Raw genomic sequence first — 499,438 nt, 5'->3', positions numbered from 1 at the left:
TTGAAAAAATAATCATAAACGGACCATGAGTCATTTTCAGCAACCACAGCTTCAGAGCCAAACAGTAAATTCTGAGAAACCAATTTCCACTGTGGGCAGAGCCCAGCTCCTCGTGTCTGATCGGCTGGCAAGCACCAGACTGGAGAGCTGATGAGAAAGCAGCAGGTGCAGCTGGGCCACAGTTGGTCAGAGGCCTGCAGACCCGGGGGTGGGGTGGGGGGGGGGAGAGTGGGGCTGCCTGGGCCCCCGCCTGACAGTGCAGAGGAATCAAGATGGACCCTCTGCTCCACACTGACACTCCAGTTCCAGAAAACCAAGCAGGATCAAAGAAAAGATTGCTAAATCACATGAGGGGCAGGCACCGCAATAAAGGGCTATGATCCACGAGCAAAAGAGAGTCCGCAGTCAGTTCCTCATCAGCTTGTTCCTGCCTCCCGTTGAGTCTTTCTCCTCTAACCTCATAAGAAGACAGGAAGGCACAAGCTTCAGCTTACCTGTGTCCTTAAGCTTGGTCTTTTCTTCCCATCACAAGGGTCAGCACTTCCTAAGCCCTAGACACACCCTTTACAGTGAGGTCATATCTGACCGCCCCTGTCCCCAGAAATCTCACCGACTATTTCCTGTTATTATTGCTGTGTTATAAAAGGGGACCCTTCGGCCCACAGAGGTGCTAATCCATGCCACCTGTCTGCTGCACAGGGGTGGAGCAAGCGTGGAAGCCAAGTGTTCCAGCTCTAGAAGTCACATGGCCTCTGCCTGCGCTGCCTTCTAGGCGGAAGTGAAACTTGATCCTAAAACCAATACAGCTCTTTATGCGAACTTTGGAAAAGTAAAGCAAGGCATTAAAACAAAATTAAAAATCATCCATAATCCCATTTATGCTTTTGGGGAGTGTCTTTAAAGTACGGTGGTTTGGATGGGAATGGCCTCTATAGGCTCGTAGATTTCAATAACTGGTCCCCAGTTGGTGGAACTGTTTGGGAGGGATTAGCAGGTGTGGTCTTGTGGGAGAAGGGAAGTCATCAGGCAGTCAACTTTCAAAGGAGCCATACCATTCCTGGTGTGTGTGTGTGTGTGTGTGTGTGTGTGTGTGTGTGTGTGTGTGCTCTGTGGTTGTGGATCAAGATGTAAGCTCTCAGCTCTCATGCATTCTTTTGCTCCACCGTCATGGGTTCTAACCCTTGAAACCATAAGCCAAATTAAACACTTTCTTGTTATAAGTTGCCTTGGTCATGGTGTTTTATCGCAGCAATAAAAAAGTAACTAAGAGATAAAGTAAAAAGCGAAAATCCCTTGTTTTAACCTATGCTCTCAAAGGTATACACTGCCTTCCCCTATATTTTCCCTTTAATGCTTACACAAATAAAATGTAGGTATATTCTACCCATACACAAATAAAACAACACATTGTAAAACACGATTCTTTTTACCTCTCTTTTTATCACTTAATATTCAAAACTTTAAAAAATGATTATAGGTAATCTAGTGTCTGCTAAAATCATAATTTACTCAACTCTTACCATAGTAAAAATTGTATCCATGTCTCTATGTACCCGTGTTAGGACCTCTTTAAGATGCCACAAGTGGCTTGGAGAACATGCGCATCATCTTCCTAACTGAAGACGACCCTGTTCTAAGAAGGCACTGCTTTGTAAAGGCCCTTCTGGGGTTCACTTGTCACACCCTTCCTCTCCCCCAGGGATGCTGCTCCCATGAGCACCACTTCACATTGGGTGTCTCTCGTATTTGTGACTCTTGTACTATTTTCTGAAAAAATGTGTATTTTCCAACACTTGCACTTTTCTAGAACACCTCAGATCCCAAACCTTGGCTAAGTGCTCACATCACATAAATGCTCCCCCACTCCAGCCAGTAGATGCTCTGTCTGCTCAGCTGGCCCTGCTCCTCTGCTCCATCCCTTGTGACTCTGAGGGCTCTCTGTCCCCCTCGTCAGCCAAAGTGAGGGAATGACATTATTTTTTGTTCCCCAAGAAGAATGACTTCCAAAATGAGCCTCAGAGAAAACCATGCCTTCCCTGGTTACACTCCAACTTTTTCCTGAGTAATACCTCTCTTCCATGGAACGGCACTCCCTTAACCAGCTCACACTGTGCCCGTCTCCTGGGCAAGGGATGGGGGCTTGTCCTTCACCCTCTGCTGTCACACATAACCTTTGACCTTTATCTTATCAGCACTGTCATGTGTTAATGCTCTCCATGCCTGAGGGGTAGCGTTATGGGATGTCAAGCATAAGGGGACTTTTGGAATCAGAAAGCTTGGGGTACCAATCCCGACTCTTACTCCTGTTGGCTTCGTGGTTTTAACTAAAAGACATTTGGCCTCTCTTGCACTTCAAATTCCTCCACTATGAAATAGGAACTATGGGGGGGAAATGCCACCTCAGGACTGTTGACAGCACCCGGTGTGTAGTGTCTGGCTCACGAAGACATTATAATTGTAGCTATTCTTAATGCCACTCCACAGCCGATGTCTCAGATGAGATGCTATTGGTAATGTCATATACAGTTCTCTGGCTGTTTCGAATCTGAGAATTCTATCATTTCTATCATGAGCCCTGGAGGAGGGACTGACTCCCAAGCCTCATTAGCTTTAGACTAAATCTCCTCTGCCGGTGTGGCCCAGGATGAGTGGGACACTGATGCACGGTTGGAGGTGTTGTGACTAAACAGCCTCTTCAGAGAGGGTCACATCCCTGGGGACAGCCTGGATCTGCAGTCTCTAAACACTTGTGTAGTCCTGGAAGGTCACTCTGGCAGCCTCTTCCAGCCTCAACTAGGGATAGGAAAGTGACCCAGAGGACGCCGACCAGCTTATGTGAAGGCATCTTTGAGAGGTGTGTTTTCACTGAGGCCATGCAGGACGTCTTATCACACCAAAGTCCTCATCCTAGGGGTGTTAGGAAATGTGTGTGGCCTTTCAGATCATTACGATACCTGTGAGACAGGTTAACAGTAACAGTCCATGGGCAGAGAGCAGAGGACAAAGGCGTGGGAGTCCTCTAGAAATGCCAGTGCTCCTTCCCAGAACCACCAGAGGACTTGGACCTCAACAAGGCTTCGGCATCGTTTCCCGCCTTGGTGAACTGGGCTGGAGCATGGGTGAACCATGAGGACTCTCGACCCCTTAGAACGGACACATCTGCACACCGCATGCCTCCTTGCCTGGGCCCTGCTTCGGTTCTCACCTGGCTTCCAGGGCAGATAGGGTGGAAGGCAAATTGACATTGTCTGGTTTATAAAAAGCTTTGATTTCCAACCCCAGTATGGAATCCTCAAGCCCCTGAACCTTGCACCTTTCCAGAGAAATACAGTTTCCTAACACCATGGTCTAATAATGCTTTTGATTTTCCTCCAAGCCCTCACCCTGTTGCCAGGACTCAGAGTGGGCCCCCAAAGGAAAGTCTTTGCCAGGAGAAACTTCCAATCCAAAAAATAATTAGTGAGTCTTGCTATGTGCTAAGAATTTTGCATATGTTTTCTTAATACTGAGTGACATAAAGCAACATTAACATTATTTTTAAAAAAAAAAAAAAAAAAAGCAGTGCCGTAGATGCTTACCCAGAACCTGGGAACTGGCAGGTGAGTCTCCTTTCTGAGTATGGCTGGAGCTGTGTCCAGGGCCACTGCTTTCCCAGAATTCCTCCGGTATCTCAGCGGCTAGGGGAGAGAAAGCTATCATGTTCCCGAGTGTGCAGCCCACAGAGCGGAGATTTATCTCTCATAGGTCGTCTGCCATTAACAGAGATAAATCTAGGTATTGTCATTACAGTAATGGCCTCTGTGACTTAGAGAAGCTAAGAAGAAAGTCAACGAATGTCAAATACCTTGAAAAATCTATTCACCATGAAGTCACCTTCTAAGGGATTCTCAGCAAACAATAGCATTCGTTTTCACTCCAGACATCATTCTCTGTGGTTAATGCAATCACTAGGTGACTCTACTCTGTGAGTCCCCCAGATATTGTTTCTAATTGTTGTCGGAGGCACATCAGTTACGAGCAAAACCTCCAGGCAACCCTTCTTGTGACTCTGATTAGAAGCTTCTCCACTTGAGTTTCTTCCATCAGTCAGCGTTTCTCCGCCCTCAGTCTTAGCTGTGGGCCTGCTCCCTCACGCTCTCCACTCACGGTCAAGACAGCATCTTTACAGTGCAGCCCTGTGCCCTGCCTTCCTTCGGCAGCCCCTCAGCACCTGCCTGCCAAGGGCTCACCCATCCCTCCTGCTGACCCTGCTAGCTGACGAAGACTTCAATTGTACAGACATAGCTATCGTCATACTGGACAAGGTATTGTGATAGGCACATGGCCGACATTATGACATTGAACCCAGAGAACGAATCTCTGAAAGGAGTATAATTGTAATCTCTGCTCTCTGTCTGGGAAAAATGAGGCACAGGGAGGTTAAATAATTCCCCCCAGAGTCATATAATTAGCAAATGGAGAAACTTGCACTGCTCATATCTCAACTTCCATCCCCTAGAACCCTCGGGGGTCAGTCGGGCTTCCCAACCTCTGTTCTTCCTTACTTCTACATCATTCCCAACTACAGGCATCTAACAACCTTTCCTCCTCACCATCGATGACCTGAAGATGTTGGCTTAGTTGTCCTCACAATTCTTAACGTCTTCAACATCCATCTAGACTTCATGGGGTTGAACTCCAGGGGCCACTGACCATTTAAAATACAGCATAGAAGGTGGATCAGAGATACATGGGTCCTACAGAGGGATGCTCCTCATCTGCTGCTCCTCATCTAGGATGCTCCTCATCTATGGCTGCTCCTCATCTAGGATGCTCCTCATCTAGGGATGCTCCTCCCAGAGTGCTTACTAGGTCCCACCATGTGAGACCACCTGCTCTCCTCTGGTGAATTTAATTCTTCTGCTCTACTGGTCATGCCAAGTCCATTCCCGGCCAGTTGTCACCAGCTCCAAGTGCACATACAGCAATGCTTCACCCTCTCCCTCCCAGACTACTGCCTCCTCTTTTTTTCTGCTCTCACGATCTTCCAGTTCCTACAACTCTTAGAGCACACCAGGCCCTGCAAACACTGTTCCCGGCACCTTTTCATTGACCCCTCCCCTTCATCTCCCTTTTCTTGTTTCAATTCCACCTGGCCACGCTGAGTTACTGTACGCACCTTCAACTGCTTCAACCTTCAATCCCTTTATCCTTTTCAGCTGACAAAATCCCGAACCTCATTAAAGTCAGCACTTCTCCTCTCCATGAATCCACCAGAGCACTGAAGCAGGACAAAAGAATACAACCCCACAGGGTAGTCTCATTTTAAAGTCATTGTCACATTGATCAAACCCTTAGTGCTTCCCATAGGCCATCTGCTTCTCCCCATGCACCGTGTTCCCAGGACGGTTCACACCTTCCTCCCTCTCAAACCTTTACTACCTTCCTGTCAGCACGATCCTGAGCTCTGCTTCCTCCGTCCCTAAGGGATGGAGTGATGAGAATCTCCCATCTCACCATCACATCTCCTTATCCTTCCGCGCTCTGCATTGTGCAGGATGCATCCCACCCTGTTTCTGGAAATACCCATCCCTCACACAACCTGAAGGTACTGTTCTAGCACTGGTCCTTTGCCCTCTCTACTGAATCCATACACAAACACGATGCTGCTTCTCCAACTAAAACCACCACCAGCCGCGGCAGAAGTTGCCTTGACTCTTACATATAAATTAAATGACTGTATTCGTCTTCCAGTCACAATGTCTTAACACTATACAGAATACTGTGTATTTGCTTCTTGATTTATATGTGTGTAACTGCTCCCAAATCCTCGGCACCTAGGAGAGTATTGGGTTCCTGGTGGGCACTGTTTATAAACATATCCGGTATAAATCGCCAAGTTCTGGGTTTGAATCCTTGCAAGGTGACATTAATGTCCCTTTACTGGGAGCATGCATCAGCAGGGTAGAGGAGAGGGCATTTCTCATCACCAGAGCTGAGAATTTGAAGGTTTGGGGGATTCACCTAAGTAAGACCAAAGCCAGAAAAACAAAAGCTATTTATTATAAGTTTACTTTTTTTTTTTTCACCACACACATCCTGGGGTGTAACAATCAGAGCGGGGCGCTGAGAAACCCAGATTACAAGTCTGTGTTCCTGGGAGAGCAGAAAAGTGCTCCTGTCGCTGACAGGGTGCCATTTAATCTGATGTGTGGCCGCATCACAGGTCACAATGAGCTTCTTAGGAGTCCTTTTTCACCTACTGAATTCCACCCCAACTGCCATGTGCTCCTGACACCTGCTGCCCCCCCCCGCCTGAAACTCTTCCCCCCCCCCCCAACTTGTCCGAGCATACTTGTTCCCATCCATGCATCACGGGTACGTCTCTGTCTCTGCAGAGGGCTGAAACACACTGCTCAATGGACAAACAGTTCCAGGGCACAGTCATCAGCACACTGCCTCTGAGCAGAGCTGGATGGAGCAGACTGCTCATTGGTCTGTTGGAAGAGCACTAGGCTTTTCAGCCCCGTGTTCTCAAGAAAAAGCAAAAACCTAACCTTACATTCATTTTTTTTTCTTCCTTTACCTAGTCTATCATGCCAAGACTTGCATGAGAAAAAAAAAAGGATTATTTTTTCTGACCCCTGGAGTGAACAACTGATGCCTTCAAGCAGGAAAATGTGATTGCCCTGTCTGGGCTGTCTCTCTGGTTTCACCAATCACAAAATGATCCAAGCCGCTTTTAAAAGCCAGCTGCGGCCATTGACTCAGTGGCCTCCAGGGGTGGTGAATTCGGTATGAAAAATAATAATGATAAGATAACAACGGTTTTGGAAGCGATTTTGCTTTGGTGCTCAACCTTTGGGGGGCTGTGGGAAATAAGGCAAGCTGGCCAGACCTGAGGAGCTGGCGGTACACATTCTCCGCATCCAGAAGCTTCTCATAATTCCCACACCAGCAGTGACTTCCCAGTCTGGCTTTTTCCTCCCTGCTGATCCCCCATCAGCAAGAGCGCACTCAGGCGCAGGCTGATGAGCCGCTCGGAAACTTATCGAGTGTATCCTTCCTGCCTCCAACCTCGTCGCCTGTCATCCCTTATTGTCACCAGGCTCCTGTTCATTTGCTTGCCGCAGCTCACACTAATCTAGAAGACGATCAAAGAGGAAGGTTCACTGACTCACCCCTGCCTGGCCCAGCATAGCGAATGGTCAAGAGTGTGTGTTAAATATTACTAGATTTTCATGTATTCTTTTCACCCAGCTTGCTAGCTCACTTGCTCTCCTCTCTCTCTCTCTCTCTCTCTCTCTCTCTCTCTCTCTCTCTCTCTCTCTCTCTCTCTCTCTCTCTTCTCTCTTCTCTCAGTTTTTTTTTTTTTTCAAAAAAATAAATAAATGAGTTCTGGGTTGGCTGAGATTTCGGCAATGTGACTGCTGTTCAGATGCATCCCGCTGAAGCTGGGGCTGGCTCTCTGGGGAGTAGCATGAAATGCTGGTTTTCAAAACCTGAGCAGCGTGTAAATGGCAGCTAAAAAGGAAATGCAGATTGGTGCTGAGTGCTAATTGTCTCTTCCTCTCTTCTTCACACACTTCAGAGACCCGTGTGGTGGCAGCAAAGCAGGCCTGCCCCCTCGTGGGATGGGCTTTTTTCTTTCAAGCTGGACTGAGAGAATAACACCTAGAGTCCAAGTCAAAACATGGAATTTTTTTTCTTTTTTTCTATTTTTTTTTTCAAGTTCTCGTCTGATGAAAGTCAGGGAGGTGGCACGGAGCTTGTAATGAAAGTAAGAGTCTGCTGAGAATGAGTCGATGAGATGTGACACAGAAAGGAGAGGCAGGATGTCTTTGTTTTGAAATGACAGGCGATAAGCTATGGGGTGCCTGGTGAGATTTTAGTCCATAACTAGGTAGCAACCTGTCAAATGCAAGCCCCTTAAATGCATCACAAGAATTCTCACTTGAGTTGATTTCAATTCTAGCTCTGCGTGTGTGTGTGTGTGTGTGTGTGTGTGTGTGTGTGTGTGTGTGTGTGTATTCTCCTTAAACAGCACGCTCACATGCACACATATACAACAAAATATAATTGAATGCCACAAAGCATTGCCATGTCCTGTTAAAGGTGCCATCGTAATCACACAGGTTCAAAGAGCTCACCATACTCCCATCACCCTCCACGCCTAACTGGTGACAAGGTCGGGCTCCGGAGCACAGCCCAGCCTCGGAGCTATTTTTTTTTTTTTCATCCCTGAAGACTCTTGTTCTTTCTCCCAAGATGTTAATCAAGCAGAATCTTGATTGACTGTCATTCCTCTTTACGCGTTTTGTCTCGATGAACCGGGGTGATTTGAATTTGTACAGTTTCTTATAAGCTGGGCAAGAAAAGCGACTGGGAAAACTCTGCCTTGGCAGAGACAAACAGAATCTGGAATCTTGCTCTGAAAATCCTCAGTTCCCTGGGTCCCACCTGAGCCACTGTGCCCTGTACCCATGATGCCTTCTCCCTTTCTCTGCACACATCTGTGAGGAGACCATGGCCTCTGCTGCAGTCCCTGGAGGGCCGATTCCATTCTATCTTGCCTGTTGGAGAAAAAAAAAAAAAATGAGTGATCAGAAATGGGAACAAGGCACTGTCTGCATTCATGATTTCCTTTGTGATGGGAAGGTGAGCTGGGTCCCATCCTTTCAGTTGGTTAGTATAGCCAGGAGGAATAGGGTGGATATTTTCCGAAGAAGTGGCTTCCTATTGCTGTGATGGTGGCCCCCACCATCACACTCCCGCTTCTCTCAGCATCTTTTCTTGACTGAGAGGAGGGAGTACTCAACCTATAACGGGAAATGCCTGACCTGGATTGTGCAACCAGAACAAAATGGACTCATTGGGGCTGTGTGCAAAAAATAAGAGTGTCTCAAGGAACTGTCCAGAAAGGCAGCTGGGGAAGGAGATGGGTGGGGTAGGCCATCCCAGCTGTCCCTACCTCTGAAATGGGCTCAGATGGGGGGAAGAGCAGGATTGACTACTGACTCTGAGCCCCATTATCCAGACACCCCGGTGACAGTTCCATTCCCAAATCTATTCCTTCCCTCGGGGAGGAGGCCCACATGCAAGTCACTTGGCAGAGTCACCATAGAGTAATGGTGACTGACACATGAGAGTCAGGGTGGGGACTTCTGGAAGGGACTCTGATGTTGAGTAAAGGACTTCAGGGCATGATGGTCTTCCCTACTGGTGTGCAGAGGATTGGCTTAGACCTACTCTCCCCACAATGAAGCTGCTGTCTTACACAGTATCAACATCAACTTGATGCCAATGTGGCTGTGTGCCAGCCTCAGGCAAGGCCTCAGAACTGCTTAAATGTCGCTAGCTAGCCGCTGAAAGCAGACACTGCCTCTGTTCAGTGACGTCAGTTGGCTGAGCCGTCCATGAGCCTCATGTGTAGACTGGGTCCAGGCTGACTATGGCAACTGTTAGTTTGGATTTGAAATGTTCCTCCTCACAGGCTGAAGGCTTGGTCCCAGTCAGTGGTGCTATTGGGAGGTGAGAAAAACTTCAGGAGGCGAGAGGAAATGGGTCACGGCAATCAAGCCCTTGGAAGGGATACTGAGACTCCAGTCCCTTGCTCTCTCCCACTCTCTGGGAGTTGAATGACTTTGCTCTACCGTGCCCTCTCTGCCATGATATTCATTCTTCGTCACCTTGGACCTAAGCGCCATGGAGCTAGGTGATGGCAGACTGAACCCTCTAAAACCACGGACCAAAAGAAACCCTCCCTCCTTTAAATGTCTTCCTCGGGTGTCCCGACACAGTGACACACTTTTTACTAATACGGCAAATTTCGGAGCCTGGGGAGTGAAAGCTGGAGATGGTGCTCAGTGAAGAGTGCTTTGTTGCTCTTTGCTGTAGATATCACTCTGTATAAATAAGACGCTGATTGACTAGTAACCAGGCAGGAAGTAGAGGTGGGACAAGGAGAGAGGAGAATTCTGGGAAGTGGAAAGCTGAGTCAGAGAGACTTGGCCAGCCGCCACCATGAGTACCAACATGTAAGATACTGGTAAGCCACGAGCCATGTGGAAGGTCTAGATTTACAGGAATGGGTTAATTTAAGGTATAAGAACAGCTAGCAAGAAGCCTGAGCCATTAGGTCAAACAGTGTAAATAAGTGTCTGTGTGTTTATTTTATAAGTGGGCTGTCAGACTGCCTGGCCTTGGCGGGACCAGAGAGAAGCTCTCCAGCTACAGCTCTTCCAGAAGATTCAGTCTGGTTTCCAGTACCCAGTGGCTCACAACCTCCTGTAACTCCAGCTCCAGGAGAATCCAGTGCCTTCTTCTAGCATCTGAGGGTGCCTGTGTATGTAAGGCACACAGAGAGACACATACATGCATACATACATACACACACATGCATACATACAAGAGAAATATTTTATTAAAAAATGACACAGTAACTGCCCATCTAACCTCATCCACAGGCAACCCAGAGAGAACCATGGGAAAGTAACCCTACAAAACTGTAAGCTTGAGGTCAGAGCAGAAGTCTCCTGGCAGAATGGGAGATGAGAGGGCACTGCGATTGGCCACGAAATAACAGAAACATTTCTAGAGTGATAGAAATGATCTTGATCAAATGTGGGTTGCATAAGTGTCTGCATTTTGTCAAAACTCATCAAGTTATACACATAGTGTCTATGCACATCACTGTATGTGAATTATACTTTCACTTTTTTTGTAATAAGATGCTATTTCTCATGTAGGAGGTCTTGAGAGGGCGATTCCAGCCTTGCTCACTACCAGCCAACCTTTCTGATGCTAGCTGGGAAAGGACAGTCGCAAAGCTCCTTCCCAGGTGCCCTCTGTCCCCACTGTGTGAAGAAGCAGATTACACCAAAGCCTGCATCTGAAACCCTACCTGTCACCCCCCCCCCAAGCTCTTCAGAAAAGCTCTATTTACCAAGCCCAGACCTTCAGAAAAGCTCTTCTACCAAGCCCAGACTTCCAGAAAAGCTCTAACTACCAAGCCCAGACCTTCAGAAAGGCTCTATCTACCAAGCCCAGACCTCCAGAAAAACTCTATCTACCAAGCCCAGACCTCCAGAAAAGCTCTATCTACCAAGCCCAGACCTTCAGAAAGGCTCTATTTACCAAGCCCAGACCTTCAGAAAAGCTCTACCTACCAAGCCCAGACCTCCAGAAAAAAATTCTATCTACCAAGCCCAGACCTTCAGAAAGATCTCTGGCCTCTCTGAGGCTGTTTCTTCATTGATGAAGTGGAGACTTATGAGCCCTTATATACCCTAAAAGTTCACTGCAGGAAACAACAACAAAAATGTTTTAATAAACTGGATAGAGTCACAGAAATACAGCTTCTACACTATCTCAAAATGAATATAACTGTTTAGACACATGCCTGAAAGGGATGAGCTCCTTGGTGTAGTGTTAAAACTCTAATTAGAAAATCTGCTATGAGAATATCCATAAACAAGTTATTACTAAATAACCATAAGCAATGGTATGAATTTTACTCTACGGCACACAGGTATGAAATAATGCTGCATTTCTTTAATTATATAATCTATTCTAAGCCTAAGCCTCCCCTGGTCTGAAAGGTTGGGCTCTCAGATCAACTCTTAAGTGTAGCATTACCATCTCATAACCTCAGATTTATCATGGGTTAATCATGCTCTATGCAGCTACAAAATACAAATTCCCAATTTCCCCTCCTATGAGCCCTGGGACATGCAACGGTGATGAAGGCAATGGTGTGCGTATACATGTGTGTGGGGCACAGTCACTGCTGCCATATATGTCCACACATGCACAGATAAGTATTGTCATACAACTCATCTGTGTATGGATTTCTTTTAGACATTCCATGCTGTGAAAACAAACCTAAGCAAAAAAAAAAAAAAAAATCTTAAGGAAAGAAAGCTCACTTTTCTTACCGTTTCAGGGGATTCAGTCACGGTAGGGAGGTCATGGTGGAGGATTCCCCGCATGGCAGCCAGGAACAGAGAGCTAGAAGGCATATGCTGGAGACTCACCCTTTCCCACTTTGGTTCTGTCCTAGCTTCCACACTATGAGATGGTTCACCCACATTGGGAACAAGTCTTCTCCTCATGGATAAAAAGGCTTTCACAGGCACAGACATGTGCTTTATTAATTTTCTGGGCATTTGCAAATAAAATGGATTTGAAAATCAAAATTCATGAAGACTAATATATGACAAATGTACATATTTGTATATTAAAGGCAATGTGCAAACATTCCAGCAACATCTCCAGCCCCTAAAGATTCTCACTCATAAATTACAGTTCCACCAAGTAAGGAGAGTAGGCTTAATAGGTGTGGCTCATTCCAAAGGCCTTCTGAGAATGAGAAAACCATTGTCCTGAACTGTGGGCAATCCAATACTCTTGTGTTAAGAGAGGTGAGAAGCCTCAGAGTCATGACATGAACCACTCTTAATGTAACTTGAATTGAGAACTATCTTTGGTGTTGAAACAGCTGCCCGTGTGGAGGAAGAAGTACAACAGCCCATTGTTTGAAGGAAGAACCAAGATCAATAGACAGTCACAGAAAAGAGAGAACATAGAATTATGGAAGGCATTTCCAAAGTGAAAAAAAAAAAGAAGATATTTCCAACCTAATTGCCCTATAGAGGAATGGATTCTTTCCAAGAATGGTAGAAATTCTTCAGTACCTGTGAGACTGGCTGTGACAAGATAATGTAAATATTGGACTAGGAGTCTTCTACATTCAGTGCTAATTGCTCATCATTCTGACATCAAAGAATATATTAATTTGTCAGAATCTCCTCTTGGTGTTATCAGGTATAAATAAAAGTAAATTACCTTGAATCAGAGAAACAACTCCACACAGGAGCCCCACCGTGGGCCTGCAAAGACATAGATTCGTGTGAATGGACAAGGGGTCCATTCCCAGCACATAACCTTGAGAGGCTGTAGCTTCTTTGTGCCCAACATTATCTACTATCAATATACAAAGAGTCCAATCCGGTGATCTAAAGATCAGAAAATATGTCTATTCCTGATCTGAGATTCAAAATTCTTACAACCAAGAGCAGGGAGGCTAGTGTGAAGTCTAATCAGTAGTTTGCCAACTACTTTAGGTCCCATTTCCCTTTGGGAATCTCTAAAACTTACCAACACTTTGTGTAGAAAAATGTACACTTGCAGAAACATAGAATAACATGCTTATACTTGTAAGGGCTTTTTTGAGCCCCCATAATCCACTCAAGAACGATGTGCAAAGAACAGGAGACACCATCATCACTTGCCTCTGATGTTTTGGCTTTCTTAAAGCCCAATCTATTTTGATAAGTGAACATTGTTATTTCAATCCAGAAAACTCTGAAGTAGGAGGAAGTGATAAACTGTCTCTCAACTTGATACTGTTTTTACCTGAAGGAAGAGCAAGGTGAAGCAAAGATAAGGTTTAGATGACAACTTCCCTTTACTCCTAGAAGAGTCTAGACAGCATGTTGAACTCAGTGATTTGCCACTGCATTCTGAACCCAAGAACCATCCAAAAGAACAATATACATAGACTCTGTAGTAAAAAAGTATAATCATAGAGAGATTGATGATTCTTCCCCTAATCTCGCTCTCTCTTTAGGCTAGTCCATGTCTAATGCTCTCAGACAGGTCCAGTGAAATCACTTGCTCCTCTACTGCTTCTCTAAACATCTTTGTCTTACATCCACCCTAATTTAGTGTTCTTATCAAAGGAGCAGAAAATGTGGACTCCTCGATACCCACCTCTCCATATTAAATTCCCTAAAACTTAGGAGCTTAAATCAGCAGATGTTTATTACCTCAGTTTGTCTGTGCAGCATGATTTTGTGAAATGGTTTCACCCCATCTTCACCCACAAAGCCCTCCCAAGGTGCTGCCCGAGGCTGTGGTCTTATCTGAAAGCCCAAGTGGGTGAAGATGCACGTCTAAGCGCTTCATAGAGTTCTGTTCCCCACAGTCTTCTGGACCGAAGGCCCCACTTTCTGACTGTTAGCCGTGGCCTCCTTCAGTCACTCGCCACATGGGTCTTTCTATCACAGAGCTCCCAGCATGGACTCCAGCATCCCTGAGAGCAACAGAGCAGGAGAGTGAAAAACAGCAAAGAAGAAAGGAAGAAGTCACAGCTTTTCACACCTAATCTCCGAGCGTCTCCCTTGCAGCAGCCTGTTTGTTAAAGACAAATCTCTGTCACTCAGCTTCCACTTGGAGGGGGAGGATGACATAAGGGCTTGAAGAACAGGAGGAAGCACCATGCTGAGCCATTCTCGAAACTGCCTACCATACATTTCACTTTTTAGTATACATCCAAAATAACTGAACCAGAGAGTCAAAAAGATACTTACAAGTCAATGTTTATAGCTGCACTGTCTATAATAGCCAATGGTAGAAATGCTGTCAACAGAAAAAAAAAAAAGGTTAAGTCAATGTGTATACCTACACATACTACTATAGAATTATTAATACTAGAATATTATTCAACAATAGAGAAGAATGCTGTTGTGATATAAGCTACAGTATAAATGAACCTTGAGACATACTAAATATAATAAGGCAGACACAAAACAACAAATATTGTATTATCCTCCTTATGTGAAACATCTAGAACAGGCAAATTTAGAGACAGTACATTAGTAGGCACTGTTAACTTTGAGATAGGAAAACGAAGAATTGTTGCTGAGAGTGAGAGGCTGGCTTGGTCAGTCAAGTGCCTACCATGCAAGCATGTGCAAGCATGTGCAAGCATGTGCAAGCATGAACAGCCATGTTTGTATCCCTAACACCCATGCTAAAAAGACTAAGTGTGGTCATACACATCTATCTTCCTAGTGCAGGGGACAAAGTAGGAGAGCAGGGACAGGCAGATCCCTAGATTTCACTGACCAGACAGCCAAGCCCATCCATGAGTGTCAAGTTCAGTGAGAGACCCTGTCTTAAAAGATAAAGTGCAGCCGGGCGGTGGTGGCGCACGCCTTTAATCCCAGCACTCGGGAGGCAGAGCCGGGCGGATCTCTGTGAGTTCGAGGCCAGCCTGGGCTACCAAGTGAGCTCCAGGAAAGGCGCAAAGCTACGCAGAGAAACCCTGTCTCGAAAAAACAAAAAAAAAAAAAAAAAAGATAAAGTGCAGAGCAATCAAGGAAGGTATTTGATAGTGACCTCTGGCTCCCACATGCACCGGCATGCACCATGTACTTGCACTTTTGCACACACGCACTGTGCATGCACAAAAATATTTTCAAAATAAAAAGGATCATTGCTTAATGGAGACAGAATTTCTGTATCAGATGACGAAAGTGTTTTGGAAATAGCCATAGCCGCCTCCAGCCCAGTGAGTGCAATTAGTGCCACTGAATTATATGCTTAAGATGACTTATATGGCGCATTTTATGTTTCTCCACAATTTTCTAAAAGATAATGACTATAGTAGGTGCTTGACAATTAGCAGAAATAAGCACTTGACCATCAGCAGATTCACACAGGTGATAGTTTGTTTGCCTTGGACTATGGCTTTTCCATCTGGGGTGCTAACAAAATTGTGGATGGGAGGAAAGAGATCAAATTTGCTTCACTAACAGCTCCTTTCTTGGTTGCTAGTCTGGGGCATCACATTTCCTGCAAATTCTTCATGCTAATAGTCTGCCGAGGTTGAGCACATTCAGGAGGTCATAGGCTCAGTGCCAATAATCTAAAAGGGAGCTAGGGGTACTACTAACACTTCCTGTGACAGTCTGGGAGACACGTTTGGGATCATGAGTATAGCACACAAAAGCAAAATCCTCTTTCCATCTCAAGTCCCTCCAAGACTCAAAGCAATCTCACAAAGTATTCTGAAGTCCTGCATCTGTCCATCTCTCGTGGGTAATTTCCTGGTGTAGTCTAAACCACAGTTAAAGACTCAGATCTTGAAGCCAAGAATGCTGATCTTGAGAGCATGATCATGAGGTGTTATCCAACCTCTCTGTGCTTCAGTTCCTTCTTGGTGAAATTAGGAAAACAGTGCATGCTTGCAGGACCCTTTAAGTTATAACAAAATGATACATATAAAGGATTTCAAAAGGAACCTGGCACATACAAGGGTGTGCAGTAAGTGACCACTGATGTTATTTTAACACACTGTCACTTTTCTGCCAAAGCTCATGAACACAGTAGATCCATGTCTGGAACTTTAACTGAGGCAAGAATTGTTGCCTGATATCTGATGAGGAAACTGAATAATTCATTTCTATGTTCAGATGTTTAGACACTCCCTAGGAGAATGCCACTATACCATGATAAACTCTCAGATGTTTAGACACTTCCTAGGAGAATGCCCCTGTACCATGATAAACACTTACTCCATTCAGCTGATGAAGTGAGGGATCAGTAGGAAGGTGTGAGCTGGACAGTAGTCATAGCTGGAGCTATTGTCAGAGATAAATATTTCTAAAGTAATCAAAATCTTCCACATGGCCTCTAACATGCAGTTCACTTTATATTGATGAGTGGTTTGGAAAGGTAAGATGATGGTGTTAGCATCTTTCAATATAGCTGTCTGCACCCTGAGTAATGATGGTGTTAGCATCTTTCAGTATAGCTTTCTGCATCCTGAGTATGACTAATTATGAAGACCAGTACTATTCGAAACCTCCTCTGTAGGAAAATTCATACAAGATTCAGTTTCATACTACTAATGACTATTTGGTACTGAGTCAAAAAAGCAAAAGAACACCTGTTTGATTGTTCTTACTGTATGACACTTGGGCAAATGTTTTAGGAATTACCAAGCACTTTCTGTTCAGATTTAAAGCCCTCTAACAAGATGGAACTCATCTCCAGTACCATTAACTGAACCAAAACCAATGGCTGTTGTAGAGAACAATCTAATACTATTATTCTGCGAAATGGACATAGTCATAACTGCCTGCCCCCTACGTTCTTATGTCTATACCCATGTTAGTACCTCACTCAGCTTTCATCAGAGAAGCTTCTTATTGCAGAAGATGCTGATTAATACAGAGACTCACAACTAGTCAATGTGTTGAGATAAGAGACTGTGAGGTGCCCAGCTCTAAATGGGACATCTATATCACATCTCCTACCCCCCAGATCTCGGGGATCATTGTGGAGGAAGGGAATGAAAGATTCTAAGAGCCAGAGGTAGTGAGCAATGGCAGTAGAATAGTGTTTGCCAGACTTAACATGGCTGTGAATTCATGCATAAGACCTGCACACAATCAAGTCTGTCCAAATCCCAGCATGGGTGGCTGAGGAGCTCATGAAGTCTGGCCCCTGGCTGAAGAGCTGTTGGCAACTAATGGCTGCTGGGGGAAAGAGAGTCGGTTTTCTTCAAGGATGTGGCATTGAGAAGCTACCCATGCTCCAGTAGGTGGCTCTACATATCAGCATCACCAAGTAGACTCAGTGAGCTTGAAAAAGGGCACATGAAGTTGAACGGGAAAAGTGGTGGTGGTGGTGGGGATAGGGAAGGAATTTGAAGGGAGGGGTGGGGAGTGGCCAAAACACATTATATGCATCTATGTCAACTGATAAAAGTTTTAAAAAAATATTCTAATAACTTATTCATACCTACTCTCATAAAATCTTCTAAAGACATTAGAAAAGATTTACCCTAATTATTGAATTCTTATTCTTCAGAATGCTAAGTATACCTTTATATACTACAAAGAAAACTCTCTTTTGATTCATTTATATGGTGAATTCAATAAGTATTTGTTCATGAAACTCATAGTTACTATCTACCACATGCCAAGGAGATAATCAGTACTGTTTTCTCTTGCTAGTCTTCATAGTAATAGGAGGAATAACACACACAAAAATATATGGATGGCCACCAGTCTTCCACATGACGATCCCAGTGAAAGAACTCAGTATTGGGAAAGTTTGTTAGAAAGTTGTTTCATAGACTGAGCTAACTGTAGGCAAGGCTTAGTTCCAATATAACATCTGGTATAGGCTGCCCTGCCAGGCAAAAATCAGGGACACTGCCAAGGTAACCCCATTTCAAATACAGAAGAGAAACTCTTAGGCACAGAGATGAAATCCCTGTGGATCGTACTCCTGTCTTCAGCTGCTTCTCCACTCCCCCGAGACCCCTGAGTTACAATATAAATAAACTTTTCAATTCACACTTCATCTTTTGACTAAAAGATGTAGAAATGGAGCATCCCAGCCTTGTAAAGAAGCCAGTCCTGATGTTTTACACCAAGACACCAAGCTAATGACACTCAAATATAAGGATGAACGAGCTGAAGAAAATCCCCAGAACCGTACGTGTCTAGAGCTCAAATTCTGATGACTACTAGGTCTGGTGACACACACACTCAGGAGTCTGAGACAGGAAGATAAGGAGTTCCAGGCAAGCCTTGGCTACATAGAAAGATCCAGGCTAGCCTGGGTTGCAACAACAAGCAACAATCAAAATTAACAGCGAAGTGAGGTCTAAGGAGACTGAGGCTCCCACAGATGACAAGGATGAATTTTGCACATAGTGTGAACAGTGTAGTCTCGGAAGGTGCTGGAGAATAAAGCCAATCAGGAAAATTCCGGAGCGACATGGGAACTTTCAAAAAGGAACAAGCACATGGGAGGCTCTCTTATCTTTATATCATTTATCTTGAAGGTGAGCTTCAGTTAGTAAGATCTCAGAACAACCAAATGTCCAATAGTAAACTACGGACCATTTGGTCAGAAGAAGAGAGGAAAACAGCAGCCACTGGGAAACTGAGAAGTGAATCCAAAGAAAAAAAAGAAAGAAAGAAAGAAAGAAAGAAAGAAAGAAAGAAAGAAAGAAAAAAAAGAAAGAAGGAAGGAAGGAAGGAAGGAAGGAAGGAAGGAAGGAAGGAAGGAAGGAAGGAAGGAAGGAAGAAAAAAGAAAAGCCCACAGTCAGCAAGTGAGCCCCCAAGTTCTCTACTTAAATACCGTCCACATATCTGGTTGACTCCTAAATCCTATGGAGCCATCTCTGATAAGAGTCGAAAATCTGTGACCTTGATTTTAAGTTGCCACCTAAAGGATAAATTTGGTGTTTTGAATGCAGACAGGTCAGCTAACTAATAAACAGCTCCAACAAAATAAGTCTTTGAGAAAAGTATTTTAAAAATTGCACCTACCATTTATAATGTCCAGAGTGAAATGAAAAATTACTCATTGGAGAACTAAGAAAATGTGACTCATTCTCAAGACATAAAGGAGTCAATGGAGACCCTCAATGATGGACAAATAGTCATGTCACTATGCTTGATATGATAAAGGAAAATATGCTTGCAATGAATTAAGCAATAGGAAAACAGTAGAAAAGTAAAAGCTATGTTTTTAAAACTAAGAACAAATCCAATGACTGAAAAAAAGTTAGGTTAAAAAAAATCCACTACATGAAATGAGTGAGATGATAAATGAAAGAATTTTAAGGAAGGCTAAAAGAAATTATCCAAGCTGAAGAAGAAAGATGATATAATGGAAACTAAATAAGTAAAGATCCAGAGACATGTGAGACAAAAAAAAATATATGTATATATGGTCTAGCTTGCATATAATTGGAGACCTTAAAGGAAAGGTATAAAAATGAGAGCCTATAAATGTATCTTTAAAGTAATGGCCCAAACATCCCCAGTTTTGGGTGAAAAATACAACCTTAGACTATTAAACTATAAACAGAGTGAATATAAGAAAGAAAAGCCAGGCTCAGCAGTATCCTAGCCAAACTCTTAACTACCAGATACAGAGAGGGATTGCTTTAAAATTCTGAAAGAAAAAAAAAAACAGTAAAAATAGCCTTTAAAAAAGAGGGCAGGGCCTGCAGGATAGCTCAGTGGGAGAAGGCGCCTATTGTGTAAGCCTGATGTCCTGAATTCCACCCAAAAAAAAAATGACCCCAGATTCCCTGACCCATTTATTGTTCACCAAAAGACCAATAAAGGAGGGAAGTGACCCCACAGAGTTGTCCTCTGACCCCCACCCATGCATCCCGATGCACACGACCACCTACCTCTCCTCCCTAGCAGCAGACACACATACACAAAACAATAATAAATAGAATACATTTTAAAAAGAAAAGGCAGGGCCTAGGGATGTAGCTTAGTGACAGAACACTTGCCTAGCATGAGCGTAGTCCCCAGGACAGAAAACAAACAAAAACATTCCTGAAGACTGGTGATGTGGCATGTGCCTGAAGTCACAGTGCCCCTAGGGCTAATGTAGAAGAAACCTTGAGCCAAGAGTTTGAAACCAGCCTGGGAAACAAAAAGAAACATATTATAGAAAAAGAAGAGGGCTGGCAAGATGGCTCAGCAGATACAAGTCCCTGTGGTGGAAATCTGAGAGCCTGTGGTCAATGCCCCTGTCCCCTGGAGGGAAAGAGAGAACCAACTCCTGAAAGTTGTTCCTGGTCCCTACATGCCCAGTGCAACTCCAGCATACCTGCAGTCACAAACACATGACAATACAAAATAAAGTGTTGCCGGGCGGTGGTGGCACATGCTTGTAGTCCCAGCACTCGGGAGGCAGAGGCAGGCAGATCTCTGTGAGTCTGAGGCCAGCCTGGTCTACAGAGCGAGATCCAGGACAGGCACCAAAACTACACAGAGAAACCCTATCACAACCACCCCCTCCTAAAAAAAAGTATTTAAAAAGGGAGAACAACAGTAAGAAGTGAGCCAATTCTCTTTTTAATTACTAAGTGAATTTATTGCCAGCAGAGGTAAAATATGTGAAATTATCTACAACGTTCTTCTGGCTGAAGGAAAACTGAAGCAAATGGAAACCAGTTTTCCAGGAAGGAGTGAAGAGCATGATGTGGTAAATATAGAGGACCATCCACTCTTTATCTCTCCCGAACATATGAAACAGCTTAAAGCAAAGACTGACATTACCTCATCAGGGCTTACTTGTATGCAGAGGGGGCGTATCTTCCAACTCCATCATGAAGAAGGGGGCTGAGGATACATGTGCCCACACCTCAAAGTTTCCCACATTTCAGGTGAAGGGGGACAAGATTCCTAAGTAGACAGTGAAAAGTTACACCTATGTACTGTAAATGATATCTATATCTATATCTATATCTATATAGATATAGATATATATAGATATAGATATATAGATATTACATATATATGGTTTTTTGAGACAGGGTTTCTCTCTGTTGCCCTGGCTGTCCTGGATCTCGCTCTGTAGACCAGACTGGGCTTGAACTCACAAAGCTCTGCCTGCCTCTGCCTCCCAAGTGCTGGGATTAAAAGCATGTGCCACCACTGCCTGGCCACTACATAAATTATTAAAGAATTTAAAACAAAGCTGGTTAATTAATTTAAATGGATTTTTAAAATATAAATAACCCCTAGGAAAGATAGCAATCTAATAGAAAAAAATCTTTGAAGGAGAATCACCCCCTAAAAAAATAAATTCTTATTTTTTTGTAATAGTCAAGAAAGAACATTGTATCTGTGAAAGTAAAAATAATTTTCAAAAAGCAATATAAAAGGAGGAACTGTTTTGCAGAGAATTAAAACAAGCAAATCATTGTGGCAAGAATTAAAAATAATCACAAAATGAATGAGTTACAGAGCGCATGCTGCGAGAAACTGAAGAGCAAGCGTGAGAATACCACGTGCAGAAGAAAAAAGATGTGCCCAGTGAGCAGCGGGAGCCAGCGGAGAGGAAGTCTCTTCTGGGGACGGTGAGAGATCTGAGAACAGGAAGGCCGAGGGGCGAGAGGACTGAAACGCAATTCTCTGTCCCCATCACATGGAACAACTTAAGAAACAAAACCAAACCTGTCTTGGGGATGGAGAGGTAGCTCAACAGTGAAGGCTTCTCTTTCAGATGTTCCTTGGTTCAATTCCCAGCACCCAACCGCAGTCCCGAGAAACCTGGCTCCCTCTACTGGCCTCCTCGGGCACTGCAAGACCTGGTGCACAGCCGGTTACAGGCAAAATCTCATACACATTAAATGAAAATTAAAAGGAAAAAGAAAAACAATTGTGTCTACTCTTTAAAAAGTGTAATTTTTGCCCAAAAAATGATGATCAAAATAATTTGTGTATAAAATTTGATTTTCTCTATAAAATTTTAGTATTGGAGAGGAGACAGGAAGAAAATGAAATTTTTTTTTTACCCAGCACAAAGACCATCAATAATGTTCTTCTCTCTTTAAATGAAACTCCTTCAATACTTCTCCTTCTCTCTTTAAGTGAAACTATGAGGCATGTTTTTGAATCTGGTAAGAAAAACTAAAGAAAAGGAAGCATAAGCCAAACTCCAGAAAGCTGTAGTTTAGAACTAAGAATTATTCTGCTCCAAATTTTTTTCTTTGAGGCTGGAATGATGGTTCGAGCAAATGTTAAGAGGTTCAAGTGATTTCGTGAGAGTTTTTCAACTTACGCTGCTTAATGAGCAGAAGTTTACATTTGCAAGAAGTAATACTTCATCAACTGTCTGCAGCCAGCAGCCAAAAGAGGAGAATCAACACCGAGCGTCTTTTCACTTTATAAGAAAACTGTGGAGGAAATAAATAAGAAAGGTGCATCTATGGGAGGGAACACCTACTTTTTTGAAATGACATGATAATTTCAAAGGAGAACACAAAACTAAGGAGAGCAGGCGAGTGTGTTTAAGTCTGGTGATTGTGACGCCCTTGAGGGGAGAAAATGTGACGGGAGAAAATGTGACGCCAAAGTGTTCCTCTTCATCTCCCCCAGATATCTAAAGTTCTGCTTCATTATTTCAGAAATAACTGCTCTCTGTCACACCAGTTGCTCAGCTCCTACGGCGTCATTTACTTCATTTGCGGAACATGGCTTTCTCTGGGCACTTTTGGTTTTTTCTCGGAGCTTCTAAGTGCATTTCTTTGTTATTGCGACTGCTATTCTTTTCCATCCATCGAGTACTTTTTTACCTTCCTCTCGCCAGCAGTCTACTGTGTTTCCAGGTATAACGCTCAACGCGGAACATGTAAATGGGAAAAAAGCCCACGAAAGATGCTCAACTTTCATTAGAGAACAGCAAGAGAAAGCCACAAGCTGGCACCCTTAGCCATTAGCAGGACTAAAATAAAAAGTTCCGGCTGCACAAGCGACAGCCATGTGACATGGTGACAAGCCACAGGAAGAGCTGGGAGGACCTGGTGCTTCCTATACTGTGAGCAAGACAACCAGCACAGCTCCGGGGTGCCGCTTCAGCCTGTCACGTGACCCAGCCCTTTCTCTCCGACATCTTAACCCACGACGAAGGGCATGCGTACCCAAATGAAGACTGCTATGGCTGTGTTCATAACTGCTTTGCTTATGATCGACGAGCACTAGAAATGGATAGTGGGATCTTGCCCAGTGTCAAAAAGAGAAGTGAACTATGATTAAAGCATATTGCATGCATATATGAAAATATCATAATGAAACCCAGTTTAATTTATACAATTAAGACATACTAGTAAAAATGAATAGGTAAAAATGAACTGTTTATATAAGCAACGTATTTGTGTGCAAGTGTGAGCATGCATGAGCACATGCCCCCACTACACACATACACACACACACACACACACACACACACACAGTAACTAAGTTGGGGTGGTAGCACACAGCTGTAATGCCAGTAGTTGGCAGGTAGGGACAAGAGCTCAGTTCAGGCTACAGGAGACTCTGTCTCAAAAAACAAATGAAGAATAAGTAAATAACTAAGCTGAGTAAAAGCCCCCAAATAGAAAACCTAGTATATCATTTCAATAAAATTCTTAACAGCGCAAGCTAATCTGTAGCAGCAAAAAGCAGACTGGTGGTTGCCTGGATACTAAAGGGGGTTGTTGGGAGGGATTTCCAGTGAGTACAAGGAGGCTTCGGGGATGGTGCCAGCTTGACTGGAGTGACGTTTTCAAATGTGATCAACTTCTATCAAAAGTTATCAAATTTACCTTAAACACGTGCAGCTCATTGCATCATCTCCACATTTAGAAGTAATCTAGGGGACAGGCGGCAGAGTGGTTATGGTTAATGGCCTGCTAAGATGATCTAGGACACAGCCTGAGGGATGGTTTGCATCAGAGCCCCTGCCTCGGTCCTGCATATATATGGCTATGATCCCCTCCGACACAGCTTTTCTGCTCGAAATGGGCTCTAGTGCAACAGTCCAAAGCCAGTGGTTCAAAGGGAACCTCCCGCACTTTTGCTTAGGGTTTTGAAGCTGTATGGATGCTTCCTTCATTTGAATCAGACTGCTAAATCTTGAAGCTTAGAATCCCATCACCCATTCCCTCCAAACTCTTTCTCCCAGAAGCATTCTTAACCAAAAATCTCCCCAATTTCTACTTAGGTGAATTGGTGTTTCACACATGAATAAGATATTTTGCCGGGCGGTGGTGGCGCACGCCTTTAATCCCAGCACTCGGGAGGCAGAGCCAGGCGGGTCTCTGTGAGTTCGAGGCCAGCCTGGGCTACCAATTGAGCTCCAGGAAAGGCGCCACAAAACTATGCAGAGAAACCCTGTCTCAAAAAACCAAAAAAAAAAAGATATTTTATAATTTTAACTCTTTTGTGGGACCATAATATAAATGCTTTCAACTTGATCTGTTTCTGTTCTAATTGTACTATCTAATATTTTTGTATATTAGCTACCTCTCCCCAGTTTGAATTAACTTGAAACCCGAAAATAAAACTGACTATATTTCCAGCCACAATGCCAATATCTTCAAAAGTCAGGGTCTTATTGTCTCTGTTATCACATGAATAACAAAGGCTGCTTTGAATTTAGTGTCTTTGCCGAACTCATTCGGAAATAATTGGAATGTTGACAAAAATCATATACATTTTATTGACTATGTGATTATAAACATTTACCATTTTCTCATTTTGACATTCACATTTTTGCTAGGGCATGTCAGCAGTCTTGGATGTGGTGGTACTGCACAACATACGCTCAGCATCCCTTAATTAGACCAGGGATGAGCATACGTAACTTCCATGTTATGGAGAGTTCTGAAGGTGTCTCCCAATTACTGCAAATACGACAGAAAATAAATAAAAAATAACACACAGAAAATAATGTTCTCTCCCTTGAAATTTAGGCCCTTCATCTGCAGGAGAGGTTGCATTGGGGTTTAGAAGCAGATTTATAAGCTTGTCCACAGGCAGCCCCTCCCCCGTGGCTCACCCCACCTCTCTTCCATTTCTCTCTGTTCCCCCAGAAGGCCTCAAGCTCTTGACAAGCCTCTGGCTCAGCCTCAAGTGGTTCCTTTTGAGAGAAAATCACTGAGGAGTCGATTAGAGCTGATTGGAGATACCTGCCTGCGGGAATTTCCTAAGCATTGAGCAGACAAGCTTCCCCAAGTTGTCCTGCTTTCGGCATGGTTGGTGACGGGAAGTGGAACCGGCTGGGGATGTGAGTGGTAAATGACGAACTTCAAAGGAAATCTTGTTTTACTTAAGAGATTAAAAAAAAAAAATCTTTGCTTCAAGACGTCTGTCATTCGTGTTTCAGGAGGCAATGGTGGGAAAGACGCAGGTGAGATGGGAGTGTATACTTGCCTTTAAAGTAACAGAAGCAAGCGAGCCCACGCTCACCGCGTGGAAAACTGATGAGAGACTGTAGCGTGCTTTGGTGAGATCACTGGTCCTTAGAGATGCAGAGGAAAGAAAGGAGAGTAAAAGTGGATGCAGGGGTGCTGTGTAGGCATGACTTCTGAGACAGCTAGACCAGGAAAGTGCCAGTTGAGAAACAGGGGGAGGATGCCGCCTCTGACACATTGGTTCTGGAGGACTGCGAAGACCCTGTTGGCTGCTGCTCTTAGCATATCTAGAGTGTGCTAATCTCAACTCCAAGGGTGAGTAGAGATTGAAGACACTGATTTGACCATTGTTTTTCAATGTATTGCTTCCATTTGTGCGTGCGTGCGTGCGTGCGTGCGTGCGTGCGTGCGTGCGTGTGTGTGTGTGTGTGTGTAGGTCAGAAAACAACTGATGGGGGTTTCTCCTTCCACCATGTGGGTCCTGGGTCAAACTCATGTTGTCAGATTTGGCAAAAGTTACCTTTACCTGCTGAGCCATCTCATTGGTCCACTTCGGCCGTATTTCATGAACTGAAAATTAGAATGTTTTACCCGGCAAATGTGAATTTACTAATCGAATGGGATTTTTAAAATTATCTCGGACCAAAATATATAGTAGCAAAAGAATAGGGCACAAGGAAGTCTCTATTAAAAAAAAAAAAAAATGCCACTAGAATCTTCCATACATTCAAGCTACGTATGTGTGCTCAGTTATGCTAAAATTTCAATAAATTAAATTAATATGATATAATAACATATAATTATAATACATGTTATAATACTGTAAAATGTAATATTATTAATATAAAGATTTCTTCTAGACTTTACTAATATTCTATGATTTTGATGTGTGAAAGACTCTGAGTCCCATTATTGGATACATGTGAATACAGGCAGGTGCTCACCACCCCCAAACGTAAGTGACTCCCAGTACAGGACAGATAGCTACTCTTCACCTGTGCTGGTGAGATAAAGGCCAGTGTGGCTCCAGTGATGGCAAATCCCTCTGAGAAGGGGAAGGGAGTCACCCGGCCTGGCAAGCAGTGTTCTTTCTAGTGAGCAGCCTTGAGCCCGGATATACACGGCAAAAGCTTCGCTCACTTCCTCGCTCCCTTCTCACTCCAGAAGGCTATTGCTGTCCACAGTTGGGAATACAGCACAGTGCTTTCCCAAACCATGGTCTGGTTGTTTAGTTGTATTTAAAAAAAAAAAAAACATGGAGAGAAAGAAGGCCTTGTGTAACACAGCCTTGAAATCTATGCAGTGGAGGATGGCCTGTACTTATATTTCTCTTGCCTTCACCTTCCCAGTGTTGCGATTACAGACATGCACCGACATGCTGAATTTATACTGTGCTGGGGATTGAACTGAGGACCTTGAATACTGGCTAGGTAATCACCCTACCAATGGAGCCACATCTCCAGCCAGTCTTCTCTTTCTTAGTAAACTACCTCTATTTCCATTGTTATCCGTGTGCCCCTGACCCAGTTAGTACTGGTATGCAAGAGTCTGGAAATTCTAGTGGATGCCCTCTGAACTCCAATCCACAGTGACAACCCTGGAAAATGTGTCAACAAGTGGACTAATGGAGCATAAATGTCATTAGGGAATCCCAATTCTAGGCTTGGAAGCTCAATATCTGTCATTAAAAAAAAACAAAAACAAAAACAAACCAACTGTTATAGTTAGGGTTTCTATTGCTGTGAAGAGACACCATGACCACGGCAACACTTATGATGGAAAACATTTAATTGTGGTGGCTTGCTTACAGTTAAAAGGCTTAGCCCATTATCATCATGTGGGGAGCATGGCGGCGTACAGGCAGATGTGATGCTGGAGAAGGAGCTGCTACATGTTGATATGCAGGCAACAGGAAGTAGACTGTCTCACCAGGAGTAGCTTGAGCATATATGAGACCTCAAATCCTCCACCTCCACAGTGACACACTTCCTCCAATAAGACCACACCTACTCCAACAAGGCTGTACCTCCTAATAGTGCCACTCCCTTTGGGGGCCATTTTCTTTCATACCACCACACTAAGCAAACAAAAAAAGTCATTTGTGTGAGATAAGGGCTAGTGAGCCATTGAAGGAAAGTCTAACAACCAGAGAAAACAAGGTTGGAAAAAAATACATGATGGAAAAAATGGATTTGCAGGAGCTTAGAGACTAAAACATTCAGAATAAAACAAACAAAAATAAGTATCACCAAGACACTTGGACATTGTATTCATAAAGGGACAATGTATAAAAATAGAACTTTGACTCACCACCTGTGAGTCAAATATAACCCAGTCAAGGGCACCAATTCCTTGTCTATCGTAAGCAACCTAGAAAACCAACCCAGTGCAGCTCAGACTTGCAGGGAAGTGGAATGTTATCTCTACAGCAGCCCAGGCAGCTAAACAATGATTTGTAGGACATCACCCTCAAATGGCCAGGATGTTAATAATGGCGGTCTCCCTAAATGTTGTCCCCTCTTCTTCCTGTAAGGCAAATATTCACTTGCTGATTAAAAAAAAACAAAAAAAACAAAAAAAACCCCACACAGTTCTCATCTCAAAGGGCGTAAGACAGGTTTATTCTTAAGCCCCATGAGCAATGGTGGCCTGGAAACACAGATTCACACTGCTCCCAAAGCATGGGGTAAGATGGAAACAATTTCCTGAAGTTTTGTAGTTACAGAATAAAAAAAAAAGTGATGAATGAAGAAGACATTTCTAAAGGGCATCGGTAGAAGGTAGGTGGTTCACAGCAAAGCAGGTGAGTCTCTACAGTAGGTCTCAGACGTCATCTGAGGACATTCTTAGCTTTTAAATAGCAGAGGTTAGTGGTCTGTTAATACATCCCAAAAGGGTTTACTGTTAAGTTTTGAGGATGTTAAGTCAGACACAGAAGTAGGTAATAAGTGACTATTACAGAAGTTAAAAAAGGCTCAAGAGAATTTGGCTCTAGATCTGTAACATTCCAACCCTCTGTTATTCTCATAGAATCTTTAACATAGGTGTGGCCTTTTTTTTTTTTTCCTTCTGGAAACTTCAATCCATACACCCTTATTCAAATGCTTAACAAAATATTCTGCTTGTAGTTAGTGGCCTTATAGCTTCCTCACCCACCAGTCTGCAACCAGGGCACCCATCACACTTTCCCAGCCCCCACCATTCAGGTTCCTTCTTCTGTGTGCCATTGCATCTCACAAACCCATAGTGATGGTGCTGGCTCCCCTGTACCAGCAAGCTCGGAGAAATAGGCTTGATTTTCTTGCTTGCTTGCCCTCTGTTTATTTGCACAGAAAGCCTTACTTTTATTTGCAAACTCAACGCTCTCCTAAAGCTTGCAGCAGCATTTCAGAGAAGCCAGCGCACACTCGATACCCGAGTCCAATTCTGGCACTGTTTTGACAAGTCGCTTTCCCTCCTGCCCACAGCCAATCCATCAGCAAATCCCGTCAACTCTGCATCCACCTCATAACTCAAATGTATGTTCTCTCCAACTCCAGCAACACTGCTGGATGCCAAAGCAGGCCCCTGGCTTCTCCATCACTGTCTCGGCTTCCTCTCTCGCTCTTACTCTGACCGGTTCTCAGACAGCAGAGGGATTGGTGTAGGAAATGTACCAGCTCCAAAGGGCTTCCATCGCCCTTAGAATAAAAGGCAAACTCCTGTGTCATCTGGCTCTGTCGCCCTCCCACCTCACTTGCTCCGTTCTTCTGTCATCCACCATACTGGACAACATTAACCTTCTCAAATATGGCAGTGCTGGGGCCCACCTCAGGGCCTCTGCTACAGCTCTTCCCTCCCCTGCAAATGCTCTGCTCCCTGACCTCTGCATGGCTGGCTGCTTCTTGATTTTGCAATATGAGCTTAACCATCACCTCTTTGAAGGAAGCACCCAGTCCATCGTAGTCACTCATTTATTGTATCCACTGCCCAGACCCAGCTCCCTAGAGAACGTTCAGCTTGTGGTATTCATCTTCCTATGCCAGAGCAAAGGCCTCTCTGTTAGTTACGCTTAAGATGGTCCTTGCACAAAACCAATCCTCAAGAAGCATTTGCTGGATGTGAGAAAACCAACTGTCTCATACTTTGGACTATGAGGGGTGAAACCCTTTTCTCTTAAGTATTCTCCTTTAAAACTAATTTCCATGTACTGGGAGGCCCAAATCAAGTCCTTACTCTTCTACCAAGTCTTTCTTTCCTACTCAGATGGCAGACCTTCCCTTCTTCAGCCCATACATCTCTAAGCATGGGAAGGGTCATTTGTAGTGTCTGCCCTGGGGACCTTCCTCACATTGGTTGCCTAGATCTGTTCAGTTCCCTTAACGTGCACGGACATGTTCCGTCCATCGTGACACTTCTTTGTGCCTTCTGCAAAGCAATGCAATGAAGTGGGCAACTCAATAACTAATCTTGGAATAAATTTTAAATGCATATCAGGGGAAATTAGGGTAACATATTGCTAAGCTGAGCAGGACAGAGCCAACAACAACAGGAGCCTAGCAAACGGAACTCAGAACACTTCATCGGGTCCACATGGCTTTCCTCCTGGTGTTAACAGCCCCTGCTCCCCGTTGCCCATGCATTGGTTTGCACTGGACACAATCAACCAGTCTCTCTTTCTCTCCAGGGGGCGTCCTGTGCACTAAAGGTGATAACTCTGTGTGGGGTGGGAGGTTCTCTATGGGTAGGTTTAGGTGCCCTGTGGGCAGCCGGCCAGCAACTGCAGCTTGAATGCCATTTTTAACTTGGCAGGGTGTAGTTGCCGCAACCCCCCTACCCCACCCCAAGCATTCAAACACCAGTTTGCCCAGTCGGTGAAGGCTTCTTGCTACTTTATTGAAATTATATGGCTGAAAACTCATACAGTACTCGCTCCCCTGGTGTTTGGTTTGAGATAAATGGCTATTTCTAAAGTCTGCCGAAGAGCTAAAATTATGTTTTTATGAGTGGATTTTCAAAAGGGATCAGCAACTCCACAGGTTACCACGGCTTTTTTCCCCATCTGCTGTGACAGCAGGTGTGATTTCACAAGCCCACTCCCATCAATCACTCTCTCCAACCTGTCTCGGGTGCCTGACAAGGTGTTTATGCGCGTTCCACGGAAACCAGCACTAGGTCTCGCGAACAAACGAGGCTGCCTTTCAACAACACTCTGAAGAAAGGATTCCATGGAAACCCAGGTGCCAGGCTCAGGTGGGTGAGTGGTTTAACCAACCGCCCAGCCTCACCCTTTCCCAGGAAGGCGCAAACTCCAAGCTCCTCTGCAGGAGCATGCCGGGTATGACACAAGTGGGAAGCCTCCTTCCTCGTAGCAAGTAATAGACAGGTTCAACCACAGTGGATAGAGCACAGTGGCTAAAAACTGTTCCCATTTGCTTGCCATAAAAATGTGCTGGCTAAACACAGGTTTCCTACAGGCAGAATGTGGCCGCTGGTTTCTATTCTCTACATGTTATTAAGTCAGTATCTGAGCCTTGGGCCCAAGCAGTAATCCCTTCCAAAAGATCTTAGAATTCATCAAACTGGGGACAATTGTGGTTGGAAATAATCACCAAGTTTATTTACTCTAATTTCCTCGTTTTCAAGGGTGGAGACTGAGGCCGAGAAGACTGGCAAACGAAGTCAGAGTGCTAATCACACGGTTCAAGAGGAACGACTTTTCAAACGCCTGCCATGGCTCCTCTTCACGTGATGGAGGCTCGAGCTATTCATGCAGTTTTACACAAATATCCTCTATAAGGGCTTGTAACAGTGATATTAATAATAGTAAAGGTTCAAACAACAGAAACTAGATCAAAATGTTCCATCAACTTCAATGAGAATTGAGTCATTAAAGATGCCATGGGTAACCAAAAAAAAAAAATAAAAATAAATAAAAAAAAAAAAAATAAAAAATAAATAAAAAAATAAAGCCGGGCAGTGGTGGCACACGCCTTTAATCCCAGCACTCGGAAGGCAGAGGCAGGTGGATCTCTGTGAGTTCGAGGCCAGCCTGGGCTACCAAGTGAGTCCCAGGAAAGGCGCAAAGCTACACAGAGAAACCCTGTCTCGAAAAACCAAAAAAAAAAAAAAAAACCAAAAAAAAAAAAAAAGATAACCCGGATCATCGCTCCTTATCATTCAATTCAGTTAAAAAGAGACTTTTCTAATGGGATTTCTATATCACATATCCTCTTCCCAAGGCTCAGAGATCATTGAGGAAGAGGGGGCAGAAATACTGTAGGAGGCAGAGGTAGTAGATGACTACAGTGAAACTGTGTTTTCCAGATATAACAAGACAGATGTGTACGTGAACTCACAGGGACTGACAACATGCACAAGCTGAAGCCAGACAACATCCATCCTGGAGTAGAGGCGGGGTTTGAAGTCCCACACCTAGCTGAGGACTTGTTGGCAACTGATACCTGCTAGATAAGAGAGAGTCAGTTCTCTTTAGAGATGTGGCCCCTTGTAGGTCAACCACACTCCAGTGCCTGGCCCCACACACAGGAGTACATGGACAGCACAAATAGGACTCCATGAGTTATTTAAAAAATGATAAGGACGTGAAGTTAAAGGACATGGGAGGTGGGGGTGGATCTGAAAGAAGTTAAGGGGAGACAAAGGATAAGAATGGTGAAAATACATTGTATACAATTCTCAAAGAATTATTTAAAAAATTTTTTTTAAAACTAGAGGGTTTTCTTCTATTTGCCAAAGCCCCAGACAAAACTACACCTAGTTGTCCCTTTGCATTTTGGAAGGCACTATTGGATCCTTTATGGGGATGCTTAGAATATGCCATTCCTGTCTTTAAGACCCAGGTGGCAGAGCTATGTGAGATTCTGTAGTGGCCCATCTCCTCTGGGTGAACTAAAGTCCCCGGGAAAAAGACACATCATGCTACACAGACAGATTAGTACTGCTGTGATTGGGACTGGTGAGATGGTTTAGCGAGCAGAAGCACTTACCATCAAATCTGATGACCTGAGTCCAACCCTAAGAACTCACTCAGTGGAGAGAGAATCAGCCCCCATAGGTTGTCCTCTGATCTCCACACCAGTGCACACACACATACTGAATAACCAAATGTTAAAAAGTAAAAAATAAAAAGAACGTCAATGATTGTAGAGAGATTGGAATGTTGAAGGTCCAGGGGCTAATTTAACAAATGACTTTGGATTATCTTAACCATCTTGGATTATGTTGACTAGCCACTGTCCTTCTCTGTGGAGGCCCACAAAGGTTTTCTAGTGAGATCTGAGCTTGCTTTACCCAGCAGAGCTGCATTAGAGGATGGCTTGACCATGTGCATGGTTACCAGGTGTTTGGAAGGGTCTACACTTGGCCGTCTTTTGCTCCACCCCTTGGCATTCCTATAAATAGCCCTTTAGAAGAGACAGGGGGGCTGGTAGATAAGGATTCAGGCCCTCCCGAGGCTATCCTGTGTTTCTATCTGTTTCTCTGCCCTCTATCCTTCTATCTAAATCTCTTATCCCTCTCTCCTCAAGAGTACCCTGGGATAAAATGTGGGAGCCGGTCTCCCAGGAGGTCTCCCACACTTCTGAGTGTCACCTAACATCTGTGACTATTCAGTTAGTCCTTTGGAATGCAGGAACAGATCACCCTAGCTCCCACAACCTGAAAGCCAAAAATGCCATCGGATAGTGTCTGAGGCCTGTAACAGAGTTTTCCCACTTTGCTGTAACCTGTCTACCTAAGGTACCCACCGAAGTATTTGATAAATTTGTAGCTTTTTGATGTTCTGGGTTCTCTTACTATAATAACTTCATGAAATTGCTGCCTCATTAGAAGACAGCATTTGTGGTGGCCTGAATCTGCGTGTCCAATACCACTGGCACTCATGTTTGGTTCCAAGACAAACCATCTCTTTTTGTCTTTGAGGTGAGACCTGTCTTTTAGCATGGTTAAGGACTATGATGAAGATACATGTGAGGCATGGGTTTTTTGGGTTTTTTTTTTTTTTTTTTTTTTTTTTTTGTTTTGTTTTGTTTTTGCCTGAGCAGGCAATGGGGGCCTAGCAAGAGCTCTAATATGGCCAACCCTGATCAACATCAGCACCTCCTATGGCATCTTTTAAATAGAAGTAGGCCAGGAGTGATGGCACACACCTTTCATCCCAGTACTTGGGAGGCAGAGGCAAGAGAATCTCTGTGAGTTCCAGAAAAGCCAGACTAAAATAGAGAGAACCTATCTCAAATACAAAACAGAAGTAGGAGTTGGAACCAGTCTGAGAGCAGAAAAAAAGATCTTCTCTTACAATAACATGGCAGTGGCATGTGTCTTTAATACCAGTACTCAGGAAACAGGCCAGTAGATCTCAGTAGGTTCAAGGCCAGCAAAGGCTACATAGTAGGAATAAAGAAAACAGGTAGGAAGGTGAGGAAACAGACATATCAGAGAAGAATGATGCCATTCAAATAAATCTCAATTTTCTAAGTTCCTCCAAAATTTTAGTGACACCAAATTCCCTTCTTTGGATAGTCTTATGTGTCCTTTATCAAACCAACTGTTTGTTTGAATCTGTCATTTTTCTTTAGATGTGACCATATTTCTGTCCTAGTAGTGTGGTGGGATATCAGAACATCAAGACAATACTGCAAAGAGGCTTCAGTCTGGTCAAAGTCAGCATTGAATTCAAAATTATTGTCATTAACATACAAAGTGCTCTGAGTCCCATCCACTGGGAAAACTGAACTTTTGAGGATTAGGAAATGTAACCCCTGGAGAATGGGTTGCAGACATACTTTACACATGCTGAGAATCTTGAAAAACCAAATAGGAAGATAAAACAGCTCCTTTGTGCTCTCGGGCAGGGATCAAACCATTATGACAGTTCTTACCCAAGAGAGGCCTGGTGTGTGAACACGCAAATCCTAACTATGGAAAAGTAATAACAGTCAATTTCCAACCTTAGAGAACATTTCCTCCCCGGAAAGCCTAAAGTGCTTTAAATCTGTTTACTTGCAAACTAAACATATATTACCATATATATTTAGCCATTTGAAAAAAAAAAAAAAGAACAAACCCACACACACACATAACACCACCTATTTGATGATGGAATGTTGTCAGCTATGAAAAAGTTTATGTGAACAGGGGCTGTAATAGATTGCTTGCCTAATACATACAAGACCCTGGGGTTCTATTCCTAGCACCATAAAAGAAGAGAAAGAAGGAAGAAAGGGAATGAGGGAGAGAAGAAGGAAGGAAGGGAGGGAGGCGGAGGGAGGGAGGAAATATTCTACCACTCTTTATTCTTCTTAATACTCACCTGGGATGGGTAATTTTGACTGTCAACAGGATTGGATTAAGAAATGCCTAGGGCAATAGAAAAAAACGTCCACATGATTTTGTCTGTGAGGACATTCCCAGAAAGGATTACCTGAAGGAAGACCTTCACATGTGGTCCTAGACTAAATAATAGGGGGAAACAGAGAGCCGGTTGAGCGCCCTCATCCTCTTCCCTTTCCTCTGCTCCCTGATCTGTTGAGATGTGAGCCAACAGCCTCCCACTCCCACCGCTGCTCACAGAAGCCAGTCCGGCTGCCAAGCTTTAGCCCTAAACTGTGAGTCGAAATAAGCTTCTCTCTACTTAAGTGTCTTATGACAGTCTGTGACAGCGAGAAGAAAGAACTAGGAGTGTAGTCAGAAAGTTTCTCTGGTCCTGCCAAGCCCCTGACAGCCCCACAGCCTTTTCTCATTCTGCCTTGTCATCTTGCTTCCTTTGTGTCTGGCTGGCAACTCCTGACTCAGCCCTTCCTCTTCCCAGAATTCTCCTCATCTGCTTGCCCCGCCTATACTTCCTGTCTGGCTACTGGCCAATCATCATTTTATTTATCAACCAATCAGAGCAACACATATTCCCAGCATACAGAAAGACATCCCATAGCATAAGGAGAGTAAAACAATTGAAACAGAAGCACCTGAAACCCCAGACCCTGGCTTTCTCAGCCAACAGCGCTCCACTTCTAATACCCACCTCTCCATCTCTCATGGCTCCCACTGCCCCACCACCACCCTAGCTTGTTTGGTTTATCAGAGTGTGTGTTTCATGGAAAAGAAAGGACAATGGCCATAGGACAATCACCGTCTGCAGGAGCCAGAGTGCCTGTCTTCTAAGCAAGCTGGCATTGGTGTTCTGGTCACTGAGTGTCTCTATTTCTCATCAAGGAGCCAACAGAGAGGCACACAAAGCAAGTCCATGCAGTGGCTCATGCCCATATCGTCAGTACTTGGGAGACTGAGGCAGGAAGACTCCAAGTTTGAGGCCTGCATGGGCTCTATATCTGCCTCAAGCCTTTGTTGTCCATCCCTGCTTGTTGCAAGCTGTCCTCTCTCAGGCCTCAGTGACTTCTAGGGGACGGAAATGTCCAGAGTCCTTTTTCAAATGACCTCCATTCATTCTTCTTTTGAGAGGCAGACATTAAGAACTATGGCATTCAGAAGCAACTATGTATGTGGAGAAAATTAGAAAGTGACTGTAGACACTTGTCCTAATTAGCTTTAACTGTCAACTTGACACAGCCTAGAGAGTCACCTGAGAAGGGAGTCTCAGTGGAAGGATTACCCATGTCAGATCGGCCCATTTCTTGATTGTTAGTTGAAAGGGGCCCCAACCCACTGTAAGCTGCATATTCCAGGGCTACCTTCACATGCATGAGAAAGCTACCCACATGAGTCCGAGAGTAAGCCAGCAAACAGCATTTCTTTGTGGTTTCGGCTTGAGTGCCTGCTCTGACTTCCATCAATGGTAGACTGTGACCTGTAAGATGAAATGAACCCTCTTCTCCTCTAAATTGCTTTTGGTCAGAGTGTTTCATCACAGCAACAGAGATGAAACTGAAAAAAATAGCTGAGGACAGCCTCAAGTTAAGAAGACCCAAGAAGTCTGAAATGTGTGCTGCGATTTAATCCTGACACGGGTAGAATCTAACCATCATTATTTAAAAATAGTAGCATCCACCTGCAGGACCTCCACTGTGCAGCCTGCCTGATTTTCCCAGTTATTCAGAAAAACATGTTTCCCTCCCTTTCTTTATAGTTCTTTTTCTTTGTGACATTGGCCAAAGCTTTAGTGTGCTTTCCCTAATGCTCAGCTTTCTCAATCTTTCTCTGAATGCCCCACCCCCACCCCTCTTCCACCAAGCCACGCCCCTCTGTTCCACCAAGCCACTCCCCTCTGTTCCACCAAGCCATGCCCCTCTGTTCCACCAAGCCACTCCCCTCTGTTCCACCAAGCCACTCCTCTCTGTTCCACCAAGCCACTCTCTGTCCACCGCCACTCTCTGTTCCACCAAGCCACTCCCTCTGTTCCACCAAGCCACTCCCCTCTGTTCCACCAAGCCACTCCCTCTGTTCCACCAAGCCACTACTCTCTGTTCCACCAAGCCACTACTCTCTGTTCCACCAAGCCACTCCCCTCTGTTCCACCAAGCCACTCCCCTCTGTTCCACCAAGCCACGCCCCTCTGTTCCACCAAGCCACGCCCCTCTGTTCCACCAAGCCACTACTCTCTGTTCCACCAAGCCACTACTCTCTGTTCCACCAAGCCACGCCCTCTGTTCCACCAAGCCACTACTCAATGACCTCTGTTGATGTACCTCCCTGCTCTATTGGACCCTAATTTAAAAGCCCCGGCTCTCTCTGTCTTTCCTCACCACCCCCACCCCTGGCATCGACCGAGAGTTTTAGCTTGCCTGCATTGTTGTTTTTCTCACAAACTCAAATCAAATTGTCCTTGAACTTCAAAAAAATAATTTTTATGGGCTGGGGAGATGGCTCCGAGGTTAAGAGCACTGACTGCTCTTCCAGAGGTCCTGAGTTCAATTCCCAGCACCCACATGGTGGCTCATAACCATCTGTAATGAAATCTGGCGCCCTCTTCTGTGTGCATAATAAATAAATAAATGAATCTTAAAAAAAAAAAAGAAAACAGGTTAGTAGACAAGTTTTAAAAAATAATAATTAGCAACACTAGTGAAAACAGACAATGTGAGGAAAGAAGAAATTCTGATTTCCAGATTTATCACAGCATTTAATTTCAATTTCCAATATGAAATTATAAAATTTTCAATTTGATATTTGAAATTAACGCAAATTTTGAATATAAACATCTAAGATTAAAATAACTGCCAAGTAAGATGAACTCAAAGACACAAACAAGACATTATGATCAAACTGGGTTGGAGTGGTGGGGTTTTGATACTTATATTTGTCTGTTTGCTTGATTGTTTAGATAGTCTCAATTTGCTGACCTAGAACTTACTACATAGGCCATGCAGACCTAGAACTTACTACATAGACCATGCTGATCTAGAACTTACTACATAGGTCATGCTGATCTAGAACTTACTACATAGACCATGTTGATCTTGAACTTACAGGTAATCCTCCCACCTTTTGAGTGTTGAGATTGCAAGCAGGTACCACCACACCTAGCCTAATATTTATCATTTTATAAGAAAAGTATGAATTTATTGTTCCCCCTTTCAGTTGACATATAAGTATAAGATTTGTGGGATATAGTGTGATAATTTGTTACACTATAATTACCAATTCCATCTCCCTATGTATTTCTCATTTCTTAGTGTTTGGAGCCTTGGAACTCCTCTGTTTTAATTCTTTTATTTTGTTGTATACTATAGATTTGGGTGTATTGTGTTTCCCATTCTCATTTGTTTTAAGAGGTTTTTTTGTTGTTGTTGTTGTTTTGGGGTTTTTGGTTTTCTTTTGTTTTGTTTTGTTTTTGGCTTTTTGAGACAGGGTTTCTCTGTGCAGCTTTGGAGCCTTTCCTGGAACTCACTCTGCAGCCCAGGCTGGCCTCAAACTCACAGATATACGCCTGCCTCTGCCTCCTGAGTGCTGGGATTAAAGGTGTGCGCCACCACTACCTGGCCTTGCTTTAAGAGTTTTTGAAGCCAGGCGGTGGTGGCGCATGCCTTTAATCCCAGTACTTGGGAGGCAGAGGCAGGCTGATCTCTTTGTCTGTTGTGGTTATAGAAATTATATCATATGATTGAGTGCATGTTGCATGAATTCTAAACGGTCTTATTAAAAAAAGCAACAACAAAAACCCAAAGCCAGATATTGGGGTAAATGCTGAAAGATCAGACAGACAAAGGAACAAGCCAGGAGAGAAACTTCTCACCTCACCAACTCCTCAAATCCTTTGACTGAAAGCCTCTGAGTCCTCAGCCGAAAAGCCTCTAGTTCCTGTCTCCTCACGCCTTACATGCCTTTCTCCGCCCAACCATTTCATTTCCTATCTCAACCTTCCTAGTGCTGGGATTAATGGCATGTGTGCTTCCCAGTACTGGGCTTAAAGGTGTGTGCCATCACTGCCTGGCTGTATTTCTCTCCTGTACTGGAGCATTCTCATGTAGCCTCAATGAAGAATTATTTGGAGCAGGTTGACCTATGTGCATGTCTGTGGGGGACTGCCATAATTAAATTAATCAATATGAAAATACTCAGCCTACTGCAGGTGGCCCTATTCCCTAGGCAGGGGCGCTGAACTTTATAAGAAAAATGAAGCTGACCACAAGCAAATCAGTGAGCCAATCAAACTCGAATGTGTCCATCTCTTTCTGTCCTTGATTGTGGCTAGGATACGACTATCTCTTTAAGCTTCTGCCATTGTGATTTCTCTGCTGTGATGGATGGTAACCTAGATTTCTTGCCTTGCACATTTGTCTGTGTGAGGGTGGGTGTCGGATCCCCTGGTACTGAAATTACAGACAGTTGTGAGCTGCCATGTCAGTGCTAGGAATTGAACTCAGGTCCCCTAAAATAGCAGCCAGTGCTCTTAACCACTGAGCCATCTCTCCAGCCTGTCCCCTAGAATTTTGAGCTGAAATAAACTCTTGTCTCCTTAAGTGGGCTTTTGTCAGGGTATTTTATCACAGCAGCAGAAGTGAAACTAGAATATGCTCCATATGCCAATGAAGAAAATGTATATTCTGCAGTCACTGGGCAAAATGTTCTGGAAACGTCTGCCGAGTCCATTTGTTCTGCCATACAGCTTTACTCTCAGTCTCTTCACTAATGTTTTGTCTAGACGATCTGTCCAGGGATGAAACCCTCAACCAGTGTTCTGTTGAAAGATTTCTCTCCCCTAAGATCTAGTAATGCTTGGCTTACATAACTGGGCACTTCAGGATTGGGCTCACTCGTGCTTAGAGTTGGTATATCCTCTTGTTGAATGATCCCTTAATCATTATGTAGTGACTTTATTGTCTTTTTTCCAGCTTTTTACTTAAAGATGTTTTAGCTGATGTTAAGTATAGCTAGTGCTGCTCAACTTTACTCTCCATCTGCAGGGGCTATCTTTTGTCAGTCCTCGTTCTCTCTCTCTTTCTCTCTCTGTGTGTGTGTGTGTGTCTGTCTGTCTGTCTGCATATGTCCAGGAAGTGAGTTTCAGCTTTTATTTCACTGAATATGTATATATTATATATGTATATATAATCAGTTTACCTTTCTTTTTCTGAAAGACACAGAATTTAAGTATTTATGTTTTTAATGGTGTGTCACAAGTCTAAGAGAACTTTTTAAAAAAAATCTGACAGAGTTCTAGCCAAGCCTTGACTTAAAGTTCATAGATTCATCTGCTGCACGGGTTTTGCTGTGTAAGCTCTCAGCTTCCTTTGACTTTCTGAGTCTCTCAGTTCCAATATTTCTGTTTGAGCCTTCATTTTGGTCTGCCTCTTTGTTGAATTTCTCATTCAACTTGTGTTGATCAAGGTTTTCCAGAAACACATAACCACTAGTTATAGAAGAGACTTATTGGCTTGACTAACACAGTTGGAAGCTGGGTAGTTTGATAATGTCTGTTCACATGTAGGAGAGGCAGAGAGACCCTTAGCCATTCAGTCGAAGAACCTGGAATCCTCAGGACAAGGGGAGTGGATGGTGCAGTCCTAAGATGAACCTGAAGGTCTGGAAGCTCCTGAAGAGTCACTGGTGGGAAGTCTGTGTGGGAAGGCTAACAGTTCTGAAATCTGATGTTCCTAGGCCACACTAGACATGCTTGCTCAGGAAGAACACAACTTTCTCTTCCACTTTTATGCCATCTGGCTGCCCAGCTTATCAAATAGTGATGTTGACATCTAGGTCATCAGGGGAACCTCAGCTACTATCCCAGATGACAGTCCTCTCAGGAAATGTGCTCACAAACATGCTTTACCTATGACCCTAAGCATCGCTCAACGATCCAATCAAGTTGACAATTATGACTAGTCAATTTTCTTCTGTATTCTCTTATATCTCCCTAAATTTTCTCAAAACCATTACTTTGAATGATTTTTTAGGCATTTCATTACTTTTTCTTCTCCTTGTGTTCTATTGGTAGAAAATAATTGCGTCCCTCTGCAGGTGACCTGTTTCATTGTGCTTCCAATATCCCTTCGTTAACATCTGTACTTCTCGAAGATATAATGCCTCTACTAATGTCATAGAATAGCTTTGGTGATAATGTTTCTTAGAATGTTGGTTTGGTAGGCTATCTGGGCTTTGGTTTCAGTTGGGTGCAGTAGTGTATCTCCATCTGGTTTCTAAAGGTATAATTGATGGCTTTGAGTGGAGCATCCATGGAAAGAAAGGCAGCAAATCCACCAACACGCAAGCCACGTGGGATTCAAGACTACAGCACATGAAGTAGGAGCAGGCAGATTACCTATTGTGTCTGAGAGATGTTCACCTAACTGCAGGACATCATGAGCCTGATTAACTCGTAGAAGGTTATCCAATTGAGTTCCAGCACTGATAGTGGATGGATAGGGCCACCCAGACACTTCCTGGAGGCCTTGGTAGGCCACGCCTCTCAGTATAGGCTGTTGAACTTCTTATTATGGCCATAAAAATAGGTAGATGAGAACACCTGGGTGGTTCCCTAGGATCTTGGAGCACTGCAGCTCTCAGAAAGCATTCCTAGATGCCTTACAAGGCCAAGGGTAGGTGTCAGAGATGCCCTTTTGCTTCCTAGGGACATCTGATGGGTCTGATCACTCACCACAAACTGCCTGGCTATCTCTTGAAACTGGGAGTACCTGGGTAGTGTCACCTATCTGGTTCACAGGACTCTTGGTGACAGTCACCCACGAGCTCACAGAAGCCCTGCCAGGCAGATTTTTTTCTCAGGATGGTGTTAGGAGGTAGGAATCTAGCTAGAAGGTACAGCATGGGCTGGGTTCCTTCTTCGTCTGTCACAGCTCCTCCAACTGTGTTTGAGGACTGAAAGAGTCACAGATTTGGCCAAAAGTAATATTTTATGTGTACGTGGCTTCCTACATATGCTTTTTCTGATGTGCAAAGTCATTCTTGGTTCAGTGCTAATATCAACTAGAAAGATGATGTGGTTTATATTATATAAATAACTCCCTTCTTGTAGCCGGATGTTTCTCCAGTCCTGCCCAGCCCCGAGGTCCAAACGAATCTCTCCCACCCATGGTCCCACAGCCGCTTATAAATAATTACTCAGAGGCTTATATTATTTACACACTGTATGGCCTATGTCTCATGCTTCTTGCTAGCTAGCTCTTATAACTTAACTCAACCCATTTCTATTAATCTATGTGTTGCCATGTGGCCATGGCATTACCAGTCAGCTGACATCTTGTTGCTCCTTGGGCTGCAGGCTCTCTCTCTCTCTCTCTCTCTCTCTCTCTGAGTCTGCCCTTCTCTTGGTTTCTCTGCTTGTATTTCCCACCTGGCTGTAAGATTTCTTGCCATAGGCCAAAACAGCTTTATTCATTATCCAGTGGGAGCCACACGTATTCACAACATACAGACAGACATCCCGCAGCACCTTCTTGACATGGCCATCGTGAATCCCAGTGCCACACATCTCTACGATGTCTCTCCACTATGCTCCAGCACTGAACCCCAAACGCTCAGGGGAAGTAGTTGTTTGTTTCTATTTGGATCTTCTTTTGTTGAGAAAAAGGGCACCAGGCACTCGAATCAGACATCTGCAACCAACTTTCAAAGAAAGAGAGAATCCTGAAAACAGCAAGTGACTTGGCATATACAAGGGACCCTCTATACGATTAACAGCAAACTTTTCACCAGAAACTTAGGAGAGGAAAGACAATAAGCCAATACATTCACAGTACAAAAAGAAGAGAACTAGTAGCCAAGAACCCTATGTCTACCAAAACTGTCCCTCAAAAGTGAATGAGAAGCTAAGACATTGAAAGATAAACAACTCTTGAAAGAGGTTATCACCATTAGACCTGCCATGCAAATAATTACTGACAGTGATGTCCTGCATGGTACAGTGAACAGGCTCCAGACAGTAACCTAGAGCTGTATACAGAAATAAAATACCTTAATTAATGTAACTATAAGGGCAATTATAAAAGCTTATATCAGTGAAATACATTTATTAAGCCTTTTTGTCTCTATGATTTAGGAAATGATTATAATTTTCTAAAAACAATCATTAGCTTAACAGGTAGCATTACTGTGACTTTAGAACTCCACATTTGGTGTTCTACATAATTTTAAAGATTAATGCATTTAAAAAATGATTCATTTATGTTTGGGGGCATACATGCAAAGATGTAATTTAATGATGTCAACAATTGGAAGGGACAGGGTCAGAGCTATAAAGGAGGACAGTGTTTATATGTCATTTACGTTAGACTGCTGAGCACTGAAATTAGAGTTATGTAATTTGGGGATGTTAAATGTAATCCCCATGGTAACTGCAAAGAAAATAGCTGAAGATATACACAAAAGGAAATGGGAAAAAGTTTTAAACATTTCACTATATAAATCAACTAAACACCAAAGGAGATCATAATGTATAAACCAGGGATTAAAAGCCATGGCTTTTAAAGATAGAAAACACAGAGCAAAAATGACAGAAGGAAGTCTTTCCTTATCAGTAATTACTTTAAATGCAAATGGATTAAACTGTTCAATCATAAGACAGCGATTAACAGGCTGGTTTAAAAAAATAAGCCAACTATACACCATCTACAAAAGATTCATTTTAGACCCAAAGACACAAATAGGTTAAAAGTAAAAAGATGGAGAAATGTTTGATATAAATAGCAGCCCAAAGAAACCAAGGCTAACTCTAAGAATATCAGATAAAATAAACTTTAGAACTGTTTACAAGAGCCAAAGGACATTTTATGTTAATAAAAGGAAAATATAAAAATTATAAATACTCATAAACCCTATTGTCTCTTTGGTCATCTATTAACCATCAAAATACATGAAGTAAAAGCTGAAAGATTTGGGAAAAAGAGATGTAAGCAGTTGTACATTTTAGCTGGGAACTTCAAGATCCCACCCTTAGGAGTAGAACCAAGCAGAACCCAAGTAAAGGACTGATCATAATGAGCCAACTAGACTCAGCAGACAGAGACAGTATTCCTTCTGGTCACAATGGGATAGTTACCAGTCATTAACAGAATAAAACTGGAAAATTTACAAATTTATATATATATACAAAATACTCTTAGCTAACAAATAAAAAAAATCGCAAGGGAAATTGGAAAATATTTCAAGGCAAATGAAAATGGAAAAACAATATAACACATTTATGGGAAACAGTGGGAGCCAGGCTAAGAGAGAAAATTATAGTTATAAACACTTCCATTAAAAAACTAGAGAGGTTCCAAATCAATAAGCTAACTTTACAACATAAGGAATTTATAAAAATTAGATTGATTTTACTTGATGTGTGTGAATGTTTTGCCTGCACATGTGTTTGCACACCACACGTGTGTCTAGCATCCTCCAAGGTCAGGAGAGAGTGCTGAATCCCCTGGGATTGGAGCTACAGATGGCCATGAGGCATGACTGGTGCTGTGACTCAAACCCAAATCCTCTCAAAGAACAATCAGTGCTCTTAGTCACTGAGCCACCTCTATAGCCCCACATAAGAAAATCTTAAAAGAACAAGCTAAACCAAAAGCCAGCAGTAGAATGAAATGATAAACATCGAATCATATATAAATGAAGTACAGAATTGTTTTAAAGTTGAGGAAAAAAATCTATTTTTGTTGAAAAGATCAACTCTAGGAAATAGGTAAGTTTTATTTAATGCATATAACTTCGGTTTTACAGTAGTGATATTTGTGCATTATAAATTTATTTAATACCACTTAAGCTGTGCATTTTAAATGATTAAGATGGTGAATTTTGTGTTATATATATTGTAGAACAATAAAAATATTTTAAATAAAAGAAAATTATTGTCTGGTGCCTACAGATAGATATATTTTACAGGCTTGTTCTTCATATGGTTCCCTCTCCACATATAATGAATAGAAGGTCATTTTGTTAGAATGCAAATTCTGCATTCAGTAAATTTGGAGTAGAGATCAATATTCCCTGTTACTACCAACCTCCAAAGTGAAGTTGGTCTTGTTGGTCCTGGCTCATGGCCCATATTTTGAATAACAGGGTTTCTTAAAATGTATGAAGGTCAAACAGTCAGCATCTGAGATAAAAGCCATACACCCCAAAGATTAGCTGGCAGCTGTCTCAAAGTAAGACAAGATGCGGTAGAGTTTGAAATGTGTTCTGAGTGCCGAATGTCACTAGTTCTGCAAACAGTGGGTCTCAGGTTACCTGCCGTCTATTCCTACATAACCAAATTATTTGCTTAAAACATCATATATTTATTTTGCTCATGAACTTGAAATTTGAGCAAAACTTTACAGGGGTGTCATGTCTCTGTTCTGCACAGCACCAGTTTGGCACAGTTCAACTGGGAACCAAAATAGCCACTTTAAAAATGCTTTGTTTATTTATTTTTTTTTTATTTTAGCTTATGAGCTCAGCCAGGGCTATGGGACAGCAGTCTTAGGTCCTCTCCACACAGTCTTCCAAAGTTGCTTAAGCTTTCCCATGTCATAATGGCTGAGTTCCAAAAACATGCATCTGAAGAAAACAGATAAAAAACACATGATGTTTTTATGACCCGGGTTTGGATGTCACACAACATCACTCTGCCATGTTCTAGAAGTAGATAAGATTATAGAGGCTGCCCCTGCAAGAAGGGAAGCCTGGCTTTTCCTCTCTGCGGCAGGAAGTCTGGAAGAACATGATGGATGAGGTCATCTTTGGAAAATATGATCTGCTATACCTGTCAACTACAAATCAATTCGGATACAAAACGTGGGGGCTGGAGAGGTGGCTCAAAACTTAAGAGCATGTATTGCTCTTGCAGAGGCCCCCAATTCCGTTCCCAGCACTTACACTGGGCAGCTACCTGTAACCCTAGCTTCAGGGGATTTGATGACTCTGGCTTCCAGGGGCACCTGTCCTCACATGCATATAAAAACATATTTTAAAAATATGCAAAATTTAGGGCCAGGGAGATTTCTTAGTAGGTAGTATATTTAATTAACAAGGATGACAACTTGAGTTCCACACCTGGGACCCAGACAACAGTGGAAAGCGACAACTGACCCCACCCACAGTATTATCGTCTGACCCCCACACACACACACATGCTCCATGTCACATGGACACACATATGCATCACACACATACTTTCTCTCCTCATGCATTCACACACACACACACACACACACACACACACACACAAATAATAATTTTAATTGTAGGAAAAAGTACAAATTTCTCTGGTTCTGGCTTATTCTCATTCCCATTTCTGTGTGTGTGTGTTTTGAGGAAGAAGAGAGAGAAAATCAAGGGAATTAAATTGAAATAGAGCAGAAATTAAGGGACTGTTAGAAGAATCATAGATTACCTCATGGGAGTCAAGGGGAATGGGTTGAGAAAAATGGCAGAAGTAGAAGACAAAGGTGAGATTTAAGTACTCAGGAAGCTAGACGTTACTATAAGGACAAATGTCATCCATTCATTTCCTACTACTCCACTATTGTCTGCTCTATTTAAGGGTGAGGGGACATGAAGCCGCTTGACTAAGAAGACTCCATCTGCTGTTCGATGCCATTTTCTCACAGAAAAGAAGCAAGACTGTCATTCACTGCTGTACAGTAATAAATGAGCTGAATGAGGCGAGCCAGGTTTCTTCCAAGAACTGGAAGGAAGCATATAATAATTATAGTCACAATGAATCCCATTGTGAGACACAGAGTTTTCTTAGACAGTTCCTGTCTTAGGGTTTCTATTGCTGTGAAGAGACGCCATGACCTCTGTGACTCTTATAGAGTTCAGAGCTTTAGTCCGTTATCATCATGGTGGGTGGCAATGGAGGCGTGTAGGCAGACATGGTGCTGGAGAAGGAGCTGAGAGTTCTATATTTGATCTACAGGCAGAAGGAAGCAACTGTGTGTCACACTGAGCATAGCTTGAGCAAAGGAGACCTCAAAGCCAGCCTCCACAATGACCCACTTCCTCCAACAAGGCCACACCTCTGAATAGTGCTGCTCCCTATGAGGACCATTTTCTTTCAAACCACCACAGTTCCTATCTATCTCAAGGCCTCATCATAGAGGACAGGAGAGCTACAGTTGGGGAGAAGTAATTGTAGTGCCTGGATCACTACCTACTTTGGCCAATTTGTCTTCTTAAAACTTCTGAAGCACATGCCTGTATAATCCCAGAGTGTGGGAGGCATAGGCTAGAGTACTTTCTGCTCAAACCGTGTCTCAAAAAAAGCAAAGCAAACCAACTCAAACAATACAGACTGGACGGGATCCTGTGGTGATTTCCCTGAAAAACAAAGAGGTAGTCCTTCAGACTAGGTCTGTGCTCTTCCCCTTAAAGTCATTGTGAGGATCAAATCGGGTCCATGCTGAGAAATGCCACTTGTAATGAGATAGAGGTGCATGATGCCCTGTGTTCATGTAGGGTCCTCACACTGCCCCTGATTCAATTGGTCTCTACACTGTCTTGATGAGTGTAAGTTCTATGGAGGTTTAAAGATGGAGGGCTGGAGAGATGGCTCAGAGGTTAAGAGCACTGACTGTTCTTCCAGGGGTACCTGAGTTCAATTCCCAGCACCCACATGGTGGCTCACAACCATCTGTAATGAGATTTGGCGCCCTCTTCTGTATACTTAATAAATAAATAAATCTTTAAAAAAAAAAAAAAGATGGTAGGAAAGTCATGTTGGACTCAATGGTTGGTGCTCAGGGCAGTTTCTGCTGGATTGTGACCCTGGAGTAGCATTTCAAAGGCCCAAAGGGTATTGCATCCTAAGCCTTCCTCTATTTCTGTCGAAAGAACACCACTGCGTGTGCCCATTTAGCAGAAGCACCCTATGTCCTCACTCTGCTTTTGAACTCTCCGCTCCCAAAGTTCATGATAAAGCACCCATTCACCAGTTCATGAGAAAGTTGTAGTCATGCTATTTTGAAGGCTTCCTGGAAGAAAGATGAGAGAAATGAGCTTAGTTTTCCCTAATTTCTGCCCAGGCATATCTGTTCTGTGGGCGTTCTGGAGTTCTTCCCAGAAGGAAGATCTCAAAACCTTCAATGACAATCATGAATAAGAGTTTCATTTATTAAAAAGAAAGGAAGAAAAAGAAACCTGTTCAATGCCGTGATATGAATGAGAAGTACCAAGTAGGTAAAGACAGGCAATTGTTTGTCTTCACCTCCACTGAAGACCCGAGAGAAAGAACCACCTCATTCATTTCCTTCCCCTGAAAATTCCTACACCAATCCCTCTCATTCCCCAAGTCCTCAGTGCTGCTATCGAGAGTCAGCTGGCTTGAGACCGAGCTGCCAGCCTAGGACTACAACCTTGGGCACGTCAGGTAATGTCCCTGCCTTGTACATCTATACCGAAATAGAATGAGAATATCTATCCCTCTTTATCTTCTGTTCAATTTTACCAACGAAAGTCACTGTGAAAGTGATAAGGACCTTCCCTCCAAGTGAGGATATTCTGTGTTCTCAATGAAGGTCTCACAATGAGACCTTTCCTTCTACATTCACACATCACCAGGGCAACACCATCATTACGTCAAATATGTACAAATGTTAAGAATAAACCTAAGTGACTTAGTGACCTCTGGGGGAGTGCAAGCAGTGAGACAAGGTTTATCCAACCTTGACTATCCTGGAAATCAGTCTATAGCCCAAGCTGGCCCCGAACTCAGGCAATCCTCCTGCCTCAGCTTCCTAAGGGCTAACACTATAGATGTGAGCCGCCATGCCCGACTTAGTTTCCTTGCTGCTGGGACAGGATACCTGAAATAAATAAGGGAGAAAAGACTCACCTGGGCTCACAGGTCAAGGGACATAGTTCATTATTCTGACTAGGAATGATGGTGGAAGCTGCCAGGGGCTGGAGCAGCAAGAACCGGAATCAGCTGGCTACAGCCTGTCAGCAGTCAGGAAGGACAGAGGACTCTGGACTGAACCAGGGATAAGCAAGAGCTCATCAGTCCTGCCCATACCCACCTATCACCCCTACTAACTTCCCACCCCTACTAACCTGCTAACCTCTGCCCCTACTATCCTACTAATCTATCATCCCTACTAACCTGCTAACCTCCACCCCTACTATCCAACTAACCTCCCACCCCTACTAACCTACTAACCTCTGCCCCCACTATCCTACTAACCTCCACCCCTACTAACCTACTAACCTCCCACCCCTACTATCCTACTAACCTACCACCCCTACTAACCTACTAACCTCCACCCCTACTATCCTACTAACCTACCACCCGTACTAACCTACTAACCTCCCAACCCTACTATCCAGCTAACCTACCACACCTACTAACCTACTAACCTCCCAACCCTACTATCCAGCTAACCTACCACCCCTACTAACCTGCTAACCTCCGCCCCTACTATCCTACTAATCTACCAGCCCTACTAACCTACTAGCCTCCAACCCCTACTAACCTACCACCCCTACTAAACTACTAACCTCCCACCCCTACTAACCTACTAACCTCCCACCCCTACTAACTACTATCCTACCACCCCTACTAACCTACTAGCCTCCAACCCCTACTATCCTACTAACCTACCACCCCTACTAACCTACTAACCTCCTGCTCCTACTAACCTCCCCCCAATAACCTACTAACCCCCCCACCCCTACTCACCTCCTGCCCCTACTTTCCTACTTCTTGAAACAAGGCCCTACCTCTAAAAGCCTCATAGTCTCCCAAAACAGTGCCACAAGCTGGAACCAGTGCCGAAACACATGAGCCTATGGGGGATATTTCACATCCAAACCACAAAAGCAGGATACCAGAAGGCAAACCTACAATGGTAAAAATGAACAATACGAGACTCTAAGTTCTTAAAAATGTCTCTGCTTCATTCTGCTTGTGTGCTACCCTATTGAACCCTAGTTCCATACATCAGACAGGCCAAGTCTTGGCTGTACCCAGCTCTGGTCCCTTAACTTAAGGGAAGAAGAACCCAAGGTTGAGGGTTGCCGTGTCCAGGCATTTACAATCTAAGCATGTTACTTCAGTAATATTATGAGCAGCCTTGCACACAGCAGCTAACTCTCCTGACCTCTTACATGTTTGCTGTAGCCATGAGAGCAAAACTCCACAGACTAGGTGACTGAAGCAAGAGGAATTTATTTTCTGACAGTTTGGAGACTTGAAAGTCCAAAGCGACGTGTCATGGGGTTTGGTTCCTCCCGAGACTCTTTTCCTTGACTTCCAGACAGCCACCCTCGCTGTGTCTCATTCAGCCTTTCCTCTGTGCTCTCCTGATGTCATCTCCTCTTCTCATGAGGAAACCAATCCTGCTGGGGTGGAGCCTACACCAAAGACCTAACTTTAACTCAGTGAATAGTTTGAAAACTCTTCTGTTCAAATCCAGCCACATTCCGAGGGCTTTCATACACAAACGCAGAAGGCACAAATTAGCTCATAACAGAATCTGTAAAAATCGGTGTCATGTGGAGGAGGCAGACAAGAGCATCACTTAGACAATGTTTTCTAAATAAGCCACCATACAGAGATCATATTGTCAATATTGTGCTTGTTACTTTCCTGTTGCTATGATAAAAAAAAAAAAACCAAAAACTACTTATAGGAGATTTTATTTATGGTCCCAAAGAGGTAAGAGTCCATCGTGGCAGAGAAGAACAGCAAGAGGCAGGCACAGCAGCAGGAGAGGGAAGCTGAGGGATTACATATCAATCACAAGCAGAAAGTGGAATCGGCCCTGGTGGCTCCACACAGCGATTTTACAACGAGTGGCAATATGCGGTTGCCACTGAGAGAAAGCCGCAGTTATTTCTGAGGATGCCGTTAGTTACCCTTTTGTCTTAGTTAGGGTTAGTATGGCTGTGATGAAACACCATGACCAAAAGCAAGTTGGGGAGGAAAGGGTTAATTTGGCTTACTCTTCCAGGAAGTCAGGACAGGGCAGGTTACTGGCTTGCTCAGCCTGATTTCGGAGAGAACCCAGGACCACCAGCCTAGGTATAGCACCCAGGACCACCAGCCCAGGTATAGCACGACCCACGATGGACTGGGCGCTCCTGCATCAATCTCTAATTAAGAAAATGCCCTACAGGCTTGCCTACAGAGTGACCTTATGAGACATTTTCTTTGTGGGAGGTCCCCTCCCCTCAGATGACTTTAGCTTGTGTCAAGTTGACACAAAACTCTCCAGCAGAGCAAGTGAATTTGCAAGTCAGACATGAACTCTCAAAGCCCGCCTCGGGTGACATAATCCCTCCATCAAGGCCACACCTTCTAACCCTCCCCCAAATACCACCACCAACTGGAGCCTGGGTGTTCAAATATCCAAGCCTATGGGGACATTCCTCATTCAAAACAGCACAATCAGTATTACCGCCATTATAACTACTCTTTTTTTTTTCTGAGATATTGTCACTCACCTCAGAAAACTAAATTTTCATCTGTAGAAGAATTATACCTTAGTAGTTTAGATAATTACGATGTCTAAATCCAAATCCCAGCTCCATTTGTTAGCTGAGTGGCCTTCATAAATGACGTTAATTTTTGTGCGCCTCGATTTTTCAGTCTGTAATAAGGAAGGAAAAAGTAATATCTGCTCTGTAAGATGGCTGAAAGGATTAAAAGAAGCAATGAATTTAAATGACCAGTTATTAGTACATGCTCAATCAATGATGGTCATTGCCATTGACGGTGTATAGATTTGCCCCTGCTCCATCTCTGTCAGCCAGTAGAGGTCTCCACCATATCCAACAGGGGGTGGAAGGCGCTCAGCGCAGCTTCCAAGCTTAGTGGTAGGGAAACTAAGAGTCACAGCTCTGTCTGAAGGTAGAAGAGGCTGGAAATAAGAGAACAGGAAGTAGTAGGCTCCCATGGCAAAGAGTTACTTGAACAGGTGAACATGAATGAAGATTGTCGAAGATCTAGTATTGATGTCTACTGACACTAACCTTAGTTGTATCTCAATTAGCTCATGAATCTAGAGTTAAAAAATTAATGGTAAGAAAATGGGAAGGCAAAAAAACATATGTCATGGACAAGCAGAAAGAACGAATTGACAAGTGTTTGTAAACTTCTGTGGAAACAAGAAACCCTGCTAAATAAACATTTAATAATGCTCATATTAGCTGGCTTCTTCTTCATTGTGAGCGTGGATATATCCATGCCTGAGTGTAGTTTCTCCTGCAGTATATTTTCTTTACCCTCCTCTTCCCAGTCAGGCACACACCTCCAAATTTAATTATTCTGTCCATTGTGTTTTAAATTGTACTGATTTCCACGAACTGCTTGTGGTATCCATTTGTTGATCTGTTCCTCCTGAACCCTATCTTCACACCCACCAAAAGCTGGAGAGGCAATTAAACCGAGGACGGTGAGAGTTAGTCAAGAGGAGTCAAAGCATAAAGGTAAAGGGAGTGGTAACACTGGGGATTCAAAAGAGCACGGGGGGAAAGCACACACACACTAAAAAGTACATTAACCGAAGCAGGTAGAGCCACGGAGGGAAGAGAGGCGAGCCGGTAGAATCCAGCTTGCTCCTCTTCCCTCTCTCTCAGCACCAAGGACAGAGCCTCTGAGCCGCTAACCCAAACAACGTTCAGGGGGGTCCCTCCCAGCTCCTCTAGGGAACACTGGTGCCTTGGAAAAGCAGCTAAGAAACATGCAGTGAGGGCTGATAGGAAAAGCAGCAAGAGTAGCTTACAAGTAATTTCCACCTCAGAGGCAAACACCAGGTGATTTTCTTTCTGTATGGAAATGATTCCATAGTTGCCGTGTCCTGGGAAAGGCAAAGTTTGCTTTGCTTCGGCGTGTATGCCGTCAGTAAATGGCTTCAGGAACTGAGGTGCCCAGCTCCACAGTCTCCAGACACCAGAAGAAATTTTCAGGGTAAGTGGATTTTTCTTCTCATTCCTAATTTAGTGGAAGATTATTTGATTAGCTTGGAATTCTTTGGTTCTCTAAAAATATGCATTAAATCTCCGAGCTACTCTAGGTTTAAAACACGAAACCCCGAGGAAGCCGTGTTCATTTCATTAAGTGGTTGGCGCTGCTCTTTCTTACCCCACCCCCACCCCAACTGTGTCCTGATGGGCTCTAGAATCTATATCAAGGCATACATAAAAGACAGAAAATAAAAGCCTGTAATTATTCCTGGGAGTTGCAGAGAAGTTGACTGTATTCATCTTAAGGGTTTTACTTAATTGTCAGAGTCTGGTATTTTCAAATCCCCATTTCAGCACCCCGGTAATGCAGGGCCGAGGGTTTAGAGAGACACCGTTTCCAATCTATTTAAAGTCAAGCTGCTTCCAAGTCAGAATCCAATTATCCCAACAGAGATATGTAGAGCTTGAAAGCATGATTGTGTGTGTTTTCTCCAATGATTGTGTATGATTTTGAAGGTGCCGTTGTTTAACTGTGGGACTTCCACTGCTTACTGTGGCTTATTGGGTCAACAAAGTTCATGTAATTAAGCACTTGGGACACTTAACGCATCTAGTTGAATCTAATACCATCCCAATGCATGCACAAACAATAACGGAGCCAAGTGGAACTCGGGTTCTAGACAAGCTCTGCATGCCTGTTTGCACTTTAGAGGTAAAGCCCTTTGCTTACTGATACTGCAAGGTCAGCAAACTGTCTGCCTTTGGGCAAGAAGGAAAGACAGCCATTTGACCTGGCCTTGGGATCTTGTAGAGCCCCAAAGAAGGAGAGACAACGTGAGATTCCTACTCAGATACTTGTTTACTTATAGTTGAATATTTTCAAGGGTCTGCATGACTAATGGTGGACGAGGGTGTGGTGGCGAGTAAAGAAAATACTGATAATATTCAAGAAGGATAACATCCAGAAGGCTCCTTATAATTGAATAATCAATATGTCAAATATCAAATAGAGTCTAGCCTGTATTAAATTTAATTTCTAATGCACTGAAGTTTGCTATCAACTAATATTCACTTATTAGTTACTTGGTCTACTGTATTTCCCCATTTTATCTCTGTTTAGAATGACAACATGATCTGTTTTGGAAGATTGTTAAGGGAAGTAAGCATGCTTTATTGGTCAGGTTCAATGAGAAAAAAAAAGAACTGTATTATGTTAGCTAATGGATCTCAATAAAACCAACCATGGCTTTTCCTCTGTATACCTACCAACAATGTAAATATATCCAAATCTATAAATATGCCATATACTTCAATGCACTTGTGAATCTTCATTATGAAATGAATTCGAGAGCAATTTGCAAGAAGAAAGCACCATAGAAATGCTAAAGACTACCTCTAATAATAATGACAATATAACTCCCACCGGTTCTGTGAGCAGTGCACACCTGCCTTGACTTTAAAAAGCTGGGTAAGGAGATGTGCACACGCTACTAAACATGCACGATCTTCACATAATTCCCCACTCCAGGCTTGTCTACTTCCCCTCCATCGTGGAGGACTCAGGACAGAAGCTCTGGACTCAGGTCTTGGGTTGAATCAGCTCCACCATTCACTGGTTTATGGTCTCAGCTAGAAATTAATCTCTATGTGACCCGTTCTCTTCATCTACTAGAACTGGGATGAGAATAACACTATTTTCTTCATGTTGTCAGGGAATTTCAATGTGATAAAGCTTATGAATGTTAGCTGTTATAATTATGAATTTTATCAGGCAGTTGGGAAGTCTGAGTTGAAGCAAAGGCTGGAAAAACTGGACCCTGGTGATCAGCATATTTGTTAGTGAAAAGATGACAGATACCAGGGACCTGGGATGTGAAGGAAGGTATGTCATGGAAGCCACTAGTTCATTCTGCCTTAGAGAAACCCACCTCAACCTAGGAATGACTCCCAGCATCAGTTTTTACCACGTAGACATACTAAGTAAGTTGTGAGTTTTCAACTTGAGAAGCCCCAATCAAAGGTTGGCTCATGCTATACAACTGTGTAATTGTTTGCAGAGGAAGGAATCCGAACAAGAACTTGTTCTCTCCTAGTTTGGGAGGAATGACCCTCTTCTGTGTGTATACTCTTATGGCCTTTCCTCGGTACGTGGGGTGTGAAGGTGTTGGTCCATGGTCATTCCACCAATTGCGTGGGCCTGTGGTGAGAGGGTATCTCAGCAGAGAGGATGTGACAGAGTAGAGATGTCCATTCTGTGGAGACCAGACAGAGAGTCACACTATGTGAGCTTGAAAAAATTACTGAAACCCTCTGTGTCTCTGTTAATTCTTAAAGGGAAGATGTCCATATCTTCCCTCAAGAGATACTGTAAGCATTAACAAATGTCACATGGGAAATATTAGTGTCTGCCTAGCACCAGAAATATCCAGGAAGTGCTTGTCTTTGAAAGGGGGCTAAATACTCAAGGTGTTTTGGTTTTATTATGTTTGGGGTTTGATTAATTCAATGTCTTTAAGGAAAAGGAACAAATAGTTCAATTATGTAAATCATTTTTTAAATATTTATTTTTGAGATTATAATACAAATGCATCATGTCCCACTTCCCTTTACTCCTTCCAACCTCTCCCACCCCTTTCTCTCTCCAAAACTCGCAGCCTCTCTTTTCACAAGTTACTGTTCCATGCATCTATGTACATGGATTTACACAGATATTTCCATCCATCCATCACCTGCTCAGTCTGTATAATGTTACTTGTATGTGCGATTCCAGGTATTGTGTGACCTTTTGGTATTGGATAACCAGTCGGTGTGCTCTTGCCCGGGGAGACTGTTTCTCCAGCTCTCAGAACTCCTTGGTTGCCTCTAGCTCTTGGTGTGGTGCTGAGGCTTCCTGGTCCTTCCCTCCTTCACTTTAGTTTGTCTATTGTTGTCGTCCAGGCTCATGTTAAACAGTCATGCTGGTGAGACATTGTGGGTTGAATGTCCAGGTGCACTGAGGAACTGAATATGTCCCAGATAATGACAGCTTGTCCATTCTGGCTTTCTGGCTTTTAAATTGGATCACACAGCCATCCCTCAAAAAAAGGCTAGGACACACCAAAAAGACCAGGATGAATCAATACTTTATGTGAAATTCAACCTTCTTAAAATTCATGAGCAATGTTGTATGTAGTAAGTATATCTTAAGAGATCTGGGCTAGCAGTAATCTTCTACCCTTTGCCCCACCCCCATGGTATCTGTAATATATGTGCACACACGTGTGTCACGTGGTACAGAAATCAGAAGATGTCAGATGTCCTATTCTGTCACACTCTGCCTTATTCCCTGAGTCTCTCATTGGATTTGGAGCCGCACAGACTGACAGCCACCAGACCCTAGCATTCCGTCTTAGATCCCCACAGCACTGGGGAGACAGGCACTCATCCAGCCCTATACAACTTTTGACCTGGGTGTTAGAGATTTGAACTGAGATCCTCAAGCTTGCCCTGCAAATGCTCTTCCCCACGGAGCCAACTCCTTCGCCTCCCTTCTTTACAGTCTCTCTTCCATGCACTCTTAAAATATTCTTTGTGGCACTCACCAGCAATCTCCTAGTCACCAAGTTCACCAGATGACTGACAGTTGTAGCTTATTTCTCTCTTTACTTCTCACACCTCCCCATTAACAACAAAAGCCGCACGCTAGGTCTTACGCTGGAGCAACGCTTCTCCAGCAGGGAAGTTCTTTTGCACCCTCCTCCATTTGAGATTGAGCAGCGTCCAGTTTTTTGGTTATTACAACTAGTTGCTACACCAGGGACATTGTTGAACATCAACAATGCATAAGACATCCTGCAAAGCAAAGAGTTATCAGCCCAGTTGGTTCATAGTGCCACGGCTTTATGCATATGAAGTGGGCATGATTTATTCTCAGTCTGCTGATGAAACAACTGGTCTATCATTACGAATTATTTGGAGAGTGATTATTAGGTTAATAAATTCTTCAAACTCCCAGCTTCATCCTGAGACTAGTTCACTATCTGTTAGCACATCTATCAGAAGGATAAAGAGGGAGAAACAACCCAGCTCAGAGTTATATAAGAAATCCTCATTTAAAAAGGAAAAAAAAAAAGATTCAAGGAGAAAAATAAAGAGGGGGGGATGATTAGCCAGGAGGCAAGGAGCCCTGTAGCATATCACACTCATCTCTGCATCCTTTTATCTCTCATACCCAGAACTCTGGAACAACCATGGTCTACCCACCTGCTGCTAGGAAAAAAAAAAATCTAAGACCGGAAATAGTACAATGTGAAAACACAAACCAGAAATCCATGTAGTTGTGCTTCCAACACCAGGTCCAGAACTGATTTGGGGAAGTGAGGACTGCTCTTCTTACTATTAGCCCTTGACATTCCCTGTGCACTGTTAATAGCTGTCAGCCCTCTGGGCTGAGCACAAAGCCCGGCAACACAGTGACAAGAATCCCATGGCTTTATGCTTTCCTTCTTACTTGACAGGTGAGAAGAAGCTAGGGATCCATTAAGCAGGCGCACACTCCAGGAGGAGGAGAGGCTGGCCCCTGCCTTGAAGGTGGCCCCGCTGTGAAAGGAAAGGTATGCTGAGCCTGAGCCTCCAAAGGGGAAGAATATCCTTGAGCAATCAGAAAGCACTGTGTTTTCCCAAAGGCTCTTGGCAGCCACAATGCTGTCTCCAGGGTAGCGGCTGCCCTTCTCCTAATAATGAGGAAATTATAATTATTACCAAGGATTATTATTATGTGTTAAAAATATATCGACTGCAAACAATGTGCTGTGATAAAGAACGTTTTTAAAGTAATTCTCTGAATGCATTCCAAGTTGGTCACCCCTTTCTAACATTTCTTCGTTTTAATACTTGTTTCAGACAGAAACGTTTTAAAGTGAGGTGTAAAATGATAGCCATGATGAAGTCAACCGTTTGATTTTAGGAGAGCTGTAGGTGACAAGAACTGAAAGTAAACCCTGTAGTCGTAGTTTTCTCCCGTCCCGACCGGCCCCAGGGTCCCGCAGCCGTTTATAAAATAAGGCTTATATTAATTACAAACTGTAGGGCCTATAGCTCAGGCTTCTTCCTAGCTAGCTTTTATAACTTAACCCATTTCTATTAATCTATAAGTTGCCACATGGCCATGGCATTACCGGTCTGCTAGCATCTTGCTGCTCCTTTGGCAGTGACTGGCACCTCCCCTCAACTCTGCCTTTCTCTTTCCTGACTCTCTCCTTGGATTTCCCGCCTGCCTCTAAGCTGCCTTGCCATAGGCCAAAGCAGCTTATTTATTAACCAATGGGAACAACATATATTCATAGCGTACGAAAGACATCCCCCAGCAGCCACCAGCTTCCACTCCAACTTAAACTCCTACCTCTCAAAGCCATCACCACATGGGGAGTTAAGACTCAATAGATAGATTTTGGGGGCACACCAACATTCAGACTGTGGCCACAGAGACTGAAGTAGGAAACACTTTTACCTGGGTTTCAGGATCACAACTCTGGGTCTCTTTCTAGCATCTGGCCCTGATGCACTGGTACCCTCTGCACACAGGCCTTTTCTTCAGGAGTGAGGTCTTTAATGTCCCATGAACACATAAATATCTGGCGTTGAGAACCCAGAATCCTTCCTGTAGGACTGGTCCCCACAAACTGGTGTCATGTGAGAAGCTGGTAGACTCAGGTATCTTTGCCACTCCAAACTCAAACCTCCTTTATTTTTTTTTTTATTTTTATTTTTTTAGCAGAGTCTCACTATGTAACTTTGGCTGTCCTGGAATTCACAGAGATCCACATATGCTAGGATTAAAGGCATATGCCACACTCCTGGTTCAACCCTGCATGATTTGAGGGCTTATTTTCCCCAGTGGGATGGTAACAAGACAGTTGCTATGGCTTCCAAATGCTAAAAGGCAAAACTGAAAGAATTAGAAGATCATAGTAAGCATAGGACTTAAGATATGTTACTCATGGCTTCGGGGTTGATCTCCCTGTTTGAAAAGCAGGGGCATCAAGTTGGGTTAAGAGATTGAAAATCACTCATCAGTGGCCCATGGGTTTTGGTGGGTAGTAGGGGACTTTATAGAGATTAAACATTTTCAAATAGTAACTACTCCTTTAAGATTTGGAACTTTCAAATAAATTTCTGCATGTGGAATACCCATAAATACAAAAACCCCACTGTACTAAATTCAAATACTCCATATTGCCTTCTATAATCTAGTCTCCAAAACCCATCATTCCCGATGTAAGATATGAGAGAGAATGGGATACTGAAGAAAGTTACAAGAGACTAACAGAGATGGTGTGTGTGTGTGTGTGTGTGTGTGTGTGTGTGTAAATATATCTGTAGAGGACGGAGGAAAAAAAACAGAAAGTGAGGAGGAGAGATGACTTGGTGGGTATGAGCACTTACTGTACAAGCATTAAGACCTGAGTTCAGATTCCAGTATCCACAGAAGAAGCTGGATGTGGCCATATGTACTGTGAGGGGCAGAGACAAGAGGATCTCTGAGTTTCTGGCTGCATGCCTAGCTCCAGGTTGAGAGAGAGAGAGAGAGAGAGAGAGAGAGAGAGAGAGAGAGAGAGCCTATTTCAAAGGAATAAGGTGAAGAGGGATGAGGCAGGACGTTCACCGTCGTCCTCTGACTTCCACATGCACACATAGGTACATGCACTGACACACACACATGTTCAGACATCACACACACAAATATGTTTTTATTAAGAATTTGAAAAGAAAGGAAACTAAGATGAACAGTGAACAGGCTGGTAAGAAAGAAAAAAAAAAACCAACACAGTGCTTGCATAGTATTTGAGGTATAAAGCATGGCTTCCAAAGTCTAACACACAAAACAGTTCTTTCATAAGCCAATCATGGTGGCTCATGCCTGTGATCTCAGCATTTGGGAGTCTGAGGCAGTAGGATCACCTTGAGTTTAAAGCCAGCTCAGCCTACAGATAGAGACCCTGTCTCAAAACCCCCAAAATGAATAAATACACAAAATAATTCTGTTCTTTTTGTGTGGGGCTGGAGTCGAACCCAGGGCTGTGATTTGTGTACATTGCCACTGAGCTGTAATGACGCCCTGAGAATCATTTCCACTACGCCTGGAGTGGAAATCTTCGGAAATGCGCTCTATCATTCCTCCGTTTTATAGAGGAGAAAACTGGAGCTCAGAGAGATACCAGGCCTGTGGTCCCGGAGCCAGGAAATGTCCAGGAGAATTCTCACGCTGCAGCAGCTTCATCCCACACACAGTGCGAGCATGATTCTCTCAGTCACCCACACAAGCAGTCAAAGCTCGCATCCCTCCACCTCACGGCTGCCTCATTAGACTCCAGCTGTTCGGGCCTTCCTGCCACTCTCCCCACACCCCAGCTACTCTCCCCACACCCCAGCTACTCTCCCCACTCCCCAGCTACTCTCCCCACTCCCCAGCTACTCTCCCCACACCCCTGCCACTCTCCCCACACCCCAGCTACTCTCCCCACTCCCCAGCTACTCTGCCCACACCCCAGCTACTCTCCCCACTCCCCAGCTACCCTCCCCACACCCCAGCTACTCTCCCCACACCCCAGCTACTCTCCCCACATCCCAGCTACTCTCCCCACACCCCAGCCTCTTCAAGGCACCCCGCTCCTTCTGCTTGGACCACGCTCCACCAGGTATCTGTGATGGTGGTTTCTTTCCCTCTGCCAGCTTTGACTTGATTGCTAATAGACCCGTGCAAGGCTTCCTGACGACACCAGTTAGAAATTGTTTGCAAATGCTCACCCACATGCACACTGTCCTCAACCACTCCCCAACTCCCATTTCTGATTTACTTCTCTCCAAAATGCATACTATCACTGAACAGGAATTATTTTGATTATTATATCCCCCCCATAGACACTTCATAGAGGAGGAATCGTTTATCTACCTGTTTCGTTCCTAGCTGTATCTCTAGTTCTTACAGAACTGCCTGATATTATATAGGAAATGGTCCATGAACGTTTGTAGACACAGACATTTTAAACTGTATCTACATACCCTATCCCAGCCTCAAAGAGTCTGCTCTGATCCACATTGTTTTCTGTCTTTTCCTAGGAACATTTTGGAGTCACATTCCTCTGTCTGGGCTATGGCACCTCTGAGTCAAATAAGCAGCCACATCAACTCCACCTGTGGGGCAGAGAACTCCACGGGTGCCAGCCGGGCCCGCCCGCATGCCTACTATGCCCTGTCCTACTGCGCGCTCATCCTAGCCATCGTCTTCGGCAATGTCCTGGTATGTGCAGCTGTGCTGAGGGAGCGTGCCCTACAGACCACCACCAACTACCTAGTGGTGAGCCTGGCTGTTGCCGACCTGCTAGTGGCCACGTTGGTGATGCCGTGGGTGGTGTACCTGGAGGTAAGTGGGCTCGTGGTACATGGTGCTCCGGAGTGGGTAAAGATTCAGGATCCAGGCTGGAGAGATGGCTCAGGGGTTAAGAGCACTGGCTGCTCTTTCAGAGGTTCTGAGTTCAGTTCCCAGCAACCACATGGTGGCTCACAACTGTCTGTAATGAGATCTGGCGCCCTCTTCTGGCCTGCAAGCATGCATGTAGGCAGAACACACTGTATATGTAATAAATAAATCTTTAAAAAAAAAAAAAAAGATTCAGAATCCTCCTCATAGTGCTCAGGGTAGTGGGGAAGGAAGGAGAACTGCTGGCATTCTCCCTTTAGTGAAGGAGCTGATGCTTGAGGAAGCTCCTGAGAACCAGAGGCCTGGGGATGAGTCTGTGCCTGTGGGTCCGGGACTGGACTTGAGTGGTGGGGCCATACCTAAATATACTCTTTGAGCCAGTCATGTGGTAGTGGTGGAGGGGCATTCTGATGAGCATCTTCATCCAGGTTCAGTGTATCTGTGATGAGGGGTACAGGGCAAGGGGGAGAAAAACATTTCTAATGAATGAGAGGAATGTTAGAATAGTCAGTAAATAGGCCAGTTCCGTTTCCCTTCCTCCCTTCTCCCCCTCCCTCCTCCTCCCTTCCTTCATATCTGTTTCAGCTGTCCTTCATCTTGGCTCTTTCCTCCTGGGTCCTGGCTCTCCATAGATTCTGCTACCAAAGGCTCAGACTAAACCATTTAAATTTCCCATGCCTCCATTAATAGTACAAAGCCCTTGCCATTCCAATAATGCAGCAGACTCTGGAGAATTCATCTTGGGAGGAACATTTCTTAAATTTGGAAGTATTTTCATTTAAAGGTGCAAAAATAAAGTCAGAGGGTGATCAAGACAAAACATCCATTTGCTAACAAGGAAATCAGGGTACCTACATCTGTTCAAGCAACACGCATCCTTACCAGGAAAACATGCAATTATTGAAGAGATGTTTTAAACGCCTTAATATGCTATTAATATTTCTCCTCTGCACTGAGTGTCACTCTAAAGAGATATCCAATGAAGGATCAAAATGATGCTATGATTAAGAGAAATTAAGATTCATCAAATTAATATTTCAGTTAATATTAATAGTGAAGGTGACAGTTAATTAAGTATGACATATCACAGGAGAGTAAAAGCCTTGAACACAGTCTGCCTATGCTAGTACCCGTATTAAACAGTGACTGGATACTAAAATTAGACTTACAAGTGCAAGTGGGGGGCACATGAGAAAATAAATGAATAGGTAAAGAAAGAACAGAAAGAGAAGAAAAACAAGCAGGCTGATTGAGATAGTTCCAAGGGGGAAAATATGTATTTCTTCCTCCCAGTTAGGATAATCTTGATGGTGAGAGATCTTATAATTATCTTGACTTTTCTGTCAACCCATTATGCTAAGTCATCCTTCGTGTTGAGGCAATGTCTTGCTTTTCTCCTGGAATCATGCTACTTACTGTAAAGGAGAAGAACTATTTATTATTTGATAGCCAACAATAATGAAAAAGGAGTTCAAACACACACACTACTTCTGTCCAAAAAAGATGAGACATGTACCACGACCCCATGATTCGTCATACCAGCCACACCCTGCTAATCATTACAGTTCAGGGATTCTTTGGCCCACTCACAAGATGATTGCCAGAAAGAAATGGAGGCAGAGAAGTTTCACTCAAAAAGACATTTCCATTTATCTATCGCAAAATGAGGCATTTGATATCTATAATAAAGTGATGCTGACCAAAGAGAGGGACTCTTGGGCTGGCCATTTACGATTGCTTCCGGAAGTCTGGTTGGATCAAAGTGGAAAATTTCTGTACATACTTGTTTAAAAAACGGACATTGTGACTTTTCTATACTAAAAGGCCACAGCAATCCTCTTCTAACCATAGCTGCCAATATTAGTGATGTCCCCAATCTATGTTTGAACACAAGAGCAACTAGGTTTGTAGAAAACCATGAGAAACCTGGCCGAAGGCCTTAACAGACTCTCTAGGGTAGTGTCTATATGTTATCTCCCATGAAAAAAAGCTGCAATGGAGCTCTTGGCCATTCTCTTTTCCAAAAACTAAACAACGATGAAAAGCACCAGCAGGCTGTGCAGGGCAGTTTTCAGCAATATGGTCGATGAGATTTACATTCATCTAAATACATGGAGAAGCAGAGACATGTCCTCACTGGGAAATGGGTTGGCTCTGGAAGTCACTTTTTGGTCTTACCAACTTGCCTCAAGGCTCTAGTGACTAGAGTCTAGCCAATGCAATTCAATGTCTCAAAGAATTTCTCCAGTAGTCAAGGGTCTATCTTGCTGAAGCACAGGGTAAGACTTGAAGCAGCCAATATTCAATTGTGATATGATTGTGTCCCAGAGAAAAGCCAACTGCCGTGCTTATTAATGAGTCCTAAAGACAGTGCAGCTTGAGTGCTGTTCTAGTAATTACCATCCACACCTAAGAGGAAAGGGTGTGGTGTGGACCAAAGATGCTGCTCTTGGTTTAAGGACGAATTGGTGTGAGAGCCCTCGGAAGACAGGACACAAATAAGAAGGAAACTATCTGAAAGCCAGAAGACTCACACAGTCCATAGTCTGACTTGAATGTGTTCATCTTTTCTGAAGAAAAACGGACCGACTTTCTCATAGTAACATGTGCGAGTTGGAGAAGATGTTTGTGCTGTAAATCTCAGAAAGCTTGACTTGCTGTGATTCAGACAAGAAGGGTTATTTTTGTCACGGGCCAGGACTCTGGAGGAAGGTGGCTGTTGGTGTGACTCAGCTGCCCTGTGGTGTCATCAAGGCCCATGCTCTTTGATCTGTCCTCTTGGCTGTTTTGGCACATTACCCAGTTTTTCACACTATGACAGAGCAGCTGGCAAAGCCACAAGTGCCAAGTCAGTGTCCAAACACAAGATGGATGGGGCCGGTGGTGGGGGTCGGCGGGGTGGGGTCAAGGGGGGGTGGGGGATGGGAGGAGTTCTGAAACAGCTCAACTTGAATCATCTCCCCAAGGGGGTTCAGTATAACTGGTCAGGACTGAGTCATGAGCTGGACAAGGCCAGAAAAGAAAAAGTTAAAATTTAAGTTTTGTTTTTAAAACGAAAACACAGATGGTGAAGAACTGCTATGAAGAGGGTAATAAATTATCATCCAACACCACTTCTGTTGGAATTCCTACCGCCATTCCAACACAAGGTCAGTTTATGAGAGTGACTCAGAACAGGGCATCCAAAGATATGAAATTACATAAATTAAATGAGATTAGCAACGCTTTTTATGCTGGGCTGACATTAGTCTCAGCTGTTATCACCTAAGAGGATAGTGAAAAAGCATGATCTATAAGGACATCTATCCAGAGATTTTTAGTTTTAAGAAAGAAAACTCAACTACGCTCAGCTTAAATTCTAAGCACAAAGAATTGGCTCCCATTTTAAACAGACCTGTGGCAGTGTGGGCTTCAGGCATACTTTGACAAGGATTCCAACTCTATTTCTCTGCCATCCTTCCTGTTCTGCCTTCTTCCATATAGACCTCATGTAGAGGCAAAGTGAAAAGCATAAGCCTCACACACGCACACCATACCATCCACACAAGGAGGAGATCCATTCCCCAGAAATTCTGGAAATCTCAAGAGGTGTTCGGTTGGACTGGCTTACAACACAGGACTTTCTCTGAACTGATCACCAGTCAGAACTGGTTTAGCATGGTTTAGAACCCTTCCAAGGAACACATCAGTAGCTCAGGGTTCTCCTGCATTCCCAGTGGAACCAAGGGATGGCTGAAAAGAAGGCGCTGTCAATGTGAAGCACAGTCGAGCTGTCCTCAACTCCATCTTCCTCCCTACGACACACAGGAGTGTGCCCTTTGGAGGTGCATAACAGGAGACGCACAGGGGCCAGTTACAGACCTACCCCAGTGATCTCTGTCCTCTGTCTTGTAGAGATATTCAGGACAAAAAAGTACGTGAGTGACCTTACAGATTGCATTTCAGAGGGTCCCTAACTTAGCTGTTTCTTTAATTCAGTTTTCATCATTTTCTGGGACACTCTTTTCTATGAAGTGCTGTGGCATTCTATCTCAGATTAGCTCTCCAGTTTCCAATTTCCTGCTTTACGGTACTGCAGTCTGGAGCTCTCTCTTCAAGCACAAACATCCTCCTTGGTTCTACTTGGTTAAGCACCTTTTGTGATACTCAGTGCAGTTATATAAGGCTGGAGAGGGAAAGAAAGGACGCAGGAGAATATTTGAAATACAAACAGTTCTCACTACCGATGGTCCAACATAATTTTTTTCATCTTTATGGTGGTATGAAAGTAATGCATGTTCAATAGAAAGCACACTTCAAATTTTGAATTCTGATCTTTTCCTAAGCTAGCTACACATAGCACAATACCCCCAAGTGTGCCGAGAAGCATCAGGAATCACAGCTCCCATTCAGTCCCGTGACCCCAAGAGGAAACCATTACTGCATTGGCCGTGGGCTGCTAAGCTGTGCTTAACATTTTCAACTTCTAACACTTCCTGTTAGGTTTATTGAGAATTAAATCTCAGTTTTGGCAGGAGAAAAGAATCGAGGAATAAGAACTGTAGACAAGCAAGAAAAGTGACCCATCCCCTCTGAGGGGTTATAGATGGTTCATGATTATTGGGAGTGAGACATTTTCTTCAGTGGAATAGCCATTGGTGAAGTGCCCATGCACCTGTAAATAACCCCTCATCCACACTCTCGTAAGCAAATCTAATAAGGCTCATTGAGTCACACACACACACACACACACACACACACACACACACACACACACGCACGCACGCACGCACACATGCACGACTTGAGAGAAATATAGACAAGAAAATTAGAAGAGGATGGGTTCCGGCAGGGACATGCCACAGGGGAAAAAATAGCCTGAATTAGAGAGCAATAAAAGAAAAGAACAGGAATATGTAGGAAAGGAAAAGTCTTTGGACCTTGAAATGATATCAATTATTAAAAATAAAGCTTTCAAAGAAGAGTTGAACCTTAGTTCAAAAGCTGATAACAATTTAATACCTCCCACTGGAAAACAAAAATAGGGGATTCTCTCGAACCCTGGATTTGGTAAAAGTGATAGACTGTTAGAGAGGGATGAGCTTGGAGATGACCATCCTCTCTGCGGTGTGATAGAAGCACAGGAAATTCCTGGCCATATCTGAGTGATAGGCGGGCATTGGAGCCCACGTTCTAAACATACTCCTCCATGATGCTATATGCCACAGCTCTGAGCTGAGGTTTAGCTCCAAGCTAAACCTTTATTGCAGGGGCAACTTCATGCCAATGAAATTCGCTGTTGGGTTGAATGCAGCTCTGCCACGCAGGGATTTCCTGGAGGTCTCCACAAGTCTGTAGTCACTGAAATAAACTCTGTCCCCCGTGCCACCAACCCCAAGTGCAACCACTTGCCATCTCCCCAAACAACACCTGAGAATGAGAAATCGCTAATTTCCTGCATCACAGATGGTGAAAAGTATATCCAAAGATGGGAAAAGTCCTCATTTATAACCCCATTTTGTCCTCACAGCAAATCCACTTTGAAAAACCAAAGTGAGACTGGGAAATGGCCCATAGATTAATAGCACAGAGCACTGCTGCTCTTCCAGGGGACCTGAGTTTGGTTCCCAGCATCCACACTTGAGAGACTCACAACCCCCTGTAACTCTAGTTCCAGGAGATCTGATGCCCTCTTCTGAGTGCTGCAGGAATGGGCTCATTCTAAGGCACATACACACACACACACACACACACACACACACACACACACACACACACACAATTTTTTAAAGATTATAAATATGACAGTAGAAAGAAGTAATTTTCCTTTTGCTTCCTGGCTATTTCTCCCAAACAATTCAAAGCCTATCCCTCTAGAGCGGGCATTCCCATAACCCACTGTCTTAAGTCTCCCTGTATTCCAAAGGAAATTTAAAAATAAGGATCAGGGTAGGGAAGTGGATGTATTTGCAGTCTGCCCCAGGCCACTGGCAAAAAGAACCTGATTTCTTTCCAATGTTTGTGACAGTCTTACCGTTCCTACAATTCACACAAATCCATGAGACAGAAAACCTAGAAGATACAGATTCAGCAGTGAGACAGGTTAATTGGCCCTTTCCTGACACAAGGGGACTGAGTCCCAGATTGCATTGTCTCCAGTCCTCAGCAGGCTGCTTCCACTCTCGCTGTGAAGATCATACACATACATACATACATACATACATACATACATACATACATACATACATATGCTATGTTATTACAGCCCTCTCTCCATCTTTTTTCTCTGTCCATTCCTCATTCTTCAAGGAGTTGAGATGTTATGGCATCTATTATTGACTGTACAGATACCCAAAAATTTCCTGAAATACCCCTGTGCTTGAAAGAACTGTAGTGAGTGCAATGCTTGTAGAAGTCCAGCTAGTGTCAGGTAACCCCCATACAACCCCACCTCTTGGCTTTAGTTCTTTTGGAAAAGCTGGTATATGTGGTTCCAGTCTTTGTTGAGCTCTTCATTGCTCAGGCTGACTTTGTCTCTGGTCTTAGTCCATTTGGATTCTGACTGTTTCTTCCTGACTCTGCACAATTTTGGAAAACGTCACAGCTTAAAAATGCCTCACCAGGATGAGATTCGTTTCCTGACTAACCAGAAATGATCGACATCAGAAACTCAGAGATGAAGTGGCCGGCAGCATCCAGTGTCAAAGGCCCTTTTCTTGGCCAAACTCAAGCCCTGAGAGCTTAGGAAGGAAGGACTTTTAGAGCAAGCTTGTTCACAGTGTTTTCTTAAAATTTGAAAATTTTGAGTCTAGGGTGGAAAGAATCCTGTACACTGCACACTTAGCAGAGTTATCTGCAAGTTCATGTAAGTCTCTCCTTCGACAGATTGTGGGGTGGAGGCATTTCCTCAACCTTTTCTTTGAAGGTCGCCTTTCAGTTTGGCCTCCTGCGGTGCCTTGTCCAACACACTGGCTTTGCAGTGGAAAGAAGTTAGCTTTTGCCAGGGGTGGTGGCTCATGCCTTTAATCCCAGCCCTTGGGAAGCAGAGGCAGGCGAGTCTCTGCGTTCAAGGGTCATAATGGCATCAGTGAATATTAATCAGGCTTAGGTGGGCAGCCATTGGGACTTCCAGATTCTTGTATCCTGGAGCAAGGAATTGGACAGGAATATAAGGCTAGTTGTAGATGCAGAGATGGTATATTAAGAAAGAGTCCACTTTGGAGGGAGGAAGCAGACCAGAGCCCAGAAGGTTGGAAACTCATTGACAACTCTGTATGAAAGACTGTTCCAAAGCCTCGGGCTTTTACAGGTGATCTGCATACCGAGGGCTTTCTCGAACATTTGTGTAGCAGAAGTTTGTTTTCACAGGTTCTATTTGTACTACGTTGGCTTTGAGGTTGGTTTCTAGTGTTTCTTTCTGCCAACTGATTTCTTTCATATGTTAATTCATAGTTCTTGTGTAAAGCCTTTCTGACCCCATTATTTACCTGTTCTCCCTCAACACTATAACTAGCCAGGAACAGGAACATGCATAGGTCCCATAAAGGGTATCATTATTAACAATTAACAAGTTCAGCTCTGATGACATCAGCTTAATAAGGCATTTTTAGGCTTTACAGTCTAGAAAAATTGGATCCTAGAAGATCATAGATGTAAAAGGAAATAAATACGATATTTACACAGAATTCCTTGCTTTTGAAGCATATTTAAATCTTTATAAATTCTTCAGGCATCTTACAAGTCTTGAAAAATGTTATCAATAACTATAAATAAACTTATTGTCTGGTATACAAGTGAACCTCACACACACAGCAGCCATATTTATCCAGAGCTGTAAAATAGTTATTAAAATATGAATCTGACTCAATGAACAAGGAACATAGAACATCAAATCTGTATTTTTCAACACCCCTTTTGTAAAATTTACCAAACATAAGATATTCTAGGGAAATCCAGATGTTTCAGGTATACAGAACCAGAAAATTTTGTGAAGAACCATTCTGATATTGCTAACCAAGTTAGACACAGTTTCTTATCATATTCTTGAAAAGCCTCTAGCAACTGTGAAAAACTTTGTGTAATTCATCTGGGTTGTTGTGTATTAATACAATTCTTAGCTTTTTATTAGTGGATGATATTTCAGGAATCAGAAAGTGTGTGTGTGCCATCTGCATTCTTTAAACCATATGGTTTTACTTCTTAAGATATTTGGCTTGAGGTGAGGAAAAAAATAACCCACATAAAATTGGGCCTTTTTTTCTGGTGATGCAGATTGAGCCCTGAACCCCTAATTCCCAGGCAAGAATCTACCACCAAGCTACATCCCCAGCCCAAATCAGACATTTGAGGTTTAAGAAGTCTAATATTGTCTCAAACACTTAATTGTGAAGTACTTTGGAATGTTAGTTCATGTCTAAAGTTCATGGTGTGGTTTTCTTCATAGCTTCCTAAATATTGGTTATGTATATATGTTAATATATGTTTAGTTTATATCTACATTCCAGAAATACCATGAATGCCATTTGTAGCACAAGCATATTCACAAAAGGCACAATGTAATTGGGGTATAAACAATGTTTTTACCCCCAAATCTTTTTGCTGACTACTCTTTAAAAACAGGGATATTTTTGTCATACACAGAATTATGTGTGTTTGTATGCAAACATATCTGAAAAACATAAAAAGAATAATTTTTTTCTTTTTTCTTTCTTTCTCTTCTTTTTTTTTTTTTTTGTTTTTTCGAGACAGGGTTTCTCTGTGTAGCTTTGCGCCTTTCCTGGAACTCACTTGGTAGCCCAGGCTGGCCTCAAACTCACAAAGATCCACCTGCCTCTGCCTCCTGAGTGCTGGGATTAAAGGCATGCACCACCACCACCCAGCAAAAGAATAAATTTCTAATGATATTTCTATCATGTTGCAGCTATTAGAGACTCATGTGCATAGCATTACATTATAGGTAACAACTGTAATAGCTGTATATATAGCATTCCACTCATCGTAAGAACATTTTTGTTATTTACAACATAAAAATTGAGTCCTATCATGAAATGAACATAGAGACTAAATCTAATATTGCTTTTTGTAAACAATACCAGCTTTATCTTAATAATCTTATAATGTACATATCTATCAAATTGGATATTAAAGTAATTAATCTCATAACATTATTTATAACAAAATGCATTATATATTATCTATTAACAATGAATTAGTGTTGAGTATCAGCCTATCATGACGACAGTACAAACAGCCCATCTCAGCATTGGCTAAATATGCATATTTTATGGGCAGAAAGACCCAGAAACCATGCAAAAGGGTTTCTACACATAGTGCTAGTCCTTTGATTTTTGTTCTTTATCTCTGTTTTTCAAGTAATGGTACAGACAGGATTTAATAAGATTGTATGAACTTTATAGTCACTTTCAGTTCATGGGAAGTGGCACTGTTTTCCCATTTATGGTAATGAAATGAAATTTACTTTTTTGTTTTATTATTATTATTATTAGTAGTAGTAGTAGTACTATTATTATTAAGAGATTTTTCTATTCATTTTACATACCAACCACAGATTGCCCGCCACCTCCCTCCTCCCGCCCCCCAGCCTCTTCAACCCCACCCATTCCCACCTCCTCCAGGCAAGGTCTCCCATGGGGAGTCAGCAGAGCCTGGCACACTCAGCTGAGTCAGGTCCAAGCCCCTCCACCCTGCATCAAGGCTGTGCAAAGTGTCCCACTATAGGCACTAGGCTCCAAAAAGCTGGCTCATGTACCAGGGACAAGTCCCAATCCCACTGCCTGGGCAAGCCTTAAATAGTTCAAGCCAAATGACTGTCTCGCCTATCCAGAGGGCCTAGTCTAGTACCATGGGGGCTCTTCAGCTATTGGTCCACAGTTCATGCAGTTCCACTAGTTTGACTGGCCATCTCTGTACATTTTCCATCATGATCTTGATGTCCCTTGCTCATAGAATCCCTCTTCTCTCTCATCAATTGGACTCCTGGAGCTCGGCCTGGGGCCCAGCTGTGGATCTCTGCAATTACTTCCATCAGTCATTGGATGAAAGCTCTATGATGACAGTTAGGGTATTCAGCCATCTGATCACCAGAGATCACCAATTCAGGCACCCTCTCAACTATTGCCAATAGTCTAAGGTGCAGTCATCCTTGTAGATTCCTGGGAACCTCCCTAGCACCCTGTTTCTCCCCATTCCCATGATGTCTCCCTCTATCGTGGTATCTCTTTCCTTGCTTTCCCACTCCGTCCCTGTTCTAGCTCGAACCTCCCCTGTTCCCTTATGTTCTCATGCCCCATCCCTTGCCCTCCATTACCCCCTCACCCTCAGTTTGCTCATGTAGATTTCATCCATTTCTGCATTGCTGAGTGATCTATGCAAAGGTGGGTCCTAGGATCTTCCCTGCTAGCTAGCCTCCCTGGAGCTGTGGGTTGCAGTCTGGTTATCCTTTGCTTTACATCTTGTATCCACTTATGAGTGAGTACATACCATGTTTGTCCTTCTGAGTCTGGGTTACCTCACTCAGGATGATATTTTCTAGGTCCATCCATTTGCCTGCAATTTCATGACGTCATTGTTTTTCTCTGCTGAGTAGTATTCCATTGTGTGTATGTACCACATTTTCTTAATCCATTTTTCAGTTGAGGGGCATCTAGGTTGTTTCCAGGCTCTAGCTACTGTGAATAATGCTGCTATGAATATAGTTGAGCATGTGTCCTTGTGGTATGATTGAGCATTCCTTGGGTATGTGCCCAAGAGTCATGCCTTATCTCTTAAATTTATGTTTAAGATTGCTTAGCAAAACTCAGTTTAGAAATTTCTCTGAGTATTTAACAAAAACTGTATCTTAACAAGTTAATCCCTCTCTAAATGCAAGGCATTAGTTACCTCTGTGCCTGATATGAGGTAAGCACACGATAATTTTGCCTATTACATTCAGAGTAATAGAAAAGCTTTTCTGGAAACTGAGGGTCACTTTTCCTAGGGAGTGGCATCTTTGGTAGTCGCATCATGCAAAGCAAATTTAACAGAAAGATCTCTGAGAAACATATGTGACCGTGATTTTACATATACTTCATCCTTAACAAAATCTTACACTTAACCATTTTACATTTAAACATATCCTTAGAAAAAGAAACCCACAGCAATAATAAAATGAAAGTTTGTTTTTTTGTTTCTAATGTACCTCATTTAATGGACTCAGGCTTGGTCACCTCTGTTTATCAAGACAACATCATGGAGCAATTATATTTAGATATTTTACATGTTGATTCCCAAATGTATTTAAAACCATGCATTTTTATTAACATACAAAACCATTTTATGCTCTCTTGCCTTCTGTTCCTCTTGACTACTCAGGGGAAAATAACAAATGTAAAATTTAATTTTTTAAGAATCTCTTTTGGAAGAAAATTCTTATCAAAATCTCTGTAGTCAATACAAAATTGTGTAACTGAACAAAACTTTCATCTTAAGATTTAATGAATGCGATTTTTTACAAATATAAACTGTACTTTAAATATATTTACCATCCCTCTGAAGAACTTAGAAGACTAGATGTCTCTTTTTCCCCTTTAATTGAAAATAGATTTTTTTTTCCCTTACATAACATATCCTGATTACAGTTTCCTTTCCATCTACTCCTCCCAGTTCCTTCCCACTGCCCTCCCTTTCCACCCATATCCACTGTGGTTCTGTCTCTCATTAGAACATCAATGGGAATAATAATATAAAACAAAAACCAGTACATCGGAATAGGACAAACAAGCGAACAGGAGGAAAAGAACCCAAGAAAACTCACAAGAAACAAATATGGACACAGAGAAATAGTTTACACTCCTGGGGAAAATCCATAAAAACACTAACCTGGAAGCCATAATATATACTCAGAGGACCTGTAAAATAGAGTGTCTATATTAAAGTAAAAATTAAAATTAAGATAAAATTTTTTTAAAGAAAAGCCTTGACATGACATTGATGTGACGTAGGGGTCTTATCTAACCAGCTATAATTCTATCTAATAAAACCTCAAGAAACATGCTTTGGTCTCATTTAAGCTCTTTGGCAAAACTTGGGGGTGTAACTGCAGAAATTCGTTTCTGTGGCTCCATCAAGAATTCCAGCTTGATCTCAGCAGAGGACTCTGAAGATAGCTGAGGCCACTCCAGAAGCAACATGGAGCTGCAGCCCATCCTCAGATTCCCAGTGCACTGACACCCAAAGAGAGCAGAAGATGTAGCTCACTGGTGAAGCGCTTGCCTGGCATGTACAAGGCCTTGGGTTCAATCCCCACAAAAAAAAAAAAGAAAGAAAGAAAAAAGACGTGAAGAGCGCCATTAAACCAAAGACAGGACTGCAAGCATTTACCAGGACCTCCCAAAGCCCTTGCCTTTACCAGTCCCTCAATATACATTGATAGGTAGCCAATGCCCACACCAACGGAAAAGAGGGGAAAGACCCCAGCAGCTCAGAGTCCTCCACACTCCAGTTGTGTGGGGGTGAGCAGCAGGTTCTCTTCCTTGATGGCTGAACCCAAAACTGTTACCAGACACTCAAGTCCATAGCTCACCACTGCAGGTTCCCTCTATTCCACAGGAAATTGGAAAATAGAAATTGGTAAAGGAAAATGTATTGATTTACAGTTTGACCAAACCAGGCACAGAATGAACTAAATTTCTCTCCGCCGTGCCTCTAACAGTCTTGCAAAGGACGAGGTAAAATTGAGAAGACACGTAGATTTAGCTGTGATGTGCATTAATTGGTCTTTTCTGGCAAAAGGGTGACTGAGCCCCACATGGACTGTCTTGTCTCACAGCATGGATGGTCTGTTACATTTTAATAAGTTGCGTGTGCTTCTCTACCTGGGGATCCCATCAACATGAGTGAAAATTATATTATATTATAATAATATTATTATATTATTTTCATTAAGCTGATATTGAGCATCTTCCTTCATTTATGAATATCACCATCATTCCTTGGCATAGAAATCACAGATATTTACATTTCTAAATTACATCATGGTTGTTGCAGACATCTTGAAATACTAAGTGATAACATTTGTAATCCTTTGTACCTTTTATTTGGCGCATTTAAAAACATTCTGAGATGATCCCAGTCCTCGGAGGAGACCTTGATCTGGAGGAGATGGGAATGGTGGGTGGGCTGGGGGGAAGGGAAGGGGGTCAGGAAGGGAGAGAGCAAGGGAATCTGTGGCTATTATGTAGAACTGAATAGTATTGTAAAATAAAAAATAAAATAAAATATGATTAAAAAAAAACATTCTGAGAAAGAGAACATGAACCCAAAGAGATTTCTGGAATAAACAATGCCTAAAGAGCCAGGCCTGGTAGCTTATGCCTTTAATCCCAGCACTCAAGAAGCAGAGGATGGCAGATCTGTGTTGGAGAACAGCCTGGTTGGTCTACATAGTGAGTTCCAGGATAGCCAACATTACATAGTAAGATCCTGTCTCTAAAGATCAACCAATCAGGTGGGCGGCAGTGGCTCGTGCCTTTAATTCCAGCACTTAGGAGGCAGAGCCAGGTGGATCTCTGTGAGTTCAAGGCCAGCCTGGTCTACAGAGTGAGATCCAGGACAGGCACCAAACCACATGGAGAAACCCTGTCTTGAAAAAAAAAGAAAAAAAAAAAACCACCAATCAACCTAACTAGAGGTAAAATGGTCAGGACTATTTTGCATAAAGTTTATTAAAATATTGACTTCTTCATTTTTTGAGGAAAAGAAACAAAGAGTTACAACAGACCTGACTTGTAACCTTGAACAACATCCAAAACTTGGACTAAATAATAGCAGTAAACAAACTCTCCTTGTGAGGCAGAGAGCTCTAATTTGAATTTGAATATATAAGAAATTGAATTGATTTTCACAATCAGTAAATGAGGGATCCTATGATAGGTGTCTTTATTGCCTCCTGAACTGTGGCTTCAGAAGAAAAGGAGGCTTTTTTTTTCTCATGCAAAATTGATAAAAACAATTTTTTTTGCCATTTTCCCAATGTTCATTAATTCATTTTCCCAATATTCATCCTTAGCCTGGAGTGGTGGTGCATGCCTTTAATGCCAGCACTCAAGAAACATAAGCAAGGCAGATCTTTGTGAGTTTGAGGCCAGCCTGGTCTATGCAGTTCCAGGCCAGCCAGGGATACATAGTAAGGCAGTGTTAAGTGTTTGGTCAGTACATTTTTAAAACCCAAACTGCTTCCTTCATTCACCTACTGACCTTAGTTCTAAAAGTCTAAGTATCCGTTTCCTTGCTTTAGCATGCCAAATGGCCATCAGACAAATATACCTACTTTTATAAAAAAAAAAATCCAAAAAAAAAAAATCAAAACTAGTACATACCAAAACATAAACCTCAGAGAACTTAGTTGTTCTCATGTGATAGGCATAGATCAAATCCAAAGTATACCCATCAAGACTCCCAGGATCTTGTGTCCTGGAATAATTGGACCAGAGGCTCAAGGGTAGGGACAGAAATAGAGACTTTTTATTAAGAAAAAGAAAAAAACTCCCCAGAATGGGAGTGGGCCAAGGGACCAGGAAAGGCCCAAGGCTCAAAGGTCCCGGGCCAAAGAGAGTCTCCATCCTCTGTAGCACATTTATACAACCCCCAGTCTCTCTGGCAATTAGGAATGGCAGGGCTTTTCAAATGTACACTGTTTTGTTATGTGTAGAACACAGTTGGAGGCATTTCTAATCTTCACTTGTCCCTGGAACTTCCCATCCTCCTTCCTCACTTCCCCCTCATCTTCAGAACTTTGGTCCCTGTCTTAGTTAGGTTTTCATTGCTATGAAGAGACACCATGACCACAACAACTCTTATAAAGGAAAATATTGGTGAAATTAAGGCCACTCCATGTAGTTAAAAGAGAGGTTTATTTTGTGGGGTAACTTACAAGTGAAGGGATAGGTAACAGGGTCTGGGAAAGGTGTGGCGCAGTCCAGCGGTGTTCTCTGGAGAACTCTGCTCAGTCTACCTCCAGCGTCCAGGGTCCAGGAACCAAGAGAGCTGGCGCATCCAGATCTCGGGTCTTCAGGGTCCTCTCTCGGCCGCCTTGTAGACATGACAGTTACCAAAGCCTCAATGGGGGTTGGAACTTCCAGGTCAAAGCTGGAATGGCTACCCACTACAGGAAAACCTTTGTTTGGGGGCGGTTCACTTACATTTTCAGAGGTTCAGTCCATTATCATCATGGCGGGAGCATGGCGGCATGCAGGCAGACACGGTGCTGAAGCTGAGAGTGCTACATCTTGCAGCCAAGAGGCAGTTGACTGACTGACACACCAAGGGAAGCTTGAGCAAAAGAGACCTCAAAGCCCGTCCCCACAGTGACACACTTCCTCCAACGAGGCCACACCTACTAAGAGTGCCACTCCCTTTGGGGGCCATTTTCTTACAAACCACCACAGTCCCCAGACTCTTTTCTGAAGAGCTCAAGAATGATACCTATTTTCTGTAACTTCCATGCTAATGAGGGGTGTAATGCCTGCCAACGAGGAGCCGCAAAGTTCTCTTCCTATTTCATCTATTGGTTGGAAAGAAGGCTTTGGAGCTTTGTTGTAGGAGTTGGCTTGAATCCCTGTATCATAATGAGTTAAGTTTAAAACCGTCATATCCTAGGAGACACGAATTTTACTTATGCTTAAAAAAAATGCAAGAATTTGGGCTAGAAACAAACAAACAAACAAACAAACAAAAGAATAGTGAGACCATGTTTCAAAGAAACAAACAAACAGACAAAAAAGAACGCTGAAAGAAAACTGAGGATGTGACTCAGCAGTTCAGCACTTGTCTAGCCTTCATGGGGACCTGGGCTCATTCCCAACACCACAAAAAAGGAAATGAATAAACCGTGGTGTACACCTGTAACCCCAGCGCTAAGGAAGGTGAGGCAGGGAGGCCAGTCTGAACCACATGGGGAAATCCTGCCTTAAAAACTAATGTTTATAGAGCCCTGTCTTAGGGATAGCCCCGCGCCCCCAGACCAATCCTTCCAAACCTCCCAGGCCGTAAGAATCACTTGAGGGACTTATTATTTGGAGTGAGGCCTGTGAGTCATTTGTTCAATCTGGCTAGGTGATTGTTTAGGTGATTTGGGGACTGCCACTTATAATCAGTAAGTTTGGGAAATGCTGTCTTGGCCTGGGTCTGCTCGAAATCAATAGCCAACTTCAGTACCTGAAGACGCTGTCTTGTCTCTCCCCCCCCCCCCATATTGCTACGGGGAATTAGCTATGCCATTAACAAGTGAGAGTAACACCACCTGGCTGCCTATAATTCTGAAGTGAGTTATTCATCAGGATTTAGGGGGAAAAAATGTCTCTAAAGAGCCTTAAATCAATCAGATTTTTTAAAATTCTGCTTTAATTTCAAAAATTACTTCGCCTTTTATGACCTCTCAGCACTTTGTGTTTATCTCTCCGTCAGCACTTGCCACATTTCATCAGTTATTTTCTTAGGCTCTCTGGTTCAGGTGCTCAGTTCCTCCCCACACCCATTCACACATTACTCTCCTCCCAACTCACACAGGCACTGTCTTCAGAGACCCTGGGAACAAAACCAGGTTAAATCCATTTCAACACACCCATTCATGCCACGCATCAAGCATGTGAGCCGTTGATGAAACAGTGACTTTCTGGGTAAACAGATAGACCAAGGTCAAAACTCCTCCCTCTAATGCTAGTAGGGTGGAATTGAACTGTGTGCTCCTGGGAAATGCTGTGCCAAGGTGGGAGTCTTTGAGGATAGGAGTAGTCACAGTTGACAGAAGAGGTTAAAAATCTAGCTCTTTTCCATAGCTGGCTGTTCTTAAGTAAATAACCGCCAACCCCACCCCCTACCCCAAGTCTTCATTTCCCTACAGAGTATCATAGTTGCCTGACTGAGCTGTTCTGAAATGATGTGAGCTGGTTACTTATCATAGTATTAGCACTTCTGATTTTCATCCTTTACTGTTATTTACACAGTGTGGAAGACTGTATAAACAGTCACATATGATATATATATAGTGTGTGTGTGTGTGTGTGTGTCCTACCAGTTACAGACTTATTTTAATGAGTGAGCTCCCAGAAAAGTTAAGTGATGGCATCTTAGTGGGAATCACTTCAATCAGCTAATCAGGTTGTTTTCTTCTTGGCACTCGGCTGAGATCAAGGAGAGAATGGGATTTCTGATGGCAGGTTCTGGAAAAGGGAAACATGGAGGAGAAGGGGGGTCTTGTGAGTTCGACAAGAAGGCACTGAGTCCTCCTTGCACTCAGGGCTCCACACAGCAGCCCGCGGTGTCTTTTCCATTGCTGTCTGGCAATCCTGGGACAGAGGCCATCAGAACGGTGCCTGATCCCCAGACAAGAGCCTTCCCTGATTTTCCTTTTCCTTTTCCTTTGTGTCCACTCACTTCTTTCCTTTCCACGAGCTGCTCCTCCCCGTGGGGTTTCTATAGCATCTAACGTCCCATCTGCCTCTGCCAACCTTGAGACCTCCGACAGCAGGCTTGACCTCTCTCGGATTGCTTCCTGTGTAATGAAGTTATTAATAGTCCCCTCAGTGCCAAAGCAACAACTCGACTTTAAAGAAAATAATAAAAGTCCTTTGTTCTGAGACAAATGTGAGTGGCCTCGTGGATTTGGTTTGTGCCGTAGAAAGAGTAGTGTGAACTTTTCTAGCCAGAGAAGAGACAAAGTCAAAAACACAACAGGGGAGAGAGAACTTTGATCGGGACGCGAGCTAGGTGAGCTGCGGAGGAGGAAGATCTCTTCCATAGTTTCAGATGTGAAGTTATAACATTTTAAGCTCGAGGGTTGTGGACGCTGGATGTCTGCTGATGTGAACAATACATTCCAAGAGGTTTATCCAATAGTCTTGAGAACTTTCGGCCAGAGACAATGGTTAAAAGTAAAAGCAAGGGTATGTGTGTGTGGAAAGAGAGAGAGAGAGAGAAATACTCAGCAGTTAAGAGCACTGACTGCTCTTCCAAAGGATCCGGGTTCAGTTCTCAGCACCCACATGGTGGCTCACAACCATCTGTAACTACAGTTCCAGAGGATCCAGTGCCCTCTTCTGGCTTCCATTGGCATCACAAATATGTAGTGCACATATATACAAGCAAGCAAACACTCAGATACATAATTTTTTTTTTTCTGAGAGCAGGGTTTCTCTGTGTAGCTTTGCGCCTTTCCTGGAACTTGCTCTGTAGCCCAGACTGGCCTCAAACTCACAGAGATCCACCTGGTTCTGCCTCTTGAGTGCTGGGATTAAAGGCATGCTCCACCACCACCCGGCTTTTTTAAGAAATAAGGTAAATGGGTATTTTTCTACAGGCACTAAGCCTAGATACCTCTCCACCTGTGACATTCCATCCCTCAATAATCCCAATCTTCTACTCAACCAAGGTCAAACAACAGAATAGAGGTCAAAGCTCGTGGGACCTTTAAGATAGATCTGGCTTCTGCAGACACCTCCAGCCTCACAGGGGATTATATCAGCACTAAGAGGCCATGCATGTCTGCAAAGTGCTTTGCAGGACACCAGGCACTTAGCAAGCATTCAATAAATGGCTTTTAGGATGTCAGAGACCACTCAATCTTGACGGAGGTATTTGCATGCCTAACCCCTGCTCTAGGAGCCCCAGAGCAGCAGTGAGCAAGTAAATGTCTCTGCCATTATCGAGTTGGTTAAGTAACAGTCATTTAATCTCCTATCAAATTATACACTCCTCAAAAAAAAAAAAGCTGTAATAGTACATATAGTAAAAAAAAACAAAGTTTTTCAGTTTTTGAAATCTGAAATTTCAAAGGTGTAGAAATTCCTGGAATGGGTCATGTGGGTAGATGATACAAGTAGGAGAAATTTTCAATAAATGTTAGTTTGTATTAACTGTACTAGGCACTCATACTGATCTCTCATTAGTATATATGGTGAGATGGCTCATTAGGTAAAGGTGGTTGCCCCATAAGCCTGGCAACCCAAGTTCAATGCCTGGAACCCACGTAAAAGTGAAGGGAGAGAAACTGACTCTGTTAAGTTTTCTTCTGATTTCTACACTCATGCCATGGCACGCATGCCCATGTACATCATGCTCACATACTCACATATGATAGTAATAGTAATAATGATAATAATAATAATAATAATAATAATAATAATAAAGAATGCCTTCTTTCCCCAGTTATCACATAAGTCTTCAAGGATTCACCCTGTAATACATTTTGCAAAGCCTGTTAACATACATACTGTGCCTTCCTTCTGTAGACTATTACAGCTTCACAAGTGCTTGTTTGGTAAATACATGAATGAAAGAATGAATGAATGAGCCACCAGGAAGCGCTCAGGTCGACTGCAGTCCTAACTATTCTCTCTTCTTTAAACTTCCCACAACACACAGACACACAGACTCACTCACAGTTATATGAAAAAAAAAATAGGTTTTCCCCAAATCAAAACTCCGGTTGCATGGTAGATCTATGTTGAATGAAATTAGGAACACAAAATTCAGTTGAGGGGGGGGAAGCTTTCATACCATGCAATTGTCCTGTGTAATCAAAATCATCTATCACTGCTGACTCTCTAGAGTCACTGTGTGATGACTGTGTAGATCAGAATCCATAAACCCCCCTTCTAAGAAGATGTCTGTTCTCAGCATCCCTATAAACTGATGTTAGGCCTTTATTTATACAGAGCCAAGTGATCTAACTAAAAGAAAGTAAATCCAGAACCAAGTGAACAAATATGATTATTTCATTTGCTTTAGCTTTTCATGCTTGCTTTTAAACAAAGCGTCTTTGGTCAAAATAACCTGAAGATGATTATATAGAGATTAAATGGGAGGCTGAGAGGGAAATGAACTCCAGGAGAAGTTATTGGAGAGGAAGGATGGACCCTTCAGGTCTTACTTTACTGACATTGACACAGGAAGTCTCAAAAGGGTCTCAGATGAGGACCAGACAAAACAGCACCTCCTTTACTCACATTGCCCAACATCTGCTGGGTCTGTTTCCCTTCCTTCTCTTAGATAGACACCAAGCCTGCTCCAAAAAGACACTTAAAACCACATCAACAGCCAGTGACACCAACTCTCATTGCGAGCCGTGATCCCCCAGAATGGCAGCCCACATGCCTCAGAGCCTGGAAGTGGCAGTGTATGGATTTTCAAAAAGTAGCATTGTTCCTGATACAGCTTGCTTATTTAACTAGGTTATAGAAACCTGCAAAAATAAAACAGCAATATGCTCCCATATAAATCAATTCACCTAAATCCCCGGTGCTTTCTGTGTTCCTCACAGGAAGCTATGACGGTTGATTTCTTGTGCACAGGCTGCAGGTCACAGCTAGCCTCATCTAGGTGAGGGCCATGCCTGCTTTCCTGTGACCCTCTGGGCCCAGCCTGCTCCCACCTCTTAGAGGTTTGGGACACAGCATTGGTGGTCAAAGGCAGTCACACTAATTAGTCTTGTTTTCATAGATGTCTTATGATGTTTCCAAGCTTTACAACCTGAAGCCACAGAGATTTTTGCTTTGGAGTCATGTTTAATGTAAAATGTGTTCTTAGCTTATTTCCTGAGCACATGGTGAGCTCTCTACTGGGCAGAGGGCTTCAGAGAGGCAATTTTGGCACAAGGCACACATTGGGCAGCTACCCAAACTCTTTTTACTAACAGCTGTGCATCTATGGGCTAAGATGTATCTATGCACATACCACTTATCTACAAGGAGCACCTCTGAGATTGAACCTCAAGTTTGATTGCCAAACCTTGGTACAACTAGGGTGTGCTTATTTTAAGACGAATGTCCATGAGCTCAGATCCTGGGACTCTGAGTCACTAGATCTATGGGGTATTCAGAAATTTACGTCTTTAATGAATATCCCACTGTGAACCACTCTGAGAATCCCTTCACTAATTAATCTTGAAGATCTCTCCTAGCACTAGCACTCTACTATTCTGTCCCTTCCTTAGCAATCAATCCCAGACATCCTGGCACACCCTCTGTGCCTGTCAGCCCTCTGGTACTGATGGCACCCACCACGGGGAGCCAAGAAGGTGCATTGGCATCCGTGAGGAGCAGCTTAGGGGAGGCAAGAGAGCTGACTGGGTTATTGTCCCTTCCTGGGAAAACACTAACACCCTTCTTGTCTCCAATGCCCAGGTGACAGGTGGAGTCTGGAATTTCAGCCGCATTTGCTGTGATGTTTTTGTCACCCTGGATGTCATGATGTGTACAGCCAGCATCCTGAACCTCTGTGCCATCAGCATAGACAGGTAGGGCTGGGAGTCCCCTTCCAGGCTTAGGAGTCAGATGGCCCTAAAGGGGTACAGAAGACACTCACTTGAGATATTGGGGTCACTTCCAAGGGAACTCACCACTGCCACGTTTTCTTTTATTGTTTTTTCTTTTAAAATATGGTTTGCACATGAGGAAAAAAAAAACTTGTGACAGGAAATAATTGCCCTATACAGTTTATTAGACTTTTCTCTCTTCCAGTCAATCTACTCTTGCCCCCCCCCCCCATGATCTTGGGTTTGCTTTCCTGTTATCCTTATGGGCTTTTGTGATTCCTAACTGGAAGAAAAGGGGAGAGAATGGAAAAAGACATACAGTAGGTTGATGAGTTGGTAAGAAATCCTATAGTTGGTTTTATTGCTGATAAAAACTGAGGAGGTCTCAGAGAGAGACAGAGCGGATTGAGATCTCTAGCCAATGTTTCCAAATTCTTGTTACCTTCAGAGAAAGAATTCAGAAGAAACAAATGAAGGAATTGGGAGGTAGTTTTATTTCAGGGCAAAAGCAGACAATCAAGATGAAGTGTTGCACCTACTACATTGTATAATTAATTTGCAATAATGGTTGGGGGGGGGAGTGTGGACTTTTCAAGAGAATCATGCTGCCTGGGGTCTAGGATAGCATCTTATGGGAAAACTCTAAAGGGGGGCAGGGAGATATTATGGAGTCAAAGTTGGCAAACAGGTTTGTCCCAAATTGTTTGGTTCCATTTTCTGTTCTTATGTGAGGCTTTGAGATATGTTGAGATATCAGATGCATGATGGGAACTGGAGACTTTGTAGGGTTAATGATATGGAGGTATTATCATAACAAAGCTAAGTTAAGCGGTCTCAGTTGGCCATGTTGGTCTCAGACAGTTATGAAGTATCTTGTTCTACACTGTTTGCAGAATCCTGTGTGGTCCTGCATCAACCTCCAGCTACTAAGCATTTGGCCTCTTCTTTCGTTTTCACTGTTATCCTCGCCTACCTCACTCTGTTTTTGTTTGTTTTGTTGGTTGGTTGGTTGATTGGCTGGCTGGCTGGCTGGCTGGTTGGTTGGTTGGTTGGTTTTGATAAGGAGAGGGAAGGGAGAAAGGAAGAGGGGAAGGAGACAAGCATAGATGTATTTCCAAGGAGAGAGAGAAGATGGATGAAGAAGAAAAGCAAGTTTAGAAAGCACGTAATCTGTACCTGTCCCTTACAGAGTCTTCAAAAAGCAAGTAGGGACTAGAGATATGGCTCAGTTGGTAAGAGCGCTCCCTGCCCTTTCAGAAGACAGGAGTTCAGTTCCCAGCACCTACACTGGGTAGATCACAGAGTCTGTAATTCCAGGTTCAGGGAAAGTCTGATGCCCTCTTCTGGTTCACACACAAACACACACACACACACACACACACACACACACACACACACACACACACACGAATTTTTGTTGAAAGGATAAGGAAGTAAATTATATTTTCTAAATTTGCTTTTTGGCTGTTGGAATGGATTTCTGCAATTCTGGCCTTACTCTGTATGTGTTCCGCCCAGGCCACATGCCCTGTTCTGGGGCCCTCTGTTCCTCAGTCCTCTTTTTCCCCTCTTCTTACTCTCTCTTCTTCCCCACCACCAGAGTTTTGGGCTTGCAACAAGACATTCTGAGCTGAGGGGGGTCCCTGCGGGTGTCACAGCAGTCAGGGACATGAACCACAAAGAGGTGAAAAGGAAAACTCAGTTCAGCTTGACATCATCAAACTTTAGAGAGTCTGATGCCAGGCAGTTTATTGCCAGCATATTTAAACACAATTGTAACGCAATCCCCAGTGCACAAGAAAGCATAATTACATCAAAACTCAACTCAGGGCATGTGCCATTTCTTCCAAGAAGACAGGCCCTGGAGATATGTTACTTGTACTAGATTAAGGGCCTAGGGAAGGGTCTGGCCTGGTCTCTGTCATACAGATAGCATAGAGGTCATTTGGGCTATTAGCCACCTCTGGTCCTGGTTGCGGAAGCTTGGGGAAGTCCTTGGCTATATAGATAATCTAAGGGTCATTCAGACTGCCGTTTACTGAGAATTTACAGTGTTGAGCTAAGTTTGGCTCTGCATTAATTCATTTCATCTTAACAACTCCAAGAAGCTGTTATTACCTTCACTTCCTCATACCTAGGTAACCTGTTAGAGTCCTACAGCTAGAATGAGGCAGTGATTCACGTCTACATGACTCAAAATGAACCCCCTTAGGCTTAGTTGTGAACCTCACCAGGCCTCCAGCTGTACCCCTCTTTCCTTCCTTAATTCTCTCTCTCTTCTCTCTCTCTCTCTCTCTCTCTCTCTCTCTCTCTCTCTCTCTCTTTTTTTGAGACAGAGTTTCTCTGTGTAACAACCCTAACTTTCCTGGAACTCACTCTGTAGACCAGGCTGGTCCCGAACTCACAGCAATCTGACTGTCTCTGCCTCCCAAGTGCTGGGATTAAAGGCATGCATGCACCACCACCACCACCACCACCACCACCACCACCACCCAGCTCCTCCCTTAATTCTAAACAGCAAAGCATCTTCACTAATAATCTCTCTCTGGTGCCATCTCTATTCTTAAATCCTGGATTTTCTTAGACGTGGGTCTTCTACCTACCACCTTCAACCAATATACACTTACCAACTCAATTTTCATGATTTTTTTTCCCGATTTGCCTCCATTCTTCCTTTCTTGAGATTCCCATGACCTCTCACTCATCTTCCACAACTATCTGCCTGGCCCTTCAAACCCTCTGAAGAACTCCCCAGAAGTATAGCTCCAATTTCACCGCCCAACTCAATACCACCTGCCGGTGTCTCCTTGGTCTATACAAGGATTCACTAAGGCCACACTCACTCTCAAATAATCTGCAGTTCACTTTTTTCTTTTCTTATTTTTCTTTATTTATTTTTAATCTATTTTTTATGTGACTGTGGCTTTGCCTGCATGGGTATCTGTGTGCCATGTTCATGCAGTGTCCCAGGAGGCCAAAAGAGGGCACCAAAACCCTTGGGACTGGGGTTACAAATGGCTGTGAGCCACCATGTGGGAGCTTTGAATTGAACACTGGTTCTCTGGAAGAATAGCCAGCGCTCTTAACCACTGAATCAGCTCTCTGGCCCTTTTTTTCTTTGCTTTGCTTTCTTTCTTCTTCTTTTTTAAACTAATTTTTGTTTATTCTCAGAAATGTTCACACATGTATAAAACATATCCCTCACTCCCACCTCCAGTTCCCCCAGGATATGCCTCTCACATCTTCCCAACTTTGTGTCATCCTTTGACAATTATTTTAACTCACTGGGTCCAGTCAGTGCTACCCATATGCCCGTGGACACGAGGTAATCCACTGGGTTATGGAGAACTCACCAGTGGGCACGTTCCTAAAGCCAAATTACTTCCCCTCTCTCAATTGCCAGTAAGCGTGGGGCCTCAGAAGGCCCTTCTCCCTCCACGCTGGAATTTTTAACTGACTTGTGTTAGAAATTGCCCTGATCCTAGAGTGGTTAGTACTCTGCATTGTGGCCATAGTAACCTTGGTTGGAATCCGAGTCACGACACCAGTGTCATAATTTAAAAAACGGCGGGCTGGGGCAGACAGATACACCATGCGACAGGGCTCACCTGGAGGTTTATTGGAAGAGTGGGGGAGAAGACGGGGGGGGGGGGCGGGGAGAAAGGGGGTGCAGAGCGGCCTTTGGAGATAAGAGGTAGTGGAAGAGGGAAAGAGGGTGGGAAAGAGAGAGAGAGAAAGCCGTCAGGGGCTGGGAAGAGGGAAGGTGGGCAGCCCACCTTATATGAGGGGACACAGCGCATGTGCACAGAGACCATGTAGCATTGAGCACATGACATTGTCAGGACCCTGAGCAGGCCAAAGTAATGCCTGCGCACTGGCCAGCGCATGCGCCACAGGGGTGACGCAGCCTGTCAGGTCCCCAAGGACCGGCAAGTGTAATGCCTGAATGTTAACAACTAGATCATAAGCAAATCTTGTGGGGTAAATGATACACCTTTGAGTTCCTGTGTGCAACAGCTACACCAGGTCCAGGGGAAAGCCTTTCCCAGCACGCCTCAAGTCCTCCAGCTCTTACATTCTCTCTGCCTCCTCCTCTCCAATGTTCTCTGAGCCTTGGGGTAGGAAAGGGGGTTACTATAGACGTCCCATCTACAGCTACACACTCATAGTCATTTATTACCAGCACTTTACACAGGAATGGGTCTCTGCATTAACCACTACTTCTCTGACCAAGGTTGGAAGCAGCACCAATCTATGGATACAAACATACATCTTTAGAAGGTAGTTTGACAACATGGCCATTTAGAAGAACAACATTAAGGTGGGCTTAGTGATACATGCCTTTAATCCCAGCACTTGGGAGGGAGAGGCCAGCTTGGCCTTCATAGTGAAGATGCCTATCTGTGGGAGGAACACTGGCTACTTGAAATCAGGGACCATTGCGTTCAGCTTAGTATCCTTGCTGGTATTCAAGAGGCATGATAGGGAAAACCAGAGGTCATGGTACCGAGGTCCAATATAAATGTTCAGGCTAGGCTGGTAAAGATAGTAGTAAGGCAAACCCAATAGTATCAATATTTGTATCAATAGTCTCTACAACAAGAACTAAATGCCCAGAAATCAGGCAGCAGACTTGAATGTTAGAGCTAAAAATATTATAAAAACTATCACTTTATTTTTTAACATTTCTATGGAAAAAGAATCCACATAGTGTGCAATTAATCCACTTAAAGTATACCAAAAAGTATTAAATTGTATACAAATCATAGGTTTGCCTTACTAAGATGAACTCAAAGGTCCCTGGCTCGGGGTAGTCAGTGTTCTGCCCACAAATGGGCATCTTCATGGACATGAGAGGGGGGGAGAGGGGGTTAGCTTCAGAGTAAGACAAGACAGAAAGAAAGATGGGAAATTAAGGGGACACAGAGAGTGTCCCCCTCATTCTTGAATCTGGTTGAAGTCTCAGCAGCTCTGAGTCAAGAATTTGGCACAACTTTGCCATGAAGATTGCCTACTTAGAACAACACCATGAACACTGCTCAATCAGGGTTTCTATCATCATCATAAGACACCAGGACCAAAAGCAACTTGGAGAGAAAAGGCTACACTTCCAGGTAACAGTTCATCACTGGGGGAAGTCAGAGCAGTAACTCAAACAAGGCAGGGGTCATGGGGCAGGAACTGAAGCAGAGCCATAGAGGATGCTGCTGCTGGTCCACTCCTGGACTGCTCAGCCTGCTTTCTTTTTTTCTTTTCCTTTCTTTAAAAAATGCTTTTGGGGGGCTGGAAAGATGGCTTAGTGGTTAAGGGCACTGACTGCTCTCCCTAACGGACCTGGGTTCAAATCCCAGCACCCACATGGCAGCTAACAACCGTAACTCAAAGATCTGACCTGCAGGCAAAACACCAATGCACATAAAATAAAAAAAGTAAATGAATTTTTAAAAAATTGGTGTATAAGAGAAAAAATATTTTTGTTTATTAAATTATTTTTACAATTTTATTAATTAATTCACTTGTTGTGTGTGTGTGTGTGTGTGTGTGTGTGTGTGTGTGACTCAAGTGGAGAGCAGTTGGTTGTCTCTTTCCTCCATGTGAGTCCTGAAGAATGAACTCAGGTTGTTAGTCTTGGCAGCAAGTCCCTTTACCCACAGAGCCATCTTGCCAGCCCCCTCCGCCCCCCCCCCTTTTTTTTGGTTTTTTGAGACAGGGTTTCTCTGTGTAGCTTTGGTGCCTGTCCTGGATCTCCCTATGTAGACCAGGCTGGCCTCGAACTCACAGAGATCTGCCTGGCTGTGCCTTCCAAGTGCTGGAATTAAAGGCGTGCGCCACCACCGCCTGGCACCAGCCCTCTTTTTAAAAACAGGCTTTTAGATTTTTTTTTAAAGCATATGGGTGTCTTGCCTGAATGTTTGTCTATTCACCGTATATATGAAGTGCCCTCGAAGGCCAAAAAGGGAGTCAGACCTATCAGAACTGGAGTTATAGACACTTGGGAATGGCTATGCGGATGCTAGGAATTGAGCCCAAGTTCTATAAAAGAGCTCTCAGCATTCTCAACCACTAAGCCACCTCACCAGCCTTCCAAACCTGCTTTCTGACAGCACCCAGGAGCACCAGCCCAGGGTGGCAACACCCACAATGTGCCTGGGCCTCTCTCATCAACCACCCTGTAAGACAATCACCCCACAGATTTGCCTACAAGCCAATCTCAGGAAAGCATTTTTTCAATTAAGATTCCCTCTTCCCAGATATGTCTAAGTTTGTGTCAAGTTGACAAAAACCAGCCAGCACACCTCCATAGAGATAATAATATTCCTTTTTTATGGTACTATGTCAAATAAGAATGCTAAAGTAATGATAAACTATGCTTAAACCCAAAGCCTATGGGACCTTTGAGATTAACCTTATTCTCTTCGCAGGATAACTGAGAATCTATAAACAAGATCATAAATCTGTTTGCACTCAAGATGCATTTCTTAACTCCCTTGTAACTTATTATATAAGAATCCCTTTCACCCTCCTAACCTATTGTATTAGTTACTTCTCTTGTTGCTATAGCAAAGTACCAGACAAGAACAGCTTAAGGAAGGGTTTGTTTTTGGTTCCCAATCTGCAGGTACAGTCTATCATGTCAGAGAAGGCACCACAGCAGGAGCATGAGGTGACTAGTCACACTGCTCACACAATTAGGAAGTAAAAAGAGATGAATGCTGGCCCTCCACTCATTTCCTCTTATTCCCCATTTTATTCACTCCAGTACCCCAGGTCATAGAGATAGTGCAACCCATACTCAACATAAGTCTTCTCTCTTCAGTTAAACCTCTCTGGAAACACCTTCACACACATATCCAAGGGTGTGTCTCCTAAGTGATTCTTAAACCATCTCCATTGACCATTGTCTTCTTTAGGGTTTCCATGGCTGTTAAGGAGCACCAAGACCATGGCAACTCTTATAAAGGAAAGCATCTAACTGGAGCTGGCTTACAGTTCAGAGGTTTAGCCCATTTTCATCATGGCGGGAAGCATGGAGATATGCAGATAGACATGGTGCTGGAGAAGGAGCTGAGAATTCTACATCCAGATCAGCAGGCAGCAGGAGAGAGAGGGACACTGGGCCTGGCTTGAGCTTCTGAAACCTCAAAGCCTGCTCCCAGTGACACACTTCCTCCAACAAGGCCACACCTACTCCAACTAGGCCACTCCTATGAGGCTATGGGGAGTGTTTTTCATTCAAACCATCACAACCATGACTATTTGAATCAGTGTTTTTGTTTTTTCAGAACTTCTTACAATATATTTTGATCATATTCACTCCTACTCCTCCACCCACTTTCTCCCAGATCCATTCCCCACCTCCTCACCCCTTCCCAACTTCATATCCTATCCCTCCCTTTTCTTTTTAATAACGCTGTGAGTCTAGTTTGTGCTGTTTATACTAATTGGTGTGGGGTCATCCACTGAAGTGTGGGCAACCTACCAGAGGCCATATCCTTTAAGAAAACTCTCCCTCCTTGGAAGCCATCAACTGCCAACTGCTCCTCAGTTAGGGGTGGGGTCTCATGAGCCCTTCCCTTCCATGCTAGAACATTGGCTGACTTGATCTTGTGCAGGTCTTGTGCAGACAACCGTAGCTGCTGTGAGTTCATGAGTCATAGTCTCTTCATGTTCAGAAAACACGGTTTCACTCCAGTCCTCTCTGACCTCTGACCTCTTATGATCTTTCTGCCCTTTCTTCTGTTGAGAGGATCTAGAGGTCCCATTTGTCCTCACTTTTATTTGCTGTCCTTTGGCCAAATGTGAGTTTCTGAATTAACTATATCCACTGCACAATGAAACTTCTCTGGTGAGTTGTAAAGACTGCACTAATCTGTGAGCACAGAGGTATGAATTTAGAGGGCAGTTTGATACTATGTCTATTTAACAGAATAATAGTAGTAGGTTTACCCCTAGGGCCTATGAGCTTCCCCACTGTGGGTCAGATTTATAGTACCAAGTATCCATTTCTTCCTGTGGAGCAGGTCTTAAATCTAATTAGAAAGCATTGGTTACCTCCATAACACAAATACCACTATTGTATCTATAGGCATATCTTGGCCATATCTGTCATTATTGTACTTCACAAAGTTAACAGCTAGGTAAGGATGTTGATGACTCCCCACTTCCACCCCCAGAAGCCCACATAGCATCTCTCTCTGTATTCTGAAAGATAGCCATCAGGAAGAAAGTTTCCTGGTCACTACCAACTTGATTTCCCCATGTTCTATGACCAAAAATACATAGTGTCTTCAGCAATAGGGTCTTACCACCAAGGGCACCAGGACACCCTTGATCAACAACTCAAGGGAGTCACACACCTTTGACTTCTGAGATAAACATTAGCCTCTATGTAGGACAACTCCAATTAAACCTTTTTATATGAGCCGGGCATCGGTGGTACACACCTTTAAGCCCAGCACTTGGGAGGCAGAGCCAGGTGGATCTCTGTGAGTTCAAGGCCAACCTGGTCTACAGAGAGAGATCTAGGACAGGCACCAAAACTACTCAGAGAAACCTTGTCAAAAATAAAAAAGCAAAAACACCTTTTTATATGTGAGTATGTATATGTAGATACATAAGTATGTATGTATATGAAGCTTGTATAATAATAGGTTTCCATATAGATTTTTGTATTAGTCAGGGTCCTCTACAGTAGCAGAACTTATAGATGAATCTCAAGATATATATAGAAAGGGAATTTGTTAGAATGATTTATAGGCTGTGGCCCAGCTAATCCAACAATAGCTAGCTATGAACACAAAGTCCAAGAATCCAGAAGTTAGTTGCTCAGTCCATGAGGCTGGCTGTCTTGGCTGGTCATCAGTAAATGCTGGAATCCCAAAGAAGTAGGCTCTACCGCCAATGAAGAAATGGACTTGCTAGCAAAGTGAGAGCAAGCAGGCAATGAGCAAAAGCTTCCTTCTTCCTTGTCCTTATATAGGCTTCTGGCAGAAGGTGTGGCCCAGGTTAAAGGTGTGCCTTCCTGCTTCAAGATCCAGATTAGAAGTGGATCTTCCCTCTTCAAATTAAGTAAAAATCATTCACAGGCATGCCTTCCATTTTTGGAATTTATTTCATCCCAAACACAGTCAAATTGGTAAGCAAGAATTGATATTACACTTTTCAAGCTTCCTTAGTGTTAGTGATCCTTCTTCACACCCCCTTCTCTGCGCTACCCTCTCTTCCTCTCTCCCTACTTAAATTTCCCTCCCCATTATTCCCCTTTTCTCCTTCATACCACCTGTGTTGCTAGCTATGGTGATACATGCTGGTAAGATATGCTGAAGAGAGAGAGGCAGATGGATCAAGAGTTTGAGGCTAGCCTGGATGGTGAATATTAACCACATCTATGGTTTTTTATTTATTATGTATACAGTGTTCTGTCTGCTTGCAGGCCAGAAGAAGGCCCCAAATCTCTTTATAGATGGTTGTGAGCCACCATGTGGTGCTGGGAATTGAACTCAGGACCTCTGGAAGAGCAGCCAATGCTCTTAACCTCTGAGCCATCTCTCCAGCCTCCACATCTATGGTTTTATCTTACTGTCTTGTACTCCTCTCTAGTGTAGCCCAGAAACCACTCTATGATTTCCTTATCAAAAGAGGAAAAGGGGGAAGGGGTTGCTTTTAAAACCTTTAAACAACGTAACTTCAGAAGCCATCCCAACCATAGAAAGGCATTTACATGTGACTCCTGAGAAGTCCATCTCCATGTCTTGGGTGTATACTGCTCTTTCCCTAAATCTCTCCCCTCCCCTCTTACCACTTTTTTTTTCCTGATAGACTTCTACTCTGCTTCATACTGACTCCTCAAGCTCTTTTCAGCAGCAAAGTCCAGAACCCAGGCTGCACCTGGGAGGAGGTCTCTGAGAGAGCCTCTCAGGTTGCTGCAGGCTGCAGGGTGGAGCTGAATCGCCTACTACCATCCACAAAATGAAGAAGAGTGTACAGAGTTCTAGAGAGGGTCTGGAACAGCCCTCCTCCTTCCCCAGCTCCTGACCCTCCTCTCTGCCCCCATGAGAGTATGCCTATCCCTTCAACACACACGCATTCACACACAGAGGCTGGTGAGTGACCTACCTGTTCACACACACACACACACACACACACACACACACACACACACACACACACACGATGAGTGAAGCCAAGAAGCTTGGGCCTTGAAGAAGGCAGTATGGGAACAGAATGCAGCTAGTGCTTTATTGGACTGAGTCGGCCAGAAGAGGGGGTCTTTTTTGCAATTTGCCTATCAGGCAGGCCCACCGTTCTCTAATTTGCCGAAGGGCATCATTTTGCTGGCTACCGCCATATTAACACACACTTCACCTCTCACCACTTAAAACCCAAGCAATGAGAATGAACTTTGAATCGTCTTCTGTCTCATATAAGAAAGCTCCCAGAAGGCACAGCACTCCCCTAAAAGCTGAAGGAAGAGCTGTGCCTCCAATCTCAATGGGGCAGGGGCTTACATTTCATAATGGACTGTCGTCCCCAGCAAACCTCAAAACAGAGCTCCCCACCCCCACTCCAGGAATGAAAACGGGCTTCAGAAAAGCTGTCTCCATTCTCCTTCGCAGCAGTGTGCAATACGCAGCATTAAAATCTGTTCATGAGATGCCAGATAGCTGGTCAATTCATTAGAAATGCAGTTATTCACACAGACCTCTGGGCTTCACACAATGCCAGTCATCAGCCTGACAAACTTGACCAAATGGATTCAGTACTTTTTTGGTCATGAAGCCCTGGTCCATAATAGCAGGGTGGTAAGAGACAGGGGGAAAAAAAAGAGAAAATGATAAAAGGGATTTTGAAAGCAAGTAATAAATACTATTGTCATTAGATTCTTAGGCTTGGCTCTGGATGCTTGGATTAAAGCCGCCTTTTTCCTTTTTAAAAATCAGAGTGGGGAGTCCTCAGAGCACAAGCCCCCACCCGACGGCTCCCGCGTCTTCCCAGCAGGTCAGTCCCCTCCCACCGTATCCCGGGTCAGTGCTAACTTAAGGAGGCCGCTGAGAACATGTCAGAAAAGGAGGACACAACCAAAGCGGTGAAAATTAGAGTCCTCCGAGAGGAGCCTCGGAATAATGCAACCAAATTCATTCACCAGAGAGTTCTTTAAGTGCCTCTCAAACGGCACCCATCACACAGGCTAGCCTCCGCGCCTTTGCTGGGAGCACAATAGGTACCAGATGAGTCACAGGCACCTTGGATTTTTAGTTTGCATCTAAATAAGCACTTTATATTTGCAAAAGGGCTTCCCAGTCATTTGCAAAAAAGCTTTCTCCTTCAACAACTCCACCAGGGGAGTCCACGGAACTAAAGATTTATTGAGCCCCCTGTCTGCCCGAATGAAAGGTGGTGAAGAACAGCCCTCGGAGCTCCGCGCTCATTAAACCCAGGCAGGGAGTGAGAGTCCGGCCCTCCCACCCAGGCCAGGCGTCTCTTGGCTCCAGCAGTCACTGTGAGGCACCCTCATCAGTTCCACCTGCACCCCCGCTTGAGCATCGAGATAGCTTTCAGGGCGACCGCCATGATATCAAGACCTCGATAAACAATCATCCATATCGGCTGAGAATCAGAAGGTGCTCCACGTATGCAGAAATGTCCTGCTCCGCTCATCAGGGGTCCCAACCTAGACCCTGTTCTCCCCGCTTCCCCAGAGTACTATCGAAAACGGAAAAAAAAAAAAAAAAAAAAAAAAATAGGCCCCGTTGTTAACACAAGGTAGGAAAGGGCACCTAGGTCAGGCCAGCAGCTCCCTCTAAAAGTGTAATTTCCTATGTTCTCAATGCCCTGGTTATCCTATTTGCGTGGGTCTAGAGGCAACAAAAAACAGAATTAGCAACCGTTTATAACAGTCCAGCAAAGTAGGGACATTGTCCCATCACACATGCGTGCATGTGTGTGTGCATAGGTGTGTATACACACACACACACACACACACAGAGAGAGAGAGAGAGAGAGAGAGAGAGAGAGAGAGAGAGAGAGAGAGACTAGAATCACAAAGTCGTCAGGTAATAGATGAATGAGAACAAAAAATTTAATTTGGCATCTTCTTTTCCCAGCACTGGGAACGGAACCCACCGCTCTGAACAAGCCGGGCTTGCTCTCTACCACAGAGCATCACCTCCAAGTCTCACCTCCAAGTCTCTGAAATACCTAGCAAAGGCTACCGTCAAGTTCGGCCTTCTCCGCCTCTCCCTTAACCCCCTGAATGCTGACTTTACAGGCTTGTGGCACCAAGCCTGTCCAGTTCATTTCTCCCACAGCAAACGGCCTTGGAGCCTTACTCTGGGCCCCCAGCTTGAAGTCCGTAACTGAGCGACCTTAGTCACCCAGGCTGTTCCGGTTCTCTTTATCTGTTTGATTGGAGACATCAGCAAACCAAGTCAGCACTTCAACAGTGGCCCACCCAAGAACTAAATGCTCCACACTTGTCTGATAGATAAATAAATTTAATATGCCCTGCCTGACAATCAGGAGAAAGAGAATGACGATCATAAAACTTAATCCACACAGACATGAACAATCTCGGATCTCTTAGGCTAGCATAATAATGATGGCAATAACGATAAGAACCGCCTTTCGAATTTTAAATTGTACTTTAAAAAAAAAAACAAAAAAAAACTTCACAAATGTGATCTCATTTGGTAACTGTGAACAGTCCTATTGGTCAGGTAAACCCTTTCTGTACGGATGAGAAAATTGAGACGGGTAACTCCAGCCACTGGCCGCTGTCAAGCTGCAGAGCTGGATGGATTTCAGACCCCGGTCCCCCTGCCCTGCCGTGAGCCTCAGGGCTTTACCGCGGTGCACACTGCCTGCCTTCGGGTCAGCTGAGTAGCCCACAGGAGAAAGGGCCCGGAGAGGTAGATTCTGAAACACAAAGGAGGGAGGGGACGGGGATATCCCCGGGGGAGGTGGCCCTGGTCAGACTTCTCCCACCATCCAAGCCAGGCCATGCTTTTGCTTTGGCCTCCGCTTGCCTGCGGTTGGCCTTCAAGAATGGCTCTGAGGGAAAACCAGAGGCTAAGCAGTCTCCCTGGGTGGGAATGCAGGGTCCTCGCAGGGCTCCAGGAATGAAGGGGGAGCGGTTTTCCCCGCTCTGCCTTCCCACAGAGCCTGGAGAGCCCCCAGGTGAGCCGTGAACTTCTCACCCCGGCGGAGCTGGCGAAGTTCTTGCTGCATTTTGGCGCCCTCCAATGGTGGATTCTGGAACAGAATCCTCGAGCTCTCAGCCACCCACCTACGACATGCTGGGGGGCCTCATTTATTCTAACGGCTTAATCGTTTAAAAAGAAGGGAAAGGGTGTAATGTGACAGTGGAATATTGTAGTCTTGTCTCTCATTTCTTACCCAAGTGAACAAGAAGCTTTGACAGAATTCTCCCTAATGCAGAGTTTCTCAGACTTGTCTAATAAGATACATTAGATGTTAAAAAATACATGTTTCTGGGTTGCACTTTTAGAAGTACCTGAGCGAAGCCACTAGGGGCATAGCCTAGGAACGTGCATTTTAACAGCACCCCCCCACACACACACACACATACACACACACACTCCCCACAACCCTTCACTTTCTCCACACCCCGATACACTGACAATTAGCGGAATCAAACTACTTGGGGGAAATTCTGTTTCTGGGCATCCAATCTGCTCTCCATGTGTGAACCAGTCTGACTTTCATACCCCAAACCCTTGCTTCCCGCAGGACATGTGCCCTTGAGAGGGAATGAGGCCCTTATTAAAGACACTGGCCCGGGAGATATGAGATCCGGCTGGTCAAGGACCTCTCCATTGCAAAACTTTGGGCCATCCTGACTTCCCAGAAGCTACGATCCGGCTCGTATAAACAGAGCCATGTTCCGTATACTCTCTGGCTCACGGAAATAATGGAGCCCCCGCATCTGATGAGCATGAAAGCATGATTAAGACAGCATGCAGCCCCTAGTAGTGTGCCACAACCACGCCGGTGAGAACTGATTGGCAGTGTGCTGGGAATTTTTTCAGTTGGTTATCGAACCTTTGATTGGTGGCTTGGCATGGACAGTGATGGGAGCATTTACACCCCAGAAATGGATGAATGTTACAAATTGTGTGTGTGTGTGTGTGTGTGTGTGTGTGTGTGTGTGTGTGTGTAGAGAGAGAGAGCCAGTTATTAGCTGTCTGTTAGCTCATCACTGAATATATAGCATGACTGGGTTATTTTACATCTAAGGATTTGGGCTGGCTAATTTTGGTGTGTGATGTTTTTGTTTATTTGCATTTTTTAATAATAAAATGTATGAAATAAAAAAAATAAGTATGACCAAAAGGAAGACTGCAAGTCTGAGCCCAAGACAGTGGTCATGTCTTCCGCTCCCCAGCCTTCCGTCAGCTGTAGCTGTCTGTCCACGACAGCAGCAGGACTCAGCCTCTCCTCCAAGGGTCACCACTAAGTAAGGCCCTAGTGACCACATCTGACATGGAGCCCCAGCAGAAAAGAAGTTCCCCAGGATTGAAAGGCCTGGAGGACCACCAGGGGAAACATGTGGTGTCCCTGCACAGCCAGGCAGGAGCTCACGGGAGGGTTTGTAATGTGTGCTCCAGAAGAAAGGAACGGACCCCCAAGGCCTCCCTTGGAATTTATAGGGACTTTTAACAGGGCTTTATGAAATCAAGAACTCTATTTCTCCATCTTCAGAAGGAAGCCACCTTTGACACTGTGATGATCCAAAGTCAGAGTTAGCTTTCATTTCAAAACTCAAGCGATCTTTACACTGTTCTGTCAGGAACACAGATGTTGACTCTCAAACGCTAGCTGCATATGAGGCAGAGCAGGAGCACGGGAAATGGACACACGGGAGGCACAGGGACCATCATCCAACCCCTTCTCACCCAGCATGCATCTTGCTCTTCCTCAGCCCAAGCTTTGAGATGCCCAAGACAGACGAAGGAGGCTCCTGCCCTAAATCCTTGTTCCCTGGAAACTGAAAAGACAAAAATTGTTGATCTACATTGAGACCCATATCTAAAAATCACATGAGGCTGGCTAGGATTAAGTAATTCTTAGAAGAGAAGGAAACCTTTCATGGCCACTGAGACAGACAATAACTTCTCACTTGCTTTGTGCATGGACCTATCGGGAATACTGAGCTATAAGATGCTTTGAGCCATTCAGTATCTTAAACCAAGTGGCCATCTTTCTCCAGGTCAATGATGAGTCAAGACAGCTACACTCAGGATGTCAATGCCATTGGTTGTTTATTTGCATGTAAGTTCAGTGCTGGAAGTGTCTAGCTGGAGAGGCCCAGGGAGGTTCCTCAAGAGCTAGCTGGGATGCTAGGAAGGCAAGACTGAACTCCCAGGGAGAAGGAGGGATAATGGACCGGACAAAGACTGTGGGAAAGTTTCCACCACCAGGCCAATTTGGCTGGAACCATGAGTTCATCCCAGGAACCAATAAAAGATCATGTTCGCAAAGGAAGTCAGGCTCACGCTGAGGAAAATCGGTTTTGGCATGTGTATACAAGAGAAGCCAGTGACAGTATATTCATTCTCCACTGCGGTGGAACAAATTATCGCAAGTTTAGAAATATAAACCACAACCACTTTAACCTCACAATTTCTGGAAGTCAGAACACTTGCGCATGTAGTCAGGGTCTTGATTCACAAGACAGAACCCACGCTGTGGGCGGGGTTGTGAAAGTCCTCCGACATGTTCAGGTTGTCAGTGGGGTTCAGTTTCTTAGAGCTGTAGCAGTGTGGTTCTTACCATCTTGCAGGATGTCAGCCAGGGCTTCTCTGGGCATTTTACCATTCCCTGCCGGAGAACCAACCAGAGCAGTGTTATCTTCGAGGGAGGATAATTTCTCATGCTTTGAAGCGCTTTGAATTCAGGAACAACTCAGTTCCTTTAAGGTTCACCTGATTAGGGCAGACTCTCCCAGAACAATTTCCCTTTTGATTAAGCCAGAGTCTGCTGATTAGTAGATTAATCACGGAAGGATGTTACATTATACCCACAGGCCTATCCCACATGCAATGGGCAGTGATTAGACATGGCAGAAATCCTGGAGTTCTTCTGTCTCATGGTTTTTAGTTATGGAGGTAGGGATGACGTCATGAAATTGGTGTAAGCAGTCTGGCAGCAGCAGACCACCTAGACAGCAGATCATGGAAGGGCTTAGGCTAAGCAGAGAAATGATCACAGTGGATGGTTTATAGCATCTGTTGCTTTTCCCTTGGATACCATGCGCTTGTGTGGGTTCCCCTGACTGATACCTCCTTGGTTATTCTCCACATCCAACACATTTCCTTAGTGGTATTTTCCATTTTATGTTAACATGTTTGTTTGCATTTGTATTGCTCATCCCTTCTCTGAACTCTAAGCCCAATGAGGATAGAATCAGTGTCACTTTCATGGGTCTCTATGCATCCAGAATGGTGCCTAACATACAGAAGACTGTGTATTATAGAGAGCGTGCAGCAAGGGCTGGAGAAACACCCAATGAAAAGCAAATTGAGGGAGTAAGCAGGTGACATGGAAAGGTCCAAGTTCAGTCAAAAGGCCTGCGTGTTGTGTCTGGACTTCTTGAAGAGAGCAAGAACCAGAACCAGATGAAAGAATTCGGCAAGTCCGACAAGCAGCGGAAATGTGTGTGCGGAGTGACTGAAAAAAAAAAAAAAAAAAACACACTAGCCAATGAAAATAAGGGATAAGATTTTGATGGTGGGGGATGGTCAGTCTTCATTATCAGTTTGATTGGACTGGGAACTGCCTTTGAGGTTAGGAATCAGTCCCCTGGGTGTATCTGTGAGTGCATTCTGAGATGCTTAGATCTTAAAGGATCTGGGTTGGTCACTAGGGCGATCCACTGATGGACTAAAAATACAAATTGACTATTGAAAGGTGATGGGACTGTGGAAGGCAAAGCCTTCTTGGAGGAAGTAGGTCATCAAGAATATGCTCTGGAGGGTATATGCTGGCCCTGGCTCCTGCCTGGGTCTCCACTCTGCTTTGCTGGCTGCTTGAGATGAACAGCCTGTTCTCCCACACACTCATTCCACCATAGTGGTCAGCCTTACTCAACTCCCAAGGTAATGGAGCCAATCAACCTCTAAAACTGTGAGCCAAAAAGTCCTTCTGCTTTTTTTTTTTTAATTTTATTTATTTTATTTTACAATACCATTCAGTTCTACATATCAGCACGGGTTCCCCTATTCTCCCCCTCCACCCTCTCCCCTTACCCCAGCCCACCCCCCATTCCCACCTCCTCCAGGGCAAATCCTCCCCAAGACTGCCATCAACCTGGTAGACTCAGTCCAGGCTGGTCCAGTCCCTTCCTCCCAGACTGAGCCAAGCGTCCCTGCATAAGCCCAGTTTCAAACAGCCAACTCATGCAATGAGCACAGGACTTGGTCCCACTGCCTAGTTGCCTCCCAAACTGATCAAACCAAGTCCTTCTGCTTTTTAAGGTCTCTCTCTCAGATGGTTGTCATGGCCATGAAAAAGACTAACATACCATGTGCATGAAAACTGGATTCCAAAGTAAGCCTCCACAAGATAGTAGCTCTCTTTCCCAAACCTCTCGTAGTTGGAATGTTTCTCATTCTGTGAGTGGAATGCATATTCGCAGACAAGCAGGCAGTAAGCATCTCAGTTGGGCACACACTGTTGTCTGGAAAACAGTGGGAGAGTTTGAAGATGCACATACCCACACCCAGTGTCTTTAGTGTGCAGGTCCTGTGAGCAGAAGGCGGGTTATAGGCTGTGCTGGGGATCAAGGAGAAGTCCGCTCACCACTTGGTGTGGCACTGTTGACTCTCTTGTCTCTCTCCCTCTCTCTGTGGGTCCTCAAACGAGTTCATCCCTCTCAGCCTTTCCACTCTTGTCACGCGACATCGTTTCCTTCTTTAAAATACCTTCTGTTTATCCTTTGGCAATGTCACACATGAATGCATTGTATCTTGATCATACCCACCCTCAGCTCACGCCTCCCACTGACCTCCACACCCCGACACATCCTTTCATGACGTCTCTCTTTCCTTTCCCTCTCTCCTTTCTTTGTAACTCACTGAGGGTGCTGTCTGTCTGTCTGTCTGTCGTCTGTCTCTCCTCTCCTCCCCTCTGCCATCTCCACTCTCCCCTCTTTGTACCCACTGAACCCAGTGCTTCCTGCCGGAATGTTGACATATTTGTTGGTCTTGTCTATGCAGCAACCATAGCGGCAGTAAGTTAATGAACGCCGTGGCCACATCACATGCAGATGGCAGCATTCCATAGCACTCCTTCCCATCATCCAGCTCTTAACATTCTTTCTGCTCCTTCTCCTGGGATCAAACACTTTTCTTCACTCTCTTCAACTAAGTAACTTTTCTCTCGTCATATGCTTCAGTATGAGTTGCCCTCTAGAAACCACTTTGAACTGGTGTTCCCATCCTGCCTCACACCCGTCCTCACTCTTTTACAGGTACACAGCGGTGGTCATGCCAGTTCACTATCAGCATGGCACCGGGCAGAGCTCCTGTCGGCGTGTGGCACTCATGATTACAGCTGTGTGGGTGCTGGCCTTTGCTGTGTCCTGCCCTCTGCTCTTTGGTTTCAACACAACAGGTAAAACTTCCTGAGCTCATGAGGGTCACGTCCTACCCGAGTGGTTGTGAGTGGTACCCACCCCAGGATTCCCATCCCTATTCAGTGTAATCGAGTGGGGATGCTGTAGTCTGCAAAGTGTTGGCCTTTGTTGGGTATAGAGTAAGCACAGAGCAAAATCTCACCGATTATTGTCATGAACATATAGTTTTGGCCCACCTCATGAAAAGTCTGTCTCATCCCTATTTCAAAAGAAATGTCATTGCATTCATTGGAAAAAAATGTAAATAAAACGCAAAGCTATGTTAATATTCAAGTGGGATTTGCTAATAAAATGATTAACTATTCATAACCAACCTACAATGCAATCATAAAAGCCTGGAATAAATTATATATTTCTAACTTTTTCTCCAATAAGAATCATTTCTGACATTTGAAAACTAATTCTGAAATATATATTTTTATTTTTAATATGCAAAATTGTGGCTATGATAGTTAGCATGTGGCTCATCTCCTGGATGGATGGATGATGGATGGATGGATGGATGGATGGATGGATAATGATAATGTCTATATTTTTTTTTTGTTTTTTGAGACAGGGTTTCTCTATGTAGCTTTGCGCCTTTCCTGGAACTCACTTGGTAGCCCAGGCTGACCTTGAACTCACAGAGATCCGCCTGGCTCTGCCTCCCGAGTGCTGGGATTAAAGGCGTGCGCCACCACCGCCCGGCGATAATGTCTATATTTGAGATGATTTGTATTTTAACCATAAGACATCAATCCACATTTGCACCTCACATGATCTTTCTTTGGGGCTCAAGAAATCCATATGTTGAACGAAAACTGTTGAAAATGTATGATGACAGGACAGGGAAGGGAGAAGTGATATACTTATATTAAAAAGAAAATGTATCATGAGAGGAAAAGAAAGGGGGAAATTTTGTAATTATAATCTCAAAATTAAAGAAATAATTTTTTAAAATTAAAAAGAAAATGTATAATGAATGAGCATGTCTGCTAAGAAAAAAACCTGAATGAGCAGTGTTCCAGAATCATGTAGAATTCTTATTTTGTCCATCTGAATGGTCTTATTCAATTCCTGCTAGATTCCAGACTTGTGAATTCCTGATCTATATGGACTTACGAGTCACAAAGCCATATGTTTATGTACATTCAAATATTATTGAGACGATGTCATATGTAAATCCAGGAAAATTCCAGCACATAAACAATCTTCCAGGCATCATGTCATGGACAAGGATTTTAGAAGTCAGAATACGCTGAGGAAGGCAGACAGAGGCTGTGCAATCAGAAAACCCTAGGTGAATTCCAGCTGCCCTGTCTACCAGCTGTGCCTCCTTGAACAAGCTTCCGGACCTTGCTGAGCTCAACTTCCTCGCGGATGAATTCAAGACAGTAATAGAGTGGTGCATAGAGGAACAACTTCAAATGTATATTCAGTCAGCATATCTAGTTACAAAGTTTTCTATATTTACTTTTTATAAATGGCTCCCTACATTTAAAAAAAGCCCAAAGATTTCATCTCTGAAGCTACATGTTCATGTGAGCTTTATAATATCTGACATAGTAACATATGTATCCTTCTTATTCCTGTTCAGAGTTATAACAAAACTGCATGTATCTTTATATGTGCTGTAGGGGATTTTTTTTCAAGGCAAATTTTAGAGCATAGTAGAAATTGAATGAAGCAATTCAAATAGACAAAATAAGAAATCTAGACTTAATTATGTTTAGTAAATAATTTTTTAATTTTATGTATGTGAGTGTTTTGCCTGCCTATATGCCTGGACTTTGAACCATGTATGTGCCTAATGCCCACAGAGGCTAGAAGAGGGCACAGGACACTCTGGAACTGGAGTTAAAGACAGTTGTGAGCACCATGTGGGCTGTGGGAAAGGAATCAAGTTCCTCGGGAGGAGCTGAACCGTCTCTCCAGCCCACAGATACTTCTTACCGTGTACATTTAATGCTAGGCTCTTATCCTACATGTTATGTAACTCCCTTATAGAGGCCTCTGTATTCAACAGGAATTAAGTTGAGATAAGATGTATAGATGTGTCAAACACATACTACCTTCTCAGGGTCAGTCTTCTTTCTCCAATACACTAAAAGTTAAGAAACCAAGCTATCAACAAACAAACTCTCCCAGTTGACACAGAATGTTCATAACAACTGGTCTGTGAGGTAGTTAGTTTGAATGTAATTGGCCCCCATAATCTCATAAGGAAGTGGCATTATTAGGAGGTGTGCCTTTGTTGAAGTAGGTATGGCCTTGTTGGAGGAAGTGTGTCACTGTAGGGGTGGACTTTGAGGTCTCTTTTGCTCAAGCTTTGCTCAGTGTGACCCTCAGACCATTTCCTGTTGCCTGCAAGACATAGGACTCTCAGCTACATGGTGGTGGGGAATCAGAACCATCTCTGCCTGCTTGCTACCATGCTCCCCACCATGATGATAATGGACTGAACCTCTGAGCTGTAAGCCAGCCACCTCAATTAAATGTTTTCCATCATAAGTGTTGCCGTGGTCATGGTGTCTCTTCACATAGAAACCCTAACTAAGACAGTCTGCTACCATCTTATTCTTCATTACTCATTACTTTGATTTTGTTTTATTTTGTTTTGTTTGTTTGCTTTTATTTTGTTTTTAACAAAATGACATTTTATACCCTGGAGCACATGTACACACCACAAAGCATGGTCCATTGAAATGGTTATGGGAACTACGTGAAGGCAAAATGTCTTTTGTGGTCAGTGTTAAATGGGTTAGTCAGATAGCCAAGTCACTGCCCTACCTTGTTTCCGTGTGCAAATGCCCTGTGTGTGGGACTCTCATATGGGAAGTGTGTACCACTGCTTGACCTAGGCACTGCTTATCTTCTGGCCCCCAGCACACGTCACCCTTTGCTGGGATGAGTGCAGTTCCTCAGGCTGAGCCCGGTTCCCTTACATATTCTGGGATGCTGGTGGAGGAGGTCCTATTCCCTCTTACGGGCACACACACACACACACACACATCCTGAGAATAGCTGAAACCGTCCCCAGATCTGACAGTAGACAGAGTTCCCAGCTAATGTCACCGTGGCAAGGGAAGGATGATGAGCTAATTGCAGCGTGTTGGCACCAATGACTTCATTATTGTTCTAGAAACAAAACCCAGGAAAATCGTCCCAGGATTTTCAAATTGAGAATCAAAAAAAAAAGACTTGTGACCTGGTGTGTGTGGTGTAAGCCCGCTGCTTCTCCCGGGGTCTCTGGGCTTTACGTTTTTATGCGCTTGATGGTTGGTTTGGTTTACATTTGGAGGTCATTTTGTTTGTCCTTGCTTTTGAGACAGCAGCTCACGAAGTTGCCCAGGAAAGCCTTGAATTTATAATCCATCTGCCTTAGCCTCCTGAGCAGCTAAGATTATATGCTTCTGCCACCAAGTCAGGCTTCCTCTTATGTTTAAGTTTCTTAGCAACACTGTACTAAACCCTCCAATTATTCTCATATTGTGTCAAATGCAAGGTCCATTATAATAGCCAGAAGGTATTAGCTGGTGTCAGTGTTAGGATTATGTAACAGAAAGTTTTCTGTGCCTTACACTGCAACTTAACAGCTGCTCCAAGGAAGATATAAACAATGGTGATTCTCTGGTGGTCACAGCGAAGACCAGCTGCCGCTTCCTAGAACACAATTCAGGGAATTCATGAGCAGAGCTCAAGCATAAAGAATCCAGCCTTAGCCGGGCTGTAGTGGCACATGCCTTTAATCCCAGCACTCAGGAGGCAGAGCCAGGCAGATCTCTGTGAGTTCGAGGCCAGCCTGGGCTAACAAGTGAGTTCCAGGAAAGGTGCAAAGCTACACAGGGAAACCCTGTCTCAGAAAACAAAACAAACAAACAAACAAAAAAGAATCCAGCCTTGGTCTCTGACACAATCTGACCCTCATGATGTTCCTTCCTTATCCTGATAGAAGTGACCTGTCTTGGTCAGTGTTCTACTGCTGTGAGGAGACACCATGACCATGGCAACTATTCTAAAAGGAAGCATTTAACTGGGGCTGCCTTACAATTTCAGAGCTTTAGTCCATTATCACCGTGGCAGGAAGCTCAGCACCAGGCAGGTGTGGTGCTGGAGAAGTAGCTGAGCGCCACATCCTGGTCTACAGGCAGGGAGTAAGACACTGGGTCTAGCATGGGCATTGGAAACCTCAAAGCCCACCCCCAGGGACTCCTCACTCCCTCCAACAAGGCCACACCTCCTAATCTTTTCAAATAGCACCACTTCCGGTTAACCAAGCATTCAAGTATGAGCCTATGGTGGTCTTTCTCACTCAAACCAACAGGGCCCCTCCAGCAACTTCCCCATCGACCAAGTTCATTCAAGAGCCCAATACAAATGACTCTTTTCTACTCCTTCTCTGACAAGCAGAGGTGGAAAGGGCCTCTGGTGTTGCCAATTCCACCTGATTTGGAGCATAGCTTGACTTCAAGAAATGTAACAAGAGCTTTTCATTTGAGGCTATGGCCTGCCACTTGTGATACTGAAGTAAAGACCACGGAGGCAAGCCGAACTTCAGCCGCTTTGAACTTAGAGTTGCTTCTGTTCTTTGGAAAAGGGCAGCAGGAGGCAGAATCTTGGATGGGAGAGAGAGTTCCAGAGCTGTAAGGCCTGGCTGAATGGTATTGCCCCAGCTCCACCAGGGGCCCAGAAGTTCAGTCAACCATCAAATCAACAGCCTCTAATGATGCAGAGGAAGATGTATGCTGGAGCAAGAGGGCAACTCTGAAGATCTCCGAAAGAGCTCAAACCTTTCTTTTCACAGATAAGAAAAAAAAGTATTTGAATTTCTGTTAAATCAGACACCATTGTGTGGTTTTTAAAAGAGAGGACTAGAATGAATAAGCAGTAGCTGGTGATCAGGTTTAGGAATTCTTCTGGGTAGAGGGACTTAAAGTTAAGAAAATCTTATCGGCTGGATGGATTTTCCTTTAGGAAACGAAAATGGTTATTTATTTGATTTCAGCAATGGAAATGTCATCCAGCTCTCAGAACACTGGAGACGGAACGGAACGTGGCTGCTCAAAAGTTAAAAAGAAGAATAAAAGCACACTGTTTGAAGGGTAGTGACTCATCCTAAATCAGACTCATCAGCATCTGCTGTCTTTGGAATTGAAGTGAGGTCAAATGCTTCAACAAGTCTAAAGTTCATCAGTCTTTCACGTCAACCTTCCCTCAACTTTGCTGTTCACATCACTATGGAGCTCAAGTTCTCCGCCTAACTCACAGAAACCTCCAAGGCTCTTCTTGTTTCAGCTATTTGTCGTCTCTTCTTTCTTCTTTGTGTATGTGAGCTGTGTGTTTGTGTGTGGTGTAGTGTGTGTGTGGTATGTGTATATGTGGTGTGTGTGGTGTGTGTGATGTGGTGTGTGTGTGTGTGGTGTGTGGTATGTGTGTGTGTGTGTGTGTGTGTGTGTGTGGTGTATGTGTATGTGTGGTGTGGTGTGTGTGTGGTGTGTGGTGTGTGTGTGTGTGGGTGTGTGTGTGTGTGTGTGTGGTGTGTGTGGTATGTGTAGTGTGGTGTGTGTGTGGTGTGTGTGGTGTGTGTGTGTGTGTGTGTATGTGTGGTGTGCATGGTGTGTGTGGTGTGTGTGTGTGTGGTATGGTGTGTGTGTGATGTGGTGTATGGTGTGTGGGTATTTGTATGTGTGTATGTGGTGTGTGTGTGTGTGTATGTGTGTGTGTGGTGTGTGTGTCTGCCCTCTGCCATGCCTACCCCCACTCCCACCCCAAGTACTGAGGTTCCAGGCATACCTGACTTTGAACATGCACACTGGGGATCCAGATTCACATCCTTGGGCGTCCACAACAAGCACCTTCCCCACAGGACCATCTTCCTGGGGCTGTCTAGCCTAGAACTCTGAACCTAGCATGTCCTCCTTAAAGCTGAGTAAGGAGATGTGTCTTTGCCCTCGCCCCTGCCCCTTCTCTTTCTCGAATTTTAGGAAGTGATATTAGAGCCCCCGCCTACCTGGCCTTCCCCAGCATCCTGCAGCCAGTGAGGGCTTGTGTGCCTAGACAAAAATGCTCATCTGTGCATTTTCCTACGTGTTCTCCTCATTCACATATCCACTCAGTAACTACCAGCTCCCACACAGTGCTGATTTAGATCAATCATCAGACAGAGGCACTGTGTCTCCCGAGGGAGCCTCAGCTGCCCAAACCACCTCTGGAGGACTCACCAGAGACTGCTGTTGCATGAAGCCTCCCGCCGCCCTGATGACTGGATGCCCACCCCCAGCACTCATCAGCCCCTGACTCCAGTGTGAGACCCCCTAGCACAGCGGGAGGGATTCTGGAGGAGGCGTCAAGGCTTGATCAGAGTGTGGACAGCAGCTGACTGCAGTGGAGAAGGAGGAAGGGACGACAAGGCACGTCCAGCGATTGAAGACGAGGCCCATCGTGGTCAATGACCCTGAAACAGCTACTGTCTCCAGCTCTGTTCTCTCTCTCCTTCATCCACACAGTTGCAATATTTTTAATGGAAAAATAAATGCTTGCACACGATAAAACATTCATAAGGTGTAATGAGATACACACAGACTTCTATCTGTGTCAGTCTGCCTCCCACCCCAGATTGCCAGGGCCCGAGTGTGTGCGTGCGTGTGTGTGTGTGTGTGTGTGTGTGTGTGTGTGTGTGTGAGAGAGAGAGAGAGAGAGAGAGAGAGAGAGAGAGAGAGAGAGAGAGAGAGAGAGAGAGACATACTATACCTACTCTTGACTCTGTTATTTTCAGAACTAGTTCATTTATGGAAGTCAGCCTCCCAGTTGCAAGGAGGGCAGAGAAAGGGAGAGATGGTGTGCACAGAGACAAATGAGGAACACTCAGCTCACCAAGGCCAGCAGCGAGCTAAATCTTGGGCCCTCTTACTAACTAATCTCTGGCCCTTCTTACTAACAGCACACATGCTGAGACTCCTCCTCACCACAGGTGGCACTGAGATCTGGGCCAGCCGGTGACAGCAGGCGAGCTGACTTCCATAATGGCAGGGCTGATCATGACTCCATGGCTCCCTAGAGACAGAGAAGGCCCACCAGCTGCCACCCCACGCCTGCCCCCAAACTCATTGTCCCCAGAACAGAAGAAGATGTTGGCTGGGTGATCACTACTCAGGGCCGTCTGTGCTGTTTGTGAGGGATGCTGATGCAAAGTCTGGTGAGATGGCGTCAATTTCATCCCATCTCTAACAGAATGAGAGGATCTGGGAGCAGCCTGGAAGGATGCTGGGCTATGCTGTCACTGAAATGCCTCCCTGGGTGCTGGACACGCTCCCTCTATTCATTTTAGTTCTTAAATGTCTCTCTTCCCGTCCCCGCAAATATTGTTCTCTTGTGAGTCTTTCTCCAAACTTTTATTTCAATTGATACTTCCTGTCTTAGGTCCAAAAAAACCCAGAAGGGGTAAACAACAATGATATAACAAATAAAAAAAATAAATGATAATAATCATAGCAATCATTCATCCTCATTATTTCTCATTGCTGTTATACAAGAAATATTGTTATCCTTTTGTGGAAAGTGAAACTAAAGCTGGGTACCTCACGTGACAATGCCAAGAGGAAACAGCTGATAAGCAGCAGGTCCATGGCTCGCACCCAGGGCTGTCTGTCCTCAACCCATTTCAGGGGCCCAAGAAGCAGAACTAGAGCACAGGGTGGCCACGGTCCTCTCCGCCACCTCACATCTCAGGCCACATCTCCCGAGGTCAGATTTGGGGCTGAGCTGCCACTCTTCTGGGCAGACTGGAGCAGGTGTGCCAACAGCGATTGCCGATATTGTGGCATGAGCACAGACGTGCCCTGTCCCGGGAGTAGAAGAAGAGCGGCAAAGTTGAAATTACAGAAGGAAGATCGGTTTGGGGTCAGACTGGCTAGAGAAAAGTATCTTTCAGGCAGTGTTGCCTTGGGCCACTTAGTAAACCTTTCTGAACTCAGCCTGTGCATCTAAGGATAGGAACAGTAATGTCCCCTCCCGTTACGATTTGGTAAGATCATGTGTATGAAGCCTTTGGCCTGGCAGATGTTGGCTTGCCTCCCTTCTCCGGTTCAAGATGGAGCAGGTCTCTGGCCTTGTGTTGGGTACTGGATGACTCTCCACATCTTCTAGTGAAGAAGGCAAAACCACAGGGCTTTCCAAAGAGAGGTTAAAGTGGTGCTGTGGGCCATACATTAGGGGCAAGAGCCCTTCACTTTTTAAACATTTCTTTATTTTTATCTTTATGTGTATGTGTGAGTGAGCACCAGCATGTATGTATGTGCGAAGTGTCTGGTACCCACAGAGGCCAGAAAAAAAAAAGCATTGGATCCTCTGGAACTGGAGTTACAGGTGGTTGAGAGCTGCCATGTGGGTGCTGGAAGATGAACCTGAGTCCTTTGCAAAAGCAGCCATGCTCCTGACCACCATGCCATCTCCCCAGCTCAGGGGATAAGGACCCCTTTGAGTTCCCAGTCTCCTACCCAGCTCTCTTTCCATCCTAACCAGTGCTGGGATTCCCTGGTTGCTGTTTTCTAGCCCATCACCACCCGCCTCTCACCCCACGGATTCAGAAGAAGCCTTTTCCTTTTATTGCATTCAGCCAGCTCTTCTTGCCTCCACACCAGCAGGCCCTTTCCTAGGTATGCCATCCTCCCAGAAGCCTCTGCGCTCCTGTTCTGTGGCCCTCCTTAGCCTCCCAGACTACACATCCCTCTGGGTTACAACTGACCATTTGCACGGAAGAGAGCATCTGTCTAGCTAGACTGTTGGCTCCTTCAAGGGCAGACACTGTGTCTCACTCATCTTCACAGCCTCCGTTCAGATCAGTGTCTGGAATGCAATCATTGGGAGATTTGCTTTTGAAGCCAACAACCACAAGAGGTGCGAAGATGAATTAGCTTTCTTCCTTCAGAGCACTGGGTGCCTGAAAGCACATGTTCCATCCACACCCCCACCTCAGGTCATGTGAACTCATGCTCAGCGCTGCACACCAAGGATGAACGCTCGGATAATTGTGTTTACCTTCTCCCCGTCTCTCGCCCACAGGGGACCCCAACATCTGCTCCATTTCCAACCCTGACTTTGTCATCTACTCGTCAGTGGTGTCCTTCTACGTTCCCTTCGGGGTGACTGTCCTGGTCTATGCCAGGATCTACATGGTGCTGAGACAAAGGAGACGAAAACGGATCCTCACTCGCCAGAACAGCCAGTGTATCAGCATCCGACCTGGATTCCCGCAGCAGGTAAGTGCCTGGCAGGAAATAGAGGAAGGCACAGCAGCCCCCTGTCTCCAGTCACGTGGCCATCAGTGCAGGTGGTGCCAGTACCAGCACTCAGGAGGCAGATTTCCCATCGCCTTCTACTCAGCTGATGTTGTCTGTGCTGAGTTTACTGGGTCTCCCTAGATCTCACCTTACTTGATAAGCTGATAGCATACTTTCCACTTCTCTTCAGAGCCTTCCACCACCAGCAGCTCAGACATCCCACAAGGTTTGATTTTATTGAACTGGGATGGGAGCAGGGTAGTATTCCACTGTACTGTACCATGCACTGCTTTCCCAGTGCTTTTTTTTTTTTTTTTCTTGTCTTCTCAAACTACTCATTCCAAGAATCATCCACTGACGCCTGTCTTCTTGATCTGTCCCTGTGTCGAGGCACTGACCAGCTGGTGGGTCTTCCTAGGCTCTACAAAGGATGTTTGGAGCCTCCGCCCTGATCTTTCAGTTCCTTGAGCTTTAGATTTTGCTCACATTACTGCCTGGCATATGGTGGCTTCCCTGCCATGAACACCGATCACTTCCAACAAACTAGCGTAAGGACCATTATATCAAACAACCACTGTCATCATGGAGCTTGGAATCTGGACATGAAAATAAACCTCACCTCCACTCAAAAAGCAATGAAAAACTCGAAACTTCCCAAGATGTTTGCCAAATGTGAAGTGAAAGAATGAGGTACCCAAATATAAAATGCAACAGAAGTTAAGAGGATGACCAATGTTCAGAACAGGGCTTCCTGGGGAGAGAAAGAACTGAGTTTAGTCTTAAAGACAGAACCAGTTTGGGGGGTCTAGACCAATCTCTGATGACCTGTGATCAGACTCTCAAAGTCAAAGTTCTAGGACTTCCATAAAAAAAAAGTATTGGTCCCCATGAAATGGGATACTGTGACCTAAGGCTTAAGATATGAACATAGTGCCTTCCAAGTACTGTCATGCTACATAATTACATAAGACATGGTTCAGCTTTGTAGAGATTATCCCACAACTGATTGTTTCTCCTTCAAATACCCCAGCCTTCCTGTCTGCGGCTGCATCCCATTCGGCAGTTTTCAATAAGGGCCAGGTTTCTGTCAGATGCCACGGGACAAATGGTAAGTAGGCCACGTCTTGGATCAAGGGGAAAGAGTGAGAGGTCTTTTCCCCAAGATGTTGTTTTGTCTTGATTTCATTCCTACGGCAACATGGAATTCCTCACTGATCCCACACATGTATTTGTAATATAAGCCAAGATCCCAGAGTCTGCATGATTGAAGTCTCGGAATGGGTTTCATCCAATGACTTTTGGAAATTATGGGACTAGTGGGATAGATCTCAATGACTGCAGTCAATGACTTTCACATGTGGTGTGAGGATGCCATCTAGAGCTACCTGCAGTAGGGGAAATAGGATGTCAATGAAATGGACACATAAGAAGAGCCAGAGAAAGAACAGTTTCAAGTGTCCTGTTTGTTATTGTGTACAAAACGATGTCATGACAATTTCATGGTCCCCCTAAGCCTTGCCTTCCCAATTCAAGCCAGCCCTTGGCATGCCTTGCTGGCATAGTGCAGGAAAGAGCCTAAAGATGTCAAATACAAGACCAGGGTTCCTCTTCTTGAACTCACATTAGAAATTAAACTTCAAAAATGAATAGTGAGCAAGAGTTGAGTCTTGTTCAGTCTCTCTATAATTCATTAACAACCCTATCCACAGACCTGATGTCGCAGTTAGAGACTCTGGCTGTGAATGAGAACAGATAGCTAAGCCGTGCAAAACCAACATAACAGATCTGTGGTCTGAGGAGAAGCCAAGGCTGAAGGAGGAGTGTTGACTTCACAGGAAGGATTGGAGAGCCACAGGGCCGCATTGCCAGGAGGGTGGGGAGTTAGGATCTGTCCTACCATCTGGGAATTGGAGTCTCTCTGCCAGCCAGCCAGCTATGGAGGAATTGGTGTTGCCCGTGTCAGCTATGGAGATAGGGCTAAGGATTTACAGAGCAAACTGAGAAACACCGTCACCAGCTTGGAGTCTTGGAAGAGTCATTTTCTTCCTGTAGGAGAGACTATTCACATTGGTGACATGGAAGCTGGATGTTCTTCAGTTCTGTAGACACTCCCAAGAACTAATCCCCAACCCCAACTAAACTCCAACAAGTAACCTTCAGAAGTAACCCACTAGAAGTTAAATGTTGTGATTTTCAGATCATAGGTGCCAGCTTAATCATAAATATTGTCTTGATTATAGATTGGCTTAACATAATATAGTTATACTAATTAGGAAGTTAATTAGGAAGTCACATCAAACCAAAAACCAACAGTTCTGAAATCTCCAACCCAAAGATTCCTATGTGACTCTCCCCTTGTCTGGGTGTGGCTCAGGTGCCAAAGCTGCTGGTTTACCTGGAGAGACTGGACAGAGGAAGGTTAAAGAAGGAAGAGCTGGCCTTTATGACTTTGGTAGTAGGAACTGCAGAATCCTACTACTTCCTACTCAAGATTGACACCAGTGTCTAATCTTTTGAATGTAGAAAGTTCAAATGTCAAACATATATATTGATTCCCTTCCCCAAACAAAAATACCAGATAAAAAAATCACATTCTATCTTTCTTAGTTATTTTTCTGTCTTACAATCAAAGTTTAGAGACAGTTAGAACTTCCTGAAGGGTAGCACCTACTAAGTAGGAAAGTTATGATGCAAATCTTAGGGTTTTTTTTATCCCCCCCCCTTTTAAATATTGATATTTAAAATTTCAAAAATAAAAGTGTGGTACATACCTATAACTCAGGTATTTGGGAGGTGGAGGCAGGAGAATTATAAACTTCGTGGCAAATTTAAGGCCAGCCTGGGCTATATGACACCCAATCTCAAAACACAGTGAAATTAAATATAAATTTTTTAAATGAAAAGACAAAACAAATCCAGAGTCACCATCAGCTAGCTTCAGCAGTTATCAGTTTGTGACCAATCTTATTTCATCTATGCTCCAACCTACAAATGCACACACACACACACACACACACACACACACACACACACACACACACGAGTCAAATCCCTGGGCTGGAGAGATGGCTCAGCGGTTAAGAGCATCGGTTGCTCTTCCAGAGGACCCTGGTTCACTTCTCACATGGCAGCTCACAACTGTCTGTAACTCCAGTTCCAAGGGATCCGACATTCTCAGAGTATGTACCAAGCAAAAGCATTTCTCATGTCGAGTTTCCCACATTCCAGATTTTGCCGACTGCATCCCAGTGATGGCATTTAATATGTTAATTGCTTTAACCAGGTCTTTCCAACTCAGAAAGGCCAGACTATAATGCCAGGGTCTCTTCCTCGTGGTTTGCTGTGAAGATGGAATGTTCTATGGGGTAGCTACTTTTCAGTTGTAAAGTCAGAAGCGGGTTTCATTTCTGTAACTTCCCATGGTCCCACCACGCCCCTGTAGGTCGTACTCAAGGAGGGTTTCCTCCTTTTCCTTTTCATTATCTTTCCCATTCAGGAGCACATAGAAGACAAACAATACCCCCAGAAGTGCCAGGACCCTCTCTTGTCACACCTGCAGCCCCTCTCTCCTGGGCAGACTCACGGGGAGCTGAAGCGTTACTACAGCATCTGCCAAGATGCGGCCCTGAGGGACCCAGGCTTCCAAGAAGGAGGAGGAGGGATGCGTGGGGCAGAGAGGACTCGGAACTCCTTGAGCCCCACCCTGGCGCCCAAGCTCAGCTTAGAGGTTCGAAAACTCAGCAATGGCAGGTTATCCACATCCCTGAAGCTGGGGCCCCTGCAGCCCAGGGGAGTGCCACTTCGAGAGAAGAAGGCCACCCAGATGGTGGTCATTGTGCTTGGTAAGTCTGATAATCTGCTAATTTGGCTTGGGTTAGATGGTTAGTTGAAGCTGGTGCTGGATGCCACGGTGGGGGGCTATCATAGCCGCACTTAAAGAAGATTGGAAATTCAATTACAAAATCTCTAAAACACAACTAAAAAGGTTTCTAGATGAATATTAGCTCTTAGGAAAACTCGAAAGACCTAAATGAAATTCATAAAGCCACTTAATTTAGGTGATCATATAGAGTGATAATGTATAAATCAAATGATAATGAATCAATGAAAGTATCTGTCACACATTGGGTGTTTAATAAATATTTACCTATTTTAAAATATAAGTGAGAAAATAAGAAGGTAAAACTCTACTGTCATATGATATGATGATACCTAGATCATTTTAAATAAGAAAAAAAAAACGAAATAAACTTATCAAGATGTCAAAAGTGATTATCTTTGAGCAGTGGTGGTTCTTCGTATCTTTCTGTGTTCCTGTATGTATCAAGTTTTCTACTATGTGTATGGCCAATTTTCAATTTTATAGTTAAAAAAAACAAACCTGAATGACATTGAATTAATTAAAGTTTGGTAAATCACAGATATCACATAGCATTAACGAAAGAAAAGGCAAATTAATGAGTGGACGCCAAGCTAAGCAAACAGAAAGGAAACGCCATGTGAAACTCGCAACCTGGAGCCCAGGATAGCAATGACGTATGCGTTGTTTTCATCTATAAGGTGAGCAAACTCCTTACCCACATTCTCTCTTTCTTTGCATCCCAGGAGCCTTCATTGTCTGCTGGCTGCCCTTCTTCCTGACTCACGTTCTTAATACTCACTGCCAGGCATGCCATGTATCCCCAGAGCTCTACAGAGCCACAACATGGCTAGGCTATGTGAACAGTGCCCTTAACCCTGTGATCTACACCACCTTCAATGTGGAGTTCCGCAAAGCCTTCCTCAAGATCCTGTCCTGCTGAAGGAAGAGAAGAGGCCACGCTCCCTTTACCAACTTCAAGATGCCAGGCAGTTTGGATCCCTGCTCACCAGGGTCTGCTTTGGATGCCTACACTGTGTTCTGGCATGTGTGGTATGGAGACTCATGAAGCAGGACAACCCTGGTTAGGAATACCCAACTGTTTGTTCCACAGTAGGATGGTCTACCTCCCCAGCTTACATCTGACTTCATTCTGCCAGTCTTCACATTGCTAAGTGCTAAGTAACAACTCAGAGAGAAGTTGATAAAAAAAGTGTATGGGACACACACAGAGAATTGTCACTGGAGACACATGCACTGGAGTGAAAGAAAAATGAACAGGTCTCTGCAGTCTCACCCTGCCAGGGGTCCTTGAAATCACAGCCAGGAAGCAGTCTTGTAGACAGTCAGCTCCTCTTCTTTCAGGCCTGTAATTAACTGTCAGTACAGTTAACCATGAGCATCCATGGGGCCCAATTGCTTGTTTTCTTTCACTCTATCCTAAAACATGAAAGACAAGGCCAATGTTTATATCTTTCTGTGGAATGGAATCAGCTGCATTTGGTGAGGGTCTGCTCACCCCAGAGCAGACACTGTCCCACATTGGGACTTGGGTTTTATTTCTACCCTTACATGTTAGCTCTGGCTGGGGGATGCAGGGGAGGCCCTTTGCTTTATTACCTGACTTTCTCAAGACAATTCTAGTGTTTTGATTTCCAGAACCATTCAAGACAAGACAGTTAAGTGAAGAAGGTAAGGCAGTTTCCTCTGCACTGTCATGGCTGACTTTGGGTTGAGAACATGCCTTCCAAATGCTAGCCATCATTTGAAGGGTTTCCTAGCCAGGAACTTTCATCTACTTAACAGAAGCCCAAAACTTTCAGGCCTTGGTATCCACCGAGTGCTCGGAAAGTGCTAGTCGCCTCCCAGGTTCTGAATAGATAACAATGTCCTCAAAGACTTACGTTTGCCTATGTGGATGGTAGTGGCTTGCCCGGTCTTGCAAAGGGCCTCAGAACTGAAGGTATTGGAGGATGACCGCTCCAAGTCACCACATGATAAATCTTCATAAAACCCTGGTCAGATCCTAAACAGCACCACTCTAACAACTGTGCTCAGAGCCTAACAAAAACTGGGTGTGGTGACTCAAGGAAAAAAAAAACAAAACACCAGAAATAATCTGTAAATGTCATTCAAAATTGCATTTAGAAGGAGCTAGAACATGCACATCATTTACCTTCTCACCTACAGAAGCTATTTTTTTTATTGATTTCAGAATCAAAGTCAAATGTATGGATAATTTATGAAATGCTGTCAGCCTGCACTTCAATCAGTTTATCTTTAAGAGCATTGGTATACATCATGACAGCTAGCGGCTAGCATGCTGTTCAAACTTTAAAGAGTCCAAGAACGTCACAAGGAATCCAGGTCTCACCCGCCCCATTCTTACTCATCTGACCCTAATGGGTTAGTTGTCTGATAGTCCTGAACGCTTTGGTTCCAGCACTTACAAGTGCTATTATCTATAATGATTAGTATTGTAACACAGGGTGGAAACCCAAATCCTCTCTGCCCACTGCCTCTTCCATTTAGTGCCATAAAATATAACAGGCTTGCCAGGTGGTGGTGACACCTTTAATCCCAGAGCTTGGAAGGCTGAGCCAGATCTCTGTGAGTTCAAGGCCAGCCTGGTCTACAGAGCGAGATCAAGGACAGGCACCAAAACAACACTGAGAAACCCTGTCTCATATATATATATACATATATGTGTGTATACATATATATATATACATATATGTATATATGTATATATATATATATGTATATATATATTGTTACAAGCGAAATTGAGTCCTGGACACTTAAATCCACAAAAGTAAAGGTTTATGATTTCTAGGCTTCCCCATTCAAAATAAATAAAAACAGATGAGCCTGTGGGGTAACGTATTATAGAATTCTATGTAAAAACAATCAGAATCTAGAGGCAGAAATATAAGCATTGGTATCAATGCCTTTGTGAGGAAGGATGACAGCAGATAATTTTTCATTTCATTTCTTTTCATTTTATGCATATGAGAGTTTTGCCTGCTTGTATGTATGTGCACCACATGCATGCCTGATGTCTGCAGAAGTCTGAGAGGTCCTTGGATCACCTCGAACTGGAGCTGCCATGTTGGAACCAGGAACCACACCCAGGTCTTCTGGAAGAGGGACCAGTGCTCTTAATCCCCAAGCCATCCCTCCAGTCCCTTTGTATCTTTTCTTAGTATCAAGTAGCCAACCTTTATAACAACCTTGGTAAGATGACTTTATTTTATAGATGAAGACAGTGAGACAGAGGGAGGCTAAACACTTCCCTGCAGGCCAAACACTGTCAGTCAGTGCCAAGGGATTGACTGTGCATGCACCTGATCCCCATGCTGGCACATGGCTTCCTCCCAAAGTGGAGAGGTGGCCAAGATCCTAAGATGAACTTAACCCTACCCCGCCAACCATCTACTATATCCAAATAACTTTCCTACATTTTTCAATTATGCCTCAACTCTGACAGTATTTGTCCATGCAGCTATCTCAAAGCTGGATTTGGGGCTACTAAACACTATGAATCCAATTTTTTTTTTTAAATAGACAACAAGCAGGTAAGCACTGTGCTCATAAATTGTCTCCCAAGTGGACATAGAGCTTTTACCCAACTACCTAAACTTCCTGGAATCCAGTCTAAGATATTGGTCTCATTCTCCTGCCATGTTCAGATCTTAAGCAGTAATAAAGGATATCCACTTTCATATCTCTAGAGAGTGGTTGGTTCTGCATTCTCCTTCACCTACATAAAAGAGAACCAAGGCTTGTTACTGTGCCCCCCCCATGGTTAATGAAAGCCAGTTGTACTGAATCCTAGCTCGTTGTTCATTCCACTCTGCTACATTCCCCCCAGGACTTGTAAAAACTTTTAGCTCCATATAGATACAATGTAAAGTTACATCTACCATTGAACTGTAAAGCTCCTATTGGCTCCACAGTGTCAATTAGTCTGTACAACGTCTACTTCCCAGATTTTTTGGGTCTGGTCCAAGAAGAACTTTCAAGGGAAATCCCAAATCTGCCTCTAAAGTTCTCACTGCATCCTCTTCATCCTAAGAGTCTCCTGTCACCCCTTTCTTCCTCCCCAGTTCCCACCAGGAGCCAGCGCCTTCAGTCACAGGGCTCATTATCTTCATTGCCAATATAACCACAAGTCTCAGAAGACATGTTGGACTGAATAAATCAGGGTTTAGTTCTTGGGGAAACCTCTTCCAGACCCCAAAGAAATATCAAATTTTCCCTCACTGAGTAAACTGCAAATAACACAGAAATTTTAATATAGTCCAATCAATATTCAACTCACGGCCATAAGCAAACATTTCCCTCTTCCTTCACTACTTGTTTTCTTAAATCAACCACTTATTCAATAAATACAAGTTTATCAGCTTCTTATGTGTCAGGCACTGTGCTGGGCACCGAGAAGCACTGTCCAGGAAGATGGGGTCCTTTCCCCACCCTCCTGAAGAAGCCCATAGTCAAGTAAGAAGGTGATCTATGTACATAACGCTTACCTGCTTGTTTTCTATTTGAAAACTATAGGATTCTAGGTGTTTAGTAGCTACAAATTCAATTTTGAGATGGCTTCCTGGACAAATACTATCAGAGTTGAGATGATTTTAAAATGTAGAAAAGGTGTTTCAGGGGGACTGGAGAGATGGCTCAATGGTTAAGAGCACTAGCTGTTCTTCCAGAGGTCCTGAGTTCAATTCCCAGCAACCACATGGTGGCTCACAACCATCTGTAATGAGATCTGGCTCCCTCTTCTGGCCTGCATGTATACATGCAGACAGAACACTGTATACATAATAAATAAATCTTTTAAAAAAGAAGAAAAGAAAAGGTGTTTTAGAAAGGTTAGTCCCCCAAAATGCTAAAATCAGAACAAGCAAAGACCATGGAAGCAAGCACAAATAATTACACCTGACTATATTAATGACACTGAAGGATGTTTCCATCCATCATTTCTCAAGATCTCTTGTAGCTCTGACTCAGGTGGCAGCCAAGCCAAGGGTACCACTTGTCACATAATACATCCAGAATTTGGACCCGAGCCCCCCATGTGTGCTACACACACTGTGGAGTGTCCACCACCGACTTATGTACCTATTCTTTCCGTGCTACCCTGGGTTTCAACAAACACAGGCTTTAATCTGAGTTCTTTTATCCTCACTCTGAAGAAGACGGAATGCCTAGTTGAATGGATTTGATATCGGAAACGGTTACCATTGGGCAACTCGGAGACTTTGGGTCAGAAAGCAAGGGAGGTCAGTCAAAGAGATTTGTTTTTTGTGAATGCTTGGGTCAGAAACACACAGGGAGGCAGAGAGGTCAAGAGTACCATTTACAAATGGTTATTTGCTGGAGATCCTGGCTCCTAGGTCTGTGCTCTTCATTTGGTATCCGCTGACATTAGACGGCTGGAAAGGCTTCATTCGAATCAATACACAGAGAGCAGAGAAGAGACGACAGGCAATTAACCCGATTCCTCCATTCTGCCTAATTGTCTACTCATCAGCTGAGGAAGCAAGTGAGTTGCCATGACTACCTCCTGACACAAAGACTCAGTGCAGGTGACGCCATTGTCAGCTCATCTCGGTGGCACATGTTGGCAGAGGCAGAACCTGAGAGTCCAGGCCAAGCACACGACCTGGGACCACTCGCTTCCTCAGCCCTCACCTCAATTAATCATCTGTCTCCACCACTGTGCGATGAGTTCCCGCTTTGTGTAGAGTCTGGTCTCTGGGAGGAGAAGCTGCAGACTTCTAAGGATGTCCAGACCCTCAGGTGGAAGCAGGGATGACTCCATGTTGGCTCTGACCCTCTTTATGGGAAACAAGGTGTTCAGACATGAGTCAGGGGCTTGAAGTTCTAATGCTAGCGTGGACAAGTGGCTTTAGGCACTCTAAGCTTCAGTTTACTCATGAGAAAAAATGGAGACCTAAAATCCTACTCTTTTTTTATGAGGCCATTTGAAGATTAGATAAAATCACCAGCTAGTGGTTCTCTTTGTTTGTTCCTGTTGCTATAGCAAAAGACTGCAGAGTGGATCATTTACAAGTGATAGAAATTTATTCTCCCACAGTTCTTAAGGTTGAAATATCTAAGACCAAGGCACCAGCAAATTTGTTGTCTGGGTGGGCTCAATGTCTGTGTCTAAGACAGTGTCTTCTTGTGTCATCCGACTAAAGGGACAAATGCTGTGTCCTTACACTGCAAAGGTGTGGTGGGAGAAAGGCCACTCTGGTTCCCTCTGACCCTTTTTAAGATATTAATTCCATTTTTAGGGGCAGAGCCCTCATGGCCTAGTTACCTTTTGAAGACCTTACTCCTGCTGTATTAGCAGTTACATCTCAGCATGGATTTTGCAGGAGACACAAATGTCCAATGGTAGCAGAAAGGCTTCACCAACTCTAAAGCTCTAACAAATGCAAAAAAGGTCACTCTTATCCTTGGTTTTGTTATTACTGTTTACTCCTCACCTGTCACACCTACCTGACTCGTCTCCTATTCAGACGATAGGAGTTTGGAAAGAGTATGCCAAATAACTTGATGGAAACTGGTATACTCTTTCCAACTTCACCTGACCACCACCACACAAGCTGATTTTTTTTCCAGGATACCTGGCTATCTTAGTAGTCTGACTGCTGGACAAATGTACAGCACCTAACAGGGCCCTTTTCCTGCTCAGACAGCCACCTGCTCAATTAGGTTGTGACCTAACACCCAAGTTGATGATGTCAGAAACTTACTTGCTGAAGTCTGCTGTGTGTCCTCCCCCGCCAAAAAGTTCCTCTTCTAATCATCAGATGAGGAGCAGACACATCTATTCCTCAAAACTACCTGGCTTTGTCCCTCACGATACCCAATTCTGTCAACCCATCTTCTCACTCCAACTCTTCTGGCTGGCAGAAGTGCCCTGATTAGGGAACTAATATTCAGGACTTTGTAACAAGGGATCCACATGCGAGGCAATTTAAAACAGTAACAACTATATTCACTCATGGCCAGAAGTATGAAGTCAAGGCACTTGTAGGGTTGTGCTTTCCCTGAGTGCTCCAGGGAAAGAGTTTCCTTCACTTCTTCCCTGTCTTTAGTGGTTACTGGCAATCCCCTCAACTTGTCCTTAGCTATTGGCAACATAACTCCAGTTTCCATCAGCAACTTCTTGTGGTATTGTGTCTGGGACTAAATTTCCCTTTTATAAATCATTGGATTAGGGCTGCCTTCACCAAATATTACCTTATCTTAACTTGGTTACATCTGCAAAGACTCTATTTCAAAATTAAATCATTTATAGGTCCCAGGGTTTAGGATTTTAGCTGTTTGTTTGTTTGTTTGTTTGTTTTGTATTGTTTTTTGGGGTGTGTGTGTGTGTGTATGTGTGTGTGTGTGTGTGTGTGCTTGTGTGTGCGTGTAATACAATTCAACCCATAAAATATGATGAGAGTGGTCGGGAAGGAAGATGATTTGGGATGTTGATAAATTTGGATATAAGTATGAAAGTCCTATCATCCACAATATGAAAGGTTGGATTTCATCCCTGGCACACAATCCCTTCATGGTCTGGGTCAACTCTGTAAACTCCCTGGAGTTCCACTTTATTTTTAGTAAAAGTGTCTAGCCTGAATTCCTAAGGCTATGCTAATACATGCTAAAGCTATTTGTAGCAAGATATAAATTATCTGCTGAGCCCTTAAAACTTGTAAACATGCTTATTAATAAAAGTCAGAGCTAATTCAAAATCAACCATTTGCTTCTTTGTGTCTTAAAAGGTGGAACTGAACAATCAACTCATTGTAGGTGGGAATGATACATGAAAATATCCTGTATATATCCTGTGCCATGCCATGTCACTCTAGACAGACTGAAAGTGGTGGAGGGTATTTTTTTCCTTTAAGAAACACTGACAACACTGAATCTTGCATTACAGTTGAGCAGATTCTATACATCTCCATAGTAAGTCCCTTAAAAAGCTTATAATTTATCATAAGCTATAATCATGAGATTTGAGAATTGAAAAGGACTGTATTCCAGTTCTTAGTGTAGAAATCCTCTCTTGAACATTGATGATCCATCATCATCCATCTATATTAAGGAGCTGGCTCATTACTTCCCAAGACATGTGACAAGTTATCCTTTTAAAAAATTCCTGCCAGGTCTGGAGAGATGGCTTGGCAGATAAGCATGCTTGCTGCATTTGCAAAGGACCAGAGTTTGATTCTCAGCACAGAGGCTCATCACCATCTGTAACTCTAGTTCCCGGGGATCTGACACCCTCTTCTGACCTCCACAGGCACCAGGCATACAAGCTGTGCACAGACATACATGCAGGGGAAACATCCAAACACATAAAATAAAATGATACCCTTTTTTATTCATAAACAAAATTTTAAAAATCCTGGTATCATTCAGCCAAAATCTACCTCTTTAAAAACTAGTCTTTAGGTTCATCTTCCATATGTGAGACTAAGACAGTCCTCAAAGTTTCGATTCCTCTGTCTCTAATTCAAGAAGCATTCTCTTGCACTACCTATCTTGGTTGATTTCCTCTAAATATAGCCATTTCATTAGATTCTCTTAAACTACAAGACCTCAGTAGGTTATGACCCTTTAAATGTTGTTGAATCAGCTCAGAGTGCCATAGATTCATTATTTCCCATGATTGGAATATTCAATTTTTAATGACCCAACTCAAATTGCATTGACTTTGTAGGGCTCAGATTGAAATTCTAAAGAGGAAATTTGCATAGAGAATGGAGATGTTTAATGGGCTATGACTTGGGGATCAACACATCCCAGGAGGATGGGGGAAGCAGGGGTAGGTGCAGAGAGTGTGAGGGAGAAGCACAGAGAAGAGTCCCACAGACCCACGAAGTAGGTAGACCATTTTGATCCCAGCCAGTCACTGGATGAGAACTACCTCTAGGGAGGAGGCATGATTTAGGCAAAGGCTCACTTATGTTGAAAGCTTTTATTCCATTCTTAACAAATAGTAGACTAGGGCTGGAGAGACAGCTCAGTGGTTAAGAGCACTAAGTGCTCTTCTGGAGGTCCTGAGTTCAATTCCCAGTGACCACATAGTGACTCACAATAACTAGTGGACTAAATCCCTGAATGAGCTCTAGGAGGCACATGCCAGCATCTACCACAATCTACCCTTTGTGGCACTTTTTTTTTTCATGTAATAGACTCTAGAAATGACATCAGGAATCTAGTTGGTGTCTCTTCTTATGGAAGTTTAGTAGGATGGCCTATAATCTCTAGCTGGTCTCAAAGTAATTTTCATCTTTTCAATACGAGGGGATAAAATATTGGTCCATGGTACAATATGGATGAACACATTACACTAATGCAAGAAGCCAGACATATAAATCACATCTTTTATGATTTTATTCTCATGAAATATTCAGAATAGATAAATTCACAGAGAGAAAAAGAAGATTGTTTATTTCCAAGAATGGAAAGAAAGGAGAATGGGGGCTACCTGCTTGATGGGTGCCTGGTTTTCTCCTGTGATAATGAAAACAGAACCGCATAGATGGAATGGTTGCACAATATTGTAAGTTACTAAATGTCATTGAGTTATTCACTTTAAAATGACTAATTTTATATCAATTAAAACTTTTAATTATGAAAATTAACAAATTAGTTAGAAGAATGGGGACCTCTAATATGTAAGTCATATACTCAGATTGGAAGACTCAGTATGTTAAAGATGACAATTTTCTTCAAGTTGATATGTATACTTATGCAATATCTCATTCCAGGAGGCTTTTTCTTCTTAAAAAAAAAAAAAAAAAGGAAAAAAGAAACCTCACGAGCAGATTGTAAATTTATATAGAAATGCAAAAAACCCAGACTAGCCAAAACACATTTTAAAAGAAGAAATATCCAGAATAGGTAAATCCATAAAGACAGAAATTAATCATTTCCAAAAATGGGGGAAGCTGGAGAATTTTCACTTCCTGATTTCAAAACTTACTGTAAGTTATTAGCCAGACTGGTCTTACATGTCTGGAATCTCAGTACTCAGGAGACCAAGACAGAAGACCATGTGTTTGAGAACAGCCTGGGCTACATAATAAGCTCAAGACTAGCCTTGGCTACATGGCAGGACCTTGTCTCAAAACAACAAACAACAACAACAACAAAAAAGAAAACACAAGAGCCGGGGACATAGTTCAGCAATGGCTTCCACCTCTATTAGAAGCTGGGAGGTCAATTACACAATCCTATTTGTATGACATGTACCCAAGCCAAAAATCTATAGAGACAAACAATACAGTAGGAGTTGACTTGGGCATGAAGTAGAAACTGAATTAACAATTAATGGCTATAGAGGATTTTGCTAGAAACTCAGTTGTGTCTCCCAAAATTCCTATGTTAAGCCCTAACCAACAATCTAACCATATCTGAATATAAGACCTACAGGGACATAATTAAGGATACACTAGATCATCATAATGAGGTTCTGATATGATGATATTTGTGTCCTTAAAGAAAGAGAATGCTTTTGAGGCCAAGAAGTGTGTAGCAGGGTCAAATTCCCTGCAGGAAGCCCCTGAGAAGTTATCAGTGTAAAGCTCAAGCTGTAATGGAAACTGGAGGATTTTAGAGATGCTAAAAATCACATGACATTTGCTAAAGAAGTGGTACTGAGAGAAGCCAGCCTAGGTGAAAGGTCATAGAAAGGCTGCAGGACAAGGGCTACCCAAGTCTATTGGAGCCCACTCAATGACATCCTATTCCCTGGATACGAGACATGAAGACCCAGCGTCTAGTATTTGCTCTTGGAAGTTTCAGACTTGCTTTGGTCCAATTTCCCTCCATTTTAGAATGGGAATGTTTGCTTCATTTGTACACCATTGTATATCGGGATTATGTAAGTTCCTTTTTATGATACGGGGACACACAGAAGTGTGCCTTGTTGGGGCTGCAGAAATGGGCTCAGCAGTTAAAGGCACTGTTGCTCTTACAGAGGACCTAGATTTGACTCCCTACACCCATATGCTGGCTCACAACCAACCATAACTTCACTTCCAAGGGATCTGATGTCCTCTTCTGACCTCCATGGGTACCATGCACACACGTGGTACACATATGTACAGGCAGGCAAAACACTCATTCGCATTAAAAACAAAACAAAAACAACAAACAAACAAAAAAAACACGTAGGTGTTGCTGAGACTGTTTAGGTGGTGAGACTCCTGAAGTTGGATCAATGTGTGGTCTGTTATGAGATGGTCACTATCCTTGGAAACCGGAAGTAAACTGTTCTGGTTTGAAACTTAGACGTCCTCCACGGGCTCAGGTGTCAATGCTTGTTCACCAGCTGGTGCTGCTCTTTTAGGAGGCTGTAGGACTTTTAGGATATGGGCCTATCTGCCATAAGTGTACGCTAGGGGCAGGTCTTTGAAGATTATCACCACCCACCTGGTTCCAGCCCACTCTCCCTCCGTGGTCCAATGTAACAGGAGAAACCTCTGCCACAGGCTCCCATCAGTGTGGACTCTTCCAAAATTTCTCCACCATGATGAACTGTGATGTTCTGAAACTGTGAGCTAAAATAAATCGTTCCTCCTTTGCATCTACAAGCTATGTGAGTCACAGTAACACAAGAGTAACTAAGACAGTGCATCTTCAATCTCGTGGATGTTTCCTTTAAAAATTGAATGTGCTGGGTCCTTATGTCCCTTCCCTCTGGCTACTGCCTCAGAGACTTGGTTTTCATCTTTCCCAGGTTCCCTAAGGGAGCTGAGCTGAGTTCCTTCCACTCCCACAAGAAATCCACTTGTACCAAGAAACGGATAAAATTCGGAGGAATCATCTAAGCTGTGAGCCAAGGAAAAAATAGGGAAGAATTGCAGGTCACCGCATCCCACATTTATTCTCTTTTCTGTGTCTTCCCTTCCCCATCTTCATCTCAATTCTGGTCTGGTAACACCCAAGCTTCCATCCTAGAGGCCTAGATTAATCTCCAAGGATTTCTATCCTTTTTCAACTGAGTTCCTATCAGTGTATAACTTCTACACAAATACATTCTAAGAGAAATACCATCTTCTTCTCCATTTTGTTAAAGGCATCTTTTGCACCTTGGAGTATTCATAAGCAAAATAAGCAAAGGAAAATGTACAAATTCCTACAGTCTATTGACATTACACTACTTACTCACACTATGAGTCACTCCATGTTTGCGCTTCTCCTTTTCCCTAAGCGAAGCAGCTCTGTTCCTAAGGCTCCCTGGCTTTACCCTCCTTCATTCCGGTCTTGAAGGTGCATGATAGGTTTCTGTGTTGAAGTTTATCTATCACTGCCCCCCTCTCCAGCGTGTGCGTTTTGTTCACATCCCTTTCAAAGCCTGCAAAGAACTCTCTGTACCACCACCTATTTCGTTATGAATGCTCCCCTTTATCACTGGAATTACTTCCCATTATATTCCAACCAGGAGTTTATTGTTTAAATCTCCCACCTCTCCCAACTCCTATTCTTCGCTAGAAGTCTCACATCACAGAGTCACACCTGTGGTAAATACTCTTTTGAAGTGAAAAGTTAATTTGTAATGCAAATAATTACTTCCTTAGTTATCTCATTTTCAAGTGGGTATTTTCACATAGCAAATTTTCATAAAGATAAATTGGGGGCAAATGGTTTCACACTTTTTCCTTCTCTGTCACTCCCTCCTCCCTCCCATCTCCTTGCTGTCCTTCCTTCTCATCTCTGGCTGTCTCCAGCCTCTACTGGGGTTGGTGAAAACTCCTGGCTTTCTCTCCCAAGCTCTGCTTTTTCTTAAGTGAGAAACTCTCTGCTCATCTCTCTTAGTTAGGGTTTCTATTGCTGCAAGGAAACACCATAGGCCAAAGGCAAGTTGGGGAGGAAAGGGTTTATTTGGCTTACACTTCCCTATCACTGTTCATCATCAAAGAAAGTCGGGGCAGGAACTCAAACAGGGCAGGGTCCTGGAGGCAGGAGCTGATGCAGAGGCCATGGAAGGGTGAGGCATACTGGCTTGTTCCTCATGGCTTGCCCAACCTGCTTTCTTATAGAACCCAGGATCACCAGCCCAGGGATGGTACCACCCACAATGGAGTAGGACCTCCCCCATTAAACTAATTAAGAGAATGCCTATAGGCTTGCCTGTATCCCCATCTTAGGGAGGCATTTTCTTCATTGATGTCTCCTTCTCTTGGATGACTTTAGCTTGTGTCAAGTTGACATAAAACTATCCAGCACACCATGCATTGCAGCAAATCTTTCTTGTACAAGGAAACCTCACTCTAATGCACCTGCTTCCAGGGAAATCCCTGAGCAGAGCCAGATGAAGAAGGTTCTTGTGCATGGAATTGTCTGATACCATGATGACTTGGAACTTCCCTCTGCTGACTGTTCTGTTTCTATTAACTTCAATTAAAGTCTTCCTTCTGCAGTTGAAAAACTCTAAGAAGTGGATGTCTTTATACCTCGGTCTCTGCAGGAGTAAATGAGGACAGTAATTTCTGTTCCATCTTATAAAAGCGTTGGGTGGGGGGAATGTGGAAGATAATGTAGAAGGCAAAGCATGACTCACATATAAAAGAATATATTCTCCTTATATTTAATCATAGGTCTGTTTGCTGGAAATATCAAGGGCAGAACTTTTGAGCATGGAACTGGGTAGAAATGAAAGGTACTTAGAGAAGATGGTGAGCCGGGAACACTGGGTTTTTTAAGTCAAGAATTGTCCTGTTCTACCCACATGGAAGTGAGAGTGCTTCTCAAGATGACAATGCTATTGTTCTCCGAATTGAATTATTTCTCATTTGAAAATATGATAAGGACAAAGCTGCTTAGAAGACTGGAGTAGAGGAGAATGAGAACAGGTGAAGGTGAGGTGAGGGAGCAGAGACCCTGTTCTCATGCAAAGTAAAGTTCTACACACAGAATAGAAGTGGGAGAAAGCTTTTACAAAAGAGAATAAATCAATATGTCCTCAAAAACAAGACTGGGGAGGTGTAAGGTTTGGGTACTTCTTCACTGATGTGAGAAAGGATTCAGGAAAAAAAAAACATTTGAAAGGATGAATATTTTCAATAAAATAAACAGAAGTTTTGTCAGTAGCTCCATCCCACCCATCTCCATCCTCTCCATCTCAGTATCGACTCTTTGCCAGAGAAAATGTGTCTTACCTTCTCTCACTAAAAGTGGGGTAAACAGGACTGGAGAATGAATGACTCAGAGGTTAGGAGCATGGGCTTCAGAGGACCTGAATTCAATTCCCAGCAACCACATGGTGGCTCACAACCATCTATAATGAGATCTGGTGCCCTCTTCTGGTCTGCAGGGATACATGCAGGCAGAACATTGTATACACGATAAATAAATAAATCTTTTTTTTAAAAAGTGGGATAAACAAATAAATTTAGTGTGTTTCTGTGAAAAAAAAAAAAAAGCAGAGTTATCCGAGAAGAAGGCTCCTCAACTGAGGAATTTCCATTAAATTGGCCTATAGGCTTCTCTATGGGGCATTTTCTTGATTGATGTGAAAGGGTGCAGCCCAGTATGGGTTGTACCACTCTGGGAAGGTGGTCCTGAGTTGTATAAGAATTCCTGCCCTGGCTTCCTTCAGTGATGGACTACAACCTGCAAGACAAATGACCCCTTTTCTCCTCAAGTGGCTTTGGGTTGTGGTATTTATCACGGCAAACTGGTACATTGCAGGAACTTTCAAATTATGCCACTCTGCTGCAAGGCGGCCATGACCTCAACCTAACTCCTAAGGAGGAGATGAGGAACTAAGAAAGGAAAGCTGAAGTGTCCAGCTGGCAGAAATGCTGAGTTCTGTAAGTCTGAGTGTGACCTATATGATAAAAAAAAAAATAGCCTTTCTAGATGATTTCTTTCACCTCGAAAATATTATAAAATATATCAAACATGCAGAATAGTTTAAAAAATAATACAACTGTAACAACTTTATCAAATATCGGCATTTTCTCATACTTACTTCAAATCATGTACAATGTACAAAGAATGAATTATATGTATATAAGAGGTTCTCCTTGTACCATTTCCCTCCTCTGTGCCCGGAAGGAATCAGGAGCTGCCATTCGGTGTTTATCACTTTCCTATGTAATGCTTTGTTAGATATCCCCGTACCTATACAGCACTGGATTACAGGCTCCCATTAGACACTATTCTCTGATACTTCCTTTCCTACACAAATGGATGCTTGTAGATTTAGTTCATTCATTCGTTGTAATTGCTGTGTAAACATACCATTTTCCTGCTGATAATCATTTACTTTGTTCCCAAATCTTTATTGCTTTCAAAAGATGCAGCACCGAATACTTTTTGTACATGTACCCTTGAGCATGTCTACTAAATTTCCTCTTGAAAGTAAACCTTCAAGAGATATTACTGGTAGTGACACTTGTACATCTTCCTCTATAGTAAATATTATCAAATTGCTTTCCAAAACAGTTGCATGCATTTATTTTCCCATTCCTTGTTTATGGAAGTTTCTTCTTATGTGCATTTTCAATTTCTTTGAGCTACTAAGTACTAACAGCTGGTCCCCAACTTACAACAATTCTAGTTATGATTTCCCAGCTTCACAATAGTGCAAAAGTGATATGCCTTCAGTAGAAGTCATACTTTGCGTTTTGATCTTTACTGGGCTAGCTCTATGCAATATACAGCACAACACTCTCTTGAGGCGCTGGTGAGCAGGAAGCCATGCATCTAGGATCCATGTTACTGAGAGGGTAAGCAGCCAATGTTCTACAGTGGACTGCATTGATAAGCCATGATGTTTGGTGCATGGAATGTATTTTCAGTCTACAGTATTTTCATCTAACAGTAGATTGATGATTGGAATATAAGCCTCAGAGTAAGTTGAGGAATATCAGTATTAAATTTGCTGGTCTTAATGGATATTATTTGTTCCTCAACTCTTTATAATCTTATATCCATTGTTGTATCATTATCTTTTCCAATTGCCTATTTCTTGAATATAAAAATAGGATTGATTGTTACATTGATCTTGTATCTGGCAGCATTGAAGTTCTCTAATGAAATCTAGCCTGTGGTTGCTAGATTCTCTTAGATTTCCTGTGTACTCAAATATGTTGGCTGAAAATAAAATTTGTTTTGGAAATTCTCTCTAGTTTTTGTAACTTTGTATTTTTTTCATATTATTGCATTGTTCAGGGTGTTCAGGAGATGATAGTATGAAATAGCAATGTAGTTTAATAAAAATTCATCATTATGAGAAGGTTTTGGGGAGAAGGGAAGAGAGAAAGAATGTAATTATATCATAAACTCAAATAAAGAAAAAATTCATCTTTAATTTTCTATGATTTTTAATAGATACATCATCTTAGCAATGTAGAGTATTACCTTCTATTCACAGATACTATGAGCTTTATTTTTGTTTATTTTTATGAACTAAAAACCACCTCGCATATGCCTATCTCAATATCTGTGTCCTTAACATCCCCCAGATCCAGATGTCAGCATGGCTGATTTCTTCACCTCCTTTCCCTCTTTATTCTAATGTTATATGTAATATGTACAAGTTTTGTATATCAAACAGCAGCCTTCTATGCCTAAAACATTCTCTGCAAATTTCTTTTCCTTAAATGAATGATTATGATAATATGTGAATGTTTATCAAAAGTACCTTTTTCTGAATCTAAATTGATCACTTTCCTTTTTTTATTTGGTTGTGTAGACTTTTCCAATATGGAATCATTTTGTATTCTTGAAGCAATTAATACTTTAATCTTGACTGGTAATAAGAGGAAGGGATGGGGGAGAGAGGGAAGGAAGAAAGGAAGGAAGGAAGGAAGGAAGGAAGGAAGAAAGGAAGGAAGGAAAGAAGGAAGGAAGGAAGGAAGGAAGGAAGGAAGGAAGGAAGGAAGGAAGGAAGGAAGGAAGGAGACACCCTTGGAGAAAATTAAATTTCCATTTGCAAGTGGTCATCAGTTGGTGATAGCTTCTGGGTAGGGATGGGAGCTGTGTCCACTTCTCCTTTCCGCTCTAGGACCCCATCTGGTGCGTTCCCGTGCAGGCCTGTGCATGCTGCCTCAGTCTCAGAGTTCATATGTGCAAGGGTCCTGTGTTTAGAAGGCTTTGTTTCTTTGGTGTCCTCCATCCCCTCTGGCTCTTACACTTTTTCTGCCTCCTATTCTGCCGGGTTCCCTGAGCCCTGAGGGGAGGGATTTAATGGAGATATCCCATTTGGTCTGAGAGGTCTAAGGTCTCTTACTCTTTTCATATTGTCTGCCTGTGGGTCTCTCTATTTGTTCCCATCTGCTGCAGGAGGAAGCTTCTCTGATGATGGCTGAGCAAGGCACTGGTCTATGAGTATAGCAGAATATCGTTATGAGTCATTTTATTGCTACATTCCTTTTGTAGAACAGTAGTATTTGTTGTTTTTTTTTTTTTTTTTTTTTTTTTTTTTTTTTTTTTTTTGGTTTTCCTCTGGGTTCCTTGGCTATCTAGTCTCAAGTTCTTAGTCACTCAGGTCATACCAAGTTAGATATGGATGCCATGTCATGGAATGGTCCTTAAGTCAAATCAGATATTGGTTGATTACTCCCTCAAGATTTCTGCCACAATTGTGCTAGCATCTCTTGCAGGCAGGACACCATTGCTGGTTTGTAGCTGGGTAGGTATTTACGTTTCTCCATTGGTAAGGTACAGAGTACCTTTCGGAACACTAGCTAGTAGGGGTGAAGGCTCTATGCAGTCACCAGTTCAACTTCTCCATGTCCAATGTCTTGTGTAGGTGTTGTCTTCAGCAATGTGGTCTTACCATCAGTTTGTAGAGAACAACTTAGAGCCCTTGCAATTGCCTGGGTTCTTTGAGGATTCCCATGGGACCCCTTGGGCCAACAACTCTATTAGATGTAACCCATGCTTGGTTCTGAAGCTTTATTTGGTGTTGAGAAAGGTCCAGTTGGGGCTCTGTCTCCCCCTCCCCTGTTATTTGGTAATTTCATTTAGATCACCTTCATATATGTATATACTTTAGGAAGCATCTACTGTATTAGGTTTTCATATGACCCCCCAAATGGCCCTTAATTTTAGCTATCCCTTTCTGAGATCTTCCCTCCCTCACCCCCTCTTCCTTCTCCATTGCCATTTGATTCTCCCACTCCAGCCCCACCCCATCCATCCATAACTATCTATTTTATTTCCCTTTCCTGGGGAGATCTGGTCCTCCTTCCTAGTTCCATATACCTAACCACTGTGGTTCTACAGACTGTAGCTTGCTTATCTTTGACTTAATAGCTAACATTCACATATGAGCAAATACATACCATATTTGTCTTTCTGGGCCTCGGTTACCTCACTCAGGATGATTTTTTATTTCTAGTTCCATCCATTTACCTACTAATTCCATGAATTCAGTTTTTTTAAACAAATAATATTACACTGTGTAAATGTACCACATTGCCTTTATCTATTCACCATTTGTAGACTCTAGGTTGTTCCTCATTTCTGGCTATTATGAAATTAGCAGCAGTGAACATGGTTAAGCATATATCTCTGTAGTAAGATGAAGCATCCTTTGTGTATATGCCCGAGTGATACAACCAATCTTGAGGTAGATCGATTCCCATCTTCCTGGAAACTGCCACACTGGTTTCCATAGTGGCTGCACGAGTTTACACTCCCACCAACAATGGATGGGTGTTCCCTTATTGCACATCCTCACCAGCACAAGCTGTCGTTCTTTTTATTGATCATGGCCACTCTGATGGGTATAAGATGAAATCTCAAGTAGTTTTGACCTGCATGTCCCTGATGGCTAAGGATGTTGAACATTTCATTAAGTGTTTCTCAGCCATTTGAGTTTCCTCCATTGAGAATTCTCTGTTTAGATCTGTACCTCATTTTTAAGTGGGTTATTTGTTTTCTTGATATCTAATTTTTTAAAAATTCTTTATACATTTTGGATATTAGCCCTCTGTCAGATGTGTAGTTAGTAAAAATCTTTTCCCATTCTGTAATCAGTCATTTTGTCTGAATGATGGTGTCCTTTGCCATGCAGAAGCTTTCTAATTTCATGAGGTCCTATTTATTGTGTTGATCTTAGTGCATGTGCTAACAGTGTTCTGTTCAGAAAGCCTTCTCCTGTGTCAACAAGTTCAAGGCTATTTCACACTTCCTCTTCTAACAAGTCTAGTGTATCTGGTCTTATGTTGAGGTCTTTGATCCAGTTGGAGTTTAATCTTATGAACGGTGATAAACATATTTTGATTCTTTTACATGCAGCCACCCAGTTTGACCAGCACCATCTGTAAAAGATGCTGTCTTTATTCCAATGTGTATTCTGGCTTCCTTATTAAGAATCATGTGTCCATAGGTGTGTGGATGTGTGTCTGGATCTCCAGTTTGATTTCATTGATCAACCCATCTGTTTTTGTGCCAATACTATGCTGTTTTTACGACTACAGTTCTGTTGTACACCTTGAAATCAGGGATGGGCCTGCCTCCAGCAGTTCTTTGATTGTTCAGGACTGTTTAGCTATCCTGGGCTTTTTGTGTTTTCATATGAAGATGAAAATTATCCTTTCAAGATTTGTGAAGAATTGTACTGGAATTTTGATGGAGATTACATTGAATCTGTAGATTGTTTTGGTTGGATAGCCATTTTGACTAAATTAATCCTACTGATCCATGAGCATGGCAGATCTTTCTATCTTCTGATATCCTCTTCAATTTCTTTCTTCAGTATCTTAAAGTTTGTTTTGATTATATAAGTCTTTCATTTGCTTGGTTAGAGTTAACCCAAGATATTTTTATATTTTTTGAGGCTATTGTGAAAAATCACAGCTGACATCAACTTGCCTGGAACAGAAGTGGCTGGATCCTTAAATTGGTGAATGCCCTCAAGTGATAATTTTAATAATTGGAGACTGAAATGGGCTAGTATGAAAGTGAGAGTCTCTTAGGATCAGTCCTTCGGTGTTTGAGGTGAGGCTGGGGACTAATCCAGAAGCTTCTTGTGGTCAAGAACCAGGAAAATATCCTTCTGTCAGAAGGAGGGGAAATATAACCATCTTACTTATTCAAAGGGTTCTCCATTGCAGAGGGTTCTCTACTGCACACTTCACCTTGGGAAGGACTATTACCCAGACCCAATTTTGCATTTCCCTTCTGTCTGATCTAAGAGCAAGTGAGGGTAAGAAGACAAGAAACACTTGGGAAAGTTATGATTTAGAAACAGTCACACTGAAAGGCTGAGATTTAACAATAATGCTATAGAACACCCCCAGACATACACACGCGCACGCACACTTAAACACCACATTAATGGGGCTCCGGTATAATTATTGTGGATTATGGTAGAAAGATTCAGACTCCACTCAACAAGAAAATTTTAAGAAAATCCCAAACACCCCTGGCACTGCAGGAATATGAAGACTCCAACAGTGAGGACTAGGACTCAACTACCAGATTAGGATACAATTTCACAATAAACACAAGATACATCATGTCCAACTTCCAACAAAGGTCATAAAACACACTACAATGCAAGGGAAATAAACAGTCTAAAGTGTCAAAGCAAAGAGAACACAGGTTCTGGAAAAAGTACGTACTAGTCAAGAATAGATGGACTGTGTAATAAGAGAGACAGAAGGGGAGGAAACACCAGAAATAAAAATCACCACACAGAAATGAAGAATGCTTTTGTGATGGGTTCATCCATGGGCTGGACACAGCCAGGGAAAGAATCATGGAGGCTGAAGATGTCCGTAAAAGTATCAAGCTGGAACACAAAGAGAAAAGGAAATCTTAGGAAAGAAAGCGGAGGGGCTAGAAAATGGCTCAGCGGTTAAGAGTTCTCTCTGTCCTTGTAGAGGTTCTTGGTTCGATGCCAAGCACCGACACAGTGGTTCACAATCATCTGTAACTCTCGTTCCAGGTGATAAGACACCCTCTTCTGGCCTCCACGGACACTAGGCAAGCACATGGTGCACACACGTATCTACAAACACTCATACATAAAATAAAGGAAAGTAGAACAGAACAGCTACAAAGTATAGGACAAAAATCGGCTAAAAAAAAAAAAAAGCTGTAACTGTGACTGACTGGAATACAGAAGGAAAAAGAAGAGAAAACAGAGCAGAGATAGTTGAAGTAATAATGACCAAGATTTTTCCAAAGCAATGATAGCAACTAAACCAGAGATCCAGGAAGTTAAAAGAACACCAAGCATCCTTATTATCCGTATCTAGAAATACATTAATTCTATAAATATACATATATAAAATACCAAAAGTACCATAGGTGGGCATATCGTTCAAACTGAAGAAAATCAAAGAAATAGAAAAGAGGGAGAAACTTCCATAGAGAAGACAAAGATATGTATGAATTACATCAAACTTCTCTCCAGGAGCTACACAAACAAGCAGGAAAAAAGTGAAATATTTAAAGTACTGAAGTAAATACCACTCACCCTTATCTGAATTAAATATTCATGATAATAAGCAACCCTTAAAAATCAGAAGCAAAATGAAATGAATGAGTCTTGTGAATAGAGTTGATGGCTTAATCACACAGCAAGAAATCATTTCAAGTGATATTAAAAACACAGTAATTTCCACATCATCTCTGAGATGTGCACATCTCCCCCCCCAAAAAAAAATGAAGGATTATAAAGAACCACCAAACTGTTATGAGATACCACACCATTACTCACAAAATTGGCTTTGTTATTGGAACGCTACTACATATGTCTTCGTGGATGGGAGAAACAAAACAAGAGATGATGCTGATGTCCTTAGGAAGGAAGGATTTCAGTTAAAAATAAGATACAATTGTGAAACCAAAAAAGTCACTTAAAAAAAACCTCCATCTAAACTCTATCTGGAATTACAATGCATTTTCTTTTTTCAGCTTGTGCAATTTTTTTTTTGTCCTGTCCATTAAAAAGAAGAAAGAGGAAAAATCTGGAAGCAATGACAATAAATACAGTAATAAGCACTCTCAGAACCAAGCATGCTGTCTCTAAAAGACATTTCCCAATTTAAAAAAAAAAATGATAATTTCTTAGGAAAATGGTTGGTTCCAGATTGGAGACAGAGATATAAAATATGACCCTGGAACATAGTATTCTAAAAAGAAAGCAACAGCAAAACCCATTGGGATTATATGAAAGGGACTCAGAAGTCAGCAATGGAATCCATCATTAGACAAAATTGGACAACATGAGGATCACGAAGGATAACTCAAATGGTTTTTAAATGCCAAGCAGGGGGCCGAGGATGGCACAACCACTGTTAAGAGTATTTACTGCTCTTGTGGAAGACCCAAGTTCAGTTCCCATCGCCCCCGGCGTTGAGCAGCTTGTAATGGCCAGCAATTTCAGCTCCAGGGGATCTGATGCCCTCCTCTGGCCTCCATAGGTACTGCACTTACATCCATTCAACCGCCCCCTATCTGTAATTTAAAATTAAAATAAAAACCCTTAAAATGCCAAATGGCTTAAAATACTTAAAATGCAATGTATAAACTTGGTTACTTTTAGAGGATGCTAGAGAACCAATTTATTCCTTGGAAAACCGGTAAATATAAGAACCAAGCATCCATCCTATACAGGCTGAACTTCAGTATACAAAGATCATTGACAAAGGGATGCTCTTTTTTCCTTCAGAAATATCCCAACTAAAAAAATTCAGAAGGAAGAATATGCATTCACTCAGAAGACCCACCAGAGTCATTTCCAGCTGGTGTGACAGACCGTGGCTTGAACATTCCTTTCCCGCACTTCTGAAAGTTAGGAGAGCCGAGATCAAGGCCAGGAAGTCTGCAAACTCTGTGTCTGAGGAGCGTATGCTCACTGTTCTGCAAAGTCACTGCATTAGTTACTTCTCCTCCTCTTGTTTATTTATGAATATTTATTAATTTATGCATATGCATGCTTTGCCTAAATGTATGTATGTGCACCACATCCATGGCTGGTGCCCACAAGGGTCAGAGGAGAGCAGTAGATCCCCTGGAACTCGTTATAAATGAGGGGAACCATCAGGTGGGTTCTGGGAACTGAACCAGAGCCTCTCAAGGGCAACAAGTGCTCTTCACTGCTAAACCTTCTCCTCAGCCCCCGCCCCCTTAACTTTTCTTCTTGCTGTGATAAAATACTCAACAAAAGCACGTTTAAAAAAAAAAAAGCAGCTTTTCTTTTTAGGAAGGAAGGGTTCATTTTGAAAAGCACAGCCCATGACGGTGAGGAAGTCGTGGCAGCAGGAACCTATGATAGCTGGAGACATTGCATCCCAAGTCAGGAAGTCGCCGGAGACGAATGCTGTCCCTTGCTCTCTTTCTCTTTTTCATTCAGTGAAGGGTCCTGGACCCTGGGAAGGTGCTGTACACATTTAGGGTGATCTTTCTGACTCAGTTAACCCTATCGAGAAACTGTCTCACAGATAGACCTAGGGAGAAGCTTGTTTCTACAGTAACTATAACGCCTATCAAGTTGACAATCAAGATTAAACATTGCAGCTACACTGTGCTCTCTTATGAACACATCAGTTCCATCAGGAGGGCTCCATCCTCACAAACTCACCGATACCCACTTACCCTCTGAAGGTCCCACCCCTTAATACCACAGTATTGGTACTAGAGTTTTGTTTTCATTCCCATTACCCTCTCACCCCGCGACCACTGCTGCTGAACCCCTTCTTCTTTCTAACAAGTCCCTTCTTATTTTCATGGGTTTTTTTTTGTTTTTTGTTTGTTTGAGTCCATTAAGGGTTATGTGCATGACTATAAATGGGAGTTAGTCACCTGAGTGTGGGCAACTTATCAACGGCTATGCTCCTGAGGGAAATGGCCAACACCCATTAAGTTCCAATAGGATCTCAAGGAATAGGACCTCATGAACCCCTCCCCTACCAACGAGAGAATGTCCTTTTGTGCAAGTGGCTATGAGCTCGTGAGTACAACAGCCATCTCATGTCCAGAAGACCGCATTTCACACCAGTCCTCTCCATCTTCTGCCTCTTTCTGTATTCTTTTCTCTCCCTCCTTCACAATGTTCCCTGGGGCCATACAGACGTCCAGTTCAGAGATGAATATTCAATTAGCCACTTATTCTCATCACTTTGACCGGTGATGAGTCTCTGCAGTAACCATTGCCCACTATGAGCAGAAGCTTTTCTAACCAAGGTTGAGAGCAACATTAATACATAGGTATAAGCATAAATATTTAGAAAACGGTTTGAAAATGTGCTCACTTAGCAAAAACAACAGTAGTTAGCTTCCCCTGGGGCCAATGACCTCCCTAGCCATGTACTTTTGACCAGTTTTGCAGTAGCAGACGTGAGTTCCCACCTGCAGAACGGGCCTCAAATCCGATCAGAAAGCAGTTGGTTGGTTACTACCATAACAATCCCACCACGGTTGCACCAGTAGACGCTTCTTGCCTGGCAGATTGGTGTTATAATTTTCAGAGTTCCCAGCTGGGTGAGACTACTGATGATTTCTCTTTCTGTTACTATGAAAACTAGCCAGCAAGGAGGAAGCTTTCAGCTCAGTTCCAGCTTGATTTCTCTATATCCTACCCTTGAAGCGTGTGGTGTCTCCTGCAACGCCTTTACATCACCTCTGGTGGGCAATCAAGAGCGACAGCAATTAGGCTGATGTATAATGAAATCTTTCTTTTTAATCACCACTTAGCTGCGATATCAAAAGCAGAAACCCTGACATTGTCACCTTTGAATTTTACCCATTCAGAAAATACGGGACACAGTAAGAGGCAAATGTCTGTGCAATAAAAGTCGACAAATGTTGACTGAGAAGGTTAACCACATCAAATGACAACTTTTAAAAATCATTTTCATCTCCAAGTGAACACTCTAAATATGACTTCGAAGCTAGCATCTTGTCCTTGACTCAGAAAAAAAATCAGACCAAAGGCAAAACAAAACAAATGAACATAAAAAACAATAAATTAGGGGCTAGAGACATGGCTCAGTGGTTAAGAGCATTGCCCCATTCTTCCAGAGGATCCTGGTTCAATTCCTAGCACCAACCTGATGCTCACAATTATCTGTAACTCCAGGTCTAGTGGATATGAGTCCTTCCTTCTTCTTACTTCTACAGGCCCAGACATAAACATGGTACACAGGCACATATGTGTGCAAAACACACGAACATTGAAATAAATCACATGAGATTATCTCTAAGCTGTGCCTGTGTCTTTGAAGATTTTATTCACAGTACTAATTAGCTTAACCCTCCTTAGACATGGACTTGTAAAAAATTGTTTTGTTCGGTGTTTGGGATTGAACCCAAGGCCTTCTCATTGTCGCATATATACCCTATCACTGAGCTAAAATTTCCAGTCTGAGACAGATCACCTATCTATCTATCTATCTATCTATCTATCTATCTATCTATCTATCTATCCATCCATCCATCCATCCATCCATCCATCCACCTACCCACCCACATATATACACACACATATATATATATACACACACAGAGATAGTATATATAATACGTGTGTGTGTGTGTGTGTGTGTGTGTGTGTGTGTGTGTGTGTGCAGGCATGTGCATTCTACAGTGCATGTGTGGAGGTCAGAGGACACCTTTTGGGAGTCTGTTCTCACCTCCTACCTTGTTGAGGCCGAGTCTCTTCCTGTTTCCACTGTGGCGCACACTGGCTACTTGGCCCGGGAGCTTCTTCCTGATTCTCTTGTCTTTGCCCCATCTCACAGTGGAAGTGCTGGGGCTGCGGATGAGCACCGTGGCCTCTGGCTTTTTAACACAGGTTCCGTGGATTAAACTCAGGTCTTTAGGGCTGGGCAGCAAGTATTTTTATTCATCGATCTGTCTCCTCGGCCCTAGATATTATTTTAAAGATTTCTACTGGCACATATTAATCATGTGTGACGAGTGGTTTCATTACGCCATTTTTGCACCTACATAATGTGTTTTTATCCTGTTTTCTCCCATTGCCCTCTCTTGTCCTCTATGGCTCCTCCTCAGTCCCTCTCTCTCCCCAACAACTGCCTCTTCTTCTCATGGCTTTAGAATGCCTACAGTGCAATTCTTTCCAATCCCTGAGAGTGAAGAGAGAGAGATAGCTAAACAACACTAAGAGAAACATTTTGATTTTCTTTATCTATAGATAACTAGCAACTAGACATGCCATTTGTAGTTAGGATATGATTTGCTAAGTTAGATGAATGAATTGAAGTCTTCTAACTCTCGACAGAACACGTGTAATTTTAGAGTTGACTCCTGGTCTGTAAACTCTACAAGGCAAATGGGTTCCATGCAGTTTTTGTAATTTAATCCCAAGTGTCTAGCCAATGCTGAGACTTCGTTGGAAGTCATCAAGGCTTGAATATGAAAATGCCGTTCCTCACCCCATCAGGCTCAGACATTTGAATCCTTGGTCACCAGCTGGGGGGCGCTGTTTTGAGAGGTTGTGGAAATTCTGGGAGGGTAGACCTAGCTGGGAGTCACTGGATGTAGGCCTTTGAAGGGAACACTTGGCTCCTGGCTCTTGCCCGGCACTCTGGTTCCTGTCTACCATGAGGTAAGGCAGAGAAGCTCCACCCCAAGAGACAGCTGCATGATATTCTGCCTCTCAACACTCTTAGAAACGTGAAACTAAGTGACCAAGAATGGAATCCTCTCAAATCTTTCTTTTTTTTTTTTTTTTTTTTTTTTTTTTTTTTTTTTTTTTTTTTTTTTTTTTTTGGTTTTTTGAGAAATGGTTTCTTTGTTTAGCTTTCCTGGAATTCACTCTGTAGTCCAGGCTGGCCTCGAACTCACAGAGATCCACCTGCCTCTGCCTCCCGAGTGCTGGGATTAAAGACGTGCGCCACCACCACCCGGCCAATCCTCTCAAACCTCGAACCAAAAACATCTCTTTGTGTTCACATTGTCTGTGTCAGGCCTTTGGGTCCCAGTGTTGGAAAAGCTGGTACAAAAGTGACTGCATTTCTCATGGCTGGACAAACAAAAGAATGAGAGATGTCAGAGGGGATTTCAAGGTCTGTATGAGTAAGCAATAAAGCCGTGCACAGGTAGTGGAATCTCCCTGATCAAAATGTTGCTTTTTTATGACGGATTGGCTGGGACAAATTCAAAAGACCATCAAGACTCCGAGAAAATTTTAAAATAATAATAATAATAATAATAAAGGTTCATCTAACGGGTTCCTACAGGGTGAACTCCGGTGTGCACTCCTTCCTGTCTTATTATAAAACTCATAAAAAGTATGAAGAGTTAACCCTCAGAGGGGGAGGGGCTGGGCCAGGGAAGAGTTTATAAGTGGTATAATGCACAGGAAAGGGATTGGTCTACATGATCTTTTTGGGCTGGATTTTGAAGCACATGTCTTGTCAAATCCCATGATGCCCATAGCCTTAGTAATGAGACTTCCTCACATGGCTCTACAACAGAACGGTTCCTGCATTTAAAAATCCCTGTTCCCCTAGGAGTTGGACAGGCTAAGAAACTGCTAAAGTGTGGACAGGCATGTGTGTAAGCCACCTAGTGTGTGACAAAGGGGTTCCAAGAGCTTGGGCTGTGTGGGGACAGAAGAGACGAGATGTGAGGAAGAGCCGAGGCTGAGAAAGCAACTCCAGGCTCTCCTTCTGTCCTTGTCCCTCATTTCCTGTTGGACCCTGGGTTAGTCACACTCTCTGGCCCCTCAGTAAAATGAGGGGATCATTCCTTCTGCCTCTAAAAATCACATTCTGTGTGTCACCAACGAAGCCTCATTCTGACAAGGAGGCAAACTTGTTTTTTCCCCCTTTCTACAATTTAAATGCCCCCCCCCACACCTTTCGTTTATATGTAAACATATGAGCTTTTGACCAAAATAAAATTATCGTCTCCGGGTCATTTGATGCCTTTTGTTATCAAAATGCAGAGTAGGTGTCTGAGACTAAAAAGGGCTGAGGGGACAGTTGCTAAATCATCCCGACCTCTCCACTATCTCTGGCCTTTGTTCTTTAAAGGGAGAGTATGTTCTGTCTATAAAACAAAATCACAATTTAGGGATGCCAAAGAATGAAATGAGAAAAAGCTGAGCCTCTGCATCACAGTGTTGAGTTCAAATTCTGAATCCCGTTTTGTAGCTTGGAGCAAGTCACTAAGGCCCGGTGAGCGCCAGCTCCTCCTCCATGCCTTGGGAAAGATGCTACTAAGCTACCCCAGGGGTTCTCAACCTTCCTCATGCTGCGACCCTTCCCTACAGTTCCGCATGTTGTGGTGACCTCCCAACCATAAAATTATTTCCATTAGTACTGCATGACTGTAATATGCTACTGTTGTGAATCGTAATGGAAATCCCTGTGTTTTTTCAACAGTCTTAAGGAACACCTGCAAAAGGGGTCACAACCCACAGGTTGAGAGCCACTGTTCTAGATGGTTGCCGTGAGGAATAAAGGAGACAGTGTGCTAACGTTTAGGAAGTATTGAAGCTGTTATAATGAAAGGGAAATGCAGCAAGCAATGAGTCGACAGTGGAGCACATCCTATAGACAGGAGGAAAAAAGAAAGTCAGCCAGATGTTTCCTGTTTATTTCAGTGGGCAGTGTATTACAAACAGTAAGCATTTTGGAGGTGCGGAGCTGGAAAGCAGGGCTGCCATGTAAATATCCAGGAATTCTTTCCTCGTAAAGCTGGCTCATCTTGGGAGGCCAGGCACAGAACTAAGAGGCCGTGAGCTTGTGGCATGTGGCATATGACATGTGGCTAGTGCCTGTAACACACAAGGAAAGTCAGAAGAGAAGCCTCCCCTTTCTGAGAGTCTGGGCTCCCCGAAAAGCAGGGTTCTGTTGGGAGGTTTGGTTCTCAGGCTGAGCACTGAAGAATGGGAAGGAGCAGGGTGAGGAAGAGGGAGAGAAGGAAAGCCCATGGCAAGTGGGTGAAGCCAGATCATGGGAGGCTCAGAAATTCAACTTCCTATCTTAACTCTGGTCTGGATGGTACTGGGAGCCATTGAAGGCTTTTAGCGTGGGACATCCCAGTAAAGGTAACGGTGGAAGGGTAGGCTAGTGGTGACTGGTAAAACCACAAGGGAGAGGGCATGGAGAGAGGAAAGAAGATGATGAGGGGGGATGGATGGAATCCTAATGATGTTTCCTCCCATAACACACCCTGATTAAAAAAGCCACTTTAGGGAGAAAGGTTTTCTTTTAGCCCATAGTTCAAGGTTATAGTCCCTCAGGGTGGAGAACTCATAGTATCAGGAGTCAAATCAGCTGGCCACACTGCATCCAGTCAAGCCTTCAAGAGCTATGAATGCTTGCCTCATTTTCTCCTTTTTTTTATACAGCCAAGGCTCTCAGCCCAGGGAATAGTGCCACCCATGGTGGCCAGGCCTTCCCATCTCAACTAATCTAATCATGATAATCCACCACAGGCATGCCCAGAAGCCCATCTCCCAGGTGATCCCAGTTCTCATGAACTAACAATGGAGATTAGCACTCACAGAGGGGGTGATCTTCTTTGTGCACCTGAACTCTGAGCTCATCATTAGAAGTACATCCTCTTCCTGCAATGTCTTGTACCTCTCCCTTCTGAATATTGCAGTATTCATCTAAGGGATCATTTTTCCATCTGGATTTGACTGGGAGACAGGAACTATGCCCATGGGCAAGGAGTTGAAGCGGAGAACTTGTGTGAGTGAAGGAAAACAGACACTAAGTCTGGCTTTGGGCATATTGGATCTGTGGAATCGCGGCTGCATATTCAAGTGCAACACTAAAGTGGAACCGATCGTTTTCTACAGGACTGGAAAAGACTTTTTAAAAAAACAACATGAAACTGGAGAGTCTAACCAAAATCAGATAAAGAATTTAGTAAAAGACAAAAAAATTGCGCACGCTGCTGCTCTCTTCTTGTTTGGTGTCTAATTGCTATGTGGGAATGGAGTTTATTTGCATCGTTTGTATTTTCTTCAGCTGGCATCATGGGGAACAATAAATGGAATTGTGATGGAAATGTTATTTAAGTTTGCTAAATGAAAATAAAAATAAATGAGTAGGGAATAGAAAATGCTAGGAAATATGGGTAAATATTTTAGCTTTGGTGGGGGGGGATGTGATTTGCAAAACTCTTATCTATCATGTAATTGGAGTCTGTGAAAGGATTTATGGCCAACATGAATGATGCAGGCAGAATTCTAAGACAGTATTTTAATTATTTGGAAGGAAAACGGGTCCTCGGAGGAGAGACCACCTTCCTATCCACCCATAAAAGTTAAAGGAAGGAAAGCTGCACCAGACCACCAAGCTTGCGGTTCGTAGGCTTGGGGACTAAGGTCCGCTGGATTCCCTCACAGAGGCGTCCAGAAGATGCTGGCCCGGTTTCTCGATTATTGGAGTAGCCCTCACCCTTCACCTTTGATTTTATTTTTCCCTCCCTTTGCTTCTTTTATCTCCTGCTCTCGTGCTTTTTTTGATAGCAACTATAAAGCCATGGTTATGAAATGGCTATAAAACTTTATTTGAAGCAGAGATGATTATGTGGCTTGGGAGGGAAGAGGGGAAGGGACTAAATATAAAGAAATGACTCTAAGCTGTTCAAAAAGAGAAAACCGTTAATAGCAACATCTTGATTCTGTTAAGAGATGAGCCGGAGCCATCCGAAGCAGGCAGGAAACAAGGTGATAATAAGAGAAAATGCGTTTCACAGACAAAGGAGCAGGCAGCAGGGGAGAAGAGGCAGGCAGAGAGGCCAGCGTTTGGAAGAGGGTGCAGAAAGGATCGTTAATCCCTCTGAATCATACTGGGGGGAGCACGGGGGCCATTTGAACTCCTTGGCAACTTCAGCCGGGCCTCAAAAGTGGATTGTGAAGAAGAAGAACAAAAGAAAAGTTCACGGTGCGTTCCTCATGCCAGAGCAGGGGAAATTGCTTTGAGGTCAGCTCTAAAAGGTGGTAATGATAGGAAGTGGAACTGAGTAACAGAAAAAAAAAAATAATAATAATGTGCCAGGTCACTGGGAGCTTGCCTAGCACAAAGTGAGATAAAACTACCACTGTGTTCAGGTCCTAGCATGGAAGTCACTCCTAGCCTGGTGGGCTGAACTCTCAAGATAAGGCCTTGACTATTCTGAGGTTGTTTGCTCACTTGACAAACAGTAATTGGTTCTCAATGTGCCTACCAGGGCACATTGTGATGCTGGAAGGTATAGCTGGATGACTAATGTTCTTGGACCAGCTGGTTTTGTAAGTTCAGAAAGGATCGTTGGAAAAATTGAGTCCTAGGAAATGGATGCTGACTCTGGAAGGGCACAGGCCCAACCAAAAACAGAAGTTATGATGCAAGAAAGCCAACATGGTAACTAGAAAGAATGTGCCCATGCTCCTCACGAATCACCCCTATGGCCATATGTTGAAGTCCCAGCTACAAGTGAGGCTGGGATGTTGGAAGGTAATTTAGGTCACTAGGACCTGAGGGTGCAGTCTTGATGAATGGGATTAGTGCCTTTATAAAAAAGACCCTAGAGAGTGTTCTAGTGTTCCCTCCATTATATGGAGATGTAAGACAATCCCAGAGAAGAATCATCCATCATCAGAACCCAACTATGTTGCACACTGATTTCAAGACTTCTGGCCTCCAGACCATGAGAAAGAAATTTGTTTGTAAGTAACTCAGTCTCTGGTCCATTGTTACAGACTAAGATGCCCTTAAAAAGGAAAAAGCATCAGCTGCTGGACTTTCATGCCTAAGACCTAAAACTTCCCATCCACAAAATTGGTTGAGCAAGGTAATTTGTACCTTTCTGGGGACGGGGCAATGGAGATCATTGCCTGAGGACCCCACATGGGTGCCCTTCTGCACTCTGAGAAGACAGGGTTTCATGTCCTCCAGACTGGCCTAGAACTCATTATGCAGCGGAAGATGGTCTTGAACTGCTGATACTCCTGTCTTCTCCTTTCAAGTACTGGACTTACAGGTGTGTGCCACCATGCCCTGTTTTATGTGGTGCTGGGGTCAGGGCCTCTGCATGTCAGGCAAGCACTCTATCAAGTGAGCTACATCTCCAGCCCCTCATATAAAGGTTAATCTCTTTTTTAAAGTGTGTGTGTGTGTGTGTGTGTGTGTGTGTGTGTGTGTGTGTTGTGCATTGTTGGGTAGGGGAATGATAGTGTGTGGAGATCAGAGGACAACTTTGTGGCATCAGTTTTCTCCTTCCATCTTTACATGAATTCTGGGGATTGAGTTCAGATTGCCAAGCTTTGTGCAGCAAGTGCAACCACACAGCCATCTTGTCAGACCCGCGCACTTCATGCATGCACACCCAGAAGCGCGCGCATGCGCGCACACATCCATGCATGTACAGATAACCAAAGCCACCTTGGTAGATTTTTAAGCCACAGCTTGCAAATTAGGCACTCCTAAATTAAGTTCAGAGAGCAAACTATTTTTTTAATTGCTGAAACATTTAAAAAGTGCGAGGCCCCAGATTTTTGGCTTCTCTTGAAAGACTGGGATATGTGGCAGCGCTGGACTCAGCAGCAATTAGCACGAAGTGGGTAGCAGCTGCGCTGCTTAGATGGCCACCTGCTCTCCAGCTTGGTCACCTCTACCACTCTCATTTGGGTGAGCACATAACTTGCCCAAATTAGGGCACTCGTGAGGGTGAAGGAGGTGCCATTAGTAATTACCTGAACCACAGGCATAAGCCAGGACTGTTACATCCAACAAGGATGTATTCCTTCCCTGACCCATTGCTTATTTAAAGCTTGCTTCATCTTTCTATGTGCACTGTTATCTGGGATTCTTTGTGCTTTTGTCTTCTAAAAGCTGGTGACCTCATGAAGAAGAGACAGAAGTATAAAGTGAGTAAGTGAAGGTTGAAAAGAAATCAAAGCTACTCCAAACAATATTTCAAATAAGCTGCAGGGCTGGTGAGATGGCTCAGGGGCTACAGAGGCTTGCTACCAAACTCGAGGATCTGAGTTCGAGCCCCGGAACCCAAGTGGTGGAAGGAGAGAGCCAACTCCCACAAGTTGTCCTCTGACCTGCACACTCACGCTGTGTGGGTTTGTGTATGTACACACACACACACACACACACACACACACACACACAAAAAAAAAAAAAAAACCACCACTAAATAAAACGAACAATAAGTCCAGCGAACCTACAAAGCCTAGCCTTCCTCGCTCAGAGCTGCTACATGTGTCAAATGTGACCTTCTAGGCTCCCTGTGTGGAGGTCAGGGACACACACACAGAGCACTGCCAGTTTTAATAAGCTGAAAGCCTACAGTGACAAGCACGACTAATCGAACTGCAGAGAACAGCCTGTTTCTAATCAGGGAGGCACAGGATGGTCACTTAACTGTATTTCTCTGTTAGCTTCATGCTGCCTCCATGGGGGAAAAAGAAATCCCAGATAAGACCGTTGCTTCACATTCTAGCCTAGAGCCTTTGATGGTCTTTGTTTGAACGTTTTATTAAATAGCTTTAATTATATATAGCATTGGCTTTAAAATGTTTCCTCTTTACTTGGCTGCAGAGTGTAACAAAATATCCCTGCCCCGAACTGTGTAAGAAACCTCAGCTCCTATTGACCATTGCCTGCATTAGGCTACCATTGCTGTAATGACGCTCCATGACCTTGGGGAGGAAAGGGTTTATTTGGCTTACACTTCCACAGCACTGTACGTCACTGAAGGAAGTCAGGACAGGAACTCAAACAGGGCAGCATCCTAGAGGAAGGAGCTGACACACAGGGATACCATTTACGCTTGCTCAGTCTGCTCTCCTACAGAACCCAGGACCCCCAGCCCAGGGGTGGCCCCACCCACAGTGGGCTGACAATGGGCTGGGCTCTCCCCCATCAGTAAACAATTAAGAAAATGACTTAAAGCTGGATCTTATAAAGCATTTTCTCAATTAAGGCTCCCTTCTTTCAGGTAACTCGAGTTTGTGTGTCAAGTTGACCTAAGAGTCGCCAGCACACCACTGCATTCATCTGAGCTATTCAAAGCCTCAGACCCTTTCAGCCATCTTCAGGGTGTGAGCATCCTCAAGCTGTGGCAGGGCTGGGGGACTAGTAGCTACTGATGGACAACTCACGTTGAACATCTACAGGCACCAGCGTGGTACTGCGGGCACATCTGTCAGGCTGACCCCTCCCACTGGGCTAGTCTCATTGTTTCAGTCTGATTTCTCTCGGTACCTTCAACCCAGAGGCAAGGCAAAATAAGATGGAGGGAGGGAGGAAGGAACAGAGGAGGGAGATATTGTTGAGACAGGGTCTTGCTATGTGGCCCAGGCTGGTCTGTCCCTGTCTCTGAAGTGCTGGAATCACGGGCAGGTGCCACTACACCTACTCATAGCTGAGACTTTTCGGCAAAGGTGAACGGTCATGCTTCACTCAGGGGAAGCTAGAATTTAACCTGGGAGTTGAGAAGTGACAGAATTTCTGGCAGACCTTCAGGCAGGGTTAAAACAACCTCCTACTGGCCTTGGTTCATAACCTGGGGACAACAGTCCTTGGCAGACATGCTTCCAGGGTCAATGAGCTAAAATTTGCTAAGTTGTCGGGCAAAATGCTCCCAAGGGGGCCACTGAGGTGACTCGGGGAGGAAAGACAGTTGCCCCCAAGCCTGACAACCTGAGCTTGATCCCCAGAATGAACAAGGTGGAAGGAGAGAACACTCCCGCAGCTGTCCTCTGCCACACGAGTCACGACATACTTCTAAAGACACACACACACACACAGAGAGAGAGAGAGAGAGAGAGAGAGAGAGAGAGAGAGAGAGAGAGAGAGAGATTTGAAAAACCGATCCAGAGACTGTGCTGAACTTCTTGTTACTATGCACTAACTAGCATGGCCTTACAGCCACTAATTATATAATGCAGAGAGGCAGGTAATGTATATTACTGAGTAACATTCCTTTAAATCCAACATGACAATTTCTTTAGATAATAAACAAATGATACAATTTGGAGCAAGTTTTTTCCCCCGTGAGAATCCTTTAGTACAGTCCCTGTACCATGGAAATTTAATACTTTTGTAAACTTACAAAAGTTCAACACACAGTGGATGTTTTTTGTTTCTTTTTTTTTAATTAAAAATGTTTATTGGCTATTGCCCTTAATACATTTAAAACATAAAAGTTTTTTTTTTTTTTTCAAATGTGCTAATAAGGAAAAGACCCAGGGACCTGAACAATGTTTAACAGAATTTTGAGTGTTTTAGACATAAATAAAAATCATAAATTTATCTGGATTCTTGAATATTTACTAGTACTCCTTCAATAATGGGCTTGGTATTGACCAAGAGCACATAAAATACATTCAATACAGATCATCGAGAACAGGAACTCTGTCTCTGTAAGTATCCTTTGCATTCATGAGAGGTCATCATACCACTAAATGGGAAAACAAAGTTGGGTTTCCAACACATAAAGATACAATAACTTGCCGGGCGGTGGTGGTGCACGCCTTTAATCCCAGTACTCGGGAGGCAGAGGCAGGCGGATCTCTGTGAGTTCGAGCCACTGTCTACAAGTGAGTTCAGAAGCGCAAAGCTACACAGAGAAACCCTGTCTCGAAAAAAAAAAAAAAAAAAAAAAAAAAAAAAAAAAAAAAATACAATAACTAAATAATTACTACATACAATGTCCAGTAATACCCACTATAAATTGAAGCCAATAAAATATAAGAAATGCATTTCTTGTACCTACAAAAAAATGAGTATTTTAAATTGTATTATTTTTACAAAAACTACATATATATACATATATGTTTTGTGTATTCTTTAGAAAAATTGATAAATATAGAAAAGCACACACTAAAAACAAACAAACATAGATTCACAAAAAACCCAGGAAGGACAACCAGCCTCAGGGCCTGCAGATGCCAATCACCAAAAGTCAGGCCAATAGTAATTAATATTTAAAGGTGACGAGTATGGCTGAGATTCTAAACATTTTGCTTCAAACAGATATCATCTGGTCCCATCCGCCATGCCTGTCCCCATTTACTCTGAAAAACAGGCATGGAAAAAGTCAGGATCTGCCTGAGCTTACAGCTGAGTGGAATGCAAACCGATCCTCTACGGCCAGGCCAGGATTCTGTCCACATAACATAAACACACAGCAAAGGAATCTCCCCCACGTGACAGAGCTAGTCATTATGCAGTTAGGCAGTTTATGAGCCTGGGACAGGTCATGTTGGATCTGTGCAACCAGACAAAAGCAGCCAGGCAAAATTTGGTTCTTAATGGGTAAGTATGCTGGCCTTTGGAACACAAGTCGTCACAAATAGACCAAGTGGCCAACTGAAGTCAACTGATCATAAAAGCACTATGTGAGCCCCATATTCCAAGGGAGCTGAGCATGGGTGAGTCAAGGGAGCCCTTCTGAATGACTGCACTGTCATGGGAGCACTGAAATCCAAAGTATGCCCCAAGGCCCTGAGAGCATGAGGAGAAACAACCAAAAAACCTTTGGTGGAATCAGTGAATTCCTTCTCCGGGCAATGGCTGTGCCTCAGATGACAAGCTACTCACACAGTCTTCTCCATTCAGCCATCAGAAGCTCGTCACCCTTTCAAAAGTCTCTCTCCATCTAACGCGTTGTCTTCACTAAATGAATCTCTATCTCCTAGTGGAATAAGCCTAGAAAGTTTAAATCATGGTTCAAATCAATGTGATCAATGTCCACTGAACTCTCCAGAAGACCTTCCTCTACACTCCCATGGACCGTTTGAGGCAGACGTCTTCAGTCCCACCATGAAGGTTGAAAGCTCAGATCTCTGCTTCTTAACTGTTTCCAGAGACAAGGCAGGTGTGCATTTTCCAGTTCTCAAGACATTTGTCTGCGGATGAGTTCTTTCAACTGTGGCAGTGTGTCACTTTTGAGTGCTTCCCGGATGGAGCAGAAAAACTTGAAGTAGTGTTCAAAGTTGTGCGTCATAAGCAGGACGCCGGCCAGAAGCTCATTGGTCACCAGCAAATGGTGGATGTACGCGCGAGTGTGATTCTTACAGCAGTAACAGGAGCACCCGCTCACGAGCGGGCGAAAGTCTTCCTGGTACCTGAGAGAGGAAGACGGAGAGTCCAGGAAGTGAATGAAGACTAAGAAACTGACAACCAAGGCCAGGGTGGCTAGAGATACCCAGAGAAACCAGGTCTCGAAGAAACAGACAAAGGAAATCTACAACACAGGCTACTGCCTCCACCAGAGAGGTGACCAATGGTAAGAACAGCCCTGCTGGGTACTTGCACAAGGCGTGCCCTGACAGACACGGCCTTACAAGTCTGGGGCCTGAGACATTTGGTCAGTCATCCATCACGAGCATTACCGGAGCTGGTGCGAAGCCCATGGTGTTAGGACCGCTCTTCTGGCAAATACTGCTCCTCCTCCACTCACAAGCACTAGTGTTGCGGCCACCGCACAACCTCCATAACTTAGCGAAGCTTGCAGAGCTCCACACGTCCACCGTTTTAGCCAATCTCTGCCTATCTCTTGGAAATGACCATTTGGACTATCCTTTTTCAGATGCAGACTACTGCTGCATATTTAGAAGGAGGGCTCGGGGGAGATCCCTTGCCCAGGGGCTTGAGTCTGGGCTCTACCACTCAACTGGGCATGTTGTTCAGCATCCAGCTGTGCACATGTGTCTCATTCATTAACCAAAGACACTAACAGCCCACCTCCCTGGAACTGTGAGGCTATTAACAGAGCTGGTGCAGCAAAAAGGATTCAACCCTGATACTACACTTGTGTTACCTTTTATCACCTACTAAGGTACGTGACTTTTTCAAGGTCACATAATCAAACGCAGTATTAGGATTTGTCCCCAAAATGTCAACCTCGGCACTGAGAATGAGCATACTAAAATTTCCAATTAGATCTACAATGTAAAGGCTGTTTTACTAGTAAGAATTTCTATTACCCTAATATTTGTTTAAAAGGAAACAATAGTCTTGGCTATTTTAAAGAAAATATTAAAAGGTGTAGATCACTTCAGACCCACAATCAAGAAATCACAATAGAATACTAATAGGAAATAGGAAATTTGCATTATTTTATAAGTTCTCAGGTCTATACCATTATTAGACAACCATGAATAAGTCAGAACCCCTAAAACAACTCCTTATAAAAACCAAATTCACCAGTGCTATGCTCACAGAGAAACCACAATCTGAGGCTGGTGACTACCACTTTTGGTCAAATGCAAAGTTACAAGACAACTCAATTCTTTCTTCTTTTTGCTTTTGAGACAAGATTTCTTATGTAGCTCCAGCTGGCCCGGAACTTGCTATATAGATCAAGGCTGGTCTCAAACTTACAGAGGTCCACCTGCCTCTGGCTGAGTGAACCCACCATGCCTCCCTCAGTTCACGCTTCGTTGAGGGCCGATTTAGAATCTATATAGTCAAGAGGACTCAGGCTCTTTTCAACGTACACGCTCCACTGTGTCTAACTTTGCAATCCTTATTTTGCTCTGTTGTTACTAAAAGTCATCAGAAAAAAAAAGAAAAAAAAAAATCAAGCAATGGATTCGGCCTCTTTCTGACAGCTTTTCTAAAGCAATAGTTATCTAGCTTAGTTTTCTGACAAGACAAAGTACCCAAAGTCATCTGCAGAGGAAAAAAAGGTTTTCTGGAACCATATTTGAGAAGGCCTAAGTAATGTCCAACCATAAATATTTTACGAAGTCATAAACTGAAAAGGGAACAGTTACATAAACTTAAGACAGACTGAAATTAAAAAGTCAGAAATCAAAATCTGAACTTTAAAAAATTTCTTACTTTTTCTCTTTCAGATTAATTTCCAATGATGTCATTTCTTGGTTGCACCCAGTTGCTTCGATTTTCTTTATTTGATCCAAGCATTTTATTTCTTCTTGGATTCCATTTTGTTGCAATACTGAAGGGAAACCAATAAAAAGTCTTGAACGATCAGATAAGGAGTGCACACTGGAAAAATTTTTATTCTAGTTATAATTTCACAACCTTTGACCCTGTAACTCCATTCTTAGAATTATCCCAAGGAAATCACCTACAAAAAAACAAATAGCAGTACATTGCCGGATGGCCAAAGACTATTATCTACACCATCAAGACAACTGAAGACAGCTAACCAAGTCCAAGCTAATCATGGATCCAAGTACATGATATATAATCTGTCATAAAGGAATGACTTTAAAAAAAAAAACTGACTTATCATGATGGATGTGTAAATAAACTGGGCTTTGTAATAGCACATATTCCAAGTGGGTTAATGTAGAACATGGCTTTAATTTATGTCCTCTGTGTGGAGACTCTGGCCCTCCAAGAAACCCACAGTACCCTTGAGCTCCTTGCTTAATGGAGAAACATTCCCTTGAACGGCAAGAGAAAGACCAGCTACTCTACAGAAATCCAGCTCCTTTCAACACAGGAAGTGGAGGAGAGGTATTCAGGAAGCGAATGATAACAGTCTGTGTGGGTCCAAGAGAGCCAGATGGTTCTAGAAGGGTAATTTTAGTACAGCGACACAAGCACTAAGTACAAAATGCTATGGAATTGTCCACACGAATTGTGTGCTGAGAGGGAACACAAGAGAGCTCTGGCATTTTGGAAAATCCTTGTCATTTGGGGAAGAGCTGACAACTGTCTTTAAAATCTTCACTAGGTAAAATTCCACAGACTTTATAGCACACACAGACACAAATATGATTGAAGAGTTGAAAAGAAAGTGAGAGGAAGAAAAGGAAGCCCTTCTCTGCAAGCTGGTGTGTGTGTGTGTGTGTGTGTGTGTGCGCGCGCACGCGCGCGCACACGCATGCACGCTCGCGCAGGCCACTCATCCCTAAAGACATGCTTCAAGGGAGTAGGCCATGGTCTGGGGCCCGGGTCCTCTTCCACTACCAGGTGTGTCAGAATCTGAAATAACTAAACAATAAAAGAAAATGGCAGCACTTCAAAGTAATATTAGCAGAACAAAGTAGCTTTCATATCTCAGTGTGTAAAAAACAGCCCAGAAAAGCAAAAGGCGACCCAAGGATCCAGTGACGGTGAGATTCCCTGTGAGTTAATTGCATGGGGCTTGCAAAAGGGAGACAAGAAATCTTTTGTGGATAAAAAACAAATTAACTTTTAGTAAGCTGTTCAAAGGTTTCCTTCCCTTAGACTTTCATCACGATTTACTCTGAATTTTCTCTTTTACAGACTGTGAACAAAGGAGGTCTTGTTTTGTTCACCACAAAAAAAATCACATCCTAATACTGATGACCTACATGTACAATATTAAGTGCCTTGACCTAGGTGCCAACATCCCAGGGAACACAAAGAAGAAATCAAGATGGACCTTTATGAAAGACTGGTGCCACATGTACATATTTGTGCCTTGTGACTTGAGCCAAAAAGTCCCAGGAAATAGGAGAAACCTATTGAAAGCCAAGAGTGAGGGGAACGTTAAAGACCCACATGTCTCTTCAGGATTCAGCTGGCAATCAAAGGTGAAAGTCAGGGCACAGCCCCGCTCCGTCACTTGATAGGGGAAAAAACTCTCAAATAAGTCCACTCCTCTTTCAACACACTCGAGCACTTCATCTGGCCGGCTGACCCCGCAGATGAGCCTGGAAAGACAGTCATAAGAACAGCAGCAACGTGAGCCAATGGCCAGAAAGAAATCAGAGAAGGCTTCCAAATCAACAGAGCATTAAAAACAACCATACAAACACCAGCAACCAAGCAAGCCCAGGGAGGCAAGTATGTGAGGCAGGGCTTGGAGCTCTGAAGGACAGGGACATGTCCTTGACACCCAACTCAACTGGCCATTTAATCGCTGTGTTGCTTTGGGCAGTTCCTTTTCATCCCTGGTCTTGCTGTCTCACTTCAAGAGCAATTACAAAGATCTCCACGGAATCATCCTGGGGACCGAGGAGGCAGTTGAAAAGCAAACAGTATCATTCGAACATTTCCCATTCCCATCTTTTCTGATCCGCCTTCCTGGTCACAGACTGAACTTTCCACTCTGTCTAAACACTGCACAGATGTTTTTAAAAGATACAATTTGCCTTATTTCTCCATTTTTGATGGTATTTTACAGATTCTTTTAATAGTTCCTCTTGCTCTCAGAATTTCAGCTCTGACTCCAGGATCTACGACTCTAGCTGGCTTTCTTCATATTTTCTTTGCTAATGAAAAGTCTGCCTGGGAAATGAAATGGTATCTTCCAAGGGAAGGGCTAAGGCAGTCTGGGAGCATTAATAATTTTCAAGCAGGTTTTGACAGGAGGCAAGACTCAGAGATGTACATGATTAGGACTGGCTAGCTGCAACTATTTCTTTTTTTAATATTTGTTTTTCTACCCATATCCCTTTTCATGAATTAGAGGAGAAAAGCTTTCATACTTTCTGATTCTTAAAAGAGTTTTCAAATGGGTTTATGTAATATTAAACAAGTAGAATCCTTATATGTATGCCAGCTTTCCTGACTACAGCCTCCTTCAAGTCCTGTGAGGTTTCAGAACTCCACTCCAACTGAAGCTGGCATTTCTACACACTTAGAGAAAAACAACCCCAGCTTTCAAATTCAGAAAGAGACATCTGTGAGCACTTAGCACAAAAAAGTCCAGAAAATGACTAGAAAAGCTCATGCTGAGCTGTTCATCTGCAGCACAGCGAAGGGGGTGCCGTTAAAAATTGGTGTGCGTGTGTTTGTGTGTGTGTGTATGTCTGTCTGTGCATCCATGTGTGCGCACATGTGCAGGATGATTGTGAGACCCTCTTCTGGGGGATCTTCACACCCATGTACACAGGTGTGATTCACTAAGCTGTCCCTAAGATGCGTGTGTGTAACTGTATCTGGCTTTCAAAAAGTACTAAGATTATACAAGTTCTGTCCAATAGCCCTTGAGAACAAATCGCATCTCAGGGTCAAATTTCCCAATATATCACAGGTTAAAAGGCAAGAATATTCACATTAAGGATAAAAGACTCAAAAAAAAAAAAAAAAAAAAAAAAAAAAACAACCAACTTTTAAAAACTGACATGTAAATTTTTCACAAACAAGATATTTTGGGATTTGTAGACACCACAAAATGGGCCGTGTAGCCAAATAACAAACGCATCATCCCATGCAATTACCATTTTTCTGGTGACAACACTTAATTCTTATTCTGTTGTTTTCAGTAAGTATTATCATCAGGAACCACAGTCATCAGGCTGCAGAACAAACCCACTGACCTTACACCTCTAATTTAAACAGAAGTACACATCCTTTGACAACATCTTACCCACCCTCCTTGTTCCTCCTCCCCAACCTTTGATAAGCACCATTCTAGCTGGACTTCAAGGACAGGGACATTTTCAGGTTCCTCAAGAGTGAGTGAGATCACACACAGGCGCCCTCTTACTGTGCCTGATTTATTTTATCCAATGGAATGACATTTAGGTCACCTGCGGTTTTTGGTTTTGGCGTCTGTATTTTTAATAAAGCAAGAAAATGCAGTATATAGCTCAGTGGTAAAGTGCTTGCCTAGCACGCACAAAGCTCTGGGCTCTATCCCCAGCACTATATAAACCGTGAGCAATGGTACATGCCTATAATCCCAGCACTTGGAAGGCAGAGGCTAGAGGATCCATAGCAAGTTTGAGGCCAGCCTGGAATACCCAAGACTCCACAGAAGTAAAAATAAATACATTAAAAAAAGAAAACTTGGCTGGGGATTTAGCTCAGTAGTAGAGTGCTTGCCTAGCAAATCCAAGGCCCTAGGTTTGGTCCTCAGCTCTGGGGGTAGGTGGGAAGAAAACTTAGGTACTAGTATGACCTCAATTGCTCTGAAATCCAGAACACAGAGATCATCTCACCTCTGTTACCACTGCAGTACTCTGAGATATATGTAAACAATAGAACCAACCCTACTAGTTACAGCAATTCAAAAAAAAACCCAAAACAACGACACTCATTGCTTGTCACAAAAGCAGAAACTTCTTGAAGGTCCTTATTAACAGAGCACATCTTCCTGCTGCTAGGCACTGCAGATTTCAACATGCTTTGACTTTACACTCATCTCCAGGTACCACGTTACAAGGAATAAAAAGGAGCGTTTGTATTTGGCTCAAGAATGAGAGGACACAGGGTAACATTTGTCCTCAGTTATGAGAATCAAATAAACTAATGTCATGCCAACTCTCCCCCTCTGCCTTGATGGAAACTGCCCAGCTGGCTGAGCATCAGACAGGACATGGGAAGCACACCCTGAGTAGACTGCATCACACTGTCACAGCAGCCCCGCCCCTCCCAGGAGCCTGGCCTGCATCCTAATCCAGCACTGGCCTTGGTTTGTCCTCCGGCAGCTCTTTGGTGACTGACGACAGCAAGTGCAGCCTGGTTTCTGGGACCGTGGGGTTCCCTTGAAAGCCGTCCAGAAGGAAGCCCCCCACGGGCCGCTTGGCTGTCTCTCGTGCCGACCTCAACCTCTCTTCCATCACATCTCCACCTTCAATCACTCCAATGACCACACTTTTCTGAAGGACCTGAGAGAAGAAAGAATTGAATGCTCTCAACCATTACAAGAACCCGAGACTTTTGCATGAAGTCCAATGGACAGAAAGAGCTCATTGAAGGTACTACAGATGAAATGTTTAAGGGTGGTGGTGCACCCCAAGAACCTTTAGGGCTCTCAGGAACACACTGTAAAAACAACATGTTTTATGTTTGCCATGAAACTAAATGTGCTCTGAGCAGGTACAAAAGAAAAGTCTGAGTTTTGGTTTGAAGGACTCTCTAGGCCTGCTCTGAGTAACCTCCAAATCTCTCAGCTACATGTAACTTTAGGAACAGAGGCAGTCTGTTCCTAAGACAACTGGACTATCTACTTCAAAAAAAAAATAAAGATCCCTGCTCCCATCTTCAAAGAGCCAAATTTGATAAAACTAACATCTACATATAAAAAATACACATATACAAGTATTAGAAACTTTGTTGAATTTTTTATTGTCGGTGTAGGAGAAGGGCCTTCCTAGGCAAGCTAAAGGCTCACGGGAAATGGCTGACCTGCATAAACAGAAAGACCTCAGACCTTCTCAAGTGCAACAATCGTAACAAAGGCAAAGAACTTATTCTTTGGAAGAATAAATATCATACAACAGAAAGAGCTCTAGAAAGCTCTTGAAGGAAATGACCATTGTCGTCCCCCCCCAAAACTAGATAGAACTTATGAAAACAAAACTATAAATGCAGGTGCTCTGCGCACACAAGGCTACTGAGGTCACTAGAAATGAAGTGCAGGTGGGAAACAATGAGACCCTCACCTCAGCAGTAAAACACTTAACAGAGACAAGACAGTGGATCAAAAGTGGGAAAAGAGCATCACATAAAATCAAAAAATAGTTCAGTTTGTTCAATGAGATGTCCCCATAAGTCTCAGGCATTTGAATACTTGGTTCACACTTGGTGGCTGCTGGGGAAGGATGAGGAGGTGTGGCCTTGTTGGAGGAGGTGTGTCACTGGGAGTGGGTTTAAAGTTACAAAAGCCCGCACGGTACCCAGTGTGTTCTAATGCCTCCTGGGACTCTAACCCTCTGAAACCGCAAGCCCAATTAGATGGTTTCTCTCATGAGTTCTCTTAGTCACGATGTTCTGTCACAGCGAAAGTGACTAGAACAGGGACAAGTAGCCAGTGTTTATCAAAATGCCAATTCTTTTATCTTTCCGTCATAAAATTCAATCTCTCTTATAAATGTATTGATTCATATGTATCAAGGTATATTTTCAAAGATGTACAGGAGAATGAAAAACTAAACTAGAGATTAGAAACAGTACAGCTTCCTAAGCTGTTTTAAAAAGAATGCAGGAGAAGAACTAACACATGCACTGATGGGGAGCATTTTAGGACAGTTAGCAGAAAACATGCAAACCGCTTTACATATGATTGCATTCATGTACTGCAGATATGCCTATCTATGTACTAAATATACACATGCAAGTGCCTCTGAAGATAAGCCTTGCAGGAGACACACAAGTCAAAAGCTGCTCTAAGAGGAAAGGGGGGCGGGGAAGGAATCTGGAGTGCTGTGGGAGGGATGTGCTCCTTCAACAGAAGGGACAACCAGACTATCCGTCTTGTTTAGTGTCGAGTACTTCAGGGGTAACTATGGTTGAGGAGAGGGCACAGGCAGCTTGGCTTCCCCAGTCTTGGTGAAGGATGGCAGGACCTGGACTAAGGCAGTGGCGGTGATGAAGAGGAGCGATGACATCTGACAACAGGACAGGGGTAGGATTCTGGAATGGCTGCTGCTTACTGTTTTAGTTAGGAGTCCAAGGAGATGGTGGCAAGTGCAAAGACAGGAAGTAGTTCTGAAACAGTGGAGGTGTGATGATTATTCTGTCCAGTGTATTCGAAATCACTGGGACATACACACGACAACTGTTCATTTAACCACGAAACAGGTAAAGCAAGTTATAGATAGGTGTGATACAAATCAAAGTGCCCGGACTACTTCAGTAGATGCTGGGCAGGATGCCACCACCTCCCCTTCCTGCTTCCACAGCAGATCCGGCTGAGAGACAACTCTCTTCCTGCAGCATTGGTACAATTCCAACCACCTGGATGAAACCACTTACTATCCCCAACCTAACCTAGGGATTATCTGAGGAAAAAAATGACCGAAACAGAACATGGCACAGCTTCAGTACTGAATGGTATTAAGAATAAGTTCCATAGCCAGGTGGTGGTGGCACACACCTTTAATCCCAGGACTCAGGAGGCAGAGGCAGGTGGATCTGTGAGTTCAAGGCCAGCCTGGACTACAGAGCGAGATCCAGGACAGCCAAGGATACATAGAGAAACTCTGTCTCGAAAAACAAAAAGAAACAAAAATAAGCAAATAAACAAACAACAAAAGAAGGGTAACATCCAGGAACCAAAAAGAGGAAGGAACCACAGAAAAAGGAAAAGATGCATGCATGCATACAGAGCAGACAGCTGTATAGACCTGCCCCTTCACATCACCATCACAGCTTTGTGTAGGAAACTCCTGTTCATGGAGAGAAGTTTGGTTGTGTACTCTACTGTTTAAAATGGAACACTTAGGAAAGGAGGCACTATTAGTAATATCAGGACAGAAGCACTCAGGATACAGAAAGGTCCCAACACTTAAAAACACATACAAGAATAAATGATAGGGCTGACTGAAGAACTCAGACGAGGGACTCAAGACTCACTTGGACTTTCTCGTCAGCTCTGCCACATTCCTTTAACTAATGTTACAAGCATGACAAACTTGGTTCGTAAGCCAATACCAACCGCCCAGATCCAGAGCAAAATCACTATGCTGACCTCCTCCGCAATCCTAGTTCTACTCAGGTCAGCAGTGAAGTTTCCTAATTAAGTTTCCCCTAATTAAGCTTACTAACCAAAATAGAGTTTACTGCTGAAGTCCAAATTTGGCCCCACCAATCACCATTACCATTTGTTTTTCAGACAAGCTCTCTCTAGATAGCCTAGGCTGGCCCTGAATTCACGATCCTGCCTCAGTATCCCATGTGCGGAGTGCTGGCATTACAGGAGAGAGCCACCAAATCTGACTGCTCATCCCCTGCTTCCTTGCGTCCTCTGCTCTCTGCGCTGTGTCCTTCACCATTCGCGAAACCTGCTCTCAATGCTGAGACTTACTGACACAGCCCTCTTCAGCTCACTCTAACACTTCACTGTTGGCTTACTGTGTGTCAGGCATTCTGCTATATGATAACGATACAAAACTGGCATGTAAAAACCATGGATGGAGACCACAGCTTGATAAAAGCAACGGCATAAAGAAATCGGTGCGGTACAATATGGCCAGGGCTCCAGCACAGCACACGCAAACAAAGGATGACTGGAACTTCCTGGAGGTGTCAGGGACAGTTTCATAAATTGATGAGTGAATGAAATGAGCCTGATGGAAGCAAGAGAGGGAATATGCCTGGAGATAAGAAAAGAAAATTCCAGAGGGAAAATACCTGGGTATAGGTGGCCCAGAATGAAACAAATGAATGCTTCAAGGAACTGCAAAATCATTCAGAAAGAACAGACTCCAGTCACAGGGTAAAGGCGTCCACGATGAGCAGGGGCATGCCAGGCGGCGGTAGACTGTGAGAGCTAAGGTGAAGAACCACTGAATTCTGTAGGAAAGTAGGCAGTGGGTTCACATCCCTGCTTTACAGTGATCTCCCAGGAAGCAGAGCTGAAGACAAACGAGAATGGAGGCAGCTAAGTCAGCCAGAGATGACCACCGACATGAGAAATAGAGCATCAGGAAGTGTGCGAAGGAAGAAGAGTCAAGACATGTTTAAAGAGATAGACATGTTTAAAGGAATCAAGGAGGAGTATGCAATTGGATAGTAAAGGTGCATGACCAGGAAGTCTTAAAACGTTTCAATTCCTGGGCTGAGGAACTTGGTGAATCCATAAGCTGAAGTTAAGTATTGAGAGAGACTAGGCTTGAGAAAACGAGACCAGGCGTCCAACTGCCTGAGTGTGAACATTCTAATGCACAACTTAGCTATAGTCCAGTATATATGTGGTTATGAGTCTCACAGTAAGAAAAGGAAACTGACAGTGTAGTATACATTTTCAAAACGGTTCACCAAATAACGAACACTAAGGGAGGTTTGGGGACAACACACAGAGCACAGTGAAGAGTTTACGATGGAATCTTGGAGAAGTAAACATCCTCGGTTCAGCAAAGGAAAACAGGACAGGTAGAGATAAAGAGGAGCAGGGATGCGGGCGGAGGGACAGCTGAGGCACATCTGGAAGCAGGAGGGAGGTGGGTGTTTCCATAGAGGGGCTCACCTCACGGGCAGCCTCACCTCAGACTCTTCCTGTAGTCGCAAACAGCTGTCCAGGAACTGAAGTGACCGATCCACAGACTTCCTGGCCCTTTTGATGGAAGTTGCATCTGTACACGATGCCTCCCCATCTGAGAGGCACTGGAACCAGTCTGGCTGCAGGGCCTCCTGAATTGCCATGAACTTGGAAACAGTCATTTCCACGCGACCTCCAAAACCCCACACGGACACAGACTGCCGTGGAACAAGAGATGAGGAATTAACAAGAGTAACAACATAAAGACAAAAAGGAAATAATTCATCCGGATGTGGCGACTCCTAACTGGAGAGAGGTGTCAATTCCATACCCTAGACGTGGTGATCCTAACTGGAGAGAGGTGTCAATTCCACAGCCTGGATGTGGTGAGGAAGAGATTCACCACACTCCAAATTTTCTAGGAACCTATGGCCTTGAGAATATCCTTCAATGGTCAACCAGTCCAACTTCTGAACTATCCTGCCACTTCTTTACCATGTCTCTCTGGTGCGACCCTCCCTGTCTCCACTCTTGTCTCCTCCACCACACCTCAAGCCCATGGAACCAGACTCTGAGACCTTTTTACCTCCCACGACAGTATACTTGAACATAAATACCTTCCTCCCACTTCCTAGTCTGGCTAAATACTATACATCCGTGAGGAAACTAATTTAAATATTTCCTGCTCTAATGTGTTCACCTCAGATCCTGGACACAATTCATTGCTCTCTCCTCTAAGTTTTTGCAGTAATTTGTATTTATACAAATAGAAAAACATACTATTTTTAAGTTGAAATTAAAAATCAAAAGCGTTAAGTCAAAAGCACAATTGAAAACAATATTCATGCTGGGTGGTGGTGGCAGTGGCGCACGCCTTTAATCCCAGCACTCGGGAGGCAGAGCAGGCAGATCTCTGTGAGTTCAAGGCTAGTCTAGTCTACAGTGAGTCCCAGGACAGCCAGGGATACAGGGAAACCCAGTGTCAAAAAAAAAAAAAAAAAAAAAAAAAAAAAAAAAAAAAAAAAAAAAAACAAACCTGTCTTGGGGAAAAAACCACAGTATTCATAAGGAAAATTAACAAGACAAGTGTAGAGGAAGAGAGTGTGCTTGCAGGGCAGTGGTGCCCACTGAGCCCTGCCTGATGCTATCCTAAGGGCTAACAGAGCCCAGCTTAGGTGAAACTTTTCATGGAGCTACCGATACTATTCTTCACTCGCTACAAGCTCTGGTTAGAGATCCAGCCTTCTAAATTCTGATCTACCAACAGCGGTAGTGACTGAGAGATCCAGCCTTCCGAATCCTGATCTACCAGCAGCGGCACTGACTGAGGTTCCACTACATAGAGGTCCACCTGTATAACTAACTCATCACCAACTCTCCTACTCTTCTTGGAGTGTTAAAACCACACACAGAAAGCCACATCCAAAGACTACATCTACTCTCCTCTCAGCAATTTCCTATTTGGCAGGTACCTGACCTTCCTCCACCGTCTAAGTGGTTCTCAACCTTCCTAATGCTTCGACCCTTTATAATATAGTTCCTCATGTTGTGGTGATGCCAACCATGAAACTATTTTTGTTGCTACTACCTAAGTGTAATTTTGCTACTGTTATAAATCATAACGTAAACATCTGGTACGTGACCCCTGTGAAGGGGCTGTTTGAGTTCCCAACGGGGTCGAGACCCACAGGTTGAGAACTGCTGCTCTAAGTTTTTCCACCAACATAAAAATGCTGAGGATCACCTCCTCAATCTTATGAATCGTCACAGTCTGTTAAATCATCACCACAGAGGGCATGAAGGAATCGTGCTAGCAGCCGAGGGCCACCACTGGGCTGCCCGGGACAGGGCTGCAGTCTTGAGGGTCCTTCTGAGAACATACCTTATTTGTCACATAACCAGCAGGGCCGGGGCTGACTGGGTCGTGCAGGGAGCAGTAGAAGAGGGAATCTGGCATGCCTGTGTAGACACAAACAGAACCGTTCAAAGGGCTAGGGGAAAAGCTCCCCAGCATGCCAGCATGTGCGCGGAGATAAAGCAACTCTAACCTCAGCCCACAGCTGGAACCTGATCTTGGATTTCTAGAGGGCCTGTGGAAAAGGGAGAAAAGAATCAGGGACCCTTCCAGCCTGAAAGAATTCAATGTGAAACTTCACATTGTGCTGACATGACAGAGTCTGGACACGTCAGAGAAGGAATTCAACTGAGAAACAAACTGCCTCCATGACATTGGCCTACAGACAAGTCTGTTGGGCACTTTCTTGACTAATGATTGATGTTGGAAGACCCAGCTTACTGTAGCAGCGCCATCACTGGGCTGGTGGCCTTGGGTTCTGTACTAAAGCAGGCTGAGCAAGTCACACAGAGCAAGCAGTGTTCCTCTGGGGCCTCTGCTTCTGTTTTTGTCGGACCATGTAAGTCTTTAAATACACCCTTCCACCCCAAGTTGCTTTTGGTCCCAGTGTCTTTATGAGACCAGCAGAAACCCTAACTAAGACAGAAATTGGTATCTGGTTCAGGGGACACTGCTGTGACAGACCTGCCCATGTTGTTTTGGGCAGCATTGTGAAAAGAAAGACTTTGGAACTTGGGGCTGGAAAGCCATTGAGTGCTCAGAGCTTACTGAGCTGTTGTGGGGTCCTGAAGATAATCCTGAGACAGATACAGAGAGTGGGAACCTGGCTGGTGAAGTTTCAGAGTCCCTCAAAGCTCTATCAGGGTCATTCTTAGGATACTCTGAATGGAGACTCTGTGGTTCTGATCAGCCAGAGCTGAGGAGTGAGCTGTGATTAATAAGACACCTGAACCACTAATGTGAAACCTTCGCTCTCCTGGGACAATCTATACTGGTTAGCAGGAACTGAAAAACCAACAATGATTCAAGAGATCAGCATCAATGTGGTAAAACCATCAATGAGGTAAAAACCAGCAATGATTAAGAAATCAGCATCAATAAGGCATCAGCACACAGAAGCAGTGGTCTAGAGAGGGCCAAGGCAGCATCTCATGCTGGCAGCCGAACTTTGGAAGATTCTCCCACGATACTGGTCTTGAAGGCATAAAGAGGTCATGGAGAGCAGCTGAGGCTTGGCACTATGAGAGCCCAGAGAGTCCACTGGTGATGGTGCAGCCTCAATTGCATGGAAACCCCAGAACTTTAGGGGTTAGGGAGAAAAGCTGAGGACTGGTACCATGTGACAGGGTTGGAGTCCCTGAAGGGAGGCCAGGCCATTGGCTAAGGTGCAGCTTGGGGAGGACCCAGCCTATTGGAGATGCCAGACCAGGAGACATCTGTGGTGGTATTGTGTTCCCCAAAATATTGTGTACTCTAATAAATTTATCTGGGGTCAGAGAACAGACAGCCACTAGATACAAAGGCTAGAAAATGGTAGCACTCACACCTTTAATCCTAGCATTCCAGAGATAGAAATCCCTCTGGATCTCTGTGAGTTCAAGGCCACATTGGAAATAGCCAGCATGTGACACACGCCTTTAATCCAGAAAGCCAGCCTTAATCCAGAGAGGGTGGTAGAAAGCAGAAAGATATATAAGGCGTGAGGACCAGAAACTAGAAGATTTTGGCTGGTTAAGCATTCAGGCTTTTGAGCAGTAATTCAGCTGAGACCCATTCGGGAGGACTCAGAAGCCTCCAGTCTGAGGAAACAAGACCAGCGGAGGATCCGGCAAGGTGAGATAGCTGTGGCTTGTTCTGTCTCTCTGATCTACCAGCATGGACCCCAATAACTGGCCTCGGGTTTGATTTTATTAATAAGAACTTTGAAGATTCCTGCTACAGACATCTGTCAAGGACAGCAGCAACTGTGGGATGGAGCTGGCCTGGCCTATTACATAAGCTGTGTGTGCTGGGATGCAGACCTGGAGAAGGGCTGCTGCCAGGGTCCTCTGGAACACAGGTAATCGTGAGTGAACCTCCGATGTGAAGCACTGAACTTTTCTTTCTTTTTTTGTTTCTTTGTTTTTTGAGACAAGGTTTCTGTGTAACAGCCCTGGCTGTCCTGGAACTCGCTCTGTAGACCAGGCCGGCCTTGAGATCCGCCTGCCTCTGCCTCATGAGTACTGGGATTAAAGATATGTGCCACCATGCCCGGCTAGCACTAAACTAAACTTTTTATACTTTTGAATTCTGGTCTTGCTTTGATTTGATTATAACTGTGCCCTGGTTCTTCCCCATTAGAGTAAGGAAGTATGTAATTTATTTCTTATATAAATATGTTATTTTATTTTATATATAATATATAAAAAGAAGAAATAAATTGATACTGAACGGGGCCCACAGTTCAGAGACTTTGGACTTTCAAGAAGACATTGAGTTTTTAAAGAGAACTTGGAGTTTTAAAGTGTTTAAAATATTTTTAAACTGTGGGACTTTAAAGTTATGTTTAATGATACATTTCAGTGACACACTGATCAGTCTAAATTTGATTTGGACTGATTTGTTTTGTTTGGCTGGTTGATTTTATTTTTCTTCTCAGTTTTTCGAGACAGGGTTTCTTTTTGTAGCTTTGCGCCTTTCCTGGAACTCACTTGGTAGCCCCAGGCTGGCCTCAAACTCAGATATCAGCCTGGGCTCTGCCTCCCGAGTGCTGGGATTAAAGGGGTGCGCCACCACTGCCTGGCTGGTTTTTGGTTTTCTTGAGACAGGGTTTACTCAGGCTAGTCTGAAATTCACTCTGTAGCCCAGGCTAGCCTTGAACTCTGATGCTCCTGCCTCTTCCTCACCATTGCTAGGATTTCTGGCCTGTGCTACCACTTTTGGCTCAGAACTCATGATCAAGTATGCTAACTCAACCACATGGTGGTGGCGCAGGCCTTGAACCCCAACACTCGGGAGGCAGAGGCAGGTTAACAATAATCATGGGTCCCTAGGACAGGATTACAGGGAAGCTGTAGGATACTGTGAATGGATCTAAATTGAATCTCACTTTCAGTATGTTTCATGGACCCAAGATGAGAGTTTTGAGGATCTTTAAGTCAGAAAGGAAATAATTCGGTCTAAAAAATCTTTTTAAATGATTAATAAGCTAAGGGCTGGAGAGATGGCTCAATAGTTAAGAACACTGGCTGCTCTTGCAGAGGACCTGGGTTCTATTCCCAGCACCCACATGGTGGCTCACAGCCACCTCTAACTCAGGTTCCAGGGGATCTAACACCCTCTTCTGATTTCTGTGGTTACCAGGCATTCACATGGTGCACACACACATACAGACGAAACATTCAGATACATAAAGTAAATATTTAAAAAAATGATTAGTCAACCATATATACTTAAATTTCATATGGTACCCCACATTTCCCATAGGATTTCACTTAAAAAAAAGATGAAAACAAATTTAAAAAGGTAAAAGCCCCTGCAGTGTTCTACCTTTCTACCACTGAAATTTGCTAAATTTCCATTATTACAATTATCTCCGGCAAGTGCACGCTAGTCATGGGCACTAAATGAAAGGCCTGGAGACTTCAAAGCTGGTGATTACAATTGTTCTCAGTTGACGGACACTGAGATTACATAATCCTCTCTTCTGAACCAGCGAGGCATCAGGCAGCTTCCCTCTAAAGTGGACAAATGGATATAGGAGTCATTTACCTAATGAGGCCTAGATGTTGGGGGAGTTGAGGAGAAAGTGGTCCACAGAAGACCTGGTTCTGTAGCCACTACCTCTAAGGCTTTCCCACAACTAACGGGGCACATACATCTGCACACAGAGTCCTACCTCCGGAACAAAAGATCATACTAGTCTGTCAGAACACATCTGCATCCTCTTCTTCATGAATGAGGCTCATGCCTGGGAGATGGCTCAGGAATGTACAGACACTGTGGTCTCGGCTCTAGTCTCGGCTCACAACTTGGGGTGCTGCCCCATACCTGCTTACCACAACCACTGCTTCCACCCTGACCTGGCTAACACCTGTTCTCCCCTAATCCAACCAAGATGCACCCTCATATTCTTCCTCAAGAATTCTTCTTTATTCTGATCCCCTTTCACATGTACCTAGAACAGATATATACGCTCCTTGTGGTCTGTAATGATATACGTATATAACCTTGACTCTACAAAGCAGCAAGAATCATGTGTGCTTTTCAAAACCTTCAATCTCTAATACTTCATTCTTAGAGGCCCCAAAGATGATTATTAAAAAGAAGAAATAAATGTATGAGCAAATCACAGTAAGTCAACAGGACTTCCAAACTCCAAATTAACACATCACAAATCACACACAGACGTAATTGAAATAGTCGTTACCTATAAAGCTCCCAACTCCTTTCTTATACTCTGCCAAGACTTCATGATGTTCTGCCCTGTAAGAAACACAGAACAATGCATGCCATAGCAAAGGATCATTCTTTAGCTACTCTTCAACACCGAAACCCTCTTCTCCTCACCCAATAAGCCAGCCACACGGTAGTGAATGCCATCCTCAACCCCAAAGCCCATGGCTTTTCAAGAGGTGCAAACTGGCAGGCTGGCTCATTAGTTAAAGGGGAGGGAGACGATTTGCCAGTGTGGCATGAGCAGAAACTCTGACAAAACCACAGCTGCTTCAGAAGACCTGCATTTTCTACCCTTTCTTGCCCCTTTAAAATCACTGTTAACACAGTAACTCAGTTACTTGATCACACAACAGCTTCAACGGAACAGTTAGTTTATACTTAACAAAATGATTTGACCCCACTTATCTCATTTCAGTAAAGCTGTACCAGCAACTGTGGGTGCAGAGGGCACAGGAACCTTTGAACTCCGTTTGTTCTTACATGCAGGGAGGAATAGAAAGGGCCTGAAGGTTTGAAGGAGATGCAAAGTATTGCCAACAGACAGGTCTGGTTTGTGGTTCCGGGTTGGACCAAATGTTGTGTAATATTTAATACTTTTCTGTGGTGATGTATTGTGTCCCCCAATATACTGTGTCCCTCAATAAAATTTATCTGAGGATCAGAGGAAAAAGCCAGTCACTATAAGTAAACAGAGAAGTCAGGCAATGGTAGCACATGCCTTTAATCCTATCACTTGGGAGGCAGGGATCTGTCTGGATCTCTGTGAGTTCAAGGCCACACTGGGGAACAGAGCCAAGTGTGGTGACACACACCTTTAATCCCAGCACTAACCAGAGGTCTGTACCAACAGACAGGAAGCAACAGAGCTGGGCAGAAAGAGGAAGTGACGAAGCTGGACTGAGAAAGCAAATGAGGGAGCAGAACAGAAAGGCATGTAGGTGTGGGTATACAGGAAGTAAGTCTCTCTCTTTGGAAACTGCAGAGTTGGTAAGGTGAGGTTAGCTGTGGCTTTTCCTTTCTGGCTCCGTAATTTTTTATAAATAAGACCGTTTAGCAATTTGTCTACACTTTTCTTCTGATTTCATTTTTAAAATCTATAAATTATGCATATGAGGAAAAAAGAAAGAAAAGAAACCTTCCTCTCTGTTACATCCAAGGGCTGGGTACCTGAATGGTTAGGTTCAGCACTCACAAGGTTGACAGTGTGAGCTGGGCCATGGCTGGGACCCCATGGATATTGTGCAGTGTGTGATGCGTCAGGTGTGGGGCCGAGCCAGTCCTGGTGTAGAGAAGACAGCCCGGAATGTCCACCGTGCAGTCGCCTGCTTTGCCCAGGTTCTGTATTGTTCCTAGACGACAGCCATTAACGACTTTGATGAGACTCAGCTTCATCACTAGGGATTCTTCCAGGTTCTGAGAAGAAAAAAGCATTACATTTAGAAGACGATTCATGACATCTAAAGGCAAAGAAAGTAATGTGTACAAAAATGAACAGCTGCATGTCTATTATCTCTAGTTCACACCTTTCTTGGGGATCAGAGACCAAGATTCTTTCTCCAAGGTCCCATAACAAAATGATAACACCAATCACTTTGAAAAGTAGAGAGAGAGAGAGAGACAGAGACAGAGACAGATACTTCTGTGGAAGCTGATAAAAACAAAGCAAATGAAAGGACTGAAACAGAAAGGTTAACTGTAAAAAAACTGCACATGAGGTCACTCAGCCTTGAAAACCTGCAGGGAAAGGTCATACTACTCACGGCACAGGTTACTAATTTGAACCACATTTCTTTCTCCAACTTGTGATGATAGTAAGTAATACTGTTTTTCCCCCTCCTAATAGTGTTGTTCAATAAAAAGATTCCAAAACAGTATAATGAATATACATCAAAGACTGCACAGCATACAATATTATCTGCAAAGTGGGATCATATTCTAGTTTATTCACATAGATATGAGAAACTACATGAGATTATAAATGATCCACGAGTGATTTCATAATAGAAAAGGTAAAACTTTAAAAAAAAATACAGATATTCTTTCTAACTTCTACAGAGATACCAAGAAGGTTTAAAAAAAATAACAGAAAACATTATTTGTAGGATGTTGTTCAATAATAGTACTCAGTGTGAAAAATTATGGTTTTAATGATGCACTATGGAGTTCGATAAGCCAGCAGGTAAAGGTACTTGCTGCCAAGTTTGCCAAACTAGGGGGAAAGAAAAGAACTGACTCCCAGAGTTGTCCTCGGACCTCCAGATATACGTGGCACAGTACCTATACACACACACATCACACAAACACACACGTTTTAAAGTTTAAACGTCACTGGACATATCAACGTTTTATAAATACTTTACTACATCACTACAGCAAGGACTCTTGGGAACTCTTGCCAAGTGGACCAGGCCAAGGGTTTGTGTGCAAGTCATTGTATGGGTGCTCATTCCCATGAATGCATATATGCAGAGGCCAGCAAGTAACCCCAACTTCCCAGAATCCACCTGTTTTAGCACCCTATTGGTGAGTTAGAGGTGCACAGCGGCCACACCAGGCATTTCCATGGGTGCTGGGGATCCAAACTCAGGTCCTCGGGCTTGCAGAGCAAGCTTTACACAGTGATTTCGCCCCTTAGCCCCTCCCCAGTTTCATTAGTGAATGATTTATTATAGGTATGTGGTAAACTGCAACCACAGAGCACATCATCTAAGCATTACTTTCAAAGACAATCAACAGAGTTGGAGAGACAGCTCAGTAGGTAAGGAGATCGCCTTGCAAGGACAAGGACCTGAGTTCAATCCACCAGCACCCGCACTTTTTAAAAGCTGGGCCTTGTGGATGGGGTACATGCTTGTGATCCTAGATCTGAGAAAGTGAAGACAAATGGATGCCTGTGGGCGAGGTGGCCAGCCAGCCTAGCCTCAACAGCTAGCCCCAGACCAATGAGAAACCCTGTCTCAAAAAAGGTGGTCCAGGCATGAAGAGCGGCACTAGATGTTGTCCTCTGACCTCCATTAGCATGCACACATGTGCCCTCCCCATATACACAGACGTGACCAAATAAACAAGCATTCACATTAGATAAAAAGGAATTCAGAAACACAAATATTACAGTTTAAGAACTAAGTTCTTAAATTTAAATAACATGATTATTACAGTCATAAGAATATTAGACATCAGAATAATACATATGTATATATATATATATCTTCTGTACATTCTAATGAGACTTCATATAAATTATAAAACCTAGTACAAATGCTTGTGAAAAAAAGTCAGTTTCCTTTGACTATAACATCATTTCAAGTTGACACAAATGAAGAAATATAAAAATTATCGCTATTGGGGGTTGGAAAGATACTTTGGACACCAAGTGTTTGCCATGTAACCTGAGTCCAGACCCCCAGGACCCATGTAAAAGCCAGGCACATCAGCGAGGATGCAGAACCCTAGAGCTGGGGGTGGGGTGGGGGCGGACAAGGAGGGCTGGCGGAGGCTTGGAGCTCATTGGCCTGCCAGCCGAGACAGATCAGTGAATTCCATAGTCAGAGAATGACCCTGCCTTAAAAACTAAGGTGGAGAAAAGAAGGACGGGGTGGGTGAGAAGAGGAAGGGTGGGGGAGGAGGGGGAGGAGGGAGGAAGGAGTGGGGGAAGAGAGGGAGGAAAGGGGGGGGAGGAGAGGAGGGAGGAAGGAATGACCTGGGAGGGGTGAAGGGGGAGGTCTGTAAATATGATCAAGATACACTGTATGAAATTCTCAAAGACTTAAAATATTACTCTAAAAAGAAAGGGTATAAAACACTTAACTTTTCTAAACTCAATCTCAACTTTATTCTCAGTTCTCAACTCCATCTAATTTCTCATCTATCAATAAACATTTACATTAGTTATATCAAAAATACAGCTACTAGAAATAAATGCTAAGGGAAAACTAACATTTTTAACAGTGAACAGTATAAAAACTACTTTTTCAGATGGTAGTTGTTTAAACAATTAAAAGATGAAAATTCATCCTGCAACATTATAAAAAACCTAACTACAGGCCATTAAGAGTGTAACCTAGAAAACTTTACACCAGACTCCTGTTCCTCATTTATTGGACAGAGCTCATTTTACAGCATTCTAAAGCCATGCTGTAGTGAAGAGCAGTAAATATCTGAGAACAGAAGAACCTAGTTCAGAAAGTTCTAGAAACCAGAGCCTTCAGAAAATGTTGCTTGAATTGTTTAAGGCATGTAAAGAGCTTAAATGTACACAAGCTATATTTTTAAATTAAATTTAGAGAAAGTAAGAGCCTTCACAGGGCAGTATCCGAATTAATTTGTAAAAAGTAAAGCTTAAGTATGGACAGAGAAAACTTAACATTATCAAGCACAAGGAAAAACTATGTAATGTCATTTTCAAGAAAATGGACGGAACTAGAGATCACTGTTACATAAAGTAAGTCACACACAGAAAAAGTGTCACAAGTTTTTCACTCACACATAAAAATTAGAATTAAAGGAGGTCATTTTGCACAAATACATAGAACAAAATGACAGAGGTATGCAGAGAACCACTGCAGAAATGGTTGGAAATTCTGTTCTAATCCCAAGCCAAAATGCAAAGCAAAACTTAAACTAATGCAAAACTTAGTGATTAAAAAAAAAAAAAAATGAAACAAGTCAGCAATTCCAAGAGCAATTTTTAGAATTGGAGACTAAACAACCAAATCAGATAAAGGAAAAATGGGTCAGTAAGTACTTTGCCCTACAGAAGACCCATACAGGAAGCTAAATATAAAATTGGGTACAAAGAGAATTAAAATAAGCAACAAATATATTCATAAGGCAATTGTCACAAATGCTCTCAATATAAAGCAATTCCTTCTCCAAGATCAGACCAGCCACTGCTCAAAAGTGTAGCAGTTTCAAGGGTGCAGAGGCTTTTACACCTGGAAGTCCAGGCTCTTGGCTTCCAAGACCCACTCTTCTGGGGGAAGCCCAGTTCCTCAAGAGAGAAGAGTAAATAAGAGTCCCCATCATTTAACAGGAGAGCCCGGAGCAGAACTAACTTAATCCTGGGTGCATTCTCCATCACCCTTTCCCACTTTGCTGTGACTGAAGAAAACAGCTTCTTTCACTCTTAACCAGAACCATGTATCTGTAAGCCCTGGGCACAGCTGCTCACACAGTTTCTAGTCACAACCTCTTTTTGCCAAAGAAATTGTCATAAAACCTATGTACATAAAATAAATGCAAAAAGGCCGGGCGGTAGTGGCGTACACCTTTAATCCCAGCACTCGGGAAGGCAGAGGCAGGTGGATCTCTGTGAGTTCAAGGCCAGCCTGATCTACAGAGTGAGTTCTAGGACAGGTTCCAAAGCTACACAGAGAAACCCTGTCTTAAAAAACAAAACATCGTTAATAACAAATCATAAAGAAAATACACATATAGTCTTACCATTTACTAAAGAGGAAGGGGCTGAGGAGATGGCTCAATGGTTTAAGCACTTGTGTTGCGTGGGAGGGCAGGAGTTTCAATCCCCAGAACCCATGTAAACACCAGGTGGGTATGACAGCCTGCCTCTAACTCCAGCCTCGGGGCAGAGAGTATCCCCAGAGCAAGTCGGTTGGAGAAACCAGCAATGCTAATGAGCTTTGGGTTTGACTGAGAGACCCTGTCTTAGTGAATAAGGTAGAAGGATGGAGGATTCCTGATGTCGTCTCAGACCTCCACATGCATGTACACACACAAATGGAAACAGGTTAAAACAAATTTGCATACTAATGAAATGAACATGCTTGCTTATTTTTTTACATAAAGAATTAAATATTGGCTTAATATCTGATACTAAGGAGATACATCTTGAATATTTTTCAGAGTTGATTAAAATTTGATTTTATAATCATCAGTGCTGTTCCTATAAGGGCAGAAAGCTTTGTATGTAGAGTAAAAACATGACAATTCACACGACACAAAAGTCCTGAATTTGAGCTGAGGCGTTTGGGACAGTACACACAGTCTAGCTGTGCATTCAAACCAAGGCTGCAGTGAAGCTCCACGATGCAACACCCCGTGGATCATTTGTCTGATGTTTTTAAATTCCTATTTGATTGTTACACATTCAGAATGCTTGTACTGTTGTGAAATTTTCATATGACCCGCCCCCTTCATTTGGGCAAACCCATATGAGGTTGAGATTCACAACTTAAAACACTAGCCCTTCGAAATGAAGGACAGCACTGGAAATATACTTAAAATTTATTTTATTACATTTATATGTGTGTGAGCATGCGCTATACACTAATGCATATTAAATGTGGAGATTAGAGGACAGCTTGTAGGACTCCGTTCTTCCTTCTACCATGTGGGGCCTCAGGAATCAAACTCGGGTCACAAGGCTTTGTGGCAAGTGCCTTTACCCACTGAGCCATTTTACTGGCCCTAGAAAATGCACCTTAGCTGGAAATCAACATTCAAAAACAAACGGAATGGTTTTTCAGAGCTAGAAGAACCAATACTTCCTATCCTCATTCACTGTCCAATGTTAGATATTTTTCTAATTGTAACATTCTAATATACAAGTCTTTATTATGAATTAATATATGCAATATAGACATAAACGTATACTCATGTACATAGGTTTTGGTTTTTGTCTTTTTTTTGTTTTTAAATAATGTACCAATGACCGGGCTATGGCAGCTGCTGAGAAGAAACAGCTCCCATGCATAAATCACAGGGGTTTCTCTGGCCCACTGTATCCACTAGAAAGCTGTACCTACACAACAGCCTCCAGCAACCACAGGGCGTAGCTTCTAAAACATAATTTTGGGAGTGGCACAACCTGAAATCCAAGCACAGCTCAAGCTGCAGACCAGCGTCTCCATGACATCAGATGGTCCTGTCTGTTTATATGGCCGCGCCTCCCTTCTCACTTACTGTGAGTCTCTTCTAGGGCCGGCTTTATCTTTTTCATCTCACTTCCACAGATAAAGCTTTTGGGGGTCTTAAGGAGGAAGCCCTAGAGTGTAGGGAAAACTGACAGGCTCTGAGCAAATCTGTGCATTCCTGACAACACCCTGCCATTTTTTGCCCTCATCTGTCAAGAGAGAAAGAATGCTTAATGCTTCTTGAATGGATTGTCTTCATGGAAAGGTGCCCTAAATTTGGGGCTGAGACACCGGCTCAGAGCACTTGCTATTTGTGCAGAGGACCTAGGTCTGGTCCCTAGCACCCAAATGGCAGCTGACAACTGTCTGTAACTGCAGTTTCAGATCAGATTTCCTTTTCTCATTTGAGGGTACCATGCATGCCTGTGATGTACATACATACACGTAGGCAAAAAATAGTCACAGAAAGTAAAAAAAATGCAAATGATGATCGAGTAAGTCTAAATGTTATTGATCACAATAAAGATAGACTAATCTCATCCACTGAAAGGCCTAACAATTGCAGTAGCTACACTTATTGGGTATTTACTGTGCTTTATACATTAACTACATTAACCCTCATACCAAATACAACATAGATCCTCACCTGCCTTTTATAAATCAGTAAAGTGAAGCTAATAAAGTCACTGTTGTGCTTTGAATAAGAATGGCCCCTGGTGGCTCATATATTTGAATGTTTAGTCACCAAAGAGTAGCACTATTTGAAAGGATTAGAAGGATTAAGAGGTGTGGTCTTTATTGGAGGATGTAAGTCACTGGGGGGTGTGCTTTAAGGTTTCAAAAGCCCATGCCAAGCCCAGAGTCTATCTCTCCCTCTGTGGCTACAAATCAGGATGTAGTTCTCAGCTACTGCTCCAGTGTCTGCCTGCATGCCAACATGCTTCCTGCTATGATGCTAATGGTCTAAAACTCTGAAACTGTAGGCAAACCCCAAATTCAATGCTTTCTTTCCGTTGCTTTGGTCATGGTGTCTCTTCAGAGCAATAGAACAGTGACTAAGACAGTCAGTGGTATCTGGCAGAGCCTATCCTGAAATTACATAAGTCTAGTTTTAGAGGCTATAATACAGACTGGTGGACTAGGAGAAACTGAAATTTGTCAAATAGCACATGAAATGTTTCCATATTAACTGTGATATTTTTCATTTTGCTACAGTGTTTTGTTTTGTTTTTTCCTATCTCTCTCCTCCAATCCATCTGCTCAGCCTCTATAGCAATTGTTCTCAACTTGTGGGTCTCGATCCTTTGGGGGTTGAGTAATCCTTTCACAGGGATTGCCTAAGACCATCAGAAAAACACAAATATTGCCGGGCAGTAGTGGTGCACACCTTTAGTCCAAGCACTTGGGAGGCAGAAGCAGGCAGATCTCTGTGAGTTTGAGGAGAGAGAGAAACAGATATTTGCATTACGATTCATAGCAGTGGCAAAATTAGTTATGAAGTAGCAACAAAAATAACGTGATGGTTGGGGGTCACCACAACATGAGGAACTGTATTAAAAGTTAGGTCTCGGCATTAAGAAAGTTGAGAATCAGTCCTCTACAGGCTTTGTAAATGGACACATAATATATTATGTTCACTTCTCTGAACTCTGCTTCTCTTTCAGAAAAACTAGGCACTTTTTCCAAAGAACAAACATGAACTAACTCTTCCAAATGAACTACTGTTGTGACAGTGTAAGATTTGCATGTAACACAACCTCTTCAGCCATCTTCTGTTTATACTCAAGTTAGGGGGCAGGTGCTGGGACTATGGGGCACAGCCTTCCTTATCATTTTTCCACCAATTTAAAGTTTGGTTTACATTTCCTGGCAGAATGTTTTACATACATTGATTATCAATCATTACAGTACTCGCAGGATGTAGGTACAGTCCCATTTTGTCAGTGGTAAACTGAATTGCCAACAAGTAGTTGGGTCCAAACTTCCGGTTCTAAATTTCTGCCCTGTCTTGAAAGTATGTACTTTCACCTTCAGTGGACTGTTCTTCACAACATCCAGGCTTGGCTACTGAGGTTCAGTTTCCTGTTAGTTCTGTTAGCCATCCCTGGAGCTTTAGACCTTACCCAAGTACCTGGTAAATTCAGAAACACTTCCGGCTGAACAGCTCACCCTCGGGCTGGGGCCGGGGGAAACGAGGTCCTTTTCTCTCTCAGATGTGTATATGTCCGGCAATCTCACTGGTGAGATTCTGAGCTGGCAGAAGCCTAGACCAACAGGAAATCAGAAAATATCAAGGTGGGAAGTGGGACGGAAATGCAATCAAGAAAATGGGCACGACTCACCCGCCCCCATCAGGGAAAAGAGACACTCACCCGCAGATTACAACACTCGGTACCGCCAGGACCCTTAAACTCCTTGCAGAAGATAACACGTGTTCCGCTCGCAGAACTCGCGGCCCACCGCCTCCGCTGCAGAGCCAATCAGGAGGCTTGCGTCATCACCAGGCGCCAGACATAGGCAAAGGCCCGGCTAAAGCTAGCCCGGCGAGCCTCACCGATGCCATGGTAACTGGGCAATGCGAGCTGCCTGCGCAATGCCTCCTGGGAAGAGTAGTTCCGGAATGTCCGACCCCTGTCTAACTGGTAGGTGGTGGAACCACAACTCCCAGCACCACCCAAATGCTGCCTGGGAGGAGAAGCAATTGTCACTGTTGTGGCCGAAGTCTAGGCCTGAGCCTGGAAAAATGCTGCGGGCGTCCCAGGAAAGGTCCTCAAAGGAGAGGATGGAGCTGAGTCGCTGGAAACGGATCTCAAGGAAGCTGAATCCCAAGGTGATCCCAATCGGAAGCTTTGAGGAACCTGGGCCAGCCCCAGGCGCCACACAGCCGTGAAGCCAGCCGCTTCCCGCCCTGCGCTTCCTCACTCTTCCCCCGGGGGCATCCTTACCTGGCCTTTCCTGCCCTAGAGCCAACACAACCCTGAAAGGCGTGGTTCTAGGAGTCTTAGGGTCTGTGTACTCACAACTCTGGTGGGCAGTAACCTGTAACGATTGTTCCCATCTAAGCGGAGAGGTCTACTGGTGCCCATTAGGGTGAGGGGAATTTGCCCCTAATCCTTACCTCTTACACCAATTTTAGGATACTTTCCGCATATTTCTCCGCCCTCCCTCCCCCCTTTCAAATCTTAGGTAAGGGATCTTTGAAAGGAAAAAAAAAATCACATTAAACTCTCTGCTAGTATCTCTTACATCCCCCCCCCTTTCCAATTTTACATCAGATAGTGAAAATGAACCCAGAAGTCCAAGTTATTATATCTCAGTACTTTATCCTTATGGTTATTTCTAAATTCCACCAGCATTCAAAGATAGATACTTCCTTTATCTGTTACCTCTTCTCTGCACTAGCTCCTGAAGGCATGGGGAAGAAAAAAGAGAAAGAAAGAAAAAGAAAAGGAAAAGAAAAAAAGAAACCCACAACGCCGTTTTAAACTAGGAACATACAAAAGTGACATGTGCAAAGTCACAGCCTACCAAGTGTGCCTTCCGGAATACCTCCTTAACACTCACAAAAATAAATACTTTAAATGTAAACGAGAGTTATTGAAACAGAGGATTCAACTCTGAGCTGCAGAGCAGCGTCACCAGCTGTTCTGACCCCTCCGCTATATTTTCCTTTAAAAAGAAAAACAGCCCTCTAGACCTGTGGCTTTTGTGGGGGCCCCAGGCAGTCATTCTTGTGGGTTATCCTAAATATAGAAACTCCGGACACGGGGCACATTCCACTTACTGAAATCATGCTCCTGATACTAGTGGGCATAGGCTAGAGCATTAGAGAGTGGAAACTGAGGTTGCTCCAACGGCAAAGTATCAGTTGCATAATAGATGGGGCCCAAAATAGCCTATGAATATAGATTTGATGATGAAAGGTAAAAAATTTGGGACAACTTTTAGAACTACAAAAAGAGGGATTTTTTTTTCTTGCTGATAGCGCTCATTATTACCGTCTAGAGGATAAAGCAAGTAAAAACACAAGAGCGCCCTGCAATTCAACTGTGTTTGAATAGGATCAGCTCTTTCTTTGTTGCAGCGACGACATTATTCAGCAGAACAGCTGCATTAATTGTGTGTAAGGTGAGCTGAAGGTGAGGTGTTAGGTAGGTGAAGGAGAATAGTATGCCTTTCCCACCAACTTCCATGTGCCAGTTAGTTTGCTGTCCCATCATTTTTAGTTTTAAAGACCTGAATTTTTCTCCAAAGCAAATACCCCTGTTTGCTCAATGATTATTAAGAGTTCTGTCAACTTCTGGGAGTCACAGGGAATAGAGAGGAGGCTCCTTGAGGTCCGATTTCTCATTTCAGATTAATATCTCATCTGGGTAGAGATTAATTTTCTTCATTATATGCTTGGTGCAACAGTAGAACTTGAATAATATAATTCTGTCCTATACCCCCCAACTCTTGTCGGACCAAACATTATCTCAGGTATAAGGAGGACAGGAAGGCACCTGGCTACTTCTGCAAACAGGAAAGAAAGGACCAGAACAGTCTTTAAGCGGAAAATTACAGAGAGAGGTGAATTCACTAGTGTTAGTATGGATTTCACAAGAAGTATTACATCTAGTATTTCTGTACATTGACTCTTAGCCCTGGAGAACTTAAAAAAAAAAAAAAAGTATTGATGCCTAGACTGCTGATCAGTTACATTCCAGTCTCAGGGTGGGCTAGACAAAAAGTAATAAGGGTGTCCCAGACAAGGCTTCCTGTTTCTTCTACTGTGGCTTAGTGAGCTTTTATTGCTAGTTAGTGCTGAACTTGCCAACGAGAAGTTTGGAAGAAAGGATGAATGATATCTTTCTATATGCCTTAATGGGAAAGACTGCTTAAAATAGTAATGTTGATAAAGCGGTTGCTATGCATTGATACTTCGTATCTATTTTCTACAGTCTGCATTGGACCCTGACAATGTGGGGCACTGGATTAAGGTAAGGCATTTCAAAATCAGGGTAGAAAGAGCTGGGAGAGTCAGACATAGTGACGGATCTCCAGTGTGCATGTGCATGACGGTTGTTATTCTCGTGATTATGTATGTTACCTCCATTTTATACTTTTTAACATCTTTTATTATTCTGTTGGTTTTCATGAGAGATCTTAAATACAAATGATGAGAAAACGCGTGGATAGATATGCCTTTCCTCGGGCACGGGTATCACATGAAGAGGCAAAAGAAGTAAGAAAAGAGAGGTGTTGGGAGAGGATGCTGTAGCCTTCTTCAGACACAGGGAAGACTATTCTGTAGTTATGTTGGTATGGGGACCCATTGGCAAAAGCGACATGGCTATCACCAGAATTCTCTGTCTAGAACAATCCAAAAATGGAATGAGAGTTTCCATAAAGAGGCGTGTATTCCATCCCTGGGAGAACTGGAGTAAACTCTAAATTTTCACTTAATGTTCAACTAATAAAGAGTATGTTTGAACATTCATTGGGAGGGAGTTGGGTTAGATAACCCCCATAGAAACTCGTTACAAATGACTTCCTGACCTATGATCTCCTCCAGTCATGAAATGTTTATTTAGGTACCATTTGAATTGAAAGTGCCTTTCAAACACTTCAGGGGCGTACCTCTGAGTGTCTGCTTAGCAATCCATTGTCATCAGTTTATTTGTTAGCACGTAGCTCAAAATCATGTGGTATTTTCCTGAGAGAATATTCCATTTGATAGTATTTTGAACAAATGTTATATCTAAGTTGACAGGCATTGTGGGCACCAGGCCAGATAGATCCCAGGCTAGCTGTAATATTTTCTTTAGCTGTTTATTCATTTTGCTGTCATTTGTTAAGTGCCTACCAAATACAAGCTCAGTATGTTGAGCACCAGAGCTAAAATGAGACATGGGCCAGAATTTATATCCCAGTGGAGCATAAATACCCTCCTTAAAGCTGATAAGAGAAGTAGAGGTCTAAGGGAAGCATATGGTGGGAGGCATTAATGTAGATGGGGCTAGAGAAGACTTCCTGGCCACTGCAGGAGCCCTATCTCAAAAGATGGCTAAAAGAGATCACATCATGGATGCCAGCCCCTGGAAGATCACTTAACCTCTAGTAAACCTAGCTTGCACATTAGTGTCCAGAGTCCCAGTATTGAGTTCCTGCAGGACTTAATCACTCACCTACTTATCGCCTCTTTCAGGGGGGGAGATTTAATGAGAACTCAAGGATGAAATTCCATTTTGTCTTGTTTCTATGATTTTCCTCCTTCATACAGCTGTCAGCAAGCTGGACTCAGAGGTTCATCATTCCTCTAAATCTTCTGTGCTGGCTTTTTCTCTATCCTGCCTTCAAATTTCCCATCTTGAAAAATCAATACGTTCTTATATGACCCTGCAGTCTTTTCTGATTTTAGAATGATTTTATTTTCTTATCTGTTATCTACCAATATATATAGTATAGACTCTTGGCTTTTATACTTTCATTATTCTCTCTTGTCATAATTATTATTGCTTACTTTCTGTTTCTGTAACACACACACACACACACACACACACACACACACACACAGTCCATTTATTTCACTTTCCATTTCACAGAAACTGTTACTAGAAATGACTTCCTCACCAAATCCAGTCATCTTCTGATAGCCATCAAACGTCTCCAGTTTAATTTAATAGCTTTGGCATCTGTATTTTAGACACCCTCAAGACTCCATTATCTAAGTCCATTGGACTGTTTTCTCTTGCTTCTCCTATTACCTCTCTGTTCTCTGCCTTTTTTTCTTTCTGATTTTATTCCATAATAACTCTGGGTATACCCTGACTAGTTGCCATCTCTTCTCCTAAAACTTCTAAATCCACTTGAGTGGCCTACCCTTTCAAAACCAGTGAGACTTTGTTCAGGGGGAGGATGGTGAAGATAGAGAAAGGCCTCTCTTGGAAACAGAAAAGGAAGGTTGCTCAGTTGTGTCATGGATTTAGCTGAAATAAGTAACCATGATTTTTTATAGTACAAAGAAAATTGGTAGATTAAATGGATCCAAGCATGGGATTATCACTGCCAAAGTAAAGGGACGGGGATTTGGGAATAAGACAGTAGCTGAATATCCTCATGAGTATGGATATGGAGGAGAGAATGGCTTGCAATGACTAAAAGACATGATTGGGTCCAACTTCAGTGTTGTGGGAGAAGAGGAATGAAACATGGAAATGGAATGATGATGGTAGAGAGGTGGTCAGCAGAGTTTGGTTCAAGTAATGAAACATCCTGTACAGCATGGTGCAGCTGAGGTGGATTGCTAACGTATAATTGTGGGAAAGCAGAAGATCCAGCAGACCTTGAGCCTGAGATGCTGATGAGCATCCACAGAGATGGAGAAGTCACTTAGAATCGGGCAGGTGCGTGGCCAGCACTAAATGCTGTACTCCCATGGTTTACAATTCATCTTTATCCTGTCTGACTGTCTTTCTCCATTACCTCCTCCTGCTTGATCGAGCTTTCTAAACATGGGTTCTGTGTGCTGCCGGATGAAACTGTCTCTTCCGGGTGGGCATCTCAGGTCCTCTGTCAGTCAGACTATATCAGTTATCGGAAACAGCCCGTATTCTGACACTCTGCATGCCTCCTCTCCCCCCAGGTCTTTCTCCTTCCCCTCTGTCAAGCAGGTACTCCCTCTGCTTTGTTCCTGCTGATGCCCCAGCCTGGGATATCTGTCATCTCTGAGACCTGATCTAGATCCTCTCCATACAGTTCAGCTTTAGATGCCCCACACCCACTTCAGCAACCTAACCCCATCCCTGAATAGTTTCTGTTAGAATTATGTTACACACATTTATTAATAAAATGTCAAATACTTGATTTTTATGAAGAGTGACTTTTAACAGAATTGACACTTTCAAAACTATATATAAAACATACATATATGAGGATGTGTTAAACTCCTGTTTGAATCATCTAATCTTAAGGAAATGAAGGGTCATGTTGTGGCCTCCATTTCCGCCATCTGTGATGATCTGTGGGATATGAAGAATATGCACAAGGCTATAGGAATGTCTGAAATAGTATTTTGTAAAGGAGCTTTTGTGGACCATAGTTACTAATAAGCTTCTTTTTAGGACTGGAGAGATGGCTCAGTCGTTAAAGCGTGTGTCTTGTAAGCATGAGAACCTTAGTTAGATTGCCAGAATCCATATAAAAGGCCAGACATGCTGGCCTTGTAATTCCAGCTGGGGAAGCAGAGACAGGTGGACCCTAGGGGACCTCTGGCCATCCAGCATAGCCTCATTGGTGGCTCCAAGCCAGTGAAAGAAGAACAGTACCCAAGGTTGTCCTCTGTCCTACACACACACACACAGGTACATACACACACACACACACACACACACACACACACACACACACACACACACAGCTTATTTTTAAATCACTCTGTCTTACTTTAGAACTGCTCTTGAATGGCTTACTATGCAGATGGCGTGTGGAACCAAAAGCAAAAACTTGAACTTTCTAAGAATGAAACATTTACGTTTGTTTCCCTGTAATGTTCACTAGGTTGCTGGGAACAGAGCTGGTCTCCCACCCAGACTTAATGAAAGAACAAGATGATAAATGGATACAAGTTACTGAGATGTAGACTAGACCCCTCTTAGCTCTTATGAATTCATTCTTGGGGCGGGGGGATAATATTTGAAGACAAAGTCCTCAAGACATTATTCTAATTTTTAGTGTTGTCTAGTGGGTGTTTTAAACACTTGCTTTGTTAGAACTGAACAAAGGTTTCTTTTCATTCAGTTGTCATTTCCAGACCCTTTACCTAGTATCAAAACTAGTTTTTCTCATACTTGCTGAGCTCTCTACCATCTTCTATTGAGAACCATCCAAGGGCTGGAGAGATGTCCTGTGGGGCAAAGGCACTTGCCACCAAGCCTTAACCACCTGAGTCTGATTCCTGGGACCCCATTGTGGGAGGAGAGAACGGACTCCTGCAAGTTATCCTTTGACATCCATCCATACACATAAATAAAAATAAAATAAATGTACTTGATAGAAAGGTTTTTTAAACCTATGGAAAATTTCAAAGAAATGACATATCGTACGGTCATCTCTTGTATTCACAGTCTAAAGAATTAAATCAAGTCTATAAATCTGTTGTTTCTTTGTCTTTTATGTTAGCTTAAAAATTAAAGTTGATAACTTTGTTTTTTTGCACATGTGTATACACAAGCACAAGCAGTATATATAAAGTCATTTTTCTTAGACCTCAGGAACCTAAAGGGTAGACCTATGCCAACGGAATAATCATAATCAATGCACTTACCAGTTTGTGCCATAGCATCCATCCAGACAGCCATGGACTCGGAGAAGAAGCATGGGGAACAGTCTCTGTGGAGTGGCCTGGTGTCTCTAACTCATCTCTGAGGGGAAACGGGAACAGTCTCTGTAGAGTGGCCTGGTGTCTCTAACTCATTTCTGAGGGGAACAACGGGAACAGTCTCTGTAGAGTGGCCTGGTGTCTCTAACTCATCTCTGAGGGGAAACGGGAACAGTCTCTGTGGAGTGGCCTCGTGTCTCTAACTCAACTCTGAGGGATGGGGTTTTGTTTTTCTATGTTATAGCCCTCATGCTCCCACTCCAGCCCCTTCTATGTCCAGGTTTTCTCCTTGACTTTGAAACTTTACTCTTCTGCTGACATCCGAAACCTAACACAGGCAACTTACCCTATGGCAAGTTTTTGCAAAGATATTACCAAGCTTTCAACCAAGGGCAAGAGGCAAGGTCGTTTCCAAACTAGGTCAGGAATGCTGTAAGCACGGTAGTGCAGCATCTTTGAGTAAATCTCTAAGTTACTTCTTCCTTTACCAAATGTTTCTTGGGCACTGACCGAGTCCTGGCAAGAATCTGATTGCTAGGGCGTCATGTGAAAAAGAAGACAGTTTCTGCTGATGTTCTCTCTGGAGGCTAAAGTAGAGAAGGTGTATTGTAAAATGATAAAAGATACAGAGTCAGAGGAGAGAGAGGAGAATCAGGAGGAGGTTACAGGGCTGTAGAGAAGACCTGCTGGGAAGGTGCCTTTGAGCAGATCCTGGAGTGATCTTGGTATTGGTGAGAGAGGCGTGCCGACAGGAGCTGTCATTACTGAGGCCTTGATGGGCTAACACCCCTGGAGTATAGTATTTGAGGATGGACGTACAAAGGGGTCGGTGTGGTTGACACAAAGTGAGCTGGTGAGATGGGGAGCTGGCTCACAAAGGGGTCAGGGGCTCAGCACCTTGACGCACACTGTAAGGCCTTGTCTTGATTCTCAGGGAAATATTTAGGTGTTTTATGATATGGCTTCCGTTGAAGGCGGCCACTTGCTGCTGTAGAGGCTGTTGCAGGAAAGCCGTTAGGAAACGTTCCCTGGACTGAGGCAACAGCTGTGGAGATGATGTGAAGGGGTCAGTTTATGAATACATTTTGAAAATAGAGTCAAAACGTGTATGAGGAGGGGGAAGGAAGGAGAGAGAAAGAGCAAAGAAGAGAGAGGGAGGGAGGGAAAGGGGGAGGAAGAGGCAGAGAGACCGACTTTGGGTTATGGAGACTCCAGAGTTTTCACCTGAAGAACTAACTCATGAGTTGCCATTTGTCAGGGCTAGTCCGAAGAGTGAGCGCTCAGGAAGAACAAGAGAATGCAGGTTCCTGGGGACACAGATACAGGGGGTTCACCTGTGAAGTAAAATGTGCCCCACTCTGTCCAAAGTCCAAGATGCACTGCTCAGCTCCGTCATTCCTTTCCCCGATCCCATGAATTTGGTCATGTTCTTATTAAACTCTTGTTGAGTTAAAACATCAGGTGGCCACAGTGGTGGCTGTCTATCTCAATTTTATTGAACCTGTGGTTTGCCTAATACACAGTGGTGGTCCCTGTTAGCTATAGTAATTTGCGGAGTCAGCCCGTGCTTCCTGTTTACTTACAAGCCCCAGTGGCACAGAAATTGATATCAGATGTTTGTTCCAAATTAAGTATTCAGGGTTCAGGATCCCATTGCCTATGCCTTAAACAAAAGTTACCCAAAGAGGGGACAAAAGAGGTTAATAGGATGTGATCAAAGCATGTTACATATGTATAAATGTGTCATAATGAAACCACTATTTTTGACAATTAATACATGCTAATAAAAATAAATATTCATTTTATTTATTTATTTATTGTGTGTGTGTGTGTGTGTGTGTGTGTGTAGGCAGACGTACATGTATGTGTGTAGGTATACACATGCAGTGGCACATGTGTGGAGGTCAGTTCTCTCCTGCCACCTTGTGGGGTGTGGGGATGAAGCTCAGGTCGGGAGGCCTGTGTGCCAGCACCTCAAATCAACCCCGTTTTCCACTTAGCTAAGCCTAAACACCATTCTGACAAACACTGGGAATGCTGGCTAGGACTGGATGAGCTGCTGTGATTAATTCGGCTTTGCATACAAAACTAAAATTGCCTAGCGTTCCAACCAGAATGGGAAAATTAAATAATTGTACTAGTTGTTAGAAAAGCAGCTTCTGGAATTCTGTAGCCATGAACAAGGTTATTATCATCTGATGGATTTCTTTCTTTCTTTCTTTTTTTTCTTTTTTCTGTTATTTTGAAGAGAGTGGAGAAAGCTTCAGAATTTGCCATTTCAAATACATATTCTACCAGACACACAGATTTACCTGGAAGGCTGTGGCGACATGCAGTAGACCTGGGGACATGCGGGCAAACAGAATATCATGATGATGTCTACGAAGAAGGTGAGAGGGTGCATTTGCTGGTGTGAGGATGCATTTGCTGGTGTGATGTTCGCAGTTCTTAAAGCATAGCTCAGCACTCACAGCAAATCGTGGAGTGAGAGCTGCGCTTACCTCGCTCTTAACCTTTGCTTCTCTACTGCTCTGAAGCCGCTTATTCTGGAGTTAACTCCATTACTACATATAAGGCCATCTGTAAATGGCAGTGTGTGTGTGTGTGTGTGTGTGTGTCTGTCTGTCTGTCTGTCTGTCTGTCTGTCTTTGGTCTGTGTCTGTGTGTCTGTGTCTTCATCCTGGTGTCTGCAAGTTTATGAAGATGCTGGAGGAAGCCAAAGGCAATCAGGTTCCCTGGAACTGGAGACACAGGTGCTTGTGAGCCGCCTGGTGTGGGTGCTAGGAACTGAACTTGGGTCTCTTGCAAGAGCAATCTATACTTTTAACTCTGAGCCATCTCCCCAGCCCCACAAGGCTGTATTTAAAGCCTACATTGTTCCTTAAATTTGAAGCAGCCACTGGCAGAAGCAGTTTGATATAATAGTTGACTGGTGAGTGGTATAAGGTACTGGTCCCTATGGCACAGACATGGCATATTAATTTGATCTGGTATTCTACTGATGAATAGACCTTGAGTTTATAAACCAGTTTAGTTCCTTGTAAAGAGGCTCTAAAACTCCCTTCATTTGGAATTCAACATCTTGATTACTGAGTTACTGAAGAACTGTACCACCTAGGGATTCAAGAGGTTCAAGACCGGGAAGGAGCCTCTCCAGGGAATCGGGGAAGTCAGAGTACTCTGCCCTGCAAGCCAGCTTCTGTTTGGATTATTTATGTCCCCAGTTATTTCATTTATCTCTTCATCTATTCGATGTATGCATATTAAAGTCTTGCTCCACTATATTAGGCACTAGAAGTTTTGATTATGAACAAGGAAAGCAAAGCTGTGCTTTCATGTAGTAAGCACTCTAGTGTGGGGATGAAGAGAATTAAAAACAAATTATTGGGGGCTAGAGAGATGGCTCAGAGGTTAAGAGCACTGGCTGTTCTTCTAGAGGTCCTGAGTTCAATTCCCAGCAACCACATGGTGGCTTGCAACCATCTATAATGAGATCTGGTGCCCTCTTCTGGCATACAGTATACACTGTGTACATAATAAATAAATGCATCTAAAAAAAAAAAAACTAACAAATTATCAGGTAATGATCTATTCAAAGCGGCCCAGATGGAGGACAAGGTAGTGTCAAGAGCTTAAGGTATAGACAAGCTTGAAGTATATGAGGAACTGAAGGAAAGCCTCTGAGCTGGTGCTTCCAGTAGACATGAGCATGAAGGAGTGAGCAGAAGACCCATCACATAGGGCATTATTGGCCTGGGCAAGAACTTAGATTTTATTCTGATCATAATAGGATGGGCCCCAGAAGTATAAGGGGCCCGTGCTTTGAATATAGGAAGAATGTAATATTTGGGGGTGGGGCGTGATGGGGAAAGTAAGCAGTGGGAAGCTGCTGGAGGATTTGGGAGAGAAGTGATAATTATTAGTCTCAGGTGGTTGGTAGTTCCAGAAATAAAGGAGATCTGTGCTGGAAGTCTTGCCCACCCTACCTTCTACCCAGTAGCCATACATGATACACTTTAAGAGCCCTCAGGAACCCTACAGTTGAAAGAAATGTTGTCCTACTCCATTCCCGAAGCTTTCTAGCCCATGGACATTTTCTGGTGGGCAGAGGTATTTTATCCCTACCACACCTACTGTCCAGAGAAACTACTAGCTCAGACCAGCCATGCTCTTGTCTGGGCAGAGCATGCTTTACAAAGGTCTGTTTTTGTTCTCTTCTCTTCTGCTCCATTAATAGTCTACCATAAGTAGTGCTGTGGGGAGCCTGCTGTGAAAATCTCTGTCTTCTGCTTACCCTCCCCATCCAGCGGAAGGAGCTGTGTAGTAGAACTTCCAAAGGAAGTGCTCGCTCTTGGTTCTTTCAGTGCTTCCTAGTAAGCCCTTACTGTGAGTGGCATTTAATAAACCCAACTGATTTACCTACAGATTATACACATGGAGGTGCACCTCATTGTACATGGGTTAATAATTGTCATATTTGTTATACTTAGTTTCTGCTGTTGTCCCCCTGAGGTACCTTCATGACCCCCAGTGAATGCCTGAAACTGTATGTAGATCATGCCAAGCCCTACAGTGTTGTTTCATATGGTTACACACTCATGATAAAATTTACTTCATAAGCTAGTCACAGAGATGGATAATAAAATAATAAAACCATTTATAAGAAGTACTATGACTTATGTGAACATCATCTCTCTTAAAATTCCTCCTTATACTGTACTCACCACTGTTCTTGTGATGATGTGTGATGTGATGAAGTGAGGTGATGACAGAAGCATGGAGACAGCATCGGGCTGTCATTTGAGGGTCCTGGAACACTGTCACTACATTATTGTGACAGCGATCAGTCTGATAACTGAGAGGACAACTAATCTCTAAAGTAACAGCAGATAGTGTGTGTGTGTGTGTGTCTGGTGTGAATGTGCTGGACAAAGGAATGACTCGTATCTCAGGTGGAATGGCATAAGACAGAACACGATTTTATTATACTATTGAAACCAAGTGCAATCCAGAACTTTGTATTTCTGGAATTTTCCATGTGATGTTTTGGGACCTTAGTTGACTTAGGTAACTAAAACTGGAAAATGGAACTACAGATAAAGGGCCACTGTTATCATTTGTTTTCTTCTAGTTTATCTATACTAGACATTTCTTGACTTCAGTTAATATATAGAAATACCTAGTTAGTCAGAACTATGAGATAATAACAATAAGTAATTTAAAAACAAAAACAAAAGTCAGGCATAGTAGCATACACCTTTAATCCCAGTACTACAGAGACAGAGGCAGGTGGGTCTCTGTGAGTTCCAGGCCAGCCTGGTCTACATAGTGAAATTCAGGTCAGCCAGAGCTACAATGTAAGATCCCCTCTCAAAAGGGGGGAGGTGCTTTTTACTCAGAACCCTGCTGTGGCTTCTCATGCTCAGAGTAGTCGACCGAGTACTTAGAATGGGGTCAGGACTCTAAACAAAAGGGTTTTAGCCTTGGGACTTATTACCTTTGTGGCCAGAGTATTTTTGTTGTGTGGAAGCGTGTGAACAGGGTGTTAGCAGCATCCTAGCCTCGAGGCCTTGGATCTGTTATCACTTACCCTCCTTGTGAAAACCAAAAATGACTGTTTCAAATGAAGGCCAAGATCCCCCTCGTTGATAACCACTGCACTCAGCCTGACCTATAAACCACCTTTCCATCTCGTCTGTCTGTCCCGCATTTCTCCAGCCACACTGCCCTCCTAATGACTTCTCCAGCCCTCAGGACACTCATGCAGTAGGGCCTGAGCTTGCTCTCCCCCTGCATGGTACAGCATTTCCTTCTATATCCATACGGCTCGCTCACTCCCTCCTTTGCTCGGGTGTCTTCTACTGACCATCCAATTTAAAACCACAACACTTTGTCTCCATCTCTTGTTCCCCTGTGTTGTTTTTATCTTGTTTATTTGTTTTGTCTTTTTCCCTTGATTAGACTATTAGCTTCATGGTGGTAACATTTCTCTTTCCAGTTTTGTTCTCTAGCATATTCCTAATACCCAAAATAGTACTTGTCATATAATGAGTGTTCAAGTAATACTGAATGAATGAATGAATGAATAACAAATGAATGAATGAATGAATGAATGAAAACAGCAAATAGAGGAAGCCTGTAAATCACTGAAATACTAAAAGATGTTTTTGTTCTCCTGATAGCTCAGGAGCTAGTCAATGACTGGCTAGACAACAAACTTCAACAAGAATTAGCAAGTGATGGAGAAAGGGAAGGTGCTGTGCCAGCAGCCCTCCTGGGCCAGATGCCCATGGCCATTTGAAGTATGACAAGTTTGATGGTAAGAACTTATCTGGTTCTACTAAGCGTTAACATATAATGAATATTTCTAAGAAGTGTTTTTTATTGTTTTAAATAATAAATGATGCATTTGGCTTATGTATGTTTGGTTTATGTTTGTGAGTTTAATTTTTCTTGATTGAGTATAAATCTCCTTTGCTATATCCTTAGTTAGTAAGCTCCTATTGCTTTTTAAAATTAAAATATTCTATTATTTATAATTTTGCCTGTGAATTTATATAGCAATTAAAAGTATCTCTTGCCCATTTATCATTAGATAACTATTTACTTTGACAGAGAACACACTTAAACATTCACATATTATTATATAATTATAAAATGCTTCTTATATTTTGATTCATTTTCACATATAAGAGAGGCTATTTCTCTTCTCAGGATTTTTTCATTCTTTTCCTCTTTTGTACAAATTGTCAGACAAATTAAATAACAGACTTATAAAGGGTCCTCTATTGTACCTCAAGGGTTTGGGTTTTTTTAATTTAATTTAATTTTATTTTTGTTTTCCTCTGAGGATAGGATAACACGGTTATGGTAGGGCAGCTTTCCACACCTGATTCAGACAGGTTTGGTGAAAGCAGTTGATGGCATTCCTCTTGTTAAGACTCCACAAAAGTCCCGTGTGTGTGTGTGTGTGTGTGTGTGTGTGTGTGTGTGTGTGTGTGTGTCCCGCTAGGGCATCAGTCATGAGCTCTGAAAGCTAGAAAACTAACATCACCTAGTCTAACTGATCAGTGTCTGCAGTCACTGGGCAAACACACACTAAACCTATAGTGAGTTACTACTTCACTACTGTTCAAATGGCTTGAAGTTAAAAGACTGGCCGTGCCCAGCCTGGGTAAGGATGCGGAAGAGCTGGGACACTTCCACCGGACTGGTGGGATGTAAAGTCACATCCCACTTTGGATGGCAGTTCGACAACTTCTTAAAATGTACCCACAGTGCAGCCATTCTAGAGCTTCTAATAGAAGAAAATGGATGAAAGCCAGGGCTAAGAGCTAGCACGTGCCAGGGTAAGAGCTACACCACTGAGCTATATCCTGGGATCCATTGAGGGCTGTTTTTAAGCAAGAGTTTCTGAGGTTGTTCAGGTTTTAGATCTGGCTGTGAAGAGGTTCTTAGTGACTTGGGTGAGGGCAATTCCTGATGAATGGAGCTTTGCCCTTTTATCTGAAGGTGATTCCTGAGGGTCACACTCATCCAACTGGCATTATTAGTTCCTGCTTATCAAACCGTCTCAGCTTTATATTTTTCAGAATCCTTATGTAAACACAAATATTATTTTTTAATTCCTCTTTTGTTGTTTTTTACTCCCAGATTTATGTGGCTATTTGGAGGAAGAAGAGGAGAATGCCACCGCTCAGAAATTTATAGAGCATCTGCTCCATAAAGAGGTGGTGGATGCTGCGATGGTGGAAGAGCTTGGAAGGAAGGAAAACCAAGGCAAGAGGCAGCAGAAGGACCCTCGTCTTACCATGGAGATGAGACATAAGCAGGTGGGAGGGAAAACAAAATTAAAATGGATAACAGGAAGCAGTCTTTGTGTAACACATTTAATAAGCTTAAATAAAGACTTAGGCTTTATTATGAAAAGGGTGCCATCTGTGGTTTGGTAAGGAAGAATAAAAATAAAATATAAGAACTTCAGAAGAAAAATAATTCTCATAAACTGAGAGTAGGAAACAATTTATTTAAGAAATAACCAAAATTAGAGTAATTGATTTTGACCAGTTGAGTACTGAACTAAACTTTATTAGTGTGAATGTGGCACTTCCGATTATAAATATGTAGATTGCATTTGCTCCAATTTGGTCTTTGAATGGTGACATTAATATATTATCATGAATATTCTGCTGGATATTATAAGGATAATTCTTTTCTAGACAACTAAATTCACTCATTTTGTGATTATAATTTGAAAAGGAGGACAGATCTGAATTAAATCTAGTTCAGCTGTTTTGAATTGGAAAGGCATATGGGAACTTTCCTTCCTCCAAAAGGAATAGTAGGTAATAGAGGAAAAGGCAATCTCTGTGTCTTGCAAAGGAGTTTTGGAAACTCAAAATGACCATGCCTTTGCCATATGACCAAGACTAAGACTGAATTGGCTCTAATATCTACATATGTATGTTCTGTCTTTTTACAACATTAGCTTTCTAATTACACATTTTGAAAATTCACTGTTTTAAACCATTAAAGTATGGGAATGGTGGACAAATGGGGAGAAGTAGGATTCTGGTTTGCTAGAAGGAAGGAGAGAAGTTTCAGTAAGACATATGCCTATTGCCTACAAGTCTTATCCACAACTGGAGGGCGAAAAGGGGTAAAGTTAAGAGGGGAGCCAGGAGCTGAAGACTTAGTTTTGAAGAGGGTGAATGTGCTTATTTAGAATTATCCACAAAGGTCTTGCTTTTAATTTCCAAATGTGACCACAATTCCTGGCATACTTAAATAAAGATAGAAATGAGGAGAGCCTCGTGGTGTTCTTTAAGGCAGTGGATTTTGTTTGATCCTGCAGAGTGTAGTCACCATAATGTATCACTGTGTTTTCCTAAATGATTGTGAAAGTACAGAGCCCAGAGGAAAGTAGTCTTCTATATACACAGGACAAGCTTGAGAATGGGAGATCATTTCTCCATAGGAATCCAAAGCTTGGGCTCTGACCCCTTCCTTGCACTCAGCTTTTCCATCACACAGGTCCTCCCAGATGCTGAGAGTCCTCTTCATCTAACGGTTTGTAGAGCTTTGTATTGGTTTTCGCCCAAGAAGCGAATGAAAGGCTGGAGGATGGCTCAGAGGTTAAGAGCACTGGCTGCTCTTCCAGAAGACCTGAGTTCAATTCCCAGCAACCACATGGTGCTCACAGCTATCTATAATGAGATCTGGGGCCCTCTTCTGGCATTCAGGTATACATACAGGCAGAACACTGTGTACATAATGAATAAATAAATAAATAAATCTTAAAAAAAAAGCAAATGAACTGCTTTATTTTCCAATAAATAATGGGGTTCTGGGTGGGAATGTTTCAAACTGGTTGTGTTCTGAACTTCCAAATGTGTCCTAAGTGTTTGCCTATCCATTCTACTTGTGGTTTTGGTTTTTCTAAGGTAAAAGAAAATCGCTTAAGACGTGAGAAACAAGTAGAGTTCCAGAGAAAGGAGAATGCCCTGAAGAAAGCAGCCTTCTTGGAGGCCCAGTGTCTGGTTCAAGAAGAGAAGAGAAGAAAGGCTCTGCTGGCCAAGAAAGAGAAGGAAGGGATTCAGAGAGAGATGGTCAAGCTGCGGAGGGAGATCCTGGAGAGAAGGCGTACTGTGGAAGAAGCATGGAAAACGTGAGCCGGCGGGATGGGCAGTGTGGAGGATGTCTGCTTAAGCAAACCTATCAGAAATACTCTCAAGTGTTAAAAATGTTCTAACATTGCAAACACTAAACACAAAAGAAGAGAACACAACCTTAACAAATTACTTTTATTGCTCCATGTTTTCTCCTGGTCGTGATCCCCTAGCATGCTTAATTACAACCATCAAGTACATGTAATTTGTTATTCTGCTGTACCAAACATGCCTGGAGTCCTGAAATGTATGTATTATCTCACTGCATTTCTGTACCATAACATATGATGGTCTTGTTGCATATTGCTAAGCACTTTGGCTATTTAAAATATTTTGCCAATAGGGCTAGAGATATGGCTCAGTGGTGAAAAGTACCTAATGTTTTTATGGAGGACCTTCCAGAACCTACCTTAGGTGACTCACAATCACTTCTTAACATCGATAGCAGGGAATCTGATGCCCACTTCTGGCCTCCACAACCACTGCAGTCACACACATATAAACCCACACATAGACTCACATACACATAATTAAAAATAAAATAAATCATTTAAAAAATTTACTAATATAATAATGCAATGGACATCTTTGAATTACATATATATATATATATATATGTATATATATGTTTTGTTTTTTCAAGACATGGTTTCTCAGCATAGCTTTGACTGCCCTAGAACTTGCTTTGTAGACCAGGCTGGCCTCGAACTTACAGAGATTCACCTGCCTCTATCTCCCAAGTGCTGGGATTAAAGGTGTGCACCACCACTGCCCAGCTCGAATTGTATTTTTAGGATAAATTCTTGTGAGTGTAATTAGTGGGTTAAATGGTACAGATCTTTTTGTGACTCTTGAAGCATTGCCAGATGACTTTGAAAATCAGTTGTACTTGTTTACAGTGTCTCCAGCTGTGGACCAGTTTACCACACTCTTCTCTGTATTGGGAAGTAACATTTTCAGTATTTTTTTTTTCATGTTTAATAGGCATCACAGTAACTGGTTTATATTTATTTGGTTGCATAAGACTTTTAAAGGTGGAACATATTTCCTTATTCCTTTTGTGGGGTTAGTAATTGCCCCTTGTACTACTGTGAATTGCACTAGGGTCTTATTTTCTGATGATCATACAGCAAGTCTTGCCTTACTGATAGAAAAGAAGACTATCTGACATAAGAGGAAAATGACAATAGCCCTCACAGGATGTAGTATGTTATCTGTCCTCATGCAGAAAATGAGCTTCACAGGTGAAATAACTAATGTATTTATTCTGAGAAATAGCACTGATGCATGAACTGCAAAAATCTTCCAGCAACGTGACTCAAGTGTCTGAATACTCAGACAGAGAGCCAGAAAGACACATTAGGTAATCAGTCCACCCCCATCAGCCCACACAGTGTCCCCCTGTCTGTGTTCTTGATTGCTCTCATTCTGCCCAATTTCAAACAGCTCAGCAGTGGACATGTGCTCCACTCGCTCAAGTGCCGGGCTCAGGCCTCTTCCAAATGCTGCTCTTTGCAGAAAGCAATCACCAGTGTTTTAGTGAGTTCTCACTAAGGTCAACTCTGTTCTTCAGATTGCTCCCAAGCCTTGAAAAAATAGGCTGACCTAAAATAAATTGTGAAAACAAGTCACATTTGATGGTAGCAGGATTCTCTGTTCAGTTCACAGTGGGCACTCAACACATGTCCACTGGCCAGTCATTTCCTATCAAAGTTAAGTCTTACCCGTGGTTACAGTGAACTTTCCAGACAGCAAATTGGCAATAAATAAAGAGTCATCGAGTGGTATTTTCCTTTGACTGGGAATTCTAGGTCTAGGAAAATTGCCCTAAGAACTGATCAGTAATGCAAAGATTTTTATGCAGTAATAACTAAAATAGCATTATTTACAGGAATAAACAACAAATGCTACAAAATTATTAGATGATGGCTGTACAGTCAAGCAGATTGGCATGTTATTGTTTATTTCTGTGTGGAAATATGAATGGCTCTTCTGCCTCTCCAGTTTTCACAATTAAGCAGATACTATCTTCATGATGGCTAGATATCCTGGTGTTATTTTAAAACTCAGACCCCTGTTCTGGAACTCTGTTATGTGTTTATTTATTGACTTGTGGTACTTGCATCTCACCAAAGACCTTGCATTTGGAATCTGCCACGCCATCCCAAGTTCTAGAACTGTATTTATATAATGCCCCCCGCAAGACATGACTAGGCCTGTCCAGTATAATATTATTACAGAACTAGTATTTTGGGAAGATCCAGTAAGGTTTATTTGTTGATAGGTATTTTTCTTATTTGTATCCTGAATCTGCTTTACTACATAAAATATTTCCTTAAAGAGATTTATCAGTTACAAAAGGGAAAAAACAATAGCTTTGGTGATAGAGAGATGGGTCAGCAGTTTAGTGTACTTCTTGGTCTTCCAGAAGACCGGAGTTCAGTTCCCAGCACCCACATTGGAGTGTTTCATAACCACTATAACTCTGGTTCCAGAGGACCTGGTGCCTTCGCTGAGTCTTTGAGGGCGCCTGCATGCATGTGGCATAAACTAACACAGATACATAAATAAAATGAATTTTGGAAATAACAAATAGACTTATACTAGATGATCAACCTTAGATAATCAGTGAATCAGGCAAGTATCAGCAGTGAGTCATAATATTATGTGCCCCCATATGATACTTGAAAATGAATGACTTTTTTCTGTATTTTGGATTCTTCTCAACTTGAATTTCTGCAACTGTAAAGTTCCTGTAAGTCTAGGTGATTGCCTGAGTTTTCATAGCCTAATCTGGGATTCCTCACCATTTGCTCTACTTCATTAATAGTACATGGTTTATGTGTATACATCTGTAATTAACTCCAATAAAAAGACATTATTAGGAGCCGGGGGGTAGCTCAGTTGATAGAACGCTTGCCTAACATACACAAAGCTCTGGGTCTGATTCCCAGCTCTGCATAAAAGTGATGGCATGTGCCTGTCACTCCCCATTTGGAAGTGGAGGCAGGAGGATCAGGAGTTCGAGGACAGCCTGGGCCATATGAGACAGTCTCAAAAAAAAGGGGGGGTGGTGTGGGGAATCTTCTCCAAGCAAGCACACTTGAGTTGGTAAGGGAGGAGGATGGCCCACAGGAGGAGAAGAGATGGAGGCTAGGAAGAATCTCTAGATTCTGTTCTCTCCTTAGTAATTTTTTATTCTATTAATGTTTCTTTCTGGAAAACCTATAAAAACCCATGATAGGAATCTCATTCCTTTTTTACTTAAGGATCCATTTAACCCTCTAATAAGAAGAGCTAGGGGCTGAGAAGATGGCTCTGGGGGGAAATACATTTCACAAGCCTGACAACCTGAGTTCAAGCCCCAGAACAACAGAAAAGTTGGGTGCTGTTGGGAGTTGTTCTGGATCCTGTAGAAAGACCAGCACTCCAACTGAAGTGTCTGGGAAAGACAAACTCTTAATCTTGGTCAAGAAAGAAGGTCTGCTGAAGAGTGGACACACTGGACAGGAAGTACATTTGGATTTTATTCTAACTCAGGTGGTGGCTGTGTCTTTTCCCTGTTGGCTGGAGTCCTGCTTCACATCTTATTCCCCATCCAGTAAAACCTTTGTTTAAAACCTTTACACAAAAGCTTTACTGGATAGGGAGGATCAAAACATTTGCATAAAAGTCTTACAAGGTGGGAGTAGATAAAAAGACTTTAATACCCTGTCCTAAAAAAAAAGTTTTTCTAGTATTTGAGAGAAAAGACTCATAATGGATATTTCTAATCCCAGCACTCCTACAGCAAGATGGGGACCAAGGACAGGATAGACACCCTGAATAAGAAACAAGAGAGACCCTGCCTCAAAACAAAGTGGAAGAGAACCAACTCTTACGGCATTGTTCTCTGTCTCTCTGTCTCTCTCTCTCTCTTTGTCTGTCTCTCTCTCTGTCTCTCTGTCTGTCTCTCTGTCTCTCTCTCACACACACACACACACAATTTTTTTAGAAGGAAAAAGAAAGCTTACATCTGCATTACAGAGTACTTCATAGGTATTGACAGACTTTGATCAGTGTATATAGCTCGGTAGTAATGTAACAGAAACGCTCCATTGAAGCATCTACTGCGCTGTTGTCAAAGTACTTCATAATTTTATTTTGTTTACATATTACAGACTAACAAACTAAGATTTTTTTAAGTCACCTTACTCTGGAATGTTCAGTGTTCATTCATTCTAATATAGTAGACTGTAATTACTCATTATTGACTTTAATGACTATTTTAAAAATTGTTACTAATAGAGAGAAAAAAAGGCAAGAAGATTCCCAGAGGAATCCAGAAGAAAAAATGGTGGAAAGTGCTCACATTCATCTGAGTGAGGAAAAAGTTGCAAAAGAAAGAAAAAGAAAACTGAGAGAGATACTAATCCAGACTTTCAAGGAAAATCACCAGGTGAGAATTACAGTGCCTCTCTGTTCAGCATCCTGTAGCATGAATGACAAGACCTCCATCAAAGATGGAGTGAAGTATGCTGGGTAAGCTGGGTCATGCCTGTCATCGTATCTCTTGTGAGGCTGAGGCAGAAGGATCACTACAAGTTCAAGGTCAGCTTGGGCTACATAGTGAATTCAAGTGTAGTTGGAGCTCCATGGTAAGACCCTATCTCAAAAAATAAGAGACAGAGAAAGAGGGAGAGAGAATGCTAAGTCCTTGAGAGGGAGAGAGAATGCTAAGTCCATGAGACGGAGAGGGAATGCTGAGTCCATGAGAGGGAGAGGGAATGCTGAGTCCATCAGAGGGAGAGGGAATGCTAAGTCCATGAGAGGGAGAGAGAATGCTAAGTCCATGAGAGGGAGAGGGAATGCTAAGTCCATGAGAGGGAGAGGGAATGCTAAGTCCTTGAGAGGGAGAGGGAATGCTAAGTCCGTGAGAGTTCATCTTAAATACCTAGACCAGCCTCACCGTTTGTCCCCTCTGCCTGCTGACTGGCCCCACCGGTCATCGTATCAGATCCGTATTCTGAGATGTTCTTCCAAGCTGTAGAGGTGTTGGGTGAGATCCCAGGAAACTGAGAGCTATGCTTAGGATTCCTTCTGAATAACATCTTTGGAATAGCTGTTGTTTTCTCTTGATTTTGATACTGGGTTTCTCTGTATAACTGCCCTGGCTGTCCTGGAACTCACTTTGTAGCCCAGGCTGGCCTGGAACTCACAGAGATCTGCCTACCTCTGCTCCTAAGTGCTGGAATTGAAGGTGTACTGGAAGAACGTTTAACTACTGCCCTTTGGCTGTTTTGAGCACCAGGCTTCTACTTTGACAGTCTTAAGGACATTTATGTCTGGGTTATGCAGTCAGCACAAGAACAAGTCAGTCACTGCTGTCTGGGGTCTGAAATCCAAACGTGATGGTAACTTGTGTCCTTTTCTCACTAATGACGATCTACCCTTTATTTTTCCTTTCTTTTACTTTCTTCAGAAGAATTTTTATTGAAACAATGTCTAATGATTTTTCTAAGCTTTTAAATTTTTATTTTTATTCCAAAGAGATGGTTTTATTCCCATAGTAGACAGGTGAATAATCTATTCAAGGAAGGTTACTTAGTCCAACTTAATGAGGCCTATGTCCTTTTCACCCATAACTAACTTTATTTTGACAAATACATATGTTCTATGTCAGTTACTTTAGAATTGTGTGACTAAAATACCTGATAGTGAAGAAGGAAAGTTTCTCTTTGGATGATGGTTTCAGGAGGTCAGTCCATGATCCCAGGCTCTAAAGTAGAATATCATGGCAGCAGAAACATTGGGTAGAGGACAGCAGTTTACAGCACAGAAGACAGGAAACAGAGCCAACTAGAACGTGGCTAGAGATATACCCTCAACATCTTGCCCTACTGACTTATTTCTCCATCTAGGCCCCCACTCCCAAAGTTTCCAGGACCTCCCAAAATAGCACCACCAGCTATGGACCAAACATTTGGAACATGAGCCTCTGAGGACATCAAATTCAAACCATAACAGTTTCTCCGGTTATTTAAGCAGCTTTCTCAGTGAAAGGCAATTGATCAAAATATGAATTAGGGATTATAATATTTCATATAAAATGAATTACTTGGCAGATTTGTAAATGAGATGGTTGGATGAGAAAAGATAAATATGTATATTTTCTGGCCCCCACAACACCTACACTAGGGCCTAAGGCATTGCTAAAATTCATGAAAGTTAATAGGATGAATACATAAATGAGTGGATTTAACAAGAGAAAAAAGAGTGTAGGAAGATGCTGAGGGAGCTTGATAAATGTAGGAATAGACTTATAAAGGCCCTGAAATCAATAACAGGAATTTGCGATGTGCATAACTAAAATAAAAGGAAAAAAGGAGTCAACATGAGTTATTAAAAGATGGACATATTTTATGGTGACATCCTTGGCTGATGGGAAGGAAATTGTCATTATTCCAATATTAAAAATTTAATCAGAGTTTTAGTTTCAGAACTAGAAGAAAATGTTAAGAGTTAGGACTGGTATTTGAGAAAATCCAGGCTGGAGAGATGGCTCAGAGGTTAAGAGTAAGACCGACAAGGACTCTTAGATTCTGCATCCTTCAAGAAACAGGTGTAATTAGTGTACGCTTCTAGAACAAGAGTAAAGATTGCTAATGAAAAATAGGAAATGGGCTAAGCATGGTGCCTCACGCCTATCCCAGCCCTTGGGAAGCAGGAGCAAGTGGATCCCTGAATGTGAGGCCAGCCTGATATACATACTGAGTTCTAGGACAGCCAGGGCTACACACACACACACACACACACACACACACACACACACACACACAGCACGCACGCACGCGCAAACTGGAGTTCACAGACAGTTGTGAGCCACCATGTGGGTGCTGGGAATTGTAACTGGGTCCTCTAGTAGAGCCGCAGTAAACACTGAGCCATCTCCCCAGACCCTGTATGTGTTTTAGATATAATAAAAGTTTTAGACAGAACTACAGAGTTAACAATAACAAAACTAATAACCAACCTAAATCTGATTGCTTTGTTTCAAAAGGACATGTCAGTGTATTTGAAAGGTAAAAGTGACAACATTTGAATGAATGGTTCTTGTTTTTGTTTTGCCACAGATTTTTTTTTTCTCTCATACATTAAGGTTCTATTTTGAAGGTTAATTTTGGTGTACAGAAAAGTTACAAAAATTATGTGGACAGTTTCAATCCCTGTCACAAACCCTTTCCAGTATTGAGCAAGTCTAGTGCTCAGTCTAGGAAATTGGTACCACTGAGAGAGACCCTGTTAGAACATCACCCACTTGGAGTATGTAATTATTGATTTTATTCAATGTGGGCTCACCAATACTTATTTTTCTCTGGGTTATGGTATTCTCTACTTTGTAGCTTAAAGGATCTCCTCTTTGGCCTTTTTGAAATAGCTTTCTGCCATTTCTGCCCTTTCAACCATTTCCATTTCTTTTTAGGCAGTTTTTAATGGCACCACAGGATACTCCAGGTCTATTTTTTTCCGGCCATAGTGCTGAAATCAACACTTGTACATAGAATCCTGGTTCCTTTTACAAGAGGATGATCTTTAGAAACCAACCCTATTGTGCACACTGCTTGGAGGTGGGGGCTGTTTCTGTCCCTTCTTAGCACATAGAAGAAGGCAATCCATCTATGTCTACTAACCCGTGCTTGCTCATACCTTCTGTTTATGTCTACATAATTTAATACCTCTAATTTCAGTACAACAGTATAGGGACGAGCGTCATGTTAGGCCTCCCCCCCCCCTTATTTGTAATTGACATCTGGACTGTCTAAATTTGTATTAATCATTGTGAATCCAGGATATTTTCAGTGTAGCCCAGGTACCTCTCCCCACATCATACCTCTTTCCCAGACAGTAAGAAAGCTGGCCCGTTATGTACATTCTGTTGACTCGTAGTTAAGGCCTACTTTGCTGTAATGTAGTTTGAGAATTGCTAATCCAAGAGCTGGGTATGATGAAGCACACATATGTTCTCAACACAGGCAAGGTGGGGGTAAGAGAATCAGGAGTTAAGGCCATGTTCTGATGTGTAGTGTGTTGGAGGCCAGCCTGGATGGACTGTGTCAACTCTTACTCCCAAACAACTATGGGAGCGTATCTAACTGCAATACAAATATTTGTGTATTGTTTACTTTAGTCTTACAGTTTTCAGTCAAAATATTATTTCCCAACATTGTTCAAGTTCTTCTCTTCCCCTTCAATGTGGCTGCATTATTTATTATGATATGGGTCTTGAACCTCTAACTTGGTATTCCTGCAGTGTATTCTGAAACACAGTAAAATCTACCTTCCTCATACCTTTACACAGACATGACTGGAAATAGTTTTTGTTCAATTCCAGTACAGGTCTAGTTCTAAAGGAGCCCAAAGCTGCCTTCACCAGCCACACGATGAACAAGAGGAAAATGTCATTTGACTCACATCAGGGCAAGAAAACAGCCTGTGTACTCAGAATGTTCCACAGCACACACCTGATAGAGATACTCATATAGAATATTATCAGGGGCTGGAGAGACGGCTCAGTGATTAAGAACACTGGCTGCTCTTCCAGAGGACCCGGGTTCAATTCCCAGCACCCACATGGCATCTCACAACTATCTGTAACTCCAGTTCCAGAGGATCTGACACCTTCACACCAATGCACATAAAGTAAATTTAAGAATATTATCAAGAAGACTTTATGGAATCTCTTTCTAAGAATTGTTTGTTCCGGTATAGGTCTCTCTCTCTCTCTTTTTTTTTTGTGTGTGTGTGTGTGTGTGTGTGTGCTTTGATTCTGGGTTTTAGCTGTACCTCTAAATTCTTAACATTTCATTTAAACCATTTAGTTAGTTAGTTAGTCTTGTGGTTTTTTTGAAACAGATTTCCATAGCATGGCCCAGACTGGCCAGCAGCTTGCTGTGTAACCTAGGCTGGGCTCAGACTCAAAGCTGTCCACTTGCCTCGCCTGCCCTACTGCTGGTGGGCCGTATAATTAATAGACTTCGGAGAGACCTGGCCTCTCTTATCAGTGCACACGGCACTTATTCGCATCATTCCTCCCATTCCTCAGCTTTCCTCTTCACTCTGTCAGGACTTGTTTTTGGATAGTAACTTTCCGGTTGAGCCGATCCTATTTTCTCTTTGATCTGGCAGTGAAATCTCTTAGGGAGATTCAGCAATTCATGTGTCATAGCTAATTAGCAGACACAACATGGGATTAACTATGAAATTCTTAACACTGTTTGGAAAGTGCCTTCTTAATTCTCTATTCTGAAATACATTTTTGTTTAATAAGATTAGAAACTCTGTGATCCCTTCTGCTTGGGAAAGTGGCCGAGAACAATGGAACATGGGGTGATATTAGCCTAAATCTGCATTCTCTGGGGAGAAGGTTTTGATTTTCATATTTGGTTAGGTTTTTCTGCTAGAGGGTAAGATAATAATGACCCACAGGAATCATTGTTAATATTATGCCTGTGGCGTAGAGCCTTCCAAAAATCCATCCTAAACTAGACCAAGAAAACATGGTGATATGGGGGTGGGGAGGACTCTGCATTTTTTTCTCCTGGCAGGATGCTGGAAACTGTAGTTAAGTACCTCATTTATACAGCATGGTTCCTTTCCAGAGACCTCCCTGTTATCAGAATGCCCACAGAGCACCAAAGCAAAACCATTTCTGAAGTGGCAGGGCCACGGTCTTCTGCAGTGTTGGGGAGGGGCCTCTTTGCAAATCAAACTGTAGAGAAAGAGATGCCAAGACATAAGGGAAGCGGGCGGAGACTGGAGAAACTCTGCCCCCCTAGGTTTATTGCCAAAAGTACTACGTGGGATTCGTTTTATAAAGTGTTTGGACAGGTATGCATTACTTTAATATAGCCAACTTTCCAGAAAACTTCCCACGAAAATTTTATCAATTTTGACACAGAGTTTTCTTTCTTGTTGTCATTTTTCATCATGGCCAAGCCAGTTGGCCCATTCTCATGAGGGGATGGAATGTAGAGCCAGTGTTAGGCTCTTAAAAGTGCTCTAGGCCCAGAGGTTCCTATTCTTCAGCAATGTTGGTTCCCGGTGCTGGATCTTGGACCCGGGGCCTCATACATTCTTGGCAGGTACTCTACCAATACTTATTCTTCAATATGTTTGGTTTTGTTGTTGTTGTTTGGTTTGTTTTTTTGAAAAAAAGATACTGATTTAATCTTGCTTTTAAAAATTAAAGGGAACGCCTATGCCATAAGTCCAGGCCATTCTCTCAAAGTTTACAGAGTAGAATAATTTTTTTTTTTAAACACTAGACATTTCTGGTGAATACTTGTAAAAATCTCCTGTGGATGAGGACAGTGGCATCACTCATTCATTGTCTCATTGCTGGAGCACCCTGGAGCTGAAACAAGCATTTGCCTGGTGTCCTCTGAGAGAAGATGCGCTCGTAGCATAGTTTATGTGTGTGAGTGCCCAGGTCTGGAGAAGGTGAAACAGAAAATAGGGACTGATGGAGAGATGAGAGCATCTCAAAAGAAAAGAAAAGGCAGTAAGTAGCAGCCTGTCTTCCCTAAAGACATGGTGGTATCCTGAGATGTAGTCCAGGCTATGCTGGGAAAAAGAGCCCGGTCCTATAGTGATTGGGCTGTAAGCTACATTGAGGTAAGACTAACAACTGCTTCCTAAAAGTACTCCTTCTAGAACAATACAGAATAACTATTCAATAAATATAGTATTGTTGATTGGACTTCTTAACAGCCTTAAGAATTTACCAAACATCCTTATGTTGCCTATATGTATTGACACATTCATGAGTAAAATGTTCCAGTGTCTCATGTCTGGTCTTTATTTTTAAACTCTGCAGGTGGGGGAAAGGTGCAGGAAGACAGACAGAGCTGTTGATTTGCGAAAGTGTTGATAAGTTGTAAAGCTGAGTGAAGGTTTTGTTTTTGGTTTTTTTTGTTGTTTTTTTTTTTTTTTGCTGTACTTTTGGATATACTTGTTAAATTTCTGAAACTAAGGATTGTAAAAAAGTTTAGAAGAAGAAAGAATGGAATTGAATGTAGAAATGTCTCCTGGTAGAGGTGGTCAGACTTTAGGCCTCTGGAGTTTTCCATGCACCTGATATCTTCTTTTCTTTGAAGGGTGGGCACAAAATGATGAAAAGTAGGAGTTACATAGGTCACAGGGCACTTGATTTCCATCCCAGAATTCAAGGCTGGCCCCTCCCACTGCAGACTTCCGGGGCTGTGGTGAAGATCCGTGTGGAGCACCTGGTTCTTTGTAGCTCCTGTGTGCGTTCTTCTTACAAACAGTGCTCCCGGAAGGAAAACAAGACACTGAAGATGTCTTCAGTTGCAGCATGGCATGTGTTCCTTTCACACTGGGAGCAGAAAGGAGTCCCTAGGGCGTTCCTGGGAGGGCAACCTTCTTCCTGACATTTGAACCTCAGCCAAGTCCCCTAGACTACTGGTTGCACCACAGTTAGTTCCATTCAGCAAAACTAAATTGTAAACTTGTTGACATTTTTGTCCTCTTTACAATTCATTGTTTATTTTTCCACGACAGAGAATTTTGATGCAATTATCAGCGAGCTTTCTGACAAAAGGGAAGTAGCTGAAGAATTTTGATGAGTTACCCACTTCATTAATCAGAACAAGCATCTCTAGTGACAGGGTTAGAATTACAATGAAGATTAGATAGCAAATTGCTGTTCCACCTAGTGTCAATCATCCGCAGTGACAGCAGTGTGATTACACATCAGGGAAGAGCTGTTCTTGCCAACAGAACGAGGGCAACTCCAGTGCAGGTAATCAATTTAGCAGGGTGGGCTGTCATTTCTTCTCTTGAGTGGAATCCTTAAAAACCAAATGCTGTCTTGTGGAAGATTTTAAGGGGGAGACAGCATTTCACTTTAAAACTTCCTCTCACATTGTAGTATTGTATTTGAACAATTATTATAGATGCACGCTTAGGTACAGCTCATCCCCACGGTCATTTTCCCTGGTTCATTTACCATACCAAGCACATCACTGCAGCTTGATAAAGAGATGGTAGAAGCTAGGGGAGAATGCGTGATTACATTTGGAAACTATCAGCAAGAAAAACCAGATACAGAAACGAATGCAGTAAGAAAGAAAGACAGAGAGGCCATGCTGGTTCCATGGCTAGGGAAACGTTGGAATTCTTCTGGCTTAAACAGAATGCACTCCTCTTCTAACTCGGGTGTGCTTTTAAATAGCTCTTGTTACAAAGAGCAAAAGGCTAGAGCACCACTGTTGTTCTAGACCAGTGGTTCTCAGCATGTGGGTGAAGACCCCTTTGAGTGGCATATCAGATATTTACATTACAATCCATAACAGTAGCAAAATTACAGTTATGAAGTAGCAACAATAATTTTATGGTTGGGGGTCACCACAACATGAGGAGCCATATTAAAGGGTTGCAGGATTAGGAAGGTTGAGAACCACTGTTCTAGACTGAACTGATCAGGAGAAGCAGACAGTTTACTGGGGCTACAGAGGGTGACCTTTAATCCTCATTGTCACCTTGCCTGGGCTTAGAATCACTTAGGAGACACACCCGGGAGGGAGTGTGCAGAGAGGTTTACAGGGAAGAGGGAAGACCGTCCCAGGGACTGTCCCAACCAAATCAAAGGGGGAAAGCCAGCTTAGATAGCATTCGTCCCTCCCTGCCTCCTGACTGTGGGCACAATGTGCGACTGCCCCAAACTACAACTACTACAAGACCTTTGTAGCTGTCACACTACCCCTGCCTTGATAGACTACATACACCCTTGGACTAGGCCCAAATAGAGACCTTTGTGTCTGTCACCCTTCCCCTGCCTTGATAGACTACATACACCCTTGGATCCTGCCTCAAGTTCCTGCCTTGGCTTCCCTCTACGATGGACTGGAACTCGTAAGCCAAATAAACCTTTCTTCCCCTAAGTTGCTCTCATTCGTGGCATTTATCACAGCAACAAAAAACAAGCTAGCACTGAGAACCACTCTGTGAAGCCAGTTCTCTCCTTTGGGGGATCTAGACTGGAACTCGGCTTGTCCGGCTTACGGGATGAATGTCTACCAGCTGAGGCAGCTCACTGGCCCCACCTTTTATTTCTCTCTCCTATTTCCCTATAACCTTCCAAAAGTAGAGATTGTTTCTTCAACAACTTCGTTGAGAGTTCCCAAACGGAAGCACAGTGGCAGGTGTTTAGTAAATGTTGAAATAGCATCCCTTACGTATTTTTACAAGAAGAAGCCATGAGTTAGGCCCAAGGCTTTGAAACCCATCCTTCCCAGGAGAGCCACTTCTTGGGGCGTTGCTTTCTGGTTGACCTCACACTTGGAGCTCCCGTCATGTTGACATTCCCAGTTAAGGGTACCGTCCCCTTCTCTTGGGACTGTCACAGTCTCGTGGAAATCAGAAAACCTAAGAGTCTGATAGTGTGGGGGGTGCCTTTCCTGACAGATGCAAAGCTTGCTGTGGAATACAGCAGAGGAGCACTAGAGTTGGGGGAAGAGCTGGCCATAGGACTGTCTGTGGGAAATAAGTGCTGAAGTAGACAGAGAAGGGCAGAAAAGAAAGACAGAGCAGTTAATAGGAAGAGATGGGAAAGTGTGACGCAGTGCTGAGGCTAAGAGATGACAGTAGATTCATCAGATTGATCTAGAAAAAACAGAATGTTTTCATGAGGATAGAGTATATAGACGAGGAGTGAGTGGCACTGGTTTTCTCCTTAGACCTGGATCCTGAGTAAAGTACTCCCTGAGGACTTCATTAGGGGTGGTGGACCTTGTCTAATTTGCTATTGACTGCATAGGCACATGATGGCCTGGACAGCTCTCGGCCTTCTTCTCCAAACCCCAATAACATGATTAGTGGTAGCCCAGTCAGGCTTGTCATTTTTAGATGCCTTGTTTTTTCAAGGAATGGAGACCCCATTCTGTTCCCCTGAGAACTCCCATGTTCACTCATGAAGGACAGGAGTGGTGCTCAAGACAGGACTGAACTAAAGGCTTACTATTTGAAGCTCAAGATAAAGCCTTGCAGGGCAGATCATGTTGGAATCTGCTCCCTCAAGCTTCTCAAGGCCTCTAGTTCATGTCTAAGATAGGACCTGCTATCCAGTTTACCACAGGACGAGTGCCCTGTGATGAGAATTAAGTATTTCAGTTTAAGTCATGGAGCTGTGGGTGCCTCTGATGCCGGACTTAAATATTTCTCATTCCTAGCCGGGCGTGGTGGTGCACGCCTTTATTCCCAGCACTCGGAGAGAGCAGGGATTTTGTGAGTTCGAGGCAGCTGGCTACAAGTGACTCCAAAAGGCGCAAATACACAGAAACCTGTCTCGAAAAAACAAAAAAAAAAAAAAAAAAAAAAAATTTCTCATTCCTATAGCTTTGTTCCATTCCATCAGAATCACAGGTAACAGATTTGTTCAGACAAGTGTGATGGGAAAAATCTGAGGACGGGGCTGTCAATGTGGCATATTTCAAACACAAAAGCTGATTGGTGGTGATTTTCCAAATGTTTTCACTCCAGTGTCAAAAACGGTATTTCTCTGCCTGGCACAAGCTGATTCTGGATCATAGGATTAAGCTGGGGAAAGCTGGGACCCTGTCTGACTGGAAGCTTCAACTGAAGGTCCTGCGAGCCTGGAGAGACTATACACGGTCCCAGAAGATGGAGCGGGAGACCCAAGCCTTGGAAAATGACCTTAGGGAAGAGAACAGGTACATTACTTCAACCCTGAAAATCCTCCTGGTGTGCTGATCTAGGGCATCTTCCCTCTGAAGAGGCCGGAAATCAACTCCAGAAACACTGTCCTCTACAATCAGCTATGACACAGTGGTCTGTTCTCCTGTTTTACCCCAGCTAGAGAGACTTAACTGAAAATGAGAAGCCACGCGATTATCTGTTTAAAATGTACAGATGAATCTCGTTCCCTTTCTGTAGAGGAAAGATTGGGCTTCCATTGCTAGGGAACAGCACTGCACCTTGTACCATCTCGCAGTTCTGAAGAGGGAGTTTGCTCTATATGCCAATAATTCTCATTGATAGAATTGCTGTCTGCACATAGAATGTTAATTAAGGACGCAGGGAACATCCATCTGGGAGGGCCAACCTGCCAAGAGTGATGCCTCCCACACTGCTGTCTTTTGTTCCACACCTTATTTAGAGGTTTCTGACGCTTTTAGATCAAGTCCCTCTTTGCTAGTGCTGTGTCACACAGAATTTATTGTCAAATAAAGCTTTCTTTTTAATCTCATTATCTTAAAATTAAATACATTTTCTCTTTCCATCTCCAAGTTTAACTTAGCGTGTTGTTTTTGTGTGTTAATTTTGTTTTGTTGCTGCTTAGTAGTGCTGGCTGTTGAACCCCGGGCTTTGCATATTTTACTACTGGGCTACAGCCCCTCAGCATATCACCTTTCTGTTCTAGAATCAATGTCAGGAGAGCAGAAGGAACCATTCTGTTCTTAAGTATAATCACTACAGACGACTCTGTCATTCATTCAAGATAAAAAACTAAGTGAATGGTATGTGGGAGAGTTGTTACATTGGAAGGCATAGCTGTGCACCCCGATGCTATAGCATCAGACCCTGGAGGTTATACAGGCGTTTGTCACACGAGGATGTATAGGCATTTGGCCCTTGGTCCATTGTCCTCAAAGGACTCAGTTCTATGAGAAAAACAGTGTCTAGAGACAGTGCAGGTGTTCAGCATATCGTACAGTAAGTTCCCTTCTGCTGCTAGGAACACAACAGAGCAAAATGTCACTGGTCGGGTAGGTGCCTCAGATTGTGGAAAGCAGGCTTCATCAGGGGGAAAGTAGCCATCTGGTTTGGCTGGAGATAAACATGTGGCCTTCTGATCCCTGAGCCTCTCCAGCGCCCATGAAAAGCTTTATGTGCCAGGACAAGGGGTTTAGGTATTAGTTGGCTATAAGGTGCCTTTCTAAAGCCTGTCTTTTGTACCATACAGTGGGGACATCTGTGGTGGAAAGGGCCACTGGAGAAAACGCTCCTTTGATCTGTTTCCAGAATCCCAGGACCTTGTGATTGCTGTAAGGAACTGGGATGGCAGCCGACTGGAAAACTGAATGATGGGGTTTTGCTGGGTAAAGAATTTGAACTGGAGACAGCGTAAGGGCATAGAGTGGAAAGTGAAATGTTAAAGTTAAAAGCCGCCTGTAAGACTTGCATGCCAGAAGAAACTTGTAGAAGAAAAATCTGGAGAACTCAGGATTCCATTCCAATTAAACAGTTTAAATATAAAGGCACTAAATGGAGATTTCATAATAGTATAATGTGCCAATTTTTTTTAAGATCTCAGAACTTTTAGTCTGGTATCTAAATTATTTTCAGGTGTCTATTTTTAAATGTTCAGAACGGGTACTAAAATTTTTTTAACCGCTGAAGTTAGAAAATATTGAACTTATAATACTTTTTTTACTATAAAGCATTAGAACAAAACATACCCTCGAGCAGGATGACATCTTAGGATCGTCTGATCCAGCCCCTGGCTTCAGGGCTGAGGATGAGAAAGCCCCAAGAGGAGAAGTGAGTCACAAAGCCAGATGTGAGCCTTGTCCTGGGGTTCTGCCTGGGGTGCCTCTGCCAGTCAGTGCTGCCTCCGGTCAGGACCAACAGCGTCTTGGTTGGGGTTCCCAGGCTAGCCCTGAGTCTCTGCTGTGTTGCAGTTTGCTTTAGAGTGTGATAGGAAAATTGAGGGTGGGGACTAACAGGCCATCCGAGAAAGGAGTGAGGCGGAGGAGCTGTTCCTGCAGACTCTCCCGAGTCCCCAGCTCTGCATGTTGACTGTTGTCCTAGCAACTGTTTAGGAAATTGAGACCCTGGACCATCTTCATCGTGCCCAGCGAGGTTTCTCTGCGTTGCCTCGGTGGACATTGACTACAGTGGTAAATGAGCCAGTTAGTGAAGGGAGGGAGGTTCGGGCACTTCCTTCCCTGCAGTTGAACTGGAGGCTTCATGCTCCAGTGCGCCATGGCTAGGTGAGAGCCGGGGTAGAGTGGTTCCTCACAGGGAGGGAGGGACAGGACACAGGTGATGCTGTGGCTCATCGCAGGGTGCTCTTGAAACCACTTGTCTGTTCCTCAGATGTGAGCTGAATCCACATCTCCGGTTTCTGCACCCACAGTGGCTTTGTTCCCGGAGGTTTCTCTTCCCAGTCTGCTCCCCTGCAGGGCCCAGCCTTATGGGCTTTCCTCTCTCTGTTCTTCCCGCTCGCCCTCTAAAGCAGCAACAAATCCCTCTGTTCTTATTCATAATTTAGGAGCCTCCTTGGCTTTCTGTGCACAGCCTCACCTCCACTCCAAGGGTTCATCCACTTATTCTACAAATGTATCTTGCTTTCTCTAGTAGGAATTGTGGTCATTCTATTTCCATCCATCTCTTTTCTTTCAGAAGTAGTGATTATGTTGGATGTGATGGTGCATGCCTGTAATCCTAGAATTTGGGAGGAGAAGGCAGGGCGATGAGGAGTTGGAGGTCATCTTTAGCACATAGCCAGTCTGAGGCCAACCTGGGTTACATGAGACCTAGTCTCAAAAAAATAAAATAAAATGAAAAAAAAAAAAAAGGTTATTGTGACTAATGGTTTTACTAAATTTTAATATAATATCATACTATAATTTCAGCATAACAAATATTTCCAGATTCATTTGCTTAGGTAATGTCATAAAACTCTATTATTCACACCTTTGGTGTGGTGGTATCGAAATTTTAACAGTGTCAATTTCCTTAGCATATTCACTTTCACAGGTTGGCTCCATATCTCTTGTTCTCCTCTCCCTTCTTCCTTGAATTTATAGGCAGCTCTACAGGAAAATGGGAATAAGCAGGGTTTGCATTCAGTATCGTCTGCTGGCCTTCCTTGAGTTCTGTTCCCCTACTTCCTCTGGACTTCCCTGGGAAGTACCTGCCCTAGGTTGTACCAACCACCTTCCACATGTCCCGGGCGGCCATCTTCAGTCCTCTGGCCCTGCCAGAACATGCCTTGATCTCTCCCTGTCATTTCTCAAGCCCCCACATCTTTGTGCCTATAGTCCCTGATTTCCCTAATTCTTCATTTCTAACACTTCTCAGTTCAGCCTTCTGTGGGGAATCATATACAAAGAATCATATACAAAGAATCATATACAAAGAATCATATACAGAGCACTTCTTTAAATCATGTTCAGTCACCTCCCCCTCTGTGCTCACCTAGCTCCCAGGTCAGTGGCCAGAGGCCACGTGGCATATGCGTCTGGTGAAGCCCCTAATAAGATCTGTCAGAGGACCAGACTTGCACTGCCTGGCTCACTTTAAAAACTCCTTTAAACAAAATTGTCTTCTATTCCCTGTTTCCCTGGGGGCTACCTGGTGCATTATGGAATGCATTAGCTTGCTCTTGCCTGTTCCTGCTGAACCTGCTCGTCCCAAATGCAGCTGACCCTGTCACTGCTGTGATCATGGTCTGCGTCAGGTTTCGGCACTTAGTCAGATCACCGGCGTGTGGTTATTTATCCTCTCTCATCCCTTTTGAAAAATTCAAGACACAGGGCTAGTGAAATGACTCAGACGATAAAGACACCTGCCGTCCAGCCTGGTGACCTGAGTTCCATCCCCAGAAGCCACATGGTGGAAGGTGAGAACTGACTCCTGCGAGTTGTCCTCTGACCTCCACACACCCACCATGTGACCCCCACCCAAAAAGAAAGTAAACATTAAGACACGGTTTAGACATCCAATAGTCTTGCTGTAAGATATCATTAATACTTTATTATAGATTTCATTCTATATTTTTAGATTTTGTTTTATTTACTTAAGGTAACAACAGAAAAAAAAAAAAAAAAAAAAACACTGGAAGACTAGGCATGTAGAGTTCTCAGGACCATTTCTGAGGATGGATCTGCAGCTTAGAGACCATCAGCCACTTGCCCACTATCCCAGATCTCTGCTTGGAGTTCTCCTGACTTCAGGGTTCCACATTACACACCTCTCACTAAAAGCACTATTAGAAGTATTGATCCTGGGCAACTTGGTTCACACTTGAATTCCTATTTAAATTGTTCCTGTTTTGTGTTCTTAAGCCTACAGTGGCAGCCTTTCTTTGCAGGCAGTTATGTAATTATGATGATCAATTTATACATTCTTGCTAGAAATGTTCTGATTTAGCTCACAAGCATATTGGGACAGGCTGTTTTCCATAAGGCACTCTGCCCTTCTTTATGGTTACTGGGAAATGTGGCTTGAGCCTTTTCCTCAGGTGAATTTAACTAAGCGATTGCATCTCACTAAGGTTTTATGAAATTGAGGTGATTTTACCCCCGTTTCAGAACTAGCTATATTTTTAGCAATCTTTTAAAAAGTATAGAAGTTGGTTCATATGGGACATTGTCACTGTGCCAAAATGGAGTGCAGAGCAGCAGCCATGGAAACAGCCTCTCTGGTTTCAGGGTCTGTCTTCTGCCCTCCACCTTAACTGGCAAAGCCAGAAGTCCTAACTTCATTCCAGAGCTCCTGGGCAGCCATCACAGAGGGCTCTCAGCTCTGGAACAAACAGGTCCTTCTTCTCATATTCCTACCTTCTTAGTCTTGAGGGAGTTACAGAGATGGTTTTCTCTTGGTCTTTCGTAGCAGCTAAAGACCTGAACTGAAGGTCGGAAGGCCAGTCAGTGCTGCTTTGGGCTGTTTATGCTGTGAAAATGGTCTTAGCACACCAGGCACCTCCACACCTCTCCCTCTTGAGAAGATGGATGTAAATTGGATTTCACGTTAATCAGACTCAGCAACCAGCGTCTCCTGTCCTAAAATGTATGACTTTTCCTCACTGGAGAGAACGCTAGGTTTTTGTTAGCTTTGCTCCTTTTCTAATGCTTTCCCTGCTCCTTAACTTACTGCCTCTTCTAAAAATTGTATCAAGTCAGTCTCGTTAGATACTTAATTTACTGCCATTATAGTAAAAATACATCCATATTGATTATGCCTTATAATATACTTTTATTATAGAAACTCTCTGCCAGTCACCAAGTATTGGTCAGCCATCATCAACTGTATAATCAACCATTATGAGGATCAATTAAATATAATGATATATGCTGCTGGAAAATGTCCTGGTCGATTTTCTGCTGCTGTAGCAGAGTATCATAGGCCAAATGATTTATGAACAATAGAGGAGTTGATTTGGTTCCTAGTCCTGGGGACTTAGGAGCCCAGAACATAGTACTAGTGTGACAAGGGCAGGCAAGCACACACTGGGCAGGTAGGAGCTGGGCTCTCCCTTTTCAGTGGTAACCCACCTCCAGGACAAGAGCGTCGCTCTGTTCCTGGGGGCAGAGCCTTCACGGCCTAATCAGCCGTTTTCATGTTTTACCTGGCTGGTAAGCATATAACACTGAGCTACCATCTCTAGCTCCCTAGTCGCCTGTCCAAGGCCCCATTTCTTCATATTGTTACAGTAGGAGTTCAGTCTGCACAGTTTTAGAAGGTATGTAGAAACCATGGCAGCTGAGGTACTTGTATATCAAGGCTAGATTAGAAGAGGCATAGCTGTGCATTTCTGGTAGGAAGGGGAAATACTATTTCGTGGAACTTGTGTTTCCTTTAAGTTTGTAAACTTCTACATTAAGTTACATTTTTCACTGTAGGTAACTATCAGAGAAGGTCAGAAGTCATGTAATCATTTTTGAAAAACTATAGAAATGGGGACTGGAGAAATGACTCAGCATTAAAAGTACTTGATGTTCTTGCAAAGGACCTGGATTCCGTTTGGGGCACCATCTTGTGGGGATTCACAGCCTTCTGTAACTGCAGTTCCAGAGGGATCTGACACCCTCTTCTGGCCTCTGTGGGTACTGCATGCATGCATATGGTCTGAATATGTATTTACATGCAGGCAAAACAGTCATACACAAAAGTAAACAAATCTTTTTTTTAATCTCTAGAAATATTCTCCTTACTCACTGATTTAAATTGTTATGATTTTCTTGATAGAACCCCAGAGTGTATGTATAATGTGTAATGGAAAGAACTAAGCAAACAGTGCTATGGAGAACTCAGTTAGGTTTACAAGATAAAATCAAGAAGGCGAATAAACGATACTGGATTTAAAGTCTCCAAATGGATGCCTGATGCCACATAATCAATAACAGAATAAGTTCCAAGGTCACAGTGATAACTGTCCCCCGATAGATAGATACAAGAAACCTCTAGGCTTGAGTCCTGAGCCTGTGTGGTGTGATGTTCACATGTGTGCAGATGGAGGCCCAAGGTTGATATGTGCAGCTGTGATGTTCACATGTGTGATGAGCCAGGTTGTGTATGTGCAGCTGTGATGTTCACATGTGTGCAGATGGAGGCCCAAGGTTGTGTATGTGCAGCTGTGATGTTCACATGTGTGCAGATGGAGGCCCAAGGTTGTGTATGTGCAGCTGTGATGTTCACATGTATGCAGATAGAGGCCCAGGTCGTGTTAGGTGTCTTTTTTTTTTTTTTTTTTTTTTTTTTTGGTTTTTCGAGACAGGGTTTCTCTGTGTAGCTTTGCACTTTTCCTGGAACTCGCGTTGGAGACCAGGCTGGCCTGGAACTCACAGAGATCCACCTGGCTCTGCCTCCCGAGTGCTGGGATTAAAGGTGTGCGCCACCACCGCCCGGCTTGTTAGGTGTCTTATATTGCTCTTTACCTTATGTATTGAGTCATGGTCTCTTGCTGAAGCTTGGACTCTTGTGGTGTGGCTAGCCAGCTTGCTCTAAGGATTCCTTCTTTCCATTTCCTGTGTTTTGAGATTACAGACAGGCCACCACAGCTACCTGCTGTTAACATGGCCTCTGGGGATCTGAACTCCAGTCCACACATTTGTGTGGCAAAAGTTTTACCTGCAGAGCCTTCTCCTCAGCCCCAAGGCTTGAATTCTTGACCAACTTCCACCATGATGTCTCCTGGGGATGATTCCCATGGGGAAATCAATAATGTCCACTCCCAATCCAACCAGCCAGGATCACTTATGTTTACGAAGGTTCTGGGAGCCCAAAGGAGCTCTTTCTTAGGTGATGGATGAACTCCCTGAGAGCTGGAGCCCGGCCTGTGCCTTCACGTGTGTCTAGTGCTTTGCTATCTCTTCACAATACAGCCATTCATTCAGCTCAGGGCTTTGGGAAATGAGTCCTCTTCTGTGCTCCTCTCCCTGGGCAGGTCTGTAATGAGATCACCTTCAGGTCTTGACCTCGACTTTCAGAAGTCTTTTTTCTTGTTGTTTGTCTATCTGTTTGGATTTTGAGACAGGGTTTCTCTGTGTAACAGCCCTGGCTGTCTTGAAACTTGCTTTGTAGACCCAGCTGGCCTCGAACTCACAGAGATTGGCCTGCGTCTGCCCGCCAAGTGTTGGGATTAAAGGCGTGCGCTACCATCCGGTGGTAAGTCATAATTATTGGCACCATTGAGTGATGTGGCTAGGTTATTGAATTTTCTCCTAACGTACCTGCCTTAGATTTCCACCCCCTCCGGAATCTCTCTTTCCCTAATGCAGTCTTCTTTTCAAAATAGTTACATGTGTATATAATATAAATTAATATGTCTTATTGGGAAGATAGAACAGTGCAACTGCTTTTTCTTCTTAAAGGTTATGCTGAGGTGTTGATGCCTTTGATTAGAGTCTGCTCTGAGGATCATAAGTAATTCCATTTAGTTTACTATAACATGATAAGATGGAGCATCTCAGGAACTCCTTTGGCTTTATGTTTCATTTGTATTATGAGCTAATACTATAAATGGCTTCTTTTTTTTTTTTTAATGGACGCACTTTGTCTCTTAGAAAACAACAACTGGCTACTGAGTATAACCGGAAACAAGTTCTTCGTTACTGCTTTTCCGAGTGGCAGCGTTGGCATGGTTCAGAAGTTATTAAGAGAGAGCTGGCTCTAGCCAAGGAGCAAACCAGGAAGAAAATGGATGAGCTGCTGAAGGCAGCCTCCCTCGGGAAACTCAGTTCAAATGGGTCATCAGGAATCCGCCTTCTTGCCGAGACGACAGCCACAGTGGACCCGCCAGTAGAAAGTGGAAAGGTGCCTTGTTTCCTTTGTTTGAGCTTCATGTTTATTATGGGTTTGCATCTGAGCTTTGCCCTTTATAGCAGCTGAAGTCAGAGTGCCTTGTCTAGGACATGCAAAGGCTAGGGCTGCTACAGTGCACAGAGGTTACCACTCAGGCTGTGATTATTTCCTTAACCGGATATATATTTTTTTTAATAGTCATACGTCGATGTTGGGCTAGCTGGAAATTGGTAAGGACATGATACAGAAGGGATTCATAACAGCTAAGTGAAAGGCCTGTGGAAAGAGATGGGTAAAGCTGGCTGACAACTCTTGAGCCCCCTATGATCTTCACACATTTCCTGTTTGGATAAGCTTGTGATAGGATGTATTCTTAAGGTTTTTTTTCTAATAAGAAGAGTTGTTCATACTAATTGTGACCATTTGGTAGAAGAAAAATGGCCAAGAATTTAATTTAAAAAAAAAAAAATCAGTGATGATGGTATATATCTGTAATTGCAATCTCCAAGTCAGCCTGTGCTGTTTAGTGAGTTCAAGGCTAGTCTCAATAAACAACCAAATCTATAATTCCATTATCTGGAGGTGACATGGAAGTATAGTTATCTATTCTTTTCTCTATTGAGGCATATATAAATTTGTTATTGTTAATATTTTATTTAGCTTTAAATTTCCCTTAACCAGGTCACTGGAGAAATCTAGCCTGCCATAATCAGGAAAAGGAAGGCTTGTTGGTTTTTTATTTGTTTGTTTCTTTTTTCTAAATTTATTTTTATTTTATGTGCATTGATGTTTTGCTTGTATGTATGTCTGCGTGAGGGTGTCAGATCTTGGAGTTACAGACAGTTGTGAGCTGCCATGTGGGTGCTGGGAATTGAACCTGGGTCCATTTGGAAGAGCAGCCAGAGCTCTTAACCACTGAGCCATCTCTACAGCCCCTCTTTGCTTATTTCTGAGTCCTGGTCACATATAGTACAGGCTGGCCTAAAATACACACAGTAGCAAAGGTTGGCCTTGAACTCCTGACCCCATCCTGCCTCCACTTCCCAAGTGTTGGGATTATGCAAGAGTTTTCTGTGGAGTTTGTCTGGTTAGTTGTTTGTTTGCTTTTTTAATATGAATGTAACTTTTATTTTCCTATAAACATCTTGAATTTTCTAAATAGAACATGGACACTTTTATGTTATTAAATATACCTTAGCCATAATCCTTCATTAAAAGTATCTCTCTCTCAAAGCTAGACCTACTAATCAGAATTTCTGGAAATGGGGCACCAGTAATTTTAGTTCTGCAGGTGAACTGAATGCCTGCCCTGGTTATGGACTAAGTTCTCTGCTACTGCTTTATAATGCCTACATGACATTGGGTGAATGTAACTCACAGATGGCTGAAATTTAGGTTGTCACTATTTCAGCAATGTTTCACTCGACATCCCACTAGTAACTAAGTCTTTGCATGTATACATAATGCTTAGGGTAAATATTTTCAGACAGAATGCATGTTCTGTTTTCAATCTTATTGTTTCTTTATCACTTGCATTTTTATTGTTAGTGAAGTTAAGCATTTTTATATTGCCTATATGTACATATAGATATGGATATAGACGTATGGCATAAGTAAGTCGCCTGTTAGTACCTTTGTTCATTTTTCTACTTGTGTGTGTACCTCTTTATTTACAGGAGTTCTTTATACTTTTAGGAATACTGATACGCACATGATTATGTGTGCTGCAGACCTTTTGTCCACTTGGTCTTCTGCCTTTTTGGTCTGGTTTGGTGTTGGTGCTGTGCCCAGATGTTCATTTTTATGAGGTCACTCAGCCTGACAGTCTTTCTCCCTTGTTGCACTTGTCTTGTTAGAAAGCCTTAGGAGAAGATCTGCCTCCACCCTGCTCGAAGTGCTGTTCAGGACTTAACTCAGACACATAAAATTAAATTGGGCACCTGAGGGTCTCAGCCTTGCTTTATACCCTGATTACTGTGAGCAAGCAGGCTGGCTTTCATTTAAGCATACTTTCAGCAAAGAAGGCGCATAAGAATGCTTACTGGGGCTTATGCAACATTCTAGGCCCTTCCCCCAGGCATTTTATCTACCTTTATATCAGCTAGATAATTTTGTCTCTATTGAGACCAGAAAAGATTTATATCTTACTAAGTTCTACTGTTCTTATCTTTAAATGAAAAAAGTCAGCAAAAATACTTTTCCTGTGTAAAAAAAAAAATGCTGTATAATATACATACATATGTACACACACACACACACACACACACACACACACACACACACACACACACACTTCAAAAGAAGCCTCCAAGTACCTAAACTGAAGAAGAAAAAGTTTGATCAAGCCAATAATTTTGTGGAAAAAACAGAACAAAAGAAAACAAGGGACTAAAATAGACCTTATGGTTCACAAAATCAACTCCGTTCTTTTTGGGATGTACAGTAAAACATGAACAGATGAAATGCCTTGAAAGATTTCAGAATGATCACTAGCTAGTAGGTAATTTCCTCTGCATAGACCAGACTGTGCAGCTCTTCCAGTGAGTACAAACTGTACCATTAAGCTTTTGTCTCCTTCTCCTGTGGTTACCTTCAGAAGTTACCATGATCCCAAAGAAACCTTGCTGCTGTACTCAAGGCTTTTATGCAGTCTTGCTGGGTTAATAAGGGGTCATTACCACAAGGTTTAAAAGCACCTCAAACATCTACCCTGCTTGATGCTAAATTACATAAGCAGGTGTTCTCGTGAATAAATGTCCACTGACATTTCTAAACCATTTTTAAAAAAGGTTATTTTTTAAAGTCTTTAACATGTCAGAGTTTCCATGTATCACATCTCTCACTTCAGCTAAGTCTTAGAAAGCATTTCCATCAGCATGAGCAATACTTTTGAGTCCCTGAGGATGGTACCCTGGTAGTGCTGAAGGCTTCTGACACAGGACAGCTTACAGCTTTTCCTGCTTATGCCCTTGCACGTGGCAGAATTAACAGCTGCTCAAATCATGGACTCAAACATTCTAACTTGACATAAAATTTGGCCAGAATAAGTTTTGCTGTTAGGAATGATTTTTTTTTCCTTCCCTCCTGGATAACGTATCTGAGTATGAATCCTGTCAATAAATGAAGTTTACATCTTTGAAAGGTATTACATTGTATGCTAATACAATTTTAGATTAAATTGTTCTTATGTAGTGCAGATATTTTCATAGCCCTGGCTTTCCAAACACTTCCCAAAACAGAGAGTTAGAGAAGAGCTGGAGATTAGTCTCTAAGCCAGACCTCGGGTTGAAATCTGTACTCTATTTAAGGATGAGTTTAGTAGAGATGGAACAGGCCTTAAGAACAGATCTTAAGATATGGCTAAAAGGATAGCTGGGCGGTGGTGGCACACGCCTTTAATCCCAGCACTTGAGAGGCAGAGCCACTCGGATCTCTGTGAGTTCGAGGCCAGCCTGGGCTACCAAGTGAGTTCCAGGAAAGGTGCAAAGCTACACAGAGAAACCCTGTCTCAAAAAACCAAAAAAAAAAGAAAGAAAAGAAAGAAAAAAAAAGAAATGGCTAAAAGGAACCTTTTTTTCTTATCAAGTTCTTACTGTTGTTACCTTTAAATGAAAAAAGTCAACAAAAAGTATTTTACCTGTGCAAAACAAAAAAATTTACTATATGACATGCGTACATATGTTTAGACTTAAGAAAAAACCTCCAAATGTCTGAAGTGAAGAAGAAAGTTTCCAAACATTCTTGAGGAAAAAACATGTCCCATGTCACAAAATGTTCAGATTTCTACAAATTTTAGGGTCAATTTTACATTTAAAAAGTTTTATAATGTAAGAAATAAACTTGTCTAGTTACAAAATGAACTTGAGAAAATTGTAAGAGAAGGCTGGGCATGCTGTGCACACCTGTAGTTCCAGCACTTTGGGCAAGGGGAAGCAGGAGGATCATTAGTTCGAGGCCAGCCTGAGCTACATGAAATACTCTCCCATGAAACCAAAAGAAGCAGTTCCTCCCAGCTCATTGCAGATGCCTTGGCCCATGACAACAGCTCTCCCAGCCCTGGCCTGTCGCACTCACTCTTCATGGGGAGGGAACCCAGTGTACATCCTAAGTGGCTCACAGAGCTAAGCTGGTGGTGTCTGAGGTGCCCGGGCAGGGTCTGGAGGCCAGGGCAACTCTAGCTGAGGTGTGGACACTTGTGCCATGAACAGAACAATGGTAAGGAGACCAAGCCAGGATCTGAGCTCCTCAGTATTGAGTTAGAATATTATCTTTTTCCTCAGGTCACCATCGTGCCCACTGCGTGGGAAAAGCCACCCGTGGGGAGCAGTGGTTGCATGCTCAGCCATTCCCCAGAAAGAACAACCAAGGGCAGTTTTCAGGGTCCCCTCCCAGATGTCTCTGGGAGCACACCTGGGACAAAGCAGCCCAAGACTCCAGATGCTGAGACCTCTGAACAGCCTGGTAGCCATGAACAGCCTGGGACCACTAGCCAGGGAGCAGAGCCTGTTTGTGTGAGGCATTTCCACCGTCGCCATGTCTACCAGCAACAGCTGATTGAGAGGCAAAAGAAGAAACTGGAGGAACAGCAGAAAACCATTCAAAAGCTGAAGGAAAACCAGCGGTTGGCGGAGGCCCGGTGGGCAGCTGAGCGTGCAGCAGCGGTCACAGAAGCACAGAGTCACCTCCTGTCCAATCCCAGAGGAGCAGAGGAACCACAGGGAAGCTGCCAGAGGCCTCCGGAGTATGTCAGCAGCGGCAGGGCACTCCAGGAACGGGTTTGGAGGGGGTTCACCTTTAAGAACGAGGCTGCTGAGTCTCTTGGCTTGGCTTCTCCACTCCGTGGCTTTATGTGCGCTGTACACTCACAAAGGCAAGAAGCTCCGTGTATTCTGACTTGCCCAGAGAGCTGTACATAGATATTTAAAGCAAATGGCCGCCTAGATGGACACCATTATATAGTGAGCACTGGGTGGTAGCTGCCTTTGTGAGAGGAACTTGGTCATTGTATAGGGAAAGAGAAAAATGCATGTTCTGACTAGATTTCTGAGCTTATGATTATGTTTAATGCTGAGAAGCCAGGGTGGACAACATGGACCTCGTGGACCAGGTCATTACCTCACTTGTTGTTCGAAGTAAAATTATGTACCTTCAGGCTTGGAATAGGAGTTCTAGATTCCCCCAAAGTCTCTTAAGACAGTTTCAGATGTGACTGAGACATACTTGGTGTGTGATGAAGGTTTAGGAGAACTGATCAGAAGACGAGGTGGGGTCTTCCTTATGCCGTCTTTAGTGTGGGGATAACAGTTCATCGTTATCGCAGTTAAATTGAAGGAAGCTAATTATTGATTTAAACTGTTTTTCTTTTCTTTGTCTCTTCATTTTCTTCTAGTTCATCTGTTCTCTCCTCAAGGTGTGAAGATAGTAGAACCGAGTCCAGAAATTCTCTTTCTGCATCCAAAAGGAACCCGACAGCACCCCATCCCTTATTGAAAGGCAAGGCTGTCCTGATGGTCTTCTTGCTGGCTGGAGGGGCATTTGTCTGGGACTGCCTCTTACAGCTCTCAGGCTTTGAGATGTGGTAAAGCCTGGTGAACATCTAAGATTTGTCACACGGGAGGAACAGAACACACAGGGGACCTCCACGACTCTCTTTCCTTCCTTTTTCCAGCCCTTGTGCCTTCACAGCTAACGCTCACACACACACACACACACACACACACACACACACACGCGCGCGCACACACGCACACACACACACACACAGAGTTATGAAAGGTGCATCAATTGTGGGGCGGGGTTGGGGGGGACTACACAATTGAAAAGCCTGAGTCGTGGCTAAGGCTGAACATTGATAAAGTTCATCTGCCATTATACTCCATCCCTGCCCAAATACTGAGGAGTTCAGAGCAATTCAGGTCAAGTTCGTCTGTCATTTTATGATGCATTATCTTAAGAGTAGCATCTTGGTAATGAGATGTACAACCAGATAGTTTAGTTGGATAGCATTTTAGATGCACATGGAACTGTTTATTTAAAAACTACATAATGCTTTGAGAGTAGAGGCATTCCTCAGGGCCCACCGAGTAATTCTACTACTTGATTTTATCACATAGCTGCTCTGCTCACGTGGGGAGTATTTTGTCAATTACACTGAGTTTTGTGCATCTGAGTTTTGTTCTGTTTTTGAGCTGTGGCAAAATTGCTACCCTAGCAAGAAGTAATGACATGTGGAGACATTGTAGTCAGTGCCTGTCCATGAAGAGATTGGGTGTCTCTCTGTCAGCCGTCTGGCAGGACAGCAGCTGATGCTGCCTTTGCCCACTGATCAGGAAATGTCCCGTTCATTGTGATAAGTTTTTGAAATTATTGTTTGATCAATGACTTAGCTATTTTAGAGTCCCGGTCTATTTTTCAAGTAGACTTTAATGATTCAATCTAGAAGAGATGGAGAGCCGTACTGCTGAGACGGCTTCTCCGCTCCTTCCTCTAATCCTCTAGTCTATTTCTGCCTCCTTAAGGACAGTCTCCTCTGCCATCTGTGCCACCACCACTAATCTTCTGTGGCAAAGCAGACACTTAATATCCGTAAGAAATAGCTTGGTGAGTTTTTGTTTATTAATTCTTAAAACTTGGACTGAAGTATTTTTCTCTGTAACACGGCCCAAGGAACTGAAAGTCACCATTGGCTGGCTTCGTGAGCAGAACTCGGTGCTCCTGCTGCCCATGCCCCCTTCCTGTGCCAGCCCTGACTGATTACAGTCATATTATCAGACCATCTTGCACATTTGTTTCTTTTGGATCGATATTTAATAAACTGTCAAGAACAGGAGTCTGACACTCAAATTCGTTCTGATGCCAGTTCTCCAAATGCCTGGTTCACTTCCATTTCCTGCCCATCTGGGTGCCTGGGTCTTAAAACTACACTGAAATGTAGTCACCGTGACCCTAACTTTAGATTTTTCTTATTGCTCTACAGACACATGGACAGTGACTTCAGAAAAATCTGTAGCCCCACTTAAAGTGAGATTGAAGGAATTTTTCTACTCTTCAAGTACTTGTTAGCTGTAGTTACATTTTTCTGTGTTCATCAACAATGTATTAAAATTCTGACTTCTGAGTTTCATATACTAAAGTCCACCATCCAAGAACATTGTCTTATTTAAACCAATAGAAATATATTATGAAGACATATAAACAGGGCTGGAGAGATGGCTCAGAGGTTAAGAGCACCAACTGCTCTTCCAGAGGACCTGGGTTCAATTCCCAGTACCTACATGGCAGCTCACAACTGTATGTAATGCCAGTTTCAGTGGGACGCGACAACCATGGCAAAAACACCAATTAAAATAAATAATTTTTTTAAAAAGAAATATAAGCAAAAACATAATGAGCATGTAAATTGTTCATCATTGCTGATGTTACATCTTTAACCTGTTGCATTAAATAAGCTCCATATGTCAAAATGTTCAATTTATAAGAAACTCTAATGATAACTCTAAACGTGACTATAATATAAAGACATTTATTTTACCTCTGTAAAATAATTTTTTTTTTATATTGGGACTTTGTTACTATTTTTTAGCCATGGAAGAGAGAGCAATTCAACGAGCTGAACGTAGGCGGATCTTGGCAGAAAGGAAGAAAAAACAAGAAGAAGACAAATTGGTAATAAATTCAGAATGCAAACAGGCAAGCAAAGTAATTTGTTCAGATTGCACAGGCTGGAACCGTGCTTGTCTATGCCTCCTGAGATAGTTGAGTTAGAACAACTCGGAAAGGCTTCTAGCCTACCCCTTTGAATTCAGTTTTAGGAAAATAATTAGGTTGTACTCAACAGCATTAGCAGAGAAGAAAGGAAATGTTAGAAAAGTGAATGACAGCTAGCAGATTGGAAGGTTCGCAGATAACCACAGTTAGTGTGCTGTAGATAGATAGATGTCTGACCCAATGACTTTGCGAAAGAACAGTATCTTCCAAAGTCTGACCCACTGTCAGAAGCAAATTTTGTACCTACAAGAAAAAAATAACAATTCTGTGTGCGATGGGCTAACCAGATTTCACCACATCAGACTTCCTGTTTCACAAGTAAAAGTAAGAACTGAAAATAGTAATTTTAGCATGAAAGCAGAGTGGCCATATTCATATGCAGTGTCTCCTTCCCAGGCAGGAGAAGGTCCTTTCAGAGACCCCTAAGTCACAGGGCATGTTGGTTGAGACGTCCCCTCCTTTCATAAAATGCATCCATAGTCCAGGAGCAGGACTGGCACTTGGTAGATACTTGACTGCCCCACCACAAAAGATCTCCTTTCCCACTCAGAGGAAGGCTTCTGAGTTTTCTGTCTTCTAATCTCATTCAGGCTCAGCTAAAGGCCCAAGAGGAAGAACGCCAGAAAAGGGATGCTGAAGAAAAGGAAGCTCAGCTTGAGAGAAAACGAGAGGAAAAGAGGCTGAAGAAGATGGTTAGTAGAGTCTTTTTTAGTAGCATATTTGGCCAGTTGCCTCTCTGTGGACACCCATTGCTAGTGATCTGGTGGCTCTCTCTACTCAGTATTGCGTTGGCCATGGGTGTGCCGAGGGCATAGGATGCTCTCAGCAAATGTGGTGAGTGAACACTTAGAAGAAAATATGCTTCAGAGTCACTTGGAAAGCAAGTTGTTAAATGCTAGTTGAAAAGGCATGACCTTATCTTTTGGAGGAAATGTAGTGGAGGATTTGCTGTGTCATATGCTGCTCAGAACAAAAGGAGTTTAGAAGTCATACGAGGCAAACTCCACATAGGGTTTGGAGACAGTAGAAGCATTTTCATCCTTTGCTAAATCGACATAAGAAATCTCTAAAAGCAGCTGTTTCTTCCCTTAAAAAACTGGTGAGATATTCTGAAACACATTTCCCCAACATGTGTTCTATTCCATGTCGTCCTAGTCACTCCTGAAATAGTAAGCAGTTTGGAGAAAGTGTAAATTCGGTAGTCAAATGGTTTTGGAAAATGCTGTTTAAGATAAACAAGGTTCCTTAATTAGTTGACTTCCCAGAACTTTTGACATCCTACCAGACGTTATGAGTCTCCAGAAAAGAGACACAGTATGCCAAAGTTGACATCCATATCCAACTACAGACCATTTTTTATAAAGCACCCTGTAACATATCATAGAACAATTTGAGGTCATACTACTATAAAGCAACAAAATAAATTTAAAAACATGCAGTATAACAAATGTGTCTCTCATATCTGTTCACTGTAGAAAACTTGAGAAATACAAAGTAGAGAGAAAATATCTGTGCTCGGCACTCAGAATTAACTCCTCTCTATTATAGCATCTTAGCATCTCTATACTGGGCCCTTTCTTCTCTGCATCTCTCTGTTAATAGATTGGCCATTGCCTGCCTGTAGGTCTAGGTTGCTGTAAACTTTTGTCTTTTTCTTTTTTAGACTCTACCATGAGCATATGCAGAATTCTTCAGGGCTGCCTAATTTATATATACAATGACATTCTTCACAGATCTTTGTTTGGGATTAATAGAGATTTACAGAAAAAATATGAGGATGGTATTGTGCTGTGTGTCTTTTTCATCCAGTGCTACCCAGTATCACCACAAAGCATTGATTAGAAGCCAACATGAGCACATTACTGCAGACATTGTTTTTCTAAGAACATCCAGGCTTACTTTGGAATATCACATCCCTGCAGTTGTCCTGTCCCTCAGTGCCTGCCCTCTGGGCTGTGACCGTTTCTGTCTTTCCTCATTGCTCCTGACTTTTCTGAAGATTTCAGAAATGTCCCTTCATTTGTGGTTGCTGTTTTCCTGACAGTCACTCTGCACTGGTGGGTTTTTATGGTGACGCTGGGTCCCTCTTAAACGCATGGCACCCTTGTGCATGAGACCCGGATGAAGCATATCTGTTGATGTCTGCTTGATGACTGGAGTTAGCCAGTGCCAAACGGTTTCGTCACTGTAGTTTCCAGTTTTCCCTGGTCACACGTTATCCTCTGAAAGAGATTTGTTAAGCCCCAGTCTTCTCTCAAGGCAGGGGGAAGGAGCAGTTCAGCTCCATACCCTCACTGGAGGAGGATCTACAGTGAATACTAGGAACTCTGTACATAAAATTGGCCACTTCCTTCGTTTATTTATTCAGTCATCACTTATATAACTACGGATTCTTGTATATTTATTTTGTACTTTGGACAATGAAAAATACTGTTACTAACTTTATTGTTTAAATTGTGGTTTTGGCTGGCTGTGGGAGCCCTTTGAGGCTGGCTCCTGGTTAGGTGTGCCCCTATCCTTCTATGCTTTTGGAACACCTTACTCTCTGGAGTTTCTCATCTCATATTTTCACTGCCAAGCCCTAGAATCAGACATTTTTTTCAAGATGCCTTAGTTCTACATGGCATCTGAAAAGAAGGTCTGGGCACTGAGTACTAAGTTACTGCTGGGACATTTCTGATTCTGGAATGTTGGAAGACAGGGGTAGATGATATACACATACATATATAAATATATTGAGCTATGCATACACAACTGATTATAACCATTCCTTCTTATACAATTAAAGTGGACTCATACTGATGTCTCCAGCTCTAATCCAGGACCAGAGGGTTTATTATAGCCGTCCATCTTGTTTGCTTGCAAATGTCCTCTCTGACAATTTGAACCTTAACTCCCGTCAATTCAAATGTATATGATTTGTTATAATGAGTTCAAGGTTAGCCTGGACTCTGTCTCAAATTCTGTTTCAGATCTATTAATTCATTTGGGAGCTGTTAGGCGATTGGATGTTATGTTTCCTGTGGTTCATCATATGTTGTCATCCTTGAGTATTCCTTATATATTCAATTCACTGAGAATTTATATTATAAATGGATATTATATTTTGTCTAGTGTTTTTCTTCTACTGAGACAATCACAGAATTACTATTATTATTAAAAATGGTATATCACATTTATTGATGTGTATAGATTGAACTGTCCTTACATTCCTGGAATAAATTTCACTTACTTGTTGTATATGATACTTTTAATGTGATCTTGAACTTGGTTTGTTACTGTTTTATTGCGGATTTAAAGTGGTATTCATCAGGAATATATTTTCTATTCTTGTATCATCTTTGTTTGGCTTTGGTTCAGACTAAGGCTGGCCTCACAAAATGGTTTGAAAGTATTCTTTCCTCTTCAGCACTCTGGAAGAAAGTTGGTCATGGTGTTTATCAGAACAGAAAGCAACCTAAGTGTCTAATCTGGAATCTCTTCTAGCCAACGTTTTTCATATTTTTATGCTATTAATATAAAAGTGACATTGACATAATTGAATTAAAATATGCTGTCCCCGATCTGTAGTACTTGTTCTCCATTTCTCTCTTTTCTTCTCTGACTTTAATAATAAGCATGTTTATGATCCTACCTAATCTCCTCTACTATTTGTTTTCCTTTTAAGAATATTTTTAGTGTTGTCTCTTGTTTACTAATCTCCATCCACCTTCAAATCACAGACTTCCCATATCATCTGAGAGCCTACCATCCATAGATTTCATTTCCTCTCTCCCATCAGGTTACTCCGTCATATGTGTTGTATTTTGTTTGTATCAGGCTGTACTCAGTGCCTTTCTGAACTGACTTACACACTTGGCTTTTAGTGGTATTAATGATAGGATTATTGGATTTTGCCTTCAATTTCTAGTGTTCTTTATTTCTTTGTGCAGATCTAAATTCTTAGTCTGTGTCATATATTTATGAACTGGAGCAGTTCTGTGGGGCCGGGCTCCTGGCGGCAGAGTCCTTCAGTCTCTAACCTGCTTCCTTCCTTCCAGACAGCCTCAGTCCCCCGTGTCCTTACAGGACCTTTGCTTTGGTACAGCTTCACGAGGAGGGAGAGAGCAGAGAGCTCTCTGGAGTATCTGACGAGGTTATCTACTCTTCACTGCTTCTTACATAGGTCATTTACTGACACATCAGAGCTAGGGTTTCAGCGTAAGGACTTCAGTCTGTGACAGTTGGCCTGAGGAGTCTCTTCCCTCTCCTGTCCTCACGACTGTCTCCTTGTCACCCTCATCTATCTATGCCACCCTTATCTAGGTGTGGTTTGTTTGTTAGGTTGCTTGCCTTGCTACTTAGTAGTCTTAAGCTTCTTTGATACATAGTTTTGTGTTTTGTCACAGAATCTAAAATTACTTATACCCATTGTTCTTCAGATATTTCAGCTGCCTCTTCTTTTCATTCTCCAGGTTCCCAATCCTGCACGAGTTATATTTCTCAGCTGTACCAGTTTTTCACTCTCTTGTTACTTTGCAGTTACTATGACTTCCTTGCTCTAATTTTCAAGTTGCCCGGTTCTTTCTTCAGCTATTTCATCTAGTAATGATGACATTGAAGGCCCTCCCCATTTCTGTTACCCCATTTTTAATGGCTAGCACTTTTGTTTTGGCCCTTATGGTTTTCATGTCTACTGCATTTACCTACCTGACATTGGATGATGTCCACCTTTCCCGCTGGAGTGTCTAACATTGTTGTACATTATTTAAAATATTAAAATATTTAAGATAGCTTCATCATCTTTGTCATACCTTTGTCTTGTTCTGATGATTGTTTTATCTTTCCGTAAATTATCCTTATCTTTTGGTTTATCATATATATTGTCATTGAAAGCCAGACATTTGCTTAGAGCAATAGAAATGTAAATGTGTAGGACTTTAGGGTGAACATTTGTGTTAATCTAGGCAGGAATTGGGCTTTGTTTGATGTTTATTGTTGCTGTGGTTACTACCATTGGCTTTTGTTGTTGCTATGGACACCGGAGGCTTCACTTTTTTAGTGACTTTGGCTTTGGGCCTTCACTTTGTACTGCTCCGAGGAGGCCATGTCCTTTCCGGTTCCTCCGGTTTTGTAACACACTGTTTGTAAGTAGGTGATGAGGCGTGTGTGTGTGTGTGTGTGTGTGTGTGTGTGTGTGTGTGTGTGTGTTTAGGGACCCGGGCCGCCCAGCTCTGGCTCTGGAGTTTCCGTTCCTGCTGTAAAGGTTGACCTGTTTTCTCCTCGCTTCCCTCCTTGCTCTGTGACTGCAAGCCTTTCCCTGTGGCAGTTGGTTGGTGGGGAGGCATCACATCTGGTAGACTTCCCAAAATGCCCTCCCAAGCCACAGTGTGGGCTTCCCCACTGTTCTCAGGTGGTTCCTGAAGAGAGCTTTCATTCTTTGGGCTGGGCTGGAGAGATGGCTCAGCAGTTAAAAGCACTGACTGTTCTTCCAGAGGACCCGGGTTCAATTCCCGGCACCCACATGGCAGCTCACAACTGTGTGTAACTCCAGTTCCAGGGGATCCAACACCCTCACAGACATAAATGCAGGCAAAGTACCAAAATAAAAGTAAATAAAGTTTAAAAAAAAAAACAAAACAAAAACAAAAAAAAAAAAAAAAAAAAAAACAAGAATGCTCTGGCAGATTTTGGGCTGTTGCTCCTCTCTTCTCTCCTCTCTCCCAGCCAGACTATTCAAGAAACTTCCTCTTGTGTCATTATCGTCTTTGTGAAAACATTTGGGGTTCGTAGAGGAAAAGTTTGCAGCTCAGTGGGACCACTCTCACGAGCCTGACCCCCTCTTCACAGTAGTTTACGTTCACCTTCCCTGCCCCACACCAAGCGCTTCACCAAAATTTCTACTTTAGCAGTTCAGTATCTGGCATTTCTGCATTCTCAGGTAAGCAGATGCTTCAGTGCCTCCTAGTAGTGCCCGTCTCTCCAGTTTGGGGGATGATTACATGCCTCAGATCAGTTCACAAAAAGACATTAGTTCTGTTCTCTGTCCGGCTTTCTTGTTGGAAACAAAATGCTTGAACAGACCAAAAATGATTGAAAAAACTATTACTGGCCAGGAGAGTGTTTTATCTCACTCTACCAAGCCCAAAGCTTGCCTTTTTAGAAATGCCAGCCCATAGCAACAGACACAAAGCCTTTTCATGTAGACTGACTTCCTTCCATTCAGTCTGTAACCACCTACATTGGAGATCAGTGCATCTGCAGACTGGCTGTGACTGAGCCTTCCTTGAGAGTGATTGCAGCTCTAGAGTGTGTGTGTGTGTGGCGGATGTCTCCTTCCCTTCTGTGTGAACATGCTGTGCAGTGTGCTCGCCCACTCTGTTTGTCACGTGGTCTTGATGCTCTTGAGGCATCATATTCTGTATAAGCAGTGCCTGGCTGCCTTGTAGACTTCATATAGCTGACCCAGATACGCAGCCTCCAAGGCCATGGTAATGTTATTCCTATGGACAACAAAAACTTGGTGGCACTCCTGAACCAGTGCCTGCTGTGACTTCTCTGTCAGTTGCATGTGGCTAGCTGTCTTTGAGGGAAATCTGGTTTAACTTCTGCTAGTTGGCAGGGTTTTTTTTTTTTCTCTTTGAATTTATCAGCAGACTGTCCAGTAGAGGTACCATATTTTCTAATTAGATGAGTAACCCTACTGTTGCTATGACAGATTGTCTCAGGGACAGACAGTCACATATATTTCTCTGCATACAGAATATAAGATGAGCCCAGTTGTGTGTGTGTGTGGAGAAGGATATGTGTCTTAGTTTGGTTGTCTGTTGCTATGATAAAAGACCATGACCAAAAGCAGCTTGGGGAAGAAGTGGTTTGGCTCAGGGTTACAGACCATTATTAGGGAAGCCAAGGCAGGAGCTGAAGCAGAGATGATGGAGGGGTGCTGCTTACTAGCTTGCTCCCCATAGCTTGCTCAGCCTGCTTCCTTATAGGCCACCTAGGACCACTTGTCCAGGGGTGGCACTGCCCACAGCCAGCTGGGCCCTCCCACATCTAATTAAGACAGTGCCCAGTGACTTGCCTAAGGACATCTCAGTTGAAGGTCCTCTTCCCAGAGAACTCTACCTAGTGTCAAGCTGACAAAAGACCAATTAAGACAACATGCAATGCTAAGTTTTAGGACAAAGGAAGTCTTAGGAAAAGACCGTGATCAAGTGGCCATCTGTATTCAGGAGGAAGGGGTGTAAGGGTTGGGCATGGCTGCAGCTTCCTGTTTCTGTGGCCCTTACGGGAAGCTATGTCAAGTAAGACAGTAAGAGTGCCATTCATGGGTCTTACAACATGACCTAGAAATAAAAACATTCTCTTAGAGTCCCGTTGTTTTTTGTCAGATGCATATTTTGTAAGACCATTTATCAAGCTTTTTTTATGGTTATATAAATATGCTTTTTTTTTTTTCAGGGTGGGAGTTGATGGCCACTTTGGAGCCTGCTTTGTAGACCAGGCTGGCCTTGAACTCAGAGATCCACCTGCCTCTGCCTCCCAAGTGCTGGGATTAAAGATGGGTACCACCATTCCCAGTTTATAAATATGCTTTTAACTACTGGGAAATTGACATCTGTTATTGAAAAACATAATAAATGAAGTCTTCTGTGTTTAGCAAACACACTAGCTCATTGGGTAAATACCTGTGAAATATTTGCTTATGTGCTAGTCTTTGCTCTGGGTGTTGGAACAGAGCAGTAAGGACAGACATCATCCCTGCCTTTAGAAATCATCTGTGCCAGTTTGGAAAAGAGGTAATGGGTCAACATCTAAAGAGGTAGGCAGGGGAGAATAATGCGGGAAACAAGAAGGGAGAACTGTTCTGAGCAGATGATATTTGAGCTGCTGGATACAGAGGAGGCCCCACAAGACACACGTAGACGTGTCAGATACCTGTTAGGCCCACACAGCTGGATAGAGAAGTTTGCACATCAAGCTGGAAGTATGGAACCTTGGAATTTCAAATATGTCAATGTTTTTAATGCTCTGGAAGTGACTAGACTCAACCTGGCAGGGGGTTGTCTGGACAGAGATGAAGTTCGGGGCCACAGCCTAGGATACGTGAATATTTTCCCAGAGGATCCAGGAGAACTTACAATCAGAACAGTGAGAGAAGTGTTTGCGTTAGGGGAGGAGGGCTGGTGGGCCCAGTGCGGTATGACTGAGCTCAGTTCTGAAGGAGACAAGTGGCTCTTTGACTTGGAAACATTGGCATCATTCATGACCTGGACGAGAGTGCTTTCTGTGGCGACTTAGGGAAGGTGCCACTTTCCAGTGGATTGAGACTAGGTGAGGAACAGAGTGTACATTGAAATCCCATGGATCAAAGGGACTTTTTGTCGATGGTTGTATTTTGGTTTTATTTGCTTTTATTTGTTTTCAATTGCCATATACCAGCATGTTTCTATTTTGATTTCCGTGATCCAGCATGAAGAAATCAGTATTAGAACAGTGTTGAGTGCCCTATACTCCCCTTAACATACTTGTAATCCTTGACCTTTCTATCAAGACAAAGTGGCTGATACCAATGAACATTTAGATATTGTTTTTGTACATCATTTGTAATTATGCAAAATATAATTTAAATCAGAGACAAACTCTTATTTAATATATTGCTTTTTTAACCTGAGGGAATTATGTGCTCTTTAAAACCCCACTGTGTAGATTCCTAATATAAATGCTTTCTCAAAACAAAATCATACCATGTCAATGTCTCAGCAGAGTGGATACAGCTCAGCTGCCATTCACTTCCTATACAAAGAAGTACGTGCAAGCAGGTTCTTTAGCCTGAGCCCAAAGGCTTCTCCAAAGGGAGGAGAAGAGGCGCTGATGTCTGTCTGCAAGCCTCCATTGATGCAGGGAAATTCCCTGCATATGGAAACAACCCATTTCTGTTTCCCCATTTCTTCTTTATCCTCCTTTACTACTCGTGAGGAAATGCTTGTCTACAGGTTTTGTATCTGCCTCCCATTCAAGAAGGATCTTGAGTGTCTGAAATACAGATTATAAAGCTAATTTTGATGTAATTTCCTAAAGAGTGTGGACATTTCGTTTTCAGGAACTTGCAGCTAGGTAATTGAATTGGAAGATGAGAACGCTCTCCCTTTCCTGTTAGAAATATTCTGATTCTGTTTCTTTCTCTCTTTCCCTCCCTTCCCCTCTCCCCTCTTCTTCTTGCACAAGGCTCGGGCACACAAAGTAGCTTGTTGAATCAACCATTTCACCACTGTCCTTCTCTGATACGAAATGAGAGAATGAAAAAGGAACTTGAGTGTTGTCGTGTTTCTGCCCGACAAGTGAGTGCTGAGGGCAGCCTGCAGTCTGCTTCTAAAGTCTGTTCAGCAGACTTTTCTCTCCCACCTTTATACGGGCGGCTTTTATTAGAAGACAGAAAATAAATGCAGAATGGCATTTGTAGGGTGCGCTGCTACATTCCTGTCATCTCTCTCAGGCACAGCACTCACAAGTGTATGCCTTCTGGGAAGAGCACAGGGTGTCTTTTTTCTCAGGGAACCACAGGGTAGTTAATCTTTCTGCTCAGGACAGAGAGCTGCGTGATGATGATAAATACTTTTAGCTTGTATCTGGACTTACTGTTGACTTAGGAAAGAAAAACAACTCAGTGGTAAGAATATTCTTCCAAGACTTTCAATGGGGTTGTGATTTGACTGACCATCATTATTTAAATACAAGGCTCTACATCATAACCCTAGTGGAGGTTTGCATTGCTGGATTTTCTGTAATAAGAAGGAAAACTTCCTGATTTCTTTCTTGAGTAGATGTTTTGACTTTTTATAATGAGGGGAGGGGAGCTCATTTCTATGAACAATATTGAATAAACCTAAGAATACATAGCTCGCATTGATGTAGAGCTCATGACCACCTTTCCTGACCCTTTTAGCGAATCCTTTAAATATATATGTATATACATATATATTTATATATATTCCAGAGTTCATTATAATTGCCACACTATTTAGTGGTTACATGGTAAATTCATTGACTTTTTGTTTAAATGAAGTTCTTTTAGTTAAGTTCTTTAGTTAAGTAGCTACCTGACACTGCCCACTAGTAGTTCATTGAACAGAGCAGTCATAAGGCCTGGCTCAAGGTCACTCAGAAGGAATGAGGCTCCATCTACTCCATCGGGAGGTGCTGTGAAATTGCATTGCAAAGAGTACATAATGCTGTTTTTAAGGTTTTTTTTAAATCATGGAATTTTGTTTTTCTTTTTCTTTTTTTTTTTTTTCTTCCCCCACCCCCCAGAAAGAACTAGAGAAACAGAAGAGAATTAAGAGAAATCAAGAGTTGGAAGCAGTAGCTAAAGATCATTATGAAAAGGTCTTGCTAAGGAAAAGAGGCCTGGAGCCCTGGAAGAGACTGAGAATGCAAAGCAAGCAAAACATTGAGGTATGCCATCATGATAGCAAACCCCAAATTAGAAAGTGGGCCTTTCAAAGAGAACATGAGCACCATGAAAGTCAGGTGTTAGGGTACAAGGAATTTGGTGCTTTTAAAAGCCAGAAAGAGAACTGGCTTGAGTATGTATACTTCTCTGTTTTGAATACGAGTTTAGATTTGGTTATCTAAATACTTGTAATTTAACGGGTTCTGGAAACTAGAATGGTTTTATTAGAGGTCACACTGCAGGGGACTAGAGGTGACTCAATTTTGGCATGGTTTACAACAGAGAGAAAGTAAGAAGGGTGGCTGGATCTCTGCTATGATAAAGTCCATAGACAACCCCAAAATCTCAGTGCATTATAACTGATTCCCATTTCTCAGGAGTCTGCAGGCTAGCTGTAGCTTTGGTTCCAGTCTCTCCCTAACCCTAAATGCAGGGATCCAGAGCTACTCAGGTTGTGCCTTCCACCTAGCAATTAACCAGCAGATGGACCACGCCCTATTGTGAACCTCTGGTGTCCATCACCAGGACCTTGCTCGGGAGTCCTTCTCTCCAAGGTCCTTGTGATCTCTATCAGAAAAGAGTGTACAATAGGAACATGGGTAAAGTTTATTGCAGAATGAAACGGAGGACACCCCCAAGGGGTAGGAGTGTACAATGACCAAGAGACCATATCGTTGCACTTCACATTTTAAGGCAGGTATTCTATTTCTAAAGTATCTAGAAAAAGCAGCTTCTCCTGAGGGACTTGGTCTGTCCAGTTGAGTGAGTGACACACCCAGTTGTATGACTCAGCTTCAAGAAGGCAGTGGTGTATCTTTCTTCTTTATTAGACAGCCTCCAAATAGAGAGTAATCGAGGTTGAGAAGACAGTTATCAGGCTGGAGAGGTGGTTCACTGAGTGCTGACTGCTCTTGCAGAGATCTAGAGTTCATTTCCCAGCCTGGTTGATTTTTCAGGCTCCAAGGAATCTAATACCTTCTTCTGACACCCACATACACAGACAAATAATGAAAATAAAATAAATCATAGACAACTTTATTAGTGACATTCTGGTCATTTGGAATGTCATGTCTCTTCCCAGGGTGGAAGGTATATTCAGACCCCATTCTTTTGAGTGATAATCATCAACCCCATAGCTCTAGGCTATGGTTTTATAAGCTGTGCATTATGAGGTGACCTCCAGGCTGCTAATCTAAGTAGCTGCCTAACACTGTCCACTAGTAGTTCATTGAACAGAGCAGTCATAAGGCCTGGCTCAGGGTCACTCAGAAGGGATGAGGCTCCATTTAGTCCATCGGGAGGTGCTGTGAAATCGCATTGCAAAGAGTACATAATGCTGTTTTTAAGTACGGCAGTCACTCTGCCACCGGGATCCTTGAAATCTAACACCAAAGAAATATCTCCAATTCCTGAATAAACTTACCCAGGACATAGAACAGGGTGTTCAAGTCAATGACCAAGAAGTTCAAAACAGATGCAGCGTTATTCTGCCTTTGGCTGCCAGGTTTGGATGTGTCACAGAGCCCCTGTGATGGCCCTGATGGCCAGTAAATACCATTTCCAGGAGATCTGCTTGAATAAACCTGTTCACAGTGCAGGTGGCTAGATGAGACCTAGGGAAATGTGTCACTGTCTAGAGAGGTCTGCAAAGAGAAGGGTCTTTTCTCCTGTCACAGGAACATAACAGTCTCTTTTTCATACATAAAAGCTGACTTGTATTTATTTGGGATGATACTCTCAGACACTTAAATTGGTAAGACATTAAAATATTCATCATGTTATTTTTGAATCAATGGTTTTGTGGTTTATTGATAATGTCTAAATTTCAATCCTGGTGACAGTTCATTCTACAAAACTAATTGAAAGTATCGGCATTTCCTCAATTAGACAGTGGTTAAGGACATGATAAAGAGCCATCTGTTATGGACTTGCTGTCCAAGTTCCAGGAGAGCAAACAAAGAGCACTGCCAGCCACCCAGTCCAGAGGTTAGCGGACATGAAGTGATGTCGTGGAAAGTGCTCATTCCATTTCCACAGCCAGCCAGTGTCTGCAGCCTCCAGCGAGTCAGGACTGACTGAGCATGCATGATGTGAATCTGTGGCCTCCACAGGACAAGGCCAACAGGCACCATCTTTTAGGACATAGACTATAGGCAACTCAAGATGCTTCTTGTCCAGGAACTACTAAACCTGCTCTATAGTACCATTTCCCTAGTTATGTACGCTCCCTTCAGGGATTTAAAATTTAAGGAATCAATTCCTCTTTGCATTAAAAATGTTTCCAGGTAGCAGAAGAACATTACTCTTTGGCACTACAAAGAAAATGCCTGCTCGGTTGGTTCCAGTACAGCCAGGAAACTCTGGCTACAAAGACAGCCCAGGCTGATGACTTGTATTCCCAGCTGTTGTGTAGAAGAGTCCTCCGAAGCTGGCTCCAGGTAAGGCCACAGGGAAAGGACTTGAAATGCATCTCCTTGAGCCACGTGGGCTGACACCTGCCCGTGACCTCAGCACTTGGGAAGCTGAGGCAGGAAGACCGCCACGAATCCAAGGCTAGTCTAGCGGATATACTGAGACCTTGCCTCCGAAAACCAAAACTAAATAATCCATCTCCCTGCTCAACTCCCCATAAAACACTAAACGGCCTTCATAATGCCATACTCACTTTTGTTTTTCAAAACATCGAGCCATGAATCCAGTTCCTCCCTTTGGAATGTTGTCAGCTTTGGTTAGTATAGACTCCCAAGCACATGTCACTTTTCCCAGAAAGCGTATGTTTATATTGTGGTGAATCCTTACTTTCGGCTTTTGTTTTTTATAATCCTTGGGTTTTTTTGTCACACAGTACTTAGGATGATTTTGGAAACCTCGCCTGTCAATCTTACACCTGTTTGTGCTCCTGAACTGCTGTTACTGTTATAGCACACTGCAGAAGATATTACCTTGGCTGCCTTGTTATCTCTCAGCCTTTGGCATCCTTTATTATTTTGCTTTGGTTCTCTCTCGTTAGTTTTTGTTTTGTTTTGTTTTTACTCTGTTTGTTTACTATGTCTCATTTTCACTTGTGTCTTCACTCACTAGTATGTCAATGATCTGGAGAAAGAAGTAAGAAAACTCTGTGTCCACGTACTGCAGAAGAAGGTTTTCAGGGCATGGTTTAGCACAGTCAGGGATCTGAAGATCGAATCCCAGGGAAAACTTGAGACTGCAGCCGAACACTGTGACAGGTAAGGCTTGGGAACACTGTGACAGGTAAGGCTTGGAAACACTGTGACAGGTAAGGCACTCTCAAACTCACTGACTCCCCAGCTGTCCGTAACATCCTCACTGCTGCTCTGTGGAAACATGAGGTGAAGCCAGGAGAGCTGGGCTCTCCGGATTCACACAGGTGAGAGCACATGGGAAAGCAACTTTCAAATGAGGAGGAGGCCTGTGCTGCCAGGAACCAAATGTGAACAAAAGGACATATAAGCAAATGTGTTCCTTATTAGTCACACAGTTTTATTTTCTTAATGTGTGTGAGAGGGAAAGCCTGTGCAAATGCATATGTACCACATGCATGCCTGGTGTCCACATAGGATCCCCTGGACCTGGAGTTAGAAGTGGTTGTGAGCCACCATGTGGGCGCTAGAAACTGAACGCAGGTCCTCTGCAAGAACAACAAGCACCCTTAACACAGAGCTTCATTTTTAAGTTTGCCTTTTCAACATTGTGAAACATAGCACAAAATTTTAAAGTGTGTAAACCATACAAAGACTGAAATTACTGGACACCCATGTCAGCACAACTGAGGTCAAAGTGGAAAATCATTGTCGCACAGGCCGCTTCCTAATCACAAGTCCCTCCTACCGCTAAATGAACCCACTGACTTGTACAGTGAACACTTCCCTGCTCCCTCCTAAGCATGGCGCCTTCAACACCTGTGTAGCTTTTCCTTCTTTTGAATTCTGTGCATAGATGCTGTATTATTAGCTAGTGTTTAAAATATAGTTAGGTCTTATTGAGAAATAATGTAATCCACACAAATACACACGAGTATATATATATATATATATATATATATATATATATATATATATATATATATCACTAGAACTTCCCGAAGCATTTGTACAGAAATGTTCTGAGAGTAGACAGGAAGCTCTCTTTGATGGTCAAGTGTCACTCCTGAGAAGCACAGTTCATGTAGTAGACACTTAGAGCGACCCCTCTGAGACATGGAAGCTTGTGAGGTGTGGAGTCGTTCCCTCCTCCCTGCCTCACACTCATTTTGGGATGCTGTATTTTCACTGTGTGTGCACATCTCTTTCACGTTTTGTTACACCAGGACACCCACTCCTAGCAAAACCTGTTTGTTCTGAATGTGTAGTTACTGGAATCAGTGGGCTGGGAGTAGACTAACTAGTGTATTATAAATTGGTCTAAATAAATATGACTATGCAGTAAGTGACAGTATTCAGGGGACTTATCTTTGAATAAGTACATCCGCTTCAGAGGAAGGCTAGGATTCAGGGTCATGTGACTGGACTTTTGAATCTTCTGTTACAGGGTCAGCAAGATGGCCTAGTGAGTAATGGTGCCTGCCACGGAGACTGATGACCCCATGTGGCATATGCATACCACATACACACATACACACAATGCACAATAAACAAACAAATGTAATAAAAGATAAGGCCTGTAGAATTTAAACATCTTGAAAATGAGTAAGAACAGAATTTCCTTCTGGGCTGTTGTGAAGCCCCAACAAGGAAACGGTAATGGACTCAGCCCGGTCACAGCTGCTGGGTGTGCTGAGTTTCATGCCACTGAGAATGTGCATCCAGCCTCCTTTTATCTGCCTCAGTTGTCCATCTTCCTCAGCCCAAGGGTTCATTTGGGGTTTTAGCCCAGGCCATGTCTTATGATGACTGTAATGACCCTGGGGGAGTGATATCATGATTTCATTTTCTAACAGGGGAACAGCCTGCACCCCCCGTGTACAAATAGCACACAGCAGGTGGCTCACTGGACTCTGCACAGGGATTTCTTGCTCAAATCATCCCGCTCTTGACATCTCCCTTCCCACTTTCCTTCCTCGCTGTCATTATAACAGCAGGACAGCGCTCCCTTTCAGACTCTGAAGTCAGTACAGGAAAATTGTGCAGTCCACAAGAAATGAAGTCCCCCTCTTGGGGCAGAAGCACTGATATGACTGGTCTCTTTCCCACTCTGTTCCTTGTTCCTGGCTCCTCTGTTCCTGCCCCACTGGCCTCCTATTTTGCCCCTCAGAGGCAGCAAGTCCACCTCAGCTTAAGGGCAAACACAGTCTCATCTTTCACGTCGTTCAGCTCTGCTCAGACGTCCCCCACTGACCAGCAGCCCACCTCAGTGTGTCTGTCCATTTCTTTGCTCTGTTTACTGCCCTAGAGCAAGCGGAGACTTCAGGAGGTAGACTAAGAGGAGCCGATGTGGAAGAGTTAGAAAGCCTGGAGTATAGTTAGGGGAGAGGATCTGTATTACAACAGGGGAGAGAGGGAGGGAGGGAGGGAGGGTCAAGTCAAGCCTGGGGTGGGCCCTAGAGATGACCACAGGAAGCTCTCAGTGGTGGGCGTAGTGGAGAAGAATTGAACGCAGTGAAGCGGTTCTGCTCACTGGGACCTTCTTAGGTTTTTAAAGTAATGTTTTCACCAACAGAAGTCAACATTATCCAAAACATCATCCAACCAACAGCTGTAAATTAGTGACTGAGGTGCATTCTGGGGCATCGTTAGCTGGCTAAGAGGCCAGAACTAGTTTTACAAAGAGCCTCGGCAACCCTGTGCTTGTGTTCCAGCTTGTAACTCCGTGTGACTCCCCACCTCTCCTCAAGACCTGCTCTCTTCAGGAATAGCCAATTCAGTTCCGCTGCCTTTCAACACCTCAGACGTTCCTCACCCTGAGACTGGGCAGCGCCTGAGCTTCTCTGCCCCCGACCGACCGACCCTCCCCTCAGCACTACTTCTGCCTAATGGGCAGAGACTATTAGGCCTCACCTCAGCATCCCCAGTGTGTAGGCGTGGTCAGTCCTCAAAAGGCAGGCATGCTTCCCCAAGACAGCACTCCATTTCAACCTGGGACCCCCCCCCCCATCACCTTTCCACACTTGGTTTTTGCATCTTTGTTCTCAGCTGAATTCCAGATGTTTTCTGTAACAGCTTGGGATGCACTCACCAGTCAAGCTTTAAATTATGTAATCGCTAAGGCCTGGGTGCCCTGAGCTCTTCCAGATCCAGGCACGTCAATGTCTTTACCTCTACTGCTGTCTGCCCAAGCCCGTCAGAAGTCCTGGTCCCGGTTGGTCAATAGACAGGCTGTGACCAGATCCACCGAGGAGTCTCAAAGGCTGCCCTGTCAGCGCCGGGTTCTCTGTGCAAATGTCAACTTACCACACAGCCATCCCATCGATTCTTATTAACAGCATTGTGTACTGTTGGATTTGCCATTGATTTCCACCTCTCCCTCCTCCTCCTACAGGAAGATTCTCAGTGTCGCTCTTCGGACATGGAAGGCGTTTGTGAAATTTATGAAAGAAGAAAGAGTCAAGGAAGAACGGCGAGAGCAGCTCCGTCGGAAGGTTGCTGACATCCTTCCAGACTTCCAGATCCTCACACCGTTGTGACAGCTGTGTGCCAGGGGCTACATGCTTGTCCTCAAGGGGGTCTTTGGTGCCAGGATCCGTGCAGGTTATCTCCACCCACACACCTATCTGAACCTGGTTTACTTTCTAGATGTGTCATGGACCAGTGGAAATATCTTGGGAATTTGTTCTTCCTTCTTGATCTCTCCTGGGTTACTAGGCACCTGTTGTAATGTCTGTCACAGTGGGGTCAACCAAAGGAGCAGTCTAGAGCACCACTGTTCAGTGTATTTTATATATTTTTAGCATAATAAACTTTAAAAAGGATGAGTGTTTGCCTGCCTGGACTTGTGAAGGAAGATACAGCCTTATCACTTCCTGTGAGATGCTGGGAAGTGTAACATTGGATAGAAACAAAGCAGTGAGTATCTAGAAAAGAAGGGATGGGCGGCCTGTATTCTCCAACCACAGCATGAGTGACAGGTGCCCAACAGGGCCCACCCCAATGACAAGCAGATTGAAAGGTACTCTCTACAGCTGCAGCAGAGTGCAGCAGCTTCTCCTGATTCCAGAGCAACTAGGACGCCCCAGGCCCTTGATGAGCAGGAAGGACACTCCAAAGCTAATAACAGCTCCAGCAAGGACCACCCAGCCCCTCATCAAAATGCCTAGCCACGCTCCTGACTGCAGCTTCCGAGTAATCCATCTGCTTTGTCTGCTTGGCCTGGCAACTTATACTGAATTCAAAGAATGTTCTAATATTTAGAATTCTATAAAGACTGATCAAATGTTCCCTTCTGTGAACTTTTACACAGAATCATCTGCTAGGAATTTTTTTCATTATAAAACATATCTTTATTGTGACAAATTCAAATAGTCTACAAATGCACACAGTAAAATGAGAAAGATTGTGGTAGCCCAGAACATCTGAATTAGTGAAGTAAACTGTCTGAGTGAACGTGTTTGATCCAGCATAGTTCTTAAGCTACCTAGCTGCACTAGCGCAGTGGCTCTGGTCCTTTTCTCATGAAAGATGTGTAGTGGTAGGCTGAGGGACAACAGGATGCCAGGACTGAACTGCAGCCCGGCCACACACCTTTTCCTTTAATATCATCATACGGTGTCATCTAAAAACACAAGTGTTTGGAAGACCAATGGCCACAAGAAAAATGGGACAAAAATCATATTTAGTCTCATTCCATCTAAGTCATAATTTATACTTAATTATAGCACACTTAGGAAATACTGGCCATTAACAACTTAAAAAGTCAAAACTACACACAAATATTAATTTAATGACAAGCCCACAGAAGAAGGTGAATTCCTTCAGTAAACATGTCTTAAATAAGTCATATAAAATTAAGTTTTCTATCTTAAACTTTATCTTTGCTTCACCCTGAGCACCAACCAGAAATTGCTTTTGGGGACACATATTTTGACTGGGCCACAGTGCCAGCTTATAGCCCCCTCTCAATGGTCAGAGTCTTGATGGGCCATGGTGAAGCTAACCAGTGCCTGAGTAGACAGTATCTGATCTACAGAACCAGGGAGGGGAAGAGGTAGTTTAGGGTCAGCGAGGACCACAGGATGGGGACAAAGGTATCAGGAGGCAGCGCCACGGCTTATGGTTTTCAAGGCAAAACACTTTCAAGACACACAAAAATCACCAACGGTTTCTGTAAAGAGAGCACTTTATTTTCCTTTTAAACAGCTTGTCACAGGACATTGTTTTGCACAAATGGCAGGAGTTTGTAAAATCTCCATTTCAAAGGCCTTGCGCCTGAGTCTGAGGTGATCGGTGTGGATACAGGTACAAAGAGTGCAAACTGTCCAGCCCTTAGCCTCCAGCTTGGCTTCAGGAATCCTACTTCATGGTGTTGGGCCATCCATATTAAATATTGTATTTAATATTAAACTCATTCCTGGGTTTCACTAACATCAGTCTAACATCAGACCTGAAATTAGATCACATGAAAAGGCCCCAAAGCCCTAACAGATCATCCCATCACCCAGACCCTGGGCACCACACATGGAGCTTGTTGCTCTTACATGGCATTTGTCAATGGCTTTGCCTGAAAAACATCAAAATTGTATTTGCATCATTAAAGCAGACTACCCCTGGTTTGAAAGCCTTGCCTTGAATAATATGAGTCTCTCAAGGTGAAAAGCACCCCAGGAAGGCTCCAGTCCTAATGAATCACAAAGCCCAAGCTGGAGCAAGCCACGGGCTTCGCTCCCCATTCAGCCCGCTGTCCCTGCAGTGAAATGTCAGAGCCAGTTCAAGTGCAGATGACTGTCCGCCAGTGTCAGGACTCAGTTCAGTTGCCTCTTCAGAACAGTTGCAGGAATCTCAGCGAACATTCACCAGCACATCCCGAGTTTCATTCAGTGTTCAGTTCGACATGGTTTTCATTCTTCCTGAATGACCTCGGCATGTGACAGGAAACAGTCGACTTGTCAAATGCTGCTAAGCAAACCGGGTTCCAGGCAGGCACCTCCAGCACAAGTCACATCCGCTGCTTGTTTGCATAAAAGTCTCCTTTTTGAAAGGCAGGGCATCCAAGTATGGCTACAGGAAGTGAAGTCATAGAAACCTAGCTAGCTAGTTTAAAGAGATGAGGGGATGCACAGAGCATTACTTCTTACACTTCGCGGGTAAAGCTGTGCGTCCACGGGGTTCTGCTTGTCAGCTGAGCTTTATAATAAACAGCTCATGTCCTACCTAAAGGAAGTAAGTCTGTCTGGCAGATGGAATATTACACAGACTCTTACTGGCATTGTGTTTTCTGGCAGTGGAAGGTTCTAGTATACAAAGTTTTCTTTGCTAAAAATATTAGAAGTCCCAAGGACGATTGCAGGCGAGGAAGTTGACAGCAATCTTCCTTCTAGGCCGATGGTACAGTAGACAACAAGCAACGCATTCCCCGAGGAAAGTGCCCCTTGGAGAGGAGAGATTTACAATATCCTACACAACTATGGGGCTGGAGAAACTGACAGCACTGTCCCCAAAACACATTTAAGGCTTCATTTTAGCGGCCTTCAGAGTAGCCCGCCCGTGAGTGGTGGTGTGGTGGTTACGTAAGGGATCGGGACAGAATGGGTCTTTATGACGCTCAGCTGTAGGCCGAGAGAGAGAACCTGCTTCTCTGAGTCACATTTCTGAGGAGCACTTTCTCCCATGGTCAAGGGACTGGTGGCTTAGCCACACTGGATGCTTCGGACAGCCCATTCACAAAGGCCTGGCTCTTTGTTGTTGTTGTTGGTTGGATGGGTGGTTTTTTGGTTTTTTTTTTCAAGACAGGATTTCTCTGTGTAGCCCTGGCTGTCCTGGAACTCTGTAGACCAGGCTGACCTCAAACTCGGAGATCCACCTGCTTCTGCCTCCCAGGTGCTGGGATTAAAGGCATGTACCACCACTGGCAAGGCCTTGACCTTTTAAAGACTCCAGTTAAATCTTTTACCACCTGGAGAATACTAAGGCCTACAACAAAATCCCACAAACAACTGGAGCTCATAAGCAAGCTCAAAAGTCTAGGAATATATGCTGAAGATGGCCTGGGGCCTAGTGGAGGTTGCTTGGGACAGGCCCTGGTTTCCTAGCTCCTAGAAACAGGCACTTCAGAAGGCTGAGTGTGTATTTCCTGTTTCCCCTCTATGAAGCAACAAGGCCAAGGCAAATTTAAGGTCTCACAAAGTGTCTTTGATCTTTGGGATCCCAGAAAAGTACATGTGTGAAAACCAAACACGTCAAGAGGGAGTTTTCCTCTTAGGACTCTCCCGTCTCTATGGCCGAAAGACGCCCATTCTGCAGAAATAGACAGTCTTTCCTAGGTTACAGTTCTGAGACACAAAGGGACTGTTCGGTTTTGGGGAGAGCTAGAAAGCAGCAATCTGTCCATTATTGGAAAGCGCATGTACCCTGTTGTTCTCTCCTAGAGAGATACTTTTAGTAGGGAAGCAGGGATGAGAAGGCTGAAAGATCCACAAAAGAAGGATCTTCTTACAGGTTTGACTTTCTTCTGAAAGCCACCAATCAGTTCTCCAGAAACATAAGCTTCGGGCTGGAGAGAGGACTCAGCGGTTGAGAGCACATGCAGCTCTTCCAGAAGACCGGGGTTCAGCATCAGCACCCACAGCAAGTAGCTCACGGATGCCTATAACTCCAGACACAGATACATACACACACACACACACACACACACACACACACACACACACAATAAAAAAAGAAAGTCTAAACAGAAAAGAAACCGAAGCATCTTCATTCCAGTGAGTCCCAGAGCTGACAAGGAATCCCCCCACCCATGTGAGGGGAACTGACCCCCTCAGGTGGCCAACTCTGAGAAAGGCAGCGGTCATTCCTCATTCTCCCAGGGATGGGTCTTGGTGTAGCGCTCACCATCACGTCACATCAGCACAGCTGCTGAAGACGAGGCAGGCTACAAGTACTGACTACCCAACTTCTGTACATGTCAGCAGAGCTAGAGGTTCCGGGTTGGCTAGATACCTGGCATTCAAGAGACATGAAAACTACCAATTTCTGCCCACGTAAGCTGTCTGACATTACTACCATCTCTCTTCCCTAAAACCCACACGGAAATTAGCTGTATCCAAGCCAACTTCATTCTAAATGAACGTCTGACTCTAGGCCAGGGACAGGCATCGCTGTAGAAACTGCCAACACCCCCAGGCTCGCTCTGGCTAACCCCAGTAGAATATGGAGTCGATTGTTTGTTAAACAGTAGCTCTCTGGGGAGAGCAATGACACACCTGGATGAAAATGTGGCCCCTGTCCTCAGGAGAGCCCTGGCTAACACGGCCAGCCTAAGGGTGGTGGCACTCTGCAAAGGGGCGGGGCTGACTGCAGAGGCCCTGGGATTTCCTCTCCACGCTTATCAGCAGGCACCAAAGGGGGAAATACAGCACTGTTTCCCCTCTATGAAGCGACAAGGCCAAGGCAAATTTAAGGTCTCACAAAGTGTCTTTGATCTTTGGGATCCCAGAAAAGTCCATGTGTGAAAACCAAACACGTCAAGAGGGAGTTTTCCCCTGAGGACTCTCCCGTCTCTATGGCCGAAAGACGCCCATTCTGCAGAAATAGACAATCTTTCCTAGGTTGCAGTTCTGAGACACAAAGGGACCGTTCGGTTTTGGGGAGAGCTAGAAAGCAGCAATCTGTCCATGACTGGAAAGCGCATGTACCCTGTTGTTCTCTCCTAGAGAGATACTTTTAGTAGGGAAGGGGAACAAGAAACAATGTGGACTGGGAAAGTGTCAGTCACTCAGAGAGAGTTCATGCCAGACGGAAGTTCCCATTTTGTGCTATAAACCTACAGCACTAGAAATACACGTACAATTAAAAAAAAAAAAATCAAGCCCTTGATATTAATCAGCCTCCCTAGCCAGGAAACAGGGTAAAATGTTCTCACAGGACAGTTCCGCCCCTTCCGGCCACCAGTGTGCTAGCACCTCACCGGGTGAAATGTAGAAGGAGGAAAATAAAACATTGTTAGAATTACAGTAAACCTAAAACCACGATACATTAATAGACACTCGTCACTTAAATTTCTGCCCACGCCACACTGCGTGGATAGACATTATCCCTTTCGTCAGCTGCCCTTCTCAAGACGAGACGAGCAGCAACGATCTCTTATCACCTCTGATCCGTGAGACAAGGTCTAACACTTCAGGAGAATTTCTCTAACATCGTAATATTGGCTTCAGTATTCTGATCGACAAGCAGTCTGCTTCAGTCTTAGGGATTCCCTAGTAACACCTGCCACCTCCCAATGCCTGAGTTGGACTGGAGTGCTTTCCAGGTCCCTCCTCAGGTGGCCCTCGTGGCTGCTCCGGGAGGTAGCCAGGCAGCAGAAGCCCCCATCCAGATGAACCTGAGACTTGGGAAGGTGACTACCGAGGGGTCATATGGCTATTAAGAATTGAAAAGGAGGGCTAGGAACTGCCCTTTGAACTAACGCTTCTCCTCATCTGAATGGACAGAAACTCCTCCTCCTGGCCTGGGCATGAGTAATCCACATCCTTTGCAGCTTCAGCAAGGTGACTGGAAAGGAATGGCTCTAGTCTTGCAGCTTCAGCATTCAAATTCCTTGAGTTAGGAAGTCAGAAGAAAAATCTCCTTTTCTTCTGTCCTTTCTTCAAACCTGAGCATGGCCCTGCAGTACCTCAGAGAGGGGGGTGATGACGGTGAACCCTGCGTGGACACTGAAGTGTGAACGGAAGGACGGCGAAAGGAGCGTCCCTCGGAGCTGCATGGAAGGCACTTCAGACAATGTCCTCGGCAGGGGCGTGGACCGTGTGTGCGCCCAGGGTGGAGAACTGGTACCAGTTGCGCAGAAAGCCCCTGTTGTACTGGCCTGTGTCCACGATGAGCCCACAGAGGAGCCGGCGGCCTGTCTTCTGCCGAAGGGCCTGCTGGACTTCCCTCTCGGTCACGTTGTAGCTGATGTTTATCAGCTGGATGAGGAAGATGTAGGCCATGCCCGCTGTGATGATCACGGAGTACCACACACAGGTGAAGGACAGAGCCGAGCTGCGTTGGAGAAAGGAACCTTTCTGAACACCTATACTCCTTAGTAAGGACCAGAGCATCCTCTCCAGTCCCGATTAGAGGATATCATAGCAGCCTCAGAATGCTAATGCCCAGGTGAACCCTTTTAATTTTCCTCTGGATTGTTAGTACATATTTTTCTAGCATGTTATATTTAGCAAAGATTGTTTTATTATCCTTGCAGCACCTGACGGCAGGTATTCAGCATCTGATGAATGAACGAGCGATTCCTAGGTAGTGTCCAACTCCCGAGGAAGCAGAGGTTCCAGATCATTACTGGTGTCCTCTAGGAAGCTGGAGATGGAAATCTAAGAACAGGACTAATGTTCTGTCTGTGGTCCAGTGCTGACTGAGCACTATCAGGGCAACTCTGACCATTAACAGCCCTTTACTTATATGTAGGGGCCAGCCTGGAGCCATGGCCCAGGGTTTAAAGTGCCTGCTGTTCTTCCAGAAACCGTGAGGGCAGTTCCCAGCACCCCAGGGAGTTAGCTCACAACCACCTGCCACTTCAGTTCCAGGGGCTCAGAGGGCCCCTTCTGGCCTCTGTGAGCAGCCACGCATACTTGGTGTACATTCACAAAAATAAAAAAAGAGCTGTATGAACCTAACATTTCAAATCACGCAGGGCAGGAAAACATCTTCCAGGCTCCTTCATGAACTGTGGGCTGGGGCTGCCTGTTAGCATAGAGCAGGTCACGTTCATTTAGACATGCACAAGTCAAGAGTGGAAAGAGGTCACTGGCTCTTTGTCAGCATTCAGACCCACTTCTTGGAATCCTGGCCAAGAAACAGATCACAGCCTGGCCCGCCCAGTCCTGGATGTCATCCTATGTTCTGTCCCTTTAAGAAAGGACTCCTCCCCCTTCGCCCTCTCTTCTCCCTCACCACAAGGTGGCGCACACCTCCCCTCCCCCCTCCTTTTTCTTCTCCTCCCTCTCCCCCCTTCCCCTATCTTTCTCTTTCCCCCACCAAATAAAACTCTCTCCACTGAGCGCTGTCTGCATGGCGTCTCTGTCTCTTACCCACCGTGGGGCACCTTGGCTCCACCCGCCAAGGCCTCTCTCTCACTTTATCACAACACTCTTCATTTGCAAAGGTAAACTGGACCTCACAGATTACAAATCCAAAACTTCACCCTAAACTGAGGTGACAGCAATCACTGCCTAGACTGGGGTGAGAAGTAATGGTGGGACCTGGCACCCCATTCCCCCACAAAGCAGACAGACACTTTGCATTACACTTAACACCCTTGTGTTGGCCAAGAATTTCACAGTGACTATCCACATGTCTAGAGCTGAAAGTTACCACAAGAAGGGAGGGCTAATAACCTCTCTAAAACATCTGTAATATCCAAACCTGGAGTGGGGAGCTCTGCCACAGACTAATAAGAACTAACAACACACAGGGTGCCTGGTAGCTGTGGGGGGGCCCAAGACAGCTTGACCACACAGCAGCCATGACAGGCTTGGAGGCCCAGACATAACTTCTGTGACAGGATTACTGGTAGGCAACACCCAGGTCCAAGAAAAGCCATAAGCTGACCCCACCTAGGGAGGGCCTGCGTCTAAGGGGAAATACCTGACATTCCAAACATTCCTAGCACACAGCTATATCCCTAGACAGATGTCAGTCAGTCAGGGTCCTGAACCCTGGAAATCCCCTCACCCCAACCTCTGCTATGATAAAAACCTCACATTGCCTCAGACAGACAGAGAGACCAAGCTCCAAGCTTAAAATATGGGATTCAGACTCCGTGGTAGTCTTTGGAGAGTCCCCACAATCTGGGCACAACAATACCAATAGCAGAAACTGCTCCGGAGAACAAGGAGTGAGAAGAAAGAAGAGAACCAAAGAAACAGTATGGGCGGGAAGCACCCTGGGATGGGGGTGGGGGTGGGGACAAAAGCACCCTTGGTGTGTAGGAGATATGTGGGGGGCAGGGAAGAGCACCCTTGGTGTGGGAGGGTGGATGGAGCAAGACCAACCATGAGAATCCCACTTACACCACTGCATGGGAATCTGTACAGTTTAGAAATGGGTTCCCACCTAATGATGCCTAAGGAATCTTGACCTAGATAACACAGTAATCATGAGTGGTGAGTTAAAAAAAAAGAGAGAGAGAGAGAGAGAAAAAAATTAGAGCAGAACAAACCATGAGAGGTTAGAGAGAAAGGAAAGATCACAGAGACGTGAGCAGCTCTCAAGAGGATCCCGCTGCGACCGCAGGCACACGGGAATGTCTCCTCTGCGGGAGTTCCTGATACAGCCAACGCCTGTTTGTTTGTTTGTTTGTTTGTTTGTTTGTTTGTTGAGAAAGGGCCTCTCTATGTGGCCCTGACTGTCTTGGAACTTACTTGTAGAAGCAGCTGTCCTCAAACTCAGAGAGATCCACCTGCTTCTGCACCCCAAGTGTTAGGATTAAAGGTGTGCGCCGTCCATGGTGCTTCTGATAATCACCCTAGAACACACCCACAACCCCTGCACAGCTTGGTTGGCAATCTTAGGGATGCCCAGCGTCTCCAAAGGCTGCCCTAGGCTTTGATTGAGAACAGCTAACTTAGGAGCCAATAACTGCCAATTTCTGGCAACAATGATTACTGGCCCACTGGCCCTCTCAACAGAGGGTTCCACAACTTACCTGTAACTTGTGTAAACTCCAGGACAGTAGAAGAGGGCTGTGAAGAGGCTTCTGTCCCTACAAATGGTGTTCAAGGTCAGCGATATCCCATACACGGAAGTGAGCAAGAAGACCAAAAGGGCAAGTATAAATGCTTGATGATTGGATTCTCCAACGCAGCTGTTTATCCTCAAAACAGCAGAGGGGAAAACACATTTGAAAACGTCTCGGATAACCCATGCGATATACAAGAAAGCCTTTAAAATAGGGACAGTAGGAACTTCAGTTATGAAGCACTAAGTCATCCTAGTTTTCAATTTTAGGGAAATAAAACCTTTTCTACTGTGTGACAAAGTCTTATCTTTTCTATGGAAGAGTAGAACCATTATCACTTAGTTTAAAACCATGACTTAAAAAAAAAGCAGCAGCCAGCTAACAAATTATCCATCTAGATACAGAGCTTATACATATATGAACATATATAAAGTAATATATATGCACATGTGGGTTTTTTATGTGGTGCTGGGGATTGAACCTGGTTCGTTGCTCATGTTAGGCAGACGCTCGACCATTGGACCATTGGGCTACATCCCAGCCCGTTTCTAAATATTAATAAGTGAGGTCTATTACCCAGCTATGAGGAAAGTTGAGATTAAGCAGTTATGAAAACTGTAAAAGTACAGTCAGAAATACTGCACAAAATTGGAAAATACGTTAAGTACGTATGAAGCAACAAAAAAGATCGAAATCAGTTGAAACTTCAGTGCGTCACGGAGAACACGATATTATGAAGCCGGCCGGATAAAAAATGGTCCTATGTCATGGGCTCTGTCAAGGCAGGCAGGGTACATAGGCCGCCACTCTTCTGCCCAAGCACCCCAGGATGCTCAGTGGCAAGAGGTTTCCTACAGGACAAACCGTCAGATTCTGCAAACGAGCGTTTGGAAATGGGCCAACATTTCACGTGCACATGCACACAATGGGGATAAATGGCAAGTGTAAAACTGAAAACAGCCCTTTCCACCTAAAGACAAGTCCCAGAAAGAGATGTCCCCGTCCTAGGGCCATGCACTTGGCCATTTCAATACCCTCCGAGCATTCCCTACACTCTCTCTCCTGTTCCCTGCAGGCCTAAAGTGCAGTTCATTAACCAGAGCTGCCCCGAGAGCCAACACAACGGCGGCACACCTCCTACTCACAGCATTCACGGCTGAGACCTAACATCCCTTCAGCATCACTCGGTGAAATTTTAGATGCTGCACTTCATATGGTATGGGCCTGATGTGATTTTCCTTGTCACTAGCCAGCTTGAACGTACAAAACAAAGCCCGTCTCCTGGCAGGTAACCAATAAAGGGATATCTGATAGGACCTCAGCTACAACGGCGGCGAGCGGAAATCCCTGTGTGCATCCAATGACTAAGGATGTACCACAGCAAGAACACAGTAGAGTCACTTGAAAACAGGGACCATATGTGCTCGCAGGCGAGCAGGCGTCTACACTTGCCATGTGGAAACAGAGGTTGATGCTGGTGTCTTCCTCAATCATCCCCACCTATTTTCTGGGGCAGGGTCTCTCACTGAACCGGCAACTTGCTAATTCAGCTAGATGGGATGGCCAGCAAGCCCCAGCGATCCTCCTGCCTCTGCCTTCCCAGTGCTGGGTTCAAAAGCACATGCCACTCACTGCACACGGGCTCTGCATATGAGTGGGGAGGAGAAACTCAGGTCCTCATGCTTGCCTGGCAAGCATTTTACCACCTGAGCCGTCTCCACAGTCCCTGATCAATTCTTCTTTTTTTAATCAACCAAAGGAAAACTGGAAGGAAAAGGGGGGTGGGGTCCCCAAGTTTTCCGTCTCATCTCCTTCAGGAATTTGAAGGCACTAAATCTGTGAAACTCAAAAAACCTGATGACTAAGCGGGAACATCCTCACAGCCTACAAATATCTACAAGGTGTAAAACTGGGAAAAAGAGACGTTTTAGGACAGCACAAAGGAAGATCAAATATGGGTAGGCTATGAACTCAGTTTCTGGGCTTCCAGATTTTTCCAACATACCAGACGCAATGATGATCCATTCTCCTTACACAGATACCACATATCCGGCAATGCCACGCCCGGGCGGGTCGTACTAGCTGGCACTTGGCACACCAGTCCTCCTTCACCTTGGCAGGGCTGTCAAGTCCCACCCTGGAGGAGCCCTTGATATCATCCTTCAGCGTGCGGTTGTTGAGGCTCCCCGAGGAATCTGTTCCGGGGAACCCCCCTTTGGTCTTCTCCTGCCCTTTTCTGATGGGGCATTCGATCTGGCTGTTGCTTGGGGATTTGCCATTGCATGCTGGATTGCTGAGGTAGCCTGGATCCTTCTTGGCTCGGTACAAGGCTAAGAGTATCAGGAGCAGCCCACAGGTAAGAAGAGCCAGCTGAGCAGGCCCTACGTGCCCTTTGGGAACCACTTCCCGAAGGAACACATAGTACATGTAGCCCAGTGAGAACAGTCCAAGGCTCAGGAAAAACAGCGTCTGCTCTTTCCTTCTGTGAGTGAGGTAGTAGTACCAGAGCGCCAGCACGGGAAGGGAGGTCAGAACCACCACCCCCAGCAGGAAGTGCCAGGAAGCCACGTGAAGGAAAACCGGCAGAAGCACGAGCGGCGGGATGATGCTAATGTTAACTTTCTTGGCTCCTCTAAGCCAAGGAATTCGGAGGCGGTCAGAAATGGTATCTGTGATCCTTTCGCAAGTCTCTGGCCGCACTGATTTACAGGTGAGCCATCTATTCAGAGAGAGCAGAAGAATGGGCGTCACGTGGATTTGCGAATTAAAGACTACAGGGCCCCAGATGTGAAACTGCAGCATAAATGATAAGACACCAAAAGCCAACATTTTATTCCCTCACTACTAAACACAAGCTTTTCAGACCTGTGCGTATCCTTTTTATATAGGAAGATAATGTTTATAAATGTAACGATCCGCATTCTTCCTTAAATACGCGGGTATGTGCACATTATTCCATACAAATGTCTAGACCTGAGTGGGTGTACACTCACGTGAATCTTTAAAAAAAAAAACTGACAGTGAGAATTCAAAAACTGTCAGGTGAGTGGCCATGATCTTCCAATGAACTCTTAAAAGCTCAGGGGACAGAGATCAAAGGGGGCTTAGTGGAAAGGTGTGGTCTGTGCTTAAACCTTGATGATCAGCTAGCAAAGCAGAAAGGTGGTGTTTCGGCCCAGAGAAATGGATGCAGAGCGTGTCCTGGGCCCTGGGAGTGAAGCGGGCTGTCACAGACAGGAGTCTGCATAAGCAAGAATGAAGAAGAATCTAAAATAAACCCAGTGACTCCAAAGAATGAACAGTGTCTGCTGACTTTGCAGAGTTAGGCATGCTGCTATCTGAATGTTCCAATTTTAAAACCTAACCCTGAACACCTGAGTATTAAGTGATGCGGCTACTGGGCATGGTAGCACACACCTTTATTTACAGTTGCATGAAGGCCTGCGGCAGGAGGATTACTGATCCCAGCCATGTGAGGCCAGAGTCAACGATATAGTGAGAACTTCAGGAGGTGGTCTTATAAGAGGTGATTTGGTCCTGACAGGAAAGTCCTCATGGATGGGAGTAGACCCTTTATAAAAGAGGCCAAACGACGTAGCAAGAAAGCACCATTTATGAGGCAGGAGGCTGAACTGTGTTCGTGTCCTAGCGGTTTGTAGAAGGTAGGATTGAAGAACAATGGACTGAATATTGATAGGAGTCGCTAATCAAAGTGTTCAGGGTGCCGCACAATTTCTCTGGAATTCTTAGGCTCACATGTGAGTGCAGAGATGAGAGGCTGGGGAGATAGATGCTCAGCGGGCAAACAGGAGGACCGAGTCTGGATTCCCAGTACCCACGTCAAAGGCAGGTCCGATGACATGCCTTTGCAACCCCAGCACTCGGGAGGTGGCAGTGCATCTCCAGAGCTCACTGGCTAGCCACTCTACCCAGTCACTGAGCTCCAGAGTCAGTGAAGAGGCCGTCTCGGAAATCAGGGTTGGGGATCAATTGCATAAGACATCTGACACACCTGTGGCCTACACAGAACTACATCTACAAACAATAATTCATAATAATAATTAATAATGATGAGGGGCTAGGTTGATGGCTCAGTTGGCCAAGCATGTGCATGACAGCAGGAGGACTGAGTTTGGATCCCTAGCACCCAAGCGACATGGGGCTAGCAAGAAGGCAATCGGTAAGGGTGCTTGCCACCATGGCTGATGACTTGAGTCCAATCCCCTCAGGGTCCACATGGTGGCAGACTGTCCTCTGACCTCCACATGAAAACCACGGGACATGCATGTACACACAGGCACATACATTATGGCAACAGAGAGGCATGGTGCTGTGAGCTTGTCATCCTCCTGCTGCACTGGGAGCAGCAGACAGGAGGACTCCGGAGATGGCCGGTCAGCTAGCCTGGCCAACTGAGGGGCTCTAGGTTCAGTGAGAGGCACTGTCTGGAAAAAAAATATATAAGGCAGAGAAACAATTGAGAAAGACACCTGACGTCAACCACTGTCCACGAGGAGCACACATGTGCACATACACATATAATACATATAACACACACACACACACACTGACTTTAAAGCCATAATGTATACAGCCAGGCGGTGGTGGCATGTACCTTTAATCCCAGCACTCAGGAGGCAGAGGCAGGAAGATTTTCTGTGAGTTCGAGGCCAGCATGGTCTGCAGAGCGAGTTCCAGGACAGCCAAGGCTACACAGAAAGACCCTGACTCAGAAAACAAACAAATAAAAGGTATAATGTATAACCAAAGAGGAAACAGAACCTGAAGATCTGGAAGGTTCTTAGCCTTCTTAGCCTGTCTAAACAATAACAACTGTGAAAGCCTGTGTGAGAGTGCATCTTAAGATCACTATGGCTTGGCCCTGTGCTACGTACGCATCAAGACAATGAGAGGATGACCCTTAAAACAGTTCGAAGGCTGAGGCCGCACTCCTATCATAAACCTAGAATGCCTGGGCCTCGATGACACCATGGTTTCACAGGACATGGCTCAGAACGCCCATGAAACCTCAGGGCTCACTGCCTAGTACCCCATCAAGTCTCTACTCCCTACATTCTAGTGTAGCATCTCACAGAAAACCCAGGCGTGGCTCCTGAGAAGGCTGCAGGGGCCACTGCTCCCAAGGACATTGGTAGTAAACTTGGGCGGCATCGTATGTTCCCAATTCTACAGCCCTACAGAATACAAGAGTGGGGGTGGGGGCATGGCTATATCCAGGTAGATGTCAAAGAATGTTCCAGAGAACATCAAGGCTGAGGCCAAGAAGTACCATAGAGCGGAGTCACCCCATGGAGCCCTCACTAAGGTATTGTCCTGTGTACCCATGGGCATGGGACCACTGCAGACAACCTCACTAGGTGATGCCTGGTAAAGCTGTAGGGGAAAAACTGACCAAGACCCCAGAAATGGTGGACCTAGCAGCCCACAACCTCTGTGTAGGCACAAGACTCTAACACATGAAAGGTGCGTGGTGAGCTGTATGCTTAGGGGCCCGACTTCTAGCTCAGTGTGTCTGGAAGGTGGGCTACGTGGTCAAATATATCTCTAAGACTTGCATCGTTACACAGAGAAACCGTCTCCAAAAAACAAACAAAAAAAGACTTGAATCATAAACACGTCATTTGCCCTGTGGGAATGGGACCTGTCTTCCCCATTTTCTTTCCCATTTCTCATTTTTGCCATGGGAATTTCTTTTCAATGAATGTCCCACTATTGTGTCTTGAAAGTATGCAACTGTTACTTCTTTTTTTCTTTATTTCTCCCTCCCCCACCCCCACCCCCGAAATAGGGTTTCTCTGTGTAGTTTTGGAGCCTGTCCTGGAACTCACACTGTAGACCAGAGACCAGGCTGGCCTCGAACTCACAGATATCTGCCTGCCCCTGCCTCCCGAGTGCTGGGATTAAAGGTGTGTGCCACCACTGCCTGGCTATTTTTTATTATTATTATTTTATGTGTACCTGTGTTTTACCTGCATATATGTATGTGAATGGTGTGTATGCCTCATGCCCACTGAGGTCAGAGGAGGGTGCTGGATCCCTTGGGACTGGAATTACAGGCAGTTGTAAGCTGCCATGTGGATGCTGGGAATTGAACCCTGGTCCTCTACAAGAGCAAGAAGTGTTCTTAGCCTCTCTTTTGCCCACAGCCTTTTATCCACAGGCCCGTAGCTGAAGGACACTGCCTAAGTCCTTCATGAGTTTCCCGTTTTTGATTTAGACAATGTCATTCAGACCACTGTCCAGACTTAACATGTCTGTGCTGACACTTGCACAGTTAAATATTTGAGGTTGTTGGTAGGTAAGGAACGTATTTTTGATTGCGAAGACATTCATTTGGAGGGGGCAAAGGCAGACTGCTAAGACCTGAATATCTGTAGCCCACTAAAGTTCATTTAGTCCAAATTTAACCCACAATACAATCTTATTAAGCGGTAGGGCTTTTAGGAAGTGATGGAGTCAACAGGATAGAGCATGAATGAGATTAACATCCACACAAAAGAAGACCGAGGCAGGCAGGTCATTCATCCCTTTTGCCACATGGGGATGTAGCAAGATGATGCCATCTATGAGGAAGAGGGTTCACACCAGAAACTAAATCTGCCAGCACCTCTGACTTGGATTTCTCCATCTCCAGAACTGTAGGCAATCCACTTCTATCACTTGTACCTACTCTGAAGCATTTTGATGCAGCAGCCGAAGTGGACTAAGACAGGCAGGAGAGTTAAGGCAGTTTAGGTCAAAATCACTTTTGACCATTGTTCTGAGCAGGACTCAGTTCGAACGTGACTGGGAGATGATTGCCTGGAGTCACAGGGCAGCAGGGTCAGTGGGGACAGGGAAGCCCGTCTCCAGGACAGAAGGTAGACGTAGCGGGGAGAGGAGAGCTCGGGGACAGCCCAGGTTCCAAGGGCTAGGAGGGAGGAGGAGGAGGCAGAGCTAATGGAAACGCCGCAGTCCTGAGTGACAGCCGTTATGGAAACAGCATCATCTCTCCATTCCTTCGTGCAAAGTGCTCTCTTTCCTCAGTATGGATTTTAGACTAAGTCTACAGAAGCTATATTTAAGGCTACCTACAAAAAAAAGACAAGGAACAATTATAGAGAGGTTATGGGCTGGAAGAGAAGACTGCAGTGATTCCCCAGGGAAAGCTTTTACATGGCTAGATTAACAGTGTACAGTAACCGTGACTTTGTAACCAGAAGGAGCTGCTTCTGGGAAAAGCTTGTCTCCAACATCCCTCTTCCTCTCACATTATGCTTTCCATAAGTAGACATTTAAAATATATTTTTAGAAAAATGGCTAAAAGCAGTCCATGGCTGCTTGATACAAAATGTTTCTCCTTGATGCTAAAAGGTATCCTTCTAGATAGCAGTTTCCATCACTGATATGGTGGTGAAAATAAAGGCCCAAAGATAAGACAACACTACAATCAAGATGGTATTTAAAACCGTTTCTGTGGAGTGTACATGACCGTTCTTCCTGGAAACAGGGGGTAAACCAAGCAGATAACCATCTTTCAACCTCCAAGACCCATGTGACCAAGTGAGAACAGCCCCTTGCATGGACTCCACTAAGATCACTGAGAATATAACAACTTTCCTGAATGTTCATTTAAACGTGTGATTTGTGCTGGTCTGTGCTCCTTAACACACTGAACTTCCCATGATCCCCTGTTCTGTGTGTTCTCCCCATCCTCATCCTTTAAAAAGAAAACTCTTGAGTCCTCATGGATTGAACCAGACATCTGTGGACGGCTACATACCTCATTTTTATAAAATCTTCACCCGACATCAAAAACAATTCTCTGTTTTAGATCCTCTGGAATTGAATCAAAAGCAAATCTTAGCATTCTGGATGGTAAACCTGAGAGAAGATACGGTAGGTCTCGGCAGAAGCAGTGGGGTCAGCCTCTGAAAACTGTATGCTTACCTGTCACAGCCTTCATCGAGGTCTTGACAGTCACACAAACAGGCAGCCACGTGGTTCTTCTCCCCATTTCGATCTATATACTCACAGCAGCACAGGGGCTCCAACTCGGGTTCCTCCGTTTTCTTTTTTTTTACTGGCTTCATCTTGCCCTTCAGTATTTGCACCTGCCACCCATGAGGCACCAGAAGCTCTCAGATGGTAAAGGTGGCAAGAACTCAACTCACATCCTGTAAACACATCCTCGCTTGTGATTAACGCCAACGCCTGAGCAATAAAAAAATAAAAAATAAAAAAATAAAAAAAAAGAAAAGAAAGGGGGAGGGGTCCTGTTTCCATCAGGTTTTTCTGGCTCCGCGTGTCCTGAAAGAGGGCTATGGATATCTTCACCTCCCCTTCCCAGTCAGGCTAGCAGCATCTGGGTACCAGCCGTTCCCATGGCGACAGCCGACCACGCGGCCCGGGACAGCAGGGCTAGGGCGGCCCAGTTCACCTGCGGGTGCCGGGCTGGGTAGAGCCGGGCGGTCCCCACCCCGAGGCTGCGCGCCGTGGAAACTCACCCTCGCAGGTGCCGGCAAGCGACGCCCCGGCGCTGCGACCATCCACCCGCCCCGGGGCTTGCCCGGAGTCCCCGGCAGCCCCGGGATCGCCGTCCAGCCCACTCCGAGCCAGGCGCTCCGAGGGCGTGGGCGGGCCTGGAGAATGACCTTGGCTGAGAAGTTACCTGCCCTCCGGACGAAGGCGGGGACCGGGAGGAGGACCGGCTCCTCTGGGCGCGGCTGCGTGTCTCGGACCCGGCACGGCGGGGCTCGGCGGTTCAGGGCGGAGTCGCCCACCTGTGTGCACCGCCGGTGTGTGCGCGCGCCTCTGCCTTCGCGATCCAGTCGCCCCCGGCCGCCGCTCCGCAGGTCGGCGCGCGCTTCCGGGTGCCCCGCCCCCGGCGCCGGGATCCCGCCGCCCGCACGTGCGCCGCCTGCCCGCGAGGCCCCTCCCCCGCGGCGCGCCCGGCCACCCCGTACCTGCGCCGGCCCCCCGGGGTGCTGGCAGGGGAAGGGGACCAGACCCGTGCGTTCGCCGTTCGCTAGCCACCAACCGTCCCCCCCCCTGCGCCCGCAACAGGCGTTGGGTTCGATCTGCACCGCCATGTGCTGGGGTGCCACCCCACAAGTCGCCCACCTTCCCTTTAGGCCAGCTGCTGCTGCTCCCAGGTCCTGGCTTACCCAACTTGTTCCTGCTCTTGAGTCCTGGAGGTTGGGTCTGCCTGCCAGCCAGCCAGGCCTCTCTGGTACTTGTGCTTCAGAAGTCTGCGCATTTGCAATGAAATTGCCCAGAGAGACCTCTCCGGGTTTTATAGCGGCACCAATCTGTGAGAACTGTGGGCCTAGATACAGGTTTTTCAGTACCCCAGGCTTTCTAGGTGTGGTTTGGCTTTTAAGCAGAAACAGAAGAAAAATGACAACTTAGATATTTGGGATTTTATTGAAGTCAGACTACGTAACAGATTCAGATTTTATTAATTCTGCATATACATTTCATCTTTTATCTACAAAGCAACGTTGGTAATCTTTGAGGTATATTATAAAGTAGTTTGAGAGAAACCACAAAAACATTCACTTTGACAGTTAACATTTTTCTAAATTTAAAAATTTCAAGTTTCTAATCCAGTCACTCTTGGTCACAGCTAGATACTTCATATGTCCTTAACAAAAACAAAATAAACGGGCATTATTACTCTGCACCCCCTTGCAGGTAGATTAGTTGGGATTGGTCCAGAGAAACCCACTTCCCTCCAGTCAGTATTTTCTTTCCCTGCAGGCATCTCAGAAATGTTGTTAACCATGCCATTTGGCTCTGGTGATACTGGGGAAACATTCCACTAAAGGTAATGGTTGTTCAATCGAGAAGAATATATGCCTAGGGTGGTGGCGCTCACCTTTAATCCCAGCAGCACTCAGGAGGCAGAGGCAGGCAGATCTCTGTGAGTGCAAAACCAGCCTGGTCTACAAGGCAAGTTCTAGGACAGCCAGAACTACACAGAGACACCCCGTCTCAAAACTCTAACAAACAAACAAACAAAACCATATAGTATGTGTGCATGATGTGCGTATTCCAAAGAAAGATCTTTAGAGAACAAAACAAGAAATATGTCCTGAACTTTTCCTAAATCCTGAGGGTCGGAGCTGATTTCAAGTCAGGTTACTAAGTCCTTATTTTCACAAACCTCTTGTGCTGAGATAATTGCCTAAGAGGCTTTTCTGAAAGCCCAAGCTTGTGCCTCTTAACTTCAGTGTGCATGTACCCTACAGGCTTTATTGTGGAGCTCAAGAACCCTCACAGCCTTTATTGTGGAGCCTAGCTTATAATTTGCCAATAAGACAAGCTACACACATGTGTAAAGAATGAAAAATGATAGATTATTTTCAATCAGATGGGTCACTTCCACCATGGGCACTGCTAAGATGAATCCAAGCAGAGTCCATGGATTCATCTGACCCTTCATGAAATGCCCAGATTTTATCATAATCTTCTGGCTTCTAAAACTAAAAATAGTTCATTCTGAGCATTGGTATCCTACACACTGCCTTCTCCTAAATTACTGTCCTGTCTGTTTAATATATGAAGAATAATCTCACCTTTGGTACATATAAGGTGTGAGTGTGTGTGTGTGTGTGTGTGTGTGTATTCCTTCAGTAAGATACAACATGGCCAATGAATCTTTCAGACAATACAGAGGTTCAAAGGGTTTGACCACTGACCTTGAATGCCAGATCCATGAAGAGACTGTAGTATTTAAAGATACAAACCTGGAATGTACATGCCTAGAAACTGACTCTCTAAAGTGAGAAATGATTGAGGGGTTTCTTCTTTAGCTTTTTAGGCTCTTACACGGAGTGATGAACACAGCCCACTGGGCACACAGGGAGTCTGTGCTAACAGATAAATTTAAAGGGTCAAGTTACAAGCCTCAGTATAGAAGAAAAGCCACCATGTGCAGGGTGGCTCCCTTCCCCTTTTGTGGCACGGGACTTCAATTCTAAAATATATTTCATGGTTCACTGGAGAAATTCACAGCTTAAAAATATCTATAAGAAGTGAAAAGACAGAGTCTTAAGGCTATTGGAGGGTAATCACCAAGTAAATGTTATTTAAATAAGTTCTCCTAGTAGAAATCCGGCAATAAAAATATCAGAAATGCTCCTATGACAGTGACGGTTTTCATCCTCGATTTCCTTCCAGATGTTGTCTTCTAGATCCAGGTGTCTCTTTGATTGCTCATCTCAGCACTAGCTCTCCACAGCCACCCCAGTCTTATTCCTATTTAGTAAGTCAAAGGTTTTCTGAAGCATAAGGAGTGAACTCTTCAGCTGCAAACAGAAGGGTCAACAATCAGACTTCAATTCTTACTGGTTATTTTACTCCAAAAGTAAAACATTGACCACCAAATGCCTGATTCTCCTGTGTCTGCTGTGTGAATTCTACAGCGTGCTTCCCAGGTACTGGAAGACTGTGCTTTCCAGGAAGTCCATCTAATTATCCAAAGGGAAAGGTTTGCTTTCTTAGATGCTTCTCAAGGCTCAGCAGTCTCTTCACTCTCCTTCCCCGGAACACCTCGAGCCCTGCAGCTAAGCCACATCTTCCTAATCCATCCATCATTCCCTTCACAGTTCTAACCCTTACCTGTACCTACCAGCCCCATATAACCTTCCCCGAAGACCCTGCCTCTGGACTCCGGGAGTGCTACCCTACTTCCCACTTCTATCCTACTTAATTTTGTACTTTTCAAAACAGATTTGAAAACCTATTGGACAATTGACTTCTCTGATAAGATTGGAAGCAACGTGAGACTGAGAAATATATCTTCTTCCTTACTGTATTTGTTCATCTGTTCAACAAACCTGGTGTATCTGTTTCATGCTGGGCCCTGTGATAAACATGGAGCACACAATGCTGAGCCAAGATGTTCCTACAACTAGTCACAGAGAACACAGGATTGAAGCATAGGATAATTTATAGGTATGGTTATAGAAGAAAAGGAGAAGGTTTCTCTTCTCTTTAAGGCCTGGTCAACCACTGAGAGGATGATAAAGTAGGAGGAGAGAGTTACTAAGCAACTGCAGAGAAGGTACATCTAAAGAGGACCAGCTGAGGACCTGCCCATTCACACCCCTGGGGAACAGCAGACTGGCCTACCTGTTCCAACATCACTATGGAATCTTGGAGCACTCCTTTTAAACGGTGGGCCTGATCCTTGTTCTTTTGAATATTTTCTGTTCTTGAGAACCTATCAGAGGCTAAACTGGAAGAAAAGAAAATCTTAAAAATCATGAAAATAGCTTATTATTTACAGAAATTATTGTGCCCCGTGGATTGCAAACAAAACACAAAATCAAACCCTGCCACCACCACCCCTGCACAAAATAAAAAATAAAACTAAGCATGTATGACTACAAGATATAGCAGACCAGAATTTCTAAAATTAAATTTTCTATGACGAAGAAACAGGTGGTGGAAACAGCCCGGGCTGGGGTGGGGTACTTACTTTAAAGATTTCTCTCCTTGGAGGTGGAGCCGGTAGAAGGACTGAGCTGCGTGTTCTATCTTTGACAACTTCAGAAACAGCGTCACATTCAGCAGAACTAGCAAGAGCAAACTGTGCAGAGCAAATGACAGCTGGTTAACCCGCTGGTTAACCCGCACTGACCTGCTGTGCAGAGCAGATGACAGCTGGTTAACCTGAACTGACCTGCTGCAGGCCTCTCTGCAGCGGTAGCCCAGCTCCCAGAGAGGGCAGGGGCAGGAGTAGCTATGGTGATTCAAGACCACAAGGCAGCTTGGTCTACAAAGCCAGACCCCCACCCCAAAACTCTCTTCCACCACCCAAAATGAAGAAAGTAAAATAACGTATATGCAAAAGCTCCCAACCGTATATGATCTAGACCATTTTCTCGTTACTTAATTATCCCCATTTCATCATATAAAATAATTACCTTCAAATATTACATGGGTGTCAAAGACAATGATGGAAAATGACTAGTGTGATAAGAAAAGTCCTTGAACAACCTCAGCTCACTGGTTGCCTCTGACCCCTGTCCTCGAATCCCAGCCAGGGTTGTGCAATCCAGTTTAGAAATCTACCAGGTAAGCTTCCAGGGTCTATTTTTGGGTTATGTTGGCTTAAGCAATTACACACCATAATACTGCATTTGAAAAATGAAATGAAAATCAATATGCAGCTGATTTTAGGGACATCGCAATGTTATCTTTTATTCCCAGTGGAAGCAAAAAATTGCATATATATATATATATATATGTATATATATATATATATATATATATTCAGCAAGACTTCATGTTAATCTTGAACAAAGGGAAGTACCAGATAAATCCAAATATATATTAATAATGGTAAATATAAAATTTTACATGCAAAAGTAATGTTTTGTTTTTAACAGCAGACTTTCAAATGAATCCAGACCTCATTCCACATGTATACAAACTGATAAGTAGTATCATATGTCTTTAATTATTTTATTTTGTTAAAAGACTTACCTGCCTCAAATTAGACTTATTGTGTCTGAGGCTATAGCTCAATGAGAGAGTTCTTACTTAGCATGAACAGAACCCTGGGTTTGATTCCAAGCAGCACAGAAAATGGAAAAGTATATAGATACATATGGTGTATGAAAAAACTAAAAGTAACAAGAGAATCAAGTCTATGAAATTATCATGGCACTGAAGTGATATATGTACACATGCGCGAGCACGCGCGCGCACACACACACACACACACACACACACACACACACACGCTTCCATATTTGAATGTAAATGTATTTTCCTACAAAGTAATATAATGATATTTGTCATCCAATAAACTGACTTAATTAGAATCTGAAAACCCTTTCTAAAACTAAAAGGGAGATCTGAGAGCAGTGGTGTATGCAGACTGTCCCAGCCTAAAGGAGGCTGAGGCAGGAGGGTCTTGAGATAGTTCAAGGCTAGCCAAGACTTTCTAGTAAGCCCCTATCTCAAAAAACAACAGACACGAATAAGGATAACAAGTATTTTCTGGCCAGGCAGTGGTGGCGCACGCCTTTAATCCCAGCACTCGGGAGGCAGAGCCAGGTGGATCTCTGTGAATTCGAGGCCAGCCTGGGCTACCAAGTGAGTCCCAGGAAAGGCGCAAAGCTACACAGAGAAACCTGTCTCGGAAAAAAAAAAAAAAAAAAAAAAAAAAAAGTATTTTCTGCTTATTTTGAAATCCTGTAGTAAGGAAAAGTAGCTAAGAGCTTCATTCCAAAAATTATCACCCAATCTATCATGGAGCCAGAGCCATTCATATAACCAAGGAACTCCCTCAAGGCTCACACGCAGTCATGTACAATTTAGAGCTCAGCAGGGCAGTGGTGGCCCATGCCTTTAATCCCACCACTCAGGAGGCAGAGGCAGGCAGATCTCTGTGAGTCTGAGGCCAACCTGGTCTGCAAAGTGAGTTCCAGGACAGGCTCCAAAGTTACAGAGAAACCCTGTCTTGAAAAACAAAACAAAAACAAAATGAAAGAGAAGAGAGAGAGAGAGAGAGAGAGAGAGAGAGAGAGAGAGAGAGAGAGAGAAAGAAAGAAAGAAAATAAGAAAGGAAGGAAGGAAGGAAGGAAGGATGGAAGGAAGGAAGGAAGGAAGGAAGGAAGGAAGAAAGAAGAAAGAAAGAAAGGAAAGAAAGAAAAGAATTAGAGCTTGTAGATGAACTTTGCTAGCTAGGTTCCTATAGTGCACCAAAAGCTTCAGACTAATTGCTTAATATTTTTCATCATGTGATGCTTAGATCACTCACTTCAGAATAACCTAGAGCATGCGCTTTAAAATTCATCACTAGCAGCTGGGCGGTGGTGACACACAGCTTTGATCCTAGCACTCAGGAGGCAGAGGCAGGCAGATCTATGTGAGTTCCAGGACAGGCTCAAAAGCTACACAGAGAAACCCTGTCTCGAAAAAACAAAACAAAACAAAAATTCATCACTAGCTGCTCTTCCAGAGAACCCAGATTTGAAATCCAGCACCCACATGGCTGTTCACAACTGTCTCTAACTCCAGTCCCAAGTTATCCAACACTCTCTTCTGGCCTCCATAATCACCAGGCATACATGTGGTACACAGAAAGACATGCAGGCAAAACACCCAGACACATAAAAATAAATTTTAAAAATTGTTAAATGTTTAAAAAATTTCTGATCAATATCCAAAGTCTACTGAATCAACCTTTGAGACCAGGGCTGAAAACTCTGCATTTTAGCAAACTTCAAATGATTCTTATTTGCATAAAAATGAGAACCACTGATCTATTTAGACAAAATAAAATAATATTATTGGAATTTTACTAACATGTATTTTCTTTAAATTTATGGGATTTCCCATAAAAACCCAGAGTTCATAGCAATAAGTCAAACTGGTTTTTTTTAATGCTTAGTGTATATTTTATATTCCATCAAATTCTACAATTCTGAAAAATCATGCATGAAATGCTATCACACCAGAACCTATAAGACTGTTTTTATAGGTCAACAATAGTCAATAGTGGCCATTTCTACCCAGTAAAACATGAATGCATCGCTGTTGAGATTGCTCAGTGGTTAAGGACACTGGCTGCTCTTCCGAGCTCTGGAGTTTCATTCCCACCACCCACATAACAGCTCACAACCTCTGTAAATCCAGTTCCGAGGGGTCCATGCCCTCTTCTGCCCCCCATAGGCACTGCACACACAGACACACAGGGAAAGCACTAATACACATAAGATAAGAATAAACTTAAAAAAACACACAAATGCCTTCCAGTTCTTTCGGGAACTATTTAAAAACAAATGGAGCTATAAACCAAGTAAGTACATCGGATACTCACAAAACACTCATCACCACAATCAGAGCGGTGTCACAGCTATCCACGGTCTTTCTCTTTCCTGTAGGTGAAAGGTGAGAGGGAGCACTGTGAACATTATTGAAAGTTAATAATCACCTGAAATTAACTGGAAAAAAATATGTCATTTGTAAAGACAAAATGATTTATGGTAAAGTCTCTACACTTTAAAACAAACAAACAAACAAAAAACTCATGGTACCCTGGGTAAAATGTGAAACAAACCTAAAAGGAGATAACCCATGGCAATTCTTTGAGATATGTTACAAATTAATTTACTATATGTATACATAATACATAATAGACAGCTAAGTACTATTTCTGCTAAGAACAGCTGAGTTGACATACAGTGTTTCTCTCCTTAAAAAAAAAAATCACCAATCATTGTGACCTAAACCTTTGCATTTCAAAATTAAAAAGCCATTGACCTTAATCAGTGGCTAGACATAGTTACACAAAACTAAACATCTGGCGGGGCCTTGATAATGTAAGAGCGTAGGAAGAGTTGACAGATTTAGACCTGTGAGGGGGCGGGAGCGGCAGTAATAGTGAGGAGTCTGCAAGACGGAAAGTCAAGTTCCGTCTCTGCAGTTTGCCTAGGCTAGCCCCCAACACTACACTCGGCGTTAAACGTATGTGTTAAGCAGGATATAAACAAGTGAGCTGTCCAGAAGCTTGAGTTTAGTGACGCATGTTGGGGACAGCAGCCAGCTGGACAGCAGAGACAGTCTGAAAGGGCAGCGTTGAGCAGCCCCAACCAAATGCTGTTATGAAGGGATTTGGTACAGGGCCACCAGACTTGAGATTTTACTTAAATATCCTTTTTTTTTTCTTTTTGAGGCAGCATCTCAGTATGTAGTTCTGGCTGCCTTGGAACTCACGAGGCAGACCAGCTGGCCTCGATGTCACCGAGATCTGCCTGCCTCTGTCTGAGTGCTGGGATTAACGGCACGTACCCAATACAGCCAACCTAAAACGTGTAAATGCTCTGTGGGCCAAATAAAATACTCTACTGGCCATATGCCTGCCATGTCCCAACTGTTCCTTTAGGCTTCTATAGTAGCTGTCGTTAAGAAACTCAGAGTATAATAAACATTACCAAAAAGGAGAGAAAGGCAGACTTCCTTAAGTGACATTCTTCATAAATAAGAGGCACCTCATGTATCCTCAGGCTAAAATCTTTTGTCTGTTTGGCAGAGACAGCTACCTGTAATGTCTGCTTTGGCCTCGAAGCCCACATCTATAGGAGAACGCGGGAAGGGCAGCTTAGGAACTGTTTCTGTGGTTGTTCGGTTCAAGGTTCGCCTTCTCCGTCGTAGGTTACTGAGTTTTCCAGGGTCTTCAATGGATTGATTTGACACAGACTCTTCCACTAATAAATCTGATTCTAAGACAAAAATTTTAAAACAATAGGATAAGGAGGAAGCCTTCTCAACTGTAAGACCCAAGTAGTGTGTGAGTGTGTGTGTGTGTGTGCCCACGTATGTGTGCATGCACAGGTATGCTTGTTTGAGCCTTGACAATCTTTTCTAATCATATCTTAGGTTTTACAGACGAGATTCAAACTTTATTCTTAATTAAAAGCTTTAGAGAGTATAATGGCCCTATAATGAGGCTTCATTATTCTAGGAAGAATGTGTATCAATAAATGATGGGATCATCCATGGAAACTTGCTACGTGCTATATTAAATATTAACATAATGGCTTCAGTTATGGAAACAACAGCTCCGTATACTTCCATGAGATCGTTAGAAAGGGTTCCGAGACAGGGTCTAGTGCGTCCTAATCCCAAGGCAAAGAGTAACGTGTAGAAGTTCTAAGGTTTGGAAAGAAACATTTGCAAGGGGAATCTTCACACAACCTAATAAGCCCGTTTTTGTCATCGATTTCAACCCTTTCCTTTCTCAGTTTATTCATCGAAAGCTCATTACCCAGTGGGCAAGCTAATGTTTAAGCTTCATTGTCTCTGCCGCTGATGAGAAGTTTAATAATGAAACAGTCAAGGGGAAAAGAACCAGGGGACAAATGACCCGCAGAATAAACCATGCAGCCTAAGTCGCTTGAGCCAATTGGCCTCCAGCTTTTCTTTCGGGAAAATGAATTATGTTCACACATGTGCGGTGTTCCCTTGTGTATATATTAAGAAATATCCCAGCACAACAGCTGCACCGCTTCTCGCGGTCAGCCACCAGTATCCACCTCCACCAAATCCATACATAAGCAGAGCACCATTGCCCAGCGGGCCCACATGAGCCCAGGAAAGCTGCAGCCGAGAAGGCAGCTGTGGCCTGAGGCTCTGCAGATGTGGGAGAGGACAGGTGGGTCTATACCTAGTTTTGTAATCCCTCGCCGGGGTCAGCCTCCCAGCTCCTTGCAAAGGCAAGCAGTGTGTGATCTTGGACAAGTCCCTTAGCCAGACTGCTTTGATTTCCTCTGGAGTAAAATGGGAAAACCCAATCATAGCTATACGTCACAGGGCTGTTATAAGTAGGAAATGTTAACACTGTGATGCACATTTTAATTATGGGATGGGCATATAATGAGCACTCAGTAAGTGCTGTCAGAGCAACCGTAGCTGACATTTTAAAAGCCTGCAATCGACAGAGCAGGTAAGGCGCTGGAGCCACGTCAGTGAGTCACTCCAGGAGCGTCTCCTGGCCCTCTACATGTCCTAATGAAGAACAGTCCATTTGCTAGTAAATGTGACCTTGATTTAAAACAAAACAAAAAACCAAAACAACAACAAAGCAGATGCAGCAACACTTTACAGACCAAGCTGTTTGAAATAGTTCTCCAGTGAACTCCAGGAATTCTTCTCAATTAAAGACTTGATAATGCCCCATGGTTGTTTCCTGTATTTCAAGTCTGCGGAAACTCTAAGAGGATGAGAAGGAAAAAATATTTTTTTTAGAGATAGACTTTAGGCAGCAGAAGAAATCAGGTGCGCTCAGGGGAGTGTGGCCACAGACTACTTCAGCTATCCCACTGCAATGAAATCTAAGATGACTTTCTGTGGAAAGCCAAAAGAATGAAGCATCATTACTATGATAAAATAACATTTGTTCTTCTTTAAAAAACCATTAGGAGCTGCTAATAAACCTCATCAAATGGTAATACTCTACCCTCACCTAAATAGCAATGAAGGCTTCAATAAATGCTAAGAAATTAAGCTGGCGGTGGTGGTGCATGCCTTTAATCCCAGCACTCAGGAGGCAGAAGCAGCTGGATCTCTGTGAGTTCGAGAGCAGCCAAGTCTATAGAGTGAGTTCGAGGACAGCTAGGGCTACACAGAGAAAGTCTGTTTTTTGTTTTGTTTTGTTTAAAAAAAAAAAAGGAAAGGAAAGGGAGGAGGGAGGGGAAAAGGAGTGACAGGGAGGGAGAAAGAGAGGGAGAGGGAGAGGAGAGGGAGAGGGAGAGGGAGGGAGGGGAGAGGAGAGGACAGGGAGGGAGAGAGGGAGAAGGAGAGGGAGAGATAGAGGAGAGGGAGAGAGAGAGAGAGAGAGAGAGAGAGAGAGAGAGAGAGAGAGAGAGAGAGAGAGAGAGAGAGAGAGAGAAATTAAATACATTTCTAAGTGCCTGGGAGGGGGCAGCAGATCTCTAGTGATCACAACGTCAAGGCACCATATTCTTCAGTTCTCACTGCAGCAGGGACCTTGCTGCCCACCATGTGTTCCTTTGGAACTCTGGCCCCTGTGGCTCTTAGACTGGGTCATGTAGCTGGTTGTGGCCAATTCTATACTTTTTCCCACTGTGTCAACTGAAGGACACTTGTTCTAGACTGTGCAGCCCAGAATCTCAAGCCTTTATCACTTTCAGTCTTGAGTGAGGATTTCCACCTTTCTCCTGACCACTTCTGGCCACGTCATTTCGGCAAGAAGTAAAAGCTTGGTTGTGCTTGACTAAGGATTCAGGGCTAATGTTACACAACATGCCGTAGTCTACTTTAAACCATGCACTTGCCACACCTCACCTCAGCCTGCATCTCTGCTTTGCAGATCCGACAATACAGTATCTAGTCAGCGTGTAGAAGTAGTCGTGGTAAGGAACATCATGTGTCAGTACTTCTGCATCTACTAAATAAAATTGTGCTTCCCGACTTCCTTTATACAGTGTCTGCCAAAATAAGATAAAAACGCTTACATATATATTTTCAATATTTTTATGTTCTCAGCAATTTAGAACATATATGCTGAAGTTCCTTCTCACAAATACAACAGACATCAAAAATCTTATGACAAGCTAGGGCAGAATGAGAAATAAATCACATCATCTTTCTGTGTTTATTGGCTATAATGAGTTTTAAGTTAAACATTAAATTGACAATTTAAAAATCAATTGAATAATACAAGGGCCACAACTCCCACATTCATCAAAGCTTAACAAAACCAAATGTCATCACAGGAAGGGAAAAAAAGCAAAGAAGTGGAGCAACTGGACAGAACATCACTTTCCCTCAACAGGATTTGGGGGATCTGTCAGCTCAATCTTTCTCATTTTGACCACTCTCGTACCCATCCTTGAAGGAGGAAGGACTGGCTTCTAAGTTTATAGAAGACTCTCCTACACCAAAATTCTGATCTCTTCCTGTCTATGTGAAAAATAAGGGCATCACATCTGCTTTGACACTGATGGAGAAAACTATTAACAGCACACCACCTCCAGGTGTTCACAGCCGTTTGCAAGGTACCGCACATCACAATCCTTCTGCTCGGACTGGCCCGACACACGCCACTCTAAGCCAGTGCTGCGCCAGTCCTGCAGAAGAGTATGGCTTGTTCTTAGTTCTTCAAACTCCTATGCTTTCCCATATGTTACAGCAGCCACCTAGCTCTCTGGCTTTCCCCCTGACATGATCCTATAAATTAGATTTTAGAAGTGCTCATTTTAAAATCTTCTATTATGAAAAACGGTAGATATGCACAAGATGGAAAGAGGATACTCGAACCCTCATGAGCTCATCAACTCCCTTTAGCCATGTTAACTACTGCCCTGTCTGCCTTCTACTGAGCGCATCTCTGTCTTCTGCCAGCCTCCCTCCTCAGTGCTAGTGTTCAAAGACATCTGAGGTATTAATGTAATTTTAGACAACACTTCAGTTTACATTGCTATAAACTCATTTGTATGTACCTTTTAAAAATAAATATCGTTGGCCAGGTAGTGGTAGTACATACTTTAATCTCAGTACTTGGGGTCAGAGACAGAGATCTCTGTGAGTTCAAGGCCAGCCTGGTCTACAGAGCGAGTTCTAGGACAGCCAGGGCTACACAGAAAAAAAAAAACCTGTCTCTAAATAATAAATAAACAAACAAACAAATAAATAAATAAATAAATAAATAATCATCCTGTCTTTAAAAAAATATAACTGCAGGCTGGAGAACAGCTCGGTGGTAGAGTACTTGTCAAACATGCCTGAGATTCTATGGGCCAACCACATAAAAGTTTCTCAGCTCTCACAGATTCTCTCCAGCAGGTGCTCTATTTGACCAGGCATGGGAGGCTGTGCTTTCTAGGCTTTGAAGCCCGTTCTGACCTGTGACAGTTCATCATCCCTTGCCAGGGATTGGGTGAAACTGTCTCATAAGTTGTTGCCTGTGGCAGACATCATCTCTCACGCTAGGAGCATGACCCCTCTGGAAGCCTGACAGAGTCACATACCTGCTTTTCTGTGGCAGCGGTGCATTTTCCTGTAAGTGGGTTACTGAGGACAATAGTGTAGGTCATGGTTCTCAGCTGATCGCCTCCAGACTCAATTGTCCAGGGGGTAGATACCACATCTAATCAGAGCAAACACAGAGACTTTAAATTGAATCAAAGGTATAGTTTGGAAATTATATAAATATTTAGAAGCAATCCTTTGAGTATCTGTCAAAGTTTTACTACATTTAAAAAGACAACATCACACACCATTGGGTCTACCATTCAGCCTTATAACTATAACATGTTGAAGCATTCATTTAAAAAACATACACTTAATTTTAATTATTTGGTCATACATTGTGGAATATTATTTTAAGATGTATTACATTTGTTTATGCTTTGGAACATTTGTTTTAATGGTGCAAAGATGTGTTGCATTCTTTTATGTTGTATTTGTTTAACTCTGTGAAGCTGTGTTACTGTGCCTGTCTAAAACACCTGATGGGTCTAATAAAGAGCTGAACGGCCAATAGCAAGGCAAGAGAAAGGATAGGCAGGGCTGGCAGGCAGAGAGGATAAATAGAAGGGGAAATCTGGGAAGAGAAGATCTGATAGTAACAGGCGCTAGTTACTGTGGGAAGGTCATAGTCACAACAGAACCAAGTGGTACTTTTTAGAGCTTTATTAGGAAGGAAGTGGGGGAGCATGGGGGTCTGCATCCGGCTTTTTAAGGCAGGTACGCAGTTGCCCGATGATATAAGATGCCAGACCCAGAAGAGTGAGGGCGGGATCCTAACAGGATCAAGGAACAAGAAAAGGAGCAGAGGAGGACCCAAGGGTCCAGGCACCCAACTACACAGCCAGACACAGAGAACAAAGTAAGGAAAAGATATAGAGAAAGGTAAAAGTCCAGAGGCAAAAGGTAGACAGGATAATTTAAGAAAAGCTGGCTAGAAACAAGCCAAGCTAAGGCTAGCATTTATAAGTAATTATAAACCTCCATGTGTGATTTATTTGAGAGCCAGGTGGCAGGCTCCCCAAAGAGTAAAGAGCAAAGAGCTAAAGAGTTAAAAAAAAAAAAAAAAAAAGAAAAGAAAAAGAAACAGGACCAACAATTACCATTGAATCCTGTTATTGAAGTACCATTCGATTAAAATAAAGCAACAATCAAGATCCATTTTCCCATGCATGTTACACTTGGATTTTTAGCATGTTACCAACAAGGCCTACTCAATTACTATTTGCCAGAACACGCTCTGATTGGCACCATATTGGAAGAGTCTGTCCTCCCCCAATACTGAAGCAAAGTTCTTTGTCAGATAAAACATCAAGAATGAAATTGTAAGAAAATAGCAACAGACAAAAGGATACATTGTCATTTTTTATGGAGCTAATGTAAAAAATGAAAAAGATAGGAATTGTAAACTACTTTAAGAATCTCTTGTTTTTGATAAACAAACGACGTAAATTGGTGAAGCTTTATGCCCATGAGCGTGGCTACTATATAATACTAGCAATGAGTGTTGATTCTGTGGCAAAACTGAGAGTCTCTCTGCACTGCTAGTGGGACTGTAGAATGATACGATTATAGAACACAGAATGGCTGAGCCTCAAAGAAAATAAACCAAGTCACCCTGTGATGTGACAATCTGCTTCGAGACAACTAACATAGAGTGAGCAGAAATCAAAGTGAGGACTTCAGTTGATGTTTGTTTATGAATGGCCAGGGCAGTGCTTCTTTCACAGTAGCTAAAAGTTATAAACAAGCCAAGTGTCATGAATGGATGAATGAATACACAGAATGTGAAATTATATATGCATACATGGAATATAATTCTGTCTTTTCAAGAGATGGAATTCTGCTACATGTCCTCTCATGGATGGATGGATTTGAAGGTATTAATAAAAGACAACTGTTATATACATTCATTTATATGAAGTGGCCTGAATAGTTAAGTTCACAAATATAAAAGATGGAACTATGGTCCCTCAGGAACTGGCAAGGAGACAAATGGGGAGTTATCATTTACAGGTTCAGAGTTTCCATTTGGGTTGATGAGAACAGTCTGGAGCTGAATGTGGTGATAGCTACACAATGATGAACGTATGTAATGCCCCTGAACTGTACACTTATAAATCATAAACTTTATATCATGTACATTTCATCACAACTTTAAAATCTGAGAAGCCCAGGTAAAGCAAATACGGATGTTATTATACTAGTCATGTAGCTTCTCTGAAGGTTTACGTTTATCTAAATGAAAAATATTTTAAATTGAGTTTTTAATTAGAAATGATGCCATGCAACTGTAAATAGAAATTAAAGAGACTGCCAATTTAAAAGTTCCTTATTAAGATAAATTAGATCTAGGGGCTGGTGAGATGGCTCAGGAGGAGATATCTTAGTTATTTTGTTGCCATGATAAAATACCATGACCCTAGCCCCCAGTGACATACTTCCTCCAGCAAGACTACACGTCCTAAAAATTCTACAGCCTCTGCAAACAGCGCCACCACCTGGAGACCTGGTATTCAAATGCTGATGGGGGACATTTTTCATTCCAACCATTACAGCAGGTAAAGATGCTTGGCACCGACCCTGCCAACCCAAGTTTGATTTTCTAAACCCACAAGATGGAAGGAGAAAACCAACTCTTACAAGTTGTCTTCTGACCTCCACACACGCACATGCACACACAAGTATGCATGCACACTGCAAAAAAAAAGAGAAGGAGATGGAGGAGGAGGAGGAGGAGGAGGAGGAGGAGGAGGAGGAGGAGGAGGAGGAGGAGAGAAAGAATACTAGGTAGCAGGTTCTAAGAATAACAGTATGAATTATAATCATGAGCAAATTATCCTTTGGAGAAAAGCCTCTTGACTCATTCCAGGGCCATCCTGTAATGTGCCTATAACTGTCCAGTCTTTAGAGGAAGCCAGAAGCCTTTGGTTCCCAAAGCTATTTATGACACTAGAGAGTGGATCTAATCATCCATGTTGAACCCAGATAGATACTAGACAACAAATGCAGTTGTGCTGCAAAAAGCAAACTTTTATTCATACCAATTTTAATAACCTGTGCTGTTTCCAAGACATAAAAAGGCCAATGCCACATCAGCAGCCATTGCTTAGCAAATATGGAATGGACCTAACTCTTCACAAGTATCAAGTCCTCCAGACAGAAATGAATATCAAAGTACAAAATGGATTCAAAAGAAATGCAGTTAAATTAAATATGAGCCACTGGGCAGAGGACAACTTACATCTCCTAGATATTCTATATTTTAATGGGAAATAGAAAAATTATTCTTAAAACCATGAAACTCAGGATATAATCACAAAGTTCCATGTCAACAGAATCCCTTTGCTACTCTACTGTGAATTAGAACATTCATTTTGGGTCCTGGATTCCATATCATTGATCTTACCTATGGACAGGTATTTGTGCTTTTATGAAGACTCAAATAACTTAATAGTTAACAAAAATCCTTAGGTTATAGAATTGATCTAATGACTATGTCCAGTAGCTTACCTTGTACAAATGTCTACTGCTACTGTGTTCTAATTGTATGTGGTTGACTCTTAAAGTTAAAAAATATCTGGAACATTTGATATAAACTCACTTCTTAAAGTTACTATAAACATATTTGACATATTTAACGAAGTAGAACTTTTATCACATGAGCATTGAAATTCTTCTGAGAGTGTAATCAGCTCCATAAAACTGTATGTTTTGTTATATTATAGGCACTATGATCAGAAGGACAAGCTCCATTATTTTCACCAAGGAAACACACACTGGCACTACTATTCCAACTAATAGATAAAACTTATCTGCATCCAAAAATCAGCCTCCAGGCTTTACCCACCTACCCCTCCACAAAGCAATGACCACACTGACTTCCATATCTCTGTAAAGAAATTGCATGGCATGCACACTTTGTATCTAGCTTCTTTTGCTTAACTCTGTGTCTATGGGATTTACTTACAGTCCTAAGTGGGAATTCACGGTCGTTTGAATTGGTATATAGAACTCTTTAGTGGAAACTTTAATTTGTTACTCTATTACTGATGGGTGTTTGAGATCATAAATGATGCTGCTATGATCCCAGTGTGTGTCTGTCAGAGTGCACACACCCATTTCTGATGAACGTGTACCTCCGAGTGGAAGGACTGAGTCTGGGGACTAATAGCTGTAATGGGTACTCCGGGCCATTTGACCATGTGGTTGCTTCAGTTTGCACTCCACCTGCATCCAGTTCTCACACAGTGGAACCCTTTCGAATTGGGTTCAACAACCAAATAGGTACACTGACAAATAACTGCAGGAGTTTTTTTTATAACTGCAGTTTTTTAAAGGGTATAAATCCAACTTTAAGTAGCACTTACCTCATTAAACAATTATATTGTTCACATGTGAATTTAACCAAACATTTAAATCCCAGTACCTTGAAATCAAAGTCTGTCTAATGCCCCCAACCCCCCCCAACCCCCACCGCCACACACAACATCAGTGTCAACCCTCTAAGGATAATCCTCCCAAATTCATTATTAGGTAAGAACAGAAGACCAACCTATTATATTTCTAGAATTAGTAAATCTCTGCATAAAGTGTGAGCTAGTGAAGAGCAATTCAAACATTCTCTCCGCACTGATGTGAAAAACTCGGTTGATATAAAGTCTTCCTTGAAGATCTTTCTCAGGAATATTTTCTAGAAAAACAAAACACAAACCAGAGGAGAGGAAATTAAGGAAAGGTAATTTCAATATTTGGGGGGAGGGATGTATTTTATTTTGGTCTTGATACAAAACAGATTTTAAATGTGATTTCCTACTTTTGAATAATATTAAACATAAGCATATGTAGTTGACTAAATAAGATCACCATTTTCAATTGTTAAAACCCCACATGCACAGAAATGCTTAACTGGAATAATATCAAACTCCTTCTATAAGATACCACGCAAATGAATGTTTCATAAGTGATAAAAGAAATAGTATCTACTATAGCCATTTCAAGTCATACCACTGAATACATTCAGGAAATATTAAGTCATCGGTGGTTCTATCTGCTGCATGCACTAACACATTGGCCCAAATGATCTCACTTGGTTTACTGCTGGCTGCCCCAGATAGGGATCACTGTATTCATAGTGTATTCTCAACACCCTGCATTAAAGTGGGAATAACAATTCCTCCTGAAAAGTATTCTCCAAAACTGAATAATGTCCAGTGGAACAGTACTTGCTCCCCCTGGGAACTTGATAGTTATGTATCTGCTGAAAATTACCGCAGCAAACGAACTAATGTCTGTTCACCTCTTCTGGGGTTCACACAGTCCTCTATATGTCAGCCACTGAGCTAATCACCATCCAGCACTGATGCTTCTCAGCCTTGTGCTGTCCTTTGTGCATATTAGAAGTGACATTATCATCTTCCTCTACGGCGGAGAGAGAACTGCTAAGATGCCAAGGTCGGGACTGACTGCTCTGGAATCTGAATCCACTCCAGCACACAAAAAAGTACCCTCCTTTTTTACACTGCCAGAAAGAGTCTAACTGAAAAGACCATAAAAGGGGGGGGGAATAGGAATAAAAAGGGCAGGAATAGAAGCCTGGCATATAATGAAAATGGTGGGAAAAAAAACACAGCACAAAATTTTAATGATCTGAGGACAGTGACTAGTTATTATCTCAAGCCGTATCCTCCACCAATACACAATAAAAACCATGACAAAGCTCTAAACATCAGAAACCAAGCTCCAAGGGTTATCTGTGTGAAGGCTGTGTCAATATTAACCTACAGGAACCAGTGTGGTTAAACAAGACATGGTCTACAAACCAGCAAAGCATCCAAGCCTACCCCCACCACTACTGCTTGCTCCCTCACTATTGATTTGTGTGTAGAGCATTTACAAATGCCATGTAGATACCGATTTACCTTCCTCTTGTAACAACACCACTTATAGGCAGAACAATTCACTGAAATTTCAAAGAACTCCTTGGGTGTAGAAATCATCGCTGAAATTAGGCAATTTGCTTAAGTTCTGTAAGATAGCCTCCCTGCTAGGCTTGGGAAAGAGCTTTTACTGACACAGAGGTATTATATGTTCATGATAAAAATAAGTTGGATATCACAATGGAAGCAAACAGCTATAGGTGATTCAATAGAATTCAATCAATCTGAATTCAAAAGAATTCAGAAAATTCTTTCTACACAAGGATCCAACCCAAAACACTACATTGCACTTAGTTATTATATCTCCTTAGTGGAGTCTAATCTTGGGTTCTAATTATGCCTTCTCATACTTTATGCTTCTTTGTTATGCCCTTGAACCCTGGAATAGTGCTATCCATGTTATTTTACATAATGATCTTCAATCTGGGCTTGCCTGGTGTTTTTCATGAATAAACTAGAATAGCGGTTTGGGGGAAAGAATATTGTAAGGCTGTAGTGCTCTTGGATGTTGTGAATGATGCCACGATAAAGCTGAGCAAGGAAGGGATGCTAGAAGAAACCCTGGCTTTTATCTGAGGGGGGCACATACCCCAGAAAAAGACTAATTATATATGCAGAAGAGATCTGTATCTCCCACATCCCCGTTAATGTCTGCTGGGTTTTTGTGTGTTGGTTTTCTTAATGATAACCATTCTGACTGGGGTGAGATGGAATCTCGATGTAACTATTTTGGGTTGGTTGGGTTTGTGATGGGGGGGGTTGTCTGTTTGCTGTTTGTTCACTTGTTTGAGACAGAGTTTCATAGAGCACATGCTGGCCTCAAACTTACTATGTGGCTGAGGATGACCTCGAACTTCTGATCTTTCTGCCCCTGACTCCCTGTTACTAGGATTGCAGGCCTGTGTCACCATGTCCTATTTCACGCAATGCTGGGGACCAAATCCAGAGCTTGGAGAATGTGCCAGGCAAGCATGCCAACAAATGAGCTCTGCTCCCTAACCCATCAATGCAGTCTTCCCCTAAGAATGTTGAAGATTTTCATTTGTATTTATTGGCCATTTGTACTTCTTTATTTGAAAAGTAGTTTTTCAGTTCATTTGTCCACTTATTAACTGAATCACTTGCTCTTTGGCCATTTAATTCTTCAATATTTTGTGGATATTAATCACTGTTGGATATGGAAAAGACTCCCTCTTATTCTGTTGGATGTCTTATCACTCACTGGTTTTCTTTTGCTGCACAAATTTTTTTAAGTTGAATGCAATATATACCAAGTGCATCTGATATTTTCTCTATACCGAGAAGCAGCCATTTCTCTTAAGGGGCCCTGTTTTATAACTTCAAAAGTGAGCTTCTTATTCATATTGAAAATGGAAAGATTATACTCATCTAGTTTCATGTTTCTCCTAAGCCCCACTAGGTGATGGATTCTGAATTATGACTGATAAAAGTGAAATTTACTATATCAGTATCAGAAATTAATAATATAGTCTACATGGAAATTTGCTCAAGGAACTAAGTAAATGAAATAAATTGTCCCTGCTTTGGGTTACTCATTTGTGAGATTTTTGACATTTCAATTCTCTCCAAAGAACACCACCAATAATACTGCTGTAGCATAGTAAGTTGACAGGTGGTATTTAAATGAAGAAAGGACACTGCTCAACTCAGGAGCAGGGTACTTTTGTCTATATAGGGAAAAATTATTGCTTCAAAAATATCAGCTAAGGAATGAGGGAGGTCGTTGCTTTTCCAGAGGACCCAAGATTGGATCCCAGCACCCACATTGGGCAACTCACAGCCACCTGTAACTCCAGCTCCAGGAGATCCAAGGACCCCCCCACACACACACACACTCCTGTGGACACCAGCAGTTACATGCACATACATACACAAATACACAAATGATTTAAAACATTTTTGTAAAATATCAGTCTGAAGGTAGCCAGTAGAAATAATTTGGAATGAGGCAAATGAATATAGGGGAATACAGTAACATGGAACTCCAAACATACACTGCCAGTTGTTTTGAGGATGCATAAAATTGTCCTACATAGATAATGATTGAGCTGGGGAGGGCACATTGCTTCTCTCTATGAGACAGTAGCATGAGACTCTATTTTAATCCATTTCATCAGAGATGTGTGATGCTAGAGTAAATCTCTATGTCAAAATAATCCAGTGTTCCTTCCCCCAAACTGCGGCATAAATGTGATACAAAAGGCAGGGTGGGATTTTCTCATTTTTTTATATGTTCAAAAACAGATCAAAGTGCTCCATTTTAGCCAGCATGATGGTGTGTACATCATCCTAACACCCAGGGGTTGTGGGATGCAGGGCAGGAGGGTCCTGGAAGTCCAAGGCCAGCCTGAGCTACATGAACAGTTTCAGGACAGCCAGGGCTACCTAGTGAGACCCTGTATCACCAAACAATGACAACAAACCTAACTAATATTTGGGCTAAAGAGAGCTGTGCCCAGCCATCTCCCTGTAACCCACAGCAATGCCCTGATCTCCCGGCTTGGTCTACTCCGGTTGACCTTTCCCACCTTCTCCCTAGTTCATCATTTTACAACCTCGAGAAAAGAGAGAAACAGAGTCATCATCATACTCATTTGAAAAATCTGATGAGCCTTGGATTTGAAACTCAATTAAGGAAAACAGAGGGAGCACCCAAATTATTATCTAATGATTGTCTAATAAGACAAACTCACCCCTACACCTTAAGGACACTTTAGAGAAAACGCCCTGTAAATGCTCACTGGCAAACCGAGCAGTGGCCAGGACCCGTGTACAGTAACTACACACTATTGTCTTTCCATTATTTCTAGATGTGTGTACAGCTTTCGAGTTTTAATGTTGCTTTTCCAGGAACTCAATAATGAAATGACGGTTTAAGGACAATTCTTAAGAGCAGGTTTAATGAAAGAGAAAATAATTCCTTGTTTGGTGTCACTTGCCTACTCGGCCACTGGGGGCCAGAATAGACCTTCCTAGAGTCAAGTTCAGGCAGGCGGCTCATGACTCATTCAGGTCCACTCATCGGAAAGCACGGTACACACAGCCTGGAAGCACCTGGAAGCCTCGTAAGGCCGCGCTACTCCACAGTCCCATCATGCCTACTGTACCGACTTCATTGTCAGTCGGCGATCTTCATACTTTCAAGGAAGACTTCTTATAAAACCTACTGGGTAACAGGACGCACCACAGGTTATGAGTACTTAGAGAAAATAGGGAGCGTGGTTTGTTGTTAGATTCTTAGCTGGTCCCTGCTTCCCTCTTCCGCTGCCTCACCTCCTGGGCATTCACTGAGGAAAGAGCAAGGAGGTAGCTACCCACAGCCAGCAAGAGTGTCCTCCCCAGAATGCAATGCTGCTGGGCCTGACCTGTGACTTTCGTCCCTGTGTGGAATTACATTGTTCTCTTCCGAGCCACACGAACTGAAGTATCTGTCATGGCCGCCCATGCCGCCTAATATAATGTGTAAGCAATGGAAGGGGCATACCAGGCAGGCTCTGCGCATGTCTGTCCTGTGTTATGAAGCCTAGGTACCCTCAGCAGCTGCGGCTGCCCCATGGCTGATTCCCCTCTTCCTCTCGGGAGAGTGGCCGGCCTGACTGATGTAAGTCATCCTCATTCTCAGCTCAGTCAATAGTCTTGTTACCTCTGGCACATGTAAGCGGATTATCCTCTAACTTGGTCGCCATCAGTGGTTATTTTGGTACTATTTTGGGCTCTCTGACTTGTTCTTTGTTTCTTTTCCCATTTTTTTTTTTTTTTTACAGTAGGGATATCAGGAAGGATGCTATTTGTTGAGCCCATGCAATAATATAAAGTTCACAATACACATACCAGCCAGAGTACAACACATTTGATACCCAGAAGGCCTTTCTTTCAGTAAAGATTCTGGTTATTCACCATCATTAGAGTCTAGCTAAATCTACTGGTCTTCTAAAACCAAATGACTATTTTTCACATTTCATTTACTTATTGTGAGGCAGGTACACGGGCCATTGGACACATGCAGGGTCAAAGCACAGCTCGCAGGAGTCCATTTCCTCCTTCCATTATGTGGATTGCAAGGACTGGACTCAAGTTATTTGGCTTAATGGCAAGTACCTTTACCCACAGAGCGACATCACTGGCTCCATAAGCTATTTTTAAATACCATATAGAACATTATTAGCAGTTGTCTTTCTAAAAACATTTCAACTACAGAATGTTCTTTAAAAGTGTTTTGAACCGGGCGGTGGTGGCACATGCCTTTAATCCCAGCACTTGGAAGGCAAAGGCAGGAAGATCTCTGACTTTGAGGCTAATCTGGGCTACAAAGTGAGTTCCAGGCCAGCCAGGGCTACTCAAAGAATCCCTGTCTCAAAAAAAAAAATTTAATAAACAAAATAAATAAATAAATGTTACTTGAAAATAAATTTAAATTTAAAAAATGTGCCAGGTGGTGATGGTGCACGCCTTTAATCCCAGTACTAGAGAGGCAGAAGCAGGTGGATCTCTGTGAGTTCTTGGCCAACCTGATCTACAGAGTGAGTCCCAAGACAACCAGGGCTATACAGAGAAGCCCTGTCTTGAAAAACAAATAAAACAAAAACAAAATTTAAAAATTCAATGGATATTGATCCTAATGGAGACAGTCCAGAAGTAATTGTGAGGATGTGGCCATGTGTCTGCCTTCTAAGTTATTTTTAAATATTTTCAAAAGTAATCTAAAATTTAACAGTAGTCAAAAGCATGTAACTTCACCCATACAGAATGAATAATAATCTTCTAAGTAATCTTTTAAATAAAAAAGAGTTGCTTCTAGACATTTTATTTCCTATTGGAAGCCACATGGTAATTTAAATTAATATTCATTTCAGAATGTGCAGCTGCATGACTACTTGCTTTTATATGTGTGTGTGTCCATATATGTTTGTATGTGTGTGTACACATGTGTGTGTGTGTGCGCGTGTGTGCGTGTGCGTGTGCGTGTGTGTGTGTGTGTGTGTGTGTGTATCTGTGAAATCCAGAAGACAATTTTCTGTGTGGTTCCTCAGGAGATATCCATCTTTATTTTTTTGAGACATGGTTTCATCTCTCATTGGGACCTGGAGCTTGCTGATTAGGCTAGGCTGCCGGGCAGTGAGGCCAACGATCTGTCCGTCTCCACCTCTTTTTGTTGGGAGTACAGACCTGCACCACCATGGCCACCAAAGCTGGGTCTGTCATGTGGGGGCTGGGGGTTGAACTCAAGATTGCTAGCACTGAGATATCTCACTGTGCCCTGATGGAGACTTTCAAATTCCAGGCTTTGAGAGGCATGAAGATGGGCCAGACTGACAAACCGTTCTCCTGCGTTCTATACGCATTCATTCCTTTTCTGGTTCTCTACAGGGCCAGGCTGCCACAAGCATATTCTCACTCTGCACACCCCTAACACAAGGGTAAACATTAGAAGCCATGCCTGGAATTTTGTTAAGTAAATTCTTTACCTTCGTCAACAGAATCTGAAGTGCTGCTTTTGTCCAGAGAAAGGTACTCATTCTTGTTCAAGTCCAGTGATTTGGAGGCCGCTCTACTTAACCTCTTTCCTGAAGCCAACGAAAGGCTTTTCTTCAGATGTTTCTCACTCTGGGGCTCTTCTTTTCCTAACCCCTAAAAGACAAACAACTCGGTTTAAAAGTCAAAAACTTATTTAAGCTTAGGTCTTACAGTAAGAACGTTAATATTAAATATTAAGAGTAAAGGCTTGAAATGCTGCTTTTTGAAACATATTTACAGCATTCTGTTAAGATTGACTGCTAACCTTGGCATGCTAGTAGATGATAAAGGTTTTCCTAAAGGATTCTCACACAGTAATGTAGGACAAATTATGAAGAATATCATATAAAAGGGACTCAAAGAAAGTTAACAGCATGTGAGTGACTGAAGCAGACGGGAAAGGGGACAGAAGGCAAAAATAAGGGACAATCAGGTCCTTGGGATTGGTAAGGGAGAGCAACCAAACCCAGTTTGTTTCCTTGTCCGGTGCCCACTTCTCACCTGTCTGCTCTGGAATAATCGTTTTGTACACTGGGAAGATTTGTCACTCGGATTGGTTTAATAAAAAGCCCAACAGCAATAGCTAGGCAGGGTTTTGGGGGCAGAGAGGATGCTGGGAAGAAGAAGGGCAGAGACATGGAGAGTCTCCAGCCAGAGACGGAGGAAACAGGAAAGCAGCATGGGCAGTACAGAGTAAAGGTAATAAAGCCACAAGGCAGAAAGCAAATGAATAGAAATGGGCTAATTTAAGTTATAAGAGCTAGTTAGAAACAAGCCTAAGCTATCAGTTGAACTTTCATAATTAATAATAAATCTCCATGATGTTGTGATTTGGGAGCTGGCAGGAGGGACAGAAAAATCCACCTACATCCATCTCTCAAAATCAATAACTGAACTAGAAATGGAAAGAAAGTAGAGAGCTAGAAGTCACCCGGGACTTGGTGTGGTGGGGAGAGGAGAGAGTGACTTCACAACAAGCTGCTCCTACTGGTCCTGTTGAGAGACTAAGAGATAAGGAATTAAAATACACCAAAATATGACAGGTATACTCTCTGGGCATGTGTAATAAGGACGTGTCATTTCGATAGTAACTTAAATGATAGACATTAAACGCTATTGTTATAACTCAGACAGAATTCACTATAGTTAGTAAGATAAGGAAAGAGTCGGTGTTAAATATGCAGAAACATTCCTATTTGCACTGTGCGCACACAAATGAAAGGACACACAAAACACATACCCAGCGCTTCTCCTTTCTGTGCTAGAAGATGCCTGCCTGGCACTGAACAGTCAGTCACTCAGCTCCAGAGAGGACCCAGCTTCCCACTGGCCAATCGGGAAGCTGAGTGGTAACTGGGACCCAGGTCAGAACTTACTAATGCGTTAGACTACCCTACCCAGAGAACGGATTCTTCAAGCAGAGAGGACAGCCAAAAAGTGACATATTTGGGAGTTCCACAGGTGAAAGCAATGTGCTTATTTAGCATCTGGAACAGCTGAGCCGAGCTCCATAGGTACACTTCTCCTCCTGGTAACTAAATTATACATCCTATTATAGGAATACAGATACCCACATGAAAGGTAACAAGTGTTGGCATTTGTATTGTTTTTAATCTTCAGATATTTTCCTGTATTTTACAAGGAATATTATTCTACAGCGAGCATGCTTCCATTTGAAAAACAGTTGTTTCTGATTTTTGTTATTTTCAATTTGATGAAAAAAAAATCAAACAAAGTGAAGGACAGACAACATTTGCTGACTTCTAACACCCGAGACTCTCCCCATAATGCTCCTTGGAAAAAAGACCCAGCTTCCAAAACTTGAAAACTTCTGTCCTAAACATCAAGAAGTAAGCGACTGGCCTATTGCACTCTCTCACACCCCATCCCCGACTAAGAGGGCAGGCAACTTCTTTTAGGGCCAGCACTAGAGGTAAGAACCAAGAGGCGAAGTATTCCAAGAGGAGCCACAGCAGTTGGGGGTGGGGGGAATCGGAAGGACTAAGACCAAGACTGGAGTCCTGAGAACCCACTCCTCTAATGAGACTGCAAGAAGCCCCCCATCTTGTTACCTCCTCTGACTGAGTGTTTTACTCGCAAAGATTAACTTCCAGAATGACATTCCTTGCGCAGTAGTAGATCCCTAAGTATCTATTACTGGATATGTTTTATAAAAGTAGGCTGACGTAAATGTTTGATGAAGGATGGTTGTCTAAAACAAGTGTGGAACTTGGGGTAGGGGGGGAGACGACACTCTTCACGTGAATAAAGTTGATGTCAGTGTTCCCCAACATTTTCCCAGAGGAGATGCTAGGGGCACCTGAGGGGTCTGAAAAAAGGACCATTGCTAAGAACATGCAGGCTCACTTTCAATTACAACACTGTATGGTTTTAGGACACTTAAGGAATGCTAGGACGTGTTCTCAGTATCTTCATAACTACCAATTTTTTTTTCTTTCTGGTTTCTTGAGACAGAGTTGCTTTGTGTAACCCTTGGCTGTTACAAAACTAGCTCTGTAGCCAAGGCTGGCCTCAATCTCATAGCGATCTGCCTGCCTCTGCCTCCTGAGTGCTGGGATTAAAGGCAGGTGCCAGTACCGCCCAGCTTCATTTCACTATTATTTTAGAAATTCTGTGAGTTTTTACTCTCACTTTATAATTGAGAAAACAAAGGTGAAGGAAGCTTAAGCAGTTGATTTACTTAACACGGTGCCATTAGCAAGTGGCAGTGGCCGGCTGTGGGGCTCAAGTGCTGCTCTAAAAACCCGTCAATCCTTCAATCCGGCTGCAGGCCCCAAACAAGAAAAGCTGTTGTTGAAGCACTCAGTGCATAGAAGGTGGCCGCTAAATACCATGTTCTTCCCTAAGAAAATGGTTCATCAGGAAAATGATGTGCATGGGACATACTGCTATGCCAGGAGAAAAGGGGGCGGGCAGGGGAGCACGAGAGATTACTGGTCATTTAGAAAAGACAGTAGCCCCTCTGCAGGGGCTGCCACCGGCAGAGGGGACACACCGAGTGTCCAATAACAAGAGTAATCATGAGCCCATAGCCCTAGCCCTACGGAGAGTGAGGAAAGGCTCACAGACTGAGGTCACTCTGAGACCCATGGCAAGACCCTGTCTAAAAAAGTCAAAATAATAAGCATGACTCCGAGTGACTGAAACTCAAAAAAAATTAAAACTAGTACACTTAGGATACTTGAAGAAAATGAAGCTCACCAGCTAACTGAAAAGCCCAGTCATCAGCTGGGCTGTCCTCTTTGATGTGTTAGCTAAGAAGTTTCTCCTAAAAGGAAGACAGGACGTGTTCTCTGTGACCCAGCTGTGCTCAGGGCCCATCTCTCCCCATCTGAACCAGACTTTCTCCACCACATGCATGCCTACACCTTGGGGAAATCCTGCTGACTAGAGATTTCTGTGTCTTGTTATATTTTGAACAGTACTTCGTGTCTTGAGGTATGTTGATTAGGGACCTGCTGGTCGCTCGCGCCTTAGCCATCTTTGAAGAATACCACATGCTTTCCCCCACATAACCTCTGCTACTTAGAGATTTATACTGTCTTCCTAAAATAAAATAGCAGCCAGACATCCCAAGCTTTTCAACGTTTTGAATAGCCTGCATTTTTTTCTTGATCTCATGGAAATGATTAACACATATCAGTCTCAGATGTAGGTCTTAAGGAGCAGCATATACTAACTCTTTTCGGTGAGTTTCCATCTAGGGACTCGGTTTCCGAAACTCGGCTGATTGACTCCTGCGTTAAGCTGATGGCCTTGGAGAACTTTTCATCTCTTTCGCCGGAGTCATCCACACTGCTTCTTCCTGGACTTCTGTAGGAAACACAGCATTACAGAAGCATAAGGCACCTCTAGGCATACAGTCCTTGGTGTTCCTCTCCGAGGTCTTTGCTAGTCTGAATCATCTCAGCAAAGAATAGCTTGTTACGGTGTAACCAGCTCCCATTATAACAGCTATCATCTTAGAGACACCAGCTGGCTTTATTCTTGAAAATAAAACATATGCTCCCATGCAAATCCATACATCCAGAAGCTACTGAAAATATAATCAAGTACAAATAGCCCCAGCAGGAGCTGATCAGATGCATATGGCTTGTTTAAGGTCGAGTTGTAAAACCAGACAGAGCTTCAACGGTTTAGGAAGATGTTTGGATTAGATGCCCCTGGACACCCGAAGTCAATTTTACAAGTCTTGCTTCTGACATAATCTCAGTGGAGGTAGCCAGGCCCTCTAGGAGGCGGAAGCTCCTCATGTCTGAATAGAGTGGCCATCAGTCAGGCTGAGGCCAGACACAAGGACTGGAAGAACAAGGGACTGTGGGAAGGGAAATAGGCCCCTCCCTCGGAGATCCAGTTTGCATTTCCTTCTAGCTGAGGGTCAAGAAACCTCAACACAAACAAGAAAATCAAAACTGCTGGCAAAGAGCCAGGTGTGGTGGCACACACTTTTAACTCTAGCACTCAGGAGGCAGAGGGAGGCAGATCTCTGTGAGTTCAGGGCCAGCCTGGTGTACAGAGCTGGGTGAGTTCCAGGGCAGCTAGGACTACACAAATCCTGTCTCAAACAACAAACAAACAAACAAACAAAAACTACCTGCAAAGATAGTACAAAGATGTCCAAACAAACCATCCATGCTTAGTTAGGATGAGAATGTTTGTAGCCTGCGGTTTAACTGTACCGACATTCCTCTCATCCCCAGATCTAAGCAACACGCCACATGAAGTCGCATTATGGTTTCTTTACAAAAGAAAATTCTTTAAATGAAATAAGTAGTCGGCTCACATAGTCTCACTTAATCTCTAAAACTTAACTTTTAAACTTTGTTCAGCTTTAAGCTTTGTAATGATTATACTTTTAAATAATATAACTTTGAAAATGACAATACCATGCATACACATAGCCGCTGTAAAGAAAACAAAGCATGACTCTCTTGAGAAGCCCCACACCCATGTTTTAGATGTGTTTTTTTCCCTAAAAGGTTGGTCTCTCGTTTTGCCCCCTGTACCTCATGCTTAAATCTAAGCATGTACTAACTCCTATCATCTTGTCTACTTCAAAAACTTGCTTTGCTCTGGTTCGTCCTGAAATTCTTTTCTGCAATGAGGATCCGGCTTGACCTGAGTTGAGGTCCCTAAGGGTATTGTGGGCTCCTTAGGCTACTGGCTGCTGAGAGCCCCATGGCTGCTGAGAGGCCCCATGGCTGCTGAGAGCCCCATGGTTGCTGAGACCCCCCCCCCCATGGCTGCTGACACGGTTGCTTAACCCCGAGAACAAGCTGTAGAAATACAGCTTTCCCATGGTTGTAGAGCCAAGACCACAGCAAATGTTCTAAGATCTGCTTTGTTTTCCCACGGTCAGCTATCACATATAAGGAGCATAACGAATCTCACTTCCAGTAATCTATCATCAAACATTATTCCCATGTAGTAATTATTATGTATACACGTAGATTTAAATAAAAGTATCAGCCTAATGTCTTATGCAATATCACCCATTATGCAAATGGATAAATTTAAAAAGCTAAAAGGTATGTCATTCCTGTCCTAGATAGGGTTGTTATTGTTGTGATGAAACATTATGACCAAAGCAACTTGGAAAGGGTTTATTTGGCTTACACTTCCACATCATAGTTTATCATTGAAGCACGTCATGACAGGAACTCAAAAAAAGGTCAGGAACCTGGAGGCAGGAGCTGATGCAGAGGCCATGGAGGGGTGCTGCTTACTGGCTTGTTCCACATGGCCCCATATGGCTCGGCCTACTTTCTTCTAGAACCTAGGACCACCAGTCCAGAGATGGTACCAGCCACAATGGGCTGGGCTTTCCCCCAACAATCACTATTAAGAAAATACTCTAAAGGTTTGCCTACAGCACTATCTTATAGAGGCTTTTTTTTTTCCCCCTTTGGGTTTTTCGAAACAGGGTTTCTCTGTGTAGCTTTGCGCCTTTCCTGGAACTCGCTTTGTAGACCAGGCTGGCCTCCAACTCACAGAGATCCACCTGCCTCTGCCTCCCAAGTGCTGGGATTAAAGGCGTGCGCCACCACCGCCCGACCGAGAGGCATTTTCTTAATTGAGGTTCCCTCTTGTGGTTTGAAAGAAAATGGCACCCAAAGGGAGTGGCACTATTAGGGTAGTGGCCTTGTTGGAGGAAGTGTGTCACCACGGAGGTGGGCTCTTTTGCTCAAGTTTCCTTCAGTGTGACAGTCAGTCAATGTCCTGTTGTCTGCAAGTTGTAAGACTCTCAGCTGCTCCAGCACCATGTCTGCCTACACACTGCCATGCTCCCAGTCATGATCATAATGGACTGAACCTCTGAAACTGTAAGGGAGCCACCCTAATTAAATGTTTTCTTTTCAAAAATTGCTATGGTCATGGTGTCTCTTCCCAGCAACAGAAACCCTAACTAGGACAGAAGTTGGTATCAGTTTGACTGGGGTATTACTGTGATGGGCCTGGCCATGTATTTGTTTGGAGGAATTTGGATTTGGGTGTAGGTTGAGTTTTCTTTCCCAGCTGCCAGTCCCAAGTAACCACATAGAGGCTTAGATTAATTATAAATGCTTGGCCAATAGCTCAGACTTATTACTAATTAGCATTTACTACTTAACCCATTTCTATTAGTACAGGTGCTGCCATGTAGCTCATGGCTTTACCTGTCCTCCAGCATGTCTTGCTCCCTCTGTGTCTCTTGGTGACTCCATACTCTGCCCTTCTTCCTCCCAGCATTCTCAATTTGACTGTCCTGCCTATATTTTCTGCCTGGCTACTGGCCAGTCAGTTCTTTAGTAACCAATGAGAGTAATATATATTCACAGTGTACAGAAGGATTATTCCACAGCATTAAACAGTAGAATGCTTTAAGCACTGCTTAATGAGCCATGCTAGTAGGAGCAGGAAAGACAGTTGTGCTAAGAGTTATTTGAACTATGGGGAGCTCACTTGAGGTTTCAGAGGAGAAGAGTTTTAGTATGTTGCCTAGAGATTGTTCTGGTGATATTTTGGTGAGCAAAGTGGCTGCCTTTTGCCCTTGTCCAAAGAGTCTGCCTATGTCTAAAGTAAAAAATTTTTGATTAATTCCATTGGCAGAGGAAAACTCAAAACAGCCTAGTATAGATTCTGTTTTGTGGTTGCTACTGTTAACTCTAAAAGACTTATAATGAAAATTTTGAGGAGGAAAAGAGCACCAGGAGGTAGAATAGAGCTAAATTCTGTGTTCAGGGAGATAAATAGATTAAGAAATGGAATAAAGGGAGTGGTGACCTCAGGGCAAGATCCCATTCAACTAAGTTTCCAAGTTGGGAAAAGGAACTAAAGAAAAGCTTAGAGCCAAGTGTGGTGGGGCACACCTTTAATCCTAGCACTAGGAAGGTAGAGGCTTTCAGATCGCTGAGTTTGAGGCCAGCCTGGTCTAGAGAACAAGTTTCAGAACAGGCAGGCTTAGGCAGTGAAGGACAGAAAGTTGGTGAAGATGTAATTGAAGTAGGGGGCCATGTTCCAGGCCCAGTAAGCAGCAGAACTTGGCAGCTTCAGCCATGTGGCTCTGGCTTTAGAGTTAAGGATAGAAGAAATGGGCTGTGGAATTTGCCCCTACATTTAAGGAAAGCTGCTGAAGCCAGGCATGTGTCAGTGGTGTCCCTGAATGGAGGCCTAGAGGGGCCATTTTGTGAAGCTGTGAAGTTGAAGCCTGGATTGTCTTGGAGAAGCCAAGATACTAGAGATGCCAAGGATACCCGGCAAGGAGAGCTGTTAACAGGGAGTGGAACCAGCCCAAGAGAAAGAAGTGTGTTGCAGTCAACAAAGCTGAACAGAGTTGGAGATCTGAAGAACGTTTTGACATCAGACATGAAGATGCAGAGTTTGGAGTTTGACCAGGTGGTTTTTGGTCTTGCTTTGTTCCAATATTTCCTCACCATGCCCCCTTCCCTACGTTTAGAATGGTAATGTATATCCTGTGCCATTATATGTTGGAAGTGTGTGATCTGTTTCTTGATTTTGATTTATAGGTGATTACAGTTAAGAGATTGCCATATATCTCAGAAGACACTTTGGATTTGAAACAAGTTTGAGACTGTTAAAGACTATAGAGACTTTTAGAACTTTATACAAGTTGGACTGCAGTTTTGCTTTGTGATATGGCTATAAGCCTTCAGGGGCCAGGGAGTGGAATGTGGTGGTATGAAAGAAAATGGCTCCCAAAGGGATTGACATTATTAGGAGATGTGGACTTGGAGGAAATGTGTCACCGTGGAAGCCAGCTTTGAGGTCTCTTTTGCTCAAGTTTCCCTCAGTGTGACAGTCAGTCAGCTTCCTGTTGCCTGTATGATGTAGGACTCTCAGCTGCTCCAGCACCACATCTGCCTATATACAGCCATGCTACCCGCCATGATGGTAAAGGACTGAACCTCTAAAACGGTAAGCCAGCCCCAATTAAATATTTTCCTTTTTAAGAGTTGCTGTGGTCATAGTGTCTCTTCACAGCAATAGAAACCCTAACTAAGACACCTCCTCTCAGATGACTTTAGCTTATGTCAAGTTGACATAAAATGAACCAGCACAAGCCCTATTTAACTCTGCCCAAACAATGGTTAGCAGACCAGCAGCCAGCTCACTCCTGGATAGGCAGAATAGTGAGGCTCCATGGGGACTGAGAGAATGAGAAAGTATGGATCCTTGAAATAGCTCACCATGGGACTATGGACATCTCCAGAGTTTAAGGAGGATGGGGGTAAGAACACAGAGAGGAAAGGAACAGAAGGAAAGCAAGAATGAGACTAGAGAAAAAGAATATGGAGAGCTGAGGAAGTAAAGGTTCAAAGAGCAAGCAAGAGGGAATTGGGCATAAAGATATGCTACACACTTACTTAGGAAACAGTCAGCAGGAGAAGAAAATGCAGCTTCACCGGTGACCCTAAATGTGTATGAAACACTTGCTCAAAATTTTTATTCTTTGCTGATTCAGAGACCACAAGTTGGCAGAGATCTTAAAGCCACCGAATCTAACTGTCTTGTGTTCATAGATGATTAAACTGAGCATCAGAAAAGCCCAAAGACTTGCCTGAGATATCTCAGCTACAAACCACAATCAAGACCTTATTGACTACAATCCAAGCTGATTTTCTACACAGTTTTGATACCCAAGACTAGTAAACTTTATAATGACGACAGTGTAATGGAAAAAAAATTGAACTTTATGGAAAAGTAATAAAATATGCATGTGCAATCATGTAAAAAAAGACTATAAATTATTGATATAAACTGAGACGATATAGGTTGGAGCAGCAGAACAGAGGACTGCCCAGGGGAGGAAAACATTTGCTTATGTATTAAGACTTTCAACATGTTTACATAAGATCTGGAGGGCTGGAAAGACAGCTCAGCTGTTAACGGCTAGATTCACAACCAAAACATCAAGATCTGGTCCTTGGGTCTTGGCTTCTCTCACTTAGCAGAATGTTTGCTACAGAATGTTAATGTATTATCCTTGTTTTGATTGCTACGGCCTCAATTAACATTGGATAAGGCACATGTGCCCTTGTACAGTTTATAAAATGTTGGCACTTCTTAATGAATGTATGTCAAGATGACATTTCTCTACTAATTTCTTCCTCACACCGTAGCACCACACGACCCCTGCACTGTCATAGCTCACATCTCCATGGGACTGTCAGCTCCTCTCACTAACATGGTCAATGTTTACTGAGTGCCGAGCGCATGTCACTATGCTAGCGAGTCCTCAGGGAGAAGTCACGAAACCACCCGAGCCCTTCACTGCTCCGATGGCTCCTGTAAGCTCAGAGACCTCACCAGTTCCTACTCCAGACCCTTCATAAAAAGGATTTCTAAAATTAAGCAAGTCCTAAGAGTCATAGCTTCGTCGATATGCCTTCATGTCCCCCTTTTGCTTACCAGTTTAGTAAATGATTCTCTTCTCCCCCAACTTAAACCCTACCCTACCAACAAGGCAGACTGCACCAAAGGATAAATTAATCGAAACTCAGAATTAGAAGAACCTAAAATGACTCCATTTTAATGGTTCATAATGCACCTTGCCATTTTAAGTCACCTCACTGTACCTTGGCTGCACATTTTCTTCTATTGACAATGACAAGTTTTCCATTTCTTCAGCATTTAAGCCCAGTTCTGTGCCATAGTTCTGCTGGAGCAGTTGCCAGAATTCCTGTCTGGTCAGGCTCTAAGACAACAGAAACATCGCGTGGGTATTGGAAAATACAACAGATAACATACGAGCAATTCAAAGCACAAAGGTCAAAGTTAAAGGAACCATGGTATAAGCCTTCAAGGTGTGGCCTTGGTAAATTTTTGGCCTATTGGTCCCTGTATTTTCTGTTTCCTATAAAAAAAAAAAAAAAAAAAAAAAAAAAACGGGTCAATCAGGGCTGGGCATATAGCTTAGTGCTAGAGAGTTGTGTAGCATGTGCAAGGCTCTGAGTTCAAGTCCCAGTGCTGCAAAAGAAGAGTTGATAATACCCATCTGATAAGTAAGAGTTGACACAGGAAAGCTGGAGAGATGGCTCCATGGATGAGAGCACTGGTTGCTCTTCTAGAGGACCTGGGTTTGACTCCCAGCGCCCACGTGGTGGCTCACAACCATCTCTAACTCCAGTTCCAGGGGACCTTCTGGTCATCTCAGGCAAACAAGTGGTGCACAGGCCTACACGCAGGCAAAACTTTAGTAAGTAAAGAGTTGATACAAGAAATGGATAAACATATATAAATAATGTTCCCCCTAAGATGGGGTTTAAATGTGTTTTCCAGGCTGATTTTGGCTTAAGCTATCCTCCAAAGCAGTTGGGACTCAAAGGCACATACCACTTAGAAAATGGTGGGTTTTCAAAGTATGCAATAAAGTAGCTTTGTATGTGAAGTAAAATGCTTAAAATGTTCTTTTTATAAAAGTAAGTTATCGTTTCTGGCAATTACTGATCTAAAATGCACACAACCTATGATCACCATTCACAGTTCTAAATGTCAACTCAGAATGGAAACTTTTTTTTTTTTTTTTTTTTTTTTTGAGACAGGGTTTGTCTGTGTAGCTTTGGAGCATGTCCTGGAACTCATTCTGTAGACCAGGCTGGCCTCGAACTCACAGAGATCCACCTGCCTCTGCCTCCCGAGTGCTGGGACTAAAGGCGTGCGCCACCACCACCCAGCAGAATAGAAACTGTTAATTCACTATTATATCTGAATATTTTAAGCATTTTTGGGACTCTGTACACCAGTGAGCTCTAAATTATATTTTCCTAAAATAGAAAAGGCAAGAAAACTGTCTTCAGAGTACTAATTTACTTTTAATAAAGTCCAGCTTGCATATAGATAGCATATTAGTGTTAAACTCACCAAATACAGCAGAGAAATGGCTATGTGGTTCTGAGTGCTGACTGCTCTATCAGAGGACCAAAGGTCAGCTCCTAGCTCTGAATTAGGCAGCTCACAAACACCTATACTTCCAGTACCAAAGGATCTGACACTCCCTTCTGGACTCCATGGGCATCGCACACACACAGACACACAGACACACACACACTCACACTCACACACACACTAAAAAAAAATCTCAATCATATCTGACGATGGTGGCACACGCCTTTAATCACAATGCTCAGGAGGCAGAGGCAGGTGGATCTCTGTGAAGTCAAGGCCAGCCTGGTCTACAGAGTGAGTTCAAGACAGCTGGATCTACACAGAGAAACCCTGTCTCGAGAAAATAAAACAAAGCAAAACAAAAACAGTTCAATCACCTAATACAGCAAGCTGTAAACTGTGTAGCAAAACAAAAACATCATATTCTAGTAACTAACAGACTGGATTCTGGAAGCATTACAGTTCATTATATGATTAAGCAAGACAAGAGAGAGGCAGCAGGGTACCTGAAGCAACTGTCAACAAGATCTCTCACCCATTCCACAGCTATTTATGGGGAAGGAAGCACGTGGCACCTCACTAGAGTCTAAGGATAAAACAATCTCTGCATCAAGTACTTCTAATATATTTGAGGTGATATCGGGCACTATTAAGTAAGACATACATTATCATGTGCAAATGGGCTGTAGATTCAGTGGGATGGGGGAGAGAAAAGGAAGGAAATAGTACTTAGGATCAGGGTGGCCGGATGAAGCTCCAGAGCGGAGAAGGGCTTCTGGGTAAGATGATCGAAAGACAGATGTGGGGAAGGAGAAATGAGAAGAGATGGGGAGAAGACAAGCAACCCATAAATAGAGAAGGAATACATGACTGTAAGCAACGTTTGTTGCAAAGCCAGCAAATCGTCTGTTAGCCCAACTAGAGCAATGTTTCGCAGTTAGGAAGTTGACTATAAAAATATTTAATGGGGTCAAATGTATACATGCCCTGAATCCAGCCCTGATATTCCCTACAGCAAACGCCCCTTCCTTCCCCGCTCCCCTGCCTTCTCCCCTCCGCCAGCAGCTGTGCATCCTCCTTTTACTAGACGAGCTTTGTTACATTTCATGGAAGCAGGGCTCTTGAAAGGAAACCTGTGCTTTCGAGCGTTGTTTGCCGAGCCCAGATGACCAGACGACCACGAGAACACTTTATGACAATTCAGATGTCACTAGCCACATTTCAAAATGTCAGAAAATATCCACCCAAATAACTATAATAAAGGAGTCAAGGTAAGAAAATAAAAAGACAAGCCTCTTTGCTTTGAAACTAATCGAGCTAAGAAAAAAAAGAAGAAGAAGACAAGCCTCTTTGGTTGGAACTAATTGTATTAACACGGAGTAGAAATCTCAGTTTGGTGAACTCTAACTGGAAGTAACACATCTAGAAAATGAAACATCTGTAATGTTTACTATCTACTAGAACTGTCTTTTTACCCGATAAAGTCTTCTGAAGCAGAACATCCAGGGAATAAAAATACAAAGGCCCATTAGTGACAGTTAAAAAACTACTGTCCTTGGTCCTAAAGGAACTTGACTTCTACCCCAGAGATTCATGGGTAGACTCTGTCTTCATAGCAATAGTCCATACTGTGAATTAACTAAGTCTTCCAAAGACATCATCTTTGAGACAGTGTTCATAAAAGGGTGGTTAACGTTACCAAAAGGAGACAATTTTTTACCACACCTGTGATTGATCATTAGCCTGTCACAAAAACTTTTTTTGAAATAATAGACATTTCTAAAGATAAAAACAAAAGCAAACAACGAATCAATCATAAAAGAAATGCAACTTGGGAGTAAAATACTAAGAACAAAATGCTATTTAAGTTAATTAGCAAGATAATTTCAACATACATTTTGATCCATTAGGCCAATGTAAATACATACTTGGTTAATGGAAAACAAAACAAGACTCGTTTAATTCAAGGTGTTGTTGATTTACTGGCTTGTTAAAAATAACCATTTTTGCCAGGTTGTCCAACTGTCACAAAAGCATGGCTATTTACAATCACACTGTTCAAACATACCCAGCCTGATAGTCTCAACTTTTTCAGCACTTAGCAGCCGAACCTTAGAGGGGAAAAAAAATGACCTTTTACACGAAAGCTGACCACCTACCTGCAAAGGATCGGCTCGGGGCTCAGCCTGTAGATACTTGAGCAAAATAAAGATGAACCGAGCAGTAATCAGATAGGGACTCAAAGTCGGCAGATCAATTGCTGGCCCAGAAAGCTTTGTATTCTAAGTATTCTATGAAGTCTTTATCCACAGTTGAGCTTCAAAAATTTGGTAACAGCTAAGCAAAGTCGCTACTTCAGTTTTCTACTCTGTTATGAGGCACTTTGCCATGTAAAAGCCGAAGGTCGAGGGCAGTTTGAAGCCTGAGCTGTGGCTTGGCTTCCGGGTCCTGAGCACCAGCCCTCTTTCCCAGGGGCAGGTCGGAATGCTCAGCTGAAGTTACACCTCACTCCACAGGTTCCTAAGCCACGCCTACAGAGGAGCATAGGTAAACAGTGTTTTATTAAAGGGACAGTTCCTAGTTTCTTTCCTTCGACACACAGATTGGGGCCAGGCTGCAAATGAAAAGATCTCCCGTGTGCTCTGATGGGAAATACCTACTGCAGTATTATTTCAATCCCCACTTGAAAACCAACGATGTTCAAACTTAAACTTCCCCGTGACAACACTTTTCAACTCTAGCAAGTCGTTATTGTTCATATGCCACTTACTGACCAGTATTCCCACCAGACTCCTGTCTGCCCTTATGACTAGAACAGATCCTACCCTCCTGAGTATCAGAGATGGAATGTCGGGGAGGAACGGGAAGGGCCAGCTACTCGGGTAAAGCATTCAGCATGTCTTTCGTCACTGAAAAGTTTAAGGTGATGTCTTGCTTACTCAATAATTCTTTCCCTAGAAAATATTTCTGGCTTTAGTTCATTCAGAATAATTTCCTGGCAGAGTCCTGACTATAATAAATGGGACAGTCTCATCTACCAATTCTAATTTCTTCCAAGAAGAGATGTTTTAAATGAAAAGTCACAGCGTGCCCTGATTGCTATCAATTCACTCCAATAGTTCAGTCAAGTGTATAAGACAGGTCAAGGTTCTTGCTATTACAAATAATGCTGATATGAGCCTTGGAGCAGTGGGAAGGGGCTTGGACCTGCCTAGGCTCAGTGTGCTGGGCTCTGCTGACTCCCCTTGGGAGACCTTGATTTGGGGGATGTGGGTATGCAGGGTGGCTTGGGAGAGGGAGCTGGGGGTGGGAGGAGGGAGGAGGGGGTCTGTGGATAGCATGTGGAGTGAGTAGAAATTTTCAAAGACAGGTCAAATGTCACTTGATGAACTACTTTTCAGAATACTAAAGTCCAACGGCTTTACCAGAATGACTGAAGAATTCCACCCACTCCTGCTGATCTGGTGTGGTGGTACATGCCTTTAATCCCAGAGCTACAGAATAGAAAGACCCTAATTAAAAATATAAAATAAAATAATAATTCCACTCCCGCCTGTGAAGGAGGCCATCGGAAGCCAGCTTCCACCGTGAAACTTTGGTATGTTGTACTAGGTTCTCATTGGCTGAAACTGTAGGCATATACACTTCCTCTGCTCACCAAATAACCATGAGAAAGTTTATCTGTAATTGGTACTCATGAACCCCTTTCACTAACTACATTTATGTTTAAAGTAGAAAATAAACACCACCACCACCACCCCCCACAAAAAAAAAAAAAAAAAAAAAAAAAAAAAAAAGTTGGACTCTTAAGGAAGCCCAGGGTGCAATGGATAAGCCCAAGAGGAGTGGACATCAAAAATGTCTTATTCAGGGAAAGAAGAGAGTTAAGAGAAAACTCCAGAAAGACTGACATTCTTCCTCATGGGGGAAGTAGACAGAGGTGCCAAACACTGTTGAAAAGTCAAGTAAGATGAGCCTGTGACAAGCAACGTGTGGCAGATGCCAGCATCCGGAGAGTGGGACCACCTGGCACTCAGGTCACTATGACAAAAGTGTGTGTGCGCTGAGGCTGGAGGAAGAGCCAGGTCATGGAGAGCTCTACGTGCCAGGCTGAATCACATGGCCTTTACCCTGTGGAACATAACTCCTGGTTTCATGCAGAGAAGGAATGATGTTGGAGTCGTACTTGAAAAGACACTTTAAAGCTCCACGCAAGCCGGGCGGTGGTGGCGCATGCCTTTAATCCCAGCACTCGGGAGGCAGAGCCAGGCGGATCTCTGTGAGTTCGAGGCCAGCCTGGGCTACCAAGTGAGTTCCAGGAAAAGGCGCAAAGCTACACAGAGAAACCCTGTCTCGAAAAACCAAAAAAAAAAAAAAAAAAAAAAAAAAAAAAACAAAAAAAAAAAAAAAACCAAAAACAAAAAACTCCACTCAATAACCCCAAGGATAGATTAGAGTGTTAGAAAGAGCCGTGTGGGTGACCGATAAGGACTTTGATGACAGTGGACATGATTGGCAAAGAAGACATAAGAAACGAGAATTTATCCAAGGTGCTGGCTTGGATGACTGGACCGAAGATAGATGGAGCAGTTCTGCCAACCAAAAAGGCCAAACTAATAATAATAAAGGGGGAACAATACCGGAATACATATTGTCTTAGTTGGGGTTTCTAGTGCTGTAAAGACACACCATGGTGAGACATGACGGCAACGGACAGTGCTGGAGGAGCTGAGAGTTCTACATCTTGAGCCGCAGGTGGCAGGAGACACTATGCGCTACACTGGGCAGAGCTTGAGCATAGGAGACCTCAAAGTCGCCTCCCCGCCAACAGTGACACACTTCTTCCAACGAGGCCACACCTCTAATAGTGCCACTCCCTATGGCCCAAGCATTCAAACCATGAGTCTATGGGGGTCAGACCTGTTCAACCCACCACACATATTTGTACGCTTTAGGCTATCATGTAGCAAATATAATTAAAATTGTGATTTTGGTGGGTTTTTTTAGGGTAGGTTTAAATGCTGCATTTATATGATTTAGAGTACCACCAGAAAAGTAACTGAAGTGCCACATGGCTATCTCTGCAGGACAGCTTCAGCTCTGGCAACGTCCTGGGCTTAGACTCAGGCAGACTGACCTCCCCGAGACATGCTCACACACTGCAGATGCTCATTCAGCTGGAAATGCACTCCAGTATCACAGGGACTTCTAGAGATTAGCAGTCTCCCAGCCTGCCACTCAGGGGGAGTGGAGCTGTCATCAGAAAGTCAATGATAAGCGTGACTGAGCAAAGGGAGCTGGCTTTCAGGAAGGACTTGCTGAGAGTTCATCTCTGTCTCTCTCCTTACATTTCTGTACTGGTAAAAGTCTGCCTCTGCACCCTGCTTTTCTGTCCTATATTCTTGGTCTTTGTCTAATGAAGCCTCTATTAGGCTGACATGTTCTTTATTTTATTTTATCCTTATTTTATTTATTTAGCTAGTTAGCAATTTATTTTATTTTATTTTATTTTGGTTTGTCGAGACAGGGTTTCTCTGTGTAACTCTGGCTGTCCTAGAACTCACTTTGTAGACCAGGATGGTATTATTGGGTGGTTTTTTTTTTTAATTCTTTTTGGATCTTTGCTCTTTGGTCTTTTGGGAGCCCACCATCCAGCTTCCAAATAAGTCTTATTCCTAATTACAAAAGCCCAGCCTTAGCTTGGGCTTGTTTTTTGCTAGCTTTCCTTAACCTAAATTAACCTATCTACCTTTTGCCTCTGGGCATTTACCTTCTTCTATTACTATATATCTTTCTTTCTTACTCCATTGCAGGTTGTGTAGCTGGGTGGCTGGCCCCTTGTGTCCTCTTCCTTCTCTTGCTCCTTGATCTCTCTTCTCTTCATCCCAGATTTCTCCTTCTATTATTGTCTCTGCCTACCAGCCCAGCCTATCCTTTCTCCTACCTTGCTATTGGCCGTTCAGCTCTTTATTAGAACAATCATGTGTTTTAGACAGGCAAAGTAACACAGCTTCACAGAGTTAAACAAATGCAACATAAAAGAATGCAACACATCTTTGCATCATTAAACAAATATTCCACAGCATAAACAAATGTAACACACCTTAAAATAATATTTACAACAGGCTGGCCTCTAACTCAGAGATCTTCCTGATTCTGCTTCCTAAGTGCTGAGATTAAAAACATGCACCACCACGCCAGACATTTCTTTCTCTCTCTATACACAGTAATGTATTTAGTCGGTTGTTTTAAACTCTCTTCTTTCCCAACACACTTGACAAATAAGACTCGCTTCTATCACCATTCTAGTTAGTGAGTCTCAGAACAGAATCTGGAGTGACAAATCAGAATTCAGGGAGGGCACACCTGTCTCTGTTTAAAAGTGTAAGAACATGCACTTCATGACTCAGTGTAAGAATATGCACTACCTTTGGCCATTGGCAATGATGCTAAAGTCATGCTATCTGGACTGGACCTAAAAATTCACTCTCAGAATGCACTTTTTAGTTTTTTTTTTTATCTTTTTTTATGTGTGATATGTGTGTTCAGGTGTGTGTGTGTGTGTGTATGTGTGTGTGTGTGTGTAGAGGTCAGAAGACAATCTCAGGTGTGAGACCTTGTCTTACACTCTGTTTGAGGCAGGGTCTCCTGTTGCCTGCTCCATTTGCCAGCCTGCAAGCTTTCAGAAATTCCCGTCTTTATCTCCCATATTGTGAAAGGCATCATGGGATTATAGACATGTGCTACTGTGTCCTAGACACACACTTCCGTGTCCTCCTTTAGTGAGCTCTGAGGATGCAAACTCAGATCCTCAGGCACTCATTGAAGTGCAGTAGCAAAGCACTTTACCCACTGAGACCTCTCTCCAGCTCAAGCACTCTTAAATTCTAAGGAGAGCTCCCTTCCTGGAGCCCATATATACTGAAAAAGAAAGATAGCTCAAAAGAAAACTTGCGTATGTGTGAATCCAGCCTATACAATAATAATCTGAAATCCAATGACAAAATAACATAAGACTATAAAAATTCAACTGAGCTTTAACAGCAAAAACCTTTTGATTTTTAACCCTTGTTATTAATGACAGCCATATGTGTGTGTTTATACATAAATATGCACCTATTTTATTAATTTAGCTATTTAAAAAAAATAGAGTTTCTAAGCCGGGCGGTGGTGGCGCACGCCTTTGATCCTAACACTCGGGAGGCAGAGCCAGGTGGATCTCTGTGAGTTTGAAGCCAACCTGGGTTACAGAGTGAGTTCCAAGAAAGGCACAAAGCTACACAGAGAAACCCTGTCTCGAAAAACCAAAAATAATAATAATAATAATAATAATAATAATAATAATAGAGTTTCTTTATACATTATTTTTCAAACAATTGTCCTGTATAATTAGGAGGTCAAAAAATGAACTAAACTCTCTCCCTGCTGCCTGTAGATGGGGATGTCAAGTTCTCAGCACAGGGCCATGCCTTCCTGCGTTCGTTCCATGTTCCCTGCCATGATGGACTAAGCCTCTGAAACTGTAAGTGTAGCCTTCACTCTTCATGAAGAAAGCTTTGTACCAGGTGGAAGCCACTACAGAAAACCACAACCAATCAATGTTCAGAGTTGTGGAGCCCAGTCCCAAGGGCTACAGCTACAAAACGCTCCCGCCGAAGACTCAGAGAACAGTGCAGAAGAAGGGCCAGAGAGACGGAAAGAGCCAGAGCATCGGGGGGGCTTACTGTGAGACGACGTCTCCTAATAATATAGGAAGCCACGGCAGTAAAGTTTCGCCAACGTGACAGCCCAAACGTGAGCTGACCAAGCATGACACCAAAGAGCACGCCAGACGGTTAGGAGGGGAGCCCACGAGGCCACAATCCCACACAAAGAAAGACGGGCAGCTGAGTAAAGCTGGGAGAGGGAGAGGGGGTGGAGGGAGGGAAGAACACATTGGTTGTCCAAATGTCAAATGGTCAACCCTGAAAACACACATACACGTAATACTGTATGGACTCAACAGGTTGTATATGGGACTTTATGAGTATATATGAATCCATGTATGTATACGATAACAATTGATGAATAATGACACCGTCCATGAAGGAGAGGAGAGAGGGTTCTATGGGAAGACTTGAAGGGAGGAAAGGGAAGGGAGAAATATTGTAATTGAAGTGCCATCTCAAAATGAAACAAGAAAAGGAAGGAAATGAATTAAATGTATACTTTTAAAAATATTTTTATTTTATAATTAATTATTATTATTGTTATTTTGGTTTTTCAAGACAGGGTTTCTCTGTGTAGCTTTGCACCTTTCCTGGAACTTTTATAATTAATTTAATTTTACATATCAGCAACGGATTCCCCTGTCCTTCCTCCTCCCATCCCCACTAAATATATACTTAATTTAGGTTGAACCTTGAATGGTTCTGAACCAATTTTTTTCTCCATCCTTGGCTTTTCCTTTGAACAAAAAGAATTGCAATATTTTGTTAATTAGGGATACTTCTTATTTAGATGCTAAACCCTTACCATTTTGATAAATTGAGACACTTAGAATATAATTCATGAATATCTGATACATGTCACATACAACTTATTATGCAAACTGGCATACTGTAGAGAGGAAGGAGACCCAGTTGATACAGACTCTGACCGATACCTAGGGCCTGACAGGTGGAGGCTGTGTGGAGAAGGGGAGATGGATGTCACCAGCTGTGTGGTAACACTGAGCTTTGGCACTGCATGTATGACAGTGAACAAGACCAATGTGACCTTTGCCCTCGAGGTGTTTATAGCCCAAAAAGGAGAACGAAAAATGAAACCAAGAGTTATAATTGCTGTGAGTGTTGTAACGGAGAAATGCAAAATGGAAAGAAAGATAGATGACAGCTACTTCAGATTTATTAAGGAGACTCAGGACAAGGGCTGGAAAATTAGAGAGCACAAGTTGGAGGCGGAGCATGTTTGAAGACTATTGCACACTCAAAAAAAGTAGAACGTTTAAGAGAAGACATTGCAACATTTGAGCCATAACAGGGAGAGGTGGGCTGGGCCCAGATTATGCAGTCCCTAGGTAAACTTTTAGGGCAATAGTTATTAAAGAAGAAGCTAAAGTAAGTCCCCCACTACCACAAAATAAAATAAAATAAAGAGTAACAAGAAACAAGCCAGTCTCAGGCACATATTTTAAAAGCACAACTTTGGCTGTAGTATTGTTGAGGGTTGGACAAACTGTCTGGAAAGGGCCATATAGTAAATATACGCTTGGTGAGCCATATGGTCTCTGTTGCAAACGCGCAACTCTGCTGTGTCATGTGAAAACACAAACAAATGAAAATGGCTGCGTTCCAATAAAACTTTATTTATGGGCACCGAACTTAGAATTTCATGTGATTGACAAGTATCAAGAAGTGTTATTCTTTGGTGGTGGTGGTGGTGGTGGTGGTGGTGTGTGTGTGTGTGTGTGTGTGTGTGTGTGTGTGTGTGTTAGCCATTTAAAAATGTAAATCCACTGGGCATGGTGGCATTTGGGAGGCAAAGGCAGGAGAATTATAAGTTCAAAACCAATGTGGTTGATAAGGTGAGCCACTGTCTCAGAAATCAAGTCAAAAAAGCATAAGAGACAGAAGTGGCCGGCTGGCTCTGGTAAGGGAGGTGGACTAGTTTAAATAGGGAAATGAGCTGAAGATGAGGTGGGGAAGAGCCCGGACCTTATCTTGAACTGTGGCTGCACGGTTCGTGGCAAAAGCCTGAGAAAGCACTGATTGTATCACAGACTAGTGTTGCTACCATCATCTGGCCCCGAAGTCCCAGGAACTCAGTGTGCTCTTGCTAAGCAGGGCAAAGGTTGTAGAAACTGAAAACTTCAAAAATGGGCAGGCTGACAGATAAACACATGTCTAGACATTGAAGACTCCTATCATGAGTTAATATTGGAAATATACCATCCTTTCAGACGGAGTGTACCAAGTCTTGAGTTGGAAAAAAAAAATAGTTCTATTAAAAACATTTTTCTTCTTTCTTTCAAGGAGATCCAATGTACCCCAGGTTGATCTAGAACTTCCTATGTAGCTTAGGACGACCATGAACTCCTATTTACATGTCCCCAGTGCTGGGATCACAGGGACTCAGTACATTGTATATACTAGGCAAGCATTCTCCTAACTGAACTAACACCCCAGCTCTACAAACATTCTTTTTCAAAGGCACTAGTATGAGTCTTAACTCTTTCCCTCTTCTGTGGATTTTACTGCAAAAATAAATAAACAAATGCAAAAACATGTGGCTCAAACATAATTTGGTCAAATAAAAATATTTGTTTAAATCAGGTAAGGGGATGCAAACCTTTAATCCCAGCACTTAGGAGGCAGAAGCAGGTGGATCTCTGAGTTTGAGACCAGCCTTGTCTATATAGTGAGTTCCAGGACAGCCAGGGCTATGTAGACAAACCCTGTGTTAAGACACAAAAGGAGACAAAAACAAATAAGCAAAATCTTTCTTCTAAATCAATTTGTTTTTACAGTTTTCTCATTCAAGAAGTAAACACAATCTATGTATTTATATTTAGAAATTTTTCTTTGTTTTTTTTTTTTAGAATATCACACAAGATCAAGAAATCAAGAGCCAGGTGTCATGGCACACACCTTCATTATCAGCACTTGGGAGGCAGAGGCAAGCGGATCTCTGTGAGTTCTAGGCCAGCCTGGTCTACAGAGTGAGTTCCAAGCCAGACAAGCCTACACAGTCAGTCCCTATGTCAATGAAAAGAAAACAAATCTAACTAGTATGCCTTTTATCAATCTGAAAACAAAGATAAACAAAAACTGAAAGCAAGTCCAATGTTTTAGTTAGGGTTTCTATTGCTGTGATAATGACCATGACCAAATCATGAGGTCAATCAGGGCAGAAACTTAACAGGGGAACCTGGAAGCAGAGACCATGGAGGAACCCTGCTCACTGGCTTGCTCCCACCAGCCTGCTCAGTTTCCTTTCTTGCACACCCAAGGACCACCTGCCCATGGATGGCACTGTCCCCAGTGAGTTAGGTCCTCCCAAATCAATCCTTAACCAAGAAACCCGCCCACATACTTGCCTTTATGTAGTAGAATATTTTAAGGTGTGTTACTTTTATGTTGCATTTGTTTAACTCTGTGAAGCTGTGTTACTGTGCCTGTCTAAAACACCCGATGGTCTGATAAAGAACTGAACAGCCAATAGCAAGGCAGGAGGAAGGATAGGCGGGACTGGCAGAGAGATAGATATAGATGGAGAAAGGATTGAGGGGAAGGAGTCAGAGGAGAGGACATCAGGGGTCAGTCACCCAGCTGCACAACCAGCAAGCCACAGAGTAAGAGTAAGAGTTATGGAAGTAAGAGAACGGGAAAAGCCCAGAAGCTAAAGGTAGTCAGGATAATTTAAGTTAAGAAAAGCTGGCTATAAACTAAGCCAAGCTAAGGCCTGGCATTCATAATTAAGAATAAGACTCCATGTGTGATTTATTTGGGAGCTTGGTCCAGCCCCCCCCCTCCCAAAAAAAAAGAGCAAAAGATCAAAGACCAACCAGCAACACCTTTAGGTCAATCTAATGGAAGCATTTTATCACTTAAGATTCCCTCTTCCCAGATATGTCAAATTGACAATAACTAACCAACCCCTCCTAGCATGGTAATAGATGACCATAATTCCATATGATTCTAGCACTTGAGGAAACAGAGGCAGAAGGATGACAGTTTCAAGTTTAGTCTGGGCTACACAAGTTCAAAGCCAGCCTGGGCTACATAGCAGTAGCCTGTCTAAAAACAGAAAGGAATGCAGGGAAGGTTTTAGAAGTCAAATAGAGCTTATAAAATTATAGACTATCAACACTATACCAGTTACCTAGCATTGTGCCTAGCACCTATTAACTTCATAAATGGTAGTTAGCATTATTGTATTAGTATGTTTTTATTATTGTTCTTCAAAGTTCACTAAAGAAACACAGAAAGGTAGCTTTCTGTTTTTCTACTTTGTTCTCTCTGTCCTCTCTATGCTTCACTCGCTCCGTGCCCAGATCAAACCTAGGGCCTTGCAAAAACTAGGTACTCCAAGCACTTAGCTACATCTTCAGCCCTGCCTCTGTGTGTGTGTGTGTGTGTGTGTGTGTGTGTGTGATACATGTGTACACACGTGTATACATGTGAGCTTGCCTGTTGCAGGCTCGTCTGCAGGATAGTTGTTGACATTGCGATGTCTTCAACTTTTTTACCTTTTTTTTTTTTGTTAAAGACAGAGTCTCTCATTGAACCTGGAGCTCACTGGCTCAGCAAGGCTGTCTCTGACCAGCAAGTCCCACAGTGTGCCTGTCTCTGCCTCCTTAGCAACAGGATTCTAGGTGTGCACTGTACACCTGTTTTTATCTGGGTGCTGAGGGTCCAAACGTAGGTCCTCATGCTTGCAGTAGCAAGTACGCGACCCATGGAGCCATCTCCCTAGTCCTACTTGTAGTTTCTATTCTAGGGAACTTCCACAGTCTTTAAGATTCTGGGAGTTGGAAAGATGCCTCAGTGGTTAGATGCATTTCACTGCTCTTGGGGAGTACCTGGATTCAGTTTCCATCTCCCAATTCACAACTACCTACACCCCTATTTCCAGGAGATCTGATGCCCTCTTCTGGTCCCCACAAGTTTCTGCACACTAATGCTGCACACTTATTCATGCAGACTCACACACGTACACATACAAATTTTAAGAAAATAAACTTCTAAGAGAGAGAGAGAGAGAGAGAGAGAGAGAGAGAGAGAGAGAGAGAGAGAGAGAGAGAGAGAGATGCTAGAGGCTAGAGAGATGGCTCAGCAGTTAAGAGCATTGGTGGTTCTTACAAAGGACCCAGGTTTTATTCCCAACACACACATGGTAGCTCACAACCATCTGTAACTCCAGTTCCAGGAGATCAGATGCCCTCTTTTAGCCTCCAAGGGCACCAGGCATGCATGTGGTACACAGACATATGTGCAGATAAAACACACATATACTTAAAATAAAATTATATATATATATATATTCTTTGTTTTTCAAGACAGGGTTTCTCTGTGTAGTTTTGGTGCATCTTGCTCTGTAGACCAGGCTGGCCTTGAACTCGCAGAGATCTGCCTGGCTTTGCCTTCCAAGTGCTGAGATTAAAGGCGTGCGCCACTGCCACCTTTCTTTTTTCTTTTTTTTTTTTTTTAAGATTCTAGTTAAGATAGTTTTAGGTAGTATTTAAAATATATGCTTCAACATCGTTTCTTGTCTCATTACAGAGCAGAGATGGCCGCTCTTATTATTAAATAAGAGTTAATGCCTACTTGAAATAGCATTACATGTTAGTGCTAAAGACAATGAAATGATCAAAAGGTTTGACAAGCTCAAGTAATATATGAAGATGGTAGTCCTCCACTCATGTGAACAAAGAATACAAAAGTCATCATACACACACACACACACACACACACACACACACTGTACAAGCACACACACAAACATACACATGTACACAATAAACATTGAATGTTGAGTATTTAAAATAGTGTTTGACTTGTAAGTTCAGTCACTTCAGTCTTTGCTCCGGTTTTGTGTGGCTTTCTTCCTCTTTCTTTGGTTTGTTGAGACAGGGTCTTCCTAACCTACCCTAACCCACCCCAGGCTGGCCTTGAACTCTCCAGTCTGCTCCAGCATCCTCAGTGTCAGAATCGTAGGCATGCACCACTGCTTCATCCCCTCTCCCTTACTTTTGATAGATCTAGGTAAAGCTTGTTGATTTTTAATTTGTTTCCCAAAACAACCTTTCATTCTATGGACCCATTTTGCTATTCTCTATTTTGTTCATTTCTGCTCCAATGTTTATGTTTCTTTGGTTCTGCTTATATGGAGTTAATTTGCTCTCCTATTTCTAGCTTCATAAATCCAAACGGTAGGCTACTGATCCAAGATCAGCCTTTTAAATATGTAACAAGTGTTTACAGTTATAATTTCCCTTCTAAATGCTGCTTTAGCTGTATCCCATGAGATTTGGTGTAGTTTTGTTTTCATTTAGGTTGTGAAAGGATTTAAAAAAAAAATTTCCCTTGTGATTTCTTCTTTTCCTCAGCGGCTCTTTAGGAATGTTCTATTTAACTTTTACTTTCTAGTGAACCTCTGGTTCCTAATTTCATTCCACTGTGATCAGAGAATACATTTTGCATTACTTTAATCCCTTTGAATGCATTGATACTTGCTTTATAATCTAGTATTATGGTCAGTTCTGGAGAGTATCCACATGCCCTTGAGAAGAATGTATAGCTGATGCTGTTGATAAAGCATTCTATAGGTGTCCTTTGGTCCTGGCTAGTTTGTGGTTGTGTTCTTCTGCTTACCCTGAGGAACTCTGTCCAGTTGTTCCCGTCATTGAAAGTGGGGTTTTTGAATTCAGCTTTTACTGCTAAATTGTTCCTTTCTCCCTCCAATTTTGCTCATTTTTTTCTTTATATACTTTAGAACTCTGTTACAAGGTACATATGCACTTAAAACGGTTGTGAATTCCAGACAATTTGGCCCTTCTACCAATACAAATACACCCCTTGTCTATCCACTTCAGTTTTAAAGACTGCCTTGCCAGGTATCCTGTCAACACTGTTCTCTGTTTACGTGTAATATTATTTCCTTCTTTCCCTTTCAAGGTATCTGTTCTTTGACTCTATTCTGTCTCAAACATCACATACAGTTGGACTATCTATTTTTTATTCCATCAGTTTTTGGATCTCAATTGCACTGTTGGCTCCTTTATAGTTATATGAGGATTTAAGTAATATCTAGTAAAAGATCATTTTAGGAAGAGTGCTGGCCATTTTATGTCAACTTAACACAAACTAGAGTCATCAGAGAGGAGGGAGCCTTGATTGAGAAAATGTCTCCATAAGATCCAGCAGACAAGCCTGTAAGGCACTTTCTTAATTAGTCATCAATGGCCTGGGTTGGTGGTCCTGGGTTCTACAAGAAAGCAGGCTGAGCAAGCCGTGAGGAGCAGGCCAGTAAGCAACATCCCTCCATGGTCTCTGCATCAGCTCCTGTCTCCAGGTTCCTGCCCCATTTGAGTTCCTGTCCTGACTTCCTTTGATGATGGATGTGATGTGGAAGCCTGAGCTGAATTAACCCTTTCCTCCCCAAGTTGCTTCAGTCACGGTGTTTTACCACAGCGATAGAAAGCCTAAGCTACTAAGTCCATTTTGTTTATCAAATGTGTGTGTCCCTTTATGTTTCCAGTATTGGCTTCTTACACGTTAAATAGGTATTTATTTTCTAGTTATTGTTTTACTTCCATTAATGTTTCTTCTACTATCTTTTTTTTTTCTTGATCAGTAGCCCAGGGATTATAATTAGCACAGTAATGTAACCATAGGGGTTGAGGGTATGGCTCAGTGGTACATGCAGGAGGCTCTGGATTCAACCACCAGAACAACAACAAATTAAGGGGCTGGGACGATAGCTCGGGAAATGCTTGCTGGACAAGTATGAGAGCCAAAGTTTGAATCCCAAACACCCTTATAAAAGGCCAGAAAGGGCTGCACCACATACCTACAGCTCCGGCCCTGGGAGATGGAGGCAGACAGCTCCTGCGCTTGCTGGCCTGCCAGCCTAACTGGAACAGTCAACTTCTGGAGCAATGAGACCCTGTCTCACAGGAGTAAGGTGGAGTGTGGCCAAGGAAGACATCGGATGTCCCCCTCAGGCCTCTGTACACACTCGAATCTCCACTAGCTTAGATGCACGCACCCACCACAAAAACCTTCTTTAATAAAAACTTGCTAATTCACATTTTTATTACAATTATTTATTTATTCTTGAATTCGGGTCATCAGGCTTGGTGGCAAGTGCCCAGTTTTTAAGTTTTAAAATTTTTCTTCCTTTCTTTTCTTTTTATTGGCTGTGGGGTAGGATCTTTTTGACTGGAGTCTCACTGTGTAGCTCTGGCTGCCCTGGAACTCAATCTGTAGACCTCAAACTCACAGAGATTCTCCTGCCTCTGCCTCCTGAGTATTGGGATTGAAGACATATGCTATCACTGCCCAATTCTTCAATTTTTTTTTAAATTTAAGAAATAACACAAAAATAACTATAGATCTTTTGCTTTAAAGAATTTGAAGTGTTAGCCAGGTGGTGGTGGCGGCGGCGCACGCCTTTTATCCCAGCATTCAGGAGGCAGAGGCAGGCGGATCTCTGTGAGTTTGAAGATAGCTTGGGCTACAGAGCTAGGACAGCCAGGGCTGTGACACAGAGAAACCCTGTCTCAGCAAAATAAAATAAAATAAAATAAAATAAAATAAAATAAAATAAAATAAAATAATAAAATAAAATAAAATAAAATAAAATAAAATAAAATAAAAAACAACAACAACAGAATTTCTATTGTGGAATTGTCATCTGAATTACATTCATGAAAACAAGAAAGGCTCTGCACAAATTCTACGTAGGTCCACACTAGCCCCCCTGTGCCTTCTTACAGCAGGCCTCTGGGATGAACACTTACCTTATCTAATAACACATTCTGCCACAACCGAAATATGCTCAGGTAGCTTCTGTCTCTGGCACCGAAAGACGTAAAGAAAAACTACAAAGACAAATAAGGGGACAAATTAAGCACCGTGGAAACGAAGGGGACAGACACACTGGATAAACAAAGTGCACTTAGCGTCTTAGGGTTTCTATTGCTGTGATAAGACACCGTGACCAAAGCCACTTGGGGAGGAAAGGGTTTGCTCAGCTTATGCCTGCACATCCCAGTTCTGTCACGAAGGTCTGTGGGGTCCTGCTGACCAAAGCCCACAGCTACCAACTCCTCACACTGTTTTCACTTGTCTTTGTGTTAAAAGAAAAACAAATAATGGCTGCATAAATGAGACTTCTTTATAAGCCCTCCCCTGTAACAATAGCATACTAAACATCATTTTCAAACATAGTGTTGTTCTTATCTACCAGGGAAATGGGCTAAAATTAGGCAGCTGTTTATGTTCATAATAATTTTCTCAAATTAATCTAAATAAATTTATAGAAAAAATGGAAGTATTTTATTCTGAACTTTGCGATATGATGCCTGTCAGTTGAGCCACATATAAACTAAGAATACAAGTAGATTTCAGAAATGTATATATTAATGATATGAATTTTAAGTTAGGCAACTTTTTCAAGTGTTAAAAATACTCCAAAAATATTGGATCCCTGCACATAAAACACTCAAGTTAAACTCTGAGGCTTCTGATGTTATGGAAAACAGTAGAATGCTCTATCTGTAATTCTGTGTCTGTTTTCAGCACTATATCTTTCTCTACATTTAGCTATTTTTGTAAAGTCATATTTAAAGTTGACTTCAATGAGAAAATACAGCAAGAGGTATCCTTGAACGAGGCCTCCCAGTGGGTCTTCTCTTCCATCGACCTAGTCAGTGACCGCCTATCACAGAGCTGATCTACAGGGAGGAGGAAGCTAGTTCTATGCTGGAGTGATTAAGAAAATTTCACACATGATTTGGGTATTAATGTTTTTACAGACAGATTTTTCAATTCATTAATCTGAGGCCTCTCGATTATATGTATATATACACACACACACACACACACACACACACACACACACACACATATATATATATATATATATCGATATATATACGATATATATATATTGGGAGGGGTGAGCATGTCAAGACAGGTTTTCTTTGTATAACAGCCCTGGCTGTCCTGGAACTCACTCTGCAGACCAGGCTGGCCTTGAACCCAGAGATCCTCCTGCCTCTGCCCCCTGAGTGCTGGGATTAAAAGCATGCACCACCATGCCCTGCTTTCGATAGATAGCCTTAGTAGAGGATCCATCCTAGCAATCTGTAGCTGAAAGTTTTCCTGTGTCCCACCAGGTCCTGCAGCTGCTTGAACCCAATTAAACACACAGAGGCTTATATTACTTACAAACTCTATGGTCTATGGCGGGCCTCTTGCTAGCTAGCTCTTATATCTTAAATTAACCCATTTCTATAAACCTATACTTTGCCACATGGTTTGTGGCTTACCAATACCTTTACATCTTGCTTCTCCTGGCGGTAGCTCTCTGCCTTGCCTCTACTTTCTCTTCCTGTCTGTTTGGATTTCCCTCCTGCCCCTAAGCTGCCTTGCCATAGGCCAAACGGCTTTATTTACCAACCAATCAGAGCAACACATATTCACAGCATACAGAAAGACATCCACAGCAGTAATCTGCAGACACTGTTGCATACATATCATGTGACCTAATGATTACTACTGTCTCTTTTGGATTTCCTTATTATTTTAATTAGCATTCAAAGAAATGGGTTTAATTGTGACATCTTTATATGTACGTAGTTATCTTTTATCTTAGTCACACACACACACACCCACTGTCCTTTCCCACCTCCCTGCTGTCCTCTTTCTTCTCTGCAAATGGTAACCATTTAAACATACAAGAGTCTGTTACTGATATCCTGTGGCTCCACAAGACACTGTAGCTTCAAGAACTATCTACCCCCCAGTGCTACCAGTGTGAGATAGTTTCTCCCTGCTATTAATACGGCTAAGATAGACAAGTCCCTCACCTTTTCGCCCTCGGTGATGATCTGGATAGCATTTGGGATGAGTCGAGCAGTTTTCTCCTTGGTCATAAAGGTTATATTCTTTAAAGCAATAGAAATCTAAACACACACACACACAAAAAAAATATTTTTTAAAAACTGAAATTCATATTTTCAGAAGCATATACAACCCCAAATACGAAGTGTTACATCAGTCTAATCCAGAGTATTTGGCTGAAAGACCTGCTTTAGGAGTTCACAAGCACATGCTGTGTTCTCTGTGAAAATCAAAGTCAGCATTCGGACGTGTTCCCTTCAGCATTCTGCCCATCAGTCCCAGGATCTAACATTAGGACTGGGTGTGAAAGACACGTGGAAGTTCAGGCTCCACATTTAAACTTGGAGAACAATGTAGACAGTCTGTCAAGTAACCATGGTTTTGGCAATCAAGCCCTTCCAACTGAACTGTAGTAAGTACAAATGGAGCCTGATGTATTGAAATTAGAAAAATACATTACACATTTACGCACGTAAAAATACATTATACTTACATAAACATAGATACACAAATGCATACCATTTTACTTTTGAATCATCCTCAATACACTGCTTTTTAAGAGTACTGTGTACATTTCTGACTATGCAATTATTTGTATCAACAAATCAAATGCAAAATATCTTACTGTAGTTTCCCATCTGAAGATGTTGCTATAGAAACAAAGCCAGTTTTCTGAAAGGTACAGCCGCCCCTGAAGCAAAATATCCCTCTGAAGGGCACAAGCATAATCTATGCAGACAAAAATGAAAAGATTATTCACAAAAATCTGACAACTGAATAAACCTTATACTACTACTTCAGCTTGTGAAAAGACATCACTGATCATTCATTCATTCATATACTCTATGCCAGCTATTTTGTTAAGCACTAAGTGCACCAGAAATATTGCTTACCCTCATGGAACTTTGTAAACCAAAGGTAGGTGTGATGGTTAATATTGTCAACCTGCTAGAATCTGGAATAATCCAGGAGACATGCCCCTGGCCATGCCTGTGAGGGATGCCTCAATCAGATTAACTGAGAAAGTAAGACCCACCCTGGATGAATGTGGGCAATACCATTCCATGAGCTGGGGGCCCAGACTACATGAAATGGAGAAAACTTGCTGCTTTCTGACTGTTAGTGCAATGTAACAAGCTGCCTCAAATGCCTGCCACCATGACTTCCTTGTAGCTGAATTCCTAAACGGTTTTATTAAATAAAAAACACGAAGCCAAATATAGGGATGAAAGCCTTAGAGATCAGGGAAATAGGAATAGACACCAACCTTACCTCTCTAGCTCTGTAGCTACCAAAAGTGAACTACTTCCTGTCTAACATGCACCTTTATTGCCTTGCTGTTCTGCCCTCTCATTGGCTCTTAACCCAGCTACCTCACTTCCTTGTCACTGCCTGTCTGTATAGACCTCCAGGTCTCTATGGTTGGTACCGGGGTTTAAAGGCATGTGTTACCACGGCTTGGCTCTGTTCCCTAGTGTGGCCTTGAACATACAGACCTAGCCTGCCAAGTAATCGGATTAAGGGTGTGTGATACCACTGCCTGACTTTTGTGTTTACTTAATGGCTTGCTATTTCCTCTGATCTCCAGGCAAATTTTATTTATTAACATACAAATAAAATATCACCACACTTCCTCACCATCATGGACTGTGAGCCGAAATGAAGCCGTTCTCCTCCAAGTTGCTTTTGTCAGCAACAGGAAAAGTAATGAACACAGTTCAGGAAAGCAGTCCCTCGTGGTGAGGAAGGCAGGTAGAGGAGCAGACTAGTCAGTGATGAAGCAGAGACAGGGGAATGCCAGCACTCAACTGCTTTCCCCCACTTCCCCTCCTTATTCAGTACAGGCAGGACTCTCAGGTCACGAGATGGTGTGACCCACATTCAGGGTTTTCCACCCGCAGTTAAAGCTCCTGGAAATTCGCTCACAGACACACCCAGAGGTGTGTCTCCTAGGAGATTCCAAATCCAATCAAGTTGACAATAAAGATCAACCATCAACAAATACAAACACGAGTATGATGATGACCAAAGCGCAGAGAAAATCATAACATAACAAGAGTCAGGGGGAGGGTATAGAGAGAACATTATCAGGAATGACTTCCCTGAATAAGTATTCTTTTAAAAAGAACCCAAAGATTAGGGGAGGTGGTGGCGCACACCTTTAATCCCAGCTCAGGAGGCAGGGCAGACAGATCCCTGTGAGTTCCAGGCCAGCTAGGGATATATAAGTAGGAGAAGTTGGAGAAGGTGGACCCTGAAAGGTCTCACAGTTCATTGTACAACTCCTGAGCTTTAAGTGGAAGGAACATGGTTAGATCTATTTTTTTGTTTGTTTGTTTGTTTGTTTTGTTTTTCGAGACAGGGTTTCTCTGTGTAGCTTTGTGCCTTTTCCTGGAACTCACTTGGTAGCCCAGGCTGGCCTCGAACTCACAGAGATCCGCCTGGCTCTGCTCCCGAGTGCTGGGATTAAAGGCGTGCGCCACCACCGCCCGGCTAGATCTATGTTTTTAAGTACCACTTTATTCAGGCTGTAGAAAAGGGTTTTTTTGCTGTGACCTCTCACAACCTTGGAGATGGACCTAAGTGGGGCAACAGGGAATGCAGAAACAGCAGACACACACACACACACACACACAGAAAAGCTGGGGTTGGGTGGGTCATGCACTCTGATGGAAACGCACCAGCAGCAGCTTGGAGACATCTCTTTTATTTTATGCATCTAAACCAAGGCAGGGTTATTATGTACAACTGAACAAGGAGGCTGGTTTAGTTAATCCTGGTGGGGGTTCTGCAGGAGAGCAGTCTCATGTTACAGTCACTGGGAAAGAAGAAGCTATCATTGATAGCTCCTGTATACACTGTTTTAGCTAAAGGTCAATCTTTCATCAATGCTCTTCTTGGACCAGGGAAGACTTTGCCATTTCCCTGAGCCTGACCTAGAGAAGGCTTTGACATTCCCATGCATCTGAGGCGTTGGGGCCCTTGACATGGATATGCTCACATCAACAATACACATCCACCCAGGGCTTCCTCCCCAGATTCTGGGAAGTCAACTACAAGTCTTAGGAAAAGTGGATAGTGACTCAGACCAGAAATATTAAGATTCAGAGACATTTAGAAAATAGCACTAATAGGGAATTGGTGATTGATTAGATATTGGATAAGAATAAGAGAATGATCAGAAAAATATATGAAGCTAGAGAATGTGCTAGCATGTATGTTTAACATCCACAAAGCCCTGGTTTGTAGCCTTAGCAAAACACACATGCATGAGCGTGCTTACACACACACACACACACACACACACACACACACACACACACACCACTGTATACAATTTAATTCAGTTTCCAGGCTGATCCCTTCCACATCAACACTAAAATCTTTTAAAATCAAGTCTTCTGTTAAGAAGAAGAAGAGGAGGAGGAGGAGGGGAGGGGGGAAAGGAAGAAGGAAGAAACTATGTTATTGCCTACCAAACAAGTTAATTAAACCATTGTGATAGTTTTAATTGACAATTTATATAATCTAAAATTACCTAAGCGTTTCAGTGAGAGACTATCTAGATTGAACTGACCTGTGGGCATGTTTTAGGGAATTATCTTGATTACATTGATTAAAGTAGAAAGACTAGACCATTGTGGGTAGCAAGCACTGTTCCCTGGGTTTCAGTCCGAGTCCGTGTAAGATGACAGAGAGGAGAGAGAGGAGAGAGAGGAGAGAGAGGAGAGAGAGAGAGAGAGAGAGAGAGAGAGAGAGAGAGAGAGAGAGAGAGAGAGAGAGAGAGAGAGATGAGCAAATGCAGGCATGCATTCGTCAGTCACTCTTCTTCCTGATTATGGATGTGATGTAACCAGCTCCCTCATGGTAAGGAATAATAACCTGGAACTGACAGCTGGTCAACTCCTTTTCCTCTACTTGCTTTTGTCAGGGTATTTTGTCTGAGCAGCTGCAGAGAAACAAAGACTAGTTTGCTTTCAGTTGTTGTGATAAACACTGGGACCCAAAGAAGCTTGGGAGAAGAGGAAGGGCTAGCTTGGCTTACACTTCCACGTCACGGTCTATCATCATAGCAGGACCCTGAGAGAAACCACCCAAGAACACTGTTTACTGGCTCCATTTCCAAGGCTTGCTCAGCTTGCTTTCTTATCCAATCCGGAACCACCTGCCTAAGGTCAGCACTGCTCACATGATCTGAGCCCTTTCACATCAATCCTGAATCAAGAAAATGCTCACAGACATTTCCACAGGCCAGTTTGATGGAGACAATTCTTCAGCTAATGGTCCCTTCTTCCCAGATGACTCTAGTTGATGTTGAGCTGGTAAAAACTAAGCGGCACAAATATCATGCCTCTACCATTTAGATCCTGCTTAGGGCCTAATTTGAACCGCAGGGCCAAACTACGGACAACACACGGTATGAAGAGTTTCTGTAAGGTGATTCAGATAACTGCTAAATTTTAAAATCGAATAAGGTAAGTTTTTTTTTATTTTAAAATAAAAGTTGTCAGGCACAGTGATGTACACCTTTAATCCCAGCACTCAGGAGGCAAAGGCAGGTGGATCTCCAGGAGTTCGAGGCCAGCCAGACATAGGGAGTTCCAGGACAGCCAGGGCTACATAACGAGACCCTGTCTCAAACAAAACAAACATAATTCAACAAAAAAGTTGAATAAGCCTCAAAATACTTAACCTTAGTTGTGTTAAAGTTCTAAACAAACACGGAAAACTGAGCAAGGTAGTCAGCCTTTAGTAATGCTTCCTTCAGAGAAAGTTAAAAACAACAACAAACAAACAAGAAACTGAGATGCCACCAAACAAACACTCTCAGTAAACAACTGAGCAGATTAGGCTGCTCTTTCACTAGCGTGTGTCTCCCAAACACAGTGGGTTAAAGGTCATCTTCAGGTGCCATGACATTTTCATCGTAACCACTGAAAGATTTTTTTTTTTTTTTTTTTTTTAATCATCCAGTGCTTCTCAGACTTCAGAAATCCCTGGTTGGCTGCTACTACAGAGTACCAGCTCTTCCCTACAGTTCTGATTAAACAGGCCTCCTGGGGCAACTGGAAGGGGACCACGTCTCGGCCTGTCAGATAGTGCCCGCCTCGCTATGTAGATCACCCTGCACTGATTTATACCAGCTATACTGAAAGCTACAGTCCACACCTGGAACGTGTTAACAGAGGAATATTTGGTCCCGTTGGCTTTTCTTAGGGCGTTTTCTTTAATGACTTCCCAGTTCCTTTCCTGCTCCTTTGAAGGTGATCTGAATCGTTTCAAAAAGCTCAACAGGCTTCTCACCAGCTTCACAGCCCAGGGAAGTTTCTTCGAGGACCCAGGAGTCGTCCAGGAAGATAAGAGCCTAAATCCCCTGGCTTCCAGCCACAAGACTACCTCTGTCATAAAGATGTGAGTTTACTTTTCCAGGGGATTTTACTCACTAGCTGTCCCTGCTGGTTTCCCTAATCGCTAGGTAAAGTTGAGATGAATTAAATGTGGCATGGTGATGTCAACTTGGCTTATTTCAGGACTGGTCATCCTTTCTTCTTTTCCCTCCCTCCCTCCCCCCTCCTTTCCTTCCTTCACTTCCTACAGGTTCTCATACAGCCTAGCTAGGCCGGCCTCAAACTCACTTTATCGCTAAGGATGACTTTGAACCCCTAATCCCCTGCCTGCACCCCTCCACGGCTGGAATTGCAGGCCTGTTTATGTGGTGCTGGGGATGAAACCCATGAGGCTAGCACTCTACACATTGAAGGCATCCTCAGCACCCAGCTACATCTAAACTTTAGGAGCAGTTTCCAGCCAGTTGTATCTGCCTGGCTATCAGTTTTTGCAATCTTACACAGACCACATTATGAATTTTATTCTTGCTTGTATGCTTTACTTCGTTATTATTGTTCTCAGACAGGGTCTTTCTGTGTAGCTCAGGTTGGTGATGAACTCATGTATTGTAGGCTGGCCCAAAACTTGGTATCCTCTGCCTCCAAATGTTAGACTTGCAGACATGGTTCACCATGGCTGGCTCGCATTTTAGTTTATGTTTAATCAATAACCAAGTGCTTTTTTTTTTTATTCTTCTGCCTTTATGGAGAGGTATTCTGAGTTGGCAAGAGATTTTGTACTGGATTATATGTCCTCAATAGAACATTATCCTGTTTGTACATCGATCTTATTCACTTAGATAGTCAGAAAACTCAAAATTAAATTTTGAGCAATAACATCACCAAGAAAAAGAATAGTCTCCTAAATAATTCTTTCAAAGGGGTAAAAGTATGAATGCCATTACTTTAAAAAAAAAAAAAAAGCAGAACATAGAACCGTGCAGGTTGGAAGGGGTATTTGTTAGACACGTGTTTTTTTCCTTCTCCTTCTACAAACTTCTTTTGAGATAAGAAGACATTTAGTCAATTAAACTCAAAACAGTGCTGAGGGAGGGCAGGGAGGTACATTAGCAGACTGGAAGATCGTTTACAGTTTTAGAATGCCAATGAATGGCCCCTCGTATAAAATAAGTGAACAAAACCAGTGAATGGGGCCTCGGCTCCAGAACCTACAGAAGGCTGCAGCAGAGGGTGTCCTCATCCCCTATGTGTGCACAGGGGTGGGTTTGCAACAGGGACAGCCACCCAGGAACTGACTGACAGGCTCCTCAGGCCGGCCTTAGCCACACTCACCTCCTCTCCAAACACTGGCGGCACCAATGCCCCAGCTTCTCTATAAGAAAAACAGACCCTGTGGGGCCACATAAAAAAGAGCGCAGCCTCTGGTGGGAGTGTTAGCGTCATGGGGTAGCAGTCACCTTTCCACAAGCAAGGAAGGGAGGACGGGGCATTTGAAATCTCGTACGTCATCCAAAGGCCGTGGGTTGAAGGCTTTGTTCCCAGCCTGCAGCACTACTTGGAGGTGATGGAACCCGTGAACTAGGAATAGGGGGCGTATTGGGAGGAAATTGGGTCACTGTGGAGTGGTGACTTCTGCTCCACCACACAGTCCCTGCAAATAATTAATGGCTTCAACACAAGCCCTAAAGCAATGGCAACATGGGCCGTGAATGGGAACATCTGAAACCGTGAGCCAAAGTCCGTCTTCCTTTCTCTTCCAAGTTGATTATCTCGGGTGTTTTGTCACCGCACAGAAACTGGCCCACGAGACGGGTCCATCAGCATGCTTCTTCCCACCCTCCCACACACAGGCAAGAGTGATCTGGGGGGAACAGAGGTATACGCCTCCAGAGGGAAGCCGTTCCAGCTGTTTCATCTGTCTAGTCCTTCATTCACAGCCATAGACTACGCAGTTCACATTCTTCCCATATACAGTCTTCCTCACACCAGCCTAGCCTGCCACTCAGACCCAAATCATTGCAAGGCTAAAATCACTGAAAAAAAGGAGGGGGGAGGGGAAGGGAAAGAAACTTTGAGTTTTTCCATTGTGTAATTTGGGCCATCTGTTACTTCAGAGTTGATGACCAGTATCTGTGAAAACATCTGGGCAGACTGGAGAGACTTCTGACTAATAAAACCTAAGGAGCGTGGGGCTGGAGGGATGGCTCAGTGGTTGACAGTACTTGCTGCTCTTGCAGAGGACCCAGGTTCTGTCCCCAGCACCCACAAAGCAACTCACAATCATCCGTAACCCCAATTTGAAGGGATTTGAGGCCACTTTCTGACCTCTTCTGGCACTAAGCACACACACACATGGTGACATACATACAGGTAAAATACACATATAAATAAAACATAGGTTTCCATACATTTCTATACATGTCCAATTCTTTTTGTTTTCTTTTTTTAAAACAGAGTCTGTGTTGCCCTAGCTGGCCTCAAACTCACAGAAATCCACCATCCTCTGCCTCCTGAATGCTAGGAATTTTTTTTTTTTTTTTTGAGCTGAGGACCGAACCCAAAGCCTTGCTCTTGCTAGGCAAGAGCTCTACCACTGAGCTAAATCCCCAACCCTGAATGCTAGGATTAAAGGTGCATACTACCACATCTGGCAACTATCAGTATTTTAATCATCTCACCTAAGGCTCCCCTTTCCATGTTCTAGCCTCACTCCAGTCTAGCCACACTCATGGTTAGCTGGAAGCATTGAGGGTATTGATATGCCTCGATAGTATCATTTTCCTACATGCAGAATTGCTGGCTCAAATGGAGTTATAGATTTTAATTAAGAATTCTTTGATCAAGATTAGTAAAGAAAAAAGAGAAGGCCCAAGTGAGTCTTAAGAGTAAAAAAAAAAAAAAGCCATGCTAATGCAGACAATTGGAAATTTTCAAAGATGTCTATGGTCATACCATCACAAATGCACTTGATTTCACAACTAATCAGGGCTGGGCCTAGTTAGGACGTGGATGGGAATTTTTTTCCACGAGATAGTTAGAAATTGCTGTAATTTTGCACTTACACGTGAGATGAATAGACTAACAATCTAATCACAAGGTCTACATCTGTGAGAGGAGGCCATAAGCCCTTAAAATATGGTTATCAGTGTTCAACACCACATGCTGGTTAATTAGCATGTACACATTTGAGAAAGGTTTTCACTGGTGACACTGGTCCTTTATCCATCAGGATATCAGATGCTAGGCAGGGATTAACATTGGTTAAGTTAGTTTTATCAGTGTTCAGGGTCAGTTAAAATATTTTAGAGACTCTTCTCATCGGTAGGTATGGAGAACAAGAGCTGAGGAGACCTTAACTTTAGGTGTGTACCGTGTTCCCTACATCACAGCTGCTGCCGCTGCCTCCTCTTCTTCAGTCACCAGTGACCTCTAATTGGCCAAATCCAAATGATTAATTTCCAGCCCCTGTATTTTCTTCATTTTTATTTTATGTACATTGGTGTTTTACCTGTATGTATGTCTGCAGGAGGGTGTCGGGTCCCCTGGAACTGGGGTTACAGACAGTTGTGAGTTGCAATGTGGGTGCTGGGAATTGAACCCAGGCTCTCAAATGCTGAGCCATCTCATTTTTTGAGACAGGGTCTCTCACTGAAAATAAAGTTCATCAATTTTTCTATGATAACCGGCCACGAGTACTGTGGAATAATCTTCTTGCACACTGTAAAGTTTTGTCGCTCGAACTGGTTTAATAAAATTCTGATTGGCCAGTAGCCAGGCAGGAAGTATAGGCGGGAAGACCAAACTAAGGATGATGGGAAGGAGAATCATAAAGTCTGAGGAGTTACCAGCAGATGCAGAGGGAGCAAAAGATGAACGTGCCATTCTAATAAAGGTACTGACACGTGGCAGAGGGTAAATAAAAAATATGGATCAACTTAAATGTAAGAGCTAGTTAGTAATAAGCCTGAGCTATTGGCCGAGCATTTACAATTAATATAAGCCTCAGAGTGATTACCCCCCCCTCATGCTGGGGTCACAGGAGAGCAATTACCACACATGGCTTTTATGTGGGTTTGAGGATCCAGACTCAGGTCCTTGAGTTTGTTCAGCAGACACTTCACCAATGGAGCTGTCTCTCCAGCCCCTAAACTTCTGAAACTTAAAATTTTAGCAAGCATATAAATTACCTAAATATGCTTGAGATTCTGAAAGACTGTTGCTCCTCCATAATTGCTTAATTATTTAAGCATTTATTCAACACAATATGGACTCATGGATATTTATTTGATTCTTCGGGTTGTTAACCCAAATCATTGTTATTTTGTTGCTTAAGATATTCTAACTTTGAACATCAGGAGCTGTTTCAAGTTACTGCCTGTTTTCACTTTCTTAACCCACTGTTGGTACTGTAACAATGACATGCTCTATCCTCACTGGTCTTGAGTTGTTACTGTTTGTCTTAGTCAGTGTTTCATTGCTGTGAAGAGACACCATGCCCATCGCAACTCTTATAAAGGAAAACATTTCATTGGGGCTGGCTTCAGGGGTTAAGTCCATTATCACCATGGGGAGATACATGGTGGCATGCAGACAGACATGGTGCTGGAGAAGGAGCTGAGAGTTCTACATAATTAAGAATTCTTTGATCAAGATTAGTAAAGAAAAAAGAGAAGGCCCAAGTGAGTCTTAAGAGTAAAAAAAAAAAAAAAGTCATGCTAATGCAGACAATTGGAAATTTTCAATTGTTGATCTGAAGACACCAGAAGGAGTCTGTATACTGGATCTGGGTGTAGCTTGAGCATATGATACCTCAAAGCCTGCCCCCAGAGTGACACACCTCCTCCAAAGAGGCCACACCTACTCCAACAAGGCCTCACCTCCTATTAGTGCCACTCCCCATGGGCCAAGCATTCAAACACACTAGTCTATGGGGGCCACTCCTATTCAAACTACCACACTGCTCCAGCAGTTTCTTCAGGAAGAGTGGTGTTCAAGAAACCAAGACATGGGCTCCAGACAAATTCCATGCTGCTAGAGTCTTAGCAGACAGAGATAGGGAATAGACAGCTGGAGTCAGCCCTCCATAGCCATGGGTTCTACCTCCTCAGAGTATTTCACAAAGGTAAGTTCAAATGTTTCTTTTTAAAAGAATTACATCTGTACTGAACATGCACAAATTTTTTTCAGGCCACTGTTCTCTAAATAATACATATAATAACCACTTACTATCATTTACTTCATGTGAGCTATTAATAGTAACCCAGAGAGGATTTAAGGCACACAAAAAAAATGTGCTTGGGTTCCATGTAAATGCTATACTATTTTACATAAGGGCTTGAGTATCCATGGGGACTTCTTGGATCCAATCTCCTGACATATCAAAGGGCAACTATATACCAACCCACTCGTGATGGAATCATTCCCCTCATTTCTGACTCAATTAGTTTCATTGTCATGGTTAGCATTCTATCCTGCAATGTCCCTGATACATTGGTTCTTACTAAAATTTATAAACAACCAATCTCCTCAACAAAGATGTGGCCAATAAACAGTCATATAACCACCACCAAATACCACGTGACCAATGACAGTCATGTAACCACTACCAAATACCATGTGACCAATGAACAGTCATGTAACACCACCCAAACACCACGTGACCAATGACAGTCATGTAACCACCACCAAATACCATGTGACCAATGACAGTCATGTAACCACCACCAAATATCATGTGACCACTGAACAGTCATGTAACCACTACCAAATACCATGTGACCAATGAACAGTCATGTAACACCACCCAAACACCATGCAGAACCACCCCAATACCCCAAAAGTTTCTAGAGCAGCCACTCTACCCTTTATATCACTTTCTAAAGTATCTACATTAAACACGTTTACTGTACCCGGCAGAAAAAAAATGCAAATATGCAACTTTTTGAAAATAAACACACACACACACACACACACACACACACACACACACACACACACACACACTGAATGTATAAAAGTTACAATACTAGCCAAATTATACAGATAGAAAGGTCACTATTTTCCTCTGCAGTTCCCTGGCTAGCTTTCCAGTTTTACAACAAGTACTTTCCACTACCAATGAAATTAATATCTTTCAAAAAGGTACAAATCACCATGCATGGTGACAACACACTTGTAATCCTAGTACTTGGAAGGTAAAGGCAGGAGGATAGCTCCAAGTTTGAGACCAGCTGCTCCAGGCCAGCCAGGGGTATATAGCAACACCCTGTCTCAACAAAACAAAACAAGGTCGGAGTGAACAGGATACATGTGAGAACTATTTCTATGAAAAGCATTTGGTTTTAAGTGGGAGGCGAGCAAGAAACATTTGTAACACAGCAAAAGAGTTGTAATTGTTTTTAACAGTTAAGATTCCATTTTAACATAAAGACAGTTACCTCTCTGCTCCCTCTAAAATCCTTCCACACACACCCCACCACTTTTCCTTCAATTTCATATCTGAAATTTTTATCATAAGAGTATATGACGTCTGCTGGATGTGGTGACAACTGTCTGTAATCACAGCACATGGAAAATGTGGCATTCAAAACCACCCTCAGATACATACTGAGTTTGAGGCCAACCTAGGTCCATCAGACCTGATTTCATTCCCCAGAAGCCATATATCATTCCAGACGTGGGGTCTGGAGCCATGTCTCTGGAGTTAAGAGCACTGGCTACTCTTCCTGAGGACCCAGGTTTGATCCCCCAGCACCTACATGGTGGCCCACACCCATCTGTAACTGCAGTCCCAAGGGATACAATGCCCTCTTCTGGCCTCAGAAGGCACTGCACACACAAGGCACAAGATACACGTGCAGGCAAACACCTAGGCACACAAAAATAGAATTAAGTTAAAATTTAAAGCTGAGTGTGGTAGTTGCTTGGAACCTTAGCACTGGGGAAGAAGACAGAAGGAATGGAGCCCACTGGTGAGCTGCAGGTTCAAAGAGAGACCCAGTCTCAAAAGAGGGTAAACTGATTTGACGACATTCAACACTGGCCTCCACACACATGCACACCTATACGCCACTGCACCCACATACATGCATGTGCATGCACAAATGCAAATAATAAAGCACTTCTGTAATGAAAATGACTGAATTTGCTACTCAAAGGCCAACTACATGCAAAAAAAACTCTACATGCACCATAACATGAATAATGGCTCATACCTAAATGTATCCCTCGAACAGTCTTTTTGTTTTGTTTTATTTTTCTTTCTTTTTTTTTTTTTTTTGGTTTTTCGAGACAGGGTTTCTCTGTGTAGCTTTGCGCCTTTCCTGGAGCTCACTTGGTAGCCCAGGCTGGCCTCGAACTCACAGAGATCCGCCTGGCTCTGCCTCCCGAGTGCTGGGATTAAAGGCGTGCGCCACCAACGCCCGGCTTTGTTTTATTTTTCAAGACAGGGTTTCTGTGTAGCTTTGCGCCTTTCCTGGAACTCGCTTGTTAGACCAGGCTGGCCTCAGACTCACAAAGATCCGCCTGCCTCTGCCTCCCGAGTGCTGGGATTAAAGGCGTGCGCCACCACCGCCCGGCACGAACATTCATTTTAAATCGCTCTATCAGTACACTTGTTGAAGAGTATGTTTTTCTCAATAGAGTTACTATGTGATAAATATCACATCTAAATGTTCCTTACAAAGCCATATACAGAAGTACCAGGATGGGCTGGAGAGATGGCTCAGGGGTCAATTCTCAGCAACCACATGGTGGCTCACAACCACCTATAATGAGATCTGGTGCCCTCTTCTGGTGTGCTGGCAGGACACTGTATATATAATAAATACATCTTTAAAAAAGAAAGAGAGAGAGAGAGAGAGAGAGAGAGAGAGAGAGAGAGAGAGAGAAAGGAAGAGAGGAGGGAGAGAGAGAGAGAGAGAGAGAGAGAGAGAGAGAGAGAGAGAGAGAGAGAGAGAGAGAAGTACCACCAGGAAAAACCATGAGGGCACATTTCTTCTCAGTATGTAGCATCTCACAGGTTGGAAATCAATGTTCCCCTGGTTACACTTGGCTTAAGCTTGCCTAACTGTAAAATAGGACACTGCTTTCCTAACAGTACTGTAAGTAATAGCAGGACTACATTTCCTTCACGCAGTCGCTCTCTAGCACGAAGCCCTAGTTTTCTCCATGCTGCCGCTGGTGGCGCTTGTCTGCATCGAGAGCTCTGGGTACCTGCTATCAACTTCTCTGAGTCCGGCAGGTGCGTGAACTGCTGTTTGTATTCCTCGTTCCTGTCTTTATAGGTGGAACTCGAGATCTGAAACGACGAAAAGATGAGGTTACTGTTTACTCCCACTCAAAACGAAACTTAAAAATCATATACTCTCGGTCAACGTTCTGCCCTTGTATATGAAAGAAGCACGAACGTGTCAAAAGCCATTGGTGTCATAGTTCTGTGAATGTGGGACAGGCCATGAAAGCTAGCAGCTACGTTGACAGAGAAGCCTGGGCTGGTGTGGAGAATGCAGAAGAAGCTGTGTTAAAAATAAGAGGGAAAACCCTACATCTGGGCAGACTCAGGGTATGGTCCCAGCTGGAACAAGACAAGTGGAGATCAGCAAGGCCTTAGCAGAGGGATCTAGAAAGAAATGAGGCCATGTGGGCTGGACACTGTCCTTACACGCCTGACCAAACAGAGCCTCAGATATTGGAAAGAGCCTGAGCTACCTACCTACGCATTCCTGCCTAGCAACACAAGAGATGGGAGAATCCATATTAACTGGGACAAATGAGAAGAACTTAAACTTTAACCACATTACCTAATGTACACACAGGGCTGTCAGTAGAAGGAAAAGCCTTTCTGAATCTTTGTATTTGAGCATATCATTTAGTAAACACTGACCAATATATAGGGTGACTCCTAGAAAGTCAGCCTTAAAAAGAAAAGGACATCAATAATAAATAAGGCAGAGATATTTGTTCCCACCATGCCATAGGACAAACCCAGATTTACTCTAGGTGAGTTGTTAAGTAAACAAACAAAATCAACAAGGACAACCCTTTGGGCAGGGAGAATGCAATCGGAATCCAGAGATGCTAATGAGGCAGAGAGCAAGGCCCAGAAGGTCTTATGCAAAGCCTTACCCAACTGATGTACGGAAAGAGCACTCTGGCAGAGAGAAAAGCTGGACACCCCAGCTGAGGCAAACCCAAACTGGCACAGGTACAGAGGCCCTCCAGAGTATCCAAAAACAACCCAGGGCTCATACTACTACTAAACCTCACCCCAAAATGGTGGCTTAAGACAATAAGACGACATGCATCACATGAAGTTCTGTGCAGAACTACATGCAACAGACAAATTGTGCACAGAAAAGCCCGGGTCCTTTGTAAAATGGCATCCTCAAGCCTGCTCCAGCCAGCCTGCTGCAGCCTGCCTCCTCTGGAAGTTCATCTTTCTTTAAATTCTTTGACTTTGCTTGCTACTGTCTAACTGTCTCTGGTGAATTCTTCGTAGCAGGACTCAAGAAGCCGGAACCCCACTGGGGATACCCTCTTATCCTCAGTATCACTAACACTATTCGAATTATCCCACCGGCAATGAAAATTATAAAGCATGGGGAGTAACAGGAAAGAAAAAGTCAACAGGCCATAAAAAACAATCTTTGATGGTTCCGGGCATTGGATTTAAGAGCCTAGGACATCAAAGAAATTATCAGCCAATGTTCAAAGAACTAAAGAAAACCATGCTTGAGGAACTCAGGCGTTGGCCTAGCTTCAACCATCAGCTTGACAGCTTAGAGCCATCCGAGATGAAAGCCTCAGCTGAGGAACTGCCCCGATCAGATTGGCCTGTGGGCACGTCTGTGGAGGATTATCTTGACTATGAACTGCTGCCGGAGGGCCCAGCCCACTGTGGGCAGGGCCACTCCCTGTCAGGTGCTCTTGTGGTTATCAGAAAGCTGACTGAGCCCGAGCCGGGGAGAAGGGCAGCAGACTGTGCTTTCGTGGTCTCTGCTTCGAGTTCCTCCCTGAGTTCCTGATCAAACTTCCCTCAGTGATGAACTGTGACCTGGAAGTATAAGCCAAATAAAGCCCTTCCTCCCTAAGTTGCTTTTGGTCCTGGTGTTTGTGGCAGCAACAGAATAACACTAGAACAGTGGTAGAAGTACCTGCTTCTAAGCCCGATGGCCTGAGCTCAATATCCAGGACCCAGACAGCGGAAGGAGAAAACAGACTCCCACAGGCTGTCCTCTGGCCTCCACATACAAGCTTACACACACGCATTATACATGCACATGTATACCTTAAAATATTTTTAAATCAAAATTAAAATAATAGCCTAAAACGTCTGACACACAAATAAATAAATGGAGACAGCAAGCAAATATAACATGAAACATGAGCAACAGACGATAAAATGTCTATTTGTAATTGCAATCATTTCCGACGTCTCGGTGTAATCGGACTACATAACAGAGGCCAGGGTGAGAGGAGAAAAGGGAGGGTCTGAACGATCTAAGTGCCATGCTCAAGAACTCAGAAGAGGAAAAATACATTTGAATTAAAAAAATAGATAATAAAGAAAAGAATAAATTGTTTTTTTAATTGAAACACAAGACATATAGGACATATAAATGAGAGAGAGATCATTTTTTAAAACAAGACTGATGAAAAGCAAAGAGAGAAGATATGAATTATCAACTATTTCAAAAAAGGAGAACACTGTAGACTACAGACCTCAACAGAAATAAGGGGAAATCAACATACCCCTATACATATAAATGTACTACCTTGGAGGAACACCCTGGTTCCTCAAAATATACCAACTACTACGACTCACTCAGTCAGAACAAGACAAGGCTGTCCACTCTCCCCATATTTATTCAATATAGTACTAGAAGTTCTAGCTAGAGCAATGAGACAACAAAAGGAGATCAAAGGGATATAAATTGGCAAGGAAGAAGTCAAACTTTCACTATTTGCAGATGATATGATAGTATACATAAGTGATCCCAAAAACTCTACCAGGGAACTCCTACAGCTGATAGACTCCTTCAGTAAAGTGGCAGGATACAAGATCAACTCAAAAAAATCAGTAGCCCTCCTATACACAAATGATAAAAGGGCTGAGAAAGAAGTCAGAGAAACATCACCCTTTACAATAGCCACAAATAATATAAAATATCTTGGGATAACACTAACTAAACAAGTGAAGGACCTTTTTTACAAGAACTTTAAATCTCTAAAGAAAGAAATTGAAGAAGATATCAGAAAATGGAAGGATCTCCCATGCTCATGGATAGGTAGGATTAACATAGTAAAAATGGCAATCTTACCAAAAGCAATCTACATATTCAATGCAATCCCCATCAAAATCCCAACACAATTCTTCACAGACTTGGAAAGAAAAATACTCAACTTTATATGGAAAAACAAAAGACCCAGGATAGCTAAAAGAATCCTATACGATAAAGCAACCCTTGGAGGCATCACCATCCCTGACCTCAAACTCTACTATAGAGCTATAGTAATAAAAACAGCTTGGTACTGGTATAAAAACCGACATACGGACCAATGGAATCGAATTGAAGACCCTGACATTAATCCATGCACATATGAACACCTGGTTTTTGACAAAGGAGCCAAAACTATACAATGGAAAAAAGAAAGTATCTTCAGCAAATGGTGCTGGAATAACTGGATCTCAATATGTAAAAGATTACAAATAGATCCATATCTGTCACCATGCACAAAACTCAAGTCCAAGTGGATCAAAGACCTGAACATAAATCCAGTTACACTAAACTTAATAGAAAAGAAAGTAGGAAGCACTCTTGAACGCATTGGCACCGGAGACCATTTCCTAAATAAAACACCAACAGCACAGACCCTGAGCACAACAATTAATAAATGGGACCTCTCAAAACTGAGAAGCTTTTGCAGGGCAAAAGACACAGTCAATAAGACAAAAAGACAGCCAACAGAATGGGAAAAGATCTTCACCAACCCCACATCTGACAGAGGATTAATCTCCACAGTATATAAAGAACTCAAGAAACTAGACATCAAAATACTGAACAGTCCAATTAAAAAATGGGCTAAAGAGCTAAACAGAGAATTCACAAAACAAGAACTACAAATGGCTGAAAGACATTTAAAGAAATGCTCAACATCCTTAATCATCAGAGAAATGCAAATCAAAACGACTCTGAGATACCACCTTACACCTGTCAGAATGGCTACGATCAAAAACACCAATGACAGTCAATGTTGGAGAGGATATGGAGCAAAGGGAACACTCCTCCACTGTTGGTGGGAATGTAAACTTGTACAACCACTGTGGAAATCAGTATGGCGGTTTCTCAGAAAATTAGGAATCGAACTACCTCAAGACCCAGCCATCCCACTCTTGGGCATATACCCAAGGAATGCTGATTCATACCATAAAGATATGCTATGTTCATAGCAGCACTATTTGTAATAGCCAGAACCTGGAAACAACCTAGATGCCCGTCAACGGAAGAATGGATGAAAAAAATGTGGTACATATACACAATGGAGTACTACTCAGCAGAGAAAAACAATGAAAGCATGAAATTTGCAGGCAAATGGATGGAACTAGAAAAAATCATCCTGAGTGAGATAACCCAAACCCAGAAAGACAGTCATGGTATGTACTCACTCATAAGTGGATTCTAGATATAAAATAAAGAACAATCAGACTACAACCCATAGAACCATGAAGGCTATATATATAGCATGGAGGTCCCTAGGACGACTGTGGCTTATAATAAATTTCAGTTTTACTCAATTATTGAAAAAAAATAGCCAAATGAATGGACTATGAACCAAAGGCTGAGGGGCCCCAGCTGGATCAGGCCCTCTGAATAGGTATGGCAGTTGATTGGCTTGATCAGTTTGGGAAGCAACTAGGCAGTGTGACCAAGTCCTGTGCTCATTGCATGAGTTGGCTGTTTGAAACCTGGAGCTTATTCAGGGACACTTGGCTCAGTCTGGGAGGAAGGGACTGGACCTGCCTGGACTGAGTCTACCAGGTTGATTGCAGTCCTCGGGGGAGGATTTGCCAAGGAGGAGGTGGGAATGGGGGGTGGGCTGGGGGTAAGGGGAGGGAGTGGGAGGGGAGAGAATATGGGAACCCGTGGCTGATATGTAGAACTGAATGGTATTGTAAAATAAAATAAATAAAATTAAAAAAGAAAAAAGAAAGAAGAAGATTTCTCAGTGAAAACATGAAGGCTTGGATATTTCTTTACGTGTTTTGGGGTATTGTTGTGATGATTTAAATGGGTACCTCAAGTTACATATTTAGAAACTTAATCTGCGGCTTGGAGTGGAACCTCCCACCTACAATCCCAGTATTTGAGAGGCTAAGGCAGGAGGATCACCACAAGTGTGAGTCTTGGGATATCTAGTGAGTTCCAGGCCAGCTTGAGCTATAGATAAAACTTCACGCCGGGCGGTGGTGGCGCACGCCTTTAATCCCAGCACTCGGGAGGCAGAGCCAGGCGGATCTCTGTGAGTTCGAGGCTAGCCTGGGCTACCAAGTGAGTTCCAGGAAAGGTGCAAAGCTACACAGAGAAACCCTGTCTCGAAAAACCAAAAAAAAAAAAAAAAAACTTCACATATGCACACATATACTGAGGCAAGTTAATTTCCAGGGTTGGGGATATAGTTTCATGGTAGAGCATTTGTGAGAACCTGGGTTCAATGCCCAATACTAGACAAACAAATAAACAAACAAACAAACAACCCTCACTCTCCAGTACAACAGTGTGTGAGAGCTGGCAACACTCTCATGAGTACACGGGTACTGTTGTCATGGAAGCAGGTTAACTACAAGACAGTGAGTTCTTACAAAACAAGTGTGGCCTCCTTTGCTCTCCTGTCCTTCTGCTTGGTCATAGGCTGACACAGAGACAAGTCAGATGCAAGATAAACAATTGGGACTCCACACTGCAGCCTCAACGGACTCCAGACTCTCTGCCTGCAGACCCTGCTAGCTTCTGGAACTGAGAGATACTTTTTCTTCTTTTTTATAAATTACCTTGTCCATGGTCTCATTATAGCTACACAAAGTAAACTAACAGATAATTTCTTTTTAGTCATGTTTTTACCCAAAAGATGTTTTCCTATTAATTTTTTTCCTACATTATATTTTGATCTTATTCTTTTCTCTCCCTAATTCCTTTCAGATCTTCTACACTTGCCTACCCAACTTCATGCTTTCTCTCTCTCAAAAAATAAACGAATTCAAAACAAAGAAACTAAAAAGCCCAGTAAGACGAAAAAAAAAATACCCAAACAAAATAAAATAAAACAAAAAATTCACAAAAACATGGAGTCCATTTTTTTAAGAGGTCCCCAGACCTCAGCACAACTGACTCTATGATGGCAATACCATTCGGGCCATAAAGCTCAGCATGCAGACAGCACCCCCTGCCAAAATTAAACCAAAGACCTAATCCATCAAAGTCCATCATTCTGGGGAAGTTTCTAAATGTACTAACCCTGCTTTTTGCCTTCTGTAGTTCTGCTTCTGGCTAACTGTTTTTGTTAACGGAAGTGTGTCAACCTAGGACATGTGTGTGTGTGTGTGTGTGTGTGTGTGTGTGTGTGTGTGTGTGTGTGTACACGCACGCGTGCAAGTGTGTGCTTAAAAGCTCTCCCTGAGAAACGCTCAAGGATACTCTGGGATCCTGGACACCCCATGTAGTTGATGGCCTGCTAATAAAGACTTCTATTGGCTCAAACCCCTGTCCAAGTAGTCTTCTGGGGGGTACTCCACAACAGTTTTGTGGGGGGCAACTACTCCTGGGCATGGGCCTGCTCTGGAGTGTGGTTGATATACCCAGAGACACTTCATTGTAGATAACTGATTTTTTTCCTTTTCGAGCCCCCAAAAGGTATTTTTTTAATGGTAATGTGGGCATCCTTAGGAAAGTATGGTTTTAATAAGTTATGAATTTTTCCCCCTCAGTCCTTTATCTCTTGAAACAAGTACATGTCAAATTTTACACAGGAAAATCTGAACCACAATCTAAAGCCAGTGTGCCAGTTGGGTTTTGTTTTTCTTTTTTTTTTTTTTTTTTTTCATAAAATTGGACTTTTGCAGGGGATGAGGCACCACGCCTAGCCAAATTGTACTTAAAAAAAAAAAATGGCCCGGGTGGTGGTGGTGGTGGTGGTGGTGGTGGTGGTGGTGGTGGTGGTGCACACCTTTAATCCCAGCACTTGGGAGGCAGAGGCAGGCGGATCTTTGTGATTTCAAGGCCAGCCTGGTCTACAGAGAGAGATACAGGAAAGGTGCAAAACTACACAGAGAAACCCTGTCTCGAAAAACAAAAACAAACAAACAAAAAGACTTATTTTTGATTATGGGAAGGGGAGTACGCACACATGAGTGTAGGTACCAATGGACTCCCAGAAGCTGGAGTTACAGGTGGTTACGATGCTGAACTGAAGAGCCTCTTCAGGAGCAGTACACACTCAACTGAGCCGTCTCTCCAGCCCCAAACTGTACTCTTTAATGTCCGTCGAGACCCCATCTTCACATCCAATAGCCAGCCCTCCCGTCTCCCCTAACCCAAACAGTATGTCGATCGTCCTAACAAGCTTCCTCCCTTCCCTTTGTGAACACTACAGTTTCTTCTGTTCTTTTTATCATTTGCTAAATCTCCATTTCTTTCACTAATTTCTGTTCTTCCAAATCTGAGATTCTAAACGTCTAAGTCCATTTTTTTCCTTTCTGTCATATTTTGCCTTAAACATCCCCATCCTCTTCAATATCATCCTTCAAGTATCACAAGTTAATTTCACCTTTAACCTCTTCTAAGATTTAAGTCATGCATCCCACAGCTTACTAGATTTTTCTTTTCAAGTGATAAATATGTACCTCTGCCACCAACAAAACAAAACCTTTGATTCTATATTCCAAGGACTATACCACTCTGGTCTTTCTCCTTTCCGAGGGGTGCTCCCAATTTACCCAGTTGCACTGAAAAATCCTAGAATCAGTTTCCTTAATCTTTCTCATCCCCTCACTCACAATACCCACATCCTCAGCAGGCTTCAAGTGAGCCTTCTACATCAGGACCTTTCCAGAGGCCGGAAAACAATCCCGTTTCTCCTGCAAGCGACTGCATTTTCTCTTCTGCCTCCTCCACGAGGGCCCTCTGAGTGCAGCCTTGCTTGGGCCTCCTAGCTAGCGCTGCTTCTTCTTCCTGTTGATATTCTGCATTCACACATACATTGCTTTTCTTGTTTTCATAGATCTTATCACTACCTGACATAACGTAACACATTCGCTTATCTGTAAAATATCCATCTCGCATTCTGACTGTAACCTCTAGGGTGGTTCGCTTAGAACACGATGATATATATCAAAGACACTCAAATAAACGAACAAGACAGTCTTCACCTCCACTCATTTGCTGTGTGCATTTACTTCTAACATAATGACTCTGCTCACACATTCCTTAAGCTGTCCTGCGAGAGGTTCACTGAGCCTCTCGATTCTCAAGTCCCTTGCTTGTTTTCCATGTCCATCTTCTGAAGCTCCCTTGAATGCCTAGTAGATGGTCCATTGTCCCCTTATGTCTACAGTTGCTCTCTTTCACACTCTTTCTCAGTGAACAATCTGAGTAATATACGAGTTCAACTCTTTCTTCAGCATTTCACCATTATTTCAATGAATGTGTATTTTCCATATAGTCCATGGATTTGTTGTTTCTCAAATCTGCCTGGTGCCTTAAAATTTATTACCCATTTATATATTTTTATCAATTTCTGTTAAGTCCTTACTTGGAGGTTCATTTTTTTTTTCAGGTCTGAGTAGCAAATCTGAGGCCTTGTACGTGCAAGGCAGTGCTCTCCACCAAACTACAATCTCCCCTGCTACTCCATAGCTGTATTCTACACGCTTTGAAATTTATGACCCATTATGTCATTTATCAATATTCCCTTTGCTCACCAGTAGAATATTGTATTCAATTCCCAAACTTTCAGGAGAAACTTGCTCCCACCTGCACCTAAACCCAGGCTTAGCTAGACAAGTTTTTGTCTTCAGTTTGAAGATGTAGGTAGATTTCTTTCCTTGCCAACATTTCACAGAAGGTGCAACTCTTCAAGAGTCATGGCCTTATGAAGCATTCTCGGTCCTAACCCATGTAAGTTCAAGGCATCATCTCCTATCCTGTGTCACTACGAAATCGGAAACCTGCTCAGGGCTGCCTTGCCGCTAGCCTCCATGCCTATACCTCTAGTAACCATTTCCTTTTCCATTTTAGCCCTTAAGCACTTTCTTTGTTAGTGTGTAATCCCAGATAAGCATTATAAACATGTCTGTGACAGGGCTGGGGAGATGGCTGGGAGGGAAAGTGTGCTGTACAAGCGTGAGTACTTCAGATCACCCGCATCCAGATATAAGAAGCCATACACAACAGCACACATGCAAAACCCCAACTTTGGGGGGTGAGAGAAGAGAATTGCAGATCCTGCGGCTATGGTCATATATTGTGTACCCCAAAAATGCTTGCCTGGGGATCAGAGAACAAAGCCAGCCACTATATTAAACATAGAGGTCAGGCAGTGATAGCACACGCCTTTAATCCTAGCATTCAGGAGGCAGAGATCCATTCAGATCTCTGTGAGTTCAAGGCCACAATGGACATGGTGGTACGTGCCTTTAATCCCAGCACTAATAAGGAAGTAAGATGGCAGGGCACAGAAAGGTATATAAGATGTGAGTAAACAGGAAGTCTCTCTCTCGAGGCTGAGGATTTTGTAGAGGTAAGAACGTGGCTGGCTTGTTCTGTTTCTCTGATCTTTCAGCTTTCACCCCAATATCTGGCTCTGGGTTTTTTTTCTTTATTAATAAGATCATTTAGCAATTCATGTTACATGGGGCAGTCTAGAAAAAACAGTGAGTTCTAGGTTCAGAGAGAGACCCTGTCTCAAAAAATAAGGTAGAGGGCCAGCAAGATGGCTCGGGCTATAAAAGCACTTGCCATCAAGTCTGGTGACCTGAGTTTGATCCCTAAGTCCTACAAAAATAGAAGAGACTGCGGCAAGTTGTCCTCTGACTACACACACCATGGCACACATGCCCACACATGTACATGTATATGCATGCAAAATAAATGAAATTTTAAAAATTAAATCTGGACTAGAAAGGTGGCTCAGCAGTTAATAATACTGGCTTTCTGGTTTTCTAGAGAATCAGGGTTTAATTCCTAGCACCCACATGGTGGCTCACAACCCTCTACAACTCCAGTTCCAGGGCTCTGATGCCCTCTTCTGGCCTCCTCAGGCACTGCATAAACATGGTGCACAGACATGGATGCAGGCAAAACATCCATACACATAAATAAATACATCTCAAAAATGTAATTTAAATGTAAAAACATATACTAACTTGGAAAACAGCTAAGGAAGCCACCCAATACCAACCCCTGCCCTTCACACCTGTATACTCAGGTGTGTGCACCCACGCACATACACATATGCCAAACACATACATACATAGTTTATAATATTGTATCCAGCATGTCTAGATAGTTTTACTAAAATGTTCAATTAAATTAAATAGCCCCCTCCTCCTTTGCCAGAAATATTAACTCCTGTTTCTTTATAGTTAAATCTAAAAATACTAGAAGACACTTCAATTTATAAAATAGTGCTTAATATACATACCTAATAATTTTCAAATAGAATTAAGTCTCTTAAAAAACAAAATGGCTGGGCAGTGGTGGCGCATACCTTTAATCCTAGCACTTGGGAGGCAGAGCCAGGTGGATCTCTGTGAGTTTGAGGCCAGCCTGGTCTATAGGGCAAGATCCAGGACAGGCACCAAAAAAAAAAAAAAAAAAAAAAAAGAAAAGCAACTTTGTTCTTTAAGTCATTGTAGTAAAACGTAGTGTAGACTTTATGGGTTTGAATAAACATGGACTATGCTTGCCCTGGAACACAATGTGACTGCAGGCCAGCTTTCCTCCAAACTTGCCAAAGCACATCACAAACACACTAATTAATCCTCTGGGGCCTCTTCTGACAATATATAGTACTGCATTAATTAATCCTACATGTGCCAATATATCAGGGCTGTGCTGAGTTTCATCCCCACTTGGAAGCAGAGCAGTTTAGCCGTGACCACTGTGAGCACAAGCACAAGTCAGGGAGAAGGACAGAACTAAGACATGGTTCCTTGCACAATCAAAACTATGACGGGACCTAGAAGCTGACTTAAAGACTTTCCTGTGCTGGTTGTTATCTGAATATAGTAGTTCAAAATACAAATGCTTTTATTCTTCCATGTTTTAGAGCAAAAGGAAAGACATGATTAATTTGAATTCTAAGCACTTTAAAAATTCTCCTGCTCCATCTTGTTTCCATTTTTCTTTCTGAATCAAATATCTAAGATTCACATCACCTCTGCTCTACGTATATTAGTTAAGATTATTAAAAATCACAACCATTTAAAGAAAATATATAGACTTTAATTTTAGTTACAAGTTTCAGAAAATGATTTTTTCACTTGCAAAATAAAATCATCAATTAAACCAGCCAATAAGGAAATGAGTGTACACAGTTGAGGAACATTTTCAAAGAGGAACTTCCAACGTGAGAGTGAATGGCCCAATGATGAACGCCATTTCCAAAGAACTACTGCATCTAACAGCCCTGCTGAGTTATGTCATCTTCTAAACACACACAACACAAACTCCCAGAGGCCCCTTCCTGCTCCCACTGGTGGCTAACTGCACATCACTGAGAGAGCTAACTAAACAAACAGACTCACTGCAGACCTGTCTGCTTGTCCTCTGGGATTTTTAATCCACATAGGGATACATCATTATTTTAGTTGGTAAGGAAAAAAATAAAACTATTTTTTCCTTTTGCCATATACTTTTTACTACCATGTAAAAGACAAAAAGCATAAATATTTATTTGCAATTAACTCTATGTTCAATCTCATTTGTTATCACTTTTGGTTTCAAGGGGTATAAAAGTTAACAATAAAAGTCATTTCTCATATTCTAGGGTTATAAACATCGGGATTTCTAAAAAACAAATAAATAAATACATATAAGGGTCCTAGCTTTGATAACTAGAGTTAAGAAGAAAATCTGGAGCTGTGGCTTTTGCTATCAACTATGGAGACTTAATCATACTGGTACCCTGCATTGAAGCAGTCTCACAAGAAGGAAGACAAAGAGCCCCTCTGTTTAACTGCATGCCATTCTGACTGACCTAAGACACACCGTTGTCGTCAGACTGTGACTCAATCTCTGTTTTACAAGTGATGCAACTTGAGGTCAGGTGGGCGGTGGAACGTCCCAGGTCACCATGCAGTAAAGTCACTAGGGGCAGAGCAGACACTATTTCCCATGTTCTATTTTCAATCTAGTTCATTCTTATATCACACTGCCCTCTAGGTTCACTACCGTAGAAAAACTGCCTATATGCATTAGTCTACATTACTCGTCTTCCTTGGCTATTGAAACATCAAACTTAAGAAGTCCGTGACCTGATTACCAGACACCATCTTAGAGCTGTGCTACAGCTTTGGTAAGGACAGCAGCTCCTCCCATGGCGCGAAGGGTGCCAGCAAGCCTGTCCCCCTGGAGACCAGCTCTCCTTGTGCATCCCTGTGGGCCTGAAGAGTGGCATCAGAACTGTAGATGATGGGAAGATACGCAGCAGGGCTCAGGGCAGTCCACCACTTGAGTGCTGGAGACACATTCATAGTCACTGAGAGCACAGAGCAGGCTGGGGATGTAGCTCAGTGGGAGAGCATTTACTTAGCTGTCCAGAGTCCATGGGTTAGAACCTTGAAAGTAAAAGGAGGAAGTGAGGGAGGAACCACACAGCCCATTAACAAGGAGTTTGAGAAGAAGTGCAACCCTACTTGGCACTGCATTCTGGGGAGAAATTTTGGTAGCTATGTGCCACATGAAACCAGACCCTTCATCAACTTTTGCCTGAGCCCACTGGCACATGAACTGGGGGACACACACACAAAATACGCCACTCAAAACTAAGGACTACAGCCTCTATTCCAAGTTACAAGAGACTAAAAACATCTCGGTCTTGCTGGGGGGAGCCCTGCATCTTTGAAGCTGCATTGTGTGTTTTCCAGAGCAATCTCTTGTACTAGTCCACCTAGAAAGACATCAGCAAACCAGAATACATTTGTATTTTCTATCCTATACTTCTCTCCCCCTGTGTTTTATTCCTCTACAATCCATTCCTTTTCTTTCTTTCTTTTGTTATTATTTATTATGTATACCGTGTTCTGCCTGCATGTGTCCCTGCAGGCCAGAAAAGGGCACCAGATTTCATTACACGTGGCTGTGAACCACCATGTGGTTGCTGGGATTGAACTCAGGGCCTCTTCAGGACCTCTGCAAGAACAGCCAGTGCTTTTAACCTCTGAGCTATCTCTCCCGCCCCTACGATCCATTCCTTTATTAAGCAAACCTGTTGGACCGAGGTGTGGAGCTCAGTGGTGGACCACTGATCTAACATGCACTCAGGATTTACTTGCATTGCTGAAAAAAATTAAATAAATAAATAAATTATTAGAGTTTTTTTTTTTTTTTGTTTTTTTTTTTTGGTTTTTCGAGACAGGGTTTCTCTGTGTAGCTTTGCGCCTTTCCTGGAACTCGCTTGGTAGTCCAGGCTGGCCTCGAACTCACAGAGATCCGCCTGGCTCTGCCTCCCAAGTGCTGGGATAAAAGGCGTGCGCCACCACCGCCCAGCAAGAGTTGTATTTTTAAAGAGACAGACAACTGTAACTTTCATAAAGTGAAAAGACATAGCTCTGGATTCACTGAGTCTGAAATGGCCCTAACATTCTTAATTTGGGTTAAATACCAGGTCACGTGCCTCATGAGGACATTCCTGATACACTGCCAGGTCTTCCTTGTGTTGAGTTTGAATTCTGTGGACTCAGCCTTCTTATCGTATTGTACTAATTCTGACCTTATCACTAGAACGAAGAAAAGAAAGAAAAAAAAAAGCAACATGGTAGAGTCCGTGGTAGAAACAGACAGATTTAAGATGGCTGGAAATAAGTTTTCTTTCTGACTTCCTAAAAATCCTTTCTCTTGGTTACAGTACAGTTGTGTGCTGCGGGACACGTTTCCTCACCAGTGGACTGACTACTCACAGACTATACACACTGAGCTAAAAAATTCCTGTTTCCTAGCCATGCTAGAGCAGTCTTCACATCACAGTACAGCTCATTGCTCACTCATCGGTAGCAAGGCCACTGCAAACAAACCTGCCCAGCTGCCAGCTGTGTGAAGATATAACACACACATCTATGGACAACGCATCACAATTGACCAGGATAAAAGATGCTACATCATGTGGGTCTGTGTTAGCACACTTCGTGCGGGTCACACAGTGATGACGTCAGCCAACAAAGCTTTTCTCAGAGCGTGGGTCTGCTCTACAGAGTCAATGAGCTACACAGACCTTGGGCCTTCGAATTAGGCAGCCCGGGTGACTGACTACGCTACTTGAGAGTTTGCTGATAGTTCTTGCTGCTTCCCATTTATTATCACCAAGTCATTATCACATCTTCAATGATCTAGTCAACTTGTTTAAGCTAATTAAAGTATGGCAGGAGCATGCTGAAGAAACTCCAGGGGAAGATGCGAAGAATTACATTCCTAGCTGTGTCAACCCGAACCCTGGTTAATCGGTACAGGGTCTCGTTTGTTTCTCTGTTCTGGAATGTTCTGGTGTCTGGGTAAGGAATCTCTGGAAAAGTCTCTAAAACTCTCGAGATCTTATTTTGATTGTTAAGTTCATTCTACATGAATTTATACAAAAATTCCTGAAACTGTGTGTAATTAGTTTGGGACCTAAACTGAGCCAATGAAGACCTTTAAAACTTTCAACCTGTGCTTGTCAAACTTTTAAACTTGTAAATCATCTGGACATCTTGTGAAAATAAAGATTTCAATCCAGTAATTGGGCTCAAGATACTGTATTTTATTCATGTGGTAGATGGCGCTGGTTCTGCTGCCCCTACATACACTTTCAGTAGTGAGCATCTACTGCACACACATTCCCTCCCCCTTTATTTCCAGATTGTTATTCTGTTGCTGTTTTGATTTTCTTTCATTACTCTTTTTCTTGCTTTAAGTCATCCAAGTATCACCAAGGTTGCTTAACTCTGGAGACAGCTGTGAACCTCCCTCAATTCATAACCTAAGCTATAAAAATAAGGCTTGGATGGACATTACATGGAGAGTGAGAGACCTTGGGACAACCAGCCCTGAATGGGATGTCTCCGTCAAATCCCTCCCCTCAGAGCTCAGGGGAGCGCTCGCTCTGAACCCTGCAGAAGGGAAGGGGGTTGGAGGACACCAGGAAGACAAAAGCCCTCCAAATCAATATGAGCAAAGCTCACCTGAACTCACAGAGACTGAGGCAGCACACACAGGGCCTGCCCGGGTCTGCACCGGGTCCTCTGCGAATATGTTATGGCTTCCGGTTCAGTGTTTTTATGGGACTCCTGAGAGTGGGAACTAGTGGGTCTCTGATTCTTGGGCCTTCTCTTGGGCTCTTTTCCTTCTGTTGGTTTGTCTTCTCCAACTTTGAATGTGATTGCTTCTGTTTTATCTTATCACAGTTTATTTTGTTATATTTTAGTATTATTATCCCTTAGAAGCCTGTTCCTTTCTAATGAGAGATAGAAAGGAAGTGGATCCAGATGGGAGGAGAGGTGAGGAGTAACTGGGAAGAGTAGAGAGAGAGGAAACCATAATCAGAATATATTAATGAGAAAAAAATCTTTTCAATAAAAGAGAAAAGAAAAAAGAAAAAAACAAACCAGGAGTCCAAGGCTAGCCCTTGCTGCATAGCAAATAGGAGGCCAGCCTGGGCTATACAGGATGCTATCTCCCCCACACACACCAAAAAAAAAGTTTCTAAATGATATATAGATTTCTAAGTGACCAAGAATGATATACTTGATATAAATGGCATGATTTTTAAGTTGTTGTTATTTTAGTATATTTCTTATCAATTACGTATTTTCCTTAGGTTATGGCTCAACAAAAATTAAAACTAACCTATGGTGTTAAGTTTCTTAATAGGAAGTAAGAGCTTGCTGGCTGTGTGAAGATTCAACAGCATTCATGCACTGGCTGTTCATTACAAAGGGGACGACAGCCTGTGAGCTCATCTTTATAACCTGTCAATACCATGTCTGTTTAAAGTCCATTCTCAAGGATACAGAATTCCCCATGAACCAGTACTGCAACTGCAGGTGCCATGCAGCGCTCCTTAAACCCACTTCTAGTTGTAAGGCATCATATTGCTATCGAGTACCAAAATCCTCACAGGAATTGCTGGCTTTAGAACAGGCCCATTAAAATAACTAATTAAATAATCGATAGTAATTAAAATGATAAAATGTTAGCATTCGCACAGTGACAGACATGCTCTTCTAGAAGACTCTACAATCTCAGTGTGCCTACCAGGAAGTCGTAGTCTCTCTTTATGTGAGGAAATTGGAAGGAGTACAGAGTGACGCTTGAAACAGATCCCAAGCTCCTCACTTCAAACCCATCTAGCCATTACACTAGAGCAGAGCATTCATTGTTAAGCCGCGTTTGCCACAGGAACTGATTCCTTAAATGAAAATTACATAAAATAGCTTGTTTCTCAGTGAGACTTAGAAACATAGTTTATGCAATGTTAGCTTCTTGCCAATACGGCTGATAACACTAAGTACAATCCAATTGTGTGGCAGTGTTCTCACACGGAAACTGAAACGGACCGTTGCACGCCATCAACCAGGCAACAGCGCCTTCTAGTGGCCATATGAAAAATACCGAGAAATGTCATCGGGGCTCTCAAGTCGCAACATCTAAAATCTAAAAGCTAATCACGAGGGATTATATAAACTGTGGGAGAATTAATGAAAGTTTGTATTCAAGATTAAGAGATACTACCCAAAAGCTCCAGTCACCGCTCCAATTATGTGTGCTCGGTCCCTGTTTTTTGGCTGGCACTGTATTATTCTCATCCACAGCAGGGCTAGGACTTTCCTCAGCCTCTTCCTGTAGTGTGGCAAGGCTTGAATCCCCTTCATTTACTACCTGCAAATAAACGCCAAGAGTTATTTTTTTTTTATTGACCAATGACAATCTGAAAGAAAAACATGTTCCAAATATATAAACTACTTTTAAAATAAAATAATTTATTTTATTTGTGATTGTTTCGAGACAGGGTTTCTCTATGTAATAGCTCTGGCTATCCTGGAACTCGATTTGTAGATGAGGCTGGCCTCAAATCAGCCTGTCTCTACCTCCCAAGTGCTGGGATTAAAGGTGTGGGCCACCATTTCATTTAATTTAATCTTTCTGTTTAAAAATGTTTAAGTTATTCAGTGTGTGTGTGTGTGTGTGTGTGTGTGTGTGTGTGTGTACACGCAAATGGGGGTCAGAGACAACTTCCAGGGATCAGTTCTCTCCTTGCATCATGTGTGTCCCAGGGATCAAACTCACATGATCAGCCTTGGGGTTAGGCACCTTTACTCACTAAACCATCCCACCAATCCCATGAGTTAATTTCTAAAGAAAAAAAATATATTTAAGCACTTCAAAGGCTGAAGAGGTGCTCGGCTGACAATGTGCTTTCTGAACAAGAATGAGGACCGGGACTTTCATCCCAAGCACACGCATACAAGTTGGGCATGTGCCTGGTGCTGGGAGGGGCCGCAACAGGTGGGTCTCTGGGGCCAGTAAATCTTGTTGAATTGGCAGTCTCTGAATTCAATGATAGACCTTCATCAAAAAATAATGTAGGGAGTGATTAAGGCAGACATGCTACATTGACCCTTAAACTTATGAACACCCCACAAACAAATATATGCACACAAAAGACAGAAACTGTTGTAGAATATTATGATTATTGTTGTTGTTGTTTTGAGACAGGGTTTCTCTGAGTAGTTTTGGTGCCTGTCCTGGATCTCGCTCTGTAGACCAGGCTGGCCTTGAACTCACAGAGATCTGCCTGGCTATGCCTCCCGAGCCCTGGGATTAAAGGCGTGCGCCACCACCGCCTGGCCGTAGAATATTATTTTAAGGTGTGTTACTTTTGTTTATGTTGCATTTGTTTAACTCTGTGAGCCTGTGTTACTGTGCCTGTCTAAAACACCTGATGGTCTGATAAAGAGCTGAATGGCCAATAGTGAGGCAGGAGAGAGAAATAGGCGGGGCTGGTAGGCAGAGAGAATATATAGAAGGAGAACTCTGAGAGGCAAGGAGAGCTAGGAGCCAGGGAAGGAGGAGGATATCAGGGGCCAGCCACCCAGCTACAAAGCAAGTCACGGAGTAAGAGTAAGACTTACAGGAATAAGAGAACAGGAAAAGCCCTAAGGCCAAAGATAGATGGGTTAATTTAAAGTTAAGGAAAACAGGCAAGAAACTAAGCCAAGCTCAGGCCAGGCACTCATAAGTAATAACAAGCCTCCGTGTGTGTTTACGGGTGGCTGGCTCCCTAAAAGAGCGAAAGCAACAATGAGAAACTAATGTTTTGCTTCTACCATTCATCATTCATACACGCAGCAAATATCTTCCAAGCACTACCGTTTGCTAGGTAGCTTAATTGGTACTAGAAACACGAAAATAAGAAAAACAAAGTTCTTAGCCTCCTGAGGTTCATGGTCTGGGGAACAATAAAAAATTTTAAAATACAATGTAACGGGAATATGACCACCTTGGAGAACTATCTGTAATGCCCAGGAGGCTCTAATTTTAGGAATATACTACAACCCAACAACTTAATATGCACATGAAACCAAGGATGTCTTTAATGATAGTAAAGTAGAAACCTCATCGCCCATTGATGGAGAAATTAGTGAATAAGTTAGGTTTATAAAAACATTGATGCTAAAATTAATGAGTCCTATGTCTCGAGCAGGCCCCAGGCTTCCGTCTAGAGGACTCGGAGAAATGATTTGTGCTTTGTGAGGCAAATGGGACCATTGGGTGGTTGCTCATGAAAGAGCTGTAATTAGAGGGGAGCTGGGGAAAATGATGGGCAGCAGGGCATTGTAAGAGACCATGATGCACCAGGCCCTGTGACCATGGCTGCTGCCTGCTGGCCTCTTCCCCTCGGCTGTAACAAGACTGTTCCTTGGAGTTACAGGAGCACACAGGACGCCAGGCAAGCGTCAAAGGAGTAAGTCAACTCAGTTTAAGCTTGGGTTTTTAAACCCAGTGACGTCACCATGGAAGGCCCTCACCCTGGTGATACTGATATGTGGCTCTCTGGAGGAAGAGGTTCATAACCCGTGACTGGATAAGGAAGGCATCGTCTACGTGAAATACAGCCACCACAAAGAGAAGGGATGGACAAACCTAGACACAGGGAGAAGAAACAAGCAAAAGTCCATAATAGTTAGAAATTCAATATTTATTAAAAGAACTTTTTATATGACTCCTTCTCCCAAACCTTCAGAATTATTTGTCCAGTTTCTTTTCTTTTTTAAAATTATTTGTTTGTTTGTTTGTTTACTGTGTAAGATGTTTTGTCTGCATGTGTGTCTGGGCAGTATGTACATGCCTGGTCCCCTCAGATGTCCTAGGGCCAGGTTGTGAGCTCCCAGGTGGGTGCTGAGAATTGAACCCCTGTCCTCTGTGAGAGCAGCAAGTGCTCTTAACCACTGAGCCACCTCTCTGGCTCTGTCCTCAAAATGACTTAACAAAAAGGTTGACTTTTGTGTCTCTATAACATAGGAGTTGAAGTCCTGAATTAACTTCAGCGTCTACGGAAATACAGCCGCTAGCAAACCTTCGTGCCTGTAGTCAGTGCCAGCGAGGTATCACTCATCATGCCTGGGGGTTACTCAACACTAAACAAACAGCAAAGGTTATTGGGCGTGCTTCTTTTGGCTTTGATCATCGAAATCACTGCCCTGGGTTGGTGAATGGTTCAGCAGGTGGCAGCATTTCAAATGCTAAGCCTAAAGACTTCAGTTCAATAACCAGAACCCACGTGGTGGAAAGAGAACCAACTGTACCAGTTGTCCTCTCCCTTCTGCACATGCAACATGCACACACACACACAGAGTAAATACATAAATAAACAAATAAAGCCTTATTTAAATTCTTCATGGTCACCCAGGCCCATGAAAAGTTACCGCCCACCCTTTAGGTGGGTCTCATCCAGTCTAGGCTTTCACAGACACGCCCAGAGCCTTGTCCCTTTGGTATTTTGGATCCTGTCAAGTTGACAATATCAGCCATAACACCATCAAATGCAGACTTTAAAGGCAAGCTCTCAACTGAGCCAAATCTAGGCTCTGTGGTACAACTGCTCCAAGAGAGTATGCACCCCCCACCCCCACCCCCCACCCCGGCCTCACTGCTTACACAGAGGCCACAGTACTGGTCCAGGCATTCCTCTCTCGGACCGTCTGTTTTCCAGAGAAGCAACATGGGTTCAAGTGAGTGAGCAACAACAGGCATTTGGACACTTCCCAAACAGTATCAACAACACTGCTACAAGTGTTGGAGCTCTGTGGAGGACTGCTGTGTCTCCCTTAGCCAGACATCCCCCTAGTAAAGGGCAGGCCCTAAGGGTTGACCCAACTGACTGAAACTTCAGGAAGACCTCTTAACATTAACTTGGAAATGCTCTGGCCAACAACTGGCTGCATCTGTACATTTTACAGGTTCTCAGGTCGTTGGTGAGTGTTGCCCCTCTGGGGTGAGCAGTTTCACTGATCCCCAAAGTATAAAGCAAGGTCACACATGTGTCTATCTATACTAAATCTATAAAGACGAGGCCTCACCAGTCACTGCTGACCCTCCACAGAGTTCTAGACATGCCCGCAGTGCCCAAGGCTTTGTTTATCAAAATAGGACTCTGAGCTCTTGAGCAAGGTTTTCTGCAGAACTTTCACTTTTCTCACTGGTTTCAGGCTGCAGGCCACAGAGTGAGCATGGCAGCTTTATTAAGATAAAATCCAGCTAACTAGTACTGGGAGCTAGCATACTAAGTAAAACGATTGCCAGTGAGCATGAGGACCCGAATTCACCCCCAGAGTGCCCTCCACCCCAAACACACACACAAAAGCCCAGCATCGTGGCATGCATGATGAAGACAAGCAGAGACCTCAAAGCTCCTTGGTCTCCTGACCAGCCAGGTTAGTCTCATCTATAAGGCCCAGGCCAGTCAGAGGCCCTTGCTCAAGCCAGCAAGGTGGTATCACCTGGGGGATGACACATGAAGTTCACTTGTGACTTCCGTAGTGACTGAGCACTCTTACAGTACATGCATGCATCTGCATACATGTGTGTACTTGCATACACACACCACAAAAGTTCAATTTAAAAAAAGGTACATTTCAGTCATCCTTGAAGCCATGGATGACTTACAAAGGTGATTTAATTTTTTTTGTTTTCCTGGAAGCTAGTTTTAAAACTTACCTCTCCCTCTCCCTCTTCTGGGCAACTCGATTGAGAAAGGGTGTGCTCTTTCCTGTGGTTGGGAGCCATAGTCACACAAAGCACTCCTGCTCAACTGCAGAAACTCACTGAGATCCCTTTCTGCAGTCTCAGGAGTGGAACCCGCTCTCTACCTTGCTCCGGAAAGGCCTCCCCTGCCCTCCCCCAGAGACCTCAATTAAGTCAGTAATTGACACATCATTTCACACCTTGAAGGTTTGAGCGTGGCATCATTAGGTCCGCATTAGCTGTGTCCCTCCCTCGCTCTCAATCTGTCTCTTAACTCCACAGAAGGGATGACATCGCCCCCCCTCGGCCCCAATCCCACCCCAACTTGGCCAATAGGTTCAACTCACTCTGAGAGTTGACAGAAAGAGTTCTCCTGTATCTTATTTCATAGTAATGGTTGTGAATCTAGCGAAATAATGCGTTCATTCATTTGTTCACCCCAACAATTGTTCGAACTGTACCCTTCGGAGCACTGAAATGCTCCTCTAAAATATGTGCGCACCACCACCGTAAAGTAGTGAGGATAGTGTTGAGCACAGTCTCCTGCAACAAAAGGCTTCCACCTTCAAGACCAATTACCAACTTTTTCCATGTGTCAGAGAAGGTAGTAAACAAACGACAAGACTCGTTGAAAACCAAAAAAAAACTCGGTTGAGAGCCTGGGGATTTAAACTTTGTGAGTCCTTTTCAACCGAGGGCTGATGGTGAAGGCAGGCTGGCAAGAGGGACCCCAAGTCAAAAATCACAACCATGGAACCAGACTCACAGGGGTCTGGGGCTGGGACATCCGGACTGGGGGTATTTCGGGGACCAAAATCAAACCTTTAACCCTCGCCCAGCCGGGAATCGGGAGACACAGGAAACTGTCTCCTTGGTAACAACTTTTCGAATTACGCCAACGAATATCGGGGAGGAGAGGGAAGGGAGGAATTACCATCAAAATCGGAGCGGGTTCAAACCACCGTGCAGCGGAAACTGCCGGCGGCGGAGCCACCTCTCGGGACCCTGCCCCTCGAGGCCGCTTACCTGGCGGGCCGTCAGGGCGCCCTCCATCGCCGCACCCTCCCGCCGAACCCCCGCACACGCGCGCGCGCGGCCCTGCGCGCCCCCGCCAGGAGAGGGCCGGCCAGGCGCGTGCCCGACGCGCGCTCCCGGCCACGGCCCTCGGAATCCCACCTCCAGCTCAGCCCGAGCGCTTTGCGTCCCCTGGCGGCAGCTAGTGACTATTGCCTTTGGCGAAGTCCTTGAAAGCTAATGGTTAAGCCGGGATGGCAACCACATTTTAGTGGGGATCAGTGATGAGCCTTAACTCCTGATCCAGACTCCTGGGTCTGCTGTGAAAGGCAGAGGGGTGTTAGTCCTTCCTACGACTGGAATTTCGGTTTGGGAAGAAGACAGAATGGTAGTTCTCCAGTATGGATGTACTCGACGTCACTGAGCAGTACGCTTAAAAACTAACCAACAGGCGGGACGTATAACACATACCAATAAACCAAGCAATAGGGAGGCAGGAAAACCATGAACTGGAGAGCAGCCTGGGCCACATTGTAGTTCAAGACCAGATGAGACCCTGTCTCACAAGAAAAAAGTAAAACAAGCAAACGCCTCCGGTAAATTTTTATGTTTCTCTTTTATACCTATAAAACTCACCAAGCAAACTCCAACAAGTACTAAAACAACCACAAGGAGATAGACTGAACCCGGTAAAGAGGCACAGCCTGACTTCTAGTGTTGCCACACTATATTAATAATACCAGGGGGTTGGAGAGATAGTTCAGTCGTTGAGAGGATCAGAATTCATTTCCCAGAACCCCCATCCGGAGACTCACAGCCTCCTGTAACTCAAGCTCCATGGCATCCTCTGGCTTTTCACCAACACTGCACTCAAGTGCACAACCCTACACACACACACACACACACACACACACACACACACACACACACACACCGCTTTAGAAATCAACATAAAAATAAAACAATGGGAAGCGTTAGGATGAACAATGTTAACATCTAATTGGGGTTGAAGGGTGGATGGTAACAGAGGTGATGAAGCAGAAAAGGAAAAAGTGCTGGGACTGTGGACAGCTTGCAGTTAGGATGTTAAGAGGACTGGGTGACTGACTATTATTTAAGATGACTGAGGGAGAGGTAAGAAAAGCAGCAGCCTGGAATTGAAAGTCTTGTCTTAGTTACTGAAACAAGTATTATCGAAAGAGAAAAGCCTTGAAGAGGGAGCGGACCATAAGCTTCAGTGGGAAGAGAAACCTCAGCCTGGCACGGTGGCACGGGCCGGCAATCCTAGCACTAAGGAGGTGAAGGCAGCAAGATTGGAAGTTCGAGGCCAGCCTCGGCTGGACCTTGCTACCTAATGAGTTTGAGGTCAGTCCAGCTCCATGAGACCCTGATTCAAAACCAGCGCTCCTCAAAAAAGAAAAAAAAAAAAGAGGAACATGAACTGTGAGCTGGTAGATAGCTACAAGAGAAGCAGTTACGGGTACAGTTTTCAGGCATGGATTTCAACGCTGGCGGTTTAAGAATGAAGGAAAGGAAGAGAACTGCCCTTTCTGTGTGGCTTTGGTGTGTGCCTGAGCGACGATCATGGCGTGACACGTCACCCAAAACCTTAGAATCTGAAAGCGAGAATAGTCATTCACTATCGCTTGTGGTTTCCATTGGTGAGAGACGTGCGAACGGTACAGGTGGAAAGTCCTGGCTCACGGTCAGTCACAAGACTGCCCTAGGTGACCATGTGGCGGGCACTCCAGTCATCAGACCACCTGGCCGAGCTTGGAGCGTTTACTTCCAAAGAGCCTTACTTACAGGGCTGGCAGCCTGGTACTGGCTATGGGCCTGGGGCCTCGGTTCCTCCCCGATGGGGCTTCTCCTCAGGACAGCGTGAGTCCTCATCTTGTGGCCGTGGATTTCCTCAGAATGTGTGACCCGAGAGACACAGGCGAAGGCTATAATGCTTTCTATGACCTAACGTTAGAAGCTGCACACTGTCGCACTGCATTCTACTGGGACCAATCTGCTTTGTGTCACTAACAGGGTAGCTATACTGGACGTGAACACAGCTACCTCAGGTGACGCTAGGGGAAAAAACAACCTGAGCGGCCTGCAGAGAGAACGAGATCCTCAGAGGAGCACCAGGCTGAGGGGAGTTTGGAGAATTTTCATAGGAAATGCAGAGAACTTGGAATTAAGGGGATTATGTTAATGTCTCATCTTGAATCCCATAGGACACTAAGGAAAGAGGTTGAGAGTTGGGGGTGGGGCAGAAATGGTGGTAAAGATATCAGTTGAAAGAACATGTGTGCATTGCCAAGATCACATAGGATTGTGGGACTTCCCACTTACCCTATCCCAGAGACCCACAGACCAAGCTGGTATTCTGTGTGCTGCAATTTTACTCTTTACTAAGTGAAGGTGCCCCGAAGTATAGTTCTCTAACTTATATTTCATTTTGTGAATAGTTTTAAGGAGTTTAGAAGCTTCACACTTTTTTTTTTTTTAATTATCTTTTATGAGACAGGACATCATTGTGTAGTTCAGGGTAACCCCCGAGTCCTGGGAATCTGGCTGCCTCTACCTCCCAAGTGTTGGGATTACAAGTGTCCACCACCAAATCTGGCTTCAAAAATCCATAATATTCAGTGGGATTAGCTTTGGTCCAAAGTTCTCAAGAAATGCCACTAACAATTTTAAATCACGTGTTTCTGGTGTTGCCACCTCATCAAAAGTGAGCAAATACGGGGCCAGAGGGATAACTTAGAGGTTATGAGCACCAATATAGTAGCTTCCAGTGGTCTATAATCTCAATTCCAGGGCATCCGACATCCTCTTCTGGCCCCCGAGGGCACCAGGCACACATGGTACACATGCAGGCAAAACACTCCCATGTGTAAGAATAAATCATTTTCTTTTTAAAGTGGAGAATACAATCTGTTAATTGTTTTTCTTTCCCACATGTACCCAAACTAAAGAACTGTACACAGGCAGGAAGGACAAGGAAAGATAAAAGCGAGGGAATTCTGTAAGCTGTGAAGCAAGGAATAGCGATGGATTCATACAGCAGAGATAGCCGAGTCCCAAACTGAGCATGGGAAGGCTGAGGGCCGGCTGACTTGCACCAGAGTCCTCAAAAGCCTGAGAAACAGCTGCACTAAAATGCCTCTAAACTGGAGAGGAATGAGAAGGGTGTGCTCCAGGTCAATTGCTCCCTCCAGGCTCCCAGCAAATTATACTTCTCATATGTACAGTGTCTCCTTAAAATGACTACTTACCCTGTGCCTCCTTGAGAAATAAAGCGTTGGAGAAACCGTTTACTGGGAAACATAAAAATTGAATGTGGGGGCTGGAGAGATGGCTCAGAGGTTAAGAGCACTGACTGCTCTTCCAGAGGTCCTGAGTTCAATTCCCAGCAACCACATGGTGGCTCACAACCATCTGTAATGAGATCTGGTGCCCTCTTCTGGCCTGCAGTCATACATGTTGTATATATAATAAATAAATAAATAAATAAATAAATAAATAAATAAATAAATAAATAAATAAATAAATCTTTTTTTAAAAAAAATTGAATGTGGAACTCAAATAATGGGAAGCAGAGGCAGACTGATGAAGAGAATTGCCAGAGGAGGCCGGAGCCAGTTTCCAGAATGTCCACTGTGGCTTGGCTACGGAAGGTGACTGGTTCAGACCGGAGCAGACCCACCTACCAAAGAATCCGGAGGAGCCCATCTTCTCCCAGACCCGTTGTCCTCTCCCTCCCTTTTCCCAGAGGACAGAACTCTCCCACAGCCAGGACAGGATCCTTCGTGTTCTGCTTTCGCCCCACAGATGGCTCCCCTGATTGCCCCTGAAAGCTGGAAGTAGCTGTAGAAGATTTAGAAGTCGGAAACATCAGACAATCCATTCTCTGATCATAGTTTTGCCAAATATGCACCTTTTGGTCAGTTGCTCTAAAGACCAGGGCCTCTGACCATAGTTTTGCCAAATATGCACCTTTTGGTCAGTTGCTCTAAAGACCAGGGCCTTGTGCCTTCAAGTGTGAAGGGGAGGTCAAATCATGACCACAGGCACTGGTAGGTGTATTTGGAAAGCCTCTATATGATAGTGATTCGGCTTTTTTTTTTTTAAGATTTATTTATTTATTATGTATACCGTGTTCTGCCTGCATGTATGTCTGCAGGCCAGTGCCCTCATTACAGATGGTTGTGAGCCACCATGTGGTTGCTGGGAATTGAACTCAGGACCTCCGGAAGAGCAGTCAGTCAGTGCTCTTAACCTCTGAGTCATCTCTCCAGCCCTGACGTCGGCCTTTTTTATGCAGTAAGATTGGTGTTTGCTATTCATAGCTCTTCTTCTTTTTACACATGAATATATTTAGAGATACATGTGTGGACGACCTAGCTTTAAAACAACTACTGATGAATACAAAAGTAAAGTTTATCTTTGAGGGAAAGAAAATGGAAGCACTTGGGTCGGAACACAAAGAATGTTTCTATGTTACACCAATGCTCTATTTCTCAAACTGAGTAATGGGTGCATACATTATTTTTTAAATTATTTGTGTAAATATCATATTTTCTAATTTGTATGATACAGATCATATATTAAATAAAGCAAACAATTAACGAAAGCAATGGTCTTTTAATTTAGGTATTGTTTGGAGCTGTTTTGTTTTTGTTTGTTCGTTGTTTGTTTGTTTTGAGGCAGAGTTTCACCAAGTAGCCTTGACTGGTCTAGAACTTTCTATGTAGACCAGGCTGTCTCCAATTTAAAGATTCACAGACCTTTGTCTCCCAAGTGCTAGGATTAAAGGCATGCACCATCGTACTTGGCCTAGATATTGCCTGTTGGATGTTGACTGACAAAGTTTTATTACGATTTGGATAGATTTTGTAAAATGAAATTAGCCAGAACTTATTCATAACCTGATAGGAAAGGGCCAAGAAAAGAATTTTTTTTCTTTGCCAGAAAGGCAAGATTTCCTAGGTAGAGGCATGAGCACCACTGGACAGAATTTAGAATGCTAAAATAAGGTAAGTGTGAAGCTGAAATTAGTATTCGAGTAAAAAGAAAAAGGAAAAAACGCAAGCTGTAGAGTTCCTAGGTCACTTGCTCCTGGTTCCTCGATTCATGTTTCATTAAACTGTGAATTATTTAACTCCATCCTGAGCCAGTTTCTAAAATGAGATACCTTATGCTATCTAAGGCTGCACTATGACATCTGCTACTAAATAAACAGGCACAGCTGACTTGACCCACCCTTTCTTTTGACCCTCTCCGATCCTCAAAGGTTTCTGTGCATCTTTTAAAAACTGCTTTGCTATTGCAAAGATATAAGCTAATGTTTTCCGATAAACTATCAACAGCATAATTACAAAGATCACTAAATGTGTTGAAATTTTTTTTCTAATTTTACTCATTCTTTGAAAATTTCATACATGTGTAAAATGTACCTTGATCATACCTACCCCTCATTCCAGCTTCCAATATCCTCCCAGGATGCTACTCCCCCCCTCTCGTCCACCCATCACATCTCCCTTCTTACTTTATGTCCTATTTATTTTAGCTCACTGAGTCCAATTAGTGCTGCCCATATTCACATGGGTGGGTGTCACCCACTGGGGCCTGGGGAACCTACCAGTGGCCACATTACTAAAGAAAAGTGACTCCCTTTCCCAGAAGACAGCAGCTGTAAATGGCTGCTTTATTCAAGCCTCTTCCTAGAGAGTAGACATCTTAAAAAACCATAGAATCTGTTTCATTGGCTCTAACATGCCATTGGAGGACTATTTAATAAACATCTCTAGAGGCCATTAGCAATTTAGCAGTTATAATTCATGGGTAAATGCTAATGCCGCCTAGGGAAGACAAGACTAGAAATTGTGTCCACAAGAGTAGGAAGATGGTTCTGTGGGTGCATGCTGGAGGACCTGTATCCCCCTACCATACAGCAGTGCCCCCCTGGAGTGCCAGCACACAGAGATGGAAACAGGAAGAGCATCTGGGCTTGCTGCTCAGCCAGTCCTGCTGAGTGAGCGAGCTTCAGGTGCCTTGGAAGATTCTGTCTAAAAAAAAAAAAAAAAAAATCAAGATGGAGGATGATAGAGGAAGACTGCTGATGCTAACAGCTCTGGCCTCCACACCCTCATGCACATACACACACACACACACACACACACACACACACACACACACACACATTCTCACACACAATACACCCACAGACACATACACACACACATAACCCACAGACACACAATCACCCACAGACACATACACACACACACACACACATTCATACACAGAGACACACACACCCTCATGCATAAGCACATACACCCACACACACACATACACACACTCACACACACAGAGACACACACACTCACACACAACACACATGAGATTGTGTTCATAATGATTGTAAACCTGTGCTAAAAATGTATAAAATATGAAATGCTTGATAATTTAAGGTAGCTATGTTTAATACAAATACCAATGAGAATCTTTTTTTTTGTTTGTTTGTTTTTGTTTTTCGAGACAGGCTTTGCGCCCTCTTCTGGAACTCACTTGGTAGCCCAGGCTGGCCTCAAACTCACAAAGATCCACCTGGCTCTGCCTCCTGAGTGCTGGGATTAAAGGCATGCGCCACCACTGCCCGGCTCCAATGAGAATCTTGCTTCATTCTTAAAATGGTGCACCTAAAACTAAGCACAGTTTAGAAAACGATCTACCTGTGAGTTAGATTCTGGAACAGAAGAATGGCTAGCCGGGCCTGCTGACACACACCTTTAATCCCAGCTCTCAGGAGGCAGAGACAGGCATATCTCTGTGTGTTCGAGGTCAGCCTGGTCTACAAAGCAAGTTTCAGGACAGCCAGGACTACACAGAAATCCTGTCTCAAAACCCACCCCCCAAAAAAAAGAGAGAGAGAGAAGACCGAATCTTCTCTTCAGCTAACTCCCAAAAGCTGTACACTGAAGAAGATTTATATAAAATGAGACAAAAATGGAAGACAACAAGGGATCTGAAAGGGTTCCCTAGTGGCTAGTGGGTTAAGAACACTGGCTGCTCTTCCAGAAGACTGGGTTCAAATCCCAGCACCCACATACATCTGTATCTTCAGTTCCAGGGGATACAGCGCCCTCTTCTGGCCTCTCCAGGCCCTGCACTCATGTGGTACACAGACATACATGCAAGAAAAAGCCCATACACATACATTTATACTGAAGGGGAAAATTTAAATGAGCAACATTGGTCGGTGTCCTGATGGGGAAATACTGCACTCCTTTTTTTTTCCCTAGGGTAGGGGGCGCTAGAGATTAAGACGGAGCCTTGTGCACGCTAAGTGACCACTCTCCCTCTGGACCTTATCCCTAGCTCTAAAGTCTACGCTGCTCTTATATCCCTTGAAGGGCTTGTCTTCATGAGCACGGCTCAGTATAAGCTGCTGTTCTGACCCCAGGCAACTCCTGGGGAAGCCCTACAGCTCTTTCTGCTCAGCAAAGGTGTCCATGGAAGACAGAAGAGCCTCAGTTCTGTCAGCCAGAGCAGGGCCTCCAACAGAGATGCTTGTGATGACGTCAGGAAGAAGCCTTCTCAGGTGTCACGAGAGTGAGAAAAGCAGCAGAGACTAGAGGACACCCATGCGGTCTAAACCAAAGTTTAGCCTCGGCCTGATCCCACAGGAGCTCTGGAGCAGGAAGACACCACAGACTACCACTCTGAGGCAGGAGGGTTGGTATCCTGGAGGGACAGAGGATTCATGGATGCTCCCATGGGCCAAGGACCCACTTCAGTGCTGTGAGTCTCCAGCCATCCACTTCTAACTGGCCCAGTGACAGGCCAAGGCCAGTTCTCCAACAGAAACTACTACGTGTAATATTTTATGGGCGTTTTTCCCTTTTGACCTAACTTTTCACCATTTACTTGGGAATTGAACTCAGGACCTCTGGAAGAGCAACCAGTGCTCTTAACCTCTGATCCATCTATCCAGCCCTCAAGACCATTTTTAATACTATTGATTAATAAATTAAAAATAAATCTGACTTCTAATTATTTAAATGCCCCTTTGTTCAGAATCTCGGGTCATTGCTAGTTAAAATACTTCTCAAAAGCAAAATTAAAAGATTATTTTCCATAAAGAAAAGCAAATGTCTTCAATGTAAGTATGGTGTGTAGGTGTTTTGCTAAAAGGGCTTTTCTGTAAAGTGTGTGTGGAGACAAAACCTTTTCACGGCTCACTACCTTGCTTGTATGACAATCACTTGTGCCCTACCTATTTCTTCTTCTCTACAAAATGTCACCGCTAATTGTCAAGTTCAAACCTGGGCCACTGCCAGGCAGATGGAGAGAAATGCGGCAGCGGCTGTGGCAGCAGGCCCCGGGGGTAGAGAGTTTTCATAGTGAAAAACCGCAAGCCGGGAATTACATGCTTTGGCAACTTGGGATTGGGTAGAAGGGATATGGGGCAAGGTAATTTTTTTTAACTGTTGGTCTAGACTTTGGGTGGGCACGAAACCACATTTGAAAACATTGGGTTAGACCTTTTGGTGGGGAACTGTAACTTGCTGAGCGGAATTATCTGGGCTGTTCAGCAGGATTATCTAGATATCTTCAAGGGCCATAAAATACAGACAGAATATCTACAGGATCCTACTGCCCTGTATCTATTCGAGTTGTCATGGCACATTCTTGAGATCCTCCTTCCTGGAACTGAGTACAGCAGGTGGTCTAAGAAGGCGGCCCTCCCCTAAGATGGAGTCTGTATTGCTTTCACATTATCACGAAGTTTTTTCATTTGTCCTGGCTTTCAGCAGCTTGATCGTAACGTGCCTTGGGGAGGTTCTGCAGAGTGTCCAGCCTGTCTGGTTTTCAGTGACCTTCTTGATCTGGGGGCTTTTTATCATCATCATCATCATCATCATCATCATCATCATCATCATCAGGTTTTTAGTTATTTCTTCATGTAGTGTGTTCTTTTTTTCCCTCCAACCACACATGTGCATGCATTAGACCAGTTTAGTTGCCCTATAGGCCCTGGAGCTGTGTTCAGGGTCACGCTGTGTCTGCTTTGTTTTGAGGTCTATTCTCACTCTGTAGCATAAGACAACCAAGAACTTGCCATGTAGTAGCAGCACAGAGGGGACAGTGAGTGACCCCCGATATCCACTCTCCCCTTCACTTCTAGGATTATACTGCATATCAAATGGAACTACTGGACATGCTACTCAATGACTGCAGTGTGTGTGTGTGTGTGTGTGTGTGTACATGCCTGTCTCTCTGTGTGTGTATGTGCCTACTTGTGTATGCATGTGTGTTTGTGTCTGTGTATATGTGCACGTATGTACACATCTGTGTGTGTTTTGTGTCTCTCTGTGTGTCCATTTGTGTATATATATGTGTGTGTGCATCTCTCTGTATGTGTGTGTGTGTGTGTGTGTGTGTGTGTGTGTGTAGGATAGAACCCAGTCCTCTTACACAGTGACCAGAAACTCTGAGAATAAATTTATAAAAATAAATAATTTAGAAAAGCTAAATCCCCAACCCTCAAATGCCTCAAAAATCTCTTTGGATTTTGGTTGTTGTTATTTTCAGACAGACTTACCATGTAGCACAGGCTAGCCCTGAACTTGTGATTCTCCTTTCTCAGCCTCCAAAGTGTGGGGAATACCAGCGTGTGCCACCACAAACAGCTTGGTCATTTCCTTTTTATTATCCAGAAATAAAATTGATAATTTAGGTACATGTTTTATAAATAAAAGGTAACATTTAGCTCAAATATAAGAAAGGTGTCATGGAATATGTAATTCAATATATAAATGTGCAAGCATTTCTACAAAAGAAAATATAATTATGGGGAATGGAGAGCTGACTCGGTGGTTAAGAGTGCTTACCTGTCTTGGAAAGGACCCTGGCTTGGTTCCCAGCACCTGTATCAGGTCACTAGTGCCAGTTCCAGGGGATCTAATAGCCTCTTCTGACCTTTATGGGCACCTGCATACATGTAGTATTCATAAATGTATGCAGGTATACATTAATCAATTAATTAAAAAGCATAATCAGATGTTTATGTGTATAGAGTTACTGTGATGCTAGTGCTCCATGCAAGAGCCCTGATGTTGAAAAGCAAACAGAGAAAACAGTGAAGGACATTGCTTTCCAAAATGGTGAACAAGTCTTAAAAATTTTTCCTCCAAGAAACAAAATATAATTGTTCCTTATTGGGCATATTATTTACACTCTGAAATTTTAAGCATCTACTAACAACCATGCTCAAAATACTGCATTTGTATATGGAATAGTGGGCTTAGCTGTAGACACAGAGAATTACAAACAAGTGTTCATGAAATTGTCTCAAAGGACAAATTTTATGAAGAATATAGAGTGACTCTTTATTCCTTCACCTAGCATCTCTGATCTTCACCACAGAGAGAGAGAGAGAGAGAGAGAGAGAGAGAGAGAGAGAGAGAAGAGAGAGAGAGAGAGAGAGAGAGAGAGAGAGAGAGAGAGATAGATATTTCATTGTTTATTTTTAAAACTCTCATTTCCAAAATGACCCCATTGAGAAAACCTGATCTTTAATCTTGGTATGTGACTACTTGGAATTAAGGGTATATTTTTGTCTTAGTTAGGGTTTCTATTGCTGTGAAGAGACACCATGACCACAGAAACTCTTATAATGGAAAACATTTAATTGATGCTGGCTTTCAGTTTCAGAGGTTTAGTCCATTACTGTCATGGTAGGAAGCATGGCGGCACACAGGCAGAGATGGTGCTGGAGAGGTAGCTGAGAGTTCTACGTCTGGATTGGCAGACAGGAGAGAGAGAGAGAGAGAGAGAGAGAGAGAGAGAGAGAGAGACTGGTCCTGGCTTAAGCATTTGAAACCTCAAAGCCCACCCCTAGTGACAAGGCCACACTTACTCCAACAAACCCACACCTCCTCAAGTACCACTCCCTGGTGACCAAGCATTTAAACACAAGAGTCTGTAAGGGCTGTTCCTATTCAAACCACCACAATTTTCTTCTACTTTGCTTTGGAGGATGGTATGATATCATCACTAAGTATGTATGTTAATAGAAATATAGTTAAAGGGGGAAACGTATTCTCTTCGTTTTTTGTCTTCCTGATGGTAGTGATGTGGCATGTGGACTTGATGGCAGGAACCATCTTAGACTTGATTGGCTTTAGAAGAGGTTACTGATACCTGCCAGCCAGGGGGTTCTTTTTCTCCATCATTTTGTTTGTTTGTTTTTTGGTTTTTCGAAACAGGGTTTCTCTGTGTAGCTTTGGAACCTGTCCTGGAACTCACTCTGTAGCCCAGGCTGGCCTCGAACTCACAGAGATCTGCCTGCCTCTGCTTCCCGAGTGCTGGGATTAAAGGCATGTGCCGCCACCGCCTGGCTCTTTTTCTCCATCAGTTAAAGAATTTAAAGACAGGAAAACATCTCATCAAAAAGTGGCAGTTCAGTGACAAGTATCACAGACTTCTTGGGTAGAAAAGGGGTCCCAGAGCTGGACAGCACCGACACTGAGGAGGGGCTAGGTTTTCACTGCAGCTCGAGTGTCCCCTGGGGCCCCCCTCTATTCTCCTACTAGACCTGAGGTGTTCATGGGCCCCTGGGGACTAGGGATTTTGCTTCTGTTTGAGAACACTGAAAGGATGAATTGATGGGATGGGTTCTGTCACCAATCAGTAGATCCCTCCCCTCCTTTTTGGTGTTAACCAAGAAAGAGAAACTTAAGGCAGACAAGGGGATACAGAGATTGATGTCTGTCCATCTCTGTCTCCCTTCCCACTCTACTTTCTTTCCCTGGGGTCCATGGACTCATTGCCTACCCACCCCCAACCTCCTCACTACATTACTAAGCAGAAATGTGCAGGCATCTGAGAGAATTTGGGGAAACTACAGAAAGAGGAAGATTTCTGCCTTTCCCTTGCCTAGCTCTGAAAAATGTGATTAAAATGCCTTGGGTTTTCTGACCTTCCTCCAAAGCAGGTTATCTGAGCTGTTTGCACCTGGAGGAAAAGAACACGCTTATCTCTTGAAGACAAACTGTCACAGAGAAGGTCTGAACAGATTTCAGAGCCTCCTCAGTTCAGAGCAATTGGACCATACTTTACTTTCCACTCTTCATAGAACAGCACGCAGGTACTTGGCCCATTTGTTTCTTCAAGTCCTCATGTACTTTGGAAGCCTCTTACATTATTATATAAGACTTACATTAAATATTCTTGCTTGCCCCCCCAATCCATATTTTGTCTCCTACTGCTTAACATGCATAACACATACACTATTTATTTCATAAATGTAAAATTTAAAATATTTTAGGTGTGTGTGTGTGTGTGTGTGTGTGTGTGTGTGTGTGTGTGTGTGTTTAGGTAGTTTGTGCACAGGCATGCTGTACCCATGGAGACCAGAAGAGGGCATCAGATACCCTGGAGCCGGTGTTACAGGCCATCAGACATGGGTGCTGAGAAAAGAAATATGCAAGAGCAGAATGTGCTGTTGACCACTGAGTCACCTCTCAGCCTCTCCTAAAAGTGAATGTTGGGATCCTGAGGCTTTGCCCTGGAGGAGGTGGGAATGGGGGGTGGCCTGGGGGGAAGGGGAGGGGGCAGGAGGGGGGAGAACAAGAGAATCTGTAGCTGATATGTAGAACTGAATGGTATTGTAAAATAAAAAAAAAGGAAAAAAAAATATAAGAACTAGATAGCAAGAAGCCTTCCACAGCCATACAGTTTATAAGTAAAAAAAAAAAAAAAAGTGAATGTTGGGGATACGGTACAGGTGACTCTCACTCACAGCACAGGCAATTTTCTTTCTTTTATCTGCCCCTTCCTCCCTACCTTCTTAGTTACTTTTCTATTGCCGTGATAAGACATCATGACCAAGGCGACTTATAAACAAAAATGTTTATTGGGCCTCATGGTTCAAGGGTTGGAATCCCTGATCACCATGGTAGGGAGAATGGCAGCAGGCAGGCAAGCATGGCACAGGAGCACTAGCTGAGAGCTTACATCCTAATCCAAAGGCACCAGGCAGAGAGACATGGGCTTTTGAAACCTCAAAACTGCCGCTGGTAACACATCTCCTCCAACGAGGCCACACCCCCAATCCTTCCCCAGCAGTTCCACCAACTGGGGATGAGGTATGCCTTTTTGTGTGTGACAAGATCTCAGATAGTGCAGGCTGGCTTGAACTACCTAAGTAGCTGAGTCCAACCTTGACTATCACCTCCTGTCTTCACCTCCCAACTGTTGAGATAACAGACATGCCACAGGCCATTTTCTACAAGAGCTCAAGTAGATTGTCACTGAATCTGGAGTGAGTACGACTTAATACAGGCAATATGGTTCACACAGCATTTCCTCTGGGGAGAATAAGGTACATCAAAGGGGGAAAGCAGGGGTAGCTGGGGCACAGGTGCATCTGAAGTTGCGTTAGTTCCTAAGGACCTCTACATCATGGGGCTTTGTTCAGTTCTAATTTAAAATTCTCCTGAGCCTGTATGAGTGAGAGCTCAAAGCTTACTTACTTAGTCACAGTTTAATAGAAGTATTAATAACACCCGCAGGTCCTCCTACAAGAAAGACATGGATCTGAAATAGTGTCTGTTTATTTTTATTTTTAAAATTTTATCCCTTTGACTAACAATCAATTCATTTATCAAGAAAAATATCCTTAGTTTTGAAGTACCTGTATTGCTACAAAGAAACGCCATGACCGAAAAAGCAAGCTGGGGAGCACAGGGTTTAATGGGCTGACACTTCCACACTGTAGTCCGTCATGGAAGGAAGTCAGGACAGGAACTCAAACAGGGCAGGAACCTGGAAGCAAGAATTGATGCGGAGTCTGTGGAGAGGTGCTACTTACCGGCTTGCTTCATATGGCCTGCTTAGTCTGCTCTCTTATAGAACCCAGGACCACCAGCCCAAGGACGGCACCACCCATCATGGGCTGGGCCCTCCCCCATCACTAATTAAGAAAAGGCCTTAGAGCCTTACAGTTGAGGTTCCCTCCTTTTGGGTAACTCTAGCTTGTGTCAAGTTGACATAAAACTAGCCAGGACATAGCCACACTGGAAGTTTTTAAGACTTTTATTTGTGTGTGTATTCATGCACTGTTCCTACAGAAGTCAGAAGAGGGCACTGGATCCCTGGCGCTGGAGTCACAGGCAGCGAGAGCTGCTGGACCTGGGTGCTTGGAACTGAATCCTGGTGTGCAAGAGCAGCAAGCACTCTTAACTGTTGAGACATTTCTCTAATTCCACATCTGAAACTCAGGTCAATGTTCACCTGACAGTCTTTCAAATATATATTCGGTGAGCTCTTACATTTTAACATATGCTAACCTAGTTAATCTGGCTTTTAGCTTACAAGTCCTATTGCTGGAATTCTTGTTTGTAGACTCCTTTCTTGACTCTGGGCCTATCCCCTTATGGCTTCTGTAATCTGGGAACTAAGAGATAAGAACAAACAGACCTGGCCACTTCAGGATGCATCTCAACTCTGGCAATACTTACCGAGGAGCTTCCCTGAGAGTGGCCACATGTAAGTCAAGCTGCTGTGTACATTAACTTCTCCTCCTGCCTTCGGGCTCCTTCCTGTCTGCTGATTCCTATTGAGCAACCTGTACCCCAATTTCCATTTTAGTGTCTGCTTCCAAAGAGCCAGCCTGCAATGTAATGCACGGGAAATACGACACTAAATCACTTTTTAAGGGACTGCGACAAAGGGGGTCCATAACGACTTTAAAATAAAGTGCACGATTTGAAAATAAAGGCTGGGAGTATGGTTTTATGTGATTGAAGGCAATTTAGAGCTTTTACACAAGGTGTCCCAAAACTCTTAGTGCAATTTTAAGTCATCAAGTAAATGCTAAATGTACTAGTTATCTGGGAGTCATAAAAATAGGGGAGCTATTCAGATGATGGTTAAAATCTGAACTAAAAATCATCATGATAGAGTAAAGAAAAGGGAATTTTCAATCCTGGACACATTTTTAAAATGGGATTCAATTATACTCCGTGTAATTATATTCATGAACTAAGCCTTCAGAATTGTATCCTTTTGATTCCTTTAAAAATCCCCTGCTTCTAGAGATGTGTGCAGAAGGGGAACTACAGGCCCATTACGTGTGTTCTCGAAACAATCATGGAATCATTTGAAATCCATAGATATAAAAATACTGCTCAACTCTCATGAATTAGGGAAACTTTGTCCCATTGCCAGACTAGTTTGAGTCTGAGCCAAGACATGTGACTCAGCACAGAACTGACTGTTGAGTGCTTGTACCAACGAAATGTCAAGGTAAATGGTAAAAATGGTACAATACTGAGATCGCGATAGAACTAGGGTTTGAGAGCATACTTCTTTCAACTTAAGTCTCTCGTGTTGCCCTTTATCGCTAAGTATTGAAGGGACACATCGTCCCCAGACCTGCCCCACTGTAAGAATTACCCGGGAAGTGTATTAACATTGATTCTCCTATCCCTTCTGGAGTTGAAAGACACTGCACTGTGCACCCCTACCCCCCACTGGTTTGGGGTAGGGCCTAGGTCATTAACACAATACTATATGCCTCTCATCTTTGGACAGTTAGGAAAACAGCTGACTAAAGCATATACTTATTTAAGACATTAACCCTGTTTTTAACAATCCATTGTTACTTTGAGTGCTGAAGGACACATTCTTAAGCACCCAAACACATACTTTTACATAACTGCCTATATCACTGCAGATGAGACAAGTTAGCATGCTATAACTGTGTGGTCTGGCTAACTTCACTTTCCCATAAACAGAGACGTTCTCAGTGAGCTGTTACCTGACAAAAACAAGCTCCTGCTTGCAAAGAAAACAGAAAGCTCCTACACAGAGGCATATAGGGGTCTAGAGGGCAGCCTGGTGATAGACCACTTGCCCAATATGCCAGGGCACCAAGTTTGATCCCCCCCACCAAAATAAATAAGCAGATAAATAATTCAAATGTAGTAGAATTAAATTCTACTTCTGGTAGAAAAGAGCAAGGAGAAAGAACAAACAAAAATAAAAATGTTTATTAGGTAAACATTAGTAGTATTTTAAAATAATTATTGACTTTCTTGTTAGTGTGTGTGGTGTGGGCATGCCACATTGAGTGTATGAGGCCAATGCACCGCTGTATGGAGTCAATTTTCTTTCCACCTTTATATGAATCAACGTCAGGTCTTCATGACAAGGATCTGTAACCTGCTGAGCCATTTCACTGGCCTCTGTGGTGGTATTGTGTTCCCCAAAATATTGTGTACCCTAATAAACTTATTTGGGGTCAGAGAACAGAAAAGCCACTAGATACTTAGGCTAGAAAATGTTGGCACTCACACCTTTAATTCTAGCATTCCAGAGACAGAAATCCATCTGTTCAAGGATACAGCCAAGCATGGTGACTCACACCTTTATTCTCAGAAAGCGAGCCTTTAATCCCAGGGAGTGGTGGTAGAAAGCAGAAAGGTATATTGATTGGATCATTTGAGGTGGGAAGACCCCCCCCCCTTCAATCTGTGGCAGCCTATTTAAAGGGCATGGCTGAAGGAAGCCTTGCTCTTTGCCTGCTTGCTTTCACTCTCAGGCCCATCCCTTCTTTGGTAGTAGAGCCTACTTCTTTGGGATTCTGGTGTGTACTTCACACCAGCTGAGGCATCCAGCCTCATGGACTGAACTCCTGGATTCTTGGACTTTTCATCGGGAGCTAGCCATTGTTGGAATAGTTGGACCATAACCCATAAGCCACTCTAATAAGTCCCACATATATATATGCTATCAGTTGTTTCTCTAGAGAACCCTACCTAATAACACCCTGTGCTATAGTTAACTTTGGTTGCCAGTTTTACTGGATCTTGGATGAACAAGAGTAAAGTATCTCAACACACCCAATAAGAGATTTTCTGGATTACATTATCTAATCTGGGCAGCACCTTCCAAGGGACAAGACTTTTGCTTTTTTCCCTGCTTGCTTTCATGTTGTGCAGGCAAACCATCTACTCTGCTGTTGCCATTCTTCACCAGCATCCGAATTCAGTCTCCTTGGCTTCCAACATGACTGAAGACAAGTGGCTCTTCGAGCAATCCTCTGGACCTTCAGCACTAGACTACGATGCTAAGGCTGCAGCCTGTGGACCAAGCAGCTACCATATTCTAGGCATATCCAGGGTAAGACAGCCATTTTTGGACTACTCAGTACATACTGTATGAGCCAAACCAATAACCAACCTTTGTATACTTTCTGTTCCTCTGGAGCACCCTGACAAATACACAAGTAAATCACATTTCTTGGCGTGATTGTGTGGCCATTTCCAGAGATGGTTAGTATACCAACTAAGAGGGAAAGGCCAGCCCTAACTGTGGTTGCCTTCATCCAATAGGCTGGGGGGTCTTGGTGGAACAGAGGCAGGAGAAGCCAGCTAGTGCAAGCTCCTCTCCTTTTGAATGTCTGTTGCTGTTGCCATCACCCATAGATGTCTCCAGCTTCTCCAGCCTTCCCATATGAACTCTCAAGGAAACTTCTCAGCTAACAGCCTTGGCCTAGGGCTGTGGTTTCATCAGTCCCTCTTATACTGAGGCTTCCAGCTTCTTGGACTGAGTAGCTACTGGGTGTTGGCTGTTGAGCATGTAGATGGCCACTGTTGGACTATGCAGTTCCAACCAGGCAAGCCAATCTGATAACTCCCACATATACACATCTAGATAACATATTGGAGAGCTACAATGGATGTTGGTAAATTGCTACATTAGGTCTAAAATTATTGACATTGTAATTTATAAGACAGTTCAAACTGAACAAAATTGAAATGAGCACCATGGATCACCTCTAATTTTGAACAAACACTTAAGGCAGTGGTCAGCATGGGTAAGAGTCCGCACACTGTACTTTCCACCCACTGTACGATGGGACTGTAGGATGCTGTGTAGACTGTTGTAAATGCCACAATTCAACTTCATGATGCAAGTAATCGACACAGTAAAACATTTTCAAAAAGCACATATTGTAACATTAAGTCAAAATATAAAGTGGAATGTTTTCTAAGAGATCTTGCCCCTCATCGCCCCCCCCAAAAAAAGGAAAGGAAAGTTAATTTAAATCCATTTTTATTTTTCATAGATTTTAATAATTATACATTACTCTTGACATAAAGATGGTGAAATCTTAAGGGTAAGGAGGCAGTTTGTATGGCCTCTTCTATTTGTTGTTCAGGATGGAAGTTTCCAAAGGTGTGAGAGTTAACACTGGAAAAATACTTAAGAAACTTGTGTAACTGGCTGCACTCAGGAGCAGGCACAGCACAATAAACAGAACTGCATAATCTTTAAAAAGATCGCTGTGTTTTAACATATCCTTACCAAGGAAACACTACCAGTGAACAATCCAAAATTCTGCAATGTGGATAAAAGGAAAGTTACAGTGGAAATCTGAGCAACATTTCTCTAGCTTCTTCACACTCATCCATCAACATTCTTAAAAGGAGGAAGAATGCACATCTCAAATCCAGGACAACAAGGAACGAACTTGGTCAAGTAGTTTCTTTGGATCATTCACTCTGATCACGAACCTAGTTAGCTGGTAGGTGTAAGCAGAAGGTTTTTGAAATCTTTTTCATTTCCACTAGTCAGGGCCTCTGGATACGAAGCCACATTGGAAGCAAACTGATTAAGCAGCACCGTTAATCCACATCTCAACAAGTCATTGCATAATCCACATCTGTCAACATTGTTTGATAGTTCTGAAAAGGTTACACGAAGAACATCCTTCCTGAATTGCAGTCCGCCGTGTACAAACACGCACTGTGCAAGGATTTACACATTATGTCTGAACTATATACTGTCTATGTCTACCCAAAAGACCAAAAGAAACGTACCACCTAATAATTTAAATAACATACTGAGGCTTAAAAGAAAGACTTCACGTTATTACACTTGTGTACGTGAGAGTGTCAGACATGTTCAATACTCTCCTGAAGAGGAAGCATGGTGCCAGCACGATTAGCCGGAGAGTGAGCAGGGGACTACCTCTCCAAGCTCTCAGAAATGTGCCTCTTTATGCAAACATGGAAATTATTACTTAAACATACTGAAACAGTGAGAAAAAATTGATTGTTTCCTTTTTTTATGACCCAGTTTTTGTTACTAGTTAAATACAAGAACAATTTCATCTCTAGCAACAGAATGGGAACTGTCATGCTGCTATGCCCACAGATACTCTGAGAAGCTTTCTGAGCCAGTGAATAAAATACACGGAAGGTTGTATTTTCTGCAATTGGTAGACCCACTGTTTTCAGAATTTCAACAAGCAAACACACATATGACACATGTACCTTGTAAAAATAATGCCACTCTGGCCCCAAGAATTACCCCAGCACAGCTGGTTCTTACAGGGTGAACTGCCTGTAACCACTATCCTGTTTCTCTGTGGTCTTCCAATTCCCACTGCCACTCTGAGAAGCTTGTCCACCTATGTTTGAGGAAAAGAATGGCTATGATGTGGATCACATTTCCAATGATTTTTAAATTGTACTTAAAAAAAATATTTCTTAGTAATTGAGTATATAAAAGTCCTTGATATTGAATTTCTCTTAGTGAAATAAAATACGCTTTAACAAGATGATGGTAATTTAAGTTTGACCACCTGGCTCTTTTTTTTCTTTCTTTCACATTTTCAGAGGGAACTGATTTATCTCTTATGCTCAGCCTTGTAAATGCCTGTAATAAAGACAAAATAGTTCCCAAGTGCCCCATAAACAGTCCTGATTGATAATGGGGAAGCGAGGCATAATTGGAACATTAATCTTTTCCGTTTTTAAATGGAAATATTTCTTGCAAAAACGGTTACTCAACAAAACACTGAGCTGCAAGTGGTCTGACTACACAGGCGGAGTCTCTTCCTAAGTACCTGACCACAGGCACAGAGAGAGAGCTGGCCTTCCAGTCCTAGTAGAGTGCATGCAGTAGTCCTGTTTACAGTTTAATGGAGACGAGCGAGCGACGGGGGAGTCACCTTGCACACAGTTACAGTAGCGGAGCCATGTGTATCAAATGCACTACAGCCACCACTCCGGAGAAAGGCCAGGGAGCCCCTTCCAACACTGGCACACAGGAATGTTTGTTTTGTAAGACACACCAAAGGAACAGCAAAACAAATGACAACACACACAGGCACTAGTCTCAAAGCTGCACAACATGGAAGCAAAGGGTTTGAGATGAGAAATTCAGGAAAATATACACATGAGCTTGCTGAGGAGGAGGAAAGAGACCACAGCTCTAATCTTCAAGGCTACGGAATGCATTCTGCATGTCTTCAAGAAGCTGTGCGTAGTCCGCCTTGATCTTTGCCTCACCATCTTTTACTGGATCCTGAAAAAGAAAATAGTACAAATTTAATTTACCTTTGGGAAATAATTGTCAAGATGATAAGCTACTTATTAAAATGGAGCACTAGGTTAGGTTGAGGTACACTGGTAAATCACAGGCAGGAGTAAAAACGACACACTTCCTTTTTCAGTGGAAATGTGCTAGTGGACTAAAACAAAACAAAATCCATCATTTCATTTTGAATTTTGCCTGCTATTGACACTCAGTGATCAAACCTCAGCAACATATACATTGGTTAGTGGGAATCTTGTAGCATCACGTGTGTTACATGTTAGATGCATGTGTGTATACAACAACCAGCAGTTAAAATTCAGTGAGTTTCCTGTGGAAGGCCTGAGCATCACACTCATATGGGAAGTGAGACATGTACAATAGCTAATACAGCACAGTTAACTGAATCTAGGTCATCAGGTTAGCAGCAAGTACCGTTACCCACTAAGCCATTTTGTGGTCTCCAGAGCATCATTTTCAATGGGTGATCACTACATATGCTCATATATCATGACTGAGAAATAATGCACTGTAATCCAATTCATCAAATATTTAAAAAACACTCATATATTTGGGTTTCTACTGGTAAGTTCACTTAACTGGTTAAACTTTGTTTATGAGAATGTGGAGGCTAGATGAGGTAATAGCGCTTTAGTAAAGTAACTGCTGCCCAGCCAGGAATCCACTCTAACTGCCTAGTAGCTAAGACAGAGAAAACACATTAGGATATATTTTAGACAGGACACACTGTAATGTGTATACATGTGCCTGAGTGTATATCTGCACATCATTTGTGTGCGGAGCCCTGGGCGGGGGGTGGGGTGGGGTGGGGGTGTCAGAGAAGGTGCCGGATCCTCAGAGTTTCAGGGGTTGTGACCCACCATTTAGGTTCTGGGAATTGAATCCAGGCCCTCTGCAAGATCAGGAACTGTTGAGCCACCCCCCAGCCCCACAAACAGGACATAGTATAATCTTTACTACTGGAGTTCCCGCGGGAACAGAACTGGGACGATTGTTTTGGTTTTATACAACCTATAAGCACTGTAAAATGAAAAAAGGCGAATTTCAGGAACTTCGAGATGGCTCAGCAGGTAAAGACTTGCTGCTTTTCCAGAGGACCCAAGCTTAGTTCCCGGCACCCACACCGTGCACATGTACCAGCTCTGGGATCCAACACCACTTCTGGCCTCCACAGGTACCCACACACATGTGGCACACACATGTATCACAAATGCATATATGCACATAAATTAAAAATGCAAATCCCATACCTCAGGTTTGGAACTCAAGTAGGACAGGAAGGAAGGAAAAGTGAGGAATGGGGGCCAGGGGGAGGAAGGCTGGCTTCTCGCTAACAAAGGCTAGAGCAGAAAGAAGCGATACCTTAAATTTCATGGAGGAAAGTTTGTAGAGGATCTCCCCCATGTGCTCACGGATAATGGACCATGTGATTTTATTGTCACTCTGGGCAGTGGTTTCCACAGCTCTGCGGGCCATGTCATAAAATGAGATCATGTTGGACAGCATCCCCACTGTCTTATAGAATGGACAGAACCTAGGGAAAATGAACAACAGCGCAATTAGCAACAACCACCTACAAAGCAAACCCACCCTTTTATTACAGGAAACTTTGTGAATCGCCAGCCATTAGTTGCTTTAAACACATAGTCGGCTTCTAGTTATCAAACAGAAAACGACGATGCAGTACTGCCATACTGTTGTCAGCAGCCTGTTTGGGCACAAGCAGTTAAATATGTAACTCAAGTGGTAAAACAACCGAGCTGTAAAGACTCCTTGTGATCGGAGATAAGGTTTAATGAATAATAGGAAAGCAGAGAACAACTGCAAAGTTGCTAGTTACCCTGTTTTCTCACCGCCCTCCCTGCCTCCCTCCTCTTTTCTCATTGTGCTGAACCGAGGGTCTTGGGATATGGTAGGTAAGCTATCACCCCTCCCCCCAGCCTTTGGTTCCTTTAGTACACTCATTTTTATCTACCCATACCTTTTAAAAGCATAGACACACACGCACTCAGTTCCATGTATCTTATTACAGTCTTTCTGAAGAATTCTGCCCCTGTTTCCTTTATGTGGTGGTTCAGTTCAGGACAGATCAGAGTTCAGAAGCTAACGGACATATTGGCTTATTTTTTCTGTGCACTACATTCTGACCAATCAATCCTATTTGCTCAGTTCTCACCTTAGGTATCAGTCCCTGCCTTCCACCTTCTCTGAGACAGTGTCTCTGCTGTCCACTACTGTGTACGTATGCTCCATTAGCTTCTAGTTGGCCCCTGAGCTTCCGAGGACTCTGCTGTCTCCAGCATCCACCTCGCCACTGGGGAAGTACAGACACAGATGTGTGCTACTGTGCTTGGCTTTGTGTGGATTTGGAGGTCTGTCTTGAAATCAGGTACACTGAGCCATTTCCCTAGCTCTTTTTGGTCTTTTGTGGAGTCAAATGATTTAAGACAGAGAGGGCTAGCTTAAGACAAAAGGCTCGAATTCTCAATGTTTAGGAGAAACAGGTTCTGTAAACAAGCTCCAGCACTCTTAGAGAAATGAAAACGGGCAAGCACTGGGCAGGGGTGGAAGAAGGTAGGAAGGGCTCTCAACAAGGTCTTTTGTAGCAAGAAACTTGGGACCCTTGTGAAATAAGGCAGGGGAATATGTACAAAATGAATATGTAGGCAAGAGCAGAGAAAGCAGCAGGAGAGAAAGATGAGGCAGGGGATGTTCCCCCAGGTCTGCATACACAGCCATGATTCACTCTAATTATGAACATTTGTGTGAGTAAAAACACTGTCAGAATTGGACTAACAAGCAAATTGAGACAAAGGGGCATATTAGACTGTCTGCTATAAACATACAAAACAAGCAATATACAGAGTCAGAATGTACTTGTGTGAGAAGGTTTTCAATGTGCAGGCAGCTTCTTTGCCAAAACATAACAGAAAGTCTTCAAATGTCTGTAACTCCAAGATCTGACACCCTCACACAGACATACATGCAGGCAAAACACCAATGCACATAAAACAAACAAACAAACAAAAATATATTATTAAAAAAAAGGTGGGGGTGGAGGAATTACAGGCCTGGCATGGTGGTGAACACCTTTAATCCCAGGACTCTGGAGACAGAGCCAGCAGACCTCTGAGTTTAAGGCCAGCCTGGTCTGCAGAGTGAGTTCCAGGGCAGCCAGGACTACACAGAGAAACCTGTCTCGAGAGAAAAAAAGGAAATTAGCACAGCGTACCTGTCATAAGGAGTGTACCCATTTTGTTGTAGGAAGTCATCTTTGATAAGTTTTGCTACCTCCAGAGTGATTTTATCTGTCTCTGCTAAAGAAGCCTAGGAAACAAAAGGATATTTTAAGGAGTTTCATCCTGTTGTGTGGAATCAATGGCAACAAATCAATTGGCAAGCAGACATAACACACAATCACTTATCACTGATAAATGCACAACCTTTGATTGTTTAATAGTGGTAAACAGTACATGATATAAAATTTAGCATCTACAAGTTAGGCATAGTGGCTCATGCCTGTGATCTCAGTACTTGGCCAGCTGAAGCAGGAGGATTACAGTGAGTTCCAGGCAAGGCAGGGTGGCAAAGTGAGTTTCAGGAAGGTCTGATTTGTACCTCTCAAGGTTCTTCAGTAGTATAAAGCACTATCATATTGTTGTGAAACATTTTATCTTGGACACCTAAAACTCCAAGCCCACAAACTGCATCATTCTTCTCCCTATTTTAGACAGCTGATATAAGTAGAATCATACACCATTTGCTTTGTGACCAGCTTATTTCATTTCAAATGTCCTCATCATTCATCTGTGCTGTAGCAGGTGACTAATTGTCCATTCATTCACTAAAAGGTGGACATTTGAATCATTTTACTCTTGGCTATATGGACAATACTGCTATGAACATGAATATGAAAGATGATTAATTTTTAAAAAATTATTATTTTGTGTGTATTAGTGCTTTGCCTGCATGTATGTATGTGTATTATGTTTTTTCCTGACTACCAGGGGTCAGAAAAAGGCATTGGATGGATGATAATGAACCACCATGTGAGTACTGGGAATTGAACTCTGCAAGAACACTTGCTCTTAACTACTGAGTCATCTCACTAGCCCCAATCACTATTTAAAAGCATTAATGTGCATGTGTGTACACCTGTGTGTGCTGGGATTAAAGGCGTGCACCGCCACCGCCTGGCCCCATACCCATTTTTAAAAGAACCGTTTTCTACCCTACCTTGTCTCTATTATTTGAATTTAGTTTTTCAGCTTGTTTGACAGAAATCTATGTAGTTCATAGAGTCACTCTGTTGTTAACATTACAGGACGGTTAGAACGATGGTGGATAGTTCAGTATTCACGTTTCTGAGTGCTGTCTGCTTGGAAAGTTAAGAACAGAGCTTCAGCCTTTAAGTACCACGGCCTCAAACACTCTGCTTGTTGGCAACCCCCTGGCCAGCCGTGAGATGATACTAACAAGAGGAGAAAGGGACAAATCCACTGAGTTCCAGCACTCTGGGATGACTCGTGTGCATTAGCACCTCACTCAGGTGAGGATCAAGTCTTTCAGAGCTTTCTTAAAAAAAAAAAAAACTCTTCACCTCTATTTCTTTCTTCACCACACTTAAATATTAAGCGTGCTTGATGTGTTTTTGTTTTAATTATGGAAAAAAATGTATGTTTTGCTTTGTGAAAATATTTTTCATTACTTAAAACATTCTCCAGTGTTTCTGACTGGTTGATTTTAAGATCCACCATGTCGTTCTGTCGTGCATAATTCACTTCTTTCAACTCTGGCAATTTCATTCTGTCTAGACGTCCTCCATTCTTTACCTTCTATCTTTGCCCCTGGCAGGGGGCACCAAAATTTCATCTCATTTTCTACTATTATAAATGCTAAGGACTCAAGGTACCCCGCACATTCTGCCTACAATGGCCACTCCAAATGACACACCACCAACAGCACACCAGTCCCAGAGCCCACAGTACTTGGCAACACCCAGCTGAACAATTTTTGCCACTCAAACTAGTATTTGTTGTTTGAAGGATGATTATCCACAGGTTTGTGATATTTCTAGTTTCCTTTTCTCATCTGTCTGCTCTACCCTTTGGTTATATTTTAAACAGTAGACCATCAACTTTATTTGCTGAAAACTTCCTTTAAAACTTACTACATTTTATTTCATGTGTGTGAGTGTTTTGCCTGCATATATGTTTGTTGTACCCACATGTACCAGGTGTCCACATAGGCCAGAAGAGGATATCTGATCCTGTTGGGGAATATTATTTTAAAATATGTTACTTTTGTTTATGTTGTATTTGTTTAACTCTGTGAAGCTGTGTTACTATGCCTGTCAAAAACACCTGATGGTCTAATAAAGAACTAAATGGCCAATGGCGAGGCAGGAGAAAGGATAGATGGGGCTGGCAGGCAGAGAGAAGAAATAGAAGGAAAAAAATCTGAAAAGTAGCCCCAGAAGGAGGAAGACATCAGGGGCCAGCCACTCAGCTACACAGCAAGCCATGGAGTAAGAGTAAGACTTACAGGAGTAAGAGAACAGGAAAAGCCCCAAGGCCAAAGATAGATGGGTTAATTTAAAGTTAAGGAAAGCAGGCAAGAAACTAAGCCAAGCTCAGGCCAGGCATTCATAAGTAATAACAAGCCTCCGCATGTGATTTATTTGGGACCTGAGTGGCAGGCCTCCCAAAAGAGCAAAATAACCAACATGATCCCTTGGATCAGGAGTTACAGACAGTTATGAGCCACCATGTGGGTGCTGGGGACCTTTGAAAGAGCAGCAAGCACTCTTAACCACAGAGCTATCTCTCCAGCTCCTCTGATGCTTTCTCTTGATGTTATGCTAAGGAAAATTAAGAGTCCTTTTCTAATTCTAGATAACATTAGATTTGTTTTTTTAAAATTTTTTTTATTTCACACACACACAATTATTTTTAGAGGGGGCATGTGTGTAATACACATGTAGAAGTTAGAAGACAATTTTTGGGACTGTACTTCTACCATGTGGGTCCCAGGATTGAACCCTGGTCATTGGGCTTGGCAGCAAGTGTTCTTACCATAAGACTCGCTTTTTCCCCCCTAGGGCTGGAGAGATGGCCCAGAAGTTAAGAACGCATATTGAAGACCCTGGTTTGATTCCCACACCAGCACTGGGTGCCTCATAACTGCCTATAACTCGCTCCAGGGGGATCAGACACCTCTGGCTTCCTTCCAATAGCACGTGCACTCTCATGCACATATCCACACAGGCAGGAAGACACACACATACACAAAAATTTTAAAAATTAAAAAAATAGTTTTTTATTAACATGAAAGTGTTAATAAAAGTTTTTTATTAACATGAAAGTGTTCCTCTCATACCTAAATTTTAAATCTATTTGTATTTACCTTTGTAAACAACTCAGTTTCATTTGCTTCAAACACCTAATAGTTTTCCACTGATGACTAAATAATCCATACTCCCCCTCAATTGATCTGTGAAACACTATGCAGTATCAAGGATCCATATACGCCTAAGTCTATCCCTGCTCTGTCCACTGGTCTGTTTGTGTTATCTCACCAATACCACACTGTTTTTATTACTACAGTTCTCTGTTAATACCCAGTAGGAGGACATCCCCTCCTTATTTACTGTCCTGTGTTGTTTTCCTAAGAGTGAGTCTCCAGGACGAACTTTAGAATGATTACTCATTTTCATGAAGATTTGGCTGCAGTGGGCTGAGATGTAGCTCACTAGCAGAGTGTTTCTTTAGCATGATGGGGTACAATCTCCAGCACTGAGACACGAAATCAAGTAGAAATCAGGGGGGTATCACACTGACTTTCTAGTTCAAACAAGTGGTACCGCCAAAAACCTATTCATTGACTTACTTATCAGTGTGTGTGCACAGTGCACACACGTGCACATGCTACACAGTTGTGAGGTTGGAGAACAACTGGCATTTCTTTTCTCCTTCCACCTCTGTAGATTCTGGGGCTTGAACTCGGGTCACCAGGCTTATGTGGCAAACAGCTTTACCCCCTGAGCCACCATTCTGAGCCTTGAAATGGCACCTTTTAAATTCATTCCCAAGTGTAAACTGTCTTCAGATAATCTCCTATGAGTTTAAAATACTTTTGATAGAAAAAAATGTTTTTTTTACTCAGTTCATACCTTCTTTTTTTGTTGTTGAGACCTGAGTCTAAAACATACAAATATACAAAACCAGCATTACTATGTAGCCCCTGGCTGGCCTGAGCTATGTAAACCAGGCTGGCCTCCAACTCATAGATAAGTCAGCCTCTGTCTCCCAAATGCTGGGCTTAAAGGCGTGCCACCATGCCTAGCTATGACCTCTATTTTCATGACTACTGGGAACACTGCATCATTGCTAGTATATAAAATTTCTCTTGATTTATGTTTATCTTGAATTGGGACTCCTCACCCAACTCTTACTAATTCTGCTTCTCTGTTATTTTTCTAGTTAGATGAGCACATTATTTACAAATAATGACATCTTAATTTCCGCTTTTATAACTGTGATAGCTAGTTTTTAATGTCAACTTGAAACAAGTTAGAGTCACCTAGGAAGAAGGAATCCCAAATGAAAAAAACGGCCCTACCAATTTGGCCTGTGGGGGCACTTTCCTGATTAATGGTTGGTGTTGGTAGGCCCATCCCACAGAGTGGTGTCACCCCTGGGTGGATGGTCCTGGATGACAGGAAGGCAGGTTGAATAAGCCAGTGAGAGCACTCTTCCATGACTGACTGAGTTCCTGCCCTGACTTCTCTCAGTGATAACCTCCTACCTGGAAGTGTACGGTGAAATAAACCATTTCCTCTCCAAGTTGCTTTTTGTCATGGGTTTTATCAGCAATAGAAACTCTAAGACAACAGTTTTCTTATTTCATTCTTCAGGATTTCCACATTCAACTGAACACAGTGAGAGTAAACATTCTCTCAAGACAGGGTTTCTCTGTGTAACCCTGGCTGTCCTCAAACTCAAGAGATCCACCTGCTTCTGCCTTCTGAATGCTGGGATTAAAGGCGTGCGCCACTACCACCCAGCTAGCATTCTAGGTTCAATCTTAATTTTAAGAAGAAATGCATCTGAAATGTCTCCACTCTCTAGTAAGTAAAACATGCCCCTATGTTTTAGTATATTATTTGTATTTTCATCCATTTGTGTATAGCATGTATGTGACTGTGCACATTCATGCCTATCTGGAAGGCAGAGGAGGGCATTGTGTTTCTTCCTCTATCATTCTCCCTTTATTCCTCTGAGACAGGGTCTCTCACTGAGCTAGAAGCTTGCCATTTTGGCTAGGTTAGCTAGCTGGCAAGCTTCCCAAATTTGTCCGACTCTGTCCCTCAGTGTCTGGGCTAGAGGTGTGTGCAGCCATCCTTGGCTTTCTGCATGGGTGCTGGGAACTGAATTTTGGTCCTCATGTCTGCACAACAAGTGTTTTACCCACGAAGCTGTCTGTTTCTGAGATTGGGACATGGGACAACTGAAGAAAAGGGACAAATCATCTATCCCAAGAAACAGAATGAAACGGTGTATGGGTATATATTATCTAAAAAATTTTATGTCTTCCTAAATGTTTGTTTCTGCTTTTCTCTAAAGATTTAACACTGTTGGTCTTCTAATAGTCCCAGTTCAATTAAAATTTAAAGCTGACTTTGGAGTTGGAGAATGGCTCTCTCCTTCTTTAAACTCAAGCATGTTGTTAAAAGGAAAATGCAAACTCCCTGTATCATGCCAGAATAAGAGCCATCTTCTGCTATGGTACAGGACAAAAGCAAAATTAATTAAGGGACTATTCTATTACTAATCTCAACTCTTTGATTTTATTAATAAGAACTTTTAAGATTCCTGCTACAGCTGTCTCCCCAGCTTTCTATCTTTTCAATTTATTTTAACTTTTATTCATGCCCACGTGCGTGTTTCTGTCTGATATGTGCGTGTGAGTACATGTGGAGGCCAGAAGATGGCATCAGATTTCCTGGAGCTGGAGTTAGAGGCAGCTGTGAGAGGCCCAACATGGGCTCTGGGACTGTACTCAGGTCCTCTGTGAGAGCAGTGAGTGCTCTTAACCATCAGTCCAGCCTTCCCGCCCCCTTTTTAATTTAAGATAAGGATTGCTATGCTGTCTGGGCTACTATCAAACTCCAGGGCTCAAATACCTTTTCCCTTCTATGTCCTCAGTAGCTGTAAAAAAATAGGCACACACTAGCATGTGGAACTTTGCATGTTACTTTTTACAGAGTTAAAAATTCTAGTCCTTGTTTTGTAAGAGATTTCTAAAATTATAACGGTAAACTTCAAATATATTTTACTTGTGGGTTGAGATATCATTTTCCTATTAAGTTATGATGCATTATGTTTTGCGTATGGATGTGTGTATGTTCATGTGTGTGTATACAATTTTGCATGTGTGCAGGTATACATGCGCATGTGCACATGGAAGTCAGAGGCTGATATTGGGTGTCTCTCAACTGCTTTCCACTTTAATTTTTTTTCTCACCAAACCTGGGGCTCACCAGTAGAATGGTGGCCCAACAAGCCCCAGGGACCCTCCTGTCTCTGCCTCCACAATGCCGGAATTATAGGCACACACTACCCCACCTGGCTTTTCCCAAGGTGCTGGAGAGATCTGAACTCAGTGCCTGTGACTGTGTGGCAAGCACTTCACTGACTGAGTTTTCTCCCCAGTTCCTAAGGATACAGTCTCTGTGTCGCATTTGCTCAACTTTGCTTGTTCATGATAGATTGTACTTGTAATGCCTTACTAGGTCTAAGAAGTGAATATTTAATATTTTTTATTGATATTCATAAACAAAATGTTTTTCTCAAATTGCCTTTATCTGGTTTTACAGGCCTATTTCTTGCTCCTCTGAGAGGATCACAATACTCTTTAAAAACTAGATGTGTAATATATGCTATAGATGTTAGCTATCTAATAATATTATCCTTTGTTGGAAAAAATTAGGAGGCTATTTTATCAGATATAATAAAAATAACAGGCCCTGGCATGGTGGCACATATCAGTAATCCTAGTACTTGGGAGGTAGAGACAGGAGGATTATAGGTATGAGGCTAGCCTGAGCTACACAATAATTATATAAAGAGAGGGAAGGGGTTAAGTCCAGCTAGTCTGTGTATGACCTGAGAAATCATTCACTTGTGAGATTTCATTTGACTGAGTTTATTTACAACATCTTCCTTTGGAATATCTAGACACAGACTATAGACTGTATTGAAGGTCGCATAGCTAATGATTGGAGGAACCAGACTCTGATCCTTGATTCCCAGCTCTAGTGCTCTCACAAAGATGACGTTAACTGGCCCTAATTTGATATCTAAATTGACTGGTAATGGGTATCTTCTTTTCACCTGTCATGAACCCAGGACCATGCAAATGCTACATGGAATTTTAAAGGTTCAGTTAGTTTAAAAAATACTCCCCATTTAAGGTTTTGCTTGTTTTGAGACATGATCTCACTCACAGCCCACAACAACCTGGCACTTACTATGCAGTGCAAATTGGCCTCAGAACTGTGGCGCTCTCCCCGCCTCAGGCTCTAGGGGCCGGGATTAGTCATGAGCCCTTATACCAGCCAGGCGGGCATCTGCATACCTAAATTTCAGCAACTGGTACAGCACCCCAGCACAGCCCCTGCCCTGACTCACCTTCCCCACAAGCTGCACAATTTCTGCCAGGTCCTCTTCTTCCTGCAGAATCTCCTTAGCTTTGGTCCTCAGAGGAACAAACTCTGTGAAGTGTTTGTCATAGTACTCGTCCAAGGCACGCATGTACTTGCTGTAGCTGATGAGCCAGTTGACAGAGGGGAAGTGCTTGCGTTGAGCTAGCTTTTTATCCAAGCCCCAGAACACCTGATTGAAAACAGGAAAAATTAGACTTCTTTTACAAAGTAGTGCAGTATATCTATTTGTCCCCAGTTAGCACTTTTTAACTCCTTAGGCCAATTATGTATCATATTAGCATATATAAATATAACTGAAATAGAATAAAATGTACAAAAACCAAACTTAACTAAAAAACACATTTCTCCATTTTCAGGGTGGGTAATATCTACAAATCAAACTTATTCCAATTTCCTTAAAACTACATCAAATGTGATAGTAAAAAGGAAAATGGGTGCAATTGAAGATTATTATGGTATAAGAACAGAACAAGAAGAAAGGCTGATTAAGATGGAATAGATATTTACCTCAATTAAAATCCTTAAAAAGTTCTGATGAATTCAAGTTCCTATCATTGTGAGTCAATTAAATAATATTTGACATTCATTTTCTGAGGCCAAACACTCCAATACTTTATGCATTGCTAACTTTGTTCCACTTCCCTCCCACAATTTAAAACCCAAAATTTAGCAAATATTAAATACTTTGATAACTATAGATTTAGCCTGTACGATTTCATCTGATACTGTCAGAAACCAAGAAAGATTGTTCCTACATACAGACAGACTTACAAACATATTGACATTGTTTTACACTACAGCTCTGATTCACACACATCTTTTATTCAGGCTTCTTTAATGACTAGCCATCACTTATAATTATGCCTTGACTCAGGCAAACAACCGTCTAGGCAGACAGCACCTGTTCCACGTTTGCTCTCACCTGGTATGGTTAACGAAGACAAGAGAGTGCAACAACTGTGCCACTCTGGAGCCCACATTCAGTGCGGGTGCCTTTCCTGCACTTTCCCTCCTGATACCAGATGCAGAGGTAGGTGACAGGAAAGCAGAGGAGCCAGGCTCCAGTCCTGACTGAAGATGCCCACTTTCTGACGGGACCCTCTGCCTCAGACTAGACTGTGAAATTCTGGCATTAAGCAGCTTGGGGCCTATTTAGTTCTCTAGTTAGAATTAGTTTAATGAGTAGGATAACTCTTAACATAAAGAAAACTTTGCTACCTGGGTGTATTTCCAGACTTCGGTTATGTTTATTATAAACTGTTAAGAACTAAGAATAAACAGAATATATTATATTTTCACAATGTTAAGGATGCTATTAAAGCATTTTTTTTATTGCTACCAATTCTTTAGTGACAAAAGTAAATATCTGATGATCACTTAGTTAAATTACAACTGCAGATGGCAGAGGGGAGACATACCTGAACAATACCCAGAGTAGCAGATGTGACTGGATCAGAAAAATCACCACCAGGTGGAGAAACTCTAAAAACAAAATACTACCATTAGAAAAGTTCATGAGCAGGCGGTGGTGACATACACCTGTAATCCCAGCACTCAGGAGATAGAGGCAGGTAGATCTGAGTTCGAGGCCAGCCGGTTTACAAAGTGAGTTCCAGGATAGCAGGGTCGTTACACAGAGAAACTGTCTCAGAAAAACAAATGTTTGTGAAAAATAATCAAATATTTGAAAATTAGAAATACAAATACACATAATATGAACATCATTTTTTTGTTTGTTTGTTTTGAGACAGGTTTTTTTCTGTGTAGCCTTGGTTGTCCTGGAACTCACTCGGTGGACCAGGCTGCCTCGAACTCAGAGATCTGCTGGCCTCTGCCTCCCAGTTTTGGGATTAAAGGAGTGTGCCACCAATACCTGGCAAAACACCAACTTATAAAAAAAGTTAATAAATTTTATTTTTGTTGCTAGAAATAAAATCCAAAGCTTCATGCCTAAGCACATAAGCTATCAGCACATTATACCCCAGCCCTATGTAAAAAAGACATAAACACAGAAACAGTTTTTGTGCATACAGATTTGCAGAGGTGAGTGTATGTGTAGCAGGGAACACATGGAGGGCCGAGGACAACCCTGGGATCAGTCTTTGCCTTCCTCCTTGTTTGAGACAGTTTTTGTTTGCTCTTGTACATGCTGTCTTGGGGGCTTCTGGGGCTTTCCTTTCTCTACCTCCCATATTGTGTAGGGGTGCTGGGATTAGAAAAGTGTCCTACTAGCCCAGCACAGTGTCGCACACCTTTAATCCCAGCACTCAGAAAGCAGAGGCAGGAGGATCTCAGTGAGTTCAAGGCCAGCCTGGTGTACAGAGTGAGTTCCAGGACAGCCAGAGCTACACAGAGAAACCCTGTCTTGAAAAAACAAAACAAACAAAGAAAAAAGTGCTCCACTACGTCCTGTTTTAAGTGGGCTCTGGGAATTCAGTGGACCACTTCCCAGCCTTAATGTTTGCATATATATAACTTTAGAAGTAAATGATCCTGGGAGAAAAGTCTTGTTGAAAATAAGAATGACGACTAATTATTGAATGTCATCTAGTATGAGAAATGAGACAATCATTTACTGTAATTAGTTTCATTTCTAATCAACAAGATGAAATAGGAAAGTTCTGAGAATAAAGTATGGCTTTATGTGGTAATTGTAAATCTACACTTTGTCTTTAGTAAGATACAACTTCATCTTAACATGTCTGCAATTTTAAAGTCACTCCTAAGATACAGTGACTTGGATAAACTAAATCAGGGAAGTCACACCAATGAAAGCCAAAGATACAGCGACAGCCTGAGTTGCTTCACAAAGTGCCTCTGAAGCGCTGCATGTAACTCTACTTCAGAACTAGCACTCCCAGAAGAAGGTAAACATGCTCTCTTCCCCCTCCCCCACTCCTGTGGGTCAGGTAGGTATGTCTGCACAGGCCAGTGGATGACTTCAGCCATTGTTTCTTGGGAGCCACCCACCTGTGTTTGGAGACAGAATCTCTCTCAGGGCCTGGAGCTTACCAAGTAGGCGGGCCTGACTGGCCAGCAAACTCCAGGGACCGACCTGTTTCCACCCCTATCCCCAGTATTGGAATAAGAAGCATGTGCCAACATGCCTAGCTTTTTTTTCTTTTTAATGTAGGTTCTCAGGATCGATCTCAGGTCCCCCTGTGCTTATGTGGTAAACACTTTACTGACTGATCAATTTTCCTAGCCTCTCTCTTTAAAATCAATCACTTTCTTTTTCTTTTGAGAAGTAAACAGCATTAAGCCGGGCATGGTGGTACCTGTCTGTATCCCAGCACTTGGTTGGCAAAGGCAAGCAGCTAGTCCCAGGCCAGCCTGGGCTACATAGTAAGCGCATGTCTCTACTCAATAAATAAACAATTACATAAAGGAAAGCAAACAGTTCGGCTGCTTACGCTCCTACGATGCTGACACTTCCTTCTCTTTCAGGGTTCCCGAGACATTTCACTCTGCCTGCTCGTTCATAGAAAGAGGCCAGCCGGGCACCAAGATAGGCAGGATAGCCACTATCTGAAAGACAAAAAGGAAAGTTTAAGAGCAGGTTCTAAGCTAGCCACTAAAATTCTATCAGTGACAACCAACACAAGACTTACCTGCAGGCATTTCTGCTAAGCGACCAGAGATTTCTCTGAGGGCCTCAGCCCATCTAGAGGTAGAGTCAGCCATCATACTGACGTGGTAGCCCATGTCACGGAAATATTCTGATAGTGTAATTCCTAAATTGAGAAGAACACTGTTAAGTTACACTGTCAGAACACAAACTACTGACTGTTTTGTCCCTAAACTTGAATCCATGGGCATATTATGTGTCTTGTTAGCCACTTCCCAAAGTTTGTTCTTCTAGGCACACAGCTTAGCCATATTCCCAAGCATCTTGTCCATTTAGATAATACCATTTAACCAACCTCAATCTAACAGAATGTGATTAAAAATTCTATGTTCCATGGCCAGGCAAGTTATGCATTTTTCTAGACTTCCCAAAGCCCACAAAACATGTGCCGAAGACCAGGGAGTCACTTTTGGACTTCAGCACAGGAGGCTGAAGGAAGCTTCAGCCCAGAATGAAAAGGAGCCCCAGCCACTTGAAACAGCGTCTACTCGGTGACCAACTGTAACTGGAGGACTTTTGATGCCACAGCCAACCCTACTCTACACATTCTAAAACCAGGAAAAGGGTTTATGTCCCGCTCTCTGTTTATATTAATTAACAAAAATAAATTTCCAAGCACAGCTTGTCTGCACCATACATCCATCTCTCTCTCTCTCTCTCTCTCTCTCTCTCTCTCTCTCTCTCTCTCTCTCTCACACACACACACACACACACACACACTTTTTTTGTTTTTTGTGAGACAGGGTTTCTCTGTGTAGCTTTGCGCCTTTCCTGGAACTCACTCTGTAGCCCAGGCTGGCCTTGAACTCACAGAGATCCGCTTGTCTCTGCCTCCCGAGTGCTGGGATTAAAGGCATGCACCACCACTGCCCAGCCAGACATGTATATTTAACTAAGCTTGTTGACATGAGGAATATCTCCAGTCTCTAAAACTCTGATGCACAGACCCAGCCCTGTCCTAAAAAGTAAAATACCAAGAAAAGAAGTTTCTGGGTCTTAGCTGTTATTTATCTCAGCCAAACTTTTCCAACTCCAATCTACTAAGATGGAATAAAGCCTACCCTATATACTTATATTATTAGAGAAAATAAAATACATATAAACAATTTCCAAAAATATATACTATATACAACTTAAGGTAATAGAAATGTACAGCTATGGTTATATTGTCAGTGTCTCCAAACCTAATGCCCTGATCTTTGTTTTAGCAAGAAAACAAACAAAGAAACAAAACCCAAGAAAACAAGCTTATATAAGCAAAGAGAAAACATTGTTGTAAATCAGCACTTTATTACATACCCCAGTGCATGATTCAGAATAAAAAACACCAGTATAATATAGTTTTAGAAACAAGTCTTTAAGAAATGCTACTTATGAATATTTAGACTTAAAAACACACACCACACAGCTATTCCAATCTAATGTTTAGAACAGACTTTTTATATAAGCACAGATGTGTTTAAGGTCTGTGATGAAATGCTACCAACACTTGTATGTTTATATCAGATAACTTCATAGAAAAGATAAACAGACACAAGTGATCAAGACTTCTCTCATGACCTACACATGGATTTCAGTGCCTACGAAGAAAAGCCGAAAAGAAAACAACAACGACTCAGACAGAAAGCAAAGGGTGAAGCTGGGGACGCACTGAGGTAATGGGGTTTGCTCACTAGCCCTGGGGCGGGGGTAGGAGATGGAAAATCAAAACACAAACCGAGGTGCACTAGTAGATTTAGAAAAAAAAGCAGTATCTTCATTGATCAAAGAGCTTTCATGAATCAATATAAAAGACAACTACCACTCCAAAGGAAAGCAGACAGCAGGCAGTTTTGAAATGGTTAACATACATGGGAAAGTTAGTTCACTTGACATTGCAGACTGACCAGGATGTAACAAAGCAACAACTGGTAAAATGTCACTCATCAATTCCAGGTGTAGGTTCTTAAGTGTTCACTGTACTATTTTTCAAGTTTTCTATGTGTTTGCTACCAAATCGGTGAAGATGAGAAACAGAATCCTTCTCACAGTTATTGTGCCACTTGATGGCTATCAGAATTACACTATAACCCCATGTTCACCACAAACATGCTGCTCAGACTATGATCATCTCGACTAGAGGTGCAGCAGTCAGGAGCACTTACTGCTCCTGCAGAGCATGCTGTTTCCGGTTCCAGCACCCAGCTGGGTGGCCTGCAGCCAGCTCCAAGGCATCTAATGCCCTCTTCTGGCCTCTGCAGGCACTGCACTCAAGCACCACCATCCCATAATTTAAAACACAAGTATCTTTTAGAAAAGATCATGCTTATGCTCTATCCATATAAAGGGAAACGGCAGCCATAGAAAAGAATGAGGTATTTTTCCTGTCTTAAAGTGGTGAAAAAAAAAAAAAAAAAGACAGTACGACAAATTCAGTGTCTAAGGCAAAGACACATTTAATCCTGTGCTAGAGTAACAAGTAAGAAGATCTAAATGAGCGCAAACAAACACAGATGTGAGGCAGTATCAAGAATTCACCTGAAGCTACACAAACTCAAAATGGCCAGTGGCAGAAGTTCCTTGGACCCATTTTGGCATGGAGGAAAAGGAGAAAGATGGAGGTAAAACCCAACACATGCAGGCACTTCCCTATTTCCATTACATGAAATGGGTGAGGCAGGGGAGAGGACAAAGAGTTACTATCAATGCTTGCTGTTCACTGAAGAGAAATAGTAATTACACAACCGCATGCCATAACAAACTTCACAAGTAACCGTGAATTCCTGCTCCCCTGTACCAGTCACAGCCAGTTCCACCCATCTCTTACAGAGATGAGTAATGGTACTAAGTATCAGAACAGGATACTTAAATGAAAACAATATAGAAGGAAGTACAGTGATGGCAAAAGAATCTGCCAAGGCACAAAGGAAAAGTGTGACCACAGTGAATCAAAAAGAAAACCTTAATCATGCATCCTTCCCCAGAATGAGATCCCAGAGAGTGCCTAACAAGATGAGCTGCTTTACAAGCTTACAGAAATCAACAAAGACCTGGAAGAAAAGGAAAACTGTCTATTATAGAATAAAGGCGTCATTAGAAGTAACACTAAGAACAAATGCCATTTACTTTGTGTACATCTGAAAGTCTAAATAAAAGGACTGGGTAGGAAATGGTAGAGCCGGAGAACAGAGGAAGGAGGTCTAGTATGTCTAATGGAAGAAAAGTTTTTGGAAGAAAAGTTTTCAGACACAATTCCCAAAAGTCTTTCAAAATAAAAAAATACATTCAGGCACTGACAGGGCTCATGACTTAGGAAGAAGTATCAAAGCTATCAATATAGCCATATGTCCTAAGAAAGCTATGAGACTTCAAACTTAAAGAGAAATTCCTTGGACCAATAAAAAAAATCACCTTTAAAAAAAGGGAGAATCAGTCTTAGATTTTTGTCCCCAATATTTAATGCTTAAACAAGTGTTCTCAGGTAAAATAATATTGATTCAAGAATTTTATATTCAGTCAAACCACTGTTAAGGTTTGGATAGGCATTTCCTTCAGAAATGAAGCCTGCTTTTTCATGAAGAAGACAAATGTTACTATATTAACCCAGGAGATGATGAATCATGAAATCTATGAAAGTCAACATATACTAGTAAAAACTACCAGGCTATAAAAATATTGGTCCAATAATTTTAACTCAGAAGACAACTATTAAAGTTTAAAGGCAACAGAAAGAAAATCTAGAGACTTAAGCAGCAGGAGTTCAAGGAAAATAAAGATTTCCATGAGTCTTTCTTGCAAAAACTTCCAAAAGACAGGTTTAGTCAAACAAGAAATAAGGAGAGAAACTAGCCACAGGATGGCCAGGGAACACTGGCTCCAGTTAGGGAAGGTCAAAGTCTCCATAATATCAGATCTATTGTTTTAGAACCAAATAGAATGTTAGTAAGTCCTGAAAATGGAGAAATGAAGGTACTAAACAGGACAGTTGAAAGAGCAAAGATGAACGGTACACGCACAAGTATACCACATCTTATCTTTTATGTCCCCTAAAATAGTTACAGAGGCACAAATATACTTAAATATAGCATATTATGTTAAGATAGAGACTAATAGCTGGCGGCGGCGGTGGCGCACGCCTTTAATCCCAGCACTGGGGAGGCAGAGCCAGGCGGATCTCTGTGAATTTGAGGCCAGCCTGGGCTACCAAGTGAGTTCCAGGAAAGGCATAAAGATACAGAGAAACCCTGTCTTGAAAAACCAAGAGAAAAAAAAAAGATATAGACTAATAATAAAATGAATCATTAAAAAGAAAGCAAATGTATTGTTTTATGATTATTAAGAGAACTGGAAACTTGGATGTAGCTCATGAATGCTTGCCTAGTACATGCAAGGTCCTGGATTTGCTGAACAACAACATAAAGGCAGGATTGGGGGTGCAGGAGAGGTGAGGGAGAAGAGGGGGTAAAGAAGAAGGCAACGATGCCACTTGGGGCAGCTCTACGACCGTCTTATGTTTGGGGCTCGAGAGATGGCTCAAAGATTAAGAACTGATCTGAGCTCTGTCCACAGAACCCAGCTGGGTAGCTCACAACTGCCTGGAACTCTAGTTCCAGAAGATCTCACACCCTCTTCTGTCTTCTGAGGGTGCACACACATCACACACACACACACACACACACACACACACACACACACACACACACACATCTTTTAAAAACTTTATGTTCACGTATTCTCACGATACACATAATAAATTAGGTATTTCTTAAAAGCTAACAATGTGATTATATGGGAGTTATTTAGAGAGAAGTTGTAAAAAAGGAAAGGAAAAATTGGGTGCTAGTGTTTTAACATAGGCACTAAGTTCTTTTAGTCCAGCTCCTAACTCACCAGTGTAAATAGAGGCCTCTCTTGCAGCCACGGGCATATTGGAGGTATTGGCTACCAGCGCTGTCCTCTTCATGATTGACTCGACTTTCCCGTCAACTTCCATAGTGAGCTACAGGTACAGAAGCCATCAGTGACCCTCCAGTTTCCAAGGGTAACATTTTAACATTTCACTTCTCCCCCACTTACAATTTTAACTTGTTCATGTTCAACCCTTTCAGTCAGAATTCCCTAAGAATTTCCCCCATGATGCCAACCCTGCTTCCCTGTTCCACAGTGCTGACAAACAGACAATTTCACTTGGACATTTCAAGTAAACAAAGGAAATCCACTATTCTGTGAAAAAGGAAATGTTACTACAGTAACCTGGACCATAAAGCCCATGTAAAGCTGAAACATTTAAACGTTAGGTTTCTTTTTTTAGACCTTGTCTCATGTAGCTCAGGCTAGCCCTGAACTACTGACTCTCCAGGCTCTGCCTCCCAAAGTACAGGAGTTTCAGGCATGTGCCACCACACCCAGCTAAATATAAATGCTTAGCTGTTTTATCCCTCTTATCTTTCTCTCAAGTAAGAACAAAGATGAGAAACTCTTAGGTGTTTGACTTTGAAGAATTCATTTCCCCTTTCTTTAAATATACAAATTAATCACAAATACTCATTTAAAATTCTTCAAAAGCATCTTGAAAACTGAAAGCACTGTTCTTTATCCAGCATAAAACTATTAATTGCCAACGACAGCTGATATGCCTGATTTGCTGTATTTTCTCTAGAAGATTATGTCAAGTTTTCTATAGACAGACCTCGGGGAAGTCCCGGAGAACTTCAGACATCTCATTTCCTCTCTCACCACATCCTACGTAGATGATCACGTCACTGTTGGAATACTTGGACAGAGACTGTGAAATCACTGTCTTCCCACAGCCAAAAGCACCTGGGATAGCAGTAGTTCCTCCCTGGACACACCTAAAAGACAACAACAACAACAAAAACACAAATCAAAACAAACAACAACAACAAGTTGGGTGTGGTAGTTCAGGCCTGTAGCCCCAGCATTTGGGAGGCTGAGTCAGGAGGATCATCCATGATTGGAGGCTAGTTTGAATTACATATCATTCCAGAAAAGTCTGAGGTACAGAGTGAGACACTGTCTCAAAACAACAAAAAACAAATGAGCAAATACTTTATTATCATTATCCATCTCTGTCATTTACAGTACATGGAAAGTGAAAATGTATTCCATGCGGCACCCGAGGAAGAGCTATATGAAAATAGTGAGATAAATGAAATAGCACCAATGACATTCATGCTTATCCAAGTCTGTTCAGGAAAAGACAGCACACAAATTAAAACTATAAACAACATCTGAAGCATATTTCCTGAGGGGATAGAAAAAGGCCCAGGAAACTCATATTTACTATAAAGTTAATGCAGTCAGAAGAAATAATACAGTCACCCTAATTAAAGCCTTAGAAGCACTGAAGCTCACAGGAGGTGTGAGCGGATGAGAGCAGGGGTTACACAACACTCAAAGTCATGAGCAATTAAAAATACCGAAATCTCTCTGTCTTTCTTTTTTTAGTTTTTCGAGGCAGAGTTTCTCTGTGTAGTTTTGGTGCTTGTCCTGGAACTCACTCTGTAGCCCAGGCTGGCCTCGAACTCACAGAGATCCACCTGGCTCTGCCTCCCGAGTGCTGGGATTCCAGACGTGTGCCACTGTGCTTGGCTTGAACTTTATCTCTTGAGGTTGATCAAGTTGGGAACAAAGCCGACACACGGGAGAGCAGTTCAAGGGGCGGGAGAGCAGTTCAAGGGGAGGGAGAGCAGTTCAAGGGGCCAGCGATGCCAAGGGCGGGGCGAGCACGTGGTGAGAGGAGGGGTGGGGTCACGTGCTCTTTCAATGTGGCCCTGAAGATGAGGGGAAGTGGCTGACAGGCGGAGCAGGATACACGTGGGAAAGCGTGCCTTTTTCTCCTCTTCCCTTCCTTTCATAAGGAGGAGACTTATGAAAAAAGGCAGGAGAGGAGAGGTCCTTGAGGAGCCAAGAGATAAACTCGGAGGGGAAAGGAAGAAGAGAGGATGGAAAGTACATTAGGGGCACTAGCGCTGGGAAATGGAGGGAGCGCTAAGGTCCAGTCTCCGATTTCTCAGGGAAGGAGAAAGGGGAAGAAGGAAGGGTGGAGTTGAGCATTTGAAATATGTCGAGCAGCATGAACAGCTGCTGAAGAGAGCAAAGAATCACAAGCAGGGACAGCAGAAGGCCTGCCCACAGCAGTGCGTGTAGAAATCCATTTCTATGGACCATTTGGTCTCTCTCAGGGCTCTGTGCAGAGCAGAAGGAAACAGCTGGACTGACTCATAGCTGGGATTCTGCCAGGTGAGTCTGACAGAATCAAAGTTTGACTGCACCACTAGGAACTGTTCCCAAGAACCATCTGTGGAGTCTAATCCGAGTAATGAATGAGACAGGAGGCAATGACCAGAAAGAAGGCGTCAAGGACAGAGACCGTTCTGGGAAAGGAACAGGAAGAGCAACTTTGAAGAGTAAGAGACTCAGGAGTGCCGGGAGGGCTGGGGACGTCAGCCACTGTGAGCACTGCCGGCTTAAAAAGTAAGTTTAGTGATGTGAGGTTGAGGGAGAAAACGTTCCTTTCTGGAAATTAAATGATGATGTCACTGTAGAAAGTACAGCAGAATAAATACAGTGAAGCCCCGTGTCTGGAAGAAGAAAATAAAAGGTTTCTATGCAAAGGAAATGGAAAAGAGCACACTATAAGTTACTACTGTTGGCAGCATACACAGTACATTTGATTTTAGAAATCTGCAAAGATTATGAAAAGACAGCTACACATAGTAACTTGGGGGCAAACGGTGGAACACATCGAACTTACGGAAAAAGAGCATCAAGAACTCTCTGGCCAGTAAGCAAAGGATGGTTTGCTGGTAGCTTTTCAGTGACAGGCCGAACCTGACGTACAGGCCATACTTGGACCATGCTGAACTTCTCCTTCACACCTTCAAATTCAAGCTCCAGGACAACATCCTGTAAAAAACAAACAAACAAACAAACAAATGAAAACAGGAGAAACTTAAGGGTGGCTAAATCTGTAAATGGTTCTCCCAAAATATAAGCAGCCCCAGGTTCCTCTTGTGGACAGAACGGGGCTACTGAACAAGTAAGAAGGGAGATGTACACTTTCTATTATGTGTCTTACATACAGCCATGCTTTTTCATACTACGTGCATTAACAGCTCACTGAGTAATAAAAAAGTGAGGTAAGAGGTTTCTGGAAAGGAGCCCATGACACAGTAAGCAGCTACATAAATTGCACATGCATGTGCAGTAGTCTTAAAGGACGAGCGCTCCCTGGATGAGGGAAAAGTGGAGGTTTCACACCTACTTTTCAACCTATTTTATTATAATAATAATCTTATTGCTTTAATGAAAAATACAATGTTAAAAGCCCCCAAATGAAGCCAGGCAATGGTGTCACACACCTTAAATCCCAGTACTCAGGGAGGCAGAGCCAGGGGATCTCTGAGTTCGAGGCCAGCCTGGTCTACAGAGTGAGTTCCAGAATAGCCCAGAGCTACACAGAGAAAGCCTGTCTCAAAAAATGAAAAAGCCCCCCAAAATTTAATATTAATTTTTATCAATATATCTAAAAAAGGAAGTAATATTAGGATAGCATCTATGAACACCGAGACTGTTTCAATTATTTCCCAATAACTCTAAATTTCAGGGGAAGCCTGTAGTTTGGTTAACGCATGAATGGTCTGTCTAGAGTAATTCCTCCACTTGGAAGGAGCGAGTCTCTGAGCCAGTGAACAACTCTAGATGTCTGTCCTAGAATCCCAAATCAATGTGTGTTCTCTCAATGTGTGTTCTCTCTATGCTGGAAAGCACACACTTGTTTTTGTCAAATGCTTTTTGAAAAACTGCTTATTGCATTTTCCTAGGGGGAACATTACATGTTATCATGGTCTTCTCAAAATTATTTTTGGATTCAAAGACTGCTATGAGTCTATTGTGTCTGACATTATGTGACATAAATAAAATTAATAAATTAAGTTACAAATGGTGTACTGTTGTAGGATATTTAATTGTGCTGTGAAACTCCGAGACTGTATTAATAAAATTTACCTTGGATGGGGGCAGAGGAAGCCACTAGTAGACAAGAATAAGCCACAGAGAGTATGGAGGACCCAGTAGGATGAATAGACAGACACAGAAAGGAGGAGGGAGGGACTTATGGTCTTTTTGGTTTGAGATGGTGTGAGGAGGCTTGCTCTCTTGCTGGGTCTCTGCTGGAAAGGAAAGTCAGCTGGCTGCTTCTCAGCTTCTCTGATCTAGCAGGCTTTCACCCCAACATCTGACACCCAAGTCTTTACTGACAAATAGAACAACTCAGATAAAAACAACAGCTGCTGCAGTGCTGGTGGGAATGGAAATCCTACCACGCTGCAGTGGGGTAAGACTGCGGGCCACAGGGTGCAGCCGGTAGTTAAAATATCAGTGGATTCAGGTGCCGCCGCTAAGCAGAAATAAAAACATCGCACTTAAAGTAATAATTCTCATAATCTAGTATATAACTAATGATGTGAATACCGATTTTGACAGTTAAAATCAAAGTCTTATATGCTAATCCTAATGAATATGAGATTTAGGCAAATCCATCAGTTAAGAAGATAGGAAAATGTCATACTTCTTTTTTACAAGGTGTATTTTGCTTCTTGTATTCTCAAATCCAGGTCAAAACAAAACCACCCTTAAAAAATTATATAGCTCAGTGACAGAGTGATTACTTAGTATATGCGAGGTTCTAGATTTCTTCCCTATCATCACAAAAATAAGTAAAATTAATAAGTAATGAACAAAAAAATGACATTATTAGAAATGCTTTAACAGTTTTAGGGCACAGACCTGGTAACTGTCATATATGACCAGGCTGCTATGTAGGACAAAACCCAAGCGGTACTTACGGAGGCGTCATAATTCCCAGGTGGTGCGATGTAAGTCACACTTCCTCTGTTGCGTGGGGGTAACATGATTTTGTGTTTGATGAGGGAGTTCTCATTGACAATCCCATAAATATCCCCACCAGTGATATGACTACCAACCTAAGGAACAAATACATTCACTCTTTAATGCTCAAATAAACCAAGTAGACTTACCCTTACTTTTGTAATTTGAATCATTTGCCTAGCTTATAAATAAAGCATTAGTTCTATAGTACAATAAATGCATTAAAATTAGACAGTACATCCATGGTTTATGTTTATTTGGACTAAGTACAAAACAGTTCACTAAATCTTTCACCAACTTTAGGAATTCTTGGTTACACAGACATACCCGTAGGTTTTTGCTTGGTGTAAACTCCCATTTGATATCTCTGCTAAGAGCAGACACATTTACTCCTCTGGGAATGTAGATACTTTGGGTTTGATTGCTGATATCCGACAGGGGTCTCTGAATACCATCAAAAATGGCTCCCATAATGCCAGGACCAAGCTCTACTGAGAGAGGCTTACCAGTGCGGAGTACAGGGTCTCCAACAGAGACACCAGCTAGAAGCAGCAGTTGAGGAAAACTTAAAACAAGTTTGAAGATACTATTAATAAGAAGTATCAGTTTAAAAGGGGAACGACATTTAAGGAAATAAAATATAAGTTCCCAAGGTTTCCCATATCCTTGATATTTCAGTAATATTTTACAGCATCTAAGACCAAAAATATACCCAACACTTCTACTTATTAAATAACCATATCCAAAGAGTTTAATAAATGTGTCTATCTGTGGGAGCGCACAGAAGTTTCCTTGAGAGATCTGAGTTTGCCTGACACAGTAGAGCTGCATAAGGGGATGATTTGACCACGGGCAAGGTTGCCAGGTGGTGGGGAGGGTCTGCACTTGGCTGTGCCTGGGTGGAGGTCTTTTGCTCCTCCCCTTGGCATTCCTTTAAAAACCCTTTGGTAGGTACAGTCAGGGCCTGATGCATAAGGATCCAGGCCCTCCCGAAGCTATTCTATGTTTCTGTCTGTCTGTCTCTCTCTAGCTATATTTCTATTTAATATTTCCTACTCAAGAGCACCCTGGGGAAAAGTGGAGGTGGGATGACCCCCCACGTATATCCTAACAATGAAAGAATAATGTGTAAACTGGAAACAAAAAGAATCAGTTTCAGTCCTAAATAACCACAATTCTAATGAAGAGAAGGGTGTATGTATTTTTTGGGATACTGTATAACTTTCAGTAAGACTGGAAACCTACTGCATATTTATGCCTACCTCCTTGGATTTTTAGCCCAGCAGCCACCAAAAGCTCAGCTTTGCAAACATTCATGAGGCCAATGACAAGAATGTAATGCAACCAAATACTGCAAGTGGCCAGTCATGTCTGATGAAGTGTCTAATAGCCCTGTGTGAACCTCAGAATGTCCTGGGCACCCCCTGAGTCTGCTGCAGCTGCCCAAGTGCCTCTGCAGTTTAGGAGTCACAGGTTTAAGAACAGAAGCAAAAGCCTTTCATTAATTCATCGTTTTGAACATACTACTAAATAACAACAGTCTTCTACAGAGAACAGCGGTACTTAGACAAAAAATTAAAAAATTTGAGAACTAAGGAAATGCTTTAGAAAGAGAAGAAAAAGCCTAAAATTGAGCATATATAGTGAATCTGCCTTGTTTTATAGTATTTGTTGACAGTACAATCAATAAAACTTTCATTGAGATTAATTTAGGAATATCTTTCAAAATGAAAAATGGTTACACCATAGCACTGTTTAAAAGAAAGGCTATAAATCATCAAAATGTATACTGTTGACTACAAAATGATAATCCTATATGCTGGAATTATATGTAGCTATAAAAAAGAACATCTATGAATTATGGTAGAAAGGTCTCTAAAACATGCATTTTCATTATCAGTATCTGATATGAATTTTATTAAACCTACAATGAAGTTCAAAGTATTTCTCAAAAAAAATTCCTTTCTCTAGATTACATCATTGATATTTTACCATATTTATCTTCATCTTCTGCAATCCAAATATACTAAAACAGTAAACAGGTAAAAAACAGTATATACAATATGCTACCTTATGGGAAAAAAGGGCCAAAATTTATTTGTACTTGTTAAGATACATGATTTAAATTAGAACAAAGTATAATGATATATATTTTAGAATATTCTTAAACAATGTGTGAATATATGTCACTATGCTTGGTTTAATAAAGTTGACTGGCCAATAACTGAACAGAATAAGGTTAGACAGGAGAGCTAAACTGAGACTGCTGGGGAGGAGAAGGGAGGAGTCTAGTGTCACCAGCAGACACAGAAAGAAGCAAGATGGGCATGCTGTACTGAGAAAAGGTACCAAACCATGTGGCAAGGCATAGATAAGAAATATGGGGTAATTTAAATGTAAGTGTTAGCTAGTAACAAGCCTGAGCTATTGGCCAAGCATTTGTAATTAATACCAAGTCTCTGTGTTGGTTATTTGGGGTCTGGCAGGTGGGAAAGAAATGTCCACCTACAATATATGTATAAAAATGCCTTAATGAATTCCATTACTTTATATGCTAAGGCAAAATGGAGAGAAACTTTGAAGTACCAAAAGATAAATAGTAATTACAAGTAACTATCAAAGTAGTTATATATGTCTTGAAATCAGCCAGACAGAGGTCAAAACACGTAGGGAGTATCATCCCTTCATACATTCTCATTAACTTTAAGTCTACAAACCATGTGAAAGAGAGAAGAACTATGGGGTGAGGTACAACTCAATATCAGAATGTGTGCTTGCCATGTATGAGGTTCTGTGTTTAATTTCCACCTATTCTTCAAGTGACTAGATAAGAGATAAAGGTCTATCAATAAACACACATACACCCCCAAAACTGTTTTCACCATGATTGCATGCCTACAGAGGCTTCTAATTTGGCACTGGGGTGATAGCTCAGTTATTAAAGTGCTTGCTTGCAAGCATGAGGATCTGAATCCAGTCTTCAGAAAGCATGTTAAAGAAGTACAATTCTTCCAATCTCAGCCCTGGATAGACTGAATCAGATTCTTGGGGCTGGAGAGCCAGCAAGTCTAGCCTATTTGGCAAGCTCTGTGCAAAATGAGAGCTCATCTCAAAACATGTTAGGTGGCACTTGAGGTTCACCCACGTGTCCTCACATGCATGTGTACCTGCACACACATGAATACACAGACTTCTAATTTCCTTTTTAGATGATTTTGTTTTACATTAGCACTTACTACTCATACAGGGAAGCCAGCTACCTCCAAGTATGCTTGTTAAAACAGCCTGAAAACCAAATCTGCTTAAAACCCCAAAGAATTAATGTTGACCTTGAGAATTAAAAGACATACAAGTTTTTAAAGAAGCAATCTCTGTGAGGCTTACAAATATATTTCTTTACATTTTTACTGGAAAAAGGTTTTTAGCATTCATTTATTGTATGTGTGTGCAAGAGTGCAGCATGGGAAGGAGAGGTAACTTTGTACTGTCAGTTTTCTCCTTCCACTTTGCACGAGTCCCAGGGATCAGTCTCATCCCGTTGGGTGTGGCACCAACATGCTCAGCTACCTCATCAGCTCCCCCTCTATTTTCATAGAAAACTAAGAATAGGTATTATGTATAAAAGTCAATACTGTAGAGACCCAACAGTAAGGATTTCTTAGTGCTAAAGCTGTAATATATTATTCACTAAAGATTGAGAGTGGTGAAAGATCTATACTTATTATTTTAAATAAATTCATGACTGGGTAATTTTAACCACATAATATTGTTCAATTGATGCTTTCTTTTGCAATATAAAATCTTCTAAACAAATTTCCTACTGTATTCCCTGAAGTCTGTGACGCCACATGTTAAGAGCAATGGAAGCTCAGCATGTAATTCCAATGTCTTGATAAGGAGCACTAACCCCCAGTAGCTCTTTCTTGAATGTATTCCTCTATGATATGCGTATCTCTCACACATTGTCATTGGTTATTACAGCTTCTACTTTTGCCTTAAATCCTCAAACCCCGACACACAGGAAGCGGCAGGAAACCGACCAGGAAAAGGATACAAGTTTCTTCATACACCTGAATGGTAGCCATGTCACCTTCCAATCGAATGATCTCTCCAACTAGCTCGCTGTGACCCACTCTCACCAGCTCATACATGGCTGCACCTGCCATGTCACAGGCTGTAACCACTGTAAAGAACAAGAGACTGTTGACCCAAAGTTCTGTGAATGATTACAGTTAATTTCAACATCCAATAAACCCGGGAGAATGCCTTCTCATTCATTCGTAAGGAAAAAAAACTCCCACTGTGGAGTAACCTTTACAGTTCCACATAAAGACATTTTTTTAGTAAATGATCAAAGAAGGAAACAAACTTTCAGGCTAAGGTTACTGATTAACGCAACACAAAAGCAAATTATTTTAAGCACTTGAAGTCTCATATGAACATTCTTACCTTGTAGTATTGAAATGCATTTTAAACAATCCAAGTTACTTTAATACATGCAACGAAGGGTTTTGGAACCAAAAAAAACCAAACAGACAAACAAGCAAACACCTTACATTGGAATGAAGAGCTTTAGAATGTCATACAGTAATTAGTTTATTGTGCTGTTATCCCTTGAAAGATAACAATACAGCAATATTTTTGCTTTTCATTACTTTAAACCAGTGATTCTAAAGTTTCCTTAGATGTGGATCTTTAGGACCTTTAATAAACTGGTAATTCTGGAATTAAAAAACAAATCTTATACATAGTCAGATGGTACACACCTGCAACCTTAGCACTTGGGAAGCAGAGATAGGAAGATCAGGGTTTCAAGGTCAGCCTCGCTATATATAGCAAGTTCAAGGCCAGCCTACATTTCTTGAAATCTGTCTCAAAATAACACCACCGCCTCACATATGCATAAATAATTCCTTTTATTAAACAGCAGGATGATTATAACAAGCCTTCACCACTGCATAAAATTTCAGTTAAGGAAGGACCTCTATTTTTATTTTTATTTTTTTTAACAAGCAGGAACCAGAATTAGAACTTGCTATTTTGGACTGTGCTGTCTAGCAAGCAAAAATTATTTTACTGGAAGGAAGAGAAGGGTGCCACGTTTGTAGGAATGCCTAAGAATGAACCCATTCTTAATACTTACCTGTGATACAACTGATTACAACTATGTGATAGGGATTAGTGCAGTGGAAAAGGATAAATGTTTAATTAACCTGCTCTAGAAAACTGGAGATTTATTCATTTCCTATTTACTTCTATATCTAACATAGAAGAATTAAATGTCTTAAATATCAGATAATACATTTTAAAAATCCTATTTCATAAACCCCAAAGGATACCATTTTTCTATTACAGTGGTTCTCAACCTGTGGGTTGCAACTCCTTTGGGGTCACCCATCAGATATCCTGCATATCAGATATTTACAGTATAATTCATAACAGTAGCAAAACTACAATTATGAAGGGGCAACGGAATAATTGTATGGTTGGGGTCACCACAACATGAGGAACTGTGTTAAAGGGTCACAGCATTAGGAAGGTAGAGAACCACTACTCTATTTAGAAGTACTGAGGAATTAAAAAGGGATCAAAAACAATGAAATGTGTACTCTTTACTTCTTGCCAATGAGCCTAAGCTCATTTAATTCTTGGAAGGAAAAAAGTGGGGCACGTTAATTAAGTCTTATTTGTGAAACACCAAGATGTCATCACATTCACCAGGATTAGAAGAAGACAAGAACTATAGCATGAAGCTTAAAGAAAAAATGAATTCTTATGTCACCAAAAAATAACAATGAGCAGGTTGTACCTAGGGAACTGTAATTCGCATTTTTAGTGGGATATTCAACAAAAAAAAAGAATACTAAAATGAGATGATTATTTTAAAATACAAGATTTCACAAAATGGATATAAAATTTTTTAATAATTTAACTTTGTTTTATGAGTGATGTCTGATCCCCTGGAGTTACAGACAGTTGTGAGCTGCCATGTGGGTGCTGGAAATCAAACCTGGGTCTTCTGGAAGAGCAGACAGTGCTCTTAACTGCTGAGTCACCTCTCCAGCCCCTGGATATAAAATTTAAAACCACTGTCTATTCTCAGTATCAGGCCATCAGACTTCTTTCTCTCAAGTAGCCAGTTGTGAGATACCTGCAACAACCACTCAGATAGATGTATAAACACAAAGATGACAAGCTAACACTACTAAGAAAGGCTCTGAAGGTCATTACAGAGATCAACTGAATATTTACTACATAAGGCACTGCGTATTAAAAGCTATAAACCTCAAAGCTTCTTAAATTTCAAACTTAACATAAACTAAGCTACATTTTCCTAACAAGCATGGTGTCATGAAGTTGTGTCTCAATGACAGACCATCAGATGTACAGGATTAGTGCCCGATAACCATTATGATGCCTACATTACTTCACTCTCATGGTCACTACAAGATCTTGAAGTAACGAACAGTTTTTGTGGATCAGCGGGAACTTGAGTTTCTCCCCAAGGCACCTTGGAAAGACGCTGATCACAGTGAGTCAATCCTTGCTCTTACATGATGACGTCTGACTTACCAGGTCCTGACACTCCATGTACATAACCAAAGGTGCTTTCTTTATCTTCGTCACGTATTTTGGGTAGTTTGGAGAAATCCATTGTGTTAATTTACCTAAGGCAAAAAAAGGAAGTAAATCATAATTACAAACTCTAAAACAAAAGAATTAGCACAGATGGTATATTCTCATGCTATAATACTGGTTCAGAATAAAATGTAACATAAAATTCTTAAATTTTAGTTAAAAGTACCTCATTCTTGGATAACACACCACTTTTATAATATAGCCAAATTGCAATTTTTACATTTCATACTCCATAGAAAATATTAAAAATTTCCAATGATTTATTTAACCTTTTTAATGCCTATATCCCCACCCATTACTTCCCTGACTACTTCTCCAATTATTCTGAATCATTCCAAAAAGTCTCAGAGCTCTGGGAAGGCTGTTGGCTTTGTCTCAAGAGCTTTTCTGCTAGGTGACCTGGCCCAGTAGCTCCTTTAGGACTCTATGCAAATGTCATCTTTTTCATGAGTTTGCTCTAAGCATCAATTTCAATTGTGACATACTGACCTCTCCTTTATTTTTTCAATGCTTTATTCATTTTTAAAAATATTATGAGTGTTTTGCCTTAATGTATATATGTGTACTATACCTGGAGCCTGCAGAGGTCAGAAGAGGGTGCTGGGTCTCCTGGAACTGGAGTTATAGGCTGTTGCAAGTCACTGTGTAGGTGCTAGGACCTGAACCCAGGTCTTCTGCAAGAGGAACACATGGTTGTAACCACTCAGCCACTTTCAGTCCCACCCTTGTTTTATTTATTTTTTTAATCATAACACTTTTCATAGTATTATGAACAAACTAAGTATTTTACATAAAAAAAAAAACTACCTTTAAAAATGCCTGGGGGGAGCCGGATGGTGGTGGTGCATGCCTTTAATCCCAGCACTTGGGAGGTAGAGGCAGGCAGATCTCTGTGAGTTCGAGGCCTGCCTGGTCCAGCAAGATCCAGGACAGGCACCAAAACTACATGGAGAAACCCTGTCTTGAAACCTACCCCCCCCCCAAAAAAAAAAGCCTAGGGGCATTTTTCCTTTTTTTTTCTTTTAGAGCACAGAACCAGTTAAGGAAATTTAGTTTCGGGGCTGGGAAGACAGCTCAGTGATTAAGAGTACTTGCTTTTGCAGAGGACCCAGGTTCAGCTCCCAGTACCCACATAGTGCCTCACAACTGTCAGTAACTCCAGTTCTGGGGGAGGGGGGTTTGACATCCTCCTCTGGCCTCCACAGGCACCAGGCATGCATATGATGCACATACATGCAAACAAACATTCATACACATAAAACAAAAATAAATAAATCTTAAAAAAAAACACAAGAAAATGTAGTTTGATGTCTACCTTTAGAGATGGACAATCTGAAAACTTCATGGGGACAACTAAACGGGGACTAGAAGCCTGGCAAGGTGGCTCTCACTATTATTCCTAGCAGTGGAGAAGCAGAGTCAGGAGGGCTGTCATGAAGTTTGAAGCTATCCTGGTCTACAAAGAAAGCTCCAGACCAGCCTGTGCTACACACAGCGAGATCCTGCCTAAAAACAACAAAGGACACATGAAACAGCAGCAAAAATGGAAATCAGTGATGGATTCTGGAGCTGAAAGTTTATTTTGAGGCTGCTGATTTAACTTAATAGTTATTAATGATTATATTAGGGCGATGGAACAAATACTTGGGTGTGTGAAAAGCTAAATAATGCCCTCCAATCAACCACAAAATTAGTCCTAAATCATTCAGCGATTAAAGTGCCAAGTCATATACATTTAGTAAACGTTCAAAGACTACAATGTTTAGTGAAGCCATCTTGAAGGTCAGGTAGTATGTGTACAAACTAGGAAAGGGTAAGTGGCAAGGGCATTCCAGGTGGGGCGACAGTAGAAGAATGGAAATAAAATATTCAGGAACGGCAAACAGAGCAGCCTGGCTGGTACAAAAGCTTACATTAGGGTAACAATAGTATGCAGAGATATATGATACTAATTTATGGGTCTCTACCTGAATGTCAAGAAAACAAATGCACTTCATCCTGTGAACAAAAGGAAAGGAGTGAGGGCTGAAGGAAGAACGGTGCTCTGTTGCTCTAACACATTGAATCTGGGGAGAGACCACAAGGAGGACCGGAGACTGAGAACGCTAGTTAAGGCTTGAATGTCAGTGGGCTTCTATGTGCTGAAAGTTTACTATGTTCCTCCCAAGAGAAAGGCTCTGTGTTAAAGCTAGAGAATAAACACTGCAACTAAAACATGTGACTGTTTTCAAGGAGCTTTTTGCTGGTTTACCCAACTGTACTGTCCAGAAAAATGATTTAAGTCTTCAAGGTATCAACACTGTATTGGGAAGAGAAGAGAAATGGACTCTACCATGGAGAATGTGGGTCAAGTGTAGATCAATATGGATAAAGCATATATACCAAAAAAGGTAGTTGGAAAGCAAGTTTTGAGAGAGTGGAGTCCAGACAAAAAGAACATAGACAGGAAAACCAACTCCCGAGCTTTGTTGAGTATGGAAACACTGAGGAGTGACTCCAGTATTTTTGGAGATGCTAGATGATCACATTTATACCATACACAATTTGTAATCCTTTAGCCAAGATATCAAAAAGCTGTGTGTAGAGTACAGGTCAATCTTGGGTGTTATTCTTCAGGAGTGTCTGCTTTGTTTCTTGAGAAAGGGTCTTCTGCTAGGCCCTGGGGCTTACAGGTTTGCTGAGGCTAGCCGGCCAGTGAGGCCTAGGTATCCACCTGTCTCAGACTCTGTAAGTACATGCTACACACCTGACTTTCAGCGGGTGGGTGCTGAGAACTGAACTCAAGTCCTCATCCACATACCACAAGCACTTTACGAATTGAGCCATCTTTCCAGCCCCGAGACAAGATTTTCTAGAAAATACCAGATAATGGGAGACAATGAAGACAAAAAAACCTTAAAGACAAAGACAACACATACAGTTAGGAAATAGGCTGTCAGAATCTTCAAGAGGACAGAAAGATGGCTCTGCTAAGAGTCTTTACTGCTCTAAAAAGGATCAGATAATAGTCACAATTGCCTGAGACTCCAGCTCAAAGAGAACTGATACCCTCTTTTGGCCTAGAGGTACCCTCATACATACAAATATATACATAAAAAATTCTTCAGGGACTGGAGAGATGGCTCAGTGGTTAAGACCATTCTCTGCTCTTGCAGAGGAGCTCAGTTCAGTTCCCAGCACCCACATGGTAGTTCACAACTGTCTAAAAGTCCAGTTCCAGGCCAATACAATGTCTTTTCTGACCTGTGGGGGGCCTGCTTGTACGTGATGCATGTGCGCACACACACTCAGATACACACACAAATGTGCACACCTTCAGAGAAGTAGACATGGAAGTGAGGTCATCATTCAGACTAAGTTCTTCCCCAGTGTGGGTATTCCCTGTATACTGTTTGTGATGCATGGTCATCTGCCCAGTAAAGTGGAGACAGCATGAGACCTTGAGTCAGCTGACTTGGGATCACATTTAGGTTCCTCTAATGATATGCTGCAGGAAAACTTAGACAAATCAAACTCTCTCATCTTTAACTGAAAAAACAAGAATTGTGCTACCATTTATCCACGAACTGTGATTTAATTACAGATTTGGTCAAATGTTCCTTGTAAAATCAGAAATGCTCATAAACATTCCCTCAGCAATGCTATCTGAATAGCATTTCAATTTGGGCAAGGCCATTTACTTCCAGAAATGCCTTCCTTCACAATGGTATGTCTGATTTCCTGTTTATCCTCCTCTGTGTCTGAAGTCCTTGCTCTAAGGCAGTCTTTTTTATAGTATTTTATCGTATTTGTATTGACTGCTTTCAAAATGGAGCAATAGATATAAAAAACACTTTCAATATTGTAAAAGAATATTACTTCAGGTAATCTGGACGTTTCTTTGTTTTGTATGGCAGAGACCAAGGCTTTGAGTCAAGGCTTTGAGTCAAAAAGATTGAGCTTAAATTTTTAAATTAAATTATTTTGATTATCCTGTTTCATCTGTAGAGTCCAACAGGGCTCTGGTAAGACTCTGGTCTGCCTGAGAGAAGAGGGATATGAAGAGTAATTTAATTTTATTAATCCAAGTCAAGATTGTCTAATTTCTAAATGGTATGTTTAATGTAGCAGCAGTAGCTGCTCCTGCTTCTTAAATAAGATTTATTGTTTTATGGTGTGTGTGTGTGTGTGTGTGTGTGTGTGTGTGTGTGTGTGTGTGTAGGTAGGTACACGTACAAGTGCCCATGAAGGTGGGGGTGGGGTGGGTGGGTGAGTGTTTGGCCTGCATGTACATATGTATAACATATACATGCCTGATGCCCAGAGAGATCAGAAGAGGGCATCAGAGCCCTGGAACTAGGGTTATAGATGGTTGTGAGCCACTCTGTGAGTGCTGGAAACTGAACCTAGGCCTTCTGCAATAGCAACAAGTGCTTTTATCCTTAGAACCAGCTTTCCAGACTCCCTAAATGTATTCTTACCTTTTTATTATATAAGCAAAACATAATTACCTGACTAGTCTTTTTTTTAAAAATTATACTGTGTAATTTATCATAATTTTATTTACTAAACAAAATGGAATTTTAAGCACCAATGATGTGCCAGCTGCTGTATTACAGGAAGAAAATATGGCCTAATACCCACTCTTCCTTTTATGATCCTTTAATCATCTTCTGGCATGGTGAGACATGGGCTGGCCAGCCAGTTAAAATTAGGAGATGTGCAAGTTCTAGAAGCAGAGGCTGATTTTAAAGAATGCAAAGCCAAGCCGTGTGAAGCAAGGCTTACATGAGAGGCTGATACTAGAAAGACATCAGACTGCACAGTAGTGATTTCCTGCAGACGGCTCAATTCTCAGGGGCGTAGACTTCATGAGGCCAGACAGTAGTAGCTTTTATAGTCTGAGTCCTTCAACTATATGAACAATGATTAATGGAAAGAAATAAATGGATTTGTTCATTAGTCAGCTGTCTTGTGGGTTTATCAGTCAGCTGGATAAGTATAGCCACCATGGGAATTTTGGTGACCTATACTTTTAAACTACTACTTCTTTTTTTTTTTTAAACATTCCAGGCATATAATAGGCATTAGAAGGAGTAACATTAAGATAAGAAGACAGTGGGCAGTGGTGCACGTTTTTAATTCCAGAGCTCCAGAGGCAGGTGGATCTCTCTGAGTTCAAAGTCAGCTTCATCTACACAGTGAGTTCCAGGACAGCCAGGGCTACACAGAGAAACCCTGCCTTGAAAAATAAACAAAACTAACCACCCACCAACCAACCTAACAGGATGGTAAGTGAATCAAAAGCCCAACTGACAACTCTACAAATTCACCTCTTGACAACTTGTCAGCAGATGCCCAGCTGTGCTTTCATCTGAGAAATGTATGTATTTTGAGACAGGGTTTCTTTGTGTAGCCCTGGCTGTCCTGGAACTCACTGTGTAGGCCAGGCTGGCCTTGAACTCACAGACCTTCTCTCCTCTGACTCTCAGGTGCTGGGATTAACAGTGTGTTGCACCACTTCCCAGCAGTGAAAGTTTTTTACACTTTAAATATTTATGGTCTATGTCAAACACAGCCTAGAGAAGCGGCTGAGCAGTTAGGAGAGCAGTCTGCTCTTGTAGTGGCATCTATTTCTGGGCCCAGCAACCATGTGAGGTGACTCATAACCCCTGTAACTCCAGTTCCAGGGGATCCAAAGCCTCTGGCCTTCTGAACAACATATGCATCTTGGACACCCGCATACATGTGCACAGAGCCACACACAGACACACATATATAAACAATTAAAAATAAAAACAATTGTAAAATGTTAAACAGCTTAAAAGCCATACTATATTAAGTTAATGTTATCCCACGTCTTTACAGAAGAAGGTGCAAATGTACTATGATTTAATGCTGCATGAAACTCCTTCCTTCTACAGTTATTATCCCTGCTGTTCTCAATTCTACAGAAAAGAAGGGGAGGAACAGCAGTGCTGGGGACGTCACAGGATTCTGCACTTGCTAAGCAGGCTGGAGTCCCTGGGTTATCAGAGCTCCAGCACGAGAGCCATGGAGAAAATGGGGTATTCACAGCCACATTCACAAAAAACCAACTCAATGATTACACTAAAATTTATATTTAGCCACTGGGCTCCTACTCTAAGGATAAAAAGCAAATACAATTTACAACTAAGATACCCTTAATCATAAATTATAGTCCCCACCATTTTTGTGAAAAATGAAAAAGACAAAAAAAATCTGTGCTATAGAAAAGGAACCATCCAGAAGGCAGTGGAGGCAGCCATCTGACCAGTGAGTCATCAGTCTCTCGCCCACAGCACTGCAGAACACCGTGGGGACAAAGAACACCAGAGGCTGCCTTCCCTCCTCTGTCTGATCACAAGCACTCCAAACTGGTTAGTGCGCCGCACCTAGGAATGTCTCTTTCTAGACCCAATTCTTTGTACCACCGTAGTCTGGGCTGGAGACAGGAAAGTGACATAACAGGTAATGCTAATGTTCCAAGGCAATTCACATACAAATCTGACTCACTTCACTGACACTGAAGTGTTATTTAGTGTATCATTTGAAAAAGAACACATTAACTCATTAAAAAACTATCTTCGGAAAGCACAGGACTTTTTTTGTTATTTCGTTTATAAAGAAAAAAAATCCAGTAGATTTCAACCAAATACTTAGTTTCTTTTATTATTTTTTAATTGTATGTATCAAAAGGCATACAGTGTGACAAGTCAATAAATGTATGCAGTATGTAACAATCAAATCAGGACAGGTAGGTAGGTAGGTTTCCACTGCTCCATTTCTTATTTATTGAGTTACTTTAAAGACAGGGTCTCATTGTGTCTACAGCCCATCTTAGTTTCAAATTCATAATCCCACTGTCTCTGCCTCCTGAGTGCTGGGACTATAGGCACGTACCACCTAGCCTGACCCTACATCTCCTTATTTTCATCTGCAATTTTCCTGCATAAAGAAAAGCACCCTAACCTGTTTAATATTTTTATGCTTGCTCAAAGTTATAGAATAGATAGAATTCCAGTTAAAAACTTTACTTTGGTGATTTCTAATGTAAAATACTACTGCAAGCTAGTCATTTTGTGAAGTACTTTCTTATTCATCTATTTTTATTTGCTCAGCAGATCTATCAGAAATAGTATATGGCAAGTGGCCGTGGTGACACATACCTTTAATCCCAGCACTTGGGAGGCAGAGGCAGGGGGATCTCTTTGAGTTCAAGGCCAGCCTGGTCTACAGAGTGAGTTCCAGGTCAGGGCTACACACACACACACACACACACACACACACACACACACACACACACACACAGAAAAGGAAAAAGAAAAAGAAATGCTATATGACAGATTTATTTCACTATACATACCTAGATCCCTCTTCTTTTCTTGCCAATAAAACCTAAACCCAAACTTTGTTCAAATTTTAGGAAGTCTATCATGGTAATTTCAGTTCCTTTAGCAAAGACTGGCTTGGAAATAGCTTGTTTGGGAATAGTCTGGCTAATAAAAGGCAAGGAAAATCTTTTTTCTGAGAGTCATTTCTTTTTTCTTTTAGAAAGCACAGCTTATGAGAAACAACACTCTCCTTTGGCAGTTGGTCATCGGCACAGAATGTCTGAAATGTAGTAACAGTCCGGGACTCTGAAGGGAGCTAATTTGGGCAGGCAGGCCACCTAGCTACAGATGACAACACAGGACAAAAAGTGCTGGGTCCTTGTTGCCTTTACTGATCCACTTAATAGGTCAAAATGACAATAAAAGAGAAAGTTCCAAGGAATAAATATCTTACATTGCATACACATTTCATAAGGTAAACTTAAGGTCATTAGTGAAATAGTTTATGAAAATTACTAAAAATTCTAAGGGAATGTATAGAAAAAGCTGGGCGCCAAAGAGCAGAGAAGCACAACACAATTACAGGAGGCAAGCTGGTCTAGTGGAGTCAGGGAACGTGATGACACACACACGCGTGCGCACACGCACACGCACCCCTACTTCAGCCTTCTATCAAAACAAAAGCATTCCTGAAAACGATGACATAAACCGGGGACAGAATTTCAGTTTTTCCAGTTAGATGGGTTAAGGCTTAGTTGTTAGCTTTGCCCATGATCATTTTTAAAGCATTTCTAGAAATGGTCATAAATTCCTTTTCTTTCTGCATACTGCAAATACAGCCACTTGGGATTAAATTATGCACAACTTAAAAGTATTATGTAATATTTTAGGACAATGGAAATTTAATGCAGCAAATCATTTGAAGAGCTACCTTAGAAGGTAAAGGAATGAGGTTCTGGATTAATGGTCAAAAGAACAACCCATAATCATTAAAAAGAAGCAATTTGGTAATATGCAGGTAAGCCCTTAGAGAGGTTTCATTTCTGTTGCTGAGACAAAGGCATCTTCGGGAGGAAAGGGCTTATTAGGCTTACAATTCCATCGTCACTGAGGAGACACCAAGGCAGAAACTCAAGCAACTCGACAAACTACATTCACAGTCGAGGGGGGCGTGTCACACATGTGGCTGGCTAGCCTATACTTACCTAGCTTTCTCTTGTCTGTAAGACAAATTCAGAACCTCTGTCTTAGGGAATGGTGCAGCCCACAGTTGTCTACTTTAATTAACAATAAAGACCACCTCCCAGTCATGCCTACTACCAAGCTGATCTAGATAAATGCTCATTAGGGAGAACCATAGTCCCATTGATTTTAGGTTGTGTCAAGTTGGCAGTTAAAACTAACCAGCACAGTGTCCAATATGGATAAAAGAACCTCTATAACCTAAATTGAAATACACAACCATGGCAAAAAGTCCACAGACATTTTTCAATTCAATGGGCAAGAAATCTGCATTTCTAATGGTTTGCCCAATTATATTTCAATTAGTAACAGCTACAGTGTATTAAGTTGACTGTGGGTGGAGAAAGACTTGGTCATTCATAGAGGTTTTAAATGGTGTGGTTTGCTAAGGAATTAATGTGGCATGTGCTTAGTCTTCGAAATTGCTATTATGTAGCACTTAATTAACGATTACTGTAATTGTAAGTCTGTGAAACAAATCAAGGTGTGGTAGCAGGCTTCTTTAATTCCTGAATTAGGAAAATGAGGCAGGAAGAGCTCAAGTTTAATGCTAGCCTGGGCTATATATAGTGAGATCCCATCTCAAGAAACTAAGAAGCAGGCAGTGAGATGGCTCAGAGGGTAGGGGCTTCCGCCTCCAAACCTGATAACCCGAGTTCAGTCCCTGGCATTGACGCGGCGGAAGGAGAAAATCGACTCCCACGAGTTCTCTAACATCCATATGCTCGCTGGGACATGCATTCACCCACCATGCACGGGCACACACACACAGAGTAATTTTAAAAATGTAAAGGGAAACCAAACAGCGAAACTAAGCTGGTCAATCAATACCTGCCTTTACTCCTGGACAGTAACTGCCAGGAACACAGGGGGACCTGCTCTTGTCGGGAAGCAGCCTAGCTGCTCACACAGGACACAAACATCGAGCATTATTTAGTTACAGTCTTGACTGGGCATGAGTGAAAGAGGAACTCCTATTCACTGAGTGAAAACTGATAGTCCTTAGAAATGGACTGAATACCGCTTGGCCCAATGCCCAAGATTTTAAAATCAGCACTTCCCTGAAGCCAAAGCTCAAGCCAAATATTATCACAGAATGAACTTCTGAAATAAGAGTACTACTAAACATCTTAAAATAATAGAAACGTCCCTCTTATTAAGTATATTAACTTACTAAAAATTTAAATGTTATATTTTTTATTAGTAATTTTAGTGGTTTAAACTATTAGACAGAACACAAATAATTTTATAATAAATGCACAGAGTCTAAAGTCTAATATTTGGGCTAGTATTATTTAAAAATTTACACTCGTGCTGGGCGGTGGTGGCGCACACCTTTAATCCCAGCACTCGGGAGGCAGAGGCAGGTGGATCTTTGTGAGTTCGAGGCCAGCCTGGGCTACCAAGTGAGTTCCAGGAAAGGCACAAAGCTACACAGAGAAACCCTGTCTCGGAAGACCAAAAAAAAAAAAATTACACTCAATTCAAAAAGGCTATGTACACTTAGATGGAAAAATGAACTTTTGACAAAAGTATAAATTCAGTAGAGAGCCACCATCTCTTCAACAAGTGGCAGTAGACTAAAAGGATATGTACAGACAACAAGAAGTCACTGCCAGAATCCTTCAAGCCATCCCTGCGCTAGATATTAATCAACCGAAGCTGGGCATGGAGGCGTATGCCTTTAATCCCAGTACTTGGGAGGCAGAGGCAGGAGGATATCTGTGAGTTCAAGGCCAGCCTGGTCTACAGAGGGAGTTCCAGATCAGCCAGGATGACACAGAGAAACCCTTTTTCAAAAACCAAAATAATAATATCTTGGATGAGGACTTAGGAAGATTCTACCCTGTTCTCAGTGAGGCTGAAGGTTTTGTGTTAAGACCCAGGCTATGTTCTAATACTTTGGATATAATGTTGGTATAGTTAGGTCAGTGGTTCTAAAAGGTGGAGCCAGAGTGAGAACTACTTGTTGTTGCTTTGTGCTGCTCTTACTTAAGGCAGTCTTGACTGTAACCTTTAACCACAGCCTAATTATCTCTATTTCTGGCTGTTTCTTCAACCCTTCATATTCCCAGTACAATGTCTTGGGAAAGATGAGATCATGTTTAAAACAAACACAAACACACATCAATGGACAATAGTAGGTTGTTCTGTAAACGTACATTCAATCCCTTAGGTGTACTGGCTGAGACCTGAGCAGGTTCCTAGCTTTAAATTTCTGCTCTGGCTGAGGTGGTGGTGCATGCCTTTAATCCCAGCACTCAGGAGGCAGAGGCAGGCCAGCCTGGTCTATGAAGCGAGTTCCAGAACAGGCAGAGCAACACAGAGAAACCCTGTCTTGGGAAAAAAACAAACCCACAACAAACATCACCTCCCACCCCCCCAAAAAAGAAGAGAGAGTTTCTGCTTTGGATCACATCAAAGAATTTGATGTCAATGACATCCTGGCTGACCTGGAACTCCCTCTGTAGACCAGGCTGGCCTTGAACTCACAGACATCCTCCTGCCTCTGCCTCTTAGACTCTTAAAATGTGCTGCCTTTCAAAAAATTGATGAACTTTGTGTCAACCAGCCTACCTGCCTCTTAGACTCTTAAAACGTGTTACATTTCAAAAAATTTATGGAGTTTGTAATTAATGTGAATGAAGTCCCTCACTGGTTCATTGTATTACCTAAAGCTGGTACTCAAGGGCTGCTCAAAACACAAGCTATCATGCTCAGCTATTTACTGAATGTAACTGAAATGTCTTACATAATTCTTTTGACACATAAAATCAGCACCTTTCACAGTTATTTATTAAGAACTATAGTTTTTTACTCTTGGGTTAATATAAATTCCAATTTAAAATAGTGAAACTCTAATATAAATCAAATAAGAAACATTTTAAGTTGTAACGAGAATACTTAATGTTATTTAAGAGTCATAAGCCCAAATATCTTATTTTCAAATTATACTGGTTCTATATGACTAAATGTGTGCTATCACAATGGTAGATCACACATAGTTCAGGAAAGTCAAAATCATTCAGCAATCCAGTCTTCTAAATACTCAAGCTAAATGGCAGATTGAAGCAAGTCACCGTGGACAAAGTTGAACTTCTGTGCATCCCAAATTGGAGAGCAACATGGTGATAACTATCATGCAGCTACTCCATTTCTAGGAATTTACTCTATGTGCACAAAATGTTTTACTATTTATTATACCACTTTCTTACACAAAGATTGGGATGTCCATTAATGTGGAGACTAGGGGCCAGCGAGATGACTTAGGCCTTGTAAACCTAGTGACTTGGGGGTGATTCCCAGATTCTACATAAATGTGGAAGGAAAGAACTCCATAAAGTTGTCCTGACTTCCACAAACCACCCTCCATCTCTCTCTCTCTCTCTCTCTCTCTCTCTCTCTCTCTCTCTCTCTCTCTTACACACACACACACACACACACACACACACACACACACACACACACACGAACACTTTGTAAAAAATTTAAAGACTAAATAACTTGTATGCTTACTATCATTAAAACCGTAATATCTGGGAAGATACTTCTGAGTTCAAATCCTGAGTTCTACTACTTATCAGCTTTAGTTATATGGTTGAATATTTGACCATCACATGCATAATTTTCCTCATTTGGTAAATGGGGATAAAAATAAGCACCACCTTAGAAGGTTGCTGGGAGGCTTCCATGAGTCATTACAATTAAAGTATTAAGAAAAAGGCCTTGCCACTTGTGGTGGCACATGCTGGTAGGATATGCTGAAGAGGCGGAGGTAGACGGATTCCAAAAGGGCCTGGATCAGGAACAATCTCCCAGCAATGTTCCATATGACAGTGATGATTCATCAGAGTAATTAAATACTCAACCAGCATTTAAAAGGAAGCTTTACTGGATCAGTGTGAAAAGTCTCCAGGATAACACTGTTAAGTGAAAAGAGGGAGGCTCAGAATACTATTCAAAGGTACTACCATTTATGGACAAATGCATGGGGATGGAAGACAACAGAAATGTCTTAATATGTGATTTTCACCATGCTTGTACACGTATTACCCATTTAATTTAATTCGGATTTTTGTACAGTTTATGATACAGACCACACACACACACACACACACACACACACACACACACACACACAAACAAAATAAAAAGCAGCATGAGATATAAGACAAACTCAACTCTAAACCATCTGCCATTTCCTATAATGCTTTTAAACAATGTATCAACTTTTAATTCTTAGAAGAAAATTGAAATCAAGCTGTGTGCAGTGGCATGCATCTTTAAATCCAGCATTGGTTGCTACAACAGGGACTCAAGTCTGAGGTTAGCTTGGGTTACACATCTATACTGTCTAAAAATAGAATAAATCAGTAAATAAAATTGAGTATTAATTAACTGCAAATAGTTTAAACTTTGCCTTTTAAAGATTTAAAATTCCTTTTTATTTATGTGTCTGTATGGGAGAATGTGCCTGTGTATGGCAGGGCTGGTGATGGGCAGAAGAGGTTCAGAGTCCCTGACCTGGAGTTATAGGTAGTCATAAGCCACCCAACACCGGTGCTAGGAACTGAACACAGGTCTCTGCAGAAGCAGTACACACTCTAACCACTGATGCAGGCTTCTGACCAAACCCCCCAAACTTTGCTTTATTTGAAGTTTTCTTAAAGACAAAGTTAAAATCGCCTGGTGGTGGTGGTGCATGTTTTTAGACCCAGCATTTGGTAGGCAGAGGCAGGCAGCTCTCAGTGAGTTCAAGGCCAGCCTGGTCCACAGAGTTCCAGGACAGCCAGGACTGTTACATACAGAAACCCTGTCTTGGAAAACTAGGAAAAAAAAAAGTTAATCTTGAATCTGGTGGACTACAAGTCCTTACAGTGATTATGTCACATGATTAAGTCAGGTGACAGAGACTACACTTGTGCAATATGCTTTAAATTTCCACGGCATAAAACACTTTGGAGCATTTAATACCAACACCAAAAGAACATGTCAATTTGACCCTTATCTGCTAATAGGTATCTTTTTTGGGGTACATTTATATGATAATTTCTTATTAGGTGTCCAATGGTTACCACAAATAAAATTAAGAATTTATGGAGTTACAAGGATAATTTATTCACTTCCTTCTCCAATACCTAAGACAAAAATTTCAAGTAACTGCCATGTCTAGTCACCTCAGAAATTATTTTTCATCTCCTTAATTCTTCTTTAGCATACTTGGCCTTTTGTTTCTTTTGAAAAATGTAAATAGCTTTGTGTTTCACTACTTACAGAAACACTGTGCTGATTGTCAAAAGTGGAAATAACATAATGGAATGTTTATCTAGTCATCCTGAGGCAGTCACTAAACGTGATTATCATCCTTTTCCATAATTCACTATACATACAGACATGTGCAAACATGTATGCATATCTTCTTGTGGATACTCTCTACCTCTTTGCCCTCTCTTTTTCTACTGATTTCCTCCTTTCTAGTGTTGACAAGACACACAAAGCACATATCTCACATATTGTTTTATAAAAATAGAATCTTTTATTATGTACATTTCCCTATATTTTGCTTTTATTACTTAAGGTACACGTTGGAAATCCTCTCAGGATATATTTAGAAATCCTTCCAAGTTACCAGGAGAGATTCAACTCCTACTACTGAATGACTTTACAACATTTCAGAATATGACTGTGCTGTAATTTGCATAATATTTCTACTACTAGGTACTCCTCTATTCCCAGGATTTTGACACAGTCAACAATGTAGCAATCAACATCCATACAAACATGTTCTTGTTTGCTTACTGGTGATTTTATTTTCAAGGAAAAGATTTCATGGAGATTAATGGGAGAATACATGTATTTTTAATACCGATTAATACCGTTTGATTACTAAACAAAACAAAACCAACAAAGAACAATTCATTTCTCTACTAGCACTTATGAGACAGTCTTTCCCCATACTTCCCTACTAGTATGTATTAAATGCTAGTTTACCATTTAATTTCTACTAGTCAGAGACATACTATTTCTCTGTTAATGTATCAATTACTAGTAAGATTAGTTTTCATGTTAGTTAAATGTTAAGCTTTTTCTTCTGTGAACTTCTGGCCATATGCTTCGCTATAGATGGTCTTATCAGGTGGACTTTTTAAAATTTGTAAGATTTTATTACTTCATCTGTTGTATATATTTCAAGTGTTTTCTTTCAATCATTTGTTTCCATTTCTGCTACAAAATTATTTCTATGTAGCTTCATATGTCTATTTTTTTCCTTTCATAACGTGGAAGTATTCCTCCTGGGTTTATAATATTTAAAATATCTTATTTACATTTAAGTCTTTAGACAAATTGAATCAGTTACGTTTACCATAAAAATGTGCCTCCCTTCCACACTTCAATATCACTTTGTCATGACAGAAATTTCCTTAGACATCAGGATTTACACACAAAACAAACATACACACACAAACACACATTTACATATATACTTGAGACAGAATCTCATGCACTCCAAATTGACCTTGACCATCAGCTGAGGATGACCTTGAATTGCTGATCTTGCTCCCACTTTCTGATTATAGGCATGCGCCACCATGCCCACTTTATATGGTGCTGGAAATCAAACCAGGGCTTTGTACATGTTATGCCACCACTCAGCCCTTTACTTCTATTTCTTAAAAAAGAAAATGTCTGTACTTACATATCTAAGCCTAGGAGAGAGTAAATATACAATTAAACAAACAACTTTGTTATTTGAGTAAGTCAAAGCATTTTCATATAAGATATTCACACAATTTTAAGATGAAAGAATTATTTCAATGTTTAAATTTAGATCAAACTAAAAAAAAAAAAATTAGCTGGACCTAGTAGCACAGGCCTGTTAATGTCACCTACTTGGGAGGATGAGATAGGAATCTAACAAGTTCAAGGGAAAACAAGTTCAAGGTTTCCCTATGTATGGAGCATATTCAAGGTCAGTCTGGACAACTTACTTGGAACCCTGTCCTCAAGATAAAAAGCGAGATCAGGTGTCATATGTGGTGGTGTGTACCTTTAATTCCAGCAAAGGCAGGTGGATCTCTTGAGTTCAAGGCCAGCCTGGTCTGCAGAGCAAGTCCTAGGACAGCCAGGGCTGTTACACAAAAAATCCTGTATCAAAACACATTCCCCACCCACCACAAGAAAAAGAAAAAAGAAAACAGTGAAACTTAAAATACTGTTCAGAAATTAAATGGAAAGCATTCTTATCGATCACATATTATTTATCAACACACAAAAATGCATGAATATACACTTACTACATACCAGTTAGTCTACAATGAACTGACATTAATGTAAATATTCAATTATCTCTTAGTAAACTACTTTCCTTACAGTAATGAGTATTTTTGTCATACTTAAAGAAAAATATAATCTTGCAAAAGCTATACTTCAACTATTATTTTTATTTACTGATGCTTTCCATTGCAAAACCACTAATCCTTGTGATTTTCTAAAGAATTAAAAAATTCTTAATTGGGATCATCTACATACTGTTCCTTGTATTGCAATGTAAAACTAAAATGTTAGAAGTGGGAAAGTTGTTTCCTGAAAATCAATTCTACACATTAATGATCACAAACATTGGAAAGTTTTAAATATAAAAATCCACTAAACTATAGCTAAGATTAAAGGGGGGGGAGATTAGGTTGACATTTCTCAGCTCCAACTAGTAAGTTTAGTCTGTTAGAACCTCATGTGGTTGTACTTGAGCCTGCAGTCCAGCGACTTGGGAGGCTGAGGTAGACAGACTAACCTTAGACCTGGGGTTTGAAAGCAGCCTAAGTAACAGCACAGCTAGTCTCAAAAAATAAAGCTACAAATGGTTTTTGGCTCTATTTTTTATGATAGACTCATTTCAAATTCTAGTCCATTCACTGTAACACAAACCTTTCGTGCAAAAAGGGGCATCAGTCACTTTTATTGGACATCGCAAGTCTCCCTAGAAGTTCAGCATATACAACGGAAGCATATGTCAGTATAATTAGTAGACTATCTGCTGGTGTGGTAGCATATGCCTACAATGCCGGCATTTAGGAGGTAGACAGGAGGATGACCATGTTCAAGGCTAGCCTTGGCCTCTGTCTAAAAAAAAGTTTACAAAGTGTGTACTAAACACTGTAAACTCACGATCTACTTTAATAATACCCATGGGCTGGATTTAAACATAAGGAAACTTTAAGTGCCCAAGGTCAAGACAGCTAATAACAGGGAAGGTGAAAACCTAATCCCAGGTCTCTGTAATTGGGCAATCTACTCAGGTAAAATTTGAGTCCTATTACTTTACACTCACATACCATCTAGTTTTAAAACTACTTTCAAACCGATTATGTAAGGTTATCTCATTCAACTCGAAATACCCTTGGGAGGAAAGTTTCCCAGTACAGAACCCTGAAACTTCCAGCATCTGCTGCACTCAAAAGGGCATATGACCAAGACAGAGAAGCTGAATGAAGATCCTGTAACTGTAGTGTTAAACCACTTGTGGTGTATGTAGAACCAATTTTCCCATTTAGTACAACTATCTCTGCCGGCTCCTATTGAAAGAGAACCATAGGCCTTATCAGTAAACACAACACATTGTGGAGGCTAAGTTTGTATTAATAAAGCCCATACAAGGCTATCTCTATTCTATCCAGTATTTGGAAACTTGCATTGAAGCTTACTTAATACTGAGTACACAACCTCAGAAGTAACTCTGATCTGTGAGAAGTAAAGTGGTTTAATTTCCTTCTTAATCTCAAGACACTCATTCAGTAAACACCTATCAGGGACCTCAGCATTGTGTTTGCTTGGACAGGGCCTCACCCACTTCAGCATCCTTGTGGAGAAGACACAATAGAGACACTATCCTTTAACTGCAGGGTGGTTTCCAGTTTACCAAGGAATACCCAAGATAATGGGAATAATCTGTAAGTAAAGATAAAGGAATAGAAAAAACCGTGTAGTACCCCAAGGGACTGACGGGCTACCTTGGCCCAAGGGGAGGAATACTTTTTCACTGGTGATGATACTCTATAAAGACAGTGAAACTAAGAAACACCTCATAGTGGAAAAACAAAGATGTCGGGCCCCAATCCTTACATTTTACTTAGTGGAGGACTTAGGCCCTAAATACATTTCTGCATATAAATCTCCCCCTCTCACTTTTGAAACATGGTCTCACTGTTCTAGCTGCTTCTCTTTATAGACCAGGCTGGCCTTCAACTCAGAGATCTGCCAGGCTCAGCCTCCCAGTCCTGGGATTAAAGGCATGCCTCACCACACCCAGACACACACACACATACACACAGACACACACACACAGACACACACACGGAAATCTCATAAACTATACAGTATCGGAAATGTCTTCCAATGTCAAATCATCATTTACAATGTCAAACTTTTTTCACATTTACTCTCCATTGCTATTTAGTCACCCATTCCTGCTGCTAATCTTCCAGATTTCATCAAGTTACTGCTTCCACGAGTTCCCTAAAACTGGAGCAATTAATTGTGAAGTAAAACTGCAGACTCATCCAACCTCCTTCGTATTAACTTTGCCGCCTCTAGTACCCAGTGCTTTTAGACTGGTTTTCTCTAGTCCATTTTGGTGCACCTGCACAGAACTGGTTTGGACTTTCAAAGCACTTAGGAATTCTGTTTATTTGGTGGAATGTCACATGGGCAGGAAAGCAACACCATTTTCCCCCTCTCCTCAAGAGATCAGGGAACCTCATGTCGGAGAAAAATAAAGGCTAAAATTGTATTTCAGGATGTGGCTACAGTCCCTAAAGTGCTTGCTTAGCAAGCATGAGAATCCCGAGTTTGGCTCCCCAGCATCCATGTGAAAGTCAAGTGTGTTGCTGCTCCTTCAACCTCAGTTCTCCCCAGCAAATGGAGACAGGAGGATGCCTGGGGCTTGCTGGCCAGCTAGGCTTGCTGAATCAGTGACTGAACCTATGTTAAAAAAAAAAAGTGTGGGGGTGGGGTGGGGGGGGAAGAACAGAGGAAGACACCTCTGGCCTCTACGAGCATGCACACACATGCAAAAAAAAAAAAAAACCACAAAAAACAAAACAAAACAAAAAACCCGGCAACAAGTGAATGGTTGAACCAACTGTGGTGCCATTCGTACCACAGAATAATCATTAGCAACGAAAAGGAATGAACTATGTAAGAATCTGTATTTATACTTGTAACATAAACATATCAAGAGCTATTGTCTAGTATAGATTACATAATGGTAAAATTGTAAATATACATACAAAAACCAGTATGATTTTCCGGGGTAGTGCAAGATCATTTCGGTAATATTTTTAGGAAGAAGTATCAAATAAGCTAGTCTTTCTATTTTGCTAAATTGCTATCATTGTGTTTTAGCTTTTAGCTCTCGTTAACAAAATAAGATCATGTAATCTCAGAAAATTTGGGAGGGGAAAAATGCAGTCTGCCCAATCACTGTAAGATAATCATTCCATCTTTTCCCAATTATTTTTTTTTCTTTCTAGTACTGAGGATTGGACCCAGACCCTCAAGCACGTATGGAGGTGAGAACCGTATTCCCAGTCCTTGGCAGATTTTTAAAGACTCTTCAATTCCATTGCTTACAACAATGATTTAACTAAAAATCTGATTTCATATAAGAAAATGTGAAAGCTCAGCTATAAAAGTCAAATGTGTAATTTTGTTAGGCCTTCCAATTTGAAACAAGGAACTTTCTAAGTTTGCAGAACAAATAAAAGAGTTTAGCCCCAAACTGAAAAGCAGGCCTTTCCTAAAACTCACTGTTTGAGGTCAAAACATTGGCTACCACAGTGCATATAAAATGGAGAACAAACGGTTGGGCAACCCTAGGCAAAATAATTCCTGTATTTTCACAACATATTATACACCGAAGTCAGAAGAGGTCACTTGAATTTTTTTTTTTTTTTTTTTTTTTTTACAAATGCAAAAGCTAATTAAAAGCACAATCGTTACTTCACAAATTTAAACTGGCCAAGGAATTGACTGGGAGGGGCAATTATGTAGAATTTAAAGGAAAAAATGTCCAAAAAGGGAATGATGTCATAGGCAGAAAACACGAAGTCCCTAATATATAGAGTTAATCTTCTGCTTTTAAATTATAGCCACATGAATTTGGATTAATGATGTTTTCAGCTTGATCAGTTTCTGAGGAATGACTTCCCTTTCGGGAAAACCTCGTCACTTTCCCACAGGCGAGCCTAGGTCTACCAGCCCAATCAGGCAACACCATCTTTCATAGCCTTCCCATTCAACTGAGACTGTCGCATTACCAAACACCCTGTTCTGAAGATAGTACAACCGCCTTCTCTCCGAGAGGAAAAATCGATAAGCCCCGCTCTTACCCTTCCAGTCTCATCCGGAGCAAGCGAACATGTACTGAACCTCTCCGTAAGGATGTCGGATAAAAACCCTTAGAATCACCGAGAATGCACATTGGTAGGGAAGCCCTTCAGTGACTCTGCAGTGAGGGCCGTGGAGCAGAAACATTCCCTCCCAAGCCTGTCTCACCGGAGACGCCTCTGCCTCCAGGGGGTTTTCCTATCTTCCTGCTCATCCGGGCGAAAGCCTTTGCCAGGGCAGGCGCTTTGGGGAATGGGACCCGGGGGTGGTTGCAGACCCCGAGCAATGGCTAAATCAAACCCTACCACCTGAAGCCCCAAAGTCTCCAAATGGGGAACCATAATGGCCGCACTCGCTCTCAACCCAGCCAAAGGTGGGCATCATAATCCCTCGTCAGTGGACTACGGGGACGGGCCAGGGGTCCAGAAGATCTAGAGAAACGAGCTCCCAGTCAGTGCAGGGTGACAAGGAGACATGAGCCCCAAGCACCGCAGGCCGCGGTCCACACGCCCCAGTCCCCATCTTCTCTCACCCCGTCAATCGTCCCCACCAGCCGCCAGTTACCTGTCGTACCTCACCTGCCGGGGCGCCGAGAGCAGAATCAGGACCCGCACGGGACCCAGAGGCTCTGTCACTGAGGGAGGGGAAGTCTTCAGCTGCAAGGGGCGGGCCCGGCCTAGCTAGTCATGTGACCTCAAGCTCCACCCTGCTTCTCCCCGGGCACGCCGCCTCTGGCAGGCTGGAATCTCTTGCGGATCGCTCGGATGTTAAGTGTTCCGCGGTTAAGTGAACGAGTTACTCCCTTTTCCCACTATGACCGAGTTTATAAATTACAGTACAGAAAACGAGGATGGCAAGGGTTAAAGTGCATTGCTAGGGAAGTGACGTTAAGTCACGCTCTAGGGGGCCGGAAGTGGCGAGGGAGTCCCGCCTCTCTTCTGTCCCGAGTTAAAAAATCCTGGCTGGAAGGCTTAAGCCTATCACGTGACTTAAAAAAAAAAAAAACCCAAAACGTGGTTTGACTGCTGGAGGATAGCCAAGTTATCGGGGCCCAGCGTTACCTTTTGATTTTAAAACACATTTACTGCAGGTCTGCACAGACTTTCCTGCGATCGAGAAGAACCCGCTTTTATAAAACCTTATTAGGCGGCAAGAGCGTTTGAAGGTCACTGGAGACCTAGGAAGACAGAAAGTGGTGGTGGTGGCGGGGGGAGGGCGGGGAAGACCGATCTTGCAGGTTTGAGAAGACAGGGGGGGGGGGGAGGCTGGAAAGATCCGGATTTTACCGCCGGAGCCTACCGAGCAAGCTCCGCGGGAGTTGTCGCCAAGGGTAGGGGAGGAGCCAGCCCACCGGAGGCCCCGCCCTGGGGAGAGAGGGGCGGGGGCGGGGGCAAGGGCGCGCGGCGCGGGGCACTGCGGCTGCGCGCGACGCGGCGGCGGCCGCGCCGGCGCGCTGAGGGGGCGGGGTGAAAGGTCACCGCGCGGCGGCGGGTCTGGCTGGCGGCAGCTGCGGGCGGGAGCCGAGTGTCCCGTGTGCACGTGTGGCGGAGCGGCGGCGGCGGCAGCGGCGGCGGCGGCAGCTCTTCCCGCCTCTTCCCCGGAGCTTCAGGGCCCGGCTCGGCTTTCGTGGCCTCCCTGGCCCCTGGGCGCCCTTCCCTCGGCCAAGAAGGCCGGCGTGTGGGGTCGAGTGGCCTGAGCTCAGGGCGCGGAGAGCTCCAGGCGGCGAGGACGACGGCGTTGGTCGCGGCTGTAACGACGGCCTCAGCAGGCGGGGAAGATGAAAGGGTGAGGAAGGGCAGCCCGGCGGGGGGCCCCCGGGGCGGGCAAGGGGCTCGAGAGGGGCGTGGGCCGGTGGAGCGGGAGAGCGCCGCGAGGAGAGGAGACTCGCGCGAAGCCCGGGGCCTCCGGAGGAGGAGGAGGAGGAGGGACCTGGCCAGGCGCCTCGGTCACTCCGCTCCGGGAGGGGGGCGGAGGCTTGGGCCGGCTGTTGGCGGGCTGCAGGGCCGGCGGAGGCAAGGGCGCGAGTCCGCGATCTCCACCCGGAGGACGGGCGGGCACCGAGTGGGACCACGGGGAGGAGGGATTGGAGGCGCCCGGGGCCTCTTCCCGGGAGCGCACGACCGAGCCGCTCCGGGTGGCTTATCCATATCCGGGATCCACGCCGTGGCTGTGCGGGCTTTGACACGTTTCGGTGTTCTTCGGACTTGTGGGCTGTGCGGAGCCTTCTGGAGGGAAAAGGAATTGGAATAAAGAGCACGGGGATGAGTGCGAGGAGCTAGTGACTCAACGAGATTTGGGTTGGGTCAGAGCGAGTGGAGGAGGGAGGGGGAACGAACTCGAGCCGCGTAGACTTTGGGGTGCCAAAATGTTTGAGGAAGTATCACGGATCAGTAGGTGGAGCTATTGCTTCAGGAGCGTGTTGCCCCCCGAGTGCAAGGAGGAGCTTCTGGCTTACTATGCCTTTTGCTGCTGGTTAGCAAAGTTGAGGTTTGAGCTTTCAAATCTTGGGTAACATTAGAAGTTATTTTGGCTTAACTGTTCCCATTTGGGAAAAAGTATTTCCTTTCCATTGATTTAGATACTGTTACAGTAGTAACAGCGCGCTGGCTAACACATTGCTTAAGTAAGCCGTTCTGGACATTGCCTTTACACTCCTTAGAAAAAGAAATGGAAGCTGAAACGTTAAACTTTTTGACATACTGTAAGGATTTTTCCTTTTGAGTCACTAAAAGTTAGAACTATTGTTTCAGTTAGTTGAACTGTGTATTCAGCATTCTTTTTGGAGAGTGAAATATAGCATTTCTCCAAACTCGTTCTGTGTAAAATAAAGGTCATATATCTTTACGTGTCTTAAAACTCAAAATATTCTGAGAAAGTTTAACTCGATTTTAAGTCTACATACAAAATGCTTTTTTACTCTGGTTTTGTTTTAGATATTGGTTATTGGGTGTTGAATTTTTTGGCATGTTTTGGGATGTTTGCTTCACTTGAGTAACGATCCAGGACGTTTGGCTAATTTTTAAAAATGTGATCCAATTGTCTTTAGGAAGTTTTATTTTTCTAGTAGAGTATGACTTTGATACTGTCTCTTTTGTTTTTCTTACTCATTGATATTCTTCATATTTGTCATGTTTTGTTATAGTAATAACAATGAGGATAATGGGTCTAAGAAATATTCTGGATGTTTAGACTAAAAAATCTTGGCTCTAGTTCAGTTTCTCTAGGTGTAATCTTTCTGATACTTAATTTGACGATATTTGAAATGGAGCCACACAGGGGTTATTGGCAGTCTGTTCGAACTGGTATTTAGTATACTAATTGAAGCAGCTCTATCTTATTAACTTACTGAAGTTCTGGGAAGTGAAGGAAAGCACTCTGCCGCTGGAGTTGCCACTGAGCTATAACCCCAGCGCTTGTTATTTTGAGACAGGGTCTCACTAAGTTGCTCAGGCCGGCCCTGAACTTGGCAGCAATCCTCTTGGCTGCACTCAGCCTTTTGAGTAGCTGGTATTGCATACTTGAGCCACCAGCACCAGCTGGTGCTGTTTATTTAAACAGATACTACGTGTAACTTGATGGAGGCAGATGCCTAGAAATGAAGAACTGGGCAAATTTAGAGAAAACTTAAGAGTTGAATACATAATTTAGGCCAGTAAGCATGCTCAAAGTTAAGACTCCTTAAGTAAGGTTTTTATTTCTTAGAATTGGGAGCTTAGAATTGTGTTCTGGATTAAACATTTTCAAGATAATTTCACAGGTGTAGTTTCTAATTTTCCACAACTAACTCCCAGTTAACATGGGACTTTAAATTTTCCTCTTCCTTCCTTTTAAGATACTAAAGAAATGAAATTAGAGTGTAGTATATTTTTGGTTGTTTGTATTAGGATGTTAATGTCCTTGAGATCCAAAACTTGTACAACTGTGCACTATGTGTTCAGTATCCTGACTTATCATTGGAAAGACATGTGAAAACAGGAGTCCTATTTCATAGTTTTTTGGTTGAAACTTTATTTGCTAATTTTTTCTTTTTTATTGAGCTTACCAAACTCAGTTAAATAGATGACTCTGAAGTTGGAAACCAAAACCCCCTACTCTGATTTAACTAATCTATGATTTAAATTTTGGGTGTCAAAACTTTTAAGCTTGCTATTTTAAATATTTCATGCTTTTTACTATATTTCTATTAGTAGCAGCAGGAGGACATCCTATTTATAAATCACGATTTTTCCTTGTCTCCATAGTGGATAAATTTGCAATTAATAACTACTATATGTTTTTATATGCATGTCTAGAAGTGTGAGAAGTATATACTATTAGGCTGTTAGCTATTTCAACTGAGGTTTCTTGTTTTTATGAACCAAGGGCATTATGGCTTGAATTTGTGCTTGGTAAGCTGATTGCTTTTATCTGTTACTCCTTTCTAGGAAATTGATGTTCAGGCCATAAGTATGCCATAGACAGCAATGACTGGAGTTGCAGTGCAATTAGTTATCAGTGTAATCGAAAATTAAATCTGTGTATCCTTAATTATAATAAAAAGATGAAATTAGTTCTAATAAAAATGCCTTTGAACAAGATATGCATACTAAGTGACCAAAGTAAAGATGAAAAGGTAGGTAGGAATAATATTAAATGCAGAGCAGTATGGTTACTAATTGAAACTTGGCCAAATGTTAGTTACAGAGTGGAAGAGAAGATTCTGCAGTTAGAAATGAAACTGTGTTTACAAATACAGAATAATGGTTATTTCCAACAGTATATGGACTGGGAACAGGCCCAGGAAGTCTTCTGTAGCTTTATCTAGGTGTTGATTACATAGGAAATAGTTATGTTTTAAAAAGAACTGAACTGTAAACAAGATTTGTGATACTTTTGTGTCTGTGTCCCTCTCCTCTCGCTATGGACTCAGGGTGATTGGCTCCATCTGCCTCCTTCTCTGGTGTAGCTGTTTGCTACTGAGCCTGGTTACAAAAATGTGTCTTGTATACCAATAAAATTGGTTGTAGAACTTGACTAGAAATATGCGGTTCATATTTTGCTTTTTGTGTAAAACCCCAGTGATTTGTGGCTTATTGATTGAGATACTGAATTTTAACAATGTCTCCTTTGCTATGTTGAGAGTTTTGAAATATTGTCTGAAGTACAATCGTGACTTTTTTTTTAAGCATATCTTCTACCTATAGAAGTATATGCATTTGAGTGGTGTTGTATTGCTATAGTGATCTCTTTTTTTCTCAAAGCTGTGGACAACTTTTACTAAAGCTGTTACCAAAGAGTAAAGGTTACTGTGAGTTTGGGTATTCAGTTCAGTTAGTATATTGCTTGCCTAGCAAGCATGAAACCCCAGCACTGGGAGGCAGAGACCAAAGTATCAGAAATTCAAGGTTACATAGTAAGTTCAGTGCTAGCTTGGGATACATGAGGCACTATCTTGAAAAGTTTCTATTTTAAGAATTTTTAAGGGACACCCAGGAGGCTAAGTGCTTACATGTTTTTCCTGTTTTATCAGAATTTGAATAAATTGTGTGTTCTTGTTATCACAGTTTGTAGCCAAACTAAATTATTATGTCTTAACTATTGTCAATTAAAATCTCTTATTTTCCGAGGAAATTTCAGTAAAGAAAAGCCTTTTGAGCAGTTAGTATTTGTCTTAGTTGGGTTTCTATTGCTGTGAAGAGACCATGACCACAGCAACTCTAATAAAGGAGAACACTTAATTGGGGGTGGCTTACAGTTTGGTCCATTATCATGATGGTGGGACTTGGTGGTGTGCAGACAGACATGGTGCTGAAGGAGCTGAGAGCTCTACATCTTAATCTGCAGACAGCCTAAGGAGTCTGTGTTCCACTAGCCAGACTTGAGCTTATAAAATCTCAAAGCCAGCTTCCACAATGGCATACTTCCTCCACGGCCACTACTACTCCACAAGGCCACACCTCCTAATAGTGCCATTCCCTATGGGCAAAGCATTCACACACGAGTCTGGGGGCCATACCTATTTTCAAACCACCACAATATTTAAGCTGTGCTTTTGACCTTTTGTGCCATACTGAAGGACAGAGTTTAGATTAAGATTCCTACTAGTCAGGAGAGAAAAAAAAACCCTGCTTTAATCTCTTGAAAATTTTTTTTTTTTTTTTACTGACCTTAGTCATACTTTGGCCTCTGTTAAATATGCTTTGAGTTAGATGTGAATGGACCCTTAGCACAGCATATCACATCCTTCTCTTTAACCTTGAGGAATAAAGATTCCTTTGAAGGAATAGGATAGGACTGATCTTACTATAATGAAAATTTCTAGAAATGCCTGATTCTAGCTTTCTTTATAGCTGTTTACTATGAGCATATTCTCTATGGAGCTTTGGTTTTATTCTCTGTGAAGGGAAGTAGGATGGGCCCAGTGGATTCTAAGGCACCTTCAACATGAGATACTGAACAAAAAATGACTGGCTCGTTAAATTTTGTGCCAAGATATGCTGTGGCCATTAAGCGAATAAGCAGGTATAGGGACTTTCTCTGCATTTTATTTTTGCTGTGTAACTAAGTCAGACCTTGGGGAGAGGGTCATTTTTTGTGGAGTCATATCTCCATCTTGTGGTCTTTCCGAATATTGCCAGTAAATTTGTTTTAAATTTTTGAGGATGAAGGCTCAGTGGAAGCACCTTGGATTTAATTTCTATCACAAATATCCATACCAAGTATACATACACATAATACTTGTACAGATATACACCAAAAGCAGACTTCACAGTTGGAGGACTTGATAGAGTTGGAGGTTGAAGGACTTGATAGAGTTGGAGGTTGAAAAGTTAAGATTTTTGTTATGAAAGTACTATAGTAGATAAATAGATGAACATATTTCTGTCTTTCCACAATGCCAGAATTCATTGAAGAACATTAAGTTCACAAGGTTCAGTGATTTCATTGGCAGCAGTTTGCCAGGTAGTCTGACTAAAGTGAATGCAAAAGATTTGTTGGTTTGTTTGTTTTTGATATGGTCTTTTGTATAGTCCTGTGGCTGACTTGGAATTGCTATATAAACCAGCCTGGCCTGGACCTCACAGAGATCCCCCTGCCTCTGCCTCCCAAGTGCTGGGATTAAAGGTGTGTGCTACTGTGCCTGACTAATGTAAGTTCTTTAATTCTCAACTAAATTGTCAGTGTTTACTTATATTATATAGACTATAGCAAATATGCCTATATACCTATATGTATATATGTGGTTTGCATAATGAGCACAAGTTTGAGAGGCTACAGCAAAGTTCAGGATTCAAAAGTGGGCTAAGCATCTGTATGGATAATAGCAAACCAAACCAGGAACTTGCTGCTGGGGTCCAGTTTGCGAGTTCAGCTTCAAGATGGAAGGTTGAGCAGAGTCTGACACAGGAAATGTGAAAAGGTAGACAAGAAAGTGATTGAGTAGGCAGGGAGACCAAACCAAGCCAAAGCTTCAGGGACAGTCTGGAGTCCCCTACCTTTTGATCCCCCCCACACACTTGTGCACCTTTATATAAAGTGGTAGGTAGGTCAGAGTAGGGCTATTATCACAGTGGCTGTTCAGTATCCATCACTTTATGGGGATTAGGGGAGGAAATTATACTCCTTTCTCTGGTGTGCTTAATTGTCCTTAGTTAATACATTCATATTCTCCTACAATCTCAATATATACCCAATAAATTTATAGGGAGACTCCCTTTCTACTCCCAGTTGTGTTACAGGTAGTATAGTTTTTGGGTTCCCCTAGGGGCTATAGTCATCCTTTTCTCTCAAAATGGAACTCCTGAAGGCAAGACATAGCCTGAAAAACCATTGTTTCTCACAATATGGAGTTACTTAGAACAAGGCATACCTGATCTTGAGTATTGCTTCCTTTTAGTTGGTGTTTCAAGCAGTGAAAACAGTGCAGATGAACCATCATCTCACTCTAATAAGTAGAATCAATCCTGAATCAATAAAAAATTGTTATCAAGGGTATAGAAAACCAAAGACCCCCTCAATACATTATTGGTGGGAATATAAATGGTATAGCCACCTTGGGAGACAACCTAGCATTAATGTTATATTATCAATTTAACAGTGACTTCAAATTTTATGGCTTAAAAGTAACACAGTTACATGCCTTAGGTTCAGATGTCCAAAAATGCTTCTCATTGAACTTAAAATCAAGGTTTTGGTAGGTATAGTAATTTAAATAGTACCTACCAAACATTCATTCCTACATAGAATTTCAGCATGTAGCCTTATTTAGAAATAGGAGTTTGGGAGATGATGAAATTAAGAGGTCAATTGGATTAGAGTTGATCCGAAGTCGTGTGACTAGTGTGCATCTGAGAGGACAGATGTAGACCTGTGAAGGGGGAAAGATAAGTTAGATTGTCCAAAGCCAAAAATGCCTCGTGCTGTCACAAGCTAAAATAGGTAAGGATTCTTTCCTAGAGCCAAGAGGTTGTGAGCCTGTTGAAAGTATTCTCCGATTTCTACCCACCTGACCTATAAATGAGGACATTACTTTTGCTGTAAGCCCTTGAACTCATGGTCTTTTGTTCAGAAAAGGCAGATACCTATGGAAAGAGAAAGTAGGTTCGTTGATGGCTGGGAATAGGGAAATAAGATTGTATAAATGTCTTTGATGTGATGGGATTGACTAGTCCAAAGGTGAATTAATGTGGTAGTTGTATGTCTTTGCACAAAGCCAAAAATAACATTGAATTCTATACATTTTATCATTAAATTTCTTTGTTTCATGTATGTTTTGCTTGCATTAGTCTGTGCACGACATGTGCTTGGTACCTGTGGAGATCAAAAAGAGGGCGTATGATTCTCTGAAACTAGTTATGGTTGTTTGTGAGCCACCATTTGGGTTCTAGGAATCAAACCCCAGGTCTTGTACAAGAGCAACAAGTACTCTAAACTATCTCTCTAGCTCAAATTCTTTATTTTTAAAAGGTGAATTTTGTGCATAAATTATACATTAAGAAGGTTATGTAGAGGAAGAAATGAGATGGGTCATCACCATCTTTCCATCATAATAAGGTATCATTACACATAAATAGCATACTTAGAACAACCTAAGGTTTTGAAGTGCCAGATGTTGGTGAGAATACAGAACAACTGGAATTCTGACACACTTACCTTAAAATTCATCATTCTCATTCCCAGGTATTTAGTAAAAAGAAATTAAAAGCATATGTGGCCACAAAAGCATGTACCAAATGTTTATAGCTACTTTTTTCAAAATCTTCAAAACACAGTAAACAATCCAAAAGCTTTTCAAGAGATAGAACTAGAAGTATAGCTCTGTGCTTGCATTCAGGCTTCAACCTCTGGTACTTCAATGGCCCAAGCAGAAAAACGAACCCACGGTACTTCTATGAGGTACTGTTACTCAGTACTAATCAAGGTTGGGATGAACTGTATGTACTGATAAAACAGCATGGTAAGTCACAAAGGATTTTGGATGAATGGAAATGCCTGACCTGGTGTGCATGCCTTTGCACTGGAGATGGAGGCAGGTTGATCTCTGAGTTAAGGGCCAGCCATGGCAATATAGAGAGTTCCAAGAAAGCCAGGGTTATATAGTGATAACCTGTCCAGAAAAAAGAAAAATGAAAGAAGTGCTTTGTGTTTTGTGATTTGACTTATGTGGCATTGAAAGGGTAAAACTATAAACAGAAAAGATAACTACTGTTTTCTGAAGTTCTTATGCTGAAACAGTGAGGTGTCCTGGAATATGAATTCTTAATATCACTTTTATAGCTGTGATCTTATTATTGGATCACTGTTCTCAACAAATAAGTGCAAACTATTTTTCCTAATTGACTGATTTTCTACTTACATAGGCATAGGAGATGGGCAGGTTTCCCAATACTTAGTGCTGGATTGCCCTCAAGAAATAGTATACATTTTACATTCTCATTTGCAACATATTTGAATACCATTTGCTATCCCTTTGTTAATATTAAGTATTGTCATTCAATTTGATCAATAATAACTGTATCTGCATTTTTAAACTATTAGCTATAAGAACAACTTAGCATTTATTTATTTATGTATTTTTCTTGGTTTTTTCGAGACAGGGTTTCTCTGTGTAGCTTTGCGCCTTTCCTGGGACTCACTTGGTAGCCCAGGCTGGCCTCGAACTCACAGAGATCCACCTGGCTCTGCCTCCCGAGTGCTGGGATTAAAGGCGTGCACCACCACCGCCCGGCTTAGAACAATTTAGCATTTATTAAAGGATGATATTCTGGCCTTCTTGGTTAGTGTGTGCTTTATTTGTACCTAAATGTGTACAGTTGTATAAAAGCTGGAAGTAGAATTTTGATTGGACGTTTGGCAAGATTTGCTTATAAGTAGTAGTGTTTTAAGAATATAAAGTCATAAACAAAAGGGGTTGAATTTGTCAACCATGCAAAAATGGCTGGTACCTTATCTTAACAAATGAAGTTAATTATCTATTATTGAGTACATTTTGGTTTGTTCCAGTAGCCGGATCGAGCTGGGGGATGTGACACCACACAATATTAAACAGTTGAAGAGATTGAACCAGGTCATCTTTCCAGTCAGCTATAATGATAAATTCTACAAGGATGTGCTAGAAGTTGGCGAGCTAGCAAAACTTGGTATGTTTTTTTTTCTCCTTTTTAAAATGTGTATTCTTAAACTATATTTGTTAATATTAGAACAATTAATACAGGCTTCTTATTTTATAAGCAAAGGAAGTTGGAATGTTGCAGATTTTTGAGAAAGATCGATATTGAATATTTGACTTTTAAAAGCAAATACTAAATGTCCTTTAAATAAAAGTATATATGTGAATGTGTGCGTGTCCAGGCACAACACACTACAGTGACCACATATGACATAAGAGAACAACTTAAGGGGGTGGGTTCTAGCCTTCCACCTTGTAAGTTCCACAGTTCAACTTAGATTTCCAGGCTTGGTGGCAAGTACCTTTATCTGCTGAGCCAAATCCCTGGCTCCTAAATGTTTTCTGTTATTTACTGTGAGCCGATGTGTTTATTACTAATTTAACTATTACAGAGAAAGCTTAACCTTCTTCCTCAGACATGTAAGTCTTAAGGGCATTGATACTCTGAGTATCAGTGGTTAAAATTTGATGCCTATAACAACTTTAATTTGTTTTTAAAAAGAGCTGATGAAATGCAATGTTGAAATTAACATCTTTGTATTTTCTGTGGCAGCATATTTCAACGATATAGCTGTAGGTGCAGTGTGCTGCAGAGTGGATCATTCACAGAATCAGAAGAGACTTTACATCATGACACTAGGATGCCTTGCACCTTACCGAAGACTAGGAATAGGTAAAATTATGTGGTGTTTTGTTCTGTTGTCTTAAGAAAACTGGGAAGCCAGGAGCTGGTAGAGCATGCCTTTAATCCCAGCACTTGGGTGGCAGAGGCAGGCGCAGCCAGAGCTGAACAGAGAAACTCAGTCTCAAAAAAAATAAACAAAAAAAGAAACTGGGAAGAGGCTACTGAATTGTGAAAAGATAAATGAAAAATATTGCTTAGTACTCATTTGGAAACCCCATAAATTTGTTCACATCTTGTTTATCAGTGTGGAATTGTTTGTAATAAAAAGATCTTCTTCTAGTGGTTTTAAACATGTAACTTAAACAGTGAGACCAAAATTTGGTGAAATAATGGAGATTTAGTTGTTTTCTAATTCTGTGTCAGAATTTAGTAAATATGGCAAGTAGGTATCAAGTTTCAAGGTTGATTTGTAAAGTTACTTATTTATTGTCTTATTAATAGGAACTAAAATGCTAAATCATGTCCTAAACATCTGTGAGAAAGATGGCACTTTTGACAACATCTATCTGTAAGTACCTAATGTTCATCTAAGTGTCTGATGTAAATTATCCCTCTAAATCCCTATCAGAAACTTTGAGATCTACCCACTCATTGTATATTTGATTGAAAACACCATGAATGTATGCTTGTTCCTTGATAACAATAGAGATGTAAAAGAGAAGTTAGAGAGAATTCATCTGATAAGAGCTTTCGTTGGCTGTTCTTCCAGAGAAGAACCCCAGTTCCATTACCCACATACCCACATAGTGTCTCAAAACCATTTGTAACTCTAGTTCCAGGAAATCCCCGTCTTGTGATGCATATGTGGTACACAGGCATATTTGCAGACATAAATGTCCATACCCATAAAATAAATTTTAGAAAAAAAATGAAGTGCATTCATTCCAGATGTCATAAATCCATATAAATGGGCATACTATTTACAGATGACCTATTCCTATTCTCCCATGTTCTTTAAACTGACCCAGTTTACTTAGGATGCCTAGAAAAAGGAAAATGCTACAGAAGTTTTTATTGTGTTGTATTGTTTAGGGAATGATGAAGAATGGTGTATATGTTCCTTTCAGGATAACTTTATTTTGATTTGGGGTTGGTGAATTGTGGGTGCAAAATTGTGGTGATACAGGTAAACTAATTTTGTTATAATTTGGTTTTAATTATATATAAGGAACCTAAGGTGAAACCAAGATTACAATCCAAGTATTCAGAATTTTGAGACCATTAATACTATTAATAGTTGATGTATTTTATTCAAGGTTATGAGCAACACAATCATTTTTAATAGAGCTTAATAATGAAAGTTAGAAGTAACCTAGTTGAGATTATACTTGAGTCTCAGAAGGCCACAGTATAAAGAGCCAAGACAACTTGATGTGTTGGCTCATGTCTTTAATTCTAGCACTTGCACCCAAGATGCAGAGGCAGGTAGATTCCGGGAGTTCAAGGTAGCCAGGGAGAGACCCTGTTTCAAAAAACCAACCAACCAACCAACCAACCAACCAGCCAGCCAGCCAGCCAACCAACCAACCAACCAACCAACCAACATAAAGAGCTAAGACAAAAATCATAACAGCGGATTGTTTTCACATTAGGTGGTGTTGTTCTGAAGAGTAATGAAAGAAGCTTAAGAAGATATATTTAGGCAATTGAGACTATACTGTAATTTTGTTATTAATTGTTTTGTTTTTAGTGTGTATATTTTAGGGGAGAGGCATGTGCATGATTGCAGGTATCCAAGGAGGCTAGAGCCATCAGCAATCTCTGGAGCCTAAGTTACAGGTGGTTGTGAGCTACCTGATGACAGTGCTGGGAATAAAACACTGGTCCTCTGGAAGACTGAGCCTCATGATAGTTTAACCTCTGTTAAGAATAAGGATACACACTGATCTTCCTAATCTCGGCCATCTGCCTTGCAAGTGGGGGAATTAGGTTAAAAGTGTAAAATTGTCAGGTTTACTGATACGAATTGGCTAATCTTTATTGAATATTGGTCATTGTAAAAAATGTACAAAATGTCTGTAATATTCCACCTCTGACCAATTTGAAGCTATCTGGTTAAGGCTTGAAAGTTGATGAAACTGTCTTTTATATGTATCTGTATATATACCCTGTATCTCAGGCATGTCCAGATCAGCAATGAGTCAGCGATTGACTTCTACAGGAAGTTTGGCTTTGAGATTATTGAGACAAAGAAGAACTACTATAAGAGGATAGAGCCTGCAGATGCTCATGTGCTTCAGAAAAACCTCAAAGTCCCATCTGGTCAGAATGCAGAGACACAAAAGACAGACAACTGAACAATTTACAAATGAACTTTCTTGCACTTGCTTGTCGCCAAATAAAGAAAGACCCATTGATTCCCCCTCCCCCTTTTCTTCAGCTTTCCTCCCTTGTTATTCCTCCTTTCTTTCCTCTTCAAGTTTTTAATACTTTCAAGGACTCTTAAAGATGATCATGTTTGGATTGTTTTAGTTCTCTTATTTTTGTGAGGTGGTTGGGTTGAAGGAAGGAGAAGATAGATCTGTATAGTTTCACAGTTAAGATGTTCCCCAGAATTGGATGTCAGATTATTTCAATTTTTTTAGCTAATTTTTTTTTAAACATCCTGCTTTCACATTGAAGGGCAGAACCTACAATATTGTTTATTTCAACAGACAAAAAGAAGCAGCAGCAATATCTTGTTCTCTAATTCATAGACAAGCTTAGTGTGTTTGTGGTACTTTGAGTTTTAAAGACTATCTGTGGGATACTAATCCCTGACAATGCCTTCACTCTACCTTTAGTCCTTTGAGCACTCTCAGGAGCTGGACCATTGTTATCCTTGTGAGAAAATACTAAGCTTATTTGGGTTTTTAAAGCAGTTTTTCTCTCTTTTTGCTGATTGGTGGGGCAGTTTGTGTAGGTAGTATTAGGCTTTGGTCAAAGTATTTCATTTCAACTGCTATTTTGATGATGAGTGGGTTGCTTATTAGCAGGTGTTTTTTGTTTTGTTTATTTTTTTCCTTCCTTCCTGCTGTTAATCTTGTTTCTAGAGGCATTAACTTGTAGAGTGCAGGCTGGTGAAATTAACTGTAATATCCCAGCTAGAGATATGGCCTTTAACTGACCTAAAGAAGATTGTTATAATTGAGTTTTCTTCTCTTGTTTTTCAGTAAGCCCAATAATAGTGTAACCTTATAAATGGAGTTATAAGCCAATACCCCTAAATAAACCTGAAGCAAGTGTTTTTTCTTGGACATAGAAAAATTATATAAGCTTAGACGGACTTGTAACACATTAAGTGTATTTAATGTCAACTAATACAGATTGTTAAAAGTGTGGCCATTGAGCGTTTGATAATATATGAAAGAATTTCTAGACAGTATTTTTGAAAGTAACATTGTTTGCTATTGCTTATCTGTTGGAGAACATCCCAGATTTTTTACACTCTGTGCCTCCAATGTTGAGTTTAAAGATTTGGAATAAGAGGAATCATTAGACAAATTCCTTCTATTCTTGGAACAATGGAAGAATAAAGTGTTATACACATATCATTGTGACCTCCAGTTGACAGGTTTGGTTAAGGCCAGATCATTTCAGGCACATTAGGAGTGGCTCTGATGGGCTGAGAACTGTAATGTGGAGACATGTGAGATACTCTCATACTTCTTCACATTGCCTCATCTCAGAATACATGACATTTCTTAGATGGTCAGTGGCTCAAGAAATGTTCTCATTAGACTTTAAAACAGTACAGAGTGTATGTTTTCTTTCATTTGACTTTAAAAGGAAGTTTAATACATCCTCTTAAGAAAATTGTGGTATGAAAGTCTTATTTCCAAATAGGCTAAATGAAAAATTATCTCACAAGATGCTTATGCACACTTTATAACTCTTAAGTTTTGAGGATGTGAAAGTACATAAAGTGGACTTTAGTAGTCTTGTGCCAAGAAAAATACAGACAAGGGGTGTGGTTGATGGATGGATGGATGGATGTCTAGGGTAGTGAAATTGTGGAAATACCATGCTTGTTTCTTGGGTATAAGTTTCCTAGACAGTCCAAATCTAAGCTCAGAAGAAAAGTTTAGTGTTAAGCACCTTCATGGATAAGCTTCAGTTTGCGCTTGCCAAGAGAAGAGGGCATAAATGATAGAGAGCAAAGTTAGTTTGAAGATGTCAGCCATTTTGTAAACTTCCAGATAGCAAAATAGATTTTGATATATAAAAGAGTTTTCTGAGATGACACTGCCTCTATTTCTATAACCATTTCACTTGGACTATCTTGAGTAGTCCTATGAATGTATCCCTAAATGTGGTTATTGAAAATCCGAATAGCTGCCTCACAACAATTAAGTACATGTTATTTAAAGAGGAGGAACAAATAATAAAGTTTGAATTGAGTGTGTAGGCTCCCTTTTATTATAGTTTCTTTTTTCAACTAGTCAGTGATTTAACCTAAATTTTAAATGTATGTAAAGGGTCAATTGTCCTGTATCAAAGTTGCATTAAATAATTCCATCCACTTACATAAGGGGAAGAGGTAGAAACTGGGACTAATCCATATGCCTGTGAGTCAGGAAATACTAAAGTAACGCCCCATATGGAGTTTTTGTTTTTGGTTTGTTTGTTTTGGTTTTTTTCTTTGTTTTTAATATATGATAAGAATAATCTTTGAGATAAGACAGTAATTCTGTTAACTGGAAGATAATACACTATCTCCATTTTTCAGGACAGATCGTTTTTACTGTGTGGTAAATAGGTTGAAATTATTCTGTATGCTATTTGAATTTAGGTTCTAAAGTAAAGAATCTGTAGAGAAATCTATGCAATATATAATTTGTCAAGATTAATTTTCATCTGGGGAAAGGAGTTCCTGAGTATCTCCAAAGCAGGTCACTCATTAATTGAAAGTCCTCCAAAAAGAGAACTAACTATTGGGAAGCATGGTGTGTGGTGGTGGAAAAGAAAAACTCCCTCAGTTTTTGGAGGGAATATCTTTAAAGATACTTAAGTGGCTACGTTTACTTGGTGCAGTTAAGAATTAAACTTGTCAATTTTAATGTTGCTGTTACATCTGAAATAAACTTATGTGATGTTCTGGTAGTGATCTGTCTGTAAATGTCATGAAACTCATTATTGTGCTGAGTTTTACAGTCTGCAACTATATGTCATCGTTGTGTACTGTGAACCATACTGTTTTATTATATTTCTTTAAGACCTAATTTTAAAACCCATGAAAATAGTCCAGATATAATCAAGGCATGCTAATTCAGACTTTGATAAAAAAAAAAAAAAAAAAAAACATTGGGCCAACAGATGGACAGCAGGCAATGTAGCCAGACTAGCTCCACCCAGCAGAAGCCCCAGACCAATAGGTCTGCCTACAACAGCTACAGCTGTGGGGTGGGGGGTGGCAACTGAGGCCCCTGACCCTCTTCCAGTCCCATCTTCTGAGAGTGCACCTCAGCCTGGAAACTATGGAAACAGCATCAGAAAGAAAAGAATATGGGACAATTCTGCTGCTCCACACCTCACCTTCATGTCTGTCCCTTTCCTATACCATCCCATCCTATTGTATGTATTATTAGGACTTGTGTTTTTTCTCCTCCCGCCCTTCCTTGTCCTTCTTTGCATTCAAAATTATGAAAGTTTGCGGTGGGCCCTGCCTTTCCTTTACTTCTTCCTGTTCACCCTGGGGTATTGGATAAACAGGAAGAAGTGTATCATCCCTAAGTCGCCTTTACTATTAGAAAAACCAAACAATACACACACAAAAGTGGCATTATAAATATGAACAGCATTGTCAGATGAATAAAAACCACTGGCCAATATGTCTATTTACTCTCAGAGAAAAATAAGATCCACAGAGGTGTATTTTGAATTAATTATTTAAAATAGCACTTTAAGCTTTGTTCTAATTAATGTGAACTGTAAATATTTATATTCTCATCTATTTCCTCCCCCAACCCCCTTTTTGTAGTGAGGGTTTTAGTAGTTGAGTGAGTCTAGGAATTTATTTTAATCAAAGAAGTATGCACTTGAATAATTTGTCTTAACAGGATTAGCAAATGTTAAATATTTCTAATCAAGATGGTCTGAATTAGCACTTTGCTTATTCCACAAGAAACAATGGATGATCTTTGTGTATCTTAGTTACCATATCACTTCAAAATTTAACAGTTTCAAACAACAGATTTGTTGCATCTCATAATTTCCCAATCAAGCAATGTGTGACTCTCCAGTTTGTTCTGATGTAAGATTTTATTGCCATCCAGTGTCATCTAGGACTGCATTTTCTTGAAGGCTTGATGATGGCTAGAGGAGCTACTTCATCTCACATGGCTGTGAGGCCTTAGTTTCTCACTGTGTGAATATGTCCATTGGACTGCCTAAACTCATATCCTAGATTTGATCTAGGAATCATTTGGAACGTAATATGAAACACTTGCTACTTAACAAAGTCTAGTTAAAAATTATAGTCTATGTTATAGTGTGATGAAAACTTGAACATTTGGGAAGTACTACTGGATAGAAATACTTGGAATTTTCTATACATTGAACTAGGAACTCATTTATTGTCCTCAACAATTCAAGGCATATGGGTTAAGTATGAATTAAAACATGTTAAATAGCTATAACTTTAACAAGATACTGATTGAAAGAATTTGTTTCTGTCAACCAAACTTCTAGAGTATTTAGCTTTTCTGAGAAACCATATTGTCAATATCAGGAATTATTCCTAAAGATTTGAGCAGTCTTGACTATTGCTTTTCATTACCAATCTTACATACTAAAGAAAACTGTCAGGTTCTCACTTAAATCATTTCTGAGTTTTTTAAATACCTTATCTTTTAAGCTCTGCAAATAGAGTAATGATAAATTGAGGCTCATGAAGCCGGTGGCCTCTTAAGGTAAGTTTAAAAAAAAAAAAAAATGGGTCTCTCTGTGTAGCCATGATCAGCCTGGAACTCTTTGTAGACCAGACTGGCCTTTACAGAGATTCACCCACTTCTGCCTCCAGAGTGCTGAGATTGTATTGTTAGACCCCAAAGTTTAGGTCTCAAGTGGGTGCCCCAAGAACCCAGACTCCGGTTCAGTTGGTGCAACAACACCAGGTGTTTATTGAAGAAGCGGCTGTACAGTCGGGCTAACTCAGCTCCAAAGAGCCTATTGCAATCACATGGGTACTTTTAAAGGAAAACCCCACAAAAGCCATAAGATTACAATTCTCATACAATTTTGTTTCACAAGATCACAGAGTGGGTACAGTCACCGCATGTACATTCTTCCAGAAACTTCATGAGGTGGGGGGTGTATCAGGGCGGGGGTGGAGTTTACACAAAGGTCACCATGGTCCTTCCTGGAACACTTGAGCAGCTATCCCAGTCACAGCTGAGCACATCTCTTAACAGAAAATCTTTTTTACATTGTTACATTGTTGCAGGGGTGGTTGAATAATGATTGAGTCAGCTTGCCCTTGGAACTAGATTTTTAGTTTCTCATTTCCTGGGGCTTGGGGGTGTAAGCCTGAAGGGTTAGGGTCTTTCAGTATGTGTGTGTGCTCGTGTGTGCATTAAGTGTACCCTTAACTGCTGAGCTATCTCCTTAGGTCCATAATGTTCTATTGTAAGTAGAAGTAAAGGACCCTTGGGGGGAGACAGCTAGTTATGAAGCAAGGTTTCACCTTGAACTTGCTATGCAGCTGAGGCGCAATTTGAATCCTCCTCCTACCTCCTAAATTTGGTGTCACAGGTGTATACCATCACTTTGGCTGCCTGAAGGTTTCCTGTACAAAAGTGAACAAACATTCTCTCATCAATCTTGGGTTTGCTTTAATGTTATAAAGCAATATGGAGAGAAAGTATTCTTTACGCTGCCTTCCTTTTAACAAAAACAAACTTTCATAAGGCTCAAAAACAAACTTTCATAAGGCTCAAAAACAAACTTTCATAAGGCTCATGAGCCTGGTGAGTCAAAACACCAAAAAAAAGTTCAGGATTTATGCATCAGAAGCTCTGTATTGTGGTTATGATTGTATCAAACCTAGTATGTTTCTCTTGATTGGTGTAGCTTTATTCCATTCTGATCTTTAGTCAAGCTACATTTTAAAATTAGCAGACTAGTTCAAATCTTGTTTTTTGTTGTTTAGTAGAGACTAGACTAATTGTGATTAACATTTTACCATTTGATCAGGAAAGGAGGCCGAAGCAGTAAGAGCTTGAATTTAAGACCAAGTTGGCTTACCTACACACATTTAAAAGAGAAATCTAATTACAGTACCAGCTCTAGCTCTTGCTTTCATGTTTTAAATTTTAAGTGTATGAGTGGGTGGTGTGTGTACCTCATGTGTGCATGTGCTCAGAAGAGGGTGTCAAAACCTCTGAAACTGGAGGTACACATAGTTGTGAGCCACTGTATGGATACTAGGAACCAAACACAGGTTCTCTTTAATAAGTGGTAAGTGCTTTTAACTGCTGAGCTATCTTTTCAGCATGTCTTCATTATTTGGCTGTCTAATCACAAATAACTTCCACCGATAGATGACAGTTGACCCCAGGAATGACTATGTCAAGACTTCTATTAAGCATTTACTTATTCAAGTCTTACTTACTCTTACACTTAAACACTGGTAAGTCCTACAAGTGTAACTTCTGTAACTACTTACTGCCTAGTAGCCAACCCACCTTCTGTAGTGTCTGTAGGTTATCAGGTACACATGGTTTATAATATGTAGCCTGGACCAAATTTAGAGCATGATTACTGAATTACCACTTCTTATTGGTGGTTTTGTAATTTAACAGGTAGTACACTTGACTTAGATCATGAATTTGGTCATGGTGGGTACCCAATGGAATCTGGCAGTGACTGAAATTGTGAAAAGAGGGTGTGGCCCTGGCCTAGCGACACCTAGCACTAGTAATAAGCATTACTCCTTTTTCCTTTGTAGTATCGGGTTGAACTGAGTGGTTTGCAATGTTAGGATAAAGACTGGTCTGTAAACAGCACCCCCAGGCTACCCTGACTGTTGCTGGAGGGCTTCTCTCCAGGTTCCACCAAGCCCTGAAGTCCCACAATCCACATATAAAATAATCACTCAGATGCTTATATTATAAACTGTATGGCCATGGCAGGCTTCTTGCTAACTGTTCTTATATCTTAAATTAACCCATTTCTATAATCTATACCTTGCCATGTGGCTGGTGGCTTACCGACATGTTTACATGCTGCTTGTCCTGGCAGTGGCTGCAGTGTCTCTCCCTCCTTCCTGTTTCCCCAATTCTCCTCTCTCCTTGTCCCGCCTATACTTCCTGTCTGGGCACTGGCCATCAGTGTTTTATTTATATAGAGTGATATCCACAGCACTTCCCCTTCTTTTTTTTTAAAAAAGGAAGGTTTTAACTTTAACATGGTAAAATTACATATAACAAAACAATTGTTGAGCAAGAATTACAATATTAAAGAAGATGTCCTATCTACCTTATATTTGTGAGTTTAAGGTTTTATATCTGACTTATTTTTTATCATAACTGAGGAAATTACAACTATCTAGTCTTTTTTTTTTTTTTTTGTGATATATATTTTTTATTTTACAATACCATTCAATTCTACATATCAGCCATGGGTTCCCCTATTCTCCCCCCTCCCACGCCCTCCCCTTACCCCCAGCCCACCCTCCATTCCCACCTCCTCCAGGACAAGTCCTCCCCCGAGGACTGTGATCAACTTGGTAGACTCAGTCCAGGGAGGTCCAGTCCCTTCCTCCCAGACTAAGCCAAGTGTCCCTGCATAAGTTCCTGGTTTAACTATCTAGTCTTTAACCACATGAAAGACCTGAGAAGGAACATAATAGTATCTGAGAAATGGTAGATGGATGTAAGCAACTTTCGGGAATCTTGCAAGAGTAGACCAAGACAGCTGGCAGCCTGGACAGTCACCTAATGTTTGCTAATTTGCTAATGCTGCCTCCACCTATTCAATACCACCTTAACAGACAGATTACAGGTGGTTGTAAAGTGTGTGGTGTGGTTACTAGGAACTAGACCTGAGTTCTCTCCAAGAATAGCAAATGCTGAGCCATCTCTCCTCATCCTCTGGCTTTTTTTCCCCTGAGAAAATTTTACATGATCCCAGATAACACATTTTTCAAGTTTCTGCATACCTGGAAATTACGTGAAGTCTATGTAACATATTAATAAGTCACAAGACATTTGAAATATATTGGATAGATAAGCTGTAGGGTACAGTTACAGATACTACTTAAAAGTATAATATGGGTGGTGGTGAATGTATATACAAAAAACCTTGAATCCAGTTTGTAAGTCTATATCTTGAGAAATGGAGTGTTAAACCTAAAGGAAGTTGAATGAAATTATAGCAGACATCTGTTAATATGGAAGTAAAGCCATATTAAGGAAAATTTTAGGACCCCAAAAAAGTGACCAATGGTGCGAATGAAAGAAGGCTTATTTGGGTTGTGGCTTATTTGTAAATTTTGTGAAATAAATGAAGTCCTGTCACAAGATGGCTCAGTAGGTAATGATGCTTGCTGTTGTAAAGCCTTCTGACGAGTTCAGTCCCTGAGCCCACATAGTACCTTCTGACCTCCACATATGAAAACACACAAATGAATGTTTAAAAAAATATGAAACTAGTTTTACATACTCTAGATTATGAAGCTTAGAAATGTTGCCCCACTCATTTTATGAGGAGAGCATTATAGTGTTGAGTAAGGTCAAGAAAATTATAGATTGTTATCTCACGAATAAAAAGGAAATCCTTAAAAATGAGCAAGTTAGCAATATGTGGAAGAGGATGTGTGATGATGTAGAATTTGTCCCAGGAATGGAAAATCAATTTGTGTAATTCATCATATTCTGTCATAATAGATAAAGGATGCATATTCTCTCATAATAGATGAAGGTCTCCTGCCTGGAGCACACCTTGAAGCCTGAATCTAATTAGTCTTATCAAAAACCAGGAGTCAATCAGGGTAATAACCTGAAAGAGCAGAGGGCAGCCACCAGTGATATCTTACCTCTCCGGATCTTCCAACAGAAAGGGCCTAGGTGTCTGCCCACCAACTTCAGAGAGCTGGGATTAAAGGTGCAAGCCATAGTCTCTATGGTTAACTAGTGTCTAGCTTTGCCCTCTGATCTCCAGGCAAGCTTTATTTCTCAGAACCCAAAACATCACACACCAAAACCTAGCCTCTCATCTTGGTCTGTTTCCAATTTTCAGCTTTCATTGGCAAATAGTTCACATTTCCTGCCATCTCCAACATCCCTGGGTCTTAGACCTCACTTTCCTAGCTTCATGCAGTGGCCTCTCAGGATCTTGCAGATTGGAATCTGACCCTGCTACAAGTTGCTTATCCTCAGTGGCCTTCTAGAACTGCCATAGTTTTCTGACAAATCTTTCTTTTCTTCTAAATTAGCCCCACTTAGATGCTTCTGCCAAGTTCTGACAGCTCAAGATATGGATGGTCTTGTCTCACAGTTTTGGCCTTTGTGCTGACCCTGAGAAGACTTTGTAGACAGTGGGTTTTGAGCAGGGAACTCCAGTGACTTTCTCAGAGTTTTTGCTTAAGATGAATTTGCACTTTTGTAATGGATCCTTTGATGGATGAGTTGCACACAGCCTTTTTCTGTTGCCCCAGTAAAAGGCCTGAGGTTTTCTCTTAATGGCATTAATCTCTTCACAATTATAGGCTTTGCCCTATTTTCCACTTTCAACTTGCTATTAAGTTTTTTTACCTTTCCATTCCCTCATCATACATTTCAGCAAAAGCAGTGAGCAATACCTGTACCACAGCATGAATTCTGTTCCATCTTAAAATTTCCTCCTTCAACAAATAGCCTGTTGCTTTGAATTGTGCTTCATGAAGTTCTCTGGATATGAGAATGTAAGCAGACTCTCTATATCATGAATAATCTACAGTAATCCGGAAAGAGTCCTCGTTCCTTCTCTGAAATCTTGAGTTTGGTGTCCATGGTCATCTGAAGTTCCATTAAGCTCTACTTACTGCTTTCTAGAGTGCTAGCCCTTAGCTCCAAAAGTCCTAATCCTCCAACACAACAGAAAGCCTAAGTACCGTGTAGTTGTATTTTTCCCAGCAATATCCCTACTCCATTGCCAGTTTTCTGTATTATTGTTACTCCTGACAGACAACTTAAGGGAGAGTTTTTTGTTTTTCCTTGAATTTGAAGGGCTACAGGCTATACAATCTATCATGGTGGGCATAGCAGCAGCAGGAGTGTGAGGCATCTGATCACAATGCCTCTGTAGTCAGGATGAAGGGGGTGAATGCTAATGCTCAACCTGCTTTCTCTCTCTTTTCTGTTATGCCCACTGGGGACCCTGCCCCCTATCACATTCAGGGTAAGTCTTCCCTCTTTGGCTAAAATTTTCAGCAACTCCCTCATAGGTACGTCCAGAGTGTGCCATTGACAATGAAAGTTAACTATCATGACAAAAAATTTGAATGATATGGGAATTAAAGAGACAACCTGGAAAAGCTGTAAAATCCTTACTGATGAGATCTTTTTTATATTTAAGATTGGGAAAAGGCAAAGAAAGCTGCTCTTAGCACTTATATACTGTTCTATACTGTCATAGCCTGGTGGTTAAAAGCTTTAAGCATGCGGTTTGGAAAGGAGTGATAAATAATTTTTATTTGCAAGTGATATGATTAAACAAAATGCTGCTGGTGGCTTTGGGAGAACTTTACTAATTGAGTTCACATAAAGTTAAAGTGGTGTCTGTCGGCATCAACCAACCAATGCTACAGAACTGAGTATATAAACATATCTGCACTTGCATGATCACTTGGCTTTGCCAAGGCCCATGAAAGAATATTCCTTTCAACAATCATGTAGGAGAAATTATATTTATCAATACTCATATCTTCACAGTATACAAAAAATAATTTTAAAAGTATGGTAGCTCAGTCCGCTAGTCCCAGCTGAGCAGCAGCAACCTGGACAACAGTAAGAACAAGTTATCAGAAGGAATGAAAGACAGTTGTAGAGGTTATGGCAGAACTCCAGGACTACATAGACCCTGTCTCAAGAACAAGTCTGGAGAGATGGCTCTGGTTAAGAGCACTGGCTGCTCTTCCAAAGCAATTCCGAGCACCCACAAAGCAGCTCACAACTGTCTGTAACTCCAGTTCAGGGGATCTGAGAACTGCACACCAGTGCAATAAAGTTAAAGGTATTTTTTAATGAATTGTTACAATGTCCCTTGGACCTAAGGAAAACACTAAAAATATCTAGAAGATAAAACTCTTTGTGACCTTGTATTAATTAGTAAAAGATCTGCTTATTCAAGTCAGGGTTTCTCTCCCAGCCCTAGCTGTCCTGGAACTCACTTTGTAGACCAGCCTGGCCTCTGCTGGAATTAAAGGATTTTTTTGATATGGTACCACAGGTATGATCCAGAAGTAATCTATCTGTAAAATGGACTTAAGTGATAGTATTTTCTGCCCTTGAATTCAGATTCACCTGTCTGCTTCCCAAGTGCTGGGATTAAAAGTACCAATGCAGTGCCTGGCTGTGCTTTTAAAGAAACAAAACCCAGCAGGCGGTGGTGGCACACACCTTTAATCTCAGCACTTGGGAGGCAGAGTCAGGTGGATCTCTTGAGTTTGAGACCAGCCTGGGCTACAGAGTGATTTCCAGGACAGCTGAGGCTACACTGAGAAACCCTGCCTCGAACAAAACAACAAACAAACAACAAAACCATATGAATCTTTTGTTTTATGATATAAAAATGGCATTCAACCCATGAGGTAACAAACTTGGAGACTTTGAGGAAAGACTAAAGGGCAGAGTGGTTGATTTGCTTTCAGTTAGAAATTCACATGCATGGGGGGGGGGGTGTCCGTCCGTCCTTATCCAACATAAGACTTAAACCTGGCCAAACAGGTATTTCATGAGCAAATTCAGAGAGAGCTTGAAGGGCTTCTGGAACAGTAAAGCTTTATATTGACATTCTAAGAATGGATTTCTAAATGAAAAGACTTCTGTTTCATCTGTTTCTGCATCAAGGACTTAACAGGCTAATCAGATCTCAGCTCTTGATTTCTAGAGAATACACACAGCAATGGCATACTTAAACTGATAGACTCATAATAAATCAAGAAAAGATGGACTACGATGACCTGGGGAAACACCGACTGAGTTGGCATCTCTATTGTGACTTGCTGTTTTAGCATGGCCACCTAGCTGTATGGTGCTGGGGCAATGGTTGCTTTCTTGGGCCCTGACTTTCTTCATAAGTGTGATGATGAGAAGAGCTATATTGCAGGGTGGTTATGTGGATGAAACAGGTTAGTAAACATAAGCCATTCTTATAAATGCAAAACACAAGCTGCACAATCATTGAAAACATTAGTACAATGTATAAAGAACTTTGATAAGTCAGTGGGATGCTTCCAGAGATTATAGTGTCTGAAAAGAAACCCACTGTAATAAAAAAACCAAAAACAATATGATTTGGGAATATATATGCTCAGCACCACTAGTTGTTTGAAAAAGTAGTGCACATCTGTAATACTCGTAAATCCAGCACCAGGGAGGCTAAGGTCGGAAGTTGATCAGTTTAATGATGTCCTGAACTATCTAGTGAGACTGTTTCAAAAACTAAGGAATAAGTCGGTGTCAGTGATGGTGTGGACTATCTGGACCCTTCATATGCTGCTGTTGGGAATGCAAAATAAAAATTACAACCTCTGGAAAACCTGGGATATTTCTTCTAGAAACATGGAAATAAACACTTGTACTACTCCTATTCAGAAAGCAAAAGTTGGCCCTCTAAATCAAGACAACGCCAAACTCTCAAAGTTACAAAAGCAAGTTTCATGAGTGTGTGATTGCAGGCAAAAACCGTGCAGTGTGAACTTTGTGGGGCGTTTACCCACCAACCCCACAGCTCCCCAGAGTTTTCTTGAGTGTGAGCAGCAGGAAATATTAGATAGAAGGATTTCTTGCGGAGAATCTTGCAGAGATAAACAGATAGAAAATAAAGGATAGCCTCCAGAAGGCCTAGAACCTTTTCCATTGGCCCCCTACTGTCTCTGCCCCAGGGTTTTGATAGAGACGCCAAGGGGGTGGAGCAAAAGACCTCCCCCCCCCCGCCCCAGCACAGCCAAGTGCAGACCATCTCAGACACCTGCACTCAGGCCCGTGGTCCTAATCATCCTCTCAATGTGACCTGCTGGGTAAAGCCACAAGGAACCTGAAAATGGGCTCCCACAGAACTTGGCCATGCAATTCTATGCATCAACTGGACTATGATCACACATGCATGGCCACAGGTCAAGACTTAGTAGTCCTGGTAACAGAGGAAGCGGGCAGGTGGAAAAGAGGGGTGCACTGGAAAGAGATACATTTGTTTCAATGATTGCAGGTCAGAGCAAGGAGGGAGTAGGTGGAGCTGAGCCTTCTGAGCAGCTGAGCTTTTGACCAGAGCTGCTGCTGAAGCCCATTTCATGAAATGAATCTGAGGATGCAAACAAGTGATTATATACCATGCAAGTCTTCCTGTAGCACTCAAATAAGTGGGTGAAAGAGTCAGTCTGAAGGACTTGACCTGTAGACACACCAGTTTCAATAACACATTCTGTATGTTATTACCAATCTAGACACTAAGCACATACCAGCTACCTTTACGTGGTATCATCTCAATCTCATGCTAAATAATGTTGAATAAAGCTAATCAAAAAAAGACCTCTAGTTGAGATTTGGACTTTATTTTTTATATGTGTATATATGTGTTTGTGCACACATGCATGCATAGTACATGTATGGAGGTTAGAGAACAACTTGAAGTCTGTTTTCTCTTCCACCGTGTAGGTTCTGGAGATCAAACTCAGGCCATAAGGCCTGTTGACAGGTGGTTGTCTTGACTCTGAGCCACCTCACCAGTTTAGAATAGACTTCAATTAGGAAATGAAGATTAAAATTAAAAGTTAATATTCTGACCTTCAACAATCAGAAATAATTTACTTTCTATTTTTAAAGTCATGTCTGAATTCTTAAATTCTGTTTTCTGAATCATCAAAACTTTCTTTTGCATCTGGATGTAGTGGTGCACCCTTTTAATTCCAGCAATCATATTCAAGATGCAGAGGCAACTGGATCTCTGTGAGTTCAAAGACAGCCAAGTCTACACAGTGGGATCCTGTCTCAACAAAACCCAACATGTTTTATTTTAACTTAGAATTAAATATATTATAGTTCAGGAAGTTATATGTACCCTGGATTTGATATTTGTTACCCATAAAACCTTACATTTTTACTTGGATGGAAATCATGTAGCTGGACATATATTAACATTATAGTTTCATGGATGAGTTATTAGTATTACTATTACGACTCTGAGTCATAAGATCTCTGCTGCTTGGACTTACTTGGGAATGACAAATCCATTCAAAGGCTAATTAAAACTCACTGCCCTGGTCCAGATGGGACAAGGAATTGAAAAAAAAATTCAGATTTCTTATTAACACCAGTTTTGAAGCAACGTTAAAGATTCATTTCATCACAGGTTTTTAAAATGCGTGGTAAAGACAAAACGGACTTATCTTTTTCTCAACGCAAGGTCTGCTTCCATTATATATTTGCTATAGATGTGACTATATCTGGTTGTGAAGAGCTCATAAATCTTTCACCACCACTAGGTGAAGGACCCGACACCTGTCTCAGGGAGACAGGCTTGTGAAATGAAACAAACCTAGAAAAAAGGTAACTGAGACTTCAGTTCGAGAGCTCCAAAGGCACCTTAGAGGACTCTGTGGTCTCCGGTCCTAGATACAAATGTCTAGTAACCTAAGTTTAGGATTCCAATCCCCATCCCCCAAAGTCACACATTCCCTCCCTTAGCTGGGGGCTCCGGGGCATTTCTGAAAATGGCCTTCATGCTTTCTGGCAAATAAAGGATGTCAGGAGTCAACAGCTCACGAATTCCAGCAGCCTTGGGTCTGCAAAGATCTTGCACTGGAAGGGAAGTCCGGACAGAGCTGAATTCTCCTCCACCGTTTCCCGCCTTCTGATCCTCAGGCTAAAGGAACCTGTCTATCTCCGAAAGCCTCTGGTGCCCTCCTCCTCTTCACTTTTTCCACGTCTGAGCTCGCACTGAAATATGCCAGAAGCACAGTATAGAACAGGATGCAAGAAGTTTCTTAAAACATCGTTTCTAGCTTCTCAAAGCGTCCCCTTTAAGGAGCCAGGCTCACCTCTTTCTCATACACCTACTGGCTTTCCTTTCTGCCCGTCATTCTACCTTTAAGAATATTTCCTGTTCTTTCAACCCAACTTGCACACCTCCGCCCCCCGGCCGTGTTCATTGGGCCGCCTGAGGCCCTGTTCCCTCCTAGCTTTCCCCCTCCACCTCCTCCCGCCCCCTAGCCTCGCGCAGAGGCATCCCGGCTCCTGATTGGCTACGGCGGCAGTCTCCCCAGCACCGGATTGGCAGGCCGGCCGGGCGGCCGGGGCGGGCGCTCGGCGCACCCAGGCTAGGCTGTGCGCGTGCGGAGCGGCGGCTGCCGCGGGAGGGGCGGGAGGGGCGGGGGGAGGGGGCTGGGAAAGTTGAGGCCGTGCTGCCGCCGGGTCTCCGGCCTCGAGGGCTCGGGCTCGCTGCGGCGGCGGCGGTGGCCGCGAGGAGAGGCGGCGGGGGCGGGGGGAGAGGAGGGCCCGGGCCCGCGCTCCCCCAGCCCCGCAGAAGCAGGCGGCGGCTGCGGACCCAGAGGCTCGCCTGGCCGGCCAGACACCGCTGCCTTCCGCTCCTGGGATCATGACCCAGGCGGGGTCGCCGCCACCGCGGCCCGGAGCGCGTCGCCGGCGGGTGAGTGGCCGCGGGAGGGGGGGGCGCTGACAGCCTGGGCCGCGGCTGCGGGGGCGGCTCCGGGGGGCGGCCCCGGGCTCAGCTCCACCCACCCCCTCCAAGCAGCGCGAGGTGAGGGCTGGCTAGACTCAAGTGTCCCCCGGTCCTGGGGACCCCAGAGCGCCCACCTGTGCCCGGGCGAGCGCCCTCCTCACCCTGGCCTGCCCGCACCCTCGGTGCCAGGCCCGCGGGGGCTCGCCCTGCTCCGGGGCGCGCGGGCGGACAGAGGCCCCATGCTGTCCTGGGTGCATAAAGAACTGGGCAGCGAAGTCCTCACCGGGCGGCCTTTGCCTGCCTCCTTCACCTTTTGCCATCTCTTCCATCTCTTGCCTTGTCTTCTGACTTTCCTTCTGACCCACTCGTCAAACTCGTACTGCTGGCTTTTATAACTTTCACCCCTGTGCGGGAGAGTTAGGCTGGCGTTTTCTTTTTAGAAGCCCATCTTTTCGCTGCTGAACAGCACTGGTCCAAGCGAATGACTAGCTCGTCTGATTTCGTATTTCCTGAACAAGCATGGGGTTTCTGGGCTCTTGCTGAGGTTGGGCATTTTGACTGTTGAGTTCTCTTCCCTCTGAGGGGGTCTTTTTGCTTTTATTGACCTCGTCTGCAGATAAGAGATCACATGAAACTAACTGCCAAAGCCTAACTAATGTTCAAATAACATTTTACCACTAAGTCGAGTGAAGAAACGTTCGGAGAAGTTCTGGCTAACTTTATGGGTAGCAATGAGCAGATTTCTGAAGCAAACTTCATGGTGGGTGTACCCTGCAGCATCTTATCCCCTTGGCCAGCCATTGCCATCTCAACAGTCACCTTAGTGACGTTTTCCTTTTCCCCAGGACTCTGGATTTGCTGTGTAGATACTGTGTTTCCATTTGTTTGGGAAGTACACTGAAAGTATTTGTTGCAAAATAAGTCAGATACATTGTAATCATTCCACTTTCTGAAACCAAGAGTTATAAATGAAAGCTGTGTCAAGCATGTCACACCAAAGGCCCACCAGCCACATGTGACCCAGAACAACCATGAATGTGGTCCAACACAAAATTGAAAACTTATTCAATACCTTAGTTTTTTTTTCCTTAATCTGATTGTGTGGCTCTCGAGGGTGCACCGTGTAAATGATAAAGTTGTGTCACAATATCAAAAGGTTGGGTACCTACTTAGATTCTCCTTGTATTTAAAAGTAGTTTTGTGAAGTTTGGGCATGGATGAAACTTAGGACATTTCCTGATACAAAAGCATTTCCTTGCAGTATAGTAAAGGCCACTTAGAATAGTTATTTTGTAGCTTTGTCTATGGAACATCACAAAAGTGAAAAAAAAATCAGATTTTACAGTGAGCTGGGCGTGCAGGAAACACTCAGAAAACACTGTTTAACTCGTGTTAGAAGAGAAGCTTCCACAGGTAGCAGGCACAGAACCACTGCCTTTAACCCCAGGTCTTAATGTTGTTATCTCACATCGTTCCTTCCTGTGGTCAAGCTCAGTGGCTCCAAAACTGGACTGTTGATTGTAATCACCCTGTTTCACTTCCCAGACGTTACCTTTGATCTGGAGGGAGGGAGGCTGTGGGTACAGCTCTTAAAGCTCTCCAGGCAATGCTGCTCAGCAGCCAGGGCTGAAAATTACCTTAAGCTTGGTACAATGTCCAGACTGTTCTGCTTCTCTTCCAGGGTTTTCTGTGGCAAGCGTTCAGTGTGTATTCAACTTTTGCCCTAAAGCCTTCCGTGTGAACCTTTGGACCCCCTCACTCCCACAGCTAATGCAATGTAGATCCCTGCTGTTGCTAATATGGGTGTTTCTTAAGATATGGATCCCTACTCCTTGTCATTCCCCTCTCTATCAACAATATATATATAGGGTAGGGTCTAAGTAATTGTGTGTCAGACCCCTTAAATATGTAATCTTTGGTATGTACATGCACATACACCTTGAGCATATGTGTATGTTGGTATAGGATCTCTTTTTGCTCCTAGGCCAACCTTGAATTTGCAACAACTCTTGTGCTTTTATCTCCCAAGTGTTGGGATTACAGGTGTGTGCCCTCATGCTCGGCACCAACAGAAGTTGTCGTTTTTCATTACATTTATTGAGAAAGAGAGAGGGGAAGAGAGGGAGGGAAAAATCAGGGGAGAAGGGGGCTTGTATTTGACTCTGTGTGTGTGTGTGTGTGTTTGTGTGTGTGTGTCAGAGGATAACCCGAGAGTCACTTCTCTTTTCTGCTGTGTGGGGTAGGGCTCAGGTTGTCAGGTTTGGCAGCAAGTACTCGCTAAACCATTTTACCAAGCCAACAACAAATTTTGTTTAGTTTATCGATATAGGGTTTCTCTTTGTACCTCTGGCTGTCCTGGAACTGCCTCTATAGACCAGATTGGCCTTGAACTCAGAAATCTGCCTGCCTCTGCCTCCCCAGTGCTGGGACTAAAAGTGTGTGCCAACCTGGCTAACAACAAAAATTAAAAATTTTTAATTATACTTTTAAGAGGGTTTCTTAGGAGAGATTACCCTAATTTTTGTTTATTTATTTCAACATTGTTTGGTTTGGTTTGGTTGGCTTGTTTTTTTTTTTTTTCAAGACAGGGTTTCACTGTGTAGCCCTGGCTGTCCTGGAATTCTCTCTGTAGACCACGATGGCTTCAAACTCACAGAGATCAGCCGGCTCTGCCTTTCAAGTGCTGGGATGAAAGGTGTGCACCACCACCACTCAGCTATTTTAATTGAAACAGAATTTTATCACTTTCTCCTCTCCTTCTCCTCTCTTCAACCCTTCCCAGCTTCCCTCCCTCAACCTCCTCTCACGTTCCTTCTACTCTCAAGTTGATAGCCTCTCTTCCTTTGATTATTATTGCTTGTCTGGGGATGGGCACGTGGTGATATTTTCTCCCTTCCACATTAGCGTGCCCACCGCTGCTGCCATTGTTCCTGACTTGTTTATGCAGCCATTTCTAGGAGACACCATTTCACAGCAGACTTCCTGGTATGCTGGGACTTACAGTCTTTCTCATGATGTACCCTGAACCAGGGATTCAGGAGCTGTGATGTAGATAGATCCCCTGGGCCTGGCCCCCCACAGTCTGTTGTTCTCCACATGGTGTCCAGTGTGGTCTCCATTGCTGTAAAGAGACACATCTTGGATGTCGGGTGGTAGCTACACTTATCTAGGAAAGGTGACTCCCACACCTTGACTTGTTTTTAATGACAAGCTCTCTTTGAACTTGCATACTACATGTTGGGTAAAAGACTCCCTTTGTACTGATAGTGTGGGCTTATTTAACATATAGACTTGTTTCTTTCTTTTACAATTCAATGGCAAGGGGTGTTTTGTTTTTGTGGTTTAGAACACCCTGGGACTCATTACAGCCATGGTTTGGGGTTTGATTACTGCTGCCTCTTAGCAATGCCCTCCACTGCTTTCAGTGAAGGTTGCTGTGGGCATGTATGGATGCAAAGGTTTGGTGGTGGTGGTGGTGGTGGTGGTGGTGGTGGGTTTTTGTTTTGTTTTGTTTTTTAAGATAGTATCTCACTAAGTAGCCTTGGCTATCCCAGAACTCCCTAAGTAGACCAGGCTGGTCTCAGGTTCTTGAGAGCCACCTTCCTCTGCCTCCAAGTGCTGGGATTATGGTTATGTTCCACCATGTCCTGCTTTCAGGTTTTTTCTTTGTATTTACCTGATTTTTTTCCCCCGGCAAGTTGATTATTTTCTTTTTCATGGTCCCCAGACCACTTGCATTTATGTTCATGTTAGGACTTAATCAGATTGCCACAGTTATATGTTGCTATGACTGCTAGCCTTCAGGGCCTCTATGTTCAATGGCATAATCCTCATTGTATTCCTTAGATGCAATATGGCAGGCTAGAACATTCCAACCATAGGAACTGTGTACTCTAGTACTGAATTTGTCATTAACAGACACTAAAAAAAATGTGTGTTAAATGTGACTGCTGTTTTTATTATATACACAGGTTATTATACATCTTCAATAAAAGTTGATTTGATGCCATGCAGTGGTAGCGCACACCTTTAATCCCAGCATTCTGGATGTAGAGGCAGGCAGATCTCTGGGAGTTTGAGGCCAGCCTGGTCTACAGAGCTACTTCTAGGACAGCCAGGCCTACACAGAGAGACCCTGTCTCGGGGTGGGGTGCAGGGTGGGGTGCGGGGTGGGGAGGGAAGGTTGATTTGACATTAATTGACTTTGCTGCTACATAATGTCTTAACTTCAGTTATGGAATTTTCATCGTAATAGACCCCTTAAATGTGTAGTCTTCCATATGTACATACACCTTGAGCGTTTTCCTCTGAGCTTGTTATCCATAAAATATGTGTGAAACTCTTGCTAAGAGGAGAACTGTTAACTGTTCAATTGGATAATTTTTCTTTTTCTCATTAAAATTTCCATGTGGGTACAATTGTGCTATTTCAGAAGGCCAGATCTTTTAATTAGATCAGTAGGGCATGATAAGTTGCTCCTATTAATGTGCTAATACTGTGTTTTTAATTCAGTTCATCAAGTATTTATTGAGTACTTACATTTGCCCAACACCATAGGTGCTAAAGAGAATACTGAAATAGTAAATAGTGAGCTCAGCTTATAAGAAAATTTGGGGAGGACTGGGGGACATCAGATAATTAAGGGACTCATTGCAACATTTGTTGGCTGCCAAATTAACCTGTGATATAATAATAATAATAATAACAACAACAACAACAACCTAGGAAAGACTCATCGTTCTCTTTTGCCTGTTGTGTGCCTGATTGAGGAGCCCCAGACATCTTTACCTCCCAATTAATGAAGCCGTCCTTGGATCACATGATGAAAGAATTCTCACATTAGCTGCTGTAGTTTCTTAAATCGCAGAGGCCATAGAGAAGGGGAGAGAAGACCAAAAAAAGGGTGACTGGAAACGGGGCTACTTCTCCTTCTGCACCAACACACAGGACCAATTTCTCTTTAGTTATGAGCAACAGAATTTGACCTGGTCTAATGTAAGCAGAGAATTATGGCTGTGTGCTGGGTAAGCTCACGGAACCAAAAGAATGTAACCGTGAAGCCTTGGGAAGGTTAGGAAGTACTCGTCCACGGGGCTAAGTCAGCCCCAGCCAGCTTTTCTTCTTGTGCGGGGAGTTTTACTGTTAGCTGGGTGCCACGCCCCTGATATCAGCCCACGTTTGAAGGCCTGTTTGAGTTCAAGAGTGGGGTGGAGAAGCTCTTCAAAGGAGACACAGGATATTGCCGCCAGACAGCCCGAGCTGCAGGTATTTTCTACAGATGGGCTGTATTTGGCAGTGTGAAGCCTTCAGTGAGCTTGGTGTAAGCAGTTTGGGGGAATTAAAGTCGGTACTAGCTGAAGAGTAAATGGAAGCTAAGGGAGAGAGGAGAGCAAGTGTAAGGTAGTTGTTCAAGAAGCCCGGTGGTCAGAGAAACGAAGAACATTAGGTCCCGAAAAGAAATCATTGACGCCTTTCAAATGGAGAAAAATGAATAAGGATATATTTCAATGGAAAAGCACCAGTAGGGTAGGGGAGAGTAAATTATCAGGGGAGAGTATAGGTTCCTGAGTAGTGAGAGTGGTGGAGTCCAGAGTACAGGAAGAGTCTTGGTGCTAGCTAGGAAGCTCTGTCAGGGAGGACAGGCTTGCCTTGGGTTTTGAAGGATTAGTAGGAGTTGAACAAGCCATGAAAGGTACTAAGGTCATTTTGGGGAGAGAATAGCATGAACTTAGGAGAAAATAAGCTTACTGATAAGGAGAACAGGAAGAGCGAATCTGAGTTGGTTAGGATGAAGAGTAAATAGTGTGATCAAGTACTTACCAATGCTCCTCTGTGTTGTGCCAGGTGGATGTGGGTGGGTGACTCTGAAAGCCAGGACCCAGAGTTTAGATGTGATGCAATAGTTGTTAGGCAAGAATACAGTTGTACTCTGTAGAATTTGTTCCAGAGTCCTTCCATGGGTACAGAAATTTAAGAATCCTTTAGAGGGCTAGACAGATGGCTCAGTGGTTAAGAATACACACTGTTCTTTCGGCAGACTCAAGTTTGGTTCCCAGCACCACTTGTAACGCCATCTATAGGAAATCTGACACCTCAGGCCCTCCGAAGCACTGGCACTCAGGTACACATATCCTGCCCCACACATACACATGCTTAAAGGAATTAAATAGATCTTCAAATGTCTCATGCACAATGGTGTAGGGATTTCATGTTTGTATAACCTATGCACACCCTCCTACATGCTTTAAATTGTTGTAGATTATTTGTAATACTTTATGCAAATGCTGTAAATTTAAATGCTGTAAAAATTCAGCCATACACTGTGAAGATGGACGACAGTCTGAGGAATGTGGGAAAGTAATTTCATTATTATGTGGACAATATATAGTGTAATCTTATAAGACTAGCGGTATAGAGCCTGTTACATGTGTAAATCTGATGCTGCAATCTTTTCTCCCAGGCTACAAACCTATCTACCACATTATTGTCATGAATATTATAGACAATCATAACATGGTGGTGTTACTTAAATTCAAATTGGTCTTAATAATAAAAACGCAGAGTCAGATATAGGGGTAAATGCTAAAAAATCAGAGAGGTGGAGCAGGCAGGCATTAGTTCTTACCTCTACGAAATCCTCAGCCGAAAAGAGAGCAAGCTCCTCTCTCTACCCCACCTTATCATCTCTTCTCTCTGCCCAGCCATATAACTTCCTGCCTGTCTGAACAGACCTCTATGGTTAATTAATGGCTAGCTCCTCCTCTGATTTTCAGGCAAGCTTTATTTGTTAGAGCACAAATGAAATATCACCACATTTCCCTTTTTTTGGTCTAAAATTTAAAAAAAGGTTATAACTAATATAAGAAAAGTATATACGATATATACAGGCAATAAATATATGAACAATGTCTAGTCCATTTGCATTTGACAAATTCTGAGAAAATACTCAATTATCTATCCTATCTTGGAATCCAAAGGATTATACCTAATTCACCTTCTATCCTAATTTGCATTATCAAAATTATCTTTTAATGTCTTTCAACCCTATACACTTTACACCTCTTTAGTGAGTTTCTTTTCTGAATCTTTTAACAAGGAAAACTATAATTATAACTACCTAATCTTCAGCTCCATCAGAAACCCGAGAAGGAAATATTAACTGAGTAAGCAGGAGATACAAGCAAACGACTTCCAAAAAAAAATGTGAGAAATGACAGAAAATAGCTGGCCGCCTGGACAGTCATCCAGGGTTCCTCTGCAACATTGTGGTATCCATTTTCAGCTTACAGGCCTAGCATATTTGACAGACTTTTCTGTGAAGCAGGATTTTCTGAAGGGCTGTACAACCTTGTCTTGGCAAGGATCAGTAGTCCTTTTGTGTCTTGCTTGTCCCATTTGGACAGCATACTGTCAGCAGTCGAGGCAAGGGTACTTTCTTGCCCAGTGGCTAACTTTTGCCACAAAGAAAGTAAATTCCATAAGGAGTTTCGTCGATGCCCATCATCTTCTCTAAACTAGATTGGTGTTGCCAGGAGCAGACATGTCTCATTGTCACAAAAAATAACAAGAACCTATGTTATTAAAACATCTTAAATGCCATATTCTGTAGATCTCTGAAGTGTTTGAAGACAACCTGTCTATCTAAACTATATCTCTGTTTGACTTTGATAACATACCTAACATGGCAAGTTTGATTATAATGGGTAACTAATTACTAACCTGCATTTATTTACTATCCTAAATAGTTTGTAATAATAACTTTCAAGGACTAGAGGTTTGCATTACCTTGTTAAATAAGTTGTATAGGTACAATACCTTGAATAAGAGTAGAAATGTATACACAGTATGTTCTAACAAAAACCCCTCAAATTTATATCAATATACAAAATATTTCAGCTGGGTGGTTGTGGCACACGCCTTTAATCCCAGCATTCAGGAGGCAGAGGCAGGCGGATCTCTGTGAGTTTGAGGCCAGCCTGGGCTACAGAGTGAGTTGCAGAAAAGGTGCAAAGCTACACAGAGAAACCCTGCCTCAAAAAAACAAAACAAAACAAAAAACAAATATACAAAATATTTCAAACAGGAGTAGGAAATTATGTATAATATGACAAATAGAGTTTTGTATTTGTATCAATATACAAATTATCTTAAACAGGAATAGAAAAATAATTTTACATTTGTATACAAGAATCCATACCAATGCAAATTGTCTAAAGCTGATAGTTACTGATTTAGTTTACAAGTAGATACAGTAATCTAACTTATCCTATCCTATCTAGTCCCTGTTTTCTTTTCCAAAGGAGATTACTGAGTCTAAACTTTATTGTTCTACCCACAACCCTATTACAACCAACCCTTAACAGATGACAATTGCTCATAACCTTGAGAAAACAAAACCTGTTGGGAGAGGCTGCATCATTTTCTTAAAATTGCTTCCTGCTGTCAAAGGGGTGACTATATCTCTGTGGGATCCTGTAAGAAAACTAAAACAATGGTTAACTTTCATAAGGACTAGCTGTAACATTTGTAGCCAGTCTCAGAGTAATGGGTAAAGCTTATCTGAAGTTCTGGCTAGACGTGTAAGATGATGGACTATTTTAGTTAACCACCTTGAAACTGTCCTGAACAGTTGGTAGTCCAGAGCCTATCTTTAAATGGTGTTATCAGCTCAATGGCATCATTATGAACCAGGGAGAATCATTGTTGTAGGGCTTCATCTTCCTTCTGGAGACTTAAGAGATAGGCTGTTAGGAAAATTTATTGTTCACTATGGAAAATGTAAACATTATTAATATCAAAATAGAAAGTTTAAATTTAGGATAGCACTATATCTAAAGAAAGGTTCCAAAGAGTCAAGAATAAGTATGGGGAGAAATAGAATTTTGAGAATAATAATCCCTAGATTTTTGGTTTTCTTCTGTCCCACACCAGATGGCTCTTCTGATAAGAGACAGAAACTCTTGATATTTTTTTTTTAACAACATGCTTGAATTTAGAAAAGGGGAAAGCCACGCACCAACTCCAAAGCCAGTTTTGATTTTTAGTTGAGTCAGGACTACAACTTTCTGAGAAGTAAAGATATATAGATGTTTAGGTAGTGAGGTTTTACCCTGCAAAGAATATTGGTACCAATAGGTTCAATTTTTCTTTGCTTGTAAATTTTTTCTGGATAGCCTTCCCTTCTGCTTTAGATGTCTAGATATCCAACCAAGGTCTTTTGACTTCTTTAAGATGAGTATTTTATTATCCTATAAAGACAAAAGACAAAACCCTGCCTCAAACCATGTTTGGTGAGTTTTCCTTACAACTTGTATAATTGTTGCATTGGTGGATGAGCTATCACTTCTTATCAAGAGGTTTTGCCTGTTTGAATCAAAGTTTTATTAATTTTGATGATATCCCCTAGTTTTTCTTCTCCTGTGGAAACGAAAGCAAAATCCCTTCCCCAACATAGCACATATCCTGATTTCCATTCTGAGGTCAACACATCTTTGAAGTACACAGGCTGGTTTAGCTCAGTAGTTTTTTTCTATAGTCCAGTGTCTCTCTGCAGCTGTTGTTCCTTTCTCATTAGCGTTAAGAAAATTCAAGGTTAATAAAGCATTATGCAATCTATCTTTGGAGGTTTTGGCTCCCCCTCTCTGTTTATTAAGTATTTCTTTTAAGGTGCGATTAGATCTTTCAACAACCACTTGTCCTGTAAGATTGCGTGGTATGCCTATAATATGCTTTATATCATAATATGCAAAAAAAACCTGTTTCATTTTACTGGAGACATATGCTGGAGCGTTATCAATCTTAATTTGTACAGGTATACCTATGATGGCCATAGCTTCTAGCAAATGTGTGATTAGTGAATCAGCCTTTTCAGAACTCAAAGCAGTTGCCCATTGAAATCCTGACTATGTATCAATGGTATTTTAATTTTCCAAATTCTACAAAATGGAACACATCCATCTGCCAGATTTCATTCCTTTGAGTACCGTTTGGGTTACTTCCTGCAGGTAGTGGATTGTGGTTGTATAAAGAACAAGTCGGACATATGCAAACATAGAAAAGATACAGTAAAAAAATACTATAAAAGGCACAGAAAAAGGTAATAGAAATCTTCAACTCTGTTACAGTGTTAGGGAACTACTATTGAATATGTGGGCTGTGAGTAGCTAAACATCATTATGCAGTGCATCACTGTATCTATTAATACTGTCTCTCTTTTGAAGTTTTATTTTGTGGACAGGATCTTACTATGTAGCCCAGGCTATCCTCACACTTTTTATGCTCCTGCCTTAGTGTCCCAAGTGTTGAGATTACACATGTTACCACACAGGTCAATCCTGTATTGTACTTTAGAAAATAATAGCAGGGGGAAAAATCAATTCATATATATATATATATATTCAGTATAACTAAAATTTTCTCCCAATATTTTTGGTTCAAGAATTATTGGACTCATGGATATGGAACTCTGTATACAGATGGCTGATGCTACTGTAAATTCTGGAGCATGAGGAACATGATGGAGTTTGGTGAATTAGAAGGAAAGATCAGTGGAATATTGGGGTGGATATAAAACCCATGAAGAGGAGGAAGAGGATTGAGAGCCAGACATGGTAAAAAGGGCCTAAACTATCATGGCAATGAACAGGAAAAAGTAAATGCTTGGTAAGGAGATCTAAGTTTATTTGTTTTGAGATTAGAGCCAGCTAATTGATAAAATGGAGGCTTTGAATGAAGTAAATCTCTTATAAGGTAAGGCAAGGCAGTTTGTTCCAAATAGGCTTCTTCATTTGTTTTGAATGAATGTTCTAATGAGACTTTGCCTGTCTACGGATGTAGAGCAAGAGGAAAGTTGAAAGGTGTTCTCTCTCTCTCTCTCTCTCTCTCTCTCTCTCTCTCTCTCTCTCTCTCTCTCTCTCTCTCTCTCTCTCTCTCTCATATAGTAGTTTTAGCCAGAAAAAAAAGTCAGAAACCTCTTATGGGAGAAAACAAACATAAAAGAGAGTAATGAAAATGGGAACTCAAATGAGAAAGAGGCAAGGATTTCTACTAGGGAAAAAAGACATCTAAGTCAGAAAAGAGTAAGACAACACAAAGGATGGAATTTCAAGAAGATCCTGACTTGATGAAATTAGTCCCTGGCCTCCCTGGAAATGTTCCTATTGGCTTGAGCAGTCCAGAAAGTAAAGAGTCATGAGCCAGGAAGGATTGGCCAGTGAAGGAGAGGGGAAGTTCTGTGGAGTGAAATGAAGTGGAAGGCTACACAGAAAAAGCAAATTTGTTGAATGTGATAAAATATCTTTACATTTCAGAAGCAAAAGGTCAAATATGGAGGAAGCAATAAATTGCTGCTTAGGGAAGAGCTGAGAACTGAGAATTAGCCCCGGGGGGCTACAGAGGGGTGAAAGATATATAGACATGGAAAGTATCCGGTGCAGGGACTCACAGCGGCTCACATCTGCCTTCTCATGGGGCGTGGGAGAAAAAGAGGGAAAGAGGGAGCTAACTTACTGAGCTCCTACTTGGAATAGGTGCCTTGCTGGGCCGGCTAACTGCACCATGTACGGTCACTATAGTCTTCTGGGGGTTGCTGAGACTCTCCTGACTTCAAGCATAAGGATGCTGAAAGTGATGAGTCCTTGCTTTAAAACCAAACTGGCAAATGTCAGACCAGAGATTAGATGCTGAGTCTGACATCAAAGACTGTTTTCATGGCACATGATCACTGTAGGGATCACTCACTGATGTGGGTGAAGGATACATCGAGGATACATGATAGCAATTGTATTAGTGAATACAGTGACTCTGGCTCAGAACTATTTTAGGAGTTGTTTTTTTCTCTGTGTACACGCATCTGCAGGCCCAAGAATGACATGGGGTGTTATCCTCAGCTGTGCTCCACTGTTGGTCTTGAACCTGGAGATCTTCTGGTTGCTATCTCTCTTTCTAGTGCTGAGGGCACATGCGCTCTGCCTTCATGTGGGTGCCAGAGACCGAACTCGGGTCCTCATGCTTGCATGGCATTCTCCCCAGCAAAGCATTTGTTTGCTTGTTCTTTAAATTATGTGTATCTTTTGTGTATGGGAAGGTAATGCCTATGGAGGCCAGAAGAAGGTGTTGAATTCCCTGGAGCTAGAGTTACAGGCAGTTGTGAGCTGGGAACTGTACTTAAGTCTAACCCTTAGCCATCTCTCCAGTCTCTGTTGTTTCTTTTCATGAGGTCTCCCATTATTGTCTAGGCTGACTTTGAACTCTCGGGCCCATGATATTCTCCCCTTCACCTTCCCAAGTAGCTGTGTAAAACCCTTTTCTACATTTATTTATGTATTTATTCTGTGTATGTTTATATGTGCAAACCATGGTGATCATATGAGAGGTCAGAGGACAACCTGCAGAAATCAATGCTCTCCTATCATGTGGGTTCTAGGGATTGAATTTAGGTCATCAGCCTTGGCGGCAAGCTCCTTCACCCATGGAGTCAGTCTTCCATTCAACAAATACTATTGAGTGCTCATTATATGTCTAGGCTGTCAGTGAAGCAGAACACATCCAGATGCATACTTCAAGGACACTGTAGCTCCTTAGCTGATCTCTGGATATGGATCTTGTGATCTTGATGATTATTCTGGCCTTGGAGTCATGATGATAGACTAAGATTGTTGAACACGACTTCATAATTGGGTTCCCTCCTTTGTACAGATGCACTCCCAGGCACTCACTAACACCAGGAAAACTTGGCTAGAAGGAAACTCTGCATTAAAGGAGCAGCATGCGATCATGGAGTTAGATTTGAATTAGTTGGAGTCAGGTACACCCCAGAGGATGCTTATCAATAATCACAAGAATTGTTATGTTTGTATAGATTCAGCTATTTTCAACCAATAGTTGAGTAACACACCACATATAATTTAGGGTCCTTAAAATGCAAAGAAGTTGTCCCTGTTCTAAAGGCCCTTGGGCATGTATGACACCAGTTGATCCTTAAAAGAACAACGGGGGCCATGTGAACTAGCTACTCCAGAGTTACTTATAGTGAGTTGAACAGAAAACAACTGGAGACATTGAGAGCCAAGTTCTCATCAAAGACAGACATTGCAAATCAGCAGGGGAGGAAGACTGCACCGAGCCCTGCAATGCTGGGTAAGAATTAATGATACAGGTGGATTCTTGTTTGTCTTAATATAAGTGTAGAGAGATATAGAAGTGAATGTTGGCTGGCGAGCTGACATGTTCCTGAAGCAGTGGTGTTAGTAGTGATGAGCACACCCAGCACCTAGATCATGCTTTCTAAATTGCGTTTTCCACTAAAGGAACAAAGTTTCCTTGGAAAAGTAGATCATTCTACATCGGGCATAGAGAAATGCAAAATGCGCCTCAGGCATCTCATAGTGCTCAAAGGGGAGTATTAAGTGTGCACGTGCATGTGTGTGTAAAACAGCCAAAACTTGAGCAATTTTAGCAATAAAATAATTTTAGCATTGAATTATGATTCAGCAAATAAGATACTCACAAGCCCATATTGATATACACTAATGGTTGAATACATTTCTTGCAGAATTATAGAAAATATATTTAGGTAGCCTTTTCTCTAAGAGGGAAAAATTAATTCCTTATGGGTGTGAGCTGACCTAGCAGTCATTGTTTGAACAGAGCATAGAAAGCAAAAATATAACATTACTTGAGAAGGATTGAGAATTTTGAGGGGAAAATCGATGAAGATAGTATTTTTATAACTTAAATCTTTTAGTATTATTGGAATAGTTTATTATAAATATATTTTATTTGTATAAGAAAAAAGTGCTAGTTAAAGTAACAAATAGAAAATGGGGCAATAAGGATGCACTTGGTGTTCAAACCTAGGAAGAGTATTTTGTACATATTAAAAATGTTTGGAATTTCTGAACATTAGAAAGCTTGTGGATTCAAACTAATGCTAAATCTTACCATGTAGAGAAATCTGTAAATTTCATTCATGCTTCATGTAAGTTTTCTAAATCAATTCTGGAAAAGTCACAATGCTAAAGGTTGAATTCAGTGTGGATTAAGGATAGTGAGAAAGTACCCAGGTACCGTGGATTGTCAGACTTCAAAGAAGCTGTCCTGGGACCTGGTAGGATGCTATGCTGGGTAGTTCTAACTGTCATCTTGACACCAACTAGATTCCCCAGGATGAGAATCTTATTATGATAAATTATTTGGATCATGATGTATTGTGGGCATATCTGTGGAAGACTGTTTTGATGATTGATGAAGGGAGATCCAGACCACTGTGGGGTACGTCATCCCCTATAGGTCCTCCTGAGCAGAGTGAAAAGGGAGAAAGATAGCTAAGAGCAGCAGCGGGCAAGCAAGGATGCATTTGTCTGACTGTGGAGGTGATGTGATCTGCTTCAGGTTCCTTCCCTCAATGATGGACTGTGACCTGGAACTGAAAGTCAATTAATACTCTTTCTTCCCTAAATTGCTAGTTGCCAAGGCATTTTATTACATCAACAGAAATGAAATAACATATCTGTATAAATTAGGGGTGTTTACAGCATGGGCTTTGTAGAGCCAGAGAGTGTAGGTGGAAGTTTCTGTTCCACAAGTCGCTCCCAAATAACCAACATAGAGACTTAATATGAATTATAAATGATCAACCAATAGCTCAGGCTTGTTACTAGCTAACTCTTACATTTAAATTAACCCATGTTTCTTATCTATACATTGCCATGTAGCTTGGTACCTTTTCTCAGTATGGCATGCCCATCTTGCTTCTGTATGTGTCTGTGACTTCCCAGCTCCACCTTTCTTTCTCCCAGCATTCTTAGGTTGGCTCTCCCACCTAACCTTATCCCGTTCAGCTATTGGCCAGTCAGCTTTGTTATTAAACCAATCACAATGGCATATATTTACACAGTGTAAAGGATGGGCTTTGTAGAGCCAGAGAGAACATCATTGCCATATCTTAGAGAATTCTGATTCCACTGTGACTATGGATCTGTTTCCTGCAGAGGCACATCTAGCTGCTGACTTCTGCACACAGATACTTCTGATAACTAAAGTGCCTGCAATCAGCATACACATTCATGGCAAGGAGGAATCATTTTCACATATATTCAGTGATTCTTAGTGCTCAAGAGATGGTTAAGAGTGCTTGCTGTTATTCCAGAAGACCCAAGTTTGGTTTCCAGCACCCACATCAGACAGCTCACAATTGCCTATAACTCCAGTTTCAGGAGATCCAACTCTCTCTTCTGTCTCTGTGAGTTGCACATATGTGGCATATATATACACAGACACACATGCACAAAAAATAGAATACTTTATTTAACAAATGGTTCTTAGTTAAGGTTCTTAGTTAACCTAGAGATAGGGTTTCACTGTGTACTCCAAACTGTCTTGGAAATTTCTGTCTCATGGCTCAGTCTCCCAAGTCTGGAGGTTACAGGTGCATTTCACCACACCCAGGGGAAGTATGCTTTTTATAGCACAGCTGTAATTGATAACAGCTGTGCTGAGAAAGCCACTGCTAGTTATTGGTTTTGTTAACCAAGAATTGTTATATGTTTAAGGAGAATCAACAAGAGAACAAGCCCAGCAGATAAATTAACCTTAGAGAAATTAAATTGAATATAACATAAGGGAATTTTTTCTTGTCCCAAAATATCCTCAAAGATTTGAGAGACTGCCATTGCTATAAAATAACAATGGATTGCAATGAAAAGGAAGTGAGAACCAGAAAATTTTTAGAAACTTGAACAATTTCTGAAGCAAAAACTTCAGCAGCATCATGTATAGCAGCAGCATGGTTTAACCATTGACTAAATGGATTTGAAGACCAGGGCAAGGGATTCCTCCAAAATCCTGTACATAGGACAAAGACAAATTATGTGATATTAAGGCATGGGCTATATACCTAGGAGAGCTCTCACATTTAGTACTAAAATTCCAGACAGTCCTAGTGAATCCCTGGCAGAAGTTGGTGGTGGGCAGTCGCTGGACAGTAGAGTGTGTTAAAACTTTTATAGTAGGAGGGGAGGAGAATGTAGGTGCAGTTTGTTTGGTAGTTTTTGTTGACTTATGTATTTACTTATTTTAAGATTTGTTTTTAATTATGTGTATATATGTTTCTTATGTGGGTGTGTGCATGTGAGTTCTGATGTACACAAAGGAGGTGCCAAGTCCCTCTGGAGATGGAGTTATATGGTTATGAGAACCAAACCCAGGTCTTCGGCAGGAGTAGTATATGTTCTTAGTGGATGAGTTCTCTCTACAAGCATTGTTTTCATTTTTGAAACAAGTTCTTCTTAAAAACTTTTTATTATTTGTTTTATGTGCATGCATGTTTTGCTTGCGTGTACATATGTACACCATGTGTGTGCCTAGTGCCCTAAGAGGCCAGAACAGTATTTCAGATCCTCTGGCACTGGAGTTCCAGAGGGTTGTGAGCCTTCCTGTGGGTGCTGGAGACTAAAGGTCCTCTGGAAGTGCAGCAGTGCGCTTACCACTCAGCCACCCCTCCAGCCCCACGAAGACAAGTTCCTGTTGTGTAGTGTGGTTTGGCTTGGAACTTTTTTGTAACTCTGGCTATCCTTGAGCTCACAGCGCTCCTGCTTCAGCTTCCTAAGTGCTGAGATGTGAGGGTGTCCTCCTATGATTGGCTGATGGGTTTTAATAGGAAGAAACTGTTTAGATTTTAGTACAGTTGGTCTCTATGTCTGTGTGTTCCACACCTGCACATTGACCAGCCACTAATTTCATCTGTATTGAATATGAATGGATTCTTATCCTTACTATTATTCCCTAACAACATAAGATATTAATGTATTTTTACAGCATTCATATCTCCTTCCACCTTTATCCAGTCAACAGACTTGTAGACTTGTTCTAATTCTGAGACACAATTGCTATATCTGTAAAAAAATAAAATAAAATAAAGTCATCTGCCAAGACCTCCCAAAGCCTGATACAAGGAACTTCAGTGCCAGGTTTTAGAGAAATACACACCCACCTGAGAACTGGGGAATTTTATGAAATAGAAAGAGCTAACAAATCTCCAGTATGATAAGATTTTAATTATTAAAGATATTTTAATAAAAAGGAAAACTATATTGAGAAAAATAGAGGAAAATTTATTAGATACATACAAATAAAAATCAAGTGGGAAGGGAGAAAGAACAGGTACATGAGTATAACAATAATTACAATAAGTGTAACTGAAATAAATTCTCATTTCAAAAATGTTTCAGATTGTAGAGAAACTAACACCCGGATTGTGTCAGTTAGATATAAGCAATTCAGGAAGGTAAGAAATAAAGTACATGTACACACATGGCAGGCATATGTGGAACAAAAGAAAATGCACAGTAACATAAAGAAGTACATGTACACACATGGCAGGCATATGTGGAACAACAACAACAACAAAAAAGCACAGTAACATAAAGAAGGACATGTACACAGAAGCCAGGCATATGGAAAGAAAGAAACCCACAGCGACACTGTTACCACAAAGCTTAACTTCAGACAACAAACATTTATTTCTGAAATGTTTACTGTGAATTTGTTCCTAGAGGGTAGTAACATACACTCATTACATATGTAACAAAAATATGTACAGTGGCTACAAAGAATAACAATGCTCTTCCTATCCTATAGATAGGTGTTTTACACACAATTTGAAAGAGTTTCATATAAAAAAATGTTAGTTTACTAGTACTACTATGACAAATACCATAGCCAGTGTGGCTTAAATAACAAGAATTGTTTCCTCACAGCTCCTGGCTCGCAGCCCACAGTCCAAGTGTTGGCAGGATGGGTTTCTAATGCTTAGTGTGCAGACTGGGCTTTTTTCTGTCTTTCAAGCATTGTCCCTCTACATTGTCTGTTTCCTAATGTCCTTAGAAAACAGCACCAGCCACATGAATTACAGTACACTCTGACCCCATTTGACTACCTTGTAAAGGGCCCCTTCCTTCCTTTTCTTGTTTTGTTTTTTGAGACAAAGTCTCAACTATAACTATATCTATATCTATATCTATATCTAGATAGATAGATAGATAGATAGATAGATAGATAGATAGATAGATAGATATAGCCCTGGCTAACGTGACACTCACAGAGATCTCCCTGCATCTCTCTCATGAATGCTGGGATTAAAAGTGTGTACCACCTTACTTGGCAGGGCCCTATTTCTAGGACATCACCATATGTCTTGGGTAGGGGCACAGTCTAGCTTTCTCAATAGGTAGATAAATACCATTACATAGAGTCACTGCACCATATGATGGAAGTACTACGCTGAACTCTGAGGCTGGAGTAAAGAAACAGAAGCAGGGCTTAGGGGTGTAGCTCAGTGTGGATGGATTTTTCTTTGGATCACCAGCTCACAAAAAATGACATGGAGACTTATTAGTTATGAAAGCATTGCCTTAGCTTAGGCTTGTCCCATTAGCTCTTATAATTTAAATTAACCCTTATCTTTTAATCTGTGTTCTTTGATGTGACTTGTTTACCTCTACTCTGCACTGCCCATCCTGCTTCCTCAACATCTGACTGATGACTCCTCCTTTCTTTCTCCCAGAGCTCTCTGTCTGCAAGTTCCTGCTATATCTCCTGCCTAGCTATTGGCCATTTAGTTTTTATTAAACCAATTATAGTGACACGTCTTCACACAGTGTCAAGAATATTGTACAACAGTTGAACGATGAGTCTTTCAGGTATTTTTTTCTCAAAATAATTCAAATGATGTTGTAGTGAATGTCCTTGAATAATTTTTTTTGTACATATGTGAATATACCTGTAGGGTGAAATTGCTGGAGTTGCTGCATCAAAGAGGAGATAATGAATTTCTGTAGATCACTTGTGAGCTGATCAAGAGAGAGCTGGCCTGGTAAGCTTTCCTGATGGGGGCAAGGCTGTCTCAATAGAAAGGACTGGTGCTGTGAGATCGGAGGCACAGAAGTTGGAGTCAGAGAGGATGTGAGGAATTGAGTGGTACCCACATCAAGGGAGCTGCACCCAGATATTCTGAAGAGAGTTATTATCATATAATTATGTTTAATAAAGAGATTTGAACTGGCAGTGAAAAGTGCTTTATGCTGTTTGAACTTTTTTTCTTTTGAGACAGGGTGTTACTGTGTAGCTCTGGCTGGCCTGGAACTCACCATGTAGGCCGGGCTGGCCTCAAGCTTAAAAGATCTGCTCCCCTCTGATCCTGTGTGCTGGGTTTAGAGACGTGCCCCCGCCACATCTGGCCTCTTCTCTCAGTGTGACAGCTACTAATGTGCACACAAATAATTGCTTGCATGTATGTGAGAAAATGTCTGGAATTGATACCCCAGGTGGTTAAAGCTAGAGGAGCATTGGCACCTCAAAAGACAGCTGTCTGGTTTAAAACTGCCAAGGCTCAGACAGTATTTTTACTGAATAAAATAGTGCAATGGAATTTTTAAAAAAGCCTTCAATTTCATTCTCTTTGAGTTGAGCTATGAAGTAAGCTTTGTGTTAAAAATATTTATAGTTTACAAATAAATAAGAATGAAAAAAAGCTAAAATATGTCATCCTGTTATAGTGGTTATTCCTGAAAAATGGAGCTGTACAGCAAAGAAACATTAACTTCATACATTTCTTTATGCTTTGAAAATAGTTGGGTTTTTTTGTTTTTGTTTTTGTTTTTTGTGCTAAGGACTTGTTTGTGTAGTTTAAAAATAAAATTTAGAAGTGTATCAAGGAAATTATGCTTATGGCTTATTTCCTTTTTCCAGATACATGTTGGCTAAGATTCACCATGAAAGGCAGTTCTAGTCTTGGGGCAGGAGTTCATTATTCCAAATTCTTGTAACACATGTCATAGCAGCTCAGCTTTGACGTTAGCCTCAAACATGATGGTGATGTGATTGATGGGAAGGAGCCAACAGACACTGCTGAAATATAAATATAGAAGATCTCTTTCAGGACTTCAGACAGACAGCAGTTACAGGAAGCAGGAAGCAGCCTGACACATCAGCAAGTCCTTGTGTTCCCTCTGGGATGGAGAAAGCAGCTGCTGGAAACAGGTGTAGACAAGAGACCCTTCTGGCATGACAAACACCACTGTTCTGCACCTGCAGATTGTACAGAAAGGTTATACCTCACAGAACAGTGTTTTGACCAGTGACATCACCCAGTGAAAATGAAGCCATGTTCATTTGCACAGAGACACTTGATGGTGTTTGCCCCATGTCAAAGTCACTTAAGCATTTTAGGGTCAGAGTGTGTCCTGGTCTTTAAGCAATGCATGAGTCTATATCCAAAGATTTCTAGATGGAATGAGTTGAACCATGTGGAACTATAATAGCCTATTCCAGGAAAAGAGTTTTTTAACCCAAAATACTGGAGAAAACAACTGTAAATAAGCACAGAGGGCAAAGTTGGCCAAGCATTAAGCAGGATGGGAAGTTAGAGTATGTGTGTGTTGGGGACTGGAGCTGTTCTATCTGTCACAGCTTTGAGTGTTTGGTAAATGGAGAAATGCTGTGTTCAGTATAAAGAAGAGTGGGGAGTGGCTTATGGACCACCATTTATGAAAAACTGGATGAAAAGTAAGAAGACTTGAGGAGGATCCACAGTGATTATGTTGAGAGATGCATTAGAGAACACTTTGAAAGTTTAAACATTTCTCTGTTTCCTAGGAATATATATTATCTTTAGTATAAGAAAGAAAAAAAAATAATAGAATAAGGTGATCTAAGTAAGTAGAGTTCATTTCTGTGATAGAGCAGAAAATTTTATCCAAACCAGAGACTTCAGTTTAGTCATGGCATAATCTCCATGAGTTGCGCTCTCATCTAGTAGGGTAAAGTGATTTTTGACTGAGGCGGGCTCTACTTCGGAAGAGTAAGGGGACAGGGAGGCAGGAGAAGGCACAGAGAGTAGTGGGGAATTAATACAACCAAAGTACATTGTGTGCATGTGAGAATGTCATGATGAAATCTAGTCCTTCATACAGTTAATATGTGCTAATAAAATCTTAAAGAAAAAGTTTTTTTTTTAAAAAAAAAAAAAAACAAAACTATGTAATCACATTTTAAAATAAGTATAAAACAATTCAGACTGGACTAATCAATAGCCAACCAAAATATTAGAGACTAAAAAGATTATCTTTAAGTAAAATATCATAACCTTTATTCAGTCAGTCAGGTTTTTTTTTTGTTTTGTTTTTTGTTTTTGTTTTTTTTTGAAACGGGGTCTCTCTACATAGTTCTGGCTGTTCTAGAACTTTCTCTGTAGACCAAGCTGGCCTTGAACTCACAGAGATCCACTTGCCTTTGCCTCCCTAGTGCTGAGATTAAAGGCATGCACCACTACACCAGCTTATTTATTTTAAAGATTTATCTTTATTCTGTGTGTATGAGTGTTTTGCCTGCATGTGCACTTTATGTGTGCAGTGACCATAGCGACCAGAGGAGGGTGCTGGGTATGCTGGAACTGTTGTTTGTTTTGTTTTGGTGAGACAGGATTTATTGTAGATCACCCTTCATTTACTAGCCAGGCTGGCCTCAAACCTATAGCAGTCCTCCTGTCTCACACATCTCTCTCTCTCTCTCTCTCTCTCTCTCTCTCTCTCTCTCTCTCTCTCTCTCTCTCTCTCTCTCTCTCTCTCTCTCTCTCTCTCGGGCTGGCTAGCAGGCATGTGTGACCACAGGAGGCTCACTTTCTCCTCCCTTTCCTTTCCTACTGTCCCTCTTCCTTCTCCTCCCTCCCGGACCTCCCCTGCTTTCCTTTCTATGACTTATTTACTTACTTAAATTTTGTTTGCATTTGGTTTTCAAGACAGGATTTCTCTGTGTGGTACTGGCTGTCCTGGAATTCTCTTTGTAGACCAGGCTAACCTCAAACTCAGAGATCCATCTGTTTCTGTCTCCCAAGTGCTGGAATTAAAGGCATGTTTGACCACTGCCCAGTCCTTTCTATTATTTATTTACATTTTTTCTTTTGATAGGGTACTCTGCTGCCATGGGGAGGTTAGAGGACAGCTGTGGGAGACAGGCCAGTCTCTCCCATCGAGTGGGTCTGGGGGTTAAACTCAGAACGCAGACAGTTAAACACCTTCACCTGCTAAGCCCCCTCTCCCCCTCTCTCCTCTTTTACTTTTTTGGACAGAGTAGGCCTGTGAAGCATTTATCTAATTATTCTTTATCAGTTAAAAAATTGGGAGTCAGATATCAGGGTAAGAACCTGAAAGACCAGAGAAGCAAGGGAGCAGCCATCAGTCACCTCCTACTTTTTCCATTCCTTCCTTGAAAAGGGCTAAGATCCTCTCTCAGTCCCGCCTTACTACTTCTTGTCTCCTATCTGTCTACAGTCCTCCAAACTTCTATGGTTAATTTTGGTAAGCTAATGGCTAGCTCTGCTCTCTGACTCTAAGCAAGCTTTATTTGTCAGAACACAATCAAAATATTATACAGTTTCCCCTTTTTTGTTTAAATAATAAGAGAAGGTTTTTAACTACCATAATAAAACTATATACAATAAGTACAATAACAATATACAGATAAATATAGGCAATAATTACATAAACAATGTCCAGTCCATCTGCATTTGGCAAATTCAGAGAAAATACTACATTATCTATCCTATTTTGGTGAGTTGAAAGTTTTGTGCCTAATTCACTTTCTCTCGTAAGTTGGCATTACCAACCCAAAATTATCTTTTATGTCTCTCAACCTTATAGAGTTTGTGAATTTCTCTTCTGAGCTTGGTAACAAGAAAAATTTTAACTATCTAGTCTTCAACTCCACCAGAGATTTAAGGATATAATATTACTTGAGTAAACAGGAAGTGTAAAGCAAACAACTTCCAAAAATAAGAAATGACACAAACAGCTGACTGCATGGACAGTCACCCAAAGTTCCTTTGTAATGTTGAGGCATCCATCTATAGCCTACAGGCCTAGAACAGCTGACAGACTTTTCTGTGAAGCAGGATTTTTGAAGGATTGCCTGCCTTGTCTTGGCAAATTTCAGCAGTCACTTTGTTTTGGTTCCTGCTTGTCCGATTTGGACAGCATACTGTCAGCAGTAGATGCAAGGGCAGTTTCTCGCCCAGTGGCTAACTTGCCACAATGAGAGTAAATTCCATATGGGATTTCTTCAGTGCCCATCATCTTCTCTAAAGTAGATTAGTGCTGCCAGGAGCAGACATGTCTGTCTCATTGTCTTAAAAACCTTGTTATTGAAACATCTTAAATGCCATATTCTGTAGGTCTCTGGAGTGTTTGAAGACCACCTATCTATCTAATATATATTTGTGTTTGACTTTGAAAACATGACTACAAGTTTGATGATAATAAGTGACTATTAACCTATATTTCTTTATTATCCTAAATAGGTTATAATAACTTTCAAGGAATAAAAATTTATATTACAAGGTACGATACCATGAGCAAGAGTAGAAACGTGTGGAGTAGGTTCTAACAAAAATAACCTTAAATTTGTATTAATATATAAAAATATCTTAAACAAGAATAGAAATATATATACAATATAACAAAAATAACTTCAAATTTGTATCAATATACAAAAATCCATACCAATGTAAAATATTTAAGACTAGTATTTGCTTTTTTGGTGTAAAAGTAGATTTAATAATCTACCCTTTTATCCTATCATTTTATATCCCCCCTTTTTCTTTTCAGAACAAGACTTCTGAATCTAATCTCCTTTGTTCAGTTGTTTCCTGATCATTACCAATAACAGCTTGTAACCAACCCCCCTAAATTATGACAAATATCAATAACCTACCGAATGACCAAAAACCACCCATTCCATCTCTTGGGAATGTGGGTGTCATGTTCTTAAAATTACTTCCTGTTGTGTGGGGGTGATAGCATCTTTAGGGGACCCTGAAAAAAATGGGATAATTGTCAAGTCCTGGGAGAGCTAGCTATATCATTTGTTGTCCAGTCTCTGTAATGGGATATTGCCAGGCTTATCTTAAGTCCTGGCTAGAGTAGTCTGTAAGGCTGGATCATCTCAGCTAGCTAGCTTGAAATAGTCCTGAGCATTTTGTAGTCCAAAGCCAATCTAGGGGTAGTGTTTGTCAGCTTAGTGGCATTACCACAATCCAGGTGGAATCATCATTGTGGGGGCCCCTTCCTCCTTTTGGAGACTTCAAAGGTCACTGGTAGGCATTGCCATGCTTCACCATCAACATTTTAAATGTCATATGCAGCAGATCTCAAAGAGGTTAAACAGGTTATGTGCCTTGAAGAGGTACATCATCTGTTATGTACATCCAGAGTACAAAAACTTAATTCCTAGTTACCTAATAGAGACTCAAACCTGAAATCATGTACAGGAATCTAGTTGAAGGCTTTTTCTAGAATTAGTTTGTACTATATGTCTATATGACCATTAATATGATGACAAAATGTTTAAAATATATAAATTAATTGGATAAATTGTGAGATATTTATACCTTAAGAAAAGTTTTAAAGAGTCAAAACCAAAGAAATATGAGACAGATTTTGGATTTTCCTTTAACAAGCATGTATGGGTTTAGAGAAGGAGATGGCCACACTCCAACTCCAAAACCAGCCTTAATTTTTAATTGAACTGGGACTGCTGTGGGATGTTCTGTATGGCAAATGTGTTGCTCTGATTGGTCAATAAATAAAACACTGATTGGCCCGTGGCTAGGCAGGAAGTATAGGCAGAACTAACAGAGAGGAGAAAAGAAAGAACAGGAAGGCAGAAGGAGTCACTGCCAGCCGCCGCCAGGACAAGCAGCATGTGAAGATGCCAGTAAGCCACGAGCCACGTGGCAAGGTATAGATTTATGGAAATGGATTAATTTAAGCTATAAGAGCAGTTAGCAAGAAGCCTGCTACGGCCATACAGTTTGTAAGTAATATAAGTCTCTGTGTTTACTTGGTTGGGTCTGGGCGGCTGTGGGACTGGCGGGTGACAAAGATTTGTCCTGACTGTGTTCAAGGCAGGAAAACTCTAGCTACATGGGACTACAAAAAAAAAAAAAAAAAAAAAAAAAAAAAAAAAAAAAAAAAAAAAAAAAAAACATGTCTATATAGAACAGCAGAAACAAACATTTGGGAAGATTTTTAAAATTGTATCCTGTTGGAAATGTGATACACCAATAGTTCAATTACTCTTTTCATTTTCTTTCATTTTTTCTTTTTGGTTTTGCAAGACAGGATTTCTCCGTGTAGTTGTTGGTGCCAGTCCTGGATCTTGCTCTGTAGTCCAGGCTGGCCTCAAACTCACAGAGATCCACCTGGCTCTGCCTGCTGAGTGAAGGGATTAAAGGCATGCATGTGCCACTGCCACATGGCCAGTTTACTTTTTTCTTGGTACATTTTCTCTAGATGATTTATCCTTTTTCTTCAGATGTTTCATTTGTCCAGTGGTCTTCAGATTCCTTAGTTGGATGCCTTCATTCTCCTGGAAAGACAAAAACAAAACCCTGTCCCAACCCTAACTTTTGGGTAAGTTCCCTTGTGGCAAGTTATATCTGATCAAATGAAAACATTTGTTAGTGGTATAAGTTAGTTTAGATTGACTGGTCATGCTGGTTGATGAACTATAACCTCTTCTAATCAAGAGGTCTCTCTTGTTCAAATCTAGTCTTTTTCTGTTTTGATAGTATGTATAGCTTTTATTCTCCTGTGGAAACAAAGCAAAACTTCTTCCCCAACATAGTACATATCCTGGTTTCCATTCTGAGTCAACACATCTTTAAAGTATACAGGCTGATTTAGCTCAGTAGTATTTTTCTATTATGCAATGTTTCTCTGCAGCTGTCATTGCTTTCTCATTAGCATTTAGAACATTTAAAGTTAATAAAGCACTGTAATCTACCACTGGGGAATCTTTATTACCCCTTTCTGTTTATTAAGCATATCTTTTAGAGTGTGATTAGATCTTTCTGTACCTGCTTGCTCTGTAGGATTGTGTGGTATGACTGTAATATGCTTTATGTTATAATATGCAAAAAAATTGTTTCATTTTACTAGAGACATGCTGGAGCATTGGAGCATTGTCAGTCTTAATTTGTGCAGGTATCCTCATAGTGGCCATAACTTTTAATAAATGTATAATTACAGAATCAGCATTTTCAGAACATAAAGCAGTTACCCATTGAAATCCTGAATATGTATCTATGGTATGGTGTACATATTTTAATTTTCCAAACACTGCAAAATGAAACACATCCATTTGCCAAATTTCATTTCTTTGATTACACTTTGGATTATGTCCTGCAGGTAGTAGATTTTGGTTATACAAATAACAAGTAGGACATTTCCTTATAATTTTTTTGGCTTGTTGCCAAGTGAAAAAGGAAATATCTTTTTTCAAACCCTTGCTATTAACATGGCATTTCTAATGAAATTCTGAGGCTTCTAGCACATTTCCTACCAATAGTTGATAAATTTCATCATTACCTTTTGCTAGAGAACCTGGTAGACTCATATGGGATCTGATATGTAATGCAATAAATCCACAGGAGTCTGGCTAAAAAGTATTAGGGAAATTTATTAGGATAAATTGAGGAAATACACTCATGAATACAGAACGGAGTAGACAGCTGAAGTCGTCCTCTGAACTGACTGGAAGTGAATCCACTTAGCAGTTCCATCACCAGGAAGCAGGCAGCAGGGAGAAGGGGCTCAGGACCCTTCTCTCTTACCTTTTAAGAGGTCATGGACAATGGCAAGAAGCACTGCCTCCTTTGGGCCCCATAGCTCAAGGTCATTGGTGGAGCAAATACCACTACATTTACGCTTTTTGTCTAAATAAGAAGGTTCTAAACTTAATGCAAACTATATACAATAAGAATGATTATCAAGTATTATTCAGGAAAAACAAAAGATAATAACATAAAGAAAAATGGAACTACAACCAACAAGAACAACATCAAACAAGAAAGACATGCTAAATGTTCAAAATGTCCAGATCATAGGTAAATGGCAAATTTGCAAGATTACTCCAATAGCTATCTTATCCTGAAGATTTTAACTCTAGTACTTAATACATTCTAGCTAAGATATGAGAAAATTGTAACTGTAACTATCTAGTCTTCAACTCCATCAAAGACCTGAGAAGGAACATAATACCTGAGAGAATGAAAAATGCAAGCAAGCAATTTCCACTGTTAGCATCCTGCTCTCACTCTTCTGGGTCTAACGTCTTTCAGGGGGGCACAGGTAACTGCGTGCCACCACGTGATCATGCAATCTCCGTCTTAAAAAGCCACACACAGACCCCCACCCTCTCTCTTTTGTTTCCTCTCTGCTCTGCTTCCACCATCTTTCTGTCTCTCTAGGCCTGGCTTCTTTTTAATAAAGCTCTTTCTAACTCTGGTAGTCGTGGCTTGTAACTTTTCCACCGTGCCCACCGACCCACCAGCACCATTCATCCTTTCGTTGGTGCCATGGACTTGGACCTAGGATAGGAAGTTTTCGTCACACCCATTGTCTGGGGCTGAGTATTGTGGGGAACCCCTGTACCAAGGGCCTGAGACCCTGCCCACTGCCGCCACCACTGCCACCACCACAGTTCCACATTGGGATGTGCTCATGTGGCTGCCGCTGCAACCGCGCCCTCCGCCATCCATCGTGTCCAGCAGGCACTGCGTCTCACCACCACTGTGTCCCCCACACACACATGTGAGTCCTCCACCGTTCCTGCGGCTGCAGCCTGACCTATATTCTTTGCACCAGACCTCTTGGGTTCTTCGGGCTGTGTTGGCAAGGACACATTCTATCTTGACAATGTATAGGATGCTGTCAGACTACCAGGTGGTCCATGTGCTGCGTACACTCCCAGCCCTTATTTCTCTCTTGACGAAGGCAGGAATAACCTGTGCTGATTCATAAATCCTTCCTCTACCTCAGGGACACTTGAGACAGGAGCCTAGGATTCTGGTGTGTTATTTTAATTTTTTATTTTTCTCTCTGGGCTGCAGCTATGGGATAAAGGGGCAGATATCAGTAAATTCGGCTGCATAACAGCTTCCCAGGAACTTCTGCCAGTGAACAGGCAAATGAAAAGAGTTACTTTATCCCTAAGCTTTCTGCTAAAGCTCTGAACCTTTCTCCCTCCCCATTTCTGATTTTTTCTCTGCCTCGTGCAACCACTTCTGTCTATCTGACTTCCACTTTCCGCTCTCCGGCAGTGGGTGGGCCGATTCTGCTGACTCTCACCCTAACTCACCTTAACTCCTCCACCTCATTCTCAAGCTGCCGAGAGAGGCACAGACGGGTCTGGAAGCAGGCTAGGATGCATGCAAATAAGTTTACAGTAGTCAGGTTGGCTCTTGAGCCAGAGATCAGTGTATAGCCTGCCTTCAGGTAAGTCTTCCAAAAGCTGTCTTCAAGCCAGCAAACATTAAAGAAAAAAAAAATTCAAGACACGGAGTAAAATCCGTCTCTTGTTCCCCAGACCACCCCTACTAAAACTTAACCATCTGAATAGCAAAGCTCCTGAACCCACAAGCAAAAGTGTCATCTGTGGCATTCAAGGTGTGCCAGGGAAGAGATAAAAAACCCGAGAACAAAATTGCTAAGTGCTGGTACACCTTGGCTCCTGAAAGCTGTTGGGTCCCTGTTCTAAGTGAGGAAAAAGGCCACAGGCTAGCGAATGCCCTGCCAGGCCATCAATAGCCTTGTTTAAAGTGCTTCCTAGAAAGACAACCAGTCAGCTGACTGCCCCCAATCACCAAGATGGCATGGGAACATCAAGCTAAGACCTCCAGCAGACCTAGGCTTGGCTACAGGCTTGCAGGGAACCCAGAACACAGCAGAGAAGCGATCCATTTCTTTCTTCTGGACACCAGAGCCACTGACCCGGTCCTGGGAGTTTGGGGATGTCATCTCTCCTTGTTTCTCTAATGTCTGGGTGGGGAGGACAGCCTTACCCCCCCTCACCAGACTTAATTGCACTTCCAGGGTTATTTAACGGGAAAAGATTTCCAGCAGAGCTTTCCATGTGCCTCACTCCAGACCCACCTGCCTGTGCTTCTCCTTGTGCACACAGATAGGACCCTGCTCTCTGCCTTGTCCCTAATTCCAAAGAAATAAGCTCTCATGCACCACAAGCTTTTCTCTTCCCAGTTCCCTGTTCTAACTCACTGCTCAGCTAATGGTATAGGACCATCACAGAACTGGAGTCCAGAGATCATCAAGTAAGAAACTGTAACAGCTTCTTGCTGTTGTCCCTTTCTCATCAGCACTGAGAAAATTCAAGGTTAATAAAGCATTATGTAATTTATTTCTAGGAGTCATTGTTACCTCTTTCTTGTAGCTGGCATTTTTCTGTGTCCTGGCCTGCTGGCAGTCGGGACAAATCTCTTCCACTAGCATCCCCCAAGTAAACACACAGGCTTATGTTACCTATAAACTGTATGGCTGTGGCAGGCTTCTTGCTATCTCTTCTTATATCTTAAATCAACCCATTTCAATAAATCTATACCATGGCATACTGGTGTCTTACATCATGCTTCTCCTGGCAATGGCTGGCCGTGTCTCTCCTCCTCAGCCTTCCACTTCCCAGAATTCTCCTTTCTTCTTGTCCCGCCTATACTTCCTGCCTGTCTACTGGCCAATCAGCACTTTATCAGTCAACCATCCATAGATCCCCCCCCCCTTTTTTTAACTTTCACATAGTAAAATTACATATAACAAAAGTTATCAAACAAGAATCACAGTTATAATATCTAGTCTATAATATCTAGTCTATTTGTATTTGGCAAAATTAAAGATATTTTATCCTATATTTGTGAGTCTAAGGTTTCATATCTTACTTATCTTTTATCAGGACCAAGGAAATTATAACTATCTAGTCTTCAACTACATCAAAGACCTCAGAAGGATATAATAATTACCCGCGAAACAGGAGGATGAAAGCAACTTTTGGGAGTCTTGTGAGAGTAGATAGAGATAGCTGGCAGCCTGGACAGTCCCACAGCTGCTCAGGCCCAATCAAACACACAGAGATTTATATTACTTATAAACTGTATGGCCGTGGCAGGCTTCTTGCTAACTGTTCTTATATCTTAAATCAACCCATTTCTATAAATCTATACCTTTCCTCATGGCTTACCGGTATCTTATATTATGTTTCTCATGTCGGTGGCTGGCAGCATCTCGCTCTGCCTCATCCTTCCACTTCCCAGAATTCTCTTCTCTCCTTGTCCTGTCTATACTTCCTGCCTGGCTACTGGCCAATCAGTACTTTATCAATCAGTCATTCACAGCACTTTCTGTTTATTTATCATAGACTTTAAAGTTCGATTGGATGTTTCTATAACTTCTTGGTCTGTGGGGTTGTGTGGTATACCTGTAACATGCTTTATATTGTAATAAGCAAAAAACTGTCTCATTTTATTTGAGACATGCTGGAGCATCATCAGTTTTAATTTGTACAGGTATTCTCATGGTGGCTGTAACCTTCTAATAGGTGTGTAATTACAGAGTCAGCCTTTTCAGAACTCATAGGAGCTGCCCATTGAAATCCTGAATAGCTGTCAATGGTATGGTATACATAGTTTAATCTTCCAAATTCTGCAAAATGAAACACATCCACCTGCCAAATTTCATTTCTTTGTATACCTTTTAGATTGCTTCCTGCAGGTAATAGAGTATGGTTATGGAAGGAACAAGTAGGACATTTTTTACCATTTCCTTGGCTTGTTGCCAAGTGATAGAAAAGTCCTTTTTTCAAATCTTTGCTGTTTACATGGTGTTTCTTATGAAATTCTGAGAGTTCTAGCATGTTACCTATTAATAATTGATCAGTCTCAACATTACTTTGTGCGAGAGGACCTGGCAGACCTGTATGAGATCAGATGTGATATATATATATATATATATATATATATATATATATATATATATGATCCCTATTTCTGATGATTTCCTGTAATTGTAAAAATAGTGAAGTTAATTCTGTGGTATCAGGAATAAATTCAACAGTTTCAATATGTAAGACAACTCTCTCTGCATATTGAGAATCAGTGACTATATTGAGGGGTTCTGTGAAGTCCATCAGTACCATAAGAATGACATACAGTTATGCTTTTTGTACAGAGTTGTATGGACTTTGAACCACTTTACTTAAGTCACCTGATTTATAACCTGCCTTTCCTGATTTATTTGCATCAGTATAGAATGTGGGGACTCCAGAGATTGGTTTTTGCTGTACAATGTGAGGAATGACCCATTCAGTTCTTTTTATGGATTCTATTCTCTTGCTTTTGGCATAACAATGGCTCATCTTTCCAAAAAGTTACTGCAGGCTCCTTGCCAGTATTCATTATCTTTCTGTAAAGAGGAAATTTCTTCATTAGTTAAGATACTACAATTTCTGCTGGGTCCATTCCTATCAACTGACGAAGTCTTAATTTTCCTTTTAGAATCAAATCGGAGATCTTTCCCACATAAGTCTTTAACTTCTTACTCTGTTTACATGGTAGAAATATCCATTCCAATATAATATCTTTCCTCTGCATCAAAATCCCTGTGGAGGCGTATCTGGAGGGGAGTATGACCAGAATGCAGCTAAGTTCTGGATTCACATGATCCACATGCGCCTCTGCTATTTTCTTTTCTACTAGAGCCAATTCCTTCTCAGCTTCAGCTGATAATTCTCTTGGACTACTTAAGTCCTTGTCTCCTTTTAGGGTATTGTCCAAATTTACTAGTCTGTCGTTTGGTATTCTGATGATGGTCTGTAAGTTGGAAATGCTTCCTAACAATTTTTGAAAATCATTAACAGTCCACAGTCTATCTCTCCTGAGCTGTACCTTTTGCTGTCTAATTTTTTGTCAATCTATCTTATGCCCTAAGTAATTAATAGGATTTCCTCTTTGTATTTTTTCAGGGGCAATTTGTAGTCCCCATTGAGGTAAAACTTTCTTTACTTCTCACTACGGATGTGAGATATATATATATATATATATATATATATATATATATATATATATATCACATCCCCCTATATAGGGGATGATTTCTATTACTTATTATTTCTTGTAATTGAATAAATAAAGTCATTTCTGAATGGTCTGGAATAAGTTCAGCAGTTCCAGTAGGTAAAACAACTCTTTCTCTGTATTGAGAGTCAGTAACTATATTAAGAGGTTCTGGAAAAATCTAATAGTAGCATGAAAATAGCATATTCTGACTTTTGAACAGAATCATAAGTGCTTTGAGCCACTTTACTTAAATTTCCTGACTTATAACCTGCCTTTCCTGATTTGTTTGCATCAGTATAGAATGTAGGGCCTCCAGAAATTGGTGTTCCCCATACAATTTGAGGAAGGACCCAATTGGTTCCTTTTATAAATTGAAGTCTCTTGCTTTGGATCTTTTTTTTTATTAATCTCTCCCAAAAAAATTACTACAAGCTCTTTGCCAATTTTCATTTTCTGCCCATAAAGAGGAAATTTCAGCATTAGTAAAAGGTACCACAATTTCTGCTGGGTCTATTCCTGTTAACTGACAAAGTTTCAGTTTTCCTTTCAGAATCAATTCAGAAACTTTTTCTGCATAGGTCTTTAATTCTTTGCTTTGTTTGTGTGGTAAAAATATCCATTCTAAGATATTATCTTCTCTCTGCATTAGAATTCCTGTAGGGGAATTTGTAGAAGGTAGTATGACCAGGATACAATCAAGCTCTGGATCCAAGTGATCAACATGTGCATCCTTTAATTTCTTTTCTACCAAAGCCAATTCTCTCTCAGCTTCAGCTGATAATTTTCTTGGACTATTTAAGTCCTTGTCACCTTGTAATAAGTAATTTGAAATAAATTACTTAGTTCTTGAGTTATCAATCCAGTTGTGGGCCATAGCCAGTTAATATCTCCCAGCAATTTTTGAAAATCATTTAGAGTTTGTAATTGATTTCTCCTGATTTGTACTTCCTGTGGTTGAATTTTTTGTAAATCTACCTTATATCCTAGGTAATTAATAGAATCTCTTCTTTGTATTTTTTCAGGAGCAATTTGTAATCCCCAATAAAGCAAAATTTTCTTTACTTCTTTAAACATTTTTCTCAATAAGGTATCTACATTTGAATCAGCTAGTAAGGTATCGTCCATATAATGGTAAATTATAGATTGTGGAAACTGTTTACAAATCATGGTGTTGTATAGAATACAGGCACAGGGTGGGGCTGTTTAACATCCCTTGTGGGAGAATTGCCCACTGATCTTTCTTAATGGTCTGAGAATTATTATAAGTAGGCACTGTGAAGGCAAATTTTTTTCTGTCCTATTCTTACAGAGGTATAATGTAGAAACAGTCTTTTAAATCAATACTTATAATAGACCATCCTTTAGGTAATAGAGAAGGCAGGAGAATTCAAGGCTGTGGAGAGCCCATCAGCTGAGTTAGTTTATTTATGGCTTTCAAGTCTGTTAACATTCTCCATTTTCCAGATTTCTTTTCAATAACAAAAATAGGAGAATTCCAAGGACTGGTTGATTCTTCAGTATGTTGAGCATTTAGCTGCTCCTATACCAGCTGTTCTAAGGCCTGTAATTCTTCTAATGTCAAAGGTCATTGTTGTATCCAGACAGGTCTGTCAGTTGACCATTTTAAAGTTAGGGCTGTTGGTACTTTTGGAAAATCAGCAGCTGTTGTGTCCTGTTTATGTACAACCTGAATGGTTGGTGGCTGTTCTTTATACTACCTTTTAATATTTTTCCCAGAAACATATGTTAGTTTATGGTTTGTTTCTGAGATTGGAGAAAATGTTAATCTGGGCATTCCATTGCTGTAACAAATCATGTCCCCATAAATTCATTGCAGTGTTCGCCACATCTGGCTTTAATTTTTCTCTCTGTTCTTCTGGCCCTATACATTTGATCCATCTTGTGCTTTGTTTTATCTGAGATAAAGTTTCAATCCCTGAAAGTTGAACATTCACCTCCTGAAGAGGCCAATTTGGATGCCAAGATCCTGATGCAAGTATTGTTACATCTGTCCCTATATCTATTAAACCCTCAATTACAATGCCATTTATTTGTATTTTTAGCTTCGGTCTTTTGACTTTTAACTTTGATCACTTATAGAAGTTTGCCAAAATATTTGTTTTATGGTTTCTCCTGAAATTTTTGTTTTATCTTCTAAAGCTGTTCTATCATCCAAAGCAGTATGGTTTTTAACAATAGGCATTAGGTCCTTTAATTGCTCTGTGAAGGAGTTTCCCCCATGGTGACAGGGAATTATTGAACCAAATTTGACATGAGGGCCTGCGAGAGGCCTCCCAAAAGTTTTTCCTGTTGGCAAAGGGTTATCTTGTCTGTCCGTTGTTGATCTACATTCATTGGTCCAGTGTCAGCCTTTGCTGCACCTTCTGCATACTCCAGAAGGCAGGGGCCTTTTCTTTTGGATTATCTTTTTAAAAAACATTGTTTCTAGGAGCAATCTGCCTACAATCCCTTTTTAGGTGATGTTGTTTGCCACAATTAAGACATCTGACGTTTTGATTTTTCTTCAAGTCTTTAGAAATCACCTCTACTATCCAAATCTCATGATTATGAAATTCAATATTAACTATATCTCAGATCCATTCCTCTATGGGTGTGGATCTTGCCTTTAAATGCCCAATTACCCTTTTGCATTGTGAATTACCATTTTCAAAAGCCAAAGATTTACTTAGTATTTGTCTAGCTTCTGGATTTAGTGTTCCTTTATTTACAGCTGAAATCAATTTTTGCAAAAAAAAAAAAAATCAGTGAAGGTTTCTTTTGGGCCCTGTGTAGCTTTAGTAGATGACTCAATTCTCTTTTCAACTTCTTTAACTCTGTCCCAAACATTCAAAACTGCTGTATGGCATAGAACCAAGGTGTGTTCATCATATATAGATTGTCTTTGTACATCAACATAATTGCCCTCTCCAACAAGTTGGTCTTGGAAAATTTCAATACCTCTAGCCCTAATTCATTGCTCAATTGTCCTAGCCTCATCTTACCACCAGGTCTTCCACTGTAATTGAGGACCAGGTTCCAATACTGCTGTAACCAAGTCTTCTCAGTCTTGTGGGATAATTCTGTTACTAGTTGTCCATGAATTTAACATCTGCCTCACAAAAGGTGAGTGCATACCATGTGAGACTATTGTTTCTTTAAATCTCCTCAAATCTAACCCTTCCACAGGAATCTAGTGAGCTCTTCCATAGCCTTGGGGATACCTGTCACTTGGTGGTTGTTCCTGTATGGTGACTGGATAAATTAAGGTTGGATTTTTGATAACCTTGGGCTGTTCCTCTCTAATTTCATAATGTAATGGTGAGGTTGGTTCTCCTTTAAATTCCTCTGTCTGTGTCTGAATATGTCTATTACCTGTTTTAATAAGTGTTTCTAAGGCTTGTAACTTATCAGTCAAAATCGCATTATTTCCTTTAGTAATTATTTATAGGGCTTGCATATTATCAGTAGTAACTTTTTCTAAGGCCTGTGTCTTATCAACTTCTAATATTTGTCACTGATATCAATCAACTTTTTAGGGATAAAACAAGAATTACCAAACCAATAATGATTATAATTAATACTATGTAATTATAATACTGTGTAATTATATATATGCAAAGGTAGTCTTCCACCCACCAGAATTACCTGGGCTTTCTTTGAGAAAAACAAACAAACAAACAAACAAACAAACAAACCGTGTAACTAATTAATATGTCATTTGCTAGGTAAGAAACTGTCCAGACACCATTGACCAGCACAGAATGCTCAGCTGACTGTCTAGTGACTGTCTATCCTCATGGTGTTTGTAATTTGTGCCGGTGGCACTTCATGGACAAAGTGGCAGTCCGTCAACAGAAAAATGGAAAAACAGCTAGTGTTCTAGGTTCATCCTTAGTGAGAAAAAGGAGCAGACTCCTGGAAGAAAGTATATACATTTATATTCAGCTGAGTGTAAGCTTGCCCCAAGAGAATTCCAGCTAATACATCTATATAAAGTTGAGAGGAGGAAACAGGACAGTGATTACTTCTAAAACTGGGAAGGGATTGACTAGGAAAGGCCAAGAAAGAACTTTGTCTGGCGATAATGTATGTAGTTTGATGAGGATTGGGTCACAGAAGTGTGTGCATCTATTAAAGCTCACTGAATGGTGTACTTAAGCTGTTGGAATTAGTGTGTGAGTTTTTCCTCAAGGGGAAAAAGGTCCTAGACAGTGTGACTTGATGGAGGAGATGTGAGGACCGACCACCGTGTGTGAACCACTGGGTTTGACTACTTTCCACACAGATATAATTACTCATAGATTATTAATATAATATTTTAGCATTTATCTTTAAAAATTCATGGCGCTTTAACTATTTTAAGGAGTATGTTTATTTACTCATATAAATATTATATTAAAATGCCATTGGGCTGTGTGTGACTCGGTGGTCTAAGGCCCTGAGTTATTTGACCCCAGTGCCAAGAAGAGAAGAAAAGCCATGTCTTCATTAGTAGGTTTATTGGTCAGTAGACAAAGATTATGATAATGTAGTCTTTTATTCTGGTTATTTTTTTAACATCAGGAATGTAATTTTGGAGGGTGGAGAGCTGGTTCCATCAGTAAAGTGCTTGCCACATGTGAGGACCCAAGTTCATGTCACGAACACCATGTAAAAACTTGGCATGGCACACATCCCTGTAATTCCAGTGTTGTGCTGGGGGAAGAGACAGGAGTACTCCTGGGGCCTGCTAGTCAACCAGTGTCTGTCTCACAAGCAAGAGCCAAGAAGGAAGCACCAGCATCAACCTCTGACCCCTCACTTCTGTCTCTGACAGGAGATCATTGTGTAACTCCAGCTGACCTGGAATTCATGACCCTCCTGTCTCAACCTCCTCAGTGCTGTGATTACATCCATGTGCCCCATACCAAAGATTGTGTATTCTGCTGTTTTTTCTGAAGGGGTGTGTGTGTGTGTGTGAACTCCATGGGGTTTTAAGTATAGAATTATGTCATCTACAAATAGGAATAATTTAACTACTCCTTTCCAACCTATATCCCTTTTAGATCTTTTTGTGTGCATGTGTACATATGTCTGATGTATGTATGTATGTATGTACGTATGTATATGGGTTTGTGTCTGTGTATATGTGGACATGTACACTTACCTGTGCATGCACATATGAAGACCAGAGGTTGACCTTGAGTATCTTCCTCCATTGCTCTTGACCTTATTTTAATTTCATTTTGTTTTGTTTTGTTTCCCCAGACAGTTTCTCTGTGTAGCCCTCACTGTGCTGGAACTCCCTTTGTAGACCACGGTGGCCTTGCAGAGATCCGTCTGCCTCTGCCTCCTGAGTGCTGGGATTAAAGCATACACCACCACACCTGGCTATAATTTTTAAAGATATCATTTTTATGATATATAATATGATATATATTATATAACACATATATGGCATATATTATATAACATATATGATATATATTATATAACACATATATGATATATAAAGGCATGCACCACCACGCCCAACTCTTTAATTTTTTTAAAGATAGGATCTCTCACTGAACCTGGAGCTTGTTGTTTTGGCTGGACTTTGACCCATGAGCCTCTGGGATCTGCCTGTCTCCATCCATCCATTCTGGGATTACAGACATGTGCTGCTATCCAGCCTTGGGTGGATAGCAGCACATGTCTGTGGGTGTTGAGGATCTGAACTTGGCTGCTTAGGTTTGCACAGCAGACACTTTGCCCCTGAGCCACTTCCCCAGCCCTAGAAAAAAATATTTTTAGGTGTTTTGAGAAGCTCCACATTGATTTCCATAGTGGTTGCAATAGCATACACTCCCTTGAATAGCATTTCCATTACAATCAGGAACAGTAAGAATGTCTGCCTTCTTCACTCTTATTTAGTATCGCTCTCAAAATCCTAGCCAGAGCAAGAAGACAAGATAGAAAGCTATGGAAGGGGGCAACCAAATGGAGAGCGAGTGATAGAGGAAGTCACCTGGTGTCCTTCTGTGGCCTCCACATGTGGGTACACCTACACACTCATGTGCACACACAAACACACAAGAAAAGAACTAACTAAAAATAGACTTTCCATATATGTCTGACCCATTCTTAGGCATAAACCCAAAGGATTATATATGCTATTATTATAGAGACACTTGCCCATCCATGTTTATTGTTGCTCAAGGAATTGGAATCAGCCTAGATGTCCATCAACAGGTGAATGGATGCTGTAATATACACACACTACACACACAATAGAGTTTTATTCAGTTGTAAAGAAAAATGAAGTTATGAAGTGTACAGCAAATGAATGGAACTGTAAAACATTTTAAGTAAGGTAAACCTTGGCTCAGAAACATGAATTCCACATGTTCTCTCTTACCTGTGGACTCACAGACATGAAACTCACAGATAGAAAGCACTGGTACCCTCTGGATAGTTCTTATTATCTATTTCTGGGAAACATTACCCTAAAATAGAGCTAAGTTTCTCAGACTATCTAAGCATAGAGAAAGAGAAAAAAGGAAAGGTGAAAGGGGTGTCATCCTAGAAGATCTAGGATCCTAGGCCCCCCTGCAGCTCGTCATTTGCCAGTCTGGGATGAAGCTGTAAAGTATGTTGTTGCATACACATGCACAGGCCTTCAGCCTGTTTCCTATCTCTGAGCAAGTTTTCAGTCACTCCTACAAAAAAAATGGGGCAGGGAAATGGCTTAGCACTTAATGTGCTTTCTGTGGGAGCAAGAGGACCAGAGTTCGGATCCCCAAACTCCACAAATACCAGGAGGTTTCTCACCTGCAATTCTAGCCTCTGAAGGTAGAGGTGGGGTCCCCAGAACAAGCTGCCTAAGGAGACTAGCCATGTTAACAGCAAGCTCTGAGTTCAACTGAGAGTCATTGCCACAAAAAGAATAAAGTAGAGGGCAATCAAAACAACTGGCAACACCTGTGGATGTCCTCGTGCCTGCACACTCACACACTCATATGTGCCCACACACACCACACAACGCCCATTCATGCACATGTAGAGAAGAAATAACATTTTACATAAGGGAAAAAGGAAATGGAAAGGTAATTTTAGACTTGAGGGCTGGTCTTAATATTAGACATAGCATGGAGGTCTTCGGAGACCCATGAGTAATAAGGGTCCAAGGGACCATGAGCAAACAGAATAGAAGAGAGCATGTCCACATGCCCTCCCCTGCTGGTAAGACCCCCGTTTGTAGGATAGAACATAGTTGCCCATTGGAAAGAGGCTTTTGAGAGCGATTACATTCCCATGTTCTCCAGTGGTGGAGAGCAGTCAGGCTCCTCCTTCATGCCTCTCAAACCTGCCTGCATGCCATTAGCTGCCAGCTTCATCTCGTGCATACCTGGTGCCTGTAAACACTCATGGGCTTTTTTTTTTTTTTTATAGTAAGAAGAAAACATACCCCATAGAGACCATCTTCTGGCAGAAGATGATAGATTGGAACCAGAAAGAGGAGGAGCTGGAAGCCAGGAATCCAAAGTGAAGAAACTCTGCGAGCCCTTGGGTGAGAAAGGTGATGGGTTGTTTGTGTCCTTACGTGCTGACTGTCCCACACGGCTGTTACGTGGTGACCCACGGTGAGTGGTGGTCCGTAAGGAGAAGGTGGACCAGGAACAGGCCGCTGAAGTGAGTTGTTTTTGAAAAAAGAAAACCGTAATGCTTCTTTTTTTGTGGTGTGTGTGCGCGCCTGTGACACGTGTGTGGAGGTCAGAGAACAGCCTGCAGGGGTCGGTTCCTCTCTCTCCTGTGTGCACCTGTGACACGTGTGTGGAGGTCAGAGAACAGCCTGCAGGGGTCGGTTCCTGTCTCTACTGCGTGGGTCTTGGGGTGGAACTCAGGTCTTCAGGCCTGGGAGCACTGTTAACCACAGAGCCCTCTGGCTGGTTTCCACTACACATTCTCCACAGGCCACATCAGTCAGGACGTCCGTCTGTCCCTTGCCTGCCTTCCCTCCTTTCGAGGGTGGATGCTTGTTCTGAAATATCTCAGAGCTGACATTCCTGATCCCTGTTGCTGCCAGGCACCATGGTGTTGGGTCTTCCTTGCGTTATTTCATCCCCTTCTCAAAAGAACCCGGTTATGGAGATAAAACAACTGAGACTCTAAAGGGGTTAAACAGTTTGCCCACAACCAAACAGCTAGGAAGTGGCACAATCCGGTCTTAAACTCCTGCTTTGTGAGTTCGCCTCTATACTCAGTACCTCCTTTCCCTTCCCAGAAGAAAAAGGGGGAGTTGCGTTTGTAACTCCTTCCCTGTAGCCCAACAAGCACCTTGGCTTGACAGCCTCTTTTGGAAGGTTGGTTGCCAGTTCCTGAGAGCATTAACATTTTCATTATTAAACTCTGGAAAAGTCAGAGAGGATCAAAAGAAGTCACCGTACTATTGCATACCTGCACTTTGATGTATTAATGTTTCTGCTTCCAGGCCTTCTCCCTTTATGTATATTTCCCTATAGGACATCTGTTTTCAGCCGGGTAGTGATGTATGCCCATAATCCCAACACTTGGGTAGCTGAGACAGGAGGATTACAAGTTTTGAGACCATCCCTGGTCTATATAGTGAGATCCTGTCTGAAAATAGAGAGGGGGAAGAGGAAAAAGAATGGAGACAGAATGAGGAAAATCCATTGTCTTCATGTTTTAAATATCGGTAGAGTTTTCACACCCACATTGTAGTAAGTCTCCATTGCGACTGCTGGCACCTGGCAGCTAAAGAAAGCCTCACCATGATTTACATCTGCTGCTTGTACTAGTGTCTGTCCTTTGTGGTTTCTGGAGAGTCCTCTGGCAGTGTGTTTTTACAGTTCATACTGGCCAAGCACTTTACCAGTGAGATCTTACTGTGAAGCCCAGGCTAGTCTGACACTTGCCATGCAGCCCAGGCTGGCCCTAACCTCATGATCCTCCTGCCTCAATCTTCCTAGTACTGGGATTTCAAGCATGTATCCTATTTTCTTAAACCCTTTTAATCTACAACACCTGGTCAAGTGTTTTTTGTTTGTTTGTTTGTTTTTGTTTATCTGTTTGTTTGGCTTTTTGGAATTAAAATGGAATTTGCCATTTGATTTCTCCACACTCTGGAATGACTAAGTGTCTTAGTATATCTGTCTTTTTATCCCTTTGTAGGTTCCCATCACTGTCACCATGCCAGAAATGACAGAGCATGAGACGCCGATGAAGAAGCAGCACAGGTGTGTATCCACAGCCTCAAATAATACCATGTAGGCAGGTAAGACACAGAATTAGCTCCCAGTTTGCTAAACAGTCCTTAGTGAACTTGCATTTGGATGCCTAGAAAATAATTAATCTCCAAAATATGTGTGGATGGGTAGAAACAGATTTACTAAAAGAGATACATGGATCAAATTTGCCCGTCCTTATTTTCTCAGCAGTGTGACAGGTAAGAATGCCATCAGTAGCTGAAGCAAAGCAGTCACAAGAGGCTCACAGAGACTGAACTGACAGCCAGGGAGGCTGCATCAGACTGACCTAGACCCTCTGCATACATGTGACAGTTGTGTAGCTTGGTCTTCAGTGGGAGTGAGGGCTGTCTCTGACTTGGCCAGCTTTTGGAACCCTACTCCTTATACTGGGTCACCTCGCCCAGCTTTGGTAGGAGGGGAGGTGCTTAGTCTTACTTAATATGCCATGTTTGGTTGCTATCTATGGGAGGTCTGCTCTTTTCTGAATAGAAACGGAGGAGGGGTGGATGGGGGTGAGCAGAGGGGAGGTGAGTGGAGGGACTGGGAAGAGAGGAGGAAGGGAAAACTGCGGTTGGGCTATAAAATAACAATAATAATAATAATAATAATAATAATCTTAAGACATTATCTCAAATCTATGTTACATGTTTGCTTTCTAAGGACATTTTCACTGGCATCCTGAAACATTTAGATTGTATTTAATTTATAACATTATAATCCATTAAGACAATATACATAGCATTACTTTTATTTTCTTACAACCCCTTTCCTGAGTTTCTAGCATTTTAGGCAATGTCTGCCTAGAATTGTGTGGCCACTGTTTTTAATTAGGTTGAAACTACTATATTCTCTTTTCTTCCCAAATTGGGGAAAGCTGATGCGTTGGGTAATTAAGAAAAAGGGAAAGTCAGTGTCTTTAGTGGAAATTTTCAGGAAAGGTAGGAGTTTGGATGACCTGAGTGCACAGAAGGAAAGATGACTCAGATGCACTGACACTAAGTGCTGTCGTCCTGCATCCCCCTCGCTGGGAATCGAGACGCTGCCCTGCACATTGCTCGGTCTCCTCCCCGCTCCTGCTGAGGTGCCAGAGCCTCCCCGGCACATCACAGTGAAGTCACAGTTTTAGATAGTGAAGCTTTTCAGGGATTGAGTCTGTTCTCACATGTGGTTTCTTGGTATAGGGAGAGAATTGTTCTTACTTCCTGAAATTATATCTTGTTCAAATCTTAAATAGTCTTTTAATAAAAAACCCAGAGCCAGATATTGAGGTGAAAGCTGAAAGATCGTAGAAGCAGAACAAGCCACAGCTTCCTCACCTCGCCAGCTCCCAAGCCGATCCTGTTTCCTCAGACTGAAAGCCTCTGAGTCCTCAGCCGAAAGGCTCTCAGCTGAACTGCTTTAGCTCCAGTTTCCTGGAGCCTTATATACCTTTCTCTGTCCAGCCATGTCACTTCCCAGATTTAAGGCGTGTGCTTCTCAGTACTGGGATTAAAGGTGTGCGCCACCCCTGCCTGGTCTCTATGTCTAATCTAGTGGCTGGCTCTGTCCTCTGATCCTCTGGCAAGTTTATTAGGGTACACAATATATCACTACAATATCTATTGAGATTATCTGCATTAAGGTTCTTATACCATGATATGAACCAATTTTCTTTTCTTTGGGTGGTTCTTTATTGCTGCAACAAAGAGAGTTTCATAATACTCATTTTAATGGTTATGAGAGTGAAGATTCTTTTTTATTATGTTCACGTTACCTGTCTGTGCGCTTCTGTTTCAGAAAGAAGAATCGGGAGACACACAATGCAGGTGGGTACCACAACTTGAACTCTGCTGGAATTACTTATGCTATGGCTGGTTATGCACCTTTTCATGTTGCAAACATGGAATTATTTGTTATATTTCAGAAAGGGCAACCTTTTTTTCTTTATTGACAAAATATTCCTAGAGCTTCATGGAGCTGACTGGGTAATATCTGATTTGTAGCCTACTTTGGTTTTGTTATGATATTAGAATATTTGGGGGGCTAGAGTTGGAAGGGCTTCACTCAGGACGCTGAGAGAATAAAGGTTATAAAGGGACAGCTCCCCGAGGAAGGAAGAGATGAGCCGTGGGCTCTTTGAGTGTGGCAGTCTTCCTTCTGAGATAAAGTCTGTCTGTGTGACCCAGGCTGGCCTGGAACTCACAGAGATCCACCTGCCTCTTCCTCCTGAGTGCTGGCATTACAGGCGTATGCCGCTACACCTGGTGCACGTGGACAATTTTAAACTGTACAGACTTCTATTATAGAAACAAATGTATAAAAATCAACATGATCTTATCTCTAATGTTAGAAGTACAGGACAACCTCAGATAAATGTACAATATTCATTTTGTATCCATTTTCATTTTGAAACATTTCATTTTTAATCAGAGACTGCATTCTACATTCAGAAAAAAATTTAAAAATTGCTTTCTGTTAATCTGTATCCATAACTATAGTTATACATAGAGGATCTTTTGAGAGAGTTTATCCAGAAAGATACATTGAACACTGGTAAGATGAGTTTATCACCTTTGAAATTCACTCTTAGATAACAATGAGTACTATTGCTAGAAAATTAATAAAGTAAACCACACTTAAAAGCCTAGAAATCAGTTATTAAAAAGGAAGACCTTAAGAGATAGCCAAGAGTAGTGTGTGTGTGTGTGTGTGTGTGTGTGTGTGTGTGTGTGTGTGTGTGTGTGAAGGTGCCCACAGTGGTTTAGATCCCCTAGGAGCTGGAATTGCAGGTGGTTGTGAGCCATCTAACAGGAGTGCTAGGAACTGGATCTGGTCTTCTGGAAGATCAATACATGCTCCCCACTGCTGAGCCATCTCTCTAGCCCTTAGGCATGTTTTTACTTTCAGCATCTTACAGAAATTATCTAGATGAACGCTTGTGTACTCTTACAGTCTGGAACATTTTGGCAGTCAATTGACAAGTTTTCAGTTGTCCTATGTCCTCATTTCTGTTACCATGGTAAAATATCCTGACCAAAAGCAACATAGGAGGAGGAGCAAATTTATTTGGTTTACAGTTCCAAACTACTGTCCATTACTGAAGGAAACACAAGGCAGGAACTCAAGCAGCCAGTTACATTACATCCAAGGTCAAGAGCAAACAAACAATAAACACATTCTTGTTTGCTTGCAGCTACCTTTTTTCTCTCTTGTACCATTAAGATCTCATCCTAGGGAATGGAGTCACCCACAATAGACTAGGTTTTACTGTATCAATTTTCAATTAAGACGGTCCTCCATAGATAAGACCACAAGACAACCTGATATAGGCAATTCCTCACTAAAATTCTCTCTTCCAAGGTGATCTTAGGCTATGTGAAGCTGATTCATGAAGCTATGTTAAAGTTAGCTGGTACTCCCTGTTTCTTAGAAAAGATTCTTCCTGGCCAGAGTGGTTATCTCAGAAACCATAGAAAACCAAGCCAATGCCTTTTCTTATCTATTGTAAGACACAACCAACAGCTGCTTCTATTCCAGAAAGGCCTAGTCATCCTACACTAGGTATTTTAAGGTTCTTAAACTTTAAAGAAAGGTCTCACTTGCCAAAAGAGTCAGCTCACCGTAACTCATTAGTGGTTTCTTTCGATTCAGTCCTTGGGCTGTTGTGATCGCTCAGCAGGTGGGGTGGCTTGCACTGAGCAGGGTAACCTGAGTTTAACAACTGGAACAGACATGGCGCAAAGAAAGCACTGACTCCAGCAAGTCATCGTGTGACCCCATGTGTGTGCAGTACACATACACCCACACATGTGCACACACACACATACACACACTCAAATAAATAAATAAATAAATAATACATGTAACAAGATGAAAGTGAATTTGAAAAATAAATTTGTTATCAATAAATCATAATGGAAAGATGGCCTAATAATTCCTTTTTAATTGTTTTAATGTAGTTATTCATGGTTTTCTTTACAATGCTTATAAAAGCGCATTTATTTCATAACACTTGACATAAAATATTGCATTCTTAGAAACTTTATGTACAACCTTACTTGTCTTTGGTAAATAATGATTTTCGGCTCAAGGTTGAATTTCTTTTCCTATGTCCATGCTAGGCAGGTGCTCTGCCTCTTCCATATGACTCTTTCCTGACAGTTGCTTTGCCCTGGGAAACTGGGCACTTTGACCACGTAGTATAAGGGTTGCTAATGTGTTTCTCCTCTTTCTAGTGGAGAGGCACAGAAAGAAGAAAATCAATGCTGGGATAAACAGAATAGGAGAACTGATCCCGTGTTCCCCTGCTCTGAAGCAGGTAGGCACCCCTCACCCTCTGAAGAGGTAGTCCTCCCCCCCACTCCTGAAGTAAGTAGATAGCCACTGTATTTCGTTTCTCTGCTTGTTAGTAGACAGTGCTCTCAATTATTTTGGTTTCTAGAATGATTATTTTTGTTCTCTGTCATTTATCAAGAGGAGGGAGGTTTCAAGTTGGTAACTCATTTTTCATTCATTTCATTTTTCTATATACTTTAATTTTTCTTGTGTTTCTAATAATCTCCTAGTACAGTTTTCCACATGGTCAAATGTACCATGTGATTGCTAGACTGTTGTTTCTTTTCCAATGAATTGCTAAGGTAGCACCATGATTAGATTAATATGATCTACTATGTTTCCTAGCATTGTTTTCTTATCATTAATATTCTTTATGCTTTGAAAATTCTTACCTAGGGTCTTCTAGGGATTTTTAACTTATTCTTCATGTTCTCCATACATGCCCCATCCTCTTTTTTGAGCCAAGGTATTGCTGTGCAGACCAGGACTCAATATTCTCTTGTCTCAGCATCCTTACTTGGGATTACAAGTATGTGTCACCACATCTGGTCTGTCCATTACCTCTTAAATCCAATTAGTACTTGTAAATCTCAGCTTAATGCATGATACTTTTCCCTAATGAAGGTAATTTTTAATTTCTTAAAATAATGAAGATAAAACACATTGAACACAAAACAAATGATTCAAATAACATGGAATCATGAGAAACCAAAAGGAAATTGACATCCCACTTTCCAGTTATGACCAGTAATAAAATATTACATGTCTGTCTGGACATGGCTTTATCAATGAGTGTCAGTTCTGCTTTGGAAACTGGCTTCATCATTTTCATCCGGTGTACATACTGAACTCTTGATTGTAGATTGCTTTCTCATATGATCACCTCTCTTTAATGATTATATAGTATTATTCCTTTGCAGTTGGGATATAAGAACTTGTAGTAACTTTTAAAACTATTTTTAATTAAATAATCTGTGTAAAATATATGTATCCATAGTAAATAGTATTAAAACAATAAACATCAATGTTCTTCCTGCTTCTTAGCTTTAACACAGCTTTCATAGACAGCTGTTCTCAACTGTTTGCTTTGATACTTTGATTTTCATCCCTTAGTTTTCTGGATACTTTTTAGCTTTTAAAATTGTGTGTGTTGTCTACACCTGATGTGAAGGCCAGAGGGGGACATGGGATGTCATCCTTTATCACTCTCCATCTTTTTTTATTTTTATTTTTATTTTATTTACATTGTGTTTTGCCTGCATGTATGTCTGTGTCAGATCTTGAGGTGCAAACAGTTGTGGGCTGCCATGTGGGTGTTGGCAATTGAACCCAGGTCCTCTGTAAGAGCAGCCAGTACTCTTAACCGCCGAGCCATCTCTCCAGCCCCCCACTCTCCATCTTTTAAAGATGTAGTACTTTTATTAATTCTTTGAGAATTTCATTTATCACACAGTCTAATTTGATCCTACTCACCCTCAACTTCTTCCCAACTCCTCCCAGTTCCACTCCCTTCCCCGCCCCTCCCAACAACATGTCCTTTTTTGTTTTTTGTTTTTAATAACCTACTGGGTCCAGTTTGTGCTGCCTTCTGGATAGCTCCCAAAAGGCCAGTCTCCTAGTGTTAAGAACAAATGTCTAACACCCCTCTTCAAAAGAGATACTTATTTGGGTGGGAGAAGCTTAGAGAAAGAGAGAGAAAGAATTTATTAATAAAAAGAATCATCGGCTTTTTAAAAAAGCTAATCAAATAGCTTATGTTTGGGTCCTCAATGTTTTGTTTTCCTCAGGAAATCATCTGTCAGTCTTCCCTGGGGGTAGACTGGTTGAAAAGAGTCTGAGCCTGCTCGCTAGAGTTCTGGGCTGGTCAGGGACAGGGCTAGAGCATCTAGAGCTGTAACCCAGTGTTTTACTTTGTCCTCATCTTGGCTAGCTGTGTGCCAGCTGTGCCTGAGGTTGAAATTTCCTAGTTCAATTTTACAGAAAATCAATTTACCTTGTGTGGTTAAAGCAGGAAGAGAAGTCTTCCGTTGGCTCAGGACATGGGTGGAGAGGTGCCGAGCACCACTGCTCAGGAACCTCTCGGGGAGCCCTCAGGGGAGCCTTGGACCTCATCCTCCTCTGGTAGGATGGGAGCAGGGCTTCTCTGTGTGGAGACGTGGAGGATTCAAGGCTGGATCGGCTTGCTCCTCGGCATTGCCCCCCGAACACTTCAATTTCTTTTTATCCCTGCCGGGTGGATTAAACTTTAACAAACACATGGGATTGTTGTTGTTGTTCGGTTGAGGTTTCTTTATCTTTAAAAAAACAGACTGCCCTGCTCTCAGGAGCCTGAGGCAGGAGGTTCTCAAGTTGAAGAAAAGGAAAAGGATTGTTTTCTTGACACGGGGCTGATTGTGTTGTACTTTGCTCTTCTTTGCCCACATCTTGAGGTTCAGGGGCCTCTCAGTACATGTTGGAAGCTGCCTGGTAAGACCTTACCTTCCTACCTACTCTTGGCTTTCGTTCCCTGGTGTCCTTTTTTAAAACTGTTGCTGCCTTTTAAGCCATGACTGTCCTAATCAGTCACTGCAAAGGCCGCAGCAGAGGGGATTCTGTTCCCTCAGGTGCTGACTCTTTCAAAGCCACCAAGGGAACTTATGTAAATCTCTGTCCCTCAAACAGAACTCAAGATTCAAAGGTTGAGGTGGAATTCTGCTCCTCAGAGAGGCTGAATAGCAAGTCACTCACATCTCCCAAAAAGCCCTGTCCTTCTCCTTGCGCCCACTTAAAAGCCCTTCTCCACCCGGCTCCTCCCTACCACTTCCTGTCAGCTAGTTGCCAACAGTCTCCTGGCCGCAGGTGTATTTATTTAATCAAACAAAGGTAACACATCTTTGCATCATTAACAAATGTTCCAGAGCATAAACAAAAGTAACACACCTTAAAATAATATTCTACAACACTCCCAATTCTTGTAAGTTCGTGAAGAAAGGAAACTGGAACCATTTCACTTTCTTAGAATGTGTCTAGAATGTGCAGCAGAGGTCAGTATCTGGCTCCCAGAGCAGAGCAGTTTACAGCTTGTCTTCACAGTTGTTGTGTGCCCTGTCTGCTGTCCAAGCAGGGGGGCAGGGCTGAGCATTACCAGGTCCTACTGTCGTTCTGATTCTTGCTTTAAGAAAAGACAGTATTAGTTTTCTCTTTCTGATTTTGCAGTACCGGGATGTGAAACTGGAGCCATACATACTACGTGGGCACTCTACCACTGAGCCACACCTGGTTTCCTTTTTCTAAGA

At 42.5% G+C, this 499,438-nt stretch overlaps 8 protein-coding genes, 1 long non-coding RNA gene and 1 other non-coding gene across 21 annotated transcripts in view; 4 read left to right on the top strand and 6 right to left on the bottom strand.

The window, feature by feature from the left end:
- The window catches only part of LOC119088865, a 10,125-nt gene extending 9,446 nt beyond the window's left edge, over positions 1–679 (bottom strand). Inside the window, exon 1 of the long non-coding RNA XR_005092599.1 lies at positions 495–679. This is a non-coding gene — a long non-coding RNA (uncharacterized LOC119088865). The remainder of the gene's footprint in view (positions 1–494) is intronic.
- Positions 680–52,431: 51,752 nt separating this feature from the next.
- Positions 52,432–116,887, top strand: Drd3 (dopamine receptor D3). Its single transcript, XM_028872102.2, has 8 exons — positions 52,432–52,785; positions 60,879–61,182; positions 82,395–82,507; positions 101,016–101,158; positions 110,220–110,416; positions 111,468–111,545; positions 113,934–114,279; positions 115,043–116,887. Exons 1-8 carry the CDS (start codon positions 52,724–52,726, stop codon positions 115,237–115,239), a joined length of 1,440 nt encoding a protein of 479 aa, XP_028727935.1. The 5' UTR covers positions 52,432–52,723; the 3' UTR covers positions 115,240–116,887.
- A 33,161-nt stretch (positions 116,888–150,048) lies between these two features.
- On the bottom strand, positions 150,049–177,772 carry Qtrt2 (queuine tRNA-ribosyltransferase accessory subunit 2). Of its 4 annotated transcripts, none has more exons than XM_028872100.2 (10): positions 177,623–177,772; positions 177,374–177,514; positions 169,571–169,791; positions 168,350–168,405; positions 163,969–164,045; positions 162,092–162,304; positions 157,574–157,773; positions 154,718–154,869; positions 153,059–153,176; positions 150,049–151,338 (listed from the first exon to the last, which is right to left on the bottom strand). In XM_028872100.2, exons 3-10 carry the CDS (start codon positions 169,768–169,770, stop codon positions 151,107–151,109), a joined length of 1,248 nt encoding a protein of 415 aa, XP_028727933.1. In that variant the 5' UTR covers positions 169,771–169,791; positions 177,374–177,514; positions 177,623–177,772; the 3' UTR covers positions 150,049–151,106. The 4 variants fall into 4 exon arrangements, with proteins under 4 accessions (XP_028727933.1, XP_037065647.1, XP_037065648.1 ...); XM_037209752.1 differs by having other exon boundaries at positions 177,382–177,514; XM_037209753.1 differs by having other exon boundaries at positions 177,420–177,514.
- LOC114695015 lies at positions 175,035–175,168 on the bottom strand. Its single transcript, XR_003734786.1, has one exon. It is a non-coding gene; the product is annotated as a small nucleolar RNA SNORA84 (small nucleolar RNA).
- A 44-nt stretch (positions 177,773–177,816) lies between the features above and the next one.
- On the top strand, positions 177,817–242,452 carry Ccdc191 (coiled-coil domain containing 191). Its single transcript, XM_028872099.2, is given in 18 exon segments — positions 177,817–178,080; positions 180,191–180,229; positions 186,857–186,998; positions 190,791–190,883; positions 190,886–190,927; positions 192,262–192,440; positions 194,052–194,275; positions 198,564–198,714; positions 208,815–209,005; positions 217,088–217,337; positions 221,606–222,066; positions 222,715–222,818; positions 224,908–224,990; positions 225,683–225,784; positions 235,386–235,529; positions 237,813–237,965; positions 238,609–238,754; positions 242,023–242,452. Coding segments are annotated over 18 exon segments (2,904 nt in total). The 5' UTR covers positions 177,817–177,825; the 3' UTR covers positions 242,168–242,452.
- Positions 242,453–245,468: 3,016 nt separating this feature from the next.
- Zdhhc23 (zinc finger DHHC-type palmitoyltransferase 23) lies at positions 245,469–260,238 on the bottom strand. Of its 2 annotated transcripts, none has more exons than XM_028872095.2 (5): positions 260,039–260,238; positions 259,318–259,581; positions 253,373–254,086; positions 251,335–251,502; positions 245,469–248,675 (listed from the first exon to the last, which is right to left on the bottom strand). In XM_028872095.2, exons 2-5 carry the CDS (start codon positions 259,458–259,460, stop codon positions 248,408–248,410), a joined length of 1,293 nt encoding a protein of 430 aa, XP_028727928.1. In that variant the 5' UTR covers positions 259,461–259,581; positions 260,039–260,238; the 3' UTR covers positions 245,469–248,407. The 2 variants fall into 2 exon arrangements, with proteins under 2 accessions (XP_028727928.1, XP_028727930.1); XM_028872097.2 differs by lacking the exon at positions 260,039–260,238 and adding an exon at positions 259,875–260,018.
- Positions 260,239–260,774: 536 nt separating this feature from the next.
- On the bottom strand, positions 260,775–352,149 carry Gramd1c (GRAM domain containing 1C). 3 transcript variants are annotated; one of them, XM_037209750.1, is made up of 18 exons: positions 352,026–352,149; positions 344,694–344,840; positions 327,931–328,015; positions 314,994–315,097; positions 314,335–314,430; positions 312,262–312,342; positions 294,449–294,567; positions 288,053–288,185; positions 284,303–284,465; positions 277,433–277,570; positions 272,880–272,998; positions 271,195–271,337; positions 269,997–270,100; positions 268,431–268,610; positions 267,209–267,266; positions 263,855–263,965; positions 263,506–263,611; positions 260,775–262,679 (listed from the first exon to the last, which is right to left on the bottom strand). In XM_037209750.1, the coding sequence occupies exons 1-18, from the start codon at positions 352,110–352,112 to the stop codon at positions 262,599–262,601; spliced, it is 2,055 nt and encodes a 684-aa protein (XP_037065645.1). In that variant the 5' UTR covers positions 352,113–352,149; the 3' UTR covers positions 260,775–262,598. The 3 variants fall into 3 exon arrangements, with proteins under 3 accessions (XP_037065645.1, XP_028727927.1, XP_037065646.1); XM_028872094.2 differs by lacking the exon at positions 352,026–352,149 and adding an exon at positions 350,232–350,319; XM_037209751.1 differs by lacking the exons at positions 312,262–312,342; positions 314,335–314,430; positions 314,994–315,097; ... (1 more) ...; positions 344,694–344,840; positions 352,026–352,149 and adding an exon at positions 297,917–298,259.
- A 16,408-nt stretch (positions 352,150–368,557) lies between these two features.
- Atp6v1a (ATPase H+ transporting V1 subunit A) lies at positions 368,558–422,827 on the bottom strand. Of its 4 annotated transcripts, none has more exons than XM_037209749.1 (16): positions 422,541–422,827; positions 402,090–402,192; positions 401,453–401,547; positions 398,934–399,062; positions 395,207–395,421; positions 394,837–394,974; positions 392,745–392,896; positions 390,657–390,819; positions 389,858–389,966; positions 384,972–385,094; positions 384,774–384,888; positions 382,779–382,842; positions 381,326–381,529; positions 373,867–373,961; positions 371,997–372,168; positions 368,558–370,604 (listed from the first exon to the last, which is right to left on the bottom strand). In XM_037209749.1, exons 3-16 carry the CDS (start codon positions 401,532–401,534, stop codon positions 370,512–370,514), a joined length of 1,854 nt encoding a protein of 617 aa, XP_037065644.1. In that variant the 5' UTR covers positions 401,535–401,547; positions 402,090–402,192; positions 422,541–422,827; the 3' UTR covers positions 368,558–370,511. The 4 variants fall into 4 exon arrangements, with proteins under 4 accessions (XP_037065644.1, XP_028727926.1, XP_028727925.1 ...); XM_028872093.2 differs by lacking the exon at positions 422,541–422,827 and adding an exon at positions 422,044–422,336; XM_028872092.2 differs by lacking the exon at positions 422,541–422,827 and adding an exon at positions 422,053–422,336.
- Positions 422,828–422,966: 139 nt separating this feature from the next.
- Positions 422,967–437,898, top strand: Naa50 (N-alpha-acetyltransferase 50, NatE catalytic subunit). Of its 2 annotated transcripts, none has more exons than XM_028872090.2 (5): positions 422,967–423,264; positions 431,965–432,098; positions 432,681–432,800; positions 433,254–433,320; positions 434,932–437,898. In XM_028872090.2, exons 1-5 carry the CDS (start codon positions 423,257–423,259, stop codon positions 435,107–435,109), a joined length of 507 nt encoding a protein of 168 aa, XP_028727923.1. In that variant the 5' UTR covers positions 422,967–423,256; the 3' UTR covers positions 435,110–437,898. The 2 variants fall into 2 exon arrangements, with proteins under 2 accessions (XP_028727923.1, XP_028727922.1); XM_028872089.2 differs by having other exon boundaries at positions 422,968–423,264; positions 431,962–432,098.
- A 12,501-nt stretch (positions 437,899–450,399) lies between these two features.
- The window catches only part of Usf3 (upstream transcription factor family member 3), a 62,120-nt gene continuing 13,081 nt past the window's right edge, over positions 450,400–499,438 (top strand). The window contains exons 1-5 of one of the 2 annotated variants that reach the window (XM_028872086.2): positions 450,400–450,635; positions 490,033–490,150; positions 491,773–491,837; positions 493,626–493,654; positions 496,064–496,146. In XM_028872086.2, coding sequence (XP_028727919.1) covers positions 491,791–491,837; positions 493,626–493,654; positions 496,064–496,146 — 159 coding nt within the window. In that variant the 5' untranslated portion in view covers positions 450,400–450,635; positions 490,033–490,150; positions 491,773–491,790. Of the gene's footprint in view, positions 450,636–490,032; positions 490,160–491,772; positions 491,838–493,625; positions 493,655–496,063; positions 496,147–499,438 lie in introns of both variants that reach the window. The other variant, XM_028872087.2, reaches the window with a different exon arrangement.

Source organism: Peromyscus leucopus, chromosome 12, assembly GCF_004664715.2.
Source record: "Peromyscus leucopus breed LL Stock chromosome 12, UCI_PerLeu_2.1, whole genome shotgun sequence".
Taxonomy (NCBI): Eukaryota; Metazoa; Chordata; class Mammalia; order Rodentia; family Cricetidae; genus Peromyscus; species Peromyscus leucopus.
Note: the sequence above shows the minus strand (reverse complement) of the source record. Positions and strands in the feature narration are given on the sequence as shown.

Bases quoted from the DNA above. Each gene is read 5' to 3' on its own strand.
- Drd3 (XM_028872102.2), top strand. From the start codon at position 52,724: ATGGCTTCAGGAACTGAGGTGCCCAGCTCCACAGTCTCCAGACACCAG. The intron at 52,786-60,878 runs GTAAGTGGATTT...GTCTTTTCCTAG, and splicing joins CACCAGAAGAAATTTTCAGG to GAACATTTTGGAGTCACATT. The intron at 101,159-110,219 runs GTAAAACTTCCT...TCTCGCCCACAG, and splicing joins CTTTGGTTTCAACACAACAG to GGGACCCCAACATCTGCTCC.
- Qtrt2 (XM_028872100.2), bottom strand. From the start codon at position 169,770: ATGAAGCTGAGTCTCATCAAAGTCGTTAATGGCTGTCGTCTAGGAACA. The intron at 154,870-157,573 runs GCCAGTGCTGGA...CTGTCTTTCCAG, and splicing joins CTGCCGGAGGACAAACCAAG to GCTCATCTGCGGGGTCAGCC. The intron at 151,339-153,058 runs GTAAGAAATTTT...TTCCTCTCTCAG, and splicing joins ATTAATCTGAAAGAGAAAAA to GTACCAGGAAGACTTTCGCC.
- Zdhhc23 (XM_028872095.2), bottom strand. From the start codon at position 259,460: ATGAAGCCAGTAAAAAAAAAGAAAACGGAGGAACCCGAGTTGGAGCCC. The intron at 254,087-259,317 runs GTAAGCATACAG...CTCTCTGAATAG, and splicing joins CTCGATGAAGGCTGTGACAG to ATGGCTCACCTGTAAATCAG. The intron at 248,676-251,334 runs GTAAGTTGTGGA...TCTCCAACGCAG, and splicing joins GGAGTTTACACAAGTTACAG to CTCGGCTCTGTCCTTCACCT.
- Gramd1c (XM_037209750.1), bottom strand. From the start codon at position 352,112: ATGAGGACTCACGCTGTCCTGAGGAGAAGCCCCATCGGGGAGGAACCG. The intron at 315,098-327,930 runs GTACCCAGAGCT...TTGTCTGCATAG, and splicing joins CTCAGAGAAGTTGATAGCAG to ATTATGCTTGTGCCCTTCAG. The intron at 271,338-272,879 runs GTATGTGACTCT...TTATTTTGGCAG, and splicing joins CCGCTGCCACAGAAAAGCAG to ACACTGTATAAAGGAAGTCG.
- Atp6v1a (XM_037209749.1), bottom strand. From the start codon at position 401,534: ATGGATTTCTCCAAACTACCCAAAATACGTGACGAAGATAAAGAAAGC. The intron at 392,897-394,836 runs GTAAGTACCGCT...TGTTTTTTACAG, and splicing joins CTGGGAATTATGACGCCTCC to GATGTTGTCCTGGAGCTTGA. The intron at 384,889-384,971 runs GTAAGTCTTGTG...TTTGTCTTTCAG, and splicing joins CTTAGCAGAAATGCCTGCAG to ATAGTGGCTATCCTGCCTAT.
- Naa50 (XM_028872089.2), top strand. The intron at 432,801-433,253 runs GTAAAATTATGT...TCTTATTAATAG, and splicing joins TTACCGAAGACTAGGAATAG to GAACTAAAATGCTAAATCAT. The intron at 433,321-434,931 runs GTAAGTACCTAA...CCTGTATCTCAG, and splicing joins ACTTTTGACAACATCTATCT to GCATGTCCAGATCAGCAATG.